At 40.2% G+C, this 511,808-nt stretch overlaps 5 protein-coding genes and 2 pseudogenes across 8 annotated transcripts; 5 read left to right on the top strand and 2 right to left on the bottom strand.

Annotated features, from left to right (window-relative positions):
- The first annotated feature begins 29,558 nt into the window (after nucleotides 1-29,558).
- LOC144456888 (serine protease 33-like) lies at nucleotides 29,559-35,807 on the top strand (annotated as a pseudogene).
- A 10,394-nt stretch (nucleotides 35,808-46,201) lies between these two features.
- Nucleotides 46,202-78,933, top strand: B9D1 (B9 domain containing 1). The gene is made up of 7 exons (XM_021004593.2): nucleotides 46,202-46,412; nucleotides 48,854-48,922; nucleotides 50,920-51,031; nucleotides 54,350-54,446; nucleotides 57,571-57,633; nucleotides 74,506-74,573; nucleotides 78,587-78,933. The coding sequence occupies exons 1-7, from the start codon at nucleotides 46,350-46,352 to the stop codon at nucleotides 78,727-78,729; spliced, it is 615 nt and encodes a 204-aa protein (XP_020860252.1). The 5' UTR covers nucleotides 46,202-46,349; the 3' UTR covers nucleotides 78,730-78,933.
- Nucleotides 78,934-99,169: 20,236 nt separating this feature from the next.
- EPN2 (epsin 2) lies at nucleotides 99,170-191,486 on the bottom strand. 3 transcript variants are annotated; one of them, XM_021004542.2, is made up of 9 exons: nucleotides 191,277-191,485; nucleotides 161,045-161,802; nucleotides 127,329-127,441; nucleotides 125,970-126,062; nucleotides 125,471-125,627; nucleotides 112,556-112,729; nucleotides 111,654-111,740; nucleotides 108,570-108,785; nucleotides 99,170-103,260 (listed from the first exon to the last, which is right to left on the bottom strand). In XM_021004542.2, the coding sequence occupies exons 2-9, from the start codon at nucleotides 161,637-161,639 to the stop codon at nucleotides 102,929-102,931; spliced, it is 1,767 nt and encodes a 588-aa protein (XP_020860201.1). In that variant the 5' UTR covers nucleotides 161,640-161,802; nucleotides 191,277-191,485; the 3' UTR covers nucleotides 99,170-102,928. The 3 variants fall into 3 exon arrangements, with proteins under 3 accessions (XP_020860201.1, XP_078009144.1, XP_078009145.1); XM_078153018.1 differs by lacking the exon at nucleotides 191,277-191,485 and adding an exon at nucleotides 190,684-190,872; XM_078153019.1 differs by lacking the exon at nucleotides 111,654-111,740 and having other exon boundaries at nucleotides 191,277-191,486.
- Nucleotides 191,487-192,019: 533 nt separating this feature from the next.
- On the top strand, nucleotides 192,020-241,096 carry LOC110220515 (prefoldin subunit 4 pseudogene; annotated as a pseudogene).
- An 11,134-nt stretch (nucleotides 241,097-252,230) lies between these two features.
- Nucleotides 252,231-314,619, top strand: GRAP (GRB2 related adaptor protein). Its single transcript, XM_021004551.2, has 5 exons — nucleotides 252,231-252,619; nucleotides 267,529-267,626; nucleotides 272,148-272,270; nucleotides 306,526-306,694; nucleotides 313,975-314,619. Exons 1-5 carry the CDS (start codon nucleotides 252,542-252,544, stop codon nucleotides 314,158-314,160), a joined length of 654 nt encoding a protein of 217 aa, XP_020860210.1. The 5' UTR covers nucleotides 252,231-252,541; the 3' UTR covers nucleotides 314,161-314,619.
- A 9,358-nt stretch (nucleotides 314,620-323,977) lies between these two features.
- SLC5A10 (solute carrier family 5 member 10) lies at nucleotides 323,978-504,393 on the bottom strand. The gene is made up of 15 exons (XM_021004503.2): nucleotides 504,266-504,393; nucleotides 494,221-494,292; nucleotides 492,348-492,452; nucleotides 491,624-491,683; nucleotides 488,725-488,829; nucleotides 441,357-441,462; nucleotides 440,475-440,555; nucleotides 434,167-434,372; nucleotides 428,274-428,409; nucleotides 364,212-364,319; nucleotides 354,798-354,948; nucleotides 340,050-340,218; nucleotides 332,109-332,324; nucleotides 326,856-326,940; nucleotides 323,978-326,487 (listed from the first exon to the last, which is right to left on the bottom strand). Exons 1-15 carry the CDS (start codon nucleotides 504,374-504,376, stop codon nucleotides 326,393-326,395), a joined length of 1,806 nt encoding a protein of 601 aa, XP_020860162.1. The 5' UTR covers nucleotides 504,377-504,393; the 3' UTR covers nucleotides 323,978-326,392.
- On the top strand, nucleotides 374,056-440,386 carry FAM83G (family with sequence similarity 83 member G). Of its 2 annotated transcripts, none has more exons than XM_021004502.2 (6): nucleotides 374,056-374,162; nucleotides 374,516-375,305; nucleotides 407,079-407,246; nucleotides 424,084-424,208; nucleotides 426,358-427,558; nucleotides 433,571-440,386. In XM_021004502.2, the coding sequence occupies exons 2-6, from the start codon at nucleotides 374,787-374,789 to the stop codon at nucleotides 433,976-433,978; spliced, it is 2,421 nt and encodes an 806-aa protein (XP_020860161.1). In that variant the 5' UTR covers nucleotides 374,056-374,162; nucleotides 374,516-374,786; the 3' UTR covers nucleotides 433,979-440,386. The 2 variants fall into 2 exon arrangements, with proteins under 2 accessions (XP_020860161.1, XP_020860159.1); XM_021004500.2 differs by having other exon boundaries at nucleotides 426,358-427,834.
- Nucleotides 504,394-511,808: the final 7,415 nt, after the last annotated feature.

The following is a 511,808-nucleotide window of genomic DNA, read 5'->3' as shown; positions in this document are numbered from 1 at the left end:
ATGTCCACTCTGGTCCAGCACACACACACACACACACAGAGGTGAAAAGCCCTACAAGTACACAGAATGCTTCAAGTCCTTCAGTGGTAGCTCTACACTCATCCAGCACCCCTAGAGGACCTACAGGGTTTTTCACCTGATTAGGTCCATACTGCTCTAAAACCTCTAGCCAACTCTCCAATCTGGTCCAACACCAACTAACTCATACAGGTGAATGGCCCTACAAATATATAGAATGTGAGAAGACCTTCAGCCTTAGCTACACATTGATCCAACACCAGATCATCCACACAAATGGGAAACCCTACAAGTGTGAGGACTGTGGGGAAGTCCTTCAACCAGACATCTAACCTGATCAACCACCAGTGTACCCATACTGGCAAGCATACCCATACGGCCCTACAAGTGTCCTGACTGTGATAAAAAGCTTTTGTGAGAGTTCTACCTTGATTCAGCACTGCAGGACCCATACACAGGCAAAACCCTACAAGTGCACTGAATGTGTCAAGAGCTTTAGTCTAAGCTCTACTCTGATCCAGCACCAGATCACTCACATTGGTGAAAGGCCTTATGAGTGTCCTAAATGTGGGAAATCATTCAACCTGAGCTCTACCCTTCTCCATCATCAGTGCATTCGTAAACCTGAGAAATCCTCCAAGCCAGGGGAATCACAGCAACTTCCTCAAGGGTCTGAGAGGTGTAGGGTTGAGGATGGTCCATCAGTTCCTAAAAGACCCAATCACTCCCTGTCTCCAAGGGGGAACCCACATCCCAATAGCCCACATAAAGAAACACATCCTCTGGGGAAATCCCATTTAGATTCCTCCATGTACCCCAATGAGGTAGAGCTGCTAGCAAAATACTACAATGGCTCCAAGTGCTTGGAGAAGCCTTACAAGTTCTCTGAGGGTTTGGAACACTCTATGAGGAGCCCAGGGAAACCCTACTCCTGTGGGGTGTGAGGCAGGGGTTTTTCTCAACTAATGGCCCATTGCCTGACTTAAAAGAGGAGATAGGCCTTTCAGGTGCTTTGTGTGTGGAAAGAGCTTCAGGACAGCTGCTCGCCTGATCCTGCGCCAGCAGAGCCACCTGGCTATCTGGCCCTACGAGTGTATGACCTGTGGGAGGAGGTTTATGCGAGCTCCCATGTGGTGCAGTACCATTGAAGCCACATGGGTGAGAAATCTTACAAGTGTGGGAACTTGTAGGAAGGCCTTTGGCCAGAGCTCCATGTTGATTGAACACCAAGGGACATGCACTGGTGAGAAGCCCTTCAAGTGCAAGGATTGTCGGCATGTCTTTTCCTATTGCTCTGCCTTTGTTCTCCACCATTTGAGAATGAAGGACAAGCAACCACAACAAAGAGAGAGTCCACACGAGTAAGACGCCATACTGCTGCCCCCCAGTGTTACAAGGCCTTCAGTCAGGGCTCAGCCCTGGTTCACCACCAGTGCATCCGGAGAGGGGAGAAACCCTATCACTGTTCTGTCTATGGGACCGCCTTTCAATTCTTACTGCAATTCACTCAATGCAAGAAGGTCCACCTTTATGAGGTAGTCCACTGCTATGGGGCTCTCATCGATCTTCTTGGGGTCCTTTCTCCTTGTGAAGAGGCACTTTTTAAGGGGCCTGGGAAATTATCTTAGGGATATGAGACATTGACTTAGAGGGCAGAGTCTCTTGGGAAAGAAAAGAACAACAGTTTCCCCAAGAATGAGATATTTGGCATATCATGCAAGTGGGAAATTCCCTTAGGCACATTTGGATTTTTCTTTCCTGCAAAGGAACTGAAAGGAAGCCGATTCTCTGGGGTAGGGGAACAGAAATATAGTGGACATTTGTTGGCAACTTTGTCCATGAAGAGAAGGTGTTGGGGTAGAGAAAAAGGCAGTTATAAGAAGGCAGGTACCCTAGAGCAGAACACTTAGGCTCATAGCTTCCTGGGTGGGGCAAAAGGATATATTCCTTGTAGGGAAGAAACAGGAATGTACAGTTAAGTAGAAAATTGAGAGCTAGCTATTGGCTCATTTAGGGGCATTTAGTGAGGAAAGGAAGAGAGCAAAAGACCCAGAGTTCTGTATCCAACTAGGTGTGTCAAGAGACAGAATGTCATAGATTCTACACAAGCCAAAATAAATACTTGTGGGTTATACATGATGACCTATCCCCAAATCTCCCTCATTTCCCCAAATTTCTCCACCTATTAAAGTCTTGTTATTATGTGTCATCTTTTCCCTAGATTGTATGATCCACTGTGATCTGATGCCCCCACTTTCTCTCTCTTCATCAGATGTGTATAACCTAAATTGGGGCATAGAGAGGAAGCTGAATAGACTGGAAGACAGTATCCCTAATAAATTATTTAAGAAGGGACCAATTTGGAAAGAAGACCCTGAAGTGTATGAGAGTTAGAAGAGGGGAAATAGTAGATGTCAAAGAATTCAGGAAAAGAGGAAGGATCACATGATTGAGGAACAGAGCAAGAGAGGTATCAGACTTTGAAATAGACTTTGAGTAGATTTTCTTGTGGGTTGAGGTTCTGAGCAGTGTTTGAAATGGACTGGGCTCAAGATTCAGCATCAGAAACAATAAATCTGAAAGAGACCCTGGAGGTTTCTTTAAGGAGATGAAGCTCAGAACTAGAATGGTGGTTGCATGATGGGGAGAGAGGAGATAACAAGTGTTGGGAAGTAGAATCAGCAAGACTTAGCAACTGTGTGGCTATAGTGGATGAGGAAGAAGGAGGAGTCAAGAGTGATTTTGAGTTTATGAGCCTGGGTAACTGAAAGGATGGTAGTGTCCCTAGAAGATATACAAGAAGTTTAGAGAGAAGACAAGTGGTTCTGTTTTGAACTCAGGACTTCAAGGAGCACATATTCATTACATAATTGATGAAGTGAAGAGCTCAGAGAGGAATTGGGGCTGGAAATAGAGACTTGGGGATTATCTATATAGATATACTTAAAGCTAAGGAAGCTAATGAGGTATCACAAAAAAATGTAGAGCCCCAGGGAACACTGAAGGAAAAAGAAATTGATATGGGGGACTTCACATTGTCATCTCAGTAAATAATAAAATAAGCACATCTGAGATAAAGAGATGTGAGGGAGGCATTATGTAGTTTTTCAGAAGAGAAGATTTGGAAAAACTGATGAGGATGGGATCTGAACTCCTAAAAAAGAAAAGACCATGTCTTTGGGATCTGGACCCCAAAAAAAGGGAAAAACCCTGGACTTTCCCACATGGCCAAATCTCTGGCATTTGCCTGCAGCTGTAATCAACTCAACTGGCCTTTCATTGTGGCTACACCCAGTTCTGTTCTGTTAACTCCTGATTGCCCCTGACCATTTCCCACCCTTAATCCTATCTAGACTCAATTCACCCTTGGCCAGATGGTCCAGGTCCCTGGCTTTCTGTTCACCCCAATTTACTAGCCACTCTCATCCAGGTCTTCTATAGACCCCTCCTCCAGTCACTCCAGACTACTTGGCCACGCCTGGATCTCTCCCACAGTCCTTTGTATATAAGAATGATCTTATCTCTATTAAGGTGCTCAGAATCTTAAAATCTGGCCTGCTTGCATTAGCCGTACAAATGCTTAGATTCCTTAAGAGTCTGGCCAATATGATGGATGTTCTAATAAACCTCGTCTTTGGCTGAAAGAAGGCTTGGGTGGAATTCTTACAGTCAGGATCCGTGTGTTGTGATTTGGGGATCCTAGCACCCCTAACTTCTAAACCTCAACAAAACCTTTGAGGAATGTGAGATAGAGTCAATCAAGGAAGAATAAAAAAAATTTTCTGCAACAGTGAAGATAGCCAATTGTAATTAGATACTATGTACTAGTAGTTGAACTAGTTAGCACAATAACATGACTTCCTTTAGTTCAGGAGAAAGAGCACAGAACTTAATTCAAATTTGAAGATTACCTGAATGTGAATGGTGGTTGGAGGAGAGAGTCAAGGATCAAGGACAGATTGTAGTTGACCCTAATTATAGGGTCAGGACTGAAGAAAGGAAAGTGAGGCCAGAGCAGAGGTGATGACCTGTTAGAATAGAGAGGGATGGAGGGAATGAAGGTCACAGTGAGTATAGAGAATAGGTTTAGGAGTGAGGCAGTGGAAGAGATGGAAGGACAGGTGATTATGATCATAAAGGGGAATTTCAAAGCATAAGATCATAGAAGTGGCATAGTTCTTGGTAATGGTGAGGTCTAATATATGACCGTTCCTGCATGGGTGGGGTAGAATAAGCTGTAAGTCATGGGACTTGAAGAGGATGATGAATTTGGAGGTCAGAGCATTAGAGGGGACATCAGTGACTATTTTGAAGTCCCCAAATATGAAGGCAGGGATTGGACTAGAAAGCCCAGGTACTGAGATAGATACTAAACTCCTTTAAAAGGGAGGGGGATCAACCTGGAATCTGGTAGATTATAGCAACAAGGATCTGGGTCAGATGATATAGATAGAATCAGTGCGAGGAAGAAAGTGATGGGGGCAGAGGGATTATCTGGAAGTGATGATGGAGAGCAACGGATACGCCTGTTTTTCCTCTTGGCCCATTTGTGATTATAGGATCATAGATTTAGAGCTAGAAGAGCTGTAGGTGATTGAGTCCAACCTCATTTTAGTGATGAGGAAAATCAGATTCAAGTTTAGTGCCTTGCCCGGAGGCTCAAATAGTATATGTTTGAAGCAGGATTCAGACCTAGAGGTTACTGACTACAAGTCCAATAATCTGTAACTTCTATGTCATGCTGACTTAAGGCTATTACATTTGAAAATTAAAGGTACACCGGGAGACAATGGGCTGAGCATGATTAATTTAATTAGTTAGGCTAGCAGTAACCAATAAATTGGGTCAATGGCCTCCCGCAATGACCAAAGACCATAAGGTAGGACTTACTAGCCTTTATATAGTTTGGGGAAATACAAGAGAAAAAAGAACAAAGTTGAGTAAGTAGGGTAAACAATATGATTAATTACACAGTAGATAGCATCATGGGGGTGGGGACATGAATGGTTGGAAATTGGGAATGAGGGGCTAGCAACAGCCCCCTTCTTCCCTCTTGTGACTAAGAAATGTTCTTTGTTTGAGTCCACCTTCGGGCTTAGAGACAGTGGACCAGACTTCTTTGGATAACAAACCAGACATCCTTGAAGAATAGCTTGGTGATGTAAAAATACTAGACCAGACTACCTAATGTCCACCTGCCTCCTTCAAGGGTAATGGATTTCTTTGTCACAAGAATAGAACAGTGATTAACAAGTGAATTGGATTTCTAAACTTAACAGCTGAATTTCTGAACTAAGTCCAGAGACAAAGAATCGTGACTTATGCAGTCATAGGACAAAATCAATTAACTATAAATAGGATCAGTAAAAAAAAAAACAACCAGAACCAATCTGATTATTTCAAACCCAAATCCTTTCTCTCCCAGTATTTCTAGGTTCTGTAGTTCTGATAATTCCACATCTGTCTTCAATGCAAGTTTACAGTCACAGGCCTAGTCCTACATCCCTCTGCCATCTGGTGGCCCATATACAATATAACACTCTTGTACTGGGTTCCACAGCATCTTCTCTCCAGTGGACCCTACTCTCTAGGGAAGTCCAGTTGCTACCCCTGCCCTCATAGACCTTTTGAATTCACAAAGTTACCTGTTCAAGGAAAGGAAACAGAAAAGAAGGGAAGTCCAATACCAGGCTCATCCTTACATAGGCTGGATATGTGCTCGTGGCCACAGGAAGACCAAGTGTTATGAAAGTACAATCTCTTCCTTACTTGACTCTAGAGATGCAGTTCAAAAACAGTTCTCTAAAGAAGGAAAAAAGAGGTGGAGAAGCAGGTCAATCTTTTTTGTACATCCACTGGATTAACAGCTCTTCTAGCTCAGCAGCCAATTAGAGAACTCTTCATAATATCAGAGATTAAGCCTGTTAGCCCTGAGTCATATATGGCCAGAAGCCATCCCCCAAATTCCCTTGTGGTCAGACAGGAGCAAGGAGGGAATATCTGTGAGTGGTCTGTAAAACCCACATTATGTTAACATTCAAGGTCCTCCAAGATCTAACTTTTATCTATTCAACATTATTTCTCACTATTCTTCAGTGTATACCTTATTGCTTATGGGATATAGAAGAGGAACAGAGAACAGCATTGTAGAGAGACCTGAATCAAATTCAGATGTTCCCAAGGACTACACACTGAGTAGAAGCATCGACCATTACCGAGGGTCTACAAAGAATGAACCCTGAGTGTGTGCGTGCACCCATGCATGTGCATGCATGCGTGTGCATGCACACACACACACACACACACACACACACACAAACAGAAATGATTCTTACCCAAGAGCTCACAAACCATCCAAAATATTTTATCCTCTACAGGAGTGCCTTTTTTAGACATCTATAACATTATCACATATATTATATATGTATCATATATATGCACATACATACATACATACACACACACACACACACACACACACATATATATATATATATATATATATATATATATATATATATATATATATATATATATATATCTCATAATACTAGAGACAGGTATGATTTTGGTTTGTTTCTCCACGTCATGTATCTGTACCTGAAACCCTTCCCATACTAAATGTTAGGCTAATCTTTCTTTGCCCTGTGTCACTCCACCACTCTGTTGCTGCTGCTGGGTTGTTACTCTCTCCAGCCTGTGTGTGACTTGGCATTGTCCCATGCTCTTGCTGCCACCAAGGATTGGAGTTTCATTTGTTTTGCTGTTTTCAGCTATTTCTCACACTGACATTGCCCTTCATTTCTCCTTCATCAGGAAAGTGCTATAGCTCTTAATGAGATAGCAGCATGCTGCTGGGCTGGTTAACAAGTTTCTTGCCTTTTTTTTTTGTTTTAATTAAATCCATGGCTCACTTGATCGACAAACAAAAAAAGCTGCAAAACTCTCCTGACTTACCAATCTCAACCAACAGTCCCATACCCCTATTTCTTCTTCACATTAAAGTGACTGAATTTCATTGATCTCTTCTTCACCTCAAGATACAGGCAGGACTTGTGTTCCACACATGTCTCCTTATTGGGCCTTTTTGAGCCTGGGAAGAATCATTCATGCCCTTTTTCATTTACCTTGTCAATTCCCATTCTCTTCCCCCAATCTCCACACCAGTACCTAAAGCCAGGCCATGCAAATTAATTTGAGCATAAATGGCTGGAAGAAAGAAGGAGCACCTTAAATAATCAATACTCTGACTTTCATATAGTTACCTATTACCCAGGATGGAAGGAAGGTTCTAGTATAGGTTTTCTGGCTTATGCTCACACACAGGCTTACCCCAAGGAATAGATCTAGATCTAGATCTAGAATAGCTCTAGATCTCCACAACAACCCTCCCCTCCCTCTTCTCCCTCTGTCCACATAGGGAATCATATCCTTACCTATGAGTGCTCTGCTCAAAGAAATATAAATTTTGATCACTGAAACCTTACAAGATAGCTTGGGTTTATGGGATAGAGTTCTTTTTTTTCTTCTTCTCTACTTATTTATTTTATTATTTTTTTTAAAACTGGGACAATTAACTCATTTGCCACATGTAGTTTCATTTAGGATTTCTTGAAATACAGCATTGGATTAATACAGCATTATCTATAGTCACGTGAAAAAATGCTCTAGATCTCTATTGATTAGAGAAATGCAAATCAAAACAACTCAGAGGCACCACATCATACCTATCAGATTGGCCAACGTGACAAAACAGGAAAATGATAAATGTTAGAGGAAGTGTGGGAAAATTGGAACACTAATGCATTGTTGGTGGAGTTGTGAAAGGATCCAACCATTTTGGAGAGCAATTTGGAACTATGCCTAAAGGGCCATAAAAATGTGCATACCCTTTGACCCAGCAAAATAGCACTTCTAGGGCTGTATCCCAAAGAGATCATAAAAATGGGGAAAGGATCCACATGTACAAAAATATTGATAGCAGCTCTTTCTATGGTGGCAAAGAATTGGAAATTGAGGGGATGCCTATCAGTTGGGGAATGGCAGAACAAGTTGTGGTACATGAATGTAATGGAATACTGTTGTGCTATAAGAAATGATAACCTGGAAAGAAAAACCTGGAAAGACTTGAATGAACTGATGCTGAGTGAAGTCAGCAGAACCAGGAGAACGTTGTACACAATAACAGCCACATTGTGCAATGACTAACTTTGATAGACTTATAAGCTCTTCTCAGCAATGCAAGGATCTAAGACATCTCCGAAAGTCTCATGATGGAAAATGCTATCCATATCCAGAGAAAGAACTACGGAGTTTGAATGCAGATTGAAGCATACTATTTGCTCTTTTTTTTTCTCTTCTGTTTTGTTTTTTCTTTCATGTGATTCTTCCTATTGGTTCTAATTCTTCTTTACAACATGACTAATATGAAAATATGTTTAATAGGAATGTATATGTACAGCCTATATCAGATTGCACACCTTCTTGGGGAGGGAGGTGGAGAAGGAGAGGGAGAAAATTTAAAACTCAAAATCTTATGTAAGTGAATATTGAAAACTAGAAATAAATTAATAATAAAACGAAAGAAAGAAAGAAATACAGCATTGCAAAAACAGGCTTTGATAAAGCCCATTGGGATTCAAATGAAGCTACTTAACCATGGCTTAAACCCAAATCACTCTAGGTCCCAACCCAAGCCTTACTTGGTTATTGTTTGGGTTTTGGTGGCTCAGAATGAATGTAAATAGCAATTGTTTCTGTTTTGGCCAGAAATTCTGAAGGTCTTCCCCCAGACTGATTGACATTTTTTTTTTAAGTGAGGCAATTGGGGTTAAGTGACTTGCCCAGAGTCACACAGCTAGGAAGTATTATGTGTCTGAGGTGAGATTTGAACTCAGGTACTCCTGAATCCAGGGCCGGTGCTCTATCCACTGTACCACCTAGCTGCCCCTGATATTTTTTTTTAAACTAGGTTAAAGAGTCCTTTTTTTCTCCCCTCATTTCTTACCTAGCCTTAATCACTGAATGGGTATTGCCTCAGACAAACTGAGACCTGGGAAAGACTTTAGCTTAAAAAGGCCAAAGTATCTTACTGCGTCCAGAGCCATCTCCAGTTGTCCTGACCTATATCTTGTCAAAGGACCCAGACTTTGCATAGCCCTGCCTTACTTAAATCTAATTCACTTGCAAGTCAAGATATCACCTTCCTAGTGTCAGTAGATCTCTTCGAGAACCAAGAACAAACAACAAAAACAACAACAAAAGGAAAAGGGTCTAAGCCCCCATGCAAGCACTCAGGCTAATGATAAACCAAATATAGGACAGCTTTAAATGCAGAAGACTCACACCAGAGCCCATTAACAGCCAAGACGACTCTCCAAAGACCTATACAATCATGCATATTTATGTTCCTTCTCTTAGATTAAGGCTGGCCTTCAAGAGGGAAAGAAAGCACTTTGGTTGCTAAAGCCAAGAAGCTCCAGTGAGTCTCACTTCTCCAGAGATTCATAGAGTACTCTAGGCTTATAGTACTATCCTTATGTGGAAGCCTCCCTGCAAAAAGAAAGTGCTCAAAGACTTGGAAATTGAGAGGATGGCCGTCAATTGGGGAATGGCTGAGCAAGTTGTGGTATGTGAATGTAATGGAATACTATTGTGCTATAAGAAATGATGAACAGGCTGACTTCAGAAAAACCTGGAAAGACTTATATGGTCTGATGCTGAGTGAAGTGAGCAGAACCAAGAGAACTTTGTATACAATAACAGCCACGTTATGCAATGACTAAGAATGTTAAACTGAACCCTTCTCAGCATTACGAGGATCTAGACATCTCCAGAGGCCTCGGGATGGAAAATGCTGTCTACATCCAAAGAAAGAACTATGGAAGTCAAATCGCTATCACTTATTTTTACCTTCTGTTGAGTTTTGTTTCATCTTTCTGATGGTTCCTCCTATTTTAATTTTTACTTACAACTTCACTAATGTGAAAATATATTTAATGGGTATGTAAATGTAAAGCCTATATCAGATTGTGCGCTGTCTTGGGGAGGGTGGTGGGGAGGAAGGGGGAGAAAAATTTTCAACTCAAAAGCAAATGGAGGGGCAGCTAGGTGGCGCAGTGGATAGAGCACCGGCCCTGAAGTCAGGAGGACCTGAGTTCAAATCTGACCTCAGACCAAACACTTGATACTTACTAGCTGTGTGACCCTGGGCAGGTCACTTAACCCCAATTGCCTAAAAATTAAAAAAAAATTTTTTAAAAAGCAAATGGAAGTGATTGTTGATAAATCAAAGTAAATTAATAAAATTAGAAAAATAAAAAAATAAAAATAAAAAAGAAGAAAGTGCTCAGCACTTATCTGCACAAGCCACGTAACTCATAGTACCAGTGAACGGTATGTTCCAGGTTTGCTTCTCCACACTGTAGTTCAATCCCTTGCTATTCTTCTACCCTGGCTCCTATTCTGTCCCCACACACCACTGTTATTCCACCACTGTCATTCTATTGCTCCCTTTCCTGAGACAAAATGTTTCCCTGGGAAAGGATGCACAGGCTTTCATTCCAGGGAACTAATCTGAATCTATGTAAAGTCCTTCCTATCTCACTCCATCTCTCTTAACTTTGGTTCTAACCATCTATCTGTCTCTGGAGACCATGTCCAAAGGCAGAGCTCAGGGTAGACTATAAGTAAATAGTTATCCTAAATGTGACGTTTAAGGGGAAAGGGAAATAAGCAGAGTTGAGACAGCTGATACTTTATTAAAGAACTAACCTTATGAAGGGAAATTAACACTGCTTTATGATAGGAAGTGATTTAAGGGAGGGATTAGTTCTAAGCAAAATAAACTCTAAGGATATACAAAAATATCTATAACTCTTTTTGAGATGGCAAAGGATGGGAATATGAGAGGTGCCCATAAATTGGGAAAGTTATGGTGTATAATTGTGACCAAATTCTCTTTGAATTCTTATCAGCATAATGACCAATTAGGATTCCAGAAGAATGATGATGGAACATGCCACCCATCCCCTATTTTAGGAAGGTAAAGAACCCAGCATGCAGAATGAGAAAACATTTTTGCACACGGCCAACATGGACATTTGTTTTGAATGATCATGTATTTGTAATGGTTTTGTTTTTCTTGTATTCTCAATTTCAGAAAGGGGTGGGAGCAAGAATGGGATGGAATGTTGAGAAGATGAATCTTGGCTAATTAAAACAAATTTTAAAAATACACACACACACACACACACACACACAAATATTTGGCTAGGCAATGGGGTTAAGTAACTTGCCCAGGGTCACACAGCTAGTGTCAAGTGTTCTGGTCTGAGGTCACATTTGAACTTGGGTCCTCCTGACTCCAGGGCTCTATCCACTGCACACCTAGCTGCCCCTACATATATTTTTAACCGTCTTTGTGGAGACATAGGGAAAATTCATGAGGGCCTTACCAGTTGGTTGGTTGGTTGTTGTCCTTCGTTCTCGAAGAAGACCAAAATGGCGCCACTATGCTAGAGTCAAGTTTCAGTGTGTCTGACTGTGGCTGATCAGACCAATAGGAGCCCAGAATGCTCTACCACAGGTCAGGCACAAATAGTCCGTGTGAACCTTTGGAGTGGATTCACTAAGTTTCCGCATCCTGTGTTTCCTTTGAGCTGTTTCAATTCTGCTTTGCTCATAAAGGATGACACCGTCTGTGATATGGGCATTCTATGCTGAGCGATCCTGTGCCAGTGTCTCCCATGTCATGCAATCAATTCCAAAGTTCTTAAGAGAGACCTTGAGAGTGTCCTTGTATCGCTTCTTCTGACCACCATGTGAATGCTTGGCTTGCCCTGTGTGAGTTCTCCGTAAAATAGTCTTTTTGGCAAGTGTACATTTTGCATTTGAACAATGTGATCAGCACATTGGAATTGTGATCTCTGAAGCAGGCTTGGCAGTTTAATTAGAGAAAGGACCTCAATGTCTAATATCTTACCTACCACATAAATGTAAAGGTGGGACTAGAATCTCCCACCCTATTGTAGTTAATGCCCAAACTAGTTGAGAAGATGTCTCAATCAGTCAATCATCCTTCGGTGCAGGTAGGTGGTAGCTAGGTGACGCAATGGATGGAGCACTGGCCCTGGAGTCAGGAGGACCTGAGTTCAAATCTGGCTTCAGAGACGTAACACTCACTGTGTGACTCTGGGCAAGTCACTTAACCCCAATTGCCACACATACACACACACACACACACACACACACACACACACACACACACACACACACACACAAAGACTAAGGGGGAAAGAGTCTTTGAAAGCCATTTGATGCAGTAAAATAAGCAAATGAGAAATCTGTTCCAGCTGTGTTCCATTTGGGGATTTTGTTATGTCCCCTGGAGCCTATGTAAAAACATCAAGTCTGACATCTGAAAAAGGATTTTGTAGGAATTGGTGTGTGTAGATTTCCAGCCTATACTTGAGGAAGAATCACCTAGGGTGGAGAGAGGAAAGCTGGCCTCAGCCAGCTCCTCTCCTTCCCCTTCCCCAGCTTTGACCAAAGAAAAACTTTTTAAGCTGTGGAGGATGTTGGACTTTCCATATTCCCATTCATCTTTTCCCATCAGTAAAGAAACTACTGTATGCCTACAGGGAACTTCTCAAGCAGCCCCTTGAATGGGAGAAAAGGGCTTCTGGTCACCAAGAACTGAGTTACCCCCTCCACATTTAGCCTCTGAGCCTCATCCCACTTTCTCCTGGACTCTCTATTTGTAGGAGAGGGCGCCATAGGCATTTAGGGGGATGTGTTATCCCAATTGTTCTTATTATGCAAACTTAGTAAATATTCCTTATTTAAAGCTGGCTGACTAAAGTTTATTCTCAAATGGTAATGTTAGGGGGTTAAGCATACTGGTTGAGGCTCAAGCCAATGGCATTAATCACTCCCAACCTCTTAGGGTTGCCCCTTAGAACCTTTAGGGGGAAGTATAGGTAGCCAAGCTCTGTGGAAGTGGAAATTGAGATCAAGATACTCAGAATTTACATGGGCTACAGATCTAATCCTCAAGTACCACTACCCAAAGATAGTGGTCTATCCTCCTGATCTTTAAACCCCATAGAACATAGAATTTAGATTATCAAATCTTTTTTTTTAAACGTTAATTTCTTTTTGTCTAGGAAATATACAGAGCACCAATAGTGTAAGGGATGGACAGAAAGCACAAAGGGGGAAGGGGAGAAGCAGGAAAGGATCCAAATCTTACAACAGCAAAGGATCAGGATTAGAAAAGGAACTATCTGTTCCTTTCATCTCTCCCTGTTTTGCATATTGTTCTAGGAATGGGGAGGTGGTGTGGTTGCTGTCTGCTGGAGGGTGGGGTAGCAAGACAGGAACAATTGTGCAACGAGCAGTTTGTCCTCACCACCACGATCACCACCTCCCTTTTCAGCACCCTAACTCTTCAGGCCCTCATGTTCCTGGCTTTATTCCCAGATTCCCAGGATCTCCCACTGGGAGTGTTCTCAGGCCTCTCCTTCTGAACAGTGCCTCCTGCTTTGGACTTTTCCTGATTCATTACCCTCACCAACACTTTGAATCATAGAAGAGTCCTGAGAAGCCATCAATCCATCCTACAAAATTTTACAAAGAAGGAACCAGAAACCCAGAGAGGAAAATTGATTTCCCCAAGATCACCCAACTAGCTATAACCTTGGTCAAGTTGTTTAAACTCTGGACTTCAACAGTGTTATAGAAATGTGGGTTAGATCAGGGCCTGGAGCACAGGAGGCACTTAAAAATGCTTGTGCATTGGTTATTGGGGCAGCTAGGTGGTGTGGTGGATAGAGTGCCAGGCCTGAGGTCAGAAAGACTCATCTTCCTGAGTTCAAATCTGGCCTCAGATACTTACTAGCCAGGTGACCTTGAGCAAAGCACTTAACTCTCTTTGCCTTAGTTTTCTCATCTGTAAAAGAGCTGGAGAAGGAAATGGCAAACCACTCCAGTATCCCTGCCAAGGAAACCCCAGATGGAGTCACGAAGAGTCTGAAATGACTGAACAACAACATTTGTTGTTACTAACAAGCAGCATAATTTAGTATGTGACCATGGACAAATGCTATATAAAAGTTAGCTATCATTATTATGTGGCACAACTGAGACTAGAAATCTGGTCCCCTGATATCCAGTCTAATGATCTTACATGTCTGATGACCTATTTCCTTAGGACCTTGTAAAGTAACAGAATCTAATCTGAGAAACTAATTCAAGATGATGAGTGTTGATACACTGCTGTTGCATCTTCTCAGTAAGTAAGATAGGGATGGGAAGAACAAGGATAGGAACAAAACCTGTGATTTGATTGGTGTAGTAAGCTCCTGGTGAAGAACCACATCTACCAATAGCTTCTGTGAGATTTATAGCCTTTCAAGAAAAGTTGCCTCGAGCACTGAGGTTAAATGATTTGTCCAGCATCACAGTCTGTATGCATTAGAGGTCGGATCTGAACCCAATTCCTAGCTCTACCTACTATCCCATGCTACCTAAAGTTCTCTTTAAGGGAACTTCCTGGAGACAATGCCTTGTCGTCTGTAGAAAAATTACTTTATATATGTTTTGAATATTATTATGTTCTATTTAAAATGGTTGCATAAATTTTCTTTTAAAAATATTGCTTTACAGGGCGACTGTAAAAGTAGCATGTTAAATTTATTGTATTTTTTTTAGAGCAACCTCTATAGTAATAGAGCTTGGGAAGCCAGGTGGCACAGTGGATAGAGTTCGGCCCTGGAGTCAGGAAGACCTGAGTTCAAATCTGGCCTCAGACACTGGACAAGACACTTAACCCTGTTTACCTTAGTTTCCTCTTTTGTAAAATGAGCTGGAGAAGGAAATGGCAAACTACTCCAGTATCTTTGCCAAGAAAACCCCAAATGGGGTCATAAAGAGTAACACATGACTAAAACAACTGAACAACTAAACAGTAATAGATGTTTATGTTTTTAGGCATAATCCTTTTCTGTTTTACTCTGTATATGGAATATTCTCTTCTTTTTTATGTTCATCAAATCCAGAAAAAAAAAATTTAGAGGTCAGCTAGGTGGTACAGTGGATAGAGCACCAGCCCTGGATTCAGGAGGACCTGAGTTCAAATCCGGCCTCAGACACACAACACTTACTAGGTGTGTGACTAGCTGGGCAAGTCACTTAACCCCATTGCCTAGCCCCCCCCCAAAAAAAAATTTAGAAAATAGTGCTTTAAAATGTGTATCATGTATTAATTTGTCTTTCTATTAAACATTATACTTTAATAGAGTTCTATTTGGGGGAAAAAACCGAAAGCAAAATTTGAGCAACTCACCTAACCTCTCTGGGACTCAATTTTCTCATTAGTAAAATGAGGGGGTTGAACTGGATGAACTCCTAGGTCATTTCCAGCTCTGACATTCAATGATGCTATCTCAGTCAGAGACTCTGGACTTAGTTCTCCCAATCCACACAGAAAATAGCAGGTTGCTTCATCAGATGCTGGCTACATCTTCTGCTTAAGATTCTAGGGGTATTCCTGAGGTGCAATGGGTTTTTCTTTAATGCCATTGTCTCCAGCACCCATTTTGATGTGTTCTCTCCAATGTTAACCGCTAGTGATTAGTGCCCTGCTACCATTTAACTCCAGTTAGCATCAGTTACCCTAAGGGGTAGTTATAACATGAGGAGTACAAATCATTCCCCTAGACTAGAGGCATACTGTACTCCCTATCACCTCCATCTCTGGTAAGAGTGGGCTCAAGCTTAAAGCAATTCCTAGAAATCATTTGCCCTACTAAGTTCACTTCTGAATGCAGCCTAGCTGCTAGATAAGTAGTGTCCTTGCTTATCTTTGGGCTGCCTCCTACAGGTACCTCATCCAGCTTGACTGCTAGCAGAAGGTGACATGGTGTCTGGATCCTGAGCCTCTGACAGCTTGTCATTCTAATGTTTCTAAGCCCACAAAGTTATAATGATTCCTAAGATATGTTTGTCTAAAATGAAAGATCAGAAGGAGAAAGGAGCCATGTATTCAGGGTCCACATGTTGCCCCAGTTGACTACGGCCTGAGGTCTCTCCAGTTACTCAGAAGTTTATAACACATCTTCCTCACTTGAAACAGTCAGGGAAAGGGAGGAAAGAGGCTTACTTTGGTTAATTAGTACCTTTTGAATGGAATTCAGCTCTAACTCAGTAGCCACTTCAAAGGCCATCCCTTTACCACATGGTTAGTGAACCAAAAACAGCTAAAAAATTCTTTGTACAATTTACAAAGTCCCCTTGGGAACTACATCTGCCAATGCTCATAAGGGCTGGGTTTGGTATGTCTTTTATTACACTATGCTTTTTTTTTTTTTTTTTTTTTCAGCTAAATACACATATGGAAAGCACAGCTGTTTGGACCATGAAACCATAGCCTAGGCACTATTGTTTACCAGGTGACAGCTAACCTAGACTGGGCAAAGAACCATGAATGAAAAATACCAGGAATTGTTACCTTGCAAATCTGAAGTGATAGGGCAGCTAGGTGGCACAGTGGATAAAGCTCTGGCCTTGGAGTCAGGAGGACCTGAGTTCAAATCCGACCTCAGACCAAACACTTGACACTTACTAGCTGTGTGACCCTGGGCAAGTCACTTAACCCCAATTGTGCCACCTAAAAAAAAAGCAAAAAAACCCCAAAACAACCACAAATCTGAAGTGATAAGTCATGTTTGTTTGCCCAAGCTATGCACCTAGTTAGGTGGTTGATACTTATTTTTGTATTTTTTTCCTAGTACTCAACTCAGTTGGACACCTTGGAAATGATGGCTGAAAATGATGCTGTGAATTGTCATATTTTGTCTATGAGAAGTACTTTACTATAGTGTAAAGAGTACTTGCTAACTTGTTTAGTGCTTAGGGGAATTTTATATCTCCAAACATTTTCATCAACAAAAGAAAGGAGTGAAGTGAGCAGAACCAGGAGAACGTTGCACGCAGTAATAGCCCCATTGTGCGATGAATAATATTGATAGACTTAACCCTTCCCAGCAATACAAGTATCTAAGACACCTCCAAAGGCCTCGGGATGGAAAATGTTATCCATATCCAAAGAAAGAACTATGGAGTTTGAATGCAGATCGAACCATACTATTTGCTATTTTTTTTTTATTCTGTTGAGTTTTGTTTCCTCTTTCTGGTGGTTCCTCCTATTGGTTCTAATTCTTACTTACAACATCACTAATGTGAAAATATGTTTAATAGAAATGTATGTGTATAGCCTATATCAGATTGTGTACCATCTTGGGGAAGGTGGTGGAGAGGAAGGGGGAGAAAAATTTTAAACTCAAAAGCATATGGAAGTGATTGTTGATGAATCAAATAAATTAATTTTAAAAATGAGATGGAGATAAAAAAAAGAAAGAAGAGTACAGAAAGTGGGCATGCAATTAAATGGACTTACAAAACTAATAAATTAAAAGAGAAACAGGTAAAAGCAAAAACAAATTCTAAATGAGTCATTGTCTAGGAGTTTCTAACAAGAAAAAGACATATGGACTGGTATAAGGACTCACTGATTTTTTTTTAACTTCTTGGAAAACTGGAGTGTAATCTGACAGAAATTAGGTATAGACCAAGATCTCACACAATATACCACAATAAGCTCTAAATGGATACACATCCTAGCTAGAAATGGTCTAATCACAAATTAGAGGGAGTAAGGAAGGAAATACATTCTGCAGCTATGGATAATGGAAGAGCTTGTGACTAAAGAAGGAATAGGGAGAATCAGAGAAAAAAAATAAATTGTTTTGATTATTTAAATTGAAAAGCACAAACAAAATCAATGCAATTAAAATGAGAGGGAAAACAGTTAAGTGAGGGGGAAAATCTTTGCAGCAAGTTTCTGTAATAAAGGCCTGATATCCAAGATATAAAGAACTGATTCAAATATACAGGGTATTCCAAGAGTCTTAGTGGAGATTTAAGCTATTAAAAATTTTTTTAAATTTCATTTTTATTTTCAGTTCCAAATTCTCTCTCTCCCTCTTACCCCCCTTACCCATTGAGAAAGCAAGAAATATAATACCCATTATATATATGAAGTCATGCAAAACATATTTTGGCATTAGCTATGTTCTGAAAAAGAAAAAAAAGGAAAGAGAAAAATATTCTTCAGTCTGTACTCTGAATGCATCAGTTCTCTATCTGGAGGTGGATAGCATTTTACACAATGAGTCCTTTGCAACTGAGGTGGATCACTATATTGATCAAAGTTACTAAGTCCTTCACAGTTGCTTATCTTTACAATATTGCTGTTACTATATAGATTATTCTCCTGGTTCTGCTCACTTCACTTTGTACTAGTTAATTTATATAAGTCTTCTCAGGTTTTCCTGAAACCATCCACTTCATCATTTCTTATAGCACAAAAGTATTCATATTCATATATCATAATTTGTTCAGCCATTCCTAATTGCTGAGGATCCCCTCAATCTCCAGTTCTTTGCCACTGCAAAAAGAGTTGCTATAAATTTTTTTGTATATATGACCCTTTTTCCCTTTTTTAAAAATCTCCTTGAAGAATAGACCTAGTAGTGATAATATGCATAATTTTATCATGCTTTGGGCATAGTTCTACATTGTTCTCCAGAATGGTAGGACTAGTTTACAGCTCCACCAACAGTGTATTGGTGTACCTATTTTCCCTCATCTCCTCCAATATTTTAGTTCTTTTGGTTTGGTTTTTTAAATCTCTTTCAGTGTTGCTTATCCTGGGCTTCTCACATCCTCAGGTCAGGGTTATCCAGTAATAGTCCTAAGACTACTTAAATAGTACAAGGTTCTCTAGAAGACCTCTAAGACCTCACTGCAGAGGGGTAATGTATCATAGATGAGACATCTACCCTATGTATACTAGGATGGTTTTTTCCTTAAAAGGTATTGAAATTGTCCTTGAAACTTAATTGGTCCAAAGGGGTAAGGTTTAAACCATTGATAAAACTTTTTGGTGGCCTAAGTGTAAAAGTCATTATGGGGTGATGGTAGATAGACGGGATAATGAAGAGTTAGTAGTGCCTTCCTCAGGCTTTACAAAACCTTATGACTGGTATGCCAATATGGCCAAAATAAAGGTAGAAAAGCTATGCTCAAATAAATCAAAGCTGCTTCCATGAAGAATATTCTTTCTGTGCTATGGCTAAGTAGACTTCTTTTTGTTGACTGTTAGATGATCTCCAAGTATCTCATTTTATTCTAGTCCAGAACTTGAACCACCGGACTGGCCTGATTCAGGCCTGGCCTACTACAAAGGGCATAATTGAACTTTCCTTTTGTAGGAGATGCCCTACACATAGCTTCATATTGCCCAGTGAACTCTTCTCATATTTACACTATTAAACAGAATGAGATATTATTGTTAATGATGGAATTTCAAGTATTAGAAACAGTCTGGTTGCTAATATCTTGAGTCCAGGTGGCCTCCCAAATACCTCTCATTTCAAACCATTAGGCCTGCCTGATCTTTAAACAAGGCCATTCCTTTAGTTTGCATAATGTAAATTATGTTTTCTTGACACCAGATGGCTGCAAATCTTGGTGTTTCAGCTACTGTCTGTCCTATCTGTCACACAGAACTTCAACACAAAGAAGTGCTTCAACAATTACGACTTCTGGGAAATCATTCAATGGGGTGAATTGCAGTATTTCCACTGTAATTGTAAACCATCCTTGGCTAGGAGTAAGGAGACCTAAGAATTTAAACTTGATTTTGCTTCTAATTGGTTGTATGACATTAAGTAGGTCTCTTTCTCTGGGATTCAGTTTCTTCATCTGTAAAGTGAGCTGGAAAAGGAAATGGCAAACCACTCCAGTATCTTTGCCAAGAAAATCACAAATGGGGTCATAAAGAATTGGACGCAACTGAAATGACTGAACAACAGCAATTTAGAGGCAACTAGGTGGTGCAGTGGATAGAGTGCTGAGCCTGAAGTCAGGAAGACTCATCTTCTTGAGTTCAAATCTGGCTTCAGATAATTGTTAGCTATGTGACCCTGGGCAAGTCACTTAGTGCTGTTTGCCTCACTTTCCTCATCTGTAAAATTATCTGGAGAAGGAAAATGGCAAAGCACTCCAGTGTCTTTACAAAGAAAACCCCAAATGGGGTCAGGAAGAATCAGACACTACTGAAACAACAGAACAACAACATGGGGATAATGAGTTATTTAAACAGGTTCTCCTAAGGGCCCCATAAAATAATTTATATAAATACTTTGTAGCAACAGAGCTACAGAAATATTGAGTTGATATCAGAATTTCAGTAATACAAGGATTACAATGATATAAAAGGAAATAATTTTTAAAAACTGAAAATGGATGCTGTGTAATTATAACTAAGCTTGGCCCTAAAGGAGAGATGAAATAAATGCATCTCCCCTCTTTGTAGTGTTGGGGGACTATGGGTGTGGAATACTGTTTACATTTCAGACTCAGTTGATGCTTTGTTTACTTTTGCTTAACTCCTTTTTTCTTCTCTTTAAAAAAATTTTTTTTTAAATTTAAGATTTTTATTAACGTCTTTTAAACCTTTGTTTCCCCTATTTCCTTCCCATCTTCCTTTCAGAGATCTGTCCCTTATAGAAAGGGCATTTAAAAAAAAAAAGGAAAAAGAGAGAGAGAAATAAGGGAGGAAATCAACAAAAATCAATCAACACATTGGAAAAACTTGATGTTTTTCTAATGTTTTGTAAACTGTTCCACACTCGTGAATCCCAACCTCTGCCAAAGCAGGAGGGTTAGAGTGGGAGAAACATCTTCTTATATATTTTCTTTATGATTTAACTGAATTATAATTGAGTTTAAGTGTTTTGTAGGGGCAGCTAGGTAGTGCAGTGAATGGAGCACCAGCCCTGGTTTCAGGAAGACCTTCAAATCCAGCCTCAGACATACAACACTCACTAGTTGTGTGACCCTGGGCAAGTCACTTAACCCCAACTGCCTCACACACACAGAAAAGTATTTTGTGGTGGTTGTTCTTTCCATCCACCTTGTTTTAGTCATTTTGTATGTTGTTTTCCTGGCTCTGCTTGCCTCAGTTTTTATCAGTTCATGTAAGTGTTTCCATGCTTCTTTATATCCTTTGTGTCATCATTTCTTATAGCACAGAAGTATCCTATTACATTAAGATACCATAATTTGTTTAGCCATTCCCCAATCTCTTCTCTTTTTTATTTCTTTGTTACAAAGGGTGGTTTGCTGTGCTGGGGAGTGGGAAGGGACATATTTAGAAATGAAGGAAGTGTGAAAACAAAAGATATCAATGAAAATTAAAAAAAAAAAGATTTCAAGGACAATAATCATGCCATCCATTTAAAAGACCCATGGCCGAGAACAGAGTAGATTCTTTTTAAAAAAAAATTAGTGCTGATTATTATATCGTAGTAACATCTGGGCTAGCTTATTTGCATGATTCACTTCCCCTCAGAGACACCAGAAGCCCCTTGCCACACATTGGCTGAGTGTGTCTTTTGTGGTGGGTACATTAAGGATCTTGACCAGGAAATGGTTTTTTATCTGTATCCCTGAACATTGGGTGTGGTCAGCTGATCTCAGAGCCAGATGGCTCAGGTTTGGGCACCATTTGTGTTTTCCTCCATGTTCCCCCTCCTTTTCCATTAATGAGTACCAGCTTTAGTTGTGGGAAGAACCAACATTGTATGGTTTTGAGAAGTGCCAAAAGTCTGTCCAGTCTCCACCCAAAATTGTCTCCCCAACTTCCTCTCATGGTGCCTGATATTTCACCATTAGATCTGCCAGAAAAAAAGTCCGGAAGACTTTTCAGCTTCAAAAAACACCTTGAGCTAGCTATGGGCTAGAATTCATTAAGTGGACATTAACTAGCTTTGTTTCCCATTCATTGAATGTCTACTATAACAGTAATGTTAGCTCATATCATATACATGGCCTTTATGTATGTGTCACCTGTGATCTTCATTGCAAACCTGCCAGATAGGCAGATATTAGTACCTACATTTTTGAGAAGAGGAGACTGAAGTACAGAGTAGGGACTTGAGTAGCCAAAGGCCATCCAGATGGTTAGGAGCAGAGCCAGGACTAGATAGAATCCAAATCTCTTGATTCTATTCTTTCTTGGTCACTACAGTTCTGATGAGTTGGTAGAGTTATGGCCATTGGTGACCTTCAGTGTTTCTTCTCCCAATCACTGCCTTCAGGCACCCCACTTCAGTTGGCCACCCAACAACCCCTAAGCCATGATCACTTCATTTTCAAAGCCCTGACCAAAGAATCTAGGGTCATCCAGACGTAGTTTGCTAACAAAACTTAATTTTAGTCCATTTTGTTCTGAAGTGTCAGCTATTGAAAGCTTACCTGGTTCAGTCAGAAGGTTTTCTATGTAAATGAGAGGCATAATGGTGCTGTGGATGGTGTATTAGACTCAGAGTCAGGAAGACCTGGCCTATGTCCAAGAGTTATAATCAAGAACAAATTACTAAAACTCTCTTCATGGAGGTAATAAAATGGGAGAAAAATGCCTTCCTTCCTTGTAAGCTGTAAATAAAATTATGTACATGGAATACTGTGCAAATTTAAATTTACTCTATATATATTAGTAAATAAATAAATAATTAATTGAATGAACTAGTTCTGCCATAAACTAGTTATGTAACCTTAGGCAAGTCACTTCATCCTTCTGAGACTCAGTTTCTTCATCTTTAAATGAGGCAAGTAGATTAGATATTCCATTCAAATAATCTGACCTGACAGTGCATAGGAAGCTTCAGGCTGCAAACAGGGCCACTCTTAGGGCCACATCAGGGGGCAAAGTCAGGAAATGTCACACTCTGAAACTGAAACTAATACAAATGAACAAAAAAGAATGGGATCAGCCAGCCATAGAAGCAACCCACCCTTGGAGAGATTTGTGAATAAGGATAAGAATAGGGGGCTTTCCAAATGTAGGGTGTCTACTACATCCCACCAAGGATTAAATGCCAATTTGCATGTACTTAATATAAAACAAAACATAATTTTGGAAAAAGTTATGTGTGATAAATGACAACAGGAGAAGAGGGGGTGTGGGAAGAGGGAAAACCAAAGAGTAAGAATTTGTCAGTGTGTGTCTAACACTGTTCAGGGGATATTGTGCTCTTGTTCTAGAGAACTGAGAGCTGATTGTCTAAACACAAAGAGTGGAAACCTGGATTTGAATCTTAACTCTATTTAGCAATGTGACTATGGAATAGCCACCCAACCTTTCCACAGTCTCAGTTTCTTCACCTGTAAAATGGATTCTAAGTTCTCTTCCAGGCTGGTGGTGGGTGGGTGGAGAGAGTAGGGGGTTACTTAAGAGAAGTTGCTGGCTCCTTTTGTAGGTGAGGTGGGTATGATGAGGTTGTAAGTCTCCTCAGGAGCATTGATGATCTTCCTCCAGAAACCAGCTGGAAGCCATTTGAATCACTGTGGCTAGGACCCAGTCATGACTATCTGGACCTGCCATTCATGCTCTTCACTGGCCTCCAGCCTTGCTTACCACTTACTTCCTTATTCTAATTCAGTTCTAAACATCAGGCTGTTGGAGCTTCACTTGACAGCATGCCCAGAGAACGGGAGCTAAAGATGACTGTCAGCTGTAGCTTTGGTACCCCCCAGTCCCCTAGGACTTGGCACAGCACCTAATACATATTATTTCATAAATGCTCATTGAATATTTGAGTGAGTGAATGAATGAGTGTAGGAGAGTCTTATCATTTTTTCATTGACTGCTGGTCCTCAGTCCTGGCCTGATCTGGTGACATGGTCCCAAGATTTGTCTTATGTATATAAAGGATGATAGATGGTGGTTGATGTTGTGTGGTTTGAGAAAGTCTGCTCTGCCTGAGAATATTTCTCACATCAGCTTACCACAATGCCTGAAATTTTATCATTCGTTCTTCATTTCTTACTATTTTAAAGACTTTTCTCTCCAAAAGATTGAGCCCCCTCCCAGAGGCAGCTTAGAGGGGGAACCTTGTAAGCCTTTTTTAGCTAAAATCTGGGAAGGGGAGATAGCTGAAAGCAAGATCCAGAGAAAAACAACTCAAGATGGTGAAGAGCAAGTAGCTACAACAGGGTAAGGATCTGAAAGGAGGGGCAAGTCATCTCATCTCTCTGGGTCTCAGTTTCTTCATCAGTGAAGGTTTAAACAGATAATCTTTAATGTTCTACGGGAGACTGACCATCAATAACAAATTTTACAGTTTCTCTAATTTTTTTTTTTAGGCAATTGGGGTTAAGTGACTTGCCCAAGGTCACACAGCTAGTAAGTGTCAAGTGTTTGGTGTGAGTTCGGATTTGAACTCAGATCCTCCTGACTTCAGGGCCAGTGCTCTATCCATTGCACCACCTAGCTGCCCCCAGTTTCTCTAATTTGTCTGGATGTTTACATAACGATATTTCTGAAGTCTTCATGGTATAGTGAAGAGAAGTAGATAATAAGTGACCTGAGGTAGCAAAGTAGGTAGAGCTCTGGGCCTCGAGTCAGGAAGACCAGCTCAAATCCAGCCTCAGACACTTACTAGTTGTGTGTCATTGGGCAAGTCACTTAACCTCTGTCTGCCCCAGTTCCTTCACCTATAAAATAGGGATGATAATAGCACCTACCTCCCAGGGTTGTTGTAAGGATCAAATGATCAAATCAAGTGCTTAGCATAGTGCCTAGCACATAGTAGGAGCTTCATAAATGCTAGCTCATTCTGCCACTAATTCACTATGGATCCTTGTGCAAATCACTTATATCCCCTGAGCCTAGTTAACTGATCTGTAAAATAGGAATAATAATAATATAATAATAAATAAAATTATATTTTATTATATATAGTATATAATAAAAATAAACTAATAATAAAATATAAAGTAAAAAATTTAAAAATAATAATAATAAAAATAGGAAGAGTAATAATCCTGCCTCCTTCATATAGCTGTGAAAATCAAATGAAATGCTGTATTTGAACACACTTTGAAATGTATTCAGCCCGATGAATATGTCACATATAACACCAGGGATTATCTCTGGGATTACTGTTCAATGGTTCAGAGTGTGAGTAGGGTGGCTGGTGGTAGAACATAGCAGAAAATCTCCCCAAAACAAGGGCCCGTACCTTGAGTCTGTACCTTGAGCCAGTCCAATATTAAATCACCCAAGGTCAATCAGGCACCCTCTGGCTCTCTTCCAGATGTCCCACCAACCAGTTAGCATGTTGCTTGATGGAGTACTAAGGAAAGATATTTTGATGTCATTATGATGATGCCAAATGGTTAATATGATTATTGACATGGCCCCAAATACATGTCTAGGAGCAGGGGGAAGGATGAGAAAAATATAAATACAAAAGTGGTGGCAGGACTTCTCTGAGGACTCTTTTTTACCTCCCTTGTGAGGGACAGTCCCCATCTAGATAACCATAAGCCTGACTCTGAAGGGCCTTTAGACAGCATGAAAACACATTGCACCAATTTACACACAATTACCCAGGATCAAAACACAATTGAAAGAAACTAGGCCTAGCAAAACTATGTAAATTTCATTGGCACTTCACAGGTCAGAATCTGAAAGAACATATTCTTCAAAGTGTCTTCATGAGGTGTCCTTCTTTCTTTCCACAGTAAATTCCTCTGATCCTCAAAGAAAGTACAAAACTACTCAATAATTCTGATGACCATAGTCTTCATACAAAAAACTAGGTTACCTACGTGGTCTAAGAATTTTGCTTTTAAATGTCCAACCAACACGGCGAACTCATGAGCAATGAGAGCAGCCCTCTAACTCCAGGCAAGGCTCCTGATCCTGACTACCTTGGGCACTGGTAGAGCCACTGGAGCTGGCCCTTGGCGCACTCGAGCTCTCCAGCATGGGCCAGGAGGCAATGCACATCTCTACTCTCCCCCCAATTCCCTCTCCCGCACTTCCCACCCTAATCAGGTATTTCTTTCAGGTAGTCAAGCAGCTTTTCTTAGCTCCATGGAATGGCTTTCTAGACTCATTGTGTGGAGGTATAGCTATAAGTTTCAGATGGTGACTTTGTAAGTTTCACGTGCACCCTGCAAGGTGTAGGGAAAATAAATAAGCTTTCTTTCTCCCTCTCTCCCTCTTTCCCTCCCTTTTCCCTCTCCCATTCCCTTTGTTTCCCCCCTCCTCCTCCTCCTTCTTCTCCCTTTCCCCTCTTCTCTTCCCCTTTCTCTTTTCCCTCTTTCCCTTCCCCTCCCTCTCCTCATGCAGTCAAGTTTCATCGAACAAAAAGTATCTCCCATTTTTAGGAATGGGATTCTCCTCTTTCATTACCTCTTTGAATATTTAATAACCTTGCTGGCCAGCAAGTTGTTTATAAATAACCTGTTAAATAATATTAGCATAAAATTAAGGAAGACTTAAAAAGTCATAGTATTGGATGAAACAGCCAAGACATGGAAGTGAAGGACTGGCTGAGAAACAGGACATGACTTCTTTTCCCTGGAGGGAGGAAAGAAGAGAGAGAAGGTCACAGTTTCATACACTTTGCTCATGATTGGTCAGCAATGCAGGTCCAGCACAACCCCTAACTCATGTTCTGAATGCCTCATAGTATCCAGATCCATGCTGGACTGACCCTCTGTTAACTCTGAAGGCTTCTACTTCAACTACCACAAACGTTTTTTCCTCTTTCATCCCAGAAATCTACCAAGGTTAAGATTGGGGGTAAGACCACTGAGACATGGAGAATCTTGGGTAAACAGCCTGGTCAGCAGGCAAGTCTCTTTTCCCCAAGGCTTCCATGGTCATGCCAAAAAGGGGGCTACATTCCTCCCTAAGGCCAGAAATGTGGAAGTAAACATGTGAAACAAGCAAAAATATTCATCAACACTTAAAATAACAAGTATTATTACCCCAGCATCCCCAGTATCCCTCTCATAATGCCATTCACAGATAAAAAACATCATAGCACAAGGTAAAGTTATGTTACTGAAAGTCTAAATTATGTGCAATGTGTACATATCAAAATAGTGCATGCAGATTCATAATGCAAAATATATATGTATCAGCAAAAACAATGCAAACTGCAATACCGTGCAATGCAATACAATATCAATAGGCCTATAAAATGACAAAGCATGTATACGTCTTATTATATACACAAATAGCAACACAATGCATCGCTAGCAGAGTGATGTGACTACAGCTGTGGTGGTGGTTCAGTCATTTCCAACTCTTCGTGACTCCATTTGACAGCTAACCCAACATCCTCATTTTATAGATGAGGAAACAGACACCCAGAGAAATTAAGTGACTTCACCAAGGTTATCCAGGTAGTGTCAAAGGCAGGATTCAAACCCAGTGCTCTTCCTCTCATGTCACCTTTCATGAACTTCAACTTTCCATCTTTTTTCAATACCTGTGTTTTCTTTGCCTGATTGAAGAGTGTTACTATAAAGAGTTGCTAAAACTTTCCATGGGAAATCATTACCTGATTATCTGATTGAGCTAATTTTCCATTTTTGATGAACAATGATTTGCATATCTTCTTTTGGGATAAAATTTCATAGAATCACAATTTGAAGGGAGACTAGAAATCATCTAGTCACATTTTAGAAAGGATATTGAAAAATTGGAGAGCATCAGAAGGTGGGCAACCAGAATGATGGAAAGGCTGTCATATGGGTACCAGTTAAAGGAAGTGGGAATAAGCTTCTAATAAGAATAATATTCCTTTTTTTTTTTTGCTGAAGCAATTGGGGTTAAGTGACTTGCCCAGGGTCACACAGCTAGTACATGTCAAGTGTCTGAGGTCACATTTGAACTCAGGTCCTCCTGACTCCAAGACCGGAGCTCTATCCACTGCACCACCTAGCTGCTCCAAGAAGAATATTCTAATAATAAGAATAACTTCTTGCTCAGCCTGGGAAGAAGACTCAGAGGGTAAATGAAATGAAGATCATTTCTGTGGCAGAGGGTTTAAACTCATTCTGACTTCCCCAGAGGGGGAGATTTTGGCATGCTGTTTAAAAAAAAAACAAAAACTTACAAGTGAAACTCCTCAAAGGCAGAATGGACTTTGCTGGGTAGCAGTGACTTCTCCCTCACTGGAGGACTTCCAGTGAAAGCTATATGACCACTTGTTGGGGATCTTGTAGATTCTTGTTCAGGTTTGATGTGGAGTAAATGAATGACTTCTAATGGCCATTCGACCCTGACACTGTATGATCTTCTAACCTATGACCATGCAGGAATCCCCTCTACAACATTCCTCATGGGAGGCCACACAACAGTCACCTGAAAATCTCCAGTGAGAGGGAGCCAGTCTGCTTCCTAGGATGGCCCTTTCCACTTTTGGACAACTCTAATTTGAGAAAGTTTTTGGTTTTTTTTTTTTTCATATGATGAGCTAATTGGTCTGTCTGTTCCTTCTTTCCTATGAGTATCTTCTAACTCTTCTAATTCTTGAAGAACGAGATCAGGTCCTTACAAAATCTTTCCTACTCCAGGTAAAATACCCCTATTTCCTTCTCTTGGTGCACATATGGCATGGCCTCTAGTCCCCCTCACCTAATTCTGTCAGCTCCATAAAATTACATTCCTATTTTCTTTTTTTGGTGAGGCTAATTGTGGTTAAGTGACTTGCCCAGAGTCACACAGCTAGTGAGTGTTATGTATCCAAGGGCAGATTCAAATTCAGGTCCTTCTGACTCCAGAGTGGGTACTCCATCCACTGCACCACCTAGCTGCCCCTCATTCCTATTTTCAAAGAAGGACTTACATAGTGAGACTCTGTTGAGTATAATCTGCTTAGATGGGTAAAGTGAAAGGATCCTAAACCGTGAGATTCTTTGAATATGTTTAGGAGAAATATATGTTCATGAAAGGAGGGTCAGTAATAAGCCTTATGGGCAGCTAGGTGGCACAGTAGATAGAGTGCCAGGCCCGAAGTCAGGAAGATTCATCTTCCTAAGTTCAAATCAGCCTCTGGCACTTCCTGGCTGTGTGATCCTGGGCAAGTCACTTAACCCTGTTTGCCCCAGTTTCCTCATCTGCAAAATAAGCTGGAGAAAGAAATGGCAAACCCCTTCAATATCTTTGCCAAGAAAACCCCAAATAGGATCATGAGGAGTCAGACACGACTGAAACAACTGAACAACAACAAATAAGCTTTATGATAGAGGTCAGGAGAAAAGACTTCCCCGAGTTATAGTCTCATCTTTACCACTGACATTCTGTGTGGCCTTGGACAAGTCCTCAGATCTCAGATTTCTTAGCTATGTAATGAGGAGTCTAGACCAGATGGTCTCTAACATCCCTTCCACTTTCTATGTCTCTGTGACTGTATGACTTCCCCCATAGGAAAGTGGTTTCCCCCTTCTTTTCAAGAGAGTTTCTCAGTTCTCCTTTTTGTTTTTCTAACTCCTAGTAACGTAGACCCTGCCCAGGGGAGGATGGGTGGAGTGATGGAAAGGGTACACGGAATAGGAAGGGAGTCAGACCAGAAAAATAGGCAGGATTTGTGGTGAAACAGAGAGATATGGGAGCTGTACTGAATGTACTCCTGTCAGAGCTGCTACTGTTGTTGCCACTGCCAGGTGTGAGAGCTGGGCAGGGTGAAAGGGTAGGTGATGGGTATGGGACCCTGAGGGACAAGATGCTGAAGCACATAGAAGGGAAACCCAGTTTGGCAGAAAGCTGATGCTGATGACCCTGCCAGCAGAGAGGGATTGTCATGGAGGTGCTGGGGCCTGAGGGTCAGAACCCTTGAGCTTTCAGAGTTCACAATCTTGTTTGAGAGTCAGATTCACACTTAAATTGGGAATGAACTCAATTTCCCTTTGGGGTCCTGCAGGAGAAGTAAGGTGGGAATATAGAGATGGCATGGTACAAAGTCCCAAAGTAGTACAGTGAACAGAATACTGGATCTGGAGTCAAGAAGACCTGAGTTAAAATCTGACCTGAGATATACACTAGTTATGTGAGCTTGGGTGAGTCACTTAATCTCTACCTGCCTCAATTTCTTCATGAGGATAATAATAAGACATACATCTCAGGGTTGTTGTGAGGATCAAATGGGAGAGAGAGAGAGAGAGAGAGAGAGAGAGAGAGAGAGAGAGAGAGAGAGAGAGAGAGAGAGAGAGAGAGAGAGAGAGAAAGCTTTGCGATCTTTAAATGGTAGCTATTTAGGAAAAAGAGTACTGGTCTTAGAGTTGGGAGAACTAGTTTCAAATCTCACCTAAGACATTTACTAGCTGTGTGACCACGGACAAGTCACTTAACTTCTCTGAGACTCATTTTCCTTATTTGTATCAATTATATTCTCAGGGTTTGCTTTGCAAACTTTAAACTGCTCTATAAATGTGACTTCTTATCAAAGCGTAGAAAGAGAGGACAAGCAGAGCCTGTTTATGTTCAAATAGGAGGAGTTAGCTGATTCTGAGGTTTCTGCTTGGGGACTCTGGTAGGATGACAAACTAGAGTTTTGTACAAAGTATTTCCATGCAATTCCACAGACATTCCCAGGGATTTCTGCTTTCTCTAGGGCCTCTATATCTGCCTGGAATGTTTTGGTCTGATCCCACAACTCTTCTCCACAATCATTTTTCCCATACAGTACTAGAATATTCACATTCATGCAACGTTTAACAATTTGCAAATTGCTTTCCTAACAACAGTCCTATAAAGTATGTAGTGCAAGTATTTTATCTTCATTGAACAGCTTTGAAAACAGATGGGTGTTTTTTAGAGACAAACCAAAACTCAAAGAGGGGAAATAATTTGCCCAAGACCTTTATAATCTAATGCCCAGTGATGTACTCAGGATGAAAATTGAGACTTTTTTTTTGACACAGTCAGCATGGGAATTTGCTTTGTTTGAGTATGTATATTTGTCACAAGGGTTTTGTTTTCCTCTATTTTCAATGAGGGCTTGGGAAGAGGTGGAAGGGAGAGAAAGTGGATTTTCATTAATTAAAAAAAATTTTTAATTTACTTATAAACATGATTGCTTAAGAGAATAGATGTAAATGGCTACCTCTTTATTTTGAAAAAATTAAAAAGTTAAAAATTAAAATTAATTTTTTTTTAAATTTTAAAAAATTGATTTTTTTTAAAATTAAAAAAAAAAACTTAGAAAATGAGAAAAAGGCAAAAAAAGAAAATGCCAAAAAAGAAAATTGGGGATTCTCTTTAAAACAATCTAATATCATTTGCCATATTTCCTTTCTGCTCTTGCCATCTCCAGTGTCTCTTATCTCCATCCCATTCTTACCAACCTCAACCACATTACCTAAATGCCTGAAGGATCCATGATCTATGCTTAAGGCAACTTAGGGGTTAAGTTATTTATCCAAGGTCACAAAATAGAAAGAGATGGGGTTTGAAACCAGGCCTTCCTGATTCCATGCCCAATATTATATCTACTGCATGATGATGGCCACTAGATGAATTCTCCTAAAATGCCACTTTCATCATATCACACTCCTCTTCAGAAACTATCAGTACTGTAGTTCATCATTATCAGTTGAATAAAGTCCAAATGTTTCCTCCTGTCACTCAAGGTCCTCCACAACCCCAATGGAAAATATCATCCTTATTTACTCTTCTTGTCCAAATATTCTGCTTCAGCAAGGTTAGCCTACTCCTTATCCTTAAAGCACATCTTGAATTTCTGCCTTCATGCCTTGCCTCATATTCTTCTCCTGATTGAAATTCTCTCCCCTTCCTTTCCCATCTCCACATCTAGAAATTCTATATCCTCAGAAACTCATCTTAAATTCCTACTTTTCTGTGAAGTTTTCTTGACTGGCCTAACCCACAATCATTTGACCTCCTATGGTGTATAATGTGTGTACTCTTCATTTGCCTCTATTCAGTATGCTACGTTGTATTTATACCTATGTGCCCGTCTCCCCAATTACACATTCCTAAAGGCAAGAGTATATCTCATGCACTTGTGTATCTCCCATAGCACTTAGCATGGGGCTGTGCAGCATAGATGCTTATAGAATGTTTGAATTTATTATTAATGAATATTCCAAGACCCCAGATGTTTCTCTCCTCAGATGACCCTCAGACCAAAGGCTTTGCTCCTAAAGCAGCTGGAAGACAGCTTTCCTCAAACTCCCTCCTCAAGTACCTAAGCAGTAGATCCTCTACTGGATTAGGATATGGTCCCACTGAAGCCCTCACGAAGAAGGCCAGCCCTAGTTCATGGCCCTGGCTAGCCAGCAATTTCCTGGATGCTAGGTACCGCTGTGAAGGAGCCCTCATCTCTTCAGAGTGGGTGATCACTTTAATCAACTGCTTTGGAAGGTGAGTGCCAAGGAGATGGTTAGGAAGGGAAGCCTTGGGCGGCTAGGTGGCACAGTGGGTAGGGCACTGACCCTGGAGTCAGGAGAACCTGAGTTCAAATCTGGCCTCAGACACATAACACTTACTAGCTGTGTGACTCTGGGAAAGTCACTTAACCCCAATTGCCTCACCAAAAAAAAAAAAAGGAAAGGAAGCCTGGTGCGAATCTTCATTTGGTTGATCACAGCTGCTCGCTACAACAGCCACTTTGGCCCTAGCAGCAAGCCTTACCACAAAGTCTTCTGGGTCTGGAAAGAAGGAAGGGAGGGAGGAAGGAAGGGAGAGAGGAAGGGAGAGCCAGACCTCCTCAGTGGTAGGATTCACCTTCATTGAGACAGCTTAGATCAATTTAGAATCAATTAATCAGCACACGTTTATTATTAAGCACCTACTAGGTACCAGCTGTTGTGTGTTAGTTACTGAGACAAAAGCAATTCCATTCCCAACCCTCTTCCCCTCAAGGAACATACATTCTACCTGGGAACATGTAAACAGATAAATAAATACAAGATATATAATAACTGGAGATGGGAGCTCTAACAATTGGGGACATTAGGAAAGGCCTTGTATAGAAGGTGGTACTTAAGCCGAACCTCAAATGGAGCTAGGGATTCCAAGAAGTCAATGTGAGGAGGGAGAGCATTGTCAGTTTGAGGAACAGACTGTTCACATTTAGAAGGAATATCATGTATGAGGAACCTATATCAGGATCAATATGATGATCAATTTGGGTGAAATATAAAGACTGCATAAAGAGGAATAACGGGCAGAAAGCCAGGAAAGGTAAGCTAAAACCAACTTGTGATGGGCTTTAAATGGCAAACATGAGTTTGTGTTTTATACTAAGGGTCCTGGGGAGCCACTGAAGCTTCTTGAACAGGAGAGAGATATGGCTGGACCTGGGCTATAGAAATATCCATTTGTCAGCTATGTGAAGGATGGACTGGAAAAGGGAGAAAATAGATCAAGGGAGAGCCAGTTAAAAGACTGTTGAAATAGTTTGCAAGAAAGATGTTGAGCATTTGAACCAATGCCATGAGTTGAAAGGAGATATGCAAGAGATGTTGGGGAAGTAGAATAGACAAGACTGGGCAACTCACTGGCTAAGAAGGACTGAGTAAGATTAAAAAGTCAAGGATGACTGAGGTTGTGAGCCTGAATGATTGGGAGAATGGCAGTACCCTCAAATAGAAGTCAGGAAGTCAGGAGGAGGAGTCTGGATAGCATCCCTGTTCTATCTGCCTCTTTTTGTGGCTGCCTCACTCCTGATTAAGTTGCCTTTTTCAACACCTGTCTCTCCCTCATAGCTTTCCTCTTTCCCATTTCACTGTGGGTCTGGGTCAGCGACGGCTGAATCTGCAGAATGCTGAAGTCTTGCTCTTGTTGAGGAACTGATCCCGATCCCTAGGAGCCTTGTGGATAGTAAGCTTGGAAGTCTGGTTCTGGTGAAGTTAACACAGCCTCCTTCCAACAACAGCTCTATCTACCCCATATCTCTGGTCCAGGGCTCCATTTTTTTCCCTTGGAGGAAGACTTGCTGGGCTCAGGGCTTTAAACCAGATTTTGGTAAGGACAATTGATGAGGCCAGGAGATCATGTGACTGAGATATTGGAGTTGGATGGCAGGGGTTGGGACCAAATTAGGACCCCAAAAGGGAGGTGAGTGTAAGGGGAAGATACAGCTGGTCCTAGGGCAGGTTTCACAGGCATAGGAGGCTGTTATAGTGCTTATAGTGAAAAGAATACTAGATTGGGCATTAGGAGACATGAGTTCTTGTCCCAGCTCCACCATTACTAATCCACTGTGTGACTTTGGGCAAATCATTTGCCCTTTCTGGGCCTCAGTTTCTTTATCTGTAAAATGTGGGTATTGAACTAGATAATTTCTAAAGTCTCTTTCAGTTTGCCTTCGAGCAAATCTCTTATGGAGCTTGGTTTCTTCTAAAATAAGGATAAGTGCCTTACAGGATTGTTATGAGAATTAAATGAGATAATGGATGTGAAGTACTTTGAAAAAGTATACAATATTGTATGAATATGAGATGGCCTTATCATTAGGACCCTAGGCAAATCACATAGCATAGAAACTGAAACCAGAAGTAAGGGAAGAATGGTCTAAAGAAGGTGTACCCTAGAGAGCCTTAGGAGTGTCACTAACTTCAAAAGTGAGGTGGGACTCAAGCTGGTGAGATGTTGCTGTCAAAATGGGAGTTAGTGTCACAGGGGACTTCTAGACCACACCCTCCTCTTTTTGACCAGTCCATGCCTCTACTGTGAATAGAGAAGGGTAGAAGCTTAGTGAATCCAAGGCCAAACCCAAACCCTACTTCTCAGAGGTCTTCCAGGCCAATTTGCAAGTGAGGGATTATTCAACTTCTCCTTCTCTTCCTCCATCTCTCCTTAAAGATGTTGGGAACTGGACTTGAGGGGCAGGAGCTGAAATCAGTCTTTTCTCCTTGCAGATCCCTTCCAACCCTGACCCCAAGCTAAAAGAAAAAAGGGTCAGCCTCTTCTCTTCTCTTGCCTTCCCCTAGACCCCTACATCCCACCTGACGAGCTGTGGGATGTTGAGATGCCTCTTGTGTCTCAAACCAATTGTCAAGCCATCTTCCAGCTCTAATCTGACTGCCCCAGTCCAGAGATAAGCATGTCAAATGGGACCCTGTGCACTGGCCCTCCTGTCAGTTCTCCAGAGATCATGGTGAGGACTCTGCCTGGAGCTGTCTCCCCTCCGCTTATACAGGCTCAAAGCCTGGTATTTGTTTTGGTCTCCCCTTCCTCTCCCCACCCCCTACCCATGCAAGATGCACCTTGATCCAGTGACTCTTCTCTCTCCTTTTAGGTGGCAGATGGCAGTACTCTCCTTTGCTTCTTTGCTGGTCAGTGGGTGCTGCTAGGGGTGATGACCTGGGGACCTTGCTCTTCTAATGGCCTCCCTGAAGTTTACATCCCAATTCATCCTATTGACACTTGGATTCAGGCCAATGTTTCTGATGTCAGAGTTATCAAGGGTTCTTCTAAGGCCAAGCTGAAAAGCAAGTGAAGGTTTTCAGTGACCCTTCTCTTTGGTACATCCTCCCTCATGCTCCTCCTCAAACTGCCCCTACTGATCTATCCCATATGGGCCTGCCCTTCCAACCCATGCTTCTCCTTCCCTCTGGCCACCCAGACTTTATTATTACCAGATTCTACCTTTCCCCAATCTCAGTCTTCATGACTTCAAGGCCATCATTCTGTGCACTATGCCATACTACCCTTGGTAGAAACATAGAACCATAGCCCACAAAACAAGTGTCTGAGGCAGAATTTGAACCTAGGTCTTCCTGGCTCCTGCCTCTGGCACTTGCTAACTATATAAATATGGGCAAACCACTTAACCTGTACTGTATCTTATCTTCTAAGGAGCAGGCTCTCTATGCTTTCCACAGTCATTATCTATACAATCTGATAAATTTATTCATGCTAACAGGATCATGGGAAAGAGCTAGAGGCCCTTGTTCCCTTTCTAGTTCATAAAAAAATACATTTTCCCCTCTAAAAAGAAAGTTTCTGCCTTTGCTATATGATCCGATGGTTACTCTGCCCATGGAGCTTTCCACCTATTTGGTAAGATGGGTGGTCTCTAGCAGTGCCCCCTTAACCTCTACCATGTGGATGGCCTCTCATACCTATGTGTGGTGACAGACCTGAGTCCACTCCTTGCTTGTCTTCAAGCTTGCTTGGTTTTCTGCTTACTTTTGAAAGCCTCTAGGTGCCCAAAGACAGGATCCCAGAACAGCTAGAGGCACCAGAAGAGGATGTTGAGCTATTCACCAGCTCCCCATTCCAACTATTCACCCTAGGTGTCAATCCCTACCCCCAACCCGAATATAAGAGGAAACATTTGCATCTCTGCACCTATATTTATTCAAGCAAATAAAAACATTGTTTTCAGTTTTAGTTCATTGGTGCATTATTTGAAAAGAGGAAAAGAGTGATATATAGATATCTAGCATAGTTGAAAAATGATCACACTGACATCAAAACAGGAAGTATGAAGGGGTCACTGAAATTTTCCTAAGCTCAAAATAAATCTCAGACTAATAGAACTGTAGAATCATATAACTTCAGATGAAAATAACTTAGAACCATAGACATTTTTGTTTTTTTAATAAAATTATTTTCAATTAACAAGTATTTTCTCTCCTTCCCACCTCTTCCATTGAAAAGGAAAAAAAAGGAAAACAAAACCCTTGTAACAAATATGAGTCATAAATCTGTAATCTTAGATGCACAGAACAATAGAATCTTAGAATCACAGAACTTAGAACCTTGGAATCATAGCCACAAGTTATTATAACAATTTTATCATTCAGTCTATCAAGGACAATGTCACATAGTCCACTGAGCATTGGACTTGGAATTAGAAATATCTGGGTCTGAATCCTGCCTTTGACACTTACAAGCTATGTGACCTTATGCAAGTCACTTATCCTTTCTGGGCCTCAGTTTCCTTATCTATAAAAAGGAGGGAAATAATGCCTATGGCACTTCACAGGGTTTACAGAAAATGCTTTGCAAATCTTAAAGCATTATATAAATATGAGTAACTCTTGACTATAAGGTTCTAGCCTGAGTCAACAAGATCCTCAGAGTCTACAGATTAGATATGGGAAAGAAAAGAGGAGTCAAAGATGGCTTCCAGGTTTTAAGACTGGGGAACTGGTGGTTCCACTGACCAAAATAGGAAGGGATGTTTGCTTAAGAGAAATAAGATTAATTTTGGATATGTCCAGTTTGAAGTAGAAGTGGAATATCTAGGTGAACGTCTGGGCATAGACCTCACTAGCCCTCCTATTTTCCTGCTATTGGTGAATCAGAAAATTGGAGGGGAGGTATCCATGAGAGAAAAAGACAACATGGTGTAGTGGATGGAGCACTGAACTTGGAATCAGGAAGACTTGGGCCAAATCCTGTCACAGGCACCTGTTATCTACATAAAACATAGTTCTTTGATTCTACTAAGGAGAGTATGATGTAGAGCACTTTGACTGGAAGAAGGTTTGAGTGCTTGAATTCTTTTCAGGCAGACCACTCCCCCCTCATCACTCCTGCCCTGATATTTTGGGGTTCCAAGCAACTCCAAACCACATCAAGCACAGGACTGGGGCAAGGGTTGGGTTGGATCGCCTTGCTAGGTAGTGCCGTAATTCACAGAGCAGTGGGTCTGGAGTCAGGAAAACATGAGTTCAACTCCAGCCTCTGACACTTACTAGCTATGTGACCTTGGGCAAATCACTTAAACTTCGTTTGCCTCACTTTCTTCATCTGTAAAATAGAGATAATAATAGCACCTCCCTCCCAGAATTGTTGTGAGGATCAAATGTACAGAGCTAAGCACAGTACCTGGCACATAGTAAGTGCTACATAAATGTTAGCTATTATAATTAAGTCTCAATCCTTGACGTTCCAATCACCTTACTATCTCTTTACTTCAGAGAGGCAGCCTGCTGTGGCAGAAAGAGCATTAAACAAGGGAGAGCTTTAATTTGAGGGGAATGGAGAGGAGTGGGTAGGTAATGATAATGATAAAAAAAAAAAGAATAAAGAAAAGGTATTGATAAAACATTTAAAAATTATACAGAAGAGAGCAGAAGGAAGTTCAGAAGAAGCCACAGTTGAGCAGGACAGTATTGGTACCTTCATGTTAAATTTAATATACAAGGTGTCTCAAAAATCTTAGTGCAGTCTGTAGTGTAAAAACTGCACTCAGTTTTTTGGGACACCTTGCATGCTTTAAAAAATATGTACATGTAATAGACTCATAGATTCATGTACAATCCTCTTTTCTTGCACCTTATATGTTGAAATGTTCATGATTGTTGATATGTTAAATTCAGAACAAAAAAAAAGAAAAAAATTAAAAGAAGAATAAGTATTATATTTGGAGACCAAGGATCTGATTTAAAATCTTGGCTCTAGTACTTACAACATTGGCAACGTATTTTACCCCTTTGGACTTCAGTTTCTCAAATTTAAAATGAGAAAGGTTCATTTATTCATTCAATAAGGATGTATGAAGTGCCTACTATGTTCAAGGCCCTACACTAGATGCTGGAAGATAAAAAAGATCCAAAGAAATTATTTCCTGCTCTCAAGGAGTTCATATTCTACTTTGGGAGAGTAACATGTACACAGAAAAAGTAGACACAAAAATATATACAAACTAAAAACAAAGTAATTTGGGGAGAAGACATTAGAAACTAGGGGGATAATTTAGCTCCCTATTCCTTTAATCAAATGGGTTAGGGTTCCTTTTGGAGTATTTCCTTTTGGAAATAACTGAAAATGGGAAGTGCTCAGATTCTCTTGCCCATATTACTTTCTGGCTTTAGCCACAATAGCTGTCTAAGCAAATGATTTTGTGATAAACCAACCTTCACACTCAGGAAGGAAGGAAGGAAACAACATTTAGAAATTGCTTACTATGTGCCAAACACTATGATAAGTAGGGGAGATACAAACAGAAATACAGTGTTTTTCCTGCTCTCAAGGATCTTGCACTCTAATTGGAAGAGACAACACATATGGGAAAGTTTAGCTGCAGGATAGATCAAGGACCCACAGAGTCTAAGGATTCATCAGCAGGGTAGATGGCAAGGCCCCATCGTCCTTAGGGTGCATTTGGATGTCTGGCTTTCAGGACAAAGAATCTGGAAGGGATCAGCCCACTACTATTGGATAAAGAGGAAATAAGGTTAACGGTCAGAACACAGTGAGGACTCTGAGTTCTCTCCAACAGGTATGGGAATGGGGTTGGTGGGATAGGTGGGATATCGGTCTTCAACTAGGAGGGGAGAAAGGAAAGATTGGCAAGAAGGTGGGCCTGGGGATCATAAAGTGCAGAAGTGAGAAGGTCTAGAGTTCATAACTTAGTGCTACCTAGGGCCTGACACCCTCTAGGTAAAATAACTTAGTTATCCCATGCACACAGTAGAGAGGGAGGCTGGACATGGTAAGACTGGAGAGGTAAGCAAAGCAGAGCTTTGTCTAGTCAGGTCTTCACCAATTATCTCAGTTCAGCTAGTTGGGGAGAGTGGTGGGGTTGATGGCAGATTCTTCCTATCTGTTTTTCTCTGGGCAAGTCATTTTATCAGGGGGAAAGGAATAACTTCAACTAGGTTCCAGGCACTGTGCTATGCGCTTTACAATTATCTCATTTGATCCTCCAACAACCCTTCGAGGTAGGTGCTATTGTTATCTCAACTTCATAGTTGAGGAAACTCAGGCGAGCAGAAGTTAAGTGACTTAACCAGGGTAAATATGTGAGGGTGGATTTGAACTCGATCTCCTTGACTCCAGGTCCAGTGCCTTATCCACTGTATCACCTAGCTATCTCAACATCTCGAACACCACATCTCTACTCTCACACCTATCACTTTTTTCAAGCCCTAGTCTTTCTTACTCTAAATTATTGAAGCAGCTTCCTAAATGGTCTTTCTTCCTCGAGTCCCAGTTCATCTTACACACTGCTGCTCATTTTCCTTAAGCATATATCTGTTCATGTGACTTGCCTATTCAAATCAATTCTAGTGATTTCCTCTTTTTTTAAAATATATTTTCTTTTTTGTTTTGTTTTATTTTTTTTAGGCAATTGGGGTTAAGTGACTTGCCCAGGGTCACATAGCTAGTAAATATCAAATGTTTGGTCTGAGGCCATTGAACTCAGGTCCTCCTGACTTCAGGGCTGGTGCTTTATCCACTGCGCCACCTAGCTACCCCTAGTGACTTCCTGTTGCCGCTGTGATAAAGTATACTCTTCTATTTAGCTTTTAAATCCCATCACAATCTGGCCTCAACATATCTTTCCAGGGGGCAGTTAGGTGGCACAGTGGATAGACTACCGGCCCTGGATTCAGGAGGACCTGAGTTCAAATTCGGCCTCAGACACGTAACATTTACTAGCTGTGTGACCCTGGGCAAGTCACTTAACCCTATTGCCTAACCAAAAAAAAAAAAGCAAAAAAACCCCTTATCTTTCCAGCCTTACTGAACATTACTCCCCCTCCCACAATCCAGACCAACTGGCCTTCTCTCTGCTTCTCATATATGATGCTCCATTTCTAGTCTTTGTGTCTTTAAACGCCTGATAATCCCTCCTTCTCTCAGCTTCATAGAGTCCCTTTCTTCCTCTAAGACATAGCTGAAGCATCATCTTCTGCGTGAAGTATTCTCTGGCGTCCCCAGCTGCTGGTACCCTCCCTCCCAAACTACCTTATATTTGACTACTTTGTGTTTATTTGTACACATTCACTTTATGTTATGTTTTGTAAACTTATATATGTACTTATTTTCTCTTTCTCATCAAGATGCATACAGATAGAAAGACTTCCAAAGCAGGTGTTGTGATTTAAACCTTTGTCACACGTATTTCTTACCCACGTGCTTCACTACTATTATGGTCTAAGTTTAAGCTTACTCATCCCATGGAGTGTATTTGTACTTTTCCTGCCTGTGTGTATTTGTGGAAAGAAGTGAACCAAGTTTTTAGGAGAATGTTTTGTATCAACTGTCTTTACAATGCTATCTGAGAGTAGTAGTAGCTGTTCCTTCTCCTCCTCGTTCTATCACCACATGTAAGATATTTTGGAGTTTGGGGGCCAGATCTTTTCATTTTCATTTTTAAAAATTTATTATTATTATTTTTCTCAAAAAACTGGGACAATTACTTTGCCCTGTGCTGTTTTCATCTATGATTTCTTGAAATATAGCTCTGAAAAAACAGGCTTTAAAAAGTTCACTGTGTTTGGAACTATGCCCAAAGGGCTACAAAAATGTGCATACCCTTTGATCCAGCACTAGCACTTCTAGGGCTATATCCCAAAGAGATCAAACAAATGGGAAAAGGACCCACATGTACAAAAATATTCATAACAGCTCTTTTTGTGATGGCAAAGAATTGGAAATTGAGAGGATGCCCATCAATTGGGGAATGGATGAGCAAGTTGTGGTATATGAATGTAATGGAATACTATTGTGCTATAAGAAATGATGAACAGGCTGACTTCAGAAAAACCTGGGAAGACTTATATGGTCTGATGCTGAGTGAAGTGAGCAGAACCCAGAGGACTTTGTTTACAGTAGCAGCCACGTTATGCAATGACTAAGAATGTTAAACTGAACCCTTCTCAGCATTACGAGCTTCTAAGATATCTCCAGAGGCCTCGGGATGGAAAATGCTGTCCACATCCAAAGAAAGAACTATGGAAGTCGAATCACTATCACTTAATTTTACCTTAAGTTGAATTTTGTTTCATCTTTCTGATGGTTCCTCCTATTGGTTTTAATTTTTACTTACAACTTCACTAATGTGAAAATATGTTTAATGGGTATGTAAATGTAAACCCGTCTTGGGGAGGGTGGGGGGGGGAAGGGAGAAAAAAATTTTCAACTCAAAAGCATATGGGAAAAAAAATTAAAAATAAAATAAAATAAAATAAAAAAAGCAAAAAAAAAAGTTCATCGTTTTTCAAATGGAGCTACTTGACTAAGCCTTGTTTAAATCCAAATCATTCTAGAATTCATTGAATGGCCACTAATAGCTCCAATCGAATGTAAATAGCAGTTCTTTTCTATTCTGGCCAGAAACTCTGAGGGTTTTCCCCTCTCAAACTGATACTTTTTGTACTAGTACATTGAGCCATCTTTTGTCTCAATTCTTACATAGCCCTTAGTCATTGAATGGGTGTTGCCTCAGAGAAACCTGAGAAAGACCTTAATTTAGAAAGGTCAAGGTACCCACTGCAGCCTGGGCTATCCAGTGTCTTGACTTGCCTTGCCAATGGACTTCAATGACTCTGGAGGAGAGACAGTGAGGCTCCTGACTTCTTGTAGTTCTGTCCCACTTACATCCAATTCACACACACACACACACACACACACACACACACACACACACACATACACACATACACATGTCAAGTCATTACTCCCATGAAGTCATTGGTCCTCTTCGAGAACTAAGGATGAACAACAAGGATGCAAGTTCCTTGAGAGCAGGAATCATTTTATTCCTTATAGTTATATTCCTGGTACCTATAATGGGTCTTGGCACATTTATTAAATACTTGATATGTGTTGATTGATTGATATATGAATGTATAAGTTCTCTAACAAGTGAAGAATCCCCCATGGTTCAATCTCCAAACCCTCACTAGTATTGACTTATTTGATCTCCAGAGAGAAGATGACTAGTTTCTCTCTCAGGGTTCTATCATTGGATATCCTTGAGGGATTGAGATATTATAATATCCCCTATTGGCTGCATCCCCCCAGTATTAATTAATCAGTTGATAGCAATTAGCTTTTACAAAGGGATATTTACTGAGGATATATAGCAAGGAAACATCTTCCCAAATGCAGAAAAAGGGCACACTTTCTCCTCACCACATACTTGGTCTCTGAGGACAGTAGGCTCAAGCTGATAGCACAAAGGTACTAAAATATTCAAGTCAAGAACATCCTGGGAATTTGAAATTTCCAGCCCTGGGAGCCCTTTCCTCCAATCACAGAGTTTCCACCAAGTTTGCTGCAGATGTATGAGTCTTTCCCCTTGCTCAGATGTCCTAGCTCCTTACAGGATGTGGTGTCTTGGCTGATGATGGGTCAATCTACTTGCTAAGCTTGGTCTAGCAGGGTGCCTCCTCACCAGACTCAGTCACAGTTACCACTGATTCCAGGACTCTGGTTGCTGATAGGCCCATGGATGATTTTGATACATCTCCTGGTGTCACCATTTGCCTGGGTGCTAAAGGTGCCATTCCCTCAGGGATTCATGGTAGTCTACCTGATAGTTCACAGCAAGCAATACTCCTCACTTGAAATCTACCAGGAAATAGAGTGACACATCTCCTGGTGACTTTTTGTGTTCATGCTTATTTACCATTCAACAGCCAATTAAAAGGCTTTTTTGTTGTTGTTGTTGCCTGCATTAAGCTGAGAGGAAACAGGATATTTGTGCATATTCTGAAGTGAGGGAAAGGGTCCCTACATTTATGCATGCCTGAAAAGCAATAGGCAAAGAATATTGCTCATATATAATCCACCAGGAATGCATGTTCTAAGGACTAGGACCTCACGGGCCAATACCCAATTATACAAGCAATATCAGTTTATTTACATTACCAGAAAAGGATTGCACTTCCAGTTCCAAAAATCCTAAATAGCCAATATATCCTTCTATACATTAAGGAAAAATTTATGCAAACTAGACATTATGGAATGCATTGTGGCAGCCAAAATTTAGTTGGCACTAAAACAGGGTATCAGGATAAGCCATTTGCTAGAAGCTGAGCTTTGGATGAAGTTGGATTCTAAGGGTTGGAAGTGAAAAGGGAGTGCATTCCTGGCAAAAAGGACAGCCTCCGTAGAGACCCAGAGGCAGGAGATGAAATTCTGAGTTCTGAGAACAACAAGTAAACCTGTTTAATTAAAATAGAAGCTTCACAAAGGAGACAAAGTACAAAATACCTAGAAAAGTAACTGCAGCCAGATCATTAATGACTTTAAACTCCAAAAAGAGAGCTTGTATTTTATCCTAAAGGCAAAAAGAAGTCACTGCAGTTTCGTGAACAGAGGACTGGTGGGGTCAGATCTGTATTTTAGCACAGCAATTTAGTGGCCATGAGGAAAATAGATTGGAGAGAGGAGAGACTGAATGGAGGGAGACCAACCAGGAGGCTGTTATAATAGTTCAGGCGGGAGGAAATGAAGGCCTGAACTAAGATAGTGGTCATGCAAATGGGGAGAAGGGGACAAATGTGAAAGATACTGGGGAGGTAAATTAGACAAGACTTGGCAACTCATTGGAGAACAGGGAAAAGGCAAAGATGGCCACACATATGAATAGCACATTCCATCATTTTATTAGGATGCACACTTACAGAATTTGTTCTTTTGTTGAGATAAACATTTGTTGAATACTCTCCTAAAATGTTATTTTTATTCATCAAGGTAATGAAACCTCAACTCAACTTTATAACTGTTGTTCTGTTGTTTCTTTCAGTCGCGTCTGACTCTTTATGACCTCATTTGGGGTTTTCTTAGCAAAGATACTAGAGTATTTTGCCATTTCCTTCTCTAGCTCATTTTGCAGGTGAGAAAGCTGAGACAAACAGGGTTAAGTGACTTACCCAGGGTCACACAGCTACTAAGTGTCTGAGACTGGATTTGAACTCAGAAAGATGAGTCTTCCTAACTTCAAGCCCAGCATTCCGTCCACTGCACCACCAAGATGCCCGTAACTTTAAAAGAGACACAAAACACTGTATTTTTGGGGGATATCAGTGCACCCCCAACAAACTCTATGTGCATACCTGTGAAGATGACTCTGAGATTGCAAACCTGAGTGATTGGGTGTTCCCCACCCCCAATAAGAAATAGAAAAGTTAGTTTTTAAAAAGGGGGGTTTTAGGGAAAAGATAGTGAATTTCATCTTGAATATGCGGAGTTTGAAATTTTTATGTGACATCTATTTGGAGAGGTCCAATAGGTGATAAAAGACTAGAGGTCAGAAGAGAGACTATGGGTTATATGGATCTGGGGGGTGGACTAGAACTCTTCTAAATCTATGGTCCTATGAGCTGTAATTTCTGGGAATTTGGTAGCCCGGTGGATAGAGCTTAGGAAGACTCATCTTGAGTCCAAATTTGGCCTCAGACAATTATTAGTTGTGTGACCCTGGGCAAGCCACTTAACTCTGTTTGTCTCAGTTTCCTCATCTGTAAAATATACTGGAGAAGGAAATGGCAAACTACTCCAGTATCTTTGCCAAGAAAACCCCAAATAGAGTCACAAAGAGTTGGACACAACTGAAAAACGACTCAACAACACACCACCACCTCAATGCTGCACCAATACATCAAACTTGTATCTAGAACTCAGAGATGGAAGAGACCTTAGAGATACCTAGTTTTATCCTCTCATTTTACAGGGAAAGGAATTGTGGCTCAGAGAGAGCAGTGACTTGTCACATAGTAAAGTCAGTGACAGAGTCAGGACTAGAAGCCATTTCTTCAGATTTACCACTCAGGGCTCCTTCTGATAATATATTATTTCTGAATGAATATTGGGCTTTATTGAGATGAGCTATAATCCCCTGTTCGGAAGAACAGATGCTGATTCTCCAGCCAGAGGACCTGGGTTCTGAATTCTGTCTCTGATGCCTAACACCCAGGTGATTGTAGGCAAGTCACAACCTTTCTGGGACTCAGTTTCCTCATCAATCAAATGAGAGTATTGGACTAATTGGTCTTTCAGGTTTCTTTTGGTTCTAGATTCACGGTCCTACAACTTTTCTTTTCCCTCTGGGACCAGGAAGTCTTCTTCCTTGAGGTTTCCCCCACTAATTTAAGGGGCACAAAGAATTTCTTTGACATTGCTGTCATAAGTTAAGCATTAGGGAAACGGAGAGTTCCTTTAAACAGCAGTTCACTGTTATCTCATTTGATCCCATAACAACCCTGGGAAAAAGGGTGCTAGTATTATCGCTATTTTACAGTTGAGGAAACTGAGGCAAATAGAGATTTTTTTTTTTTTTGAGTTGCCCAGGGTCACACAGCTAAGCGGTATCTCAGGCTGCATTTGAACTCCGGTTTTTCAGAACAGAGAACCAGAGTGCTATCCACAGCACCGCCTAGCTAGTATATAAATGTGGTATGAATGTAGACCACAGAACGTTATTGCTACAAGGGGTTAAGAGGCTTCCTCAGTTCCCTCCTCTCCACATCCCCAACCCCTCCTCGCGCAGCCCTCTCAAACGGAGCAATCGCGCATGCCCCAGCCAGGCTCGCCGCGCCAATCAGGAATAACGGGAGCTGCGGCCGGCGCGAAGGCCCCATTCCAAGGAAGCTTGTCCCACCCGGCGCACCGTCGGTCTCTACGGGGCGTTCTAGAGACTCCTAGCTACGCGGGCTGCGCGCGGGGCCCTCGGAGAGCCATGGCTGCAGTCAACCCCACCGTCTTCCTGGTGATGGTGAACGGGCAAGTGGAGAGCGGCCAGGTGAGGGGTACCCTGGACCGACGGGCTGGCGGGCTGGCCTGGGGGAGAAGGAGGAGGGAGGGAGGAGAGAAGGAAGGCGGGGCCTCGTGGCCACGCCCCCGGGTCAGCTAGAGACGCTTTCGTCACAGCCGCGGCCAGCGCTCCCCCCCCCCAAGACGTACACATACACCCCTGGACCCGCAGAGGAGTCAAAGCATACAGGCACGAACTTGTACTCACACGAGTGTCTGACACACACGTCCCTCTGCTAAATTAGAGGACTCAGTCATACCACAACATAGGCCCTCCCCTTTACCTTCCCCCCCCCGGGTTGCAAGAGACTCTTTCCCCTCCCCCACCTTCTCTCCAGGGGTCACTCCCCCTCCCTGCCTGGATCAGAACCTGCCCCTCCCAACATACGGGACCCACCCCCTTTTGTAAACGGCCACATAAACACGAGCAGTTATGGGATCATAGATCTAGAGATGGGGGGGCCTTAGAGGTCCTCGGGGGCCAACCCCCTCGTTTTTCAGATGAAGAGTTGGGGGATGGAAGGGCTGGATTCGAATTCAGGCCCTGTGCTTGACCCCTTGAGGAGGCAGAAGAGAGCACAGCCTTCGACTTTGTGCTGGCCCCCTCCCCCACCTCCTTTCGTTTGTGATCTTGGCCCCCCACTCCGGCCTTTCTCTTCCAAGGGCCCAGATGTTGGTGTAGGAAGAACCCTGGGCTGGGAATCAGGAGACCCGGGTTTTATTTCCAGCTCTGCCATATAGTCTTGGGCAAATCACTTAGTCTCTTGAGATGTCAATCAGTTTCCTTACCTGTAAAATGAGCGCATGGGGCGTGATAATCCCGTTCCCACAACTTCGAATGAAAGTGCTAATTTGTGTTCTGCACATTTAAAATCTTACACACCAGTAGAAATTTAAAGACCAGGAGATTAAAAAAAATAATATCTGATCCTAGAATCAGTAGGGAGCTACTAGAATTACTGACCATTATTCTAGAAAAATCATTTTGGTAGCTGTGTGGAAGATGGATTGGAGGGCCCTGGATTCAGGAGGACCTGAGTTCAACCGGCCTCAGGCACTTAACAGTTACTAGCTGTGTGACCCTGGGCAATTCACTTAACCCCACTGCCTAGCCAAAAAAAAAAAAAAGATGGATTGGAGAAGGGAGAGACTTGAGACAAAGAGACCAGTTAAGAGGCTAATTCAATAGAGATGATAAAGGTTGAATTAGGTGAGATATTATAAAAGTAGAAATGGTAAGATTTAGCAACTGAAGACTATGTGGTATAAGGGAGAATGAGGATTGTAAGATAATGCCAAGGTTGCAGATCTGTATGATTGTAAGGATGATGGTGTCCTCAACTGAAATAGGGACATTCAGAAGAGAAGTGAGTTTTGGGGAAATGTAATTCCGTTTTGAACATGTTTGAGATTATCAGGGTTAAAATATCCAATAGATAGTTGACAGTATGGGATTGGAGGTCAGGAGGGAGATTAGGACTGGATATGTAGTTGGGTAGTCATCTGCATTAAGATAACAAATCCATGGGAACTGATGGAGTTACCAAATGAGAGATTATATGAGAAAAGAAGGCCCTTGGGACACTCCCACAGTTAGGGGATGTGATACCGACAATGATCCCACAGTGCAGACTAAGGAGGAATGAACAGGTAGGAGGATAGACAAGAGACGACAGTATCACTGCAATCCAGAGAGGAGAGAGTCATCTAGAAAGAAAGGTGGTCAGTGCTGTCAAATGCTTCAGAGGGTTGGGCAAGAAGGATGAGGATTGAGAAAAGACCATAAAATTTGGCAATTAAGAGATTATTGGTAACTTTGAGGAGAGCAGTTCACTGGAGTATAGAGTCAGGGATGAAGAAGTTGATAACCTGATAACCTGGAAGAATGGAAAATAGCAAAGTTTGTAAATAGATGAGTTTGTGGGGGGAACTAATGTAATTGCAAATCATTCATGCCTGCTTATCCTGTGTTATTTTCTTTCCAACTAATCAAAGTAGGGAGTGGGGTGGCTTACTCACTAGTCATTGTCCCTGAACTACAGAGCCTACTGTGCCTAGGTCAGGTTATAACCTCCCTGAGTGGCCCACAACCCAGGCACTCACTTAGGAGATTGATGGCAGGAGATGGCCCAGTAGGACAGTGTTGAAAGAGGCTGGATGGTTGTATTGGAGAGAAGTCCAAGATTGGCTGTGGTGGGGTTTCTGATTGTTTGATCACACACCTTTTAGGGTCAGACCCTTTTAGAACCATTCCATAACCCTCATTTTGGAAACACTGGTCTAGAATAGACTGTATGTTTGACCCCAGGCTAGGTGATCTAAAATCTCTCAACTTCATATTAATTCAATAATCAGCCTTTTTGGTAGCCCACAGAATATAGAAGAGAAATGTTGAATTGAAGTAAAGCACCTTTTGGTTTCTTTTTAAAGTTTCCTGAATTTAATGATCTCTACTGCAAGTATTGTTTCGTTTATGGCCAAGACTGGATACCAACATCTGTAAGTTGAACTGTAAAACTTTTCAAAATTGTGTTGTTTTTTCCTCAGTTTCCCCTCCTTACGTTTCTCCCCATTTCTCCCCCTCCTTCCCCCCCTTGTAAAAAGATAAAATGTCTAGAGTCAATACCCTAACATGACATGATAAAAATGGACCATTTGTTGACAGGTAATATTTATTAGAGGAGCAGATAGGTGGCACAGTGGATAGAGTGCCAGGCCTGAAGTCAGGAAGACTCATCTTCCTGAGTTCAAATCTAGCCTCAGACAGTTACTAGCTGTGTGACCTTGGACAAGTCACTAAACCCTGTTTGCCTCAGTTTTCTAATCTGTAAAAGGAGCTGGAGAAGGAAATGGCAAACCATCCCGGTATCTTTGCCAAGAAAACCCCAAATGGGGTCATGATGAGTCCAACATGACTGAAACAACCAACAGCAACAACAGGTATTTACTACACACACTTATACTCAAGGCTTTGTTCATGAATGACCAGAAACAGTGAACCTCTCACTCACAGATCTGATCCACCAAGCTTAATTTCATCAAAATCTCAGTGCAAGTACTAAGAATCATTATTCCCATTTATCTCATAATTACCAAAATGCAGTGTAGTTTAAATTTTCTTTTTATTGGTATCTTTTGGTTTTTATATCACCTCCAAGAGATCTATCCTTTTAAGCAAAGAATATGAAAGAAAAAACAAACAGTTCAGTAAAACTGACTGACATGTTGGAAAGGTCTGATGTAAGCAGTGTGCTCTTCTGTCGTGAAACGAGGTCAGGCACCTTCTCATCTCATTTTGGGGCCAAATTTGGTTATAATGATTTCACAGCATTCTGTTTTAATTATTTTGTTGTTAATGTTCTTTCCATTTATATGCTTATAGTCATTGTATATATTACTTTATTGGTTTTGCTTACTTCATTTCACATTAGTTCATATAGATACTCCTGTGTTTCTGTATATTCATTTACATCCATTCTTGTTTACAGCACAATAACAGTATTTTACATTCCTGGACCACAATGTATTTAGCCATTCCATAATACTTGCTACTACAATTATATATTTTGCATGTGGGGCCTTTGATTTTATCATTGACCTTCTTGGAATATAGGCCTACCAAGAGGATCTCTGGACCAAAGAGCATGATTATTATTTTGGTTACTTCCTTACCATAATTCCAAATTGCTTTCCAAAATAGTTGGAAATTCACAGTTTTGCCTCCAATACACTGATGTGCATGTCTTTTTAACGCTTCCAACATTGACTATTCCCATCTTTTGTCACCTTTTCCAGTTTGTCATATGTGAGGTAGAATTTCATTTTTTTAAACTACGTTTCTTTTATTATTAGTAATTGTTATATGACCTTTAATATTTGGGTGGGTGTCTCCATTTTGAGCTTATTGTGTTGGGTAGTGTGAGACGTTGGTCTAAAACTAAATTCTCGAAGCAATTTTAATTTTCACAATCATTTTTGTCAAATAGGAAGTTCTTCCCCCAGTAATTTATGTTTTGGAGGTTTCCTGAACTCAGTTATCCAGTTCAGTCATTTCTGATTTTTTTTTTGTCTAGTCTGTTCTACTAATTCCCTGACTACTGTTTGGGTCTGGCCATTTAGCCACGTTTTATTATGACCTAGCTCCTATTTTTCCATCTTTTCTTGAGGAGTAAAATGGGAGGCTTTGTTAAAATCTAGGCAGACTTACATGTCTAATCTTGCAGTTTAGATCAAAAATGGTCATAACATTATGTCTGAATGACTATTTTTGTAAGTAGTACCAAAGTTTTATGGTTACTGCTTTATAAGATATTAGAGGTCTAGCACTGCTATCCCTCCTTGCTTTATTCCTACTTATTTTCATTACTTCCCACGATGTTCTAGATCTTTGTTCCTACAAATGAGCATTGTTTTCATTTTGACCATTTCTGTAAAGTATCCCCTTGGTAGCTTGATTAGTATAGCACTAAGTTTGTAAACTGCTCTTTTTTTCCTAGGGCTTAGAAGAGGGAATATCTCAAATTACTTCTAAAAGCCAAGATAGACAGCGAAGCCTGGTGTGGAACTTCCCTATTGATATCACCTTTAAAAGTACTAATCCTTATGGCTGTAAGTAAATATTGGAATTGAAGCAAGATATTAAAACTGGCTTTGGAATGGAAAGTATTAGAACTTTAGACTAATGCCCTCAAGTGAAGTCTGGAATGTCTTAAGCCTAAACTGGACACGATTTTGCTGTGTCTCAAGTCCTCTTATTTTCAGAATTGAATATATGAGACACAGGAGCTCAGAACTGTGACTCTGGAAGGAGGAATAGGAGTTTGAATATCGAATTGAAGTTTTAAATATTGAATAGGAGTTTTTTAACCTTAAAATGCCATCATTCCATTAGTTAAAAAAACAGTAGGAGATGTTGGATTGGGGACATACTTGAAGATTTCTCAGTTTTGCCTGCTAGGTATAGTATTCTTAGACATGTTGGATAAATTGATATTAAATCTTGTTTGGGTTTTTTTTGTTTTGTTTTTAAATAACAAAAGCAGTATAGTCTAATGGAAATAAAACTGGATTAAGAGAGTCAAGTGGCCTCTTTTAGTTCTGGCTGTGTCACCTGTCTGTGACTTGGGCAAGTCACCTAAATTCTGTGCTTTCAATTTCCTTACTTGTAAAAATGGGACTAATAATAACTCATGCCTTACCTGCCATCTTGTGAGAATCAAATGGAATAATGTATGCAGAAGCATTTTCTAAACTGTAAAATGCTGGGTAAATATGTGCAAATTATGATAACAATTGTAACCTAGTTCCCTTTTATAAAGTGCTTTTCCTCACTGTGCTATTAATTAGCTTGCTAGTTTTCAACATTTCTCATGAAATAGTTTGGAAATGTTTTGTTACAGTCTATAATTCCAGGCTTTTTTAATGAAACAATAGAATTTGTGACCTTAGAGTTCTCTTGGGGGCTGTACATGCATAAAATATTTTAATTTTCCTTAGGAAAATATTTCTCTAAAAACAGTGGAAGTGTCTTAGAAGAACTTACTTAACAAAAGGTAGTTTAAAATAGTAGTATTTTTATACTAGGTTAACATTTTACTTAACTTTTAATATATTTGTTTATAGTAGAGGTGGGGAGCCTCTAACCTTTGACTTTAATTCATCTTGTTCTCCTTGGCAAGTAGCAAGAAGCAGTATGTGTTCATAGTTGGGAAAACAACGTAGTTTTCAAAATTTTTAGTGGCAGTCTTCTAAAAGTCCACAAGATGGGGATATTGCATGAAAATCTCTGGGTTGGGGTGTTTCTGTGTATGTGTCTGTATGTATATCTGGGTCTCACTGTTTTTCTGTCTCTCCTTTGTGTCTTTCTCACTATTATTTCATGCCACATTTCCCTTTGTTCCTATGCATATGTTGCTATGCCTCTTTGTCTTTGTGTATATCTCTATTTTCTCTGTATGTGCCTAAATATCTCTCTGGGTTTCTCTGTATTTCCTTCTGTGTCTGAGGAATTGTCTGTATAAATTTCTGCCTCTTTTGCTTACTACCTGTGTGGCCTTGGGCAAGTCCCTTCCCTGGACCTCAGTTTTCTTATCTGTAAAATGAGGGAATTGGACTAGATAGCTTCTGAGATCCTTTCATCTTTCAGCTGATGGTCCTAAGAGTGAGTGATGTGATCATTGTCATCTTCTAAGGTTCAAATTTGGATCATTAAATATTAAGGAACAGGGATACAAGGAAAAGGTCCCCCCCTAAGCCAGATATTAGTGGGTTTGGGGCACGATATTCATAAAGGATAGGTTACAGCATTCTCAGTAGTAGGTAGGACTGACTAGACAGAAGGCATGGTTAACCTAGCCAGGGACTAGGCGTAGGATCCAAAGTTAGAAACTTTGCTAACTAGCAGGGAGAGCTTTGTGAGGTGAGGGAGGGTATCACTGCACAAAGAATATGCAGAGAAAATAATTGCTTTGACCAAGAAGCCTTGAAATCTGTGTTGCTGTCAACCATTCCTACCCCATCCCCCACCACCAGGCAAAAGTTTCTTTCCTTAAAGGGATATGGCTGCTATAAAAACTCAGGACTCAGGATTCCTTAAAGGGAAATAGTCCTCTTTTTTTTTTTTTTAAAAAACTAAATTGAGGGGTTAGCTGACAGTGGAAGGTCAGCATCTGAGTTGGTTCACTGGAGGTGATTGCTCTTCTCAGTGACCTCTCTAGGCTAGGAATGGAGGTCTTGTACACCAGAGTCTTATGAGGTTGAGAACACTCAACAGATGTATTAATGAAGGCCATAGGAGAGAATACCTAAGAACTTTTTAAACCCAGAGTTTGAATGTGGCTGCTGCAGGCTTTGGGCAAACTGAGGAACCAAGTTAGGTAAGAATATTTAAAAGCTTTTCTTAAAGTAGAGTTGCAAGCCAAGATTTGGTTAAGTGGTGCTTGATAACAAGCAGAGCTTAGAGAAAAGGTACTGATAATTCCTTAAGTGTTGCTTTAAATGGTATTTTCTCTGAAATTTTCATGAAGATGTCAGTAAAATATTGATGCCATTGTTTGATTAGAAAAAAAATATATTCAAGTGTGGAATTATAGGGCTTACATGTCAGTTATCCATGACTGAAGAAGAGCCTGGTGACGTGAGTCAAGAGTCTGTGAGTCAAGGCACTGACACATATACCTGAATATATTAACATATTTAGTAGGATGTGAGCTTCTTGTGGGCAAGGACCATTTCAGGTTTTGTTTTTGTGACCCCAGCACCTAGCATGGTGCTTTTTTGTGTTGCTTGGTAAATGTTATTTTATGGCAGGTAGTATGCACAGAAGGAATTAAGTAACTGCCAGTTAAGGAGCATGCCTTATGAATTCAATCTCATTTCAATAACAGTCATCTTCCTGGGGTTTCTCTCTCTCCTTTATCATGTATATGTCATTACACATATAGATATAGCTTTAGCTATGTGTATGTATATGTGTACTTATACATGTATAATGAACTAACTATAAAATAATTATTTACTATAAGTTTATACTTTCTGTTTTATTTTGAAATTAGAGCAATGTTTTATATTTTTCTCCTCTTAATTATCCCTAAATCAAACCAAAAAATTAAATTTCATATGACTTCTGTGGCCCTTGATGGGTGGATTTTTTTCTTATGCTTCAGTGACTTTCAATAGAAAAAATCTTCTTTGTTCCTAGTTTATAAAAAGCCTTTGTTAAATCCATTGTCTGCTGTTGTGCTTGACATGAATTGATTGATAGTTGTTGAAAATAGTTACCAGGCACTATTAGTTCTTATAAAAGTACTGTAATATTTAGGCCATCTTCTATAACTGCATTTTCTTCCAGGCCAACTTCATTCATGGGCTTAACAAAATACATACCTCTTTTTACCTAGTGTGGCTAACTATTGTATTTTTTTTAAGGGCCACAAATAGTGATAAGTGTGTATGGACCTGACGTTTTTGGAAATGATGTGGTTCGAGGTTATGGAGCTGTACATGTGCCTTTCATTCCTGGCCGGTAGGTTTCTTCCTGTTACATTTATTTACTTTGTTATGTCAGTCATTTTTTCTGGAAGGAACTTCATTTCTGTTCTTTCAGTGGTATATGTCTTAAGACCTATGCCAGCCTAATTTCACACATTCTGAATTTTACAGAGTATCACATTGGCATCAAGAGTCTTATTACATTCTCAATTTGATGGCTGCCACCATTTAAACCAGATGCTGCAAGCTGTGACCCATGCAAGATAGTTTAGATTGACATAGCTCTCTTTAGGTAGAACAGTGAACTTACCAGTTTTGTCTTTGGAACCCTTATACATCCTCTATCAGTCAGTGCCTCCCCACCATCTTTAAAAACAAACAAACAGACTGGAACCCTCAGTCATACTTCTAGATCTTGTCACCCTGTCTCCCTCTCACTTCCCTTACAGACATATTCTTCCTTTCATCTGCCAACTAATGACACCCCCACTCCCTCACCCTGCCACCCCCAAGGTATTAACTGATAGTGTATTAGGCCTAAAATATAAACCCTTTCTCCCATGTTTGCATTTTTAAAGGGGACTGATGCCACACCTGCCTGCCTCAGAGTGAATAAAAATTTGGCCTATCACTTCTAAAAGGTTGCTGATCCTTGATTAGCATATTGATTGATTTTGATTGTTGTAGAATAAAGAACTGCTGTCTAGTTGGCAGATCAGATTGCTTAGAATTTTTATTAAACAGCCAGATAGTTGAGAGACAGCTTCTACAAAACTGTTTAGAGTGTTTGAGTAAAGTGAGGCCTGAGTGGGGAAATTCAAAGTTGCTGAAGTACAGGAGAAAGAAGTAGGCAGTTGGGGCAGCTAGGTGGTGCAGTTAATAGAACACCAGCCCTGAAGTCAGGAGGACCTGAGTTCAAATCTAGCCTCAGACCAAACACCTGACACTTACTAGCTGTGTGACCCGGGACAAGTCACCTAACCCCAATTGTCTTTAAAAAAAAGAAAAAAGTAGGCAGTTGCTGAAGCAAAGATAGGCGTTAGGCAAGCTTATACAGTTGGCTAACAGCTTCCTCTGCACAAAAAAGGAGAACAGTTTATGTTTACCACAGAAAAGTGAAGTAACTTGTGATTACAGAGGTATCCTGAGTTCAAATCCAGCTTCAGACACTTCCTAGCTGTATGACCCTGAGCAAGTCACTTAACCCTGTTTGCCTTAGTTTCCTCATCTGTAAAATGAGTTGGAGAAGGAAATGGCAAACTTCTCCAATATCTTTGCCAAGAAAACTCCAAATGAGGTCACAAAGAGTCTGATGTGACTGCATGACAACAAAAACTAAGAAAAGAAAAAAGGAAATGACAAACAACAGGAAGCGTATCTTTAATTCATTTAGGAATAGTGGTGCCAAGAACATAGTACCTATGAGGCTGCTGCTGGGGCAAGAACAAGGTGGCCAGATGGGGGGATTGGGTAGAGCTCATCTTGGGGAAGAGAGAAAGAAGATGTTATCTGGTAGCTTTATTTTGCTGAAGGCCTAAAAGTAATGACCCAGGCCCTCATTTAGAGGGAAAGGAGAAATTTAAGAGTTCAAGGAAGATAGCATTTGGCCTATATCCTCCCACCCTTGTCAGAGTGCTTTAACTAGCACTATTTCACTTGTGAATGGGATCCTTTGTGTAATAGTTTCCAACATGAAAGTCTAGATTCTGCCATATATAAAGCCAGTTGAGTTGATGTAGTACCTCGGTGAACTTCTGGTTTTCTGTTTATGCAGAGCTTTGCTGTATGGATATTTGTCAATTATAATCACTTTGTGTTGCCTCAAATGTTAAACTGTGAAATAGGAGTTAAAGCCTCTAGGTGGAATGGAAAAAGCTCTGGATGTGGAGAAAGAGTACTTGAATTTGAATCCCAGTTTTGCCACTAACTGGTTAAGTTGTTGTAATTTTTCTGGGCCTCAATTTCCTCACCTTTAGAATAAGGGGATTGCTTTTGACGCAGCAATAGCACTTCTAGGTCTGTATCTCAAAGAGGTCGTAAAAATGGGAAAAGGACCCACATGTACAAAAATATTTATAGCAGCTCTTTCTATGGGGGCAAAGAATTGGAAATTGAAAGGATGCCCATCAATTGGGGAATGGCTGAACAAGTTGTGGTATATGACTGTAATGGAATACTATTGTGCTATAAGAAATGATGAGGAGGTGGACTTCTAAAGAACCTGGAAAGACTTGTGTGGTCTGATGCTGAATGAAGTGAGCAAAACCAGGAGAACATTGTACACAGTAACAGCCACGTTGTGCGATGACTGACTTTGATAGACTTAGCCCTTCTCAGTAGTGTAAGGATCTAAGACATCTCCAAAAGACTCAAGATGGAAAATGCTGTCCACATCCAAAGAAAGAACTATGGAGTTTGAATGTAGATCGAAGCATACTATTTGCAATTTTTTTTTCTGTTTTGTTTGGTTTCCTCTTTCTGGTGGTTCCTTCTATGGGTTCTAATTCTTCCTTACAATATGACTAATGTGAAAATATGTTTAATAGGAATGTATATGTAGAGCCTATATCAGATTGTGTGCCATGTTGGGGAGGGAGGGGGAGAAAGATTTACAACTCAGAAGCTTATGGAAGTGATTGTTGATACCCAAAATAAATTAATTTTTAAAAATTCTAATATTTTTAATATTATTATATATTTAATATTGTATATTATTGAGAGTAAAGAGGAGAGAGGGATAGAATTTAGAACTAAAAAATAAAATAAAAGTATTGGACTAGAAGACCTATAGATTCCCTTTCAATTTTAAAATCCTTTGAACCTAGGTCTTTATAGCTGAAATTCTATGTCTCTCTTCCTGGCTGTTCTTCCCTTGTTAAAACCTGGCCTCTGACAATCTTAGTGTTATTTCTTTCAGGCGTTTTTATTTGCATTTTTAAATTCTCTAGGGGTAAAGGTGAAATTCCAGGCCTGACTAGTGTCAGGGTTATTTGAGTGTAAAAAGTACAATAGGGTTTTCTGGCCCCTCTAACTATCTACCCTGATCATATACCACGCTTGTATATTTCTGTGATTATGTTTTCATTTTGTATTTGTTATTCAGTTACATTAACAACACTCAACATATTTACTAAATTTGTGATTAATATATATTTCAGACACAAAAGGACTATCCCTATGTTTGTACCAGAATCGACATCTAAACTGCAAAAATTGACGAGGTAATTGCAACACACTTCACAAAAACAGAGGTTCTTAACCTGGAGTCCGTGCACTTTTAAAAAAATATTTTGGTAACTATATTTTAATATAATTGATTTCCTTTGTATTATTAGGTCTCTTGTTTTATGTATTTAAAAACATTCTGAGAAGGGCTCTTTAGGTTTCACCAGAGTGTCAAAGGAATCTGTGACACAAAAAAAGTCAAGAAGCTTTATTTTAGAAGATAGGATTGGCAAATTTGACCCCGAATAAATAAGAAAGTGCGCCTGTCTTCTTTCTATGCAGAGGTGGGGGGCTATGGGTGTGGAACACTATATATACTGTCAGATTCAGTTGATGTATTGGTTCATTTTCCTGACCTTTTTTTTTCTTTTTTTCTTCTTTGTTGCAATAAATGGCTCATGGCTCACTTTATAAGGAGGGAGGACAGGATATATTTGGAAATGAAGAGGTATAAGAACAAAATATATCATTAAAATTTTAAAGATGCCTGAAGAGAGGCAGTATGATGCAGTAGACACTTAAAGACATGAGTTCATACCCTTCCTACTGGCTGTGTAACCCTGGGCAAGTCATTTAACCTCTTAATGTTCTAGATGATTTTGAAAGATTATAAATCGCAAAAAAGGTGCTTACCTGAACTGGTAGAGGAAGATTCTCAAGGGGAGCTTCCTCTACAAATGAAATTACAGCTCCAGGCCCTTTCCTTATTCTAAAAAAAAGAATTAAGGTCAGAAATTAAAACAAATTCTTGATGTCATTGACAATAATCTTTCTTACTGAATTCAGTTCTGCCTTTTAGCATTTTAAAACCCTCAGTAATTAATTTCTGTCAAAAGGTCATTGTATCAAAAAGAAATTAATACCATTAAAATAATAATAAATTATATTTGAAATTACTGTTATCATCTCCTTGAAGCCGTAGAACTTCATATGCAAATTGCATCTATAGAGTTATGACTCTCCATCTGCTGAACCGGCACATACCTGTGAACTCTGACCCAGCCATACACAATAGTCAATATGAACAAAAGACAGAGAGCAGGAAGTCTTTGCCTGAAAACCAAAACTCAAGTTGATATCTTCCTCCTCAAGCCTCTTCACAGCAACCCCTTCCTCTGCCATCTCAACTCAAGTCTTTGTCTCATATTGGACTGAAAAATTCATCTAGAGCGCCCTCTTTTCTCTTTCTCCTTATCTCACAATCCCTTCTCCTCATCTTACGGCCCCTGGATATCTTCCCTTCTTCCAGTCTCAGATAAAGAGGGGACCCTTCTCTCCAGGGCCAACTTTGAGCCCATCCCTTTCTGCCTTTTTTTTTTTTAGCAGAATTCCTTAGTTATCATCCATACTCTCCAATCTTAAATCTCTCCTTATCAGTTCCTTTCCTGCTGCCTACAAACATACCCAAGTGTCCTTCATCCTTAAAAAGACCTCTCCAGATAAAACCATACCTGATAAGTATCATTCAGTATCTCTCCTTCCTTTCTCAGCCAAACACCTTGAAAAAAATGCCACTGCTTTTCCTCTTAAACTCTTCTTAACTCTTTGCAGTCTGGCTTACAAGCTTATCAGCCAACTGAAATTACTCTCACCAAAGTTACAAAGAATCTCATTGCCAAAGCTAATGGCCTCTTTTCCCTTAAAAAAAAAATTCTGAACTCAAAAAACACCAAATAATATGGGCATTTCCATATACAAAGTATAACAGAAGAGGCTTGTACATGCAACTACAGATCTCTATTATGTACAACTTGATTTTCTCAGTGTGCAACTTTCATAGATGTTTTGCTCGTCTAAGATTCTTTCTGGCCTTCCTTCTCATTTCTTATCTACGTTTTTAAAGAAACGATGCTTCAGTGATCCTCTTTTCTTTCTTTTTTGCTACTTTATTACTATCCTTTACCCTCCCATGCCCATTCCCACTGGAAAAAAAGAAAAGGAAAACAAAATTCCTATAATAAATATGCAAAGTCAAGCAAAACAAACTCCTACATTCACTGTGTCCAAAAATGCATATCTTCTTCTGTATCTTGGGTTCATTACCTCTCTGTTAGTATATTAGTAGAATGTTTCATCATTAGTCCTTTAGAATTATTGTTAGTCATGCAGGTTCATGTATGGTATTTTTCTTCTTCAGGTAGATGGATAGACAGATACATAGATCAATTGATCTAGCATTCTCAAGTTTTTCAGAATTATCTTTCATTATAATGTTATTATATAAAGGTTCTTATTCTGCTCACTTCAGTCTGAATCAGTTCATACAAATATTCCCAGGTTTCTCTGAAATGGTCTCTTTTGTTAATTCTTATGGCATGATAATATTCTGTTATATTCATACATCATAATTTGCTTAACCAATAATCCCCAATAGATGACTACCTCCTTAAATTTCCAGGTCTTTGCTATAATAAAAAGAGTTACTATAAATATTTTCATAACATATGTATATTACACATACATATATTTCCTCTTTCATTTATCTCCATAGGGTATAGGCTTAGTAGTGGTTTTGCTGGATCAAAGGATGTGCATAGTTTAATGACTTTGGGGGCATTGTTCCAGATTGCTTTCCAGACCAGCTGGGCCAATTCATAGCTACACCAACAATTCACTAGTGTGTTTATTTTTCCACAGTTAGTGAGTAAACAAGCATTTATTAAGCACTAACAATATGCTAGGCAAGGCAGCTGAGTGGCACAGTGGATAAAGCACTGGCTGTGGAATTAGGAGGTCTCACCTTCATGAGTTCAAATCTAGCCTCAGACATTTACTAGCTTTGTGACCATAGGCAAGTCACTTAACCCTGTTTGCCTCACTTTCTCATTTGTAAAATGAGCTGGAGAAGGAAATGGCAAACCACTCCAGGACTTTTACGAATAAAACCCTAAATGGGGTTATGAAGAGTAGGACATGATTGAAAGGACGGAACCACAGCAAATGTTCCAGGCACTGTGTTGATGATGAGGATACAAAGAAAGACACCATGCAAACAACTATGTGCACATTGTGTGTGTGTGTGTAAGGTAGTCTCTAAAGAAAGACACTAGTATTACACAAGCCTGAAAAAGATGAAGATGAGATTTTAGCTGAGGCTTCAGGAAAGCCAAGAGACTGAGACAGGAAGGGAGGGTATTCAGGCATGAGGGACAGCCAGGGAAAATACATGGAGTCGAAAGGTCAAGTGTCCTTTCTGAAGAATAACAAGGAGGCCAGTGTCACCGTAATACTCAGTATGTGGAGAGGATAAAAGTATGAGAAGACTATATTTAAAATGCACATTTGTTTTCAAAGAAAGATATTTACTGAAGTTTCATACCTAAAGATGCTCACCAAAACTTTTTTACCTGAAGTGAACAGCGTGGATTACAAAATGAGCGTTGATGGGTCTCTATTAGCCTATCAGAAGTAATCTTACTGATAAGTCATCTGGCAAGCTAACACTGTCACTTCCATATCATTGTTAGTGTAGGTGACTATGATGCAAGGTGCATGTATATTTGGTGGGTTTCTCAGGCGGGCGTTGAGGCCCTGCAGCAACAGTAGCCCACACCTTGTTTGTGTCCTGCTTTCTCCAAGCCTACAGAAAAGTAAACTGTCGCTTTATTGATAAAAAAAAATCATTAACCAGCAATAGAGCATAAAATAATTTCTGTACAAGGTGGTGTATTTGGCTACCTGCCAAGTGGTTTCTTCAGAGCATATCAAGTGCACATGCCCAAGGCTTTGGTATCTCCACTCCTTATCTTCAGCCTACAAGCTTGCATGGCTTGTGGTGGTAATCATGGACTCCAATTTGGTCTAGATTTAGGGTATAACAGAGGAATAGGGATGGAGATTAGGACTGGACTGTGATTTCCCTGGTATGGGGAACTCTCTGGTGAGGGAGCTCCTTCTACCAATGCAGATAAATAACTTCTGTGCAATTTGTGTTCTGGGGGGTTGCCTAGAGCACAGAGAGGTTAATTGGTTTGTCTGAGTGTGTCTGTATCAGAGGCAGGACTTGAACCCAGGATTTTCTTGCTGCAAGACTGCTTCTCTTGCCACTATGCCATGCTTCCTCTTAATATGAAGTATTTTTCTGAATACTAAGATTATGGTGATCCTGTCTGGGAAATTACCTTCAATCCAGCTGATCTCTATATTTTAGACTGCCCAGGCAGTGCACACTGTCACCACACGCCATTTCATTGGACGTAGTTAACTTCTTCCCGGCTTGTATGTCATGGGAAACATCAAAGTAAGGGTTTTACCTGTTTGGAATCCACTGACATTGGCTCTGAAAATTGAAGAAACAGGGTGGAGAGAGAGTAAGTTCTAGGAGCTGGGATCAGTCTCCTGGTCCAATCTCAGCTGGCAGTTCAGTCCCACTCTGGTCTTTATTGCCCCTGTCATGCCCTGGTCTCATATCCACCGTATGGTCTCCGCCTCCACCCCCACAGTTCTTCAGGGTCTGTCTCAGTTCTTTGATGTCACCAGCTAGAGCACTAGCAGTGACAGCAACAAGAGGCAGGCGGCAGCTGCCTGCCCCAGTGCTTAGCACAGTGCCTGGCACAGAGAGGAAGTGCTTATAAATGTTAGTAAACTGACTCTGCTTTTCTGCCCTGACCTCATGGAAAGAAAGGAATGAAATGTTGGACTGGAAGTCCTATAAGGGCAAAAGGAAGAGAAAGCTGAGAAATTTGGCAGTGGTATGCTGGTAAATGTTTAACAACCGAATGACACACTTTTAAGTTTAATATGCATTATTAGCATTTTATTCCTCACTTTCTTAAGTCTAGTCAATTAACAAAAATCACACCTTTATTTATAGCAGTTGCTGATATTCAACATATAAATGCTCAAACTGAAAGTTTAACAATTTGCTTCCACAAACTGCTTCAAGTTTGCTCTAGCACACTCCTAGTTTGGGAATCGGTATACCCAGATTTTTTTCCTGCCTTCTCCAATGTCTTCCTGATTTATTTCCCTGTCAGACTTCTGGAAGGTGAGGAGGAACTTCCATGAATAGTTGCTACACATTGAACACGTTAAGATATACTTCTTACCTCTCATCTTATCGTCAAATGTAACATCCTATAACTTTACTTAAGTGAGGGCAGTTTAAAAAATATTCCATGTATGCTATGGTAAAATATACTTTTATTTAATTCTTTGGGAACAGTTAATCTCCTTCCTCTGTCTCACCCACCTGACATATCCAGTCAGTTGCTCAGTCATCTTACTTCTGTCTCTACAACATTTCACAAATATCCCATCCTCTCCATTCACTAATTCATCAATTCATTGTCTTTCACCTAGACTGTGGCAATAGCCTTCTATTATGTCTCCCTACCTCAGTCTTCTCTTTCTTCTATCCATCCTCCATATCATCAAGACCCTTTTCCTAAAGTGCAAGTCTGGCCACATCCTTTCTTCCCCCTTTCCCTCCAACTTAATAAACTCTACAACCTCAATGCACTGAACCATAGGGTTCAGCCACACCCACCTACTTTTTTATAAATGATGCTCCATCTTTCATCTCTAGCCTTTGAAATGGTTAGCTCCCATTCCTGTTTTATACTCCCTTTTCCCCTTCACCTCTTGGAACCCCTGGTTTCTTTCAGCATTCAGCTCGTGTGCCATTTTCTATGTGAAGCCATACTTTTACTTCCCAGTTTATCTTTATTCACTCTGTATTTATACTGTTTGTAGACGTGTTTTGTCTCCTGCATTAGAATGTAAGCTTCTTGAGGGCAGGGACTGTTTTTGCTTTTTCTTTGTATTTCCAGCACTTAACGCACAGTAAGTGCTTAATAACTGTTTGTTGACTTATTGATTGATTGACTTTGGGCCATTGATTGACTTCTCTCTGGGCCTTCTCTCTTCTGTAAAATGAGGATGTTAGAAGAGAACATGATTTTTAAGATCCTTTTCTAATTCTCAAATCTTCAGACTAAACAGTAGACTAAAAGCATTTCTGAAGGTTGTTTTATTAATTTATCTTCTGCTATTAATGCATAGGGTAACTGTTGGTACGATACTAGTCTACTGCAGATTCCTTGTATACAGAATGGTGAAATTGTAACCAATCTACTATGTAGAGATAGCTGGCACATGGTAAGTGCTTAATAAGTATTTACTAACTGCATTGAGAGAGGCTTAGCTTAGCATTCAGAATTAGGTAGGTCATAGTCTTACTTTGCACTATCCTAGCAGACCACATCTGGAGTATTGTTTTCAGGTCTGGGAACTACATTTTAAGAAGGACATTGATCAGCTGGAGGGCATCCAGAGCAAGGTGACCAGGGTGGCAAAGGGCCTATCTAGCCTGAAGAAGTGAACACTTGGGGTAGGATGAAGTGAGAGGACATGATAGTCATTTTCAAGTGTTTGTTGGTTATAATAGAAAGATAAATTAGACTGGTTTTATTTAGTCCCAGATAGTTGAAGTAGGAGCAATGGGTAGAAATTGCAGAGAAGCATCTTTAAGCTGGAGGTAAGGAATAACTCCCTAACAATTGGAGACATGTATGGAAGTGGAAGTTGGGAAGGAAGTTCTCCTTCACTAGAGGTCTTTATATCTGGGCTGGAGGACCTAGAGGGCATTCTTCCTTAAGTACAGATTGGGCTAGATGACCTTTGTGGTCCTTTCCAGCTCTGAGATTCTGCGATTCTTGATTTCTGAGAAATAATTGCTGTAACTGTTAACAACAAACTTGTATGAACTTTTGAAGAATAAGGATGCTTTTTAAAAAAGCCCTAATGTTTTTCACCTTTCACAAAAAAAATTTTTTTATAAGTTTGCAAAGTACTTTGAGACAACAACCCTGTGTGGGTTATAATACTTTAAGCATTATGATATCTGTAAGTGCAGTAAGTGGGTCAGGTAAGCTTAAATGCAATAACATATATAAAAGTACTTTATCAACCATATTACATTTGAAGAAATTGAAACTTAGGTTAAATAATTTGCTCCTGGTCATACAAGTTAGCAAGTAGTATGTGTCCCTAAAGTCCCAGTGCAGTTTTAAGCTATTTAAAAGCTAAGACTTTTGGAACACTCTGTATAAGGGGCAGTATTGAACCTATATCTTCTTGACTTTAAGTTCAGTATGTTTTGGTATTTGTTTTCTGAACCACGTAGAAAACAAAAAAGTTGAAAAAAGTATACCTTTAGAATACTTAGTACTGGTTTCTTATGGTGGCAGCGTGTTTGAATGAAAAGAACACTGGATTGGGGAATAGCAAACCTGGTTTCTAGTTTCATTTCTAAAGATATTCTATAAAGTTTCACATTATGTGTTTTACTTCCTGGGTAAGTTACTTGACTTCTTGGGTAAAAAAACAACAACAGTATCTCTGATCTAGTTTTCTTATCTGAAAAAAGAGTTTGGACAGATTAGCTTGAAAGATTTTTTTTTCAACTCCTAAAATTGATAATTTAGCAAAATCTCAGGGTTGTATCTAAATATCTTCACTCACAAAGCTTATTTATAGCAAGATAATTAAAACCTCACTTTGCAAAGTACATTTACAAAGTCATAGACTTGCTTTACTTTCCATTATACAAAGATAATGACAGTTTGACAATTTTTAGTGTACTAGCACCATGAAAAGAGTAATTGGAGGCAATGAGACTTTAAAACATGTATAATAAACATTTTGTTTTGATAATCTTCCTTTTTTTGTTTCTATGAAACATCTCAATATAAAATTGTTACTGCTAAACAATTTTGCTTCCCGGAAGTCAAGGACTTAAGTATGTGAGCATTATAATTATCAAACTAACCTTGTCTGTAATTTAGAGTAAAAATGTACTATTTTAGGGGGCAGCTAGATGATGCAGTGGATAGAGCACTGGCCCTGGATTCAGGAAGACCTGAGTTCAAATCTAGCCTCAGACACATGACACTAACTAGTGACCATGGATAAGTCACTTCACCCTATTCCTTCTCAAAGAAAAAAAAAGTACTATTTAAATAACTGTCCAAAAGCTTCTCTAATGTAATTTTTTAAAAGTAATTTTTGGAATCAGTAATGATATAATTCCAGATAAATAACCCAACTGAATATAATTTTTGGTAAGTATTTTTGTAGGTACTGGATGCAAATGTCACCTGTACTTGGAAGGTCCCTAGCACTCTGCCATGACTCTGTGTATTTTGTTGTGTCACTTAGTGTTTTTATTATTGACATGGATAGAGACAGAGAGTGTGTTCTTAAGAATTTTTAAGTGGCCTAAATCTAGAGGGGATGGCTAATACATTGTGAGAGTCAAATCAGGGGGAAGGAGGAATGCAGTAAGACTTTTGGATCATAGGATTTAAGCTGGAAAAGATCCCCTCATTATATAAATGACAAAATTGAGACCCTGTGATGGCTTTCTTAAAGTCATACAGAAATAAGGGAGAACTGGAATTCAAATCCATATGCTCTGACTCTAAAGCCATTGTTCTTTCCACTGTACTACAGTTTCTGGGCAGCTAGGTTGCGCAGTGATTAGGTTGCCGGGCCTGAAGTCAGGAAGACTCATCTCCCTGAGTTCAAATGTGACCTGACACTTAACCAACTGTGTGACCTGGGTGAATCACTTAACCTTGTTTGCCTTAGTTCCATCTGTAAAATGAGCTGGAGAAGGAAATGGCAAAGCACTCCAATGTCTTTGCCAAGAAATCCCCAAATGGGGTCATGAAAAGTTGGACAGGGCTGAAACGACTGAACAACACAGTCTTCAGATGTTCGAAGGACTATTATGTGGAAGAGGCAGAATTTTCTAAGAATTAGAGCACAGGCTCATCACAAAGGGATGAGTTCCCTGTTACTGGCTGTGTTTAAGGACAGAGACTGGGTGACCATTTGTCAGAGATATTGTAGAGGAGGGATTCCTGCTTCGTGCCCAGACTTCTTATTAGACTAGATGGTCCCTGCTGTCCTTTGCAACTCTTTGACTCATTGAGATAACAGACAGTCTAAACCACTTAAAAGATGATTGCATAAACAAAACCAAAAAAAACCCTTCTTGAATATTTTAGAGTTGCCAAAAGGAGGACAAATAATTAAACTTCTTTGTGTAGAAATCAGAATGGTATCCATTTCTCTTGTGCATAAATATGAAGAAGAATCTTTTTTGTTGTGTCAACTGCTTCAGGAATTACTCTGAGATGACTGTTATTAAGGGTATAGTAATGAGAAAAACAAAATGAGAGGTCACATGGTATAGTAAAAAGATCATTTGGAGTCAGAAGGAAATGGACTTTGAATCCTGTCTCTTATATTTACTAGCTTTGTGGACCTGGACAAGTCTTTTCACCTCTAAATCTTAATTTCCTCACTCTTAAAATGAAGTTAAAAATATTTGCATTACCTTTCTTAGAGGGTAGTGGTAAAGAAAGTATTTTATAAACCTTGAAGTGCTGTATAAGTGTGTCAGTATTATTAATAATATTAACAGTTGAAAAATAGTGAGTGAAAACTTGTGACAATTTTACTTTTATCATGTGAATGTCCTTAGTTTCATAGTTATGGTGTTCTCTCCTTGAATAATAGTATCTTTCTTTTTTTTTAAGTGAGGCAATCGGGGTCAAGTGACTTGCCCAAGGTCACACAGCTAGTATGTGTCAAGTGTTTGGTCTGAAATAAGAGTATCTTTCAACTAAAGTAACCCATCATATCCACTGAGTTTAGTAGTATATATACTATTCCACAACCCTAGTCTTTCACCTCTGCAAAGAAGGGGTAGAATGCAATCAAATTTGATAAACTTTAACTCCTTGAAAACTAAAGATTAAAGTCTATACAGACAGTGTCTACTGTGAAATACAGTGCATCCCCAAAGTCTTAGTACATTTTTAAGCTATTAAAGCCTAAAACTGCACCAAGACTTTTGAGATACTCTGTAAAATGGATTCTTATAAAACAGGACTTTTTTAGTAAATAAAATATTGCTGAGCCTGGCTTCCTCATATAAAAATGTGAGATAATTATAGACTTATGAAATCCAAATTTTTACTAAGTACTATAATCAAGGCAAAAAATCTTTATTTAAATAATTAGTCTATAAAGTAGAAGACTTAAAAGATAGTCATGCAGCAGATTGAGATGAGGTTCAGGGTCCCGTGGTACAGTATAAGAAAATGCTGAGAGGGAATGAGTAAATCTTATTCTCATTGGATTTGGCTTAAGGAGGGAATAACATATACATTCAATTGAATATGGAAATCTATCTTGCCCTACAGGAAAATGGGGGGAAGGGGATAAGAGAGCTGGGTGATGATAGAGGGAAGAGCAGATTAGGGGAGAGGGTAATCAGAAGCAAACACTTCTGGAGGGACAGGGTCAAAAGAGAGAATGGAATAAATGGGGAGGTGGGACAGGATGAAGGGAAATATAGTTAGTTTTTCACAACATCACTACCATAGAAATGTTTTGCTTGACTACACATGTACAACCTGTATTGAATTGCTTGCCTTTGCAGTGAGGGTGAGTGTGAAGGGAGGAAGGGAGAGAATTTGGAACCCAAAGCTTTAAAAACAAATGTTAAAAATTGCTTTCACGTGCAACTGGGAAATAAGATATACAGGCAATGGGGTATAGAAATTTATCCTGCCCTACAGGAAAATAGGGGGAAGGGAATAAAAGAAGGGAAGGGGGGATAGAAGGGAGGGCAGATTAGGGTAAGGGGTATTCAGAATGCATACCATCTTGGGGTGGGAGGAGGGGCGAGATGGGGAGAAAATTTGGAACTCAAAATCTTGTGGAAGTGAATGTTGAAAACTAAAAATAAATTAATATAAAAAAATTTTTAATATAAGACTATAAATATAACACGACAATAATATGCATAATAAAAGTCATGATTGTATTAATATATGCTGAAAAGGCTTTTGACAAAATCTAACACTTATTTTTATTTAAAAAAAAAACCCTCTACAGATCACAGGAGTGAGTGGACCTTTCCTTAATATAATAAATAGTATTTTAAAAAAAGAAAGAAAGAAAATGCTGAACACAAAACAGATTTAGAGAAAAAGTAAAGCAAACCAGCTTAATTGAGGAGAAAATATAGTAACAAAGGACAGTCAGGGAAGATGAAAGCACATCCACTGGGGGCCCAGGTATGCTAACCCAAGTAAAACTTGGTGGGTTTTATAGAGTTATCTGGGTTAGTGGGACCAGGCATTGAGGGGAAGGAGAGAGAACCCTGGACCTAGAGACTGGTGCTGATTCAGGGGTGTTGGGAGAGCAGGGGAGACATCTGAGGAATTGGCAGTTGGTTGATATTCAGACTGCCTGCCCATAGGAAAAGGGAATTTCAGTCACAATTAGACCTTACTTTCACAGGATGATTCAGGATATGAGCTTCCTGCCAGCTTCTTTATTGGGGTAGGAGGATATTAAGTCCTTACACATAGTTAATCAATTTAATAGTTCTTCTGCTTTATTTGGGCTCATGGCTCAGGTTAAAGGAAATATCTGCATTTGGGAATTTCTAGAAAATTGATACTTAAGGAAAATATTAACAGTCACAAGCTTTATTATTATATAGTGCAATAAACAGGCAAACAAAACATACACACACACACACACACACACACACACACACTCACTCTCTCTCTCTCTCTCTCTCTCTCTCTCTCTCTCGGAATATAAACAGAGGTTCATTCCCACAGATGCAAGAAACTTACCCCACATAAGAGGAGGTAGGTCAGGGAGAAAAACACTCTCAAAATTATATATCCTAAGAATGAGCTTGGTTAAGAATAGATAATCAGTGCCAGATGTAGGAGAGGGCATTTCTAATCAGACCCAGATGTAGTAAAAAAAAAAAAGTTCTTGGGGTTCATTATTGCTTATAGGTAGAGGGAATTTCCTTATTGGGATCACAAACTGGATCTAACATTAACTATCTAAGACTCAAAATGAATTCATCCACTCGGTAAGCTGCAAGCCTTATCTTCTGACTCAAATTAATAGTGGAAAAATGCAAACTGTCTATTTTGTCTATATGCTTCTATGATCATTAGGGCCACATAGCATAAGTGACTCCTTTTTGGAGTCCTATCATCATAAATATAACTTCAGACTATAATTATAGCATCACACTATATAAAGTTTACAATGATTACATCTTTCTATGTAATACATGTTATCTGGTGTTTAGTCTTTATATGTGTATATTCTATTCTGTACTTAACACCAGAAAAAAAAAAGATAGAAAATTCCATATATAAAATATAGCAGAAAAGAAGGATATGTGAAAGTGTGAATCTCTACTGTATTCTTTTTTAGAAGTATTTAATAAATTCAGTGTTTCAGAGCTATCCTACTTGTCCATATTTTTTTAAATTTCTTGATTATTTGAATTTTTAAAAATGTTTCAGTGTATCATTTTTCTTAATCTTTTGGGGGCAATATTATTGCTAGTTGGTACTATATAAATTGTTTTCTTATTTCTGTTTACTTCACTTTGCATCAGTTCACATAAATCTTCCCAGGTTTCTATGAAATTATCCCTTTCATCATTTCTTATGGAATAGTAATACTCCATTACATTTATATTACCACAGTTAGTTCAGTCATTCCCTAGTTGATGAGTACCTCCTTTGTTTCCAGTTCTTTGCTTCATCAAAATTGTTGCTATACATATTTTTGTGCATTTGTGTCTTTTTCCTCCTCCTTGGATTTCTTTGTAGTGGTATTGCTGAGTCAAAGGATATGGAGAGTTTAGTGACTTTTTGGTAATAGTTCCAAATTGCTTTCCAGAATGGCCTCACCAGTTCAGTTTCATGAACAGTGTACCTGTCTTCCAGAAGCCCCATCAACAATTGTCATTTTCCCTTCTTTGCCATCTTTGCCAATGTGATAGGTGTGAAGTAGATTCTTAAAGTCCTTTTAATTTGGATTTCACTAATTATTGGTGATTTGGAGCATTTTTAACATGTTTGATGATAGCTTGGATTTTTTCTTTTGAAAATTTTCTGTTCATATTCTGTGACCGTTTATCTACTGGGGAATAACTGTTATTCTTATATATATTTAGTCAGTTCTCTCTACATCTTGAATATTAGACCTGTATCAGAGAAACTTGTTGCAAAGATTTTTTCCTAGTTAGCTGTATTGCTTCTAATTTTAACAGCATTGATTTTGTTTGTGCAAAAACTTTTTCAATTTTATGAAATCAAAATTGTCCATTTTTTCATCTATGATCCTTTCTGTACCCCTTGTATAGTCATGAACTTTTCCCCATCCGTAGTTCTAAAGAATATTTCTCCCTTTGTCCTCTAATTTGTTTATGATGTGATCTTTTATATCTTACACATATATATGTCTTATATCCATTTGGAGTTTACTCTGGTATATGGTGAGAGATATTGGTCTAAATCTCATTTGTGCCAGGCTGCTTTACAGTTTTCCTAGCAGTTTTTATTGAATGGTGAGTCCTTATCCCAGTGGTTAGAATCTTTGAATTTACTGAACACCTTGTTATTTTGTTTGCTTGCTTTTCTATATTGTGTATATAATCTGTTCCACTGATGAACTTTTCTTTCTTTTTTTTAAACTAATGTCATTTAGTAATTAGTGCTTTGTCATATATAACTTCTTAAATAGTATTTTTCTGTGGCTGTAATTAGTCTTAGCTCTTTCTTCGAACCTATAATTTTTTTTCCTATTGTTAACAACAACTTGTTAACAAGTATCAGTGGGGTGCAGTTATAAGTGCTTTTTGGTACTATGGTATAATAAATTTCTCTGGCTTCTGGGAAGTCCAAACGGGATTCCCTGAAAGGGACTTGAAAATGGGATAATTTCTCCCTTTTTAAAAGAGCCAAAAACTTTTCTTAAAATTCTATCCATGCTGGTATTATTCAAGGATGTAGCTGGCTACCAGTGTTATCATTTCTAATCAGACACGTAGAGATACAAGATCACAAAGAAAGTTAACAATGTAAATAAATGTTAGCTGCTTTTGGCTAATGATAAAGAGGATCAGAACTCTGTCTCTCCTGTCTCTTTCTTGATTTTCTTGACTAAGCAGGATGTAGTTTTGGGCCCATAATCTTAGCTATCATCCAGCAGTTCTGAGTGTCATAGGCTACCACAGTCAATGTACCTGACACACTGGTTGAGGTAGGGGAATTGGAATACTCCTTCCTCCTCATTACCACTCCGGGGTTCTCCCTGTGCCACTATCACCCAGTAACTTCTCCTTTGAGGTTTGGTCAATCCATATTTAGCAATCAAGACTGGTAGCTGTTATCTACTGACTTCTAGAACACCCTCCTTTCCTCAACGAATTCAGTGCCTGGCTCACAATCCTTTATTCATCCCCAACACCTCTTTTTATATACCCTAACCTCCTCGTTCCTCAACTTACTAATTTCCAATAACCTACTGTTCTATCCCATCTCAGCTACACACAAAAATGGTCACACCCTTGCATTTGCCATCACCCACAAGTGTTCTACTTCCTTGTTTATGAATTCCGAAATTCCCTTAACTGATCACAATCTGTTGTCATTTCACCTCTGTCTTGCAACCCCCAATCCTGTTTTTGTCCTCACCATGACCTCTAGTCCCTCTGCCCTTCAGTCTTGCTCTGCCTACACTTCTCTACCTTTCCCATCTTGACCCCTTGGTGAACCAATACAACTCTACACATTCTTCTCTCAAGTCCCTTGTTCTCTTAGCATGAATCGTTTGCCAAGGCTTAGTTTTGGATTACTGCCATCATCTGTCAAACAAAGCTGGAGAAGGTCATGAAATTGTGTCAGCTAGATCCCCTACAAATTTATGTTACATAATCTCAACTGGGCCCTCAATGCATCAAGGTAATCCTTTTATACCTCCCTAATTCAACATCTCACTTACCACAATAGCTTTTTCAAACCTTTTCATCCCTCTTCAAACCTCTTCTGACTTCCCTTCACTACCTCCCAACCTCTTGCAAGCTGAAAGCCTTGCCTCATGTTTTGCTGAAAAAATTGAGGTTGTAAGCTGAGATCTCATTCTATATGTATCCCAAATTCTAACTAAATTGGACTATTCTTTGTCCCTAAGTATTGTTCATGATGGGCAGGATTCTCTGCTGAGAATGCCATTTCCCCTCTGCAATACCTATTGAATTCCTACCTCTTTCAAAGCCTATTTCAACCTTTATGAAGTCTTGTCTTGTCTCCATCTTCTACACAGAGTTGTCCCACCCTTTCTCTTTTTCTTTTTTAGAATTCTCTACACTTCTTTTGTGACACTTTGTTCTTGAATTTTTCTACCTTAAATTGAAATTATTTTTGTACTTGCTTGTTTCTTTCACTAGATTTTAAGCCTTTTAAGGGTTGGTAAGGAATGTATCTCCTTCAACTTTGTACCTTCCTTAACGTGTAATACTATGCTTTTCACATAATAGACACTCAATAAATGTTTATTGAATTTGAGTGATGCTTCCTATCCTGCTTTAGTGGATAGGAAGTGTATTCATGGGACGAAGGCCTGAATACATTTTCGAATTTGCTTTGAATTGGCAAAAAGTGTTTTTTTGTTTTTTCACTCCAGGTTTACTCCCTCCAAATAGTGTATTTCCCTTTGTCATTGTAGAAATAGCAATGGCCTGTTTTGGTATTAGAAAATCCTTTGGAGTCATCCTTGATTTTTCAGACTAAAGGGAGTCAGAAGTGTGGTATATCTAAAATGGTATATAATCAAAATAATCAGGTATATTTGGAGTTTGAAATGTATATTTGAATTTAGTTATATCTGATGTTTTGGGTATTCACTTCAAACAAAATATTAAAGCCATGATTCATTCAGGAGGGACCAGGAAACTAGATGGTTTCTCCATCCTGCCCCTGCTTCATTGCTCCCTAATTAAGCTAGGGAGGTAGTGGAGGAAGCCCAGGCCATCCAGTGGTGCTGGAGGGTGCATGTAAAGCCATTCATAGAAGAGTGTCCACAAAGCACACGATGTTGCAAAACTTACAGCTTGATTTAAACTTAAATCAAGATTTACTCTGGAGCAATTCTCACTTTTTTGATAATCCAGAGAGTTGAATTCTTGTTGGACATTTTCCCTTCTAGAACTCTGCAGAATCTTGAGCTGGAATATAAGAAGGAGAAGCCATCGCAGAGAACTATTCTGCCTCAAAGAAGGTGTTATTAGAATTTGGAAATTCTTATTGAAATTCACATCATTAAAACCCTCTTCCTTTCCTCCTACTTTCATTCTTCAATTTCCTGAATTTCCACTAGAGATCAGGCTAAGGCCACTGAAAATTGCTATCTGCTCTAGTAAATACTCTTAAAGAATTATTGAACATTGCTTTGCTTTAAAATACACACACACACACACACACACACACACACACACCCCTTCACAATTGAGTGGCAGCTTGTTTGGAAAAACAATTCGTTAGACGATTACAGAGGAAGAAGATTTATAAATGTAAATGTGTTATTCCAGAAGAGACTTTAAAGGTTTGGCAGGAAGAAGTTATTTTATTTATATGTCAGGCTCGGGTCTAGAATTGTGATTTCATTGGCAGAGGGAACTCTAGACTACTCCCTGCACTTCGGCAGGCTGGCGCCTTCTCTGTAGTATAGAGCGTTCGAGAAGTTATATGACTTGCTCTGTGTCACACAGCCAGATGGGGCGGAGGTCTTCCTACTCCCAAGATTGGCTCTCTGTCAGCCATTATGTGCTGCCTCTAATTTCACTCATACCAGGTTTAATTTTCCTCTGGAATACTTAAGACAGAGTTTTTTTGTTTGTTTGTTTTAAATCAGGAAGTACATGCCACATTCATTATGAGGAAATTTCATTACTTCAGAATGTAAGACTTAAGTGTGTGTGTTTAATGAGTCATTTTACTTCTTTTATTCCTTTGTTTTCCTAGCTGGTTCATGGGACGAAGGCCTGAATACACAGACCCCAAGCTAGTAGCTCAGGGAGAAGGAAGAGAAGGTAAAGTTTAGTCTCTGTAACAAGCAAAATTAGCAAGTTAATTTATACTAACCTCAGATTTCATTCCATAAGTACACAGTAAGTGTTTAATGAATGAATTTGAGTATATAAATACAATATATGCTAATGGGTAGCTAAAAGATGCTATAGAAATCTCATTAATTATGGGCATAGCAATGATTTGTTACCTGAAGACCAGTTTGGCTAAGTGAAGAGAGCCTTTTCACCAAAAAATTGAAACTTTGATCACAACAACTCACAAAACATAGAAGGATTATGATCTATGTTAGTGGATTTAGTACCTACCCAGATGAAATTGCAGATCACTCAAATAAAGCATCAAATAAAGCAGAATAACAAGTATGCCAGGTTACCTGTCTCCAAAGAGATCGGAATGAAAAATCATCCAAGAGAATGAACATAGCTTGGACAAAAGATGTTTTTGGCATCAGACACAGACTGAGCTTTGAGAAGGCAGTGAATGAGTAAGTCTAATATTTAAGATAGTGAAAAAATCCCCTAACATGTCCTTGTGCCTTTGATGTCATAAGAGTCTGACAGAAGGGTTATATTTTGTGAGCTGTTCTCACCTCTCTTGGCTTATAGCTTCTACCCAGGAAACCTGGGGAGAAATGTATGCAAGTTCTTCTTAGTCCAGGAAGACAAATTCTGCACTTGCAAGCATATAGTTTGTGTTATTACAGAGAAGTTTTTTTTAGAGAAGGAAAACAAAGCCAAGATCCTTGAATTAGGCCTAGACATGTATGTAGATTAGAATCATAGTCCCAAATATGAGGGTAGATTTAGGGCTTAGAAGGGACCTTAAACATCATGTAGTCCAGTTCCATTTTGTTAATGAGGAAACTGAGCTTAAGGATGAAGATAGTAAGGAGTAAAGCTAGGATTTGAACCTAGATCATCTAATTAAAAATTCTCATGGGGATGATGGTATAGGGAGTATAGCTGTTCTTTCCTCTTCACCTTCCTGCCTTTCTTTGTAGCTTTCTGAAGCTCTTTTTGCAGTGTCTCAGACAAGACAAAAACAAATCTCTTAAGTTTTTTTCAGTCTTTAGATGCCATGTGACTGTGTAAAATTAAAGCAATACCCTCTTCCTTTTGTCCTACCTATCCCCTCTCATCAGCATTTTTCCCCATTGTCTATCACTTAGAACCTACCTGATACCATTCCTGCTTTCAGGTGGATACCCATTTATTTTTTCCAATACGAAATGATAAGGAAAATGAAAAACTGTCTCAGCAACTTTTTAAGATGAATAATCATTGATTCAGTCAGAATAACACTTCCTTTTTCACTGTGCTATATGTTTTGAAGTTTATTGGAAGAGGATACTTTATTATTATAAACAGCAAACAAGTTATTTGTAGGTGGCAGTTCATTCATTATAATAGGCTAAATGCCCACTCTGGATATAGCATTGTTTTTCTAAGTATATATGAACAGCCTAAATTTCTTTAGAAACCATTTTTACTCATTATGGTTAGGCAGTAGAATGTTCTATCTACAGAACAAAGTAATTATTTTAAATGAAATTATGTTGGAGTTATACCTGACATTGCAGAGAGTGTTTGGGGGCTTTGGTTTAAGTCTTTAGGGAAAGTGTATAAATTTTCTGCTGAACAACAGGAATCAATTTAACATCTTTCAAAATAATTTTTAGCCCCAAAACAAAGAAAATATACAACAAACCTGGACATTAAAATTTGCTGTTATGCAAGTTATAAATTGGGGAATAAATTGACCATACGAAGTTAACTTTATATAATTTTAAAACTGCCCTAAAACTTTACTCTTCCTTTAAGGGTCTCTATGTTTCAAGTCTCATCTGCCTCTAGAGGCAACTAGGTGACAATGAATAGAGCACTGGGCCTGGAATTAGCAAGACCTGAGTTCAAATATGACCTCAGACATTTGCTAGCCATATGACCCTGTCAAATCTGTTTACCTTATTCTTCGCAGCTCTAAAATGGGGATAATAATAGGACCTACCTCCCAAGGTTATTGTGAGGATCAAATGAGATGATATTTTTAAAGTGCTAAGCACAGTGCCTGGCACACAATAGATATTTAATAAATGCTTGTTTCCTTCTCCTCTTCTTTCTTCTGCTTTGGGCTCTGCCATAAACCAGAAAATACTTATCATTAGCAGCTGATAAAAAGCTACCTCCTTTTGCAAAGACTGAAGGAAAGTTCCAGAAGGGTTACTTAGAATATCAAAATAACTTTTAAAAATGTTTTTCAGACCAGTGGACACTTGTCTTCCTATTTTACAAATAGAGAGGATGTAGGCAGGGAAGGGTTAAGAGGCTTGTCTGTGTGCTGCATAGCCTCTGCAATATAAATAATTGAATTGGCTAAGATTTAAAAAATAAAAACAATTCAATCACATTACCAGGAATCATTAAACCAATTGGAATTAAGGGAAAAGAGAGGAAAGTTAGACTTATCATGTGAATTATTTCCTTTAGGGCAGATCCAATCAGCAAATATTCCTGATGAGGCAGAACTCAGAGGAAGAATACCATACCTCTCCCCCTTCTCCCTCCCTAGAAATGCTTTTCCAGCCCATTCTTCCTCTGAATTCCTCCCTGAAAGTTCTGTACTTTAATAAAACTCATACTCAGCAGGCTTGGGGAGAGACCTGGAAACTAATGGTCTTCTAGGCAGAGGCATCCACAATTTTGTAATCATCATATTCCCCTGTCCCTTTTAAAAAATGCTTAGGGACAGTAAATGGAAACAATAAAAATATGTAATTCTTTTATGAGAAAGTACACTAAGTACAATATTTAGTAGGGAGCCAATACAAGATAGTCTGACATTTTGAGAGGCTGCCATTAGTGCTGGGAAGGAAGGAGCTTTATTATTTTTTCCCCTTTTCTCCCCATCCTCTATTGAAAATTAACACTGTTAGTGAGATGCTTTGGGGCCCACTATTTGTTGGATGGATGTTTTAAAAACCTTTTTGTGTGGTGAGATGCTTTGCTGTTGGTTGAATAAATTTTACATTCCATAAGGTTTCTGGAAAACCAAAAATGCATAGTAGGAGGCATTATGAGCCCAATAGCATTTTTTAGCAGAGTAGTAAGGCCAAATCTAAGGAGCAGGCAGGACTAGACAGGCCATGGGCTGGGTAACTGTTCCGCACTCTGCCTCCTCCTAAGACGCTGGCCATTCCACAGATCTTGAAGAGAGGTCGAGACTGGAGAGGCCTGTGGTCTTTGTGTTACCAAGTCAGGGTCAGGGCATAGATCCCAGAGCAAAGATGGCAACTGTACCTGGTCCAAATGAAAAGATACTGTGGGAAGGAATTTGCAGTATTAGTCAAGAAAATAGCTTATCTGTGGACTTCTGGTTATCTCTAATAAATGAAGAAAAGAAAGAATTTAATTCCAGTTCTCATCCCAAACAAAGCTTCAAGGGACATGCTCACGTTTTAAGATGGTCTTCAAGGAACCATTACTTATGTCATTCCTTTAGTTTGTTCAGTGATTAGTAATTTTTTTAGTGAATGTCTGCTAAGCCAAGCTCTGGATAAGACAAAATTCCTGTCCTCAAATAAGCTGATAACCTAAATGTCACTCTTTTTGAAGCCAGAAAATAATAGAAAATTTTCTATCTGGTTCATTACATTCTTGATAAGAATTGTAGGGTCTGAATCTTGTTTGTGAACCAGAATTTTTCATTGAATCATATTTTCTTCTTGAGGTCAAATGGGAGTTATTGGCATTGCTGTTTCCATGACGATGCATCTCTCAGGTCTGATTTCTGGCTTCTTGAGCTATGAAAGTGCTGTGTTCAGCTCATGGCTTGAAGAGTTATGTAAACATGGATCCAGCTGGCTGACCCAAAAATGTGAAAATAGTCTTCAGGCAGCATTTGTGGCTTAAGCTGGTCTTCTGGAGACTGCAGGATTTGAGATTCCACTCTGGGTGATGTTCTGAAAGTTTCCATTTTTCTGTAGGCTAATACTGTGGTTTCTTCCCACTTATAGTTACAAGGGTTCGCTCCCAGGGCTTTGTTACCCTTTTGTTGAATGTGGTGACGAAGGACATGAAGAAACTAGGCTATGATACCAACACTTTGGACATGCAGACCTCTTCAGTGATCGACCTGTCAGAAGGCATCCTGAAGTAATTATAAAATATTACCAATATCCTTTAAGTTAAATAGCATTTACCTTTTAATATGTTTATAGCTGGCCCCATTTAAAGCCAAACTGCTGATATATACTAAATTTATTGTTATGTTTATTTACTTAAGTATCATTATATCCATATCACCTTGATAGCACCTGTAGCCAAATATTTTTATATAATAAATGATTATATTATTGGAGAAGTAAGTCTTTTCATGGTTGTTCTTCTAAATTCAGCATATTCACTGCCTTAAAATTTTGGTGCCAACTTAAACAGATTTTCTTTATTTCAACAGTGGCAGTTAGGACTATACACCGGACTGTCATTTTACATATTTTCAGACCGTTTTGTGCAAAGTTAGTTTAATTTTTTGTAGAAAATAGACCAAGTACTTGACTAGGAATCAAGAGACTTGGATAGTAGACCCATTTATGACACTAACTGTGTGATCTCAGGCAATTACTAAGGTCCCTTTCATTCATTAAGTTGCTTCTACAGGAAAAACACTGTCCTGGACACTGAGGACATACCGAGATTAAAAAAGGAATAATCCCTTTCTCCAGGAAGTATGCTCTAGAAGGGAAATATGATACATTTACAAATAACTGTCATATAATACAAAGTAAATGACAGGTATATAAGAGAAAGTCCACAAAAGTCCTCCTGTGATACTTTCTTGTAGTGTGGAGGTAATCCTCGGTTTTGAGAGGCTTGCCAGTAGAGCACAAGCTGTAATGGAGTTTGGCATGCAAGAAAAATATTGAGTATAATCTCAGCAACAGGGTGTGTTTACTTTCTGAGGATCAGCCTAAGTACTAAGTGGCTCCTTACTAGTTGGTTGGCCACTGTGTGTTGAATTCTATGGCTGTGACAGGAAACAAATACTTAGTGGCTCCTGTCCACTTCTGTAGCAATTGTGTCAGAGTACCTAAAAAAGCAGGCAGAAGGTGCTAAAAATCACACTGTTAGTCCATGACTATAGTAATCTACTATTTGATAAATCCAAAGACCCCAGCTTCTGAGATAAGAACTCACTATTTGACAAAAAATGCTGGGAAAACTGGAAAAGAATATGGCAGAAACTAGGCATAGACTACAATCTCACACCATATACCAAAATAAAGTCAAAATGGGTTCATGATTTAGATATAAAGGCTGATACTATAAGCAAACTGGGAGAGGAAGGAATAGTTTACCTGTCAGATTATGGAGAACAGAAGAATTCATGACCAAACAGGAGATAGAGAGCATTACAAAAAGCAAAATGGATAATTTTGATGACATTAAATTGAAAAGTTTTTGCACCAACTCAATGCGAACAAGATTAGGAGGGAAGTAGAAAACTGGGAAAGAATTTTTACAACCAGTCTCTCTGATAAGGGCCTCACTTCTAAAATATATAGAGAATTATGTCAAATTTATAAGAACACAAGCCATTCCCCAATTGATAAATGGTCAAAGGATATGAACAGGCAATTCTCAGATGAAGAAATTAAAGCCATCTATAGTCATATGAAAAAATGCTCTAAATCACTATTGATTAGAGAAATGCAAATCAAAACAACTCTGAGGTACCACATCACAGCTCTTAGAATGGCCAACATGACAAAATAGGAAAATGATAAATGTTGGAGAAGACGTGGGAAAATTGGAATACTAATACATTGTTGGTGGAGTTGTGAAATGATCCAGCCATTTTGGAGAGCCATTTGGAACTATGCCCAAAAAGCTATAAAAATTGACCCAGCAATATCACTTCTAGGTCTGTATCCCAAAGAGATCATACAAATGGGAAAAGGACCCACATGTACAAAAATATTTATAGCAGCTCTTTTTGTGGTGGCAAAGAATTGGAAGTTGAGGGGATGCCTATCAGTTGGGGAATGGCAGAACAAGTTGTGGTATATGAATGTAATGGAATACTGTTGTGCTATAAGAAATGATAACCTGGAAAGAAAAACTTGGAAAGACTTGAATGAACTGAGGCTGAGTGAAGTCAGCAGAACCAGGAGAACGTTGTACACAATAACAGCCATATTGTGCAATGACTAACTTTGATAGACTTATAAGCTCTTCTCAGCAATGCAAGGATCTAAGACATCTCCAAAAGTCTCATGATGGAAAAAGCTATCCATATCCAGAGAAAGAACGATGGAGTTTGAATGCAGATTGAAGCATACTATTTGCTTTTTTTTTTCCTTCTGTTTTATTTTGTTACCCCTTTCTTGTGGTTCTTTCTATTGGTTCTCACTCTTCCTTAAAACATGACTAATGTGAAAATATGTTTAATAGGAATGTATATGTATAGCCTATATGAGATTGCTCACCGTCTTGGGGGGAGGTAAGTGGGGAGAGAGGGAGAAAAAATTAAAAACTCAAAAGCTTATGGAAATGATTGTTGATAAATCAAAATAAATTAACTTTAAAAAAGAAAAAAGAAAAGTCACATTGTTTTAAGATTGTTTATAAATTAACTATTGGTATTCTAAATGTAAGATCCTTGTAAGATCTTTGAGTCAGTATACTGTTGGGACAGCAAAAAATATGTTATAAAACTTCTCTTAAAAATCAGGAAACTAAAAAGGGGAAGGGTTCATAGGCTATACTGAAGTCTCACTCTTGCATATTCATAATTTTTTAAAAAATAAGATGGTTGGGAGGTGCCAGACCTGGTGAATAACATCACAATAAAATGAAATTGACTAAATCTTGACATTTGGTTGGAAATGATTGGTTATCGATTGATTTGACAGTTATTTCTGAATTGTCAAACCATCAGCGAATAAGACCAGAGTTTAAAATCAAGCCCCAAACTACTGTCCACACAGGAAAAACCAAGTGGATGAAGAGTGACTATTATCCAGCTTATGATATATAGTTGGACGGTTAGTTCATGGCGCTAGTCTACCAGTACATTTACTTTGGGCAGACATTGTAAATGGACAGTGAATTAGATCCATAACTTAATAGGAGGATGAATGTTCACATTTAGGAAGCTGCATAATGCTTTCAGTGATCCAAGCATTCTCCCTGAAGTAAAAATACTTCAAAATATAGTGAGTATTCTTCTGGTGATGCTATAATGTTGTAATTCACGTGATGCCAAAATCTTTGAAGAATCAGAATTGCAAAATTGACCCAAAGAGCAATGGAGAAGCATGTGGTGATATAGTACAGTTATCAATTTTAAATGATATTCAAAAGGATGCACATAAGGTAAAGATGTATGACCAAAAAATGGTTGACCCTTGTAGTGAAAGTGACCAATACTGGATGTCTGCCTCAGTGGCTGTACTGGTACTTTCAGAGTAGGGATGTTTAGGGAGGATTAACACTTCTGGTGTGAGGGCTTGCCGAGCCCTTTTCAGGCCTGCTCATCCACCTTTGGTATCCACCTGTTGCCCAGCTCTCACCTGTTGCTCAAAAAAACTAGTATGCGCAGGGGCCACACCCTGGTAAAATTGCCTTTGCAGATGGGCTAAACCAAGTTGAGGGTAACCAACAAGCCTCAGACTCCTCAGTGAGTTAGAGGGGTGTCTGCCCCAAGCATGTGAAGACTTCCCCCTGAGGAATGGGTGGATAAGGACAGTTTGTTTTGGTGGCCATGAAGGTAGCTCAAGTAGGCTCTAGTAGAGCCTTTAGAGCAGGCCTGCACAACCTGTAGCCTGAGGGCTGTAAGTGGCCCAAGGGCCACAAGGTGTGCAGGCCTGCTTTAGAGCTTGGTCAGACGTTGAAGATGCCATCCCAGGTCATCACCAGTCGTCCTGACTGTTGTCTTGCCACTGAACTGTGGTGAGTCTGGAAGAGAGAGTGAGGCTGACAACTTTGTGCAACTCTGCCTTACTTAAATCCAGTTGAGGCATAAGTCAAGACATCACCCTATGATGTCACTGGACTTCTTTGAAAATTAAGGACGAATCACAGTAACAATATTGGTACTTTGATAATTTTGTGAGTTGCAGAGGGAGGTCCCTAGCACAGTGGATAGAGCACTCCTGGAGGATTTTCAAGAGGATGTGGACAAGAATGGCAGAGGATAAGAAGGCCTGGGTAGATTGTGATGAAATGATCCCAGTAGTGAGGAGACAAAGGTCCAGTGGGCTGTGCTGTACTAGGGAAGGGCTGAGGATCATGGAATTTAAGAGTTAGAAAGCATCTTACAGATGTTCATCTCCAACTCCCTCATTTTACAGATGTGGAAATTGAGTCTCATAAAGATAAGTTGCTCAAGGTTATTGTAGGTGACCCAGTGCTTCTCTGCAGATATAAACTGTGTGTGAGTGGGTGGGACGCCAGCAACCAGGTCAGAGATGAACTCCTGTAAGAGGGGACATAGGAGCATAGATCTGGAGCAAACTGGAACTGTGGACAGTTGGTGTTTGCCCTTGTCTGATGCTTTTACCCCAAGGTCTGATCATTAAGAGCAACCTCTGACTGCTTCTGGCTTCAACTAGCACATCATTGAGTAGGGTGAGTAGACTTAGCAGCCAGACTCAGGAAGGAGCAGTGCCACCATTCCTGGTCCTGAAAGTCTTTCTCACCAGTCCTTTTTTTTTTTCGGTCACCTTTCTGCCACACGTATGTCTTGACACTTCTGTAACCATCTCTTCTCTTGTTCTCTCCATAGTGTGGAAGAGGGGAAGCTTTGGATTGAGAATCATTATAAAATGTATATAAACATTTTTTCAAACTTTAGAGCAATTTCAACTAACTCCCACAGAGGCAGTAGTGGCTTTATGCATTTTCACTCTAACAAGTACCTTTTTCTGAAGACATAAAGTTTTAATCTCAAGGAAATTTCAAGCATCGAAGAGATAGAGAATTCTGGGATGTTTTTGCACAGGTTGGGGCTTTCTGAAGACCTCTTAGATTGTTCCAGCAGAACTGTTGCCCAGGCATTGTACCTCAGAAGAGAGAATGAAGGTCGGGGAGAGAGAGTCCTGCATACTCTAATACACAGTCACAAGGAGCTGTTTCCAGGGGGACAGGGTCAGCACCTTTCACTTTCTAGAGTCCTCGGTTTTCATCTCCTCCCATTTGGGATTGGGACAAGAAGCCCAAAATTTCTTACTCCCAAAGAGGGGGTTTTGAATTTTTCAGACATTCTGATAGGCAGAAGGTTATGTATTTAGGGTCCAGAAGGACCTAGGCTTAAACAAGACAGACGTGGCCACAGTGTCTTTTGTTATACATGGAGAAATAATTTCTTCAAAAGATAGGCCAAGCTGAAAATAGAAACTAGTTCAATACATTCTAAGGGAATTCCTTGGAGTACATAACCTTATTAACAAGTAGCTAGGGAAAGCTGGGTCTGTTTGGGGACATTCTTAGTTTTTTATTTAACACTGTTACCCAGGAGGACTTCCTTAGCAGGCATCCACTGCCTGGTTTTTCGCAGAATCACAGAATTGGGAAGGCCCTTGGAGGCCATCTGATCCAACCTGTTTCTGAACAGGAAAGCAGCACTCCCAAGAAGTGGTAATCCAACCTTTGCTTGAAGATGTCTTAATGAAGGGGAACCCATGACCTCCCAAGACAGCTTATTCCACTTTAGGGAAGAAATTTTTCCTTACATCTAGCCTAAGTATTCCTCTTTACAATTTCCATCTATTACTCCTAGTTGTCCCTGTTCTCCCCCAAGTCTTCTCTAGGCCATACATCTCAGTTCCTTTAACCTGTATTCACATGACATAGTCTCAAGTTCCCCAAGCATACTAGGACGTCTCTTCTGGACACGAGATTGTCAAATACCTTCCTAAAATGTAGCATCCACAACAACTCAGATGTGGTTTGACAAGGGCAGAGCACAGCAATAGTGTCACCTCATTTAGATATTATGCCTTGGTCAGTGCAACTCAGTAGCATTGGTTCTTTCAGCTGTCATCTTAACACTACTGACTGATAATTGAACCTGCAAGTTCTCTAAAATATACAATAGGGACTTTTGTCTAGCTATGTTTTTTGCATCCTATACTTAGGTAATTGACTCAAGTTCAGGACTTTATTCTTATAAAGGTTTTTATTAGATTCAATACATATTTTAGCCTTTTGAGATATTTTTGGATCCTGATGCTGTCATCCATGTTAATTATCCCTACCAGTTTGTACCATCTGCAGATTTCATAATTATCCCATCTATGCCTTAGTCTAAGTCAAAGGTTCCCAAACTTAGTTGGCCTACCGCCCCCTTTTACAAAAAATTACTCACCACTCCCCTGGAAATCTATTTTCTTTAACCCTGTAACAGTTGGTTTTGTGTGTGTGTGTGTGTGATTTCAAAAAAATATATATAATTTTATTAAGTGATGCATCTTAAATTTAATAATTCATTGTAAATTTGTGGGATTTTTTCTGCATTGAAATTTTGATGATACAGTACTGTGTCATGTAACCGTATTGTAAACATATTGTAAACAAGTCATTACATGCATATATATTCCTGCTGATGCATGCGGGACTTCCCGACAATGCTAGACAGGCTTGCCCACCAGCACTTGTTTGTTAAGACCTGTCAGCAGACTTGACTACTGATAGGTTATAACTTGGCATTTTGTGTATTTATTTAGAAAATAATGTAATCACTACAACTTTAACTCTGTTACACAACAAATGAAACATGTATGAATGGTTTTTCAAATTTTTCTTATCTTCTTTCCTTATGCTTCTCCTGCCCCCTTATTCTTATTTAATGCTCCTCAGTTGCAGCCAAGGCTACTACTGTCCCCCCTGGATTGTTCCAGCATCCCCAGGGGGTAGTATAACCCACTTTGGGAACCTCTGGTACGGGACTGATAAAAATGTTGAATAGCACAGAGCCTGAAGCATCCCTCTAGAATTCTCCCTTCAAACTGACATTGGTTTTTTAATTACTACTCTCTGGGGTCAAATGAAATAATGGGTATAAAGTTGTAAAGTGCTATAGAAATGTCAAATATAATTATTACCATTTGGGGCCAGTCACTTAACCAATTCTGAATCTACCCCATTTATTGTTCTCTAGCCCATCTCCGTACTGTTCTCAAGAAGAGCATGAGAGACTTTGTCAAATACTTTGCTTAAATCTTAGTATACTATATCTATGGCACACCCCAGAAAACCAGTTTAGTTATTGTCAAATAAAAAAATGAAGGTAACCTGGCATTATCTAGTCTTGATGAACCCCTGCTTAACTCACTGAGCAATGCTTCTAAATGCTCTAGAATTTTAAGAATCTAATTTAATTCTAGGAATTTATTTACTTATTTTTTGAAAAGTTCAAAATTCCTTAATTTTTTTATCCCTGGTACCACTACCACAATTTACAGGGCAATATTCCTGATGTATGAAAAGAGAAAGAAAAGACAAAGCTACAATACATAAAAGACGTCAGGAATGTACATCTGATTGACACCACACTGCATTAATCAATAGCTGCACTTTTTGCAAACTGTGGCTATGACAGTCCTGAATAAGAAGGGTTTCCTGTTTAAGCTGCAGTAACTTTTCTGACTATGGATCATCGTTCCTTCTGTGGCAGATTTTTCCAGTTCCTCTAATGCATTTGGGATGACTGTCTCAAAGTAACCTGCAGCTTTCCTGACAACCCCTTGCTCTCTCCTGCTAAGAACTGTAGCCCTCTTCTGTTGAGTTTCTACAACCTTCTGCTACTATATCCACCACTTCCACCACCAGATCCATAACCACCACCATAATGACTGCCTGAGCTCCTTCCACCAAAACGGCCTCTTTTGTGGGTCCATAATTTGATTATGCTGCCCACTATAATTTCCAAAATCATTATAGTTCCCACTGCTACCATAGTTACCAGCACCAAAATTTCCTTCTTCATTGTAACCATCATATCCTCGTCCACCACCCCCCATATCCACCACCTTGGTTTCCATATACAGGTCCACCACCACCACTACCACCATCATAACCCCCTCTACTCCTGTAGCCAGGACCACCTCCATAGTGGCCACCTCTCTACCAAATCCGTTATATCCACCATCTCTGTCTCCACAACTGCCTCTGCTGCCACCTCCACCACCAAAGTTTCTTCATGGAAAAAGTTTCCTCCACCACCTCCAAAGTTTCTTCCTCGGTCCACAAAATTGCCTGAGCCACTTCCACAACCTCTTTGTGAGCCATCCCTTGCTTTGAAGGGGCCTTTTTCACTTCACAGTTATGCCCATTCATAGTATGATATTTCTGGATTTTTTTTGTTTCGGGTTTTTTTGGCCTTTTTTTTTTTTGGTGAGGCAATTGGGATCAAGTGATTTGCCCAGGGTAACACAGCTAGTAAGTGTCAAGTGTCTGAGGCCACATTTGAACTCAGGTCCTCCTGACTCCACAGCCAGAGCGCTATCCACTGTGCCACCTAGCTACCCCAGAGTATGATATTTCTGAACACCTCCACCTTCTCTTTCCTTGAACATCAAGACATTTGCCAGTCCCCAGCAGGACCTCTTCAGTTATTTTCAGAAGCCAACAACAATGGTTGAGCAGACACTTTCACAAGTTTTTCAAGACCCTGGGATGCAGTTCATTTGGGTCCATTGACTTGAACTCATTGAATCAAGAGACAGCCCATGTAACTCTTAACTCCTCCTTTTGGATCACTTTTTGTTCCAGTCCACTATTAACATTTTTTTGTTCTATCTTTCTCAGTCCAAAGACTATTCTCCTTGGTAGAGAAAAGTGAAATAAATGTTGAATGCTTTCTCTTTCTCTGTTGTCTGTTATTAACTCCTCTATCCTATCATCTAAATGACAGTCGTCTTATCCTTTCTTTGATGAATAAATGAGAAAGCACTTATTAATTGCTAATGCTAAATATGTGACAAACGTTGTACTAAAGCTAGGGATACAGATACAAAAGTGAAACAGGAACTTTCCTCAAGGAGCTTATGTTCAAACCAGGGGAGACAACCCATCTAGGGCAGTAGAAGGTATTTGGGTCTGGGCAGTCACAGCCTTCAAAGACCTCCACTGAGGTCTCTAAAGGCATGAAAATTTAGTATTTTCCCTCCTCCACTCTCCTACCCAACCATGGGGCTCTCAGGGAGGGGAGAAAGTCAAGGGAACACTAAATGGGTGGTGTTGAACCTAACACCGGCATGGAGAAGATGCAAGAAGTTAATGGCCTCTTAGCTACCTTACTACCAATGACCTCCACATGTGACCAGAATCAATGATTGTGCTGAAAGGGGCATCATCGGTGCTGGGTCCCTGATGTTCCTGGTGTTTCTCCTGCTCATTATCACTACTATTCATTGGGAGACCCACAGTAAACTGCCAAGAGTTGACATCATCCATCACAGGGACTGATTCTTAAGATCACCAACGCAGTGAGGCAAATTCTGGGATTTTTGGTCACTTCTTCAGGGGCCGTTTCATTTTTGGGTTGGTCTTTGCTCTCTTTCTGCATTTTACCAGCTCCTCCACTAGTGCTTTGTATTCCAAGTTCCTTGTATTACTGAACTCAGGCTTGTCCAATAACAGCCTTAAAACCATTTAAGTGGTACAAGGTCCTCTAAAAGACTTTTAGGCCCTTCCCACCAATAAGTGGTATGTGTTATCTCCCATGTTGGCTGAACTAATTTTTCCCTAAGAGGCAATGAAACTGTCTTTGAGACTTAATTGGTCCTGGGAACTAAAGCTGAAACCATTGATGTAGCATCCTGATCACCTGAGTATGAAAGCTCAGCACACGAGGTGTCTCCTTAATCCTTTAAGATGTCCCTAGGAAGGAGCTGTCCATTGACCACTGTATACTGTACTGGCAACAACGTGGAAGAACCTTGTCAGGTCCAGCTTATAGTAAGCAAAGGACAGTAGTGTGCTTTTCCTGTATTGCACTCTGGCCAAAGTACTTTTCCTAAAGCACAGAGCTGACTGCTTCTCCCCACCCATTAAACTCCAATGACTTCTAATTTCCTCTAGGATAAAATGTAAACTCCATTTAAACCTCTTCATAACGTGGCTTCTTTCTGTCTTTCCATTCTTAGACATTGCTCCTTAATATGCACGCCATGGTCCAGCCATCCTGTCCTACTTGGTGTTCCACTCACATAGAGCACCCCTTCTCCCATCCCCCATCTCTGTGCCTTTGTCCTGTCTGTTCCCCATGCCTGGCATGTTCTTCCTCCTTATCTCCACCTTTTAGGATGGTTATCTTCCTTCAAGACTTAGCTCAAGCCCTACCTTTTTTGCAGGAGATCTTTTCTGGTTCCCCTAGAGTATTATTGTTTTTTCCAAGGTTATCTTTCATCTACTCTGTTTGTAACTGGTGTGTGCCTTTTTATTATGTACATGTCATCTCCCCAGTAGAATGGAAGTTACTTGAGGGCAAGGTCTTTTCTTTGTATCTCTAGTGTGAACATAAGAGTTTAATAAATGTTTGTTGATTCATTGATTCAACAGATATTTTATTAAATTTATCAACATTAGGACATAGTTCTTAAAAGTGGAATAACACATTGAAATCTGTCTTTTGTTTGAATTTCTTTGTTTGTTTTTTGGGGGTTAAGTGACTTGCCCAGGGTCACACAGCTAGAAAGTGTTATGTGTCTGAGGCCGGATTTCAACTCAAGTCCTCCTGACTCCAGGGCAAGTACTCTATCCACTGCGCCACCTAGCTGCCCCTGAATTCCATTAGGCTTGGCGGCACCCTAATGTCTCATTAAGAAGACCTGTATACGGCTAGAAGTAGAGCAACCACAGAGTGCAGGACTCCCATATCAGAATACCAGATCACCAAGGGCTTCCTTTTCTTTGCTCTGCCTTTGTCCTACTTCAACCATGAATTCAGCCACCAGGTCATCCCATTTGGCTATATCAAATGTTTTAAGCCAGGTCCAACTCGAGCTGACCTGGTGGGTTCAGGCTTGGTATTGGAATGAAATGAGATAATAAGTAGGCCATCTAACATTTAACAAAAAGAAGCTTACTTCTTAGTATTATGGGAAAGATACTCAGCAAAGATACATCATTGATTCCATTTGGCACAGCTCCCCTATGTCCGTTTTGCCGTGGTGCCACATTCAGTCAGCCGGGTGGGTCAGGCCTAAGGAACCCCAAAAGCTTGTTCACCGGGATTTTATACTTAAAGGACCCAGAAGCTGCATTAACAGTTTGAGCCTTAGTTCCTTGAAACAATTAAGTCTTGGGGACAGTTTCATTGCCTGCTAGGGACAAGTTAGCCTACCCTGTGTTACCTTTTGTTATGACAAAAGAGCATGAAATTAAATAACTTTTTTTGCACAATTCCAAATTGATTTACAGACTAGACCAATTCTCTTAGTTCTTGGGGTGATAATACATTTTCATTTATTTTTATTGATTTGGAGCACTATTTTTTCATATAACTTACATTTCTGATTTCTGTTTTTTAAAAAAAAACTTCATATCTTCCAATGTATTGACTAATGGGTAAATCCTATAAATTTGTAACAATTCCCTATGGATGTTGGATATTAGACTTTTTCCAGAGATATTTGATGTCAATATTTTTTCCCCATTTCATAATTTTTCTTCTTGATTTTGTTGATACAAATACTTTTGAATTCTATGTAATTGTATAATTTAAATGGTCTATTTTATCTTTTTTTTACAAACTGTACTAACCCATATTAAATTATCTATATTTTGCCTAGTCATAGTCGTGAAATACACACCCTTCCAGTCTCTAATTTCTTTAATGATGTAACTTTTTAGAGCATTTCATCATACAGAATTTATTATGGTATATGATGTAAAATGTTGGGCTGAGCCTATTTTCTGTCCAATTTTTTTTCACTTTTCTAAGCCATTCTTGTTTAATAAAGAGTCTCTTCTTTAGCAGTTTGTGTTCTTGGGTTTACTGAACACTAAGCTGCTATACTCCCCCTTGCTTTTAGGTCTCATTTATCTAGTCTGTTCCACTTCTGTACTTTTCTATTTTTTTATTTTAGTTTAATTTTTTCTGCTTTTTGGTGAGGCAGTTGGGGTTGAGTGACTTGTCCAGGGTCACACAGCTTAGTAAGTGTCAAGTGTCTGAAAGCAGATTTGAGCTCAGGTCCTCCTGACTCCAAGGTCGGCGCTCTATCCACTTAGCCACCTAGGTGCCCCTCTATTTTTTTTTATCAGTACAAAAATGATTTTAGTAATTACTTCTTTATGATATGATGTAAACACTATTAATGGTGCCTGCTTTCAAACATTATCTCTCTTGAAATTTTTGACTGGTTCTTTCATCTGCATTTTTGTTATTATTTTCCATGTAAAACACCTACTGGTTTTCTGATTGTTATAGCACTAAATCTTCAGATTCATTTAATGGTTATTTAGTAATGTCATTTTTGTTCTATTGGCATAATCCGTTGAGTTTCTTGTCAATTATTTAGGTCTTCCTTAATTTCTATAAATTATATTTCATAATTGTATTTATGGAAGTCCTGTGTATTATTATTTTAAATCATTATTTCATTATTATATCATTATTTTAAATCCCAGCTATTTTTGCATATTGTAGTTATTTGAAGTGGGATTTTCTGTTTTTCCCTTTGACTTCTGTTAGTAAAATACAGAAATGCTGTATGAATTCCTGTGTGCTTTTTTGTATACTGCTGCTTTGCTGAAGTTGTTATCTTGTTTAATTTCTTGATTGATTTTTTAATTTCCTAAGCATACCACCCACAAAATCACATCACCTATAAATAGGAATCATTTTACTCTTTATTGATGTCTGTTCCCTTGGTTTCTCTTGCTTGTCTTATTGCTACAGCTGCTGTTTCTATTACTGTGTCAAATCAGAGTGGAAAGAGGGAGTATCCTTGCTTTTGCCCTGAAATGTTTGTGTAAGCTTCCAGTATTTCTCCATTACATAGACATTTTAGCTCTTGGTTTTAGATAAATTCTCTTGAGCATATTAAAAGTAAAATTGTTTGTACTGTCTGGGTCTTGAGGTTGAAAGTATAAGGGAAAGGGAGGGATGCTTACTCTCTCCTTTGGTCCCCACCCTTGGAATGTTGGCACTTGTGGCTGGATCCTGCCACTCCTTTCTCCTCCCACTAGGAAATTCCTACTCCACTGTCGCTGCCCTCACTCCACCCCCAAAAAATAGAAAAGTAGAGAAGTGGAGCAGACTACGTAGATGAGACCTAAAGGCAAGGGGAAGTATAGCACCTTAGTGTTCAGCAAACCCAAGAACACAAACTGCTAGAGAACTCTTTATTAAACAAGAACAGCTTAGAGCAAAGTAGAAGACAACTTGACCCAGCATCATCCATTCCCCTAACCAGACAGCAGTGCCTATTCTTAGGCTAAAAAGCCTAAGGAAAAGGAAAACTGTGGATCCAGCTTCACTTTGCTTTGGAAAGTTTAGTAAATATCAATAACTCAAAATCATTGAGGTGCTTTCTTAATTTGCTCAGAGCTCCCAGCTAGAATAATAATTTTTAAAAACTCCTAGCAACTGAGACACAAGCAGAATTATGCTGGAGCCAGCTCAGACTGGCTCATAAAGGCCAAATGTTAATTTTTTACAATTTTGGGGGATTGTCTAGACTTAAGAAAATGATAGAGAAAATGTTAATTATGCAAATTAAACTTAAAAGTGCGTTAAGCTGACATTTGTGGGGGGGTTTTGTGGGGATTGGAGAACCAATTGTTAAACATTTACTAACACGCCCCTGGCAAGGGACACCTCTTTTTCTTACTGACCTAATCTTCGGGCACTGTCTTCCTCTCTCTTGTGACTCCCCCCACCCTTGCAAATAAGGAGATAGACCATTAAAATGCAGTACTGAATGATCATAATTTTGGCACAATTGAGCTGGCCGTATAAGGTACTAATTAATTCAAGAATTGTGAACTAATTTAAATAACTAACAATGCATAAATCACAGTAACGTAGACAGAAGGAAAGAAAAGGAGGGGACTTAAAGCAAGTCATCATCCTTCTCACATCTCCTGGGGAAACAGTTTGACAGTGTCCCCCTTTTTTCCAGCCCCACCTCTCCTCAGACCCCTACCAGGCTGAGGCTGCAGCCGGATAGCGCTAAGCTAACTCAATGCCCAGTCACCAATTTAATTCCATGATCCTGCTTGCATTTCCTTTCTGCACTGTGCCTCTTCCACTATCCCTTTTCTTCTATGTCAATTCAAACTCTTGATTTGGGCGACTCCTCGGCTCCCATTCAAATTGCCAAGCTGTTGAGGGAATTAAAACAGTAAGTGGCAGTGGGAATTGAGTGAACCACACTGACTCCACTTTGTGACTCGATCTGAAGCTAACTCTGTTCTCTTTCTATTCAGTTATGGACCTAGTGCAGTTTCTATCTTGTGAGAAAATTTTATTCAATTTTGGGACTTGAGATAAAACTTTATTGTTTGAACTCAGCCCTGCGTTGCTGGGAAGCTGGACAATTTCTACCTGCTGCTTCAAGACCCTTAACTAAGGAACTAGGTTATGCTGACCAGAAACCCAGTAAGATCTGAAGACTGATGCAAGGAATTTTCTCACAATTATAAATCTCAAGCACCCATATATCTTAACTGGAAACTGGCCCAGCACTGGCCATTCAACTGGCCGTGTTCCTTCTTTGAATATAGACACTTGGGTGGAGTGGTGTACCACTTTTTCCTGATTTCAGGGAATTATACCTGTTTGCTCTCCCTCTTCGAATTTGGGAAGTCCCTTATCTTTTCTCCAATTAGAAATAAGATTACTTAATTTTGTATCCTGGTTAACTGTTTTCTTTTGATTGTTTTTAGTGCATAAAATCTGTCTCCCCCTGTGTTCAGGGTCCAGTGCCAAAGCTAAAGAGGCCTGGTCCTGATTTGTTATGCAACTGACATGCATTGCTTAATGAACTGATATGCTTGGAAGCTCAAACCTCTGTTTCCTCAGTCATTTCATCTTTCACTTGCCACAGCTAAGCTTTCAGAGACTACCATGGTGCTTACTTACTCCGTTGGAGGAAGGAGACAGCTCCAATCACCCTCAATTATGCACAGGCCTAGAGCTTATGCTGTAGCTAAGTAGACTTTTAAGCTACTATCTCCACAGGAGAGGAGAGGACAGAGCATTTGGGAGTTGCAACAAGTCAAGAACAAGTATCTGATGTATTCAGTCATTTGCCAGGCTGACTAGGACACTCGGGGATATGAATGAAGATTTTACCCATTTAGCCCACAATTAGGTTTTGGCTCAGATCTTTTTTCAGATAAACTGTCCAGGCATGCTTACTTGAAAGGCTTTGGTGGAAAGTGGTATTAGATTTTTTTTTTTCTGTCTGAGGGCAGAACCAGAAGTATTAAGGGGAAATGGCAGAAATGATTTTGGTTTGATGTAAGAAAAATTCTGTAATAATAACTTTTATATTGTTCTTTAAGGTTTGTAAAATGCTTTTATATTTGTGCATACATATATGTATGTGCATACACATAATAATAATAGCTAACACTTATATAGTGTTGTTTAATATGTGCGAGGCACTGTGCTAATCAGTGCTTTACAATTATCTTATTTGATCCTCACAACCCTGGGAGGTATTAGTACCTCCATTTTATGGATAAGGAAACTAAGGCAGATGGAGAAGTTAAGTGACTTGCCTACAGTTATATGTCTAGTAAATCCTGAGGAAAGATTCGAATTCAGGCTTTCTGTTGCCAAGAATAGCACTCTTATTATCTAAGCCACCTAGCTGCCAATCAGAGCTTTCAAAAGCCTCAACTCTTGCAATAGCTTCCTACGTGGTCCCCTACTTTGAGCCTCTTCCCATTCCAATCCACCCTCCACAGCTGTCAAAGTGTACAGGTCTATTTATTTGACAAACACCAGCGGCTCCCTCATACTGCCAAGATAAAATATAAATTTTGTTGTTCCTCGTGACCCCATTTGGAGTTTTCTAGGCAAAGATACTGGAGTGGTTTACCATTTCCTTCTCCAGCTTATTTTACAGATGAGGAAACTGAGGCAACCAGGATTAAGTCATTTGCCCAGGGTCTCATGACTAGTCAGTGTCTGAGGCCAGATCTGAACTCGGGGAGATGAGTCTTTCTGAATCCAGGCCCAACACCCTATCCACTTTGACACCTAGCTGCCCCCCAAAATATACAAACTAATCTGTCATTATATAAAATATATAAACTAGTCTGTCACAACCTAGCTTCAGTCTACTCTTCTGGATATGTACTTTCAGGTACCTATTGGTCCTCATACATGGTATTCCATTTCCTGCTTCCCATGGCTGTCCCTCAAGCCCGGGAAGAACAGAATCCCCAGCTTCCTTCGAGACTCAGTTCAACTGCCCCCTTTTACATGTAGTCTTTCCTCATTACTTCCTCCACCCCCTGAAGCTGTTAAGTTTCTTTCCCTGCCAAATCACCTTGTATCTATTTTGCATACACCTATGTGTCTATGTTGTCTCCCTGATAGAATATAAGTTTGAGGGCAGGAACTGTTTCCCTTATGTTTTTGTGTCCCCAGTATCTAGTACAGTGCCTGGCACACAGTAGGTGCTTAATAAATGTTGATTAGTTTATTGACTAAGATGGCCGAAAATAGTGGAATACTATGATCACAAAAGGACCAGAAGAAACTGAAAGATTCATGGCAGGCACACATTGCCCATGATGACTTTCACATGAGAAGGTACATAAGACATTGTCAAGAACATGTATGTGTGGAAAAGGAAGGGTGCCCGTCATGTAGCATAACAGATGGGTAGCAGTCCTACATGCATGGCTACAAAATATAAAACCCCAGAATATATATCCTCTGTAGAGGATTTGTGAAAAGACAGCAAAGAACTGCCAAGGATGAGAATCCACAGAATGGGTTTCCATCTGCACCAATGGAAAGAGTGCCCACACTGCTGAGAATGGTGATCCATTGAAGTCTATAAAGCCTTTTAACTGAGGACTCTTGGGAGACTATCAAATATTTGAAGACTCAAAGTAGGGAAGGTTTGTTTTTTGTTTGTTTGTTTTTTTGGTGAGGCAACTGGGGTTAAGTGACTTGCCCAAGGTCATGCAGCTATTGAGTATCATGTGTCTGAGGAGGGACTTGAACTCAGGTCCTCCTGACTCCAGGGCTGGTGCCCTATCCACTGTGCCATCTAGCTACCCCAGTAGGGAGGTTTGAATGGTGGGATTTGAGGTGCTAATGACAAAAAAACTGGGGAAGATGACCTTCAGGGCCCAGGGCTTCGGAAACTGCAAACTCTATGTAGCTTAAGCCCTACTGAAGAAAAGATGACTTTATTTTAAGCAGAACTCTTGAAGCCAACTTCAGTTTAGAACATCTCAAATTGGAGTCTGAGATCATCAGTGTTTGCATTCCAAAAATTATTGGCCGATAGAAGGTGAGGGGGAGGTGGGAAAGGCCCATCTAGCAGCTATCTTCCTATCTCCCTCTGCTTCACATCAGTTTAAGAATTATTCAGGCATATTTCAACTATTCTATTTGTACACTTTCTCTGACTAGTCCCCGCTATTAAAGCATTTGAAAAAGTGACCATAGAAATATGTCTGGAATAGGCTTTGGACCCAGATATGTGCCTCTGAGTAAGAAACCAATTTCTTCTTCCTCCTCCACTTCACCCAAACCTTTCTTAAATCCTGTTTCTGGTCATCTGGGAAGCCGGGGCTGGGCTGGTCAGGAAATTCCAATGCTTTTTGTGTCTACCTGTTTAATCTCTTCTAGCATCTCAGTGGTACAACAGAAAGGGTTCAGAATTGGGAGTCAGGGGACCAAGGATCTATTCCTGGCTCTATCTATTAGATAGTTATGTGAAATTGGAAAAGTCCAAAAGTCTGGGCCTCCATTTCATCTATAAAATGGGGATAATAATGCCTGCCTTGTCTCCCTCACAGGACTGTTAATGAGGACCAGATGGGGTGTGAATAGCAATAGCTAGCATTTATAAAGAACTTTGAGGTTTGCAAAGTGCTTTACAAATATCTCATTTTATTCTCCCAACAAGCTGGGGAGGTAGGTGCTTTTATTACCCCCATTTTACAGATAAAGAGACTTAAGGCAAACAGAGGCTAAGTGACCTACCCAGGGTCACACAGCTAGTATGTGTCTGAGGCAGAATTTGAACTCCTGTCTTCCTGGTTCCACATCCAGCGCTCTATCCATCGTACCACCTAGATGCCTAATGGTTGTGAAAGCCCCTTGAAGTACTCCACAAATGTATAAGGGATTAGTAGCATGGTACTGTATGATAGTGAAAGGAATACTGGAGTCAGAAGACTAGCCCTCCATTTCTAGAGATCTGACTCCCCTAGCGAAGCAACCAAGTTTAACTGAGGCTCATCTGCCAATGGATATCGTAACCCCCTGCCCTGCTAACCTCATGGGGTTACTGGGAAAACTAAAGATCATGTATATGAAATGCTGACATAAAACCATAAAGTTCTACTATGGATGAATCACAGAATAAAGCTGGGAGAGAGACAACCTTGGAGATCTTCTGGTCCAATCCCTTCATTTCACACTGAGGCTCAGATGGGGTAGGTTACTTGTCCAGACACACACAGCCAATTAGAATTAGGTAATCACAGGTTTTTAGAACTGTCACCACAGATTCTTTAGGAGGAATTCTCATATATGGGCATGCTCTCTAGATATTATCCAAGGCCTTAAGATTATGATTTCAAATAAGAATGATAGCAAACATTTACATAGCTCTATGTACTAGGCATTGTGCTAAATGCTTTATTAGTATTATCGCATTTGATCCTCACAGCTCTGGGAAGTAGGTGACTTTCACCATTTTACAGTTGAAGAAACTGAGATAGACAAATGTTAAGTGACTTGCCCGGGGTCACATGGCTAGTAAATGCCTAAAGCTGGATTTGAACGCAGATCTTCCTGACTCTGGGCCTAGTACTCTATCTGCTGCATCACTGACCTGCTGGTCTACATGCCATCCAGTATAAAAACCAGAATGGAGCCAATGCCCAGAGTGTTAATGTTACATGCATAATGGAATGCATAATGTTACAAGTCCTTTGGCGTAAGCATCTCTTACCTAAGGTGTGTGGGCAGAAGTAACCAAGATGAGTTGTTTTTAACTCCACCTTGTGATACTGCTGGGCTCAGGGAATGCAGTCTTTTCCCAAGCTGAGCAGAAGAATCAGTCCCATTTAGTGATGGCGTGAAGTCAATATCCAAGCAACTCTCTAAATCCTGGCACAGAGCACCCATTCACTTGCTTTGCTCAATGCTGTTTAAATGTTACCTCTGCCTTATAAGAGACAGAGGCAGGGTGGCCGCCCTTCAAATCAGAATTACTCAATTCAAGTTCTACCTGTGACACATACTTGCCGTGTGGCCGACAGGTTGCTGAACTTCTCAGCGCCTACATCAATTCTAAGACTAAGTGGCAAGATAGCAGGTCTGTAATGGCATATCACTTTTCCTCAATCAAGGATCTCCTTCCACCAATGAAATCCAGGGCCTGGCCCCTCAAGATGCTCCCTGGTGTGTTGGGAAGCAGGGAACATACTCCCACAGAACCATACTAACCATTCCCAATGAAAAGGAAAGAAACATCTGTCGCCCAAGCTCAATGCTGGCTCAGGATTGCACTCAATCACCAAATACTCTAAAAGGGAGACGTTCACCAGTTAATTACATAGTGTAAGTAGAACAGAGCGTCAGACTCAGTCGGCTCAAGAATTCTAGTCTTTAATTTGCCATTAACTCTGAACCACGGTTTCCTCCTCTGTAAAATAAATGCTTGGATTAGGTTCTAATGTCTCTTCTAGGAATTACACTGCATGATTCTGTCCTTTCCCTTTCCATGGCCACTTCGCTGGCCCGGATTCATAGCACTTTACGTCTGATGAACTTGCAGTAGCTTCAATTGGTCTCCCCTCTCAGTATCTTTTCCCTCCCATCCTCCTTTACACAAGCAACAAGATAATCTTTCATCATAGTTCTCCTGCTCAGAAACTAGTAATGAAAATAGCACTTATATAGCACCTCCTATGTGCCAGGCACTGTGCTAAGAAGTCTACAATTATTATCTCATTTGATCCACACAACACCCTTGGGAGGTATATGCTATTATTCTTCTCACTTTACAGTTGAGGATACTGAGGCAAAAAGAGACTTGTTCAAGATCACGCATCTATTAAGAGTCTGAGGATGGATTTTAACTCGGGTCTTCCTGATTCCAGGTATAGCCTTCTATTCACTGTACCACCTGGCTGCCTAAATTTAAAGCTAGATTAGACCTTGGAAGCCATGTAGTCCAGTCCTCCTCATTTTGCAGATGAGGAAACTAAGGCCCAGAATGGTAAATGCTTTGCCCAGGATCACACAGGTGGTAAGTGACAGAGGCAGGGTGATCATGCCCGTCATCTTGAGAGCTCACACTTTTAAAAGGATTTAAGCACAATTCCAAAACAGATCCTAAGCTCAAACAGCTGAAGATGACAAAGGCAACATCACTCAGCAATGTAAGCAATACAATTTTAATTCTGACCAGTGCAGCTACAGGCCCTCTTCTTTCCACTGTTCTGCTGGCATTAAACATGTCGGTATGACATCTTCAGGGTAAAAAAAAAATGACACAGAGAGATACATAACATTATGATACAAATGATAAATTATATTTATACAGTAAATAGTGTCAATAGTCAGCACAAATTCAAAAAAGCAGCCTGCTCCAGGATTATGAAAACAATTTGGTAAATATTTCAGGTGTAACACTTGTAAAAAGTAAGCAAGGTTTGTGTGAGATTCCACTTGTGAAAAATAAACCATATAATTTTTCCACAATCTGTGCAATATTAATACATACAGTACACATTAGAAATAGTAACAGCAAAAGGGAAGATGGAGAATATCATGAGCTGGATTTCGTGAGCTCAGAAAGACTGTAAACAGCACAAGATGGAACCCACCCACCCAAAGCCCCACCCCCGACCGGCAGGTTCCCCTTCCCTTTCCCCCTGTCCTAGGCCTCCTCCAGCACACACTGTGGTTTCTATAGAGTATAAAACTGACCAAATAAATAACTGACCACACTTCAGGGTTCAAAGTCATACCAAGATTTTTTTTTTTGCCTTTTTTTTTTAATACAAAAGAATTACTAACACTATTTGAACTTGGGTCAATTTGACCAGTAAGGCTATTTTTGGGTCCCTAACATATCTGACCAAAGCACCTTATTGGGAAAGTTAAAATCCAAGAGGGGAAGAGACAAACAAAACATTTTAATAAAAAAAGGGGGGGGGGGAAGGTGATTAAAGGAGAAGAAAAGGGAGAACTCACTTACATGATGGCCCATCAGAGGAAAGTAGCATAAGATCCTGAAATGGCTTTAAAACTTGAATACGATGGACCTTTTTATATCAGCTAATGCTGCCTGGGTCTGCCACCTCTGGCAATACTAAGCATATGGGCTGAATCTTTTCCACAGACTATTTCATAACGGCCGGAGGTTGCTCCAGGTTGGAAATGAAATCAGGGCCCTGGAACTTGTAGGGACAATCTTGTTTCCCCTCTACCCTCACCCAAAATTGGCTTCTGAGTAGCTCACAAACACTGCCTGACATAATTGCTTAAGTAATTAAGAAGTGTGATTTTTGTTTTCCTAAGAGAGAAAGAAAGTGGTAGAGAGTATTTAAAGTGGCTTGGTTGAATGGTTTCAAATAAGAGCATGCAAGCTATTCTCCCAGACCCACAGCCTTTTATTCATACCACTCCATGATGGTGTTCCCTATTCTCAGCTGTAAAGATCAGTTACTCTCCCTGATCCCAAGAGAAAGTTATTTTGAAAAGAAAAAAAAAATCCCTAATACTCTTATAAATATGTGACTAAAAATCCACTGAACCTGTAATGACATACTTAAAAACTTCGTATATACTAGAAGAATTTTTTAAAATGAGAAATTAATTTATGAATAACCAAACCCAAAGAATAAAGAAGATGAACCTTCTTGCCACAGCTCAACTGGGAAGTGCATTTTTCATATGCCAATACCAAGGCCTAGAAAATTCCTACTCTTAGAAGTGAGTTGCTTCTGGTCTACAACACCTAAATTAAAAAAAATTAATTAAATTGAAGTGGGGATAACAGGGCAGGGCATAAACAACATTAATGCATTTTTGTTGATAACATACTGAAGCTTTTTTTTCTCCTGTAAAATCTCAGATAAGCATTCTTAAATCTGCCTTTATAGATTCAAGATTAATAGGTAGAAGGATCAGCATATGTTAACATCCAAATTTTTATTATTTTGAGGACTCTGAAGTTAACTTCAACCTGTAGGGCTGACATCAGTGACTAGTAAAGTTTGGACTATTTTTTGAACCTTGGCTAAAGGGCACAGCTCAATCCCCTGTTTACTGTACCTTCCTTCTATGTCCTGCTATTTTAGGTTATTTCAATATACACTGTAAGAGCACAGCTGCAAATCTAGTTCTGACATCCCCCGTCTCCCTTCCCAACACTGACATTAGCTCAATTCAGCAATGCTCTAATAAGAGACTTAGTTGGGTTCAGAACTCTTAAACATGCACCTTTGAGTGTAACTTGTGGAGTTTTGGAAGGTGGTGAATGAAAATAAAATCCTTAGGGGAAAAAAGGCTGCCCACAGTGGAGAAAGTCAGTTTTGTATACAAATGATATTAAATCATCTTTAACTCAAGCAAAGATTAATTAAGATAGATGAAATCAAACTCATGCAGAGTTAAAGATGTGTTGTTCAACTTACAATTCAAGAGTTGTAAAGAGAACTAATTGTTAACCTGGAAAGTGCCTTTTGTAAAAAATAATTAGTTGATAAAAATTTAGAGTCACATTCATACATTAGAATTTTTAAAATTTCAAGATGTTGATATTATAGTAAGAAAAATAGCCTCTTTCATGATCTACCTACAAAGGCTAAAAGTCAGTTCAGTTTGGAAAACTACCAAAAAGGGGAAGAAAGGAAAAGGCAACTTGAGGCTGTTTTTTTTTTTTAAATAAATGTCATCTTAGTAATTGTAATCAAATTCACATCTTTTTTCTACAAAGTCTCAAGAATTTGCTTTTTTTCATTATGAATTGTTGTTGTTCAAAGTGTTCTAGTGTTTTTCTTTCCTTTAAAATTCCCTTACAGAAACAGAGCTAAAAACCATAAATAAGACAGCATTTTAAACCATAAAAATGACAACTGCCAATATTTTAATTTCAGCCACACCTGATAAAATTCTATCAAAACTAGACAGTTAAATAAGAACCACATTATAAAAATGTTAGCAAAAAGGACTATTAGATAATTTTGCAAACTCAAATATGAAACTGTACTAAAAACAAAATATGTGCAAAAGTATACAAGAATAACTGCATATAGCAAGGTTAAGCCTGAATTAGTTTTAAAGCTTGCCCTAGTGAATTTAATTCAAGAGTTGTTCCACTGTATTTTTTCTTTCAACTCACGTGGTAAGTCAAATAAAAATAAAATACACACAATAACTTTCAAAAAGAGTCACTACTGGACAAGCACAGAGCGGAAGCCTCATTTAGCACGAGTGTAGCATGCCATCCCCAGAAAGGTCACTAAGAGTCCCCATATAGTAGTGTATAACACTGCAGACATCACATCTTATGCTTGACAGTGTAAGAACTCTCAAGTGAAGTTTTGGAGCAAACCTGCTTTCCGCATCCAAAGTTATGAGAAGAAAGTGGCATGATTTTTTGTGGCAAAGTTTGATGTGTAAATCTGGTCTTCTGTATGCCCAACTATTCTCCTAAGAATAAGGACTATGGGTGAACCAACAGTCAGGAACTGTATAGTTATGTGCAAAAAGCGGTCACTAGCACTCTGTCTTATATCTCCAATGACTAAGAGAAATGACTAATGCAGGGGACAATTTTAGAATACAGCACATTGTTCTGACATCTGCAAAAGGGTATAGAGGGAGCTGAAATGGCAGGCTTCTCCCCAGAGGGTACTGATAACCAATACGGACAGACCAATTTCACTTCTGGGTCATCAGAACATTTTAAGAAATGCCTGATGAACTGAAATTAGGGACTATCTGCCAAGCCTAGAGTTAGATGAACCAGTAGAGGCCAATTCTTCTCAAAGTCATGACTGTAAACCACAAATTTATGTTCAAATCTCTTGCACACCATTCAGTCCAAACAGAGTTTTGTTCATTTTACTCCAATGAAGACTTCAATCTGCAAAATGTTCTGGAAAGGAAGCTCTGTTCATCTGGGATGTTATAGGAGGAAAGGGTTGGTCGTACTTGTGGACTGGGATGCAGGTGGAGGAACTCCTGTACTATGCAGAGGTTGGGACATAGATCCTGAAATGGTTATCCCTTGGCCCATTCTAGTCAGAGATGTCACATTGCCCAAAGATGGTACTGGTGCCATTCCAACAGCTACTGGTGCCATGGAAGGCAGAGGTATTGGCTCCATGCTCATTGATGACATAGTACTGAAAGAAGGACTTGTTCCCATGATGGGGCTTGCTCTCATCTGGTTTAATGTCAGGGGTTGAGGCTGATTTACCTGGAAAGGATTGATCGGAGTTGATGCTGTGGAAGAACCTATTAAAATGGAAGAAGTCCACGATTAGTAACTTTGAAACAATCCAGAGATCTGGAATCATAAATACGTAACTTTCTTGAAGAATGGGGAACTATGTATTGTGAGAAAATAGATACACGATCTCTCACAAAAGTGCATGGTAATCCCTGCTACTAGGGAAGCTAAGGTAGTTGCTTGAATTTGGGAGTTTTGAATGCAGAACTAAATCTGGCACCAATATAATGAGCCCATGGGAATCAGGGCACCATCATGCTCACTAAAGAGAGGCAATGTTTATCATTTTCCTGTTTTTTCATGTTAGCCAATCTAATAGGTGTGATATAGTACCTCAGAGTTATTTTGATTTGCATTTCTCTAACCAATAGTGATTTAGAACATTTTTTCATATGACTATAGATAGCTTTAATTTTTTTTCATCTGAAAACTGCCTGCTCATATCCCTTGACCATTTATCAGTTGGAGAATGATTTATATTCTTATACATTTGTTTTTGTTTTGTTTTTTTGTTGAGGCAATTAGCATTAAGCGACTTGCCCAGGGACACACAGCTAGTAAGTGTGAAGTGTCTGGTCTGAGACCAAATTTGAACTCAGGTCCTCCTGACTCCAGGGCTGGTGCTTTATCCACTGAGCCACCTATCTGCCCCATATTCTTATACATTTGATTCAGTTCTCTATATATTTTAGAAACGAGGTCTTTATCAGAGACACTGGCTGTAAAAATTGTTTCCCAGCTTTCCAATTCCCTTCTAAATCTTGTCAACCTACCTTTCTAGCTTTATTTCACATTACTCCCTTTCACATACTCTATATTCTGAATGAACTATACTACTAGCTATTCCCTGACATTCCACCATTCTACCTCTGTACATTCCCATAGGCCAACTCCCATGTGCAGAATCAATGTTCTTCTCTTCTCTACCTTTTGGAGTCCTTTACCTTTAAGGTTCAGCTCAGGGGTGACCTTCTCAGTGAAGCCTGACCTCATCTCTCCCAATTATTAATACACTCTTCTTCCTCAAACTTCCTTGTAGGCACATATCTTTGTATGTACTACACATTCCAGTAGAATTTCATTTCCTTAAAGGTAGAGACTGGGTTGCTTTTGCTTTTATACATCTCTGGCACTTCACCACAGCACCTTACACACAGGGCATGCCTAAAATATTGTTTGTTGACCTAAAAAAAACTATGCCTAAAGTGTCATTCCTCAATGTGTAATGTGACAGCCTAAGTATGTGTGTAACTTTCAAGAGGACTGCTTTGAAGAACAACACGCATTTATAACGACAGGCAAAATATTTGGCATGGTTGGTTTTAAATAAAAGTCTGCTTTATAGTCACACCTCATATATCCCTTTACCTATATACTCTAGAAGCAACAGCACTTATGTATATGAAAAAATTCTAGTATGTTTGCTTAAAAACAAAAACAAAAAAAATAAAACAAACTACTTCGGTTTATACTGTCCTTTCTCTAGGTACTGGTAGCCCGTGCCGTTAACAGATTAGGGCAGAGGGGAAATGCTGGCATACAGGAGCTGTACTGCTTCCTTTTTCTTTCCTTCCTCAGTGAAAAAAAAATAGTGGAGACATGGATGGAAGCACCTGTGGACAATCAAGCTGAGAAAGCAGACTGTCTGCTTCACCTCTTTTCTTGAATTTAGTAACCACAGAAAAAAATGCACAGAGATTGTCAAAAGAGCCAGAAGGAAGCTGAAATAATTTGCCTGAAATTCTATTTTTTAAAAAAGAGCAAATGACAAATAATCTACAAATACTACGAAGTGCAGTGATTCCAAACATCTCAGTATTTACAGTGCCTAACACACAATAGTTATTTTCAATAAATGTTTACTGATTGATGTCTTTTAATCTAAATCAAACCTTCTAAGCATTCACTCAAATTTTACATATTACTACAATATAGCTACTGGCTGTTGCAAGCTATCTTCCCCAAACCCACCACCATCTTTGCTGGCATTGACTTAAATGTCTATTTGCCTCAGCTCTACAGAGAATTTATAATTCAAGTTTCCAATTTTTAGTGAGACTGGAAAATTTAAGGGAAATTTTTCCAAACATTTAAGTAGCTGGCCAGCATCACCATTTAATACTGTAGGTGGTTAGACTTACTAGGATGGCTCAGGAGCCCTTGATGTTTCTTAGCTGAAAAGAGAAATACTTCTCATCTTTGATCTCTTTCTATTGACTGCTTCCCTGGGGTCTATGAACATGTTCAAGTCTCCTCCATCCTTTAAAAGTTTTATTTCAGCCTGCAGTCCTTCAAGCTATCATCCTATATCTTCACCCTTTCTCTGCCAAACTCCTAGAAAAATTGTCTACTCTTACTGCTTCTGCCTTCTTACTATCCACTCACTTTTCAACTCCTTACAATCTGGCTTCTGATTCCATCAATCTACTAAAACTTCTTTCTCCAAAGTTGTCAATGATCTCTTTAAACAAAATATTAGTTGTACTGGCATTTTTTCTTTAAAAAGTCACTTTAATTTCCAATTATACTATTTCCCTCTTCCTTTTTTCAGTAAAACCTTTAATTAAAAAAATTAACTTTTTAAAAAAGCAGTTCAGTAAAACCAAATAGCACATCTATTTATGTAAAGAAGGCAGGGAGGTGCATTTTCTCAATTCTTCTCTGGAGTTGAGCTTGGTTATTATAATTAGGGAACATTCAATTTTTTTTGTTCTTCACACTTACATTGTTGTAGTCACTGTATATGATGTTTTTCTGATTCTACTTAATTCACTGTCAGTTCCTTTAAATCTTCCTATGCTTCTCTGAATTCTCCATATTCATCATTTTTTGTGACCTTTTTTAAGCCTTCATTTTCCTTGTTCTCTTGGTAGCATCTGACCCTCTTTAATATCCCCTCCTCCTGGATACCCTATCATTCCTTGGTTTCTGTGACATTGCTCTTTCCTGGTTCTTCTCCTGTTTCTCTGACTACTTTTCAATTTCCTCTGCTGGTTTATCCCTCATTACCCTGCTCCCCTGAGGCAGTGTCCCTGTGCCTTTTTATCTTCTCTCTTATATTTTTTCCCTTTGGAAACTCATCAATTCTTATAGATTCAATTATCATCTCTATGCAGATCATTCAATCTCAAATTTATATATCCTATTCTCTTCCCTAAGCTCCACTTCCACAATGCCAGCTGTATTTAGGCAGCTAGGTAGCAGGGTCGATAAGAGTGCTGGGTCTAGAGTCAGAAAAAATGGAATTTAAATCCAGCCTCAGACACTTACTAGCTATGTAACCCTAGGTAAGTCACTTAAACTCTGTTTGCCTCAGTTTCCTCAACCAAAAATGGGGCTAATTAATAGCACCTACTCTTGTAGGGTTGTTGTGTGGATCAAATGAAATAGTATTTGTAAAAACCTTAGTACAGTGTCTGGCACAAAGTAGGCTCTACATAAATGTTTATTTCCTCCCTCCCTCATTATCCCCAATCTTCTAAATTAGAATTCATCATCTGACTCATAAATATGCCCCTTCTCTTAACTTGCCTATGCCAGCAGGTCTTTCCTTGGTTCACAAATTTAGGCACTACCAGTAATCTGGGTTCGTAACTTTCAAGTCATCCTTGACTCATTCCTCTCCTGCACCCAAACAATGAAGTCTATGGTCTGCTATGCCACCTTCCTACCCCCAGCTCCCTAGTAGGTTGCTTTGTACCTTAATAGACGTGTTTTTTTTAAACTGAATTCCTGTAGCTCAATACTGCCTGACTACTAAAGTTGTTACTAAACAACACGTTGTCACGCAGTCATTTCCCAAAGAATTTTCAAAAATGGAGAAAAAAATACAAATTTTGAGCTCTGAATTGCTACTAGATAAGGGCAGACCAAACTTAAATATGCATCTGGAAACTCAGTGAAATTAACTGTGAAAATTTCAATAGTTGTTTGCAAGAAGGATAAATCACATATCACTACAACAACGAGGAATAGAAGGGTCAGATTTCTCTTGAGCCTTGCCCTTTAGGTCATAAAAGCTCAGCTTATTCTCACCAATATAATGATCCAAGACAATTCCAGAGGACTCATGATGAAAAAATGTTATCTACTTCCAGAAAAAGAGCCTATCAAGTCTGAATGCAAATTGAAGCACACTATTTTTCACTTTATTTTTCCCCTGGTTTTTTGTCTGTTTTCTCTCACAACATGATTAATGTGGAAATATATTTTGCATGACTGCATACGTATAACCTATATCAAATTTCTTACTGTCTCAGAAAGGGGAGAAGAAAAGGAGGGAGAGAGAGAGAGACTTGGAACTCAAAATTTTTAAAAATTAATGTTAAAAATTTTTACATGTAACTGGGGTAAAAAGCAAAATATTATTTTAACAAAAGATAAGAGCTCAGCTTTGATGCCTTAGCCTGCTAATACATCTTCATGCGTTTAGCAATTACTGTCTTGGTTAGGATTTCTTCTAGAATCCCTTATAGGTGGATTTGCTTCATTTTAACTTGGGAAATATTTCTTCAATGACATAACCAAATCAGGAGGACAAACCTAGTAATGCATGGCTGCTAGACAACAGAGATCATAACGTGCTTGAAGAAGAGATACAAAACTTCACAGCCAGAAAGCAAAAGTGGGGAACTGTGATCTACATTTCATGTGACCTCAAGTACAGATTAAGTGTCTATGTCCAGAGTGGTAAGTTCTGCTTTAACAGTAATATACCAAAAGGCCTCCAGATGGGGATGTGGCTCCATCAAGGTATAACTTTTTCTATGAGGGAAAAAAAAGAGATGCAGCTCATAGATTATAAGAAATTCTAGCAATATCTGTCTATTTAAAATAAATCTTGAGGTTTCAAAAAAATTTCTTTTAAAATACAAAGTACATTAAGTGTAAAAAAATTCCATGGTTTATGGATCATGGTCAGAAATAGATCATAGTCCTCACCTACTAAAATTAAGACTTTAGGGGCAGCTAGGTGGCACAGTGGATAAAGCCCTGAAGTCAGGAGGACCTGAGTTCAAATCCAGCCTCAGACCAAACACTTGACACTTATTAGCTGTGTGACCCTGGGCAAATCACTTAACCCCAATGCCTAAAAAAATTAAATTAAATTAAATTAAGACTTTGTTTGCTCTTGAGCAGCTGATAACAAACAAGGGAATGTTGAGTTGGCACACTATCTACTTTTTAGGAGCAAAGCAACAAATAGGGTAAGGAAACAGTCTCTCAGAAAGAAAAGGAAATATATTTGAAAAGCCGGATTCAAAACCAACTATGCACTGATATATTTGCTATGTATGGGCTAAGACTTACATACCTGGAGCTAAGAATGGATTCAGTGAAGGAACAGGTTGTGATGGCTTGGTTATTAGAGAGTCCAGATTCACTAAGGCTGCATTGGGTCCCAAGAAAGACTCTGGTGTTTTCCGAGCACCACTATGTTTGCTTGAGGCCAAATTCACAGGTTGAGAATCAAAGAGATCTGGACTTGACGTACCATTGTTTTGGGATGGTAAAGAAGAAATGGATTCAGCTAAAAAAGAGAAAGAAAAATTGGAATGCTTAGGTACTAACTAGGATATGTGTATGTATGTGTGTGTATGTTTATGTGTGAGAGTGTGCGTAAATAAACAAACAAATAAATAAATAAATGAATGAATAAATAAATAAATGTGTGTATATGTATGTATATATATATATATATATATATATATATATGTATAAACATAGCCAGTATCACTTACAGAGCCTTCATAAATAATGAAGACAGACAAATGATTCTCATTCAACAATATTTTAAAATTACAAATTGTACTACAAGAGAGACTTTAAATCTAGTTTTTCATTACTTCACATTTAAGTTCAATGTAAGGACACAAAACTTTTATTTAGTTTGAAATTAGCCTTAAAAAAAGAAAACAACTTGAAAATGTATTTACTATATCCTCCCACCCTCCAAAGAGCAGAATTTCCATATAAATGACCTAATTTATCCTTACTGTGTAAATCCTAGCTTATGAAACAGCCTCATGGAGATTTTGTACAACCTGAGTTGTAGCCCCTAAACTATTAGATGGTTCTAATTACCTGTCTTTTACCATTCCTTATACCAGGGCTCAGCAGAGCAATGCTCATAGATGTTCTGCTGGGGCAGGGGTAGGGGCTGTAAGGAGGGACTGGGGGAGAATGGAATACATAAAAAAGGAGAAAGAAAATGCAGAAGTGGGGGAGATGGGGACCAAAAAAATGGATAGAGATGGACAGACACATAAAAATAATAAAAAAGGAATACAAGGTGGGAAGCGCTAAAGATTGTTACAACACCATGGTGCCTCAGACACCATGAAATGGCAAACTGTCCTAAGTTGCCTGTTCCTGCCAAAAAAGACTGAGATTTCTAATAAAGGCTGAACAAGCTTCTTTTCTGAGGTAGGACACTAATTATACAAGACTATCTTTATAAGAAACCTTTGAGCTTTTTGAGTTTATACTTACTGTCTGTGTGCTTACTAAGGTCTTCATCTTTCCTTTCTCAACTTCTTCATTCTATTTTCTCTTCCCCCTTTCCCTTCCTTTCTCTTTTTTTCAAACTTATCTTCCACCATAGATATAACTACCCTCCCTGTCACACATGCACACAGATCTTCCTCCTTTGCCTAATCCTAGAGTTGGCAGCAGTGGCTGCTGCCCCCTTTTCTGTGGGAAGTGATGGTCTTGAGTCTACAAAAGAAGGTACTGTAGTGACAGGTCATGCTAGGAAGTGGCTGGCTGAAAGTGACTGCCGGGCTTGTATGATCCTTGGGCAGCATGAGGTCAAAGATGGCAGGAATATGTCTTATCCGTGGGCAGAAGAGAGTTGGGGAAGCCACAGCAGGTTAGTTAATTTTTGGAAATTTTTATTTGGGTAACCTGAGCCCAAGTGTTAATCTTCTGTTAAAGCTCAAACTACTTTCTTTCTTAAAACAGAAGCTGGGGAAGAAGAGGAACAGTTAGGATTTCTACCTGAGCCACTATTTGCCAAAGTGCCCTCGTAGGTGTTGTAGAAGGTCTTGGTGGCAGCCAGCAATTTTGAGTTAAAGGGAACAGCTCTGGAGAAAGGCTTGCTCAGGTCTCAGTGATTTAGGGTGGTTAACAAGGCCCTGGTACATGTGAGCAAGGAACTTCTGCAGTACTAGAAGAGAGGGTCCATTGCTGGGCACAAGGGAGAGCATGGCATCCATACTTTCCAGGTAGGTTTGGGGTACTGCAATCATAAATGGGGAAAGGGGAAGAGGAAAGAAATGAGGGCCAGTATAAGTAGCTAAGAGATCAGTAAGTGTATCTGCCCTGTCCTTTTTTTATTTTGGTTATGGGTTTTATTGGGTGGCCTATTAATCACTCTAATTTTTATGGATTCCATTTGCCTAAAGAGGCCAATTGAGGAATCTCTCTAGGTGTACCATAAGACAGGTGATAGAAGAGATGAGAGAAAATGGCACTATTATGCAAGGAGGTTCAGGGCCTGGGGTAGATATGATCTGTGATTTGGTCTTAGAAAGGATGGGAGAGGAAAAACTGAACAATGCTTCCCAAAGCTGGAGCTCCCACCTCCTGAAAACACTGAGCAGAAGGCTGAGTGACTGGGATGGAAAAAATATATCTTTTGGCTTCTAAAACTGGAAATTTTGTTTGAATAGGTAAGAACAGTAAGTAGTAATACATTTATGTAGCACTTCAAGGTGTGTAAAGAGCTTTCCTTACAAAAATTCAGTAAAGTGGGTAGTATAAACATGACTACAAAGTATGAAGAATAACCTTAGTAGTTAAATATCTTGACACTTGCTACAAAACGTTAGAACCAGAAGTAAAATCCAGGTCTTTTCCAAAATTAGACCTAACACTCTTTCTCCCACACCACACAGCTTCTCAAAGAAAAAGTCTTCTCAGATTTGTAGCCTAAGCAAGAATCTAAGAATGTAGTTGGTGCATTTACCATGGTGAAAACAAGCCAGAGAAGAAAAAGGAGTAATTTCTGAGGCAGACACTGCAGGGACTTTTTTTTAACTTAATGAAATGTCATTTGGAAATTAGAAGAAGAATCTACAAAAGCATCAAAGAATAGAGAAATAAAATGCAGATGTAAAAAGTAATTGTGACTTGTTACAAAGCTATCAAAAGTATGATAGCAAATGCCATACACTTTTGACACGTTGCATGTGTGACTTCCTGGAATTAGAAGCCATATAGCCTCAAGACAGAAACGTGAAGGAAGGATGCAAAGTTAAAACATATGAAATACTTCCTTCCGAACCCTAAATTTTATTTCTGTAAGCAAAAATTAAACTAGTTATTGAAAAAATATCATTGGGGGTAGAAAAGACAAAAAAAGAACTAATCCTGTATCCATCACTGTGTTACATACCTGTCTTTTTAGAAGTTCGGAGGTTGTCAAATTCAGAAAAGTCATCTTTAACTGTACCATTCAAGTTACTGAAGAGATCAAAAGATCCTATATTAAAGAAAAGAAACTGATAACTAAATAAACAATGGAGAAAAGGCACTTTACTTTTCTATGTCTCAGTTTGCCTTTCTCTAAGACTTTTCTCCACAGGTAGGTCAGAGCTGATCCTACCTATGAGCAGAGTAAGCAACCACTTGCATGGTGTGCTTTTAATAGAGTTGGAAAAGTCTGCCCCAAAATATTGCCCTGCCAACAACTCCTATAAGTAAAGTACTTAGGTATTGAGGAGAGTGACTGGAGGGAGAAAAAGGAAACATATAATTTAAAAAAAGATAAGGGGCATGAGACACTACTGAGTAAAGGAGAACAGGCAGACCTGACTTGTAATAGGAAGGAGGGAAGTAATGGAATTCCCTAGACAATCAAAAGGAAGCATGAAGGCAATGGATCCCTGGGAGAAGTGAAAGACAAAAAAACCTTACAATTTGTCTACAGGCCCAGCTTGGGTAGAGTTATCAACACATGCCCATTCCTTTCTTCACTTGGATGTTGAAAAAAATAATGAGAATATTTACGAAACATACTGAGCTTCTGGGAAAGGTGTTATATAAACATAAAGGGTGGTGAGATCACTATAAATGAGTGCCAAAATGTGGCAGGCTGTGAAAAACACATAGAACTCTGCTGTTCTATGATATATGCCGTTCAATGTATAAATAATAAGCAGGTGAGCCAAATTTAGGAAACCAACTGTGTTTAGAATACAAGGAATAACTCAAATTTAAAATTATCATTATCTTCCTTAACATTTCAATTCAGCAGCTATGCAGTAAAATAAGCCAAATACAAGCATAAAGTCTCACCAGAAGTGGAAATTGTTTTGTTAGTGGATGTTGGTCCCCAAGGATCTGTGGTAGATTTTGCTACTCCACTAGCTGACTGGGAAGGTACCCATGGATCTGTGTTCTTTGGAAGTGACTGAGTAGAGGATCCAGCAGATGCCCTCCATGGGTCAACAGGAACAGCAGGATTGGCACCTGCAGGAAAAAAAAAATTGCCAGAATTTAGAAAGAGATTCTTCTTTCTGAAACCGTAAAGCCTCTGGAGCTGTATAATTAAATCTCTGTTCTCTACTGTGGATAAAGTAACATGTTCCAAGGCTGTCACAAAAAGAGTATTAAATAGCTTATTAGAAAACTTAAACTGCCGTTGTCTCTCCCACTGCAATCTAAGCTGTTTGAGGGCAGAGATTGTTTTTACCTTTGTCTCCCTACAATCTAAGCACAGTTCCTGGAACATAATAAGTGCTTAATGCCTGTTGACTGAATGACATTACCATACCATTCCAAATGCCAAAAAAAAACCAAAACCACCCCCAAAAACCTGTGAAACCCCACATTGTTCTTGAAGATTTCCTAACTCTAGCAGCAGCTTGTGAATGTAAAAAAACCAAGTTATTTCTCACATTACCTGGTCTAATCTTTGGAATTAGCACACCAGATTCAAATCCTGTCACATGTGTGGCTTTGGGCAATTTGTTTAGCTTCCCTGGGTCTCAGTTTCCTTATGTCTAACATGAAGGAGTTGGATTACAAGGCTAAGGCTTCTGAGATCCTTTGACGTTCTAGATCTAATCTGCACTTAGAGAAGTGTCTTGGGACAATGAAATCACAGCATGTTTAAATTCACAAGGGAAGAGTATTTGCTAAAGGAATCAACAACTTTTCAGAGGCAGCATACTAGGTTTTATTTATTCAAGATTGGGAGGGGAAGAGTGGGATATCATGATAGTAGCAACTCATTTCAGTCCCTGAGAAGCCCAAAGAAATAGTTCCCTGAGTCCTGGGCTTCTGGCAGTATAACCAATTGTCAGTTGTGAGAAGCATAGCCAGAGGTGCCTTTCTCTGCATGCCCAAGGCCGGTCCACGCCCCACCCCCCCAAACATCCACTGCCTGTCTTCTCACCATGGAGCTTCCTTCCCCCTGGGGTCATGAAGTTATTATGGCATCAAAGATTCTGTCTCTGGAAATGCCAAATGCAGCAGGGAAGAAGTTGGTAATCCCTTAAATTTTTGTCAGCTGGCTCCTTAATTATCAGTGTGGATACCTCAGCAGGGATTGACAACCAGCTGACAGCAAGAATGGAACATGGGATAAATGTGTGTTCATGGTGGAGAGGAAAAGGTAGAAGGAAAAAAGGGGCCCTTAGTGTAGTTAGGAGAGTTTCAAAGGCAAACTTTAATTTTCAATTTGCCCATTTTTGCCTTTGGCACACTTGCACCAAGCTATAAGTGAAAGAAAATAACATCACATAGGAACTAGAAATAGGCTAGCAGAGAACCATTGCCTCATCTTAAAATGACCCAAAAATGTATTTAGTTATTTCCTTCATCAAAAATACATCCTTAAATTTTTTAAAAAAGTACCACAAAATCTTTCTTAAGTTCAGTTCCCTTTGCTCTCACAGTAAAACTCTATTTGTCCTCATAAGCATAAAGAAGTAACAGTTTTATCTTTCATCCTTTTCTGCTCTATTACATCTTTTGAAACTCTTCTAAATTCTTTAAAATCTTTCCATCTGGTTCTTTCAAGGCCCTCCCTTCAGAAATATTATTGCCTTTCAAGGTCAAGAATTCTTTCCAATTCCCTCTGGTGCATTTAAAAACAAAAACAAAAATATCCAGAGTTTCAGAATCTGTACATGTAAAACCACAATTCTATACTGTAAAATCTGTTTCAGCCTATTTACATCTTAATGCTCTAAATGTACATTTAAGTAAATTTCACTCCAACAAAAAGTATAATGATATAATTGACAGAGCACTGGGGTAACAAGGTAGAGACTTGGGTTTTAATTTCAACTTGTCACTGACTTGCTTTGTGACCTATGCAAAGTTAATTTCATTAAGTTTTCTTAGCTGCTGGTCATGAAGTCTAAGACTCTTACTTTCTAATTCCAATATACTAAGAAATCTCATGTTCAGTTTCCCTTCAACCTTAAATCCCTTTTTGGTATTTTCCTTTCTTTTCGAAGTCTGGAAGACTTAAATACTCTCTGGAATTCTTTATTTAGTAGAATGTTTTCCTAAATAAAGAATAAATAATATCACTCTAAAAAAAGGCATAAAAAAAGACTATATCTCCAGAGAATCATAAAATCTCAAGAGTTGGAAAGGACCCTTAGAAGTCATTTAGTACAATTTTCTACTCAGCACAGGAATCCTTAAACATGCTTGAGTTCAACCAGAATTTTTTTTTTTTTTGGTGGGACTGGACCTGTGATTTCATTGGAATAGGTAACTCCTGATAAGGAACCAGCTATCAAAGCATATCTGCACTTGTTCTAATCTTACAGATTAGGGGGCACTGAGATTGATCTGCCTAGGGTTTTATGGCCACTATGTATGTACTGGAGGTAAGAGTATAACCCAGCTCTTCCTGGCCTTGAGGCAAGTCTCTAACCAGTACACAACACTGTCACTTTCCAACTACTACAACAAATCTAAACAAATGTCTAATTCCAGCGCCAAAAAAAACCCTAATCTTACATGCAAAGATCATATAATTAGGAACTCTTGAATTTCATAGTTTTAATGCATAGAGATTTGCCTTCCAAGTGCTAGCCACTGAGGTATAATTTCAATATTCAAGACTTACCTTACAATATACTACTACTGGTCATTCCAGTTTTTTGAATCCCCTCCTTCCTGCATTTCTAGCACTTATGTCCACAATATGGTGCGCTGGAAAGAACACTGGACACGGAGTAAGGAAGAATTGGTTCAAATGTTTTTTTTTCTTTTTAAAATTATCTATATTTTATTTTATTTATTTATTTATTTGTTTTAACAGTTCCCAATTACATTTAATGTGGTTTGCAGCACTCAGGGTGAGTTAGATACCTCTAGACTGAATTATACATTTAGGTAGATTTGAAACTGGTTTAATGACTAGACAGATCCAGAAAGTAGTCATTAATGAATTGATGTCAATTTAGAGGTAGGTTTCAAAACAAATTGCCCTATCCTAATCCTATGTTAGTGGTGACTCTGGAATAAAAGGACCTGAGTTCAAATTCCACCTCCAATGATGACTATGCGACCTTTCTAAGCCCCAGTTTCCTCATCTTTAAAATGAGGAGGTTGAACTAAATGATCTCCAAGGTCTGTTCCAGCTCTAGATGTATCGATTTTACATAGGAAGAACCAAGAATAACAGAGGGACAGCCTAAACTGTTGCAATCCACACCCATACATTAAAAATCCTAGAGGAAGGGGCAGCTAGGTGGCTCACTGGATAGAGAACCGGCCCTAGAGTCAGGAGGACCTGAGTTCAAATCTGGCCTCAGACACATAACACTTACTAGCTGTGTGACTGTGGGCAAGTCACTTAACCCCACTGCCTAGCCAAAAAAAAAAAATCCTAGAGGAAGCACTATGGAAAGTTAAATGGATTTATCAGAAGGAGGTAATACCAGCATCTATTAAGATCATGAATCTACCTCAGCATGAATGATATAATCAATAGGGGAACCACTGAAGGTTCTGTCAGCAAGGTAATAACTAAATTAGAGCTGCACTCAAGGAGGATTTATTTGGCAGTATACTCAGGATGGATTAGAAATCCATCAAGTCCTAGTGGACACTTCTACAACAGTAACAGGTAACAAAGGCTTAAACTAGTTTGCTGCTGTGTGGTTGTCAAAGAAGGTATGGGGACAGCTTAAGAAAAAACACTGGGGAAAAAATTTTTTTTAACTAGAAAAGAAGAAAAAAAAGAGGACTGAGAGTCAGATCTGGGTTCATTTCCCAATCCTGGAACTAATTCACAACACAGTCTTGGGCAAATCACATCCTGTCCCTATGCCTGTTTCTTCATTTTTAAAAGGCTGGCATAGATTAGGATTTCTTCATTCTTTTTGTCAGTCTGGTGAAGTCTATGGGACCCTTTACCAAGTAGTAGTTTCAAATCATTTAAGAAAATGCTACATTTCAGTTACAGGATTATGAAAATAAAGATGTATTTTTTTTTCTGATTCAAGTCCACAGAAAACTATCCATCAGCCCAAGGAGACCAAGTCAAGAACCCTTGCTCTAAAAGGTCTCTCAAAACCACCTTCTAGCCACTAGCTTTCCATGGCTCAAAAATAGGTGGAAAGTACTTGAGAGTTTTATTTATATTCTACTTATATTGCCCTCCACTCCCCAACCCGAGTACCCCTGGGAGATAGGCAGGGCTAGGAATACAGGATTTAGAACTGAAATCAGACTTTAGGGATCTCTTCAAATTACAGGAGAGATTAAGGTTTAAGGAAGGGAAGTGAGTGGCCCACACTTGTTCCTTGCTTAAACATGCTTCTGCTACCTCAATCCAGCCTATTTTGCAGATGAAGTAAAGCAGGCTCAGAGAGGTAAAGCGACTGCATGAGGTCCCACAATAATTAGCAAATGGCAGGGCTTAACAAGTGGACTAGACCAAGGTTCTGGGAAGTTGTGACACCCCCCCCCCCACTGGCTGAGCTGGAGTGGCTGTTACCTTCTGGATGTTCCCCAGGAACAGGTCCTTGGCACAGGCTTGGTGTTTCAGGCCTACTAGTCATATAACTTTGCTTTATGTCACCTTCTTCTCTCTGAGCCTCAGTCAACTGATACTTTCAGGGGGTCTATTTTTCTATACAATTTCATACGTAATAATTCTTTAATTGCTTGTATAAGGCGGCTAAGTAGTGTGCTGGACTTGGGAGTCAGCAAGACTTTGGTTCAAATCTTGTCTCAGACACTTCACTGTCTTCAGTTATCTTACTCCCCAACACATACTCTTTGATTCAGTTACACTGGCCTCCTGGCTATTCCATAAACAACATACTCCATTTCTCAGCTTTGAGCATTTTCTCTGGCTATCTTCCAGAGAACACCCTCTGGAACACCCTCCCTCCTCCACTCCAACAACTGAACTCCTTGGCTCCCTTTAAGTCCCAACTAAAATGCTATCTTCTATAGGGAGCCTTCCCCAGCCCTTCTTAATTGTAGTACCTTCCCTCTATTAACCATTTCCTACTTATCCTGTAATATAGCTTACTTTGTACATATTTCTTGTCTTGTTATTCCCCCATTAGACTGTGAGTTCTTTGAGGACAGGGACAGTCTTCTGTGCTTAACACAGGGCCCGGCACATAATAGGTGTTTGATGCTTACTGACTGACTTACTATAAGGTTATATGGCCCACGGCAAGTCACTTAAATGTCTCTCAGCCTATTTCATCATTTGTAAAATGGAAATAACAGCAACTACCTCAAGGGGTTATGGAGAGGATCAAATGAAATAAAATGTTACATTCTGCAAACTGTAAAGTGAATCTTAAAGCTAACACATAAATTTTGGCTATTATTATGTACAAATACCCAGGCTCACTTATTCCTTTTAATCTGCTGTAATCTAAGGTTGCTGGGCAAAATATGAATAACCAAACTTAGGAAAATTCAATAACCTTAACTTTACAAGCAATAAAAACTAAACAAACCGTCTCTGTAACTTCCCAAAACACCTTCCCTGATTCCTACTCCTTTAAATGCTTTTGTATTCTATCCCCAAAATGTAAATGATTTTCATTCATCTTGGCCTGACTTTGATTCCACATCTCTCCCACAGCTTTGAGACATGCTTCTGTACCCACCCATTCACTTCAGGCTCATGGCTGAGTTTGAGGTGATTAAAGTAGCTGGAAATCTGGGTGCTAGAAAAGTTATGAAATGACTATTTCTTTCTTTAGTTAGTCTGTGAATTCCAAAGGCAGGGAACAGTAGAATGGTCTGCTTTTGTGTCCTCTGCAGTACAGTCAGTATATGCAAAAAATGCTTACTGAGAAAAAGTAAATGAGGTTTATAAAACCAAAGTTAGAAATAGCAAATTATATTCTGTCACCCTATTTGGTGGTGAGAGGCAGTGTGGTGCAGAGGAGACAGTTGGTCTTAAAATCAAGAAGACCTTGGGATTAAGTCCTGCCCAACACATACTACAGGCATATTATCACAGGCAAATCACTCAATCTGTCAGTGTCCTAGGCAACTCTCTCTGTACTCTTCCTTCAATTACAGATGATTTCCAATCTGCATTACTGTAGTTTCCAAGTTTCCACAGTGGGAGCTCTCCCTACTGATTAACTTTTTAGTCTGGATCCCAGCTCCCCCCAGCCTCCTCCCAAAAAACCCTCCAGAATCAGCAGTAATCTATTCATAAGGGAATGTTTTTCTCTGTTGCACCTCTTTTTGACCCACCTTTTATCTTCATAGTTACATATCTATGGAGACAAAGAGGATAATAAAGAAATAATGCTAAAAGCAGGAGAAATGCATAGGAAGCAGTAAGTTAAAGAAATGGGAATCAATGCAAGAGGTCACTAACAAGTAAATAGGACCACCTGCTGCATACTAGGCTGAAAATGGCCCTCTGTGCTCTTTTCTTGAAGCAGGATGGTCAGGCAAGGGGGAGGGGGCAGATGAGAAATGGGAAGAAGTTCCTGTGTTTTGCTCAACAGGAAGGAGGACCGGAACTAACCAAAGACCTTCTGAATCACTATGTTGTTAGCTCACTTAACAGCTGGCGGCTTTGCATTTCCAGAATAGAAAAGGAAATGCCACAATGACCTGGCTGACTTTGACTTCCCTTATTCCAACCCTTAAAATTCCCTTCAACTGCATTTGAGCTGAGTTATATTCAATGATGTAATGCAAAAAAATGCTAATGATCCTTGTCACAAATGGTAGCTTTCAAAACATCTTTTGTTCTTTCATGAGTAGAGAGAAAAGACAGAACAGTACAACTAAAATCATTTAGGAAGAGTCTCACTAATCTTTATAATTTATTGTATCACAGAAAAATGAGCACTAAAAAAAGCTCAATGGTGGATCTGTCATTATTTAGACACAAAAATCCAACATCACAACCTCTTAGGCTACTTAACATAACTGATGAAATGAAACAAAGGATTATTATATGTTATAATGAAGTTGAGAGCCATTATAAGAACTACCATTGGTGATTTTTACTACATTAAGATTATGATGTAATTTTCCAATTAAAAAAAAAGTTTAAAATTAGCCCTAAAATTCCACAACTTCAGGTAGCCTTAGAAAATGAATTAGAATTCAGAAGCAGCCTGGCATAGTGAAACGCACACTGGACTAGAACTCAAGAAAACAGGGTTCCAGTACTGGTGTGTCATTATTTACTATGTGACCATGGGAGAGTAGCCACTTCTCTTGGGTCTTAAGTTTCCCAATCTGTAATAATGGTAATGGTAATGATAATGATAATGCCTAAAGATAGTTAGCCACAGCTTTAGGACAGCAGTAAGTCAGAAAGTACACTGACGAAGGGAAACAACTAAGGGCTTTGATTCCATATCTTGTGAGAATGCCATGACTACTGTCTTTCACATATTAGAAATCATGGGATATTATCAGACTTGTTCTCTTTGGTCCAAGGGGACAGATCCAGTATCAGCATTTAAAAACTGCAAAGAGACAGATTTAGGCTTGATGTCAGGAAAAACTTCCCAACAAGAAATGTGGAATAGACTACTTCAAGGCTGAATGAGTGCTTTATGGCTATGCTATACTGAGGGATTCTTTTTGTGTATGGGCTGGACTAGGTGGCTACTGAAACTCCAACTAAAATCTTGTGACTTTATGTATCTACTTTGTATTTATTTAGGTGCATACATGATTCTCCCAAAAGAATTTAAGCATATTATAGGCAGGTACTGTTTTAGTTTTATCTATCCCTAGCTCAGTGGAGGACACACAGTAATTTAATAAGTGCTTGCTTGACATAATGTTTAAATCAGAGTTTTAAAATGTGAAAGCATTTGAAAATATAAGTTGCTATATACATTATAAAACTGATCAGAATTAAGGATGGACTTTCATGAGGGTGCTCAACAATTAAGTGAAGGTTAATTACTTTGTACTGTGCAAAGCATAAAATAACTAGATAAGAAGTACACTATTTTTGCTAGGCACGTGTGGCTACATCTTCAGCAGTAAACACTGGTGACTGGTGACTTAGTGTACCTTTAATTAAAAGTAATCTGTTCTCCTCTGCTGGGCCCTCTAGCGGAAACCAGCTGGCTTCTTGGGGGAAATGGGGCATCCTCTCCCCAGCTAGTAAAGTCTAATTTTCTAAAGAGCTCTTATCTGGGTCTAGGCAGTACCAGACATCTCAAGCAAGGGAGTGAGGAGTTTGGACTTGAGAAATGGTACTTCATGAGTCATGCTGGTGGGGTGAGGAAAGACTTCTAGGAAATTGGAAGTTAGTTGATATTCAACCTCTGCCTTGGCAGGAAAAGGCTGGGAGACTGCTACTGATTTTATTCTGTCAGGGTGACTCACCTTCCCTAGCAAGGTTTTTTGAGCTTCCCCCAGACGTCTTTGTTTAGAGGGATAGCGAAGCAAGTAGGGTCATTACAATAGACATATGACATTTCACTAATAATAACTCATAATTATATAATGTTTTAAGGTTTACAAAGTGTTTTCCTCAAAACAGTTATGTGAAGTAGGTAAGACAAGTATTATTATCCCTGTTATATAGATGAGAAAAATAAGGCTCTGAAAAATTTACTGCTTTGTCCATGATAATATAGCTAGTAAATATCAGAGAGGAGATTTAAACCTAGGTCTCATGAGTCAAGATCCAAAACTCTAACCCCTATACCATGTGGACTCTCCTCTAGAGACCACCCTCTTGGTGCTTTCTTCACACAGCCTGTAGCCATACTGCCACAGGCCATCCCTGCCTGACACTAATTTTGTCCCATTAATTTTCTTTCTGCCTCCGTATTTTTATATTTCTGTTCTGTCAATTCTTTCCCCCCCACAGAATCTACTGTTTTGGATAATGTCTGTCCTTGTTTTAAATTATCTACCTTCTTGCTACACTGACTGATTTCTTCCTTGAAAGCTCTTATTTCTATCATTTCTTTTATCCTTTCTCTTATTTATTTTACTGCTATTCTGGAAAATTCTTGGAGCTGGAAAGCTGGAAGCTAAAAGTTCTCATCAATTAGGGAATAGCTAAATGTAGTGAAACACTATTGTCCCATAAGAAATTATGCTAGAGATGGCTTCAGAGACCTAGGAATATGCATGTACTGACATGGGGTTAAGTGAGCAGGACTAGGAGAACTATTTCTATAATAACAGCAACACTGTAAAGACAAACCATTTTGAAAGACTTAAGAAGTGACAAAAACAATGACCAACCACTATTCCAAAACACCAAAAGTGAAGAATGCTATACCTGACAGAAAAGTGACGGATTCAAGATAAAGAATGAGACATTTTTTCTTGGACATGGCTAATGTAGGGATTTGTTTTTGCTTGACTATACATATTTATTACAAAGGTTTTGGGTTTTTTCTTTTTTTTCTTTTCCTAATGGCGGGGCATGGTAGGAGCGGGAGATGATAATTTTTTTTTTAACTGAAAAAGAAAGTTCCAAAAAAACAAAATCTGCTCTCTTAGGCACACACTCCTGAGAAAATAGATCACTGGTGCTTCCTGCAGCTACAAATGAAATTTAATGAAATCACAGAATTTTAGTACTTGAAAGCAATAATTTAATGTATGCCTTATGTAGGATTTTCCTCCTCAGTACACCTGACAGGGGCATCTAATTTCTGCTGGAATATTTCTACTGACTGGGAGAGAGCTAACTATTTTGCAAGGCAGTCCACTTTGTGACTATAGTTCCGTTAACAAGTTCTTTCTTATGGCATTTTCATTTCCATTGTATTCATGGGAAACTGCGGTTCAGAGACACTGAGAACTTCCCACATGGCTAGTAAGAGATGTTGCTGGGACTAGAACTCAGGTACTGCAACTACTTGTGCAATGCTCTTTGCATTACACATATACCAAGTTGCATGAATTTTATTAGCAGTCATAGCATACTGCTGATTCATAATTAACTTATAGTCAACTAAACTCCCCAGGTCTTTTTTACATGAACTATCAAATGAGGGTTCTTTCAATTTATACTTGCGCTATTGCTTTTCCTTTACATAATTGTTTTACAACTTTACATCGATCCCTATAAAAATATGTTAGTTTGAGCCTCTAGTTCTAGCCTGTCAAGATATTCCTGAATCTCACTTCTGTCACATACACAGACACAGACAGACAGACAGACACACACACACACACGTATACAGATATATACATACACAAATCAGCTATTCCTCCCAGGTTTATGTTATCTACAAACGTAACATATAGCTTTCTAGACCTTTATCCAAACTGGTAATAAAAATGAGTGAACAGTCCACGCTCAAAGACAAAATTCTATGTTGTGCCATTAGAGACCTTTGTATTATCTCTATGATCAAACAGAAAATCTTGTGTTTGGCTTTTAAAGTCCTTAATAACCTTGCCCCTTCTCACTTTTCTAGTTCTTCTTACACCATCCTCTCCCCTTACATACTTTTTGATTCAGTGACACTGGCCTTCTTGCTCTTCTTTACACAAGACATCCATCTCCCAATTCTGGGCATTTACACTGGCTGTCCCCCTCTTCTTAACCATCTCCTGGCTTCCCTGGCTTCCTTCAAGTTTCATTAAGTACCACCTTCAGTAAGAAGTCTTTTTTGGTCCTCCTGAAGCTTAGTAACTTCCTTTTGAGATTATCTCAAAATTATCTTGTATATATCTTGTTTGTACAATTGTGTATGTGCTGTGTCCCTCATTAGAATGTGAGCTCTTGAGAGCAGGGAATGTTTTTCTGCCTTCCTTTGTATCTCCAGCACTTAGTCCAGTCTAGGACATAGAAAGTACTTAATAAATGCTTGTTGACTCAGCTTCACCTACAAGTTGACAATGATCATTAATATCTGGGTACGGGTGTTAAATCAGCTAAATGAACTATGTTCATAGCTGTCTTCACTGCATCCACAAGGACATGATGAGAAATTTAGTCAAGTATTTTGTTGAAATTAAAATCTAATTTATCCAGAAACACCTAGTGGATCAGTAGACATAACACTGGGCCTGAGGTCAGGAAGACTTGAGTTCAAATTTGGCCTTACACACTTACTAGCTCTGACCCAGGGCAAATCACTTAATACGTTTGCCTCCACTTTGTCAACTGTAAAATGAGAATAACAGTAGCACCTACTTTGCAGGGTTATTCTGAAGATATTTATCAAAAGCTCTTAGCACAGTGGCTGGCACATAGGTATGTACAATACAAATGTTTTCTTTTCTTATTCTTCTAAATAATGCTTACTGACTTGTCTAGTTCAGTAACTATTATCAAAAGAAGAAATTAGGTTAGGTTATCATGTCTTATTCTTAGTGTACCCATGCTGGTGTGTAGTGATCCCCACTTCTCTTTGCTTTGGTGCTTACAAACTACTTAATAATCCTTTCAAAAATTTTATTTAAGTTTGATCTTGATGCACTCTGTCAACAACAACAACAACAAAACACTTTTCCTGTTTAAAACTGAATAATAGCATTCAGGTCGGGAGGCTACTTGTCAAGAAAAGATGCTACTTTCATTTTAGGGTAGATCAAAAACACAGCTAATAACTTCATAGTACTGCCACACATACCTAAATATAGTACAACGAATCATACCATACTATGTATAAATCATGGGAAATTATTCTTGTAAATTTTCTATTTAAATACAGAGGCTGTGCAAAAAAAAAATAACAAGTCTGGGGTTAGCTCTGAATCCAAGAGAACACCTGTCATGAGGGGGAATGAGAGTTCAACTACACTGTGTGTTCTACTCTTTTGGGGTTGAGTATAAATAAGCATCCTGAAGTGGGGTAACCTGGTATGAAATAAACTTCATTCATTGATTTTATCTGAAACAGAAAAGTCAGGTAATATAATTTCTATAGTGAATGAGAAACATCTGAGAAGAGTCTGATGATGATAATGATCATCAAAGACAAAATGGAAAAAAGAGTGTTGCTAAGAACTGTACAGCTTGTAAAGAAAATACTAGAAAACAAATGTTTACCTTTATGAGGTTCAAATATACTAAATTTGATGTTAAATAGCCACAGCCAACTGCAAAGCTACTTCTGAAACAGAATTTAAAAATAACTTTTTAAACCAATTAAACCAATCAACTATTGCTTTTAACAGTAAGGAATAATTAGAGTTAATATGCCCCTACTCATTAATAAATAACATTAACTTTGCGATTTTCAGCAAACTATAGCAACGATTCAGATGCCTAGTGTTATTACAGTTTTTTAATCTAAACTGCTGGTTGAAACAACTGAGATAGATGAAACAGGAGTGAAACTGTGGAAAAGAATTATAGACTAAGCCACCACTTCCTTCCACGTGTAGTATATAAATAATTAAAAGAAGCCCATTCAAAATGTAAAGATATGAGTTTTGAAAATTACAGTCAACATCACTAGTTTTTCTTTATTTCACAGTAACTGATTAGATCATTTCCAAAATATTAATCATGAACCACTAAGCCAGTTAAGAAATCATGAATAGGGGCAGCTAGGTGCCACAGTGGATGGAGCACCGGCCCTGAAGTCAGGAGGACCTGAGTTCAAATCCAGCCTCAGACCAAACACTTGACACCTACTAGCTGTGTGACCCTGGGCAAGTCACTTAACCCCAACTGCCTTAAAAAAGATCATGAACAAACTAAGCCAATTATGAAATAAGAGCTAAAAATAAGCTATCAACAAACCAAGCCCTTTTTAGGGTACAATTATTAAATATGGATAAAGGAATTTTTACCAAATGATTGCCAAGGGTCAGAAGTAGCAGATGTAGTTGCAGTTCCTCCCCAGGGGTCAGTTTGGTTAGTTACAGTTGATGTTCCCCATGGTTCTTCTTTCTGAGGGGCAGCAGCTGAGTTGGGTAGGGCATCCATCAAATCCAACAGAGTATTATGCTATGGGGGAGGGGAAGCAATGCTTTTAGACCAAACAAGCCAAAAAACAAATGAAAGAAAACAAAAATAACCCCAAAAACCTCCACTGGTAGAACTTTTGCTAGTCTCAAACTCCATTCAAGTATTTGATTCTTGCTTACAGTAGATAAATATTTCTTGAATTAAGACAATACTACAAATAGCTAAAATGAAATTCTACTAAAACCTGATGCACTATACTAAATTCATGTTACTTTAGAAAACAATTATGTAACTGAACTAAATGTCAGGACCAAACGAAAATGTATGCAGAGGATTTTCCAAGCCTTATTATTATTATTGTATTGTTACTGTTATTTTTACCTCTTTCTTTCTTGGAATTTTAACAGTGTCTCTACGACTTTCTTCCAGGGCCATCTGTAACCTTAAATCATCTCCACGTCTGAGACGTTCTTCCTGAAATGGATAAGGGCATTTAGAACTGATTTCATTACAATAAGAAATAATAACATTTAAGGTAAAAAAAAAACCTAGTTATTCCTATGAAGTTCCATTTGTGTATTATTTTAAAATAAAAATTAGAAAAAAGTGACATTTCTTTTGAAAGAGGTAATAAGGACCATGGTTTTTTGCCCCATAGAATTATGTTTTAAAAAAGAAGCTTGGATGATCATTGTGATACACCAATCTATCATCAGTGACTTTGATTCCATTAGTTCAGGGACAGCTCTAGAGAATACTAAAATAGATTAAGTTTAGGGGGCAGTTAGGTGGCGCAGTGGATAGAGCTCCAATCTGGAGTCAGGAGGACCCGAGCTGAAATCTAGCCTCAGACACTTCACACTTACTAGCTATGTGACCCTAGGCAAGTCACTTAACCCCACTGCCTAGCCCCACTCCCCCCCAAAAATAATAAAACAGGTTAAGTTTGTTTTTGGCATCTTCTTGCCATTCCTTTTGTACCCTTACTCCTCACCCCTGCTCCACCTAACTTCCCCACACAGACCCTATGCCCTATTTGATAGAGCTTATTCTCAGATATAGCTGAAAAGCTTTCTGGCTAGGATCAACTAAATAAGGAAAGAATCTCTCTTAAGGAAAACTAGTAAGTGCTGATGTGATGCCATAAGCATTCTCGGGTGCCTATCTAATGACCAATACATTGAACAGCACTCATTTAGAATGTGGTAGTCAGAGACAGTATTAATGCTATAACTATCTTAAAATGCAGGCTTGGTGAAATATACCTAATATCTGTAATCAATCTAGCTGAATAAAGAATGAATCATTTAATGGGGCTACCCTCTAATTCCCTTGAAAATCTACCCTTTTATAGGAGAGCTTATTTTTTTGAGAGAAAAAGTGTTATCTTTTTAAAAGTCAGTAATTTTTGTAACAATGTTTCTGAAACATGGTTTTGAACGCTTTTTGCCTTTCCTCTCTCAGCACTTGCTCACAATTCTCACCTAAATGCCACCTCCTCTCCAAACAATTCCCATACAGTGGGGCTGTGGGAGATATGAACTCATGGCAAATAGAAACCAGGCCATAAAAAACAAAATCCTAAAACTCCTTCAGTTCACAAGCCGTGTCGGCTCCTTCCTTTGTAATCTTATACTCTCCAGGATACATTTGTAATGTGCTCAAAAAGCACTTAATAAAAGCTTTAGGATGATTCTGACAGGCCTGCTGCATAAATAAAAAGCTACCCAGATAACTGACCTGCTCTGCAACTTCTCTGCTCATTGCTAATGCAAGCTGTAGCTGAAGTTCCTCTTCTCCACTTGTCTGAGGTCGGGCCTGTTCCAGCTCTGAAGAAACACGAGGGGAGGTAGCTGTTGAAGCAACAAGATAACAGTTATCATATGCAAAAGACCATAAGACAATTTAATGCAACCTATTATTTGTCCCCATGCCAAATTTTTACAAAATAGGCACATTTATAAAAGAAAATTATAATGAACCTTAAAAGGCAAATACAGATAACAGATGAATGTGGATGTATGTAAAAGCATGAAAGGAAAATTTTTAAGATCATTAATTTTCACAATAAATAACAGTCACATGGGGTTGAAGGGGAACTGCACAACTTCAAAAAATTAAGTACATTAACTATAATAAAACACATTCCCTGAAAGGATGGACAAAATAACCAAGCAATCAACAAGCATTAATAAAAGGCATCTATTATGTGCCAGGAACTATTTTAGGCTCTAGGGATACAAAGACAAAATTTGAACAGTTTCTGCCCTCAATGAGCTTACATTCTATCGGATGAGATAATATGTACATATAAATAAAGAATAAATACAAAATAAATGGAAGCTGATTTGAGTAGAAAGGTCAATGAGTAGGTAGGGGAGTGTCAGCAAAATATTTATGTAGAAGGAGATGCCTGAGCTGAGTCTTGAAGAAAACAACGTATTCTATGAAGCACAGGGAGAAGTATATTCCAGGCAAGTGGGACAGTTAGTTCCACAAAGATGGGACATAGAGTATTGTAAGAAACAGCAAGAAAGCCAGTGTGGTTAGACTGAATACTGTAGGATGGGGAGAAATGTATAAAGAGGCTGGAAAGGTATACTGGAATCAAGTTGTAAAGAGCTTCATAGGTCAAACAGAGGAGTTCTTATTTTTTCCTAGAAGTGATATGGAGTCACTGGAGTTTAATGAGCAGGGCAATGACATGGTAAGACCTGCACTTTGGCAGCTGTGTGGATGATGGATTAGCATGAGGAGAGACAAGGCAGGAGACCAATTAGGGGGCTCTTAGAGGTGATGAGAGCCCCAGTTAAGGTAATGGTTTTGTGAATAGTGAGAAGGCAATGGATACTAGAAGTGTTGTTGAAGTAAACACAATAAAATTTGGCTACGTGGTATAAGAGAGGAGATGAGGAAAATGTTGAGACCACAACCTGGGACAGTGGAATGATGGTGATACTCTTGACAAAAAATTCATAAGTGGGGTGAGTTTTGGGTAAAAGAGGAGTTGTTATACATACACATATACATATGTATATAATAAGATGTCTACAAGGCATATAGTTTGAAATGTTCAATAGGTAGCTAGTGATATTGGATTGCAGCTCAGTGGACTGGGGTTGGACGTATGGATCTGTTAGTCACCTGCACACAGATAACTAAATCCATGGGATCTGATGAGGTCACCAAGTGAGAGTACAGAGAGAAGAGAAAAAGGTTCAGGAAGAGCCTTGGAATGCACCCAGAGTTAGGTGGTATGATACTGATGAGCCAGCAAAAGAGAATAACAAGAGGTCAGTCATGTAGGAGGATAACCTGGAAAGAGGTAGCATCACAAACACTTCAGAAAAGAGGGACTATCCAGAAAGAGAGAGTGGTCAATAGCGTCAAATGCAACAGAAAAATCAAGAATGACTGAGAAAAGACCACCAGATTCAGCAATTAAAATCATAAGTAATACTGGGCAATTTCACCTGAGTGATGAGACTGGAAGCCAGATTATAAAGTGTTGATAAATTTCATTTAAAGATACATATGGCATTCAAGAAACAAGAACAATGCAAATGTACTCGTACTCTAAACTTTTCTGATTTGCAAGAACATACCTACAGGGAATGCAGCTTACTTTAAGTATTGTGGAAATGCAATGTCACTACCACAACTTATTAAATATTTTTAAAAATGCAGCACTACATAATTCTAAATACACACACACACACACATATACATATACATAGGTTTGTTATAACTTCTTGGGTGACAAGAAATTCTCTTTCTGTAGTACTTAATAATACTTCATAGGACTGTTGTGAGGATCAAAACAAATAATATCTGTAAGGTACTTTGAAAACCTTAAAGCCTCTACATAAAGGCTAGCTATTACTAACATAATTGTCTAGGACTGAAGATACAACTATAGTCTCCTATACATTTCTACTGTATGGGAAAGTAAGTAAAATTTGTGCCTACCTCAAGGCATCACCCACAACATACTTTTATGATTACTAAACACTAAATTCTTGATTTGAGTTTATTTCCTAAGATTTGCTTTTTTTATGATAAAGTGTCAAAATAATTCTGGCTGAGTGTCAATTAATGAAAGTTTTGCTATAAACACTATCTGGTAAAGACAGATAATGAGAATATAATTTTTTTCTTCAACAGTAAACTATAAATAAACTATAAAATAGTCTTCCTTCTGCCTCCTAAATGTGGGTATCTTGAAAGATGTAGTCCTCTATCTTCTGCTGCTCTTTCCTCTAACCTAGCTCAGCTGAAGAAACAAGGCCATAAGAAAAACAGGAGGTGGAATGTTTCTGGCAGGAACCACTACTACCACACATCTCCTTGTGCAGTCCACAGACCCTATGTCCCCAAATCCCAGGAAACCTCCTAGCAAATCCCAGCAATACCTCCTAGGCCACCAACCCTACTTCCAGTTTGGCCCAGCAGCCAGCAATTTTTATCAAGACAAAACTGGACAACTGCCACTCTGCAGGTGCTGCAGTTGCTCCCTCCTCAACAACCTCAGGCATTATTATTCTTCTTGAAGTCCTTGGAACTGGTAAACGGACCAACATTATGGTTTTATCAATAGAAATGACACTTAAAAAAAAAGATGCATCATCATTTGCCTTGCATAAGGACCACTGGGCCTTTCCACCTGCCCCACAGCTTAATTTTAATATATATGTTATCTCTATTAGAACATGAGCTCCTTGACTATCTTGCTTTTCCAATCATAACCCCAACACTTTGCACAGTACTTCATAAACATTGTAAGCACTTAATAAATGCTTTTGCATTTATTAATTATATCTATGCTTAATCCTACAGAGAATTCATATGTTTTATGACTGCAACCACGACTTCTACTGTCAACGACGCTCAAATCCCTATCTCCAGGATTTGCTCATCTTCTTTATAACTTCATTTCAATTTATAAGTTATAGAACTTCTCCAGGATCCTACCAACACCTCATACTTATTATCATTAAAATCACTCATTTTTCTCATAAACTATAACTCATAAACTAAGTCAACTTACCCATTTTTCTCAGTTACCACCATTCTTCAGGTTTCTTCTCCATCCTGAAATCAAGTTTCTTAACATCTCCTTGACTGTCTATGTCGCAGAGGTGGGATCCTGTGGCCCTCTAGGTCCTCAAGTCAATCCAAACTTCACAGAACAAATCCACTTAATAAAAGGATTTGTTCTGTAAAACTTGGACTCAGTCAAAAGGCTGCACCCAAGCACCTAGAAAACCACATGTGGTCTTGAGGCTGCAGGTTCCCCACTCCTGGTCTATGATCACTAAGTCATATTAGTTCATTTGAAATGTCTCACGAAATAATCTATACTGATTGTGAACCATACCTATGTACAGTCTCACTTAAACTCAACCTAGATTATCGCAGCACCCTAAATTATCTGCCACCAATCTACCTCCCTCTACTCTGGTCCATTTGGCATGTCACTGTTGGATTTAAAGACTGCATCTTGTCATTCCCCCTGTTTAAGGTACCTATTGCATAAATTCTTTTTCTTCTCTTGATATTCCCCACTCCTAGACCTTTTTATTCAAGTCAGACTGTTCTTACTATCCCTCTCACAATCTTTCAATATACTATAATCTTCTCCTCCATCTCTTTGCTTATTCTATTTTTCCTGTCTCGAAAGGAGTGCTAGAAACTAAATTAGGAGAAACCTAGGTTTGAATCCTGCCTCTGCCACTTGCCAGTTGTGTGACTATGCACAAGTCACTTAAATTAACTTCAACTGCACAAACCTAAATTTTATACTTTCTTCAAGGCTTAGGTCAAGACCCTCCATAAAATCTATGTTGGAGTCTGTGTCGTTACTGCTGTGGCCTTGGTATTTTTGATGCTGCCCCTGCTCCCTACTGCTGTTTCCACTGAGAGACTTTTTTTTTTAAACAAGAGGGTTTTATTTTTATATTGTCTACCACCAGCTACGCTGCTTTTGGACTTCTTTGAATTTCATCATGCCTCCACACCAGCTATTTCCTAGCTGCCACCTAACAACACCATCAAAAATGCCTTCCTGAATCAGATCTATGGGCTACCTACTCCAAGATTTTGCTTCTAACAAGGGTTCACAAGGGTGACATTTGATGTTTCTCCATTTTCCACCTGTGGTTTTGCTTGGTTTTGGACTCCAGGAAACATCATGCCTCCCCCAAGATGAAGCTGATCACCTGAAATCTTATCTCCATGCAGACTAACTTAGCTTTAGATATTCAACACCTTCTCAACTCCTTCAGTTGCCTGAGTAGAGGGAGGACTGAAGAGTAGAGCAATAAACTCCTTCCAAAGGCTTCCTTTACAGAGGGCTCCAAACTTTCTGGGTAACTCTCTATTTTTCATCAGTGACTCTACTTGATTTGCACTCTATAAAACATCATGCTCCCTTGCAGGGTACCCCTTTAATGGCCTCCTCCCTTCTCCCATTTTCAGCATCCTTTTGTGTTCTGTCTTATTCCATTTGATTGAAGGTTCTTGAGGACAGGCATTTTCTTTTTCTTATTTGTATCTGCAGCACCTAGCACAATGCCTTTGTATACCCATTCTAAATGGTTGGTTGTTGTCCTTCATTCTCAAACAGGACCAAAATGGCACCACATGCTAGAGTCAAGCTTCAGTGTATCCGACTGTGGCTGATCAGACCAATACAAGCTCTGAATGCTCTACCACAGGGCAGGCACAAATAGCCCATGTGAACATTTGGGGTGGATTCTCTAAATTTGCACATCTCATGTTTCTCTTGAGCTACTTCAATTCTGCTTTGCTCATAGAGCACAGTACCTTCTCTGATGTGGGCATGCCATGCTGAGTGGTCCTGTGCTAGTGTCTCCCACGTCACACAATCAATTCCAAAGTTTGTAATAGAGACCTTGAGAGCATCCTTGTATCACTTTTTCTGACAACCATATAAATGCCAGCCCTGTGTGAGTTCTCTATAAAAATCTTTTTGGCATATGTAAGTTTTGCATTCAAACAATGTGGCTAGCCCATCAGAGCTGCGCTCTCTGAAGTAAAGTTTTAATGCTTAGCAGTTTAGTTCCAGAAAAGACCTCAGCATCTGGTATCTTATCCTGCCAGGTGATGTTCAGAATCTTCCTAAGACAATTCAAATGGAAGCGATTCAGTTTACTGGCAAGGTGCTGGTACAACAATGAGGTCAGCATGACTCCATAGACCGTCAGTCTGGTAGTGAGTCTAATACCTCTTCTCTCCCACACTTACCTTTAGAATCTCCCAAACACTGAGCTAGCTCTAGCAGTACGTGTATCAACCTCATTATCAATGTGTACATCCCTGGAATGTACACTACCAAGGTAAGTGAACTTATCCACAGCATTCAACACTTATCCATTTGCTGGAACTGATGGTTCCATGTGTATATACTTAATATATAAGTATATTATACTTAATAAATGTTTATTGACTGACTAATCCAGCACAGCTTCCCTGGTGAATGCAAAAACAGAGGAAAGTAGCATCTACTGTACATTTAGTAACTGTATCTTTTAAAATCCTCTTTTATAACTAAGTTTTTTTTTAATTGAATTTTTTGGACCATGAACATTTTATTTCATTGCTTTCCAATGCCAAGCCTGAATCACTAGCCTGAATTAGACCTAGCCCAGAACAAAGCTCCGTAAAGACTATGTCTTCAATTTATTTGTTCTCCCCGTAGCATCCGAAAAGTCCAGGAAACAAAGTTGGTATTTAGCAAATGCTTTTCAGGAAACAGAATAAAAATCTATTTAGCTATCTATGCAACCTATGTGCTTTTTAATTTATAAAAATATACCATCAATGCCAAAATTGGTATCAAACACTATATAATTCCTCCTCTCTCCCTCCTCTTCTCTCACCCCGCCATTCTGCACTCCGCCCCCCGAACTTTTCACTACTTATTTAAATACATAAACTTTTATTTTGGGAAAGGGAGAGCAAGAGGCCAATTACTCCACAGCAATTCCTTAACATGAACCACCAACAAACAAAATAACCACACCCTGCAAACTGGCAAAGATGACAAAAGATAGGAAATCAATGTTGGAAGGGGTGCAGAAAGATAGGCACACCAGTGCATTGTTGGTAGAACTGTGAAACCCTAATAATCATTTTGGAAATAAATCTGGAATTATGCAAATAAAGTAACTAAAGTGTCCATACTCTTTCACCTAGAGATTCTATTACTCCCAAGGTAATGGAATTATTATTCCTTATACCCCAAGGAGGCCATTGATAAGAGTTCCATAACACCAAAATATGTAGCATAGCACTTTCTGTGTTAGCAAAGAAACAGAAACAAAATAGAGACCCATTGACTGAGGAATGGTTAAACCAATTATGGTACATGAATACAATGGAATATTACTGTACTCACTGTAATAAATGATGGATACAGAGAAGCCTGGAAAGATCTACATGAACTAACAGAGAGAGAAGTAGAGCCAAAAAAGCAATAGGCACCATGACTACAACAATGTAAACAGAAGGAATAACCACACAGTAAATGCTGCAAAATTATACAGAATAAGCATGGCCTGAAGAAATATTAGAAGACACTCTCACTACATACTTTTGATTGAAGCACTAGAAGGTCCACAAGTGTTGCACACTAAACACATTTTCAAACTTTTTTGATGTATTTATCAGTTACAGTAATTTTTCCCCCTTTTTTCCCCCTCTTAAAAAAAATAGTTATATGGAATGGCTCTCTGGGAGCAAAAACGGAAAGGATAAAAGGGAAAATTATAGTGATATATAAAAAGAGAAATCAATAAAAAAATTTTAAAGATCAATAGGGAAGCTAAGTGTGGTGGCACACATACTTCTGTAATTCCTCTTACTGGAAAGTTTAAGGCAGATGGATCACTTGAGTTTGGGAATTCTATGCTACAAAAGGTTAAAGCCAAATGGGGTATCTTCATGAAGTCTAGCACCAATCTGGTGATCCCTCCTAAAGAATAGGGAGGGCACCAAGCTAAGAAAGGGCAAGCTCACACAGGTCAGAAATAGAGGTCAAAATCTGGATGTATTTTAGCAGTTCAGTAGGAGTCCATGAATGGCTGATGCATTTCCAGCAAAGGTGACCTAAGGAGACCCAGTCTTCAAGCAAAAAAAGGAAGGAAGGAGAAAATAGTCAGGGGCAGGAAAAGAAAAAAGGAGTTAAGACAGAGGGCAAAGTTGGGAAAGGAATAATCACAAAAAACCTTCAGCTATGGAAGACAGATTATAAAGGAAGCAGTAAAAGAAGGAAGGGCTAATACTCAGCAATTTAAATCTGAGGTGGGTAAATAAAGGAAAGGCAAAAAGGTAGGAATAGCCTATTCCAATAACCAGTACTAGTCCTGATTTCTTTCACTACCTTTTTTCCTTATACTTTAAGGAGGGTCAGACAGGGAAAGAAATAACAATTCATATGATTCAAGAAAAAACATAACCAATAATCATAACTTGTGAATGTGAATAGAATAAGCTTATCCATAAAATGAATGAGGACAGGAGACTGGAATCCAACAATATGCTGTTTACAAGAAACTCACTCGAAACATAAGGACTCACACAGAGTTAAGATGAGGAGCAAGAAGAGAATATATGAAGTTTCAGGTCAATCCCCCCCAAAAAAAGTAGGTGGGATAACCACAAGTTCAGACAAGGCAACAGTAAAATAGACGGTAAAAAGAGGTAAGCAGAGAAACTACATTATGCTTGTGGTTGTGGTTTGTCCTTTGTTCCCAAAGAGGACCATGATATCAGGAAGATGATGGCATGACTTGCAACTGAATTTAAGGAGAGAGGGTTATGCAAAGTCACCAGCCTCACTTTCTCCTTCGGAGCCATCTGGGTCCAGTGGCCACATACAGATCAGGACAACTGACGATGGCCCAGCATATTATGTTTAAAGATATCATAAATAGTAAAGCAATATCAATATTAAATATGTATAGGTATGTGTATGTGTGTATATATATATATGTATATGTATATGTGTGTATATATAATTATACACACACACACACACACACACACACATATACACAGACATACACCAAATGACAGAGCATCTAAGTAAAGTAAAAGCTAAATGAACCACAGAGAGAAACAGACCATAAAATGTTAACTCTTCTTAATGTGTCCCTTTCAGATTTACATAAATCTAACCAAAAAGGTAAAGTGCTTACTAAGGCACTGTGCTGAGCGATGGAGATACAAATACAAACATGAGGAGAAGACAACAGATAAGCTGGAAAGGGGGTGGGTCAGTATGTCACAGTGTGGAAAGGGCTTAAAAGTGGCATGGAATGCAAGTTTGGGGTGGGTGGGAAATAATGGCCAGACTATAGGAAATACAATGAAGTTTAATTATGTTAGCACTTTGGCAATTAGTAAGTGGGAATCAACAGGAATATACATATTCTCAGCACCTTTACAAAAATTGGAACCTCATAAATAAATGTAGAAAAGCAAAAATATTAAATATCTTTTATTGGCCACAACACAATAAAAATTATCAATAAAAGTTGAAGAAAGAAAAAAATTCAGACTTAAATGAAGACTAAATAGTATAATCCTGCGTGGGCTACAGGACAAGTTATAAAAACAATAGAAAATTACATCAAAGAAAATAATAATATACCAAACCTTGTAGGATAAAATCAAAGCAGTGCTTATTGATAAATTTCTCTCTAAAAATGATTTTCAACAAGAAACAGAAGATTAATGAATTAAGCATGCAACTTCAAAGAAAAAGGGGGAAAAAAACAAATCAAGAAGTCCCAAAAAATAAAAATTGAAATGCTAAAAACAAAAAAAGTAATAAATAAAACCAGAACTTGTTTTTTAAGGACTAATAAAATAAGCAAACTATTAGCTAATTTCATTTTTTTAAAGAAGAGGATAACCAAATTACTATAAAATGAAAACAGAAATAACAGAGGAAGCAAAAATGACAAAGAACTGAGTATAGCTTTACGGTGTTTTGTTTAAAAGAGTAAAGACCCAGCAATAGCACTTCTAGGGCTGTATCCCAAAGAGATCATAAAAATGGGAAAAGGATCCATATGAACAAAAATATAGCAGCTCTTTTTGTGGTGGCAAAGAATTGGAAATTGAAGGGATGTCCATCAATTGGGGAATGGCTGAACAAGTTGTGGTATATGAATGTAATGGAATACTATTGTGCTATATAAGAAATGATAACCAGGTGAACTTCAGAAAAACCTGGAAAGACCTGTATGATCTGATGCTGAGTGAAGTGAGCAGAACCAGGAGAACATTGTACACAGTCACAGCATTGTGCAATGACTAATATAACTCTTCCCAGCAATACAAATATCTAAGACATCTCTCCAAAGGCCTCATAAAGGAAAATGCTATCCACATTCAAACAAAGAAGTATGGAGTTTGAATGCAGATTGAAGCATATTATTTGCTCTTTTTTTCCCCTTCTGTTTTGTTTTATTTCCTCTTTCTTGTAGTTCCTTCTATTGGTTCTAATTCTTCCTTACAACAAGACTAATGTGAAAATATGTTTAATAGGAATGTATATGTATAGCCTATATCAGATTGCATGCTGTCTTGGAGAAGGAGGTAGGAAAGGAGGGGGAGAAAAATTTAAAACTCAGAAGCTTATGTAAATGATTGTTGATAAAATAAATTAATAAAAGAAAAGAGGGGAAATGGAATTTTTACAGGAAAAGACTAAAATACCAGTTCCACAGTCCCAAGTGCCTTGAAAAATTATAATCTTTTTTCTCTGGGACATATATTACTTCACTGTGCCCTACTGTAACTAGCATTCAGCAATGCCAGAAATTAATTATGCATGGTTCTGAATAGAAATGCACTAGACAAATGAGACCTCTAGGCTTATCAGAAATCTTGAATTTACTTTAAATATATTTTAAATATTCTACTATTGATAGCAAAATTACATTTAAAAGATGCTCAGAGCTATACCATAAATGGCCTACTACATTAAATTAGAAGTTAAAAGAGAGTATATCCCTCACTGTTACAGTTTTATGCAAACTAATATATAGCTTTAAATTTCACTGTCATCAGTATTCATAGCCACCAGCCCTTGTGTATCAGCTGAGTACTACACAACAGCAAAGATTCTAGCATAAAGGTTATTGCCTTAGTAACAGTATCTTTATCACACAAAGAACCTCTTATGCCATTGCACATGACAATTAACTCAGATGTTTATGTAAGATGGGCCTGAATAGATCAATTCTGACCTATTAAGCCCAGTTTTGTAATTGCTTTTAAGAATTTTGAGGTTCATTACTCTCTAGGCCACATGGAAAGAATAGTTTGGGAAAGTTGCTACCACTGGGATAAATGTTACTGGCCTGATTTCTCCTTAAGCCACTCTCTGGGAAGTAAAGAAATCATTTCCAACTTCAGCTAATCACTAAAGGATTCAATCCTCTCATTTCTTTCTGCTACCAGTTATGATGTCTTCTATACAATGTTTACTGACACTATTTTAGTATGACTCAAAACCATCTGGAAAATGTTAAAAGCTTCAATTACTATAGTTAAAGAATCATACTAGAAAATGCACTATTTTTACTATTTACAGTTTAAAAATTGAAAGAAAAAATTAAAAGCCTAATTTTTCCACTAACATTCATTTGTTCAGCAATAAAAGACTTACAAAATTATATCAGACATTTTTCATGTTTAGGAAGATTTTCTTCTATCTGATCTCGACCCCTCAAGACTTCATATTTAATTCTTTAAATTAGGTCACTTCCTTGCCTACCTGTACATTAAATATTTACTTCCAGGATCTAGAAATTCTTTTTAAATTATTTATTTATTTTTGGCGAGGCAACTGGGTAGTTAAGTGACTTGTCCAGGGTCCCACAGTTAGTTAAGTGTCAGGTATCTGGTCTGAGACTGGATTTGAACTCAGGTCCTCCTGACTCCAGGGCCAGTGCTCTATCCACTGTGCCATCTAGCTGCCCCTATAAATTCTTTATTGAGAATATTACATCCACTGATAAGAAGAGCATAATAATCTTCTATGCCTTAAAGGGAGTTTTTTTCCCTCTCTAAACCTTAGGAGTTTTTGTGAATTGATGAAGATCAGGTAAGATATGTATGTATACGTGTGTGCATACACATATGTTACACATACACAAAGATATATATATATATAGATATAGATATAGATATAGATATAGATATATCATCTGATAGTCTCCTGATAATAAGCTCCTGTACATTTGGTTACACTGATTCTCAAATGACAGACTCACTATCTCTGGGCCTGTAACTTTTTTGAGCTTTGCTAGAACCCACTAGAACTTGTGTTTTGCTGACAAACCCTTTGAAAACCCAGTATTATCTCTATTCCCACAAAATGAGACACTGGAGTGGGAATTCAATGGATCTCAAACTACATTTAAAGACTATTAATCTTGTGGAATGAAGTAACCTTACTTTTTTCCAAGGCTAACCCCTCTACTTATTCAAGCAACCCCATTCCATCCTATTTCTTCCAATACTTATTTTCAATCTCTCCCTCTTGATAAGCTCATTTCCTATCACCCATAAACATACTCATGTCTTCCCATCCTGAAAAAAACTTTACTTGATCCTTCTATTACCACTAAACTATATATAGTCCTATATCTCTTCTTTGAGAATCTATATCTCTTCTGCCCTTTGTAGCTAAACTTCTCCAAAAGGCCATCTCTATTTAGTTACTCCACTTTCTCTCCTCTCAACTCTTTTCTTAACTCCTTACAATCTGGCTTTTGACCTCAACATTCCACTGAAATTGCTCTCTCCAAATTACTAGTGATTTCTTAGGTGGCAGACCCAATGGACTTTTTAATCAGTTCTCATCACCCTTCACCTTTCTTCAGTCTTTAACACTGGAGAGCTGATCACTTTCTCCTGCTTGACAGTCTCTTCTCTCTAGGTTTTTGGGACACTACCTTGCCTGCTCTCCTCTTGACCATTCCCTTGGTCTAATTTGCTGGGTTTTCTTCCAGATCACATGCTCCAACCATAGGTGTCCCTCAGGGTTCTGTCCTGGGTCCTCTTTTCTTCTCCCTCTGTACAACTTCATTTGGTGATCCCATCAGCTTTAATTACTATCTCCATGCTGTTGATTCTCAAATATACCTATCCTGCCCCAAAATCTCTGCTGATCTACAGTCTCACAACTCCAACTGCCTTTCAGATATCTTAAACTAGATGTCCAGTAGACATGTTAAACTCACTGTGTCCAAAATGGAACTCATCTTTCCTCCCTATTACAGTAGAGGATAACACCATCCTCCCAGTCCTTTGGGCTTGAAACCTAGGAGTCATCCTGGAATCCTAACTATCTCTCACCCCCATATACAATCTGTTGCCAAGGCCTGTTGATTTCACTTTTGCAACATCTCTTGAATGCACCCCCTTCTCTCCTGACACTGCCCCCATGCTAGAGCAGGCCCTTATTACCTCATACCTGGATTACTGCAACAGTCTGCTGATGGGTCTGCCTGCTTTAAGTCTACTCTAATCCATCCTCCATTTAGCCACTAAAGTGATTTTCTTAAAGTGTAGATCTGATCAACCCCTACTCAATAAATTCCAATGGTTCTCTACTGCCTCTAGGATCAAAGCCCTTTATCACCTAGCCCTGTCTTACCTGTCCAATCTTCTTACCCCGTTATGTACTCTTTGATCAAGTGATACTGATTTCCTGGCTGTAGCAAAAACAAGACACTCCATCTCTCAGCTCCAGGCTTTTTCTCTGTCTCCCACACCCCCCATGCCTGGGATACTCTCCCTGCCTACTGACCTCCCCCGCTTCCTTTAAGTCCCAATGAAAAATTCCATTTTTTACTAGAAGCCCTCCTCAATCCCCCTTAATTCTAGTGCCTTCCCTCTGTTAATTATTTCATATTTATCCTGTATAGCTTGTTTTGTATATGTTTGTTTGTATATTATCTCCCCCTTAGACTGTAAGATCCTTACAGACAGAGACTGTCTTTTGCCTCTTTTTGTATCTCCAACACTTAGCACAGTGCCTGGCACATAGTTGGTGCTTAATACATGTTTATTGATTAATGGACTGATAAGGTCCCAAACCAAAAATTGCAACTCACAGTTTAAGATTTACAAAATTCTTTCTCCATAATAACCCTATGAGACAGATAGTGGCAGTATTTCTCCCTTTTTATGGTGAGAAAACTAACTCTCAGGGAGGTTAGCTATTTGCCCACAGCTAGTTAGTAAGTGAAGCTGGGATATGAACCCAGGTTTTCACACTTTGAATTTATTGCTCTTTTACTGTGTCACACTGATTCTCAGTTCCTCTCTATGATACGTTTTATAAACTTCAGCTAATTTTGCATTTTTTAAAAAAACACACTAAAAGAGAAAGAAGAGGAAATTCTGTTTCCTTCACTGCTACGTTTGGCAATTTCCCCATAATGTGGTTAACCACCATTTCCCATTCATGTAACATTAAAGAGGATACCTGAGGATGTGACTTCAGTCATCTAAACATTGTACCTCTCTCTCAGTACCTAGAATTATGTTCTACATACAGTAGTCCCTTAATACATGTGTAGTAAATTGAAAAATTAACCAATTTTGAATAAAAACACTTCTATTAAAATGGAACTGTAGGTACAGGTATGGACTAAACCTGGAAACTAACTCAAAGTAAATGAATTAAAACATTACAAATGCATGTAAAGTCCAAACTATAAAATGCTTTATTTGAAATCTTTTTTAGCACTTCCATATAATAAAACCTGTTGTCTATGTATGTCCTTAGCCCTCTCTCTAATCTATGCTCCAATAAAGGAAGGCTGATAATATACATTTTAAAAAATTCTTTATGAAATAAAAGATAAGGAAGATTTTAAAGTTTAAATCTAACTTAATGAAAAAATAACAGCAATAACATTCCCACACAGAGAAGTGGTCAAAGGATATGAACAAATAGTTCTCAAGAGAAGAACTGCAAAGTATTCACAACCACATGAAAGAATACCTAACAATAAAAGAAATACAAATCAAAACAATCCTACAAATAGTTAATAGTCTGTGTTAGAGTGGTTGTGGAATGATAGGCACACTAATATATCATTACTGGAGCTATGACCAAAAAGTTACTTTATTTGCAAAATTCCAAACTACTTTCCAAAATGACTGAACCCTTTGAACCACATACCCCATAAGAGGGTTTATATCCTAAAGAAGCCATTGACACGAAGAAAGTCCCCATATACACCAAAGTATTTATTGCAGCACTTTGCATGATAGCTAAGAATTAGAAGCAAAGTAGATGCCCATCAACTGAAGAATCGCTAAAGAAATTGTAGTACTTGAATGTAATGGAATATTACTGTACTGAAATGAAGTGTATGATAAATTACAGAGAAGCATGGAAAGTATGCAAAGTGAAATATGGTCAAGGAAAAAAAATTCACAGTAACTACAACAATGTAAATAGAAAGAACAACTGCACACCCCAAAAATCAAAAGTAAATGTAACAAAATTATAAAGTTCCAAGTAGGACTCAAATGAAGTCCCCTTTGTGGAGTTTGGGAGTTCCACAGGTGCACAATGCATGTTTTCAGGCTTTTTCAATGTACTGACCAGTTGTGCTGATTTTTTCTCTATCTAAAAAAATACAATTTGTTATGTAGGATAGCTCTATGGGGAGAAGGGATACTTAGAGTAAGTATAATGATGGAAGAATCAGAAAATATCAATAAAAACTTATTAAAAAAACCCAACAGTAATACAATTAGATTAAAAAGTCAGGGATAGAATTTTCCGAATAGGTATTATTCATTTTTTTCTACCTTTCTTCCAGTGTATTTTATTAGTCTCTGAATGACCTACTGCAGCCAAAATATTAAACATCTTTATTATACCTAAGAAGCAGATATAGCTATTAGATATCATGGGTAACTTTGTAGAGAGCAGTGTCAGTGCAAAGATAAGACTGGAAGATGAAACATAAAGGTTTAGAAAGGAGAGAAAACATCTACTGGAGATGTCTTTTTGAGATTACATTATGATAACCTTTGATATTACATTCTTATATGGGTGGTTTTAAAATTTTCAAATATAGTAAAGCCCCATTAATTTATAATAAGAATAAATTAAGGAATTAAAAATAAAGTCTAAAAGACTGCTTTTTAAAAAATGAGACCTGTGATTGCATCAATATAGGTGGGGCTCCTAGTGAGGAACTATTTCCACCAATAAAAACTGGCATTTTTTCTGCCGCCATCAAAGCTGTCTGGGGCAATGAGAAATTAAACTGAGTTAAGTGGCTTACATAGGGGTCACATAGTCAATATATGTCAGAGAAAAGCCTTTTAAGTCCCAGTCTTCCTGACTCTTGAGGTTGACTCTCTATCCACTATACCATCCTGTCTTTCCTAAAAGGTTTAAAGAGATGACTAGATGACCTTTAAGGTCTTTTCTAGCTCTAAAGCAAAGCTCAATGAATGACCTGCTTGAGTGTCCCATTGTTATTACAAAACAATGCCAAATCTGAACTCGGTCTGAATAAACTTCCATGTCTCAGTAAAAAATAATTTAGTTAAAACATTAAATAACTTACTGCATCCAAGGCTCAGTGGCTAGAGAGTAGAGGTTGTGTGCTACAGCAGAAAGAACACTGAGTCTGGAGTAAGAAGACCTTGGAATCAAATGCTACCTCTGAAATTTACCTGTTTGACCTTAAGCATATCACTTAATCTTCCTTGGCTGCCTCATTTGTAAAACCAAGAGACTAAACTGGATGGAGTCTGAGATTCCTTCCATTGCACCATAATGACACTGCTCACAGGCTAGAAAGCTTGGAACTATCTGTGACTTTTCTTCCCATCTCCCAATCCAGATCTACCATTTCTAGGGCATTCCTATTGTTACTATCCTAGTCTTAGTAACTGAGTAGAACAGTCTTTTGTTCTTTTCTCGATTCCTGTATTACTGGCCATCAGACTAATTTTCCTTAATTAGTGCTCTCACCATAACTCCAAAACAAACTCCCGTGGTCATGCTTTTAAATTTTATCATCTTACCCAACCCTAGGTATCCAACCCTGCTCATTTCTAATCCCCATCCTTCAAAGGCCCCAGTGAAAACATATTTCTAATTCTGTGTTAGATCATTAGCATAGTAAGAGACCTTCAGGATCATCTAATAAACATGAACCTAAGAATCTTTTTTCTGCCCCTTCAAATGGTCATCTAGTCTCTGGCTGAGGACTTCAATGAGAGGAAGCACATTTCTTCCTAATACAGTCCATTTCATTTTAGTCCATAATTCTAATTTTAAGAAGTTGTTCCTCACAAAAAGCCTAAAGCTGTTTCTCCTCAAACTCCACTCAGTGTTTCTAGTTCTGTCCTTTGAAGTCAAGCACAAGTCTAATCTCCCTTCCATAGGACATCCCTTCAAATACCTGTTCAGTCTAAATATTCTTTTCCTGGTTCCTTTAACCACACCTCCTATGAGCACCTGCACTGCTCTCATTACCCTACCTGACCTCGTCTGAGGACCCTCCAGCTAGGCTATCTCTTTCCTAAAGTGTGGTGCCCAGAAAGTGTGGAATATAAGAAAGTACTCTAGATGTGGCAAGCACAGTTTTGTCCTATACACTTAAGTCTCTAAATTCAGTTTAGGTTAGAATTGGATCTTCTGGTTTCCATATCATATTGACTTCTCATATGACTCACTCAAATCCCTGCACCTTTTTTTCACAGGAACTGCTGCCTAGTCATACTTCCTGTATCCTATATTTGTGAAGCTGATTTTTGGAACTCAAGGGGAGAAAAACAGTATCAAAGTTAAAAGGGACTTCAGATGCCATTTAGTCCAACCCATACCTGAATAAGATTTCCTTCTGTAACAGGGCCAACAAATCCAGTCTGAGAACCCACTACCTCCTGAATTTCGTATTTCTGTTAAATGTCATCTTACTCAATTCAATCTTTCATCAATTCAACAAATTCACTGGCATTTTGGGTTTGGTTTTTTTCTTTTATCTGAACTCTACTATCCATTTAATTAGCTATCCCTCCAACTCTTACCATGTGCATAACAGACAAACAAGTCATCTCTATACCTTTATTTAAGTCAGTGACAGATCTCTAAGGCATCGCCCTAGAGGCCTACTCTCCAAGAGGGACAGACAATGAATGACTACTCTTTGGGTCTAGCCATTAATCGACAGCATTTATTAAGCACCTATATGTAAGGAGGGGCAGTGAGGTGGTGAAATGGACAGAGTGCCCATGCTTAGAGTCAGGAAAATGAGTTCAAATCCAACCTCAGACATTTACTAGCTGTATGACCCTAGGCAAGTCACTTAACTCTGTCTGTCTCAGTTTCTTCATCTGTAAATGAACTAGAGAAGGAAATGGCAAACTACTCCAGTATCTTTGCCTAGAAAACCCCAAAAGGCACCACAAAGATGACAAATGACAAAACAAAAAAAGTATGAGGTTCATATTCACACAACTGTACCTAGCTCATATTTCATATTTCCATCTTCCCCCCAAGTATTACAGGAAAGATTGTCACATTTCACCTCAATCTAATTATACTTTTTCTACAGCAGTGGTGTCAAACTTGATAGAAAAAAGTTCCCTGCACAGTTGCATACTGACATAGAAAACCACAAATTAACATTATTTGTGTCATACTGTGTTTTTATTTACTTTGTTAAACATTTCCCAATTATGTTTTAAACTCATTAGGCCACAATAGACCTTTGTCCTCCAGCAATCCTCTGATATACTATAGTCTGTGGCTCTCTCTACCCATACTTGGGATTTTATTGGTATAAGAAAGTCCTGATGAGGAAGTTTCCTCTACTGAGACAGCACCTTCTCTAAAACTGAAGGTCTTAGATAATAGCCAGGCACAGTGAAAGATTAGGTGACTTACCCGGAGACATACAACCAGTATGTAAGGGAACGGGGGACCTGAACCTCACCAAATCTTCCTCACTCTGAAGCTGGTTTTCTATTAACAATCACCCAATCTAGTTGCCCTATGAACAAAGCAAATTAGCTAAGCCTATCATGGCTTGTTTTTCAAAAAGTCTTGATGAATTTTAGTGATCACTCCTTTGGGGATCAATGCTCATAAGCCACTCGATTAATATTTTAGAATTCTGACAAATAAAAATCAAGTTCACTGGTCTACAGCTTACAGACTCTACCTACTTCCTTAAAAAAAAATTAGGGCAACATTTGCCCTTCTCCAGTTTTGTGGCATCTCTCCCATTTTCTAAGATCTTTCAAAGATCACTGAAAGATCATGAACAATGGCTTAGCAACCACATTTGCCAATTCTTTCGGGACTCTAGGATGTAGGTTATCTGAGACTGGTGACTTAAATTCACTTAGGGCAGACAGATGCTGACATTCTCTTGATTTATCTTGGTTTTTGCTCCCTGCTAACCACTGCTTGTCCCTTTTTAGCCCAAAGATTATTCTCTTTGGAAAAGACAGTAGCAAAATAAGAAAGCATAATGAAGTCTTCTTACCATTATATTCCACCCACCTTGAGCAGTAGTCCTATTGCTTCTCTGAGCCTTTTCTTCTCCCCCTTGCAGCTTAAAAAAAACAACAAACCTTTTTTTGTTATCCCTAGCATTTATTACTAGCTTCAGCTCATTCTGCTTTTTAGGGTTTCTAACATAATTCTTGCTGTTGAGTGTTACTCTTTTGTATTTATTCTCAATTACTGCTATTGATTTAATCTTCTTTATTTGTAATTTTTAAAATCTAAGTTTCTAGATGAGTTCCCTGTGCCTCCGGCTCTATGATCAGCTATCTTTTTTCCTCCTCACTGGAATTACTGCGGCTTCTGTCTTCAAAATGTCATTCCTGAGAGCTTCCTATTCCTCTTGAGCCAACTTTCCCTGCAAAATACTAAGGTAACTGGATCCTTATCATTCTTTCTTTGACTCCTTGGGAAATAGGCTCTGCTCAAATGTAGCGTGTATATCAGGCCACACATTTTCCCTTTCCTCTATCACAAACTATATGATAGAGTAATTATTTGCTTCCAAAGTTCCCAATGTTTCTATTTTCGTAATCAGCAACTCTTCATTTGTCAGGATCAAGTCTAGAATAGCAGTCTCCTTGTCATTTTAAAGGATTAAATTAACTTGAAGGGAAGTCATAGTCATTATATCTTTGATTTTATATTTGTATCCAGAGCATTTAGTACAGATCTTGACACAAAGTAAGTACTTAATAAATATCTTTTCATTAACTGATTAATTCGTTCATTCATCTATTATAAGCTCTGCTTTTGGAAAAAAATGCTAGCAGATGTGTAGAAAATAGCTAAAACTAATACAGTATCTTGATATTTGCAAATGCTTTACAAATATTACCTCATTTGATCCACAGAACAACCCTGGGAAATAAATACTATTATATTTCCATTTTACATGAGGAAATGGCCAACAGAGGTTAAGTGATTTGCCCAGCATGACACACCTAGTAAGTTTCTGAGGTCACATTTGAACTCAGATTTCCTGATTCCAGGTCCAGTGTTCTATCCATTGTGATAGATTGGAGCCCCTTATCATCACGATATCACTGCCCCCAGGCCAGGTTTCTCATGTTTCTCAAAACTCATCTAATGTAGAACTGGAACACTTTTTAGAGTTCAAATAATCAAGTAAGTGGCATCTAGGTGATACAAAAGATGGAGGAATGGGCCTGGAGTCAAGAAGATCTTAGTAAAAATCCAGACTCGCCCATTTACTAGCCTTGTGACCCTGGACAAGTCATGTAACCTCTGTTGGCCTCGATTTCCTCATCTGTAAATTGAGGATAATTACAGCACCCACCACCCAAGGTTGTTGCGAAGACCAAATAAGATAATATTTGTAAAGTGCTTAGCATGGTGCTAGGCACATAGTAGTAACATATAAATGTTATAATAATAATAATAATATAATAATTAATTATTATTATTATAATCCCTTAATTTTACAGATAAGGCTACTGAGGCCCGGAGAGGTTAAATTATTTACCCACCATCAGACAATCAGTAAGTAGCAAAGTCTTTATGGTTGTTCCCTTGGTTTACAACACCAACTTTGCCTCCTATTTGAATTCTATCTATCCTTTAGGCCATATACAAGTCCTACTTTCTAGGAGAAAACTTTCTGAAAAAAAATCAACTGCCCCTCAACAGTTTTTTCCTTCTCTAAATGATTCTTAAGTAAAAACAGTCTAATCCACAGGACTTTTTAAATATAATGGCACTACCATTATTTACTGCTCCCCAAGTATCTGTTTTATAGCTCTGAAATAGAAGCTGCCCTAGAGGCAAGAATTAATATTTCTGTCATAATGTCCATCCACAGTGTTGACACTCAATGAAAATAACCTACTAATTGCTTGACTGTCAAAGACGGAGTTCATTCCCTGTCCCTAGGCTATCTATATACTTGCCAAACTGAAATGTCTACCTTGACTTCCTGGTCAAGTCAGGGGCAGCTCTTACTAGGAAGCAGTGAAATAAAAGCCAGATATATCGAATTATCAAAATTTCCCACTTAGCAGAATCTAATTTAATTTTACTACAGTGTAAAAACTAATATTAAAATAAAAGAAAACTACAACTTAAAGTTTTAGGTTAATTTACACTAAATCTTAGATAATAGAAAAAACAAATAGGAACATTTTGTGGATAAATATGTACCTTCCAATCCCATGATTTTTTTTGTAGGAAGAATACTTTGAAATGCTAAGGAAAAAAAAGAGACAGAGAATCTAATCTTTACCCCCTTCTTTATGATTTCACATGCTTTTCTTTGAGAATACACTTAAGAATCAAGAAGATTTCCCTTTTTTAAAAAAAAAACTTTGGGGAGACTGGGTCTCCCTACACACAAGCTGGAAATAAATTGAGTGGCCATGCAATTTGCCTGACCTATCTGATCAGCATGAGTTTTGATCTGCTCCATTTCAGATAAGGGCCAGTGCAACCTCCTTAAGCAGCATGGCAGCCCAGTGGAGGCTCACTCTATTGGTGCCAGACTTAGTGCTTTAGTCATATTGCAACCTAGAACTCTCTCATTCACCAGCCTCAGCCTCCCAAGTATTAACGATTACAGGCATGCATCACCACACTGACTTCCTTAAATTTTAAATCTCTGCTAATGAAATTCAGGTCTATTTCTAAGTCTACTTTCAGCATTTAAAGCAGTAGTGGTTAACTGTTTTGTATATAATGGACCCTTTGGCAGACCAGTAAAGCCTTAAAATGTTATTTTTAAATGCAGAGGATTAAAAAGGAAACCATTTACGTCAAAGTTATCAAAATTAAAATATCAAAATATTTTAAAAACAAATTCACAAACTACAGCTTAAGAACTTCTGAATTAGGAGAACATTGTACATAGTAAGAGCAACACTGTGTGACAACCAACTCTGTTAGATTTAGCCCTTCTGAGCAATGCAATGATCTAAGACAATTCCAAAAGACTCATGATGGAAAAAGCCAACCGTTCAATTGAATGGATTTGGCTCCTTGTCACTTCCTGTCATGCTCAAGTCACACTTGCTTTTCCAAGTCAGTGTAATGGGGTCACTCCAAAGGCTTTCTCAGAGGGTCTGTACAAATGAATTATCTAGTGCTGGTTGAGGGAAGGATTAGATAAATTGGATGGCGTCCCAATGTTCCAGGAACAAATGTAGATTTATGAAGAATTGTCCAAAATGGTGCATATAAATGATATGTACTTGAAAAAAAAATCTAATATATTATCAATAATGACTTTAAATAATACTTTAAGGTTTACAAAGCTCTTCCTTCACAAAAGCCCTGGGATTTGTAATATGTCACCTTCTTTTCTTCTCCTCTATATTTCACTTGGTGATCTCATCAGTTCCTCTCAGGCTTCCTTTAAGTCCCAACTGAAATCCTAGCTTCTACAAGAAGCCTTCCTTAACCCCTCTTAATTCTAGTGCCTTCCCTTGTTAATTTATTTCCTAGTATCCTATATGGCTTACTTTGTATATATTTGATTGCATGTTGTCTTCCCCATCAGACTGTAAGCTACTTGAAGGCAAAGAACTGTCTTTTGCCTCTTTTTGTATCCCCAGCGAACAGCACAGTGCCTGGTACACAGGAGGCTCTCAACAAACGTTTATTGATTGTTACCCCATTTACTTATAAGAAGGGAGAGGTTAAATGATGTTGGCTATCAAATGCCAAACTATTACAGCTAGATGTTATGGTTTTTTTTCCTAATGCTATTTTATTTGGACACAAGAGACATTTTCCAAACACTCAAAGCAACATTCCTTAAAAATGTAAGCACAATTGCTTAAGAGTGATAAACTAACAGTTCCTATCACTTTTGACTTTTGTAGCTCAGTCTGTTAATACTGTGGAGTAATACCTTACTGATTTAAGTCCTAATTTCAGCTAGTTAAGTAGACAGTTTCAAAGTCAATATCATATTCTTTTCCCAAGCTGAATAACCTCTGGCAAACTGAAAAAATGTAAATAAGATAAACAACTATGGGATAAGAACAGGACTTAAGGCAGGAGTGGGGAACCTGCGACCTTGAGGCCACATGTAGGTGACCTTTTGACCGAATCCAAGTTTTACGGAAAAAAATCTTTTATTAAAGGGATTTGCTCTGTAAAGTTGGGATTCAGTCAAAGAGCCACACTTGAGGACCTAGAGGGCCACATGTGGCCTTGAAGCTACAGGTTCCCCACCCTTGGTTTAAGGACTGACCTTCTGACTATTCCCTATTCCCATTCTGTGAGGGAAACTAGCAGAGACAGGTATCAGTACAGTCCTGCAATTAGGCACCTGAAGAAGAAAGTAATGCTTGTCTCTCATCTCAAACTCACCCAGAGGCCTACGTTCATTAAACAGAATGGCATGTATTACTAGGTTTATATAAGTTAAATTCATGTATGACAGAAACTCTACTCTATAAAGGATATATATCTTAATTTGGTGCCAGTACTATTCATTGTATTCACTGTTTTGTTGCCATTGAGTTTTATCTCAATTTATACTGCTATTGGCCACTGTATATATTGTTCTTTTGGTTGTACTTTATTTATCACTTCTTACAATTTTCCCCATGTTTCTGTTTCCTCATTTTCATTGCTCCTTATGATGCAAGAGTATTCCATTACATTTTGGTGTACAATTTGATAAGCTATTCTCTAATCAGTTAACACATTTTGTATCTAGCTTTTCGTTTGAGAGTGGTTTTTTGACACACCTTATGGAATGTAGCCAACCTTATTCCTCCAAAACAGAAACAGGATCACTGGGCCAAAGTTGAACATATCTAGGATTTGGGATGAGATGAGGAGAAAGGTCTTCTAGCTTTCACCACCAATCTATCCTTCTTATTACTGCCAAAATAATCTTTTTAATACATGGATCTAGGAGCAGCTAGGTGGTGCAGTAGATACAGCACCAGTCCTGAAGTCAGGAGGCCCTGAGTTCAAATCCAACCTCAGACTAAACATGTGACCCTGGGCAAGTCACTTAACCCCAACTGCCAACCCCCCCCAAAAAAAAAACATGGCTCTAGTTATATAAATCTTCTGCTACATTTTTTTCCCCAATAATACCAAGCAAAGTTCAAGTTCTTTGCTTGGTTTTCAAGACCCTTCAACATGTGGAGTCACTCTACCATTCTAGACATACCTCATATGGACTACTTTGTTTCTCTTTCCCTTAGCTACACTCTCAAAACACAAACTTTGTGCTTTCCTTATCCTTGCCTTTGCTTATGGCATCCCCTAAACCTGGAATGTCCTCTTTCTCTCCACCCCACTGCCTTTGTAATTCTATCACACCTTTTATAAGGTTCAACTCAAATCCCACTGTTTATTTACATGAAACCTTCCTCTGATAACTATCTTTCCTGGAGAACCTCACATAGCACTTTTTTGATGGAAAGTTTCATGAGTAATTGCATCTTATCTAAATTTTCTATCTCCCCTAGTAATCAAGTGCTTACTGTATGCCAGGGATGTGCAAATAACTGGGGATTCAAAAATAAAGCAAAAATAGTCTGCCCCCAAGGAGCTTATAATCTCACAGGGATAGATAACATGCATATATAAAGAAGTTTATACATGACACATACCATCTATTAATGGAAGATAATCTCAGAGGGAAGGCATTAGCAGCTGGAGGGTCTGGGAAAGACCTCTTTTAGCAGGTGCTACTTGAGCTGAGTTTTGAAGGAAGTCAGGGATTCTAAGAGGTAGAGGTGGAGAAGGGGAGCATTCTAAGCAAGGGGAACAAGATGGAAGAGCAAATAGGCCAGTAAGGTTAGACCTTACAGTGCGTAGAAAGGGTAAGTAATGTGTAAGAAGACTGGGAAGGTAGGGAGTAACCAAGTTGTGAAGAGTTTTAAATGCCAAAGTCAAGTCAAAACATATTTAATAAGCACCCACTGCAGTGCCGGGCACTGAGGATACAAATAAAAGTGAAAAACAATCCTTGATCTCAAGGAGTTCATAGTCTAAAGGGACAGACAACATTCAAACACAAGGGACAAACAAGCTATCAACAGGATAATTTGGAGATAATCAACAGAGAGGGAAGGCACCAGCACTAGGGTGATATTTCAGCTGTCACCTGAAGGAATCCAGGAAAGAAGGAGGGAAATGAGGGTTAAGAAGGGACCAGGTTAAGAAGAGCTCTGAATGCCATAGTATTTTATATTTGATCCTGGAGGTGATAGGGAGACGTTGGAATTTATTGAATAGGGGAAAGGGAGGTAACAAGGTAAGCCCTGTGCTGCTGTAGGAAGATCAATTTCAGAGCCGAATGGAAAATAAAATAAGAGTGGGGAAAAACATGAGAGAGACCTACCAATGGCGATTTATAACTGATAAATAGCACAGTGTTCTGAGTGAATTAGTAAGTTGGTAGAAATATATTAAACAATTCTGTTTTTCATCCAAAAGACAACAATAGTATAAGAAGTGTGTAAGATTGGGACAATATAAAGAAAAGTTATTTCTGCCTGAGTCTTGCATATAAATGAGAAAGTTTGTTCTCTTTCCCCTTCTAAATCAATCCATAACAGGATTAGCAGCTGGAGAAGGTGGGAGTAGAGAGCATTAGTCCATAACATTAAGCAATTTCCTCATTTGTTATTTCCCAGAGGATTATGCTGCTCTTATCCATTCATTGTGAGGCAATAAAAGTTATAATCTGTACTTTGCAAAAAGCAGTTTGATGTGTCCCTGACAACACAAAAGGTAAAAGAGGATTTATCTACATCCTCCCACATTCCACCGTCCCCCCATCCCTACACCACAATAGCTTCATCAAGAACAAAAATATGTGTCTCCAGCTGACAGACATAACCTTAAAGAAGAGATAAGGAGAAACTTAGCACTGAATTTCACTTAACTCTCCCTGACAGAAGGGAAATGGGCAAAACTAGAATCAATTTTACCTTGTGGAAGTCGGGCATTTCAAATTAAACTCTACCTTGGACATGTGTATAAGATACTTGTTTTTTTATTTTTATCTTAAGAGAAAAAGTTTCATTAACTACACTTTTGCCCCATGGAAATCAGTCACAAATCTAAGTAATGTAGGTAAATGCCAATTTTATAGCTTATAACAATATTAAAAATTACTTGTAAAGCCAGGGGATGTCGGTATAAATGTTCTTTTTTTGGAACTCTGGATAAAATCATCATCTTCAAATTAAAAGAAGGCTTTGCAAACAATGACCTCTGATATGCTTTCAGATTCTACAAAATGTAAACAATGACAATGGAAAAATAAAAAGTTCTGCTGGAAGATTACTCCAACTTTACAACACAATGATCTGTAACTTCTCAGGGTATGTAAAAAATAAAGTGCTTCTTGCGAATCTGTTTGCAACTCAAGCAAACAGAATAAAAAAAATCAAGATATAAGATAGGAAAAATGAACACAAAAATATAAAGGAAAATATTTTAAGACAAAAGAAATTAGGATCAATGAGAACCATAAATGGAGACTGAGAATTGGGACCAAGCTTTACTCCAAAGGACTCATACCAATGATGTATATAGATATGGATGAGGCATGCGCTGTCAGGACTGATATGTTGGTTTTGCTTAACTGCATTTCTTTGTTATCTGAGAGTTCTTAGAGAAAGCAGGTACTGAAATGACAGCAATTTTTTAAAAAAGCATCATATATGTAAGACACTGTCAATGTTACTTGGTTTTTCAAACTGCTTTTTTTCCTTTTATTTTTAAATCTTTGGGGGCAGCTAAGTGGTGCAGTGGATAGAGCACTGGCCCTGAAATCAAGAGGCCTTGAGTTCAAATCCGACCTCAAACTAATTACTTGACACTTACTAGCTATGTGACCCTGGGCAAGTCACTTAACCCCAACTGCCCTCACTAAAAAACAAACAAACAAACAAACAAACAAACAAACAAACAAACAAAAAGCTCTTCTATTTTTAAATCTTTGTTATCAGGGACTAAAGTTTATTAAAAGGGACTTTGTTATAAGGAACTATACCTGTAAGTATACTAAGAAATTAATTTAGTGTAAAAATGAAAAGGTATCAATAAAAATAAGACAAAATTTTTAAAAATAAGATAAGCACAATCATCCACCGGAAAAGGAGAACAGCAGATCATTCATTAACTGTTGTCAGTCAGGCACTGCTTACTGCTAGGGATACAAGAAAGGCAAAAAACAGTCTCTGTCCTCAAGTAGTTCAGAGTATAATGGGAGAGAAAACATGGAAACAATCACATACATACAAAACATAAAAAGGAATAGATGAAAGATGGTAATCCCGGAAGGAAGGGAGTATTCTTAATAGGGTACCAGGGAAAGCCATACTGCAGAAGGTGAGGTTTTAGCTGAAATTGGAACATTTCAGCTAAACATTCCACGTATGGGACACAGTCACTGAAAATGCATAGAGTCTGGAGATCAACGGTCTTGTGTGAGAACAGCCAAGGGGCCAGTGTCATAGTGGAAGTGGAAGACAGTAAGATGTAAAAGACAACTTGAAAGGCAGGAAGAGGCTAGGGCAGGGGTGGGGAACCTGCAGCCTTGAGGTCACATGCACCTCAAGTGCAGCCCTTTGACTGAATCCAAACTTCACAGAACACATCCCCTTAATAAAAGGATATGTTTTGTAAAACTTGGACTCAGTCAAAAGGCCACACCCAAGGACCTAAGGCCACATGTGGCCTCCAAGCTGCAGGTTCCCCATCCCTGGGCTAGATTATTTATGAAGGGCTTTCTTTGAAAGCCAAACAGTATTTTATATGGGATGCTGGAGGTTAATAAGGAGCTACTTTAGTTTACTGAGTGGGGGAGGGGTATGTATGTACGACATGGTCAGACCTCCACTTTAATAAGATCACTTTAACAGCTGAGAGTACCGACAGATTGGAATGTGGAGAGATTTGAGCCAGGGAGCTCAAACAGAAGGCTACTGCAATAGTTATTACATTGATATTACAAAGGTAGAATCAATAGGACAACAGATTAGATATGGGGAGTGAGAGTGAGGAGTCAAGGATAACACCTAGGTTTTGGGTATGGATGATTAAGAGGATGGTGAACCTTTACAGTAATAGGGAAGTTAGGAAAAGGGGAAAGTTTGGGCAGGTGTGGGGGGAAGGGAATAATGAGTTTAGTTCTGGACATGGTGAATTCAAAATGCGTAAGAGACATCCAGTCTGAGATGTTCAATAAGCAGTTGGAGATGTACGAGACTAAAGTTAAGCAGTAAGGTTTTTTGTTGTCATTCAGTGGTGTCCAACTCTTTGTGACCCCATTTGGGGTTTTCTTGGCAAGGACACCAAAGTGGTTTCATATTTCCTTCTCCAGCTCATTTTACAGATGAGGAACTTAGGTAAACAGGCCTAAGTGACTTGCCCAAGGTCACAACAGCTAGTAAGCACCTAAGGCCAGATTTTAACTCAGGAAGATGAGTCTTTCTGACTTCAGGCCCAGTACTCTATCCACTGCCAACACCTAGCAGAGAGGTTAGGCATAAAGAAGTAAACGCCAGAATCTTCAGCACAAAAATAATAACTGAATCCATGGGAGGTGATAAAATTAACAAGTGAAAAAAAGGAGAAGAGGGTCAAGACAGAATGCTGTGGGACACCCCCTTTTAGCAGGGGTGCACCAGAATGAAGATCCAACAAAGGAGACTGAGAACAAGGGATAAGTTAGGTAGGAGAAGAAGCAGCAGGAAAGAGCAGTGTCATGGAAACCTAGAAGAAAATATCAAGAAAAGGGTCAGCGGCAGAGGCTGTAGAGAGATCAAGAAGGACGAAGACTGAAAAAAGGCTATTAGAATTGGCAATTAAGATCATCCATAACTTTAGAAAAAATAGTTTTGCTGTTTGATATGGTTGGAAGCACAACTGCAGAGTTAAGATACTAAGAGAAAAGGAAATGGAATCATCTATTGTAGACAGCTTTCTCAAGGAGTTTAAGCTTCGAAAAGGAAGCGAAACATAGGATGAAAATTATTGCAGTTGGATGGATCAAGTGAGGATTTTTTGAGGATGGGGAAGACAGGGAGCTTGCTTACAGACAGCAGGAAAACAGCCAGGAGATAGGGAGAGATGAAAAATTACTGAAAGTGAGGATTAAAAATTACTGAAAATGAGGATGATACAGGGTGGAATCACTTATTCCTGCAGAAAGGTTTGCCTTAGCAAAAAAGGGCACCTCTTAATGTGGAGGAGAGAACGGCAAAAGGCATCTGAGTGATGTGAAATGAGGACTGGAAAAGAAGGAGTTCTCAACTCAGTACCTCAACTTTTTCAGGAAAATATGAGGAAAGGTTGGGGGGGAGGGGCCCCCAAGGAAGGTGTCAAAGGAGGTTTGAAGAATGATGAAAAGCTTTAGGATAGTGAATTGATTAGGGAGGTATAAAAAGATTGCCCCACACTGAGAGAAGGCTCAATTGACACTATGTAACACAAAAATCTGTGAGTTTGATTGAGACTTTCTCTAGCTCCATTCAGCATCATGAGAATAAACTGAAGCCCATTGGTGGTAGGAGCGATCCAAGGTTGGGGTTTTGCAAGATATGTTAGGTGATAAAACAAGGGGGAAAGGGACTTGAAAGTAGAAGATTGTATAGAGTTTAACTGGTTTATCAAGTGGTCAAGATGATGAAGAGTAAAGTAAAGCCAGTGCAAGGTTGATGGCCTGATAAAGGACTAAAGGGTAGAAGGTTTAGAGGTCATCTGAGAATAAAGAATAGGGTTCAGGATCTAGGGACAGTAATGCTAACGGAAAGATGGAATAATAAAAGATTATTAGATAAAGTAAGTTCAGAGTTCATAATGCCTTTTATGGGGTAAAAAAGTAAGTCATGGGAAATAAGTAAACTTGAACTAAGAAACTAGGGCATGAGGAAGTCTCAGTAGGTAATGTTGAGGTCCCCTGGAATGAAGGCAAGAGTTAAGGAGGACTGAAAAACTGTATGCCAGGCACTATACTTAGGGAAGAAAGACGGAGAATATTCTTGGGAAAGGTGGTCAACAGCTACTAGAATCCTGACTGAGTGGTGAATACAGACTGAATGAACTCCAGGTCCAGTACTCCCTCTCTTACAACAACCACAGAATGTTAGGGGCTACAAGTAAAAGGCATTACTAAAGTGCATGTATGTGAAGCTTTAAAGCAAAATTTGGACCATTCTAATTTTTTAAGAAGTTCTTTTTGTAGGGGGCAGCTAGGTGGCGAAGTGGATAGAGCATTGGCCCTGAAGTCAGGAGGACGTGAGTTCAAATCCGGCCTCAGACCAAACACTTGACACTTACTAGCTAAGTGACCCTAGGCAAGTCACTTAACCCCAACTGCCTAAAAAAAAAATTAAATAAGTTCTTTTTGTAGTCTGAATTAAAGTATGAAAAATTAACACTACGGTAATTAGGTACTCAGGAAAGGCAGAGGGGCATGGTGGAAAAATATTTCTGAGATAAAAATAGGAAGCATATACTCAAATACCTTCGTTGAGTATGAATCAAACAAATTAGTAATATCAATGAACTATAGCTGTCTTTAGGACCAAAAATGTTTGCTTACTATGGTTTCATGAAAATGTCCTGTCTTCTAATACAAACAGAATGAGAGGCATGTTTAGTTAGCTTTAGCAGTAATTGGAACTGATGGCAAATTATACCAAAAGAATCTCCTAGGTTTAGTAGACAACAGCAAAATTGTCACTTTTTAACATAACCTGTTAGGTTATGTAGGACCAAAGTATTATTAATTAGTTGGTCAAAAGAACAGATGCATTTGTCACCAAATGACCCTATCTTTAATGAATGTGACCTAGAATTTTTAGTACAGCTAACTCTCAATTATCCATGCTAATTGAGGATTCTAAGGAAGAAGTAAAGTAGGTAATTGAAATCCACAAGTAAACTAAAAAACACTAATTTTATCTTCACAAAGCTACCTGTAACAGATGACAAAAAGTATTTAAAGTACATCTACTATGTACCCAGCACCATAGCAGTAAGAAATCTAAACTTTAAATTTCCTGTTTAAAAAAAATTCAAGTGTTTTAATATGCCAAAATTCACACTGGTTTCTGGAAAACATGGACTCTTAGAATTGGACAGGACCCTAAAGATCAAGTCCAAATCCCTAAACAGAAGTTAGGAAAACATGCACAAGGTCATATAGCATCCAGTGACAAAATGGAACTGGAAACCAGGTTGTTCTGAATCCTACTCCAGCGCTGAGAAACAATATAATTAGTTCCTGTTTTTCCATGGTAATGGAGGACAGGACAAAGTGTATGTCTAATCCAAACAATTCTCCAATCAAACCTTCACCAGAGCTTCTAACAAGTAATATCTATGTTTCACTTTATTTTCCAGTGGTGGTGCTAACAATTAGCAAAATGGCCAAATCCAGGAAGCAGAAGGGAAAAAGAAAAGCAAAATGGCCCAGATAATTCCCAAACCACACATTCTACCTCTGAGTAACAGAGAGTTGGCTGTACTTGAAAGATATGCAGAAGACTAGCAAATGTGCTGATCACGTTTACTGGAACAAGTAAAGTTAACAGCCATACCACCTTGGGCTGTGAGATCACAAGTTAAGCAGGATTGGGACCAGTCATTATTTGGATGGGAGGAAAACCCAAAGTGCTGCAGGAAGTGATGGTGGTGATTCAGCTGATGGAGCTCCTCACTTTGATTCAATAGGGCACCTGCAGGGTGCAGGGGACACAGTGCAGCTTCAGGTGCTGTCATTCAGTTCACACACACACAGAGATACAAAAAGAAAGATGTGATTAGAGATCCAATGGCAGTTCTTACAAAAGAAGGGAATTCATGATTGGCCAATTAGATTTAAACCTAAACTCACCTCCTCTAGCCTGTACTTCATTTGGTAGCTCTGTTTTAATCTCAATTAAGCATAGTTATCTCCATAAAATAACAATTTTATTTTAGTGGCTAATCAAATAATTTAAAAACTAGAAAAGCCCTTGGACAGCATCTAGTTCGATCCTTTCATTTTATATGTGAGGAAACTGAGGTCCCAAGAGAGAATGAGTAATTCTAGCACTCCTTCTGCTGTACCATGCTACCTCTTTTTAGCTATGATATAGTTAGCTTCATAAATATTTTAGGAAACACAAGTCCTTTAATGTTTCCATTTTGTGTCCTATAACTCCTTTACAGCAAGGAAAATGCCAACTATGTCAGAGTTCTACCAAAAATAAGCATTAATCAATTAAATTTAACAAGAACAAATTAGGACTCTTGGGGGGTAATCTCAAGACAGAGAAGAAAAAAAAACAAAAAATACAAAGGGTTTCTGCTTGTTATTACCTTTAATTTTTAGATAAAGGTTTATTTATATGAATGTCATAGCTCCCTATCTGAAGATATATATACATGTATATATATATGTATATATATATATATATATACACATATATAAATATAAAAAGATATATATGAAGAGATATAGATATTTCAAGTGGTTACTAAGCTACTTTTGCTTGAATATCACTGCTCAGATTAAAAGGGAAAAAAATTACAGTACCTGAAAATAAGATACATAACATGTTTTGAATATGGTAACTCAAAAATCCTAAATGCATGAATAAAAAATCTGTTTATACACCCAAACCATCCCCTTTGTACTAGGCAAAGGAACTGGATTAAAATTACATTTGTTGAGCTAGCCAACCATGCTATCCAGAAGATGGGGATTACTACTTGTAAAGATGTACTGGCATAATGCTATACAGATGCAAACATTCACATATTGTCTAATTACATCTATCTGGGTAAACTAGTACTACTTTATTAGCATTGTCTCAAAAGTAACTTAATTCTATTAGACACTTAATTCTACTTTCATTCTTCTTGTGTTCCATTTACAAGGCAACACTGCTTTAGCAGGGAGAGGAAGTACAAAGCCAAACCAGTCCAAATGCACAAAGTGAGAAAACATTTCAGTGTTCACATTTCAAACCAGAAATAAACTAAAATTGCCACAATATTTACAATACATAAAAAACTTATTTTCTAAAACAGAATGTCATTTATGATGAAAAAACTGGACAGAAAACATCTCTCTCTGTCCGTTCATTCTGACAATGAAACAAAATATAGAGGCAACAAGGAGATCTATTACATCTTGAATAACTAGAAAAACTGTAACTCCATTCAAGATGAAACACAATCTTTAGAACCTAGCAATTTTCTCCATAACTACAAAAGAAAGTAAATTCTCAATCTGCCTGGGGAGGGAGATTATCCATTTCCTTGCAGCAAAATAATTTTGTGGGAACTGGGATGCTAGGCTTTCCTTTCAACTTTTGTTGACATTATCACTACCTTTGTTTACTCTTGTTCCTAAAATAAACTAGAAAGGAAGTTCTGCTCAGAATTAAGCTCCAGAAAAAGGCTTCTAAACAAAAAACAATATGTTGCCTCCTCAGAGAAGATATGAACTAGATCTAGTCACATCACATGTATAGCAAAAACAGAAATAGCTATACTCAGGTTGATGGTATGTAACACTTTTACAAATGATGTTATCATGTACTCCCAGAAACAAAGTGGAGAGAAAAAAAGGACCTGAAAAGGGTCTGGGGCTGAATAAAAAAGCTGGACACTGTTCTAACTCCTCCAGAATCAATTCTTCACTGTACTTTCATGACTGTTCAGTGTTAGGAAGTCAGAGATTATAATCTTTACAAAACAAATACTAAATTAAATATAAAATGACTTTGATTATATACTGCTTTAGATGACTGCCACTACTTCGATTTAAAACACAAAAAAATTACTATTTCAAATATTATCAATAGTTATTTATAGCTCTGTAGACCAAAGTCACATTCTTTACATGAAGACACACTACGGTACTTACAGCCATGGTAAGATGCTGGGGAACCTCCAGATTTGCCATACTCTTGTTCAGAGTAGCTAGTCGACAGGTTGGGCTGACTGGAACCTCTACCAAAGGTAATCTGGTTACTACCAACCCCAGTGGCCACCTGAGCCATTCGCTCTTTGGTCTTCAGGGCTTGGGCCCTCTCAATTTTAAGTCGCTCATCATCCTTCAGAAGGGATACCAGCTGCTTAGACTTCTCTCTTACATTAATACCTTGATCTTTACCATCTCGATCAATGTATTGGAAATCTTTTAGTGTCTGGATAGCAAATATATTTTCTTTACATTGCTGTGCTACCCGTTCTGAGCCAGTTTTAATCAGGTAATCCAAGAGGGTCAGGGCCTTATACACATGTCTCCAGTTCTTCCCATGGTCATTTAGCCGTTTCCAGATCATACTCATGATTTCAGAAAATGCCACCACATTGTAAGTCAGATCTGCTATTTCAGTCATTAAAGAGCTAGAAGGACCCCATGGATCATTGGAGGTTGCTTCTCGAACTTTAATTTCAGCCTCTGAATAATTGTTCACAATGTTCTTCACCTGCCGTCTAATAGACGAAGTCGTCATTTTTACTTTCTGTTATACTTTTAAAGCCCTTCAAAAAGAAGTAATTTGGTAGCCAGCAAGTTTATGTACTATGAAAGTTCTATTTCAGTGAATGATCTGAAGCAAAGACCTTATAAAATCATTTTCTTTTGAGTCTCAAAGGCAAAAAGCTGGAAGCCATGACCTAGAGGAAAAAAAAATCAAAATTATTAAATTAATTTTAATGCTTTTATAGCATTTATTCTTTTCTTTACTAACATTTTAAACAAATACTAGGTGCTTATACATATCATTCTTTTCAGTTTCATTTCAAGTCACTTAAGTTTACTTAAATTAACACATACAATATTAGCAGCATGATATAGTGAAAAGTGTACTGGTTCTGAAGTCAGAGGTCCTAGGTTCAAATGCAACCTTTGATATTTACAACTTCTGTGACCTCAGGCCAGTAACTTAACCTCCCTAGGTCTCAGTTTTCTTATCTGTAAAATGAGTCCGGACTGATGGTTCTGGCAATCCTTTCTAGCGCTAGATCCATGACCCAAAAAGAAAAGTTAAAGTACTTCATGAAAATTAAGAGAAACTCTCAATATTGCTATCTCACATACATATACTATATATATACATACACACACATATACACACATACAAGATAGAAACCTCAGATTTGTTTTACTTTGCATTTCTATGACTAACAGTAACTTGGAGGTTTTTTTATACAACTGTTGATAGCTTGCCACTCATTTGAGAACCTTCTGTTCTGTGACCACTTATCTACTGGTGAATGGTTCTTGATTCCTCCACATTTACACCAATTCTTTATAGAATTTAGATATCAGACCTTTATCAGAAAAATTTACTGTCAAGATTTTACCTCCAATTAACTGCTTCCCTTCTGACTCTTAATTGCTTTTATTTTCTTCAGCAGAAGCTTATTAAATGCAATCCATTAAAATCTTCAGATCTTTACATGACAGGCAAACCTCTCCCATCTTGTATTTGAAAAGCTGACCTTTTGAATCCAAATAAACAACTTTACATGTATTACATTTTCTTAGATTTAGCCCCATTTCCTAGTCCACAGAGATTTTTCTGGAGCTTAACTCTGACAATCAATTACTTAGCTCTCCCTCCTAGAAATGGCATCTGTAAGTTTGATAAGTGTGCAATCTATGCCTTTATTCTAGTTAGTGATAAAAATGCTAAACTGTACAAGTGCAAGCATAGATACCTAGGGCACTCTACTAGAAACATTTCGCCATCTACTAACTACTATTTTGATCCAGTCACTGAACCTGTTCTAAATGCACCTAGCTATTATCACTTAACCTACTTTTCTCCATCTTGTCCACAACAAGGATGGCATGAGATATCGGCAAATGCTTTACTGAAATCTTTGTAAAATCTACCTACACCTATCTCTAGACCTACACCTATCCATCTATTCCCACATCTCCTCTTCATAACTGAAGCCCTGCTGACTTTTTGTAGACACTGCTTTCATTTATGTACGTAAATTATATTTAACAGCATGTCCTAGAATTTTGCCATTAGTCAAAATCAAGCTACTAGTCTAAATTTTGCACTTCTGCGGTCTTGCGCCGTCTCTCAAAAATTAGGACACTTGGCCATATTCAGTCCTGTGCTATCTTTTCTGTTCTCTAAAATCTCTCAAAGTTCAGTTATTCATTCACACGATACCCTGGGATGCAGTGCATCTAGGCCCAAGGACTTGAACTCATCAGTGCACTTAAGTGCACTCTTAGCTCCTTTCTTATCCTGAGTTTCAATTCCTTATTATCTTTTTTGTTCTGTCTTTTCCAATCTAAATACTATTCTCCTTGTCAGAGAAAACTGAAACAAAATAAGAATTGAGTAATTATGCTGTCTCTCCATTATGTTATTATATGTCGTCATTCCATCAAATCCAAGGAGTGATCCTATCTCTTTTGTTAACCAATCCTTTCCCCCCAAATAACTAAACATACTTTTTTTTCTTCTGTTGTTGTTCCTAGGACTCATCGTGAACCCCAGGTCTTTCTGAGTTCTAGTGTCTTTCCACTATTCTTACAGGACCATGACACACTTTCATATTCAGCCTCTGTACTGTTACATCTTTTTAAAATCTAAGTTGATTAATAAGTTCTGAGCATTCACATTTCTCTTTAGAAAATGTTCCCTTTCTCTCCTTACTGGAATTATATTCCTGTTTGTGTCTTCAGAACATTATCCTTGAGAGTTCCACAACCCTCCAGGGATGACTTCTCCTAAAGAATTTTAGGGAACTGGAACCAACTTATTTTTTCTTTGACCTCTTTGAAATCTTATCTCCACAAAATCTAAGACATTTTTCAAATTATGCCTGGCTTTCCTTTCTTTCTCTATCACAAAGTATAAGATTCAATAGTTCCCAACATTTCTTCTACCTGGGCAACTAGGTCCTCATCCTCAGTTAAAATCAGATCCAGAATATCAGCTTTGCTTGCCATTTCCACAACCTTTTAAGGAATGAAATTATCACTAAAGCAAGCCAAGATTTTAGCTTTTTTGCTTTTGGCCTCTCATCCCTATCACTGTATCATTTCTCCATGTTAGACTTACCTGCCTCTGAACTTCTCATTATTACCTCCTCCTGGCTGGGTAGTCTCTAGTATAATCACATTAACTATCACTTCTTTCTCCCTCTGTTGATGTTATTCTAAATATTCCTCCTTATTTCAGGGTCTTGGACTTCCTTATATGAATTTATCTTCTTAATACATGATGCTAATCCACTGTCTTCTTTTTATCAATATTTGAAGAAAGTATTCTGCCCCTGCCCCCAAGAACCTTTTTTTCAGGTTTGAGGTTTATCTGACCAAGTCTCAGTGATAACTATGAAGTCAAACTTTGCTTCCCAAAGTTAGGATTAATAGTTCACTTAGCTTTTTTACCTATAGGTTGTACATTTATGTACAGGCATTTGAGGCTATTACTAAAACTTAACTACTGGCATATGAATTATTGGGTCTTTCTACTGATATTCTTCCTTCCCTGGAACCACTCTATGAGATCTAGTTTGGTAGGTCAGTAATTTTCTCCTATTTTCCTTTTCACTGAAATGTCCACTTGGATCAGGTTTGTGATAGCAGGGCAAATATATTTTTTACCAGCCCTCATTAGATCCACTCTACCTGTGGCCAAGAATCCATCCATCATTCCTATATTTCAAGAACTGGTCTGAAAATTGAAATCCTACTCTCAGACACCAATCAACAAGAATCTATTAAGCACTTACCATGTGCCTGATATTGTGTTAAGCTCTAGAGATACAAAAACAAAAGTAAAACTACCTGCCCTCAAGGAATATACATTCTAAGGGAGGCAACATAAAAGTATGTACAGAATATGTACAAAATGAATACCACGTAGTTTGTAGAGGGGTACATCAATAGCTGGGGGGAATCAGGAAAGGTGATGCTTGAGCTGGATCCTGAAGGAAATTAGGGATCCTAAAGAATAGAGGAGATGATGAGGATGATGTCTCCAAATACAGGAGACAGCTTGTCAAAGATACAAAGACGGAGTGTCTGGAACAATGAGTAGGCCAGTCCTCTGTGATCCAATAGGTTAGATCACAGACTAGAGGAAAGAAAAATATGAGACGACTCAAAAAATAGGAAGGCATTAGGTTGTAAAGAGTTTTAAATGTCAAAGGAGCCTATATTTAGGTAGCTAGGTAGCACAGTGGACACAGTTCTGGGCCTGGAGTCAGAAAGACTTTTGAGTTCAGTCCAGGTCAAAAACTTACTAGCTGTGTCACCCTGGGTAAGTCACTTTACCTGTTTGCCTGTTTCCTCATCTGTAAAATGGAGATAATAATTATAAAGCACTTAGTACAGTGCCTGGCACATAATAAGCACTATATAAATGTTAGCTATTATTTGATCATCAAGGCATTAAGAACCCCACCTGGTTATTTGGTGAGATGGGGGGGGGAGGGAGAGGAGAGGTTAGATCAAACATGAACTTTAGGAAAATCTCTTTGGCAGCTTTTGTGGAACATGAATTAGAAGAGGGAAAGGCTTGGAGCAGAGAGCCCAAACAGCTATTGAAATAGTATTGGAAGAAAGGTACTAAGAGGTTGTGTGTTGTATGAGAGGTGAAAGAACGGGATATAAGGGGGATGCTGTGTGCTTCAGACAACCAGATCTGACAACTGGCTAAATGTGAGCAGTCAAGGAAGACACTAGGTTGTGAACTAAGGTGATTAGAAGGTGGTGCTCAGATATAACTATATGGAACAACGATAAGTTGGGTGCGGCAGAGAGGGATTCTGTTTTGGCATGTTGAGTTTGAGATGCCTGTTGGATATGCAGTTTGAAATGTTCGGTTGGAAGCTAGTAAAATGGGACTAGAGCTCAGCAGTGTGATCAGGCTTGAGAGCCATATACATATAGAGTAGTGAGCCCGTGGGACCTAATGAAATCATTCAGAGGAATAATGTAAAGAGAAAAGAGAAAAAGGCCCAAGGCGAGAATATGGGTACATCCAATTAGTAAGCATGCTATGGATAATGAAAATTAGCCAGGAGCAGTCAGACAAGCAGAAGAACTAAGAGAAAGCAGCATCCTGAAAACCCAGAGAGAAGAGTATCCACGAGACAGTAGTCAACAATATCAAATGCAGCCGAGAAGATAAAGATCTTCTTAACCAGTTATTCATTTCCCCAAACTGACAAACCTCTTTAATGCACAGCAATGAAAAAAAATATCATAAATGACCTTCAGCAATGTTTTCTAGGGTCCTTCTAACAATATTTGTCCCTTACTTCCCTTCTCCAAGCCTCAATTTCCTCATCTTATATGACAGGGTTGACCTACATCAAGTTTCCAAACTTATTTGGCCTACTTCCCCTTCAAAAAAAAATTACTCAGCGCCCCCATGGAAATCTACTTCCTTTAGCCCTCTTGACAATTTTTTTGAAATTTGAACATTAAGCAATGCAAATGGATAGCTCTGATTACATTAAACTGAAAACTTTTTGCACAAACAAAGCCAATACAACCAAGATTAGAAGGAAAGTAGAAAACTGGGAAAGAATTTTACAACCAGAGTCTCTGATAAAGGCCTCATTTCTAAAATATACAGAGAATTAAATCAAATTTATAAAAATACAAGTCATTGCCCAATTGATAAGTGGTCAAAGGATATGAACGGGCAGTTTTCAGATGAAGAAATTAAAGCCATCTGCAGTCACATGAAAAAATGCTCTAAATCACTAGTGATTAGAGAAATGCAAATCAAAACTCTGAGGTACCACATCTCACCTATCAGATTGGCCAACATAACAAAACAGGTAGATGAGAAATGTTGGAGATGATGTGGGAAAACTGGAACACTGATGCATTGTTGGTGAAGTTGTTAAATGATCCAACCATTTTGGAGAGTAATTTGGAACTATGCCCAAAGGGCTACAAAAATGTGCATACCCTTTGACCCAGCAACAGCACTTCTAGGGCTATATCCCAAAGAGATCATACAAATGGGAAAAGGACCCACATGTACAAAAATATTCTATAGCAGCTCTTTTTGTGGCAGCAAACAACTGGAAATTGAGAGGATGCCCAACTGGGGAATGGCTGAACAAGTTGTGGTATATGAATGTAATGAAATACTGTTGTGCTATAAGAAATGATGACCAGGTGGACTTCAGAAAAACCTGGAAAGACCTGTATGATCTGATGCTGAGTGAAGTGAGCAGAATCAGGAGAACATTGTACACAGTAACAGCCACACTGTGAGATGACTAACATTAACAGACCTAACCCTCCCCAGCAATACAAAGATCTAAGACACCTCCAAAGGCTTCATGATGGAAAATACTACCCACATCCAAAGAAAGAACTATGCAGATTGAATGCATACTATTCGCTATTTATTTTCTTCTGTTGTGTTGTTTCCTCTTTCTGGTGGTTCCTCCTATTGGTTCCAATTCTTACCTACAACATCACTAATATGAAAATATGTTTAACAGAAATGTATAGGTACAGCCTATATCAGACTGCATGCCATCTTGGGGAGGAAAGTGGAGAAAGAGGGGAAGAAAAATTTAAAACTCAAAAGCTTATGAAAGTGATTGCTGATAAAGCAAAACAAATTAACAAAATAAATGAGAAAAGAAATTTGAATCATTTCAAAAAATATGTAAAATATTTTTAAATGACCCACCTTAAATTTAATAATTTGTTGTAAATTTGTGTTTTTTTTTCCTGCATTGAAATTTTGATGATGCAGTACTGCATGTAACCATATAGCATTGTATTGTAAACAAGTTATTACATGTACATATTCCCGTCAATGCATGCTGGACTCCCTAAGGCTCACATGCTAACACTTGTTAAGACCTGTTGGCGGACTTGTCCACTAATAGGTTATGACTTGCATTTTGTATGTTTATTTGGAAAATAATGTAATCACTATGACTTTAACTGTTACACAACAGATGAAACACGTGCAGTTTTTCAAAATTTTCTTTTCTTCTTTCCTTATGCCTCCAACCGCCCACCTATTTTTATTCAACACCCCCCAACTGCACCCAAGGCACCCCAGAACCCCCAGGGGGCGCTAACACCCACTTTGGGAACCTATGGTCTGGATCGGGGATTCTTAATCTTTTTTTGTGTCATGGACCCCTCCAGCAGTCTGGTGAAACCTATGGACCCTTTCTTAAAATAATCATTTAAATCCATAAAATAAAATACGTAAGATTACAAAAGAAATCAATTACATGAAAATAGTTACCAAAGTATTTTTATTTGTGATGTAGTGATAAATAAAAGCTTCACATACTGAATAAGATGATATATTTAAAATATTAGCAAGTTAAACATAAACTATTTTTTAAAGAAAGTGTGAAGGCTATTTAACTTAGCTTGAATAAAAACATTACATTTCAGGGGGTCTTTGAAAAGGCAACACACATAGCTATCCCATCAATTTTCAACTGTAATTGATATGAAAATATCTATAACTTCTATTGGTGACAAAGTCACAAGTACCATCAATACTAACTACTGTAATTTATTGTCAATATTCATAATATAAGGAAATATTAAATTTCAGGTAGAAAATTAAGATGCAGTTTTCCTTCCATCTAAGTTCACAGAATCCCAGAAATCTATTCATGACTTCTTGTCCCTAAACCCCAAACCAAGTAAGAATCCCTGGGTCTATCTGATCTCTAAAGGCTCCTTTCTGGTCTAAAATTCCAATTCATCTGCCTGTCCACATTTTTTCCTTGAGAATTCTAAGACCAGGAATGATGATTACATCAACAGACTTAAAAATCTTGGGGGAGAGTCAAAAGTCCTTTCAACTACACACAGGCACACACAGACACAGGCACACAGACAGGCAGTCAGACAGACAGACAGACACAGACACACCCCAGCAGAACAACTCTTTTGTGGTTTCATTTCTTTCTGGACTAGAAATAGCTTAAATGCATGACTCTAAGGCACCTCTGTCTTTAGAAAGTTTCTTTCCACTCTCACTTCAACAGGCCTCCATTTTCCTAAAGCTCGATAACAGAATTAAAATATCTCTCACCCCAAGAAATTATATTTCAAATTACTTGAAACAATGTATGTGCAGATTGCTAGAACTAGGTACTGAAACAGCAGTGAAAACATACACTAATACCTAATGCTAAAGATAAACTGGGATCAAATTGTTGGTTCTTTAGAAATAACACCCCAGTCACACTAGACGGCTTTTAAGTTTCCTTCTAGTTCTAAGATTCTGTCATATACATTCCTATTTCCAAGTTTAAGCAAAAAGCAATGAACATCAGAGTGCTAATGGAACAGGCATCATCAATGCAGACATTTATTAAGAGTATGCTCTGTGCAAAGCAGGGTTTCAGATAAGCCACAATCTCTGACCTCATAAAACATATGTTCTAATAGGAAGCTAAGCCACATACAAATAACTATAGCACACATAAGCAATAAAAAACAAGACCAATCAATTTGCATTCAGAGGGCTTGGGTTTGAATCCCAGATCTGCTACATATGACCTTCTGTGACCTTAGGCAAGTCACTTCATTCTCTCTGAATCTCATCTTTCTTAATCTGTAAAATGAGGGCACTGGACTAAATTATATGTTACTTTTAGCTCTAGATACCATGATCCTATGCCCTCATTAGCAAGTTAACAAAGTGATGCATGAGGAGCTGAAATAAAAGTCATTACCAAGTGAAGGAACTGCAGAAGGCTCATGGAAGGGGTGGCATCTGAGCTGGGTTTTAAGGAATACGTAGGAAGTCAAGAGGTAAACCGAGAAAGAAAGGACATTCCAGGCATAAGGCAACATAAGCAAAGATTGAAAGTAAGATTTTAAACGTGGGAGATTGAGTTTATAGCAGTACCACTGACAGAAACACGGAAGTCACAAGGAAGAACAGCTTTTGAATACAACAATCTTTTAAACTCTGAGTACTATGGTTGGTACTGCTAAAGCAAAGGTGGAGGAAAAAAGAAAAAAGAAAGCTGAGAATTCCTTCCACAGATATTTTCCTGGGCAGAGTTATGAAGTGGGAAAAATTTATTTCTGGAGAGTCTCATATTATGGAAATGGCACTGGCTTGGAAGTCAGAAAACCAAAGTACTACTCCCAAACACTGTCACTGGACAGCCATGTGGCTATGGATAAATTATTTTCCTTTCTTGAGCTGGTGGCTCAAGCCATCATCCTTCCTGACCTCTCTAAAATGTGAGATCACTGATCACCCTTTCTTCTTGGATACTCTCTTCTCTTTAGGATTTAGAGATATAGCACTTGCTCATGCTCTCTCTCTCTCTCTCTCTCTCTCTCTCTCTCTCTCTCTCTTCTCTCTCTCTCTCTCTCTCTGTTTTCCTCCTACCTATCTGAATAGGTTGCCAAATCTTTCTATTTCCACCTTACAACCTCTCATATACATCCATTTCTTTTTGCTTACATTCTAGTTCAGGCCTTCATCAACTCTCATTTGACTCTTGCCTCCTAATTAATCTCTCTGCTTCATGTCTCCCCTTGACTCCAACCCAGCCTCTACTTCAACCAAAGAGATTTTCCAACAGTGCAGTTCTAATTGTGCTAGTGGTTCCCTATTACCACCTTTAATATCAAATATAGGGGCAGATAGGTGGCGCAGTGGATAGAGCACTGGCCCTGGAGTCAGGAGGACCTGAGTTCAAATCCGGCCTCAGACACTTGACACTTACTAGCTGTGTGACCTTGGGCAAGTCACTTAACTCCACTGCCTTTCCTCCTCCCCCCCCCAAAAAAGATCAAATATAAACTCTGCCTGGAATTCAAAGTTCTTTACAGCCTGGCCTCAAGTTTTCTTTTCGTATTTATTACACATTACTTCCCTCAATGAATTCTAAAATTTTAGCTATATTGGGCTTCTTACTGTTCTTCAAAAAAGACACCCCATTCCCTGTCTCCAAGTCTCCAGCACTGGCTGTCCCCATGCCTGAAATGTACTTCCCTCTTACGTCTGACTCTTAGAATCAATCTCTGATTGACTTCAAGATTTATCTCATGTCAAATACACAATTTAGACATAAAGGGTGAAACTATAAACAAATTAGGAGAGCAAGGAATAGTTTACCTGCCAGATTTATGAAGAAGGGAAGAATTTATGACCAAACAAGAGATAAAGAACATTATGAAATACAAAATAAATAATTCTGATTATATTCAATTAAAAGGGTTTCGCACAAACAAGGGCAATGCAACCAAGATTTAGAATGTAAGAAGAAAGCTGAAAAACAATTTTTACAGCCAGTGTCTCTGGTAAAGGCCTCATTTCTAAAATATATGGAGAACTGAGTCAAATCTATAAAAATACAAGTCACTCCCCAATTGCTAAATGTTCAAAGGATATGAACAGGTAGTTTTCAGATAAAGAAATTAAGGCTATCTATAGCCATACAAAAAAAATGCTCTAAATCACTACTTCTTAGAGAAATGCAAATTAAAACAATTCTAAGCTACCATATCAGACTGGCTAACATGACAAAACAGGAAAATGATAAATGTTGGCGAAGATGTGGGAAAATTGGAACACTAATGCAGTACTGGTGGAGTTGTGACCTGATCCAACCATTCTGGAAAGCAATGCCCATTTAGAATTCAAAATCTTATAAAAGTGAATGTTGAAAACTAAAAATTAATTTATTTTTAAAAAATTTCTTAGCTCAAGTATCACCTTCTACACATCAAGTCGGTAAGTCAACAAGCATTTATTAAGGACCTTCTATGCACCAGGCACTGTCCTAAGCACTGGAAACTATGCCCAAAGGGCTATAAAACTGTGCATAGCCTTTGACCCAGCAATACCACTACTAGGTATATAACCCAAAGAGATCATAAAAAAGAGGAAAGGATCCACATTTACAAAAATGTTTATATCAGTTCTTTTTGCAGTGGCCAAGAAATGGAAATTGAGGGGATGCTCATCAATTGGGGAACAGCTGAACAAGCTGCGGCATTCCATATAATGGAATACTATTGTTCCATAAAAAATGGTGAGCAGGTGGACTTCAGAAAAACCTGTAAAGACTTGCATGAACTGATGTTGAGTGAAGTGAGCAGAACCAGAACACTGTACACAGTAACAGCAACACTGTGTGATGGCTGAATTTATTAGACTTACCTCTTCTGAGCAATGCAATAATCTAAGACAATTCCAAAAGACTCATGATGGAAAATGCTATCCACATCCTCATTTTTGAAGTTAATTCAGAAAAATACAATTACAAAAATGAAAGGTATATCCACATCCAGAGAAAGAACTACAGAGTCTGAATGCAGACCTAAGCATGCTATTTTCTCTTTTTGTTGTCGTTGTTTTTTCTTTTTTATTTCCATGGTTTTCCCCTTTTGTTCTGATTCTTCTTTCACAATATGACTAATTTGGAAATATGTTTAATATGATCATACATGTATAGACTATATCAGACTGCTTCTCATCTTGGGGAGGGGGAAACATTTAGAATTCAAAATCTTATAAAAGTGAATGTTGAAAACTAAAAATAAATTAATTTTTAAAAAATTTCTTAGCTCAAGTATCACCTTCTACATATCAAGTCAGTAAGTCAACAAGCATTTATTAAGGACCTTCTATGCACCAGGCACTGTCCTAAGCACTGGAAATACAAGATAGGCAAAAATAGTCTCTGCACTCAATGAGCTTACAATCTAATGAAAAGCTCATAAATGAACATAGGCCTTTCCTAAAACCCCTAACTACTAGCACATTTCCCCTCAAAAATTTGCTTTGTGGTTATTTTGTATAAATCTATACTTGTACATGTTTGCCTCCCCAGTGGAATGTAAATTCCTAGAAGGAAGGATCTATTTCATTTGTATCTATTGTCTCTAATGCCTAGCTTAGTCCTTGGCAGAATAAACGCTTAGTGATTAATTATATATAAAATGAAAGATGAGAGATTAGATAGTCTCTTAGGTCCCTTCAACTTCTAAAATTCTATGATTCTATGAATATGGAACCCTCCCTCCTCTATCAAACACTCCTCACAGATGACATGCTAAGATACTTAAAAGAATGTCAATACTGTCACCTAAAATAAAGCATCAACTCTGCCAAAGAGAAGAAAAATCACTAGCTTCTACTAAAAGTACTGCTTTTCACTTCATAAAATGAAAGAGGCATCTACAGATTGCTATCTTATTATCATTAGCACCTACCAGTATTTACTGAGCATCTTTTGTACACAGGATCCTGTAAAAAGTGCTGTTTAGTCCCCAAGTGCTTAATTAAATCCATTAGGTTATAATTTTCATTCTTTCCAAATGTTAACTTGATAATTTAATCATCTTCTAGCTTAAAAGGGGGATACTAGTAATTTTAAAGTCAGCACCTACAAACTGTTTTCCAATAAAATATGATGCTTAATTGTATCTATTCTTAAAAGGCCCCTAAACTTAATGTACTCATCTGAACAATACAGCTGCTTGAACAGGAGGCAGACAACAAATCTCCCACATACATATTCCAGTGAAAACCCTAAGCAAATAATGATGAAGAGTGGGAAACGATAGTAAGTAGCTTCTTCCATTCTAAAACAGCACAAAAAGTCAGTGAAGAACTAAAGGGCAAAATTTCTGTTAAGTTCACACATCTAAGCTATGGGGTGCTTTGCTCAGGCTCCTTTCTTTATAAGTATCTGCCCCTTTTCTTCTGGCCTCTACTATCCTCACTTGCCCAGGGCACTTGACTTAGGTGTCAGCCAGAAACCAAAAGGCAATAGAAAAGGAGGGCCTGCCAGACTGGCAGTGGGACATGGATGGTCAGCAAGGCTCCATATCTATGAGCATCAAGAGCAGGAGGGGCTGTCCTGAGAAAGTCCCTGGGTAGGTACGTTAGAAGTCTATGGGGAATGGCAGCCCACTGAAACCTCTACAGCCTTCAGACCAGTATAGCCCAAGGCCTAGGGGCTCTAAGGCCTAATGCTGTTCTGAGATGCAGATATAGCCTAGAAGACACAGCATGCTGAACCTCAAAGATACAAGGGATCTAACCCTGGGAGGTGGAAATCAATGCAAAAACTAAGGAAACTCCAGGAAAGACCATGCAAAAGTGCTGGAGAACTCTGGCACAAAGACCTAAGTCAGGAACTAAAGCTGGAGAGAGGAGTAAATCATGTACCATTATCAAAATGGACTTTTCAGAAGGACTACAATTAGCTAGAAGAAATGAAGAGATAAAAAAAGAAATAAAATCTCTGGAGGAAAACTGAAAGGAAAAGTAATTTAAAAAGAGGTAAACATTACCCAAGAAATGACCTCCCTGAAAATAATAAAGCAAATAGAAATCAATGACTGTCAGCAAGAAATATCTGAACAAAATCAAAAGACTGAAAAAAATAGAAGATATCTCCTATTTAAAAAAACTGACCTGGAAAACAGGTCAAAGAAAGATAATTTAAGGAACTTCTTTGAAAACCATAATAAAAATCCTGGAAACTGTATTTCAAGAAATCATAAATAAAAATTGCCTTGAGCTATTTTAGAATCAGAGAGAAAAGTAAAGATAGAAAGAATCTACAAAAAACCTGAAAGGAACCTCAAAAGTCCCATGAATGTCAGCCAAAATCAAGACTTCCCACATGAAATAAAAAATACTGTAAGATCCACAAAGGAATTATTATTACATAAATTATTTTAAATGAATTGTGGTATTAATGTAATGGAAAATTATTGTACTATAAGAAATGACAAATGTATTTCAGAGAATCTTGGGTAGCATTAACTGATGCAAAGTGATTGGTATCAAAACAATTTATAAAAGGACAACAAACACTGCAAAGGAAAACAACTTCAATGGAAAGGCCAAACCATGTCTCCTGATCAAGCAACTTCTGATAGAGAGGTGACAGACACAAAGTGGAAAGATAACGCATTTTTGGATATGGCTACTGAGTGGATTCATTTTGCTTGACTAAACTTGTTACATGGGCTTTTTTTTTCCTCTTCAAAAAACAAAATGTCAAAAATAAAGACACCAAGTATCAAAATTTCTACTATATGACCAGCATCATAATAGATGCAAAGAGACGCAGGCACATTTTCTCTTCAGGGCCAACTTTGGTCATTTTAATTACACTTCAGTTTCACACTTTTGTTCTTTGTGTTATATTACAATTATAGTGCTCGTTTTTTAAAAAAATCTTTACGTTAATACTGTTGTAGTCATTTGTGCATATTGTTTTCCTAGTTTTCTACAGTAGTGGAGGACCAGAAGTATGGAACACTTAATATACCACTATAGTTGGTTATTGGTTAGTTTTACTGAACTGCTTTTCCTACCTCCTTTCTTTGTTACAAGGGATAGGTCATAAAGCATGGGAGCAGGAAGGGATATTTTCAGAAATGAAGACTATATAAAAAGAAATGTCAAAAAAATTTTTCAAAAATAATTTGTCTGAACTAAAAAACTAGATGAAACTAAAATATCAAAACATAATTAAATTAAGCACGCACTTCAATTCATAACCTAGAGTTTAGTATTACCCAAGTCATTAAACATTTATTAAACACTTACTATGTGAAAATTATACTAAATGCTAAGAATACAAAGAGAGATTAGAGAAATTTTGCTCTCCATCTACAATCTGATGGCTGAAGAGGCAGGGGGAGAAGAATCAGTACTTCACATTAATGCTGAGGAGTTTGGGTCCCCTGAGAAGATTGTACAGTCTCGATGTTGATCTCTTATGAAAATAAGGCAGACAAAAGAGATTAATGTGTTAGCATAGTAAAGTCAATAAGCATTTCAAAATTTTCATTTACTTTGTATTAACTTGTAATACCATAAACTGCTACGATTTACTGTCTCCCAAATGTCATCAGAAGATTCCGACATGAAACTCAAATGGAAACCAAGTTGTATCTAGAAATGAGGGCACATTTGAAAAAACTCATGAAAATGGTCAATTACTGCAGACTGAATATATGCAAACAGCCAGATATTAAACAAAACAATTTAGGGCAGAATGTAATATAGATAGGGTTAAAACTAATCTTAGACAACAGGATAAATGTTGAATATAATGGCTGAGAGAGTATGTATTCTATATACGTTACCTCTGTTTTTGTTTTGTTTTGTTTTCTTTTTAATGGGGCAGTGGGGTTAAGCGTTTTAATGGGGCAGTGGGGTTAAGTGACTTGCCCAGGGTTACACAGCTAGTGAATTTTTGTGTCTTGAGTTTGGATTTGAACTGGGTCCTCCTGACTCCAAGTCTGGAGTGAGTATGTATTCTAAATCAACAGATCAGAAAACACTCATTGAGGTATGAACACAGCTTTCATTTTTTTTGCACTTAATAGTATTTTATTTTTTCCCAATTACATGTAAAGAGAGTTTTCAACATTCATTTTTGTAAGATTTTGAATTCCAGATTTTTCTTTCCTCCCTTCCCTTCCCTTCCCTTTCCCCGAGACAGCAAGCAATCTGATACAGGTTATGCACGTACAATCATATTAGACATATTTCTACATTAGTCATGTTGTGAAAGAAGAATCAGAACAAAAGAGAAAAAGAAGAAAACAAAAACAATAAAAAAGTGAAAATAGTATGCTTCCATCTGCATTCAAATTCCATAGTTCTTTCTCTAGAAGTAGATACAACTTTCAATTTTGTAATTGTATCTTTCTGGACTAACCTCAAAAACAAAGAGTATTACTTTTGTTTGGGTTTAAGACTATGTTACATAGCCTTTCAGGTTTCAAGTTTAAGTTAATATGGCCTCCAAACTTCTCATGAAAATTTATAAAATTTATCCAGTTATTACCTACTAACTGTGGATGTCACAGAGAGTTTTGTCCTAAGCCTTATACTATTTTGCTTGGTGATTTCATCAGATCTTGTGGATTCAATCATCCTCTCTATAACAGAAAGATGATTCTTAGATATACTTATCCAACCCCATTCTCTCTGTTGACCTCCATGCAGTCTCACATCTCAAACTACCCCTTGAATATCTCAAATTGGTTGTTCTTAAGACATCTTAAACTCAACAAGTTCAAAACTAGACCCGTTAACTTTTCCCCAAAACCCTCTCCTCCTCCTGACTTCCTCATTACTGCTGAGGGCATTATCATCCTCCCAGTTACCTAGGTTGGCAGATGTCATTCTTGACTCTTCACTCTATCTCACCTCCTATATCCAAACCCGTTGCCAAGTCTTGTTGATTCTATCTTTGTAACACCTCTTGTTTACATCCCCTTCTCTCCTCTGACACTGTAATTACATTATTGTAGGCCAGCATCATCCCAAGACTAGACAATTACAATGGCCTTCTGTTTGAGCTCCCTGCCTCAAATCTTTCCAAACTCCAGTCCATTCTGCTTTTAAAGTGATCTTACTAAAGTGCAAGTCTGACCACATCACAAACACACAGCCCTCCCCCACCCAGTAAACTAAAGTAGTTCCCTATTTCCTACAGCATCATATATAAAAATATTCTGTTTGGCTTTCAAAGAAGTCCTTCATAAATAACCTGGCCCCTTCCTGCCTTTCCAGTCTTCTTTTATACCTTACTGTCTTCCACTTACTCTATGATCCAGTGACACTGGCCCCTTGGCTGTTCCTCACACAAGACAATTTATCTCCAGACTCTATGCATTTTCGCTGATTATGTCCTATACCTGGAATGTTCTCCCTCTATCTCCTGGCTTCCTGCAAGTCTCAACTAAACTTCACCATCTAAAAAGGTGCACTTTCCTGTGCACTTCTTTCCTCCAATGCTAGTCCCTTCCTCTGACATTACCTTCCATCCATCCATCCCACTTATGTCTTTTATGTACATAGTTGTTTCAATGTGTTCTCCCCCCACTGGACTGTGAGCTCCTTAAGAGGAGAGACTAGGGACTTTTTAAAAATCTTTATTTGTATCCCTAGCACTAAGCATAGCATGCCTGGCAGGATAGTAGCCACTTAGTAACCCTGTAGAACTAACCTGGTATTTGTGGTGTTTGTTACAGGGCCAAGAGAATCCACACTTTATCAAAGAGCTGGTCCTGTCAAGGGAGTTTGACAGCTCCTTAAGGAAGGATACAGAAGGGATCCCTAGAGAATACCTCTATGTTTGTTAAGTGTCTGTCTATTACTGACCTTACCTATAGATAAGACATATAGTAATACTTCTATTAACAAAGAAGATTATTAATACATTTCTTTATGACAGACTTCATTACAAAGGCTATGCTATATTTGAAATGTTATATTTGAATGCTATAAAATTCCTTAAATAAAAAAAGTACTAAAAAGCACTTTTAAAAATAGGCAATTGCAAGATGTTATTAGAGCTGGGCAGGGCCTTAAAGTTATCTAGTTCAACAGTGTCAAACTCAAATAGAAACTGGGGGCTACTAAACCACACATAAGGCTTCCTATGCTATATTCTACTGTATTTTTATTTATTTTGTTAAATATTTCTGGAGGTACCTGGGTCTGTTGCACCTGTTTTGATACCTCTGATCTAGTCCAATCCTCTCTATTTTTTCAGATAAAGATGACATACCTGACAGACCCGGAAAAAAGAAGAGGCTAAAGGGAAAGGGTGCCTTAAATGAACAAATGCAAAAAAGAGAAAGGGGATGGTAAAAGAAAGGTCTAATGGGATGAAGCTTGTCACACTGACCCATACTAAAGCAGAAAGTCTTCCAAATTCTGGGATAATTTAGTAAAGGGCAAAAGATATGCTTTTCTAGTAGCTTCTAGAGTAGATGTCTATCCAAGGTCTAATATTATCCATAACTAAGAGGAGAATCCCTGGCATATTTATCCCAGGTAAGTGGGGGAATGTGGAATTACTGAAAACAAAGATCAATGACTGGCATCAGATGCTTTTTTCTCTTTTGATCAAGGGAAAATGTTAAGAGAATAGGAGAGTACTGGTCACCTAAAATGGTAGGCAGTTTTACACTCAGCCAGGAGCTGAGTGAAGAAGGAGGTGGTTTGAATAATTAAGACAATTGTCATCAACTTCCCAATTTTGCCTAAGGTTGGTTCCACTTCTTTCCACTGCTCAGGAGCAAACCTTATCTCTCTTCAAAGGTTATTTGTGATGTGTGAAGTTCCAGTTGGTAGGAACACTGTAGTTGAGGCACATGCCATACCAACTCAGCTTCAAATACTTTTTTAAAAAAATCTCATCACTAACAACTTCATAAAGAAGTTGTGAAGAGGAGACAGTATCAAAAAGGAACAGTCAACAGTCTCAAATGCTACAGAAACCCAAAAAGAATGAGACAGGAAAAAATGGACTTAGTAATAAAGAATTCCTTAGTAAATATGAAGAGAGTAGTTTCAGTAGTGATGGGAATAGAAAGAAGATTGCAAAGAGCTAAGTAACGAATGGGTGGTGAGAAAATGGAAGTAGAGAACGGAGATTTTAAAAACCTATTTTTTCTAGAAGTTTGGCAGAGGAAGGGATAAGCACTAACAATTCAACAAATATATTTTGTTAATCAGGATTCCTTTGTGAAGGGGCAATAACAAGACCCCTTAGGTCTCCACTTCTGGGTCAGAGGAAACTAGAATGGTAGTAACAAACCAGTTAGCAGCCTATATATACACTGTCTGGCTTTTTGGTTTGGATTGTAGTGTGATGGAATAATGAACAATGGATTAGGCTTCGGGAGACCTGATTTTTAGTCCTTATTCTTTCAAAGATCATAGCTAGAAGCTATCTCAGAGGCCACCTAGTTTAATTTCCTGAATTTACATTGGAGGAAAGTGAGAACAATGAAGGTTAAGTGACCCGCCAAAGGCCATATGTGTATTAAGTATAGGATGCAAGATTCGAAACCTGGTCCTCCGATTCCAGAGCCAATAATCATTCCACTGTATCATATATTAAATAGCTATGTTAGCTTCAGCAAAATTTATTTTGTTACCTCTGTTTCTTTATCCATAAAATGATAATTTCTGTCCTATTTAGTTCTCTGTATCTGAGGTAGTCTTGCATATCTCACAGTACTACTACAAGAATCAAATGAAAGCACTTTGCTCTTACCTCTATTTAAAAAAGCATTTTGTTAAGTATCTGCTGAAATAAAGTATCATTATCACCAACTGCACTAGTCAACACTGTTTAAAAAAAAAAGCATACAGAGTAACAGTTTAACTACTACAAGGCCCTCAGTAATGGGAAACCTTAAACTAGTGAAAAGTCTTAAATATACTTAAGTAACACAACTCATGTCCTATACAAAGGATCTGCATGCTAATGAATAAGAATTTGAATATTAGGTATGTTATCTGTAAGCAAATAAGCCTTTATCACTTTCAAGTTCTTTGAAAATACTTAATGTAACTATTTAAAAAAAAATTAGAAGACAAGCACATCTTATATCTCTGACAGCTTTGGGTAGAAGATGTCTCTTGTAACCATACAAGGGGTAGAGGCAGTTACAAAATATTAAAACATAACTTTGATTACATGAAACTGAAAAACTTCTGCACAAACAAATTTAATGTGCCTAGGAAGGAAATGGTGGAATGGAGGGAAAAAAATCTTTTCATCAAGTTTCTGATAAGGGCTCATTTTCCAAACTATCTATACAATTAACAGATTATACACAACCAAAAGCCATTCCCCAGAAGATAAGTGGTCAAAGGATATGAACATACTGATCTTAAAAGTGCAAATTATTAATAACCATAGAAAAAAATGTACCAAATCACATAATAAGAGATATGCAATTCAAAACAATGCTTAAGTTTCACCTCATACCTTGCAAACTGGCAAAGATGACAGAAGATGGGAATAGTCAATGTTAGAGAAGTTGTGGAAATAAAAGTGCACTACATTCTTGGTCAGTGGCAAATCAGTACACCCATATTAGAAAATAATTTAAATAGTGATTAAAATGTCCCTTTCCTTTGACCCAGAGATTCCATCTTGGTTTACACCCCCCCCAAAAAAGCTACTATCTGATAAGAAAAAAAGTCCCCACATAACACCAAAATACTTATAGTAATACTTTTTGTAAAAGCAAAGAACTGGAAACAAAATAGGTGCCCATTGACTGAAGATAGCTAAACAAATTGTGGTACGTGAACATAATGAAATATTACTGTTGTAAGAAATCACATAGGAGGAATACAGAAAAGCATGAAAAAAGTTCAGAAAGAAATGGCATTAGGGGGCAGGTAGGTGGCGTAATGGATACAGCACCGGCCTTGAAGTCAGGAAGACCTGAGTTCAAATTCAGACCTCAGACTCGACACTTATTAGCTGTATGACCCTGGGCAAGTCACTTAACCCCAACTGCCCCCCAAAAAAAAGAAAAAGAAAAAGAAATGGCATTAGGTGTTCCATAAGTGTAGTATATTGCACATATTTCCAGACTTTTCCTCTTTTTTTTTTTACTTTAAAAATATCTGTTACACAGGATGACTCTGGGGTGGGGGAGCATGGTGCAGCGCGGCGCTGGGGGGGAATTACGGTGATTTTACAAAAAGAAATTACATCAATAAAAACTAATTTTTTAAAAAATCTCAAGTTTTTTTCTTTTACTCAGGTCAAAGTATTGTGAACTCCCATTCCTTCTCACTTCCTCTGAAAAACATCTAAGGGTTTTAGTGGCTCTATAATTTATTACTCTTACCCTTTACTCTATGCAAAATACTGTGCTAGGAACTGGGGATACAAAGACAGAAATGGAAAACAGCCCCTGCCTTCATGAAGCTCACACTCTACTGAAAGATACAAACAAGTAAATACAAATTAGTTTAAGGAGGGAGACAACATGAACAGCTGGGGAATGGGTTGGCAAGGAAGAGAAGCAGAGGGTCAAGAAAGGCATCTGGAAGGAGGTAGCACCTGAGCTCAGTCTTAAAGAAAGCTAAAGATTCTAAGAGACACAAGTGATGAGAGTACAAATCCAGGCAAAAACCATGGAGGCAAGAGATGGAATGATCCCTAAACTGGGTTGAAATAGCAAGTAGACCATTCTGGGTGGAACACAGAATACATGAAGGGGAGTAAAGTGAATGAAATCTAGAAAACCAAACTGTGAAAGCCTTTAAATGAGAAGTTGAGGAGTCTATGGTTTACCCTAGGGGTAATTGGAAGGTACTGAGTATTTGTCTATAGGAGAGATTCCTGTTCTGGTAGTGGTTGGACTGGATGGCTTCTGAGGTCCCTTTCAACTCTTAGATTCTATGGGCCTTTCTCCCATAATCATCTCTCTTCTTTGTAGCATGAAGGATCATCAATTGATCCTTCTACCTTCAAACTTTTCAGGCCTCTTGTCTTGGGGGGAAAAAAAAGTTGGTTGGCCTTGTCACCCTTCTAATTACCACCCAACTTTCCCCCTTTATTTCAAAGCCAAATTTGTCAAACATGATCTGACCTGCCTGTTTCCACTTCCCATCCACATATTCCCTTTCTTAATTTTCTGCAATATGGCTTCTGTTCCCACTATTAGGAGAGGTCTTAGGTTCCATTTTGACCTCTGTCACTTCCTACCTGTATGACCTTGGCCAAATATGTCCCTTAACCTTTCAGGGTCTCAATTTCCTCCTCATCGTAACATAAGGGTGTTGGAATAAATGTCCTCTATGGCTCTTTCCAATTCTAAATCTAAGGTTCCATGTGTTATGTTCCCTGAGGCTCAGTCTTCCATCTTCACTCTTCAATACTCTCTGCCTCCATGGGGCTTATTCATGAATTCAACTATAACCTCCCAAATCTATATCTACAGTCTTAACCTTATACTAAAGTCTTATGTTTTCACCTGCCAAAAGACCCCTCCAAATTGGATGTACCCTGTTACCACAAATTCATCATTTCCCAATTTGAACTTTATCCTCCTATATTTACCCCACTCCTGTTAGCATTACCACCATTCTTCTAGTTTTCCAAGTTGAAAAATCTGAAGTCATCTTTGATGTTCCCTCATCTCGTACCCCACCATGTAATCTAGCACCAAATTTTATCATTTCTTCCTCTGAAATACAATTTTGGATTTTACTTTTCCCTCCATTTTTTCACTGCACACCTTTTTATGATGTTATGCTTAAATTAATACTACAGCATCCTAGCTGATCTGACTCTAGTCCCTCTTCCTCCAATAAATTCTTCATCTAGCTGCCAGATGGTCCTAAAACACGATTTTCATTATTTTACTCCTTCACTGAACTCTTTTGCCAACTGAAAAGTCCAACTCTTTTTTTTTTAACATTTTACTGATATTCTTTCACACCGATATCTCTTCCCAATGACTCCCCTCCACCAACAGAACCCCCCCTTTTAACAAATAAATAGTTAAGCAAAACAAATGAATACAGACATTCGCCATGTCTGAAAATTTGTGCCTCATCAATTCTCTACCCAAAAGCAGCTGTTTTCAAGGTCTGTTATCTATCGCTATCCCAATGAGACAACTAAGTAGCCATGTCCAGCAAGCATTTGGTGACTTGGGACTAGAGCTCAAGGCTGGATGGATAGATTTGTGAATCATCTACATATATGATCACTGAACCCAGGGGAATTTATGTGATCACAAAGATAGAGTAGAAATAGAAAAGGATCCAATACAGAGCACTGTGATGTGGAAAGGCAAAGAGGGCAGGGCAAAGGAGATGATCTAGCAAAGGAAATCAGAGCATGTAATCAGCAGATAGGAAGAGAATCTGGAGATAACAACATTATAAATAATACCCAGGGAGTAGAGTGTTTCAAGAGGGAGGAGATGATCAACACAAATCAAACAAATGCTTTCAAGGTCAAGAAAGATAAGGACTGAGAAAAGGCTGTGGGATTCAGTAATTAAAAGAACTATCTGTTGGTAACCTTAAAGAAAGCAGTTTCAATCTAGTGCTAGGAACAGAATGAAAGGGATTAAAAAATGAAAATTTTGGGGGAAAGGGAAAAGTGGAAGCTAATAACAGGATGGTCAAAAGAAAGAAAAGGTCACTAAAGCATTTTAGTCAAATGAACAGGTGAATAGAAAAACAAGCAGGACAACTTTGATGGTTACTTTGATTAAAAGTAAAAGCTTGTTTTGTATTAAAGAGTCATAGTTTTGTGTATAATCCTCTTTTTCTGTTCTACTTTGTATACAGAAATGTTTGGTGTTTCTTAAGTCTAGAATTAAAAAAAAAAACTTTAAGAGAGACCTTTCCTAGAAGTGTGGTTTCAAAGGGGAAGAGAGCTATATGATGGTAGCTTGAAAGGATGTCAGAGGCAAATCAAGTGGTTTCATTTTGTTTTTTAAAGGACGAAGGAGACATAGACCTCTTTGCAGACAGCAGGAAAGGCACTACTGAATAAAGAGATTGGGGGAGGAGGGGAGGATGCAGCAAGTGATCAAAGCGGGTAAATAAAATAAACTCCAGGGGATGGGATTAACAAGTACAAGTAGAGAACTGGCCTGAACAAGAAGTTCACCTCTTCCTCAGAGAACAGAAAAAAGGAGACAAATAAAAGATGTTCAAAGAATTGGAGATATGGAATTAGGGAGGAAGGTAAAGACAGAAAACCACCACCTAATCAATCAAATATGATGAGGGGGAACAGGCAACTAGTGGTCTAGGTAAGGCATGAGTGAGGCTTTTTGACTGAGTTCAACAAATCCCAAAGCATTTATTCTGTAAAACTTGGACCCAATCAAAAGGCTGCACTCAAGGACCTCAAAGGCCACATGTGGCCTCAAGGCCACAGATTCCCTACCCCTGGCTAAGTGATTTGAGAAGAGGTTTAGAACACGGTCTGTATGAGGAGAGGGAGTGAATTTGTCTCTTCAACTAGAGGATCAGCTTTTTGAGGGTAGAAAGCATTGTTTTGGTCTTCTATTATGAAATCAGTCAGCACAGAGTGGGAACATTATTAATAGGCACTCAAAAACGTGCAGCTTAAAAAATGTTGGGCTTAGTTTTATCAATTTCTATTCCCTACTATTATTCCTGCTTCACTAATGTTCAACCCTTTTTTACTGTCATGTATTTATTCACCTGAGTTTCTGAAAAGGTTATAAAATTACAATTATAAAACCTTGGTGGTTATAGCTACAAGCTAATGGTAGGTATTAAATGACTTGTTTACCATCATTTTTATTTATATACCTTTAGGCAACTTTCAATCTATGTAAAGGTAGTCACATCCCAATTACTTTAAATTATTTTGTAAGACTAGCTAAAACAATATATTTCATTTCACATTTTCTACTTATTTTTTTCCACTGAAGTAAAAACAACTAATTTTAGCATTAATTTCATAATAGCTACAGTAGCATTCAAGATTTATCCTTTAAAAATGGGCATTACGTCAAATACCATAACTTCTGAAGTGCAAAGAAAAGGACTTGATATCTGCCCTTAAAGAATTATTTATGCAATAGTAAGTACACTATTTTAAAACAACGCAAAAACCTTCTGTAAGTCACCTATCAATAATTCATTTCAAGCATGTTATCTCAACAACTCATATCTGTAACATGTATAGCAGTTGCTATTAATCATTTGAGAGAAAAACAAATATTTACCACCAAAAATGATGTCATTCTAAACTGCAGAATGAAGAGGTCCTAGGATTACCTCCATTATGTGCTAATTGCCGTACACTACCTCAAGCCTCCACAATAGAGATCTTTACTTCACAGCATAAATTATTTGCTCCAGGAAAAGCATCAATACAATTTTTAAAAGGAATTGTTTTTATTAGATTCCACTGTAATGCTGGTTAAGGAATATAGTTCAAATAAGAACTCCAGAAAAATGAAAAATACCTTAAAAATTTGCTTTTCAATTTACAAAATTACTTTATGTCCATCTTTGTGAGAATCACGAACTCTGATTTTCAACACACTCTTGCATTTATGGCCATCTTTAAAGGGCAAACGCTTCCTACAATTTCCTTCACTAAATCAGATTAGGAAAAACAAAAACCTTGATACTTGTGACCAGTCAAAATTTAATAGGAAAATACTAAAACTAAATCTCCTTTGTGAAATCAAATTTGATTCTTGGATCTGTTGATCAATTTGAAAGCAGTAATTAGGAGCCTTTAATCATTATATTTTTACTATTCCATATTTTTCACTATAATGTTTGCTTTGGAAGAAGCAGAGAAGGAACCTGCACTCAAAAGCAACTACAGCTTAATTACAGTTTTAAGCAGACAGCATTCACTATAATCAATAATCTCTCAGTATGAAGTTGATTTTGCCCTTATCTATTTATCATTAATGCAATCACAAAAAGAATCACTACATTTATAAAAGTCATACATATACTCCATTCCTTGAATAGTGTATGCCAGTAGAGTGTTTTACTTAGAATAAGGCCTCAGTTTCCTCATCTGTAAAATGGGAATAAGTACCTACCTTACAAGGGTTTTTTTTGAGACTCAAATGAGATAATATGTAAAGTGCTTTACAAATTTTAAAACCCTATATAAACTGTAGTTGTTATCACTATTAGTGTACTAAGTCACTTGTTCGTTAGAACATTAAGACATTCTTCAATATTACATACCCTGCCCTACATTAATACTAATAGCTAACATTCATATAGTGCTCACTATGTGCAACACTGTACTAAGCATTTTACAACTGTCTCATTTGATTCTCATAACAACTTTGGGACAGAGGTGCAATTATTACCCGTATTTTACAAATAAGGAAACTGAGGCAAACAGAGGTTAAGTGATGTGCCCAGGGTCACACAGCTAGCAAGCCAACAGAGGTCAGATCTGAATTTAGGTCTTCTTAACTCCAGGCCTGATGCTCTATCCACTTCACCATGTAGCTGCCTCACATAACAAGCTAGTAGGGTGAACAGAGCTATGAAATGTTTTATGGGTAGCAGGAAAAAAAATCCCCCATAACTGTTTGACTATTGCTTGACTGTTAGGTGGACTCTGAGTTACAAGTGTCTGACCTTAAATCTTGCTTACAACACTTACTAGTCATGTGAACCAGACAAGTCTTTAACCACTCTCAGCCTTAGTTAACTGTTCTGTAAAATGGGGATAATAGTAACTACTTTATAGAGTTGTGAAAATCAAATGTGGTAATATATGTAAAGTGCATCAGTAACCTTAAAGTATACAAAACCAGTAGCAGTTACTGTTTTGAATGAATTCCTGAGAAAAGTGAGGCAAAGTTGTTAGCATTTTAACATTGGTACAGATCTAGACTGAAAGAGGCTGATACACTACTAGAATTTCTCGAACTAAATCCCAAGAGCTTTAGGGTTTTTTGGTTTGGGTCCACACCTGTGATTTCATTGGTATAGGGAGTTCCCCATGAGAAAACTCCTTCCATAAATTCAGATGAGCCACTGTTGTGTAACTTGCTATCTATCTTATAGAGGGCTCTAGGGCACTGAGAGGTTAAGTCACTTGCCCTGGGTGGCACACGGAACAGGTTATGTGTCCAGAATTAACACTTGAACCTTCGTCTGTTTTTTTTTAACTCTGTAGTCTGCCAACCTGCTGCTCTCTATCTACTCCACTACGCTGCATCTCCTCAAACTGATTTTAAAATAAGCTAGAAACCTTTTCAACATTAAGCTGACTGCTCCTCAGTCTCATTTGCCTGTCAGCTGCCAGGGACCCATTTAATTCTGGCCATCCAATTCATAATTTATGATCCTAAACTTCCAAACAAGCGTGACTATTTCCACTGAAATCTAGGCTATGTGGTACAGGGGTGAAAGGGCTTTTTTTAGAGTCAAAGACTCTGGTTTGGATTCTAATTTTGCTTCTGTCAATATCTATGTGACCCTGGACATGTTACTTAACCCTCAGTTTCCTCATCAGTAAAATTAAGGGGTTGGACCTACATTGCCTCTACATTACTTTTCATTTCTAAATCTACGATCCTATGATCCACTTGAACAATTCCTCCAAGTTTTAAACAAATTTTTAGTAGTTCCTATTTCAAGTTTTAAAGTTGAAAGCCTATCCTATCATTAGGATACCACGAGACCACTTCAATATATTCAAGAAAAATTCAGCCTTTTTAAAAGTGATGCATTAAAAGGCTAACAGGTAACATGGTATTATTAAATGCACATGATTAATCAAATAATTCCATGAACCAAAAGTGGCCATGTTTGTTTACTTAATTTCAATTACTCTTTCTCAACCAACTTTATATTTTCAGCTATGGGGAATATGACAGGCAGTAAGTGGCTCAGTGGATAGAGCACTGGCCCTGAAATCAAGAAGACCTAAGTTCAAATCCAGCCTTACTAGCTGTGTGACCCAGGGCAAGTTGCTTAATCTGTTTGCCTTAATTCAGTGGAGAAGGAAATGGCAAATTTCTCAGTATCTTTGCCAAGAAAACCCCTTGAGCAGTATGGTCCACAGAGTCATCAAGAATCGGACATGACTGAACAACATGGAGAAAATGACAAAAGAAATTACTGAATTTGTGTAAAAATATATCAATTTTTAAATAATACAGCATCTAACAGAGCAAAATAGATTCTATTCAAAACCATCTATCCAAAAAAATGTAAACTATATTCAAGATAGTAGCTATAAATTTATATGGAACAATGCAAACATGATAAAATATACTGCACGGACTTTTTTTTTTTGGTCATAGCCTCAGGTTAAAGCTCTCAGAAATATTTTATCCACATACCTGGAGGAATTTCAACAGTGAAACAGCTATTGCCAATGATTATGTTTTAGAATTTAAAATTCTACACTTGTAGAGCACTGTGATATAAAACAAAGATAATGGGGTCACCAGGCCTGGGTGTCAGTTCCAGCACTGTTCCCATCTTTGCAATCCTTATCTACAAAATGAAGGAAATAGACTAGATAAATTCTCAGACCTGGAAGGTCTAAAATTCTAAGATTTTATTACTCTAAGCTGCCTTTGGACGCTTGTGGGGCAGCCTTTAACACTTAATAACCTAGTGAACAGTATGACTGTACAAGTCATTTGCCCTAAGCAACATTCTGAAGCTAAATTAGAGGAGTCTGGATCTTTATTTTTCATGGGTGAAGACAATTCCCTATGCTAAATGAAATAAAATCATCACAAGATCACAGATTTGGAGATGGAAGGGGCTAGTATACTAGTTTTGTTCCTTACTTTATAGAGGGACTGAGAACCAGGGGTTAAAAAATTTGATCTCACAGAGATTATCTCAGTTCTCTCTCCACTATAACCTTGAGGTAGACTCTATCCACAGGTGCAGACCTTCCCACTTCCTCCACCCCCAAAACAATAAAATGGACACAGCCTGTGTGTAGTTGAAATGTATATTTCCCTTTATGAAATTTTAGAAATGCTTCATTTAATATCAGAAAAGCAAAATGTTTAATATAATAAAGTGAAAAATTTAAAAGCCGTTTGAACTATTTATCATATTAATGAAGTCACAACACTAAAGAAATACTTGATTTGCCACGGAAGATATTATTACATATAAAGTAAATATATTTCTACAAAGGAGACATTTTTCAGATTTAGTTAGCTGAAGTCAGATTTTAAAATATTTTAGAGTTTTAAAGTTTTACGTTCTAATACTTCAAGTGGTTGGGCCTAACTAAGCGCATTACAAGATACTTAGAAAAAAGACACCTGGCTTTGCAAATAGTAGGTACTTCATAAATCACTGCCAATGAATGAAAATGACGTCCCATTTGTCAATGGAACAGAAAATAAAAACTTAAAGAGCAAAACAACTCTCTACAAAACTCTACCAAAAACTGGACGACAAATTTACCCAGTAGATTCAATTCACGACATTTGTGACAAAATCCCAAATAAAATACCAAGTTACTGCATTCAATAGTTTGCAGATTATCATCAGATTCTCTTGGATGAGTAAGAGTTTATAAGAAATTTGAAAAGCAATATTTAAACCAGGTCAAGGTTCAGTCAAACACAGATGAAAAATAAATTACCAATATAAACCGAAAAAAAAAGATACAGAAATTTTCTGTGTAATTTAGATACCATTTATCATTGTGGTGGCCAGAATTTCTGCCAAACTTCCGTTATCTGGTGGTAATTGGGGAAGCTGAGATTGTTCGAACTCATCTCCCTCTCACCCCCACCTCAATGAGGCCCAAACCTCATTTAACCGTGCTTGCCCTCGTTTGCCTTTTAGAGCTGTGAACAGATGAAAGCCATGGTTCTCACCTTTTCCTAAGCACCTTTAGTGGAAGTGCTAAAGACATCTGGGTAACCATTCCCCGAACAAGAATTCCGTATAACACCCCCGAACAAGAATTCCGTATAACACGCACGTAGAATACACAACCACAGTAATAACCACACCTAACATTTACATAGTGTTTTTAAGGTTTGCAAAACGCCTTACATCTTATATAATTTGATCTTGAGCACTTTCAAAGCCTAGATGAGGAAGAATCTGCTTGGAGAGAGCCGCGGAGACGCAAAAGCCATATACAAAAAAACTTTGGCCAGGGACAACCCAAAAAAGGGGTTAAAAAAAACCCAACCTGTTGGCACCTCTTCTACTCTACATTAGACTGACTAGCCAGCCTTCTCAAACAGTCTTAGCTCACCTTAGAGCCCGGGCTGCCAAGATCTGAAGGTAACTGTGGTGATCTGCCAAAATAGGAAGGAAAGCACAGAGCCCCGGGGTCACTGGGGGGGGGGGAGTGCGGAAGGGGTCGACCGGGAAATGATTAAACCGATCTCGGGCGCAGCGCTCCCAATCTACCCCCGGGCAGCCCGTCCGGACCCCCGACCGAGCTCCTCTCACACCCACGCAAGGAACAAAAGGCAGCCCCAACCCCTGCGCTGGAGGGTGACTCTCAGCTCAGGGGAGGGGTCAGGGCTGGGGAAGCGGCCGCGGGAGCAGCAACCGCGGCAGCCCGGCCCGGGAGTAACCGGGCTGCAAGGTGGGGGGGGTGCAGGAGGGAGGGGCACCCCTCCCACGCCCCCGCCGTCGCCCCGCGTGGGGGGGAGGGGCTCGGGCTTGCCGGGCTGCCCCTTCTCCCCACCCCCAGCTAGGCTGAGGGCGTTGGGGGCTCCTGGAGCCTCGGCCGCCGCTGGCCACGCACTGGCTCCGAGGCTCGGCTCCCGCGCCGCTCCCTGAGGAGGGCGAGCCGAAACCCTCCCGCTTCCCCCTCCTCCATCGCCGCCCGAAGCTCACCTTCTTCTCTTCTCCTCCTCCTCCGGTCCCCCCCCGCGCCGGAAGCCTAGGGGCCCTCGAGTACAGGGCGCAGGGGGAGGAGGGGACGAAGGGAGGGAGCTGGAGCCTAGTGGGGGGCCACCCGCCCAGCTCGCTCGCAGCCACAGCGTCTGCCTAGGTTTGACACCCACACACCATCCAACATGGCGGCCGGGAGGGGGCGCGCCTGGTTGCGTGCGCGCATCCGTGCGTTCCGCGCCCCCTCCCCCCGCCTTCCCCGCTCCCCACCCGCCCCCTCGAGCAAAGGGAGTCCAGCGGATTCGCGCGCCGGAGCGTGCGCGCGCCTGCGCGAGGACGCGCTCCCTTCCCCCCGCCCCCAGGCCCCCTAACCCCAACAGCTCGGCCGGGACCCCTCCTCCTCCTCCTCGCGGGGGGTGGGGTGCCGCATGATGGGAGCCCCGCCTCCCTTCCGTCCAGAGTACTTCCCAAGCTCCAGCTCCTTCGGGGAGGGGGAGGGCCTGGGGGCGAGGATCTGGAGCTGACTGACAGCCAGACACACTGACGTCTGAGAAAGAGAGGGACCCCCCCCCTCAGCCTCAGCCCCCTGCCCCACTCCCCCCAGCCTTCTCTCACGACTTGGCTTTGTCGTCGCTGGGACGCAGCTGCTGTCCTCCGCCCCGGGCAGACACCACCCCTTTTCCCGAAGTCGAGCCTCCCTCCTCGGGGCTGACGGGTGCTCCTTTCTGGTGTGGTTCCCACGCACCATGTCCATTTCCCTGACTGGGAAACTGAGGCATGGCCCCAAAGGGGAAGCACCCTTCTCCCACGCCACCCCCAGGTCCGAAGACCAGTCCCTGCCACCGCCAGGCATCCGCCCCCTCCATCTTCGGGTCGTGGCAACGTCGCCCGTGGCCTTTTCCCCATTGCATTTCATCCGAAGCCCCAGACTGACTGAGCATTCCTTATCAGAGGAAGGAGCCACTAACTGGAGTCCGACTGGCCCAAGGGACGGTGCAGGAGGGACTTAACTTCCTCGGGCCTCAGTTTCCTCTTCTTTAAAAGGAGGAGCTTGGATTAGCTTCCGTCTCAGGCCCCGAGGGTCTCTAAATCTAAGATCCACATCTGCCGCGAGCTGGATTGAGAGTCTGCTATTCATCGAGAATTCATTAATTAAGCACTGAGTGCTAAACACTAGGGACACACGTACACCCCTAAAAACTATACATGTCTTTCAGTAGCTTTGATTTCGCTAGAGACTTTGTTGTACTAAGGCGTGGGACGCAGGGGCATGTTGATTAGTCTTGTACTTAAAGATAGCTAGGAATACAAGGTAGCATGTGTCAAGTGATTCCTCGGGCTCCACATGAAGTATGGAGAGTTCAGATGAGGAAGGATAGGTCTAGGGCTGGGGCAGTTGGGAAAATGTGTCAGGAGCTGTCCATCTTATACTGGTAGAAAAGGGTGAAAAGCACCCTTTCTCCCCTCTTCTGTGCTCTTTTACTTCCCAACTCTTTACCCACAGTGGTTAAGAGCTATTTTTATTTGTTCCCCAAAACCCAAAGTTAGTGTATCATAGTAATGACGATAATCCGACTGACTTTATGTGGTGTCTTACATATATCATCTCACTTGATTATTGTCTCCATTATGCAAATGAGGAAACTGAGCGATTAAGTGATTTACCCAACGTGTTGTCTAGCTAGGTATCTGGATCAAGCTAGGAACCTGGCTATTCCTGATTCTAGTTGTCTTCTACATCACACTGCCTCTCAAAGATGAAAGCACCCCTTCTCTGGCCGATCACCTATGCCTGTCTGTCAGCCTCCACTTTGACAGTCTCTTACATAGCAGGATTTTGGTCTTATCTATATTTTCTATGGGGCAGCTAGGTGACAGAGTGGATACAGTACTGGGTTTGGTGTCAAGATTCATCTTCCTTCCTACAAATCTGCACTCAGACACTTAGTAGCTGTGTGACCCTGGGCAAGTCACTTATTCCTATTTGTCTTAGTTCCCCATCTGTAAAACTAGTTGGAGAAGAAAATGGTAAATCACTCTTTGCCAAGAAAACCCCAAATGAGGTCAAAAAGAGTTGGACAACAAATATTTTCTACTCCCTAGTATTACTGTCAATCAATTAATATCCCCAGAGAACCTACACTATCCAAGGCAATGTTAGGCTGAGGAGGATACAGAGAAATATTGTGATGTATTACCTGCCCTCAACAAGTTTGCAATTTAATTAGGGAGATGAGAATAGGCAGGAGATTCTAGGAACCCAAAGAGATAATAAAGATTGTAGAAACTAAGAGAACAGAATGATACTGTTGGGTCAAGGTGGTTAAAATAAGCTTCAATTAAATGCATTCATTCTTTCAACAAATATAGATATAGCCCCCTTCTATGTACAAGGCACTGTGTTCAGCTGGGTAGGGTACAAAGAGAGATAACCCTGCTTTTAAGAAGTTTACAATGAAGTGGGGTACAGGGAGAAGAGCTACCTGAAAATTATTGCAGTTCTAGGCAGGATGTTAAACATCATCAGAAAGTTAAAGAATATTATAAGATTTCAAAAGAAGGAAAAATTCACTTCTGGCAGTGGGTCAAGAAAGTCCTCCTGGAGAGAGTAGGCCTTGGAGGATAAGTAGGATTACAAAAGTAGAGAAGAAGAGCAGTGGGGCATTCCAGACAGATAATTAAGTCAAAATAATAATTCACATTTATATAACATGTTGAGGTTTTCAAAGTATTTTACATACATTATCTTGTATGAACCTCATAAATGCGGATATTTTTAAAGTTAAGCAGAAAGGTTTAAAGGAATTAGAGGGAAGTTAGGGCTGGAAAGGTAGGCTGGTGTTAAGGGAAGGACTTTCAATTCCAAGCCAAGTTCAGACTTTATGAAGTCCAATGAATAAAGAGCCACTGAAAATTTTTAAGCTGGAAGTGAGATTGCATGATGAGGGCTCTGCATTTCATGTTGCCATAAGCCTCTGGGCTGGGAAATGCCATTTTGAGGGAAATTAACTACGAGCTGGTAGACAAGGGCCTTTGAATATTCTAAGAATGACATTCAGTAGGAGCACCATCAGTCTGAAAGTATTAGTGTACTTTTCTTAAGTATCTTAATATAATCCATATAAAATCTGAGGATCCTTATCCCAACTCACATTCACACTTTTGAGTTGGTTGTCTAGAGGGCTTACATTTTCCCCCCTCAGGGGGGATATGGGATATCCTAATACTATCAGTTTGAGCCCCCATTCTAGTGTTATTTCTAACATCAATTACCAGTGCCAATTAATATCTTTTCAACATCAATTCCATTGATTAGTGCTGCAATATCATTTAACATTATCATCAGTTAGCTTTAATCTAGAGACATTAATTGAGAAGATATGATAAGAACAGAAGTTACAAATACCTCTTCCTGAACCAAGAATGTGTTTTCCACTATATCACCTCAGTCTCAGGAGAATAGACTCAGACTTGAAGAGATTACTACAAAGTATTCATCCCACCAAGTTTACTTCTAAATATTTAAAGTTACTCCTTTACTTGCCAAACACCCTCAGGCATAACATCAATCCACTTTCTGTGCTGAGGCCTTCAAGTCATTCCTCAGGGTTGTACTCTTCACTAGGGTTAGCTTGCCAGCAAAAACTGGTAATGTAATCCAGTTCCTGGACCTCTTTCTAGAGACTCACTCTTCTGACCTTTCAAAGCTAACAAGATCAAAGGTATCTATGATAGTATATCACCTAAGAACTGGAAAAAATAGACCTAATAGAGATAGAAGTAACAAAAGGCCACATGCTTGTAGGCAGCTCTTGCCACCACAGAAGAAAGGGGTCCATTTAGTTAGTCAGTGCCTTTTTGTATGCACATTCAGTCCTAGCTCAGTAGTTCTTAGGGATGCATCTGACACCAGTACCACTATAGCTCTGTTCCAATGTCAGGAGGCAAGGAGGCATTTATAAGTCATTGAATGGTTAACAAAAGGAGGTTTATTTAGACCTGATATAGCAAGTATATGTAACAAGGACACAGCAAAACCATAAAACAGGCATAAGCTCTCACCTAACCATTTTGTTGAAATAGGGAAGCTGTTTTCGCCTTGTCCAATTTTAACCTAGAAAGGCCAAAATATTGTTTGTCCAATCAAATATATCTGGCTCAGGCAGTTACTGATATTTCTAGACCAAGTGATAGTTTTTCCCAATCCATCTGAACCAATACAAGGTAGAAAAGGAAACCATGAAGCCCCAGATACTGATGCTATTATAACTTCTTATGGCTCCCATTCTCAAAATTCTATTTCTGGTTGGATTGGAAGGGTAAAAGTGATTGTAGAAAAGTGAGAAAAGTGCTCCAGCCTTCACTTCTGTGAACTTCTTGACTCTTTCAGATGGAGGCAACATGTCATAGGAAAAAAAGCTGAGGACAAGGAGCGAAGAGACCAGGATTATTCCCCTTCTTACTGAAAACAAGCTGGGTGACCTTGGGCAGGTCACTTCCCCACTCTAGGCCTTGATTTCCTCCTCTATGAATTGAGGGGCTAATTTAGATTCCTTCTGAGGTTCCTTCCAGCATGTGGTTCCTAAAAAAGTCCGGTAATTCTTAAACATTAGAGGACAAGTCTTCCTGGTATTATAAGATCTGGCTCAAATTGCTTCAAGGTAGATTTGGGTACCATAGGTCTTTGCAATTGTTTGGCAGATCAGACAGGTTTTAGGTTATCAGATCTTTATCTAAGCATTTTTTATTGTAGCACATGGTAGCATTGGGTAACATCACTCAGTTTCAACTTACCAATTTATTAAATGTGGGTGTCATTTGTCACAAATGTAGTAAGATCATATAAGTGAGATAATATTGGAAAAGCTTTCCATATTGCTTGAAAAAGGAATTTCTAGGCCAGATCAAATGAAGGACTTCCTTTAGAGCAGAGATTCTTAAACTTCTGATTTCACGAACTCCTTTGTTACTCTGGTGAAGTCTAAGGACTCCTCAGAATACTATTTTTTAAATAATTGGAGTACATGCTAAATTTCACTTAGAGGTTAATGAAAAAAAAGATTTTTTTTCCCATTCAAGTTAATGGAACCCCTGAAATCTATTCATGGACCCCTTAGACAACCATGAAACTCAGGTTAAGAACCCCTGATTTAGGGAGAGGGAAAATACTAGGGTGAGAGGTCATCAATTCCATTTCCAGATAGCTCCTAGTAACTGTTTTATAACACCCTCAGGCTTTTGTAGCTATAGTATTAATTAAATTGATTAATAAACTAATAATTATAATTGGTATTTACCATAGTACTTTCTGAAGGAATTCAAAACATCCTATAAATGGTGTCTCAGTTATCCTAAGCTTTTTCATCATTTCTCTCTGAGATATTATTCATTAAGTATAAAAACATTTAAAATCCACTTAACAAACACCTTCTCTAAAGTTTTCCTGTGATGGCTCATCATCATAACAGAAAGACCACCCAGGGTTCTTGAAGGCTATGCAAGAAGAACATGATTCTAGGGCTATATCCCAAAGAGATCATAAAAATGGGAAAAGGACTCACATGCACAAAAATATTTCTAGCAGTTCTTTCTGTGGTGGCAAAGAATTGGAAATTGAGGGGATGCCCACCAATTGGGGAATGGCTGAACAAGTTGTAGTATATGAATATAATGGAATACTATTGTGCTATAAGAAATGATGAGCAGGCAGGCTTCAGAAAAACCTGGAAAGACTTGTATGGATTGATGCTGAGTGAAGTGAGCAGAACCAGGAGAACATTGTACACAGTAATAGCCACGTTGTGCTATGACTAATATTGATAGACTTAACCCTTCTCAGCAATGCAAGGATCTAAGACATCTCCAAAGGCCTTGTGATGGAAAATGCTATCCACATCCAGAGAAAGAGCTACGGAGTTTGAATGCAGATTGAAGCGTACTATTCGCTCTTTTTTTCCCCTTCTGTTTTGTTTTGTTTCTTCTTTCTTGTGGTTCTTCCTATTGGTTCTAATTCTTCCTTACAACATGACTAATGTGAAAATATGTTTAATAGGAATGTATATGTAGAAACTACATCAGGTTGCACGCCCGTCTTGGGGAGGGGGAGAAAATTTAAAACTCAAAAGCTTATGGAAGTGATTGTTGAAAACTAAAAATTAATTATTTAAAAAAGGAGAAGAAGAACACGAGCTTCACAGGTTCTATCAAACAGAAAAGGATTTGTATATGCCCTTATCAGGGGTTACACGTGTGCCACCTGAGGAAAGACCAGCTGGATCACCATATTGGGCTACAGGGTAATGAATTATTTAGACACAGCAACTCATGAAGACAGGTAGAAAAGGGTTCTTCGTTGGTGGAGAGAGTACTCACACCAATGAAATCACAGTTCCATGAAGTATTCATCTATTAACATATAGCTTCTAATCTCATATACAATTTGTATTCCTTCCTGGTGAAAAGTGTTTAGATTTGTTTTTTTTCCTATCTATCATTTTGAATGCAGCAAATAAGCCAAACCATTTCCCCATCCCCCATCTTGTCATACATCAAATTCTTACTTACAAGTATGAAATGGTGGGACAGGTAGGTGGCACAGTGGGTAGAGCACCAGCCCTGGATTCAGGAGGACCTGAGTTCAAATGTGATCTCAGACACATAAAACTAGCTGTGTGACCCTGGGCAAGTCACTTAACCCCATGGCCTAGCCAGAAAAAAAAACTAATAAGTATGAAATGGTTACTAGGAATAATGATACTTCAGTGAAAACAGTATTCCTAAAGCAAGTGCAAATCTGTTACACTTCATGGTATTTTGTTTTTTTCAAATACATGCAAAGACAAATTTTAACATTCTTTTTTTAATTTTGAGTTCCAAATTTTCTCCCTCCCTTCATCATCTCCCCCCTCCCTAAGAAGGTAAGCAATTTTATATAGGTTATATATGTGCAATCATGTAAAACATTTCCCTATTAGTCATGTTGTGAAAGAAGAAACAGGCTAAAAGAAAAACATTAAAAAAAAATAAATGAAAATAGTTTGCTTCAATTTGCATTCAGACTCCATCAGCTCTTTCTCCGGATGTGGACAGTATTTTTCATTATGAGTCCTTTGGAATTGTCTTGGATCATTGTACTGCTGAGAATGGCTAAGTCATTCATAGCTGATCACGGTACAATGTTGCTGTTACTGTGTACAATGTTCTCCCGGTTCTGCTTACTTCACTTTGCAAAATCAAATTATTTTCAAGTTAATCCTATTTAAATGTGCCAAGGAAGCTCCTTCTTATAGGAATGTTACAGTGATTACTTTTATGAAACTAAGGATATTTTAATAAAGCAAATCACTGTCACTTAATGTGTCTTTTTTTTTTAATCTGAATTTTCATAGGCTATTTTGGGCGTTCCTAAAGGAAGGCATACATGTATCTGGTGGTGTGCTGGTAAGAACTGGATTTCTGGGGAAAATTCAATTTAATTAAATAAACATTTATTAAGAGCCTATAATATGCCAGGCAATGTGCTAAGCTATGAAGGGAGAAAGAGAGGAGTGCAAATAAGAAAGAGTCTCCTCTCAAGGAGTTTAGAATCTAATGGGAACATAATATAAAAAGTTGAAAAAGGTATGGAGGCAGGGAGCCAGGGACCAGGGGTGGGGGGGTAGGGGCTGGGGGTGGAGGAGATGGGGTGGGAATGAGTATAATGTTCTGTGGAGGTGAAATCATGGAGAGCTGTCGATAGAAAATGGAGACTTAACCTGGAATGTTCAGATCTGAGCCTTATATAAAGGAAGGCTTTAGGGAAGTCTTTATTACTCCACCCTCCAGGCTTTGAATCAGAGAGCAGAGGCATGTGAGGAAGTTGAGAAGGTATTAAGTATCCAAAGAAAAAAAATCAAGTCAATTCAAATGGTGATGAGAATTTAGATGGTCAGGTTATCCTGGATGGAGCATTATGTTCTGTGTAGTCAAACCAAGCAGAACAGCTGTTGGAAAATGGAGAGTAACCATTCGATAATTCAACTCAATAAACATTTATTAAGTGCCTACTTGTTCCAGGCACTGTACAAGACACACTTTTAAGTTTAATTTTCATTTTTAACATTTAACATTTAACAATCTCCATTACTTTTCTCGACTCCAGGCAATTAACAAAATGATAAAATCAAACCATGATTTGTCAGTTTTTGTGGTATAAATGCTCACACCAAAAATTTAATAATCAGCTTTCCAGTTCTAGCTGGTTCCAGCAGACCCCCTATGTGTGGACCAACACCTTCCTTTAAATTTTGCTGAGCTCCATTTAATTTTTCACTTCACCCTAATAAATGAGCTCTTCTTTCCCTTTGTCATACTTGTAATTCTACATTTTGCTTGTTCTGAATCAATTTTCCATATTCCACAAACTGACAAATTCCCAACTCAAATCTCTACCAGTTATTTCCTCCAGGGCCAGGCTCAAGTGCCACTTCCTTAATTCAGTTGAATTTGACAAGTGACTATTTGGGACAAGATACCGTGCTAGACAATGAACATATAAAAATGAACACCAAAAATTCCCTTCCCTCATGGGGTTTATATCCTACCAGTGAAGAAGGAGATGGCAGGATGTAACATGTGTACATACAAGTAAACACAAAGTAATTTCAGAAGGTTAAAGAGACTAACAGAGGCAGGAAAAGCTTAATGGAGAAGATGGTCCCTCAACTGAGCCTTGATGGAAGATAAAGGCAGAATTGAAGAAGGATTTCATTCTAAGAACAGTTTATCTGAATGCATGGGGGGCAAGAGTTGGAATGTATGGTTGGGAACAGCTACGAAAGTAATTTGGTTTAGCAAATAAAGTGCATGAAAAAGAACAGAGTACAACAAAACTGGAAAGGGAGATTGGATCTAGATTGTGGAAAGTTTTAAATGCAAAGCTGAAGAGTTTGCATTTTGTCCTAGATGGAATAGAGGACCACTGAAAATTTTTGGGTATGGATATGACATGGTCATATCTGCATCTTGGGAAGATTGTTTTGACAGCTATGTGAAAGATGGATTGGATAGGAGGAAGTCTGGAGTCTGGCAGACCAAATAAAAGCCTATTATAATAGGCCAGAGAGGTTGGATGAGGGCTTGAATTATGATAATGGCAGGGCCATCAGAGGCCTTTTCTTGTGGAAATTGCTTCCCTAAATGGAAATAATCTCCCTGTTTCTCTGGTCACCCAACATTTTTTTGTACCTTTGTTATATATTCTAATTTGTATTATGGTTACTTTTGAGCTTGTTTTGCTTTCCCAACTATACTGTAAGTTCCTGGAGGGTAAGAATAGCATATTATTCATCACCTTTACATCCCCAGTTCCTAATGTAGGACCCTATACATAATAAGTCTTTATTAAATGTTTAGGGAGCAGACATGGCTGTAGTGGGGAGCAGACTGCATTTCCCACGAGATCTGGGCTTAGAGAGTGGATGCTCACTTAATAGTTGATATATGTATAATGCTTTAGAGTTTGATGGGAGATTTATACTTGTAATTCACTTAATGGCCTTGCCCACAGCTAACAGACACTCTCAGAAATCTTGGGAGAGGGGACCACATGCTAGCTGGGAGAGTTTAGGCAGCATTCTCAAAGTTCCTGGGGTCTGTGCTCTTGACCTTGAACTGGAACAGGCTTGTGGGAAGAAGAAAGAAGATGCCAGGAAGTCATAGCAGCTTGGCTGCTGCAGAAAAGCCATAGGAGCTGATTGCCAGGGGACAATGGAGACATTCCAAGCATGAACTCTGGACTAAACAAGTCTGCATTGCTGATCAAGCATGGACAGGAGAAAGGCAAGACAGTGACTCCCCCTCCCTTTCTCTCTGTCTCAAGAAAGAAGTTTAATTTCCCTTTTGACTAGTCACTCCCTTTTACTTCTAGCTTCCTTTGTCCCTTCTCATCTGTTTGAGTAGCAGCCAGCCTTTAGAAGTTTTGTTCTTATCCTAAAGAGTTCACTTTCATTCTTAATCCATTAATCTATGCTAAGTGTTGGCCAACAAAACTCAGGGCTGTTTTGCTGTGTTTATTAAAGGCACAGTACAAGAGAACAACTTTCTTTTTTAGAGATGAGAGACAATTTTTGCTCAACAGAAGCTGAAATGGAGTAGAGTCAGACGGAAAGAGCTTATCTTCCGTAAGCATTATAGACTGCATGAGTTCCAATTTTGTTTATAAAAAAACAGACAAGCAAAAAAAATGCAGGCAATTATGAGAATCATACTATTCATCTACTATTTTTCTCTTAATTCTGGTTTGGCAGATCAGTTACCTAACATTAATTTCTTGCAAGATCTTGCTTGAATAATTGACATTTTTGAGCAATTGTTATTACTTTCAGCTATATTATAATCACATTCAGAAAGTGCAAAAATTAGTATGCACCATAAGAACTTTGGAAAATCTAAAAATTGGTACTGGAAAGCATGAATCTCAAGTTGAAGACTTAGGTCAGATAAGTTTTAAAGATATCTTCATAAAAATAACATTTTAATTTCATAAACATAATAAATTTAATGTTCTCCTTAGGAATGTTACTTGAAAATAATTAAAGAGATGAGCTTAATCTTTTACTGAACAGAAATGATGAAAGCATTTTAAATTATTTTTTGTTTATTAGAACCATTAGAAAAACTTCAGCATGAATAGCTGCTGGAAAAAGAGTGAAATTTTGAAAATATGAAATTGATTTTTAACAGCTTTTGGAATTTTGTAGATAAAGAATTAGACAGTGTTCCAATCCCTGCAACTAACTGTACAGAAAGCTCAAAAAAGAGTTCTGTTGCAATCAGTAGTGAAGTTGAAATGTTTCAGTTTTGTGAATATAATTTGTACAAGGGTGATAAATAATTTAACGGTAAATCACATCAGATTTATTGACAGATTTTTTTGGGGGAAAGATTAAAAGATTTGAATGAAAATTCATTCTCAAATCCTGGTACAGCTCCAGATTGGCATATGATTTGGGTAAAAAAAAAAATCAGCAATAGCATTCTGTGAAAATCAATTGACTTCATGAAATGTACAATAAAAAATATAATGATTTGTAAAAAAAAATGCAGTAGATTATGACAAGAAAAAAGCTACCATCACTTCAGTCTGAGAGGCTTTGGGTTAAAATTGTAGTTACAGTTGGGTGATTGGTGATTTTATAGACAGTCTGTTTAGTGTACATTTATTACTGGTATTTGGATGCAGTTATCGTAACTGTTGCATTGCTATTAATTTTAAAACATGCTTTTTTGCATTAAATTTTCATTGCATGGACTATTTCTTATTGCACTAGTACTAAATAGCTACATTTTAATGCTCACATTAGCATTATTAAGTTTCTGAATAAACTAATTATGGATCAATCTCTTGAAAAAATGGTGATTGATTAGGTTGAAATGTACTGTTATGTTATGGGTACCAAAATCCATAAAAGCTTTTTGATATTAGGAGTAGACTTAGTTGGTAACAATAAGGACATTATAAGAACATTGAAAAGAAAGCTAAAAGAGCTGGGGAATGGTAAGGAAATATATACAAGTTCAGGCCTAGGGAGACTACTCAAGAAATACTCGATGAATTATCTAATCAATTTAATCATTCAAAAATACTTGATACCCGATATATTTTTACAGTACAAGATAGTACATTTTATTATTCCTGTTTTACAGATAGGGAAACTGAGGCTGAGAGATTAAGTTACTTGCCCATGGTCACACTTCTTTTAAGTAATCAGAGGCAGGATCTAAATCCTGTAGTTCTGAAACCTGGAGAGTCAGGATCTTTCTGACTCCAGGTTCTGTATCTACTAAACTAAACCATTGGAGAGGCTTCCCAAGATTTCATTTGCTGAGGGAGTGTGAGCCTGCAATCTGAGGAAATTTTATATGTCAGTACAGATCCTTGTTGGTGTAAAAAGATTTCTGGGGCTAGAGAGGGAAGTGGAAGCAGAGCCATCTTACTGGAAATCAAAGTCCTGAGTCATTAAGCTAACAATATATATAGGCTGACAGTATATATAGATTGACTGAGGCAGGCTGTTATACAGGTGAGGCAGTGGAACTGCAGAGACTGCTGTAATGAGGTAAAAACAGCAGACCCTCTGATGTGCTCTGGCTAGAAAACACTACAGAGTGCAGGGCATGCAACCAGTCACTTTCAGGCAAACATGTGGCTCTTGCTGAAAGGACCTGGTACTTTGTTACAATGAAACAAGCCCTGAGTAGTTCCTTGTTCCTCACCCAGCTGCATAACAGCAGCAGGAGAACAGGATGCTGCAGTAGTTAGAGGAGAGATAGTTTCCATTTTACTCTCTTTTCCATCTCTGAAACGTGCAGCAATTTGATTTTCTTTCCTGTTTCCTCTATCCTAGAAGCATAGCAGCTAATGCAGGGACTTGGCTAGGTAAGGTAGGCCTTGACCTTCAACCCTTGGCTGCCTTTTCTATTTTATGTTTCTTTTTGAGCATAGGCTACTTAACAGTAATCCTGACATTTCTAACCCTTGGAGTCAACCTCATAAGTTTGACAGATCAGAGTGCCTAGTCAGAACTGACTGACAGCAAGAGGAGTTTCCACTTTAGAGTATGTGACAACCAGCAGGAAGATGAGCCCAATTCCAGTCTACTTTGCCTGGAAGCATGAACCCAAGGTAATTTTTGCATTGTTTGGAGCTGAAGTGAAATCTCAGCATCTATGCATAGGTTCCCAAAGTGGGTGATACCACCTCCTGGGGGGTGCTGGAATGATGGAGGGAGGTAGTGGCCTTGGGTGCAGTTGGGGGTGTTGAATAAAAATAAGGGGGCAGTGGAAGCATAAGGAAAGAAGAGAAGACATTTTTGAAAAACCATTCATACATGTTTTATCTGTTGTGTAACAGAGTTAAAGTCATAGAGTTTATGTTGTTTTCCAAATAAACATACGAAATGCAAGTTATAACCCATCAGTGGTCAAGTCCCATGACAGATCTTAACAAGCAAGTACTGGCAGGTGAGCATGTCTCCCCTTGTCAGGAAGTCCAGCATGCATCAACAGGAATGTGTGCATGTAATGACTTGCTTGCAATACAATACTATATGGTTACATGACATAATATTTCATCATCAAAATTTCAATGCGGGAAAAACCCACATATTTACAATAAATTATTACATTTAAGACACATCACTTAAAAAAATTTTAATTTTTTTTGAAATTATGTGAATTTTTTAAAAAGTTAAAGAGTTAGGGGCTAGGTGGTGCAGTGGATAGAGCACCAGCCCTGGATTCAGGAGGACCTGAGTTCAAATCTGGCCTCAGACACATAACACTTACTAGCTGTGTGACCCTGGGCAAGTCACTTAACCCCATTGCCTAGCAAAAACAAACAAACAAAAAAGTTAAAGAGTTAAAGAAAGTAGATTTCCATGGGGTTGCTGAGTAATTTTGTTGTTGTTGTTGAAAAGGGGGCGGTAGGCTAAATAAGTTTGGGAACCTCTGATTTATAGGAAGTCTTTCCCAATCCTTCTTAATTCTAGGACCTTCCCTCTGTGATTTCCTATTAATCCTGTAGACAGTTTTGTGATAGTTTTTGTTTTTTTTTCTTGCCTCTCCCATTAGATTGGGAGCTACTTGAAGGCAAGGACTGTCTTTTGCCTCTTTGTATCCCCAGTACTTAGCACAGTGGCTGACACTTAGTACAGGCACTTAAATGCTTGTTGACTGATTGACTAAAATGTGAAATACTGATTCACCTGCATACTTTTCCTGTGTTCTGATGTTTTGATACTCGGCTCCTGGGAGAGTATAATAATTATCAGTTATTGCTTCTTGTTTAAACTCTTCTATCAATGCATACTTGTGAATCTTTTATGTTTCACATTTCTTTTGTGTGTAAAGGAAATAAGTATATGCCCTAGGACTTATGTTGTACTTTGAGTACTTTTTATTTACCCCTTTTTAGGGAATCCCTAGACAATAAGCAAAACATAAAATTTATTTGTTATCTGTCCCTCCTGTCTCCCTTTTCCCCACGGAACAATTAAAAAACTCAAAAACAAAACCCTCGAGGAAGACAAACGTAGTCCATTAAAGTTTCATGATTGGCTGTGTCCAAAAATACATGCTTTGTTCTGGATTTTAAGTCTATCACTTTCTGGCAGGTTGGTGTTATTCATTTTTAGTCTACTGAACTCATGGTTCATTAAGGCATTAATTGTACTTCTAAAGTCTTTGAAAATTCAAACCTAAACTTTAAATATTTTTTTCCAGGGCTTGGAGACAAGAGTATAAAGAGCTAGAGAGTTAAAAAAAAAAAAAGAAGAAGAAGAAGAAGCTGACCCCTCTCTTTAGGGCCTGGGATCTACCAGGACTGAAACCAGTCTATGAATGCCACTCCTTGTGCCTACTAGTACCAGCTCAATCCTTTATTAAACTATGGTACTCTCACAATGATAATTTTTCTAATTGTACCTATCATTTTTGAGCTTTTTGCTACAAATCCCTCTCTTTAGTGCTATCAGGAACTTGGGATCCTATGACTTGAAAGGGGTGGCATGAGAGACATGGTGTACCTTCTTGCAGATTCTCTCCCTATCTCTCACCGTTGTAGAGGCAGCTGGAAAGGGATGGAGAGGTATGTGCTTGCCTTTCTAGAAAGGTTATTTAGGTCCACTAGGAAATAGACTCAGTGCTGGAATGTGTCAATTGGTAGTTTAGGATGCATGCCTGGAAACTATGAGCATGCTAGCATAAAAGGAAAATCAGATGTTGTGATGAGTGTGTTGGGGCGTGCATTTGCATGAGATTAGAATGTTAAGAGATTTGGAGCAGGGGAGATATTTGGAGTAAAAATAATTTCTGGGAGTCTATGTTTGGAATTGGCTTAAGAAAGAATTAGGGCAGGTGTTCCCTGATACGGGAAGCAGATAAGTCTGGGGTGAGGAGATCTTGGTACCATAAAACTTTTTGTGCAGCCCCTTCCCTTGTCTTGCCGTCCCAGTGTGTGCAAGGGCTTTGGGTTTATGACCTATTTGCTAGTACTCACTTCACAATTTAAACCAGCATGACATAGGTAATAATGAAGGGCTGAAAAATGGAGTTCTGTCTAGTAGAACATGTCAGAATCATGGTCTCTTGAACTTCTTCAGGTTTGTGTTGCAGAATAATGCCCAGTGGATATAGAATGTTCCCATGTGAAATGACCTAAATAGGACACTTGTGGTAGTCCATAAAATCTCCTGTTCTTTGGACCCCTTTGAGATCCATAAAACTCATTTTGTGAAAGGCTATCTCTGCTCTTTCCTTCCTAGCATCATCATTCCATCCCTTTTCTAAAACCTTCCTTACTTGGAATCTTCTTTTCTGGAAACTTTTTTTTTGGTGAGGTGATTGGAGTTAAGTGACTTGCCTGGGGTCACACAGGTAGAAACTTCTAAGACCCATGATGGGAGGAAATGGGGAAGGTTAGGGAGTTGAGCATTCTTTAATTACTCTTAAGCATTTTTCTTTCTGTAAATCAGAGAGGAGGATCCATTAAGAAGTGCCTACTAGAGACCCCTTCCCCTTACTAAAAAAAAAAAAATCTCTCAGCTGCATAGCTGAGCAACAGAACCCAGGCATCCTTATATCAAACTGACAAGAGCTTAGAATATCCAGAATGTGCCAAAAAAACCAGAGCTGCTTCTCCATCATCAACCTCCTTCCTCCTCCTCCTCCTCCTATGACCTGAAGATCGTAGCACACAAGCCCTTGTAATTCCCCACCCCACAGCAATGGAGAGCCAATTTATCCTTGTCCCTCCCAAGATTAAGACCTAGATGTATACTTTGTCCTGAATCCCTCTTGCCTCTGGGTATCTCAAGTTAGGTGTAATGCAGTCCCTTGGATGAGTACTGCTTTTAGCATCACTGGCCAGAGTATGAAAGCTTCTAATCCCAAAGCAGCTGCAATGGACTGGATTGACTCTAAAGCAGCTTGTCATATTGTGGGATTCAGCCACAAGTACTCAGGACACACTGGGAGAAAACACATATCCACCTGCTCTCTTCATTGCATTCCCACAAGAGTCATTGTGCCAAAGTAAGGGCATAAGGGAATAAGCCTTTATATAGTGCCTACTGTGTGCCAAATGGGGCAGCCCAGTGGATAGTGTTAGGCCTGGACTCAGGAAGACTCATATCCCCAAGTTCAAATCTGGCCTTAGTAGCTGTGTGACTCTGGGCAAGTCACTTAACCCTGTTTGTCTCAGTTTCCTTATCTGTAAAATGAGCTGGAGAAGGAAAGATTCCAATTCTTTCCAATTCCATTCCAATATCTTTGCCAGGAAAACCCTAATCGGGGTCACAAAGAGTCAGACATGACTAAAACAACTGAACAACAACACATGTCAGACACTATGCAAAGTACTTTGCAAATATTATCTCATTTGATCTTCCCACCAACTTTGGGAAGAAGGTACTATTATCACCATTCTACAGCTGAGGAAACAAGCAAACAGAAATTGAGTGACTTGTCTAGGGATACCCCTTTAGTAAGTGTCTATAGCTGGATTTGAACTCAGGTCTTCCTGACTCCAGGCCCTCTATCCACCATACCACTTAGCTGAAAAGCACATTGACACGTATGAAGAGTGGCAGGAACCCAGGGACCTAAAGTGTTCACAGTCGCACTGCCTTGTCAACACCTGGGAGTCCTACCACCCTCATTCTCCCTCTCACTTTGCAAATCAATATCACTCTGTGTCCAAAGAATGAGGGCTGCTTTCAAAATGCAGCGCCTATGCTTGTGTTTTTTACTCTCAAATATCCTAGCTAGCTGCAGTCCCCAGGTGGATGGGCACACTAGGGAGCTCTCCCCACCTGCCCTCCTTCTGCCTCTACAGTTCAGTAGTGTTGTCTTCCACACTGTACTAAGTCAGAACAATGTTTTGCTTTGTTTTCTATTTCAATTCATCAACCATGGAACGTTAACTATATGAAAAGTCCTGTGCTTCAACAAAAACAAGAACTGATTATTATTGATTTTTTTTTGTTTAAATGCAGTTTTCTCTGAGCCACTCGCAGTCAAATGAGACCAAAATAATTCTTAAATACTTCTCATATGGAACAGCATTTGCTGAACCTCCCACATTGTCAGACAAATGCTGGGGTAAGCATACGGAGCTAATAGGACAGTCTCCTGGTACAATAGAAAGAATTTGTGATTTAAAGTAAGAATATCTGGGTTCAAATCCCAATCCTGCTATTTACTACATGTGTGACCTAGGGCAATTGATTTAACTTATCTAGGCATCAGTTTCTTCATCTATAAAATGAGGAAACTAGATGAATAGTGTGATCTTGTACTGTTGTGTTGTTTCAGTCCTATCTGACTCTTCATGACCCCCTTTGGGGCTTTCTTGTCAAAGATACTGGAGTGGTCTTTTCCTTTTCCAGCTCATTTTACAGATGAGTAAACTGAGGCAAACAGGGTTAAATGACTTGCCCAGGGTCACACAGTTAGTAAGCTTCTGAAACTGGATTTGAATTCATGAAGTTGGGTTTTCCTGATTCGAAGCCTAGTGCTCTATCCCGTGCACCACCTACCTGCCATTGTACTAGAGTGATCTATAAATCTATGAAACTCTGAACCAAGCCAGTCAACTAAGCTAGTAGGAAACCAAGAGAAGGTAAGCAAAATCTTTCCAGGGAAATGTCTAATCTCCATGCCACCAAGATTCAAGTCTATGCACCTAGAAGGAGAAGCACCTCAGCTACAAATTCCTATAGCTAGAGAGGGTATGCTGATGGTTAGGATCTCCAGAGCAACCAAGCTAATTATTCCAGATTCAAGTGTTTCACCCCAGGGACAAACAGTGTCATCACCTAAGTGTTTTATTTTTCCTTTCTTTGTATCTCCAGTGACTGGAGAAGTGCCTGGTTTGTGGTAGGTACTTAATAAATGCCCTTTGACTTGACTTAAATTTATATTTAATTGTTTTAATTTAAATATTATCCCATTGTGATATTGGTTTTAAGAGAAAATATATGGATGCTACTGAAACTAGTGGAAGAAAAAAAAAAACGAAATGGTTTAAATACAAGGACACAATGTAAAAAGGCCAAATCTAGAAAATACAATCAATCTACTTAGAAAATTAAAAAAAAATCTTTCTATTTTGGATCGGTCATAGATTTAGAACATAGATTTAGGCCTTCAGGTCCAACGCCCTCATTTTACAGACGAGGAATCTGAGGCTCAGAGAGCTTTTAAGTAACTTACCCAGTGTCACACAGCTAGGTATCTGAAGGAGGATTTCAACCCAAGTCTTGTAGATGCCAAGTCCAGTTCTCCATCTCTGCTTCACATCACCTCCACTTGCCAGGAGCAACATCTGTAGTTAAAGGCGCTCATTGGAATATGGAACACCTGACTCAACATTCCTCATGCTTGATTGCCCGAAACCCTCTCCTTTGTGGAATCCGGACCTCTTTCTTTGTTGCTTGCCTTCACTTTCATTCTCCCACGTGGCTACCCACAGCCTCTCTTACTTCAGTTCTGCACTTTTACTCATTGAGCCAGAAGCTCAGTTCTTCCCTTGATTAGACTGACTTTTGAAAGGTAATGAGGGGATTGTTTGTCTTGTGGCATTACTGCTTTTCTAATTCACCTAAGGGAATTGTTTACATCAATAAAGGATCACTCAATTTGGCTGCATTTTTACAATTAATTTAATACCTCATTATTGGCTCATTTTCTGTGATTAGGTCCTTTGATGCCAGGCAAATAAAGAAATATCTGGCTTATCAAATAATCTGCTACACATTTCACTATCATTGTGGTTAAATCAAATGAGATATAAAGTGCTTTGCAAACCTTAAAGCACAATATAAATGCTAAGTATTATTTGCGGTTAAAAAAGAATTATTAGTAGCAGTACCATCAATGATGCCATACTTTGAAAATCTTTGGGTTAAAAACAAACTCTCCTATTGCATTAATAATTATCATTATTTTATATTGCAAATATGAAACTTATAAAAGATTTTATTAATAAACATCTTGTGTTATTTTATTACATGTTTAAATGTTGTGTCATGACAATTGTAATAAATTCTTAATTTTATTTGAATAAAATTTGAGTTCAGAAAATTATATTTGTAGATGGTTTTATGAAAGGTGGGGAACTAAAGGATTTTGACCCAAAAGTATCTCTGCTAGGCATACCTCAAGGATGTTAGAGACAGTATGATGCCACATGTTGCCAAAATAGTTATAGTAGCACTTTTTGTGGTAGCAAAGAATTGCAAACCAAGACGATGCCCATCAATTAGGGAAAAGAGATGCAAATTGCAGGGCACGTGAATGGAAGAGAATATTACTGTGCTGTAAGAAATGTTGAAAATGAAGACTTCAGAGGAACATAGGAACATTTGTATGAACTGATACAAAGTGAAGCAGGACCAAGAAAACAATAACAATGACTACAGCAATGCAGCTAAGAAAAGAACAACAAAAAAAGCAGTTCGTATGTTGGTTGGGTTTTGCAGAACTTTTTTTTCTTATTTTTTGTTCTTTGTTACTAGGGATGGCTCTCTGGTTAGGGAGGGGAGAGAAATATATTTGGAAAACCAACCAATACACACTAGCTGTGCTAGGACATGCAATACTTTCTACATAGTCCCTCGCCTCTGCAAAAAAAAAATACAGGGAAGTACATTTTCTCAATTTTTCTCTGGGGCCAAACTTGGTCATTATAATTACATAGAATTCAGTTATCACCATCACCATCATCATCATCATTTCCACTTATATTATTATAACCATTATATAGAGGGGTTAAGTGACTTGCCTAAGGTCATACAAGGTAAAAGCTAGAATCTGAATATAGGTTCTCTAATTCCAAATCCAATATTTTCCCCTCTATGCCATGATGCCTTTCCTCCCAATCCCCCAACACAATAACAAGAACAACAACAGTTATTAATTGCCTAATGGGTGTAGAACATTATGTTAGGTGCCATTAGTTACATAACACTGAGTTCCAGAAATGAGTTGAAAATTCAGATTTTACTAGATATTCAAGCTGTTTGAATATTAATGTCACTAGATTTTAGTTTTATTTTCACTGAAGTAAATGGAATTTAATCTACATTCTAACTCAGTGAATTCTTCAAGAGGCTATATTGAGAAGAAAAGTGAGACTGGAATCCAGGGCATGAGCCAAAAGAGAATTGAGATGTTATTGGCAATCCATACTTTAAGGTAAATTTAAAATACAGAGCCTGGTAGCACTGGGAGAGAAAAGCTTGGATGGCTAGGTATTTTCTGTGCATGCACTGTTGGAAATAAGTTGGGATAGCAAGCTTTGAACAGCACCTTATTGGCGTGGCGGAGGTGTAATACCCCAAGTTGCTATCTCAAAACCTAAGTCACTAGAAACACAGCCTCCGTGGGACCAGACTATCCTCTGGGGGCAAAAGTTTAATATATTCTGCAGTTGTTATTTAGTCATGTCTGACTCTTTGTGACCCCATTTGAGGTTTTCTTGGTAGAGATACTGGAGTAATTTGTCATTTCCTTCTCTAGTTCATTTTACAGATGAGGAAACCAAGGGAAACATGGTTGAGTGACTTGCCCAAGGTCACACAGTTAGTAAGTGTCTGATTTGATTGGAGGCCGGATTTGAACACAAGAAGATGAGTCTTCCTGACTCCAGATCTGGCACTCTGTGCACTGTACCACCAAGCTGCCCCCCCCCCATTTTACAATGGTGTGCGTGCACTGTAGCTATCTGTGCTGATGTCTTCTCTCTCTACTAGACTGTCAGTTCCCTGAGGACAACCATCATATCTTATCTAAACTTTGTAACCTAGCACAGTACTTTGCATGCAACTAACAGATTTATTACTGTTGTTTCATGTTGGCAATTAGTTGAACAAAGAAAAGGGGCAACATGAAGGAGTGGGAAGAGCCCTGGATTTGAAGTTCAGGGACCTGGGTTCAAATATAGCTCTGTTGGGCAAGTGATTTCATCAATCTGGGCTTCAGTCTCTTTATCTATAAAACAAGGAAGTTTGATTAGATGAACTCTAAGGTCCTTTCTAGCTCCGTATCTAAGAACCTATGATCCTATGATTTCACCAGTGTCTGTAACTTCCTCTATAGATAGAGCTCGATGGCCTTGCTGAAGACAAGGAAGGCTTAAACACAGCAACTAGAATTGACAAGCTGGATGACAGAATCAGACCCTGGCAAGATCTTAACAGTCTGGAAAGATGAGATGAATTTAATATGCTAAAATGTAAGTATAACGACCTACATATGGGTTTTAAAAATAAATTGTGAAATAATAATAGCTAGCACATATATCTCTTTAAGATTTGCACGTTGCTTTACAAATATGATCTCATTTAATATTCACAACAACCCTATAAGTTAGATGCTATTATTATCCCCATTTTACAGATGGGAAAATGAGGATGAGAGGTTAAGTGACTTGCCTAGGGTCAAACAGTCAATTAAGTGTCTGAGGCTCGATTTGAATTGAGCACTCTATCCACTCCATTACTTAGGGAATGTATATGGCTAGACTCATGGTTAAAAGATATGGGAGTTACAGAGACCTACAATCTCAGTATGAATCAATATTGTGACAAGGCAGCCAAAAGAAGTAATTCAGTCTTAGGCTACATTAATAGAAGAATGAACACAAGGGTGGTGATAGTACTGCTGTACTGTGCCCTGGTCAGACTGTCCTGGAGTATTCATATGGGAGAGAAGGACATCTTAGAAAGGACACTGACAAAATAAATTCCACTTAGGGGAAGGAAGCCAGTATAATGAGCAGAATCAAAAACTATGCCTTTCAAGGATATGATAAAGAACTCGGGATGTTTAACATGAGGGAAGAGAAGACTGAAGGGGCTATCAACTGTGTTCAAGTATTTGAAAAAAGAGGGATCAAGCTTATTCTTCTAGTAGCAACATATGGAAGTTACATGGATAGAAGAAAAGCTTCCTAGTAATCTTTGCTGTAGAAAAGTAGGATGGGCTGCTGCATGACGTAGTAAGCTCCCCATCACTGGGGGGAGAGGGGGTCCTTCAGTTGGAGCCTGGAAGACTGTTTGTGGGTAATACTGTAGAGGAGATTCCTGTTCAGATTAGACTTGACAACAACCTCTGAGATCACTTCCACATCTATGAGTCTGTCTTTCTGGATCCCATGGCTACTTCCTATACCCCTTGCTTCCTGCTCTTCCCCATGTCCCAGCATAATCTCCTTTCACAAAACTGATCTAGCTCAGAAGTTCCCCAACTTATTTGGCCTACCAGCGCCTTTAAAAAAAAAATTACTCAGTACCCTTCTGGAAATCTACTCTCTTTAACCCTTTAACAATTTTTTTGAAATTGGCATCATTTCAAAAAATATATAAAATGTTTTTAAATGACATCTTAAATTTAATAATTTATTGTAAATTTGTGTTCTTTTCCTGCATTGAAATTTTATGACACAATATTGCATCATGTAACCATATAGAATCATATTGTAAACAAGTCATTATACCTACACATTCCTGATGAAGCATACTGGACTTCTCGACAATGCAAGACACACTTACCTGCCAACACTTGCTTGTTAAGACCTGTCGTGGGACTTGACCATTGATAGGTTATAACTTGCATTTTGTGTGTTTATTGAAAAACAATGTAATCCCTATGATGTTAACTCTGCTACACAACAGATGAAATATGTACAAATGGTTTTTCAAAATTCTCTTCTTTTCTTATGCTTTCATTACCCCCTTATTTTGATTCAATGCCCCCCAACTGCACCTGAGGCTACTACCGCCCCACTGGACCCCCTCTCCACCCCCCCCATCATTCCAAGCGCCCCTCAGAGGGCGGTATTGCCCACTTTGGGAACCTATGGTAGGTTAAGGTTGAGTTAGGATAAGAATAGGGATTGTACCTATAATTTCATTGCGTTAAAAAACTCTTAGATGAAGAAACTCCTTTTGTCAATGCAGGTTGCCACCTTCTCTGAAATTTACAATCTTAGAGGGTTGTCTAGAGGACCTGAGAGGTTGTCAAGTCAAGAAGCTTTTATTAATTATGTGCCAGGCACTACATGAGCAATGGGCATACAAATACAAGCAAAAACAAAGACAGTCTCTGACCTCAAGGAGCTTACATTCTAATGGGGGAAAACAATGCAAAAGAGCTGAAAACCAGAAGGAAGTAGGGGGTGGCATGGTGTTCAGGGCCAGAAGAACAAAGGTTTTCTGGAAGGAACTCACCAGTGGGAGAAGGAGCCAGCAGGGAGAAGGCAGCTAAAACACTATGGCAAAGTCCAGAGAGTGAAACATGGCTGTGACTTGCCCAATGTCACATAGCCAATATGTTTCAGAGGTAGGATATGAACCCTGGTCTTCTTGGTGTTGAGTCTGGCTCCCTGTCTACCATACCACTCTGTCTCTTAAGGTCTTGTTACACCTCATTTAGTTCCTATTTTGGTGATTTATATTGAACATAGTCAACTAAAATTCACAGACCTTTTTCAGTAGAACTGCTCTCAAGCCAGATTTCACCAGTCCTGCACTTGTTAGTTGCATTTTTTTTAAACCTACAGTAAAAGAGAGCAGAGGTTTCTCCCATATGGGGCTAGGGCTGTGAACTCTTTTGGAGTCTTTGAAGGTGTGGACTAACTCCAAAATTGGGAGGGGCGGGGGAGTCAGCCTTCTCTATTATTGGCTCTCTGGCTCTTTATGCCCTCACCCTAGAATAACTCTAGGGAAATCTCTGAAACAAAGCTTATGTATGGCTCCTACCTAAAGTCTCCCCTGAAATGGGTAACAGAATTTCTCTTAGAAAAGTTACTCTGTTTATAATATGAGTATCAGGAATAGGAAAAGCTTTTTATTTCATCAACCACAGAAATTGCTTAAGATTAATAAAAAATCTTACAAGACTTCATTAACATATATAGAAAACATAAAACAATAATAACCTGTTACACTCATTATACTATCCCAGGAAATAAGATGACTTCTTGGGACTATTTCACCTTCACATCTAATCTGCGCTGTTCAAACAACTGACAAGACCCAGACCTTCTGGTTGGCCCAACATAGCTCTTTTTAGTGCTTCATGGTTCAGGGTGATCCTGTCAGTGATTACCTTCCTCTCAAAGATACATGGTATTATGGGAATCACCTTCCTATTGGCAACTGGTATTAGACTCTAAAATTTCCAGACTCTTCAATCCTTAAGGCAGCTGTCAAAGCTGGAAATGCTTCATTTTCAAGATCACTATTTGCAGTCTTGTCCTCAGGGAAGGAAATAGAAAGGCAGAAAAACTATAGCCTCCTGTTGAACTAATAGTTGGCACAGACTTCTAGGAGTAAGTTTTTCCCAGCCTGGAAAGAGGCTGAACTATTGGGAAATCCAAGCTGAGTGAGGAAGTGAATGGAAGACCCTGCACCTAAGTGAATGACCATAATGAGCATAATCAGCTATATAGTCTTTCCTTGCTGGCTGATCTACTTAAGGAAGAATCTATTTGGAAAAAACTGATTGTGGTCCCAAAAGGATGATGAGATCTGGTGAAATCCTCCCTCTTATCCAGCTACTCTTTATTGTTGCTGGGCATAGCTTTGTTTTCCTTTGTTCTGTGAAATTTTATTTGCTTGAGGTTTGTACTTTAACGATTGGCTTTGACCCAGATAAAGATAAGATAATTTTAATTGCCTTTTCCACAGAGGGTGTGGCTTGAGGGGGAAAGCAGGAAGCCAGTAGCTGTGAAGAAGATCCATGCCAGGTATTTTGGAGTAGACTTGGCTGAGATCAGTCCCCCGTTCAATACTGAAACAAAATGAGATACCTGCAAGTCATTCAATAGCTAACAAAATATGTACTTAGCTAGAGAAAGGAGGTAGGTATTCAGCAAGGAATTGTTCAATTCAATTCAACTGAGTGAAGTCCCCTCTAGTCTAAGTTGTGCATCATTTTCCACCAGTCAAGTTTCAAAACTTTCCTGGGGCTCCTTCTATGGCTGTTGTGTACTCAGGAGAAGTGAGGTCAACAGCCTGAGCTTTTAGTCCCTTGACATAATATACCTTTGAAAGAAAAAAACTAGCCTAACTTGCCTGGGGGCGGGGGTTAGGATATTGCTCCCACCAACCTCCCCATTCTGTAATAAGGTCCTTAAGGTCCAGAGGACTTTCCACCACTTAAATGATCACAGGACAGCAATAAAGGAGGAAAAGAATAATTAAAATAAACACAGCAAAACCAAAACAAAACAAATCCTGTAAAAACCACCCAGAAGGAGTGGCTGAATATGGTAGAACAAAGACCGGAAATCTCAGGCTTCCTCATGCCCCACCCCCCTTTTGGAAGAATAAAGTCTCCAGGTCTAAATGATAAGGTTCTTGTGGTAAATGATGCCAAATCTTTGTAGTTCAAAGTGGATCTCTCCATGTAAGGAGATGACCATGAGCAGGAGCAGCATAAGGAACATCAGGGCCACAGCGAAGATGATGATGCTTCCTGCATAGTTACAGTCTTTGTCACATCACCTAACAGTAAAGTACTGGCAGCAATGTGGAAGGGTCAGTTTTTTCTAGATTACAATACTGCCGGCCTGCCTTCCTTCTGCAGCTGCCCATGCCAGTGGTCATGCTTATACTGTTGGGTAGCCACTATTGTCCATTCTTCTACTGAGACCAGTTTGGCTGTCAAGGCCTCTGGACCCCACATCTCCATTTACTCATACCTGTCCCGTGTCTCCATTTATTTATTGCTTCCTGGCCACCGATGCTGAGTTCTGTGTCTCCACCACCTGTCCCTTGGTCACTGCTTCTGGGACCTATCTACTGCCACTCTCCCAGGGTGAATTTCTATTTCCCTATACCAGGCATGAACATTGTCTTGGGTGTTGCCACTGGCCTTGTATTGGAGCAGGACAACCGTCACCATTGGGGCTGAAGCCCTGTTCTATAGTAAGCATTGCCCCTCTATGTTGGGGCCTGATTCTGTGCCCCTATTTTGGGGCACTCACCCTATCCTGAGGCCCGACTGACCATATTGAAGACCTGTGCTGCTCCCCAGCAGCTTTGTGGGTGCTGTTAGTGCTGGAGGGTGTGTGTTGGGGGGCAGGGGTTACAGATTGCCTCTGGCTGGTCTACCATAGTTGATAAGGTCAGAAACTGATACATGGGATGGACTTTCATGCCAGAGCTTGGGTTGCCATCTTGTTAGTGGTCATCTACTCCAATTCAAGAAATCCCTCCTGCTTCCCGTCAGTCCCCTACTGAGTGATCTAGGAGCTCCCAACATCTCAAGTTCACGAAACTGCCGCAAAGACTGGGAATATCTAGCTCAGGAAGACCTGGCTATCTGAAGTGGAAGAGGGTTCCTGGGGTCTGAGCTCTGCTAGGGTCCCCCACTAGAAACTCCAGAGAAGAGGTTTCCAGTTTGAAGTTCATAGTTTGAGAGAGAGAAAGCCAAATTTTAAAACTGCTGAGCATCTCTGCCTGTCCTCAGCAAATTAAGTGGGATACAACCAACACATTTGTCCAGCCTCCTCTCCCCTCAATTCTAGAAATGTCTCAGGGCTCTTGGGGAGAATTCCACATTGTCTATTTAAGTGCATTCCCAGTGGCTTACACCAACAAATCATAGCAAAGGTCACATGCCACAAGTTCAGTTGGCTTCTCAAATGCCAAATATACATTAAAAAAAATAACTTCAAATATTTCCTTCCACAAAATTAGAAAATCCTAAATTTCCAGGGATCTGCCTTGGTTCTGTCAGTGTTGGGCATCCCTCATACTGTTACTAAATGACTACGTCCATTTACAATGACAAGAGGAGTGCTTGTTTAGCAGCATTGTCATTTTCAAAAAGCTATTCAAAACCCCCCCCCCCCAATTTTTTTCCCCAGTAGCACAGAAATGTAATTCCCCTTAAGCTGGGAAAGGCCTTCTTTCAGTAGACCTCCCAGGAGCAATTAGATGGTCAACATCATTAGGGGAAAAAGACATACAGTCCCAGCAAGGGGAAAGCTCTGGCTCATTCTTGCACATTTTTTTTTAAGAGAATATCACATTCAATCCCTCCTGGCTGTTTTGAAGGTAAACAGAACTCTGAAGAAATTCACCAGTAGGAGTTGGAGAAGATAAATCACCAGCGGCCAAGGCTGGAAGGCCTAGTGACCACACACCCTGTGGGCCTAAAAGACAGTTTACCACAGTTGTCTTCAAAATACAATCTTTCAGGGCCGCCAGCGCCAGGTGTCGCAGTGGATAGAGTACCTGCCCTGAAGGCAGGAGAACCTGAGTTTAAATCTGGCCTCAGACCAAACACTTTACAGTTACTAGCTGTGTGACCCTGGGCAAGTCACTTAAACCCAATTGCCTAAAAAAAAAAATAAATAAAAATACAATCCTTAAAGTAGAGCATTTTCTCTTCAGTCTCTACTTGATAAATAGCTATAGGTTGTTGACTTTTTAATCTGGTAGAGAGGGGGGTAAATCAATGGTATCAAACTCAAACAGAAATGGAGCCTCTAAACAGTACTTAAGGATTTCTGAGGGCCCACATATTAACGATATTTATGTTTTATCATATTTTTATTTTGTTAAGTATTTTCCAATTATATTTTAATCTGATTTGGGCAACACTGGGAGCTTTGCAGGCCCTAAAGTAACCCACGATGTTTGACCTTTGGGGTAAGCCACCACCATCTCTACAGGAAGCACTGAAAATATGAAGGTTGATTTGGCCCACTTTCCTCTGCACTGCCCATCCCCCACTTCACAGCAGTATCAATCGATATCAATCAATATCAAGATGTATAATGTCCAGCCCCACTCCTACCCCACACGACTTGTTCTGGGTTGTTCTGGGTTGGGCTTGACTCAGACCAGTCTCCCTGATAGTTTATGTTCAATATTAGGGGGAAAAAAAGTAAGATAGTCATAGGCCATTCAAAAGTGAACAGCCATAGTAAGAGATGGCTATTCTGTAAGGATATGCATTGAAGACACCTGGATTTGATTCAGATGATTGGTTTTGCCTCAGCTGCTCATCATTTTTCAGCAGCCAAGTGCAGAAATGCATCTTCGGTCCTTGTGGTTGTTTCGTTCTCAGGTGACCAGGAAATGAAGTCAACAGCTGGAGGCTTTAGCCACCTCAGCCAATCAAGTCTTGAGAATGATTTCCATACGTTCAAGGGGAAAACTAGCCTAATTGCTTAGAGACAGGGGTTAGAACATTGCTCTCATTGCACCTCCTAATTTCATTAGATGGATTCAGCGACTCAGTTGATCAGGGTTCTCTTAATCAACTACCTCCTCTCTACATCTAAATGCCTTTTTTTTTAAGTTCAAATACTGATTTTTCAAAACTTCTCTCTCCCTCATAATGATCTATTGTAACCTGCCTGCTCAGATCTTTCACTCCAGACTCTTCTGGGCTCCACTTATTATGGGAAAAGTCTGACTCAGACCCATCTCCTCTTAGGTTATGTTTGGTGTTAGAAGGAAATGAAACACCTGTAGAAAACTTGGGAGTCAACAAAAGGAGATTTACTTAACTTTGGTGGGGGCGGCGGGTCATGGCTTTTTGTATTCAGGCAAACATGAAGTCTGAGTCTTTAGTCCTCTGATCCAATAATGCCTCAAGGATGGTTTCGATACCTTTTAAGGAAAAGAATTAGACCAGTCCACATGGTGGGAGATTCTGAGATATATATATATATATATATATATATATATATTCCACCTAAATACATTTCCTTTTGGGGATTTCAGTGACTCTGGGACCCTCTGATATGCAGGAAGAGCCCTCATCTCCTTGTTTGAAGAAATCATCCATATCCATGTCATGGGAAGTGTGGTCACCCACAGGCATGATTTGAGGTGCTAGAAAAATTTCCCTGTAAAAATGTTCTCCCCTACACAGACGAGCATACACTTGGGTGTCACAATGCCAATTCTACCTTTACTACTATGTCCTTCTTCTAACCTTTTTTAAAATTGAATTAAATCCTCTTTAAAATATCCTTAAGAGGGGGAGGCATTTTAGTATCCCAAACCCCAATGTAGATGAACTTCTCAATGGCTTTCCTCCCTGAACGGTGTGACCAAGGCAATGCTGAAGGTATTGAGGGAGTTCCTGGAGCAGGGTGGGAGAGGAACTTGGAGGGGAAATGGGTACAGAAAAGGGAGGGCAGATCCCTGACGACATATTTCACTTCCTTCCCCCTTTTCATCAAAGGTCAATAGGGTGTGGTCAGCCAGGTGGCTCTTGTAGACTCCCAGGAAGCAGCTGGGAATTCTTTTGTATCTCCATCCTTCTAGATCCCAGAGAAAGCTCCATTTGGTTTGGGGGAGGTAGGTATTCAGCACTTGGACCAGGCCTGCGTAGCCCAGCAAGAACAGTCTGTCTTTGCTGGAGGGAATGAACAGACCTGGAATGCTCTTGTATGAGCTCCCTGTCCCACTGCCACCCCAGGCCAGGAAATGGCTCCCTCCCCCTACCCTGGGGACAGAACATGCTAAGAATACTGAGTGACAGCTGCAGCAGGACCCAGGCTAAGACAGAAGGCCTTAGTGCTCCATCTGGTCTGGGCTGTCTTTCTCTCCCTCTCCCTCATTCCATATTTTCCTTCATGAATTGTTTATTTCAGGGCATAGAGCCTGTGGGGCTCTTTCTTTTTGCTCCCACCCCCCTCCTGTGTTTCCTAAAGAACTTGGCCTCCATCCATCCATCAGCTTCTGATTGCTCTCAGTTTGACCCTCTTGGAGGTGAAGAAGGTGGTTGCACAATTAGGTGGTGTGGCTCCAGGAACTTTAAGAGTTCTTTTTGGCCCCCTTAATGCTTTTCCTACAAGTCCTAACATTCTACTCTTAGTGAATGAGTCATTTGGTGAAGACGTTGAATGACCTCTGCTAAAATGCAAATATGTGGAATTTCAGAGCTGGACTGGACCTTTGCTATTATCTAGTTCAATTCTTTCATTTTATAGAGGAGGAAACAGGTCCTGGGAGGGTAAGTTGTCACCACCTAATTAATGGCTGATATTGGAATCCTAGTTTCCTGAGTCTGGGGCTCTTTATACTGAGAGATTGGGACCTGGGACCAAGCACCAGGCAGGATCCTTTGTTGCACAGACTGTTGCTAAGTTGAGAGTCAGATAATGCCTACTGAACGTGGCAGCAAGAGGGAGAAGCCAATATTTCTTACTTGTCTTTTCCTAGTTGCACTCATGATGCTAGAAATGTACTTCTATATCTCTGGATTCTGAAGTCAGAGTAAATGTCGATTTTTGTTTTTTCTTACTTAAAGGAGTATGTGACTCAATCTGGATCTTCTTTCCGGAGAAGAGGCTACAGGAACTGAAGGAACAGGGAGTGAGTTGTGGTGAAAAGAACTCTGGACTGGGAGTCAGGAGGGTGAATTCTCATCTTGGCTCTGTCACTCTATGAACTTGAAGAAGTCACTTTATCTCTTTAGGCCTCATTTTCCTCCTCTGTAAAATGAAGGAGATGGACTAGAAGAGATGAGCTCTAAAGTCCCTTCCACCTCTGACTCTAGGATTCTGTGACTCCTTCCTCTAGGAACTTGCAGCTATGATGTTAGGTAAAGGAGACACAAGACAGCCGAGAGCACTGAAGGCAAACAAAACTAGGAGGGAGTTGCTAGTGAATGAGAGATATGGCACAGACTAATGACTCATGAGGAGCATCAACCGAAGGATCACTGCTGGTGACAAAGCAGCTGATGGGAAGGAGTGAATACTAGTCTTCTTCCTTGTTATCCCTTCCCCCACAAGCCCCTCCTCCAGAAGAAAATAAATACTGTGTATGTCCTTGGGTAGGGGAGGGTGGCCAGCCAGAGAGGAGGTGTATCTCCATCCTATCCAATAGAAATCCTTTTTATGTCCTTACATGTAGATAAAACTATTTTGTTTTGAAGCGTCTTGAATCTGAGTTCATTCATGGGTCCAGGGATCATTCTTCCACTTCGCAAGGCCAGAGGGCCTTGAAGTCCTTAGAATCATACCACCCAGGCTGATATTGACTCCACTTATACCTAGGGCCGTACGCAGAGTTGACAAAGCTGCCTTCTCATGATGATTGGGATAGTGTCAGGCCTACGGCAGATACTCAACAAGGCACTGAACCTCATAGCTGGGTCCAAGAGGTTAAGCAATCGAATTGTTTTCCTTGAGAAGTTTTTAGCCTATTCTCTTACCTGAGGTGAACAGACTGACTTAGAACAAAAGCTGCCACCGCAAGAAGAATCACAGTCATTTCTGGAAATATCTTCTCTCTCTCCTCACCTCTGCTCCTTCAGAACTGAACCATCCTTGTAACAAAACAAAAAACCTAAACCATTAAGCAAAATCACCTAATACAGTGACCTCTTATTACAATGAAAATAGCATTCTTTCTTTCTTTATTTCTTTCCTTTTCTTTTTCTCCTTTCTTTCTTTCTTTCTTGTCACTTTCTTGGCATAATTCTAAATTGACATCCATAAATGTTGGTCCAATTTCACATAGCATTAACAGTATATAAGGGTGCCTATCTTCCCACAGCCCCTCCAACTTTGACTACTCCAATTTGTCATCTTTGAAGGGTAAGAAATAGAGTACTTTAAGTTTGCAATTTTTTTTTGAGGCAATTGGGGTTAAGTGACTTGTTCCAGGTCATATGGTATCTGAGGTTAAATTTGAACTCAGGTCCTACTAACTCTAATGCTGATGCTCTAGCCACTGTGCCACCTAGTTGCCCCTTTGGATTTCTTTTATTAATAATAATAATAATAATAATAATAATTTATTAATCAATAATTTGGAGCATTTTTATATGATCATCTACAGTTTCTAATTCTTCAATTGAAAACTGCTCGTATGTCAAAAGATGGGAGTAGTCAGTTTAAGTAGGGTTGTGAAAATGCATGCACACCAATATGCTATTGATGGAATTGTGATTTATTCACATTATTCTGGAAAGCAAATTGGAATTATGCTGAGAAAGTGACTAAAATGTCTATGGCTTTTGACCCAGAGATAGCATTGATAAGTATATGCCCTAAGGAGGTCAAAGAAAAAACAGGAAGGTCTAATACATACCAAAATATTTGTAATTTTTTTTTGTAATCACAAAAAAATCTGGAAACCATGGAGACACCAACTAACTGGTGAATGGTTTATCATTATGTTGATCATAATTCTAAAGTCTTTCTGAGATGTATTCTGCAATAATGTTGTTATCACTGTATACATTGTTCTCCTAGTTCTGCTCACTTATTCTGCATCAGTTCATAGAAGCCTTCCCAGTTTTCTCTGAAATTGCTCATTTTGTCATTTCTCATATTGTAATAATATTCCATTACATCCATGTATCTCAATTTCTTTAGCTAGCCACTTCTCTTCCTATTTTTGGCTACTATGAAAAGATTTTATATATATATATATATATGTGTATATATACATACACACATACATACATGCATATATATACACACATGTCTTTTTCTTCTTTTTTTGAAATGAAGACTGAGTATAGTTGGCTGAAAAGGCATGTAACTTATGGGTCTAGTTACAACTTGTTTTCCAGAATGGCTGTACCAATTCACAGCTGAGAAAGAGCTCAGACTTAACTCAGCTTCTACATAGTTTAGTTTCACTAAATTCATGTCCAAATGCAGCATAGCTGTTGGATAAGACCAATTTTCTTTCTTTCTTTTTAAAATTAGTTGTATTTAATTTTTTCCAATTACATATAAAGATAATTTTCAACATTCATTTAAAAAAAGATTTTGAGTTCCAAATTTTTCTCCCTTCTTCCCTCTCCTTCTACCTCCCCAAGATGGCAAGCAATCTGACATAAGTTATGCATGTGCAATAATGTAAAACATATTTCCACATTAGTCATGTTATGAAAGAAGAAACAGAACAAAAGGAAAGAAAACCACCCCCCCCAAAAAAAGTGAAAATAATATGCTTCTATCTGCATTCAGACTCTATCAATTCTTTCTCTGGATGAGGACAGCATTTTCCATTGTGAGTCTTTTGGAATTATCTTGCATCATTTGTATTGCTGAGAAGAGCTAAATCAATCTTAGCTGATCATCACGTGGCGTTACTGTTACTGTGTGCAATATTCTCCTGATTTTACTTATTCACTCAGCATTGGTTCAAGTAAGGATAAGACCAATTTTACATCTCAATGTATGGCTCAACAAATTATATGTGATAAAGTTATCCATGGAAATACCTCAACTAACTCCACATCTAAAGTGCTAGCCTTTTAACCTTCTTAGGTCACATAGTTGTTAACTTCTTATTTCCTTTCCCGTCATCTAGTCTCCACTAACAGCATTCACTGGAGCCTTACTCTGGCTTATCTACATTGTTAAGATTTTTTTTCACCCAGGACAGACCTGTTTTTTTTTTCAGAAATATTTAAGACTAAAGCTCAGAGATACAGCCACTAGTTTATATTTCTTACCTTGGTTATTTACAATTTGAAATTTATGGATTGAAGTACAATTAGGCCATAATATTAATGTGACAATGAATCTGAAAAACTCCACAGTCCTTCCTTTACCCCCCTCCCACAGACTATCAACTTTCCTTTGCGACTAAGTATAATTTATGAAGTAGAACTAAAAGTCTTCCCATCAATACAGCAAACTTACCGAGACGTACAGGGCCAAATCGTCACTGTATTTTGAATTTTACTTGCTAAACAGTTTATATTGGTAACTTTAGACCAACATAAATTGTTTGCATTACATATTTTTCTCTTCAAGCAACGAGATGAGGCTGCCAGTGTTGATGTAGGCTATTTAATAAGTACCAAAGCTTACCTTTTCTTTGTAAGCTTCAGAATTGTTTAATTAATTTTCAGGTAATACGGTTTAGTTCAATGGCATCATTGTACTCAGCATATTTTCTTTTCCGGCCTCAGCTCTACATTATTATCTTTTGTTATTATTAGAACCTGATGAGTTGCTTTGAACAGAAATGTTTTTCTCCCTAAGATGTCACTGCAACATTCCTGTGTAGTAGCATGATGAGCAAATTGTAACAAGATAGATTATGCCTTTATTAGTAAGACATGTTTTTTCCTATATATCTATGCACAATTTGGAAAAATCCATAATTTGACAAAAACATATTAGAAAAAATTAACCTAACTGATTTTAGATTTTGGCTTACATCTTTTGGAGGTTATTCATTTTTTGTTGGGACTTTTTTTTTTTTGGTACATGAAATAACTATACTCCTTATACATATACTGACTGAATATATACAGATATATTCACAGTTGATTATAATATATATTGAATATAATTATAATATTACTGAAATTAATCTATTACTAACAATTGTACAGTATATAGCACCTATGCATCAACTGTTAAAAGACAAAGAATGTTAGGAGGTTGAAACAAGGGACATGATGCACATGATTGAAGTTTGAGACTACTAATGATAATGACAATAATGATGATAACTAGCATTTATAATGCACCTTAAGGTTTGCAAAGCAAACCTACACAAATATATATATATATATATATATACACATATATATATATATATATATATATATATATATGTGTGTGTGTGTGTGTACATAATCTATCTCATTTGAGTTGGTATTATTATCCCCCTGTTACAAATGAGGAAATTGAGTGTCAGAGAGGCTGAGTGACTTACCCAGTGTTACTTTTCAAGTCACGTACTTTGTTGTTGTTCAGTCAAGTCTGACTCTTTGTGGCTCTATTTGGGGTTTTCTTGGCAAGGACACTGGAATGGTTTGCTATTTCCTTCTCAGCTCATTTTACAGATGAGGAAGTTGAGGCAAACAGGATTAAGTGACTTACCCAGCATTACACAGCAAATAAATGTCTGAGGCTGGATTTGAAATCACGAAGATAATTCTGACTTCAGGCCCAGCATTCTATCCACTTGCTACCTAGCTGGCCTATCAAACAAAAATCTCAGGAAATGCCAAGTCATATATATAGTTTTAAACATAAAATATCCATCCAGAGACTTTAGTTCTCTATTCTTGAGATTATCATTTCTTTTCCGTTGATGTTTGCTTTGAATCTATTATTAATGGCAGCTACATGGTGTAGTACTAGATTTGGAGTCAGGAAAACCTGAGTTCAAAACCTGCTTAAATACTTACTAGCTGTGTGACCCTGGACAACTTACTTAATTTCCTCATCTATAAAATGGGCATAATAGCACTTACCTCTCAGAGTCTTTGTTGTAAAGAAAAAATAAGATGATATTTGTAAAGTGCTTTGAAAACCTTATACAAATGTTAGCTATCATTATTATTATTATTTTTTTTTTGGCTAGACAACGGGGTTAAGTGACTTGTCCAGGGTCACACAGCTAGTAAGTGTTATGTGTCTGAGGCTGGATTTGAATTCAGGTCCTCCGGAATCCAGGGCTGGTGCTCTATCCACTGTGCCACCTAGCTGCCCCACTATCATTATTTTATATGATTATTAGTAGGTATATGCAAGGCAGCTCTTATAGCACAGAAAAACAGGAGTTAAAGTTTATTTAATGGATATAAAAATATCTTTGATATAATATTATCTAATCATGCTACAAATATAAACCAGAACCAATGTAGCAGCAAATTTTTATTGTTATTATTTTAAACCCGCTTCTTAATACCAGAACTTTTTTTATATAGTATTCTTTTTTCCAGTTACATGTAAAGACAATTTTCAACATTTGTTTTTTTATAAGATTTTGAGTTCCAAATTTTTATTCCTCCCTCCCTTCCCTTGCCCCTCCCCAAGACAGCAAGCAATCTGATATAGATTATACGTGTGCAATGACACAAAACGTATTTCCACATTAAGCATGTTGTGAAAGAGGAAACAACAAAAGGGAAAAAAACCATGAGAAAAAAAAAGTGACAATAGTATGCTTCAATTTGCATTCAGACTCCATCAGTTCTTTCTCTGGATATAGATAGTATTTTCCATTATGGGTCGTTTGGAATTGTCTTAATACCAGAACTTCTGAAGTAATGAGCAGATTGACTCAGATCCTAGCCTGCCTTGAACAAGGAGAAGGGTTAGGAGTTCCACTGCTTTGATCCAGGATCCAGTCTCTTATCTTCTTCCCTACATCCCTCCCCTGTCAATTAAATGACTCTACTCAGGCCTTAGAGCTAGATTTTGGGCCTGGGCCAGCTGCTGTCCCCATCATAATATGAAGGCATGCCACCTTAGCTTTGTTTTTTTTTTTAATATTGTTTCAGACTTTTTTACCCCAAAAAAGAGAGTGCTGTGAGTTGTGTCCTGTTTGGACTTTTACATTAAAAGTAATTTTTTAAAATTGCAAAACTAAACAAATCCAAGGACAACTAGTGTTGATAATTAACTTGAAGAATATCTACATCTTGCTTTAACTTGGAATTTACTGAGTGACCTGGACTGTCCTGAGATTATAAATTTGGCTTATTATTTGTGATCTCAATTTGAGATCTCTATATAAAGTGGTTTACACTGACACATTAGCAATCTACTATGTAGGGGGAAATGCCTATAGTCACCCATAAGGAATTCCACTCAGCACCTGCAACTACTAAAGCAGTTTTAGTTGTGTACATACATACATACATACATACATACATACACATACATACATACATACGTACGTACATTGCTTATTGCTGGGAAGGTTGGGGTGACAGCCTGGCAGTGACAGGAACCTTTTGATATTTTCCTGTTGTTTTCCTTCTCTTATTAAACAGGAAGTCTTCTGCCTTTTAAACTAAGATCCTAATTATTATACCCCTTAAAGAAGAGAAAGTTATGACACATAGATTAGGTATTCCAAAAAAGTTTCTGACCTTTCACTCAGTATCAGAGTTAAGGGAGTCTTGTCCTTCCTTACATGCCTATGAGAGGCCTATCAATTTTAGAACCTAGACCTGACTAATGTTATCATAACAAAGTCCCACTTTTCCCTCTTTCAATATGTCCATCTGTTAGAAGAAATACCTAAAATGCTTTAAGATAAGTTTCAATGTCCCTATGTATCTCTGAATCCACAGTGATGGGAATAAAAGGAAAAATGATTCCTGTGTAAGAATAAGTCTTCATTGTAAATGCCAATGTTATGATCCCCTATGCTTAACGATGATCACATAGGGTATGGAGTCCATTAAAAGAACTTAGAAGATAAGAAATCGCAAGCAGGATGATTTCAGAAAAACTTGGAAAGACTTGCATGAACTGATGCATGGTAAAGTGAACAGAATCAGGATAACATTGTACATGCAACAGCAATATTGTTCGATGAAGAACTGTGAATGACTTAGCTATTCTCAGCAATACAGTGATTCAAGATAATCCCAAAGGACTAATGACGAAGCATACTATCTGCCTCCAGAGAAAGAATTGATATTGTTTGAATACAGACTGAAGCATGCAATTTTTCACTTTCTTTTTTTTCCTTTCATTTGAGTCTTCTCATACAAAATGACTAATATGGAAATGTTTTACATAATTGCACATGTATAACCTATATCTGCTTACTGTTTGTCTCAGGAAGGGAAAAGGAGAGGGAGGGAGGGACAGATTTTGGAACTCAAAACTTTAAATAAAAATGTTAAAAGAAAAAAAAGAACACAGCAGGTGAACTTCAGTCTGTGAAACAGCTTGGAGAACTCTAAGGCCTGTATTACATAGCAGGACACTTTAGCCCCATCCTCTTCTCAGAGCCATAACTTACTCATATGTACCATGAGCAAATGTGTGTATATACGATTATGATTTAAATAACAAAGAATATTAGTTGATTTAAGTTTCTTTTTGTATCCTTTCAGTACTGTGCAAACTGTCCTCTCTTTGAGGCAAATTGGAAACTTGCTAAGGTGAGGAAAAAAAGAAAACCCAGCTAATTCCCCACCATGAGGAATTTTTGTAAACATGCGGACTAATTTTTTCTAATGGAAAGATAGTTTTTAAAATATATATATTTTAAATTTTATTCATATTTATTTAATATAAATTTAATATACATTTTAAATTTTATTTATATATTTGTGATTGCTGGTGTACACAGTCTCTCAAATTCGCATTTACACTGCCAGTCTGGGTCCCTAGACCCCAGAGTCTAAGGGTAGCCCTGAGAGGTTGGGGGAGAGTTTTTTCCCCTAAAGCTAGAGTTCATGAGCCCCTATAGATATGCTTTCCTCATTAATTATTGATTGATGTTAATTAATCACCATCAGCCAGACTTCATTAGCTTTTAGAAAGGGGTATTTTGGAATAGGTGGTAAAAAACCCATCTCTTCCTTCTCTTCACTCCTGCAAAATTCTTGATGTACTCCCTCACCCGTACATACAGGAGAGAGCAGAATCAAGCTTAGAGAGAGTATATGTAGCTCAGGGACAACTTACAGCTTTAAGTCCTTTTGCTGGAGTCCTTTTGTATGGTGTAGTTTTTCTGCTGGACTCTTTGTAGATTTTGACTTTTTCTTTCCTCATTATATTCAATCTATACCCAGCTCCCAGTGCAGACACCATCACTAGCTGCTGCCATTCTGGGCACCCTACTAGCATGCTAATGAAAAGTCCAAATCTTCTGGTTCTCTGAAATTTACCAGGACCTGTTCTAGTCAAAGTGGAGGATGGGGGTGGGGTAACACTTGAAAGCAGAGCTCTTCTGTCCCTCTTATCCGCCCAAATGATTCCTTCTCAGCATCAATTTTCTCCTCTCTGCCACCAAACATTTGAATCCCTGGGGTCTGAAATAAGCTACTATTTTATAAATTGAATAGGACATTACCAAGTTTCCTGAATACTTCTTATGCAATATTACTCTAGCTAATTCAGTGGTTTTCAAGGAGGACATCTAAATTAACCAAGGCTCTTTTCATACTTAATCTAAAGTCAATGTCTGATTCAATAGAAATCTGTTTCCTCCTGACAAATGCATTATGATGTAACATCTTGTCAATTACCTTACGTAGGGTATGGTGACTTGTTTGATTGACTCAATAACTCCCCACTCATACTAATGACATTGAGACCGATGTAGGGAAAGAAGTCTTGGGGCTTTTGGAATTAAAGTTTACACACTACACTAATATTTAGGATGAATTGGAGAGTAAATAGGGAGAGGGGTCATGCCTAAGTCATGATGTCTGGGGCAAATGTAGTCTTCCAGAAGCTAGGCAAGGACTGGGGATGGCAACAGGGCAAGAGGCTACTAATCTGAGAGCTTGAACCTATTGGAAAGGAGAGAAAGAGTCTCAGGAAGTCTCAGTTAGGCAGTGAGTGCTGGCCTTCTTCTCTCTGGGGGTTATTGCTTTGCACAGGATTGCCGGCTCCTCCAGGGCAGTCAAGTTAAGTCATCAAGCATTTATTAAAGGCTTACTATGTTTCAGGCATTGTGCTAAATGCTAGGGATATAGGGATAAGTGTTGGAATGGAGACTCTATTACAACCTTGTCCCCTTGATCGTTCTCATTTTCTAAGGCCCTTCCCTAAGGCTTTAGTTGAGTAGCTACACATGAGCCTTCCTGCAGGGGTTCAGAAACCCCAGGAAATGTCAAAAATAATTAATTAAAATTAATTGAAATCAATTAGTACCTCATTTTCACTTCATAGCCCAAATTAACAGAGAACACAGGGGTTAAGAGTCAGGATATCTGGGTTCTAGTTCTACTTGCCAATAACCTGATGTGTGACCTGGAGAAAGTAACTTCATTTTTATAGGCTTCAATTTCCTCATCTTTAAATGAGACGGTTAAACCAGACATTGTACTTCAAAGTCTCTTTTGATTCAGACGTTCTGGTAGTCTTAGTCCCTAGGGATTGAATTACATACTTAGACTACCCTCTCCTGCCCAGAATTGGTACTGCAATGCTTTTGTGTATTTCTTGTCTTCTTCCCCCATCCTCTTTTCTCCTCTCCCTCCCATCACCATCTATGTAGAGACTGATTGTTCACCAGGCTCATGTACAACTTATTGTCAATATGGACAAATCTAATTCAACAACTATTTAAGTGCCTACTCTGTGTAAGGCATTGTGCTGGGTTGTAAGGCTATGAAGACAAAAATTAAAGCCTGCCTTCAAGGAGCTTATGTTCTTAAGGGGATGGATACAGCATGTACACGTTATATAAATACAAGGTAATTTCAGGAGGGAGCGAATTTTAACATTTGGATGAGTCAAGAAAATCTTTATGTAGGAAGTCATCACCCAGACTGAACCTTGAAGAAAGTTAAAATTTCTAAAAGGGAGTTCATTCCAGATATGAGGATCAGCTTGTTCAAAGACAGTAACATTCAGGCAAAAGTTAGTAAGCTAGTTTAGAGGGAGTAAAGATAAGTCTGTAAAGGTAGGTGGGAGTCACATAGTAGAAGGCCTTAAACTCATACACTTTACAAACTTTGGATACCTTTACTCTCAACTGGTGATCATCAGTATCTGTCACCCCAGCCAAAATGTACCCCCCACCACATGGTGTTTTTTGGGGTCATCCTCCTATCTGCTGCCTGAATAGTCAAGACAGAAGAAGTTCTGGGCACTATAGAAACTTTTAAAGTAAAAATTCATTAACCAGGAAAACCACAGTGTCAGCAACGTTGTATGATGACCACCTATGAATAACTCAGCTCTTCTCAGCAGCACAATGATCAAGACAAGTACAAAGGACTCTAGAAGGAAAGTGCTATCCACAACCAGATAAAGGTGGACTCAATACAGATCAAAGCATATTTTTTCACTTCCTTTATTCTTTTCCATGTTTTTTTCCTTCTAATCTGTTTCTTCTTCTTTCACAACTGTGACTAATGTGGAAATATGTTTCACATGATGGCACATGTACAAACGATATCAAATTGCCTACCATTTTTGGAAGAGGGGGAAAGAGGGGAGGAGAAAAATTTGGAACTCAAAGTCTTGTAAAAATGAATGCTAAAAATTGTCTTGACATGTAATTGGGGAAAAAGTAAAATACTATTTTTAAAAAAAAGTTAATTATTTGCTATTTAGTTTCAAGATGACAGACCAATCTATACAGCATAGGGTAACAATGATATATAACAACATAACCAGTGTAATACGGTGTAAGTAACAACAAGAGAATCAAGGTGTTGGGAATTAGGTGAATTACATTTGAGTCCTGGACTGCTACTACTTATCTGTATGATTTTCAACAAGTCACTTTTCTTTTCTCTATCTCATTTGGTTCTTTTGAAAAATATGGAGGTCAAATAAGACAAAATCTGGGGTTCCTTTCAACTCTAATATTTTATGAGTCTATCAGCTTTGTTGGACTGTACTTCTTAACTAGCACTGATTAACCTATGAGCTCCTCCACTAAAGCCTCTAATGATTCAATGTCACATGGAGGCTTTCAAAGGCCATGACAGGAGAAATCCATCTCTGGCAAGTTGGAGAGGCTGCAAGCACAGGCCTGGTCATGAAGTGACTATCTATTTTAGTTCTTCTAATGTGTTTATGATATAACCTCTCACATCTAGGACATGTATTCATTTGGAACTTATTGTGGTAAATGGTATGAGATGCTCGTCTAAATTTAATTTCTGCCAGACTATTTTCCAGCCTTCCCAGCAGTTCTTTCAAATAGTGAGTAGTTGGGAATTTTGGCTTTATTGAACACTATGCTAATATATTTGTTTGCGTCTTCATCTTTTATATCTATCCTATTCTACTGGTTGACTTCTATATTTTTAACCAATACCAAATAATTTTGATGACTACTGCTTTCTAGTACAGTTTGAGATCTGGTATTACTAGTACCCCTTGTTTTCTACTTTAAAAATTTCCTTTATGATTCTTGACTGCTCCCTCTCCCCATTAATTTTGTTATTCATTTATCAGATTCTAGAAAATAATTCTTTGGTAGTTTGATTGGTATAACACCAAATCTCTAGATTATTTTAGTTAGTATTGCCTGGCCACAAGTAATTAATTTCTCCCCAATAATTTGTGTTCCTTTATTTATATAGTATTCAAAAATTTTAGTGTTAAATTTTAGTTTAAAAATAATTCTATAATTCTATATTCTGTAATTCTTGGGTGTATGTTGGTAGGTGGACTTCTAGATACTTTATAGAATCTGAAGATATTTTGAGTGGCATTCACCCCACCCCTTATCTCTTCCTTGTGGGGAAGAACACTAATAAGGGCTAATGAACTGTAATGTTAGAGGAGTGGCCCTACAGATTATCCTCAGAAACTGGAGGTAGCAACCACCCATTGGAGAACTAGCCCATGAGTGAAGGCTCAAATTGGGGGAGTAGTCCAGGAAGGATGCTACACCTGCAATCACTTTACAAGTCACGTAGTTGGACTCATATATATTTTATATATTTTGAATGGAATTCCTTTTACTATCTCTACTTGCTGGTTCTTGTTGATATATCCAGAAAGGCTGATTTTTTTTTCTGTGGGTTTATTTTATGGCCTGCTACTTTATTGAAGTTATGGATTCAAATAATTTTTATTTGAATCTTTTGAGCTGAATAAGTCATCACATCATTTGGAAAAATGATAATTTTCTCCCTTTTTTGGCCTATGCTTATTCCTTCGATTTAATTATCTTATCTTATTGCAATAGCTAGCATTTCTAGAATTTTTTTTTTTGGCTAGGCAATGGGGTTAAGTGATATGCCCAGATCACACAATGTGTCTGATGTCACATTTGAACTTAGGTCCTCCTGAATCTAGGACCAGCACTCTATACATTGTGCCCCTAGCTGCCACTCTCAAGGTCTTTCTCTCTCTCTCCCCTTTTTTTTTTTTGTGAGGCAATTGGGGTTAAGTGACTTGCCCAGAGTCACACAGCTAGTGAGTGCTATGTGTCTGAGGTCACGTTTGAACTCAGGTGACTTCAGGGCCAGCACTATATCCACTGTGCCACCTAGCTGCCCTAGAACTATTAATGGTGACAAAAGACACCCTCACTTTTTTTTTTTATCTCATTAGGAAGCCTTTACCTTTTTCCCATTATAGATAATGCTAGCTCTCAGTTTTGGTTAGAAACTGTTTACCAGAGGAAAGAAAAGCCTAATTGGTCATCAACTTTTTTTTTTAGTGTTTTTAACATAATGGATGTTATATTTATCGAAAGCATTTTCTATATCTATTGGTATGATATTGACTTTTAATATTTTTGGTTTATTATATTTATGCTTTTTAAATACTGAACCAACCTTGTAACAGAAAATCTTATTACTAAAGCTTTTTACAACACCATTACAGTAATCCTGCTCTGAAGTCTGAAGTCCTTGCTTAAGACCCAGAATGCCTTCCCTTTGGATTAAAGCTATCCATAGAGGAGTGGGGGGATGGAGGTCTAATCCAGTTATCAGAGTTCTAGTTGTGGAAGATATGTTACTTGTTTACCAATTAAAACTAAATGTATTAAAACTAAATGTATTATTATACAATGACTAACTTTGATAGACATCTCTTCTTAGCAATGCAAAGACCTAAGACAACTCCAAAAGACTCATAAGGGAAAATGCTGTCCAAAACCAGAAAAAGAAACGTGGAGTCTGAATGCAGATCGAAGTATATTATTTGTGCGCTCTCTCTCTCTCTCTCTCTCTCTCTCTCTCTCTCTCTCTCTCTCTCATTTCTTCTTTCTCCTGCTTTCTCCCATTGGTTCTAATTCTTCTTTATAACATGAATAATATAAAAATTTTAAAAACAATAAAAAACCTAAATGTATTGACACATAGAAACATTGATATACATGGTCTGGTGCCTTGTTTCCAGAAACTAGGGCCACCTCCAAGATGAATGACTGGCAAGGACTCAGGAAGATTTATTCTTATTCAAGGAGGAATTGTCTTCTCCACGGTCTATAATTGTGGCCTGACAGGCTAGCTTCTATCTCTTTTGGACTTTCTTTTCACCTTTCTCTGTTCAGAAGGCAGACCATTACATAGCAGAGCAGACCTGATTCTCAGGTAGGGGGAAACTATGTTCTTGTAAAATCTCCTCCATCTAGGAACTGGTAATGACTGCCCTGTGGCACGGGAAGGTTGGAGTCACACATGCTGGTTGATGATCCAAGGGGAGAAATCCAGAGAGCAGAATTTCACAGTTAAATGGTACTGAAGTTCTCTGAAGTATTTGGAGCACTGAGAGATTTCCTCATCAGAATCAGACATGTATATACCCACTCAGCCTGAGAGGGGGGTTGCTTTGTATGGCTTCCATTTCAAGCACTGATCTTCAAGAACAAGGGTTCCAAATCTGGGGTCAGTTAAACCTCTAAGGGGTCTGTGAACTTGGATGGGAAAAACATAACACTTCCGTTTTCACTAACCTTTGGCTTCCTTTATATTTTATGCGCTTAAAAAATGTTATTCTGAGAAGGGATCCATAGGCTTTACCAGAGGGCTAAAGGGGCTTATGATAGAAAAAAGGTTAAGAACTTACAGAGGGAGAAGATTGCTTCAAAAAATTCTTATTGAAGGAAGCTCCTACAGATGAAGGAGTAAAACCATATCATAAAGTAAAGCTTCATTTAGACCAGGCCCCTGCAGAAGAGAATGTTTCTCACTTCTCTCTCTTTCCTTCCTGTTTCTGAGGCAGCACAGCAGCCTACATAGAGAAGAGAGATCTGGATCTTTGCCATCCCTCGTTATTACCATGAATTACTTGGTGCAGTTCTAATGGGAAGAGTATTGCTTTTTAATAGCTCGAAAGTATACATAACTGTAATCTAAACCAAGTTTTGTGGTTTTCTGTGTGAAAGAGGGATTCAATGGATTGCAATTCACAAAGGTTTGCCCCAGTATTAGGCCCAAATTCAATCCCCTTTTGTAGGGAACTAGTAGGATATTTAAGCACTTTATATGTATTTTTAATTACCTGTTTATTGGCTCTTGTGAGTCCTCTGTATCTTTTTCATTATCAGTTGAAATAAAAGCATCATACCATATGCAGCTGGGTGGCACAGTAGATAGAGCCCTGAGCCTGGAGTCAGGAAGACCTGAGTTCAGATCTGACCTCAGACACTTACTAGTTGTGTGACCTTGGGCAAGTCACTTAACCGTGTTTGCCTCAGTTTCCTCATCCGTAAAATAAGCTGGAGAAGGAAATGCCAAACCATTCCAGTATCTTTGCCAAGAAAAGTCCAAACGGGTTTAAAGAGCTGGACATCACTGAACAATAGCAACAACACCATACGATCTCTATCATTGCCTTTATTGCTTGCACAGGAGCTAGGGACCCTACCACCTATCTTTGGGGAAATCTGAAGCCACCATGAGCACATTTGGAGATTTTCCTGGAGTAACTCTACATAGGGGCAATGATCTAAAAAGAGATACTAAACTTCTGGAGTTCAGCCACCAAGAGCAAAATCAGTCCAAGAGAACCCAGTCTTGGGCCATCGATTGATTACCCATGGAGACCCTAGGATCAAAAAACTTAGAATTGGAAGGGACCTCAGGGGCTATCTAGTTTTTACAGTTGTGGGTACTGAGGCCTAGAGAATAGCATCACCAATATCACATGATTATAATTGACAGTGCTGGAATTCAAACCCAGATCCTTTGAATTCAAATCCAATGCTCTTTCCACTTCCCCTGTAGGGGGAGACAAAGGTGCACACAAGTGTAACTAGGGGTTGCACAAAGATCTTAAGAGAGATTTATTTATAGTTCTGAGAAAAAAAAACCAGACTTAGAGAGTCTTGAATATTTTCTAAGGTAGAGTTAAAAGGACTGAACCTTCAGTTCTGGGGGGACGGGAGTTTGGTCTAGGAAAAACAGCCATAGTGAGGCATGTAGGATGCTTCTAGCCACTTAATATTTCAGCTTTCTACCACTAATATGACCTGTACCAGTCCTGGAGCAAAATTAAAAAAGGGACCAAAGTTTGAGAGACTAAAATACAGAGTTGTTCTAGATGATCTCTTAAGGTTCCTTTCTGCTCTGGCATTCTATAATCCTATCACTTTATATGAAGACAGGGAATAGAGCTTATTCATTTTTGTACCTCCCACATGCTTTATATGTAGCAGATGCTCAAAAATGACATTGAATCTTTTCACACATTTCCATGGTCACTTTGCAGAATCCTTTGTTCTTCTGCCTGTGTTAGATCAGAGACTCTTACTCTTAGAGCCCTGTGGCTGGCTGGCTGGCTGATCCATCAATAAGCAGTTATTAAGTGACTACTAGATGCCAGGGACTGTGCTATGCACTGGGAAGACAAATACAAAGAATGAAATAATCCCTACTCTCAAGGAACTTGTAATCTAACCAAGAGGAGATTGTATACAGTAATAGCAATATTGTTTTAAGAACAATTTTGAGTGAATAAGTTCTTGTGACTATTATAAATACCCAAGTTAACTATAAAGGACATACAAAACAAGAGACTGTCTGCATCCAGAGAAAGAACTAATAAATAGAAGTGTGATAGAATACACATCCACACACACGTACATATTTGTGTCTAATAGTAGCCATCTCTAGAAGGGGAGGAGTTAGAAAAAAAGAAATTTATATGATAATTTTTTTGTATATTTGAAAAGAATAGCAAGTTGTATGTAATAGTTTTACAGTTTTACACGCAATCATCTTTTTTTGTATTATGTTATAGATATGCTTGTTTTATCCCAAAAATTAAAAATAAAATTAAAAAATATTTTTATTTAACCAACAAACATATCAAGATTGATGAAGACTAGGAAAGAAATCTGTACAAGAAATTGTAAACTTTCATGTACAAATAAAAATATATCCATAGTGATAGAATATCCATAGGCTTACCTAGATAGTAGCACATTATTCTAATTTTTTTACCTCCTTTGCACCTCCCTTGTTTGTACCTTTTAAAGAATTTTATTGGTTATCTTTTAAAAATATTTGAAACTGTTCAACTCTTTCCTCCAAGTAGAAATATGTGTAGTTCATCCGAACAAATCAAGATATTGTCCATGTCTCAGAATTCATGTCTAATTCTATGCCTCTATCCATCACTTCTCTATTAAGAGATTGAAGATATGTTTTATCATCATGCTTTAGAAATCATGTTTGGTGGCTGCTTTAGTTAGAGCTCTGGGGATTTTCAGATAAGTTTCCCCTTATGTTACTAGGGTCATCACAAACCTCGTTCTCTTGCTTACTTCATCGTGCATCAATTCATTCAAGTCTTTCCATGTTTCTATGACTTCATCAACTTCCTCATTTTTAAAATGCAATCTCATTACATTCATTTGCCATAATTTGTTTGACCATTCCCCAGCTGATGGACATATACTTTCTTTCAAGTTCTTTGCTGCAATCAAAAGTATTGTTATATTCTTGTACATATAGGCCTTTCCCCACTACCTTTGTACTCTTGAGGCACGTCCCTTTTAGTATCACTGGGTCAAAGTGTATGTATACTTTAATGATTTTTTTTAAAATATAGTACCAAATTGTTTTTCAGATTGGTTAAAAAAAATCCACAGCTTTACCAGCAGTGCAGTAGTATCCCTGCCCTTCCGCAGTCTCTCCATTTTCCTCTTTTTTTCCTCTTTACAGTCTGGTGGGTATGAGGCGAAACCTTAGGGTTCTTTTGATGTGTATTTCTTTTATTATTAATGACTTGGAGCATTTTTTCACATAGTAGCTTACATTTCTTTATTTATAAACTGCCTGTTTATATTGTTTGACCCTTTATCCATCAGAGGATGGGGTAGGTGGTGTGTTTAGGGAGGATGAGCACCTCTGGTAAGGGGCTTGCTGAGCTCTTTTCAGGGCTGCTCATCCACCATCCACCTTTACTCAGCTCTCACCTGTGGCTCCAAGAACCTGTAGTGTGTGAAGTGGCCACTTTCCAGTAAAAACCATCTTGGCATGACAGCTAAATCAGGTTGAGGGCAGCCAAAAGGCCTTAACCTGTTGGTGTGTTAGAGAGATGTCTACCAAAACATGTGATGACTTCTCCCAGTGAGATGGATGGACAAAAACAATTTGTTCCAAATGGCCACAAAAGCAGCTGAAGCAATTGATGAGAGCATTTAGAGCTTGGTCAGACACGGAAGATGCCAAGATCATCCACTGCAATCTGGGCTGTCACCAGGTGTCCTGATTTTTGTCTTTCTACTTGTCTTTGGTTTTTTTTCTCTCTCTCTTTTTTTTTAAGGCAATTGGGGTTAAATGACTTGCCCAGGGTCACACAGCTAGTGAGTGTCAAGTGTTTGGTCTGAGGCACATTTGAACTCAGGTCCTCCTGACTCCTGGGCAGGTGATTTATCCACTGCACAACCTAGCTGCCCTCTGGCTTTCTTTAATCTCAACTAAAATCCCACCTTCTACAAGAAGCTTTCCTCAACCCCTCTTAATTTCAGTGCCCTCTCTCTTTTAATTATATCCTATTTATAGCTGTATGTAACTTGCTTTGTATATTTTTGTTTGTATGCTGTCTCCCCCATTAGATTATAAGCTCCTTGAGGGCAGGGGTTGTCCTTTGCCTTCTTTTGTGTCCCTAGTACTTAGCATAGTCTCTGGCACATAGTAGGTGCTAAATAAAATGTTTCTTCATTAATTGAATTTTTTTCCTTACATCTTAGACATTGGACCTCTATCAGAAAAATTTGTCACTAAGATTTTTTTTCAAATTGTTTCTTTTCTCATTTTAACTGCACTTATTTTGCCTGTGCAAAAAAAAAAAAGGTATTTGGTTTTGTATAACCAAAATTGTTCTTTTTTATGATTGTCTTCCCCTTGTCATAGTTGTGAAAAGCATATCCTTTTCCCCTCTTATTTTTTTTAAAGATGTCCTTTTATATTCAGATCATGTCTCTATTTGTAGTTTATTGTGCTAAATGGCATAAAGTATTGACCTAAACCCAAGTTCTGCCAGATTGCTTTCTTATTTTCTTAGCAATTTTTATCAGATGGAGAGGTCTTCTACAAGTAAGTAATGTTCCTGGATTTATCAATACCATATTATTATGTTTGTTTACTTATGGATTTCCTTTACTAATTTCTTCCGTTGATCAATCTTTCTATTTTTTAACTAAATTGTTTTGATGATTTTTGCTATGTAGTAGGGTTTAAAATCTGGTGCTGCTACATCTCCTTCAATCCAACTTTTTCCCCATTATTTCCCTTGAGGTTGTTGACCTTTCACTTCTCCAGATTAATTTTGTGATATTGTATATCAGCAATTCGTCATGACAACATTCCATCACTATATCAATTAAATTTGGGGGTGGAAATCAATCCCCTCTCCCCTACATAAGTACATATAGAACAAATATAAAGAGAATAATTACAAATAATTATTAGGGAAGGAGGAAAGGCAAGCGGCAGTGGGGGAGATCAGAAAAGTCATGAAGAAAGTGATTCTTGAGGTGCACCTTGAAGGAGGGGAGGGATTCTCAAGACGGCTGCCACTGTAAAGAAGGCAGCAGCAGATGTCAACGTTACTTGTGAATACAAACAAAAAATTAACACATTTGCACTGAATACTAGTAGAATCACAGAACTGAAGGAAGAAATAGAAGTTAAAGAGAAATAACTTCAAAATTGAGAAGATGCTTGTGATAATATAATGATGATGGATGAAGATTCTTTAATGATTCCCTATGAAATTGGTGATGTTTTCATTAGCAGTTTTTAAGATGAAACCCAAGAAATGTTGCAAGAAGCTAAGAAAAATTTGCAAGATGAAACTGAAGCATTAGAATACAGAGTTGAATCAACCCAATCCAGCTGATTTGTTAGCCAGTTTGAAAATTCAGTTATATGCAAACTTTGGGAGCAACATAAACCTTGAAGTAGATGATAGTTAAAAGTTTTCTAAATATAATTTAAAAAATTTGTTTAATAAACATGAATATTAGTAACAATGATTTCCCTTCTTCATATGATGTTGAAATCAACATTTTTCTTTTAAAAATTTCAGTCTTTTGATAAATGAAAACTTGCCCATTTTCACATTTTACTTATTTTGTATACTTTTAAAAAACATATACACCTGCATACTTTGCAGAATAGTCATATCAAGATTAGGGTCTTTGTGTCCTGTTTACTAAAGCCAGTTAAGAAAAAAAAAGGAAGAAAAGATTCCAAGAAGTGGAGGCATGAAGGTAGTCTATACTGTAGCTGTCTTCCATGCATGGGGGCCAACCAGTGCAAAAGTACAGAGATTGGTGATGGAGGATATATGATGATGGGTATAGGAGGAACAGATAAAAGGCCAATTTAACTACACTAAAGAATTTGGGAGGGGAAGATAATATACAACAGGGTTGGAAACATAAGTTGGCTCCAGATCAGGAAGAGTTAAAAAACTAAAGAGAGGAGCAGACATGTATCCTAGGGGCAATAGAGAGCCACTGGAGTTTATTGAACAAGGCAGTGTGGTCTCATCTGTTCAGGCACAGCCTCATTTGGTTTCTGGACCTTGGTAGCTCTGATTCTCAGCTTTGCAGATTCAGAAGTTCAGCTTCAACAGTTTTATCAAGGTTATGTTCTAAGGAACTCTAAGCAGACTCATGAGAACCTGGCTGATAAACCAAGATCCTGATGAATCTTGGTTGGTAATTAGTAAATGGGGAATATATTCTAAGGGCAAGAACAGTTGTATTGGTTAGTTAGTGCATTCTCTTCCCAGTAGGAAAATCTACTTGAGGAGTGATACTATAGAAAGAGCACCAATTCTGTAATCTGAAGACCTTATTTCAAATCTCACCTCTGAAACTATCTGCATGACTTTGGGTAAAGTCACTTAACCTCCCTTGGCTTCCGCATCTGTAAAACATCTGGGTTGGACTAAATGGTTTCTGAAATTCCTTCCAGCTCTAGATATATGATCCTATGATGGTATGATGGGCATAGAATCAGAGTAAAGGTAGCTGGATGTTCTTAAGAGATAGTATCAGGAGACCGTGATGGTCTGAGGCATCCTTCAAATTCCATCTAAAATCCCACCTTCTACAGGAAGCCTTTCCCAATCCCTCATAATTTTAGTGCTTTCCCTCTGTTGATGATTTCCTATTTATCCTATGTAAAGCTTGCTCATACATGGTTGTTTGAATGTTGTATCATGAAATTGTGAGCTCCTTGAGGGCGAGGATGGTCTTTTACCTTTCTCTGTATCCCCAGCACTTAGCATAGTGCCTGGAGCATAGTAGGTGCTTGAGAAGTTGTTGTTGTTGCTTGTCCTTCGTTTTTGAAAAGGACTATGACATATTTATTTACTAATTGACCTTTCTCCACTATAGGTATGAATGTCCCTGTGTAAGGTACGTCAGATCATTTTTTTTTTTGGCCTGGCTGTACTGATAGAGACGGTACTGATTCTTTTAAGAATTAAGACTCATTCTTTTTTTTAAAAAATATATTTATTTTGTTCTGAACTTAAGAAATGAAACAAGCATTTCCACAACAAAATAGAATAGGAAAAAAAGATGATTGCCCATGAAACTGCAAATCTATTGCATACAACTTGATATTCGTCTTTAATATATAATCATGTAATTTTCTTTTGTTTCCTTTTTTGACTCTCCCCCTCCATGGCTACCGTTAGACACAAATATGTATGTGTATACATAATACACATACACATATGTAAAATCATTCTATACATACTTCTATTTATCAATTCTTTCTCTGGATGCAGATAGCGTCTTCCTGTATTGGTACTTTGTAGTTAATTTGGGTATGTATAATAGTCAAAATGATTTATGTAGCTCAACATTGTGCTTAAAACAATATTGCTTTGTGTATGATAAGGTGATTCTAAAAAAGAAAATTGGGTAGGAAAAGGTTAAAAAGAGAAATTATCTCATAAAAATGGGGCATGAAAGGAAGAACTAATACAGAAGAAGTAGGTGGGGGTGGAGGGCTGGTAAAATTGGAACCTTACTCTACTCTGGGTTGAGGAGAAAACAACATATATATCTGAGGAGGTTTAGAAGTCTTCTGAAATCATAGACAGCTGAGAAAGCTGGGGGAGGGGGATAGGGTGGGAAAGGGACTTTTAAAAGGGTGTATGGAGTAAGATTAGGAGGGTGGGGTAAATAGATAAGGGAGGGACTTTTTTAAAGGAGAGAGTAAAATAAGGAATAAGAGGGTAAGGGGAGAGGATAAGGTAACAGAGATAAAAGAGGCTGAGAAAGAAAATATTGAGTAAAAACAAGATGGAGGGAAATTCACAAATAGCAATTATAACTTTGAATGTTATAATAATAATAATGTTATAATATAACCTATGTATTCTAGAATGTTTATAGCAGCTCTCTTTGTGGTGGCAAAGAACCGGAAATTACAGGGATGACCATCAATTGGGTAGTGATTGAACAAGTTGTGATCTATGATTGTGATGGAATACTACTGTGCTATAAGCTCAGGCTCAATGATTTTAGAAAAACATGAAAAGACTTGAATGAAATAATGAAGACTGACATGAAGAACCAAGAGAACATTGTATACAGTAATAGCCATATTGTTTTGAGAACGACTTAGAGCAAATAAGTTATTTTGTCTATTATAAATGCCCAAATTAATTATAAAAGGACATCATTATAAAGAAAGACACTAACTGCATCCAGGGAAAGAACTGATAAATAGAAGTATGTATAGAATAATTTTACATACATATATGCATATGTGTTTATATATATATATACATATATATACACATATATATACACATATATATATACACATATATATACACATATATATACATATATATATACATATATATATACATATATATACATATATATATATACATATATATACATATATATATATACATATATATACATATATATATCATATATATATATATATATATATATATATATATATATATATATATATATATATATATATATATATACCTATTTGTGTCTAATGATAGCCATCTCTAGAACAGGGTTGAGGGGGAAGAGGGAAGGCCAAGGAGAGGGAAGAAAAAAAAAGAAATTTACATGATAATTTTGTTGTATATTTGAAAGGAATAGCAAGTTGTGCATAGTAGAATTGGAGTTTCATGTACAATCATCTTTTTCATTGTACTATGTTATGGAAATGCTTGTTTTATTCCATAAATTAAAAAGAAAAAATATTGCTGTTAACTGTACACACTGTTCTCTTGGTTCTGCTCATTTCACTCTTCTTTATTTCATGCAAGTCTAACCATATTTTTCTAAGATCAGTAATCTCATCATTTCTTATAGCATAGCAGTATTCCATAGCAATCATATACCACAACTTGTTTAGCCATTCCTCAATTGATGAGCATCTCCACAATTTCCATTTCTTTGCACCACAAAGAAAACTGCTATAAATATTTTAGAATATATAGGTTGAAAGACTCATTCTTTAATCTTTGATTCTCCTTATAGGTCACGGAAATGTTACATTTATTTGTTTTTTGTTTTGTTTTGTTTTGGTTTTTTTAGCTAGGCAGTGAGGTTAAGTGACTTGCCAAGGGTCACACAGCTAGTAAGTATTATGTGTCTGAGGCCGGATTTGAACTCAGGTCCTCCTAAATCCAGGGCCGGTGCTCTATCCACTACACCACCTAGCTGCCCTTAAATGTTACATTTAATAACTATAATTATCTATGTTTGTTATCAGACATTATGGTTTACAAAGTGTGTTCTTATCTTTCCAACCTTGCATATTAATCAACCTCTAAAATTCTTCAGTTAAGCTAAGCTGTCCTTCTTTCTCTTCCTAATACCCAGCACCCCAGCACCCATCTCTGTACCTTGGCACTGGCATGTCTTTTTATACTTCTAACTCTTGGAATCTCTCTCATCCTTCAAGAAGTAGCTCAAGGCAGGGGAGAGCTGACTTTCTGAGAAGAAAAGACAGTACCAAAGCTAATGATTCCAAGTACTTCTACAAGTTGAAAGAGTATTATAAAATAGTTTAAAGTTCATAGTGTCAAAGAAAAAAGGCTTTGATGAATGTGTAAGAATTCTAAGTTTTGACCATTTAGGTTTATTTGTTCCACCCACATCTATTCATTTTTTGTAAAATATTCTGAAAACAAGAAGTATCATTTAAGAGTACATATGACAAAGTTAATATGGAAATATTTTGCATGAGTTCATATGTACAATAGGTATCACATTTCTTGCCATCTCAATGGATGGGGAAGGAATAGAAGGAGGGAGAGAATTTGGATAAGAAAATAAAAATAATTATTTTTTAAAATATGCAGCTCAAACACCAGCCTCTATCTTATTTTATGATAGTAATAATAGCACATATTTGTATAGTATTAGGGGATTTAGAAATTTCTTCTTTAGGTAACCCTTGTGTACAGGGTTACAAGTAATCTCACTTACCTCTTACAGTCTCTGGGGCTTACTGCCCTGTGGGAAGGAATGGGGGATGGGGGACGAAATCCAGAAGAAAGAAGGTTAGATCATGTCATTCTTGTCTGGGTCTCTTTTTTAATGGTCATATTGCTTTTCTCCCAGGAGAGGCTTTCTCCTGATATTAAGTGCTTGGGCACTTTTTAGGTACACCTTTCCCTTCTCTGGCTTATGCACTGACTCAGGGGAAACCTGAGAATGTCAGTATCTGGCATGGTCCTTAAGGGTAGCTACCAACTCTTTTTACAAACATTGAGGCTCACAAACCTCAAAACACACAACACAATTTTTATTTGCAAGTTAATGGATACAGACAAGATATGTCTAAGTCTATTATAAGAATTCCAGATACATACCTCCTGCCCAGTGAGCAATCTTCCCCCAGACGCCAGTAAAATCTTTGTAATTAACTGCCTCAGATGTGACTCACACAAAGTGGGAGGCCAAGGTTTGTATCTCCACAAGGTTGCTCCCCTCTAGGACCCCCTTTTCAGCATTCTATGATTTTTTTCCCAGGAAGCTCTCACTAGGTACTAGACACTGCTCCACATCATTTTCTATAGTTTGTCGCCTGCAGTTTAGCTCTAGAAGCACTGTGTCTCTGTATCTTGAAGCTGAGTATTTTTTGCTGACTTCTGCAGTTCTCTTACTCTCCAGCAAAGGATACACAACTTTCCCAGAGAAGGGCTTGCTAGCTGCTGGTCCATATGGAATGTTTCTGCTTTGCTCAGCTGTATTTTTAGTGTGAAACACCTTGGGATCAGAGCGCTTCCATTCCTTTGAATTTCTTTTTTCACCCACCTTGGAACCACATGTCCTGCCTTTTCATATTAAATGTCTCTCAAGGTGCTATGGACTTGCTTTCTCCCTCCATTGTTCAAACAAGTCTCCCATTCAACCACATTTAGCATTATCCTGAATTAGCCCCATTTCCTGATCTTTCCATGAGTTTCCCACCCCAAACAAGAAACAGAACCCATTATCTTTCCCCCTCCAAAACCTCCTCTCTTTCCTTATTATAATTTTTCTTTTAAATAGTATTTTTTTCTGATTACTTGTAAAGACAATTTTTAACATTCATTTTTAAATTAAATTTTGAGTTCCAAATTTTCTCTCTACTTCCCTTCCCTCTCTCTTCCCTAAGATGGTAAACAATTTGATATGTAAAACATATTTCCATATTAGTCATGTTATGAAAGAAAGAACAGAACAAATGGAAAAATAACAAAAAAAAGAAAGTAAAAATAGTATGCTTTGCTGTACATTCAGACTCCACCAGTTTCTTCTCTGGATGTGGATAGCTTTTTCCATCATGAGTCCTTTGGAATTGTCTTGGATCATTGTATTGCTGAGCAGAACTAAGTCATTCATAGCTTATCATCACACAATGTTGCTGTTACCGTGTACAATGTTCTCCTGGTTCTGCTCACTTCACTTTGCTTCAGTTTGTGTAAGTCATTCCACGTTTTTCTGAAATTTGCCTGCTTGTCATTTTTTTATAGTACAGTAGTATTCTATCATATTCATATACCACAACTTGTTCAGCCATTCCCCAACTGATGGGCATCCCCTCAATTTCCAATTCTTTTTTTTCCTGTTGGTTTTTTTCCCCTTTAATTTTTAAAATTAATTTATTTTGCTTTATCAACAATCACTTCCATAAGCTTTTGAGTTTTAAATTTTTCTCCCCCTCCCTCTCTACCTCCCTCCCCAATACAGCACACAATCTGATATAGGCTATACATATACATTCCTATTAAACGTATTTTCACATTGTGACGTTGTAAGAATTAGAACCAATCGGAGGAACCACCAGAAAGAGGAAACAAAACACAACAAAGAAAAAAATAGCAAATAGTATGCTTCAATTTGCATTCAAACTCTACAGTTCTTTCTCTGGATGTGGATATCATTTTCCACAATGAGGCCTTTGGAGATGTCTTAGATTCAGTTTCCAATTCTTGGCCACCACTAAAAGAACTGCTATAAATATTTTTGTACATGTAGATCCTTTTTCCATTTTTATGATCTCTTTGGATTATAGACCTAGTAGTGGCATTGCTGGGTCAAAAGGTATGCTTAGTTTTATAGCCAAATTATTCTCCACAATGGTTGGATCAGTTCATAACTCCACCAATAGTCCATTGGTGTCCCAATTTTCCCACATCTCCAACATTTATCATTTTCCTTTTCTGTCCTATCAGTCAATCTGATAGGTGTGAGGTGGTACTTCAGAGTTGTTTCAGTTTGCATTTCTCTAGTCAATAGTGATTTAGAACATTTTTCCTATGACTCTAGATAGCTGCCTATTCATATCCTTTGACCATTTATAAATTGGGGAATGAGTTATAAATTTGACTTATAAATAACTTATACATTTGACTCAATTCTCTATATATTTGAGAAAAGAGGCCTTTATTACGGACATTTGTTGTAAAAATTGTTTCCCAGCTTTCTGCTTTCCTTATAATCTTAGTTGCATTGGTTTTGTTTGTGCAAACCTTTTAAAATTTATCATAATCAAAACTATCCATTTTACATCTCATAATGGTCTCTATCTTTGTTTGATTATACATTCTTCCCTTCTCTATAGGTCTGAAATAGAAGAAAACTAATTAGTAGTCTTAAAAAAAGTTTTATATTCTTATGAGGCTTAAATATTAGTCTCCCAACTGATTATAACCATAGTTGTGAATTGTCACAAAATTGTCTTCTAATGATTCTGTTAATGTGCTGATTCTTTTATTTTTATCATTCCTGTTTTGTGAGTAGGAATAAATTACATGTAAAGTGCTATGCAAACCTTTAAGCGCTACATGGAATCTAGCTATTGGCTATTAATCTGTTTTATATCTAATTCATATCATACAACGAGGATCTTTTTATTTCCCTCCCTTTTGAGGAGCCTTAAGTTTGAGACAGAGGTTTTATTATAATTAACATCATCTCTGGAAGGCGGTAGAGGTATGTTAATGAGCCAATAAGTTTTATAATGGGAGCTAATCTCCCTAATTATAGGTCAGGCTTCTCAAGCTCTGAACTCAGTTTACAAATCCCAATGTCTATATAGAGGACAGAGGAGGGTGATAGTGGCCCAGTTGAACAATACCTCAAGGCTAGAAAGGCTAACAAGGAACCCAAAAAATACTACTTAAAAATGACCTTTCTAAACGCTGGCTGCCCAGTTTGTAACTTTCTCCTTTGCATCATCCCCTCTCTCCGCAAACTTTCCCACTATCTCATATTTTCTTGTGGGACAAGTAAAAGCATGAAATAGATTGAAGCAAGTACTGGAGAGTGGGTCTCTACTCTACTAAATGGTAATGCCAGGTCTTCACCAGAAGACCCCTGTTGTTTCATATCTGATGGGCACTGGAAGACTCTGCATTGCCAGTTTCCTGCATTTCAATGCCTTCCAGTGTTTAGGGCTCTTCTCTTCTCATCCCCGTCAGCTGCAGCTCTTGGTCAATGCTCAATGGAAAAATTCAGCCTATTAAGGTTTTCTCTTGGCTCCCAGGTTTCCTAATTACTACCATTCTCTACTGTCTTCAAAGTTTCGATTCTTTTTTCCTGGGGATCTCCCTTGCTTTCTCCAACCTGTGAAAACTGGAAGATACTGTAGACAAAAGCCCCCACAGTCTGTTTAGTTATCAAATCCCCTCTCATTGGCTACTGGAAGGGCTGGAAGCACTGTGGGGGTGCTACCTTTTTTTTTCCATGGTCTGTCCCTGAAGGGTCTTTAAGGCCCTTTGAGGATATTAGTCAAAACAAACGAACGAAACAACCCAAACCAATCCCTTCACTGACTTCAGCAGCTTTTGCATTCCTCAGCGTCTCTTCTCTCTCAGTCACTGGGACCCCTCAGGCCAAGGACACTGCATGGTACAGAAGGGGAGGAATAAGGTTTTCAAATTGGCGTATTCTTAGTAACTGACATAGTTAGGCTGGGGTAAGCTGATCAGCAGAGTTCTCAGGAATGCAAGAAGATCCCAAGGGCCCTGTCAGCTCAGTCACATGACTGGTTTGTTTTCACCACAAACAAACATGAGTGCTGCCTTTCCAAGCAGTTCCCTGGGGAAGACACTCAGTCTTTCCAGTGTTGTAGCCATTGTTCCCAGAAAGCTCAGAATTCCTTTTTGGGAACTGTTTTCCTAGCAGGTATGAGCCACTCAAGAAAATCAGTCTCATGGCTATAATTATGCAACCATCCATCCTGGATTTTCTGAGAAAATTCCAATTTCAAAGGTGATTATCTGTGGTAATGTGATAGTGACTGTGAGAAATTCTTCTGTCAGGCCAAATGTTTCAATTTTAGGTTTAAAAAATATGGTCCCAAAGAATCCTGTTGGTGACTTAACAGGAGTAATTATATCAGAGTTAAGATACTTAATATGTTGATTAATTAATTTAAATGTAAACAGTTAGTAAGCAAATTTACTTGTATTGATGTTCAGTGTTAAGTTTCAAATAAAGCATTTGCCAAGAAGAGCAAATAATGTCACCATATGCATAGTCAGTATGGGTAAATGGAAAGAAAGAAGGATTTGGCACCAGAAGAACTGTGTGTACGTTCTAACTCTGGCAGATACTGGCATTTGTGACCTTGAGCAGACCACTTAGCTTCTGGGCCTTAGTTTCTTTATTTATAAAGTAAAGGGATTAGACATGATGACCACTGATGAACCTTCCAGCTCTAACCCAACGCATGTGCTATGACCTAATTCGTTCTAATAATATCTGATATTACCAAAATAAACTTCAAATAGATATAAAATTTAGACATTTTAAATAAGTTTTTATTGATGTCTATTTTTATATCATCTTTATTTCCTCCAGTATTCCTCTTCTTTCCATAGTCATCCCGCATATGACAAATATAAAAGCCCACATTTAAAAAAAAAAAGGAGGTACTTTGCATAGCTATGGCTATTGGGAGAATTCTTAACTAAACAAGGGAGGGAGATCATTTTAAAAGATAATATAGACAATTTTGGTTACATAAAAGTGAAAAGCTTTTGGTCTTTAATTTTTTTTTTTAGTTAATAAAAATTAATTTTTTCTCTCCATTCCTGCACCATTGAAAAAAAGAGAAAATACTCTCATAACAAATATTCATGATCAAGTAAAACAAATTACCTCATTGGATGTGTCCAAATGTGTATACATTTATTAATGTTCTTTTCTTACTTTACATGGACTCACTTTCCAATGATTTCTCTTATTCCATATATATATATATGCATATCTATACACGCACATATTAAACACATACATATATCTACAAACATGCATACACATATATGTATATAGACACATACATGTATGCATATATACATATGAACACATACATGCACGCACACATACATGCATATATACATATATACACGTGTAAATTCTGCACTCTCAGTCCATTATCTCTCTGTCAAGAGGTGGGTAGCATGTTTCAGCATCCATCCTCTGGAATTGTGGCTAGTCATTGGATTGCTCAGAGTTCTTATGGCCAAAGCTTTTGCACAAAATCAACAAAGTTAGAGTTAGAAGAGAAGTAGTTGATTGGCAGAAAATCTTTACAGCAAATATTTAGGGTAAGGATCTTATATATAATAAAGAGTAAATTGACAAACTATATAAGAACAGGAATCATTCTTCATTAGAATGGTTAAAGGATATGAATGTAAACTATTGACAAGCATATGAAAGAATTGTTTCAAATCACATAAGTGAGAACAACACTGAGGCTTTACTTCATGACCATTTGAACAGCAAAGAGAGCAAAAGACAAAAATAATTAAATTGTGTAGGGTAAACGGGAAGCAAGCTTATGAGCTATAGGTAGAGCTATGAATTAGTCCACCATTCCTAACAACAATTTGGAATTAGACTAAAAAAAATCACTAAACTGTATATATTTTCTGACCTAATAATATCACAAATAGACATATATGACCTAGAGGTCAAAGACAGAGGGAAAATTTCCATATATGTATATATACATATATGTGTATATACATACACACACACACACACACACGCATGACCTTCCTGGACAAGTTTCTCCTTGTGATCCCAGAAATATATCAAAAATATAACTCCCTGGGAAAATCACCTCTGTATTGGATGTCAGTCTCTTCTCGTCTCAGAGGCAGGGTGGTATGATGGAATGAACTCTGAACTGGGATTCAGAAGACAAGTTCCAATGTTGGCCCAACTACTTAGCTAGCTGTATGACTTTGGGCTAGTCATTTAGCCTCTCTGGGCTTCAGTTTCCCCATCTATAAAATAGGAACACATACCCTCTTTATCTCATAGGGTTATTGTGAGGACTAAATGAGATTTTAAAAAAAGCTGTTATTTATCTGAAAGGAATTGTTATTATTATTACTACTACTACTACTACTACTACTACTACTACTACTACTACTATTACTATTATTTCTATTCAGAGGGCTCTGAGACCATAGTTTTTAGTAGGCATGGGTGCTTCACAGCCAGGTGACATCTTCTTTTCCCCCACATAGTGACACAACAGTGGCTTCCTGTTTCTCTCCCTGTGAGAGGCAGTTTCCATCTCCTCTTCAAAAGAACACACACACACACACACACACACACACACACACACACACACACACACACGAAACTCCTCTACGGGAGGAAGCAGGAAACCAGTGTTGTTGTCACTTTGGACTGAACCTTTGGGACCGAAGAGAGAAAGGCACAAAGGGCCCACAAAGTGGGGATGTTGAAGGGACCCAGACCCTGGAAGTTCCCTTGGATATTCCTGCTGGTCTGAGCCCAGAAGGGCTGTGGAGAGGACTTAAGAGCAGTATCTGCCTCCTTACCCTATTACAGATTTGAGTGAACAAGTGAGGTGGTGAGTCCACCTGGCTGCCTGGGATGGAGTCTGTGGCCTTGTACAGCTTCCAGGCCACTGAAAACGATGAGCTGGCCTTTAACAAAGGTGACACACTGAAGGTAAGGTGGCACTTGGGACTGTGATGGTGGTGGCTTAGGAGGTCTTGGATCCTCATGTGGGAGATGCTTAGGAACTGGGTTAGAGCTGCCAAGATAGAATTGAGGCTTTGAGAGCTTGGGGACATTTGGATTTTTGAACATTGCATTGCCATACAGTGCAGTAAAAGGAGCCCTGAATTTAGTCAGGATGCATGGATTCTGGTATTGCTAACTGGCCATGAGACCTTCTATAAAGTCACTTCTACTCCCTGGGTCTCTGTGGCTTCATCTTTCATATGAAAGGATTGAACAGGAGGGCACCTGAGGTTCTTTCCACTTCTGAAATTCTGTGAATCTCTAACTCTGGCTGGAGAAAGGAGCTACTACTGGACCAGGATGTAATATCAGGAGACCTCAGAGGTCATCTAGTCTGATCCTTTCATTTTACAGATGAGGAAACTGAGGCCCAGGGAAGCAAAGTGATTTGCCCAAATCTCCTGAGAAGTAAATGGCAGGGATTTAAAATATTCTCCAGGCCTCAGACTGGAGGGCGGTATATGTCTTCCCTGTTAGAATTTCAGCTCCTTGAGAGCAGGGACTATAACTTTTTGTTTGTATTCTTAGTGCTCAACACAGTGCTTTGCAGATGGTAAGCACTTAATAAATGTTTCATTATTTGGGGTGCTGTTGGTAAGACAGGTGCTAAGAACTGTTGTTCAGTCATTTCAGTCATGTCTCATTCTTTGCGACCCCATTTGGACTTTCCTTGGAAAAAATACTGGAATGGTTTGCCATTTCCCTCTCCAGCTTATTTTACAGGTGAGGAAACTGAGGCAAACTGGGCTAAGTGACTTGCCCAGTCAGCCCACAAAGCTAGTAAGTGTCTGAGGCCAGATTTGAACTCAAGAAGATGTCTTTCTGATTCCAAGTCCAGTGCTCTATCACCCAGCTGTTCCTGCTACGAACTAGGACCTAAGCACTAGGCTTAGGCTTTGGGGTGTGGTGGAAGATTGGAGTACATTTCAGAGAGAGACTAACTCAAAGATTAGGTTCTGCCCCCAGACTCAGGAGCATCTAGGCCAACCTTGGCTGAACTGCCCAAACTAAACTGTTGCTTGTATCTCTGCCCATGCTGCTGTCACCACTGCTGACTCCTCTGCCATTTTTTGACCCCATTTGCTTTGCAAACCTTAGAGTGGTATAGAATGCTAACTATTACTATTGCGCATGGCTGGGACCAGTGTCAATGCTCAGAAACCCATTCTAGTCCTTTCTTTTGTCTTGGCTCTTAGAAGCCTTGCAAATGGCCTTTGGCCAAGAGAAATTCAATTCTGGCCTCAATTTTAATATGGAACAGAGATTTTCATTCCTTAGTGAGAGAAAAAGTTAGTTTTCTCTAAAAGAGAGAGCCTTATGAATTATAATCACACTGAGTAAATAGTCAGTGGTTGGGGTCAAGAATCTTTCCTGAGAGCAAAGTTTGATAAAGTGCAACAAGGACATTTTAGCTAAGAAAGAAAGGCTTTGGGGCAGCTAGGTGGCACAGTGGATAGAGCACCGGCCCTGAAGTCAGGAGGGCCTGAGTTCAAATCAGCCTCAGACCAAACACTTAACACTTACTGGCTGTGTGACTCTGGGCAAGTCGCTTAACCCCAATTGCCTAAAAGAAAAAAAAAAGAAAGAAAGGCTTTACTTTCAAATTCTGCCTTGCTTGGCTCTTATAGGATCATAAATTGAGCTAGGATCTGAGGATTTCAGAAGTCATTTAGTCCAACCCCTTCTTTTTACAGATAAGGAAACAGGCCCAGAAAAGTCAAGTGACTTGCCCAAGGTCACAAAGGTAGTAAGTAGCAGAATCAGGATCCGAACTCAGTTCTTGGCTCTCCAGATCCTACGCTCTTTCTACTATACTTCTTTGCTTTGCCTCTAGCTCTGGTTTCATCTTTTATCTTCTTCTGCCCATGCCTCCCATCAGATACCCCAGGGTGGAGAGAGAGTTGAACTTCTCAGGTTGGGGTTAGATGTGATGACCTCTGAAGTCCCCTTCAACTCTGAGATTCTATGATTTTAGAACGGCTTCCCCCATTAGGCCTGGGTTCAACAGCTAGAAAACCTCTTTTGGGAAAATAGAAGCCAGCTCTTCCCAAATGGGATCTGCTATGAATATAAACCCAACAGGGAAACAGACAAGAAAGGAAACTGGAGATATTTATACTGTATGGCTTCCCCCAACTTGGCAAATTGGAGCAAAAGTTAATTTAGAGCTTTCTCATTTCTGGTTAGGTGGAAATTCCCCTCCAGTCTTGCCTACTTCACCACATGAAACAACAGCTCTGTGGGTGGCACTTCTGGGCCACACCTGTGTGCATGAATGCACACACTCAAACAAATAGAGACGCACACTCTTGCGAGTATGCAGCATAAGAATTTTAGAGTTGGAAGGTGTCTCAGCAGCCCTTTAGTCCAACTCATACATCAAATGAGTCCTCATGACAAACTGACAATTGGGTATTGAACCTCTGTCTGAAGGCCTCCTATGAGGGTACTCCTCGTGGCTGCTTGGTCCATTTTGGGACGACTCTGATTTTTAGAAAGCCTTTCCTTACAAATTTACTTCTTTGCAATTTTCACTCATTGCGACTGGCTCTGTTCTTTGGAGCCAAACAGGTCTAGTGTCTACATCACAACACTTCAAATATTTGAAGGCACCTCTGATGAACTCAGAGGCAACTCCATGGCTCAGTGGATGAGAGTTGAGCCTGGAGTTAGAAAGACTTGAGTTCACACCTGGCCTCAGACTCTTACTTGCTATGTGATCCTGGGCAAGTCACTTAACCTTTGTTTACTTTAATCCATTGGAGGAGGAAATGGCAAACCACTCCAGTATGTTTGTGGAGAAAACCCCATAGCCTTGTATGGTCCATGGGGTCACGAAGATTTGGACAGGACTGAACCACAAACAGCTATAATCATGAGCTTCTCTTCTCCAGGCTAAACATTCTCAGTTCCTACATAGATATACACACACAGACAGGTGTACATACATACATATATTGACACGTATAGATACAAACATTATGTATCACACATACACAAACATCTTTGCCCTACTCCTCCTCCTCCCTAACATGTAGCACATGACCCAACACACCCGACATAAAACACATGAGGTCTCCCCTGCTATACACCACATAAACACACATACTCTCATATTATTTTTAACAAAGTTCTCAAAAGGCTAATTAATGCTCAGGCGTACTTTACAACGAGTACTTCTCTCCACCCCCTGGTTCCTTTCAGTTCCTGTTTGCCTAACTCTGTCAGCAGAACAATGGAAAATCCAACTGTGAACAAACAAGACCCTGGCCTGGCCTCAAAGACAAAAGTCTCTTCCCCTCAGTAACCCATTGGCTTAATGCTGCTTGTGAGCAGGGACTTCAAATACCTCAGATTTATTCCCCGGGCTGTGGCCTAGTCCTGGCTTCTAACTTGGGTTAAAGAGAGAGTGTGGATAGAATGCTGAACTGGGAGTCACAGAGACCTGAGTTTGAATCCTGCCTCTAATGCTTACTAGCTGTGTGACCCTGGACAAATCATTTAGCTTCTCTGAACCACAGTTTCCTTTCCCTATCTGTAAAAGGGGGAATAATAATTCCTAACAAGCTTGTTATGAAGCTCAAGTGAGATAATGCAAACTTTGAAGTGTTACATAAATTCAACGGAAAACTATTAGGTACCAGGCACTGTGCTAGGCACTAAAAATACAAAGGAAAAAAGAGAAACAGTTCTTGTCCTCAGGGGCTTATATTCTACTGGGAGGTAGGGAAAGATGTATATTTGGAGGTTGTAGGTTTCAAAAGAAATGTGAGGTGAGCAGATTTAGAGACATCTCTACTCCAAATGTTCATACAGACTATTTGTGCCTCACCTAAGGTAGACCCTTACTAGCTTGCATGGGTTTGGTCAGCCACAATCAGACACTCTGTACCTTGACCCTGACATAGTGATGTTGTTTCTGTCCTCTTCAAGAACCAAGAACAACCACCAACCAACCAGGGGCAGTATACATTTACAAGTTCTGGGGAGCAACTATCAGTTGGGAGAGATTAGGAAAAGCCTTGTAGAAGGCAATAGTTAAGCCGATTCTGAAACAAAGATAGGGATTTTGAGAGACAGGGGTGAGGTGGTAATGGATTAGTTTATAAATCATGGGCAAAGGCACAATGTCAAGAGATGGAAACATCATCCATGAGGGAAAAGCAGGTTATAAGAGACTGAAAGGGAGAAATGGGAAAGATGTCTGTAAAAATATGCTAGAAGGCTTTAAGAAATTATTGCTTCTTTTGTTTTTTAACATTGCCTATATTTTTCAATATTTTTTCCCTCCTACTTCCCCTAGAGAACCATCTTTTTTAAAATTAAAATTTAATTAAAAAAATTTTTAATAGTACTTTATTTTTTCCAATAACATGTAAAGACAAATTTTACATTCATTTAAAAAAAAATTTTGGGTTTCAAATTCTCTCCCTCTCTCCCTTACCCAGAACCATTTTTTATAACAAAGAATTTTTATTTTTTAAATTTATTTTAAATTTATTAATTTATTTTAAACTTAAATACTAAAACTTAAATAGAAAATAAGAAAAGAAAAAAAGCATTGCCACGTGAAGAATTTTTTAAAAGAGGTGGAAAGGGGCAGCTAGGTGGCACAGTGAATAAATGTCAGGCCAGGAGCTTCTTCCTGAGTTCAAATCTGACCTTAGACACTTACTAGCTGTGTGACTGTGGGCAAGTCATTTTACCTTATTAGCCTCAGTTCCTCATCTGTAAAATGAGCTGGAAAAGGAAATTGCAAAAAGAGGGAGAAAAACCGTTCAGCAAAGCTAACTACCCCACCAACAGAGTCTAAGATTTCATAGAGTTCTACACCCACAATCCTCCATCTCTTCAAAGATGGGAGTAAGGTCTTTTCTAATATGGTGCTTGTCTTGGGGGACAAGCTTGGTCCTCACAATTTCAATTTTGTTCCTATTGTTTTATTGACATTGTTCTTTCTGTTCACATTGCTGTATACTTTGTGTATATGTTTTCCCTGGTTCTGCTCAGTTCACTTTGCAATCAAATCAAGCTTCCCAGCTTCTCGGTATTCATCATAATCATCATTTCTTAACAGCAACAGTAGCATTCCATTGCATTCATGCATGTAATGTGGTTAGTCATTTCCAAATTGACGTGCACCTTCTTTGTTTCCAGTTCTTTGTTACTACAAAAAGAGCAGGTAATAATTATTTTGGCTGAGATGACACCTTTCTTTCTGACATTGACCTCTTTGGGGGTAAATACCTAGCAGAGAAATCTCTGGGACAAAGGGTATGGATTTTTTACTCACTTTCTCACTTTCTTAGCATGATTCCAAATTGCTTTCTGGAATGGTTGAACCAATTCACAGCTATATGGAGGATTTAAAAAGCCAAACAGAGGCATTTATGCTTGATCCTAGGGGCAACAGGGAGCCGCTGGAACTTTTTGAGCAGGGCAGCAACATGGTTATACTTGTGTTTCAGGAATATCAACTTGTTAGCTATCTGGAGGCTGAATTGAAGAAGGGAGAGGCTGGAATCTGGGAATCTAATTAGGAAGCTATTGCAATAGTCTGGGAGAGAAATGAGGAGGGCCTGAACTAGGGTGGTGGCCATGAGAAAAAAGGAAGGGGAGAGATTTAAAATATGCTGTGGAGATATTTTAAACAAGACTCCTCACCATCTCTCAAACCCTGCACCTCCCCCCCCCCAAATCCAAGCTGTTGCCAAGGCCTATTGATTTCACCTTTGTAACATCTCTCAAATCCAAACATTCTCACCCCTGATACTGCCACCACTGTGGTCCAGGCTCTCATTACTCACGCCTGGACTATTGTAAAAGCTTGCTGATGGGTTTCCTGGACTCAAGTTTCTTCTCTCTCCAATTCACCCTCCATTTAGCTGCCAAAATGATTTTATTAAGGTGCAGGAGTGAATAGGGCACTAGACTCAGATTTAGGATGACCTGAGTTCAGATTGGGCCACTGACACTTACTAGCTGTGTGACTCTGGGCGAATCACCTAACTTCTGTCTGCCTCAGTTTCCTCATAAGAAATATGGTGATAATAATAGCACTTACCTCCCAGGGTTATTTTGAAGATCAATGAAATAATATTTGAAAAGTACTTAGCACAAGCCCTGGCATAAAATGTTTATTTCCTTCCTTCTTTCCTTCTTGGACCCGTGATTTCATTGATTATTCTAGAGAATTCCTGAGACTTAAACCCAGGTCTGCTTCACTCCAAGGCCAGTTCTCTATCATCTCATGCTTCTCTTTTGAATTGGGTCCAAATACACCAGGGATTCAAAGAAAACATAAATACCTACGCAGGAATCAGAGGATGATTAGAGCACGAGGTTAATTCAGTAAGAAGGAGAGACTTGAAAAGACTTGCTGTTCAAATAGCCAAGGGGACAGGAAGGAGTTTGAGATGCTTAGGACTAGCAGAGAGATAAAATAACAGGGAGAAAAACTCAGCCTGGAACAGGGAAAAAGCAAATTAGAACCAGAAAGGGAATCCAGATTCCTCAAAGGTCAGGCAGGAAGAAACTGAAGTCCAATATGGAGACGTCATATCCAATGATTTTTCTCATGTCTGAAAATGCATGACATTCTGGTGGCTGAATAGAGATTCCTTTCAGAAGAATTTCAGTAAGACTTGTCTCCTCACCTGGACCCAGTTGGATTCTGTGACTATTCTGTTTAACTGGAATTGCAGACAAAGGAATTTCTTTTGCTTTCAAGAATGGCTTGAGAGTATGTTGACAAGTGGCTTTCTAGGGAAAGCAGAAATGACTGGGAGGAGAGGACAGGGGAGATGAATGACGTAGGGGTAGGTAGAGACTGCATTCCTGAGGCTCCCCTCACAGAAGGAGCCCCAAGCTCGGGGATTTGGAAGAGGGGATGAATGGCATAATGGTGAAGAACAAACCAAGGGACTGGGAGGTCTGACCTCAACCTACTGTGGTGGGTGTAGTTCTTTGCTTATCACATTAAAACTGGAGCTCTACAAAGAAAAAATTCAACTGAATTTGACAGGTATTTATGAGAGGCAGCCTGGCATGGTGGGTAGAGAGCTGGGCCCAGATTAAAATGCAATCGGTAAATGTTCAACAAAATAAACAAAAATACAACATAACATAGATAAAGTTAATTTGTGGTTTTCTAAGCTAGTCTGTTCCCCACAGGAATCTATTGCTATTTGACTTTGATACCACCCCTTGAAACTCTTAAAGACTCTACATGTGGAGAAGGTGCTGATTTGCATTAGCAGAGGAAGTTTCTTCACCAGGGAATTTCCTATACCAGCGAAAACACAGGTCAAGTCCCCATCCCCTAACTTGTGTCAGCTACTGATGGTGCTGAAAAAACAAAAACAAAAACCCCAATCAGTGGAGATAAAGCTGGAAAAAAAAAGAAAAAAGAAAAAAAAGAAAAGAAACCTACACACAGCAAAACAAATCTTACCATGGCCTTGTGAGATGAGCAGTTCATCAGGGCTATTTGGGAATTTTTAGTCCTCAGTGAAGACATGAAGGAGGAAAATGGTGTTCTTGCCTCATTTCTGGGTTTTGAGTTGCTCTCGCCGAAGCATTGCTGATCCTCCTTCCTCCTCTCTTAGCCTGGTTTCACAGCATGCATCAGTATCACTGGGCATATGGCCAGATAGGGTTAGGATTTAATGTATATCCTGGGTTAATGGCTCTGTAGGCAGACATTGATCAGTTAATGGAACTGGGGATATTTTTCTGGAGGAAAGGAAACGATTCTGGAGGTAATAGGCAGGAGAGTATTGGAGCCAAAGATTGTCAAATTTTCAGTGCCAGCATTTACACCTTGGAATGCCAATACATACAAGTAAGGGTCTTGACCTATTGTTTTGTTGATTGTCTAAAGGTAAGAAAGTGTTAATAATTAATGGTTAATAATTATTAAACTTAAAGGTATGTGGCTATATTCTTCTCCTGCTCCTTCAGTCTATTTGTTAAACATTTACCAGCACACTCCTGGTGACCCAAGAGTTATCTTCGAGTGTTTCATGATTATCAATAGCAGGATAAGACTTTTTCTGCGTGACTCCATAGGGCAGAACAGAAACAATGGATAGACACGGCAAAGGTAGGCTGCCTCATGAGATAATGAGCTCTCCACCACCATAGGTCTTAAATGGATGTTGGATAACCATTGGGAGATATTATAGAGGGAAATCTTTACTTTAGCAAGCCTAAACTAAACGTCTGCTAAATTACTAGGTATTAGGGGTACAGAGGATTAAAAACAAACACCCTTTCTCCTTACCAACATTACTTTCTACTAGGGAGAAACAAGAAATACACAGACAAATCAATACAAGATCTATAGAAAGTAAATAGGAAATAATTGGAGGAAGTGCTACGATGGGAGCATGATGGGATTTGAACTGAGCCTTTAATGAAGATAGGGCCTGAAAGGGGAGGAGCGAAGAGGGATAGAATTCCAGGCCTACAAAAAAGTGTGGGGGTGAGAATAGAATGTAAGCTGCCTAGCACAGGACTGGTTTCGCGTGATGCCCTCAAAAACTTACATTCTATCCCAAAGTTTGCATTCTACGGATATATCAACACATGAAGTTTTATCAGTTGGCATGTATTGGGTGCTCAGGGAGTACTAGTACCTCTGGGGTGAGGGCTGCTCATCCTCCTTTGGTGTCTTTCTGCTGCCCAGCTCTCATGGGGGTCTACCCCAAGTATGTGAAGACTTCCTGGACAGAATAGGCAGATGTGAGCATTTTGTTTCAATGGGGCATGAAGGCGATGGAGAGAGAGTGGCGTGGAACTAGAACTATGGAGCACTTAGAGCTTCGTTAGACATTGAAGATGCCAAGGTCATCCACTTCATTCAGGCCAATTGTCTTGCCTTTTGTTTTGACACTGGACTTCAATGACTCTGGAAGGGAGAGAGTGAGACTGACTGACTTCTTGCACCTCTGCCTCATGTAAATCTAATTTCCGCTTGAGTCAAAAACAATCAGTAGTCGAATGGACCAGCGACTTTTCTAGGGACTACCCAGTTAATCAATTGATCAACAAACATTTATTGATCAATTACTTTGTGCTAGGCAATGTTTTAAGTGTGCACAAAGAGAAAAATAAAACAGTCCTTGCCCTGGAGGATCTTACATTTTAATGGAGGAGACAGTGGGTATATGTGTATAGAGGTACATGTGTACACATGTATACATACACATGCATATGCACACATACATATATGTATATATACACAGAGGGAAATGGGGCATGAACCCAATGAAGGGAGGGGGCATTTATTCTTTGCATGGGGAAATTACATTTGCAAAAAGGAAAGGATGCTTGCAGAAGCCTGGACTCTAAACCTAATGGCTAGAAAATGTAATGATCAGCGCCTGGCTTGCTTGTGGGACACTAACTCCTGGAATTTGCTTGAGCCAGGAGAATTATAATATAGAATCTAAGGACAGAATTAGAATGGATCTTAGAAATAATCTAGTCCAAAATCTTCATTTTTCAAAATAAGGAAACTGTGGTGGAGAGAGGCAAAGAGAGACATGCCTTGAGTCACAGAAGTCTGTGGTAGACTCAGAATTGAAACTGGTTTCCTGTATCCCAAGCAAATGCTCTTTCTACTAATACATTGCTTTTTCCTCTAAAAAGGACACTTTGGACTAATCCAGCCAAAATAAATGTCCAGGCCATTTGGATACCTAGCACAGGTCTGGGCCTATAGTGGTTGCTATGTCCAGACTTAGGAACTAGGAAGTTGATTATTTCTTGAGGAATTATCCTGTGGGAGGTGGGATAAAGTAAAGAGAGGGGTTATCCTGTTGTGGTGGTTTTATGGTTTGTTGTAGGGGGTCATCTCATATGAATTCACAGAGTTAGACCACCTCTAATCCAGGTATAGGCATTTATTAAGGATTGACACCCCTCAGAAGTGGGCTAGGTTCCAAGAGGAACCAGCAACTTAGTAAGACAACATGGGCAGATTTACAGTATAATGATACTGATTATACAACAGAAATTATGAATATTAAAAAGGCAGGAGGGATTTGTTATGGAATTAGGGAATGGGGAAGGGGTCTCTTCTATGGTTCGGTGGTCAAACATCCTTTCATTCTGCTTTCTGATTGGCTAGCTATTCTGGTCCTGTCTGGTCAAGATGGAGAGTTAGGTATCGTGGTCTTGTCTTGGGCTAAACGGATGATGTGATTGTGGTTGAGTACAAGGATGCACCTGTTCAAATATGTGAATTACATCTGGGGGCAGTGGTTAGGTAGGGGCAGTAGCTGTATTGAGTTTGGGGGCCTATGGTGTGGTTAAAGCCAAATTGTGTGGTCAAATCAGGGCATGCCTGCTGTTTGGTGGGGCTCATAAGGAAGTTAGAATATTGGGACTAGGGGCAGCTTTATTAGGATTCTATTACTGTCAGCCTGGAAGAATATGTTTTATAAATACAAGGCAATTCAGTTACTCTCTACAAGTTTGTGTTCAAAATTTGGAATTATGCGTTTCCCCTAAAAAAACCCAATATTATCCATCGTGTTTAGGATCCCAGGCCAGCCTACAAAAGCCTATTTTAACCTATAAAGGGCTTCCCTCTATGTGCTAGATATAGCATCAATAACACCTGGATTCAAATACTGCTCTTCATACAAACACTGTGACCCTGGACAGATGATTTATTTAATGTCTATGAGCCTCAGGCAGCTCTCTGAGCCTTAATTTCTAAATTATAGCTGTGGATGTAATGATAGATGTGTTGAGGAGTTTCCACACCAATGAAATGATCCTTTGAAGTAATCCTTATCCCTGAGAGGAAAAGCGTTGGGGTAGAAAGAAAAAGCCCAAGCCTTTGGAGTCAGGAGAGGTCTGGATTCAAATCCGGCCTCCAACATTTACTAGCTGTGTGAAGTTGAGTAAGTCACTTCATTCTCTGAACCTCAGTTTCTTTATCTGTAAAATGGAGATAATACCTCTATTTCTCAGGGTTGTTGTTCAGGTAAGATGATTTAATGCATACAAAAAAACTTTGTAAACCATATGTATGTATGGGTATAGATACATATGCATACATACTTATATGTATGAGTTATTATTATTAGCACTGGACTTCAAGTCTGAAGACATTTATTAGCCATAATGTGACTTCAGGCAAGTCACTTAACTTCTCTGAGACTCAGTTTCCTCATTGTAATAAGGGTTAATAATGCTTGCCCTCCTTATCTCACAAGGGTATTGTGAAGAATGCTTGGTAAACTGTAAAGTCATGTAAAGGTGAGTAGTTAGACTGTAGCTAAATAGTACTGTAGTAACCCTACTATAGAATCTAATCTAACTAGAGCAGAGATTTAAAGTTAGAAAGGGCTTCTAATCCAACTTCCTCATTTTACAATTTATAGATGAGCAAACCGAACTGAAGGTTCAGTGACTTGTCCAGGGTCAATCATCATGGACAGCAAGGTGGCTTTGGGAAAGTTTGTTCAGAGTTCCTAACCACTTGTGCAACAGTGGGAATGGAGACTCTCCTAGCTCCTAACAACTGGTGAGGAGGTACTCTAGCATATGATGGAGAGGGGGAGGGAAGGGAGTTATTGGAGGTAGAGAGTTGGGGGAGGAGGATTTAGGCAGGAGGATTATAATATAAAATCATCTAAGGTCAGAACTGGAATATACCTTAGAAATAATCTAGTCCAATCTCATTTTACAAAACAAGGAAACTGGTGGAGAGAGGTAAGGAGACATGCTTTGAGTCACACAAGTCCATGACAGACCAAGAATTGAAACCACTAAATTATAGGCCTCTGGAATCATAGATTTAGGGCCACAAGAGACCTCAGAGATAATTTTCAAGAGTTTCTAACTTTTTCTGTGTCATAGATGCCATTGGCAATGTGGTGAAATCTATGACCTTCTCAGAATAATGTTTTTAAATGCTATAATACATGAGATTACAAAGAAAACCATTTATACAATTACAATTATCAAAATATTTTTTTAGAAGTCCACATAATTTAGACTAAGGATACTTGATAGAGCAGCTCCCTTATTTTATAAGTGAAGACGTTGAAGCTCAGAGGCTTTTTCTAAAACTTCCCTTAACACCTGGGGCCTTGTTGTCTAGGAACAACCTACCATCTTTGTGGCGCACTCACTCGGAATATTCTTCCACAAGGTCCATTCCCCTTCTCTCATTGGTGAATTCCTTCTAGAGCCTCCATTCTGTGGAAGGACTCAGGTCAACCTGTCTTCAATCTCTCGTGGCCCTGTTCCCGACTTTCTAGATTTCAAAACTGTGCCTCAAAGTGGATTACTTTTCTCCGTTCTGTGTGTTGTCTTCCCACGTTAGAAAGTAAGCTCTTTGAGGGCAGGGACTTTATTTTTGCCTATATTTTGCCTATATGTTTAGCACAGTGCTCAGCATATAGTAAGTACTTCATAAAGATCTGTTTCCTTCCTTTCAGAGAAAAGAAATGTTTTGGCCAAGGGCAGGAAGGACAGAGGAACCCAGATATTCTGACTTCAAAATTGACCATATAGTGTCCTGTTGACCGTCCTCTCTACCCTTGGTCCCAGCCTGCTGTTCAATCACCCTTTCTCTTTTTTTCTAAGGATTCTAGGGTTTGTTCTGCCTGTTTCCTTTTTCACTGACATTCCTGCCTTATCATACTCACCACTCATTCATCTCTCCCCTATCACAACTGCTCCTTTCTTTTTATCTTGACACCCTTTGGAACAAGCACAATTTCCCATTCTGCTCTCCTCTCCCATCTAGTCCTTGAAACGATGTTGTACCCTTTCGAATGTCTCTTGATTTTTGTATGTTTGTTTGTTTGTTTGTTTACTGCTGCCTGTTCTCTTCATCAAGGATGTCTTTGATGCGTGCACAGATGATTTTAAGAAAAATTCTATGAGAACTGAAGTGTGAGAATCATTGCGAATCACCCAATGAACAATGGAGAGCTATTGAGTAGGCCTGAGTGGACTGCCACACATTATAAACAAGGAATTATGCAGAGGACATAGAGTAAAGGAAGTTGTTAAAAACACATATGGAAAAAAAAAAAGGAGCTGGGAGTGAGAGAGACAGCTGCTAGATAGTCCCTGGGATATGAAGGGAACTGAAGGAAACTGCTAGCATAGTGGGTTGACCTCCTGTGGTGTCCTTATGGAAGGATATGACAGAGTCAAACAGGATGAGTGGCTGAGATGGGTTTAGAATATAAATTTGTGAAGAGTAGGGATTGCATCATTCTTTGGATTTCTATCTCCAGGTGTCTGGTATATAGTTTGTACTTAATAACTGCTTAACCGTTAATTGATTGGGATTTACATCATTGGAGGGAATTCCCTCAGCAATGAGACCCTAGATTTACTGATATATGGAGTATAACTATGTAAGGGAAGGGGCCTCCCCCTCCAACCTCAGTTGATGTAGGTATAAGTGATGAGGGTTAATTTGTAAACTCCCTGATACCTTTACGAAGTTTGAATTAGGCAACTGAGTGAAATAAAAAGGAAGTAATAGGAAGGACGACCTTTAAAAGCCAGTTCTTTGAGTCTAAGAAAGAGACTCAAAGAGAAACTCGCAGGGGTCCTGTGCTCATCTGCGTAAATTCCATGGTGGTTAATGAAGGTAGCAGTGACATGAGTGGTCTGGCTTAAACCTCCTATCTACCTGTCTACATGTTTCCCCCTATAGAATTAGAACTTCTTAGAGCCAAGATGGCAGAGTAAAGGCAGGGACTCCCTTGAGCTGTCTCCCCAAACCTCTCCAAACACCTTTAAATAATGACTCTAAACAAATTCGAGTGGCAGAGTGCAAACTTCTTGAAGACAGGGACTGTTTCACATATCTGTATCCTCAGAGATTAGCCCAGTACCTGACATGCAGGAAATGCTTAATAAATGCTTATTGTCTGATTGTTCTGTTCCCTCACCTTGATTATGAACTCCTTGAAAACCTAGAATTGAACAACTATCACTGGCAGGGGACTGTTCAGGCATCAGCTTTTAGAAGCACAAATTTCCTCCTAGAGAGAGCAATACAGGGCCCATGGAGGTTCATGAAATGCAGAGGAATGCCACAGGAAGAGAGAGTGCCCCCCTCACCCCCACTCCAGACCCAAGTCAAGGCTCCTAGGGAGCTCCAGACTGGAACCCATTGAGGGAGGGTACAATCAGTCTGGTACTTGCCCCACTCTCATCCCAGTTGATTTGTCCCAGGTGCTGCAATTTCTAGTTATATCTCTGCTCCATTGACCTTTTCCCTTCTTTTAACTAATCTAGATCATACCCATTCTGAGGCAGTTAGATGGTATAGGGGATGGAATCATGGACCTGGAATCAGGAAGACCTGTGTTCAAGTCCAGGCTCTGACATTTACAAGCTGTTGTCACCTTGGGCAAGTCATTAACTTTAGTCTGCTTCAGTTTCCTCATCTGTAAAATGGGAATAATAATAAAGTAACCCTAGTTGCCAGGGTTTCTGTGAGGATCAAATAAGATAATGTTTGTAAAGCATGTTGCAAACGTTAACGTACCATATGAATGCTAGTTGTTGTAATTATTATTCTTCAAGGCTCAAGGTCTCACTTCCACCAATAAGTCTGCCTTGACAAGCCCAGCACAGCCCCCTCCAGATTATCCTCTCTGAGCTCCTTCAGTACTTACAGTGAGATAGAATCCTTCTGTGTCTTGGTATTCAACATCATCATTTCCCTGGTATTAACCCCCCCAAGTATAAAGAGACTATATTGTCACCTGTTTTCCCCAAAGTGCCTGGTACAGGGCTGGGCTCACCTTGGGACTAATTTGGATCTGGTCTCTTACCCACAGATTCTGAACATGGAAGATGACCAGAATTGGTATAAGGCAGAGCTGCATGGTGCTGAAGGCTTCATCCCAAAGAATTACATCCAAGTCAAGCCCCATCCGTAAGTTCATCCCCAGCTTCTCTGCCCCCTACCTCAAGCCCCCTACAGGGGCTAGCAGTAATATGCTCCACCTCTTTTTTTATAGGACTCATAATCTAGCAGACTGGACAAAGGGAACTCACACCCCCAGCCAAGTAGAGGACAATGTATCTTCTTATCTAGTGTTTGATTTGTTCTAATCAACCTCAAATTATAGAACAGTGGACCAAGGGCTGGAAAATCTGAGTTCTAATCCTGGGCTTTGCCTCTAACTCATTGGGGGAACTTAGGCAAGTGATTTCCCTTCTCTGAGGCGTCAATTTCTTCATGTTAGCTTGGATGATCTCTAAAGTCCTTTTCAGCCTACCTTTCTATTGCTTGAATCAACAAATGTCTACTGAGGCAGCCTGTCATAATGGATAGTGCTGGGCTTAGAGTCAGAAAATGTGGGTTCGAATTCTGTCTCCCATATTTCCTAGTTATGTGGCTGCTGGCAAACCACAACAACCCTTTGAGGTAGGTACTATAGGTATTATCATCATTTTACAGATGTTCAGAACTGAGGCTCAGAGAGGTTTGGTCACACAATTAGTGTTAGAGAAGGGATTGAAACCTAGATATCTCCTGATGCTAGGTACCCTTTCGACTAGACTGCACTTCCTTTCCTTAGTCATGGCAACTGCCTTATGGGGAAAATGAAGGAATGGGTTATTTCCACAGGAAAAAACAAAACAAAACTCCAAGAACCTCTCAAGTATCTCCTTCACCCCTACTGTGAACGCCAGAGAGAAGCTGTTAACTGCTTACTGCAAGAGGGAGATTCACTTTCTATCATTTCGTCTGCTTATTTTAAGCTACCACCTCCAGCTTCCTGTGCCTGATGGGTACTTTCAACACAAATCTCCAGAGCCTTTTATCATTGCCTTCCTTCCCTTGCCTTCTTCTGATCACCGTCTCAGGAGCCAGCCTCTTATCTGTCCACAGGCTTGAGATAATTTTCCCCTGTGCCTCTTGTCTCAGACTGAGAACTCCTCTAAGAGTCTGATAACCAGAATATATCCAACTAAGGGAGGTCACATGGTATTGGGTCTGCTGGTTTTATATAGAAGACTTAATTCAATGAATAATAGTCACAAGTTGCATTTATGTAACACTTAGCAGCTTATAAAATACTTTCACACATATTACCTCACCTGATCCTCACAGTAATCCTATGTAGGGCAGTTATTATTATCTTAATTTTACAGATGAAGATGTGGAAGCACAGAGAAGCAAAATAACTTGCCCAAGGTCATATACCCCATGGCTTAGGACTAAAGATCAGGATTTACGAGGACTAGATTCAATACTGGGGGCTTCTTTGACCATCCAGGTTATCCCCGGGGAATTTCTGACTTTGGCTTATGTCTAGCTCTCTAGAGGAAAGTTCCTATGCAAGTACTTGGGCTAACAATATAGCTAGTATAGGGCAGGCTTCATTTCAGGATAGGGACTGGACCTTATGGTTTCGCTGGTATGGTAAGGTGAATAAACTGCCTCTACCAATGCAATTTGGCATCTTTTTTGTCTTCAAATCTTCATTTGCAAGCCTTCATTTAATGCAACAAAAAACTTAAAGGACTCATATCTAGGGCTATAAACAATCAAATAAATTCTTTTCTTTTTAATATGCTACCATCTCCCTGTGGGGCCCTACATAGTGCTCCAGTCTTAAGCTATTCTAATATTGACACCTCCCCCACAAAAAAGGAGAATACTCAGTGTTGCTAGAAAGTCAAGTAATCTTTTCTTCTGGTGAGACCTACATTCCCAGGGGAATGTAGTCCTTAAGATTTGTAGTATTTGATTGGGGCCTCCCAGAATGAGAGAAGAACTCAGGGTTAATGTTTCAGATTTGTGCAGTCCGTATAGCTCAGTAGCAGTGGCTCAGCAAAGGCTGGGCTGGCTTCTCCATATCACGGCTCTGTTCTTTGATGCTCCTTGACTCAAGCTTTCACTTGATCCAGGCATGCGTTATCCAGTCCAGGAATTTCTTCATCACTTTGTTACTTACACTATCTCTGGGGCTAAGAGGATCCCTGGGGAGACTATCCGGATAGACTTTCCTGTCTGCTCCTCCCTCCTACCCTCTTTTGAAGGGAAAGTAGCCTAGGAAAGTAGCACAGATGTTAACTTCATCAGTAATTAGACATCATCTGGGTAATAAGTACCAGTGAACTTCACACTAAGGTGAGTTTAACCCAGGCATAATCTTGACAAAGAATTAACTGTGTAGAGAGAATCTCATACTTAAAAAAAAAAACAACCCCTTTTTTAGGAGATATCATCAATGCCATAAAAATTCATCAATAGACAATGAGAATTTTTGAACCTTGTACAAAAAAATTTCGAGCATTGACAAGGACTAGGAAGAGCTTGGATGGAGACAGGGGTGTGCTGGTATAGGTTTTACAACCAGTTCTGTGGCGGGGGTGGGGGGGAGGATGCCTACACAGCACTTTTAAGTTTAATCTGCATTATTAAAAATTTCTTCATTACTTTCTTAAGTCTAGACAATCAGGCACACCCTCTTCATAGAAAAACCAGGTTTCAAATCTACCTCCACTCTGAGGGGACCATTATAGGTTTTCCCCAGGGCATCTAAATTTAGAGGGCAATGACTGCACTTGACCTTCTTATCTGGCTGTGGAAACTGTTGAATTTAGGAACTGGCTAACAAAAATTAATTAGTGAAAGTAAGAAGCTGCCATATGGTGCTTCCTCCTCCTCCCCTTGTCACTGAGGCAAACCATAAGTGAAGCTTTCCCCACCCTGTTTCCAATAGCAGCATTTCAGTATCCTAGGGTCTCTTTCTCTCCCCTATCTTGCCCCACCTCCTTCATGGGGGGAGATTATGTTCCAAGGTCCAAGATTTCTCCTCAGGGGTATGCTGGAACCAACTCTAACCAACACTAAGAGAGTCTGGCTATAGAAGAGTCTGTGCATTGGGGACTAATAATAAATAAGATTGGAAATCATATTGGACTGGGTCCTAAATGCCAGGCTGAGGATTTTACAAGTTATCCTGGAAGTAACAGGGAATCTTTGAAGGCCATTGAGCAGGGGAGTGATGCTGGCAACAATAAACCAGGAAATTTCATGTGAAATGTGTTGTATTTCATGAGTTTCCCAATCTATTTTGGGGGACGAGTGAAGGCTGGAAGCATCTGACTTTCTGTCTTTTGTCTTCTTCTTCCTATTATGATGTCCTCATTTTCCTTCCTGAGAAACCTCACAGCTCAGGTCAAGGTCCCTGGTCATTTAATGTCCTATTTTATATAAACCATGTGTTTATATGGGGGAGGGATAGCAAGAGAAGAAGAAACTCCCTGACCTTCATCTCCCACCAACAGATGAATGGGAGGTAGTAGCATCAGCTGCCAAACTATAGCTTCTTGTTGATATAAAACAGGTACTCTTTAGGCCCCAGAATAGCCCTGGGGGATCTCCCATCTATGACTGATTCAACACGAAACTTTCCCCTGTGGGGCTCAGTGGGGTATGGGGGAAGAGGAGGAGTAGGAAATATGCAGGACAGCTCATCACAGACCTAATCCTGAGTTGACCAGACAACAGAGAAGGGAAAATGTCCATTTCTTCTTGACGCTAACAAGTCTGTCCTATATGCTCAGGGACATATATAAAACTCAGAGCAGGTGAGGCAAAAGAAAATGAAGACAAAGTCATCATCTCATTGGAAAGGGGAATTATATGCAGAAAACTGATATTGAACAGTCTTTATGTCTATGTAATACAAGATAGATATTATTTCATGCCACATGAGAAAACCCTGTGAGGTATTTACTCCAATTCATGGATGAGAAAAAAGTCTCAGAGACCTTACCCAAGATCACACAACTAGCTAGGGATGGAAGCAGGACCCAGACACCCCATCCAGCCCTCCTCCCACCGTGCAGGCTACTCTACCTCCTCCCTGTAGGCTTTGTGTTTATCTCCAGCAAGGCCAGCCATTTGCATGGATGATTATTTGCCAAGCAAGAGACTACCTGCTTGTATGATTTTTAAGGGTCCCGGCTTTCCAATCCTGTTGACTGCCTTTGTCTCCCAGGGGACAAAGCCTCTGGTCCCATCGTCAGAGGTTGGGCCTCTAAGGCAAATATTCTGGGAAGGTGAAGGAACGTGGTACAATGTAAAGGAACCTGCATTGGGAGTCAGGAGGTCCCACACTTCCACTAATTTACCTCGGGCATGTAGTTTTCTTTCTCTAGGCCTTGGTTTCTTCCTCCCTGGTAAAGCGAGAGCATTGGCCTAGTCACCCGGTGACTTCTACATTCTCTTCCAGTTATCATATTTCATGGTTCTAGAGGTAGAATCAATGCCTTCTATGTTCTCAGCTGTTTGCTTAGAAGGAATTCTTGGCTCTAAATGCCTGAATGGTCCTGTTTTTCTTTGGGGACACTCTTCCTGTTCTTTGTTCTTTTCTTCTCACTTGCTCCCTTGGGAACATCAGACCTCTCAGACTATCTGCCTTTCTTTCCACAGGTGGTTTGCAGGCAGGATCTCCAGGCAGTCTGCAGAAGAGATTTTGCTCAGACGAAATCACCTGGGAGCCTTCTTGATCAGAGAGAGTGAGAGTTCCCCAGGAGAATTCTCAGTCTCTGTGAAGTAAGTCTTTGTTGTCTACCCCTTCCCTTCCAAATTGGCCACTCTTGGGGGCCACTGATGTCTTTGGGGGCTCCCACAGGGAGTTAGCTAGAATGGGTTAGTTTGTACTACCAAGGTGGGGAGAATTAAAGGGAAATTGGTGTGGAGATAAATGATTGCTACGTGCCCAACTCTGTGGCCAAGATGGGAGAAGGCACAGTGTCCAACCTTAAAGAAACTACTATATAGTGGAGGTAGATTAGACACATACACAAATGGCTATAATACGAAGCTGAATGAGATGACTGCCAAAATAAAGCATCCCTCCAAAAAATATACGGGGTTGCTATGGAGAATCAGAAGAAGAGATGACTTCAAGCTGGGGAAATCAGAGAAGGCATCATGGGTTCATGTGTACACATGTGTGCATGCCCATCTGTGTGTGTGTGTGTGCGTGCACGTGCACGCGTGCATAATTGGGCCTTGGTGGGATTCCCAGATTTGTAGATAAGAGCTTCCAGACAGAGAGAAGGATAAGAGTCCAGCAAGCAGAACAGGGTAGATATTCTTTCCACTTGTCAGATGAGGAAACTGAATCCCTTAATGGTGATGCGTCTTGTCCAAGGTCACAGAGCTGGGATTGTAACCTAGTTCTCATGACTAGACAAGCTGTTTCATGACAGCAAGATGGCACAGTGGATAGAGTGCTGGACTTGGAGTCAGGAAGATCTGAGTTCAAATCTAGCCTCAGACACTTGCTGGCTGTGTGGCCTTGAATAAGTCATTTAACATCTGTTTGCCTCAGTTTCCTTCATCTGTGAAGTGGGAATGATAATAATAGCATCTACCATCCAGCATTGTTATGAGGATCAAATGAGATAATATTTGTAGAGTGCTTTGCAAACCTTAAAGCAATATATAAATACAAGCTATTATTATCAGCCCAAGATTCTTTCTGACAGACCTGTATGCCTTAACTTTTGGTGCCAGTGTGAATAGCACTGTGATTCTCTGATACATCTGCGACAGGCAAGGATGCCTCTTAGTACCTACCAAGTTCTTTTTTATCTAGCCTGGAAAAGTCTGCTCTTAAGTATTGCTAAGGAGTTAGGGAGGGGGTCAGGTCTGCTGCTCCTGACCTCTATGAGCTGCTGCACCATTGGAGAAGGTCTAAAAGAAGAGTGATGAAACTCATTGCCAGCCAGGCCTCTTCCCAGAAGAATAGGATGCTGAGTGGGCCCACATCCTCTTGCATTTGCTCACAGCTGCAGAGCTCAAGGTTGGGCCACATGGTACCACACATTTTTTTGGATGTATGGTTCCTGCTTTGGCAGAAAGAAAGGAGTTTCTTCCAAGATAATCCAATCTTGGCCCCGATAGGTGACTAGCTTAGATTCTATTTTCAATCCCTCATCCCTCTATTGAGACATAACATCTGTGAAGCAGAGAATAGCCACAGGCCTAAGGGTCATTACTTCGAGTGAGAGAAGAGCCTCTTGTTACCAGGAAGGAACTGTGGACCAACCGCCTTTAAGCTCAGTCTCTTCAGGTCACTGGCCTCATGCTTGCCTGAAAATAAATCCACTTAACAAGCCACTGGGCTTTTCACTTCTACTTTTTTATTTGAATAGTCTCCCACAGGGATCAGGTGACATGAGGGGCCAGAAGCACTTTAATGCAGTGAACTTGTGGCCCCAAGTGGAACAAGATGAGAGGTAGCCCAGGTGAGGTCCTAGAATTAGACATTTCATGTTTAGAGGCCCAGATATTAAAGGATGGGGCAGTAGGGAGAAGTTATTGGAATCAGAATGTTCTAATTGCAGGATGTCTTAGAGATCATCTGGCCCAATGTCCTTGTTTTATAGATGAGGAAAGTGAGACCCTGAGAGGGTTAGTGTTGCATGTGGCTAGCTGTCCTGCCTAGATGCCTAGAGAAGTGCCAAGTCCCAACAGCTCTGGGATAAGGAGTTTTTTGTTTGTTTTTTAAATTCTTGAGCAGCTATGTCTGTGCATTAAGTCCTTTGAACCTCAATGGTGGGAGGTGGACGTGGTCTAGTTGTCCACTAAAAATAAAGATGGACAAATAAGCCCCCCAACTTCTCAACCCACCCTGCCAGATACATAGATGTGTCCTAGGTAGCAAACACTCATTTGGGCTAAATCCATCATTTCTTTGGACTAAATTCTACTTTCTCTAGGCTCCATTTTTATGGTATAAACACTTGGAGGGAGAAGAAGGCATGGAAGTCCACCATCTATCAGTAAGAGTAGGAATGATATTACTGGATACCAAGATGAAAATATAGTATAACGTAAGAACATAACACAATATAACATATAGTGTGATAAGATATGAAAGATTATAATATGATATATGTAAAATTCTTAGATATTAAAAATACGAGAAGGCTTTTACTAGAAGAAAGAGTGCTCTGTAGTCAGTATCATGAATTCACAGGATAATGGAATCACAAATTCAGAGCTGGAAGAGATTGTAAAGGTTTTACTCCTTTGTTCTACTGGAATTTCATATTTGGGAGGGACCAAAGCATAGCTCTCAAAAGAATCCCAATATAACATACCCAATAAATGGTAGACATTCAGGTTTTTCTTTTTTCTTCTTTTTTTTAGAGGAGGCAATCAGGCTTAAGTGACTTGCCCAGGGTCACACAGCTAGTAAATGTCTGAGGCTGGATTTGAACTCTGGTCCTCCTGACTCCAGGGCCAGAGCTCTATCTACTGAGCCATTTAGCTGCCCCCATTCAAGCTTTTCTGAAGGATCTTCAACAAGAGGGAACCCACTAAACTTCAAGGCAGCCCACTGCACTTGTTGATAACTAATTGTTTGGGAGTTTTCCTGGTAGTATCCCTAAATTTGCTTCTTTGCCCCTTCCAAACTAGTGCTCTTAGTTCTGCCTTCCTAAAAACAAATTCAATGCCTCCTTCACATGACAGCCCTTCAAATACTTGAAGACAGCTACCATGTTCCTCTTGAGTTGTCTCTTCCCAGGATTAGCATCTCTAGTTCCTTCTAACCATCCTTATGGGGCAGCTAGGTAGCACAGTGGATAGAATGCTGGGCCTGGAGGCAGGAAGACTCATCTTCCTGAGTTCAAATCTGGCCTCAAATACTTAGTAGCTGTGTGACCCTGGCCAAGTCACTTACCCCTGTTTGCCTCAGTTTTCTCATCTGTAAAATGAGTTGGAGAAGGAAGTGGCAAACCAGTCAAGTATCTTTGTAAAGAAAATCCCAAGTGGGTTCACAGAGAGTAGGACACAACTGAAAAAAAAACAACATATATGAGACACTTTACTTGGATGGTAGAAGAGTATTAGCTTGCCTCTGGAGGTTGGCATAACCTCACCAGTGAGACAAAGTGAGCAGTATGGTGTAGCAGAAAACAGCAGACCTGCAGTGTACAAATTCTGGCTCTGATACTTCCTAGCTATGTGTCTTTGGGCAAGTCACTTCATTTCCCCATGCCTCTATTTCTTCTGCAAATTGGGTCTAATAACATTTGCATGACTTACCTTATAGGGTTGTGGGAAAGCCACATTTTGTAAAACTCAGAGAACTATGTAGAGGTTAGTGTTCTCCACCACTGGACATTTGGTTGGATATCATAATTGGGATTCATGATAGGCATAAGGATGCACTAGATGATTTCTAAGGTCCTTTCAACTTGAAGCCTCTGATATGACACCTCGTCCCACCTCCATTTGCACATTTTGGATGTCCAAGTCCCTGAGCCATGCAAAGTCGCAGAAAAAGGAAAATCTATAGGGTTTATCTAGTTGCAAATCTTCCTCCCTTCCTCCTTCTTTCCCTTCTTCCCACAGAGTGCCTTTAGTCTTCCCTACTGTGGGAACAGAGTAACCGCTTCCTGTCTCTACATTGGGTCTCTCTGTGTGTGTAAGGGGTGGAGGAGAAGGGCAAGCCTGCTTGGAAGGCTTCCTTTTCCTCAGCTGGTGGCCATGCCCAGAAGGCAGGGTCAGGTCCTCCATGACACCTTGTCTGATAAGGGTTCCCATGGGGTTGCTCCAGCGTCTCGAGGAAAGGGGTCCACTTCTATTCTCACTTCTATACCACTTTGGCTTCAGACCCTTCTCTGAGAAAATCCCTAACTCTCTGTCCCAGAAGGCACAGGACTCTGTCCTTGTGGGGTGAATTGTCCCAATCTAAGGAAGACAGAAGAAAATCTATTCGTGGCTTACCATGAGGCCTGTAATACCCTGGACACTTTGCCCTGGACAGACCTCCTGAGGCAAGAGTTGGATTCCCCCAGAGGATAACCAGACATTTGCTCTGTGCCCTATGAGGACAATAGCAGTCTGCCATCTCTAACGCTTTGGTCAAAGTATCATGCAATTTGGTTTGTCTGGCTTGTCCAATCCTCTCTAAATCTGGTATGGAATCCTAGGATCATAACATTTTGTAGCTAGAAAGGGAAGGGTACAACTATTTATTAAGCCTCTACTATGTGCCAAGCACTGTGCTAAGTGATATAGACATATTATTTCATTTTACAGTTGAGGAAAATGAGGCAGACAGAGGTTAAGTGACTTGCTCAGTGTCATACAGCTAGAAAGTATCTGAGGCTGGATTTGAGTTCATATCTTCCTGACTCAAGGCCCCAGGGCTCTATCCATTGAGCCACCTACCTGGAAGGGACCTGGAGATCACTTTATTTTACAGAAGAGGAAACTTGGATACTTGGATGGGAGTAGAGAGAGTGGAGGGAGGGGGCAGGGAACAGAATTACTTACCTAAGGTAACATAACTAATTAGTGGCAGATCTTGTACTAGAATCCTGGTCTCCTGATTCCTTATGGTCCAGGGAATCTCTCCTGTCTTTTTTGGCAAATATATGTCCACTCTCTTCTGTGAGAGTTATAAGACAAAGTTAAAAGACATTGTCTGTGCCTTTGAGGAAGTTAATTTCTTTCCTTGGGGAGATAATATACAGGATATAATATATAGGAAATAGTAAAAAAAACTAATGAGATTTATTTAAAAGAATAAATCCCAGCTTGAGGAGTCCAAATAATAAAAGCTGTTAGGACTCCAAGAATAAAAAGTGAAATTTGACTAGGATGTCCTAGAAAGGTTTCTTGGAGGATGTGGGGCTTGATTTTGGAGAGGAGGAGGAAAGATGCCTTTGGGGGGTTGAGGAGGGGAAATGGTATGATCAAAGGCCCAGAGATGGGAATACTCATAGCATCTAGCTGACAGGTATGAGTTTAAGGCCCACATAAACTATACCCCAAGTTACTAAAAGAAATGGCAGATGTGATTGCTAAACCACTGTCAGTGATTTATCTTTATTTTTAAATTATATTTTATTATTTTGAATGAAAACAAATCTGCCTTCCCTCCTTCTCACTCCCCCTTTCCCCACTGAGAAAGAAATAAAAACCAAATCCCTGTTACAAATATGTATAGTCAAGCAAAACAAATCATCACATTGGCTATGTCCAAAATAATATGTCTCAGTCTGTGCTCTGAGTTCATTACCTCTCTATTAAGAGATGGGTAACATATTTTGTCGTGGAATCATGACTTGATTATTGGGTTGATCAGAGTTTCCAAGTCTTTTAAAGTTGTTTGTCTTTTAAAGTTGTTTAAAGTGATTTTTTGAAAGCCCATAGAGAGTGGGAAGATTGAAGAAGAGTAAATGTCCTAACTTCCAAAAAACCCCCAAAAAACAAACAAGAAAAAGATAGATTGTGCAAATTTCAGGCAAGTGAGCTTGACTTTTATTCCTGCCAAAATTCTAGAATGTATTTATGACAGGAACCTCTTCACAAATGTGATGGGGGTGGGAAGTAGGAGAGGGGAGAAGATCCTGCTACTCCCAGGCTTTACTTTCCAATGAGCCCATATGCTTCCGTTCCTCTGGAAAATCCCTGTTTTCTCTTAGATCCGTAAATTACCACAGACACAAGTTTATAGTGAAACAAACAATTTAATTAGATTAGTAAAAGCAAAGTAAAAAAATCAAAGGAATACATCGGAGGCAAACACTTCTATAACCCGTAGCTCAAGGAAGTCACCTCATTTCTTCCCACCCCCTAAGATGGAAGGTTGTGAACTCCAAACTCTTGCTGCTCCCTTGTCCCATTCCTTGCCATGAGAAGGGGAACAGAAAGCAGACATACACTTCTGTCTCTCAAGGGAGACAGACTGCTTCATCACCAGTGGTAATTAACTCTGCAGTTTGAGGTAAAAAAAAAAAACTCTTGCTGGTCAGGACAGCAATACATTGGTCACTATAAGCCAAACATCCCAAAGCACGTAGTTCTCACAGCCCTACCTCCCAAGGATATCCTGAGTAGGCCACCAGTCTCTATTGCTTGTACCAATGTCTTTATGCCTCTGCAGGCTATTGGAGTGGGGCATTTCTCAGCTCAACTCTGCCTGCTTAGAAACAGAGGATATTTTTCTTCATGGTTACCATATTTCCATGTCTGTATTCGCTCCCCCCCTTCATCTCTCTCTCTCTCTCTCTCTCTCTCTCTCTCTCTCTCTCTCTCTCTCTCTCTTCTCTCTCTCTCTCTCTCTCCTTCCTCTCCCTCTCCCTCTCCCTCCCTCCCTCTCTCCCTTTCTCCCCCCCCCCTTTTAAGTCTCATGCATCATTCCTATATTTTGTGCCATGTCCACAAGTTGGTCCATCCAATCCTCATCCACTTTCCCCAGCCACTAAGGATTTGGGGAGAATAGGGCAAACAAAGCTATATGAAAACATTAAAGTATGGAAGCACTACTCTTTGCATATTGCTAAAGGGATGGTTAATGAACATCTAGACAAGGAAGCTGTGATCATAGAGAGGTAACATGGCTTCATGAGGAACAAGTCATGACATCCTAGCCTTATTTTTTTGGATAGGATAACAATCTTGATAGGTGAGGGGAATGCTGTAAATATGGACTGCCTTGTTTTTAGCAAAGCATCTGGCAAAATCTGATGCTCTTCTTGTGGACAAAAATGGAGAGATGTGTGCTGGATAATTGAGTAGTCAGGTGAATTCAGAACTGATTGGATAACCATATCTAATTAATAATAATTTGTAAAAATTAATCATTAAATCAATAAACAATAATTAATAACTGTTAATTATTATAATTATTAATAATATCTATATTAATGGATAATAGAAGGTATCTAGCAGAGTGCACGAGAGAACTATGCTTGACCCTATGCTTTCTCAATATTTTTATCAAGCATTTTAATCTAATGACTAATAATTTAATATTATCGTGTATATAGCTTGCTCTGTATATATTTTTTGCATGTTGTCTCTTAAGAGACATGTTGCTTCTTAAAGATAGGGACTACTAGCTGTGTGACCTGGGCAAGTCATTTAACCCCATTGCTTAGCCAAAACAAACCAAAAAAAAAAAAGAAAAGGAAAGGAAAGAAAAAAAAGACAAGACAAGGACTATCTATTTTCTTTTTGTTTTCCTTTTTTTTTGTATCCTCAGTGCTTAGCACAGTGCCTGGCACATAGTAGGTACTTAATACATGTTTACTGATTGATTGATTTACTTGATTGATTGAATTACTTAGATAAAGGACCAAGTAATATGCTGATTAAGTCTGCAGACAACACAAAGCCAACACATTTGATGAGGGAGTAAGGATCTAAAACAATATTTATAGGCTAGACTACTGGGCTGAATCCAATAGGAAGAAATGTAATAGAGATAAATGTAAAATCTCACATTTGGGTTTAAAAAACAACTCCACAAACACAAGATTAGAAAGTTATGGCCAGATAGCAATTCTTCTTGGTCTCCCAGTCTCAGTAGACTGCTAGCTCAACATGAGTCAACAGTATGATATAACAGATTAAAAAAAAAAAGTAAAGCCACTGTGATCTTAATTTGCATTTAGGGGCAGGCTGTCCAGCTTGAGGTAGTAGTCCCACCACTAGAAGTATGTTCACTTTTAGGGGCTACATTTTGGGAAGGATATTGATAAACCAGGGAGTGTCCAGAGGGATTAGGGGGCAGGACATGATGTCTGTCTTCAACTCTTTGAAGGGCTGTCACGTGAAAGAGGAATTAGATTTGAGTTGCTTGGTTCCTGAGAGGAGAGGTAGGAGTAATAGGAAATGACAGGTTTACTCAATAGGCAAATTTATTCTTGATGTAAAGAAAAACTTCCTAACCAGTAGAGCTATCCAAAAGTAGAATGGGCTGACTGAGGAGGTAGTGAGTTCCCCATCACTGGAGAGCTTCAAGGAGAGCCCTAGACAATGATTTGTAAATTATTTTGCAAAGGAGATTCTTGCTCAGAGTTTTGAAGGATGGGTAGCACTAAGACAAGTATAAGAGATGAAAAGGGACTTTGGAGGCAGGGGAACAAGATGGCCTCTGAAGTGCTTTCCAGTACTAAGGTTCTGTGATTCATATTATATTTGGTGAAAAAACAAAAGGAGACTGTCTTGGTTAGACCAGTTAGTATATGTACGGAAGCAGTGGGGAGATAAGTTAGGAAAGGAAGTGAAGGATTTTGAAATGATTATTCTGGATGGTATCTAGAGGGCCATGGAAGGTTGTTGATCGAGGTGGGGGTGGGGGGTGGTCGGGAGGGCATGACCTCATAAAAAGCAAGGTTTTCTGATGATTCATTTGGTGGTGGTTTCTCAGAGCTATTCTAGAGATTAGGCTGAGGTCCTACCAGTGTTGAGAGAGAGCATTTACAGATTCCATTAGACCAGGGTGAGTCTGAGGTCAGTTTGAACTCTCCCTGGTATCCAAATTTAGGGTATGGAACGTGACCTCTCTCCAATGTTCCTGCAATAACAAAGGTTTAGGGTTCCTAGGGGCTTCTCTATGCTAACTGCCTAGCAGTGTGGTTCCCACTTTGACTGATGTCCAATGATAGCTTCTTGCTGAGAATGACGTCCCTTATGCTGCAATTCTGACAGGTTAAGAGCCCCCAGATCTGGAGCCGGCACTACTCAGAGAGTGATTAGTTCTGAGGGGGAGAAAAAAGGCTTCTGTCCAATCTCTGCTTCCTACAGATCTCCCTGTCAAAAAGCTGGGGGGAGAGTAAGAAGGGAGAGGTCAGGTGGTTTAGGGAGAACAAAGCCAAAAAAGGTATTCTTGGACACCTGACTTTGGGTTGTACAATGAGAAACAAAGCCAAATTTTCCTATGCTCTACTGTGAAGGTCAGGCTTTTCTGCAATAGAGAGCCACTGACATTCACTTTTCTTATGAAAACCCAGTGAAATAAGTAGCACAAAAATATTATTCCCATTTGATGGATAAGGAAGTTGAGGCACAAAAAAGGTTATTGACTTGTGCGAGATCAAACAGCTATTCAGAGTTGAGGGTTAGGGCTCAAACATAGGCATTCTAATTTGAAAACCAAGGACTTTTTACATTCCACCAGACTGCCTTCCATTAACGAGTGTATCACTTCAACCACATCAATTTAACTCTCTGGACCTCAGTTTCCTCATAGGTAAAATGGGTATAGCAATGCCTGGATTAACTGCTTCACAGGTGTGAAATGAAAAGGTTTTGAAATGCTTTTTGAGTAGCTAGGTAGCAGATAGAGTGCCTGGCCTGGAGTCAGGAAGACCTGAATTCAAATCTGGTTTTCAGACACTTACTAGCTGTGTGACCCTGGACAAATCACTTAACCTTGTAGGCCTCAGCTTCCTCTTTTGTAGAATGAGCTGGAGAAGGAAATGGAAAGCCACTCCAGTAACTTTGCCAAGAAAATCCCAAAGACAGTCACAAAGAGTTGGATTGGACTGAGTGCCTGAACAGCAGAAAAAGTGCTTTTCAAAAGATTATAAATTCTATGTAAAAGAAAGAGATCATTATTTGTTATTATTATCTTAAGGCTGTATCTCTCTCCCTCAACTATCTTGCCTAGTGGTCAAATGTTAGGGAGTTTCCATCTGTAGGAACAAAAGTCCACACTAGATCAACTCAATGTCAATTTCCCTGAAGTCCTGCAGGGGCTCAATTAGCCAACTTGCAGTGACCACTGAACTCCACTAGATGACACCCTTTGCCCACAGTGTCTCTGCTGAAATCTAGGCAAGGAAAACAGTAAGCTACCGCTGTCTTCCCCAGCCCCTGAAGTGAGCCAAGAAGAGAAGAGAAGGGAGACGAAGAGAAGGGAAGGGAAGAGAAAACAAAAGGAGAGTAGAGTAGAGGAAAGTGGAGGAAAGGACTAGTCTTTAGTTAATTACTGAACTATCCTGACCACCTCCTATAACATTGCAAAATCTAACGTGATCTTAATCTGCATGGAGAGGCGTGTACACAAAGAGCCACCCAACCATATACATACACACAGTTGCCCCAACTAGCTAATTCAAGCTAGGCATGGAAGATGGTGGGGACCAGAGGAGTGTTGGAGCCAATTGGCTTGGAAGAGCTGTTTGTTAAATTTTCAGGGTGAATGTTTACACCTCAGAATTGTAAGCCCTACAAATCAGGGCTTGATTTATTGTTTTGTTGGTTGTCTAGACCTAAGAAAATAATGGAGAAAATGTTAATAATGCAGATTAAATTTAGAAAATGTGTTCTGCCTACATGTTTTCTCTGGTTGGGACTTAGGGACAAAGTCCAGACAAGTAGACTGGCCAGAGGCTACTGTTGTAATCCTACTAGAAAATGTCATGTTCTCCTATGTGGAGAAAGACCATTGGACTAAGAGTCAGGGATTCGGGTTTGGATCTTACTTCTGCTACTGCCCTTGTGACCCTGAGCAAGGCACTTGATGTCTTTGGGCCTCAGTTTCCTCATCCATACAAGTAAAGATGTTATATCAGATGATCTGGTCCCTTCTAATTCTAAATCCTTGAGCCAATGAGCACTGGACAAGATACTTTGCCATTCTATGACTCTCTTTCTTTTCTGTAAAATGAATAGTTTGGACAAATACTTCCTTCTATTTCTGACATTGTATGTGATGAGTGTGTCAGGACAATAGAGGAGATGTCAATGGGAATAGAAAAGAGAGGACTACTGTGAAAGACATTATAAAGGAAGAATTGACAGGATTTGATAACTGAATGGATGTTGCAGAGGTGGAGGGTTGTCATGGAAATCAAGTCAAAGATGATTCCAGTTTGGAGTCTGAGCGATTGAGAGGATGGTGGTGTCACAAACAAACAAGTGAGAAGGAAGACCTGGTTTTGAGGGGAAAAGAGTTTGGTTTTTGGAAAGAGTGAGGTCCTGCCAGAGTACCCTCCCTTGTTTTCCTCAGAACCAGAGGGAGATGAAGATAATAGATATCAGGGCAGCTAGGTGGTGCAGTGGATAGAGCACCGGCCCTGAAGTCAGGAGGACCTGAGTTCAAATCTTGCCTCAGACCAAACACTTGATGCTTACTACTAGCTGTGTGACCCTGGGCAAGTCACTTAACCCCAATTGCTATTAAAAAAAAATTAAATTAAGTTTAAAAAAAAGTATGTAACAAGTTCAGCCTGTTAGTTTCCTACTTATCTGTTTCCCTCTGAACTTCCAACTGTTCTCTTCTATGCATTTTAAATGTTGCTTCAGTGGCCTTCTTTTCTCTCTTTTCTTTTTTTTTCTTCTTGGTATGTTATCTCTAGCTCTCTTTTCCTGCCTCTGAAATTCCTCTCCACTAATAAAAAAATTAAAACACAGTCCTTGTATCAAATAAGCAAAATCAAACAAAATGATTCCCCATGTCTGTCATATTCACAAATATGTCTCATATACCCTGGGTCCATCACTCCTCTGTCAGGAAATAGGAAGCCCAGTTCTTCATTGGTCCTTGGGAATTGTGGTTTGTCATTGCACTGATTAGAATCATTAAGTCTTTCTGAGTTGTTTTTCTTCACAATGTTGTCACAGTATAAATTGTTCTTCTGGATCTATTCACTTCCTCTTTCATCAGTTTATATAGCTCTTTCCAGGTTTCTCTGAAACTATCCCTTTTGTTATTTTTTTATGGCACAATAATATTCCATTACATTCATATACTATGATTTGTTCAACCACTCCCCAACTGATGGTCACCACCCTTTGTTTCTAGTTCTTCGCCATGGAGATGACTGTCTCCATGCCTGGAACACTTTCCCTCCTCCACTCTGACTGCTGACCTCCCTGGTTTCTTTAAGTCCCCACAAAAATCCCACCCCTACAGGAAGCCTTTCCTAACTCCTCTTAATTCCAGTGCTTTCCCTTTGTCATTATTTCCTACTTATCTTCTGTAGAGCTTGCTTTGTATGTATTTGTTTGCATATTATCTCCCCCATTAGATTGTAAGCCCCTTGTCTTTTGCCTCTTTTTGTATCACCAGCCTTAGCACAGTTCTTGGCATATAGTTGATGCTAAATAAATGTTTGTTGAATTGAATTTAATTGTATATTCTCTTGGCCTTTGTGAAAAAAATTTTGGATCCTCACTCTAAAATTCCTCTACCAATGCAAATCAACACTTTTCTGCCACTTAAGGTCTTCAAAAGTTGCCTGAATGATGCTGAGTGAAGTGAGCAGAACCAGGAGAATGTTGTACACAGTAACAGATATGTTGTGCAATGACTAACTTTGACAGACTTAGCCCTTTTCAGCAATGCAAGGATCTAAGACATCTTCAAAAATCTCATGATGGAAAGTTCTATCTACATCCAGAGAAAGGACTGTGGAGTATGAATGCAGATTGAGGCATACTATTTGCTCTTTTTTTTTCTTCTGTTTTGTTTTCTTTCTTGTGGTTCCTCCTATTGGTTCTAATTCTTTACAACATGATTAATGTGAAAATATGTTTAATAGGAAAGTATATGTAGAGCCTATATCAGATTGCACACTGTCTTGGGGAGGGAGGTGGGGAAGGAGGGAATGAAAATTTAAAACTCAAAAGCTTATGGAAGTGAATGTTGAAAACTAAAAATAAATTAATTAAAAAAAAAAAAGAAAGTTGCCTTGGGGCTAAGTGACTTGTCCAGGGTCACACAATTGGTATGAATATGAGGTGGGATTTGAACCTGGGTCTTCTTGACTCCAAAACCTGTTCTTTATCCACCATGCCAAATTGCCTCTTTCCCTTATGAATATACCCTAAAAAACACATTCTTTGGTTGACAGTTAAGAGTTAAGGGAAAGGTCAGGAAAAGCAGCTATAAAAGAGAGCCTTGGAGATGAGCCTTGAAGGAAGCTAGAGATTTGAAGAAGCAAATATAAGGAAGAAAAGCATTTTAGGCATGGGAGACAGACTATGAAATGGCATAGAACCAAAGGATGAAATGTCATCTACGAGGAATGAAAAACAGGCCAGTTTGGATGGAATATAGAACGCGTAAGAGAGAGTAATGTAAAATCAGTCTAGAAAAAAAGATTGGAGCCAGATTATAGAGTTTTGAATGCCAAAGACAAGAGTTTATACTTTAGAACTTGGGGGTGATTGAAGGCCATTGAAACTTCTTCATCAGAGGGATAATAACACAGTCAAGACTCCTGTGTTTCAGTAATGTCAGTTTAGTAGTTGTGCGCAGGATGAGTTGGAGAAGCAAGGGTCTTGAGGCAGGGAGATCAACTTGGAGGTGAAAAGTGGTGAAGGCCTGAACTAGGGTGGTTATGGTGAGAGTGGAGAGAAGGGAACAGATTGGAGAAATGCTGTGGGGGCAGAATCTATATGAAATAACAACTGATTGGATACGGGAAATGAAGGGTTGGATCAGATTCAGGTTGTGAACCAGGGTAACTAGGAAGGTTTCATTCAATTCAATTTAATAGGCACCTATTAAAAGCCTACTTTGTACATTACTGTGTCTAGCACTGGGGCTGCAAAGACAAAAATGAAGTAGTTCCTGCCCTCAGGGAGCTTATATTCCATTGGAGGGATGGCCGTACTCTCAATAGAAATAGGGAGGTTAGGAAGAGGGGTGGGCTTCTGGAGGAAGACAATGAGTTCTGTTCTAGACACATTAAATTTGAGACACCTATGGGACATCTAGGTAGAGATGCCCAGCAGGCATTTGGGATATGGGACTGGAGCTCAGGAAAAATATGGGGCCTAGATGTGTACATTTGGGAGCCATTTACATAAAGATGATTATTGAGCCTAGGATGCTAATGAAAAGATAATAAGATCCAGGACAAAGCCCTAGGGTACCCTCCAAAATAGGGTGGTAGTGATCCAGCAAAGGAGACTGCAAAGTAGTCAGACAGGGAATGGCATATAGTGGAGAGTTCTGTCATGAAAACTCAGGGAGGATAGAGTATCCAGGAGGAGTTGGGGCTCAAAAGTGTGAAATACTATAGAGAGGTCAAGAAGGATGAGGATTGAAAATAGAGCATTGGATTTAGGAATTAAGTGATCATTGGTAACATGAAGAGAAATTTCAATTGAGGATCATAGAGAGAAAGAAACCAGATCATAAGGGCTTGAGAAAGTGAATAGTGTGTGAAGAAGGGGAGGCAATGAGTGTAGAAAACTTTTTCCAGGGATTTGCCAGTGAATGCAAGGAGAGATTTAAGGTAGTAGCTCAAGAGAATAGAAGAGCCAAGTAAAAGGCTTTTGTTTATTTATTTGTTTTTAGCATAGAAAAGATCTGGGCATGTGGGTAGCAACATAGAAATAGTCAATGACAAATTGAAAGTTAGAAAGAGGTGGGGCAGCTAGATGGCGTAGTGGATAGAGCACCAGCCTTGAATTTAGGAGGACCTGAGTTCAAATCCGGCATCAGACACATAAAACTTACTAGATGTGTGACCCTGGGCAAGTCACTTAACCCCATTGCCTGACACCCCCCCCCAAAAAAAAATTAGTGATAGAGTGTTCTTCCTGAATTCAAATCTGGCCTCAGACACTTACTAGCTAGGAAGGTATGTGACCTTAGTCAAGTCACTTAACTCTGCTTGCCTCAGTTTCCTCATCTATAAAATGAATTGAAGAAGAAATGGCAAAACACTCCAGTATCTTTGCCAAGAAAACCTCAAATGGGGTCATGAAGAGTTAGACCTGACTGAAAAGTGATGATGATGAAGAACAAGAACAAGAAGAACAAGAAGAGGGAGGAGGAGGAGGAAGAGGAGGAGGAGAAGAGACGATCAAAGGAATAAATTCCCAGAAGAGGTAAAAAGGGATGAGATCAAGAGTGTAAGTAGAGGGAAAGGTTTTGGCACAGAGAAAGATCATCTCTTCCTCTGAATCTGAAGCAAAGGAGAAAACAGATGATGTTGAGAGGAGGTAAATTATAGAACTGGGAAGAAGGAGGAGGTCATAATGGATGGATTCAGTTTTCTTTGTAAAGTTGTATACTCCACTAAGAAGGAGGGAATGAGGTAAGGATTGGTGAAGGTGGCTTGAAAAGGGAAGAAAGTCTGTGAGCAGTGCAAAAGGGAGTCAATTAGGGAAGAATAAAGGGATTTCTATGCAATCCCAAAAGCCCAGTTGAGTTTAAATAAAATAAATTGGTAGGAGATCCCATCAGCACAGTTGTGTGACCTCCCTCAGCAGGCAATAGAGGAGAGGAGAAAGCAGATGGTGGGGGTAATCTATAGCTGGATTTTAGGAAGAGATAAGTAGTGATAGATAAGGAATTTGAAAGTAGAGTCTGGTGTCCAAAATACTCCTTTTCTCTCTAAAAGGCTGGATTTCCCCAAATTCCTGAAAAGAAAGGCATAGTTTCTTTTGTGTGTTAATGTTGAGAGGTCTTTCTTGATCTAGCCTCCAAAAAAGCAGGGAGTGAAAGACAAAAAGGGTCAGCTGTTCAACTAATCCCTCCTTTTTGGTCCAGAATGTAGGAAGATACAATCAAATGTCCCAAACAAAGGGTCAACTTCTTGGAAACTCATCATGTTGATCAGAGAGCTCCATTGATTTACTCTTCCTACATTTCTGATTCCAGTGTGATCTACAACTTTGGGATTCTGAGCAATATCCCATGACAACTTCTATTGCTTAATAAGCATTTGTTAAGTATTTACCATGTGCCAGGCTCTGTTCCAAGTGCTGAGGATACAGATCCAAAGAATGTAACAATGCCTGCTGATGCTCTTCTTGTGGACAAAAATGGAGAGATGTGTGCTGGATAATTGAGTAGTCAGGTGAATTCAGAACTGATTGGATAACCATATCTAATTAATAATAATTTGTAAAAATTAATCATTAAATTAATAAACAATAATTAATAACTATGTTAATTATTAGCACAAGCAACAGAGAATCTATCCATGCTTTGGTGCATCTCAGCTTCGGAGGCCATGTTGAGTGCACAATCATCTGCAAACAGAAAATCATGCACCAACTCTTCCTTCACTTTGGTCTTGGCTTGTAGCCTTTTCAAGTTGAAGAATTTACCATCAGTGCAGTAGCTGACCTTGATGCCATGCTCTTCCTCATTGAAAGCATTTGACAACATGGCTGAAAACATCATACTAAAAAGCATGGGAGCAAACATACAGCCTTGTTCCACTCCATTGGTGACTGGGAAAGCACGAGAGCATTTTTCATCATCTAGAACCTGAGCAAGCACATGCCTTCATGAAACTGATGTACCATGCTAATGAACTTCTCCAAGCAACCAAATTTTGACATAATTTTCCATAAATCCTCATGACTGACAGTATCAAGGCCTTGATCAGATCTACAAATGTTATGTACAGACCTCTGTTCTGCTGGCATTTCTCCTGGAGTTGTTGGGCTGCAAACACTATATTGACCATTCCACGGCTCTTTCTGAAGCCACACTGGCTCTCAGGTACATAACCATCTTCCAGGTGAAGGGTCAGCATATTAAGGAAGACTCTGGCAAGAATCTTGCCAGCAATGATTAAGAGAAAGACCCCTCTGTGATTGTCACAGGACAATGTATTTCCATTACTTTTATAGAGATGGACAATGGAGGTATCCTTGAACTCCTGGAAGATAACTTCCTCTTGCCACATAATCCAGAAAATTTTAGTTGGCTTTTGTATGAGCAATGGACCCCCAACCTTGTAAATCTCAGCTGGAATAGATGATACAGCACCAGGTGCTTTGCCACACAAAAGGAGCCTAATGGAAATCAAAACCTCTTCTTTAGTTGGAACTTCAGCTAGGAAGGGATTGACTTCAACCTGAGGTAAAGAGTCAGTGGCTTCAGCATTGATTGATGATAATCTGTTGAGAACACTATGGAAGTGTTCAGCCCATCTCTCTAGGATCATTCCCTTATCACTAATCAATGTGGCCCCATCAGCACTGAGTAGCTGAGAGGCACCATAGGTCTTGGCCCATAAATAACCTTCAGGGCATCATAAAAGCACTTTGGATTGTTACTATCAGCATAAAACTGAATTTCATCTGCCTTCTTACTGAGCCAAAGAATCCTGCATTTCTCTAAGCTTTGCTTGTACTTTACTTTTGATGGAATTAAATGCTGCCTTCTTAGAGATGGATGAACTATCCTGCTGGTAAACTCTGTGGAGTTCTCGTTTTTCATTTAGCAGCTTCAAAATTCCCTATCATTTTCATCAAATCAGTCTTGGTGTTTGTAAGTGTTCTGACCCAGACGAGCAAATGCAGTGCTATATACCAAATCTCTGAAAGCTGCCCACTCCTTTTCTGCTTCACTGTTGCCAGCTGTGTGTTGGCTCAACATTCCCTCCAAGTTAGTAACAAACTGTTAGGCTTAGTAAAAGCTTAATTCTTCTGGTAGTAATTTTGCTGTGGGGATCCCACTTTTGTTGAATGCAAATATTTCCTTTGGAGAGGATAAGTCTGTGATCAGTCCAGCACTCTGCACCACACATTGCCTTTGTCACATCCTTTCTGTCTTTTCTCCTTACAATTGCATAGTCTATTAAATGCCAATGTTTGCTGTAAGGGTGCATCCAGGAAGTTTTATTGGATTTAGGTAAATGAAAGACAGTGTTGGTGATGAGAAGGTTATGAGACGCACAAGTCTTCAGTAGTAAGTGACCATTGCTGTTGCTGTTTCCAACTCCATTCCTCCTTAGGGCTCCCTGCCAAATCTGGGTAGTCTGAGCTTACTGTAACATTAAAGACACCCAGAATTATAAGCTTGTCCTCTTTTGGCACATTGATGATAAGGGTCTTCAGGTCTTCATAAAATTTTCTTTGACCTCATCAGGGTTCATCATGGTGGAAACATAAACCCTAAAAATGGTGGCATTGTGTTTTCTTGCAGGTGGCAATCATGTTGCCACAGCCTGTTGTTCATTCCTTTTGTCAGGTATACTAGCTTCTTGACTAGATTAGTTTTGATTGCAAAACCTACACCAGCTTCACAGCACTCCCCTTCACTGTGGCCACTCCAGAAAAACGTGTATCCAGCTCCAGCTTCAGTAAGCTAACCTTCATTTGCCAGCCTTGTTTCACTCAGGGCTGCTATTTGGGATGTGATATCTGCTGAGTTCTCTTGCAACAAGAGCTGTTCATCTTCCAGGTCTACTGGATTTTGTGTTGTCTATAACTGTGTGTACATTCCATGTGCTGATGGTGAGTGGAATTGTCTTTGCAATTGTTTTTGTACATTTTTGTGTGTGTGTGTTTTGACCAAACAGTGGGGTTCCCCACCTGCCACAGTAATCAGGCCAAGGATGGGTAAGCAGACAATTTCTGGGGCACCTTTTCTAGCCCCTTACTCACACCAGGAGGTGAGCAGTGTGATGTTTAAAAGGCTGCTCAGACACCTAGGGGGCTGCTGAATCCCACTGCTGCTTCTAGTGAGAAGACGACCCTATGGCCTAGGCCACCTGTGTGCAGGATATCCTCACCTTCTGCTTTGTCACTTGCCTGTCACCACAGGACTTTGAGATAGGTAAAATGTTAAATGGTATGGGTGATGTCTTTTGATTTGTGCATAAATTGGATTTAAGAGAGGCAGAATTGCATGAAATTGTCAGCCTCACTCTCTCATCAACAGTCCAGTGGCAGGACAGAATCAAGATAACTGGTGATGGCTCAAGATGCAGTGGATGACCTTGACATCTTTGATGTCTCACCTAGCTCTAAGTGCTCCACAGTGCCTGCGTCAGCTGTCTTCATGGCCATTGGAACAAATTGTTCTCACCCACCATTCCACCAGGGGAGGTCTTCACATGCTTGGGGTAGGCATCCCCCTAACTCACCAACAAGTTTGAGAACCCTTGGTTGCCCTCAACTTGGTTTAGCCCATCTGCCAAAACAATTTACTGGGGTGTGGCCTCTGTGCATGCTACAGTTTCTTGGAGCCACAGGTGGGAGTTAGGTGGAACTAGTGGACACCAAAAGTGGAAAGCAGCCCTGGAAAGGGCTCAGCAGCCCTCACACTGGAGGAACTAGTCTTCCCTGAACACACCCTACACCCCACACATATATACATATATGTATATGTACACACACACACACACACACACACACACACATATATATATATATATATATATATATACAAATAAAATAAAGTGAACAAATAAAAAGCTAAATACATATATATGTACAAACATATATGTATATGCACAAAATAAAAATAAAATGGATAAGTAAAGAATAGTTAGATCCAAAGTAGTTTGATGGGGAGAGAACCAGCAGGTGGGGGTGGGGGAGTAGATCAGGAAAGGCTTCATGCAAAAGGAGGAGTTTGAGGTGTGTCTTGAAGGAAGAGAGGGACCATGTGAAGCAGAATTGAGCAGGGAGCACATTCAATCATGGGAGGTAGCTATGCAAGATGGAGTGGCATGCATGAGGAGCTGAGAGAAGGCCAGTTTGGCTGGCCTGAGGAGTGCAGGAAGTGGGGTAATGTCCAACGAGGCTGAAAAGATAGGTTGGAGCAAAGTTGTAAAGGGCTTAAAAGCTAAACAGAAGAGCCTCTATTTTATCCTAGAGGCAATAGGGAGCCACTGGAGTTGACGGAGCAGGGACTGACATGGTTGGATCTGCACTTATGGAACAATTACTTCAGCACTAGTGTGTAGGATGGAATAGGCTAGTGAGAGATTTAAAGCTGAGAGCCCAATTAGGAGGCTGTTGCAATAATCTAGGTGAGGTGATGAAGGCCTGAACAAAGGTGGTAACTGTGAGTCGAGAGAAGGGGTTGAATGTGAGAGATATTGAGAAGGCAGGAGCAATGAGACCTGACGACTGATTTGTGGGGTGACAGAATGAGGAGATGAGGCTAATGCTGAGGTCATGACCTTGGGAATCGGGGAGGAGGAGGATGCCCTGCACAGTAATAGGGAAGTTCAGAAGCCGGTTGGGTTTGAGGGGAAAGATAACAAGTTGAGTTTTGGGCATGCTGAGGCAAAGCACCCTTTCACCTTGTTTCTCAGCACTCAGACCTAGAAAGCAGGATGAGGCTGTGCACTATGGCAAGGTGGAAAGAACTCTGACCTGGGAATCAGTAAAGAGCCAGGTCTGGGGTTGGATAAGATAGGCCATGGCCTAGAGCATAGCACATATGAGGTGGGGGGTGGAATAAATGTACACATTTTTAATGCCAAAAAATTCCACTCTACATGGCGTGCCAGTCTTTATTTTATCTTATGTCCACAAGCAAAGTCTAGTAAAATCTCAAGTAAACAGTACATCCTGGCAACACAGAGCTTTGTCTAGATCACAGAAACACCTTGTCCCAGTTTATAGACCCATAAACTGTTAGAGCTAGAAAAGACCATAGAGACCATCTAATCCACCTCCTTAATTTTATAAAGGAGAAAAGCGAGGCCCAGAGATTAATCAGTCAGTCAAGCAACAAACATTTATTAAGTTCTTAATATGTACCAGGTACTGTCGTAGGCCCTGGGAATGCAAGTACAAAGAATGGAAATGATCATTACTTGTGTGGAGAAGTGACTTATCTAAGGTCACACAGCTAGTACATGCCAATATGAACTTCTATCTCCTTACTTTCAAGACTACCATTTGATCCACTATGATATTCCCCTCATTCTGGCCAGAGCTAGTCTCAAATCTTCCTCAAATTCATTCATATTGCCTTGGGCTAGTTATTCCTTCTTTCTGGGCCTCAGTTTCTTCATCTGTGCTGTGAAAGGGTTGGATTAGGTCCAACCCTTCTAGATGTGATATTTTAGGGTCCCTTCCAGGAGTATTTGCATTTGAACAGGAAACTACATCTTGAATCAAAGGGATAAGTTCTAATGGCAGAATTTCTGGATGTGTATGAAGAACTAAAGTGGATCAGGGAGGTGGGTGCCTTTTTAGGGATGCTCAGGTCTCTGCTACTTCTTTATATGTTGTGATGAGATACGTGGAGGATGAATGGGAAGATCAGAGCCTAGGGATTATAATGGCAAGGATTCCTACCTTGGTAGAAACCCACAGGTGCAGGTGCAGGGCCCACCTCAAGAGCTAAGAATACAAAGTGTCTTAGGCGAATGATTAGGAGACTCCCAGAGATGAAAGATTCCTTCTCTTCCCTGTATTGCATCTGCTCCTGAACATTTATCCATCCACACATCCATCCATCTATCCATCTATCTCTGAACATCTGTTTGTGCTGAGGAAGAACTCACCTCTCTTACACCTTTATTTCCTAGTCAATCAATAAGCACTTATTAAGTGTCTACTATGTGCCACGTAGCAGAGGCTAAATACTGAGGATACAAAGAAAGGCAAAAGACAGTCCTGATCCTCAGGGAGCTCACAATCTAATGGGGGCAGATGGCACATAAACAACTACATACAAATAAACTAAATACAGAATAAATAGGAAATAATCAATAGTGGGAAGGCACTAGAATAAAAAGAGATTGAGAAAGGCTAGTTGTAGAAGGTGGGATTTTTAACTAGGACTTAAAGGAAGCCAGGAGTTAGGATTCAGGAAGAAGAGCATTCCAAGCATGAGGGACATCTAGAGAAAATGCCCAGAGAGAAGAGACAGAGTGTCTCTTGTTCAAGGAAGAAAAAGGAAGCCAGTGTCACTAGACCAAATAGTATGTGGGGGGTGGTGGGGGTAGAGCGGTGGTATAAGGTATAAGAAGACTAGAAAAGTAGTTGGGGGCTAGATTATGAAGGGCTTTGAATACCAAAAAGAGAATTTTGTGTTTGATTTTTGAGGTAATAGGGAGCCACTGGAGTTTATTCAGTTGTGAGGTGACACGGTCCAACTTGCACTTTAGGAAGATCACTTTCTCTACTGAGTGGAAGATGAATTGGAATGGGGAGAACCTTAAGGCAGGCTGACCAACCAGCTCTTACAATTATCTAAGATTGAGATGAGGGCCTGGATGGTGGCAGTATCAGAGGAGAGAAGGGGACATATTTGCAAAGGTGAAATTGACAGGCCTTAGCAATACATTGGATATGGAGAGGGGTGAGTTATAATGAGGAGTTCAGGATGACTCCTTAGGTTGTGAGCCTGGGGGACATTGGGAAGATGGTGGTACCCTGAACAGAAATAGGGAGGATTTAGAAGGAGAGATAACAAGTTTAGTTTTAGACATGTTGGTTTATACTGTCTACTGGAAATCCAGTTCTAGATGTCTGATAGATAGTTGGAGATGTGAGACTGGAGGTCAGCAGAGAGGTTAGGGCTGGCTAAGTATATTTGAGAAGCATCAGCATGTAGATGATAATTGAATCCATGAGAGCTAGTGAGATCACCAGTGAAGTAGGCTCAGAACAGAGCCCTGTGGGACATCTACCATTACTGGGCATGACCTGGATGAAGATTCAGCAAAGAAGACTGGGAAGGAATAGTCAGGTAGGAGAAGAATCAGGAGAGAATGTGTCCCAAAAATCTAGAGAGAAGACGGTATCAAGGAGAAGAAGGCGATGGATAGTGCCAAAGGTTGCAGAGAGGTTAAGAAGGATGAGAGTTGAAAAAAGGCCATTGGATTAGGCCAGAGGTGGGGAACCTGCAGCCTCGAGGTCACATGTGGCCCCTAGGTCTTCCGGTGCAGCCCTTTGAGTGAATCCAAACTTCACAGAACGAATCCCCTTAATAAAAGGATTTGTTCTGTAAAACTTGGACTCAGTCAAGAGGCCGCACCCAAGGACCTAGAGGGCCACATGTGGCTTGAGGCTGCAGGTTCCCCATCCCTGGATTAGGTGATCAAGAGATCACTCACTGGTAACTTTGGAGAAAGCAATTTTGCTTGAATGCTGAGTTTGGAAACCTGATTGTGGAGAGGACAGGAGAGAAGAGGAGAGAAGAGGAGAGGAGAGGAGAGGAGAGGAGAGGAGAGGAGAGGAGAGGAGAGGAGAGGAGAGGAGAGGAGAGGAGAGGAGAGGAGAGGAGGCATCTACTGTAAAAAGCCTTCTCCAGGAGTTTAGTCATAAAAAAGCTAATGAGGAAGCCATGTGGCCAACACCCTCATTCTTCTCTTCTGGTCTCTTGTCTTATGGAGAGGTGTCCTGACCCCTCACTATCATTCTCATGCCTACCCCCTGCTATTACCTCACATATCTCACAGACTCACGGTAACTCAGAATCAGAAGGAATGATGATACCATTCTGGCTCTTTGTAAATAGTATTTTATTTTTTCCAATTACATGTAAAGATGGTTTTAAACTTTCATTTTTTACAGATTTTGGGTTTCAAATGTTTCTCCCTCCCTTCCTTCCCTTTCTTCCCTCCCCCAAATGGCAAGCAATCTGATATAGACTATACATGTGCCACTGATTAACTTTCTACATTTTCTTTATGTGATATTTTACAGTTTATTCAGCACTTTACATAACAATTATCTCTTAATCTACCAAATAACCTTGTGAGGTAGGTAGTACCTAAGTTCTCCACCTCAGCCTATTTCCAAGGATGGACTATGAGACCATGGTTTAAGGCACGTTAACCGCAGGTACTGGTTATTTCTAATCATAAAACATGGTATGTTATTTGTGTGCATGTATGTGTACCCAGGTCCATATTTTGCTTCTTCATTTGGGGTTACTCCTAAGTCTTAGTTTTTTTCAGAGGGTGCAATTTGTAAGAGAACCTAAAGCATTCTGGGAAGCCAGATGTGGGAGAGTATAGGAGTTTGTGTCATAAGCACAAAACTGCATTACTTAGGAACCCACAGAAGGGAAATTCAAACTGGGGCCTTGAAGGTGCTTACTGTTTTTATGGAGTCTGTGGTGTGTGTGGCTGTGGTGGAGGGAGAGTGAGCATGTGCAGAAACCTAAAGGGAACTGGGCAGTAGCTCTAAATGAGTTTAAACAGTGAGGGAAAGTAATCAGTCAGTGAAGTAACAAACATTTATTAAGCACTTACTATATGCCAAGCACTGTGCCAAGGTCTGGGGATACAAAAAGAGGAAAAAACCAGGTCCCCGCCCTCCTGCAGGGTATTTTTGGTGAGGCAACCAGGGTTAAGTGACTTGCCCGGGGTCACACAACTAATAAGTGTCAAATGTCTGAGGCCAGAATTGAACTCAGGTCCTCCTGACTCCAAGGCCAGAGCTCTATCCACTGTGCCACCTAGCTGCCCCAAGAGCATACACTCTAATGGAAATCAGGTGGTAGGACTTCATGAGATAAAGCCACCAAGCCAAATGAAGTCAGGTTAAAGGTCTAAAGATAACCAGACAACTCAATTCCAGAGTCTGAATGGCATCAGTCCTTTTCCCTTTCTTGGCCTTCGTTTCCTCACCTGAAAAAAGAACAAGGTTGGATGCAATTGTCTTTAAGGTCTCTTCTGGCTCAAACATTCTAGAATTTGAAGCTCAAGGAACTTGATTAGGCTCCTCCCCCTCATATTTGTTAATGCCACTATTTTGATATCATTAATAGCATTAACTAAATTTATTTAACTTGGCCAGAGTGTCTATGATTTTTTGCACTCTGTGGAGAAATGATAGACGTGTAATGGCTTGTAAAACACCCGCCCCTAATCCTTGGGCTAGTCTCCAGGATGTTAGTCAACCTCCTGCTGTGGATGTTGATATATATGTGTATCTGAGCACACAGAGATGTAAATCAAACTGTCATTGATTTAGCTTCACAGTAGTTTCTGCTTTGAGATAAATATCTATATCACAGCTAAAGGCCACGTGTGAGCTGATGGCCACAGGAAAGAAGAATAATGAGTAAATTCAAGAAATTTACACTTCTGTTGTCTAAGGCTATCATTCGTTTTTCTTAAGTAAGGTGTTCTGCCTTTATTAGACCAATGTTAGTCATAAATAAATGAATGTGTACTTGACTTTTCACATTTGAATTTTCCATACTTTGTCTTTCTCATTTCATGGATGATGGGTGGCCTCACTCTCAAAGGACCCCTTTTACTAGTTAAAATTAAAACACACATTCACAAATTATGGTTCTGTACAATAGAAATGCAATAGAATCTTGATTTGTGGGTGTGCTAATTATTCTACCTTATTCTTGATGTCATTTGTCAAGTTACCAGGGCAAGAGGTCTGAGAGAACTACTTACGCTTAGAATGTAAAAGAAACTGAGCAGCTAGACATTGCAGGCCAGTTAGTAGTGTTTATTACGTTTATTTTTGAATTTGCTCTCTGAGTCCTAAAATATTAAGCCTCCTCATTGTGCAGAGGAGGAAACAGACCCAAAGAGAGGAACTGCCTTATCCAAAGTCACACAGTAAATTAGTGGCAAAACTGGGTTTGGAATTCAGTTCTCCTCTCTCCCAGTCCAAAGAACTGGAAGCTAGCTTCATCTAGAGTCTCTCTCTCTCTCTCTCTCTCTCTCTCTCTCTCTCTCTCTCTCTCTCTCTCTCTCTCTCTCTTTCTCTCAATCATAGAAACAGAGACTTAGAATGTTAGAACTGGAAAAGTCTTTAACGATCATCTAATCCAATCTGCTTATTATATACTGATGACAATATGGCTCTAAGAATTGAAATGACTTGCCCAAGGTCACATGGCAGGTTAATTTCAAAGCCACTACTAAGACCCAGGTGTCTTGATTCCCATTCCAGCATTCTTCCAACCTCACTGCTGAGATATAGTTTAGTGAGGCTGAACTATTTGTCCTATCTAGTTGGTCCTCCGAATTACTTGGCCTTGAGAACAGAGAGCAACTCTTCCCTAGACAGACTATATTGTCCCTTGGTTCTTCTAGGACAGTGGTCCAGGCCAGCAAGGGACAAGGAGGGAGGCCGTGCCCATTCAACTTCTTGTTTGTTTCCCCTCACCCATTCATGTACCTGGCCAGAAAAACCAGCCTGGCAAGCTGTATTGCTAATGCAACCTGAGAAAAGTTCAGGGGAACTTTTCTGCTGGGCTCAGCATTTCCCCAGCTCTTTCAGCAGCACCCTGTCCGCCCCGGCTCACACAAAGATACGTGCCCTTGGCACTTTCTGCTGAGCATCAATTCCTTCAGCTTCTGCCCTTAAGGGGGACGTCCTTCTGGCCCCATCCCAATCCTGAGCTCATCCATCATCCATACCCACCATCACCAGGCAAGAAATCCAACCATCAACAACATCTTTATCAATACTTCCTGGAAGCTCAGCAATGCATGAGAGTCAGGGAGAAAAGACACTCTCTATACTCAGAAGCTCACAGCCTTGCTACGGAAGGAATGAAAAGATACCTGACAAGACCAGGCAGGGCCAAATGAGCAGGGTAGACAGTATGCTATAGGAACACGGTAGAAGAAGTGAGAGATCATTGTGAGTGAGAGTAGGCAGGGAAAAAATAATAAAGAATGAGATTCATAGAGCAGTGGGGTCTTCAAGGCTGAGTATTAGACCTATAGAGGAGGAGAAAGGACATTTCAAGGAGTATGGATATGAGCAAAGTTGAGAAGGTAAGAATGCACAATTTGTTTTTTGAGGATGGTGATGAAACCACCCATTCACTAGGATGGGAATGAGGTGAGATGCTCCCCACGGGACACTCTGAATCCCAGAATCAGTCCCAGCCTCCAGATAACCAAGCCTATTAGATTTATATGGAAAATAAGAATGAATAGGTGCTGAGTCAGGGTCTAAGGGGCTTTCCAAAGAATAAAATGTATGCATTTTACTGTATGGACTTTGTTGTATTTTTCTGCTTTTTCTATCTGAAGGCCTTTTTGGCTTTCATCTTGGTTCTTGCCTATGCCCCTGATGGAGGAGGTACCCTTTTGCTAGGCCTTCACCCAGAGGCTAGTGAAAATGTTTTCAACTGACCATGTTTTAATGTGCTTCTCTTCTAAATCATAGTCCCTAGGCTCTAGGGTAAGAACACACTTAGCCTACAGTGGTGGACATACCCAGCTGTACCCTTAGCACAGGTCTGCTTGGGCCTCCCAGTTTCCATTTAGTGCTAACAGCCCTCTGTGAACTTTTCATCTTCGACCTTCCTCCAGGCGCTAGAGTCATTCAGCTTTATTCAGAGAAGGGAACGTCTGGGCCAGACAGGACAGGAGTTGTCCAGTCCACACCCTTGTTCTTCAGCTAGGGAACAATCCTCCAGTTGCCCACGTGCTAGACTCTGGTCACATAGATGGGTTACTCAGAGTAGAACAATGCCCCCGGCTCTGTGAATGCTGCTGCTGCTGCTGTTACTGCCTCTAAAGGTGTTTGAGACTTATTGTCTGCAAAGCACTTGGGAAGGTTGCGTCAAGATGTGTTGTGAAGCCAGGCACCTCTCCCCTGGGGAGGCTGTGCAATTGCCTGCACAGTAGGATGAAACAAAATACGTTCAAAAGATCCATGGCCTGTGAGTCAGGAGACCTGGGTGCTAGTCCCGTCTCTGCCACTGAATGTGAGGCCTTGGGCAAATCACTTCTCTCCTCTGGGCCTCAGTTTCCCCATCTGCTCAAATGAAGGGACCAGGTTAGGTAATTTCTAAAGTCTGTTCAAGAACTAACATTCTGAATGATACTATGAAAAGACACAACTCCTGCAACCTCCCCAGTCAGTGCTGCAGTTCCATTTCGTATTTATCTAGCAGATCTTCCTTACTGGGTTGAAAGCTCTTTGAAAGCAGGAGCCCTGTTTTGTTTTATCTTGGTGTCTTCTATGCCTAGCACAATTTTTGCAATAATAATATCTAGTATTTATATAGCACTTCAAACGTGTACACATGCTTTACAAACATTATCTCAATTTATCCTCTCAACCACCCTGGGATACTGTTATTATTATTCTTCCCTTTTTTACAGATGGGGAAACTGAGGCAGTTTTTTTTTTTGAAGTATGTTGACCAGAGTCACATAGCCATTGGGTATCTGAAAGCAAATCTGAACTCACAGCTTCTTGACTCCAGGGCCAGCAGCTCTGTCCACAGTGTTACCTAGCTGCCTCCCCAGGGAAAGTGATTTACACTGTCTGTATCCCATACTTGGAATATTCTCCCTCCTTACTTCTTTCTTCTGGCTTCCCTCAAAATTTTGATCACATACTACCTTTTGCAGTAGGCAGAGACAGCTAGGTCTGGAGTCAAGAAGACCTAAGTTCAAATTTAGCCTCAGATACTAATTGTATGACCCTGGGCAAGTCATTTAACTGCTATCTGCCTCAGTTTCCTTGACTGTAAAATGAGGATAATTTGTGAAGATCAAATGAAATAAATAATTGTAAAGTGCCTGGAACATAATCAGTGCTTTAAAATGCTATTCGTTTTCTTGGTCCCATTTCTACTCCCTCCAGTGCCCTTCCTCTAATATTACCTCCATTTACATTGCGTGTATCTTGCATATCCATAGTTATTTGTATATTGTCTGTCTATTAGAACGTAAGCTCCTTTTTGCCTTTCTTTTGTCTTCTCAGCACAATGCCTGGTACGTAGTAAGTAGGCACTTAATAAATGCTTGTTTAGTGACTGACAATGTTTGTGAAATTGAATTTTGAACATATATATATGTAGTGGAATGTCTGTGGAATTGAATATATATATATGTATATGTATACATATATTACTGATTTTTTTTAAAAAAAGGCACGGTCCCAGCAGTGTGCTGGTAGATGTTCAATAGTCATCTCTCCTAGCCCTTCCCCCATATATATATGTATATATGTGTGCCGTGTGGGTATGTGTGTGCATATGTGTCTATATGTATGTGTATACACACGCACACACACACACGATACACTTTTCTGTTTAATCTGCATTGTTAACATTTTTTCCCAATACTTTCTTAAGACTAGACAACCAACAAAACAATAAATCAAGCCCTAATTTGCAGGGTCCAAGTTTGAGCTGACTCTCTCACACCCGTGATGCTTGGATTTATTTATTTATTTTTGTTTTCATCAGTTTATCATAGTGTCATGTAAATTTTTTTAAATTTTATTAATTTACTTTTATTTCTCAACAATCACTTCCATATGCTTTTGAGTTGAAAATTTTTCTCCCCTTTCCTCCCCCCCCGCAAGATGGCGCACAATCTGATATAGGCTTTACATTTACATACCCATTAAACATATTTTCACATTAGTGAAGTTGTAAGTAAAAATTAAAACCAATACAAGGAACCATCAGAAAGATGAAACAAAACTCAACAGAAGGTAAAAATAAGTGATAGCGATTTGACTTCCATAGTTCTTTCTTTGGATGTGGACAGCATTTTCCATCGTGAGGCCTCTGGAGATGTCTTAGATCCTCGTACTGCTGAGAAGGGTTCAGTTGGACAATATTAGTCATTGCATAATATGGCTGTTATTGTGTACAAAGTCCTCTTGGTTCTGCTCACTTCACTCAGCATCAAACCATATATGTCTTTCCAGGTTTTTCTGAAGTCAGCCTGTTCACGTGATGCTTGAATTTAGATCTCCTGATGCCAAGTAGATCAATCTGTACTACCTCCAACAATTGTTTCTCATGAAGCAATTGCCTAGTGCCCTCAGCTGGCCCATTGAATGACACATACTGGCATCCCAGAACATTTTCTAATTTGACTTCCTATTGTTACTGTTCGGTCATTTCACTTGTGTCCAACTCTTTGTGACCCCATTTGGAGTTTTCTGGGCAAAGATGCTAGAGTAGTTTGCCATTTTCTTCACCAGCTCATTTTACAGATAAGGAAACTGAGGCAAACAGGGTTAAGTGACTTGCCCAGGATCACACAGCTAGTAATTGTCTGAGGCCAGATTTGAGCTCAGGAAGATGTCGTCCTGACTTCGGGCCCAGAACTCTGTCCATTGAACCACCTAGTTGTTCCTGACCTCATCGTAGAGCACAGTTATGTTTGTCTTGACAAAATTTCTCTATACATTTGAAACAAATTCCAAGTTTATGGTTCTTGACATGGGTTCAGCTTGAAACCCATCTTTGCTTGGCAAACCTTTTCTGAACCCAGCATATAGCTAACCTTAAGGAACTCATAGTCTGGGAAGGAAGAGAAAGAAGACTTACCCATGTGGAATATTTAAAAGCCTGTTCAGTGTTAATATGATTATTAGTGCTAGAAGAGGTTAGAGTATTGTTATTTAGTCGTGTCTGACTCTGTAATGCCATTTGAGGTTTTCTTGGCAAAGATTCTGGAATAATTTGCCATTTCCTTCTCCAGCTCATTTTACAGGTGAGGAAACTGAGGCAAACAGGGTTAAGTGACTTGCCTGGGGGTCACGCAGCTAGTGTCTGAGGCTGGATTGGAAGTCAGGAAGAGCAGTCTTCCTGACTCTAGGCCTGGCACTCTATCCACTGAACCACCTAACTTCCCAACTTTAGCATGGACTGGGGTTGTTAGGAATTCTTAGAAGAGGTTGGTCTAAACTCATGTAGGGGTGAATTCAGTCAAAGGGCCGCAACTTGAGGCCCAGAGGGCCACATGTGGCCATAGGTTCCCCACCCCTAAAAGAGTCAGCAGAAGTTTTAGAGGAAGGGAAGCATATTCTAGGTGGAAGAGGGGGACAGGGTGATCAAGCATGTAAGAGTGGGGATAAGAAGTATAATCATGTTGCTTTATATAACTTTATATGGAGAATAAACTCCTTGCCTGTCTAACGTTCTGGCTCGTGAAAGAGCAGGCACTGGCATTAGTGATTGGTGTAAGTATGGCCAATGAGCAACTGCTTCCTGTCCTTATTTGAGTTGGTGTGAGGAGGACCTCGGCACATCTCTCAGTTCTGTGGAATCACCAAGTTACCAAGGAGTCACCAAGAGGAGCTGGTGCCACAGACAGATTCATTCTCTTGGTTCATGGGCTCAGACCCTAGTGTAAATGAGGATGATGATGAGAGCTGATGCTTCCATAGTGCTTTATGGTTACCAAATTCTTCACCTATATTACATCATCTCATTCTCACAACTCAGTGAGGTAGGTTGTGCATGTATTATTTCCTTTATTTTATAGGTGGAGAAACTGAGTTAAAGAGAATTCCAATGTCTTAGCCAAGGAAAATGTCTTATTGTAAGATTCCTAAGTATTAGAGCCAAGATTCACATCCAGGTCTCTGGACCCCAAAACTAGTGCTTGTTCTAATTATGACTTATATTTATACAACCCTTTAGAGGCAGGTCAGAGTGGTAGACCCATGTTAACCTCCTAGCTTTGACACTTAACTGACTTTGACTCTGCATCCATTATTATTATTATTATTTTTATTTTTATTTTTTTTAGGCAACAGGGGTTAAACGACTTGCCCAGGGTCACACAGCTAGTAAGTGTCAAGTGTCTGGTCTGAGGCCAGATTTGAACTTGGTCCTCCTGACTTCAGCCACCTAGTTGCCCCTGCATCCATTTTTATTAACTGTGATTGTGGATAAGCCACTCAATCTCTGACTCAGTCACCAGCTCCTTGTGACTCTGTGACTCAGGTAACTCCCTAGAACTCATAGATGGGTTGCAATCAGGGAATCACCCTGATAGGATATTCCCCCTGATGAAATCGTAGATGTTGAAGTCTAAGGCTTATAGAGCACTTTCAGCCATAACTATCATTTGTTTAGCTATCGTTTACCTAGCTCTCTAAGGTTTGCAAAACTCTTTATATGCTCATTTTGATCCTCACAACTCATTTTGATCCTCACAACAACCCTTTCAAGTAGGTGATGTTATTATCCCCTTTTTAAAGATGAAGAAACTGGAGCACAGAGAGATTGTGACTTGCCCAGGGTCACACAGCTAGTAAATGGCAGACAGATTCAAACTCGGATCTCCTGACTCCAAGTTGAGTATTCTTTCAGTTGTAATATACTACCTCCAAGATTTATGTCTCAGGAAGTACTTGTAACATGGGCAGCTAGGTGGTACAGTGGCTAGAGCTCCGGTCCTGAAGTCAGAAGGACCTGAGTTCAAATCTGCCTTCAGATACTATCTGTGTGACCCTGGGCAAGTCACTTAATCCTGTTTGCCTCAGTTCCTCATCTGTAAAATGAACTGGAGAAGGAAATGGCAAACCAGTCCAGTATTATTTTTTTTTTGGTGAGAAAATTGGGGTTATATGACTTGCTTAGGGTCACACAGCTAGTGAGTGTTATATGTCTGAGGCTGGAATTGAACTCAGGTCCTTCTGACTCCAGGGCAGGTGCTCTACTCACTGTGCCACCTTGCTGCCACAACTCCAGTATTTCTACCAAGAAAATTCAAAATGTGGTCAAGGAGAGTCAGGCATGACTGAAATGACTTGATAACAACTTGCAATGTACCCTAAGTTGTCCCAGTGAGTGACCGGTGCTGGGACCCCAGAATATTTTCTAATTTGACCTCCTCTTAGAGCATAGTTATAATTGTTCTGACAAAACATTGGACATTTAGAACTAATTCTGACTTTATGGTTACTGATATGGGATAAACCTGAAACCCACCTTTGCTTAGCAAACCCTTTCTGCATCATGCAAATGTAAAGAAAGTGTTAAACAAAACTGCTGGATAAGGAATTAAAATAAATGAGATATGTAAGAGAATGAATGATTTTCAAATACCTCAAACCCTTTAGAAGCTCCTATTTATATGCAAACAATTGTATGCCATTTATAAACTGTTATATATTAGACACTTCATAAATGTTTCCTAAATGAATTAGAGAGGACCCTTTAAGGACTTATACTAGACAACACTTTTTTGACTTAGATCTTGTTATTTGTAACAAAATTATAACTCTGGAACCTGGAAAGTTTCTAGGCTATAGAAATAGCTATAGGCTATTTTCAGGAATGCAGATTCTCTGCCTGTCTTTGCTTTCCACCCTCAACCACCCCCTTCAGGCTACACTTTCAGTTTATCTACTTATTGTGGCATTTTTCTTTTAAAATTAAAAAAAATATTTTAATATTTCCCAATTATTTGTAAATTTTTTAAACATTCATTTTTAAAACTTTTGAGTTCCAAATTCACTCCCTTCTTCCTGCTCCTCCCCAGCCCCTTGAGAAGTCAAACAATATGATATCAATTACACACATCATGGTATTTTTCCAACAACATGTTTGCCATAGGCACTTGGGTGAAGAAGATGCCAAAGAAAGAGAACTAATGAATCTTCATTAAGCACCTATTGTATGCTTATCCCTGCAGCCCCAGGAGGCCTCTAGACATTCGCTACCTGTGTGACCTTGGGCAAGTTACTGAGCCTGCTAGGCCTCAGTTTCCTTATCTGTAAAAAGAGATGGTTGGACCAAGGTCCCTTCCAGCTCTAGAGCTACAATTGTTTGCTTTCATCGCAGGCAACTACAATGTATTGAGATCAGTTCTGGAAGAAAAAGGAAGGGAGAGATATCTTTCTTTGAGCTCATCCCTCCTCTACAGGGATGGTACTTCCTTCCTCTACAGTACAATCCCCTCCCTTGTTTTTATGCTCAAGCCAAGTCAATTCAACAAGCTTTATTGAGCACCTACCATGTGCAAGGCTCCTGGGATACAAAACCAAAAATAAAACTATCCTTTCCCACAATGAGATTATATTCTATGTAATGGAATACTATTGTTCCACAAGAAATGATGAGCGGGTAGATTTCAGAAAAACCTGGAAAGACTTACATGAACTGATGCTGAGTGAAATGAGCAGAACTGGGAGAACGTTGTACACAGTAACAGAAGCATTGTTCCATGACTGACTTTGATAAACTTAGCTCTTCTCAGCAAAGATCTAAGACAATTCCAAAAGACCAAAGATGGAAAATGCTATCCACATCCAGAGAAAGAACTATGGAGTCTGAATGCAGATCAAGCATACTATTTTCTCTCTCTCTTTTTCTTTCTTTCTTGTGGTTTTCCCCTTTGGTTCTGATTCTTTTTTACAACATGACTAATGTGGAAATATATTTAATATGATTGTATACATATAGCCTATATCAGATTGCACATAGTCTTGAGGAGGGAGGAGTGGAGGGATGGGGAGAAAATTTAGAACTCAAAATCTTATAAAAGTGAATATTGAAAACTAAAAAACAAACAATGGCAACAACAAAAGGAATTGACATTCTAGTGGGTTTTTGAAGGCTCTGCTTGACCTTGGCCCTGGCTGCTCAGCCTAAGATATCGTTCTTTTCCTTCCTTAGCTATGGTGACCAGGTTCAGCACTTCAAAGTGCTTCGGGAGAACATGGGGAAGTACTTCCTTTGGGAGGAAAAGTTCAACTCACTCAATGAATTGGTGGACTTCTACCGTACAACCACTATTGCCAAGAAGAAGCAAATCTTCCTGAGGGATGAGGACCCAACACACAAGGTATTAAAAGGCCCCATTGGGAGCATGGCCTCCAGCTCCGGGTTAGCATAGTTAGTCAAAGGTGGAGTTACAGTCAAGGACTCTACACATTGAAGGCCTGGGTGGAATGAGGACTCAGAGGCGGAATCGAAAGTCAGGCAGATTCCCAGTTAGGGACCCAGAAGTCCAGCACTGAGAACAAAGCCTGGCATGTAGTAAGTGCTCAAATAATGCTTGCTGACTGACTAAACGACTGGTCACAGTGGCAGGAGAAGAGTTTGGGTAAGTATTAGGAGCTGCTTGGAACACTAAGAGGGTGGGGCATCCCCAGCCCCATCCTGTCCCTTCTCTCTTAGTTGGTGACTCTCCCACTGAGTCCAGACTCCAGACAAGGGTGTGGAGACCAGGGGAGGAGGCAGCTTTTGCAGACAGTAGTCCCAGAAGCCTCTGGAAACCATGGGGAGGTGTGGGCTGGAGAAGGTGTGGGGGAGAAGGGTAGGAGTAGACTAAGGATTAAAGGAATAAATGATGATTTCTAAGAATCTCATAGCTTCTGTTTACCTCTGAACTAGCTATATGAGATGTTATAGGTGGAGTGTCTCTATGATTCCTGCCCCTACAACCAGGGAGATTTTTCCAGATGCTCAGATATCAGTTCTATCTAAAGGATTTGCCCCAGGGAAGAATGGCAGCATCTGAAAGAGGGATTTTGTGAAACATGGCTGTCATCAGCTAGGAGGTACCTGCCCCAAGGATCTGTGGGTGGCAATGGATCTTGAAGGCAGGGCAGGAAACTGAGGTTGGGAGAGCCTGGGAATTGAGAGCAAAGGGCCAGGAATAGAAATGAGCCGGATACAGAAAATTACCCAAAAGGCAATAAGAAGGAACAGCAGGTGGGGGGGGGGCCAAGTCACCAGAAGTCAGAACAAGGTTGGAACCGAAAGCATTTGGTTTCTAGGGGTCAAAATAAGTCACTAGATTCAAAGACAAGTAAGTAGTTGGCATCCAGGAAATCTATAGAGACCAGAGAACCAGGCAAGACCCTACATCTAGAATCTAGGCAAGCCACTGGAGCTGCAGAGAGATGCCCTCATAACAAAGGGAACTGAATGTCTCCTTGTTACCTCTCACATAAGAGCCAATCCCTGGTAAATGGACATCTCAGAGCAGGAGGTTTTTGGGGTTTTTTAAAATTTTTTAATTTTATTTTACTTTTTAAAAACTTTTATTAATTTATTTTTAGTTTTCAACAATCACTTCCATAAGCTTTTGAGTTTTAAATTTTTATCCCTCTCATTTTCCACCTCCCTCCCCAAGACGGTGTGCAATCTGATATAGGCTCTACTTATATATTCCTATTAAACACATTTAGAGCAGGAGTTTTTGACCTCTTTTTTTGTAATTTGGGCTCTTTGGCAATCTGATGATACTTAGGGGCCTCTTCTCATAATAATATTTTTAAGTACATTAAATAAAATACATATTGTTTTTAAATGCATAAAATAAATACACGGGATCATAAAGGAAACCAATTATATTGAAATACAGTTACCAAAATATTAAAAACAAAAAATAAGTTCATGGACCCCCAGGTTAAAAACTCCTCTCCTGGAGCCTAGAGATAAGGGAAAATGAACCATAGTGGGAAGCTGATCAGGAATTTAACCTACACAAAGTGAGAATATATGGTAGCAGAACCAGATAGAAGGAACAAACAGTTTCCTTTCTAGACTCATGTCAATCTCTCTCAAAATGCAGAAAAATCCCTCTGGGACAGAGTTTCTCAACCTGGGATTCATGAACCTTTTGGCTTTTTAAAACGAAACATTTTGAAAACTGTATTTCAATATAATCGGTTTCCTTGGTAATCCTATGTATTTTATTTTATGCATTTAAAACCATCATTCCAAGAAGGGTGCATAGGCTTCACTATACTGCCAAAGGTTCTGTAACCATGACACAGACAAGGTTAAGAACCTCTGCTCTTGGAGCTGTCTACCTGCAAGAGAAAACAACTGTTTGACTGGGTAGATCAATGCTGCTGGCCCACAGCCTGCAGAGCTGTGCCCTACTGAAGCTTCTTCAGAAGATTAAGGGTAGCAAAGTGAGCCACTAATAATAGAGCTCAAAAAGAAAGCAGTAAAAGGCCCACCCACTGACTTACTGGGCCTCATGGTAATTTGGTGGTATGTTCAGCCCTCTAGGCAGAGATTGTCCGACTCTTAGTCCACATTCCAATCCTGCCTGGGCTGCAGCATTTGAAGTCCATGACCTAGGAAAGGACAGGACAGGGAAGAACAGGATGGGGCAGGACAGGATGAGAGAATCACAGCTCCTGGGGCAGCTATTGTTTCCTGCCTAGGTGGAGTGCCACAGGAAAAGGGCAGCAGCCACCCCCACCTGCAGTTGACTTTCATAATAGTTGTTATTCTTCACAATAGCATAAATGTCCACTTCTGGACTCTTTCATTAAGAGAAATCTCAACATTCTTTATACCCCTCCTTTAATTAAGGCTAATGACTCCTGTAAAGTTGAAACTTTTACTAAGCTATAGGAGATTTTTGGAGTGGTGGGATTGGGGGAAGAGGTATATTCAGACCCTGAGATGTCAGATTACAAAAAGGATTAGAGCAGGGTTTTGTAACTAGAATTTCAAGGAATCTGTAAATTTGGACAGGGAAAAAGTTACATTTATTTTTACTAACCTCTGACTGAAATTTCATGTTTCCTTTTGTTATAAATTAAAAACAATAACAACACATTATCCTGAAGAATCCATTGGTTTTACCAAAATGCCAAACGTGCCCATGTAACAAAAAAGGTTAAGAATCTCTGGTTTCAATAGTCAAAATCTATGATGGAGTGGGCTTCAGGGCTCTCTGCTTAGGGTCTAGTTGAACCAGAGAATCTGAGAAATACTAAAATAAAGCCTTTAAAATGTATAGGGGTGATTCGTGATTAGATACAGTTTAATAAGTAGGCTGGAGACCCCTCATCATGGCCTTTTCTTTCAGCTCCACCCAGGTTCATAGTTCTGTTGGGGTAATTGTTTATTCAAATCTCCAGCTCTTAGCTCCCCTATGTAGGGTTTTTTTTTTAAATACCAAACCAAGCCAGATGACACATGAATTCAAAGCAAGAAGTGCTTAATGAAATAGAATAGCAAGGTAATAATAGGGAGTTGAACAAGGTATTAAATATTTTCTGCACCCATTCCCAAATGATCGCCACCATTCTATTTGTAGAAAGTGCTAGGGAAACACCCTAGAAGCTGTCTAGGGAGCATTAGCACCCTGCAAACCAACCAGACAGCACCGCAGAAACTGATGGTGGCGTCACTTGGTTCTGCAACAACTTGGGGTGGGCTGACCTGTCCCAGTGGGTTCTGCTAACTGTACTAGTCCTGACATTATACAGCTCCTATTTTCCCTTATCTCTTGTCTCTTTTCACATCCGCCTCCTTTGTAAGACTCCCCAGCTTTTGAAAACTGTATTTAAAATGCTGAAAGCACACCTAACCATTTTATGGAGCCCCTGAAGGGGCTTCTGACAGGTGTAGTACAAAGAGGCTTTCCTCCAGTAAGCAAGACTTTGCCCCCAGGCACTGTGGATAGACTGGTCCCTGCATGGGCATTCTCCCCTACTCCATATAAAATCAGTTGAATGTTAGGAGCTTAAATGGAATTTTAGACAACTAGGTGGTTCAGTGGAGAGTACTGGGCCTGGAGTCAGGAAGACCAGAGTCTAGTCTTGGCCAAGTCACTTAACCATTGCCTGCCTCAGCTTCCCCATCTGTAAAATGGGGATAATAATAGCACCTACCTCCCAGGATCATTGTGAGGATCAAATGAGATCATGGTAAAGTACATAGTGCCGTGGATCGCACAGTAGCTGCTTGATAATTGCTTATACCATCTATAATAAGAAGGGTTTGTGAATAAGTGTGCTAAAGGATGATGGGGAGGGAGTAGAATGCAGCCCTTCTGCAGTCTCAGAAATCATCAGCTGTGGAGTCACCTACTTAGAGGTTCCTTTCTGGGAAGAACTGATAGGCCATCCCTCAGAAACATTGGTCTTCTGATTTATTCCCTGCATATACCCTCTTGGCTCTGCCTCTAGCCACCAAGAGTCTTTGTATTAATCCCCTACTACCTATCCCTTCCTATCTCTTTGCTTCCATCTAGATATACCTGTTCTGGATGGGAAAGGTCCTATTCCATGGCCCTTTTTTTCCTTTCCCCCAAATGGAAGTACACTGACATAGGGGCCTTCTGAAATATTAAGCTCTATTTTGTCACCTAACCCAATGGTGACTCTAATAAGAGTCCTTTCATTAAAGGAGGGGTGGGGCAGGGAGGCAGGACAGGGAAGGGAGGGGTTGTCTCAACTGCTTAATTGATCACTGACTCTGCCTATACCTATTACCAAATTTGATGAACCTCTCTTCTCCTCCTGCTCCATTTCTTTAGAATGAACTCTACTGATTCATGTCACCATTTTCTTTATCTGGGCCAAGAACTCAGAGTTCAGGAATCCTACCATCCACTCCTACTTCCACCCTTGTTTTCTTTTTTTTTTTTCACCCTTGTTTTCTTAAAAAACCTTTTTTCCCCTCTCCATTAGCTCCCTTCTGGTCCTAATGATGAGAATATATCATAGGGGAAAGAGAACTGAATTAACTATTAACTTACTGTGTAACCTTTTCTTTGGGTCTCAGTTTTTTCATCTATAATGTGAAAGGATTAGAATATGAAGTCCTTTCCAGATCTGATATCCTGTACCTAGACCTTTGAAATTTCTCTTTTTTTTAATTTTTAAGTTTTAGGGTTAAGTGACTTGCCCAGGGTCACACAGCTAGTGTCAAGTGTTTGGTCTGAGGCCTGATTTGAACTCAGGTCCTCCTGACTTCAGGGCCAGTGCTCTATCCACTGTGCCACCCAGCTGCCCCTGAAATTTCTCTTTAATTCAACCATCTAGTGAATGTAGACCCAGTTCTGTGGAAAAAGCCCCACAACTAAGAGTTAGCTGCCCCAAGTAGTAATCTAAAATGCAGGCTGGACTGGTCCATAGGCTAGATGGCTGTTGGAATCACTCTGCCTCAAGATACTGGAATGGTTTGCCATTTCCTTTTCCAGCTCATTTTTACAGATGAAGAAACTAAGGCAAAGAGGGCTAGGTGGCAGCTAGTATCAGGAAGATGAGTCTTCCTCACTCTAGGCCCAGCGTTCTATCCATTGAACCACCTAGCTGCCCCATACTAGCTCACACCAGCTGCTGTGGTTCAATTTTCAGTGTGAGCAATTACACTTGAAAAATCAACAAATAGCTACAAATCAGGCCTCGATTTATTTTCTTGTTGATTGTTTTGACTTAAGAAAATGATGGAGAAAATGTTTATGCAAATTAAAATTAAAAGTATATCCTGTGTTCAGAAAGAAAGAAAGAAAAAGAAAGAAATCACCCTGCCTCATGGGGGCACCTGCTCTAGGCATTAGCCTATTTCTGCACCTATGACAGTCATAAGAATAGTAGATAATAAATACTAAATAAATGAACTGTATAGTAAGCGAATGGGAGAACAATGGTACTGAGCTGCTGAGGTCTCCAGGAGGAAAGAGTCCAAGAAATCCTGCTCTCTGCTTGAAATACCTTTAGGTGGTTAAGATTTTATTAGGCCACTGCTAAGTCAGTCAGTTTGAGTTCTGTTGAGCCCCTACTCCAACCCTAACCTTCTCTGCTTTTTACCTCCCTTTATCCCAGAGACTCAGAAAGGCAGAGATGGGCTACAGAGGTCATAGGAAGAGCAGCTAAACCCCTGGCTTCTATACTCTTGTGGGGCAAATAGGGAGACCATACTCTATCCAAGGAAATAGGGTGCTCAGAAGAGAGTCCATCCCGCCTTTATACTTTAGAGTTTGGCCCTGAGCCAGCCTACCCCTTTGGAAAAACGTTGATCATTTCAGCTTCTCTGTGAGGAGGTAGAGTGGGGAGTGTCCTTGATTCCCTCCAAACAGAACAGGTTAATTACACCTTCCCTGGGTGAGGTCATCCCCTTGAGTTGATCCTATCACTGCAATTAACCAAATCCCATAGTCTGGACTCTGGAAGATTAGGTTTCCTTCCAATCAGTCAGATAGGTTATCATCCATTTTGCTACCAGATTATACCAGCCTGTCTGAGTCTTGGAGTGACTCCTTCTTGGCTCCTAAGACGTGTCACATCAGGGTCCAAGTCACTGTCAAGGATGGAGGCTAGAAAGCAGGGACTCTTGATCCTTCCAAGAATACTAGACTCTAGATGAGTGGCTCTGGGTGGTGGTAAGGGAATAGGAAGAGACAGAGAGCAAGAGACTAAGAGACTAAGTTCCTGCTTTGGGTGAATGGTGAGCTATAGGCCCTATCCAAAAAAAAAATCATGATTTAAGCCATGTTTTCCGTAAAGTTCTGAGATGACCCAGAGCTCTGTCCATGGTTGGGATATGGTGTTGGTTCACATGGGACCTGGTGAGACACTGAATTCCCAGACCCCAAACACTTAGTTTTGGGAGCCACGAGATTTGTCTTAGCTTTGGCTCCAGGGACCAGACAGAGGTATTGGCAGACAGGTGTGAAGTCTCTCCAAACCCCAGCCCAGGGGTAGATGATTCAGACTCTGATCACAGTGGGGGTGTTGACTGAGCTTCAGATATCTGATATCAGATGATAGCTGAGAATCGGAAGGGGCAGCATTCCAATGGCTCCCTAGGGGAACCACTACCTTGGATGACAAAACCAAGAGACCCAGATCCTTCAGGAAATGTCCTGGGCTTGGGTCACTCTCAAGAGCTGCAGATGAGGGTGAGGGCCAAAGAGAAATCAGATTTGAGAGAGTTCCAGGCAGAAAAGGAATTTAAGCTAGTAAGGAATTGGCATTAAGACACTAGACTGAAGGAACCTGGATGGAGGTGTGTACTCTGACTTTGCTGACATAGAGAATTTGTGTCCTAAAATTCTCCCACCAGAGCAAAATGTCCTTGAATCTGCTGCCTGAGTGTAGGCTCACTTCTTAGAAAGGATTCAGAGGAGGTTAAGGACTACAGAAGAAAGGCTATAGCCCCAGAAGGACACCTTCTTTTCTGACCCATTCCTTGACCACAGAAGTGGTCAAGGGAAACAGTGCTCTCATGGGAACTAACGGGTTCAACCCACCAACCCAGGATCCTTTGCTTCCCAAGAGGAAGGAGACACACCCAGAAGAAGCTTCAAAGTCAGCTGGTTCTTGGCCCCTTTTTTCTGATCCTTTTTCTTTCTCCTTCTTCTAGCCACCCAGAGCAAAGTTTGCCAAGGCCCAGTTTGACTTCACTGCCCAGAACTCCTCACAACTCAGCTTCTATCAAGGTGACATCATTGAGGTGCTGGAACATTCTGACCCCAACTGGTGGAGAGGCCAGCTCAGTGGCCGAGTGGGCTTCTTCCCTCGGAACTACGTCCATCTCATCCACATGTGAAATGTTACTTGGTCCTCACCTCTCTCCCTCTCTCAGAGTTGCTTTGAATGACCATGGCTCCTTAGACTTTTCTGGATGAGTAAGCACTCACAATGGGGAGGAGCCAGTGGGTTCCCTACTGTTCTGATATCAAGAGTACAGAACAGGTTTCCTGCTGTATCTGGGGGGGGGGGTCCTGAATCAGGTTGGACCTAGGGAGGGTATTTTCTGGACCAATTTAATTCAGCAAATATTGATTAAATACTTACTATATGCAAACCACTGTGGTTATAAGGACAAAATGAGAAGGATAAAATCTGTACTAGGATGTCATGTCAAATCAAGAAACATTTATTAAACACCTACTGTATGCCAGGCACTGTGCTAAGTTCTGGGCATACAAAAAAAAAAGGCAAAAACCAATCCCTGCTCTCAGGGAGCTCATTGTTTAACCGGGGGATACAAATGAAAACAGCTATATAAATAAATAAATAAATAAATAAATAAATAAATAATATATATATATATATATATATATATATACACATATGTATATATATATATATATACACATATGTATACATATATACATATATATATACATAAAACAACAAGATATATATACATGATAATTTGGGGTAGTCTTAGAGGGAAGGCACTAGCATTGAGGGGGATTAGGAAAGTCTTCCTGTAGAAGGTAGGCTTTTAACTATGACTTGAAGCAAGCCAGGGAAACTAGGAGGTGAGGTGGGGAGGTAGAGAATTCCAGGCAATACAAAATTTATGTAAAGTAAGAGGTAGAATGCTAATAACCATAGGAATGCACAAAGTGTGGGCCAGATGTGTTGACATACCTGTTGGGGAAGCAATTTCCATTGAACGATTCTTTGAGAAATAACTGATTTTTACTCAGTGAAGGATTATTACTTTTCTCATCCATACGTAAGTTAGATATGGAATTTATCTATACTCCTATACAAATAGGCTTCCAACTGCAAAGATGCTTAGACCAGGTCCTGCTCATAATATGCCCATATATGTGAAAGATATGCTTATGAGTAATGGGGGTCCCATGTGTGAGAGGGAGCTCCAGGTAAAATAATAATAATTCTAGTGCCAGGATAATGATAATAATATACATGTATGTACACAATGCATATACATATATGCAGTGTGTGTATACACATGTAAGTGTATGTATATGTGTATATATTTACATACATATTTAATCTCAGTGGTTTCTCTTACTAGGGGAAAGAGAAATCATGATTTTATGAAGAGCCAACATGGCTTCATCAAAAAACAACTAACCTCATTTCCTTTCTTGACAAGATTACTAACCTGGAAAAAGTTCACCTAGATATCAGCAAAACTTTCGATAAAATATTTCATACCATTCTCAAGTAGGGGATGGATGACCACTTTTTGGATATGTCATAGTTGGTGTTCCTTTCATGTTCGAGTTGGACTTGATGACCCCCCCTTCCCACCCCCAAATTCTCTGATTATATGGGGGCAATTTTGATTTACACACTTATCCTCAGTGGGGACCAAAGGGACCTTCTGGCCCCCATCCCTAACTTCACTTAAGCTCCCATTGGAGGGTAAAAATGTCTCCAACTTCTTCAAGGGCAAAACCTTTTCCTAAATCATACTTGAGGCATCAACATGAAATCACTCCAGTCAGGATTCAGTGTCCACCAGCGTTTTCTTTTTTACACCAAACCACTGAAGTAGCATAGAAATTAAAAGGATTATTGCTGCTTTCTCTTCTCTTCTCTCTCTTCTTTCCCTCACTGGGCAGAAAGGAGATCAGGAAGTGATCATCCCCGAAATTCGATGGGGAATAGAACTTTGATGGAAACCTCTTTAGCAGGCAGAGAGAAGCAAAGACCCAGGTGTCTCTCTTCCCTTCCCTCCTCCTCATTCCCCCCCATGCAGTGCCATCTTACTAATACATCTGTCAGTTTCCAACAATTCCCATGCCATCCCCTTAAGCTCCTGCTCTCCAATGTCCAAACAGCAACCTGTCTGCCAGTGAAGTCCTAGGGATGCAACAGGTATGGCAAAGGGTACCCAAAGTGGATATGTCACCTCCCTTTTCAGTCCCTGTTCTTCTCTGTGACCCAGCAAGATGATTCTTCCTTCTTGCTGTAGCTTCCTTTTTCTCCTTCTCACAAGACCCTTCAAGATCAAAGTCACAGCTGACCCTAAAACTTGAAAATGTGGGTAAACCACCTGTACAGAAGATCAGTCCCATCCCTGAAGTTTCTCTACTCCCTGAGTGCATGACCAAAGGTAGGTTACCCTCAGAAAGGCCTTAAGGCATCTTATCTGTGTCTTGAAGGAAGCTAAAGATTATGGGAGAGATAGATGAAGAGGGGGTGCATCCCAATAAAAACAAGCAGACAAAAGTGATAATAAATTCAAACATTTATTAATTGTCTGCTGTATGCAGAGCACTATGCTAGGCACTGGAGGAAATATAAAGTTTAAATGAAACTATCCCTGTCCTCACAAGAGTTTACAATGTAGTTAACAGTTTCTAGACTGAGACACCAACACATAACTGTAACATACAATAGTGCATGATTCTGTATTACAGAAGGGTCAACACAATATTATATGAGGCCTCAAGGCAGGTTGTTGTCAAATGGGAGGATCAGAAAAGACTTTGAGGAGAGGGGCAGCTTTTAAGTTGAGCTTTAAAGGATAGGTTAGAATTCGGGTGAAAAGGAAGATGAAAGATGTCTTCCACAAAGTCACAGAGGCATGACAGCACGGTATGTGACTGGAAGAGCAGAGAGGGGGCTAACATGAGAGAAGTCTGGAAAGACAGGATGGTATGATATTAGGCAAGAATTTGAATTTACACAATAGACAAGAAGGGGCCACAGTTTTTTGAACCAAGGAATCACATGGCTAGATCTATGCATAAGGAAGATTATTCTGAAAGAAAATGAGGTTTGTGACCTTCAGTTCAGTCCTTTGCTTGGAGCCGAATACTCAATCCTTGGTCCAGACTTGTCTGGGACTTAGGAATTCTTGCCACATCTCTAGAAGTCTGGGGCTCAGGAAGTCCCGTTGAGCAGCCTGGGCTTCCCCTTTCTATGGTATCCATTGCTTGGGCCAAAAGAAGACCTCTTTACAACTGCCTCTCCAAGTTGGCATCTTTGTTGATAGGGCAAAGGATATTACAAAAGGGCAGGCTTTACTTCCTCCACTCCCCTTTATATCCTTCCCTATACCCCCATCAGGTCTGCTCTTAGCTTCTTTGTCTCTGGTCAGACCTGGAGTCAAGAAAATCTGAGCTCAGATTCTGCTTCAGATACTTACTTGTTGTGTGGTCCTAAGCAAGTCACTTAAACTCTCTAAGCCTCATTTTCTTCTCCTGTAAAAATGTGGATAATAATTTTTTGAGGGCTAGGCAATGGGGTTAAGTGACTTGCCGAGGGTCACACAGCAAAAATGGGGATAATAATAGGGTAACAATTGCACCTACCTCACAGGGTTGTTGTGAGGATTAAATGAGATGACATATGTACAGTGCTTTGCAAACCTTAAAGCATTATAAAAATGCTAGCTATAATATCCCCTCCCACACTCTCCCCCTTAACAACCTTAGCAGTTCTGTCTGTACTTTTTTTAGGTTTTGTACAATGGTTCTATTTCATCTTAGCTTGAACCAATCAAATCATTTTCAATGCTGTTAATCACTCTAAGAGGATGTTCATGAACCAATCAAAGAGGTACAATCAAAACCCTCCAAATATAATAAAGTTCCAAATAATAGCCACATTCTTTTATTCTCATTGAATTGACCAAGCTCTCCTGATCAACCCTCTACAGATGGATTGGAGGATGGAAAAGTGAAGAAACAGCTGATGGGGAAATACCTCTATAGTGACAACTGCAATAGTCTGGGCCAGTAGTGCTAAACTCAAATAGAAACAGGGGCCACCAATCCATAAATAAAGATTCCTGCACGCTGCATATTGACTTAGTTTTAAAATGTAATGATATTTAGGTTTTGTTGTATTTTTATTTATTTTGGTAAATGTTTCCCAATTACATTTTAATCTGATTTAGGCCATATTTATGAGTGGGCTGTGTGTTTGACACCTGGTCTGGGCACATGATAATGAGTCCTGTGCTAGCAGGTGTCAATGGGAATGGGGGGGGGGAAACAACAAGCAAGAGAACAAAGAAGATCAAGAAGACTTGGTAACCGATGGAATGTGAGAGATGAAAAGTGATGTCAAAGGGCAGCTAGGTGGTGCAATGGATACACCAGCCCTGGAGTCAGGAGGACCTGAGTTCAAATGTGACCTCAGACCCATAATACTTCCTAGCTGTGTGACTCTGGGCAAGTCACTTAATCCCAATTGCCTCACCGAAAAAGAAAAAATGATGTCAGAAGAGAAGCTGGTTTAGGGGGGGAAATAATGAACTACACTTTAGAACAGTTTTTTATTTATTTTTTAAAAATTTTTTATTATTTTATTTTGATTTATCAATAATCACTTCCATATGCTATTGAGTTTTAAATCTTTCTCCCCCTTCCTCCCCACCACCCTCCCCAAGACGGTGCACAATCTGATATAGGCTATATATTTACATTCCTATTAAACATATTTTCACATTAGTAGTGTTGTAAGTAAAAATTAAAACCAATAGGAGGAACCATCAGAAAGAGGAAACAAAACTCAATAGAAGAGAAAAAAATAGCAATTCAACTTTCATAGTTCTTTCTTTGGATGTGGATAGCATTTTCCATCATGAGGCCTCTGGAGATGTCTTAGATTCTTGTATTGCTAGGAAGGGTTAAATTTATCAATATTAGTCATCGCACAACACGGCTGTTATTGTGTACAACGTTCTCCTGATTCTGCTCATTTCACTCAGCATCAGACCATATAAGTCTTTCCAGGTTTTTCTGAAGCCAGACTTAGAACAGACTTTTATATTGGCATCCAGCTCCCTCTGTGGACTGAGAGGTCTAGGCCTTCCATTCTCCAGTCCCCAAAATTCCTACTACTCAAACTTCCTACACATAACTTCTTCCATTCTTCTCTGTGTATATCCAGATAAAATTCCAGGATGCCAGTACCTCTGAGTGGAGCATCTTGCTTCAAATCTTCCCAGAGGCCATGGCTGCATAATTTCATTGAGATGGGTAGGGTTTGGCAGGGGATGCTAATTTTTCCCACTGCCTTTCCCAGTTCATTTTTGACACATTAAGATACATAGTATATAGTTTGGATTAGGATTCACCAGGTTCTCTTCTGAGGAGTCAGACCTGAATCTGGTCTCAGCTATGCTCCTGAATCTCTGTGTGATCTTGAGCAAGTTACTAACGATTCTCCCTTCCCTTCCTTTATACTTCCACCAATGGAGGAAGCATTTCATCTCCTGTCAAGCTGCACTCCAATATGCTTGGGTTCATTCATTCATTCGTTCATTCATTCATTCATACATTCACTCATTCACTAATTTAGCATAGATAACCCTGGACACCCCACCCAGCTAGGTATTTATTTGCCTGGCTTGATTGGCTTCATATCTCCCTCTTTTCCCCAGTCTACCAATCTACCCCTGACTGCTACCTGTGGAAGATGAAGGGCATGGATAAATCTAAGAAGTGGGAAAGAAAAAGAATGGAAATGAAAAAAAAAAGGAAATGTAAAGGTCATTGGGACTTGTATAATAAAGATCCTGAGGCAAATTACCTCCTGCCTAGCCTTTCTACACAGAGACCTTTGTAATGTGAATTAACAGCTCCCCCTGAAGTCCAAATATGCACAGGCCCCTGGAAATGCATCTAAGTCTCAATCAGGGAAGAGAAAGATCCTGCCCCATTGGCCCTTCCTCCAGGTGGAGGTGGGGAAGCAGCAGGGAAAAGTAACCATGGCTTGAGACCTTTGATATAATCTAGGTGTTTAGCCTCATTCAGGTTTGGGGAAGGTGTCACCTCTGTCTTCTTCTGCTGAAGATTGCACTGCAGGATGCTGTAGTTAGTAAGCCTCTCCCTCTGTTTTTCAGACTCAACTGTCCCCATGGAGTAGGGGGAGGAGGAAGGTGAGGCTTTAGGGACATGATCACTGTATTCAAGTATCTAAAGGGCTATTATGAATAAGATATAATTGGATTTTTTTGGTAATGTTAGAAGGCACAAGAGCTAATGGGTATGTTACAAGGAGGTAATTTCACTTCAATGTAAGAAAAAGCTTTCTAATATTCAGAGCTGTTAACAAAATAGAACAGGCTATTTTAAGAAATAGTGAATTTCTAAGCAATGGAAGTATTAAAAAGCAAAGGCTATCCCCAGTAGATAAGTGGTCAAAGAATACAAACAAAAAGTTTTCAAAAGGACTGGAAGTATACACGACCACATGAAAACATGCTCCGCAAATCGCCAATAGTAAAGGAAATGTAAATTAAAACGGTTCTGGAATTTCTTTCTATACTATGCAAATTGGCCAAGATGAGAACAAACTGGCAATTGTCAATGTTGGACAGGGGCTGTGGGAAAACAGGCATATTGATGCACTATTGGTAGAGCTGTGAGGTGGCCCGAACTCTCTAGATGCCAATTTGGAATTATGTAAGAAAAGTGACTAAACTGTTCAGACATTTTGACCCAATGATCCCATCAAGGGAGTCAAAGACAGGAACAAAGGTCCAATGGTATATTACAATATTCTTCACAACACTCTATGATAGCAAAGAACTGGAAAAAAGTGGGTATCCATTAATTAGATAATAATGGAAGAAACTATGTTACATGGATGTAAAAGAATATTAGTGTTCAGTAAGAAATGTGAGGAATTAAGAGGAACATCAGAAGATTTGTATGAACTGATATAAAGCAAAATAAACAGAAGAGGGGAACAATAAATATAATAACCACAATAATGTAAAAACATGAGTAGAGTGAAATTAAACTCTAGTAATGGAAAAACCAGTAAAGGTCCCAGAGAACAGATAATAAAGCATGCTTTTTCCCTCCTGATAGAGGGGTGGGAGATTATTAGGACAGAATACTATATGCATTGTTAGAAAAAGTCACTGTTATTGGATGTTTTTATTAAATTGCTTTTCTTTGTCACAGGGAAGGATTCAGCTAGGGTGAGGCTTGAAATAACTGTGTTGTAAAGACAGAAAGAATAAATAAAACATTTTTAAAAATAAAGAGAAGGCTGGGTAATCACCGGCTAGAACTGTTGCAGAGGGGATTGGTACATTGCTTGTTGTAGAGGAAATTAAGACAGCCTGGGTTTTCTTTGGTGGGGTCCGAATGATCTATAGGTTTTCTTCTAACTCTGAAATTCTATCATTCTTTGATATCAAAGGGACAGAGATCCATAGGGGGTTTCTCTCCCTCTCTGAACTAGGGACTCCAACATATCTGTTTTTTACCTGGCTGGGTGTTTATTTTCAGGCTCCCATCCCCAGTGAAATGAGTTGGTCATTATGTGCTGGTTTGAATCCCCTAATTCCATTAAATTCAATTCAACAAACATTAATTAAGCATCTACTGTGTGTCAGACACTGTGCTATTGATGAAGAGAGAGAGACAAAAATTAAACAGCTCATGCCCTTTTACTTGGGGTGGGGAGACAGGTGTGGGACAAAAATAGAAAAGTAAATATAAAAAATATAAGCAAATTAGTTCCTCTGTCCTTATTGTGCAGCTACATTGAGGGATAGGAGAGAAAAATAAGACCTCTCAAGGAATATTTCTTCTACAATAGGGCCTCAAAAGGCAGGAGGAAAACTTGAGAAGTCAGGAATAGAGGTGGGGGAAAGATGGTGTTTGTTAGAGAAGATATAGGTAAAGCAACTAGATTTTCCAAACCCGAGATTGGGGTATGTGCCCTGACCTGCCTCATATTTAAAAAGTTTCTTTAAATCGGGACTGTCCAGGAAAAATCAGGTTGCACTTTATTAGGGGAAGGTATAGTCACTAAAATGACTAGACATTGTCTGAACAAATGAATCAATAAACATTTATTAAGTGTTTAATATGTGCCAGTCACTGTGCTAAGTATTGGGGATATAAAAAGAGGCAACCTGCCCCTCCCCAAATCCTTGGGGATTAAGGGATTTAGGAATTAGGAATGAGGTCAATTCCTCTTGATAAAGTAGGAAAAGACTGGCTCTGGCATCAAGGGACCTGGATTCAAATTCTGCCTCTTATGGATCCCATCCGTGAGACCTTAAGCAAACTGTTTACTTTCTCTGGGCCTCAGTTTCCTTATTTGTAAAATAAAGGGTTTGGACTAGATGGCCTCAGAGATCCCTTCAAATTCTAAATCTGTGATCGTGTTTCCTCTTCTAAGGACTCAGAGAAGTTGATGTTTTTTCTCAATTTCCTAGAGAGACCTACTGCTTCTCTGAAAGCATTCTTTGAAATATATTATTAATAATTATTATACTTATATATTATATAACAACATAATATAACATTTTATGTTTATATAATCTGTATATAATTTATTATATTATAATTAATGACTATTAATTATATATTATTATTACTATTATAGGCAAGCTAGGTGGTACAGTAGGCGGAGCCTTGGGTCTGGAGTCAGGAAGAATGAGAGTTCAAATCTTCCCTTGTACACTTCTTAGCTGTGTGACCTTGGGCAAATCATTTAACCTCTGCTTCAGTTTCCTCATCCATAAAATAAGGGTAATAATAGCACCTGCCTTCCAGGGTTGTTGCAAGGATCAAATGAGATAATATTTGTAAGGTGCTTAGCAGTGTGTCTGACACATAGTAAGCACAATGATATATATGTTAGCTATCATTATTATTTCTTGTTTTTATATCATCTGCATTTCTAGATGTCTTCCTGCCCTGTGAACCATCTCTTGTAACAAAGATTACAAGCAAAAAAGTAATAATATATGTGTAAATCCATACCCTAGTCCCTCCCTTACATCAGCAAAGTGTGGAGGGAGCTTCATTTCCTCTCCTCTTCAGAGACAAACTTCAGAGTCATTATAATTGCTCAGCATTCAAGTTTTGTCATTGTTGTTTTTCATTTGCATTGTTATAGTCATTGTGTATATTGCTTTTCTGGTTCTGCTTACTAGGATGAAGGAATGAATGAATGAAAAAGCATTAAGTGTTGGCTATGTGCCACTCCATTCTGACTCAGTTTTCCCATGCTTGTCTGACTTACTCATATCTGTTATTTCTTATGGCAAAATATATTACATTATATCCTTATATCACAATCTATTTAACCATTTTCCAATCAATAGGCATTTACTTTGTTTCCAATTCTATGCTACCCTTTTCATCCAAATGTTACTATGACTCTTCTGGAGACGATTAGGGCCTCCCTGAAATAATCTGACTTTGGAAGGCTCAGCTCTGCACTGGTCAAATCCTTGATAGTTTAGAAGAGAACCTGTGATAGAGGTGGGGGAATCCCTGTATCCATCCACTAACAACCCTGTATTGAGGCCTCCAGAGTGTCTAGGCCTGTGCTTGGACCTTTGGAATAGAGAAGAAAAGAAATGATGTTGACTTCATCAAGAATCCAGGGGACTAGGTGGCACAGTAGAAATCTAGATGGCGCAATGGATAAGAGCACCAGCCTTGGATTCAGAAGGACCTGAGTTCAAATCCGGCCTCAGACACATAACACTTATCAGCTGTGTGACCCTGGGCAAGTCACTTAACCCCATTGCCTAGCACTCCCCCCCAAAAAAAAGAATCCAAGGGAACAATCTTCCCCAAGCAGGTTGGAGGAGATGACTTTTAAGGTCCTTTCCAGCCTTAAAATCTTGTGAACCTAGATTAGGGACAATAACACATGTGTCATCCAATCAAACAGCAAATGTTTATTCCACACCTTTTGAGTATAAGTTCCTGGACCACACAGATACAGGAGAAGATTCAGTCTCTGCTCTTAGGGAGCTTACAGTCTAGCAGCAGACATGATATATACAGACGTGATAATAACAAGCAATACATAATCAACACCCAATGCATGGTACAGAAAGATCTGAGTCTGAGGAGTTGGGTCCAGAAGGATGGGGATGATTTGGCCATGGGAGAAACATTTTGAGAAGGGGAGACAGTATGAGGGAAGTCCCAGAAGTAGGAAGGAGCCTACCAGTGTTGGACTTGGAGTCAGGAAGACTTAAATTTGAACTGTGCCTCAGACATTTATTAGCTCTGTGGTCCTGGGCAGGTCACTTAACCTCTCTGTTTTCTTTTTTGTGAAATGGGGATGATATAGCACCTTCTCAGGATTGTTGTTGGGAGGACCAATGTGATAACATATATAAAATGATTTGAAAACCTCAAAGTGCTGTATAAATGTTAGCTATCACCATTATCATCAAGGAGATAGTGAAAGAACCAGTATGAATGGAGCACAAGTTTCATAGAGGGAAGAGCAGGAGATAGATTGAAAGCATGGCATGGGGCCAGACAATGGAAGACCTTGGGTAGTTTGGACTTTGCCCTACAAGTGACTGGAAGCCAATGATGATTCTTGAGTGGGGAGAAAAATGATGAAAATAGAATTTGGGGAAGATGACCTTGGCAGCATATATGATGAGTCAGGGAAAGACTACAGACAAGTAGAATGATTGGGAGGCTACTGCAATGACCTGAGTGTGAGGTAATAAGGACATGGACCACCACCCAAGAAAGACAATACAATGAGCAGTGTCCAAGGATGCGGGGTACAGCTGGGTCCTGGGCAGACACAGTTCTATTTTGGAGGAGGAAAGGGGAATGCATGAATACTACTGTCGCAGGGTCAGCCCTCTCCAGGCTCAGCCTACAACCTGAGGGGATCTGACCCTCAAATGACCAGCATCCCTATGCTAAATCCCCAAGACTGATCCCACTGACAACCCTGTACACTTAACCTTTAGCTCCTGAAGCTCTGGGTCCTAGCAGACAGAGACCTAGAGCACACTGGAGTTGTTCAATGGTGAAGGTTCCTGTGGGCAAACAAGGGGAAGAATGGGATGAGGGGTCCCAGATCAGGATTCCTATGATCCCCATGAGAGTGATAGTGTGGCTAACAACATTGCCTTCCCCTGGGACCTGGGGAACATTCCTGAGTTTAGGAGGGACTGACTCAAAAATGCACATGCCAAGGGACTCCTGGGAGGCATACCAAACCCTGAGCTGATTTATTTACTTTTGCATCTAGCTTTGTGAACATTGCAGAAGTGTTTGATGTTTGGCCAGAAGCCAAGAGATATAGACAGGAAGTGCTCCCTGAGAGGCCTATAAAGTTTTTCATGGTGTTTGGTTACCCTCTGGCTCTATTAGATGGCATTCAGAGGCCCATACCATACTGGTTTGGGCTGAGCAAAGCTATTTGGGCTTCCCTCCCCCCTCACTACACTCAGACTCGTGGCTTCTCAGTCAAACCTCACTGAACTTCAAGGCCCATACATTTCCCTTTTCCTCTGTTCTCCATCCAGATCTCAAGACTGGGGCTTCACTGAGTCAGAGATTCAAAGTGTGAGGGAGAGAACAGCCCACTCTGGGGAAGTTGAACATGTGGAGAGTGCTTTGTGTGGACTTGGCCAGGTTAGAGGTAGGGGAGAAGGGAAGAATCATAGAATTCATAGAGAATATTAGACCCCTAAAGATCCTAAGAAACTCTCTCATTTAATAGATGATGAAACTGAGTTCCAGAGAAGGAAAGTGACTTGCCCAAGGTCACACAGCTAATTAGTGGCCGACTTAGGTCTCTCTGACATTGCCTTAAGTAATGATAAGTAGAAGCAGGAAATGGGCCTAGAGACTTCAAGGCAGGTTAAGTCCTATTCCAGGCTCTGGAATTCTCAGATAGTGGCCTAAACTGAAGATGTTTCCAAGGATTATAATACAATGGTTGTTGGTGGTGACGGTGGTAGTAGTGGGACACCTTGTTGTCAAAGGAGACATGATCTTATAAGAACTTCCCACTGCCCAAATGCTTCTAGACCAGGAAAAGAAAGGAAGACCAGTTTAATAGAGATAGTATTGGACTAGGAGTTGACAGCCGTGGGTTTTAATCCTACGCTTTCCACCAGCAAGCTGTGTTAACTTTGGGCAAGTCACTTCCCTTCTCAAGGCCCCATCTGTAAAATAAGTGAGTTGGACTAGATGGTTCTTACAGCTCCACGAGTCTGTGATCCTTCTTTAAAAGTCTAATTAGGAAAAATATCTCCTACATCCCTGAGGGCCTCTCCCATGATCCTCTGGCTTCCCAGAAGAACACCATCAGGCAAAGTAGGCATAGAAGAATATGTTGACACACAAAAGCAGAATGGCATTGAAGTTGCAGACTCGGGTCCAGAAGGAAGCTTGCTTCTTTCCTGCAGATAGGCAGAATGGGATACATAGTTCTGAGTGAGCTGGGATGTATGAGGAACTTGATGGGTCAGGAGTGGAGTGAGAATGTGGAACTAGGAAAACAACAGTACAACACTAGGCCCTTAGGATTTGGGATGGGGTAGGGACAGCAACTGGCTCTTTCTAGGGTTCCACAGGACATCTTCCAGTCTCTGTCCCCAATGTCTTTCTGCCACGCCAACTATCATCTAAGATGGTTTAACCCTGAGGTCTCTGGTAAGGGAGGGGATAGACCCAAAGGGAGAATGGGGCTAGACGGTATGGTAAGGACAACATTGTGATGAGTCTGGCTCTGCCTAGAGTGGTCTAGAGGCCCCCAGGGACCACTTACCAACTTTGTCTCCCATATCAAAAGTCTCAGGCAGAGTTTCTAAAAGATTGTTCTTGGAAAGGGTCCACCACGTTAAATTCTTGATCTGTTAGAAACCAAAGAGAGATTTTGAACAGGCGGTGGAAAATAAGAAATGAAAGTTGTGGGGGGGGGATGAAGAAATAGAGCTAAAGGTATGAGATGTAGGAGACTGGAGAATCCCCAAGGGGTAATAAGGAAGTTGGCTGGCCCAGGCTAGGGGAGAGAGTCACCACTTTTGGGGGGATAAAGCAGAGAAATAGGGATCAGGAGGGGGCTGAGCCCTGCTCATCGGCTAGGCTTCCTCAGAACGTGCCCAGCCATAGTGCCAATCCTTTGTGGTGTAATGTGTGTATGTAAGGGATAGGGAAGAGGGGTTCAATTAGAACTTGCCTACCCAGTCCACAGACCATTAGACCTACTCTACCAAGAAATGTCTCCTCACCATATGACCCATAACACCTGAAGTTCTGCCTTGGATTTATTAATTTAAACTATCTTGCCCTCATTTTGCTCCTCTCAGAGGAGAAGAAAATTCCCACTTTTGTATTTCAGTGGGTATGAAGCTATCAGAGACTGACTGGTGGGGCATCTGAGAGGTGGAAAAGGAGGTGGAGAAGACCTCACATAAACTTTGACAGGGCCAAAATTTTTTGCCCTTCCTTATGTCAGTTTTGCTTCACTGGTTCAGGTGATGCCATGCTGCTCCAGTCCAGATGAGAGGACCCCTAGGAATGTCACCCCTGGGAACCCTTTGTTGTTGTCATTGTTGTTCAGTTGACTAGTTGTGTCCAACTCTTCACGACCCCATTTGGGGTTTTCTTTTTTTTTTTTCCTCCAAGCCCTTTAATATTTTACTTTTTAACAGCTTGAGGCACAAGGAATATTAAAAAAATTCATCTTTTACAAGATTGAAAGTTCTGTATAGTGCTTGCTTATGTAATAAACCAACATTCTTGAAATTTCTGTAACATTTTATATTCTGAGCAACACCCTTGTCCACAGGTTGAATTAATAATGTAACAAAAGCAGGCATGATGACAGTAAAAATATTATACTCCATTTAGGCAATTACTAAAATCATCTGATATAATAACTTTGTTACCTTCAAGTATACATATGTGTCCAAAATATTCCTGATGCTTTGCACCAAGTATAAAATTATGAAACAGATCAAAAACATTTGTCCATGCAAAGAAACCTGTCCACCTCTGAAAGCTCATGAATTTTCATTTCCAAAGGTTTTATCAAGTGTGTACACAATTTGTTCTTTTCTTAAAGGGAGTTGGTGGGGAATAGGAAAGGGGCACATTTAATTCACTTGAGGGTAACAGGCTTTGACATTACCAAAATGAACTGGGTTTCATAAAAAATAAAATCCTTTAGGAAGAGAACATGGACCAGTCCTAGACTAGACATCTAAAAAAAATTCAGAACACTATTCTCTACCTTCAAGATCAATTATTTTTCGAAGATATTTAGTTTTCTGATGCCACGTGTAACTAGCATTAAATTTGTACTTGCCCCTCAAAATACAATTATAATTTGGTAAAAAAAATCATTTTTCATTCTTTTGATGAACAATAAACAAGAAATAAGGAAACTATTCCCCTATCAGTTCACTAAAATATTTCTCACAAGGGCCTAATTTAACATATTCCTTTTAGGATCAGAAATAGCCAAGTGCAAATGACTATTTTTACTGGACGGGCCTTGATGTCACAAAGATAATCTTTTGCTTTCCTCCATCCAAGTTCATCTCATTCTTGCCTTCTTTCTTTCACTTGCAGGTGTTTGGATGGTTTGTAACATAGGGTTGGTTTTTTAGTCCAGATCCCATTTAGGGTTTTCTTGGCAAAGATACTGGATCGGTTTGCCATTTCCTTCTCCAGCTCATTTGACAGATGAGGAAACTGAGGCAAACAGGGTTCAGTGACTTGCCCAGGGTCACACAGCTACTAAGTGTCTGAGGCTGGATTTAAATTCAAGTCCTCCTGACTCCAGGCCCAGCACTCTATCTACTGCACCATCTAGCTACCCTTACAACCCATAGCACACAGAATAAACTGAGCCTGAGCTGCTTCTGCCTGATGTGCCACCACCAGGTCGCAGGACAAAGACTCTATGTAGACAAGTATGACTGTCTTGACCAGAGAAGATGAATTATGCTTTCCCCACCTCAGTAGACTGGAGCAGGTGTGATGAGGTGTTTTCTATGTTACTGGAGCATTAGCAGTGCTATGCAAACAACTTGTGTTCCAGCACCAGTTTTGTTACTAACTCCTCCTATGACTGCTTCTCCTCTCTAAGACTCAAGTTCATCCATCTATAAAATGAAGTTGTTGGACTAGCTCTGCCACTTGATCTGGCTACTTGGAGCAAGTTACTCTGGGACTCAGTTTCCTCATCTGTAAAACAAAAGAGTTAGATGACCTCTAAGGTCCCTAGAGGTCTGAATCTAGGATCTATGACCCAAAGACTATGTAATTATCAAGCCTAGGGCAGATGGATGTCTTTCCTATCAAGACCAACCCCATTGATCAATATCCTGCTCAACCTAGCTGAGTCATGGTTACCATGGAAGCAGCAAAGGGTATTCCTCATTGTGTGGGGTGGAAATAGATGATTTCCTGATGTCCTGTCCAACTCTCTGAGAGTCTATGTTCTATTTTTCAGTGATTCCATAAAATGCTTAAAGTTCTCTAAGCTCTATAATTATGTGGATTAGTTAATTAAAGAGAATGAAGTATGGATAATTGGCTCCCTTGCCCTGAAGCAGGCACCTCCTCATGCTGGCAGGCCGGTCCTCTCTCCTTGGTCAAACAATGGGGGTCTGTGATGGTGGAGTTGGAAAGGACTGAGCAAAGCACTGGAGGCTTAGGCCATAGTGCTTTCTTCTAGGTGACAGGACTGACCAGGAGAGCTTAAGACAGGAACACGTGACAAAGCATATTATGTATATAATATATATTATATAAATAATATCATATTATAGTGCAAAGAATTCTGGGCTGGAAATTGGGACATTTGAGTCTAGCCACTAGCTAGTTGTGTGACCTTGGGAAAGTCTCTTTCCCTTTCCTGAATCTCAGTTTCTTCTTCTATAAAAATAATACTTAGAGAGATGATCTCTAAGGTTTCTCTCAGGTGTAACATTCCATGGTTCTATGAATACAAGGCAGATTATATTTGTCCTTAGTGGGGCAAAGAGAGAAAAAGCTGATCAAAGGGATTCCAGGTAGGGAATCTAGAAGAGCTATTAAATTTAGGATTTAGATGGCTGTAAAGAATCCAGTTTTTACATGCCAAAACTTGAACATGGAGCACAGCTAAATAAAATAAAATACTAAGTTCCAAGGATGGAGGCTAAAAGTCAGCCAGAGGATTCACCAAGGTGGGGACAGTAGAGAGGACTGTGAGAGTGTAAGGAAGAAAAGGAAAAGACTGAAATAATTTTTAAAGAAGCATATGCTTGGGGGCAGCTAGGTGGTGCAATGGATAGAGTGCCGGCCCTGGAGTCAGGAGGACCTGAGTTCAAGTCCGGCCTCGAACACTTGACACTTACTAGCTGTGTGCTGTGGGCAAGTCACTTAACCCATTGCCTAGCTAACAAAAACAAAAAACTTAAAGAAGCATACGCTAAACTAGGGGTGAGGAACCTGTGGCCTCGAGGCCACATGAGGCCTTGTAGGTCCTCAAGTGTAGCCCTTTGACTGAATCCAAGCTGAGTTTAATGACTAAGCTGAACACGAGTCATTTATTTATTTATTAGGTTGGTTTTTTTTTTTTAAGGCAACCGGGGTTAAGGGACTTGCCCAGAGTCACATAGCTAGTAAGTGTCTTAGGCCAGATTTGAACTTAGGTTTTCCTGATTCCAACGCTGGTGCTCTAACCACTGCACAACCTAGCTGGCCCTGGTCATTTATTTTTGGTGTCAGAGAATATGGGTTCATATCCTGGCTCTGCTACCTCTGACCTGGGCAAATCTCTTTGGGTTTCAGGTTCCTCCACTGTAAGATAATTTGGATAAGATGACCTTAGAGTTTCCTTTTCCCCCCCCTCTATCAGGCTGTTTAATCTGTAAATAAATTACATCTGGAAGTTCCTTACATTCGATTTTTTTTTTACTCCAAATGATGATAAGCTTATCACTCATTCTGGAGTAATTTGAATACAAAGTGAATATGGGTCCCGAATAACTATATGGATGTGATGATGGCAGAGGTACCAACAACGAATATGAGAAATCTGTTTTTATTACATACCTCTCACTAGGAATAGGAGCAACAAAAATGCAGTAGAACTAAGAAGGGGAACCACGCAGAGACAGACTGGGAGGAGGAAGGGGCCATTCTTAAGGGACTGACGTGACAGATGAAGCCAGTGCTGGAGGGGATGTGTATCTAAGCACAATTTCTGTCCTAAGAGGAATGAATCCAGACTCTGTAACCTTGCTGTGCACCTGTAAATGCTAACCTGTGGTTAGTGCATATCTCTAGTTGTTCTTCCACATGTAATACATTAGCCTTTGTGTCAGTCAGAACTGGTCTCCAGATATTGCTGCTAGGGAGGCTGGTGGAAGAGGGAAAAGTGGAATATTTTATGGTGACCAGAGCTGCTGGAAGAAGCTCTTCAATTCAGCAGCAGCAGATGGGACCATACATTTGGATGGGAGAAAGGAAGGAGATGCTCATGGCTGGATTTTTGTCATGGGTCCTACAGCAGGAGACAGTTGTGGATTTAGTAACCAGAAGGAATAACCCTTAGAAAATCTTGGGGAATCATGCTAAGAATTAGCCCATTCTGGGACAAATGGTATTGAGAATTTTTGGACGCCACTTCCTAGTCTTTATCTTCCCGCACCTCCCTGCTCCGCATTGCCTCTCTGTAACAGGGCAAGTTAGGTTTAGATGACTCTCAGGGCAAAATCTTTCCAAGAAATGCCCCCATTTCCAGGTGACCTCCCTGTCTACACTGAGTGTAAGAATGTGGGTCATCAACAGGCTCCTGGGAGTCATCCAGGCCCCTCTGGAGGCTGAAAGTCCAAAGTTTACCTAAGACTGCTTCAATTTAAAACTGGGTACAGAAAATGTTTAGAATCTAGAATGAAAATCCAATTAAGGGCTGTCCCATTCTGATGGCAAGGCCATCTCCCCCTTCTAGGGAAAGGTTCAGATTATCTGAGAGGGGAGGTTAACTCACCTAGATCCCTTTGAGGGTAGGGGACCAGCTCACCTGAGACTCATCAGGCGGTAGAGTCAGCAAACTAATAGCAGCGACTACAGCAGCTGTCATGGAGAAGAGCACCACAGAGAAGTGAAGATAGTGAAGGCTGTGGAGCACAGCTGGCCGGTTGTCTGGGAAGCCACAAGGTGGCTCAGGGTAAACAAATTCCAGGATCATCCGGGTAGCTCCCACTATCAGCCCTGCCATCAGGCCCCAGAAGGCCCCCTGCAGGAAAAGGAGATGCAGCTATAGGTACTCAATCTCAATTTCTCTTTCTTTCAAACATAAACACACACACACACACACACACACACACACACACACACACAGAGCAGTGTAGACCTTAGAGATTAGCTAGTCCAACCCTCTCCTCTCTCTCTATTACTCTCCCTTTTACCCATTCCCCTCCACTACTTCCACACTTTATATATAAAAAACCTTCCCCCCCAAAATAAAACCCCCAAACTGAAGTGCAAGAGATAATTTACCCAGCCAGCAAGTTATGAAGCCAGTACTGTAACCCAGGTCCTCTGAATTCATAATCTGGACCCAGGTTACCTTTCTAGGCTTACTGCACATTACTCTCTTTCACATACTTTATGGGTCAGACAAACTGACCTACTTGCTTTTCCTCATACATGACCTTACATTTCCTATTTTTGTGCTTTTGCACATAAATATAGATATAGATATATATACATATATGAGTAGACATCTATATCTGTCTATCCATCTATCATCTATCTATCTATCCATCCACCCATCTATATATATCTATCTATCCATCCATCTATCTATCTATTCATCTATCTATTGAGAGACTTCTTCAAACAATCTAACCTCCCAATTCCCCAACTTACTCATTTCTTATGAACTATTCTTCTACTTGACCACAGCTACACACAGAGACGGCTTTACCTGTGATCTTGTCATCACCCAAAAGTCATTCCCTCCTATGTTCATGAACTCTGAAGTTCCTTTATCTGATCATAATCTGTTATTATTCCACCTGTCACTCTGCCTTGAAACCCGAGCCCTGTTTTTCCTCCTTACTGTGACCTCTAATCTCTCTACCCCTCAGTCATTTCTCGGCTCATCACTCCTGCGCTATTTTCCTTTCCCCATCTTGACCCCTTGCTGAACCAGTTCAACTCTATACTGTCCTCTTCTCTAAGGCCCCTTGCCCCTTTACTCTTTCAAAGATCTTGCCATGCTAAAACTTCAGCCTTGGATTATTCTCATTATTCACTGCCTTCACTGTCACTCAGGTGCAACTGAACAAAGCTGGAGAAGATCATGAAATCCTGCTGGCCAAATTCATTACAAATTTATGTTACATAATCTCAACTGGGCCTTCATTGAAGCAAGAAAACCCTTTTACACCTCCCTAATCAGTTCACTATCCCATTCACCACAGTGGCTTTTCCAAACCTTTTCATCCCTTCTCAAACCTCCCATAGTTCCTCTTCCCTCTACTTCTTACCTTGTTTCATATTTTACTGAAAAAAAAATTGAGGCCATTCACCTAGAACTCCTCCCTTGCCCTTTCCCCCCCATCTTATATCACTTAGATACCTTATGATACTAACTCCTCCTTCACTCCTGTTTCACATGAAGAAGTGGATCTTCTCCTGAGTAAGACAAACCCCTCTACATGCACAAGTGATCCCATTCTATCCCATCTTCTCCAGCAGATTGCCCCCTCTATCATCCATACTCTCTCACTAATCTTCAGTCTCTCCTTGTCTACTGGCTGCTTGTCTGCTGCCTCCAAACACTCCAACATCCCCCCCCCCAAATAAAAGAAACAACCCTCACTTGATCCATTCATCTCTGCTAGCTATCATCCTGTAAGGCTCCTCCCTTTTGTCACTAACTCCTTGAGAAAGATATGATCAGTACCTCCAACTTCCTTTCCTCTCACTTTCTTAACTCTCTACAGTCTGGCTTCTGACTTCATTCAACTGAAACTGCTCTTTCAAAGTTATTAATGATCTCTTAAGTGCCAAATCTAATGGCCTTTTCTCAACCCCTCATCCTTCCTTACCTTTCTGCAGTCTTTGACTGTTTGTACCCCCTTTTCTTCTTGATACTCTCTTTTCTCTAGGTTTTCATGGCACCATTTCCTACTTCTCCTTCTACCTGTCTGACAAGTTCTTTACTCCTCTTTGTTGGATCTTCATTCAGGCTGCACTCACCAAATATGGGTTTCCTTCAAGCCTCTGTCCTCATCTCCCTCCTATACTATTTCTCTCAGTGATTTCACCAGCTCCCATTGATTCAATCATCATCTCTATGAAGATGATTCTCAGATCTATTTGTCCAGTCCTAACCTCTATCTTGATGTCCACTCTACAATCTCCAACTAATTATTGAATATCTCAAACTAGATGTCCCATAGACATCTTAAACTCAACAGGTCTAAAATTGAACTAATTATCTTTTCCCCCAAACTCTCTTCCTATCTTCCCTCTTACTATAGATGGTCCCTCTACCCTCCCAGTCATCTACGCTCACAACCTAAGTATAATTTTCAACTCTTCACTCTCTCTTACCCCTCCCTTATCCAAACTGCTATCAAATCCTGTTATTTCTACCTTCATAACCTCTCATATCTATGTATCTATATCTATATATCTCCTTTTCTCCTCTGACATTGCCACAATCCTAGGGCAGATCTCCATCACTTTATGCCTGGTATAATTGCCTTATGATTGGTCTTCCTTCCTCAGGTCTCTTCTCTCTACAATCCATCATCTACTTAGATGTCAAATTGATCTTCATTATGTGCAGGTCTCAACTATGTCACTTCCCTTCCCATTCAATAAACTCAAGTAGTTCCCTATTACTTCCAGGATCAAGTATAAAACCCTCTTGTTTGGCTTTTAAAGCCTTTCATAACCTGACCTGTTCTACTTTTCCAGTCTTTTTATACCTTATTCCCTCACCATCCCTCACCCCCCCCACCATATTCTGTGATCTCATGACACTGCTTTCCTTGCTGTTCCTTGAATAAGAAATTCTCCTGACTCCATGCATTTTATTGGCTGTCTCCCACGGGCGGAATACTCTCTTGCTTCATCTTTACCTCCCAGTTTTTCTAGCTTCCTTCAAGACTCCGCTATAGTCCCATTTTCTGTAAGAAGTTTTCCCTAGTCCTCCTTAATCTCAATGTTTTCCCAATGAGATTAACTCCAATTTATTCTCTCTCTATATCCTGTTTGTACATCATGCTTTCACCCTTTACTGTGAACTCCTTGAGAGCAAGGTCTGTTTTCTGCCTTTTTTTTTAATCCCTAGAGTTTAGTGTCTTGCTTGGCACATAGTAGGTGCTTATTAAATACTTATTGACTGACTGACCTCTATGAGCCTCAGTTTCATCATCTATTAAATGAGGGGGTTGGACTTGATGACCTTTACAATTTCTTCCAGCTCTAAATCTATAGACCCATGAAGGATAAAAACAAAACAGTCCCTGTCCTCAATGTGATTATATTCTATTGGGTGTAAACAGCAGTCAATATTACAGATCATCAAAAATCAAAGTAAGCAACAGAATACTTTCTACAAGAAGTGCACTAGCAACTGTGGGCATCAGACTAGGCCTCCTTGGAAAAATAGCATCTGAGTTGAGTTTTGAAGGAAGACATGGATTCCTTAAGGTGGAGATGAAGAGGGACTACATTACAGGTATGGAGGTCAGCAAAGGCACAGGGATGAGAGATGGAATGTCATACATAGGAAACAGCAAGTAGGTCAGTTTACCTGGAATGTAGAATATTTGAAAGAGTAATATGCAATAAACCTGGAGAGATAGGATGGAGTCTGATAGTGAGGGACTTTAAAAGGCAAATGAAGTTTGTATTTTATGTTGGAGGCAAATAGATCTGAGAATCATTTTCATCAAACAAAGGAATGACAGAGTCAGAAGTAGGCTTTTGGAATATCAGTTTGGCAGTTCTGTGGAATATAGGTTAGAGAGAGATGAACCCAGATGGAGGAAGTATGATTAGGAAGCTGTTGCAATAATCCAGATGAAAGGTGATAAGAGCCTAAACCAGTCACCAGGCTGAAAAGGGGTTGGGGGGATTCCCAAGCCCAGGTCTGATCATGCATTGCCCCACCTGGGAAGTTCCACAGTCTCCTTCTTGACTGGCATAAATTATAAACTTCTCCATTTGACTTTTTCAGTCCTTCATGAAGGAGAGGGACAGTTAAGGATGACTCTAAGGTTGAGAACCAAGGTTATTGGGAGAGTTGTGTTACACTCAATACAAATAAGGAATAAAAGCAGAGGAGAGGATTTAGAAGGAAAGATAGGTTTGGTTTGGGGCTTGTTGAGTTTGACATGTCTGTGAGACTTCTATGAGACACGTGGAGCTATCATGTAGGCAGCTGGTGAAGTGGGATTATGGTTAAGGAGAGAGACTAGGGCTGGATGTATATATCTGTTAGCTTTCTGCATAGGGATGATAGTTGAACCTATGGGGGCTGATGAAATCACCAAGACTGTAGAGAGAGAAAAAAGGATACAGACCTATGCTACTCCTAGGCATAGGTGAGGTGGGACATGGGTGATGATCTAGCAAAGAAGATTGAGAAAGAGCAGTCAGACAGGAGCCAGAATGAAGAGGGAAGAGTGTCAGAAAAACCCATGGAGGAGAAAGTATTCAGAAAGAGAGAGTGGTCAGCAGTGTCAAATGTTGACAAACAATCAAAAACAAAAAAAGGACAAAGACTGACAAAAGGCTACCAGAACTCTTGAATTCCTTTCTCTTTTATCAGTTCCTAATTCATCCACTCTTTCCAGAACCCCAGGGTAGAATAATTGCCACCACTCATGGGACCTGGCCTCTCTGGGTACTCTGTTCCTTCTAGTGTCCAGACCCAGGATGGTTCTATTTTCTTTGTTCTGCTCATATTTCAGCTCAGAGTCAGAATTTTTCCAAAGGGACTTTTTACTAGGAAACTGAGATATTCCCAAAGTTTTGATGGTGAATTGGACATTTATTAGCATCAGGGTTTGTTTGTTTGTTTGTTTTTTAAGCCAAAATGGGCAAAAAAAGGAGGATCAAGAAAGGCATATTCTTGGACTGTATAGAGGGAGGAAGAAGAGAACAAGTATTTATTAGGCACCTAGTATATGTCAGACACTGTGCTAAATGTTTCATCAATATGATCTCACTTCATCCTCACAACAAGCATAGGAGGTAGGTGATTTTATGTCCTTCATTTTACAGTCGAAGAAACTGAGGAAGACAGAGGTTAAGTGATTGCCCAAGGTCATACAATTGGTAAATGTCTAAGGGCAGATTTGAACTCAGGTCTTTCTGACTCGAGGACCAGTGCTTTATCCACTGCATCACCTAGCTGTACAGGACAATGATGGCATCAGACAGAAGACAGAGCTTCCCAATTCTTATCTTGCTTCTATTTTCTCTGCCAAGGAGAATGAGCCTTGTATTGGTGATGACAAGTCAAAAATGTCCAGGATAAGTAAGGAAATAGTAAGAAAGCTTCCCATGTTGAACTAAGATCACCTGGCCCAAAGGAACTGCATGCTCAAGTACTGAAAGAAATGGCTGAGCCATTGTCAGTGATTTCTGAAAGATCATGGACGACAGGAGAGATGCCACCAGATTGGAGAAGGGGAAATGCCCTAATTTAAAAAAAAAAAAGAGCACAGAGTCTGAAAACTGTAAGCCGGTGAGTCTGACTTGGATTCCTTCTTCCATGGCCTCCATTCTAGAAAGGACCATTAAAGGGATAGATAGTGAACATCTGAAAAGGGAAGCAGTGATTACAAACGGCCAACATGACTTCATCAAGAACACATCATAAGAGATAAACCTCATTTGCCTTTGTTTTTTACAAGATTATTAAATAAATAGATGAAGAGAATGCAGCAGACACAGTTTACTTAGATTTTTGTAAAGCTTTTGATAAAACTTTTCATACTCTTCCTGTGGAGAGGATGGGAGATTATAGATCAGATGAGAATATGAGTAGCTAGATTTAGTATTAGTCGGATGGCTGCACTCAAAGAATGATTGTTAATGGTTCAGTGTCAGAGATCTGTGCATGATCCAGTGCTATATAACATTTTTATCAATGACTTGGATATTGACATTTATGGCCTGCTCATTAGACTTGAAGATGACCCAATGGCTAACACACTGGATAATAGAGTCAAGATCCAAAAGGATCATGACAAGCTAGAGCACTGGGTTGAATCTAATAAGATGAAATTCAATAAAATTTCGATGTAAAATCTTACACATGGGTGCAAAAAAGTCAGTTTCACAAGTACAAGATGGGGGAGTGATGGTTAGACAGCAGTTGTTCCAAAGAAGACCTGAGGGTTTAAGTAGATTGTAAGCACCATGGGATGTGGCAGCCAAAAAATTTCAGTCAGTCTTGGGCTGTACTAAGTGGGATATGGCAGACAGGAATAGGGAGGCAATGATTCTACTGTATTCCATCCTCATCAGACTTCATCTAGAGTATTGTGTTCTGTTCTGTAACACAGTTTAGGAAGGACATTGACAAATCAGAGAATGTTCAGAGAAGGTTAACTGGGATGGTGAAAGCCTTGAGTCCTTGTCATAGGAGAATCAGATAAAGGGACCAGGGGTGGAGGTGGGGGTGTTGTTTAGCTTGGAGCAGAGAAGACACATTTAAGTATTAGACAGACTATGATGTGGAGGAAGGATGAGATGGCCAAAATAGGAGCAATGAGTGGAAACTGAAAAGAGAAAGATTTCATTTTGATGTCAGGAAAATCTTCCTGAGTAGAACAATCTACTTCAGGAAGTGGTGGGTTGCCCCTCCTTGGAGGTCTTCAAGCAGAAGCTGGATAACCACATGCTAGGGAATTCATTTAGTTATGGGCTTAGAGAGACTATACAGCCACTAAGATCCTTTCCAAATTGCAAATTCTGTGACGCTGTGAGGCCCCTCGATCCTTGATGAAAGGATAGTGGGAAACTTTTGGCTGATTCAGCTGCTCTTTGTCGGGCTGTAGTACCTGTGGGGCAGAAGAGGCCTTCGCAGCCCTTTGGGAAGCACTCTTCTTTCCTGTGTTCTCTCCAGTTTGGACTCTGTCTCCTTACACTCCTCCTCCCCTACCACCCCTAGCCGTGATCTCTGAGAGGTGTGTCCCTCCCAGGGTTGCACCACATTGCTTGAGTGATGCCTGGCACACACTTCGGCACCTGGGCTGCCCACCAGTTCCTGAGAAGCAACTGATCAGGTCTTGCAAAATATGTTTGTTACCAGAGGAACTGAAACACTTCCTTCAAGAAGTCTGATCAACACTGCCTTGGGAACCTCCAGTAGTACTAGTAGTACTACTACTAACAATAACACACACACACACACACACACACACACACACACACATTATAAACATTAAAATCCCTATTTTCAAGATTAAGAAACTGAGATTCAGAGGTTTTAAGGGACTTACTCAAAGTCATTCAATCAGCAAGTTACTGGAGCCAGGATTCCTGAAACCAAGTCCAGTGCCATTTCTACTAAGTTCCACTGCTTCTGTATTTCCTCCGGCTGAGACTGCTTTCATAATCCGAGGTCTAAAGGCCTGAACCTAAAATCCTAAATCCCCTACCCAACCCTATCCCCATCCAGATTCAGGTTGATGCTTTCCAGAAAAGAAATGTATCTTATTATCTATTGGGTAGCTACTACTCTCCAACTATTCTTGGGGTATGTTGACATTGATTTCCCTGGTGACATAGAAGTCCTACCTCTGGGAACTTTGGTATCACGGGAATTTACCCAACTTGCTGGGTAGAACAATACATTCATTCATCCCTTCATCTACCCCTGCTATTCCCTTGTCAATCCACTTAGGAATCCTTGCTCTTTCTTTTTCTTCAATAGGTACACGTGACCCTTCCCTTTGATCCTTCCTCATGGCTCTTTGCCTACCTGTTCATTGGCCCGATTCCAAAATACTCCTAGGATGAAGACAGCTGTGACTGGAGGTGCCAGAGAACTGGTGACCACCTGCATGTAAATGAAGAGCTGGCCACTTTTGGAGCCTTGGAGGACTGGGATCCAGACAACACTAATGATGACGAGGACCACAATAACCAGCCTGTGGGAGAAATGCCACTGTTACCCATCAGTGAATGTGCTACCCCCATTATTGGGGTCTATTTTTTCTCTCAAGCCTCTGTACTAGCGCTTGAGGCAGAGAAAGCTAGAATACTCTGCTCTCCAACGACTCCACATCCCCTTTTTCTTTAGCTACTGCTCTGGGCCTTGGAGGAAATGGAGACTGGAGGAAAGGAATTTAGGAGGGCTTAGAGTAAGGAGGACATTCTAAGTTGGTCTGCAGAGGAAAACTTGGTATATCACACACTCCTTATTCCCTATGCTTCCCTTAACTATTCCATTCCCATTTAAGATTGTACCATGTGTGTCTCTCCAATGTTTCCTAAGCTAGGGCTGAGGGCACAACAGGTGTGATGAATTGATTGACTGGCTAACTGGATCCTGGCTACCAGGGCTAGGCTAGAAATAAAGACCAACCAGGGACGTGTTTAGGAATTTTTCCATCTGAGGCAAAAACATTTGGGAGGGCAGGTGGGGAACAGTGCTGGTACATATGATGACAGTCCAATGCATGCCATTCTATAGTAGCTGTCATCTTTTCCCCTAGTCATTTGCTGGTCTGAGAGCCTAATCCTGTACTCTCCCAAAGAGACATCTCTTTCCATCCTCAAGCCCCATAGACCCACTGGCCTGAAGAAGACCTTGAGTCACAGGGCTCTGGAATAACAAATCCTAGGGGAGAATCAGACCACTCCTCTATCCAAGAGGAATTGCAGCTGCCAGTGCCCATGTCAGCATCTTTGGGCAAAGTCCCAGCAACTCTGCCCTAGTTATATTTCCGTTCAGAGAATCGTGGAATATTAGAACTGGAAGGGACCTTAGAAGTCATCCCATTCAACCCTCTCATTTTACACATGACAAAAAACTGTGGTCTAAGGTCACACAGCAATTTAATGACAGGACTGGGACCAAAAATCCATGACTTCTGACTCTCAGTCCAGTGATTTGTTCCTAATAGTACACAGGTATGAGGGATACGGGAAGTGGGAGGTGGGGCCCTGAAATCCCAAAACAGAAGCCACAAGGAAGAGTCCCAAGCACCTTTGTAGCAGTAAAGATGGGGAGTGGGTAGGGCACAGGAGCCCTAAACCTCCATGTCTCCGATATGGAGCAACCAACTCTGCCCTTTCTAGTCCTTGGGTGGAGAAGAAAAGAGAGGAAAAGGGAAGGAATGAAGGTGACATACTAATTAATACTAATTAACACTTAGATATGACACTTCTCATCTTCAAAGTCTTTTCCAGGCCTTCATTAACCAGTGTTCTCTCCCCATAAACCATAATTTCCCATGTCTGTTGGATGTCTCCTCTTGGATATCTTATTAAAAACTCATCATGGCCCAAAGCAAACTTCTTATCTCTTCTCCTGACTTCACCATCTCTGTGAATGGCATCAAGATCTTCCTGTTATCCAGGCTCAAAACTTCTTCCTCACTCCCACATTTGGTTACCAAGTCCTTGCAATTCTTCCATGGTGATATCTTCCAAACCTCTGTCTTCTTCTCTCCCAACAGGCCATCCTAAGCTCATACGTTTAGCCCTGATCATCTAATACTTAGATTATTGCAGCCACTGAACACTGGTCTCTTTGCCTTCAGTGGTAAAGAGTCATGGCAATGACAGTTCTGTTATCCCTTCTGATTCAGCAGTCCCCTCAATTCCCATAGGTCAGAGAACATGGGGTTAGGGCATGAACCATCGATTGTACTCTTTCCTTTTCCTTCACCATTATGATATACACTCAAATAATTGGGAAAAAAATTTTATAGACAGTTTCTTAGATAAAGGTCTTACATCTCATATATAGAGAACTTGGTCAAATTTACAAGAATATGAGTCATTCCCCAATTGACAAATGGTCAAAGGATATAAACAGGCAGTTTTTCAATGAAGAAATAAAAACTAGGGCAGCTAGATGACTCAGTGGATAGAGCACTTGCCCTGAAGTCAGGAGGACCTGAGCTCAAATCTGAACTCAGACACATGATACTCACCAGCTGTGTGACCCTGGGCAAGTCACTTAACCCCGATTGCCTCACCAAAAAAAAAAGAAGAAATAAAAACTATATATAATCATATAAAAATGCTCTAATTGTTACTGACTAGAGAATTGCAAATTACAACAGCTTTGAGATATCATCTCATACCAATCAGATTGGCTAAAATGATAGAAGGGGAAAATGACAAATGTCAGAGGGGATGTAGAAAAATTAAGACATTAATACACTATTGATGGAACTGTGAACTGATCCAACCATTTTGGAGAGCAATCTGGAATTATGCCCAAAGAGTTGTAAAACTGTATATACCCTTTGACCCAGCAATACCACTATTAGATGTATTTCTGAAGGTAATCAGGGAAAAAGGAAAAGAACCTATATATTCTAAAATACAGCAGCTCCCTTTGTGATGGCAAAGAACTGGAAATTGAGGGGATGCCTGTCAACTGGGGCATGGTTGAACAAGTTGTGGCATATGGTTGTGATGGAACACTGCTTGTACTGTAAGAAATGATAAGCAGGTTGATTTTTGGAAAACGGAAAACTGGAAAGATTTGCATGAAATAATAAAAAGTAAAATGAGCAGAACCAAGAGAATGTTGTATACAGTAACAGCAGCATTATTCAAAGAATAATTGAGAACAATCAAGTTATTCTGAGTATTATAAATAGTCAAATCAACTACAAAGGACTTATGAAGGAAAATGCTATCTACCTCTAGAAAAAAAACTGATAAATAGAAGTATGCATAGCATGGTTTTACATATATTTATAAATTGGTGTCAAATGGTGGCCTTCTATGGTGTGGGGTGGGAGGGAGAGAATTCTAAACCTAAAATGTAACAAAAAAATTAAATTTAAAAAACAAATATGCACTCAGAACTGCCTTAGCCTAGTTTCTACACTGACCTACCTCCTTTATACTACCTTATCCACTAGTTTTGGAGTATTCTCTGAGCTGGAATTGTCTTGGGGATTTGTATTTGAATCCTGCTTCAGACACTTTGAAGCTGTTTCCTCATCTGTAAAATGGCAGGGGGGAGGGGGGAGGGGGGAGGAAGAATAATATTTGCACTACTTACCTTAAGGGATTATTATGAGGAAGGAACTTTATAAGGCTTAAATCACTACACAAATGTGAGCTATTGCAATCGGTCTGATATCTCCTCCCTTAAAAAAAAACTAACAAAAAGGAATCCCTTCTATCTTCCCAGGCCAGTCACTAATAACCACAATGACTCTCACCTATATTAGCACTTTCAGGTTTGCAAAGTGCGTCATATATATGATCTAATCTGATGTTCACAACCCTGTGATGTAGGTGTTCATATTACACTTGTTTTACAGATGAGGAAAAGGGCTGAAAAGGTTACCTGACTTGCTCAGGGTTATACTAGGCAGGCAGGGAATGAAGGTAGTTGTTGCCTCTCACAGAGCCCAGAGACACAGCATCATAGATTTAGGGGTAGACAGACTGTATAGGTTTTTTCAGAGAAGGAAATTGGGACCCAGAGATTAAATGACTTGTCCAAAGTCATTTAGCTAGTAAATGCCAGAGATGAGATTTGAACTCAGTTTCTTTGACTACAAATCTAGCACTCCTCTTTCCACTACACTATGGCAGAAGAACAGAAGAGAAGGTTCACACCCCAGAACAGGCTAATAGCTCTTCCAGCCCCAGGCTTTCAGGATTCCTTTTCTAGGATCCCAAAGCAAGGTTGTACGGAGACAGCTCATGCCCAATAGCTCACGTACAGGAGAGCTGATTGTTAAAATTTCAGTGTGACCAACTACATTTCAGAGATCAGCAAATGATAGAAATCAATGCTACAATTTAAGACTTAAGAGAGGGATGGGAAAATGTTAATAACACAGATGGAACTTCTTGGGGAGCTGGTTGTAAAACACTGGTCCCAAGAGACAGGGTGGAGAAGGTCATGCTTGTCCTCTCTGATGTCAGCCTCAAAAATGCAAGGCTGCCCTCCCCAAAGAGGCTTCCCTCAACACATCATCCTCCATCCATCAAGGACGGGCCACTTAGGAATTTCTCTGGACCTTGACTGAAGCCTTAAAAATGATGATGATAGTAATAATCCCTCACATTTATATGACACTTTGCTTAGGCAAAGACTCACATCTCAACTGGTCCTCACAACAAACCTGTAATCAACATTTGGCAGGTAAAACCACTGAGTTTCAGAGAAGGGAAGGCTCAGAGGAAGCTCAGAGAACTTGCCCAGTGTTGCTTGGCAAGTTAATGATAGCCAGGACCAGAACAAAGATTTCTTGCCTCCAGAAGTGTGCCAGTAAATGTTTAACAATCTGCTTTCTGAAAAGCATGAGCCACTTTTAAGTTTAATATGAATTTTTTTTAACATTCTCCCCATCACTTTCCTATGTCTAGACAATCAACAAACTAATTAATCAGTCCTTGATTTGTAGCATTTGCAAATTTCTATGGTATAAATGCTACCACTGAAAATTTAACAACCAGATCTCATGAGCCAGCATGAGCTGACTCCAGGACACCTGTGGGTTTACATGGAATAATGAACATGGTGGCCTACTTTCTCTCCCTATCCCGTGACAATCATCATTGTCTTATACTCTGGATTCCGTCCTGTTTCAGAGACTCATTCATACTCCTCACTGTGTAGAAAGGGAACAGGACTGCAGACTTTAGATCCAGCAAAACATAAGCTCTTTGGAGGCAGGCAGTTCTTTCTAGGCTTCTAGGTGATGCAGTGGATAGGCCCTAGGCCTGGAGTCAAGGGTACTCGAATTCAAATTAGGCTTCTGATAGTTACTAACTGGGTGAATCTGGCCAGTCACTTAACCGCCATCTGCCTCAGTTTCCTCATCTGTAAATTGAGAATAATAATAGCATCTACCTCCCAGCATTGTTATGAGGACAAATAACAACAACAATAATGAGAACTGAATGAGATGACATTTGTAGGATACTTTGCTAACCTTAAAGTGCTACACAAATGCTAACTCATTATTATTTCACAGATGAAGAAACTGAGGCCAAGAAATAATGGTTAAGCAACTTGCCCAAGGTCACACAGCTAATAATCAATCAATCAACAATATTTATTAAGTAGTTACTATGTACCAGAAATTGTGTTAAATGCTGGGGATACCAAGAAAAACCAAAAACAACTCCTGTACTTAGGGAGCTGAGATATGGAAATAAGACACGGAAAGAAATCGTTGAGGGGCAGGAACTAGCAGCTAGGGGAACCAGGAAAGGCCTCCTGCAGAAGGTAGCATTTGAGTTGAGCCTTAAAGGAATCCAGAGGATTCTGAAAGGTAGTGAAGAAGGAACACATTCCAGGCATGAGAGACAGTCAGTGAAAAGGGGCAGGGATGGGAGATGGAGCTTGGTTGCAAAGAACAGCAAGTCATGAAGCATAGCAGAACTGTGGAGTGGGATTTCGGAGAAAGGAGAATAATTATTGTAAAAAGAATGTAAAGGTAGGAAGGGGCAAGATTGCGAAGAGCTTTAAATGCCAAAAGAGTTTCTATTTGATCCTGTAAGTTAATGGATACTACTGGAGTTTATTGGTGGAGGGGAGAGGGTGACATAGTCAGACCTGTACTTTGGGAAAATTAGTCTGGCAGATGGGTGGAGAATGATTTGGAGGCAGGAGAGACTTGTGGCAGGGAGATCAATTCGGAGGCCATTATAATATTCCAGGCCTTTGTGATGACAGCTTGGGGTAGGGTGGTGACTGTAGAAAGGATGAGAGACTTGGACATTTTTTCATGCAATAGGGAAGGAGACAAAATATGTTTTGCGTGACTTCGTATCTTGTACCATGGATATTGTATTGCTTGCCTTCTCAATGGGTAGGGGAGGAGTGGAGGGAGAGAGAGCATTTGGAACTGAAAATAATAATTTTTAAATTAAAAAAAATAAATTGAAGAAGGTGGTGGTGGTGGTAGTGATAGGGTAACAGTAGGGCTAATTTTTTGGAGAAGAATAAGGGCAGCTAGTTGGCACAGTGCATAGAGCAAATCCAGCCTCAGACACATAACACTTACTAGCTGTGTGACCCTGGGCAAGTCACTTAACCCCATTGCCTAACCAAAAAAACAAAATAAAACAAAAAAACAAATTTGTTGGAGAAGATAGGAGAGGATGAGATCAATGACAAGGAGAAGAGCCACCTCTTCATCACAGACTGGGGTGAGGGAAGAGACAGTGGAGGGTGATGTCAAAGGAATTTGTGACAGGGAGAAGGAGAGAGGAGAGAGCTCTTGGTAGCTGGCCTCAATTTTTTCAATGAAGTATGAGGGGGAAATCCTCAACTGGAAGGCTAGAGAAAGGAGGTAACAAGAGAAGCTTAAAGAGGGAAGGGAAGGTATGGAAAGGCTGCTTGGATAGAGAATTGATTAGGGAGGAACAGAAGGATTGCTTTGTTGCAATGAGGGCCTAATTAAGACAAAAATAACATAAATTTGCTGTGGATCTCATTCAGCAAAGGTTTTGTGATTTCTTCTAGCTCTGTCCAACAGCACTTGAGTAGGAGTGAAATAAGTGGCATCAGTGCCTAAGGGCCCTTCCAATGCTGAGAATCTACAATTCTGTACAGGTCACAGTCTCCCTGACCCTCATTCATAAAATCGGGATAATAACACTTGTGCTATCTAAATAATAAGTAGTATTTACATTTTGTTGTTTGTTGTTGAGTTCTTTCAGTCATGTACTCCAGAAATATCTTATCTTATCCTTGCAACATCTCTGGGAAGCAGGTGTTATTATTATACCCAGATCAGGAAACTGAGGCAGAGATGAAATGACTGGCCCAGTGTCATATAGCCAGGGCATGTCTGAGGCAGGATTTGAAGAGAGGCCTTTCTGACTCCAGGTCCAACTGCTCTAGCCACTTAGCTGCTTATCTCGTAAGGTCGTTGTGAGAATCAGATGAGATCTAAAAAGTACTTTGCAAAACTCGATGTACCACATAAATGCCAGTTATTATTATCTCCCACTCACAAGCAAGCCAGGCCTCTAACAGGACTGAGAAGCCAACCCAGGGGCAGTCCCTGAATTCCCAGCATTACCCTGAGCCAGGGTAGCTTGGGTCAGCATAAACCAACTCCAATCACAGGAATCACATTTAAAGGTTAAAGGGAGAGAAAAAAGAGGAAAGAAGCAGCAGAAAGAGGGTAGAAGAAGGGGTTAGAGGAGGCAAGGAGAAGAAGGAGGAAGGAAAGGAAGAAACAGAAGAGGAAGGAGGGAAGGAAGAGGGAGGGCAAGAGGAAGGCAGGGTAGTTATGACTGGCCTGGGATGAGGGAAATTGAGGGAAGGAGTGAGGAAGTCCCAAGGCTGCTGCTGCTAGCCTTGCACCTTTCTAGAAATTTCTAATCTAGGGGGCCACGAAGGCCTGAGATAGAGAAGAAAAGGTCTCAGGATTCCGAGAATAGTTGTGGGATTGAAGGATGGAACCACGAGGGACTGTTTGAAGGAGTTCTCGCTTCCAAGGAAGTGGAAAGCAATATATGATAAATGGAACTTGGAGAAAAGGGCAGGCCTACAGTCCAGCTATTCCGGGTGTCCAGGCCATCTTCTGTAATCTTCCTCACTTTCTCACTGAAGTCTAACTGTGAGAAGGTACTCTATCCAGAACAGACCAGACCACAAACAGCTGCCCACAGGGGCTGTGTCCATAGGCTCATGCTGACCAACTTCATGAAGGCTAAGAAAGCCCTGAATTAACAAGTGAGGGCCAGGAAACCTTTTATCAGAACCTGACTAAGGGTGGTTTGGTGATTCACCTGAAGCCAGGGTCAGTGATCTTCACCTTCCTCCCAATGTCAGTTAAGTGGGGGCTGTTTGCTGTTTACTGACTTTGAAGCTGAAACCTGTGGGTTGATTGCTAGTTGTGACTGACAATCATTACAAAGCAGAGAGCGGAAGAGAGCTCCCCTGACGCCTGAGGCCTGGGTGGGTGACCTGAGGATAAAAGGAGCTATTCTTCCTTTCCCCCCAGAAGGGGGATGGGCTGGGGCACATAGCTCAGCTGCTGGATCACAAAACAGTACACGCTCAGAACCCTTGGCAAAATGGCAAGGTTTGCCTCCCCGCTACCATCTTTGAACACTTGTTCAGCCTAAGAGCAACTGATAAACTCTTTAAAATGGAGTATAAGTGACTAAAAAATAGTTCAGTCTGTTGCCTTCTCAGGAGCCTGGAATAGGGTCTTGGATTTGGAGCTGGAAAGGACCTTAGAGATAGATCATCCAGTGATTCTCGTGCAACACCCTCTTTTGCAGGTATTTAAACAAGATGTTTGTCCAGTCTCTTCATGTTACGGAGGAAACAGGCCCAGAAAAATCAAGGGACATATTTATGGTCACGTGGGAAGTTAGTTGTGAAGTAAAGATTCTTGGTCTTTTGCCTCTAGGTCCAGTACCCTTTCCCCTATATAATGCTGCCCCCATCCGAAGGGAAACCGTTCCATTTATACAGCACCTACTATCTGCCAGGCACCATTTTACAGCTGAAGAAACTGAGGTAAACAAAGATTAAGTGACTTGCTCGGGGTCACTAGCTAGCATCTGAAGTTGAATATGAACTCACCTCTTCCTGACCCTAGGTACCATTGTATATTATCCACTGCACCACCTAGCAGCCTCTCAACAAGAGAGCTTCTTGGCTATTTTCCATCTGAGTAGGCTAGTCCTGGAGTTTTCTCTCAGGAGTGCTTAGAATCAGACTCAGAATCATGTCAGATGGACTTAGAAAACTACTAGTTAATATTACCTAGGGTGCATTATAATTTTATTTATTTTATTAAACATTTTCCAATTATATTTCGATTTGGGCTGCACCGGGGAGTTTTCCTGGCCATCTCAAGTTTGACACCTTACTCTAACCCTCTTATTTTACAGATGGAGAAAGTGATGTCCAGAAAGGACTATCATTCTCTCTGCTTCTGTCCTGGACCCTTATTCTCTCTCTCTTTCTCCCTTTCTTTCTCTCATTTGATGGTCTCATAGGTTCCCTTGAGCTCAATGGCTAATTTTATGCAGATGACTCCAGAGCCATATATCCAGTCCTAGTTTCTCTCCTGAGCTCCAGTCCAACATCACTAACTGCCTGTTGAATACTTTGAGCTGGATGTCCTTTAGGAATCTCAAACTCAACATATCCGTATATCCAAAAAAGAACTCATTATTTCTACCCTCCTCCCAAAAAAACTTTCCCTCTTCCAGTGCCCTATTTCTGTTGAGGGCACCCAGATTTGCAGTCTCTACGTCCACAATTCTCACATGCCCCACATACTCTGTCAGTAGTCAAATCTCGTCACTTCTACCCCCATAATATCTTTTGCCTCTGACTCTTCCTCTGTACTACCCTAGTTCATGTCCTCACCCCCTCTTGCCTGGACTGTTGCTATCACCTCTCAATTGACCTCCCTGCCTTGGTTTTTCCCCCTTTCAAATCATCCTCCACAAAACCACCAAAGTGATTGTAGAGCACAGGCCCGATCATGTCACCTCCCCAATCAGTAAACTCTTAGTGAATCTCTATTACTTTTAGGATCAAATATAAATCCCTCTGTTTGGCACTTAAATCTCTTAAGAACCTGCCCCCATCCTTCCTGTGCAACCTTATTATATATTATTCTCTTCATACAGGCCTTCTTGCTTTTCTTGACATACATACATACATATATACATATATATATACACATACATACACACACACACATATATATACATACACACACATATATATACATATACACACACACATATACATACACACACATATATACATACACACACATATATATACATACATACACACACATATATATACATACACACACATATATACATACATACACACATACACATATATATATATACATGCACACACACACACACACATATATATATACATACATACACACACACACACACACACACACATATATATATGTAATACTCCATGATTTTGCATAAGTTGTTCATTTGTCTGGAAGACTCTCCTTCCCACTTGTTGTCTTCCTAGTTAGAATGAAACTGCCCTGGGGGGCAGGAAGTTTTTCACTTTTGAATCTGTGTCTCAAGCACCTAGTACCATGCCTGACACATATGGGCATTTAATAAATGCTTGTTGGAGGAACAGTTTACCTGTCAGATGCATGGAGAAGGGAAATGACCAAACAAGAGACAGAGAACATTATGGATAATTTTGATTACATTAAATTAAAAAGGTTTTGCACAAACAAAACAAATGCAATAAAGATTAGAAAGAAAGCAGAAAGATGGGAAACAATTTTTACAGCAAGTGATTCTGATAAAGGCTTCATTCCTAAAATGTATAGAGAACTAAGTCAAATTTACAAGAATAAATCCATTCTCCAATTGATAAATAGTCAAAGGATATGAACAGGCAGTTTTCAGATGACGAAATTAAAGCTACCTATACTCACATGAAAAAATGCTCTAAATCACTATTGATTAGAGAAACGCAAGTTAAAACAACCCTGAACTACTACCATACACCTATCAGATTGGCTAATATGACAGAAGAGGAAAATGATAAATGTTGGAGATGTGGGAAAATTGGGACACTAATGCATTGTTGGTAGAGTTGTGAACTGATCCAACCATTCTGGAGAGCAATTTGGAACTATACCCAAAAGGCAATCAAACTGTTGCATACCCTTTGATCCAATAATACCACTACTAGGTCTATATCCCAAAGAGATGATAAAAAAAGGGAAAAGGACCTACCTGTACAAAAATATTTATAGCATCTCTTTTTGTGGTGGCAAAAAACTGGAAATTGAAGTGATGCCCATCAATAGGGGAATGGCTAAACAAGCTGTGGTATATGAATGTAATGGAATACTACTGTGCTGTAAGAAATGACGAGCAGGCAGACTTCAGAAAAACCTGGTAAGACTTGTATGGTCTGATGCTGAGTGAAGTGAGCAGAACCAGGAATACATTGTACGCAGCAATATTGTGTGATGACCAACTATGATTGACTTAGCTCTTCTCAGCAATAAAATGATTCAATACAATTCCAAAAGACTCATGATAGAAAATGCTATCCACATTCAGAGAAAGAACTATGGAGTCTGAATGTAGACTGAAGCCTACTATTTTCACTTTTTTGGTTTTTTTGTGGCTTTCCTTTTTGTTGTTTCTTCTAACATAACCAATATGGAAATATGTTTACATGATTGTACATATATAACCTATTATTTGCTATCTTGGGGAGTGGGAGGAGAAGAAGGGAGGGAGAAAAAATTTGGAACTCAAAATCTTATTTAAAAAATGCTGAAAACTATCTTTATATGTAATTGAAAAAAATAAAATTGTATTTAAAAGAATTTTTTAAAATGCTTGTTGTTTGATTGAGTCAGGATTTAAGGATGATAGAATATGAGCTCCCAGAGGACAGATTTTACTTTTTTTATCTTTATATGCCCAACCTCTCTCTTATCTTAATATTGTTGAATTGAATTGAGTTGAGCTCTTTATAACCTGTTCCCTTCCTACCTTCTCAGTCTTCTTACTCGTTGCTCTCTTCCAGCAATACACAGGAATTCCCTCTCCCATGTCATTCCATACCAGGAATGCTGTCCCCTTGCTTAAAGTTCTTAGTTTTTGGTGGCTCCTTTCAAGAGTCGACTCAAATCTCACCTATTTGAGGAGGCCTTTCCGGTCTCTCCAGCTCTTAATGTCTTCCTCTCTGAGAAGTTTCCATTTACTCTGTATAAATATTGGTTTACAAGATATATGTGTGTGTGTGTGTGTGTGTGTGTGTGTGTGTGTGTGTGTGCGTGTGTGTGTTTGTATACATATGCATATAATACATACATACATACATATGTGTGTATATGTATATTCCTAGTTGTATATACATTCTCTCTCATTAGAATGTAATCTCCTTGAGAGCAGGGACTGTATTTTTGTTCTTCTTTGTGTAATCAGCATTTAGCATAATGTCTAGCACATAGTAAGTCTTAATAAATACTTGATTTGAGCTCATCAGAGTCCTATGTGGTCAGAACAGACAGAGACAAACTCAAGAGAATTCTTCAGATAGAATTCAGGGTGTGCTAATGACACAGTCACTAGTTCACTGTGAGGAGAAAAGCTTCAGCCTGGTACTGAATGGGGGACGGAGGGACCTTGGGCCCAGGTAGAGACTCTACTCCTCCAGTGAACAAAAGAATTGAAAGAAATAACTCCAGCTCTGGACTGGGAGTGGGAGTTAGGGTGAGCTAGCCAGGAAGGAGAAGGTGATTCAAAGAACAGGGAAATGGGCTGAGCCAGAAGGGATAAGAGGGGAAAAAATGAACATCTGAAAGACACTTAACAAGTCTTCCAGCCAAGTTAGGCCTGTGAACCTGTAACTTACTACACTCTGCACAGACTTTGTGCCCTGAGCTTCCCTGTGTAGGATATTTTCCAGTGAGACATCGGATTATAGGTACTGCATTACAGAGCAGCAGGTCAGAGATGTAGAACCTAAGAAGGTGGGAAAGGTGGAAAGGCTGTGATTCCAAGAGGCATAGTTTTGGAGGAGAAACCTCCTGGAGGCCTCCCCAGAAAACCTGTGATTCTGAGGCTGCCTTGTACTGAATTATATTTCAAGTTATTTTTATTTTTTCCTCCTTTGGTAAAGCAGGAGTTGACTATAGTAGGAAGCATCAGGCTGAGGGTGACTGAAGGGTCACTCCTGCAGATCCTCCCCCTACATCCCCACCTCCCCAGCGTTTACTCCCTCTGTGATCAGCCTCTGATGGATATGTTGTAAAGTTAATTAAGCTGGATGCAAACAAGGCTGTGGGTTTACAGGGCCTCAGCCTACCAGCCACACAACATGTTCCAACAGGCCCTGTGGAACAGGAAGAAGTTCTTGCTTTGCATATTCCAAAGTGCTAGATATAGGGGTGGGGGCATGGGCTCATCAGACTTCTTATTAATAACTTGCCTCTAGATCAAAGTTCCAACCTCCTGGTAATTTTTGGGTTTCTGGTGAGCAATTGGTTGCTGGGGGGGGGGAAGGGAGTGGAGAGGACAGCAAGGGAATATTTCTTCCTCTGGGCAATCTGGAACATGAGTAAAAGTGTTTAGATACTCAGGGCCCTATTTCTCCTTGGCGTCCTCATTGGTATCCCTGTCTCCCTCCTTTCTATTCTCAGTTTAATCTTCTTTACTTTCCATCAAAAAACTTTACTGGCTCCCTATTTCCTACTAGATAAAGCCCAGCAAAACTCATTAGCCTGACATTCTAGGCCCTCCACAATTTCTGGCCCCAGACTTCCTTTGCATATCTTATTTCCTAACTCCACTTCATGCATCCCAGGCTCTAGCCAAACAAGACTACAGCTATTCATGGAATATATTTCCTCCATTTGGAATGCTCTCCCTACCATCTCTGCCAATTCAATTCCTACCCATCCTTCAAGGCCCAACCCAAATGCCAGTTCCTCAGTAAGAGCTTCCCTGATCCCAGCTGGAAGCGACCTCTTCTTCATCTGCTCCAACCCCCCCCCCCCAACCTTAGCATATAATTTGTGACTTTCTCATTGGCCCATATCATATTCTGTCTGATACTGGAGTTATCAGAATACACGTCTATTTTCCCTCTATTTTCCTCTATTATTCTCTAAGGTAGCAGTCTTCAAAATGGCTTCATGGGGGGAAGGGTTGACAAACTCTCTCAGAGGCTGTGGCATGACTCCAAAGAGCATGTGATCAACCAATGATGAGTGGGAAGATAAGTTGCATCTAACCCCACAAGAGTAAATCTTCTGGGTTGTCTCCAACATAATCACAACTACCCTTCATCCATTACAGCCCAACACTCTCTTATTTCATACCCTCCTGCCGTTCTGCAAGCTCCCAACCCTCTTTCTTCTGCCCTGACAACCCCTGAGGGAAGTTATAATCTAACTGCAACCCAGGTATTCACAGTAGCAGCTACCCAAGTGTTACTGGGAAAACATCAATTTCTTTCCTAACTCATTTAGTTAGGTATAGACAAATGTCTCCTACCATATATCACAATAAGCTCCAAAAGTACACATAACCTAAATATAAAAGGTCATATCATAAGCAAATTAGAAAAGAAAGAAAAGAATTACTTTTCACAGTTATGAACAGTGGAAATGTTTTTGACCAAACAAGGGATAGTGAAAATCACAAGAGAAAAAAATGGACAATTTTGAGTACATAAAATGTTTTTGCACACACAAAACCAATGCAGCTAGAAGGAAAACTATTAATTGGGGGAAAAAAATCTTTGCAGCAGATTTTTTTTCTTATACATTTCTATTATCTAAGGTCTATAAAGAATTTATTTAAATATATAAGAGCAAGAGTCACCCAACAATAAATAAATGATCAACAGTTATGAACAAGCAGTTTTCAAAAGAAGAAAGGCAAGCTATCAACAACTATATGAAAAAGTGTTCCACATCACATACAATTCCACTGTGTGTGTCCATTATGAGGATCAACAAACCTGACTTTCCTTTCTCTAGTCTGACAGGACCCTGACACATACCCATACCTGCCCACCAACAGGAGCTCCCTGTCTCCTGCTTGAGGTCTCAGCTTCCGCCAGATGTCCATAGTGAAGAGTGTGCTGCTACTGTTGAAGATGGAGGTCAAGGAAGACATCAAGGCTGCCATCATGGCAGCAATCATCAGTCCCCGAAGTCCTGACCGCATTGAGAAAAAAAGGTCATGGTGACAAGGCAGGTTCTTCACCAACCTCCCCCGACACTGTACCCCTCCTGTCAAACACAGAGGGATCCATCCAGGCCCCAGAAAAAGCACGAGGCTCTGATTGGAGCCTTGAGTTTTCCAGTGACTTACTGTAGGACCATCAAGAAGTCACTCATCCTCCCTCTACCATCTGTCTTTTTAATCAAAACAATGGGATAATCTCTAAGGTACCTTCTAGCTCTGATGTTCTGGCATTGTATGTGTTCTTGTCCTCTGAAGCAGGTATATCAGTAGGACCATTTTACAAAGAAAGGCAACCAGAAACCTAAAGAGGGTCTGAGATTTACCATAAGTCACACATTGGCAAAGCAAGATTAGAGCCACAGTTCAGACTCATCTCCAAGCCTAGATTCCTGCCTCCATTGTGCTTTACCTCTAGGTCTTAATTTTATATTCACTGCTTTGGGGGAAGGACAAAGACCTTCACTGAGTTGGCTAGGGGTTAGGGGTGGGGGCAAGGTAAAGTGGTAATTCTGTCAAAGAAACCTGAAGAAGGGATCTTCTAAGAAAAAGAGACAATTTATGGGAGGTGTGAGCCAGGCTCAAACAGAAGAGAAACACAAGAAGAGGTGAGATGACAGTCCAGAGCCTGTGAGAAAAGGAAGGAGGAGGAAGTAAGACCCAAGCCACTAGACAAAAGCCTGAAGTAGAGAAGAAGAAAACTGACAGGTAAAGAAAGAGTGAAATTGAGGAAGAGTGAAGGAAAGAGAACTTCCAATTAAGATGGCGAATGTTAAAGGTTCTAGAACTCAGCTCTCCTAGCAAATACTCCAACAATGATTTAGAAGAATACCAGATGAAACAATAATCAAGGAGACCAAAGAGAAAATTCTTTTATATAGTACAGGAGTACACAAGAAGAGGATCAGACACTTGCAAGCACTCTGAACCTGGATTTACCAGTACAGCATAAAGGCAGATCAATTTCTGCTAAATGGGACCTGAAGCCAGTGGGATTCTGATCCTGCTATCTTAGCCACTTGGACAGTGCGGCACTGAAGATAGTAGACATCTCATGAACCTCACTCTTATCAGAACTGGGAGAGGGGGCAGCTAAGTGGTGCAGTGGATAGAGTTCTGGCCTTCGAATCAGGAGGACCTGAGTTCAAATCTGACCTCAGACACATGACACTTACTAGCTGTGTGACCATGGGCAAGTCACTTAACCCTGATTGTCTCACCAAAAAGAAAAAAAAAAAGAACAGGGCAAGGGAGGATTGAACACACATACACATACACACATAAATAATTTGATGTAGAAATACATTAAATTAAATAAGGAATCAGGAGGCGAGAAAGGAAAGGAAGGTTTAAGAGGGAGGATGGAGAAGGAATAACCCCAAGTAAAGCAAAGTGAACTTCATCTTTAAAGAAGAGAAAGGGAGGATTAAATGGATTGAAAGTGTAAGGGCCAGTGATTGGGGTCTAAACTGGGTGAAGAATGGAGAGGCAGAAGAATAAGATCAGAGCACTTCAATTATAGATCACTAATGTTAATTTCATTCCTTTTCTTTCCCCCCTTTCTTCTCATTTGTAAGGGGAGAAGGCAAGGGGCAAGGAGAGGAAAAATTCTAAGAGGATACGATGGAGGTAAAAACACAATTAATAAACAACAATAAATATGAATGGAATGAATGCACTCATAAAAAGGAGGAGAGTAACAGAATGGTTTAGAAAGCAGAAGCCAACAATATGTTCTTTACAAGAAATCTAAAGGTGAAACACAAAGATTCACAAAGAGTTAAAGTACGGGATTGAACTAGAATTTATTCTGCTTCAGATGATTGTTTTTTTAAAGCAGGCAAGGCAACAGTAAAAATAGATGTGGTTAAAGGAGATAAAAAGAAAAACCATATCATATATAAAAGTACAAAAGATAATTAATAATATCAATATGTTAAGATATATGCACCAAATAGCATAGTATATAAGTACTTAAAAGAAAAGCTAATCAAATTACAGGGAGAAATAAATAGCAAAACAAAAATAGTCGGAGACCTCACTGTGCCCTTTTCAGACAAATCTAACAAAAAGATGAACGAGAAAGAAGTTGACCTGAATACAGTTTTGGAAAAGTTAAATATAACAGACCTCTGGAGATTACTGAATGGGAATGGAAAGGAATATATGCATACGTACATTTACATATGCATGTATGTATACACATATATATCTTAGCTTTACATAACATCTTTATAAAAATGACTGTGTATGTGCATAAATAACTCATAAGCAAGTTCAAGAAAGTAGAAACATTAAACTATTTTTACTGAACAAAGTACAATAAAATTAAAATCAGTAAAGGGTTTTTGAAGAAAGGATTAAAAAAAGACTTAATAAATTGAGAGGATGCCCATCAATTCGGGGATGGCAGAACAAGTTGTGATATATGAATGTAATGGAATACTTTCGTGCTATAAGAAATGATGAGCAGGCAGACTTCAGAAAAACCTGGAAAGACTTGCATGGTCTGATGCTGAGTGAAGTGAGCAGAACAAGGAGAACATTGTACATAGTAACAGCCACATTGTATGATGATTAATATTGATTGACTTAACCCTTCTCAGCAATACAAGGATCTAAGACATCCCCAAAAGCCTCATGATGGAAAATGCTACCCACATCCAAAGAAAGAACCATGGAGTTTGAATGAAGATCGAAGCATACTATTTGCTTTTTTTTTTCTTCTGTTGTGTTTTGTTTCCTCTTTCTTGTGTTTCCTCCTATTGGTTCTAATTCTTACTTACAACGTGACTAACATGAAAAAATGTTTAATAGGAATGTATATGTATAGCCTATATCAGATTGTGTGCCGTCTTGGGGAGGGAGGTGGGAAGGAGAGGGAGAAAAATTTAAAACTCAAAACTTATAGAAGTGATTGTTGATAAATCAAAATAAATTAATTTTTAAAAAGATTTAATATAATCCTTAAAAGTTGATAGGTCAAAGAACAAATCCTAAAAACAACAGATCCTTAAAGAAAATGATAACAATGAGACAACCTTGCTAAACCTCTAACTAAATGCAAAAAATAGACATTCTGAAAAATCAAAAGCAAGAAAGCAAACTTGAAAAAAACCTATTGAACTGATACGACAAGCAGCTTGACATAGTAGATAATGTTGAACTTGAAGGCAGAGAGATCTGTGTTCAAATCCTGCCCCTAATACTCACTAGCTACGTAAACCTGGTCAAATCATTTAGTATCTCTGCTTCTCAGTTTCTTCATATTTAAAATTAGGGAATTAGACTCAATGACAATAAATACTCTTCTAACTTTAAATCTATGATTCTCTGATAAATAAAACTAGGAGTTGGGGTTTGGTTTGTTTTTTTTTTAGGCAATTGGGGTTAAGTGACTTGCCCAAGGTCACACAGCTAGTAAGTGTCAAGTGTTTGGTCTAAGGCCAGATTTGAACTCAGGTCCTCCTGACTTCAGGGCCAGTGCGCTATCCACTGTACTACCTAGCTGCCCCTTAGGAGTTGGTTTTTGAAAAAGTTAATGAAATAGACAAACCATTAGCCAATTAGATTTCTAAAAAGAGATGGAAAACTATATTACCACACTCAAAAGTAAAAAAGGAGAATTCACAACATATAAAGAAGAAAAAAGGGAAATGTTCAAAACCATTTTGCAAAAGTATCTACCATCAAACTTATAATTTAAATGAAATAGATGAATATTTATAAAAACATTAAATACTCAAATCATCAAAAGAAGAAATAGAGAATTTAAATAACCCAGTCTCAGCAAAAAAAAAAAAATGAATATGGTATAAAGTAACTCCCAAAGGAAAGAACCCCAGGATCAGGCAGATTTGCAAGTTAATTCTGTCAAACATTCAAATAGTAATTAATTCCAATATTACATAAGTTGTTTGCAAAAATAGAGAAAGAAAATAACCTACCAAGTTCCTACTGAGTGAAATATGGTTCTGACACATAAACCAAGGACAGACAAGGCAGAGAAAGAAAATTAAATACACATTTCTAATGAATATCAATATCCAAAAGTATTGATAGCAAAGAATCTGTAGCAACATAGCAAAAAATACTATACATTATGAGCAGAATAAATTTATATAAGGAAAGCAGAATTGGTTCGATATTAGGAAAATTATAAGTACAATAGGCCATACTAATTACAAAAAACAATAAGAACTACATAATTATATCAAGCGATGCAGAAAAGACTTCTTGCAAAATATAACACTCATTTGTGCTTAAAATTTTTGTTTTAAATCAGACTAAAAGGAACTTTGCTTAATATTATAAATAGGATCTACCTAAAACCAAGAGGTAATATTACCTGTAATTGAGAAATACTAGAGGACTTCCTAAGGAAATCAGGAGTAAAGCAAGGAAATCATTAGTTCCTAAAATGTTAGCTGGTAAAGCAAGATAAGAAAAAGAAATCAAAGGATTAAACATAGACAAAGAAGAAACAAAATTTTGCTCTTTTATAAACAGTTAACTTAGAGAACCCTAGATATTCAATTAAAATTTGATTGAAATAATAATTTCAGCAAAATATCTTAATATAAAATAAACACATAAACTCATCAGTCTGTTTATATATTACCAATAAAGGCCAGTGGGAAGAGATAAAGAAAGATATACCATTGAAAATAACTACCAAATGTATAAATATCTGGGAACCTACATACAGACACAGACACACATACAGACACACGTACACACACACACACACACACACACACAGAGGAATTATCTGAATAAAACTACAAAACATTCTTTATAGAAATAAAGACACAGCTAAATAACTGGAAAGATATTAATTGCTCATAGTTGGGCAATGGCAACATAACAAAATTACAATATCATCTAAATTAATTTACAGATTCAGTATTACATCTAAATATAAAAAAGTTACTTTACAGAACAGACCAAATAAGAACAAGATTCACCTGCAGACACAAAAGGTCAAAAATCTCAAGGAAAATAATGACAAAAAACATGAGAGCAGATGGCCTAGCAGTGCCAGATCTCAGACTATACTACAAAGTGGTAATCATCAAAACTATTTGGTCCTGGTTGAAAAATAGAAAAGTTAATCATTAGATTAACTTAGATTAAGTACACAAGGTCCAGAAGCAAGTGAACCTAGTATTTGTTCATAGTGTTTGATAAACCCAAGGAATCTAGGTACTGAGTTAACACTATTTGTCAAAAATTTCATGGAAAGCTAGAAATCAGTTTGCAGAAATTGGGTTTAGACCAATACCTCACAGCATTTAACATAATAATCTGCAAAGGGATATATGACCTAAATATAAAAGATCTAATTTTAAACAAATTAGAGGAAAAGGGTCAGAGATATTCCTCACAACTATAGATATGTAAGAATTCTTGACCAAACAAGGGATAGAAAGGATAATAAAAGGTAAAATGGACAATTTTTATTACACAAAATTGGAAAGTTTATGCACATACAAAACCAATGCAGTTAGAATTAGAAAGGCAACAATTAACTGGGGAAAAATATTTGTGGCAGATTGTTCTGACAAAGAGTTGATATCCTGACTATATAGAGAATGGATGGAAATATGTAAGACTTAAAGTCACTCTCCAATATATAAATGGTCAAAGGATGTGAACAAGCAGTTTTCAAAAGAAAAAGGCAAACTATCAATAATCCAAACCACTAATTATAAGAGAAGTGCAAATTAAAAACTCTGAGGTTCCATCTCACACCAACAGATTGGCAAAGATAACCAAAAAATGACAATTATTGGGGGGGGGACTATGGGAAGACAAGAATATTAATGCACTATTATTGGAACTATGCATTGGTCCAATCATTCTGAAAAGCAATTTGAAACCATACCCAAAAAGTCACTTAATTGTTCATACCTTTTGACCTAGTATTGTTATTGTTGCTGCTGCTGCTACTTTACACCCCCATAGAGTTCAAAAATAGAGGTAAAGGACCCATACATACAAAAATATTTATAGCAGCACATTTTGTGGTAGCAAAAAGCTGGAAACTAAGGGGGCACACATCAATTGGGAAATGACTTAAAATTATAGAATATGAATGTAATGGTCCATATTGCATCATAAAAATTATTAGAGGGACAGATTAAAAGAAACCTAGGAAGAATTAAATGAACTGACATGGAATGAAATGAGCATAACCAGGAGAACAAAATTTCTACCACTATTTTGTAAAGGAAAACAAAGAAAATGACATAAAAGAAAACAACTTAGAAAGATTTAAGAACTCTGATTAAAGCAATGACCAATCATGATGACTCTAGCAGAATGATGATGAAGCATGCTTCCCCACTCTAGGCAGGGAGATGAATTAGAGATGCAAATGAAAAGTAACATTTCAAATACATTAAATGTGTGAATTTGAATTTGTTTTGCTTGACTATATATATTTGTTGCAAGAGAAGGCTTTTATCTGGGGTGATATGGAAAGTATTGGGGTTGAGTACTATAGATAGTGATGCCAAAAAAAAAGAAGAAAAGGAAAAAATATCTGAGAACATTTAAAAAATACACAGATTAAGTGGACACATAAACATGACAGTATTAGTATTACTATGTTAAATTTAATATGTACTTTTAAAAAATAAGCTGGGTGTAATAGCTGTTTACAATTTCACACATGCTCTTTTTTATTCTTTACATATTAAAATGTTCATGTTTGGTAAGTTCATAATAAAAAAAACTAAAAAGGAAAAAAAGTAAAGAAAAGAGTATAGGACAGGATTAAGACAAGACAAGCAATGAGTGGTAGAAGATGGGAACCCTAATACTGGGAGAGAACCATAGATTCCTAGAATGCCAAAGCCAGTAAGTAACTTAGAGACCCAAGGACCATCTGGCTTGACCCCCTCTTTCTACAGAGGAGGAAACTGAGGCCCAGAGAAAGGGAATAACTTGTCCACAATAACAATGCAAGTTAGTGGTAGAACTAGCATTAGAATTTAAGTCTTCTCAAGGTCTAGGGGTTATAGGGGCTTGAAGCTGTGGTATTTTCCATATTTTCCAGGGTTAAATAAACTGAACTTCATTTCAATAATGAAACCATTCAGGTCTATAAATGGGATATGCTATACATCAGATTCTTTTTTTTTGGGGGGGGGAGGCAATCAGGGTTAAGTGACTAGTCCAGGTTCACATAGCTAGTATGTGTCTGAGGCCAAATTTGAACTCAAGTCCTCTGACTCCAAGGCTGGTGCTGTATCTACTGCACAGCCTCGTTGCTCCTATATATCAGCTTTATTGAGACTAAGGGATGTCTATGTATGTTTTGATAGTGCCTAGCACATAGTAGGCATTTAATAAATGTTTATTGACTGACTAGATTGATGGTATTGGAAAAGCTGCTCCCTAACGAGGGAGCATGTTTCTTATTCTACACAGAGAGGCACTGAGGCCAACATGGCCCAGTCACCCTCACTAGTATCCTTATAGGACAGGCCTAGTGGCATGAAGGCTCTGAAGTATGTGTAGGAACAGAATAGAAGGGAAAGAGGGAGCAAATTGGGTATGTAGTTACAGTAACAGTGGTAGAAGGAGGAATGGTAAATAGGTTTCAATATGGCAGATCTTGAAATCCAAGGAGCCAATCATGCTCCAAGCATTCTGGGACTAAGAAAGGTGGTAGTTCTAGTTGGAGTTTAAAGATCAGGGAAGTTTATTAATTTGTAAAGGAGAAAGCTCTGAGGCTATGATTAAGGTGTCCTGGACCAATGCCTAGGAGCTAGAAGCTGACTGGGACTGACAACACCTAATGGCCAGAGCCAGATGCTTCATGGTAACATAGATTCTCCCATCCTCTTTTTTTTTTTTTAGTCTGGACCTGTGATTTCATTAATGTGGGGAACTCATGCAAAAATTTTCTTCACTCATGCGAATTGGAAACTTGAGCAAATCACTCACTTCTTGGGTCTTATCTATAAAATGAAGGATTTGGATTAGATGGCTTTTTAGGTTCCTTCTGGCTCTAAATCTGTGATCTTAGTATATAGCATATAACTTGGATTTAACTAGATGCAACTAGTACATAATATGAACTCAGGGAGCTATGTGAGACACTGAGAGGGCTATGTGACTCTCCCAGGGATACACAGCTAATGTATATCAGAAGCAGGACTTGAACCCAGTTCTTCCTCCCTCAGATTCCAGACTTCTATCCCCTATACCATCCTGCCTCTCCATATTGATGCCTAGAATAGAAAATCACACAATATAGAAGCATAGAGTATTAGATCTAAGGTGGCCCTTAGGGCTTATTTAATCTAACCTCCCTCTGCAGCATCCCTGATGGGTGATCATCAAGGCTCTGTTTGAATATTTCCAGTGATACCTCAAGAGATAGCCTGTCTCATTGTTGAATAACCTCAATTACTGAGAAAGTTCTTCCTTATATAAAGCTGTAATCTGCCCCCCCCCCCCTTTTAAACTTCTAACCATTAGCAGAGCTGGAGAAGATGATTCCAGGAGCTTAGGGGAATATGTATGTTGTAGAAGAACAACAGATATCTGAGCCTATGGACCCTCTGGCTAATGGCTTAGCCATCTTGAGAATGACCCTGATCAGCTCAGGGAAGCACATCTTTCCTTCTAGTCATACTCTATCCACCCTCAACAATAGAGTTGACTTCTTAAGACCATTTTTTTTTTGCCTTTCTTTGTATCCTTAGCATTTAGCACAGTGCCTGGCACATAATAAGCACTTAATAAATGCTTGTTGACTGAATGAGTGACTTCACAGTCTACTCTGAGCCAGAATCCCTAATCTTTTCCCTTCTATTTGGCCAACAGTCCAAATCTGATACCTCCAGGTCAATGCTAAGGGGCCAACTGGGTATTATGGGGAATCTAAGGAGATCATTGCCAGAGAGCAGCAGCTGCTGAGCAGCTCTTCCCAACTGAAACCCCAAAGAAACAAGCTGTGGCTACGGCCTCTCCTCTTCTCAGTAAGCTATAGTCCTTGGAGAATCAATAACAATTTTCTGGCCAGCTTTGGGAAATCTTCTATACTAGGGACATTTAGGAGAGTTGGCAAATGGCTTGGCCGGACTGTTGGGACAGTCCCAGTGGGTGAGACTCCCACACGGGGGAAGCATAGCCTCAGCTCCACCCAGGCCACAAAACAATTAGCTGCTGAGCTGACTGGCCTGGCTTGCTCTGCTGGCTCCACCTGTGACCGCCTTACCCACAGGCATCAACTCCATCACTAGTTTGGGGTAGGCGATGTTGGAGCAGCCCACTTCGGTCCCACAGACCCTCAGGCACTCAGACGTCACCACACAGCCCACTTCATCTGAAAAATAAGGTGATGAAGAGAGAATTAGAGAGAGGTTAAAAAGAGAGAGAAAGAGGTTATCCCATGGCGAGGTTCTTCCCCCAACACTTGGTGAGCCTGATCCAGGGACTGTCCTTGAATTTATTCTTATTTCTAGAGTAGCCATTTTCATCTCAGAATGTAGGAATTCCACATGCTCCTCATTTTCTCTCAATTCTACCACTTTTCTTCCCCTACTTGCTTATCTCCTTATAATCTCTCTTCAGATAATTTTTTTTTAATCCTTTCCCTTACACTCAAGCTCTTGGTAGTTTAAGTTGGACTAACCTAATCTAGAAAAATGGTACTTTGATTCTCATCCACCTATAGCCGGCTGAGACTGAAGCATTGCCATCGATTTGTGGCAGATACGTGATAGGTCAGTAGCAGAAGACCAGAATGAAACAATAGGTTCACAATTCTTTCTAAGGGAGCTAATCTCTCCAAAGAAGGAGGGAAAGTCCAGAGCCCCAAGAGGCCAGGCAACATGGCAAAGCTTCTAGGGGCTCAGGATACTGTTGCTGCTTTGACTTCACCCTAGAAATAACACATAGGCCATGGCTAGCTTGCCAAGTCTTATCCTAATGTTACAAATTGGGTTGGGTGGAAGAGTAAATAAATTAACTCTCTCAATGGTAAAGATGATAGATCCTAACTCTATTCCTGTCATAGTTGTGCTGTATGATGCTGATCAAAAAATAAATAAATAAATCTGACAGTCAAAAAGGATAATGCTATTTTTCCAATGCTGTCATAAGACATCACTTGTAAAAAGCAAGCCTCTAGTCTTGTGTCATCATCAAAGTATTATAAATGTCAACCAATAATGCGAGCTGAAAAGGATTACAGCGGACAAGAGAAATCCCTCATAAAGCAGGGATTGTTTGAGGCTCCACAGCTTTGTGGAGATTCTTGTGGTTTGGGTATGCAGCTCAGCAAAAAATCCATTGTCCATGAGATAACCTTGGGGCTCAAAAGTGAGCCAAACATCACAGTGTAAATAAGTATCAAAGGGAATTGGGGAGGTTAAACAATCTTTCCTGCAAGGAAGAGAGGAATCCTTCCCTTTTGGCAAATGGATAAATGAGGATGGGAAAAGAAAGAGGGTTAACCCCAGCCCCTGTAGAGATCTACAGGCCATGGGTAAGGACAATTCAGTCCAGAGGCTTCTGTTGGGTGTTAGTGCATGAGATCATTAGCTGCAATGGAGTCTTCGTTGATAACATGTCCCAGAAGGAAAGGTTTTACCTTGTTATGAATTTCTGCTTAGGCTGCACTTTCTGTCTGCAAAATGCTTTGTAGTCATTATTAGTCAACTCTCCTAGCATCTCTCTAAGCCTGGTACTATTTACATAAGGTAACAGAAGTGTGAAGGCAATGAATGGCCTGCCCCATGCTCTCCATTTTGCAAAGTTGTGAATTATGCATCTAACCTTTCTCATCTAGGCTACCCAATTATTAATACACTTGCTTCCCTTCTCAGTTCAGACCTTCTGGTCCTCATAGAGTAAGTAGCATCTTCACTGTGTTCTCTGCTCACAGACTGAGTCCCATCACAGTTAGGCAACCCTGGGCAAGGGGCATAGAGTAGACATGGGCTACAAAAAGGTGAATCAGGCTTGGCTGTCTACTCCATTATTAGATGTGATGGACACAAGGAAGGCCCCAGAATACCTCACCTGCCAGTCTGCCACAGTGCCCGAAATTCTACTCTTGAAACTTGATTCCTTTTGGTTAAAACTAGAACTATCTAATTCAATATTTATTAATGCTCAAGTCAGACTCTCCAAGATCTTCCTTTAAAAGGCAACACTCTTCTAGCAAAGGTGACTTTTTTAGGCTCAGACTTTTCACTTTGTGCTTTTCTTTTATTTTTCCCCTTCACTCTTGCAGCTCTCCTACCTGAGACATCTTTCTTCCATCTCTTTTATCTGTCTAAAACCTATGATTCTTTAAAGCCAAGGTCGAGTACTCCTTTCTGTATGAAGCTCTGATCTCCATTGAAAGTGATCTCTCTCTTCTGAACTCTTAAAGTATTGATTGTCCACATCACTGATTTGGCCATTCAGGTATATCCTGCCTTGTAGTATTGCTTAACTGTTTCACATTCAGGCTTCTTGTGCCCTCCAAAAGAACATTCACCCATTGAGGTTGGAGACTGCATCTTACTAGTTAGAAGGTGTATAGCACAGGAGAAATGAGAATCAGAGGACATGAGTCCAAATCTTGACTCTTACATTATACATACTACCTGTGTGACCTTGGGCAAATCACTTAATCTCTCTGGGTCTCAGTCTCCTGGTTTGTAAAATGAGAGAGTTTGGCTAGACAGCCTTCTATTTCTATATCTATCATCATTCACCCACAATTCAACAGATAACCCACAGTAATTGACATAGAGCCTCACATACAGCAGGTATTCAACACCTTTGTTTTGCCTGGACAATTATTTTGGAGAGTATCTTTGTTCAAGATATCCCCATTATGTGAAACAGAACTCAAACCAAACCCTGCTAGTTAGTGAATCATCCACAGGCAAAGATGATACTTCTGACCAACTATCAGTTTTGGACTACTTTAACCTCCTGGTCTGCTTCTTACCATATCCACCTGGTATTGGGGGAAGTAAACAATGCCTGACCTTTCCTCCCCTGCCTTCCCCAATCCCCAGTGACTAAAGGAGGCAAGGAAAGGCTGGATCCTGACTCCAGGAGCTCTGCTTCCCATAGTGTGGGGGAAGGAGGTGAACCATGGGATAGGGAGATTCCAGACAGAAAAAGGCAAAACTGATGACTAAGAAAATGAACTATCTTCTGTTAAAAGAAGAGAAATGACTCCTAGAATCATAAAACTATAATTTTTTTTAGAGCTAGAACTAGGACTAAAACCTAGGAACAAAAGCTTGGCTTTAGCCAAATGAGTCTGGATGGGGGATATTGTTTATATCTTTGGATTTTAAAAAATGGATTGATTGGTTTTGTTGATTTGTTTTTTCTTTTCTTCCTCTTTTTATTTTTTCTTTTAAAAAAATTCTTTGTTATATGAGATAGCTCTCTAGGAGGGGGAAGGAAACAGGGAGAAATTTAGGTGATGTCAATAAAATTTATTTTTAAAAAATCAATCAGGAAACCTAATGTAGTATACTGAAGCTGGTGGTGTAGTGAATAGAGCACTAGGCTTGGAGTGAATTCCAGTCAGGCCTGACACTTACTAGCTGTATGACCCTGAGCAACTCACTTAACCTTTGTTTGCCTCAGTTTCCTCAATTGTAAAATTGGGATTGTAAGCACCTACCGAAAAGGCTGTTGGGATGATCAAATGAGATAATATTTGCAAAAAGCACTTAGCCCAGCACTTGCCAAGAAGGTGCTTATTTTGTTGTTGTGTTTCCTTGGCAAAGATACTGGAGTGGTTTGCCATTTCCTTCTCCAGCTCAAATTACAGATAAGGAAACTGAGGCAAACAGGGTTAAGTGACTTGCCCAGGGTTACACAGCTAGTGAGACCAGATTTGAATTTATAGAGCTGAATCTTTCTGACTCCACACCCAACACTCTGTTCCTTCCGCTGGAATACCTTTTGTGGCCCAACCTTTAGACATTGCACTGCAGGGTAGATGAGAAGAAAAGTAAATGTTTTCTGCCCTCTTGAAGCTAAGAGTTTGATTTGGAATTTAGGAAAGCATAATAGAGGCTGGGATGTGATTAAGGGACAAATTATTTGTTATAAATGATACATGCACAAATCAGCAACCACCATTCACCTTTCCTTTTTGACAGAGGAGAGGGAAGAAACTTGGAAGTAGAAGTGGGGAAGAGGAGGAGGAGGGAAAGAGAGAAAAGGGGGTGGAATATATTGAGGAAAGAAGGAAAGGAGTCAAGGAAGCCGAGGATGTGTGGCACATTGTTAGAGAAACAGTAAACAAGAGCTGAACTGTGCATCACCTAGCAAGCCTTCATGAGCCAGGTGTCTGAGCTTAGCTCAGTGGGTGGAGGCAGCTGATTACAGCTCCTAACTGGGACACAACCAACCCCCTGGGCCGGGCTCAGTTTCATGGTGTTCACTGGGCCCAGCCCTCCCTCAGAGGGAGCAGAGTCATTGGGCATCTGGCTTAGAATCACAGAGTCATTAAATTTTTTAATTTATTTATTCAACCAATTAAAATGTGCCTGGCACAAAACACTGCCTCTTTTATTCTTGCGCTTGGCATTTATTGCTGAACAATGAAAAAAAATACATTTTCAAACAACAATAATAAACAGATGCATCCAAACATGGAAACTCCCAGTGCAGGATCCAAGGTGGAAACTTGCTTGGTCTCAAGGTTAGAATAGAGAGAAGAATGGGCTCTGACTAGGGCAGGTCAAGCACATTCCTAAGAGGCCAGGACACTAAGCTGAGTCTCCTGTATTTCAGAGGGGGATAATCTTGGTGCTTCAATTTAGTCCATTGATAACTGGAGAGTAACTAGGATGAAGAAGACCTTTGAGACCATGCCAGATAAGGATCAGTTGAAAGAAATGGAAGAGAGAAGACTGAGAGTGGGCATTACATCTGTGTTCAACTATTTGAAGGCCTGTCAGTTGGAAAAGGGATTAGATTTGTTTGTTCTGGCTTATGAGGACAGAACCAAAGGCAAAAGGGAAAAGTTGCAAATGGGCAAATTTAGGCCTGATGTCAGAAAAACATTCCTAACAATTAAAACAGCCCCAAAGTGGAAGGAGATAGCTTGAGAGATGATGGGTTCCCTATCACTGGAGGTCTTCAGTGAACTGAATAACCACATGTCAAGTGTGTTAGAAGAGGGATTCCTCCCTAATAGAAGATGGACCAGATGGGCTAGTCTTGATCTTGACCTGATCACTTAACCTATCCCTCTCCATTTCATTTCCCCCTCCATGAATGACCCAGACAGACACTTAGGTTCATAAATGATCATGGATTTAGAATAAGAAGGTGCCTTGGAGGTCATCTATTGTAACCCTCTAATTTTATTGGGAGGAAACCAAGGCCCAGAGTGGCCAAGTAACTTGCCCAAGGTCACAGAGGCACAAAATACCGGACCTAGGATCTGAACTTGGGTATTTCTGCACAAGTGCTTTTTTTCTTTTTCTTTTTTTTCTTTTTTTGGGTTAGGCAATGGGGTTAAGTGACTTGCCCAGGGTCACACAGCTAGTGAGTGTCAAGTGTCTGTGGCCAGATTTGAACTCAGGTCCCCCTGACTCCAAGGCTGGAGTTCTATCCACTGCACCACCTAGCTGCCCCTCTGCACGACTTCTCAGGATTCTGGTCACAATTCCATCTGTGAGCAAGTTTAACTTTGGGGTAAAAGAAGGTTTGAAGTTCAAACATGGAAATTCTAGTAACACAGAGAGGGGAATGACCCTAAAATATAACTACTACATATAGCAAAGGCCCCCGTGGGCTCACTTCACCTATCACATAGTCTGGTGCTCTGGTATTAGAAACAGCATGCTCCACCTGGCATTTTCAAACCTAATTTTGTTGTTTAGTTGTTTTAGTCATTTTGTGTCTGACTCTTTATGACCCTTTTTTGGGATTTTCCTGGCAGAGATACTGGAATGGTTTGCTATTTCCTTCTCCAGCTCATTTTACAGATGAGGAAACTGAGGAAGACAGGCTTAAGCGACTCGCCCAGGGTCAAACACAGCTAGTGATGTCTGAGAGCAGATTTGAACTCAGGTCTCCCTGATTCCAGGCCCAGCACTCTATCCACTGCCGAAACGTAATTTTGAATCACTAGAAGGAACTTTTGAGATTACCTAGGCCAGGGTAGAAAACCTGTGGCCTCAAGGCCACATGTGGCTCTCTAGGTCCTCAAGTGTAACCCTTTGAATGAGTCTAAACTTCACCAAACAAATCTCCTTAATAAAAGGATTTGTTCTACAAAACTTGGACTCAGTCAAAAGGCTGCACCCAAGGACCTAGAAGGCTACATGTGGCCTCAAGGCTACAGGTTTCCCACCCCTGAATTCTACTCTAACCCTTGAATTATACAGATAAGGAAACTGAGGCGCAGCAAGGTGAAATAACTTGTCAACAAACACATAAGTAGAGGTAGGATTTGCACCCAGGCCTTTTCATTCCAGTGCCAAATTTTTATTTCTAACATTCCCTTTTGATGCTTCCAGGAGGGAAGACTAAATATAAAAGATTCATAGCATTTTAAGGCTAGAAGGGATTACAACATTAGAACTGAAAAAGGACCTTCAAGATCAAATTCAAATCTCTATGACTAATAGTGATAAACTGAACCCTTCCCAGCAATACAAGGATCTAAGACATCTCCAAAGGCCTCGTGATGGAAAATGCTAGCCATATCCAAAGCAAGAACTATGGAGTTTGAATGCAGATCGAAGCATATTATTTGCTATTTTTTTTTCTTCTGTTGAGTTTTGTTTTCTCTTTCTGGTGGTTCTTCCTATTGGTTCTAATTCTTACTTAAAACACCACTAATGTGAAAATAAGTTTAATAGGAATGTATATGTATAGCCTACATCAGATTGTGTGATGTCTTGGGGAGGGTGGTGGGGAGGAAGGGGGAGAAAAATTTTAAACTCAAAAGCATGTGGAAGTGATTGTTGATGAACCAAAATAAATTAATAAAAAAAAATTCAAATCTCCATTTTTACAGAGTATTTGCTTAGAGAGAGGAAGAGAATATTCAAGATTGCATAGTCACTTTGTGGCATTGTAGGGATGAGATCCCAAGTCTTTTAGTTCCAGAATCCCAGTCCAGAACACTGCTCATTTCAGGCAGTAAGTCAGTCAGTCAATAAACATTTATTAAGCACCTGCTATATACTAGGCATTGTGCTAAGCACTGGGGATACAAGAAAAGGCAAAAGACAGTCCTTGCTCTCAAGGAACTCATGAACAGGAGAGATACCAAGCAAACAAATATGTGCAGACAAGTTATATACAGGATAAACTGGATATAATCAACAGAGGGAAGGCACTAGAATTAACGGGGATTGGGAAGGCTTCCTATAGAAGGTGGGGTTTTATCTGAGACTTATAGGAAACCAAAGAACAGGGTGATAAGCCCCACCTGTCCCTTGCTTCTCCTTTTTTCATTATATTCCTCACTTTCTGCTCCTTCTTCCATGTTGGCGTAGATTCTTGGGGAGGTAGTAGTGGTAAACACACATATGTAAAGAAAAAGGATTCCATTTCCTTCAAGTGGTATCTGCTACTGCCCAAACTCATTCTGTCTTCTACTTAGGGTCATACTCCCTAAAGGGGTGACCAGGCATAACCCCAGGGTTTTCCACTTTTCAAGGTTAGGAAAGAAAACAGCAGTCATTGGGCAATTGACCACTCAACTCTAGGGAGTACGGTCAACCCAATTCTCCCTTGCCCATCCACCTACCCCTAAGATTTCTAAATAAACAATTATAATCACAGTGTTAAGTCAATGAAGTCTGAAGACCTACGACAGCATCAAATCACCCTACCCGCTCCTTCTTCTTTATGGGTTCAGAAACTGAGGTCCAGAAAGGCAACATTTTTTGACAAAAGTCACACATCAGATAGTGGCAAAATGGGAACAAGCATCCCAGACTCCTAGTCCGGTGCTTTTTTTCACTACAACATACTGCTTATTCACCAAACTTCCAAACCCACCACCAATTGACTTCACAAGTCTCTGGGCCTGGCTCCACATCAGGAGAAGCTAGGAGGAGATAACATGGGTCCCCGCCCTCTTGAAGCTCATCATGTGGAGTTCAATGTCTCCTTCCAAACTAGCTTTGTCATTAGGCTGACGAAGGACAGCCCAAGAGGCAGGTCCATTTTTAATGGGCTTTTCTAAGGCTCTGGCCAATTAAACCCCTCCCTGCCCAGGCAGCTGTTTAAAGGAGGCTCTAGCCATCAGATGTGGCAGCTGCACCACCCCATAACACAGAGCCCCCAAGCTCCAGAGACGCCAAGGCCTCTGTCCAGGTAGCTGAGCTTGTTCTGGAGCTGAGGTAGGCCTGTGTTTAGGGGATCCACCGCTAAAGATCTGTTCCCCTTAAAGTGATGGCCTTCAGAGTCCTCCATTAGAGGCCTAGCTTCACTTATGTGAAGTATATTGGAATAGCAAGGGTGAGGGAAGTATGGAGCACCTCAGGATTGGAGAACTGCTCCCAGTGTTTAGTTTTTGTTTTGTTTTTTCCAGTCATGTCTGACTCTTTTGGGGGTTTCTTGGCAAAGATACTGGAGTGGTTTGCCATTTCTTTCTTCAGCTTATTTTACAGATGAGGAGAGTGAGGCAAACAGGATCACACAGTTAAGAAGTGTTTGAGGCTGGATATGAACTCAGGCCTTCCTCACTGCAGCTCCAGCACTCTTTCCTCTTCACCACCTAGCTGCCCCAACTGATCCAATAGCAGCATCTAAGGTGGCACAGTCATAAAATGAAGAGCTCGAAGGGTTCTTAAGCATCATTCAATCCAGTAATTCAATCTCCATTGCACAAATCAAGAAACTGAGGAGGGTGAGAGTGGTCTTCTCAAGTCATACAGGGAACCAGGCTCAGAACCAGGTTTCCCAGCTTGAAAACCATTGTTCTTAACTACACCACCTTCAACTGCCATAGAGAAACAGCATTATAGATCTATAGCTAGAAGGGACCATAGAGATCATTTAGGCCAACCCTCTCATTTTACAGATAAAGAAACAGGGCCAGAGAGGTGAAACAATTTGCCTCGTCATCCAGATGGCAAGCAGCAGAGAAGGAACCTGGCCCTCTAAGAGGAAGGTAAATCTTTTTTTCTTGGCTCCAAACCTGGGTGGTTGGCTAGCACCCCCATCACTGGGAATTAATGAAAACAGTACAGTAAATCTCTATTGAGATTAGATATAGCATCTGGTCCTATGCTAGGTCCTGTGGGAATGCCAATCGTTAGAAGCCCTAAAGAAGTTTATAATCCAGGGAAAATAACACAAACCAATACAGCTGTGGAATAGTGGAGAGTCCTGGAGGAAGACTGAGGACGACTGAGGTCTAATCTTGGTTCTGCTTGCTGCTGCCAAGCTGTATAATTTTGGTTGTCACTTTCTCTCTCTCTGGGCCTCGGTCTCCTCATCTATAAAATACCGGGGCTTTGCAATTTTCAAATGAGGAAACCGAGGCCCAGAGAGGTTCATTTGTAAACTCCTCTCAAGGTCTAAGATAAAATCAATCTCCACAAGGTACTAGGGCCTATAAACGAGCCTAGACTGTGTGGGGCAGATTAAGTGGAGTGGGCTGGCTGGTCACGGTCTGGGAAGGCTTGTGGGAGGAGGTGGGATTTGCCAAGTTCCCAGCAGCCACATCAGGCTCCCTCCTGGAAGGTATGGGGGGTTGGAGGGAGGAGAGAGAGAGGAGGTCGTTAAGGATTGGTGCCCTGGAGGGACAGCGGAGGAGCTGGGCAGGAAGTTGGGAGGTGTTAGGTGAACTAATCCCCAGGCTTTCGGGAATGGGGGCGCTCAGCTTCTCCCCTCCCATCCCCCGGGAGCTTAGACACGTCGGGAGACACCGGGGATGATTCATCTTCCTGGGTCCCGACTCAGAGTCGGATCAAGAAACACCTGAGCGCGCGCAGATCCCGGCCTGTGGAGGCGGGGCCAGGGTTGCACGTGACAACCCCCCCCCCGGGCAGGTGGGGCCGGGCGGGGCCATGATTCACTCGGCTCCCGCCGCCCGCCCCTCCCCGCCCGGCTGCTTCCGACTCGTCCCCTCCCGCTTGTCATTTGCGCCGCTTTACCTGGGCAGCTCCGCTCTGCCTCCCTTTCGCCTGCCCGGCCGCTGGGGCCCAGGTTGCTGGAGAGAGCTGGGGTAAAGAGTAAACCCCCACCTACCTATCCTCCTAGCCTCCCAGAGGCTTCCGAGACAGCCTTCTCACCCAGCTCCACCTCCCTCCTCTTCCACGGACTTCCCAGCACTTTGCAGTGCTTGGAGATCCGAGTGCAGGCCATGCCGGCTCCCGGGAGTATTGTTGGGGGTTTTATTGGTGTTGGGGGAAGGGAGGAGAGAGAAGACCGGAGGAAGGGAGAAGACTAGCTTCCGCCACCGTCACCTAGAAGCCCTCTTAGATTTCTGAATCATTTGACCCCCAAGCCAACCCTTCTATCCTGGGCTGCCCTTTCCGCAAGCCCTTATTCATACTCTCCGCCTCTTTCCCCAAACAGGTTCCCTATGGGCAGAATGCAGGTGAAGCCTGTGCGTGCCAAACACTACCTGTCCTGCTGGGCCATCGCTGGGCATTCGGGCATCTGAGCTCAGGATCCAAGGAGCAAGAAAGAAGGAGGGGGAGAGAAGAACGCCTTTGGCCTCTGGGAAGTCCTATAGACTAGAAGCCTGAACTCCCCCTCCTTCCCCTAGTTTAACTCTGCTCCGGCGCCAACCACTCCTTCCTCCTTCAGTCCTGACTTGACCAGCGTATGTGCCCCTGGCACAGCCATGGCGTATTCCCAGGTGCAGTGCCTGGACGACAGCCACGTGAACTGGCGTTCCAGCGAATCTAAACCTGAATTCTTCTACAGTGAGGGGCAGAGGTTGGCCCTAGAGGCCCTGGTGGCAAGGGGCCCCGAGGCCTTCTACGAAGTTCTCAAGAAGGAGAATATCCGGGACTTCTTGTCTGAATTGGAGCTCAAGAAGATCCTGGAGACAATTGAAGTCTATGACCCAGGATCTGAGGACCCTCGGGAACAAAGAGGTCTCTGTGAGGGCTCTGGGCCCCATGATAAGGAAGAGAATGGAGAGGGAGGTGGTGATGCTGATGGTGATGCTGACCTGGTCCCTTCCTTGGAATACTGGCCACAGAAGTCAGACCGCTCTATTCCACAGCTGGACCTTGGTTGGCCTGATACCATTGCCTACCGTGGGGTGACCCGTGCCAGTGTGTACATGCAACCCCCCATCGATGGACAAGCCCACATTAAGGAGGTGGTCCGGAAGATGATCAACCAGGCACAGAAGGTGAAAAGAGATAGAGAATCCTGAGGGTGAGGGAGGGGGAATATAGCTAACATGTATATAGGGTTTTAAGGTTTGCAAAGAGCTTTACAAATATCACATGTGATCCTCACAACAACCCTGGAAGGTAGGTGCTATTATTACCCCATTTTACAGGTGAGGAAACTGAGACAGATAGCAGTAAAGTGACTTGTCCAGGGTCACACAGCTATTTGAGGCCAAATTTGAACTGGTCTTCCTGACTCCAGTCCCAGGACTCTATTCACTTTGCCACCTACCTGCCTTTCAGGAAAGATAGGACTGGATTTTCTTGCACAGCTTACTGTATGTCAATGAGAGATATGTTTCCTTAGAGGTCAGGAGACAGAAAGCAGGACATACCCTTCAGTTTCGGGGTGCTGAGGGGAGGAATGACAAAATGATCTTCAGAACTGAGGAAATGCTTGGTAGTCAGATAAAAATGATGAGAGAATCAAATATCTTTGAACTGATTACTTTCAACTGTTATCTTACTCCTCTTTTGCATTAAGATGCCTGGAATGCTTTTTCAAATATCTTTGTTAATTCATATCAGCTTTCTCTTCCTTTCCAAAAAGCCTTCCTGAGGAAGAATTCAGTAGCTGGACATATTTTGCCTTTAGGCAGTGGCACAGTGTGTGTGTGTGTGTGTGTGTGTGTGTGTGTGTGTGTGTGTATACCTCTATGACATAGTCAATAGTAAGAAAGCTCTTGCCTACGCAGATGAGTATTTGATGAAACCAGGGTGGGCGTAGGCATGACTCAGATCATGGTAAGGTCTGGATCTAGGATTTGGGACCAGAAATTTCCCTAGTGTATCCTTAAGCATGTGATTTAGACTCTAGAGGGCAGTTGGAAAAGAGACAAAACCATACCATTTGTGACTAAGAAATATGAATGCTGATCTTAGAAAAAGAGTATATTGGACTAAGGGATTGGGAGGTCTAGGTTCAAGTCTACATTTTGCCTTAGCAGTGCAGTGTGATCTGAGGAAGTCATTTCACTTCTGTGGTCCTCCATTTCTGCTTGGGTAAATTTTAAGATGTGGAGTAGATTTATAGGGTCGACTTCTGGAGTCAGGGGATTTGGTGCTGACTTGGCACTGGCAGGCTAATATTTCGTTGCTGAACTGAGGACTGGACAAAGGTAGCAAGTTGCCAGTTAGGAAGACTCAGAGACCTCAGCAAAGGCCATTTGGGCTGAATCTTTGTAGAAGCTTAGAGTTGAAAGGAACCTGAAAGATAATTTGGTTCCACCTCTGCAAGCCAGGAGGTGGAGCATAAGGTAGACTCAGCTTCCCTTCAGGTTACTAATACTATCCAGCTCAAAACACATTCCTTCAATTGAGCCCTGAATTTTTTGTTTTATTTGTAGCCGTACAGAGGACATTGAGTAGCTTCCAGAGCCTGCCCCACACTTTAAACTCTCTCTGTCTCTCTGTCTCTGTTTCTCTCTCTCAACAGTGTACTTAGCTATTAAACAGGGCAGTCAACTTAAAACATTTACGGCCTTGCTTGGCTGTAAATGAGCAGGAGTTTTGGTCACATTTGCACTTAGAATCATAGGAATGGGAGCTCTCGGAGCCCTTCAAGATCACCCAGTCCACTCCCTTTATTTGTACAGATGAGCAAACTGAGGTCCACAAAAGGTCACACAAGTACTAAGTGGCAAAATGAGGATTCGAACTGATTTCCTGATGCCAAGTCCAATGCTCTTTCATCTGCATCCTGGTGCTTCTTAGAGATTGGTGTCATCATAAGCATAGGACTCTGATGCCTTTAGGTTGAATTCTCTGAAAGACCATTTTGGGGCCAAGGGCCCAGTGAGTTTACTCAGGGGTGAAGGTTGGTATGTTTTTGGTCTGAGAATTGGGGGCAGAGGGGTGCAAATATGAACTCTGTTGTGTTGACACCTCTCTGGTTGACCGAGTGTTAGACTGGGAACAATTGTGGAAAGGCCTTGTGACTGAGGGGAAGGCAGCAGATGAGAAATGGATGCCCTGCCCCATGTTTGTATCTGCTGTGGCTCAGGCTTTGCCCTTCTCTAGCTTTCTTTTTTTTCCCCCCTTCTCTATCTTTCTAATTGGGAGAAAGAAAGAGAGAATCTGGAGGAATTAATTTGATTCATCTCTCTTCTACCGTTGAAGGTCAGCCTATAAGTCCAGAGGCTTCTCTCAGCAAAACCTGATTTTGACCTTTTTCTCCAACTTCTTCTCCTAAGAATATCATAGGTACTGGCCTGGTTTTGCCCTCTTCTCCTTGTGCATAGTGAAGGGCCTTTCCTCACTTCCCCTCTTCTCCCCCAATAATGAGTGGTAAAATGTCCCCCAAAATAAGAAACAAAAAGAAGAATTGGGAGATTGTCTCTCTTAACTTGGAATTCTGAACTAGGGGGGGAGAAGGAAGCATTGTTATACTAGGTCCTAGGCAGAGGAGAAAGAGCATGCCAATATGACCTCTAAAAAACCTTCCGATTCCATTATTCTGTGAATTTCCTGGGACTATTCTGATAGCCTCAGAGCCTAGATGTCCATTGTTATTTTTAGCTCTGCCTCATGATAGGAAAGCCAGAACTAGAGGAAACTCTGGGCTGGAGAAGTGAAAGGTATTGGAGCAGTGACTGCTAGTTCCTCTTCTGGTTTGTGACCAGTTGGTTAGTCGTAGAATCATAGATTTGAAACTGGAAGAGACCCTAGAAGTCATCTAGTCCAACCCCCTCCCACTTCTCCATTTTACAGATAAGGAAACTGAAACCCAGAGAGGTGAACTGACTTGCCCAACATCTCCTAGGTAGTAAGCAGAGCTGGGATTTAAATCCAAATTCTCTGACTTCATATCCAGTGCTCTCATTGAGCTATGCTGCCTCCCTTCTAGGACTCCTGCTAGGGTATTACTTGGATTCAAAATGACTAGCATTAATTTTCCACCAAGTGTAGTAACCAAGGAGGCAATCTGATCTGTAAATTCTATACCTGCATCCTATTAAAGGACAGCTTAAGAACCCAGGGGCCTCTTCTCTCTCAGCTAGCAGTGGTTCAGTAGCCAGGGAAGCAGCAGGACCATAACGCCAAGCTGCAAATTCAATCCTTTGGGAACTGAATTCACAGAGTCCTAATCTCTTCCAGACAGACAGACACATGAATGATGGAGCCAGATAGAGGAAGCCTGAGGCCCTGTGGGAGGCCACCTTTGGTAGCAGCTTTCCAGGTGACAACTTATTTCTGTTCCACCCCACTGACCAGAGTAGTTGTAACCTGGCTAGGCTCCAGAGAGGTGACAGGTATCTAGCCTTTGTGTGGGCACAAAGATTGAAATTGTCTCCAGACATGGAGGTGGGGCCAGGTAGGCCATTCAGGTGTCTGTTAGCAGAGGATATGAGACTCTATGGAAAGAGAAGGCTCCATCATCAGTGATGTGGCTGAGAAAAGATGTGCTCACAGTGGTTCAGCACCCTGCTCATTTTCAAGTCTCACAGTCTCTTGTTAATTTTGAAATGGTCAGCAAGTAGTGTGTTCTGATACTTGGGGACCAAGGAATCCAGTCAAGGGATAACCACCTCTGATGTCCTGTCCTCTCTTCCTAGGAATCACCCCCAAGCATCTATAAGTGGAAGTGTGTGTTGCCTTTCCCACCAAGCTATGAGGGCTGGTCCCAGTGTTTGGTGATTGTCAGTGGAAAGGTGCTGCAAGGTCCAGAGATGCTGATGAATGCTGACAGGGTACATTCCCATGGGGCCCTGGTTATTTGCCAGAACCCTGAAGCTGACATCCTACCTCCTGACATGCTCTCTGGTTCTTATCTCTTCCCCTCAGCTTGGTTTCCATCACCTGAATCATTAGGTCCTGGCCTCACCCTCTTCCCCACACCCAGTATTCCCCTAATTAGCAGAAGAGGCTGGGATACTGGGTACATCTGAGCAAGAAGGTCCTCTCGTGATTGCCTGCAACCCAGTATACCACAGTGTACATGTATGTCTGTGTGTGTTTCAGAGTTCTCTTTACCTTACCCATGCCTTCTAACTCAAGTGAGTGGCTTACTTCCATCACTGGGTGTCTATGTCTAGCTGAGCAGCTGCTGCTTGGAGGTGGGGGGTGGGGAAGGGATGACTCATGCCTCTGAGTAGCGCCAGTGTGGCCTGATACCTCTTGACCCTGTCAGCAGTAGAGCTAAGACATCCCTCCTAAGGCCCTCCTTCCCCTCCCCTCTCCTCTCTCCTTCCAGTCATTCTACAAATAGGGATGTGACGTAACTGAGACTCATTCCTAACGCTAACAAGGTGGAGGAAAAGTGGACTCCCCTAGGAGTCCCTTCCCACCAAGAAGGCCAGTAGCTACTGAGGAAAATGAATCTTGGTTCTTTGAAAGAGCAGAGGGCTAAGAATCAGGAAACATGAATCTCTGCCACTAGTTCACTGTGTAACAGGGGATGAATCACTTCATCTCTCTGGGCTTCCATGAAGGGGTTGGATTAGATGCTCTATAAAGTACCTTCTAGTTCTAACATTCTTTGACTTTTCCATAGTGAGAGAAGCCATGGACTTTTTGAATATTTAGAAGACTCTGGATTTTTGTGTGTGTCCAGTGTGGGGGGTAGGGGCACAGGGCCACAGACATTCTTCTGGGTTAAGGTTATCAGTACTTGGTTCTAGGGTGTTTGGTCTTTGTTTTTAACTCTGTTGTCCTCCTGAAGTCTCCCCTCATCTCCCCACTACCCTCACCCCACCTTTGCTCCAGGAACCTGTGATTATGAAACCATGATTTATCAGGGAAAAACCTGTTAGATTTTTACCTACAGCAGCTGGAAATTCCAGCAGCATTCCGGATGACATCCCGGTACTATGTGGCATGTTGTTTCATGTTGGAAGACAGTAGAGCCTTGCTCAGAGGCTCCAGCTTCCTCAGAGGCTCAGGGAGATGTGGGTGCATGGCTATAAGGGAATGGAAAATGGAAAGGGGGTGTAGGCTATATAAAGGGGGAAAAGGCTGTAAGGGAAAGGCAAGGCAAATGAATCTCACTAACAGGGCTGATGTCTCGAATGACTAGGGAGCTGAGAGAGCTGAAGGCAGAAGAGTAGGGTCAAGCCATGTGTCCCTTCACTTAACAGAGATTTACCTTATGGAGAAAGAAGTGAAGAGGACAATGTACCCTGCCCTTTAGGAACTTACAGTCTATTTGGGGAAGATCAGATATATGCTAGCTTCCATTGATCTGCTCAGAGGAACTTTCCCTGACAATATTCATTACTATTCCATCCACCAAGTTTCTGAGAGTTCCATCATAAACCTGGAAGCTGAATTATCCTCAATCTAACTCACCAACCAACCAACACCTACAGGCACAGCCCAACATGATGTCATCCCAGTCAATGTTGTTTCATGATGCCTTCAATCATACAAAACTAAAATGGTGAAAGGTTATTCAGCTTATCGCCCAAAATATATCTGTAGAGATTCAGTTCTCCCCCCCTCAACCTAACACAATATTTGTTTCCCCAAGCATACAGTCTCAGTCATAATATTGTTTCCATGCAGCTCACTGCTCTCGTAACCTTGTTTCACTTGACATTGTTAGTGATGTTTGCTAGAAGGGATGCCTTTTTACTTATTGAGCTCTTACACCGTGCCAAGCACCTTTCCCAGTTCTTCAGAGAATAACAAAAGAAACGGCTCTCTGCCTCAGGAAGCTCACTGGAAATAATAGGGAAAAAATCAGAGCAAATAAGATCCATACAGATTTCTACAGGCAGAGGAAGGCTCCCTGATAATATTCATTTCATCAGTCAAGTTTCTGCTTCAGCAGGTGGATTTCTACTATCAAAAAACTGTAAAATGTATTAGCCTCCATCCAACCCGCCAGTCAACTGATACCTACTGGCACAGCCTACATTAGATGGTCTCAACCAATGCCATTGGGACAATATATGATAACAGTCCTGAGTAGAGTGGCACAGACTATCAGGCAATTGTTGGAAATCAAAAGACCCTACTTGATTTGGAATCAGAGGAGCTGGGTTTGAATCCTAGCCAATTACCTTGGCTAGGGCCAATTACCAGAGCCTGTTTTTCCATTTGTAAAATGAAAGGGTTGGGCTAGGGATTCTTTAAGATTCCTGTCCTGTTTACAGTCCTCTGATATTGCTGTGTGACTTTAGACATGGAAGAGATCGCTCTATGCTAGGTTGATGAAGGAGGTGAGACTTTTGCTGGGTTTTGAAGAAAGGGAGGTCTTTTCAGATGAAGAGGAGAGTAAGCAAAGGTTCAGAGACAGAAATGAAAGTAGAAGCATGCTGTTCTGCTCATTTCCTCTTATCTTGCCTGACTTTCCATAAGGATTACCTACTCTGCTCCAAAATGAGCTCTGAAATCTTCAAACCTCTCCCTCCACCCCATGGCAACTAGTTCCCTTTTCCCACCCTTGTGGAGGAGAGTCTTGGCTTCTCTTTAAGAGCATGACCTCAGAGGCTCTTTCAGAGCAGCCTCTAGTCCTACTTTGAAACTCAGCTTTCCTTGTGTGCTTGCTCAATTCAAGCAAGGGAGCATGTACCACCACGAAAGCCTGGGACAAGTCTTTCATTTAAGCAGTCAATTTAGTTTAATAAGGCTTCCACTCCCAACAAGGATCAACTAATCAAAGACAATTGACTGGAGATTATAGATGAGTATTTATTGGCAGGGCTCAACAGATCACTAAGCTTCGTCTCCTAGTGCTGTTTCTCATGACTGAAGCAATAGCTGAGGTCTGTGGTCCTTTGACACTGGCTGTCACCAGGAAGCCTGCTCATTTGAACTGGAAGAGACCTTAGAATTCTTTTAGTCCAACCCCCTTATTTTATAGATGAAGAAAAGTTACTTAAGATTGAAGGGAACAAGGTGCCTGCATTGTGGTACAGTGGAAAAAATACTGGATTTGGAGTCAGAAAGTAGTTCAAATCCCATGTCTGTTACTTACTGCCTGTATGGCCTCAGGGCCTCAGTTTCCTTACCTGTAAAATTAGAGTTACACCAAGCTTCTAAGAATCTCTCCAGCTCTGAACCTATGACCTGGAGTGAAAACTGTGCTAGCCAGAGGTCTGATGACTTCATTCTTGCAGTGAGTTGCTCCCTGGTCCTGATGCCCAAAAGAGAGCACTTGGGAAGCTAGTGTAACCAACCATTTGTAGCAAGGAAAAAGTCTTACATTCCCAGGACTTGTGGGGGTGGGGGTGGAGGTCTTTGCTGTGATTTTTTTTTTATTACTTTAGTACTTCCTGTTTAGAAGCTCCCTTACTGATGCAGAAGTCCAAGTTTGCTATAATTTAATGGTCTTAGATAGTAACCTGGAACATTGAAAGTTTAATTGATTTGCTCATGGTCACAGGGCTAATGTATGTTGGAAGCAAGATTTACCTCCTCCTTACCCCACCCCAGGTCTTCCTGACTCCAGAGCTGGCCCTTTCAAATGCTCTCCCCCTAAGGTGCTCAAAATTAAGAAAAATGGAACTTGTTTAATTCTTTTCAACCCAAGTTTGATGCCAGGGTGTCAGCCTCTCTGATCAGGTGTTGGGGTGAGGGTGGGGGGAAGCAGAGAAACTGTGCCACAGTAGGGACTGCTGGGTAGGAAGCAACCAGGAGGAGAGGCACACAACTGAAGAGCACAACTACCTGATCCATTATAAACAGGGCCACAATAAATGCTTGATACAGACCACTCTCGGGAGCCTTTCCTCCACTTCCAACCACCTTTCCAGGTTGGCTTAATAAATATAGATATAGAAAACCAGGAAATGTAGATTGTGGGGCTCCCCCTAGGACCAGCCTGTGCCTTCCTAAGTAAACTAGTGATAATTCTGTCTACTTCATGGTCCCTGTTCTAACTGCATAGATTAGAAAGGATCTTAAAAATTAAGGTTTTGGTTGAAAAGGAACCTGAAAAACCTCAGAGCCTTAGAGTTATTGAATCATAGAGGTCGTTTAGGAGGCTGCTGGATGGCTCTGTGGATACAGTGCTGGGCCTGCAGTCAAAAAGACCTGAGTTCAAATCCTGCCTCAGACACTTGCTAGTTGTGTGAACCTGGGCAAGTCACTTAATATCTGTTTGCCTTAATCCACTGGAGAAGGAAATGGCAAACCACTCCAGTATCTTTGCCAAGAAAACCCTGTGGACAGTATTGGCCTGCTGTGGTCCGTGGGATCATGAAGAGTCAGACACAAGTGAACAAGAGGTCATTTAGTCCATCTTTCCATAGCACATATGGAACCCTTCTAAGTACTAATGGGTAGTTTATTCAGGCTCTGCTTTAAAACAGTGTTGCAGCTGTGTCCTGAGACAGCTTAGCCTATCCTGAGGCGGCTCTCTAATTGCTATAACATTTCCCCCGATATTGAAATGAAATATGCCTCCTTATAACTCAGCACATTGGTCCCAATCAGAATAAATTTGCTCCTCCTCTGAAGATAGTTATTAAGCCCCCTGGCTCCTCCAAGTCTTCTCTTTTCCAGGTTAAAAAGCCTTCCTCAAGCTCATGGTACAATTTCAGGTTACTGTGTCTAGCAGAAAAAGGGAAATTTGCAGGGCAAGAAGCCCTGCCTAGGTTGCCCCAGGTCACATTATGTACGGGTTTCCTACTTGGCCAGGCTTAGTGTACTACTTAGCCTAGTTCTCCATTTTTCTATCCCCCAACCTAGAATCAAACATTTTGAACTGGAAGACAACTTAGAATTCTTCTAGTCCAACCCCTTTATTTTATAGATGAAGAAAAGTAAGGCCCAGAAAGAACTTTTTGCCCAGCTCACAAAGATAAAAGAGCTGGGATATGAACTCAGGTCCTCTGCTTCTTTTTTTTTTTAATTTTAATTTTTTTAATTTTTACTTTATTTTTCCTCTGCTTCTTAAAGCCATTGCTCTGTCCACTGCACCATGCTGCCTTTTAGCTTCCTGTCTCTGAGAATGGATTTCCCTTCTTTAGTCTGGAAAACATGCTCTTAAGAGTTGCCCTCAGTGCGATGACTAATGTTGACAGACTTAGCCCTTCTCAGCACTGCAAGGATCTAAGACATCTCCAAAGGCCTCATCATGGAAAATGCTACCCACATCCAAAGAAAGAACTATGGAGTTTGAATACAGATCGAAGCATACTGTTTGCTATTTTTTTTTCTTCTGTTGTGTTTTGTTTCCTCTTTCTGGTGGTTCCTCCTATTGGTTCTAATTCTTACTTACAACATGACTAATGTGAAAGTAAGTTTAATAGGAATGCATATGTATAACCTATATCAGATTGTGTGCCGTCTTGGGGAGGGAGGTGGGAAGGAGGAGGAGAAAAAATTAAAACTCAAAAGCTTATGGAAGTGATTGTTGATAAATCAAAATAAATTAATTAAAAAAGAGTTGCCTTCAGAATGCAGGTTCTCCAGTTAAATAGAAGTTAAGAGGCAGGCTATACCTCTCCCAGTGAGGTAATGAAAGGGTTTCAGGGGTCGGGTTAGGCCAGTGGGAAAGATGAGAGAGGAACGTTCAAGCCAGTTATTTACAAGTTAACTTCCTGTTTCAACCATTAGCGAGAACACAGGTCTCTGGATTTCTGGTACCAACTTGGAAAACCATGCTCTAGGGCCAGTGCTCTATCCACTGCGCCACTTAGCTGCCCCAACCACTCTTTTTTGGGAAGCAGGAAGCCTATTAGTTATCACTAGCCAAAAGAAGAATGGACTTCAGAGGGGAATAGCTTATGTCACTGAAGGTGTTCAAGCAGGAGGCTGAATGGCCACTTCTTAGGGAGGCTATAGAGGGGGAATTCCTATTCAGGAGCAGACTGGCTTAGATGACCTTTGGGCTTGTAGCCAACTCTGAGATTCTGTAGTACCAACACATAGACAATGGCATATAGTGAATAAGTACTGGACCGGAAGTCAAGAAACCTGGGTTGTTGTGCCCAGTACATAGTAAACACTTAATAAATGTTTGTTAATTGACTGCCGGCCTCAGATAACTAGTTGGGCAAGTTACCTAATCTTTCAGCCTCAGTTTCTTCATCTGTAAAAGAGATATAATAAATTTATACTGGATTGTTATGAAGAAAGTGCTTTGTAAACCATAAAGAGTTACATAAATGTGAGTTATTATGATTATTGTTACCACAGCTTAATGCTCATAATATCTTTTAATTCCAAGGTAAATTTAGCTGGTAGGGTGGGGTAGAAGAAGAGTCAACATTTATTTAAGATATACACCAGCCACTGGCCCTCCAAGATTTTAACCTGGTATGTGATATGGGTTGCTTTTTGCCGGTATAACAGGTATGTGACAAGAAGGTGGTCGTCTGGTCCTTGTGCAGAGCAATCCAGGCCTGGCAGCCTCATTAAACCAGTCCTGTTCCCTTGTTTGGACAGCCATTTTTGTCCTTCTGTGAGAACAGATGTAGGAATCTGGGCTAGGGATTCTCCCACTGGAGGGTGGAGCTTGGCTCGCCAAGGGGCTAGTAGATTGAGATCCACCTGGGAAAGCTGTCTGCCTCAGTAACTCCAAGCTCTTCTCACCAAGACCAGGCTTTAGTAAGGCTGTCAGTGGGGATAGGGGGGGGGGGTGGGGTGGTGAAAACATTTCCAAGTTTGGGCCTTGGAATCGGGTGGAATCATTCAGAGAAGGCTGCCTTCCCTGCCTAGAACCCCTAATCTCCTCCTTTTCCCATCCTTTTTGCCTGTTGACTTTTCCCCCAAGGCTCACTCTGACATCCATCACAGTCTCTTTATCTTATCTGGTGATTGTCTTTAAGAAACATTTCCCAGACTTGGTTGCTGTCACTTGTTTTAGTATTCTCATTCTATGCTGAATGGACGGAACTGGAGACTGGAATTTGCTTAATTCCTCCCCTTCTTCTCCCCTCACTGGGTAAGTGGCCCTAGAACCCATGTCAGCTGATCTAATCCCACAAGTTACGTCTGATCCTCAAGACAAATTTAACCGTGATGAAGTGCAGTTTCTGGGTATATTATTATTATTATCATTATCACCATCATCATCACTACTACTACTACTACTACTACTACTACTACTACTACTAGCATTCATATAGCAATTTTACATGTTGCCTCATTCTATCCTAGCAAGTCTGTGAAATAGGTGCTATTATTACACTCATTATACACATGAAGAAACCGAGACTTCAGTTAAGTGACTTGCCCAGTGTCATGGCTGGTAAAGTGTCTGAGGCAAGGTTCAAACCCAGGTTTTCATGATTCCAGGTCTAGGACTATCCCCCATGCTGCCTAGATAGTCCTACTGTTGTTCAGCAAGTAAGCAGCTGCCTTTGTTGATTGTTTTTAATGAAACTTCAGTCTTAGTCCCAGAAATATTCTTCTGATTTGGCTTTTTTGTTAAGGTCTCAGTCATGGACTCCAGTCTTCAAATGGGTGGGAGGGGGAGTATGTAGTTAGGTTTTGAAGAGCCCAACCCTGCTAGGTGGAAAATTTTTTCCTCAGAGATTCCTTCTCTCCCACCTTTACCCCCCCCAAAAAAGAAAGGTGGGGCACAGGGCTACTCCTGGTGGGGCTCATGCTGGCTGTCCTACTAACTGTTAGATTAGTATTTCTTGTTTTGTGCATCTTGGGTGGATGAATTACCTTATGAGGGTGGGGGTGAGGTAAACTGGTTTGGGGAGTGATTGAAGAGTGGAACCTTCTTCTTTTGTGCTGACAGTAGCAGGGTGCTGTTAGCACCTCCCACAGCACCCAGCTTCTCCTGTCACTCACTCTGGAAAAAACACAGACGCTGCCCCAGTGAGTGTTTCTACAACCCCAGCCAGACATTGTCTTGTTAATTCTTCTGACGCCACAGAGAGGCAGAAAGATTCCAATATAGCATCAGACTGGTGAGGAAACTGAGGCAAGGTGCCCAGATCTAAGTCCTTGTTGTTAAGTCATTTAGCACATAGTAACTGCTTAACAAATGTTTATTGACTGACTGTCTAGTAGTTGACCTAGCCCTGTAGTGGTTCTACCTTCTTTTCTCAGGGGGCATGGCTCCCTAGGAAGTTCACTGGGGGAACAAAGCAATTTCAGTTATACATTCATTGTGCTAGTTGCCACCACTGGCAACTGGTGCTAGGGGCATTTCTTCTCTGCCCCATTGTCCTACAAGATCTGGTCTCTTTATTCAGGAATTTAAAGTGTGTGTGTATGTGAAGCAACTATGATAGAACCCAGAATTTCTTGTTTATTTAATGATAAAAAAATAGCATCTGTGTGTAGCATCTTAAAGTTTTCAAAGCATTTTATACACATTATTAACTCATTTGAGCTTCACCACAACTTTGTGCAGTTGGTAAGACAGGTATTCTTAACCCCCTGCTATTGATGAGCAAACAGGCTCAGTTTAAAGTGACTTGCCCATGGTCACACAGCTGGCAAACGTCAGAAGTGGGATTTGAACCCAGATATTCCTGATTCCAAGTCCAGAACTTGGTTCCCTATACCCCCACACAGCTTCTTATTTATTCATCGCTAGACTAGGCTTAGTCTCTTTTGAATTTTGTGTGTGTGGGTAAAGGGGAGGGAGAGAGAGAAATTCTTTGCATGCAAAGTAAAATAAATATGAAATTCTTTGCATTGCTGGGATATAGAAGAGAGCATATGTGTCTAACAAGAGAAAAGGGCTGTGCAAAGATAAGAGAGATATATGTGTAACAGTGATATCAGCCCAGAATCTAAGACCTGGTAGGGATCTCAGAAGTTATCTAGCCCAAACTCTACCTGTGCAGCAGGCTTCTCCACAGTGTCCCCAACAGGACTGGGAGCCAAGATGGCGGAGTGAAAGCAGTGACTTGCTTGAGCTGTCCCCCAAACCCCTCCAAATACTCATAAAAAATGGCTCTAAACAAATTCTGAAGCAGCAGAACCCACAATTAGACAGAGTGAACCAAATTTCCAGCCCAAGACAACCTGGATGATTGATCAGAAAGGTGTTATCGCGTCGGGCTGGGAGCGCAGCGCAGCATGGGTGCACAGGCCGCAGTGAACCTGGAGCAGACCTCAGAGGACTGAATCTTGGGCAGCTGGGGAGGTTTCCAGACTCCTCAATCCACGAATGCCAAAGACAACTTAGAAGTTACAGGACAGAAATGAATACTCGTGGTCACAGTGTCCCCAGCAAATGGTCGTTCAGTCCCTGCTTGATTTCCAGTGATGAGGACTCACTATCGATTGAAATCCTTCCATCCACTTTTTGAGCACTCAGGTTCCTAGCGAGTTTTTCCTTACACTAAGCCAAAATCTGCCTGCGTGCAGCTTCTTCCCATTGTTCCTAGCTTGAAGGAATCTTAGACAGTTCTGTCCTCTAGGCCTCAGCAAAACATGTTGAATCTATGGTGGTATAATGGAAAGAGTGCTGAATTTGGATTCAGAAGAACTGGATTTGAATCTTGGCTTTTCTGTTTACTTCCTAGATGATCACTTGACCTTTCAGGCTCTCATTTTCCTCATTTATCCAATAAGGGGCTTGGGATGGACAGCATGGTCCCTTTCCATTCTAAATCTGTGATGATGGCCCTTTAGATACTTTAGGACAGCTATTGTGTATGCTCTATGCTTTTCACTAGCTAAATATCCCCATTTCTTTAAACTAATCCTTACATGAAATGGTTTCTAGTCTGCTCACCCTCCTCTAGATATATTTTAGCACGTAAATATTCTACCCAGAATATGGCACCAGGACGGAACACAGAAGTGGAATGACCCAGGTAGAGGCTTTTCTTCTTTTGTGTAGTAGGCTCCTATTAATGCAGCCTAAGATATTAGCTTTTTGGAGTGGGAGGAGGATGGGCTAACATACCACAATATCGAGCACATGGGTCTCTAGAGCCTCCAGGTTTTTTTCACATGCACTGTTCTCTAATTACATATTCCCTATCTTGTGTCTACATAGTTGATTTTATTTGAATCCAAGTATAGACCTTTATATTTGTTCTTATTAAAGTTTATCTTTTATTTTAGATTTGTTCTATCGTTCTCTCCTGTTAGTATCTTTTCAGACCCCAGTTCTTTCATGCAATCAATCAAGGCTTTATTAAGCGTCTGCCTCCTAAGGGGGAAATACTGTGCTAGGAGTCAGAGAGACAAAGGTAGTCCCTGCCCTGAAGGAACTGCTATTGGGGGCCATGTACAAAATAAGTACAATAAAATTACAAAGTAGATTTTCTGAGGGGAGGACATTAACATCTGAGGGATAAGCAGCAACAACTTTAGGTAGAAAGTGGTGCTTGAGCAGAGTTTTGTGGGAAGCTCAGATTTGCAGTAGCAAAGTTGGGGGAGGGCGAGTGCATTCCAGGCATGAGGGGCAGCCAGGACAGAGGTGGAGAGATGGAAGATGGAGCATCCTGGGTGAGGAAGGCCAGCCAGAAGGCAGGAAGGGGAGTGATGTATAAGGTTGGAAATGCAGTAGCTACCCCTCCCAGGTTGGTTTCATTTAAAAAATTGATGATATGTATACTTTTCCTCTGCCCCCAGCACATCAAAGTGGATCCCCTGTGGTGAATTTACAGGAAGGTGGGGACAGGAGTTGTGTGCCTTGTTGAAAGAAATACTAACATCTGTGAGATAACAGATCCTTCAAAGTATATTTTTCCTAACAGGGTGTGATCACATTATTTCCTCTACCCAGCATACCTGTTGAAATTCTGCCTATCCTTCAAAGCCCACCTCAAGTCTTCTCTGAGACTCTCTAGGATTTCTTTATCCCTTTTAAAAATACCTGTAACATTCTATACTTGATACGTACCATTTATGCCTTAATGTTATTAACAGTTGTTTCTTGTGTCTGAGACCTGGATTCTGTACTAGACTGTAAGCATCACTGAAGCCAGGGATTGCCTCTTATGCTTGTCTGAAATTCTATGATTCCTTGTCCCAAGCATCTAGTATGAAAGTAGGTGCTTAGTTAATAGCTATGGCATGATATGCTTGTCATAAAGCATTTATCAGTAGTAAGAACTTCTTTTTCTATGGCATTTTACATACATTATCTATTTAAATGTATCTGATGCTCTTCCAGGCAAGTTATAAGAAGAACTGCATAGACCTCTGTCCTGGAACAGATTCTTAGAGACAGAGCTCTAGCCCTTGTCAGACATCAGCAGAGTTGGGACTGTTTCAGTGGACTCTCCAAGCAGTGATCTGACCAAATGCAACTGGGCTTAGAAGACAGGTGTTAGAGGCCAATGGAGGGTGATGTAGAGGATTGGAAAGGGCACTGAACCTTGGAGTCAAGGGTTAAAAGCCTAGCTCTGCCACTTACTACTTGAGGGTCCTTAAGCAAAACACTTCACCACCCTGGGTCTCAGTTTCCTCATCTGTAAAATAAGGGAGTCAAACTAGATGACCTCTAAGAGCCCTTCCACCTCTAAACCTGGAGACCTATTGTTAGCACACATATGTGGTATGGAGTATATTCAGTGGACTCCAAAGGGAGGTGAGGAATAGATACTATAATAAAGTTAGAATCGTAGTAAGAAGTTAGAATAATACAGTTAGAAACATAGTAGAAGAGACAGTGATCATCTAGTCCAATCAGCATATTTTTATAGAGAACAGAACCTAAGTTCAGAAAGAGGTACTAAAGGTCACTAAAGGTAAGTAGGTGGCTCAGTGGGTAGAGTACTAGGACTGGAGTCAGGAAGACCTCAGTTCAAATCCAGCCTCAGACACTTACTAGCTGTGTGACCCTGGGCAAGTCACTTAACCTCTGTTTGCCTTAACCCATTAGAGAAGGAAATGGCAAGCCACTCTGGCATCCTTGCAAAGAAGACCCCAGGGACAGTCCATGGGGTTATGAAAAGTCAGACATAACTAAAGGATCGAACGACAACAACACCACAGCAAATTAGTTGGTGGGACTAAAAAAAGTAGATCTCTTTAATAATAATAATGATGATAATGATGGCTCGATTTTCTATAGTATTTTAAGGCAACCCTACAAGGTAACTAGTGAAAATATTATTACCCTTTTTCAAATGAGGAAACTGAGATACAGTACGGGAAGGGAAGAAACAAGAAAGGAAACAAGCATTTATTAAGCACTCACTGTGTGTCAGGCACCAAGAACTTTACCAATACGATCTCATTTGATCCTCACAACAACACTGTAAGGTAGGTGCTATTATTATTGTTATTATTATTCCCATTTTACAGTTGAGGAAGCTGAGGCTAAGTGACTTGCCCAAAGTCACACAGCTAGTAAGTGTCTGAGGCTAGATTGGGAGTCAGGTCTTGCTGAGTCCAGGCCCAGCTCTCTGTTGACGTGGCTTTTACTCAGAAACACATAGCTGGGCTACGAATTCATCTCTTATAACTCCTAGTCCACTGTTCTTTCCACTATAAACCGCTGCCTCCCTTTAGGTCCTGTATCTACAGACTCCCTGGCTAAAGGGTGAGGACTTCAGGCCTAGAAGCCCACGATAATCCAGACCAGGAGGTCACTGCTTTGGCTGTGTCCAGATCTCTCCCCTGCAGAGTCATCTTTCAGGTTGTTTTTTAAAGGGTTTGGAGGTAGGATTTCTGCCTAGTACAGTGTCTTATGACTTTTTTGATAGAGTGAGTTCATCGATGATAACTGTGATTTCACTGGTATAAGGAACTTTGAATGAGGTAGCTCTTTCTACCCATGTGGCTGGTAATCATAGAGAATTTTATATGCTTGCTCATAGCAGGGACTTTAAAAATGTTTGTTGAATTGGATTGAGGCTTTTCACTGTCTGACAAGTGCTTGTAATCCTACAGTGAGTTGGGTTGGAGTCTATAAGGGCTAAGATGGATTTCAGGTGTAGCTAGCTACTCTGTGGATTTTTCTCTGTCCTGTCATTTAAATAAAACCCTGGCATGCCTTCACTTTCAGGTGGCAACGAGCCTGCAGGATGGAGCATTAGGGGATTTTCAAAGGTTTTTGACCTGATAGGCTATCAACTAGGAAATTAGGCCATTGTTACAGTGTTTTATAACCCAGCCCATATGACTGAGAGAGAAGTCAGGCAATGTCAAGAAACGGGGCTTGGAGCTCCTCACCTTCCTCTCTGGCGAAGGACTGCTCTGCCAATGTTACCTTTCTGGCATAGGGGCAGCTCACCACTGGGAGTACACTGCTATCTTCATCCTTGCAGCTGATCCTACTCCAGGCAATTCATTTCTCTAACCAACCTTTATTGAGTACCTACTGTTTGCAAAAGCCTGTGGTGCATTTAGTTAGCATTTTAGCTCACTTATTCTCACCTGTAAAATGGAGCTGTTTCTCCATTATCCATTTCCTAAGTGCATGGAAGTGTACAATGTGGATTGTGCTTTTGAGATGGCCAGGTGCCAGGGATGCTCACTGGGTCATTAGAGACCAATTATGGGCTGACACCCTTGGGTGTGCACTGGCAATCCCTCTTACTTTGCTGAGTTTGGAGAGTTATCCTCAGTGTTCTGACAGTACTTGACTCAGATCAAGCAGGCCTTTAGTTCCACACCCAAAATCTCAAATGCAGCAGAAAAGTAGTACTACCTGCTGGTTTCCCAGATCTGCTTTCTCTATGAGATGAAGATTAATAACGATAACAATATCATCTGCCCCTCCAGGGGGTTCCAACCCCCCTGGGCTTTGATAGGATAGCTTTGGGCCAAAACCTTTGACCTTTCCTTGCTCTATTCAGGCCTCTGTGCACTTCTGGGCATCTCCAGCTATATGCTCCCCTCCTCAAACCTCCCTTATGTGCTGTTGTCTTCTATTAGAATGTAAGCTGCTTGAGGGCAAGGACTATTTTGCTTGTTTGAATTTGTATGCCCTGTAGCTTAGCAACATTGTGTCTGGCACATTTTTGTTGTTCACTTGTGTCCAACTCCTTGTGACTGCATTTGGGGTTTCTTGGGAAAGATACTGGAGTAGTTTGCCTTTTCCTTCTCCAGCTCATTTTATAGATGAGGAACTGAAGAAAAACTAGTGAAGTGACTTACCCTGGGTCACAAGTGTCTGACGTCAGATTTGAACACAGGAAGGTGAATTTTCCTGACTTCAGGCCCCGTACTCTATTCATCCCGCTGCCTAGTTGCCCCTGCTTTTCACATAAGTGTTTAGTAAATGTTTTTATCTCTCTAGATAATAATAATGAATGTTGGCATCTGTATTGTGCTTTAAGGTTTGCAAAGCACCTTCAGTATAATCTCATTTTATCCTTTTACCATTGGGAGATAGGTGCTATTATTATCTTCATTTTACGGTTGAGGCCATTGAGGATGAAAGGTTGTCAGACTTGACCAATGTGACACAGCTAGTAAGCAAGATTCATACCCATGATGACGATAGTAAATAAATTTTTAAAAGAACTTCTTATATTTACATAGCACTTCAGGTTTACAGTGGGCTTTCTTTACAACCCTTTACTTGTTGAGGTCCCAACGTCATTTGCTAGTGATTGGGGTTGTCCAAATCATTTTGTTCAGAGCCTAGGTATCTTGTCTGAGACCTCACCTGTGTCATTACATACCTGAAGAGGACTTCCTTACCATGTCCTGGAGGAGAGTATTAGGGCAGCTATTGGGGTTGTCTGGAGCAGCTAAGTGGTGCAGTGGATAGAGTGCCAGGCCTGGAGTCAGGAAGACACATCTTCCCGAGTTCAAATCTGGCTGCAGACACTTACTAGGTGTATAACCCTGGGCAAGTCACTTAACCTTGTTTGCCTCACTTTCCTCATCTGTAAAATGATCTGGAAAAGGAAATGACAAATCACTCTAATATTTTTTGCTAAGAAAACCCCAAATGGGGTCACAAAGAGTCAGACATAACTGAAATGACTGAACAGTAACAACAAATTGGGGATGCAAGAAATGGCCAGGTTCAGAAGGCCAGGGTCCTGTGGGATAAGCACAGAAGTTCTGGGTTTGTTCTTTTTTAGCCTTAGGCTGTGCTCTATTTCACAGCTTTGGACTTGTACTATCCTTTCCAGGTGAATGAGAACACAGTTCCTTGTATGTAAAACCACATACCACTCACTTGTAGACTTCAGGCTTAGGCGGAAATCACCTTCATTCTTCTGTCTTTGGGAATGCACTGCTCTCTTCTAACAAGTGTTCCTGCTGTGAGCAGTTTATTCATCTAACAGACTTTTATTGAGCACCTACTGTTTGCAAAACCTCTTCCTGAAAGTCATAAGAGGATACAAAGAGAAATAAAACATAACAGAGCTTGTAGTCTAGTGGGGACAAAACATTCTTAATCAGTATCTTGGGTGTTTTAAAAGAGCAGGTGTCTACTGAAACCCTTCATTCTCACCTGAAACACCACCCAAACCAAGCTGGCAGTACCTAGGAAGTAGACTGCTTTCATAGGCAAAAGAAGACTTATTTTCCTGAGTTCAAATATGGCCTCAGACCCCAGCTGTGTGACTTTGGGTCAGTCGCATACCCTGTTTGCCTCACTTTCCTCTTCTGTAAAATGAGCTGGAGAAGGAAATGGCAAACTACTCCATTATCCCTGCGAAGAAAATCCCAAATGGGGTCATGGAGAGTCGCTGAAAAACAACAGTGGGTGAGAAGCAAGACATTCCAGGCAGAGGAAACAGCACTAGTAAAGTACAGAGATGAGGAGTGTATGAGGAGCTTTAAGCAGTACTGGTGTACTAGAGCAGAGGATCTGCATAGAAAGGGCATAGGAGAAGAGGCTGTGGCTGTTCCTAGAGAGAGTAGTGGACTGTTCATGTAGATCAGAGGTGTCAATCACATGGGGCCAGCCCAGGAACCAGGTTATAATGTAATTAGGAAATATTTAATAAAATAAATAAAAATACAATAGAACATAGATAATGTTAATATGTGGTTTTCTAAGTCATCATGTAGCCCACAGGAATCCTTACATGTGGTTTAGTGGCTCCTATTTCTATTTGAGTTTGATACCACCAATCTAGGCTGCCATGGCTAGCCAAGACAAGGAAATTCACCTTGTTAATAATGGGAGGGGAAGAGCAGCCTCTTGCTTAGTTCTGTCTAAAGCAGTGGTTCTTAATCTGAGGTTTGTGGACTCTTACAAAAATATTTTGATAGGTTTCCTTTCTAATCTCAGGTTTGTTTGTTTTTTTTAAATGCATTTTAAAACATTATTCTAACAAGTACTCTATAGGCTTCACTAGATTGCCAAAGGGGTCCATTGACACATGAAAAAGGTTTTGAACCCCTAGTCTAGGGGCAGCTAAATCACAGTGACTAGAGGACTCAGCCTGCAGTCAGGAAGACCTGAATTCAAATTCAATCTTAGACACTTATTAGCTGTGTGATCCTGGGCAAGTCACTTCACCTCTGTTTCCTCAACAATAAACTGGAAATAATATCTACCTACTAGTCTTGTTGTGAGAATCAAATGAAATATTTGTAAAGCACTTAGCACAGTGTCTGGCACACAGTAAGTAGGTGCTTAATAAGTGCTTGTTACCTTCCTTTGTCTAAAACAATCTCAAGAACATCTGTCATCCCAGACTCTCACAGGGCTGGCCCTAACTCTTTTCATATAAAGGGCACTCTGACTCTCAGTGGGACAACAGCTACAGCTGTAATGCATTCTTCCTTGACTTTGGACATCCCCACTGTGTTGGATCTCCATCTGTAGAAAGCTAGCCTAGAGTCCTACAGGACCCTTTTGTGGTGTTTCTAAAGGGGTATGGAGTGAAAGGGCTGGGAGTTAAGGTGTATTTGGAAGTGAATTCTGGAGCTAACCCTGCTTTCAGAAAACATGTCCACCAAACTTCAGAATATCATAATTATAGTATTAACACTAAAATAGCTAACATGTATATAGAATGCTTTAAGGTTTGCAGAATGATTTACCAATATTATCTCCTTTGGTCCTCATGACAACCCTTGGAGGTAGATGCAGTTATTTCCATTTTACAGATGAGGAAATTGAGGCAGATAGAAGTTAAGTGACTTGTCCAGGGTCACACAGCTATTACATATAAGGCCGGATTTAAACTCAGGTCTTCCTAATTTCAATTCCAGTGCTCAGTTATTTGTACCACTTTTATGAGCTTTCCATATCACGTCTAATACTTGTCCAGTGCCCTAAGAGCTTCCCAAAAAAAGGGCAATGTCCTGAGGGCACAGGGTGTCTAGTTTCCCCAGAGTAAGTCTGACCCAGTCCTTGTTTTGTGGGGAAGGGACAAGTGGGGCCCCTTGTTTACTCCTGCTTTGCTTTATGAACTCTGAATTTATAAGCTTACAAGTACCTTGGAGTACAGGAAGGTGACGTGTACACAGCAATGGGTGTGTACCTGGGGATTACGTGAGTCCTGTTAGATCACATCTTGCCCTGGCCCCAGTGAGGAGCTGCCCCAAATCCTCGGGAAACAAGTCCCCATCTGTCCTGGGTAGGGCGGGGCAATGGAATGAGCTCCTGACCTACTTTATAGCAGGGCTCCCCCCCCCCCCATGGAATTAGCACCTGACTGGTTCCTTTCCTGGGTATGCTTTTTTTTATTCTATTTACTACTGGGGAATGTATCTGGACAGGTAGAAGATTACCTAAAATGAGACCAGAGAAAGATTCCATGAGATAAGAAACCAACATGACCACTGCTCTGCCCCTCTTTCCGTGAAAGAACCAAGACACTTTAAATCAGAAAGTGGCAGCGTAAATACATGTATAATCTGTGACTAATCTTTGTTTTCAAGATAGAGTTGACTTTGAAGAAGACTACAGATAGAAACCACTTCTGGAGGGAGACCAAGGGGACTTTGCCTTGGAAATGTGAGCACTTTCCCAGGCCGCAGTGTCCTGTGCTAACGGATGGGAGTATGGCCTGGGACTCAGAGAGCTGGTGGGGATTGGTGGGGTTGGAGGTGAGAAGAAGGCTGGTAAATTGATCAGCTTTCTTAAGTGTGAGTTTATTGTCTTCAGGGGCCAAAAGCCTTCCCAGCAAACACCTCTTCAGTTTTATAATGGAAGTCAGTGGGAAAATGCTATTTGCCAGGGATCAATTTGCTCTGGGCCTTAGATTCCTAATCATATGGAGAGTCATTGTCAAGGGCCAAGCCCATCAGTTAAGCCAGCTTGAACATGAATGCAAGACTATATATCCAGAGTGCAGAAGAAAATAAACCCAAGCCAAATGAAATTCAGGCATTGGGCCATAAAAGAACCTAATCTATATCCTGCTTCTGTTTTCTATTCCCTTTTGGAGTCTGTTTTCATAAGAATTATATTTCATATTCATAAAAAGAACTTTTTAGATTCACGTGGTGCTTTTCCTTGCATCAACCTTGTCAGGGTGGTTAAGTACAAGTATTAAAATCCCATTTTACAGATGAGGAAATTGAGACTTGGGTTAAATGATTGGGCTGACCAGGATCCAAAAGCCATGTCTCCGATTCCAAGTTCGTTTTTCTTTTTACTGCTACACCATAAGTGCTTCTCAGTGAAGGCTTAGGGGCAAGTGCTACTATATTTATGATCCTGTTGCATTATATGTTCGTTGGCCTATTGGCTTTGGGGAGCAGGAAGAGGAAGAGAGAAAGAGAGAGTTTGAATTATAGAATCTTTGAACCATATAATATCAGAACTAGAAAAGACTTAAACCCAGGCCTTCCAATTCTTACCCATGCTCTTTCTATGACAACCATAGGGATTCTAAATTTTAAATCAATCTGGGAATTGTTGTGGGCTCACTCTGGGGAAATCTCCCTGCCCGTGGACATTCTGTCACTCTCATGTCCCCCATCATCAGATAGCTCCCTTTACTTTTAAACTACTGAAAATCTGCTAATATCCCATATTGATTGACATTTTGTTACCCAACAAGTACCATTTTGACATGTAAATAGCCACTAGTAAGAACTCTATTAGTCCTGTTGATTTGATCTCTGCAAGCTCTCTTGCATCCTTCTACTTCTCTCTATAGCCACCATCCTAGGTTAGGGCCCTCAGCACCTCAAAGCTCTGCTAGAATAGGCTCCTAATTTGTTTCCCTCCTTCTTGCCTGTCCCCTGTCCAGCCCACCTCCATAGTTTCCAAAATCATCTTCTTAAGGCATACCTCTGATGAGTGGGGTGCTGAAGCCAAGATTGTTAAAGTTTCTGTGTGAGCATCTATACCTCAGAAATCTGCAGACTCTACAGATCAGGGCTTGGTTTATTGTTTTGTTGATCGTTTAGACTTAAGAAAGTGATGGAGAAAATGTTTATAATGCAGCTTAAACTTTGAAGTGTGTCATGCATACCTTTTTAAAAGACTATATCTTCACAATTTCAAAAGACTCATGATGGACAATGCTATCCACATCCAGAGAAAGAACTATGAAGTCTGAATGCAGATTGAAGCATACCATTTTCACTTTTTTCATTTCTTGTTCTTTGTGGCTTTCCCCTTTTGTTCTGATTCTTCTTACACAATATGACTAATGTGGAAATATGTTTCCATGATTGCACATGTATAACCTATAATCAGATTGCTGTCTTGGAGAGGGAAGAGGAAAGAGAGGGAGAGAGAAGAATTCAAAACTCAAAATCTTATAAAAATGAATGTTGAAAACTGTTTTGATATATGATTGGAAAAAATAAAACACAATTTACAATAAAATACATATATATATATATATATATATATATATATATATATATATATATATATATATATATATATATATATATATATATATATATCTTAAGAGCCAGTTGACTCTTAAGTATGTACCAACACATCCCTGCTCAGAATATATGACCATTCCCAAGTTCAAAAACTTTCAGTGGCTCTCTATTTGACCCAGGATAAAATATAAACTCCTCAGACTAGAAGTTAAGACCAGACACTGTCTAGATCCAAGCATCTTTCTGGCATTTTTCATGTTACTCCCCTTGAACCTCATACAGTTGTTGTGAGGATCAAGTGAGATTACATATATGAAGCTCTTTGCAAACTTTAAAACTCTATATAAATGCTAATTATTTTTCTTCTTCACATAGTCCACATTTTATCCAAATTGGACTACTTGCCATTCCCTGAATTTTCATGCTTTTGCACAGGCTGCCTGTTTCCTGTGCCATGAATGTACTCCCTCTTTACCTCTCTCTGTGTTTCAGAATACTGTCTTCCTTTGGGACTCAGCTCAGGTTTCCACCCTTTGTAGCAAGCTGTTGCTGATTGCTTCAGTTGTTAGTGCTGCCTCCTTCAAATTTTGCTTCCTTCACTCTCTAGAAACCTTATGTTCTACTACCTATATCCAAGACGAGTCCCTCCAGTAGAATATAAGTTCCTTGAGGATAAGGACTAGCACATTTTTCTCGCTGGCACCTAACAGCAGTGCCTTGCACATAGAGGCATTTTTCTTGATGAACTGATTCAGTCTGGGACAGAGTGGTCAAAATGAGTTTATTGCTGCAGGATATTAAGCAAGTGTGGGCAGCTCCTTGTCCTAGGAGATAAAACAGGTAGGGCTCCCTGCTCAAGCAAAGCTTGGAGGATTTAGTCCTTAGGTTCTAACCATATAGTGCTGCTGTCTCCTCTTGTTTGAAGACACCTTTGCCAACTCTAGCTATTGTAGGAAGAAGATGTAGTAAATCTAGGATGGGGAAAAGTGTATGAAAATATAAAAACAAATGACTTTGGGTATGATTTAGGAATATGAAGTCTGTGACAATTCCTTTTGGGCATGAGGGAGGACTTGTATTTGTGGAAAGGAATTGGTGGGCGGCGATAGAGATACAAAAAAGGAAGTTAAGAAAGAAAAGAGAATCAGTGAAACGTATACAGAAGAGGGTAGAAGGAAGTTCAGAAGGGGACATAGACGAGCAGAACAGTTTTGTTACCACTGCCTTAAGTGTAACATACACTTTTTCCCCCCATTTAAAAAAATAGTATTTAATTTTTCCAATTACATGTAAAGATAATTTTTAACATTCATTTTTAAATAAAATTTTGAGTTCCAGATTTTCTCCCTCTCTCCCTCCCCTTCCTCATCCCTAAGACAGTAAGCAATTTGATATAGATTATACACATACATTTTTTAAAAACTGTATGTAAAAATTTATAATTTCATATACAAGTCCCCTTTTCTGTTGTTTGTATGTAAAATTGATTGTGTTTGTTAAGGCTGTAATGACAACAACTTGTTTTTTGAAGGAATGTCAAGATAGTTAGGGGCTGTTGAAAGAGCAGAGCTCAGTTTTAGACTCCATTTCACTGTCTGGTGAGATTAAAACTCAGAGGCAAATGTTCATGCTACCTTTGTTTATACTGTAGTTCATGTTATAAGTAAGCATGATATAGTAGATATAAGAAGATAGGAAGATTTGGGTTCAAGTGTCACCTCTGACTACACTGGCTATATGACTCTGGGCAAGTCATTTAACCTTTCACTGACCCACTTAAACCTAGCCTCTGAGCCTCAGTTTCCTCATCTGTAAAATGAGGGTGATGCTACCTAACCTCTGAGAGTTCTTCCAACTCTCAAGCAATGAGCCTTTGTCTTCAGTCTAAGTCGTCTCCTCTGCAGGCTGAATTTCCTTATTTTCTTCAATTGACCCTCTTAAGACAATTTTTAAAATATGAATGCTTAGGAACTGTATTTTTTTTAACAAATTTTCTTCTAAAAACTTTAAAAAGTGGCAATTTGTAAAGGCTTGCTGCATTAGGAAGTGTGAGTTTATTACATCTAAGCACAAAAAGATTTTTTTCTGTAAAACACCTCAAATTTATAGTGAAATTTTGGAACATAGGATTCATTTAACAGGAAATGACCATGGAAGAAAACTGGTCTGGAATGCATTTGTTCCATTAGGTAAAAGATACCTTTACTGGTTCTGATAGTAACAGGTCTTCTGTGAAGGACCTCCTCTGATGTCTCATTGAGACATGGAGGTGACCCTGGCTTAACAAAAATTGTGCCAGTAAAGTGCAGGCTTTGGCAGGTTTTACCAAGCTGGAAAGGCTACAAGAATAAGCGCAACAATGAACTAGAATGAACAAGGATGTCTGTTGTTTGAAGTCCGCGTGGCTAAGTTCAGAGAGGCTTATCACCACATTGGCTGTTGTTATTGTTCAGTTGTTTCAGTCATGTCTGACTTGTTGTGACCCCACTTGGGGTTTCTTAGCAAAGAGACTGGAGTGGTTCGCCATTTCCTTCTCCAGCTCATTTTACAGATGAGGAAACTGAGGCAAATGGGGTTAAGTGACTTGCCCAGGGTCACACAGCCAGTAAGTGTCTGAGGTCACATTTGAACTTAGGTCTTCCTGACTCCAGGCTGGATGCTCTATCCACTTTGACACCTAACTGCCCCAATTGGCTGTGGGGTGAGGGAATTTTTCAGTCAACAGCTATGCCTGAAGATCACATACTAGGTTGTAGGAGGTTGTAGGTTGTCTATAATCTGTTGGTTCTTATACTAAAAGCTACTGAAGTGTTGAAATATTAAAGGTCTGTCTCAGAAAATAATTTTCAAGGTCTCTACACACAGTACTGTATTGGGAACCATACATCCCAAAATGCTTTGGATAGGCCTGGCCTTTGCCCTCTGGGAATTTCTTATCTAAAAGGAAGTCTTTTGCTCATTCATGCTGTTAAAGTCATCCTCAAAGATTTAGAAGGTGGGTGTCTTGGGTATGAGATCATGGGAAGTTTCGATAAATATTTTAAAAGGGGATCTAGGCAAAAATCAGGCTTTAAATATTCCACATCATCCTGTTAACACCTCATATGTTAGGGTGGGAAGGACCCTTCAAGGTTACCTAATACAAACCCATCATTGGAACTGAGACCCAGAAGTGCAGTGGCTTGCCTAAGGTCACAGTTGTTGTCTGTCCTTAGTTCTTCAAGAGGACCATGACGTCAGGGAGGTGATGCCATGACTTGCAAGTGAATTGGATTTAAGTGAGAGGGAGGGCTGTGCAAAGTCACCAGCCTTACTTTCTCCTCTGGAGCCACCTGGTCCAGTGGCAAGATATAAATCAAGATGACCGGAGCTGGTCCCCAGGGTCATAGTTACTTGTTGAGGCAAAATTGGAACAAGTATATCCTCAGCCCACTGGATTACTCTTCCCCACTTGCTGAGCCCCTCTTGGGGAAGTTGAGTTTGGTGGCAAAATACTGACATGTCTTGGCGGCTACGTTCAACCCAAACTGGGGTGAGGACCAACCTGTAAGGGCCTGCTCCCTGGGACAATGTGCCCCTGTGCTGAGGCCCAGGTGAGCTCATTGCAGTGAGCGTGCAAACACGCCCAAGAGCAGGCTGCAGTCTTTGTAGCCCTGAGCGATGGATGGGAGGGGTGGTTGGGCAACAGCCTTATTGAGCTGGGTTGGAGGAAGGAGGGTAAGACTGTGGGTCTTGAATGGAGTAATCATGTGGCGACCCACAGTTATGGGTCTGCCACATGCACCTTTGGCCAGAAGAATAATTCATAGCTGTGCTGTGTGGTGTGTTGGAAGGGAAGGATAGGAAGCAGATCTGTTCGCTGTCACCAAGCTGCAGATAAAGGTGTGACTGAGCTGAAGATAAATACTTAAGCCAGTTGGAAGAGTAGCTATTACCCAGGGTCACTGTACTGTTGGCTTTGTATTGTCTATTTATTTGACACAGAGTAACAGTAAGTCCCGTGACTCAGTGCCAGGGCCTCACCTTGCCCGCTGCTGAAGTCAGCTAAGCAGACAGCAGACAGCTCTCTGGGAGTTTTGTGACTGAAATGGAATGAACTTAAGAAGTAGACATTGACCCCTGCAGGGACAGAGATAATGCTCAGCAGCCTGAGAATGTCTGATATTTGTGGCTGAGATTTGGCACTCAGGCCCTCATCCCCTCTTTTTGTAACCCATGCTTCCCCCTGTTTTTCTCAGGATCTAAGCCATTACCTGTTCAGAGACAGAAATCTGAACCCCTCATTTGACGTATAAGTCAGCTGGGCTCAGAGAAGCTCAGCCATACCCGAAGTCACACAGATGATAACTTTCAAAGTTTTATAACTTTAGAGCTGAAAAGGACATTTCATTCATTTTACAAGAATTTGAACCCAGGTCCTTTTGACTTGAAACCTAGTGCTTTGCCTTCCCCCACCCCCAACAGAGTAGCAGACCAGATCTAGAACTCAAGGCTCTCATCACCTTACCCATAGTACCTAGCACCTAGTTAAGCACTTAAAAAATGCTTGTCCTTGCACCCATGCTGATTGTGTTGGGAACCTGCACCTTTCTCTTTTTACTCCTTCTAAAGCTGTTGCCTCCCCTTGGCCAAAATCCTTCCAATACAAAGAAATTAATCTCTAATGGCAAAATTCTGGGAATTATGATAGTGATATAATGGGGATTGGAGCCTTCCTTGTATTTCTCTAACCATCTCACATTAACAGCCACCTGTCCTTTCCATGCATAAGACTGGATTTTTCTCCTTATCAATAGGACAATTGAAGCATGTAGCCCCTGTGCTCTGATAATAATAAAAAATTTAAAAATAACAATAACATAGCTAGCATTTATAGAGCCCTTTAAGGTTTTGTAAGGCCCTTTACAAATATTGTATCATTTTATCCACACACCAATCCTAGGAGGTAGATGCTATTATTATCCCCAACTTACAGATGAGGAAACTGAAGAAGACGGAGGTTAAGTGACTTGTCCAGGGTCACACAGATGTCACATGTCTAAGGCTAGATCTGAACCCAGGTCTTCTTAACTCCAGGTCCAGCACTTTCCTGTATGGTGATATGAATCTTCCAGAGCTCAATGGGAATGTCTGTCAATGTAGTTTGCTCTGAGCCAAATTTAGTGGTAAATGTCATAGAAGGGGAAAGCAACTCACTTCTTTCTGGGCCTCAGTTTCCTCATGTATAAAATGAGAATTTGAACTAGATGATCTTCAACGTTCTTTTGAGCCCTAAAATGATGCTTTACAAGATGCTTTTACATAAGAACATAGTCTTCACTTTCAAGAACTTTCTAATCTAGCCAGGGATACAGAACCAAGAGGCAGTGTAGTGCAGCGCAGAGAGTGCTAAGTTTGGCACTGGAGGACCTGAGTATTCTATCCTAACTCTACTCCTTACTCTTTTGTGTGACCACAGTCAGGTCACTTAATCTGGATGGGCCTCAGTTTCCCCATCTGTAAAGTGAGGGGGTTGGACTAACCTTTAAGGTCCCTTTTAGCTCTCAGTCTGTTATCCTATCAATTAAGAAAGCAACTTGTGCTTTCTTAGGTCCTGGCTTTAAGTTCAGGAGCATTCAGAGAAACTGTGGACTGGAGTCATGGAAAGTTTTGTGGAGGGTGTGGGACTGGAGTTGGGCCCAAGAAGCATCACTCCTGGAACTTGGTGACTTTTAGCTTCGTATGTGGCTGGGTTTATAGAGTCATAGAATCTTGGTGTTAGAAAGGATCTTATAGAATATAGATGATCTAGTCACACAATAGTTCTGTTCTTTGACCCTTGTTGCCTCACACTTGCTATTCTCTACATTATCTCTTGGTTTCAGTTATCACTTCTTTTGCATTTGACTCCCAGATCTTTATTTCTACACTCACCTTGTCCCCAGAGCTATGGATCAGCTCTGGATGCCTATTAAGTATCTCCATCTGGATGTTCCATAAGCACTTGCAACTCAGGGCTGGAGGTAGGGACTAAAGCTGTGGTTTTATTGGCTTAAGAAACTCCCAGATAAGGATAGGGAGTTACCTAGAACTAGTGAGTTAAGGGGCTTTCTTAGAATTTCACAGCCTGTAGGTGTCAGAGGTGGACTCAGATGATTATCTGGCTGAAGAGGGAGCACCTGATGGCAGAGCCTGAATAAAAATAGTTTCCTTACTACTCTGTGTCGTATCTTCTCCCTCCCAAAGCAGAAAACTCTCTCTGGGATGGGGGTTCTTAACCTGGGGTCCATGAGCTTGTTTTTCCTAATATTTTGATAACTATTTCAGTAGAATTGGTTTCCTTTGTACTACTAAGTATCTTATTTTATGAATTTAAGAACATCATTCTGAAAAAGGGTCTACAGGCTTCACCAGACTGCCAAAGGGGTCCAGGACACACAAAAAGGTTAAGAATCGCTGTTCTAGTGAAACCTTCTTGATTTACACAGTAGGAAGCTGAGGCTCAGATAAGGAAAGTGAGTTTCCTGAGCTCACACAGTGAGACAGTGATTGAGCCAGGACTAAAATTGAAGTTTCCTGACTTCTAGCACAGAGCTCTTGATGCCCTTGACCGACCAGTAAACCTCTGAGGGGGAAGCTAAGGGAAGTAAGTCATCAGTCCTAGCTGAATTTAGGGGTGGGAGAATGTGGACTTTGGGCTCTATCTGATTACCCACACCAAGTTTGGGGTTCCAGAATCCCTCTGAAGAGTGGGTTTTCAAGCCTCCGGCAAGTTTAGAAATCTTACAGAGGGGGAGTGAGGAAACCAGGCTGGGAGCCATGAGGAAATAAATAGACTTTGAGTTTGTGTTGTGGAAGCCAAGCCCCATCATGAGCTCAGAGGTAACAGGTTGTTTGTTCTTTCTGCCACAAGTCTAAAGGCCACGGCCTCTGCTCTTGCTGAGATGGCAGGAGAGCTCAGAGGACAGATAGACCTGAATGGGAAAACCAGCAGCCCAGAACTACCCCGCCTTTGGGCTGACCCAAAAAGGATCAAGCATCCTCCAGCCAGGTGTTGGGATAGTCAAGTTAGGCAAGTTACCTGGCCAGAGTAGTTCTTGTACACATTTCTTTTTAATAAGAGCACATAGAATGCCAAGAAATTCTGTTCTCCATGGCATCAAGATGGTTTCTAGTGAGACAAGCTGCATAACTGACAGTGAAGGCTCTAAGCCTACACTATGTTACCAAAACTTTCCAACTGGTGCAACTTTCAAAATTCAAACATGAAAATGGCCTGTTCCACCTCTCCTCTGCATCTCAGACCATTTATTTAGATAGCATCAGCCCAAGGTACAGAAAAAGGCTCTCCCTCTTTTCCCAGGATACTAAGGCAAACGCTACTTGGGCTCACCAGAATCAGCCTTTAGCTGAGCTCTGTTACTTGCTGGGTGACCTCAGGCAACCGAATTCCCTCTTTCTGGTCTCTGTTTGGTGAAGCATACCTCTCTCTTTGTAAAGGGAGGAGGGAACTACGAGGGTGGAATATAAATATTGTTAGATGTGTTCACTGGGTAACAGCTGGTTTTTGCTTGTTTTTCTTTGTTATTAAAAAAAAAATTTCCAGAAATTTCAATAATACAACAATGCATCAACAAAACTTGCCTACCAAAAATTAAAATAGCTAAGTATCATGGTGTCTGCTTATAATTCCTGCTACTGGGGGAGGTTGAGGCTGGTAGTTCTAGGAGTTCTGAGCTGTATTAGGGCTATCAGGACCATGCTTAAGTCCAGCACTAATATGGTCAGCCTGTGGGATCAGAGGGCCACCAAGTTGCCTTAGGAGGAATGAACCAGACCAGAGTGGAAAAATGGAGTAGGTGAAAGCTTCCATAGGGATCATAGTGATAGGGCCAGTGAATAGCCATTGTATTTCTAGCCCAAGCCAGATAGGGAAACCTAGTCTCAAAAATAATAAAATTAATTAAATTGGGGGACTTGGAATAGATGTTAGGTTATTTCTCAGGTCTTTTTCAGTTCTGACCTTCTGATCCTGGTCCCTACATCTAGGAACTTCTGGGGAAACTGGCACAGTTAAGGTAGTAAGGTAGGGGAGAAGGCTCTGGCATAGGCCATGTTCTGCAAGTTGAACCAGCTCTAACAGGTTTGGGCAGATTGGGATTCACTCGTGCTTTGAGCAGGCTGGGGTCTCACTCTCCTGGCCTCTCCCCTGACAGGTGATTGCTGTGGTCATGGACATGTTCACAGATGTCGACATCTTCAAGGATCTGCTGGATGCTGGCTTCAAGAGGAAGGTGGCTGTCTATATTATTGTGGATGAGGCCAATGTGAAGTATTTCTTGCACATGTGTGAGCGGGCCCAGATGCACACAGGACACCTGAAGGTAAGGCTGACCTGCGAGTCTATGCGGGAATGCAGTATATCTTGATTAGAGGCTGAAGAGCCTCACTTGCAAGTGATAGTCAAAGAATATTGATTCAGTGCCTCCTATCTGTGCTGGCTATGAGGACATGAAGAAGTATAAGACATTGCCCCTGGCCTCAAGGGCCTTCCAGGAAGGTTGTGAACCTGAGACTCCCACAGGTGGAAAGGATAACCAACATCTAGGCAGAATGATGGATGCTGAGTGAGTGATACAGAGGGAATGGTGTAAGAGCTCAGAGGAGGGAGATGCCCCTGTGAGCTGTGCTGTCCAGAGAAGGTAGGATTTGAGCTGAGCCTAGAAGTATGCATAGGCTTTAGAGAGCTGGAAGAGAAGAAAAGAATATTGCAAGGATAAGGAACAGTATGAAAAAAATTGGAAGCTAGGATTTTCAAGAGAACTGAGGCAACTAGTATACTGGAGTGGAGTTTGGAACCAGATGTGGTAGGCCAGGTTAAGGAGCGTGGAAAGAGGCAACGTTGTATAATGGAAAGAACATTGGACTGGTAACCAGATGACTAGGGTTCTAGTTGGGATTTTGCTGCTAATTGCATGTATGACCTTGAACAGATCACTTCCATTCTTTGAGGTTCAATTTCTTCCTCTATAAAAATGAAGATTGAACTAGATTACTGTTAAGGTCCTTCCCAGCCCTAACATTTTATGATTTTATTATTTTCTCCTGTAAGCAATGGTGAGAAATCAATCAGTCAGATTTTTGTTGAGTCCCTGGTATGTGCCAGATACTGTCCTAGGGGGTCTGGCAGAAGGAAAAAAAAAAGGGGGGGGAGTGAAAAAGGAAGCAGGAATTCTTTCCAGCAAGTCTCACAGAAAGGCCTAAACCCTAATCAGAATGCCAGAACTTTGAACTAATTATCCTGAATAGCCTCAAAAGCATGAACAAGGATTCAGAAACAAGAGAGACTCCAGACATACCTGGTTAACAAGCTACCAAGCTCCAACGCCTGTAATTTAAGTGCATTTTTCCAAGTGTGATTTTTCCCCCCACTCCCAAGCCTGAGCCCTTTCAAGTGGCTTAAGTGAAGCAGGAGAGAATATTTCTTCTGAGTTTGCAGATTCCATCATGCTTAGATCTGACCAACTGGTAGGCTGGCTTCTTGTGATTCCCTAGCTTTGTTCCTTCTGACCCCCATGCCGGTCTTCCATATAATTATCAAAAGGAATATAATATCAAAGCTGTAAGACAATCATTTAGAGACTGTAGAATCCAACTTTGTCATGGTGTAGTGGAAAAAACAGTGACCTGGGCATTAGGAGGCCTGGCATCTGGCCCAGACTCTGTCATTAACTCATTGAGTGACCTTACTCAGGTCACTTCATCTCTCTAGGTCACAAGCTTCTCCATCTCAAAAAATCAAAATTAGCCATTGAAGTCCCTAAAAAATTCTGTGATTCTATTCCAAGTCATTCACCCAAGTCCACATAGCTAGATGTTGCTATTAATTATATCATTTTAACACTAATTTATCATAAATTGTGTGTAACTAATGGCTGTTATCTATATAATACTTTAAGGTTGATAAAGCTATTTCCACTCATTATTTCATTTGAGCCTCACAACAATCCTGTGAGCTAAATAATGCGAGTATTATTATCCCCATTTTTACATAGCCTAGAAAGAAACCTGTGAACTGGGAAGGGTGAGTTAGGATGGGCGAGGAGGAAAGCATCCTTACATAGAAAAGACTCCCGAGGCCAGTAAGGAAGAGCTTTGGTCATGAGTGAAGAGAGAGATTCTGACCGAGTGAGAGAGTCACCATCTCTGTACTATTCATAAGGGCAAGCTAGAAAGTATTAGAGCTCTGCTTCTGGATCAGTTCAATTCAACAAGCACTTAGAATGCGGCAGTCACCTTGCTAGAGATTAGAGGTGCAAAGAGACGACGGCTTTGCCCTCAAGGAGTTTGCATTTTAATGGGACTCCCTTTTTCAAGAACATCTTCAGGGTTTTCTAAAGACCCTGCAGCACTGGTGGTGTTAGTGGTCTGTGGACATTTCCTAAAGGGCTTTTGTAATAGTTTTTTGTTTGTTTGTTTACTTTGCTTAAATGAATAACTCTCTCCTTCACTCACTACTCCGTCTCCTAGGAGCTGGCTAGATCCTGCAGTAGCTTTCAAATTTTCTTTATCCCTGTGATCTCAGAGGTCTAGGCAGGTAGCTGGCACAGTGACTAGAGTACTGGAGCTGGAGTCAGGAAGACTGGGGTTCAGATCTGGCCTCAGACTCTTATTAGCTGTGTGATGCACTTAACCTCTGTTTGCCTCAGTTTCCTCAACTATAAAAAGGGAAAAATATTAGCACTTCCCAGGGTTATTGTGAGGATAAAATGATTTAATATTTGTAAAATGCTTTGTAAACCTTGAAGCACTACATAAATGCTAGCTATTATAATTATTATTAGCCATAACTTGTAATCAGTACGACTAAGAGAGGGTTCTGTAATAAGGAAATCTTTATTACATTATAAAAACACCTGTGAGCCCCTGCTAACCCCAGAGGAGCCAGATTTAGGGTGTAACTCACCTCTCAGTCAGAGAGAATGTTTTGAGCCTGATTTAATAAACCTGGCATGCCACCCCTGTTCAAGGCTCCTCATTCTACCCAGATCTGACCCGATCTTGCTCTGTCTTCTTTTGAAGATACTGGCTCTGAGAGGCAGGGGAGCCAGAAAGAGAACTCTGGTCTGGCTCCCAATCTGTTGGGATATCCACTATATAGTATTGGCTTCTTGCTGCAAAGGAGTTACTAGGAGTTGATTTCCCTCACATCTCACCCCCTGCTCCAAACAGCTTGCCATTATTCCTCAAGCTTCTACAGGCCCAGCTCTTGTGAGCTGTCAGCTTTGCATGAGGCCCTGCCCTGACTGCCCTGCTCGGAGCTGGCCAGCTCCTGGGCCCCTCCCTTCCCCCAGGTGGGCATAGGCAGGAGCTTGTCCTGAAGAGGCTTTTCCTTGCGATTTCCTCTCTTGGTAATCCCTTGGCTGTTCCCTATTCTCCTTCATTAAGCAAGCCTGTATCATGTCCCTGGGTGTGGTGGGGAAATTTAAACTGTGGGGTGGGCCTGGCCCACAGAAGCTTCTGATCTAATTAGGGGTGGAGGGGAGGGAAGGAACAAAATACACTCAGGAAAAAAAAGAGACCTAAAGGGCTGTACATGATAAAGTGCTCAAGAGGGTAAGCAGAGACAGTAAGTAAATAGAAATGAATGCTGTAACAAGAGGAAGTAGGGTTTGACTTGGGACCTAAAGGACAAGTAACATTTAGATGGGTGGTGAAGACATTCCAGGCAAAGGGAACCACATGAAGGGCATGCGTGTGTGCTGGAGGACAGTGAGACTGGCCTTGTGGGAGCAACAGGGCTCACAGTAGGAGAATTCAGGCTGGGGAATCTGGACTTTATCCTTTAGGCAGTGGGGAAGCAGGGGAGACACATGCTGTCCCAACTTATCCCCAGCTCAGACTCAGTGTAACAGCTGCTGTCAGCTTTTGGCATTGCAGGATGTTGACAAGAGAGCCTGATGGTATCCTTTTCTGAGAAATGCTTCCTGAGTTTTCTGTCCTAGGCTAAATTACTAATGAAGGGAGATTGTGTGTCAATTGTGTGAGTCAAAGAGATTGACTCTAGGACAGAGGGTGGCTAGGAGGAATGTGTGAAGCCATGCCCACTGAAGGGCTGTGGCAGTATTGGCCCATCCTGGACCGTGCAATTGTGCTAGTTTTGAACTCTCCCTTGGTAGGACCCATAACAAGCAATCCAGGAAACTCTGACCCTTTGTAAACCAAGGAAGAACAGCCAGTGCTAATGATTTCTACTGGACGATTCCTACCTTTTCTGTTTCTGACCTAGGGCTGAGTCAAATTATTCTTGGGTCAAAATCTTCAATGTTATTGAGGTTAGGGTTAGGAGAATTTAATAATTTCCAAATCCCTGTTATGTCTTCAGAGACACAGTGGAAAGATTGCTAGACTTGGAGTGAAGAGACGGATTAGAATCCTGCCTCAGGAATTTAGCTGTGGGACCTTAGGAAAGTCATTTCACTTTTTTGGAGTCTTAGTTTCCCTATTTTTGAAATGGTATAAAAATTTGTGCACTGCATTCCTTAAAGTGTTGTTGTGAGAAAAGTACTGTAAAGCTTTATATAATTGTGAGTTATTATTATTATTATCAGTAAATCCTCATAATAACTCTAAGAGGTAGGCTGGGCTGGGATTATCATCCTCATTTTACAAACGGTGAAATTGAAACCCAGAGTGGTGAAAGTGACCTGTCCAAGGTCACCAAGACTAGAATCTAGGTCCCAAGTTACCATGTGGCTCTGAAGGTCAGAAGTAATCATCTGTAGATTGGTTCTTAACCATCAGCCTGGGCTCTGTCTCGGTGCTGCTTGATTGAGTTTCCCAGCTTTACTTGCCATGGGTAAGTTCCAGGATATGGTTTATGTGCTCTGTTGTGGAAGGGCCACAGTTTCCCAATAACTGTCCCCAAGAGTGTATCAGAGACCAGATGGAGCCCTACTGCCTGGGAGCCAGCCATCAGAGGCAGGAGCTGCCAGTACCTTGACTGGTTAAAACAAAACAAAAAACCAACTCAACCTTATACAGCTAAACTAGAAAAACTGGTAACTGTCCAATTCAGGGAGGAATTCCTGGGTCCTGATTGTGGCTACATAGTTCTGAGTTCTTTTTGCTTTGGTGGCCGTGGAAACAAGAATGTAAGACAGGTTTGTCCCCACAGAGCAATGAGACCACCCGTTATTCAGACTGACAGTGTAACCAATTCTCATCTGTTTTTGGGCCCCAAGAACCTTTACTTTCCAAACTCCTTTTCTTTCTTTGGCCCATTGTTGGGGCATAGCATTCATCTGGATTCTTCCAGTTCAGCTCTTTGCAGCTTGACTTTGACTTTGCAGCTGCCCCACAGGCAAAGTTAGTCTGACTTTGAACTCTTCCAGCAAAAAACGGAATGTGACCAAATACTCTAGCATCCCATTGGATCCATGGCTGCCATGCTCAGATACCCCCAACTGTCTCTTCTTTCTCTGGCTTTTTATTAGGGGCTATTAAGGATTTAAAGCTGGAGGAGAGGCTGAGAAACCATTTTTCCCAACCCCCCATTTAAAGAGGAAGAAGCAGAAAGCAAGAAAAATTCTTTTTAAGTAAGCCAAGCTTAGGGTCTTCTTCACCTCTCCCAGACATTCTGTTTCTTTGGGCTTGCTTTTGTCTCTCTCTGGCTCCCTTCCCCTAAGAAGCTATCTTCTCCAGAATCTTAGATTTTAAATGCTAGAACTAAAAGAGCTCAGAGAGAGCATCTAGTCCAATCCTTATGCTTTGTTGTGGAGAAAACCAAGACCCAGAGTACCATACAGTGAACCAATGCATCCTGACTGCCAGCCCACAGTTCTTTTTTTCATCTCACTTTCTTATTTGTGCTTCCCTTCTGCTGGGTTCTACCAAGGAAAAATAAGACCGTGCCAGCTTCTGAGTGCTGGGGCATGTGTGAGGACTGAGGAGCTAGAAAGCTGTCAGCTGCTGTCACTGGTTCAGGTCATTTTTGAAACAATGGAGTACCCATGAGGTGCCATTTGGCCAATCTGGTCACAGAAATAAAGTGACACTCTGGCATCACCTTCATCCTGTCTGCATAGCACCTTTTATCACATTGGTATTCTTCCCAGTTCAACAGACATTTATTAAACACTTATTGTGTACCAAACACTGTGCTAAGAGCTGGAGAGACAGAGGATAAAAATGAAAATCACTCCTGCTCTCAAGGAGTCTGTGTAGACATTGCAGCAAGGAGCAGCCCTGGACAGTGGTCTTTTTTCTGTCTCTGGCACCATTTCCTGCATGTGGTCCTTTTGATGCCATTATACTTGGTACCTTCAAAGATCCAGTATCACCTATGCAATCCTAATAGGAAATGAGTCCCTTCCCCCACAGGACTATGATGAGAACCTAGTTCACGGAATCATACCACGTGGTGCCCTGGCTCGGGATACATAACATTAAATCAAGGCCCAGCAGGTTTGGTTTATCTATTGCCAGCCCATACTGTGACCTAGAGAAGGCATTGTGCCCAAGGTCAATTGTGTGTCATACAGGATATGCAAACTCACTTCCCCCAGTTGTCATTCAGTCATTTTTCAGGTGTGTCTGACTCTTTGTAACCCCATTTTGGCTTTTCTTGGCAAAGAAAAGTTTGCCATTTCCTTCTCCAACTCATTTTACAGATGAGGAAACTGAGGCAAACAGTTAAGTGACTTGCCCAGGATCACACATCGAATATGTCTCTGAAGCCATATTTGAACTCAGGAAGAGGAGTCCTCCTGATTCCAGGCCTGGCACTCTCCGCTGTGCCACTTAACTGCCCCACTTCCCCCAAATCCAATCTAATTGTTGGAAGTCTGATGCTTTGTTTATTAGCCACATGACCTTTGAAAAGTCACTTAGCCTTTCTGAGCTTTAGTTTCCCCATTTGTCAAGGGGAGCTAACAATTCCAGCCTTGTCTACTGACAAGGGTCTTGTGAGGAACAAATGGAGTAAGGGACGCGCCAGCTTTTTACAAATTGTAAACCTTGTAAACTGTACTGGTGTGAGGTCATGTGATGATGGTGGTGCCAGGGATACTCCCTGTCCTCAGAAGAAGAAACAGAAATGGGGACAACAGAATGAATGGCTAGATGCTTTTCCCCAGAGCCAAGACCATCTCTTGGAACAAAAGCATCCAGGCTTTGATGAATGATAGTCTGGCCATTGTATGTCCTGCTCTGAGGGAACACTTAGTCTCCAGCTTCAGTCGTTTGCTCTTTCCTGCCTGGTTGTTCCTGTCAAAAAAACCCTTTCAGCCCAGATTTCTGTTGTGTCCCAGTTTCAAGTTCCCAGTGTTCCCTAGAGAGATGTCAGGTGAGGGAGAGGAGACTTGCCTTCTGATTCCAAGTTCATCTAGTTGGGTCCCTGGGAAGGCAAAGTGGGAGGGAGCCATGGGCAACACGTGGAGGGAATTGGGTGGTCTCTGCTCAGTGTCTTCAGTGGACTCATCCCTTTTATGCCATGCTGATTTCTGCTGTGTCATAGTAAGCAACAAGATGAGGGGAGAGCCTTATGTCTCTCTCTGTCTGCCCCCTGAAACCTGGACAGAGCTTTGCATAATGACGTACTGAGTAAAAGAGCTTTGGCAGAAGTAATTGGCTACAGGAGAACTCTAGCCACTATTAATTCAAAATCTCTCAGCCTAAGCATGTTAGCAGGAACCTAACTTGCAGAGAAGACATCCTTCTCAAAAGTGTTTCTGTTTGTCAGTGTCCCCCTTAAGATATAGTAACTAGAGTTAAACGTATTACCACTCTTATGAGAGATTGCATCTTGATTCTGATGCTTATACTTTAAACCATAACTCATCTTGTCCACTTTTCCTAGATTCATGGGAATATACAGGTCTTCAGTTTCTCTGCAGGAACAGCACCTTAGGTTTCTTTTCAGCTGGTCGATAAAATTTACCAAGTATAGGCCAGACACTAGGCTAAGTACTGGGGATACAAAGGAAAAGCAAAGCCAACCTCTGCCCTCAAGAAACTGACATTTTAAGGGGGTGGAGGGAGAGAAAAAAGGTACATAAAGTTAGACATAGAGAAGATGGACATTCACCGTAGATGGAATGGCAGAATAGTTTGGAGGACTGGAAAGGCCTCCTGTGGAAGGTTGGATTTGATCTGAGTCATCAAAGAAAGCCAGGGTTTCTGAGAGGTGAAGCTGAGGAGCATGAACATCCCAGGAAGAGGAGTCAGTATGTGCTAAGTCACAAAGACAGAGTGTTGTGTTTAAGGAACACCAAAGTGACCGTAAAGCAGGACTGAAGAATTCATGGAGGAAAGTAATGGATAAGACATTAGAAAGATAGGAAGGTGCCAAATTGTGAAGAACTTTAAATGCCGAACATAGGAGGTAAAGGTTCATCTTGGAAGTAATAAAGAGGGGTAGCTAGGTGGCGCAGTGGACAGAGCACTGGTCCTGAAGTCAGGAGGACACACTCGAATCAATTTGCCTTTAGAAGGACAGCAGTTAGAGTTCAGCTTTAAGATTTCCTGAAAATAGTTTACACAGTATGTGTAGATGTATAGATCTATATTAAATCCTTCTGGCAATTTCATAATCTTGGCTGTGGCTTGGGGAAACCACTGACCTAGGCCCTTACCCACAAAGCCTCAAACCTTTTAAGAGATCCCAACTGGTGAGTCTTACGGTAGCTTCTCAGCTCCCAAAATATCAACGGGAGAAATAACTTACCTTGGGTCTCAATGTGAACTGGGAAGATAAAGATGTCTGGACTTATACCTTAATCCTGTGATTCCTGCTAAGCCACACTGTCCCCTGTTAAGTTGCCTCATCTACACTACCTCTGGACCAGATAATATTTATGAGGTCCTAGTCTGCTTATGATATAGTACTAGGCAAGGAGTCTAAAGGAAATGTCAGTTTAGTTGGGTACAAAGGATGTTTGGTTTGTGGTTCATTGCTTTTAGAAAACATCCGGGGTTGGTCCCCGTTCATACTGGTTCCCTTTGATACAGGTTCTATAAAAGAATATTGAGGTTCACTTTCGGAGGTTGGCAAATTAATCTTACTCATTCTGGATTTTGGTTCAAGCAAAATTGACTCAAGCCCTTGCTCCAAAGTGATTTAGGATACTGACCTTCCTAGATCCTCAAAGAAAACATGGTGTAAAACAAACAGGTGTGTCTCAGGCTAAGATTAAGGCTGTATATTTAGCCTTTGGCAAACTGGCATTAAGGGTATGCATGGCCTGTCTCTCTGCCTGAGTACTGACTGCCTTAGGTGGCCCTGACCATAGCCCTGTTCACAAGATGGCTGTATGGAGATAGGGACTCCACCTGTGATTTCACTGGCATAGGGACCCAGGGGAAGAAACTCTCTCTACCAATCTAGGTCAACATTATCTCTATAGCAGAGAATTGCCTAGAGCAGTGATGTCAAACTCAAATAGAAATGGATCCTTGAAGGCCCTCATATTGACTTAGAAAACCATGAATTAACATTATTTATGTTATGTTGTATTTTCATTTATTTTGCTAAACATTTCCCAATCTTGTTTTAAACTGGTTTGGGGGGGATGGCCAGGTTTGGCGCCTCTGGTCTAGAGCACTGAAAGTTTACGTGACTTGCCCAAGGTCACACACCACCAGTCTGTGGCAGAGGCAGGTCTTGACTCCAGGCCTCCCTGGCTTTGAAGACACTAAATGAGGTTCTAGTAAACAGGGATACAGTGGCCCAAGCTATTTCTGAGTAGCATGAATGCAATAGATGTGGAGAAAACACCAGCTGGGAGTTAGGAAACCTGGATTTTTCTTCCAAGCTATCTGCTGTGTTAACGAAAAGCCTTTCTGGGCTTGCATACCCCTCTGCAATGAGATGTGGCTGTTAGCCCTGCCTTCAGCCTGATGGAGATAATTCTACCAGCTCTACCCTTCAAACCTTGCAATGGAAGATGAGGCCCACATAGTCTGATAATTCGGGATCATTAGTAGTTGGAAGGGGTTGATTCTTGTCACATTTCCATCCTGCCTTTCCCTATCACAAACAGCAAGATCTACCTGTGACCCACTCCCACATATTCCATTGTCTAATCCAGTGTGTCTCACTGCTCCAAACCTAGGTTGACCAGTGAGGTAGCTTCTTTCTTTCTTTTTCCCTTGGGGGAGGACCTTAGCAGAGAGTCAGCTACTTTTCTCTCCTGTCGTTTCCTTGGATTCCTGCTGGTTGGTTTGCCTTGTCAGTCCATCAGTCTACCTTTTTTTTTTCTTCATGGTAGGGGCCCCTCACTGGAAAGAAATGCCAAGGTCTTTTTGTTTGTGGGGTTTTTTTTGTTGTTGTTGCTGAACTTAACAATACTGCTTTGTACTCCAAGTTTACTTTTTACCTCCCCTCTCAGGAACTAGAAGGCTCTGCAGACATTACCTCATTAACCCAGCTAACCTTCTGCGGGGAGGGAAGTTGGGACAGGGAGGAGAGAGTCTGGCCATACCAAGAAGGCTAAGTAGGAGGCTGCTCCAGAAAGTCCCTCTACTACCTGCTATGTGAGACCTGGAACTCCTTTGTCATAGGAAAGAGACTTTCATTCCACAAACATCTTAAATGGCAAAGCCCTCTGGAAAAGGGTGCACAGTGTGCGATTGACATTCACATGGACTCAGAAATGAGTGCTAGCAGATCCCCTCTCAGAGCTGAACTTAATAAGTGGAGGAAAGATCCCCAAAGCCATCAGTGTAGGAAAGGAGGGGAGACAGAGGCAATGAAAGGAGAGAAAAAGTGAGAAAAGACGGAGACCAAACACCTCCTCATTTTGCCAATGGCCAGCTCTACACAAGTACCTTCCCCTTGTTTGTTGTTTTGTTTGTTTTGTTTTTTAGAGGAGAAGTCCATGGTTCAGAGGAGAAGCTCAGCTCTAAACTGTCCTACTTCCTGACAGCTTGGGTGTTCTCTCATAGGACAGATATTCAAGAAATGACAAATGCTGAGCATGACACACATGAGTCTGTTCTGTGGTTGTAACAGTGGCAGCAACACATGTCTGGTAAATCCCTTCCCAGGTCTGCTTTGTTTCTACTTCCAACCCCCAGCTGTGGTTCCCTGGCTGGTATAAAGTCACAAAGCTAATTGCCTTGGGCGAAAGCCAACTAACTCCCTGCCCTGTTCGCTTAAAGCCACGGAGGCTTATGAGCTCAGGGATAAAGGCTACACTTATCTCCATGTCCCTTACAGGGCTAGAGTCATGGTGAAGTGGGTGTCCCTTTTGGAATCCTCTCAGGACTGTGCTAGAAGCATTTGAAAGGACTGAAGAGAAGAGTCCCGTGTCTGCTAAGCATTGTCTGAAGTGGAATTTCAACCTACATCTTTCTGACTCCATGTCCATGGCTCTATCCACTAGGCAGAACTCTACCCCTTGCTACACAGCACATTCTCTTGCACGTAATAAACAGTTGATAAATGTTAAATTAAATTAAAACATATTATTGGTATTTGACAGTGTGACAGTTTCCTAGCAGGTGGGTATATAGCAGTCTTTAAGTATTTGAAAGGCTGTCATATGGGAAGAGGAATTAGGGTTGTTCTGCTTGGCCCCAAAGGACAGAATTCAGAGCAGTGGGTGGATTTAAGGAACATTTCCTAACAATTAGAGCCGTGCAGAAATCAGCTGGGGCTGCTTTGGAAAGTTGATTTTTTTTTCTCACTAGAGGCCTTCAGGCCACTTGGGTTTGTTGTTTAGGCCTGGTTTGTAACCTCTGACCTCTGAGGTCCCTCCAGCTCAGAGGTTCTGTGTGATGTCCACAGGAGGGTGATCAGGATGGTGAGGAATCCAGAATTCATGTCACTGGAGTGTCATTTGAAAAAGCTTGACATAATGCCTAGCACATAATAGGTGCTTAATAAATGTCTATTGATTAATTGATTGAATTTGAAACATTTAGCTTAGAGAAGGGAAGACTTAAGGAAGGCATGCTGGCTGTTCACCTCTGTGTGGCTAGCTCTTGGTGACAGAGCCAGGGCCAAAAGTAGAAATAACAGGAAGGTAGATTTTATAACTAGAGTTGCCCGACAATGAAAGAGCACCTCTTGGCTCTGATCAGTTCCCTGAGAGCAGAGATTTGTATTCTAGTTCATCTGAGCATCCTGAGTGTAGAGCACAATACTTCGTTCACAGTAAGCATCTAAAACATGTTGTTGAGTTAAATTGTTGGGCTGACATAGTAAGCTCCATGTTATAGGAACTGTTTCAGCAGAAACTGGATGGCCTTCCACATACTGGTGATGTTATAGATGAGATTCTTACACTGGGTGGGAGGTTGGACTTGGTGATTTTGAAGATTTCTTCTAACTTTTAGACTCTAGTTCAGTGACACCACAAGAAAGCCCATCTGCTCCAGCACTAGTCCCACCCTCCCACATTTAGAAAAGCTTCAGAGGAACCCAGGAAGAGCTATTGATCAATGATCAATGGCGACATCTCTCTCTCTCTCTCTCTCTCACACACACACACACACACACACACACACACACACACACACACTCTCACTCTCACTCTTTCACTATCACAGGAAGTCAGGAGATGATGCTTCAGTCCTGTTAATCTTGTATCCCCTCCAGAACCTGAGGACAGCTATTTCCAACCAAAAAAGGCTCACATCTTTTTTGGAACAAAACAGGGGCCTTTAATGGCCATGCCATCCTATCCCCCAGCAAAGCCGGTCTATAACACTTGTGCCTCAAGCCCCCTTCACACTGATTGATATGAATGATTGATTGATTCTGCCAACAGGTGTCCTTCACGGAGAAAGGGCATTAAGAGTGAACACAATCCCAACAGGGAGACCATAGCCAGGTTCTATATTGTGGTCCTGTTATATTCAGCTGCTGTCAGATCCCCCAAACAGGGACCATGCTGACCTTCATTTCCTAGGCAGTAATAAAAGATAGCTAGCTCCTCCCCAGAAGGAGCTGCATTTCAGTGGTGGGAGTACCCACAGCTGTTTGGTCCTGTGGTTGAGAGCATGTGAAGGACCTTTTCAGGTGACTAAGTATCTTGCTTTTGGCCAACTATTCCTGTGGCTTCCCACACAGCTTTTACACAGTTCTCTCTACCTTAAATGGCACAACCATGGACCTGAGTTCAAAGCCTGCCTCATCAAAGTTTCCACATCTGTAAAATGGGAGTCATAGTAGCACCTAAATCATAGAGTTGTTGTGAGGATCAAATGTGATAATATATGTAAGGCACTTTACAGTAACAAACCTTAAAGCACCGTAGCACTTATAATGATTTGAAAGGGCCTATCCAGGGAGACACTGAGCCAACTACAGTGTTTCCCATCCCTTCTCACTTCTTTCTGCTTGCATATACAGAAGACATCAAAAACAGGACACGCCTGGAAAGTAGGAGGGCCAGGGAGAGTGGGAGGTGGGCAGAGTTCCCACTGAGAATATGCTGCCTTCCTTAAGAACAACCTTTTATTCTCTTATTTCCAAAAAATCATGAAGTATAACTAGAGAGAAGATTAGCCATGGGATGTGAAATCCAGTGGTATTGGGTATATGAAGGGGCAGAGCTTCATTTTGGTATCACCTCAAACTCCCAGGATTTGATGAAGGCTGTTAATCTTGGAGCCTGAAGCATTTGTGCCATACCTGGGGGTGGGGGTGGGGTCATGCAGATGACATGATGGAGTTGAAGGAACTAAGAATCTCAAGACCTGAGATCTAGTCCTTGCTCTTCCAAGAACTTCCAGCTTTGAAACCTCATCATGTCACCTCTCTAGGACTGTTTCCTTCTCCCTAAAGCAAGGGAGGTAAAGGAAATGTTTTCTAATGTTCCTTCCAGCTTGAACATCCTATGATTCTGAGATTAAAACCTACCCTTTTCTTGTGCTATTATTACCTCCATTTTACAGATGAGGAAACTGAGGTTGAACAGAGGATAAATGACTTGCCCAGGGTCACATAGCCAGTAAGTGTCTGAGGCAGGGTTTGAACTCAGGTTCATGGTTGTATCTTTTAAGATAGAGGTAACTTGGGGTAGCAAGGTAGCGCAGTGGATAGAGTTCAGCCCTGGATTCAGGAGGACCTGAGTTCAAATCTGGCCTCAGACACATAACATTTACTAGCTGTGTGACCCTGGGCAAGTTACTTAACCCCGTTGCCTAACCAAAAAAAAAAAAGACAGAGAACTTTTTAGAAGTTATGTGGGAAGACAGAGGAAAAGTTGGCAAATAGCAAGATACTTAGTTACCTGAAAGGGTCCTTTGTATGGTCTCAACCATGAATGACAATCAGCACAAGCCAGGCCTCAGACATTTCAGGTGGATTTATCTGTGGTGGTGTAGGACTGGTATAGAAGGGGTGCATCCCCAACTGAAGAAGGATATACATAATCACCTGTGAGGACCTGGGACTGGAAGGAATTTGCTGAAATCCACAGAGAACCTAGGAAGTTAATTTCAGCTGCCAAATATAAGTATAGTTAACATTGTAGTGGCTTGCAGGGATCCCAGAAGAACTGGTTGTTTCTAGTGCTTGCCTCCTCTTTCCTCCTCCATCTAATAAGGACTGAAACAGCCCTCCAGTAGACAACAGAGAAACAGAACAATCAAAGGATCTATTACCTACAGCAGGAATGCCATCCTACCCTATGCTTGACCTGTCCTTCAAGGTCCACCTCAGATGCCAATTCCTTTATGACATCTACCCAGCTGGAAGCAATCCCTCCCTCATCTCCTTACCTGATCTCTTGTCTCTTTGTTCTTATGAACCTATCATAGCCTCATTTGTACTGTATTGTAGTTTTCTGTGTACATGTCTTATTGTCCCTAATAGACTGTATGCTCTTTGAGGACAGAAAACCTTTTTCAATGCTGTAGAATTGTGTATATTGGTGAGAAAGCAATATTTTATTTCATTTCAAGATTCTCAAGTTTTTGCAATATGTGGACATGATATTAATGCAATGGATTATGTATCTTTTTTTAAAAAATCAGACCTCTGATTTCATTAATATAGGGAGCTCCTGGTGAGGAGCTTACTCTGACGTGGCATTACATATAGTAGGCGCTTAACAAATTTTTTTAATTTAATGAGTGCATAAAGGAATGAACAAGTAAATGATGGATGAATCCACCCTTGACTAACTGAGAATTGACATTTTCCCTTCCTTAAATCACTCAATCAACCATCTTCAGGGGATGTGTTCTAGCTGCAAAAATTAACACAAAGGAAACAGAACAATTCAGTGCAGAAATTGTATGAGCTATAGTGAACAAGGAAGGGTTCCAGGTCTTGAGCAAAGTCTTGAAGGATGGGAAAACTTTAGATAAATAGAATAAAAGGAACACATTCTGTATTGAAAGTCCACTGGCAGCAAAAGGTCAGAGATAGAAGTGAACATTGTATGTTTTAGCCTGTCTAAAACAGAAAGTGAATATCAGGTAGTAGGAGATAAGGTTAGAAAGGCAGCATGCCATAGTGGATAAATCACTAGAGTAAATGTCAGGAAGCCCCAGGTTCAAATCCCATCTCTGACACCAGCCAGGGAACCATGGACAAGTCATTTAACCACATCTGTAAAATGAGGATAATAATATCTGCAGCATCTACCTCATATAGTTCTTGTGAAGTTCAAATGAAATCATGTAGGCCAAGCACTTTGCCAACCTCAAATCACCGTATAAATGTCAGTTATTATTATATTACCATTGGAGAGTGGCAGTGTGGCATCCTGGTAGAGGGCTGATCTTGTAATCAGTCAGCATGCATTTAATAAGCATTCCTGTGTGTCAGCCCCTGTGTTAGGCATGGGAGATTGAAATGCAAAAACGAGATGGTCCCAGCCCTCAAGGAGCTTATGTGGTACTAGGGAGCTACTATCAAATGTTCATAGGGAGATAAGCATCAAGTCTGGCCTCTGACAAGTCTGGCTGTGATCCTGGGCAAAGCTCTCTCGATGCCCCAGTCACCTCTCTAAGACAGACATGCACAACTTGGCAGTAGACAGGGGCCAAAATTAAAAAAGGCTAAACTTCTTCGAGCCATGGAGAGGTTTTTAGTGGCTCACTTTCCAAGTAAATATATAATTAATGATTAAATTATTTTGTAAACAAACCATATTTTTAAAAAAGGGAAATTTCAATTAATATCAATTAATTACACTTATTACTTAAGATTTCTGTTTATCATGAAATCGCTCCTCTCAGACTAGAGACACTGATGATGGTTGGGTGCTACCAGTCACATGACAGGAGAGAGTGTGCAGTGGCAACCCACCCTCCAAGTTACATGAAGGGCACAATAGTGATTAGTGGAATGTGGGTTAAGTGGGGCACAGACAAAGCACTCGTTACATCTTTATTTTCTTTTACATCCTCTACATTTTTTTTCGGGCCGCCCGAAATCCTTTGGTGGGCTACAAGTGGCCCTCAGCCTGTGTGTTGTGCAGTACTGCTCTAAGACTATAAGTTACAGGTGAGATGACAAGCTGTACATTATCACAGATACCTTGGTGGAGGGATTTTCTAATAATAACAATAATTAGCATTTATATGGTGCTTTAAAGTTTGCAAAGTGCTTTACAAATATCTTATTTGATCCTCCCAACAATCCTTGGAGGTAAGTGCTATTATTATCATCCCCATTTTATAGATGAAGAAACTGAGGCTTAAGGGGTTAAGTGACTTGCTCAGGGTCATAACTAAGTAACCGGTCCAGCACTCTACCCACTGCATCACGTAGCTTCACCAATGAAATTATAGGTCCAGCTGTAGTTTGGAGTTAAATTATAGAAGGCCTTGAAGAACCTTTCTAGGTTTGAGAGCAGAGGAGTAACATTGTAGAAGAGGAATGGGGAACAAATTAACACAACAGTATACCCAGGCTAGATTAGTAAGGGAGACGCTGGAAGCAGAGAGGTCAGCTAGGAGGCCATTGCAGCAATCCAGGTAGGAGCTGATAAGGCCCGAGACTCTGTTCCTGCTGTCCTGGTGTTCTGTTCACATAACAGTCGTGCCAATAGATCAAAAGCCTTCTTTTGGCTGCCTGGCTGAGGCAGAAAGTAACAGATACACGAGCTGTTGGATGTGGGGCTGACAGCCTGCTGTCTATACTGTACTTGCTGCTTTTCAAAGCACTTTCATACCAGTTCTCTCATTTGATCAGAAAGCCTTTGGGACCAACCAGGTGGCCTTTAATTCACCATCTCTGTTTCTCTTTTCTTCCCACAGAATCTGAGAGTCCGGAGCATCGGAGGAACGGAATTTTTCACACGTTCCGCTACCAAGTTCAAGGGAGCCCTGGCCCAGAAATTCATGTTTGTGGATGGTGACAGAGCCATGTGTGGCTCCTACAGGTGACTCTCCCTGAGCGGTTTTTCCTCCAATTTTTCGAGCCCGCTTCTCACAGAGCTAGTTTTTCAAAACTATAGAAGTGTGAGAGGGGATGTGAAGATTAGCATCGGGGGTGGAGTGTCTGCTGACAAGGAGGTTGGGCTGAGGACAGGTGAGCTTTCGCATGTCACAGCAACTCCTCCTCATCCCCCTCCTTACTTTCCCCAGGTCTTTCAGCCTGAGCCCTGGCACCAGGCTTTCATTGTACTTTTAATCTGCTCTTGCAACACTCTAGACATTCCTATCCTGGGAAAGTCTCGATTAAGGCATCTCAGTTACTCAAAGTTGCTGATGTCTGAGCTCCACCAGTCAAGCCTGGCTCCTGGACACCATCTCCAGACACTGGTTCTTATTTTGTGCTGATGCCACACCTGAGTAGCCCACCTTCTGTCATCACCTGCACCACATCTCTGGAATATGGGATGTGGGTGCATGTACTCAGTGTTCTCCCAGATCAATAAGGGTAGAAAGGAAGGAGAAAGTATTCCTTGTTTTCCAGGCCTGTTTGAGGAATGCCTCCCATTTGTGCAGGGATTTACACTTTGAAAATACTTCTCCCAACATGGTTAGCTAATTCTTCTAACAGCCCTGTGAAAGAGGCAGGATTTGAACTGTTGTCCCTGTTTGACAGATGAGGGAGCTGAGGCCCAGAGAAGTTACAGTGACTTACTCAAGCTTGTACAGTGAGCTGGTAATAGTTGCATGACTAGAATCCAATTCTCTTTTTCCAGGTGCTTCACTTCATTTAGCTGTGTCTCTGCCGTAGGCAAGGGGTCTAGGAAAGTCAGACTAGCCCTAGCCAGTCCTTGCGGGGATGATCTGGAGCTCACGAAGAAGAGCTGAGGTGTCCCAGCTAAGAATTCACTTTTACAGAGAGGATGTCAGCTCACAGTAGTCTTGCCAGATCCATTCAAATAGCCTTTGTTCTTGAGATCTCCCTCTGCCATACAGCTGAGAAGACTATGATTGGGAGCCAGTGACAGGGTTTTTATGTGAACAGCAGCAAACACCATGGTAAAGGGACTGTGGGTCCTTATGGAGCCCCTAGAAAGACAAGCTGAAGTTCTCGGTACATCAACCTTGCAGATACAGGGGGACAACTCCCCCTCACCCCTGCCACTGATCTCGCTTTCCCCACAGGATGTACATAAACAATGTGGTTCAGAGGATTTTAGGCCTGACTGCCACCAAGTAGATTTTTGATGAACTAGCAAGTCCTTTCCTTTCCCTGGACTTCTTTTCTTTTCTTTTAAATGAGGGGGTTTCAGTACAGCTCATGATGGATTTGGAGTGAGAGGACTTCAGCCCTGTGTGATGTTAGTCAACTGCTTTCCTCTCTCTTGGCCTCAGTTTTCTCGTCTATAAAATGATTTGGGCAATTTTCGCTATTCACTGTGTGCTCCCGCTGGCTGGCCTATTTGCTATTTGTTGCACGATCTTCATGCTATTTGTCACACTCAGTTCTCTGACTCCGAATATTTGCCCTGACTGTCCACCATGGCGGCACTGCTCCCACTCTTACCTTGAACTCCCAGCTTCCCTGGCTTCCTTGAAACTCAACTCTATCCTGGTCCTCTCCCTTCCTCATCCCATGCCCTTCCATGCTAATGCCTTCCCCTGAGATGACCTTCCATATGCACTGTATCCCTCTTGTATGTAATTATCTACTGCTGTCACTTTTGTTAGAACATGAGCTCTTTCAGGGCAGGGGTCATGTTTTTGCCTTTCTTTGTAACTCCAGGACTTAGCAGAGTGTCTGGCACATGGCAAGTACTTAGTAATGCTTGTTGACTAATTGGACTAGGTGACCTCTAAGGGAACTTCCTATTCTAATCGTGTAGGATCTCAATACCAAAATAAATTTAAACCATATTCTTTATTCTTCCCCTAATATTAACCTATTTTCCTTGAAAAGGGAACTATTTGCAGGAGGGTAACCCTTCTAATACAGATCTTTCTTACTGTCTCTAAGACCTTGGACTATTTACTGACAAAGGGGTCTCCTGGCACATAGAGAAGGTAGTGAGAGGCAAGATAAAAGAAAGGTACAGTGCCTAGTCATTTAGATATATCTCCATACAGATAACTAACTCTGTTTTCTTTCCATTCTAGCTTCACATGGTCAGCAGCCAGGACAGACCGGAATGTGATCTCTGTCCTCTCGGGCCAAGTAGTAGAGATGTTTGACAAACAGTTCCAAGAGTTGTACCTCATGTCTCAAGGGGTCAGCCTTAAAACAGTCCCCATGGAGAAGGAGCCTGAGCCTGAACCTATCATCCTGCCCACGGTCATCCCACTGGCTCCGTCGGGCACCGTAGCCAAGAAACTCATAAACCCTAAATATGCTCTGGTGAAGGCCAAGAGTGCAGATGAGATTGCCAAGGCCTCTTCTGAGAAGCAGGAGAGTGGGCTGGGCAAGAAATTTGATGGCAAGGGGAAGGTATTGGTGGGGAACCAGCTGGCAGAACAGCCTGGTGACTTCCTAGAGCAGCCTCTACCGATCCACCCAGGGCTGCTGAACATGGAGCGTGCCAACATGTTTGATTACCTGCCCACATGGGTGGAGCCAGACCCTGAGCCTGGCAGTGACATACTGGGCTACATTAACATCATTGACCCTAATGTGTGGAATCCACAGCCCAGCCAGATGAACCGAATCAAGATCTGTGACTCTTCCTCACAGGCTGTTGCCCAGTACAAGCTGCTACAAAGGCGACAGAGCCAGGAGGTAGTTGGCCCTGTAGTTGCCTCACCTCCTGACCCTCCTGCAGCTGTAGAAGAGACAAAGGATCCGCCTGTCTCACCCCAAGAAGAACTCAGCCCAAAAGATGTCCCCACCACAGTAGGCAAAGACAGGGACCAAGGAGTCTTTGTCACCTTGGCTGAGAACTGCCATCTCCAGGATGGACATGACCAGGAGGACACAGAGATCAAACCCCCAGTCCCTAAGCCCAGGACAGTCCATGTCACAGACTTTCTCACCAAGGGCAACTCATATGATGGTGGCTTAGGCTGCCAGCCTGGGGGACCCAAGGAAGAGGAGTCACTGCAGCCAGAAGGACCATCAAATGGTACCACCTACAGGCCTCATGAGAACTCTGGGCACCACAAGCTTCTCCGGCAGCTGTCCATGTCCCAGGAGGGCCAGGACCCACCCTCTCCAGGGACCCCCAATGGGCTCAATATAGAAGAGGATGAGGATGATGACGATGACTATGTGACCCTCAGTGACCAGGACAGTTTCTCAGGTGGCTCCACCAACAGCCACCACCGACAGTCCACAGCATCCTCTGTGTCAGACGAGTACTTTGAGGTGAGGGACAACTTCGCCCAACTCCGGAGGCGCCACTCAGAGCACATCCCCAATGGGGCTGGTCATATACGACCGCTTTACAGGAAACTGAGTGAGCCCCACATGAGCCGGGGAACATTCATGAGTCCCTTGAGGAGCCCCCAGTGGCTGCAGAGCTCAGGGGTAGAGGATGAGTATGGCAGGAAGAGAAACAACGGCAAAGAGGAAGTTAAACATATGTTGGGAAGGGGCCCCCAGCGTGACAGCAACAAGGCTTGTGCTAGCCCTGCAACCCAGGTAGGATGGTGTCTTCAGGTGCATGAGGAGAGGGCCCTTCTCTCAAAGTTCCCAACTTAGAATCCATCTGCAGGTTTCCTCTGTCCTTTACTTCCTCACATCCCCAGGGGAGAGCTGGTCTGGGGAGCTCATACTTTCCCCAGATGTTTAAGGGACATCTCATTTAAAGCTGCCTCTTCTTAAACAGAACCATTTAAAAGGGGCTGTTTTGGCTTCCTACCTATCCTTATCATTCCTTCTGACTTCTTTCTTCACCTCCATTAGAGAAGTAAAAATACTGAGGCTGAGAAGGGAAGTGGCCCACCCCTAATCACACAGTTAAATCACCTGCCCACCTCCAAGGTCTTCCAATTCCATACCTTCATCCCATGTCTCCAGCCTGGTACTAGTCACCACCAACCCAGCAGGGCAGGGTTGCAGTAGGAAAAGGGAGCCATACCTGGGTATAGTGCCCGACTAATCATGCCTGGCATAATGATGAGGCCCATGGGCAGCATCTTTAGGTAACTGGCAAGGATGGAGCCTGCTTTGGCATGGTTCAGGTTCCTGGCAGAAAGGGACCTCTGTACTATGACCTGGGGGGAAAACAATAGAGGAGAAAAGGATGTTGCCGGACATAGGCTGACACAGAGGACTTGGTCCTTGTGGAAGATTCACCCAGACAGAGGAAGAACGTGGAGTTCCATCCTAAGATTCAGAAGGCTACTCCCTCTAGCCCCACCCCCTTCTCCTCACATTAATATCACAGACCATTGCCCTTGAGCTTCTAAAAGCCTACTGCAGCCTCCGGTGGATTGGCCACAGGGTGACTTTTCCCTGGCACCCACAGAGGCCTCAGCATGCATAGGAGTGAGCACAGTGCCATCACTTCTGTGCTCAGAATAAATGGTGCTCTAGAGCCTGCCATCTCTGGCAGCCCTTGGGGGGAACGTCCTAGGGAAGGGCACAAACAGACCACAACTTATACATATAAATGGATGTTTTCTATCAAAGCAGCCCCTTAGGGAAGCTGCACCTGTCCAAATGTTGCTGCCAGGAAATAATTGAAACTTCTTTTTGTGAACGGCCTTCAGGGCTTCATAACAGAAACCCAGTCTTGTGACTTCATGGTCATGCCTCATTTTTATTATTATTATTATTATTATTATTATTTTTAACCTCAGATAACAGATACCCATCATAGTCTCTCGCCTTGGTCTCTAAAATACTTAGTCCCCAAATCAGATGTACCCTCAGAGATTTAGCCCCAGGAAAGAATGCTTCCATTAATAGCTCCCCAGATACTTTCTGAGCAAAACTGCACATTAGAATAAGAGAGAAACCTTTTCAGAAGCCTGTGGTGAAGGATGATGCTCATTTGGATGTAAAATTTCTGTTCTGTTTGTTAAACAATCAATTTCTTTACTGTCAAGCCTAATATTCTTTAAGTCTTTACACCCAGTACACTTAGATCGCCAAAATAAGAGGTTTGGAGAAACGAGGCCGCAGGTCAAATCATCTCCTGGGATCCGAGAACTTTATCTTTTCGATAAGCAACACTGGAAGAGCATCATTTGTCAGCCCCTTTGGGTTTTCCTAGCCGTTGGCTAACTTAATAATCATCCTTCTTTGGGCTTGGTCCTTTGAGTCCAATATTCAAGGAGAACTCTCTAGCCACCTACTTCACCACCAGCTTACTCCTTCAACTAGGGTATTAACACATTTCTCCTCAAGAGCACTGGTCCCAAAGATCAGGGACCCAGCCCAGTAACCTTAAATCATCTGAGAAACAGAAATTTTAGAGGATGACTTTGGGTTGGGTAATACCCTAGAGAAATCGAGGGAAACTAAAGGAGAAGAAACTCACCAAAAATGCTACCCTGGGCCTATGGGAAATGACAGTATTCCAGATTTCTAGGGAGGTGAGCCTCTGTAAGGATCAGGTTTCAATTTACTAGTAAGGAAGGACACAGTCCCAGCTGGTTGTGACTATGTTTGCTGATGGTATCTCAGAAGTGTGTGTATATAAGGAAACAAGTGGGAAGTGATGACTAATTTCTAAGGAAGTGGTTCTCAAACTTTTAGGTCTTAGGACTCCTTTACACTCTTATAAATTATTAAGGATTTCGAAGAGTTTTATCTTTGTGGGTTATGCCTGTTTTCATATTAGACATTAACTGATAATTATTTAAAATTATTAATCATTTAATAATAAGCCTGTTACATGTTAATATAAATAATATTTTATGAAAAATAACTATTTTCCAAGACAAAAATATTTAGGTAGAAGAGTGGTATTGTTTTATATATTTTTGCAAATACCTTTTATGTCTGGCTTAATAGAAGACAAGTGGATTCTCATTTCCACTTTTGCATTCAGTCTATTGCAGTCTGTCATTTTGATTGAAGTTTATGAAGGAAAGCTGGCCTCACACAGATATATCATAGAAAAGAGGGGAGTATTTTAGGAGGCAAATAATGTCTTAATGTTATTGTGAGAATAAGGACCCCCCAAAAGGATTTTGGCAACTCCCTGGGTTCCTGAGACCACACTTTGAGAATCACTGGTCTAAGGCGATGTGATGTAGTGGAAAGAACAGAACTTGGGAGTCAGAGGCCTCAGTTTAAATCCCTAAAATGCTACTTATTAGCTGTGTGGCTTTGGCTTCATCCCTCTGAGCCTCAGTGTCCTTGTCAATAAAATGGAGATGATAATAACGGCTGACATTTACAAAGCACTTTTAAGGTTTGCAAAGTGCTTTCCACCTAGGATCTCATTTGAGCCTCACAACAACCCTGCATGGTAGGTGGTGTTATTATCCCCATCTTATTTTTATTTTTTATTTTTTATTTTTGCTTTTTGGTGAGGCAATCGGGATGAAGTGACTTGTCCAGGGTCACACTATTATCCCCATTTTATAGATGAGGACCTTGAGGATGTTTAAAGTTAAGTGACTTGCCCAGGGACACCTGGCAATTAAGTGTCTGAGGTAGGAATTGAACTCTGACTCCCAAGTCTAACTCTTCATCCATTATGCGACATTGCTTTCTAATGCGATCTGGCCTGCATACCTCAGAGTTGCAGTGAGAGATTTTAAAAAAAAACATCTGTCAAAGAACTACCTCAACAGTGTGGTATAGTGGAAAGAGCACTGAATTTGGAATCCGGAGACCTGAGTTCAAGCCACAGCTCGACCCCTTTGCCTTTCTGAACCCCAGGTGTCTTGTCTGTAAAAGATAACTATGTACCTTCAAGGTTGGTAGGTAGTGCGTGATCCTTGAGTTAGAGAGCAAGACTATGAAAGGGACCTTCCCCCATTTTATAGATGAGGAAATCAAGACCCGGAGAGGTTAATTGACTTACCCACCATCACACATACTGAGAAGATAGCAACACATCACAAAGATAATATTCAAATCCAGACCTGTGTGATTCCAATTCAGTGCCCTTTGTACTGTCACACACAGGTCAATGAGATAAAGTTACTTGTAAATTGCCAGGAGTTATATAAATGTAAGCAGTTACTATTATTACCCCAAGGGGCTAAGGTCAGGTGGAGATCCAGATGTCAGAAAACACACGGGAAATGTTAACACACCTTCTGTTTTGTGATTGTTTCTAGCCTGGTTGACTTGGAAAAATTAGAATGTTTGGAACATTAGGCATTTGCCAAAGTGTATGAATGTACACATCTCATCCAAGTGTTTGCTGTCCTCTCCCTGCCTCCCAGGCTACCAACGCCTCTTTGCCACTATCTTGGCTTATGTCTCTGTTAGCCAAACTGTTGGCATGGTGTTCAATAATATCAGGCGGTATGGAGGTTTATAGCCTTTGGGTTATACCTGTCCTGGGAAGTACCCAGTCCTGAACCCTGGGGAGGGAGTCTGGCCTCTAACAAGGAGGATCCTTGAGAAGGGGGAGCTGGTGAAAATTGCATAGGCCTGGACCATGAGGTTCAGCTTAGCTAGAGTGCATACAGAATACATACTAGACCCAAGTTCTAGTCCTGGCCTTTCTCCAACTCACTTGGGCAAGTGACCTTGGGCAAGCCCGCTCCCGTCTTGATGGCTTCATGTCCTCACCTGTACAATGGGGAAGTTGGACTGGATCAGGGTTTATTAACTTGGGAACTGTAAACTTTTTTTTAAAAAATTGATGACTACATTTCAATATCATTGGTTTCCTTTGTAATCCTCTGTATTTTATTTTTTGCATTTAAAAATATTGTTCCAAGAAGCAGTCCATAGGTTTTACCAGATTTCTGTCAGGACATAAAAGAGGTTAAGAATCCCTGGACTAGATGATCCTGTCCAGCTCTGGGATTCTCTGAATCTATGATTAGCCTGGGACCAATGTTCCCTCTCCTTCGACACCTCATCCTTACTCTAGCCTTCAATTCTGAAGTCCAAGGTGGGGAGGAATAAGTGAGCTGCTCTAGTTCCAGCCAGATGGAGTCAGTCAGTCTGGCCCCCTATGCCTTCAGATTTGCAGAGAACCAGAACTGGTACCAGTGGGTGGGCCTTTCTGCCTCTGAACTAGTCCTCCCTTGTGCTGGCCAGGTAGTCAACCCTGAAGGAATGCTGACTCATTTGGCCTCCATGGGAAAACCACCTGAATGACATTAAACTTAGGGAGGCCAGGTTGAGGCCAATGATCTCAAGGCATATGATAAAATGAGGCATGTTGTGAAATGAGTCAAGTGACATCTAGGAAAAGTTTGAATCAGACTAGTAACCCCTAGACATCAACTGTGCCACCATCTTCTCATTTTGTAGACCTCACATTAGCCAAGAGAACCATTTCCCCTCCTGGTCCATCTGCTACCCACCTAGATTAATCTCTACCCTACCCTGGAAACTGGTTTTTTTGTTGGGGTTTTTTTTTTTTCAGTCAGTGCTGCTGCCAGATCTAGTCATTGTTACCCTCACACATTCAGGAAAACTGATCAAAAGGAGCCAAATGTGAAACTGGAGACAGAAAGTATTAGAGCCTGAAGGGACTTTAACATTCATTTCATCCAATCTTATTTTATTTATTGGGAAACTGAGGCCCAAAGAGGGGAAGTGACTTGCCCAAAGTCACACAGCTACTTCGCAGCAGAGCTGAAAATATAGTCTGGATCTCCTTCCTCCCAATCACCCCAACCCCCAATTTTACAGCCACAAGAAACTGAGACAGCTGGAGGTTAAGTTGCCTGAGGCCACAGAGCTGAGAATCAAATCCCTAAAGTCAAGGGCTCTTCAGCAGGGTCCATCAACCTTAAAAAAAAGTTTTTAATAACTGCATTTCAACATACTTAGTTTCCTTTTTAAACTTATGCATTCAAAAACATTATTCTGAGAAAGGGTGCATAGGCTTCACCAAACTCCTGCCAAGAGTCCATGACACAAAAAATATTAAGAATTCCAGCCTTAAATAGAAAGAAAAGGTCCAGCCACTTTTTCTTAATAGTAAAAATAACAATACACTTAAAGTTTACAAAACACTCTCCTCAAGGTGACCCTTTGAGGTAGTGGTGGGAGTATTACTGCCTCCATTTTACAGATAAGGAAACTGAGACTCCAGTAGGTTTTGTGACTTGCCCAGGGTCACATAGCTCTTAAGTATGAGAGGTAAAACTTGAACTCTGATCTTCTGACTCCAAAACCAGTGCTTTTCCACTCATCACAGTCTTTTAGGTTGAAGGGAGTTTTCTTGCCTTCCCTGAATTTTCTTATAAACTTTCTCTCTTGTCCCTACCCTCTACCTCCGCCCAGGGCCAGCAGTTCTACCGTTATGGGGATAAGCGACCTGCCTCTGGGACCAGGGACAAAGGCAGCTTCCAGCAGTCAGCAAAGAACCCAGAGCTTCCCAAATACCGACGGGATGGCATCCATGCAGCCGATGGCTTCCAGCACCCTGCCAAAAAGTCCGGGCCGGCAACAGTGGGCTCACGATATTGGCAGACCAAAGGTGGCCCCCCAGACAGCAGGAACCTGAGGACTGCCAGAACCCCAGGCAGCCCAGCTGAGAGTGGGAGCCGGGAGGAGCTGTCAACCCCATTTGGTATCCCCCTTTCCAAACTATCACAGAATAAAATCCTCAGGAATAGGGCAGGTGGGGGCCTGTGGGCCTCTGCTGATTCCCGAAGGAGGGCGCCAGGACCCACAAGCCACAAGGATTAAAAGCAAGCCTATCTCCCTCACCTTGCTCAGCCCAGAGCTGCTTGCTCCTTTCCTTGGAGCTCTTGAAACTAGACTCTGATAATGCAAGTATTCTTAAACCATGCTGCTTGGACCTCAGATGGGGGAACTGCATTTGTTGTACATATGACATAAGGGGCAGGAGGAGGGGATATGATGTTTACATTTACCTGGTCAGTGCACCAATACCAAGTGGCCATGATGGTCAGACCGAAGGTCATCCCAGTCCATGGGAGATCTGCAGTGTGGGCATCTCGAAACATGTGCATGGCGTCAGCCCGGGGCAGGTGGCATGTTGTGTTGGGGATCGTCTTGTTTGGCACTGCCTGTAAGTAAGCCGCCTCCAACTGGCCATAACCCCCGATTTGGTCAAAAGCTGGAAGGGAAAATGGGAAATTGGGAGGGGGGAGCAAGGGAAAAGAAGAAGCAATGGAGGGAGAGATTGGCTGGTTGGACTGGCCAATGATTCCCCTCCCTCCTGCAACTGACTTCTTGGTGCAACAATTTTTAAGATTTTTCTACTTCACCTTTTCCACACATATGTCTGGAAAGGAGTGGGGAGTGAAAAAAAAAGATCTAATTTTATGATTGTATTTTATTTTTATTTAAAGATAACAAAATTATTAAAAGATAGTTTTGCACATTGGAACTACTAGATTCCTGTTACCCTGGACTTGTTACCCCCAACAATCCCCGAGTGAAGATTTCTTTACTCAGTTTTGTACTGTAAAAAAGCAAAACATGTGTTTGTGTTCAAAACCAAGGATCCCATGGGGAGGTCTAAAGTATTAAACTTCTGGCTCCAACAGTTCCATGCTGGGATCATTGCTGGCTGTGGGGCTTCTGGCTTTGCTTTGTACTTAGAGAATTGGCTAGATGGTAATCTGCCTTCTAGGGAAGAGTTCTATCCCTTCATTTTACACATGAGGAGACTGAAGCTAATGGGGAAACAACTTCCCTTATTTTAAGATGGTGTAGAGGACCAAGAGTCAGGAGACTTGGGTTCTAATCCTGCTCTACTTACTAGCTAGTTGTCTAACTTTGGATAAGTCAGCTAGCTAGCATTTAAGCACCTACTGTGTGCCAAGCACTGGGGATATAAAGAAAGGCAACACCACAGCAAAATCGCGAGTTAAATAAGTCACTTCACTTTTCCAAGGCCTTGATTTCCTTCGTGTAAAATGAAGATTTTGGGCTAATCTTTAAAATCTCCTAGCCATAATAGTCTATGATTCTGTCTCCTTATTCCCTGTTCAATGCTATGTCTAGCATATACAGTGTCTACTCAATCATCTTCTAATAGGCAATGCTAAGACTTTTCCCTTAGGAGATGATTTGTTCCACTCCTTACTTCAGTGATCATGACCACCTCTTTTACATAGGCCTCCACTGAAACCCCTTGTCCCATGGCTGCCTTGACATCCCTTGAAACAGTGTAGAAAAACAGATCTTGGGCTCACCTGCCAGGAACCTGAATGCAGAACTAATAATCTGGTTGCTACCATTGAAAAGGAAGGAAAGCAACCACTTGGTTTATTCTGTCTTCATCCTAACCTTCCAAATTGCCTGATTCTGTCTTCATCCTAACCTTCCAAATTGCCTGGATCTGTCCTATCTGCCCCTCCCAGTGGAGAAAGGAGGGAGACCAACATATCTGGGGCCTGCCCTGATTCCAGGGAACAGCTGATTTTCCCTTTGGGTGGGTAAGGGAATGGGGGATAATCTGAGAGGAAATATTGATTACTGTTGGCCAATTGCTTTCCCCTACATTCTTCAGAAAAACTGGGCCTATTCCCTATGATTACCTATTCAGACAGGAACAAGTCCAGAGTCACCCCCCCCAGTTGGGCCTCAGCTTTGAGGGGGGCTGAATTATCCCCTTTCTCTGACCCTACCAAAGTACTCATTGCTGAAGGGATAAAATATCTTCATGGTAGCCAGGCAGTCATACTGAGGCAAGAGACAAGCCCATGGGCCTAGAAAAGGGCCAGGGAGAAGGGGCCAACCCCAAACTGGCTGCATGCCAGGAAACTGCCTAGAAATAGTTACTGACAAGTAGGTTGTTTCACATAGCTCTAAATTCCTCCTCCCCCCACTCCTACACCCCTCAGTCTTTACACAGTTATCCCTGAAAAAGAGGGTAAGGTAGCAGAATTCAGTGGTCCCTGGAAGTTTAGACAACTCCCTATGATCTCCAACTTGAAGACTGCTTCTCATGTATTTCCTTTTTTAATAATTTATCCCTTCAAAGCAGTACATTACATACGTATTTCAATGCTGCTGCGTACGATGGGGGCTCACAGGGGGAAAGGATGTTAGAGTCAGCTGTTCCAACCCCCTCGTTTTACATGTAAGGAGACAATCCCAGAAGAGTGAAGTGATTTCACCAAGATCCCACAGGCTACGTAGTAAAGTAGCAGAGTTAATATTGAAACCTAAGTCTTTTGACCCTAAATACAGTACTCTCCCCTTAGCCATTTTGCAGACATCTTTGGGAGTTTCCTTCAGAGCCAGGTATGTCTGAGCCAGAAGATACCAGTTTTCCTGTCTTTCCATTGATTTTTATGTTTTTTCTACCCCAAATAGGATCCCTAGACACTCCCCCAAGTAACTTTTGGCTTTTTTGAAGAATCAGATCTTCCCTCCAAGAGCAAAGATTTGCAGCCATAATGAATATTTCAAAGAATGAGCTTCAGGCTCTGGTAGTCATTACAGGGCTGTCCATAGAATACAATTTAGAACTGTTACAGATTTGGGGCATTATCTGGTCATAGGAGCATAGATGAGAACTGGGGACCTTATACATTAACTTGGTCAATGCCTTCAATTTGCATACAAAAATAGAAGTTCCCTGCCCAGTGTCCTATATGTAATAAGTAGCTGAGCCAGGATTTGAAAAAAGAGCCTCTGACTCTCCCTCCAACTTGCTATTCTAAATGATATTATTATTATTTCTGTGAGTGTCACTCAGTCTCCTGTGTTTAAAACTTGGATGCTATCTTTTATCCTTACTTCTCCCTTGAAACACTCCCAATCACTGCCATTGATTCTACCTCAGAAATGTTCCTTTTTTCTCCCTCCTCCCTCCCCCATTTCCCCTGCTACAAGCTTAGACTATCATCATTAACACCCTCCTGCAAGGTAACCTAATAGCTGTTCCCACCTCCACTCACTTCATCACCTCCAACCAGCTGCGCCCCCACCAGACATCTTTTCTTACCCATACATCTAATCACATTGCTCCTGTGCTCAAAACCCTTCAAAACTCCCTGTTATGTACTATAGAAGTTCTGAGTCCATTCCTTGGCCCTCTACAATCTGGCACCACCCTGCTTTTCCAGCCTTGTCATACTGTGTGCTCTACACTTTAACTAAACTTGACATCCCTCCATCCACTCCACACTTCTTGCCCCCACGAATTGCCAACACTGTTCCCTATAGCTGAAATGCTTTTCTTCCCTAACCTCTTCCAGAAATCACTTCCTCTCAAGCCTGTAGGCTCCATGTGAATCAGTAATGTGAAGCAGACATTGCTTGTGCACTGCTGCTCCACATAAGAAAAAATAATATTATCATTGTATTCTACAAGGGTCATACCACACCAAGTCCAATTCTAGATCCATTTTAGGAGGTATGCTGAAAACCTGGAGTGCATCTAGAGGATAGCAGAAAATGAGAAGTGATGCCATGCGAAGTTCAGTTGAAGGGACTACAGATTTGACCCCTTCCTTTTACAGATACGGAGACAAAAGCTATAGATGTGATGTGACTTGCCCAAGGTCACAGAATCACTGAATTTCCTAGTTGAAAGGGACCTCAGCAGCCAACTAGTTCTGCCCATGCCTGAAAAAAGAAATCCTCTACAACCGACCCAACTTTGAGCCTTTGCTTGAAAAGGAACTCACCACCTCTCAAGGCAGGCCACTCTACTTCTGGATAATTCAAATTGGTAGGAAGGTTGTTTCCTAATATCTAGCCTAAATTTACTTCTGCTGCTTCCACCCATTGCAACTGCTTCTGCTCTCTGGAGCCAAACTTTACAGGCCAAATTCTCTCATGGGACGGCCCTTCAAATACTTGAAGACAGCTATGATGTCGTTTGCTCCAAGGCTTCTCTTCTTCACACTAGAGATCCCCAGTTCCTTCAACCAGTCTTCAAATGACATAGACTCAAGGTTCTTTCAGCATCCTGGTTACCTTGACAGCTAGAAATCCGAGCTAAGGGCATCTGATGCTTAAGCCAGGGCTGCAGGAGCATACTGCTCTCATGGTTATTTAAGTTCTAGCATGTTTGCTAAGGAGTAGCTAGGTGGCTCAGTGGATAGAGTGCTGGGCCTGGAGTCAGGAAAATCTGAATTCAAATCTGGCCTCAGACACTAGCTGTGTGACTCTGGGCAAGTCACTCAACCTCTGTTTGCCTTAATCCACTGGAAAAGTAAGTAGCCAATCACGCCAGTAGGTTTGCCAAGAAAATCCCATGGACAGCATTGGCATGCTGTGGCCCACAGGGTCATGAAGAGTTGGATACGACCAAACAGCACTGCTAAAGGATCAGCACCATTATTTTATCACTCCACCCATGCTTCCTCAGAATTTCGAACTTAGAGGCTCGGTGGGGTGTTGCACCCCAATCTCCCCTCCTTCCCTCCATGCCTGCCTTCCTCAAAAGTGCATATGAATGCCTCTTTGCATTTGGTTAAGGGCCAAAAAATCTTTTGGAAAGTTCACCTGTCTAAAGGCATAACCAGAGCCTTTCCCACATTCAGAATTTCACCTGTCACCCTATCTGGCATAATGAGAGTTTCATCCCAAAGCTTATTGTCTGAAAGAGGCTGAACAAACGACCCTTGAGTCTGATTTTCCATTCACCCTCTATAAATCGCCTCCCAGAGTTTGAGTCTCCTTGAAAAACATCTATCTGTAATATGTTTGGGCGTGCATGTTTGGGTAGACAACTCCTGCTGGCAGTCTGTTAGGCACTCCCTGGCGGGAAGATAGGTGATCAAGCATAGAGAAGGTTAGAGGTCAACAGTGTGGCACCATTCCCCTCGCCCCACCCCCCAAAAAAATAAGGCAGGCTGAGACTTAGAAATCTGCTAGTAGTCTTGGAGTCTTAAATGAACGTCCTCTAGAGCACGGGGTATCCCTATCAATAAGATTCTACCTCCAAAGTCATTTGGTTACTGCTGCAACAAAGGGCCATGGGAACCATGGGAATTGACCTTTCCCGAGATAAGCAAGATAAGCAACTAGCCAGTCAGGACAGTTGCCAAGCTACTAAATAGAAGTAAGTTTATTTTCCGAAAATTGAACCTCAGCTTTCTAGCCTGAGAACACTACTCTCCCCTCCCCTAGTTTTTGCTGACAAATAATAACTTACATTTACATAGCACTTAAAAGTTTACAAAATATTTTCTTCATAACAACCTTGTGAATTATAGTTTTATTGTCATGAGACCCATTTTACAGGTAAGGAAACTGTGGCTCAGAGAAGTTAAGCCACTTGCCCAAGGTTACACAGCTAGGAAGCGTTAGAAACCCTTCAGACCTGGATCTCTTAACTCTTCAACTGTGCTGCAGTTCCTAAACCGTGGTGCAGATTCCTTCTGTTCAGTCTACCACTGCCTTAAGAGAGATACTATTTAATTTAAATAACAGTGACTTGTGGTTTGAGGCTTCTCGATTGGATTGAGGCAAGTGAGGGAGGGTGGGCCAGCTGTTCTCTCCAGGGAAAGAACATTCACGATCCTGCTACCTACAGCAGCCTGTTCTCAGAGGCACGTGGAGCCAACCATCCCTGTACCTCTTAGATTGGTTAAACAGATATCCTGCTCCTCTCCCTGATGTCTCTGTTGTCTGTAGCCTAAGCCAGGCTGAATTTCACCCTGTGCAAACGATCCCCCCTTGTCTCTATCTCTTTTTCTCATGTGAAGTGTTATTGTCGCTGGAGAATTTATTTTTGTTATTTTAAACAGATGAGAGGCTCTGGTTGTCTTCTGGCCTTAAATGCACTATTTAAAATCCACCTCTGCTGCATCTCATTGTAAAACGTTGAGTTACCAGCCAGTGTTTCTTGAGCTGGAGCTGAGAAAACTGGCCAGGGAAAGGGAAACATGGGAAGGGACTTTGAAAGCCCATCAGCATCTTCTGCTGAATTGCTCCTGTCTTCATCTCTGCAGGCCTTTGTTTTCCCAACCAACCCTCACCAATTCTGCAGGTTCAAATGTTCTGGGCCATTTTCGAGAACCAGCAGGCATTCTTGCAGGGCATGACTCCCCTCCTCACCTGTTACCCTGTATTTATGATTCTAGTATCCCACACCTGGTATTTAAAAATGCAGAAAAGTTGTATAAGCAAAACCTAAACCCAATAAAAGACTTCAAGTTGGAATGGGTCCCACCCTGGGCATGTGTGTGTGTGTGTGGTTGCTGAGCATGGGAACAAACAGCCCAAGATGGGGTTGGGGTCAACTCCTTACCTTTGATTGTCAGGATGATTGCCCCAACTATCATGATCAGTGTCTGCAGTGCATCGGTGTAGATGACAGCAGCCAGGCCACCTATGGGAAAAGGGTAACAGTGCTCAGGACAGATGAGACTCAGGCCAATACAGGGCAGTTATTACGAATGAATGAATGGAACAGTGAGCCAGGCAGTTAGAAACTCTGGGGGAAGTGAGGGAAGCCTGTGTATCACCCACATGCCCTCTCCCAAGGTGGAGTCATCCGTGTTGCCGTGACTCTCCTCAGCTTGGCACCCACTGCCTTCCATGCTCTGACCTAGTTCTAAACTCCCCAGCTTTGTTTTCTGATTCTCTGCCCTTCACTTCTTTTCCTGCGCCACATCTCCAATCATTCTCCGCACATGCCCCCTACTTTTCCTTCTTTGTACCTTTGCTCATGCTGCTCTGCTCTCACACTGCTAAAAACCTCATGACAAACCTGTGAACAGGGTATTACTGTTATTATTTTCCTCTTTTTACAGATGAGGAAACTGAGTAAGTGACTCATCCATGATCATGCAGCTATAAACTGTCAGAGGTGGCCAAGATTCAGAACCAATTGTTCCTGACTTCCAGTCCAATACTCTAAGTCAGAAATATATTGGACCTTTGGTATGGAAGCACTATATTTCTCTCAGACAGGGTTGGAGGTATATGTAAACCTACACGCAAAGGGTAGGAACCAAGTCAGGAGCTATGTTTTCTCTGCATCATCTTCCTCATTGTGCTGGTGAGTAGGGTGGGGAGCAGGAAGGCAGTGCCTAGAGCAGAGGGAGCTTTGGGTTGGATGAGGGTCCATGGCATGGAAAAAACGGTTTCATTGAAGCAGATCCACAATCTATTTCATTCCATCTCTTACCTGCAACGGTGTAAACTGCCGTGATCACCAACGTTATGCCAGTAGACAAGAAAAAATTCCAGCCCAGACAGATGTGCACAAAAAGGGCCCCTGCATACAAGTCAATCTGGAAGGGCCACAAGGTCAATGGTCAATCAATTTGCATTTATTAAAATCTGCTATGTGCTAGGCAATATGCTATGCTCTAAGGATAAAAAAATAAATCATTCAATGAGCTCTCAAAGGAGTTTACTGGCTAGGGGAGAGACAACATATGAACAATTATGTATAAACAAGATAAATACAGGATAAATTGAAGGTAATGTCAAAGGCAGGATGTTAAGATACTCTGGGGTCATTTAACTACAACAGAACCACAATGGTCATGTTCCAGGGCTCATAACTCAGCAGGCAAACTGAGTCAAGGAGGTATGAAGTCTAGGCATACCTATCTACACTCACAGTGGGGGGAAAAGTCTATACTAAATCATATAATTTTTAAAATGAAAAGTAATGATAATAATAGCTAACATTTATATAACACTTTAAGTTTTGTAACAGCACTTTACAAATATGTCATTTAATTCACCCCAAAACCCTGTAATGTAGGTGCTATTATTATCCTCATTTTATGGAATGGGAAACTGAGGCTTCATGAAAGGTTAAGTGACTTGCCCAGGGCCACAAAACTAGTAAGCTTATGAAGCAGAATTTGCACTCAGGTCCTGATTCCACATCCAGGACTCCATTGGTTGGGGCTACCTATTTGCCCCTAATAAATGTTTATTACTTTCAAGTGTCACAGGCGAATAAACATGAGACTGAGAGAAAAGAAACCAGGGCAATGTATTTATTGTTATCCTCAGACAATGAATCTACAAACATTTATTAAGTGTCTACAAAGTGTCAAGCATTGGCTTGTGCAGGGGGAGTTTACATTCTATTCTGGGAAGGTTACTTCCCTTCTCTTGGCCTCAGTTTCCTCACTGTAAAATGAAGGATTTGGACTAGATGATCTCTAAGGATCTTCCCAGATCTAATATTCTGATGATTCACTTGGCTCACTCTGGGACAGGGCTTCCATTGCCCCACTCCTTCAGGAAGCCCTAAGAGGCAGGATGGTATAGAAGAGAGAAGACCGGATTAGGTGGTCACAGAATCCTAGAAGCTCAGAGTCAAAAGAACATCTAAGGCCATTATAACCCAACTTATGCATCTACAAGAATCCCTTCTATTATTGTTGTTCAGTTGTTCTTGGTCGTTCTGACTCCTTGTAACCCCATTTAGGGTTTTCTTGGTAAAGATATTGGAGTGGTTTGCCATTTCCTTCTACAGCTCATTTTACAGATGAGGCAAACAGGGTTAAGTGACTTGTCCAGGGTCACACAGCTAATGTCTGAGGCCAGATTTGAACTCATGAAGATGAGTCTTCCTGACTATCCACTGCACCATTTAGTTGCCCAGGAATCCCAACTAACATGGTCATCCAGCTTTTGCTTAAAGACTTCTAATAAAAGGGAGCCTACTCCCTCCTAAGACTACCCATTTCATTTTGGACAGCCCTCATTATAAAGATGCTTTTTCTTATATCAAGCCTGAATCTACTTCTCTGAAACTTGCACTCATTACTACTAGTAATACACCATTACCTGTTCCTAACTTCTGTCCTCTGAGGCTAAGTAGAACAAGACCAATCCTCTTCATACGATCATAGATTTAAAGGTAGCAGTGACTTAAGAGGTTATCTAGTCCATTTATTTTACAGTTGAAGAAACTGAGGCCCAGAGAGATTAAATGACTTGCCCAAGATCACACAAGTGATCATTGACAGAGTCAAGATCCAAATCTAGATTCTCTCATTCCTTCTCCAGCCCTCTTTCCACTGTACAATGCTGCTGCCCAATACCCCAGGTGGAAGCTCAGAATCAGCTACCAAGAGTGATTGTTAAATTTTCAGTGTGAGCATTTACATTATGGAAATCAGTAGAGGCCACAAATCAAGATTTAATTTATTATTTTATTGATTGTCTAGACTTAAAGTGATAGAGAAAATATTAATAACTCAGATTAAACTTAAGAATGTGTCCTGTGTACACTTTTTCCCCAGAGAGCTAGTTGGTAAAGATTTACCACCACATTCCTACCCACAACCAAGTCTCTTCTTCTCTAGCCTAAACGTTCCCAATTTCTTCAACTGATTCTTATATACCATGACCCAAAAGCACTTTACCATCTTGGTTGCCTTTCTTTGAACATTTTCCAACTCATCAATGCTCTTCCTAAAATGTGATGCCCAGAATACTCCATAGTAAAAGATTACTGCAGATGGTAACTGTGGCCATGAAATTAAAAGACACTTGCTCCTTGGAAGGACAGCTATAGCAAATCTGGACAGCACACTAAAAAGCAGAGACATCACCTTGCTGACAAAGGTCTGTATAGTCAAAGCTATTGTCAGGATCCCCATGCCAAGACCACCCCTCTCTTTTTATCCTTCTCTTTTTACTATTAGGAGACCACCCTGTTTTCCAGAGCTAAGGTCTAGCAAGCAAGCTGTGCCCTGAGCTTGGCATAACAACAAGCCTTTGCAATCACCCTCTGGATGAACTCTGCTGTAGCTAAGTCACAGAACTGGTTGACACCAACCCAAAGTGGTACCTGAGCTTGGACAAGCACCTGCAGGAACCATGTTCCGGTCATGAAGCCCTACCATGAATCACACTTGCCTCATTGTTTCTGTTCCCCCTCATTGCCACTGCTACATCTCACTGCTCAGTTCTTTGTCTAGCCACTTCTGTGGCTCTTTGGTTTATTTTATTTTACTTTTCAGCATTAACAGTTGTTGTATAATTTCTGTGGCTCTTTGGTCATTTATTTTCAGAGTCTGACACCATGGTTTTTCCAGTAGTAATGTATGGCTGTGAGAGTTGAATTGTAAGGAAAGCTGAGTGTCACAGAATTCGATGTGGTGCTGGAGAAGGCTTTTGAGAGTCCTTTGGACAGAAAGGAGGTCAAATCATTCAATACTTACAGAAATTAATTCAGGCTCTTCACTGGAAGGTCAATACTGAAGCTGAAGCTTAAATCCTTTGGTCACATAATGAGAGCACAGGACTCATTAGAAAAGACCCTGATGTTAGGAAAGATTGAAGGCAAAAGGAAAAGAGGACGGCAGAGGATGAGATGGATAGATAGTGTCATGGATATGACAAACATGAACTTGGACAGACTTCAAGAGATGGTGAAGGATAAAAGGGCCTGGTGTGCTATGGTCCATTGAGTCACAAAGAGTCGGACGTGAGTGAACAACAAACAATACTCCAGATAAAGGTTGACCAGGAAAGAGTACATTGGGATTATCACCTCTCTCATCCTGCCCACTACATTGGTATGCACATAATTTTTTTTTTGGCTGCTACATCATACTGTTGACAAATGGTTCTATAGTCTGCCAAGACCTCAGAGTCTTTTGAAGACAAACTGTTGTCTAGCCATATGTCTCCCATCCTGTACTTATGAAGTCTGTTAGACACAGACACAAATCCCAACTTCAACATTCATTAGCTATGTGACCATTAGAAAAACACTTCACATCTCTGATCCTCAGTTTCTTCATCTGTAAAATGATCATAATAATATGCTACCTATCTCACTGAATTGTTATGGGAAAAGTGCTTTATAAACATTAAAGCAATATAATGTGGACTATAAGTAAATTTTGTCAAAATTAGGCAAGCCACTCTAGGGAAGAAGAATAAGGTACCTTACTCAGTCTTTGGGAGCTAAAAGCTTGTGATAATATAACTTATTAGATCAGATAAGACCCAGCAGCAAAATTTCAGCAAGTATAACCCATGGTCCAGTACACCCAAATTCTGGACATATATTGACTATCCAGTCTTGGGATAGCACTGAAAAATAATCTAGCTTCTAACTTATATTGCTCCCGCCTAGAGTTTGCATTGGAAAAATCATCTTATGCAGCTCAGTTTTAGGTTTCCACAGATGTGGCTTAAAGAGTTCCCACCTCCCATACAAGCATTTGAGGTAACAAACATTTCCAGCTACAGGACAGTCCACAGAAAATGAAGGAGACACAAAGGACTCACTTGAGCTCACAAACAAAGCAGAAAAAGCATGAAAGACTTACACAATAACCCATAATCAATAGAATTCTCCCTCTCCAGTGGGTCCCAGTTTTCCTCAGGGTCATAAAGTTGTCCAGATACAAAGTCACCTATAGACATTCAGCCTGCTGATACCTTCTGACGGCCTTCTCTTCCCATAACAATAGTCAAGCTGCTCAAGAAATTCCCCTTCTGGGGGTAGCTAGGTGGCACTGGATAGAGCACTGGCCCTGGATTAAGGAAGACCTGAGTTCAAATCTGGCCTCAGACACTTGACACTTACTAGCTACATGACCCTGGGCAAAATCACTTTACCCCATTGCCTCACGAAAAAAAAAATTCCCCTTTTCTGGATAAAAGATTGGATCTCCAAACACTTGAACTTAGGGTTACTCACAAGGCAATCCTGAGCGTGATACTATCCAGGAAATCCCCCTTCCCTGGCTAGAAGACTAGATTTCTGGATTTTGCTGCCTAGGAAATCACCCCTCCTTTATCTAGGAGGAAGGAAGGTTAGGAAGATTATCTAGGAACTCCACTCTCATGTCAAGTAGGCAAACACATTTTTTTTTCCTTTTCTGTGGTTTCTTCTAAGCCACTATTAATGGCTCCTGGGAAGGAGGATGATAAACTCCCACCATCACCACCTGCTACTACAGGAAAAAGTTGACTCCTCACAGCAGCCTTTTTGAGGTGTGGTTTGGTAATTGTTTATTTGTTTATTTTTAAAGGATTTATCCAGAATATAAGTGGAAATGGAAGGGAAAAAGCCAAGGACAATGTGAGCTGCCTTTTATGGGCCAGCACAAAGGGCTGGTTCTTTCCACAGAAGTCTATCCTCTCAAGAGTCCAAGCCAAACAATTCATCTTGGGGTCAGCCCACATCAGTTAAATCCCTTCTCCAGGAGTCACCAAGAGGCAGTTCCAAAGCAAATTATTCACTTTGGGGCAGTCCCAGTCTCTGAAATCTAATTAGCCGATGCCTTTTGTCCCCTCCACAAGGTGCTAGAGAGAATGTCCACACTCTCCATAGAGAGATACTTTCTCAGAAATCCCTGACAAAGAATTGCTACCCCATAAGTTGATCAAGTCCATTGGGTTACTCTCTCTCCTATTCAGCCAGACACACCTTGGATTTTCTTTTTTTTTTCCTTTTTTTTCCTTTTTCCTTTTTTTTCTTTAGGCAATTGGGGTTAAGTGACTTGCCCAGGGTCACACAGCTAGTAAGTGTCAAGTGTTCGTTCTGAGGCTGAATTTGAATTCAGGTACTCCTGACTTCAGGGCCAGTACTCTTTCCACTGCGGCACCTAGCTGCCCCTACACCTTGGATTTTCTACTGCTTATACCACTCCTCCCCAAGCAATCTCAGGCATACAGGGGGAGCTGCCTGGTTTTCTCCTCCCTCCAACTGATAAGCACATTTTGGTGAAACTCGCTTCGTGGTGCCCAGCTGATCTGGGAACTTCCCTTTCTTTCATCATGATCATCAAATAGTGTCACTATTACATACCTCAATTCAGCTCTTCCCACACAAATCAGAAAAGACTTCTTCTAAGCCAAGAACCAGTGTAAACTTTATGACTAAATCACAAAATCTCAGCCAAAGAGGGGACCTCAGAGTTGAGCTCCTCCAGCTTCCTATTCAATATAGTCTAGTACACTGGATAGAATGTTGGGCCTGAAGTGAGGAGGGACCTAGATTTAAATTCTGTTTCTGTAATTCACTAGCTATATGATCCTGGGTAAAATATTTAATCTCTTCTGAGCTTCAGTTTCCTCATGTGTAAAAGGAAAATAATAATGTATTCACTACCTAGAGCACAGTCAAGTGCTTTTTAAACCTTAAAATAAATAAATAAATAAATAATCATTATGCAGGAATCCTTTCTGCTATATCCCAGATAAGTGATTATCTAATTTCTTCTTGAAGAGTTCCTTAGTGATGGAGAACTTCCCAAGGCAAGGCATTCTACTTTGGGCAGATTTAATTGTTAAAAAGCTCCTCCTCTCCACCCACTTTCCTCTTTAGTTTCCCTGTCCTTCACATCTAATTAGATGTCAAATCTAGTCATGTCTAGTCATGTCTAGTCACTTCTATCTCCACGCCATCTCTCATATCTGTCCCCGTTCTGGTGACTAATACCGTGGGATTCAGATTGTCATCAGTTCTTTCTTGGACTATTTCAATAACTTCTCTTTTGATCTCCCTGCCTCAGCGGCCTCCACTCCGTCCTCCACATCTCCACATAACAGCCAAAGTGACTTTCCTAAAGCACAGTTCTGACCTTATTCAAAAAAGTCCAATGGCTCCCTATTATCTCTAAGATCAAATACAAACCCTTTTGGCAATTAAAATTCTCTGTAAGCTGAGTCCAGCCTCTCTTTACTGTGTGATTCATAGATTCTACGATTTAGCAAAATTGGACTATTTGTGGGCCTTCACCCAAAACATTCCATCTGAAGCTTCTGTTCCCTTAAACAGATTGCTCCCCATGCCTGGAAATCGCTCACCTCTACTTCCTAAATTCCTTAGAATTCCTTCAAAAATCTGTTTAAGTGCTACTTCCTATGGGAAACCTTTCCTAATATTCTAAACTGCCAGTCCTCATTAGATTGTAAATTCCTTGAGGGCAAGGACTGTCTTCTGCCTTTTTTATATCCCTAGCACTTATCACAGTGCCTGGCACATAGTAGACTCTGTTTTTTTGGTTAGGCAATGGGGTTAAGTGACTTGCCCAGGGTCACACAGCTAGTAAGTGTTATGTGTGTTATGTGTCTGAGGCTGGATTTGAACTCAGGTCCTCCTGAATCCAGGGCCAGTGCATAGTAGATTCTTAATAAATATTTAATGGGGCAACTAGGTGGAGCAGTGGATAGAGTGCCAGGCATGGAGTCATTCCAAATCTGGTTTCAGACATTTCTTAGCTGAGTGACCATGGGCAAGTCACTTAACCTGTTTGCCTCTGTTTCCTCATCTGTAAAATGGGGATGATAATAGCAGCTACTCTCAGGGTTGTGAAGATCAAATGAAGTAATACTTGCACAGTATTTAACACAGGGCCTGGCACATAGTAAGTGCTATATAAATGTTAGCTATTATTATTATTATTATTATTATTATTTTATTATTGGTTGTACCTCCTTCCTAAAAAATTACCTTGGATTTACTTTGTGTATCTTGTGTATTGCTTTACGTTACTATTACTTTCCCTAATAGAAGGTAAACTCCCTGAGGGCGGGGACTGTCATGCTGTTGTATTTGTATCCCCAGATACAAAGTACCATAATGCCTAGCATGGAAGGCACCAAGGAAATGATTGCTGATTGGTTGATTGACTCTACCCATTGCTCCTAGCTCTCTCTAAGCCGAACAAGCCAAACACGTTTAATCCTTTCACATGATTGCCCTCCAAATATTTGAAAACAGCTGTCATGTTGCCCTGTCTTTTCTTCAAAGTAAACATTCTCAGTCCCTTCAAACGATTCATGTGGTACAGCCTCTCCACAGAGTCCCAGGTTATACTCTGCACATCTTCACCACAGCTCCACCCATCCCCCTTTCAGCCTCCTTTTGTATATTGTTGTCCTCCATCAGAGTGTAGGTTCCTTGGTCAAGGACTGTCTTTCTTTTTGGTTGTATTTGTATTCACAGAGCTTAACACAGGGTCTGGCACGTACCAAACGCTTAATAAATGCTTATTCACTGACTGACCGTCCAGGTTTCCCTCATCGGGTCCTGCTCTAGCTTTCCAATGCCCTTCCTAAAATGTGACATCAGGGCTGAACATAATACTTCAAGGCAGTCTGACCAGGAGAGTGTACAATGTGACTGCCACTTCCCACATTCTAGATACTGTGTTTCTCTATTTGTTGCCTGTGATCACAAGCAAATCACTTCACTTTGGGCCTCCTTTCCTTCTGCAAAATGAAGAGTTTAGATTAAATGATCCCTAAGGTTCCTTCCAGCTCTAAATCCTATGATCCTATTAATTCAGTCTAAAGCATTATGGAGAGACAATATGATGATGACCTCAGAGTCAGGAAAACCTGGATTCATGTCCTGGCTCTGGCATTCCCTAGCTGGGTGACAGCTTGAGGCAAATCACTTAATCTCTCAATGCTCCAGGCAAATCTCGAAGAATATAAATTGCAGAATACTTACTGATAGGAGGAAGTTTCCTCACTAGAAATTCCCTACATCAACGAAATCACAAAACTGAACCGAAGAACTCCCCAAGGTAACACTAGCCATTTTTGTCTGCCTTGTCACACTGTTGACTCTAAAATCCCAGGTATTTTTCATATCTACTTCCTAGTCATGTCTTAACTACACTTGCCTAATTTACTTTTTTTCAACATAAATATATTTATTCCTGTTAAAAATATCATATCATTAGGTTTGGGCTATTGTTCCATCCTGTGGTGACCTTTTCAGATACCAATTCTGATTAATAGCACGGTGTTCCCTTCTAAATTTGGTGCAAAAGAATCCCCCTCGACAACATCAGTCTACAACTTTGTCATTCTACAATGGATTTGTGATGTCATCAATTTGGGTTTTCTCTCCAATAATGCAGGTTGAAAGCCATCCATGTATGCCTATTCCATGGCCTTTTGTCCGTGTTCTCCCATCAGTTCACCACAGAGAGTTCACCCCATGTGTGGGGACCCATCCTTGATGTCTTGCTGACTTCTCAAGTATATCGATGAAATGCACAGGCTGCCCATCATTTATCCCTTGCTTTTAACACTAATTAGTCTATCTTCTTTTTCAGTCACATAGTTCCTTGATGACATCCTTTATGATACTTCTTTATAATTCTTTGTTTGCAATGTGTTGCAACCTGTTCATGCCCACTATAAGTCAAAAAGCACTTATTAAGTGCCTGCTATGTGCCTGGGACTGTGCTAGGCTCTGGGGACACAAACACAAAGAATGAAACAATCCCCTCTTGAAAGAAACTTGAATTCTATTGGTGGGGGATAGGGGGTGAGGGGTGGGGTGGTGGCAGTATGTCCTTATATAAGTATGTGCAATATATTCATATATAAATATACATACACATATATACATATATACAAACATAGAATAAATACAAGGGAGTTGGGGAGGGAGGGCACTAATAGATGGGAAGGTCAGGAAAGGATCTTTGCAGAAGATAGTACTTATGCTGTGTCTTGAAGGGAGACAGAGGTGAAGAAGGAAGGCTTTCCGGGCATGAGGGACAGCTAGTGCAAATGCAGGTAGGCAGGAAATGGGAAGTGCCATGTGTGAACAACAAAGAGAAGGCCAGATTGGCTGGACTGTTGAGTGTGGGAAAAGGAGTGATGTAAAATTAGGTTGGAAAGGCTAGGTTGTTCAGGGGCTTTAAATCCTAGAGGCAACATGGAACCACTGGAGTCTCCTGAGGAGGGGGAGTGACAAGACCAGATTTGCACTTACAGAAAATCACTTTGGCAACTATATGGAGAGACATAAAGTAGAGAGACCCCAGGTAGGAGGCCATTACAATAATCTAGGTGAAAACCGATGAGGGCTTGAACTAAGGTACTCATCTCATGTATGGAAAAGCAACAGTCAGTATGGCTGACTCATGGAATGTCTGGAGGAGAGTAATGTATAAGAATACTGGAAATTTAGAAAGGGCAGTTTAGAAAGCATTTATTAAGTACCTACCATGTACTTATTAGCACTGGGCTAATTGCTTTACCTTAGTTGCTTGGTAGCCAGCAGGAAAGGAACAAGTAGATAGGGAGAGATAGAAGATAAAGAAAAAGTAAGGACGATAACCGGGGCAATCAGCTGGAGATGATGGGGAGGGGGATAGAATGAAGAGTACGAGGCTTGGCCTTGGCAAGGGGAAGGGCCACCTCGTCATCAGGGACTAGAGTGAAGGAATATATGGTGAAGGATGTGAGGGAAGGAGTAGGAGAGAAGAGGGAGCTCTTGGTAGATGACTTTATTTTTTTTCTGTGAAGTATTGAGAAAAATGATTATTTCTCTCTCATATTAATAATCAATTATTGAATTAGGACCAGAATCTTTTCAGAAGCCTATAAGTTGTTAGTCTCTGAAGGACATTGCTGATAAATTCTTTGATTATATTTCCCAAGGCAATTTGGAAGTAAATGACATAATCAAAGTCATATCCTCTAGCCCCTCATTAGAATAGGTCCACTTCTCATTGAAATATTCATTCTTCTCAGTAATTGTTAACCAATCAAAGTTGATTGCTACCGTCAGGAATACCTACTCTTCCAAGGTCATATAAACTGTAAGCTTATAACCATGATTGTCTTTGGCATTCAAGAGTGTCACTGACAATATATAGAAATACTGATGATTTATGTGGGTTTATTTTATATTCTGCAACTTCGCTAAAGTTGTTTATTATTTCAAGTAGTTTTTTACTTGATTCTCTAGGATTCTCTAAGTATATCATCATATCATCTACAGAGTGATAGCTTTGTTTCTTCTTTGCCTATTCTAGTACCTTCAATTTCTTTTTCTTCTCTTATTGCTAAAACTAATGTTTCCCGTATGATATTGAACAGCAGTGGTGATAATGAACATCCTTGTTTCACCCTTGATCTTATTGGAAATGCTTCTAACTTGTCCCCACTACATATGATGCTTGCTGAAGGTTTTAGGTAGATGTGACTAATTATTTTAAGGAAGACTCCATTTATTCCTATGCTTTCTAGTGTTTTTAATAGGAATGGGTGCTGTATTTTGTCAAAAGCATTTTCTGCATCTATCGAGACAATCATGTGGTTTATGTTAGTTTTGTTGTTGACATGATCGATTATGTTCATAGTATAGTATTCTTGTGATAATTTGCTATAGCCTGTTTGCTAACATTTTATTTAAAATTTTTGTACCTATATTCATTAGGGAAATTGGTCTATATTTACTTCCTTTGTTTTAAGTCTTCCTAGTTTAAGTATCAGCACCATATTTGTATCATAAAAAGAATTTGGTAAAACTCCTTCTTTGCCTATTTTCCCAAATAGTCTATATAATATTGGAATTAATTGTTCTTTAAATGTTTGCTAGAATTTGCTTTTAAATCCATCTGGCCCTGCAGATTTTTTCCTAGGGAGTTCATCAAGGGCCTGTTCAATTTCTTTTTCTGAGATGGGGTTATTTAAGTATTTTACTTCCTCTTCTGTTAATCTGGGCAATTTGTATTTTTGTAAATATTCATCCATTTCACTAAGATTGTCGAATTTAAAGATCAAAAACATCTCCAAAGGTCTCATGATGGAAAATGCTATCCACATCCAAAGAAAGAACTATGGAGTTTGAATGCAGATTGAAGCACACTATTTGCTATTTTTTTCCCTTCTGTTTTGTTTTCCCTTTCTTGTGGTTCCTCCTATTGGTTCTAATTTTTCCTTACATCAGTAATGTGAAAATATGTTTAATAGGAATGTATATGTATAATCTATATCAGATTGCAAGCTGTCTTGGGGAAGGAGGCAGGGAAGGAGGTGGGGAGGAAGGGGAGAAAAATTTAAAACTCAAAAGGTTATGGAAGTGATTGTTCATAAATCAAAATAAATTGATAAAAAAAGTGTCACTGACTCATTTTATTGGTAATAAACTAGCATTATTAGTAAAATGGTTAATTACCCAAATACTATGTCTCTCGAACATTTTGAATGTCAGAGTATGAAACAAGGTTCTTATCTGAGAAGGTGGTGAAAGGATTTGATATGGGAGGACTGAGGAAGAAGAGGCTTAAAGAGCCAGTGTGGTGATTGATTAGGATAGGGAATTAATTAGGGAGAACTAGAAGGGTGGTCTTGCTGCAGTGAGCACCCATTTGAGGCTTGATAGCATAAATTTGTAGCGGACCCATTCAGCATTGTTTCATGATTTCCAAAAGGTTCATTCAGCAGCAAGGACAAGGATAGTGAAAGTAATCCAGGGTTGAGGTTTATCAAGATGTGATGATTATAAGACAAAGGAAGAAGAGATTTGAGAGTGGAGAATAGTGATGCTGGACTGAAGCTCAGGGGAGAGACTAGAGCTGGATATATAGATTTGTATGGTATTTACATAGAGATAATAATTAAATTAATGAGAAATAATGGGATATTCCTATTTCAAAAATGTATTACCAATTCTCTTCTCTGCAGAAAAGCTAACCATTGACCATTTAGGGTATAACTTAAAAACAGTGATATTAAATGTAATTTATAATATGATTAAAAGTTGAAGAGGGGGTCAGCAGTGGATAGACCACCAGGCCTAGACTCAGGAACACCTGACTTAAAATCTGGCCTCAGATACTTACTAGCTGTGACCCTGGCAAGTCACTTAACCCTGTTTGCCTCAGTTTCCTAATTTGTAAAATGAGCTAGAGAAGGAAATGGCAAACTACTCTAGTGTCTTTGCCAAGAAAACCCCAAATAGGGTGATGAAGAGTCAGACATGACTGAAATAACTGAACAACAACATAAGTTGTAGAAGCTGCTTGTATAACACATAATAATTAATTTGGTGATGTGTCTCTTACAACTTTGAACCCTGCTGTTATGGCATATATAAATGATTGTGTTTCTGTTACTACCTTTCCTATTGTGTTGTAATACTTTTTGTATTTCTCCTCTCCTTCATGCTCTTCCTCCCATTCCCTTTATCCCTGCTAATGGCAATCCTAGCTATGAAATCACTGGAGTATATTTATTACCTTAATTGTTTGGAGTCTGATGTTATAGATTGAACTAGAATATATTGAACTCAAATTAGCATAAAACTAGGCTCTACAGATGTAAATTCAATCATGTGGTATATGGTATGAACAATATCTACCAGGTACAGGTATAAACAAATTCATACCATGTGAATTAGGATAGTTTTTTTTTCCCCTAAAAGATAAGGAACTTTAAACCTTAACCTAGAAGCCAGCCTAGGCAAAATGAGTGACCCTAGGACTTTACAGATATTCCATGACATCCTATAGTGATGACCAGATGTGTTTCTATAAAGAGAAGAGGGGGAGGGGCTGTGTCTACCTGAACCAGTGTTGTGTTCTTGCTGAATATGCTTTCTGTGATATGGCTAAGTAAGTATCCTTTTGTTAACTGTTAAACAGATTAGCTCAGTGGCATAGTGGATAGAGTGCCAGGCCTGGAGTCAGGAAGACCCAGAGTTCAAATTCAGCCTCAGACACTTACTAGCTATGTGACCCTGGGCAAGTCACTTGACCCTGTTTGCCTCAGTTTCCTCATATGTTAAATGAGTTGGAGAAAGAAATGGCAAACCACTCCAATATCTTTCCCGAGAAAACTCCAAATGGGGTCACAAAGAGTCAGACACAGCTGAACAACAAAAGATGAACTACAAATATCTCATTTTGTTCCCATCTTGAACCTAAACTACCAGATACCCACAATATGGTTTCTTAACTTGGGAGTGAATCTGCAATGCAAATTGTGTCATAATGAGTTTTCTCATTGATATAACTGAACTTACTGAGTGCGGTGATAAATTATGACTTTTTAATACTGTTTGCTCAATAGCCTGTCTTGAACTTTAGATAGCAATAAGTTCAGCTAATCTTCTATGTTGTTTTGCTAAAATATCACACAAGATGTGAGAAGTCAAATATTAAGATGCAATCATTAAATAAGTGTCAAAACCTCTCCTGGGCGGCTAGGTGGCGCAGCGGATAGAGCTCCAGCCTTAGAGTCAGGAGGACCTGAGTTCAAATGTGACCTCACACACTGGACACTTAATAGCTGTGTAACCCTGGGCAAGTCACTTAACCTTAATTGCCTCACCAAAAAAAAAAAAAGACACCTCTCCTCTATTTATGAGTTTCAAACTGTTCTACTTACTTTCAAGAAAAACTGTTTAGTTTAATTATAAATCACATGATATGATGATATATAGAATATATTAATATATAATTAATTAATCATAATTATAATAGATACATAGAATATATGATATATAGAATATAGAATTATTGATAAATTTTTTTATCTATCTCTGATGGCGTATAGGCCCAAGCTGAGACCTTTGCCTCTCACTCCAAAAAGAATTTGGGTCCCATTTATCTACAGGCCCCAGAAAACCCTTAAGCTTCCTTTGAACTCACTTGGTCAAAGAAGTCTCAGGAGATTGCCTGAGGCTATAATCCACTCACCTGGCATTTCCTCTTTTCTCGTTCTTATTCCTGGGCGCTTCCTTATCCTAGTCCCTATCTCCCTTTGATACTCTAATGCAGCCTAGTCTCTATTGTCTATAGCCCTAGGTTATAATTCCCATCCTTAATCTTATCCAGACCCCATTTAACCTCTTCCTTCCCTATCTTCCAGTTCTCTGTTACCCTAATAAAGCCTAGCCCTCCACTGTCTATTCGGGATGACCCGTATTTAACCTCCCAGACACTCCCATCAGGATTCTCCCTAAACTCCTCCCCCAGTCACCCCAGCTTCAGGATCCTCCTCCCAGTCTCTCCTCCGGGCACCCCAAATTACTTGGCTGTATATAATATCCATCCTGGCCCCCATTTAAGTGCTAAGACTTCCTCATGCCCACTCGTCCTTACGAGCATCACAAATGTTCATTCAGATTCCTTAAGAGTCTGGCCTGTATGGTTCATCTGTAATAAACCTTGTCTTTGGCTGAAAGAAGACTTGGGTCCAATTTATTTGGGCAGAACCTGTGATTTCAGGGTCCTGGCACCCCTAGCATCTACACCTCAACATCTCTAATCTGGAATTACGAATACTTTGACAAAGAGAAAAAATGATGACTAAACTTTATGAGAATGTTGAAAACATAGATCTTGGCTTAATCATATTTTAATTTTATTCTTATGGAGACATCATTATCTGTCCCTTAGCCCTTTTGATATCAGATACCCCTCTGGAGATCCTAGATAACTAGCTGGTCACCCAACTAATTAATCCCTAATCTGTTCACATGTGGGACAGAATTAAATGTGTGCTCAAAGGAGAGATTGATGACTGGCTATTAATTTGGGATTATTAGTTATTATTAGCTATTCATGATCAATTATTGGTTATTACTTATGGATTATCAATTTTGGATACTGGTTTTTTGTTATGATGACTATTGATTTTAGATTATTATTATTATTGCATAATCACTGCATACTTATTTTGCCTTTAAAAAGTTATTTCTTCCAGCCACAGCAACAAATCTCTCTAAAATAGCGATTATACCAAGAAGAAACCAAATACTGGAGGGAAAAAGTCATGTGAGCTGATTAAAATGGGTTAGGAAGAACAATGCATTTGGCTAAAGTTCCTTGATCTTTTGTTAGGATTCATTAAGAGGATTGGAAATGAAGACGTGAACAACTTTTCTTTACAGCCTAGAACAGTGCCCCTTGAGCCTGGGGAGTAATCAGCATCAACAATAACTTCACCAGACCTTTCCCTAAGACACTCAAGGCCCAGGTGAGCCACCGGCTCCACTGGCTCAATGCCAGGTACCCAATCCCACAGCTTCCTTTCCTACGACTTAAAAAAACCCTATGATTTGTAACATTTGCTTGGTGGAGGGTGGGGAGGTGGGAGCAGTCACCCCAGTGGCAAGCACGGAGCTGATGAGTTTCCCACCCAAGGAAGCCTGTTAGGGTGTCATCACCTGGGAGAGGAGCAAAGAAAGACTTCTTGTCAAGTCAATACAAGTTCTCCCTTCCTTCTCCTGAGCTGGCTTGGCCCACTTGGTTAGGAACAGCTCTTTATGGATTGGTATCAGGGGTTCCTGCCCACCTAAAGCTTCCTTCCTACTCACAGTCTGGCTGATTTCAATGGAAATCCCCAGTCGGTCTGGCAGAGCTCCACGCCGTCACCTTCTCTGCCTAGAATTTCACTTCTCCACCCCACCTACTTTACCATTCCCACCCCCACACTCATGATAGATTTCAAAGTTAGGAAGACCTCGGTTCAAATACTACCTTTGGGGTAGGAGTGATATATTCTAGGACCAAGGGTAAGTATAAAATGTGCTAGCTTTTCCTAACCCCACTCCCCCCTCCCAATTAGGCTAGTTCTTTTTCTTAAGAGACATGGACATTGTCCTGGAGATTTGATTGGCTAAGGGGCCTTTTTCAGGTTGTTGGCAGGGCTTCCTTGTCACTTGACAAAAAGACAAGAGGAACTCCAGTTCTTTCTCTCAGAAGCTTCTTCCTATAGACTGACATCTTGACTAACACAGGCAAATTGTCCTCAATTGAATTAATGTGGGATCTTCATCAAATATCCTTGTTGAATGTCTTTCTTTTGCTTTGGCTAAGTAAACAGGTAGTGCAGTGGATAGAATGCTAGGTCTGACATCAGAAGGACTCATCTTCTGAGTTCAAATCTGGCCCCAGATACAGCTGTGTGACCCTGGGCAAGTCACTTAACCCCGTCTGTCTCATCTGTAAAATGAGCTGGAGATGAAAATGGCAAACCATTCCAGTAACTCTGCCGAGAAAACTCCAAATGAGGTCACAAAGAGTCTGACGTGACTGAAATGACTGAACGACAACAGCAAAGTAAACCACTTTTCAGCCCTGGAATTCACTCCTCCTAATTGGTACCCTTTGCCCCTAGGATCCTTCCCTTCCTCTGACTGGAGGGTGGAGACCTATAAGGAAGGAGGCAAGGTCAGCTATCTCTCCATTCCAATGTGGCTGCACTGCTACGAACTGTTCCATTGTGATCCATACCTTTTCCTGGACTCTTCCCATCTCCCCTCCCCTTTTTCTGCTTACTTTTGCATATTGTCTTCCCCTATTCAATCTAAACCCCTTGAGGGCAGGGACTGTCTTTTGCCTCTCTTTGTATCCTCAGCACTTAGCACAGTGCTTAGCACATAGCAGGCACTTAATAAATGTTTATTGACTATTAACAGTTGGGTGACCTAGACTCTTATTTTATTTCAGTATTAGAACTAATCTATCAGAGAACCAACCTGAGTCAGGCCCAGCCCACAACAGCTTCAAAACACTCAGTATTTGTGTGATGTCACTTAATCTCACTGAGCCTCTATATTCTCATATGTAAAATGGGGACGATAATGCCTGTAGCCCCTACCTCATAAGGTTATTGTAGTGATCAAAAGAGAGAATGTATGTAAACCACTGCAACTCTCCACGTGCTCTGTAAATGTGAGCTATTATTTTATTATGTCATTTTATTGTCCTCATGGAGTTCAGCTGGAAATGATCCTGCAACAGATTCCTAGCCTGCTATACCTCTTTAATGTTTAAAGAGCTGCAGTCTATTTTGCAGATGGATAAAGGGCCTGCTTTTTGTAAATAAATAAAAATATTGGGATTTTTGTCATTAACATTCTTATTTCATTTTAAGCTTTTTAAATGTGGTTCAGATTTTAAAATATCCTAGGACAAGTTACTATCCTGCTTCATTTAATTTTTTTCAATGAAGAAAAATATATTTTCTCTCCCTCCTTCCTATCACCCCCATTGAAAGAAAATAAAAACAAAAGCCTTGTAACAAACAAGCATAGCTGAGGGAAAAAAATTCTCACATTGGTCAAGCCCCAAAATTACATCTCATTCTGAATCCTTAGTCCATACCTCTCCAGTTTTAAACTGTTTTTATTTAATCTTCTACAAACCAGGCCAACCAACATGGACAAAATGACTGCTTTGTTTAGCTCAACAGAAGTATTAGGGTGTAAGCTCTTCTCTGCAGACTCAGTGAAATCTTCCTCCAGGAACAGGACAGAATCATGGGGATGATGCCCACATGATTTTGATTTATTCTATTAGGTCTCTAAGTTTTAAAAGTCCAAAGCTGCACTAAACTTTTTGGAACGCCTTGTAATTTGAAAGCTTTTCCGCACAACTTGGAGATTGTATTTGATATGGCAACATCAATTAAAGTATTATTTTAAAGATTTTTGGAATCAATCTTTACATCCAGGCATTGTGGTCAAGTGTAGCTTTTGACAATATTCCAGTTTTAATATATGTATTAATTGAGTTCTGAGGGATATCTGGAAATCTATAATTGTAATATAGGGAATGTGTTCCACTGGTCCTTGAAAAATAGCGATCCTTTTATATGTAATTCTAGCCCACAGATCCGATCTTGTCTAGTATTCAGTAGGTGCTGAATTTTTATAGCCTGAGGTGATGTGTGGCAAGATTTCAGCCATTTCCTTGAATAATCCCCAGATTCTTTAAAGATAACCCTTTCATAACTTCCCGAGGTGATGACCTAGGTCCTGAATTGTCCTCATATATCTTTGTTTCTATAGGATCATCGATTGTAATTCTGTTCTCCTTGACTCCCAAGTCCACTTGATGAGGTAAGCTATTTGTTTCATGTTTGGAGTTTAGCTGTTTCATAGGCTCCATCTATAGGTAACTGCTTTCAGTTACACTTGATAAATCCAATGATGTATACGTATTATCTATCTTTACTATTGCCCAGATATAGGATTATTGCTTATTCCAAAAGTATTTCTATAGGCGTTGGTTTTTTTGCCTGTTTTTATGTGTTCTGAGAATATCAGTTCTTTTCCTCCTTTTTGACAATGAAATGTTAACCTTTGTATAGCCACATTATATCAATGGACCTTGTGTTTCATTAATTCATGCAATATGTTTTATATTTATATGTAAATATATAATTCATACAATATAAACAATACAAATTCATTTAATTAATTCATACAATAATATGAATTTTTACCAGGATATTTTCCAAATATGTTCTAGTCCATTTTACAATTCTGTAAATACTATATTAAGAGTTGTATTGTTTAAGTGTTAATCACTTTAAATGTGTTCTTCCCGCTGAGCTTTGATTTCAGGATGTTAGTAAGTCTCTTAACATATTCAACCATATCTTTCTCCTCCATAGCTTCATGCTCAATGTACTTTGCCTGGAGAAGATAAAGGTTTTTTAAAGTACTCTCTTCTCCCATTGGTTCAACTTGACCTCCAGATTCAAGTTCAGAGCCTTCAGTCTCTTTCTTTGATGTACATTAAGAATCTTGCACTTTTTAAGTCCAGATAGTATTGGTGAAGGATGCCATGAGATGGAGGAGCTGTGTAATGGGTTGTTATTATTATTATATGTTATACTGTTTTTATAATATAATATAATAATTATAACATTATAATATATCATTAGTCTTCTAACTAAGCTGTGAGTTCCTTTTTTTTTTTTTTTTGGCCTATCCAATCCAACTTGGTAGTCTGCTTCTGGAATTAGAGAAGATGGGGAGGGGGCCATACAGTGTCTCTGAAAGGGTTCCTCCAGGACGTAAATGTGGTATAGTAGAAAGAATATTGAAGTAAGAACCAAGATTACTGGGTTCTAATACTGGTTCTCAGTTTAAATGAACAGTTAAATTAACATTCTTAAATTACTGAGTCTCATTTTCCTATCCTGTAAAATGAAGGGATTGGACTTGGTTATTTTTAAGATCCTCTGTGCTCTAGAAGTCTTTTGAAAGTCCCAAAGAGTACTGGAAGACTTAAGTTCAAACCCTGGTTGTGACATCTCCTAGCTATGTAGGCTTGAACAACTCACTTTATTTCTAAGTCTCAATTTCCTCACCTATAAAATGGGAATAATAACAGTGCTAGAACAAACCCATTCAACCTAGAGATAGCCCTGTGAAGAAAGCACTCTATATGGCATAAAGTACTATAGAAAGGTGAGTTAATTACAAGTTACCTGTCTCCCTATGTTGAGTTTCTTCCTCCATTGAATTCATCCTTGAGTTATAGAGAAAATGTTAATAAGGTCAAGTAAACTTTAAAGTATGTCATGAGTACATGTTGTTGTTTGTTTGTTTTTTTGGATAGGTGGTTGTTAAACATTTACCAGCTAAAAGGAACTTTGCGGGTCATCTAACCTTCCCACCCAATGTATAACTTTCCTGATAGATAAAATGCTTAATTACTTCTAGTACTTCATTAGGCAGTTAGGTAGCTGCCTAATACTCTACTGGATAGCACTGGACTGGAGTCAGGAAGGTCTGAGTATAAATCCTACTTCAGACTCTTACTAGCTGTGTGATCGTGGGCAAAACGCTGAACCTCTGCCTGCCCCAATTGTCTTATCTATGAAGTGGGGATTAGTAATCCACTACTTCCTAGGGTTGTCGTGGTAATAAAATGAGATAATATTTGTAAAATGCTTTGCAAATCAGTCATTTTTCAGTTATGTCTGACTCTTCATGATTCCCTTTTGGGGGATTCTTGGCAAAGATACTGGAGTAGTTTGCCATTTCCTTCTTCAGCCCATTTTACAGGTGAGGAAACTGAGGCAAGCAGGGTTAAGTGACTTGCCCAGGGTCACACAGCTAGTAAGTGTCTGAGGCTGGATTTAAACTCAGAAAGATGAGTCTTCCTAGCTGTCGGCCCTATATTCTATACACTACACCACCTAGCATTACATAACTGTAAGCTATTATAACTATTATTATTGTAGTGATAGGATGCTCATCACTTCACAAGGCTCTCCAACCTTTATTAATTTCTACCTCCTTTGAGCTTCTATAGCACTTAGGCGCCATACCACAGAATATAATACTTAATTACATGCTGCCAGTGGAATTCACTCTCATTTTATGTGTGTGACTCTTGTCTCCCTAACCAGACCAGGACCCCCTCCCCCATAGTAAGGGATCATGCCTTGTTAACCATAAAATCATAGAATGGTAGATTTAGAGATTAAAAGGACCTTAGGGGGCATCTAGTCAAACCTCTTCATTCTACATGTGAGCAACTGAGGCCTATGAACTTGAAATGACTTGCCCAAGGTCGTATAGGTCATAACACAGCAGAGCCAGGATTCAAACTCAGGTCCTCTGACTCTAAAACCTAAATCTCTAAATCTTTCTTGTTAGTCCCAGATACACAGGAAGCACCCAGTATTTCCCTGCTGATTGTCTGAGGGATACGGAGAAGTGGAAAAGGCACCTTTCTTAGGGGCAGAGAATAACCTGTCCAGGCAAGGATTAAGCAGCAACCTACAGATGGAAATCCACCCACCTGAGCCTCTTATGCTCAAATACCTGATTTGTCTGAACTTTGAAAGGTGTCACTTTCACATTGTTTTTCCTCATGGACAGTACAGAATTTAATTCAATTTATTTCAGCAGACATGTATTAAATGCCTACACTGCACTAGGTGCTGGAGATACTAAAACAAAAAGCCCCTGCCCTTAGGAAGGGCATACTGAAGGCTATAGCATGTACATCAACAAATAAATATAAAATAACTTGAGTTAGGGAGAAATCACTAACGAATGAGCAGATCAGTAAAGGGTCGCCATGACAGGGGCTCTTCACCAGGCATCTATGAATTTGCTTTTTGCTTTTTTTTCATATTCTGACAACTGTATTTCAATGTAATTGATTCCTTTTGTAATCCTACATATTTTGTTTTATGCAATAAAAAACATGCTGAGAAGGGGTTCACAGACTTCATGAAACTGACAAGGGGTTCATGACACAAAAAAGAAGCTTAAGGCCACTTGAATAGCAGGTGGCAATACTAAGAGAGGAGAAACAACATTCTAGGCATGGAAAATAAGCATATTGAAAGACACAGAGACAGGGAATGGAATGTCAAGTTCAGTAGTCTAGTCTGACTAGAGCTTGGAGATCATGAAGGGGAATGTGATGGCAGCATTACCTCTTGGCATCCCTGCCACTCAGGCTGGACCTGCTTTACCTTAAAGGTATTGAAACCATCTTTGGGATTTAACTGGTCCAAGGGGGCTAATGTTCAAATCATTGGCATAAGTTAGGGTAGCTAGGTGGAACTGTAGGTAAGGGTGGAACTTGGATTCAGGAAGACTTGAGTTCAAATCCAACTGAAGACACTAGCTATGTGACCCTGGCCAAGTCACTTAACTTCTATCTTAGTTTCCGCCTCTGTAAATAGGGGTAATAATAGTATGCACATCCCAAGGTGGTTGTGAGGATAAATTGAGATATTTACAAAGCACTTTACAAACCTTAAAATTGCTGCATAAATGCTAGTCACTGTTTTTTGGTGAAGCCAGGATAGAGGGAGTTAAGAACTCTTCTCGTAGGCCTGGAGTGCATATATAGCAAATACGGAGGTAGGAAAACTAGACCTAGCTGTCAATGCTGAATCCTTGCTGAATATCCCTTTCATGCTCTAGCTAAGTAAATTTTTTATTTACTTTTTATTGACTGTTTGAGAGTATGAATGTCATGTTGGATTCTAATACCAAATTCAACACATCAGACTGACCTGAGCCAGGTCTAGCCTACCACAAGGAATAATAGGAAATGTTTAGGAGAGTATCTCGGACTCAGACTGTGAAGGGCCTTCCCCAGACTGAGGAGCTTGTATTTTATCACAGAGGCAACAAGGGGGTCCACTGAAGATACCAGAGCAGGAGTGGCACGGTCAGACCTGTGTTTTAAGAATAGCACTTCAGCAACTGTGTGGCAAATGGATTAGAGGGGGATGAAACTGGCAGCAAGGAGACCAGTTAGGAGGCTATTACAATTGTCTAGTTAAGAGGTCCTTATCTGAGCTAGGTTGATGGTTGCATGAGTAGAGAGAAGGGGACAAGATGCTGGTGGTAGGATCCACAAGACTTAGGAAATGACTGGATATGGAGATGAGGAAGAGGGCAGATTCAAGGATGACTCCAAGGTTGCAAAACTGAATGACTGGGACACAGTGGCGTCCTCACCAGAAGTCGGGAAGTTTATGAGTGAAGATAATGAATTCTACTTGGGGTATATTGAATTGGAGATTCCAACAGGACATTCAAGTGGAAATGTCCAGGTGGCAAAAGGGATTAAGATCAGATATAAAGATTTAGGAATTAACTGCATAAATGATTTAACCCATGGGAGCTGATGTGAGACAGTGTAAAGAGAAAAGAGAAGGGCAGGACAGCTATACTTAATGGGCAGGAGGACATACATAATGATTCAGCAAGGAGACTGAGGAGGAGTGAGCAGACAGTGAGGAGAAGACTCAGAGGACAGCAGGCACAGAGGACAAGAGGAGGAAAAAGTATTCAGGAGGAGACAATAGTGCTCCGTATCAAAAGATGCAGAAAGGTCAAGAAAGATGGGGACTAAGAAAGGCCAACAGACTCAGCAGTTAATAAATTGCTGGTAATGATGGAGAGAGCAGCTAATTTTCCTTACTAATCACATGGAAAGGAAACCATGGCCCATTGAATGAATAGAATTATCTCTCCTACACCTGGAATGACAACAGGGCAGGGAGTCAGAAATCCTAGGTTCTAATCCCCATTCTACCATTATCTCATTATATGGCTTTATATAATTATTTCACCTTTCTAGGCCTCAATTTCTTCCCTTGTAAAAACCAAAGGAGTTAGGCTCAGGTCTAAGATTTTAGCTCTCACGATCTATGAATATGATTTCAGCTTTTGTCTCTGAGTTTGCACCAGCCAGGACTGGAGAGAGCTCAGCTTTCCCTGAATTATCAGCCTGGAGGCAGGAATAGAAAATTGAGTGGGGAGGAAGGTTGGGCCTTTCCTTGTTACCCCTCAGGCCAGAGAAGGTGGCAACAGCGCCACCTGCCCGCCCTGCCACAGGAGCAGCTGTCTTCCCCTCTCTTACAATTAGGCCCCCCGGCAGGAAAGATTCAAGCTTGGCTCTACCTGGTTAGAGACATCAGCCTGCCATCTCATTAAGCTGCTGCCTTCATCGGGAAGGGCTGGCACAAGGCCTTTGAAGTCAGTGTTCTTGCTGGGGCCTGCTCTGCTCTTGGCCAGACTTCCCCCTGTGGCTCAGAGCCAAAGACTGACGAATGTCAATTCCCTCTCCCTACCCACCGCTATCCCAGTCAACCCTTCACCAAGCCTATGCAAGTGGTCCTACCCACCTCCCACCCCTATCCCCCACAAGAAGAAGGACTTGCTTTCTCCTGCCCAACAAGCCTTTCCTCAGAGGCAAGGCCACTAACTGGGGGAATGAGAGGAAGGAGATTGTTGACAATGATAAGGGACCACCTCTAGAATTTTACTGGGACCACAGGGCTTGAAGGAGGCAAGTTATGCTACGTGAATGTAAGAGGCAAAAGAATCCATTACAGACCCCTCTCAGTAAATCACAGGGGGCTTGATCTCTTCTGAGTCTTATACTTTGCCCCAAGTTGGAAGAAAGTCCTGGCTGGAAAGGAGAGGGTAAGGAGGAGGGCAGAGATTTGACACGTAAATATCATTCTAAAACTAGATATGTATTTTGTCTTATCTATTTCTTTATATCATCCCTTCTGCTTCACCACACATATTCAATCAGTTTCTAAATCTCATGAAGTAATAATAATAATCATAAAAATAATAATAGCAGCATTTAAGGTTTGTGAAGCACTTTACATGTTCTATCTCTTTAACTCTTTACTCACACCACAACCGCTAATTTAGGCTGTCATCACTTCTTACTTAGACTATAACAATAGCTTTCAAGTCTCTCTCCTCTATCTATCCTCTATTCAGCTGCCAAAGTGATATTCTTAAAGCTTGAGTCTAATGACATCACTCTCCTGCTCCATCAACTACAATGCTCCCTATTACCTCTTGGATCAAACACAGATTCCTCTGTTTGGCATTTAAAGCCTTTGACAACCTGATTCCAATCTACCTTTCTAGGCCTACTGTGCATCATCCCCTTTCACACATTATATGGTCCAATCAAACTTGCCTTGCTGTTCCTCACACATGACACCCCATCTGTCTTTGTGCCTGGGCACAAAACGCCCTCCCTAACTGAACGTCCTCCCTCTGCACTTCTGCCTCTTAGAATCCCTGGCTGCTAACAGAGCTCCCTCCTCCATAAGGCCTTTCCTGACTCCCCCAGGCTTAGTGCCACCCTGAATCACCTTGCATTAATTTTGTATACATAAATATGTATATGTGTGTGTGTGTATATATATATATAATATATATAATATATATATATATAAAATATATATATATATAAAATATAATATACATATTTTATAAATAAATAAATATATATATATACACATACACACACACATATATGCTTAATATATGTTTACATGTATTAGGCAGCTAGGTGGCATAGTGGTTAGAATGTCAGGCCTGGAGTCAGGAAGACTCACTTCCTGAATTCAAATCAGGCCTCAGATACTTACTAACTGTGTGACTCTGGGCAAGTCACTTAACTCTGCCTCACTTTCCTCATCTGTAAAGTGAACCAGAAAAGGAAATGGCAAACCATTCTAGGATCTTTGCCAAGAAAACCCTAAATGGGGTCAGGATGAATCAGACATGACTGAAAATGACTGAACACATATGTGTACATGTTACCCCCTCTCCAATAGAATGTAAGCTCCTTGGTTTTGTATCCCCAACACCTAGCTTAGCACATAGTAGGTGCTTAATAAATTCTACTGAAAGAGAGAAAGAGACTGAGAAAGAGAGAGAGAAAAACAGAGACAAAGAGGGACAGACAGAGAAAGGGAATCAATGTTCCTAATAACCCAGAGAATCTGGAATTGACAGTTATTTCCAAGCTAGACCTTCTGTCTACAAGAAGCAGCATCTCACCCATGCTAAGGCCAGTATAACCCTTTTGCCCAAGTTTCATGGGAACTTCTCAGGCAACCCTCTCTAGCAGGCCTAAGCTAGGGGGTTCATACTGGAAGTTCATGCAGGGGTGGGGAACCTTTGAGCTCAAGGCCACATATGGTGCTCTAAGTCCTCAAGTGTGGCCCTTGGACTGAATCCGAACTTCACAGAACAAATCCCTTTAATGAAAGGATTTGTTCTGGAAAACTTAGACTCAGTCAAAAGGCTGCACCCAAGGACCTAGCCTCGAGGCCACAGGTTCTTCCCCCTCCCCCCCCCACCGACCTAACCCTCAGATCATACAGATAAGGAAACTGAGGAACAGCAAGGTGAAATAACTTATCTATGGACACATAGGTAGAGCTAGAGTAGGCTCAAGGCCACAGGTTCCCCACCCCTGTGAAGGATAAAGGCTGAGTCCACCACGGCTCTGGGATGTTCCAACTGCATTTAGTTCAGGGCTCTGCATGGAGGGGATAAATAAGCAAGAAAAGTATTTGGCACTGGGCCCTTCTCAGATTTTCTGATTCAAAATTTTCCTTAGGGAGACAAAATGCCCTGATGTCACCATCCAGATAGGCTGCAACCACAGCAGTAACCTTAGGGTGTAGCTGCATGCAAGTTCTGGACAAGATGAGACCAAGGCCTTTGGATGGGGCAGAAGCAGCATGAACACCTTCGACAGCTGAGATGACACCTTTTACCCCAAAGCCATTATTAGGAAATGGTACCTAATGTGAACATATTATCATTCTTGTGCCTAGATTGCTGCTTTCATTCCAGTATTTCATAGTGTTTGGTCTACATTTGTTTTAAAATACCAGACAATGATGTCAATATTATTCTCCCAATTTTATAAGTGGGCATATTGAGTCATCTGTTGCCAAACACCTCACTGGAAACAAAGCTAGAGTTTGAGGACAAAGAGTCTTAGATCCTATAGATGAGAGGTTCTTAACCTTTTTTACACAATGGGCCCATGTCGCAGTCTGGTGAAACCTATGGACCCCTCCTCAGGATCATGTTTTGAAATGTACAAAATAGAAATCATAGGATTACCAAGGAAACTAATTCTGTAGCAATTAAAATGTTTTTTTTTAAAGTTCATGGATCCCCAGGTTAAGAACCCCTGCTATAGATCCTAACCTCAACTACTTCGTTATAGTATCTGACCTCAAAAGAATGTAGGTTATACAGTGAATTGAATAGGGGGAAAGGAGTTTCTATTTTCAGAGAGGTCTGGAGCATAACAACTCATACTTCCATTATTCTTTAAGGTTTATAAAGTGCTTTCTCCACAAAATGTATGAGAAATACATAAGGTAGATATCATTATTCCCATTTTACAGGTAAAAGAACCTGAAGCTTAGAGGGTTTAAGTAGATTGGAGACTGGAATAATTTCTAAAGGAAAGTGAGGCAAAGAAAGATGAAGTGAATCATTTGATGTCTCTTATCAGGCCAGTGGCACAGCTGGGACATATGGCCCAGATCTTCAGTACTAGGCCCTCTTTTCCAAATTATGTAAAACAAGCAACTGCCCCAACCCAGTCAAACCTCCTACATTTGGCCCAAGTGGGCAAATGTGAGGTTGAATAAATGAAAGCCTGGCCCAGAGAATCATTTTCAGGTACACAATGGTGTTGTAGATGAGCGATACTACAAGGGCCTGGTTTAATGAGTGGATAAGAAGCGATTCACTTGGTGGTGGTTGATTAATATTTGTTTAATGGCTGTCATTGACATGTAAACAATCACATCTAAGACGCTTAAAAAATGTATTTTTTAAAACATTTCAACCATCCACCCTGTGTTAATGTAGTTTATTTGTACAAACAATAAAGAAAAGTTTTGCTTACAAAGCAAAAAAAGATATGCTTCACATTGGCCCCCGTCTAAACGACCACAAATTTCTCAGTCAGCAGAGTCTGTATTAAGTGTCTCACTCCACTGTTGCTCAGAGCATCCTAACCACATTCTAGTGTTGGGAACAGACCAAATTGCTCCAAAAGAGTTGTTGGGTTTTTTTTTTCCTCTACAAGTTGGGTGCTATGAAGTCATCTGACTAGCTGTTGCTGATACCGCTGATTTCGTTCTCTCTGTTTCCCTCCCAAATGGTTTCGTTCTCTTGCTGTCCAAAAGCTGAATTTAAAGTTGGACAACCCGGGTTCCTGTCCCAGTCCTGCCACTTTACTAGCTGTATGATCTTGAACAAGTCACTTATCTTCTCCAAGGCTCAGTTTCCATGTCTGTTAATGGGGATAGTAATAATTGTGCTACCTATTTAACTGGTTGATAAGTACTTTGTAAATCTCAAATATGGACTTTGCTAGAACTCACCATGGAGGTAGTCCCTCCCAACAGTTCAAGTAGCAACCCATCTATACCTTCCAATCCCATGCGACCCTTATTTGTGACATCCTATAAGTCCTACTTAGAGGATGCACCCGTGAAATAAAGGAACCTTAGAGTGTTGTATAATTGTACACTATTATTATTATTATTTACAATAATTTATTGTTGTTATTGAGTCATCTGAGTCATGTCTGACTCTTTGTGACTTCATTTGGGGTTTTCTTGGCAAAGATACTAGAGCGGTTTGCCATTTCCTTCTGCAATTCATTTTACAGAGGAAGAAACTGAGGCAAACAGGGTTAAGTGACTTGTCCAGGGTCACATAGTTATAAGCATCTGAGACCAGATTTGAACTTGGGAAGATGAGTCTTCCTGACTCTAGGCCTAGCATTCTGTCTGTTTGCTGCCTAGCTGCCCTATTCACAGTAATAGCTAGCATTTATTTGGCACTTTAAGGTTTGTGAACCCCTTTACAAATATTATCTCATTTTTTATTCACAATATCCATGGGAAATAAGTGCTCTTATTATCCCCATTTTACAGATAAGGAAACTTAATCAGACAGAAGTTAAGTGACTTGGCTAGGGTCACACAGCTATTAAGCATCTGAGGTCATATTTGAACTCTGGTCTTCCTCACTCCGGGTCCAGTGTTTTATTCACAGCACCACCTAACTATTATTATTACTACCACTATTGCACATAGTAATAACAATAGAATGGAATTTCAAGAGGTGTTTTGAGTCTAAAGCAATGATTCCAATTAATAGGCCAACCATAACAAAACAGAATCATTTTTAACAGCTGGTACCTGCTATAACAAAGATAAACAGACACATTCTCCTATAATAATGTTGAGAGTATACAATTCTTTCAAGATCTGCAGACAACACTATATGCTGTGGCCATGGTAAGGGTGCCACAGTAAGGACTATGGGAGGAAAACTGGAAATATCTAGGAATATTCCTAAGGACAGGCATCAAATACCACCATGGCAGAAGAGCTTTGAAAAAACTATTGAAGAGCTATAAAAAGACATTAGAAGACTACAAGTATATCAACCCGGTACTCCTAGTAGAAAACACAAACGCCGTATTACCTGATTAGAAGAACAAAAAAGGAAACATGCAAAATGGGATCCAGAAAATGAAATATATCAGAAATTCTTGACAGCTTTAATCAATAATTGAAAATGAAAGCCAGAAATTTAAGGTGATATAAAGTCAAAGTAGTGCAAAGTATGAAATAAACAATTTAATATCAACAGAAAATTAGACTCTAGAACAGGGGTAGGGAACCTGCAGCCTTAAGGCCTCATGGGCCCTTCTAGCTCCTTGGGTGCAGCCTCTTGACTAAGTCCAAGTTTTACAGAACAAATCCTTTTATTAAGGGGATTTATTCTATGAAGTTTGGATTCAGTCAAAGGGCTGCACTTGAGGACCTAGAGGGCCACATGTGGCCTCGAGGCCGCAGGTTCCCCACCCCTGCTCTAGAGGTTTGAGAAACAAAGAAATTAAACACAGGAAAGACAACCCTCCTCCACAAAGAGGAAGCATGTAGAAAACGTACGACCATCAATGTGGTCAGATGAAGGTCAACATCTTGGTGGAAACACCAGTTATATCAAAGAAGCAGCAGAAATGAATGACTAGACAGTTACGTCAAGGAAGATGACTGACATCCTATCTTCTCTGCAAAACTAGAAAGCAGTGGGGCCAGATAAGATCCATAGTTATTGACTCACACATTTCACAGTGGTACATGATTCGTTAGCAAAACACTGTAGCAGCTTCCTCTCTGACACAAGCCTAATCCCGTTATTCTGAAAAGAAGGCATTATATATTTGGGGTTTTTTTTTCCCCACTTAATAGTATTTTAGTATTTTATTTTTTCCAATTACATGTCAGCATTATATATTTGTCCCTAAATGCTTTGAATACTAATGACCCCTCCAAATATAGGCCAATACTGTATTATGTCCTCTATATGAAGTAGTCATAGTTTGTATTACAACAAAACTTATAAACATTTTTAAAAAAATAGTATATTGGCTAAGGAGCAAAGAGTATGCCAAAAAATCCAAAGGCATGTAAAATTCACCTCATTATTGATTTGATGACTATTGAAGAAGCCTTCTGAAAACGCTATACTGTTTACAGCACTTTTATTGGTTATCATAAGGCCTTTTTATTTACTTCAACTTAGTTAAGAACTACAAATACATAAAACAAATCCAAAAATAGTGAGAGTGCTAGAGTATTTAATGTTTACATGGAATACTGTTCTCTATTTAAAACATGCCACCAACACAGTAATGTCAAGAACAATTAATTCATTGATATGTAACACGGCATTTTTCAGGAAGACAAGATTAAGCCTGCTATGGTTCTGCCTGACATTAGTCTGTTATCATCACTCTTTTTTTTTTAACCACAAGAGATTTTATTCAAGTTCAAAAACTGCTTCATAGTAGGACACCAAAATTTCTTAGATGAGAGGAAATCTTTTTTATTATAATTTTTTTCATTTTGCAAAAAAATAAATGATACAACTTAAAAAATAAGATTCAAAAATTGAGCAGTACATCAAAATAGTTCAGCTGACTGCCATACAGAAACTGCTACTATTCAAAATTGCACAGCATTATTATCTTGGTATGTAGTGGCACACATTCAATAGTGTAAATACCACACATAGATTACATCCTAGGAACCCAAGATTTTTCAACACTCCAGATTACATATAATGTATTTTATCATCACTCTTGAATAGAACTAAATATAGCTTTCAAGCCAAAGAAGGAATCAGACCATAAAAACATACTAATCACTTAATGTACATGGTTGTCATCAAGTTATAGGGCTCTACTAAAAACAAAAATAAATATCTATTTCATGTCTTGGAAACTTTCTCCAACAATATCAAACATCACTTGGGCTAGACAAGTACAAAATTCTGAATGTGTTCTAAGGATGATAAGCTGAAGACTGAGTTTAAATCTGGAGGTCAAATTGAACCAAAGTAAAAAGACAATATTTAAACATAACTTTAGTCTTCTCCAGGCAAGACACATTGAGCATAAAACTATGAGAAGAGCTGAGGCTTTTCTTATCAAATGCTTATCCATGAGAAAGCTGAGGCTGAGTATGCCACCAAGAGACTGACTAGCATCCCAAAGTCTAAGCTTAACAGGAAAAACATAGAGTAATTAATTCTGTTAACATAGAGTAATACGTGACAACTATGTAATACCAATCTTAACATAAACTTTTGGCTTAGTAAAATGGACAATAAAGTTTTTTAAAGGTGTCTGAACAAAAATCCATGTAATATTAATAAAACGCAGGACTCATCGTTCCATGGCTGCTACAGAAGGATTAATGCTTCTTTGACAAATAAATAAGAAAAGGATTGATAGGTGTTCTCAGAAGACATGATAAGCACATAAAAATTCATAGAAACACTAAGACATCACTTTACAGAGCAATAGTAAATTCTGACGAACATACACCACTAGATTTGTCAAATGTAACCAAAATAAGTTTATCTCTGCCAGGAACCTATGAAATAGCTTAGCAAGAGACCCAACTAAGCAAAGTCATCCTGGGGACACTTAAGGATAAAAATGGAAGCAGGACAGCAAACAGAAGAAAAATACAAAAGATCTGCAAATTTTTTTTTAAAATTGTAAACTTTTTGATAGTGGGCAAGTCAACAAGACAAGGCAACAAGCACTTATTAAATGCCACCACACTTGGACTATTACACTTAATCCTAGTTGTGCTTATGAGGAAGTAGAAATGGCACTAAAGTGAATAAAGACAGAAAATGCAGCTGTATCAGATCATCAGATGGACCACTTATGTTGAACTAGTGGGAAGAAATGTACCAGAGTTGTGCAAGATGGACAGGCATGGATGGGTTGTAAACTACGTTGTTGGAGAAAACATCCACATCAATGAAATTTCAAAACCACTTGAGTATTCTGAGTTTTGGAGTACAGGCAAGAGTCTCAGGTTTGAGAGGACGTGGATGGATTATAATCTGTGATGTTGGAGGAAATAGCCACATCAATAAGATCAGAAATCCATTGATGTGTCAAAAACATTAAGTCAACCCAGAACCAGGGAACTTCAAAATGAAACTTGAGGGGAAAAAAAGTAATTTTTTATTCAGGCACTTCAAGGTGTCCTGGCAGAGTGATACTATATAGTTCATACAATCAGTCAGTCAACAAGCATTTATTAAACACCTACTACATGCCAGGCACTGCTAAGTGTTGAGAATACAAAGAAAGGCAAAAGACAGTCCCTGCTCTCAGGGAGTTTACAGTCTAATGGAATCATAAGATTTATAGCTAAAAGTCATCTTAGAAATTATCTAGTCCTAGTGATTTGACCTACTTCTATATTTTGAATGATATCACTTAAATATTAATCAAGATTGTAAGGCATCAAGTTGAGGCACGTCAATGGTAGACAGGAAGGACAAAAGAGGTTCTTTATTGCCTCCCTACCCCAAATGTGCCTGGAAAAGTACTAAACAGGCCAATTGTCTGTTCGTGCTATTCTGATTCATCACTGCCACCAGACATTCCGTTGCCTGAAGAATCATCTTTATGGGAGTAGGGGTGGGGAGTGTATCAGCTGCTCCAAGGACCACCCCATAGTGATATAATAGGTCACATTTATAGAGCACTTCAAGGTTTTATAAAGTACTAATCATATATTATTTCATTTGATCTTCATTATTATTATCCTAGCATTGAGGTAGCACAATGGATACAATGACGGGTATATAGTCAGGAAGACATCTTCCTGAGTTCATATCTGGCCTCAGACATGTAATAGCTATGTGACCCTGGCCAAGTCACTCAACTCTGTTTGCTTCAATTTCCTCATCTGTAAAATGAGCTGGAAGAGGAAATGGCAAGCCATTCCACCATCTTTGCCAAGAAAAAACCTCAAAATTAGTTCATGAAGAGACAGACATGACTGAAACTACTGAACAGCTATGACAACATTACTATACACATTTTATTGATGAGGAAACTGAGGATCAGAGGAGTCAAGTGACTTGCTCAGGACCACAGAGTGAGTAACTGGGGCAAGAATAGAAGCCCAGTTTTCCTAACTCCAGGTTCATACTCTGTACTTCTCGGAGCTGCCTTGCCTCCTCCTCATGTCATCAGCTCCCCAACCCACATTCCCCCAAACACTGGCCACTCCTTGCTGCTTGCCTCTACTCATCCAGACCTCACCCACCCAATCCCCTCAGGTCATTCATTCCCCAAAGCTTGTCTCATGCAGTAACCTGAGCATGAGAAGCTATCCCCTATTCTGCCAAAACAACTTTCGTGGCTGAGTGTTCTCCACCTTTGTGGACACACCTATTGCCACTGCTCTTCTTTGGGATAGCCAAAGACAGGCAACACAAGTGTGGCTAATTGAAATTGATGTGGGAGATGCTTAGATCATCAGTTTCAGAGCAAAGGAAAATACTTCTTTTATTCCTATTTTCCTTGACTGAAGGAGGTAGCTTTGAAAGGAGTTGCCCTCCTGCTCTGTTCACTCTTCCCTCACTTTGTAAGAAAGCTTTAAGGAAAGCCTTCCTTTGTGAAAAAGGACAGCCCTTCACAGAAATTAGTTGTCCTCTAAAATGTAGAATGAATCTGATTTTACTCCTTTGTGTGCCCAAAGACTTCCGTACCTTTGTTTCTCCCTACCAGTCATATAGGGGCAACTAGGTGGCCTAGTGGGTACAGCACTGAGTTTGGAATCAGGAAGACTCATCTTCTTAGCTCAAATCTGGCCGGAGACACTTCCTAGCTTGTGTGACCCTGGGCAAGTCACTTAACCCAGTTTGCCTCAGTTTCCTCATCTGTAAAATGAGCTGGAGAAGGAAATGGCAAACCACTTCCAGTATCTTTGCCACGAAAACCCCAAGTTGTGTTGCAAAGAGTTCGACGAAAGCGAAATGACCTAACAACAACAATACCAGGCATACAGGAAAATCAAAAGGTGGCAGACTTGGAAAGGAAAGGGCACCCAGAAATATCAGTCCCCAAAAAGAAAGGAGATTCTAACATTCTACTATTTAGGGTCTGCTTAGAAGCAGAAGGAAAAGTCACCCACAGTTGTGCTAATTCAGTAAAACATCATAGCATCATAGATCTACACCTGGAAAGGAAGTCAGAGGTCATCCAGTCCAAACCCCCCATTTTACAAATGAGGAAACTGAGGGAATTAACAGAACAGAATCCTAGATTATTAGAAATAGAAGAGACCTTAAATATCATCTCATTTAAGCTCATCAGTCCAGAGAGAGGAACCTGAGAACCAGAGTAGAGAAATGATTTACCCAAAGTCATACAGCAGGGAAATGACTTACCCAAAGTCATATAGCAAATTAGTGGCAGAACCAGGATTATCATCCAGCTTTCATGACTATGTTTTCTAAGACCTTGAAGGCTACAACAGATACATCATTGACATAGGAGACCTACTTCAGCTAAATCCTCTAAACTTGCACTAAAAATAAATGATTGGGGGGCAGCTAGATGGTGCTGTGGATACAGCACTGGTCCTGAAGTCAGGAGGACCTGAGTTCAGATGCGACCTCAGACACTTGACACTTACTAGTGACTCTGGTCAAGTCACTTAACCCCAATTGCCTCGAAAAAACAAATAAGTGATTGTACTTATTGAGGGCAGATTCCTCACCTGGATCTGATCTACGTGGGGAAAAAAGCAAAAGGCAATGGAGACTAAGCCAGAGTTGTACCAGCTGCATCCCTCTCCTTTCCTTCAGGTTAAATACCACCCAGGTAGCAGCTGCATTCTAAAGGCACTGGAAATTCGCTTCTTTTATAAAGTGCAGAGGGATACGGCTCCAGAATTGCTAGCTCCACCAGGGGATTTATGTCATATCCATCCAGGTGATTAATCAATCATATTATGAAGCAACATGCAGGATATCCTCTCTTCAGTCTGTAGTTCTACCTGCTGGGCCACCAGGGTAAGCAGCAATGTCCCCAAGACTTTCAAAGCACAACTAAAAGATGCTTCCAAGTCAGTAGAGATGGCCCTGGTGGGGCTGCCAGCTGGAGGAGGATGGGACAAGCTGCTTTAGGAATAGACAACAGAGGGACCCAAGTTTGGCAGACTCTGAGCTAACAGGCCGTTCAGAGGCTATGTGGTGCTAGCGCCCTCTTGTGTCTCCTTTGCTAATCTCTCGATGATATGTTTCTGACACCAAATTTAAGAATTCTGGTTTTAACTTCATCAATGGAGCCAGTCCCTAGCCCTGGTCACAGACTGAGCCTTAACCGCTGCCAGCCCTCTCACAAAAACATTCCATTGTCCCAGGGGAATCTAAAAGAGAGCGATCATCCCCAGGACAGCAGCCACAACTCAGACAAGCTCCCGACTGCGGCTTTGAGCATCCTCTTTATGTATTAAAGTTGACCTAAACCTGTGTCCTGGAGAATTTTCCTTCAGGCAAGTAAAAGACTGAGATACAGAGAGGGATACAAACTGACTTCTACACAAGTGTATCTTATAACCAAAGTTTTATAATCTGCTCTCCTCACACTCTGCAAACTAGTTAAATTGACCTCTCTGTTCCTCACACACATCTGCCTTCTAGCTTTGCACTGGCCATCCCACATACCTGGAATGCACTTCTCTCAGATCATCAGCTAAGAGTCCCTCTCTTCGCTTAAGACACACAGCTCAAGCACCATCTTCTGAAGCTTTTCCTGATCCCTCTAGCTATGAATGCCCTCCCTCCCAAATTACCTTGTATTTAAAGTACTTTATATATGCTCATATTTAATCACTTTATATTTATGCCACATATATTATTATATGTACTTGTCTTCCTCATTAGAATGTAAGCAAGTAGGGACTGTGTGACCCTGAGCAAATCACTTATCCTTGTTTGCCTTACTTTCCTCATCGTGTAACAAATTGTAGAAGAATATAGCAAACCACTCTAGTATCTTTGCCAAGAATACTCCAAATGGGGTCATGAAGAATTGAACATGACCAAAACAACTGAACAAGAACAAGGCAATTAATTAATGAATGCTCGTTGATTAATTGATTCTAAAGCCTGATGAGACCTTGCTAAACCCGATCATCCTAGGCACCTTTATAAATACAACTGGAAGGAGCTATCTATAAACAAAAAGATACAAAAAAGGAACAGATTTAGTAGCATTTCTGCAGTAATCTGGTCACATCCTTGATGAATAGTGAAACTATCAGATTTCAACTCTACCATCTCTGTTCCACCTGATGGGAAAATGGCATTTGAAAAGATAAAATCAGGAAGAATAACTTGAATCGAACCATTAATACTTCAATGGGTTCACTATTTCACTGATATGGGTATACCCTCCATTAGTTCAGATTACAACTATCCATTCCTTCTCATCCTGTTATTCTTGTCTATGTCTTTCCATAAATTCTCCATAGAGTATCTATCCAAGATACCAATGGAAGTCTTCCTTAGGAGCTTCCTATATTTTGTAGACACCATTATAACACTTGGGATTTCCCTATCAATTATTCCTCACTCTCTCTCATGACCTACCCACTCCTTTTCAGTTCATACATGTCTTTGGTAATGTGTTTTTTGTCATGTCTTTTACACGTCATTATTGGTATTATGCCTTAGCTTCTTTGTAGCCACCATGTGTCTCTCCACTGCCCTCTGGGCCACTTGCAAGGTGACCCATGATGAAATATTTACTTAGGATATTTTAATGTATTTGTGAGATCATCAATATGGGGACTTCTTTCATCACTGCAAATTGCAAAACAAGCAAATTTTCTCATTCTGCATGACTCTTGTCCACCTCTTTTCATAATTCCTTCACAGGAATTCTACCAGATGTGTTATGGACGTAGGCATTTTGCATTCTAGATTTGTTGGCATTTCATGAATACCAGTGGTGCATAATATCTGTCCACCAATTATCCTTCACTTTCACTTCATGATTGTCCCACCTCCTTATCCATTCATATATCTCTCTGATGATATCATTTATGTTGTTTCTCCTGTGCAATTTATTATGAGTAATAAATATGTTGTTGCTTCCTATTTGAACTAATTATTCTTACCAATTAGGTTGTTTAGCTTCATTATTTTCATAAAACTGATTGCAAGTGCTGTACTCCCTCTAAATTCAGTGTCCTGGGTGGAAGTCCTGATTGCTCCATCCTAGTTCTACCTCTGCCTCCTTTGGTTTCATAGCACTGGCCCCCAGGCAAAAGAATTTCCAAGAGTAGCTACTCCTAAGTTCCATTATAGTAAACCAAGGCTGAATTGAAAAGATGATCATGAGAGCATCACTTGGGTATGCTCTGGCACTGGGGCTTTGTTAAGGATGGTAAGCAAAGTAGTAAGTCAGGCAGGTAGGTGAAGGGCAAAGTAGTATGTTAATACCAGCAGCACAGAGGGAAGGAATGAGGAAATGAAGGAGATTTTGTTCGAAAGTACAAAGACCTGTGTGAGTCTAAATCAAGCACCTAGCTTTTAGACTGGAGAAAAATAGGGGGAAGAGGGACTCACGCAGAGGGATGGGACTGGGAAGAAGAGTATACACTCACACTTTTAAGTTTAATCTGCAATATTGATACTTTCTTAAGTCTTCGAGACAATCAACAAAACTATAATCAAGCCCTGATTTGTAGCAAATTCCAATTTCTGAGGCATAAACGCTCACACTGAATATGCCAGCTAGAGCTGGCTGCAGCATCTCCTTGGTGTGTGTGGAAGAGGTAGAGCTGGGACAAGCAATCTCCAAGATGCCAAGAAAAGATGACCACTCATGTAGGGTGCCCCAAAGGGCTGCACTAATCCAAAAGGCAGCCAAACCTATCCTAGGTGATCTGTGGAGGTACCCACACTTGGGAGCACTTTCTTATGCCACAGACAGGATCAGCTGTGATTTATGCTGGAAACTCATGGCCTGGCATCACTTGGCATGGCCTCCTTCATGGGAATCTTTCAACTTTCCTGCCCAGGCCCAAAGTGTCGCCCACTGAGGCCCACAACTTCAATTCAAACTGTGTCATCTCTGCAGGGGGAGGTGAGATCCCCACCCAGACAGGCCTCCTGGCTCAGGAGATCATCATTATACCAGGGGTCAGAAAAGCCCCAGAGAGGTGCATCATTCGGCAACTTCATTCATTCAAGTCCCTCCAAGCAGCCCTAGATCTATGCTGTTTTGTTTACCATCCTCAGAATGTAAGCAGGTCGAGTCCAGGGTCATAAAACTTGGACACTGCTTTTTCATGGTGTCCTCCACTACATTTTGTAACTGGGTACAGAAGGTCTGTTTCCATCACCATTTCTTTGCTTTTCTTGAATGACTCAGGTAAGCCGTAGGGAGCTATGGCAGGCTGCCATAACAACCAAGAAGCATTCCTGCCCTCTGGACTCCCATCATTCCACTCGTACCTTGCTACGAGCTATCTGTAGGAGAGCCCACAGTTCCTTCTGTCTTTTCTTCTGAAGCTGCATGACTGTCTTCTCATCCTTGTTTATTAAGCTCACCACTTCTACTTGAGATAACAGTTACCGCGTCTTCTGCTCACAAACTACAATTTTACTGAGCTGCATATAAATGGCTCATACTTTCTTCTCAAAGCTCTGGGTGACCTGAAGGAGTGGCCATACCTTTTCCTGACTGTCGCCATCAGTTCTTCGCCTTGGAGAGGCTGCTGTTATTGCAAAGGAGGCTCATCATGGCCACTCCATGGCTACAGTCTTCCTGGAGGGTCAGGATCGTCTGCCACACTTGACCCCACACTTTCCTCAGCTGGTAAAAGGGATATTCCACTTGGGCTCTTGAACCATTTGCAGTTCCTTGAACATGGTACTTTATCTCCCCCCTTCCATGCCTTTGTACTGGCTGTGCCCCATGCCTTGAATGTTCTCTCTTCACCTCTGACTCCCCCTTCCAATTTATTCAGGACCCACTACCATTCCCACTCTCTCTTTTATATTAAATCACTCTCTATCTACTGGTTCCTTTCGCTGCTACCTACAAATGCACCCAGGTCTCCCACATCCTTAAAAACTCTCCTAGATTTCACCATTCTAACTAGCTATCATGTCATATCTCTCAGCTGCAAATAGCTGTCTGAAAATAGCTGTCTGCACTCAATGCCTACACTGCTATTTTCTCTCCTCTCACTCCTTTCTTAACCCACCCCTCACTTCTGACCTAGTCAGTCACCTGAAACTGCTCTTTACAAAGTTTCCAATGATTTCTAAACTAAAAAAATGTGGGGCTCTTCTCAATCCCCATCCCACTTGACCATTCTTCAGCATTTGACATTGTTAACCACCTTCTCCTACTGAATCTCTTTCCTCTCTGGATTTTTTAAAATATTGTTCTCTGCTGGTTCTCTTCTTATATCTTCTAACCACACCTTCTCAGGCTCCTTTGTATATTCATCATCTTTGTCATACCCACTAACTGTGAATATCCCCTCACACTTTGTCCTGGGCTTTCTCCTTTATCTCTATGCCCTCTGACTTGGTGCTCCCATGTCTGTGCACATGACTGTAGATATCTATCTATCTATCTATCTATCTATCTATCTATCTATCTATCTATCTATCTATCTGTCTGTCTGTCTGTCTGTCTGTCTGTCTGTCTGTCTGTCTGTCTGTCTATCTGTCATTGATCTATCTCTATTTATCTATCATCTCTCTATCTCTACCTCTCTATCAATCTATCTCTATCAATTGATCATCTATCTACTATGTGTATCTATCTATCCCTATCTATCATCTATGTATCTATCTCTGCTTATCTCTCTATCTATCTCTCTCATCTATCTCTCTATCCATCTCTCTATCTATCTCTCTATCTAGCCTTGGGGCAGCTAGGTAGCCCAGGGCCTGAAGTCAGAAAGATGAGAAAGACTTACTAGCTCAGACGCTTACTAGCTGTGTGACCCTGGGCCAGTCACTTAACCCCTATCTAAAATTGGGGAAAGAAATGGCAAAAGACTCCAGTATCTTCTCCAAGAAAACCCCATGGACAGTCGGTCCACAGAGTCACAGAGTCAGACATGAATGAACAGCCACACAACAAAAATCTAGCCAGCCTTACATTCTCTTCTGAGCTCCAGCTCTGTATTACAAACAGCGTACTGGACATTTTGAACAGTATACTCCCAGGCATCTCAAACTCAACACATTCAAAGCAAAACTGATAATCTTTCCCCAAAAAATTCCGCTTGTCTTCCCAACTCCCCTATTACTATCAAGTATACTACTATCTTTCCAAGTTCACAACTTTGATGTTATCTTCAACTCCTCACTCTGATTCACCCTATATAGCCATCTAATAATTTGCCAGATCTTGACATTTCTATCTCCACAACATTTCTGGCATACATATCTTTCTTTCCTCTCACATGGCCATCACCCTAACTCAAGTCTTTATCATCTCCTCTGAAGACTATTGACTCCTAATTGCTCCCTACCTCAAACTTCTCCCTACCCATGCTGCACACAGCTGCCAAAGTGATTCTCCACAATGACAAGTCTGATGATATCATCTGCCTACTCAAGAAACTCCGGTGGCTCCCTAGTACCCCTAAAAATCAAATAGAAATTCCTCTGTTTAGTATTTAAAGATCGTTAGTACTTCTGATTAAGATAGTGACATGAATGTTCTTAGAGAAATTCAGCTCTCTCATGTAAGCCCCAGCAAATATCTGAAAGTGACTTCAGAAAGACTAATAATAAAACCTAACAGTAAGGAGAGTGATAAGCTCCTCTACCCAGGTGAGAATTGCACCAAAAAAGAGGCAGGTAGAGTGGGGTGGGAAGGCAGCAGTGAGCCCAGTAAATGGCAGACCCAGGGAGAGTTTGCATAGGTTTCTATGCAAATTCAGGTAAACTAATCAGAAGTCAGGAGAGCCATTCCAGGAAAGGTAACTGGATGGAAAGTAAACAGGTTAGCTAGTAAAGGCAGGGATGGGAGACATAGGGAAGCAGTGTGAGCTCCTATAAACCCACCTAAAACTATGCAGTCAGCACTCTGTGTATGGATGGGGAGAGAGTTCATTAGCCACCTCAAGCTCCAGTAGTCAGAGGCCCAAAGCTAAATCCCCACCATGGTCTGTCAGAATCTAAGTGGGGATAGAATCAGCCCCCGTAGATAACTGCTCAGCAAAATAGAACCCAGCCATGTTTGTCTCAGAGGATCCTCAGGGAGCCACAGAATGAGATAGGGCCAACTCAGTACCTGGATACATATGCCATTAGACATGTGCAGGAGTGAACTCTAGCATTCCTCTGGGGCCTGTTAGGGCCACAGCAGGTAAAGGAAACAATTCCCAATTAGAGATCATGCAAGCAAAAGACAAGAATCTGGCCAAGGTCAGAACCCATCATGGATCATCTGGGGATTAAGCTAAAAGCCAGAAATTTCAGCAGATGGTAAGGCCTAATGCCAGCCACCCCCATCTGGATCAGCATTGGCAGCAACAATCAGACTACAAAGGAATCAATCAATCAATCAATAAACATTTACTAAGCACCCACTATGTGCTAGGCACTATGCTAAATGCTGAAGTCAGGCCCAAAGAAGGTCAATTCAACCCATCCAAGAGGACTGGAAGACAAAGGTCTGAGCATAAACTGCCAGACTAAGAACTGAGGCTGCACATGTGAGTAAACAAAAGAAAACACCAAACACCAAGAATAAATACCAAGGCTTAAGAGAACTTCAAGAAGTAAACCCAGAAAAAGAGAAAAACCTTCTAACTACTTTTTAAAAATTCTATTTTATTTTATTTTATTTTCAGTTCCAAATTCTCTCCCTCTCTCTCCCCTCCTCCACTCGTTGATAAGGCAAGAAATAAAATATCCATTATTCATATGAAATCATGCAAAAATACATTTCCTCATTATCCATCTTCCAAGAGGGGGGAAAAAACAAGAAAAAGAAAGAGGAAAAAAAATGCTTCATTCTGCACTCTGAGTCCTAACCCCACAACTTCCGTAAGAAGAATCTCAAACTAAAAAAGGGTGTGGCCACAAGGACTATAAGAGGGACTAGAAGAAATCAAACAAGAGATCGAAATAAAATTAGAAGTTAAATGAAAGTTGAAGAAGAAAAATTTGAAAGAAGAACAACTATGTATTAAGCATCTCTAATATGATAAGCTCCAGTATTCAAATGAAATATGTGGTCTAGTGGAATAAATGCTGCCTTTGTAATTACTGGAGATGAGTTCAAGTCCTGACTACCTACATAACCTTAGAAAGTGACTATCTAGGCCTCAGTTTCCTTATATGAAAAGTGAAATAGTTGAGCTAGATAAATACTAAGGTCATTTCCAGTTCTATATTCATGATCCTATGGACTATATTATGATTTAACTGAAGATAAAAAAAAAATAAATGCTTTAAAGGGTTAAATAATAATGACAGGGAAAGTAACTGTACCAGGGAAGCTATTTTTAAAATGTCTTGGTCACAAGGGCCATAAGAGTGGCCAGAAGAAATTAAGATAAAAATGAAATTATAAGTGAAATTAGAGATCAAGGGAGAAAATGGAAAGGAAAATAAGTAAATTAAAATAGAAAACAGAAATTCTTACCAAGTAGTGGACACCTTAAAAAACTGAATAAGTGGAAACAAAACAAAAACAAAAAAACTTTAATGACTTCATGAGACAATAAGAAATATCAGAATAAAGTGAAAAGATTTTTAAAGTAAAAAAGGGAAGGTATACGCTATCAAAAAGCAATTGTATTCTACTGTGCGTATGTGAATACTCTTATTCTAGTGTTTAAGTTGAGAATAAAAAATTAAAGAAAAAAGAAAAAAAACAAACAAGCATAGTCAAGATAAATATAGAAAGGTAAATGAGCTATTACAAGGGACTCAGTAATGATGAAGTATTTACATTCTAATAGTGGAAGGAGAGACAAGTATTCTTTCAGAATCTTAATGCCTTCAAGGATCATAGAGGAAATGAAATAAGACAAATACAGAGATTAGACATGGTTTTGTTTTGTGTGATGTGTATGTGTATAGTGTTACACTATTTTGTTGGTTTTAAGAGAGGAAAGAAAAATGAGACCAACATATCAAAACTTTTGTATGAATATGCTTATTAATTATAAGAATAGGTTTTTTTACTTTTCTTTTTGGGGAAGTGGGGAGAGTATGGAAGTTTTGATATTGATTTAAAAAAGAAAAGTGTCATTGAATCATTTTAAAATAAGCAGAAAAGATATAAGAAAGGTCCAAAGGGTTACAGGCAATCAAAATAGTTTTGGAACTTCATTGTTAAATTTGAATTATTTTTTTTAAATGTGGTACAGACTGGGAAAAAAATCAAACACTACATAACAGAAACTGACAGTTTCATATACAATCCTTTTTTTGTTTGTGTTCATTTTGCATATATCATATATATGTATGTATACACACACACACACACACACATGTATGGCGTCTCCTCTGTGAAAATGGAAGAGCCTTGAGGTGAGTGACTATTTCATTTTTGTCTTTTTATCTAGAGCTTAGTACAACACCTGGCACCTAGTAAATATTTGATAAGTCCTAATTGACTAATTGCTTGATGAACATAGCAATAGATACAGAAAAGCATTCAATAAAATATAGCAATCATTTGTCTCCCTTCTTTGAAGAAGTGGGGAACAATGGGTATGGAATATTGTGGATACTGTCCATGTTGGCTAGTTTTGCTGAACAACTTTTTTCCTCCTTTTTCTTTCTTTTGTTACAAGGAAAGCTTTGCTGAGTAGGATAGGAGATAACCAGGAAATATATTCAGGAATAAAGGTGACATAAAAACAAAATATGTAAGTAATATTTAAATATATCTAAAATAAAATATAGTATCCATTCACAATACAAAACATTTAGAATAGGAATAGAGATATTTTTCTTTGACACAATAAGAAATAAATATATAAAACCCAGAGCTAGAATTTTAGGCAGTTGAGGAACATTAGAAGCATTCCCACTAAAAACAGGTACATAACAGGGGTGCCCATTTTAACTATTTAAGGTAGTATTAGAAATGCTAATAATTGCCATAAGACAGTAAAAAGAAATTCGAAGCATTCACTTTAAAAATGAAAAAGATCAAAATAATATTTTTGCAGGTGACATTGTTTACCTAAAGATCCATCATTCTTAACAAAAATAATAATAATGATAGAGACAATAGATGACTTCAGCAAAGTTATGGTATACAAGGTAAACACAAATAATTTACATTCTTATGTACTACAGAGTAAACTTAAGAACAAATTATTTAAAAAGAAATCCCATTTATAACAAAAAAAATTCAGTATTTGGGAATTAACTTAACTTAATTAGACACTCCTGTGATCAATAAACAAAGATAACCATAAAATCAAGATGACAGAAATAAGGAAAGATCTAAATAACTGGGTAGAACTTCAATGTTCATTGATGAATTGTATCAACACAGTAAAAATGCCAATCATCTCTAAATTTATGGATCTGATTCAATGACAATAAAAATTTCTAGTGGTTTTCTTTATAAAACAGGACAAAAGCATAGCAAAATGTGGAAAAAACAAAAAGATAAGAATAGTAAAGGTTAAGTTTAAAAATTATAAAAGATGAAGATTGCCTTTCTGGATTTTGTTTTCTCTGCTAGACTTTAAAATTTGTTATTGAAGAGTTTGCATCAAAACTATCAAATATTGAGCAAAAAATTTTATAAAAACAAACAAAAACTAGAATCCAAATCCCAGAAACAAACAAGAAATATAGATAAAAGATTGATGTTTAATGAACCTATACACAATAACAACTGGCAGGTGGATTCATTAAGAAATGTTGAGAAAACTTGCTAGCAATACGGGAAAAAATTATATCTTCCCCTTACAATACACTATAATCACAATAAATCACAGCTAGATCATAGAACTAAATATAAGAAAACAAATTATCAAGAAGTTACAAGAGATGTCCATTTAAGATGCCAATGTAAAAGGGCATAAAGGGAGCCCAGCTCTCTAACTTACATCCCAGCAAATATATGAAAAGGACTCAAGATTCCATAAGACCAGCAAAGCCACATACCAGTGGAAACTCCCTGCATACTGTTATACCGAGAAATTAGCGAATTGACCCAGACCAATTTAAATTGTGGACTTTATTATAGTAGCGTGCGGCTGCCAGGGGTATTCACATCCAAATCAAGCAGCCCCCATCAGGGGTCGAGCTAGGGTTTATATAGGGAGTATACAGGACAGGGAGGGGGATGGATCTTTGAAGTCTGGCAAGAGGAAGAGTTTTTGGGCTGGTCAAAGACACCCCTCTCCCTCTGTCTAGACATGATAATGCTCTGCAACAAAGGAAAAAACTTTCTCACAATGGAGGCTTCCAGAGATATGATCTGAGGGCTGTGGCCTAAGCAGCCAGATAAGGGTCTTGCTAAGGAATTTGGAGTTTTCCAGAGATACGATCTGAGGGCTGGAGCCTGAGCTATGCAAGAGCACATTTCACTATTGTTTAGATTTAGGAGGAAAGAGGTCTGGGGCAAGAGTAAGCAGCAACTTCTGCTTTGCATGGCCTAAAGGGTTCTACTACCTAAATGGTAAAATAATGTTCTGCATTACAATACCAGTTACAGAATTAGCAGAGGCTACATGCTCAGCAGAGAAGCTAACACCAAGCGGGATGTGGGTCCAATGAGAGGAGCACAATGACGTCAGCAGAAGACATCTGTGGTCTAGCAGCGGAGATGTGAGTGACTTCTCTGGGCTTGCTCCCCATGTGTGGTTTCCTATGCATGATTCCTATGTGTGTTTATTCTGTGAAATGATGGTGAATATATTTGAGCCTAGGGGTCATGGGAGCCACTGAAATTTATGAAATGTGAGATGATACGGTCAGACCTGAACTTTTGGAAAATCACTGTAGCAACTACATGGAGGATAGATTGGAGGGATAGATACTTGAGACAGGCAGACCAATTAGAAAACTATTATAATAGGCTAGGTGTGAGGTGATGAGATTCTGAACTAGAGTGGTAGCTATGTGAGTGGAGAAGAGCCGCATGTGAGAGATATTGTGGAAGCAGAAATAGCAGGATTGAGAAACACTCAGCTTATGTACCACCTTCTGTGTAGTGCTCTTGTCCCTCAGCTTCTAGTGTCTTGTTCTCCTCCCTGTATTTATATATATGAATATGTGTGTGTGGGAGGGGGGCGTTGTGCCACTCCCTCTCCTCGCCATAGAATGTATGCTCCTTGGGGGCAGGGACAATTTTGCTTTCGCCTTTGTATCCTCAGTGCCTAGCACAATGTCCAGCACACAGTAGGTGTTTCTTGGTTGATTTCACATTCATGGGAAAGTTAAAATAAGTTAAAATAAAATTTATATATATTTAAAAATATCTTCATATTAAAATACATATTTTCTTAATGTCTGCTAATGCCTTCAAGCATCATAGAGGGAATTAAATTTTTCTTGAAGTAGACTATACTAGAAAGTCTGAGATATATATATTCACTGTTCTTATAGAACTAAGTGATGAAGTACATAGGCCTGGGGGTTGGGAAAACTGAGTTCTACTCCCAACTCTCACCTTAATTTAGTGCATGACTTTAGGGAAGTCTCTCTCTCAACCTCAGTTTTATCTTCTGGGAACTGAAGGGTTGGAATATATGGCCCTTTATCACTCAAGTATACCTTAGCTATTATGCCAGAGAATTTCTGAGTTGGAAATAACCTCAAAGACCATCTAGTCCAGTCCACAGCTGCAAAAATAAATTCCCTCCACAAAATACCCAACTGGTCAGGTCTTTGCTTAAAGTCCGCAGCTGCCCAGGGATCCATTATCACTCAGGATAAGCCATTCCACTTTTGAATAGCTCTGGTTGTTAGGAAGTTTTTCCTGAAGTCAAACCTAAAGTTACCTTTGTGATTTTTACTCATTGTTCCTAATTCTGCCTTCGGGGGACAAGAAGACTAAGTCTAATACTTCTTATGCTGGGCAGTCTTTCAAATAGTTGAAGGCTCCTTTGCGCTTAATCCCCATTCCCCAGTCTCTTTTTTCCCCCCAAGACTGCACACGCCCACATCCTTCAACTTCTCCAAATTCCAGTTTCTAAATTTACAACAATCTACTAAGCTTGTGATTCAAGATGACTCCTCTCCTTCAGGTGGGTGGCTCCCAAGCTGCAAGATCTTCCTTCCTCTCACGTTAGATCCCAAACAATCCAAGCAGCAGCTCCCCATGTACCCAGTCCTTTCACAGGCCAGGGCTACTCACAGATATCTTGGTGAAAACAGACAGCAGCAGAGACAAGATGGACAAGAACATGCGTATCCTGGACCTTCCGTATCTCTTCTGAAGGTACTCAGGCAAGGTGACGATCTGTGGGGGAGGGGTGGGACGTAACACAAAATCAGCACGAAGTCCAAACTCTTGCTGGCCCTCCTATCTCCCCACTCCACCCTTCAGTGATTTCTGCCTGCCTTCAGCATTATAGATTCATTGGTTTTTGTTTGTTGTTTTGTTTTGTTTGAGACTGGGTCTTCCTATCTCACTCAGCTTGGAAGTACATCGGCCACTCACAGGCCAATCCCAATACTGATCAGAATGGAGGCTTGAACTTGTTCAAACCTGCTCTAATTTGCCCTCCTTAGGGGGAGCTCAGTAGATCCACCAGCTTCAACCTCCCCAGTGTTAGGGTTAGAAGGGCTTACGTTTCCACAGGTAGAATAATGCAGAGATTTAAAGAACAACAGCTCCAGGAAATAGTACACTGTAGGTGGGCTCAGGCTTAGCCAATAAAAAGTAAGCTGATGGTTCCATAAAGACCCCAAAATCAAGATAAGGGTCAAGCCAGGTCAGACCGGTTAGGGTCAACCTGAGGACATCGGAAAAATGTTAGTGCGCCTGCTTAATGAACTTCATTACTATTATCTGACACACCCCGCATAAAATTAGAGCCATGGGATGCATGACCAAGGGAGGGGGAACATACTTGAGCATATCAAGGAGAAACATGTAAGGAAAGGTGTAACCTGGGAAGGGATGGCCCAATCCAGGCCTGGGAGGTTTCACGCCGAATTCAACTGCATAAAAGCACACTTGCCCTTGCACTCAGGGCCCACCCCTCCTGAAGAGGGGTGGAGCCTGCTTCTGGCCAGAAACGTCTAAATCCTCTGGACTTTCTCTGTAATAAATTTTCCTGATACTAAATTTTTGGTGTCAAGCCTATTTCTAACACCAGCAATGAGGACTACAGGTACACACCACCATGCCCAGCTCTTGTACTCTTCTGGAGTCTGTTCTGTCAAGAGTCTAAGCCTACCAAATCCTCTCTGGGGAATCCCGGTTGCTAATACCCATTGCCTAAGTCATGAAGGGCTAGCCCCAAACTAACAAATTATTTTGAGGAAAGTCTCAATCACTGTAACTTAATCAAAAGTTTTTTGTTGTTGTCCAGAGAATGTGACGTATGTTTTGCATAACTTCACATGTATAATTCATATCATATTATTTGTCTTCTCAATGTATGGGAAGGAGCTGGTGGGAAGGAAGGAGGTGGGAACTGAAAAATTTAAAAATAAGCATTAAAATAAAGTACAATTTTTTTAAAAGCATGCCAGTGGTTGAGTCCATACCCTCTATGGGGAGATACTTTCAAAAATTCCAAGTAAAGGTTCATTAAATTTTTTGCATTACTTCCCTGATCAACATGTACATCCTATCCCTTGTACCATCTTGAGCTCCAGGAGTACAGCATGTAACTTCTATAAGGTCCTCTACAACTTTAAATCAAAGAATCTATGCTGTTGTGAAGCTGTCTCCCAGCAGCCACTGACCACAATTAAGCCCAAGAAAGATGTATGCATATAGAATCACAAATTTAGAGCTAGAAAGGTTCTTATAAGTAATCTAATCCAATCTGCTCATTTTATAAAGGAGTCCCTTCTAAGCAAGGGGAAGTGAATTGCCCAAGGTCACAGCAAAGCTGGGATTTGAACCCAGGTCCTATGATTATAAGTCTAGTGCTCTTTGGTTATTGATGGATTAATAATTTCAGTTAACTTCTCACTCTCCATTTAGTCTCAAAAAATATAGCAAATACAGACACTTTGCAGTTAAGTTTTACTCATTCAGATTAAAATGAGGGTGGTTTGAAGTAGGAATTAGAAATTAATAATAGCTATAGCATTTATAGAGAATTTTAAGACTTACAAAGTACTTGACAAATATCTCATTTTATCTTCACAACAACCCTGGGCAGGAGATACTAGTATTATCCTCCTTTTACAGATGAGGAAACTGAGGCACAGATACATCAAATGATTTGCCCAAGATTATATAACTGGTAAGTGTCTGAGGCCGGATTTGAATTCAGGTCTTCCTGATTCCAAGTCCAGCACTCTATCCATTTTCACCATCTAAAAATACAGTTGTATGGACAAGACAGAACCAACATAGGTTTAGAGAAGGCACGGTGGATCTGGAATCAGAAAATTTCAGTTACACTCCCTGTTGTGACAGCAGCTGAATGACTAAGAATAGGTTAATTAACCTGTCTGAGCCTTAGTTTCTTCATCTGCAAAATGAGGCTCCTTTTTACTATTTATCTCACAAGGCTGTTGTGGGTAGAGTGCTTCATCAGCATTCAGCTGCTATGTAATGCTAAGTTCCTTGTGATAATCCTGTGATTCATTTTAAGTGATGCCCAGTAGAGGGAGCCACTTCGTCTTGGAGGGAAATGGGGAGAGGGAGAGAAGAACCTATAAATTCACTGGTATAGAGAATTTCCAGTGAGAAAACTTCACTCTACCAATGCAGATCAATAACTATTCATCTCAGAGAGTCATCTGGGGCTTTGAGAAGCTATAACTTGCCCAGTGTCACATAGTCAGTATGTGTCAGGGATAAGATCTGAATCCAAGTCTTTCTCTCAAGATATGTAAAAATACGTATATTTTTTAAATTAGCAGATCTAACCCAGAAAAAAGACTGGAAATTATGGGCTCAGTTGGTGCATGACTACATGTGGTGCTGCTGTCCATTGCCAAGAAACCATATATCTCTTTTTTCATGAAAACCACATTGACCTTCTCAGCCTCCTCCCATCATCATTACCCTAATGCCCAAGGTTCAAACCACCATGTATCATTGGTCTTCTTGGATGTAGACTCACCTCTGAGGAAATGTAGATGGGCACAAATATCCATGCCAGTGCCAGCAACACATATGTCGCCTAAAGAGAAACAAAGGTAGGATAAGTACCTGCTCCTTCCATGGTATGGATGCAGTGGGAAGAATGAGCCCTACAGTGATAGGCAGGAGACCTGGGCCCTAGCGCTGACTCAGCCACTCACTTTCTGGGTAAACTCAGCTGAGTCAATTTACTCAGGACTTCAGTTCCCTCCTTAGCAAAGTGAAGAGGTTATTTCAATTAGATGATATCTGAGAGTCTCTTCCAACTTTGAGGTTCTACATTTTATTTCCACAAATCCACAGTCCTGACATTCAGAATTAGGACCCTGAAAGGTCCTCAGACAGTAACAAAAAACAATTGAGCCCTCAATATAACTTTCTAAGGTAGGAAAATAGATTTAGACACAAAAGCAACTTAATTTGACCAACATTTTGAATCCCAAAATGTCTGTGCTGGAAGGTCTCTCAGAGAGATCATGTAGCCCAACCCCTTTGTTTTACAGAGGAGGAAACTGAGTCCCAGAGAGGAGATCGATTCATGCGAAGTTGCAGAGCCAGGAGTAGGATTCAGGGGCCCTGGGACCAAGCACCACAGCTGCCTCCCTAGATTCTCTAAAACAAGAACTAAAACAGGAATGTTTGGGGAGTCTAGAGTTGGAAAGGATCTCAGAAGTCATATAGCCCATACAGACTATGGCACTTACATTCCACTCAAAGCCAGCTACAGCCAGTCCTCCTGCTGCTCCTGACCCAGCCAGTCCAATGAACAGCCCAGATCCTTCACTGCTGGCAAAGAGAAAGGCTCCAATCTGCAGAACAGAACACACCTGAGCAAACAGTTCCTCTGTGCTATCCAATCCCATCTTCTCCTGCCCTCCCAGGTTCATCAAGCAACCAGATGGGAAACAGAAGCCAAAGTTGCACTACTAGATATATCCCCATGACTTTCTAAGTCAGGAACATAGATTCATACATTGTAGTGTTTGGGGAGCACTGTTTTCCCCTGGTTCTCCTTCAACCTATCTATCTGATCACTCCTTCTCAGCCTCCATTGCTGGGTCTTCATCTAGGTTAGGCCAGCTAACATTGGGTCTGAAAAGTGACTACATATATATCATGATCATATTGTCCTGATCTTCAGATTTTTGGACTGACAAAAGCTAGTCCTTTTGCAAAGACTTTTCCTCCCTTGAAATAAAAACTGTCCCAGAAAATTCAGTATGTATGATTGTTGTACCCCAATGTCAGAATCCCATGACTTTCGACAGTTAGGAGTGCCTAGCCTCTGACACAGGAAAGCCATAGAGACTAGAGAGCTTAGAAGGTTTCATGAAGGACGCAGCTGTTGCTGACCTTATGACCCAGAGTCATAATCAGCCAACAGTGCCCGAGGCATAAGGCAGCTTGCAGCATAGCAGCACACAAGACTTCCTCGAGGCCACAACCATAATGCAGGAGCGCCCCAAATATGCACTGGTCTGCCACAAACATCTCACCTGACTGCCCTGCTCTCCCTATTGCCTATCTATATATTATATGTAATATATATTATATTGTCTATATATGTATATGTGTATATGTGTGTGTGTGTGTGTGTGTGTGTGGTATATACACACACACATCTATTCATTTTCATAGCCACAGCTTAATGACAGTTTTAGGAACAGTACAACAGCAGCTCAGGGTCCTCAGTTCTCCTTTTTAAAAAAGACTGCTACCCAAAGCAACTTCAAAGGGGGATAGAGGGTGATACTACTGCACCAACTGCTGCCTTCCTGTTCTCATAGTTCAATTCCTTTCCCTCCCTGAGTGAATCCCAAGGAAAGGTCATCTAGGACAGGGCTTCTTAAACTTCTTCCACTCATGATCCCTTTTCTAGTTTTGGCAGATTGCGCAGTGCAAAGTGAGCTTCCTTTGGGTTCAGAACCAAGGCTTCAGTGAAGTTGCATAATGCAACACTGGCAAGCATTGCCAGAAACACCCGGGGTTCATTATGCATTTGCTTTTAAATTAATTTTTGGTCATTGCATGTTCAGAAACCTTTTACTGTTGCCAAATTTTTCATAACCTCATTTGGGGTCGTGATCCACAGTTTAAGAAGCGATGATCTAGGAAATGGAAATACCAAAACTTCACCATAGAGCCTCTAGCTTCCCCCATCCTTAGTCCTTCACCTCTGCCACAGGCCCAGTTCCCATTCTTAAGGGGAGGGGTGTGTCATGCCCTCCCATAGCCTCCAAATCCCTCCAGGGTTTCCCTCACTATTAAGGAAGGTTAGGGGAGATAGGAACCTGAAAGGATTAGGGAAAATGTGAGGAAATGGGAAGCAGAAAGAAAGTGAGAGAGGGCTCAGGGTTGAGGGGAGACAACACTGAAAGGAGATGTACTGGGTGGGAGCCAAGAGGAGACAGAGGTGCTAGCAGAATATGGGGGACTGAAGAAAGATGAAAAGATTGAGAGTAGGGAAAAGATGATAGAATGAGAAAAGAATTGAGGACTGACGGAGAAGGGAAGGAGGGGTTAAAAGGAGAGAAGCTCAGCAGCAGAGGAGAGAGGGGAAGTTCAGAATATACTTACTGGCCACCATGTCATGTCTCTTCCTGCAAGGAAGTACCCACTCACTGTGTTTCTGTTGACTCTGAATGAAGACTGAAAAGAGAGAGAAAGGTCCTGAGGTGAATATACCCACTCCCTCCCTGGGCCCAGAGATCAACAACCAAGGTTTCTCAAAATTTAGAGAATTGGGCCCAAACCCACTCAAAAGGGACTTATGGGGTGACCAGAGTTACAGCCATACCAAGCAAGTGGACTTTGCAGTAGAAAAGACACAGTGAAGAGTTCTAACCCCTTATCTGTTACTAACCAGCTACTGTGTGGCCACATCAGGTTCTCTCTCTGGACCTTAGCTTTCTCATCTATAGTTTAGTGATTCCTGTGGCCCACCTCCTTCACAGGATCATTGCGAGGGTCCACAGGTATCTCAGATGTCTCGGATGCATATGGAAAGCAAAAGTGTCCCCAAAATCTGAAGGATCATCATCACCATCACCATCACAGAGTAATCAAAGAAACTCCCAAGGGATCTTCAACTGCTTAATGGGGTTAGGCATGACAAGAGTTAAAGGCTTGCCTAGAAAGACCTCAGACTTTTCTGGCACACTGAAAATAAAAGGAGAATTATGCTGGGTAGTATAAATTAAACATTACATTTTATAGTACAGACTAGAAATACTAAAGGATTGCTGAGGAAAGAAGTATTGCTAAGGGAAGGCTTCATAAAGAATGTGAGACATGAAAGACAGGTAAAATTTGGCCACGTAAAAGAGAAGGTATTTCAGTCATAAAACATTTTCATGATTCTTCCTTCATGAATACAGATTACAGCCCCTCTACAATTTAGTAGATGGTCTTCATGAATTACTCTGGCTAAAAATGTTCAACACCCACTGACCAATGAGCTTCTTTGACCTTAGTTAAACTGATTCTTGGAGACAGGTACACAGTTCACTTCTGATTTCATACCTTTCTAGGCTAGAAGCTCTTCCAGCTCGGTAGGTAGAACGTATTGGAGTTTGCAGTCTGCATGATGTAGTGGGTAACAGTTAGGAAGATTTGAATTCAAATTCTGACATTTGACAGAATTTTGGGGACTCTGACATTTCCTAGCTATATGACACCAAGCAAATAACTATTCTGCATCTCAATTTCCTCATCTGTAAAATGGGGATAATACCTGCAGCCCACCTCACAGGGCTATTGCCAGACTCCACAAAGAGCTAACGTGTATAAAGCACTTTTCAAACAAACCTTAAAGTTCTCTATAAATGTTAGCTGTTATTGTCACAGCCCAAGTTTTCTTCCATGCCACCATGAGACAACAAAGCAGGACATTAGTCTTCATCTGGAAAATAAGGATAATGATACTTTTTCCTACATACTGCAAAGCACCAAAATAAGATAGAAGGTAGAATAAGATAAATAAGATAATAGGTAGGAGATAATTTTTAAAAGGTATGTTGCTAGAATTAGAGTCATAAAAAGTTCAAATTCTGCCTCAGACACTTACTAGCTCTTTAACACTAGGCAATCCACTCAATCTTCCTCAGCCTCAGTTTCCTCCTCTGTAAAATAAGAATAATAGTATCTACCTCACAGGATTGTTGTGAGGATTGAATGAGTTAATTTATGTAAAGAGTTTTGCAAATCTTAAAGGACAATGTAAATTCTATTATTGTTATTAAAACTATGAAGGATGACTAACATTGTTTATACTTATTGCTTATTAGAGATACAGAAAGCAGTGGTAGATGGAGGACCAATCTTGGAGTCAGAAAAACCTGGGTTCAAGTCCTACCTTTGAAAAATTTTTATTGGTATAACCATGGGCTAGTCAGTTAATTTTTAGAGGCATAGGAAACTCTCTAAACTACATATTACAGAAAAGGAACTGATTTGTATCAAAGGAGGGATTTTCCACACCAGGAGTCCCTTACCAAATAGATGAAATCATAGGTTTAGACCAAAAAGAAAAAAAATGACTAGTGTATAATATCAGTAGAGGGAGCTCTAAGGATCAGCCTGATCCCGAAGGTCCCATGGAGACATTTTTGGGAGCTTTCTCTAGCTAAAGCTCAAGACCCACATGGTTCCCAAATGAGAAATCCTTATTTGCCAATAGTAAATTAAGCAAGCACAGATTTGCAAACAGGAAAGACTCTGGGGCATTTGTGTTCATTTATTCCTCACCAATGAATCTTTTCCCCCCATAGTAAGCATTACACTGACTACTTGACCGAGGTGATATGAATCTGTTGTTAGTGGCCCAAGATTTATTAAGTACAAGCATGAAGGGGAAGACCCCAAAATTCACGAGGGAAGAAACCATAGTTCACATTTTCCCAGTGCTTTGATAACCAGGCTGGTAAGTCAGATAAATCAATCTTTGAATCCATGGTTATAGAGAGGACATATGCAGAAATGGTATAATAAAGAGAATTTAGTTGGGTCCCCCTTTGCTGGAGGTCTTCAAGCAACAGTTGCTGTAGAGAGGCTCCTTGTGCAGGTGTGGGACTCAATGGCTTCTGAGGTCACATCCCTCAGATTTGGAGATTCTGGGGTTCAGATGGAGTTCTTCTCTCAGGTTTAATCCTCTTTCTACATTTTCCCGTCTTACTAAATAATCCCCCAGGAAAAGGAAGATAATGCAAGGCTTACTTTTTTCTGGAGATACCCTCTCTTCAACCCATCCAAATCTATAATCTTCTAGGTTGATACATAGATATAGATTTCTCATTGATTGATGAAATCACAAATCTGAATACACATATAAATGCGTCTGTGTCAACATATATGTGTGTGTGCATGCATCCTCATTTGTGATTTCTTTAGTATAAGGAAATATGTACATGTGTGTCAATATATCCAAGTATGTGTACATATATGTTACTATTTATAGTTTAGATTGGTTGAAGGAGTTTCTCCAAATCTCCATTTGTAGAGAGGGTTTCCTCACTGGGATTGCCTATACAAACAAAATCATGCAGTTGGCTAATCCTACCTCTAAGACTTATCACCTGTGTAACATTGGGTTACCTCCTCAGACCTCAGTTTCCTCATCTGTAAAATAAAGTAGTTAGGAAACTAGCCAAGATGGTGATATAGGAGAAAGCAGTACAGCTCAGCTCCATGTCACCACAATTCCACAAAGACCTAGGAATTGTACCAGGCCACATCCTGATCCAGAAATCCAGGGGAAAATCAGAGGGAGATCTTTTTCTAGCCCAGATCAGCATATGGGGAAAGAGGTCTTGGGATGCTGAGGAGAGGTGGAGACTTCTGGCGCTGGGACTGAATGAGGTATGCTGCTTTGTCCTCGGGCAAGAAGTATTTCTGGATCTGAGATGGAGGTTCTTCATGCTTTGCAGGAAGCAGCTCTTTTGTGCATATTCCAGAGCCATTTAGTTTCATTGTTTATCTTGAGATTCTTGACTTTTTTTCTCCCATATGAAATTTCTTATTTTTTTTCTAATTCTGTAAAGTAATCCTTTGGTAGTTTGATTGGTATAGCATTAAATAAGAGAATTATTTTAAGCAATTATTTTCATTTTTATCATATTGATTTGTCCTACCCATGAGCAATTAATATTTTCCAATTATTCATGTCTATCTTTATTTCTGCAAAGTTACTATAACATCAATATTATAAAAATGTAAGGTATTTATCAGATCTATGGAGAACAGAAGAATTCATGACTAAACAGGAGATAGAGAACATTATGAAAAGCAAAATGGATCATTTTGATTATATTAAATTGAAAAGTTTTTGCACAAACAAAGCCAATGCAACTAAGATTAGAAGGAAGGTAGAAAATTGGGAAAGAATTTTTACAACCAGTCTCTCTGATAAAGGCCTCATTTCTAAAATATATAGAGAATTAAGACAAATTTATAAGAACACAAGCCATTCCCTAATTGATAAATGGTCAAAGGATATGAACAGACAGTTCTCAGATGACGAAATTAAAGCCATCTATAGTCATATGAAAAAAATGCTCTAAATCATTATTGATTAGAGAAATGCAAATCAAAACAACTCTGAGGTACCACATCACACCTATCAGATTGGCCAACATGACAAAACAAGAAAATGATAAATGTTGGAGAGGATGTGGGAAAATTGGAACACTAATACATTGTTGGTGGAGTTGTGAAATGATCCAACCATGTTGGAGAACAATTTGGAACTATGCCCAAAGGGCTACAAAAATGTGCATACCCTTTGACCCAGCAATAGCACTTCTAGGGCTATATCCCAAAGAGATCAAACAAATGGGAAAAGGACCCACATGTACAAAAATATTCATAGCAGCTGTTTTTGTGGTGGCAAAGAATTGGAAATTGAGAGGATGCCCATCAATTGGGGAATGGCTGAGCAAGTTGTGGTATATGAATGTAATGGAATACTATTGTGCTATAAGAAATGATGAACAGGCCGACTTCAGAAAAACCTGGAAAGACTTACATGGTCTGATGCTGAGTGAAGTGAGCAGAACCAAGAGGACTTTGTATACAATAACAGCCACGTTATGCAATGACTAAGAATGTTAAACTGAACCCTTCTCAGCATTACGAGGATCTAAGACATCTCCAGAGGCCTCGGGATAGAAAATGCTGTCCACATCCAAAGAAAGAACTATGGAAGTTGAATCGCTATCACTTATTTTTACCTTCTGTTGAGTTTTGTTTCATCTTTCTGATGGTTCCTCCTATTGGTTTTAATTTTTACTTACAACTTCACTAATGTGAAAATACATTTAATGGGTATGTAAATGTAAAGCCTATGTCAGATTGTGCGCCATCCTGGGGAAGGTGGGGGGGGGGAGAAAAAGGGAGAAAAATTTTCAACTCAAAAGCATGTGGAAAAAAAATTAAAAAATTAAAATTAAAAAAATGTGAAGTATTACATATAAAAAATAATTCATCTAGAAAATAGATCAAGGAGAGCTCATTGGAGAATCATGGAGCCATTACCCAAAAAAGAGCCTACATATTATATTTTGAGAAATCATAAGAGAAAATTGCCCAGATCTATTAGAATAAGAGGGCAAAGTGAAAATAGAAAGAATTCACTAATCGCCTCCTGAAAGAAATCTCAAAATGAAAATTTCTAGGAACATCATAGCTAACATCTATGGTTTTCAGGTCAAGGGAAAAAAGTACTGTAAGCAACCAGATATAAAGATTTTAAGTACTGTGGAACAGTCAGGATCACACAAGATTTAGTGTGTGATCCCATTATAAAGGAGCAAAGAAATTTGAATACAGTATTCCAGAAGACAAAGACTATTGGCAGCATTTTTTTGGGGGGCAATTGGGGTTAAGTGACTTGCCCAGGGTCACACAGCTAGTAAGTGTCAAGTGTTTGGTCTGATGTCGAATTTGAACTCAGGTGCTTCTGACTTCAGGGCCGGTGCTCTATCCATTGCGCCACCTAGCTGCCCCCAGTTGGCAGCATTTCTGCTAGTTCATTTGCTCAGTTGGGTTCTCATTGTCTACTGGGGTGGGGAACCTGTGGCCTCGAGGCCACATGTGGCCCTCTAGGTCCTCAAGTTCTGTTCTTTGACCTTTTATTAGTGGAATTTGTTCTATGAAGTTTGGATTCAGTTAAAGGGCCCTGAGGCCACAGGTGCTCACTGCTGGTCTGTACTCTGCAGTCTCAACTGGATTTCAAAGGCTAGGTCACTCGAGTCCTTGGACAACTTTCTTCTCTGTTGCCAGGGGTCCCATCCTCAAAGTTGCTTCCTCCCTTGAGTGAATGCCTTTCTATATGCAAGCCTATCTAGAATATATATCTCTTCTTCCTCAATTATGACTGGAGTTCTTAAAATGGCAATATTTTGAACTACTATATGGGGTGTTTCCTGATTTTCTGCTAGCTGATGGGGGAGAGTGGAGAAATTACCTCACCCCTCTTCAACAAAGCTCTCAAGTCTGCAGTCCTGGCTTGACATTCTCTCACTTTGTAGGACTAAAGTCCTACAAAGGCATGTCCAACTTTTGCTTGTCCAATGAGGTTTCTCCCTTTAATTCCATCAGAGAAAGGGTTTACTCTGTATAACTCTTTGTAATCATAAGGGATTACTAAAATGGAGGAGTGAAGAAAGGGAAGAGGGAGCCCAGAGACAGCAAAATCCAGTGGCCGAATTTCAATATTACTATTACAAAGGGAACCATTTTTTAAAAGTTTTCATTAAAAATGCTTTAAGTTTTTTTTTCTTTATAGATTACTTTGGTCCCAGGCTGCCTCAGTTACTGGGCAAGTGGGGAGCAGAGACAGGGAGGTAGGTGTGTATGCTCCAGTGGGTGTGGATAGGGTGAGGTAGGCTTTGGGACTCTGGACTCCCAGATAATCCTCATACTCACCAAAAATGCAATGGTTGATTCTGTTATCTGTTAGTAAATGCATTCTTTATTTCTATAAAACATTACCACCTTGTGAATAAAAATCTAAATTGTACTCATCATTATTTACATCTAATAGCTTTTAGAATCTAACAGAACTGTTTGATTTTTTATTATTATTATCTGAAGGTGTGAGGAAGCTCAGGGAGGGGACTGCCCAGGAGCCAAATTCCAATACTTAGCTACAGATGGGTCAGTCTTTCAAAGAAAAGTTTTTGTTAAAATTGCTTTTTTTTTTCTTTTTAGGTCTCAAGTTTTCTTCTTTGGAAAGAAGGGGTGAGAAGTGGTGGGAATGAGGTACAGCCTTCAGTTCAGGTCCTGCCCACCAGCCAAGAATGAGAGAGTTCCTTTATTAATTACTCCCCCAGTCTATCTACCCATTCTTTTTTTTTAATTGTTTTCATTTCTTTAGGTGTATATGGGTTAGGTTCCATTTCTCAGCTAGCATCCCAGTCCTGGACATATGCCATGAAAAGCCTGGTGGAAGGTTGGGGTTGGGATCCAGGAGGCCTTTTTCAGCAGAGAGCTGGTGAGAGACTCTAGTATGGCCCCAATTTCCCTGCAAAATGTTCACAGATAAAGCCCTGCACCATAGCTACCCTGCTTTCTAATAGATGGGGAACACTTCCAACTCATATTTCTTGATACCTATTTGTGTTGGACTCCCCTTCCTAGAGCAGATGGAGAATGACCACAATATTGCAGTTAGTTCGACACTATTGCTGCATTTAAACCTCATCATCTGAGACTAAATGCTAAGGTATCAACTGAGTTGGGGGAGGGGGAAATCGTAATTCTCTCTCACCTTATATATAGAATTGCAGATTCAAGCTATGTGAAAGAAAGAAAGAAAGAAAGAAAGAAAGAAAGAAAGAAAGAAAGAAAGGAAAGAAAGAAAGAAAGGAAAGGAAAGGAAAAGGAGAAAAAGAAAGAAAGAAGGAAGGAAGGAAGGAAGGAAGGAAGGAAGGAAGGAAGGAAGGAAGAAAGAAAGAAAGAAAGAAAGAAAGAAAAGAAAGAAAGAAAGAAAGAAAGAAAGAAAGAAAGAAAGAAAGAAAGAAAGAAAGAAAGAAAGAAAGAAAGAAAGAAAGAAAGAAAGAAAGAAAGAAAGAAAAAGAAAAATGGGTTGTCTTCGAAGATAGTGAATTCCCCACCTCTTATCTTTCCAGAGAGACTAAATGACAGCTTGATGGAGGTGTTTGCTGGAGGAGGATTCTTGCTTGGATTGGACTTCTTGAGTAATAAAGTTCCTTTAAATTCTCTGATTCTCATATAATTCTATCATCAGTTTTGTTGGGTAGGTAGGGTAGGTCACGGGATAACAGAATTTAGAACTGGAAGAACTGGAAGTGCCTGGCCCACAGTCATACAGCTGTTAAGAGGAAGGACTGAGACTCAATCCAGTGCCCTTTCCACGACCCTTGGATGCCATTTGTCACTTCCTTTTACAAGTAAAGAAACTGAGGCTCAAGAGAGGCTGAAAGATTTGTCAAAGGTCCCATTAACCAGATCTTGTCAGCCTTTTCCCCTGACCAGAACCACCTATTACTTTCCTGCGATTGTAGCTCAAGGGGAAGGCTTAGAATAGAACAGAGAAAGTGAATTATTCACCCAAAGCAGCATAACTGAATGCAACGCCAAGGATCTTCCCACCGAGGCCAATTTATCTAAATTACATGCAAAACATTGCTGGAAATCTAGAGCACTGAAGCATGGTAGAAACAGGGCAAGGTAGGAAATCTACATTGGAGATTTGTCATTTCCAAGGAAAGCCTGCCCTGGAAGCCTTCAAGTCCAACATCAGGCATAGAACAGGAGGTTCAAATCTCAGCCAAAATCCCACCTTTAAGAAGCTTCTCCCATTCCTCTTCAATCTTAGTGCCTTCCCTGAGACTGTTCCCAGTTTATCTGTATATTTCTTGTTACTATATAGTTGTTTCCATGTTGTCTTCCCCATTGGAGTTGAGAGTAGAGGCTGTGTTTTACATTTCTCTGAACCTTCAGAGCTTAACACAGTGTGTGGCAAATAGTAGGTGGTTAATAAATGCTGGTTGACTGAAAAACTGTCATTTAAATCTTTTTGTGCTGGGGTCTAGCTGGTGGGCTCCAAATAACTTGTTGCTCATACCTGACTTACTTTGTGGTGGGTGGGGAGGGCAGGGGAGGTAGGGGTGGATCTTTGATTTTTCTTATGTAAGACCTCCCAGTGACCTTCCTTCTAACTAATGAAACATGCTGCTCATCTCCTGACAGAGAGGTGATAGATTCAAGATGCAAAATGGGGCATACCTTTTTGGACACGCGGATTTGATTTGCTTTACTAAATATTTGTTACAAGAGGTTTTTTTCTTTTCTTTTTTTTCCCAGTTGGGGGTAAGGGTGGTGGGAGGGAGAGAAAATAAATGATTAACTGAAAATTAAAAAAAAAAGATTTTTTTAAACTTCCCCCTACTACATCCTCAGCTTCTAATCTTATGGAGTTGCCTTGCCTAGTGTCAAACAGACATTATCTGTCAAAAGCCAAACTTGAACCTAGGTCTTCCTGATTCCAAGCCTGGCTCTATCCACCACACAGTGCTGTTTCTCATAACTGGAGTATGATAGTAACAATAATAGCAAAAAATTACATTTATATAGCATGTTAAGGTTTGTAAAACACCTTATATCCATTGTTTCACTTGTTCTCCAATCTGTAAGGTAAAGTAGGTATTATTCTCATTTTACAGATGAGGAAACTGAGGCTCAAACAAGTCAAGTGACTTGCCCAGGGTTACAGAACTAGTTATTTGCCAGAGGTAGGATTCAAACCCAGATCTTTCCCAGCTCCTAGTTCAGTGCACTTTCCAGTATGCTAGGCTTCCATTATCAAATAAAAATCCCTTATATTTACTTAGCATTCAGTTCATACTTCTTCCATCAATTAATTAATTAATTCATGTATTTATTTATTTGCTTGTTTGTTTATTTATTTATTTTGGCTAGACAATGGGGTTAAGTGACTTGCCCAGGATCACACAGCTAGTGTTATGTGTCTGAGGCTGGATTTGAACTCAGGTCTATCCTGAATTCAGGGCTGGGTGCTTTATCCACTGTGCCACCTAGCTGCCCCCTCAGTTCATACTTTTTAAAGTAATTCTGTATCCTCACAACAAGCTTGTGAAGAAGGAAGGGCAAGAAATATTATTATTGTCCCCATTTGACTGATGAAGAAACTCTTACCCAAAGTCACCTGGCTAGGAAGTGCTGGAGCCACGACTAGAACTCAAAGTGTGGCCTTATAATAATATAAGATCCACAAGGAAATGTGGCAGTGACATTTTATAACATTGTCCCTTAGTTACTTAACTCATATCCCCCAAGACTATTAAATAATCGAATAATCTGTGAGTTCACTAGAATAGGGAAATCCTGCAGATTTGCAACACATTCATGACCCCTAGGGTCAAGAGATAGCCTTAGGAAGTAGCTTGAGGCACATAGAAATTAAGTTACCCAGGGTTACCCAGCTTACAAATGTCAGAGGCCAGATTTGAACCCAGGTATTCCTGTTTTCAAGTCTGATACTTTATCCACTATACCATGCTATCACCTCCCAAAACCTACTAGAAAAAAATGTCCTACGTTTCAAAAAGTCAAATGCAAGAAGCTTCCACTTGGGACTCACCCATATTCCCACAGCCACGTTTAAAGCAAAATACACCACGATGATGATAATATCAGTCACATTAAGCTGTTGCCTAAAGGAGTGAGGGTCACTGGTAGAGTTGTCTGCCATGATCTCTTCTGTTTCAGCACCAGACTGAATGAGGGCAAAAAAAGGAACAAACCAATTGTGGTAGGCTTTCTTGTTAGAAATTGATCATTAAACCAACTGATGATGTCATTTTCAGCCCACGACACATCTGTGTGGGGTGAGGACAGCTTCAAAGTACAATTCATTTGGTTTCCTAGCCTCTGCTTAAAAATCATATGACTAGAGACTGCGTGGGATCCAAGGCTGCATGTCTACAAAGCAACCTGAGCCTCTAGAGGTACAAAATGCTGTTCTGGATAGCCACAAGAGATGGGCACTATCTCAGAGTCCTGACTCTAACAGAGGAGAGGAGGTTGTGTGAATGCATAGCTGGGGAAAATTAACTTTTACTCCAAAAATGTTTAAAGTCTTTTGCTGCAGCTTGAAGATTCCATATCTCAGAGAAGATACCACACAGAGCAAACTTTCTTTGTCAAAGGGATTGAGAGAAGCATCATTTACTCCCCAACGTCGAGTAACCACTGCAAATAATCTTAGATCAACTGCTTTTGAGTGATATTTTTAATTCACATTATTATATTCATTATGTATATTGTTTTCCTGGTCTGCTTCCCTTTCCTTGCATCAGTTAATACATATTTTCCAGTGCTTCTTGGAATGCCTTGCATTCACTATTTCTTACAGCACAATAGTATTCCATTACAATTGGTGGTGCTGGGGATTCTTGCTGATTCATGCTGGTGGGAAGGGAAAGGGAAGACTCCTGAGGAATTGGAGTCTAGTTGATATTAAAACGCTTTGCTGGTGGGGAAAGGAACTTTTAGTCATTCCTGATGGTCTTATCTGACAAGGTGATTAAGGGGATTTGAATGTCCCTAATTAGTGTGGCAGAAGGGTTCTAAAATCCTTACACCTTGCAATGCCATCAAAGTGAATGAAAGTACTCTGCCTAGGTAAAGGAGGGGATAATGAAGAAATCAGGGAACAGAAACCTAGGAAAGAATGTATTAAAATTTCCATTTTGCCTATTATTGGCTCTTTTTAAAATAATATTTCAGTTAGTAATTTTTAAAGGAAAAAACTAGATTAGATTAAAATTAATGGAAAATATATATGATTTCAAGAAAATGTGAAATGACACTCGACCTTTAGTTAACTCTATTCTTCCCCCAAAATCTGTGCCCTGTCCCTATTTCTGGCAGCCCTGATAGTCTTTTTTCCCCAGAAGCTCTGACATCCCCTTTACAAATTTCCTTTGTAATATAGAGAAGAATGAACTTTTATATTGAAGACAGAGAGGGCAGGTTGTAATCCTCTTTGCCAGAAGTATGCCTTTATGTAAGACTTGCGTTCTGATAACATGGATGATTCTAGGACATCATCTTCAGAGACTAGGTATGGGCCCCAAATGTCTCAAGATGAGGCTATAAATGCAAATAATTTTAAAGCCCTACATAATTATGATTACTAACAATACAAATTATATACATATTTGGGGATAAAATGCTAGATTTGAGGTTCAGGGAAACTTGGGTTCACATTCCACTTTTAATACTTGGGATCAGTTAGGAAGATTGATCAGAAGATTTACAATTTGAAGAGATCTTAAAGGTCACTGAGTCCAACACTCTTCCTTTACATATTGGGAAACTGAGTCCCAGAGAGGTGAAGTGAAATCTGTGACGAGGATTAAGTCACTTAAGTTCTCTGAGTCTTAAGTTTCCCCAGCTGCAAATTGGGGTTTAATAACCTCCCTTCAACGGGTTATTGCAAGGCTCAAGTGAGACCATGGATATAAAGTTTAGCAAACTTTAAAATGCTGAATAAACACCAGTTATTATAACATAAATAAATTTAAACTACTTCTGAACTTGATTTTTTAACCCATACCACATCTTAGTTAATATTGTTATAAATATGTATTTACTTGTCCTTAACACCTCTTTCAAGCTTCAGGAAGAAAAGTTTGAAAGGAGGGGCCCCTAGTTTAGTATTATGGGGTTTGCCTCACAGAGTGTATGTTCCCTTTTCCACTCTCTCCATTTGTTTATGGACTTTGATCCTGTCCTTTCTCAATCATAATCCTTCCAGAGTAAAGAGGTATCATCTTTTCTCTGTCTTTTTCACCCTGTCCTTTCAACCTTGTCCTAAGGCAATAGACATGGTGGAAAGTAGGCACAATGAGGTTGTGAACTGGTCCAACTCTTGTGGAAATCAATTTGAAATTATGTGACAAAAGTCACATTCAAAATCTTTGACCTATACAGGTCAATGAAAGAGAAGAAATGTCATATAAGCTGAAATATTCAGAACAGCACATTTTTGAGGGTAGCAAAACAAACACAAACCCAGAAAAACATAAACCCATCAAATTGGGGACCTGTTGATTGGGAAAAAGGTTGAACAAAGTGTGGTATATGAAGAACTCTATCAAAAAAACCTAGAAGACTTTGTTTGTTTTGGTTCCCCTTGCCACTGGGTTTCAGTGGAATTTACCTGTTTTGGCCCTTCCTGAATGCCTTTCTTTATTGTATGGCCACTCAATAAAAATGTCTTGCTTTACTTCTTCAATCTTGTTACTTGCTCTGTGTTTCCTAGTACCCCACTTTGGATCCTGAACCTTACTGAACCTCTATTAGCGCAGTCATTATTCATTTTCCAAAGACAAAGATCTCAGTTTGGTAAAAAGGGGAAAGACAGATCTTTGAACGTCCTCATATGCAGTTGTAGGACGAGTGCTCAAGGGATCACAAATTATGATCCCTCTTCAAAATCTCCTTCTTTTACAAATTTTTACTCTCACCAAGGCTGAAGAGAAGTAGTCACAAAGAACAGGTAGTATAAAAATAAAAACATTCACATTCCTTTTGTTCAAACAAAAAAAAAAAAGAGAGAAGAAACCAAATGTTTTCTCATAAGGGAACACATAGGTAGCTGGTTGACACAGTGGATAGAGTGCCAGGCCTGGAGTCAGGAAGACCTAAGTTCAAATTCAGCCTCAGATACTTAACTAGAGCCTGGGCAAGTAACTTAACCTCTGTTTGCCTCAGTTTCTTCATCGGTAAGACAGGAATAATAACAGCATCTACTTCACAGGATTATTGTGAAGATCAAATGAGATAATTGTAAAGCACTTAGCACAGTGCCTGGCACATAATAGGTGCTATATAAACGCTAGCTATTGTTGTCATTGTCCTCCTCCTCCTCAGTACTGTTAGTTTCAAACCTCTGAGATTACAGGCTAGGAGATATTTAGTTCATTAACACTCCTTCCCCCAAACGGCAAGTGGCAACGGACATACCAAAAAGAAGCAACACTACCAGAAACCCTTAAAAGAAAAAATATTTCTTGGGAAGAACAGAAAATAAATAAAGGTAGAGCTGTGACAAAATGAAGAATACAAGCATGAAGAAGTAGGGGCATAAGAAAGTCGGGTGATTTTTGAGGGAAGTCATTCCTCCCTGGCTTTTGAAAACTATGTGACTCCCTCTCCCAGCAAAGTAAAAGTACTCGGTATTAAAATAATTCAATGTTTTGGAGATTACTGGGTTCTCTTTTTAGGAACATTAAAAAAGCAAACTCTTCCCTGTTTTCCTGACAATCAGTAAGACCACTTCTGGTGTCTTTAGTCCTAAATCTGAGGTTTCCCCTCTTTCAGAGATGATTACTCTGACTTCATTTGGTATTAAATTAACTTCTGTTTCCAAATTTGATTTCCACTAGTATCACAGTTAGAGGTGGAAGCTCAAGGGTCATTTGGTCCAACTCCTCTCATTCACTGGATGAGGAAACTGAGGCCCAGAGAGGTTTAGTGACTTGCCCAAGGGTGCACAGGTCTTGATTGATAGAGAAGAAATCCAAAGCCATGTCCTCTGTAGATGCATTGTTTTACCCAATGGATCACCTTGCGTCCTCTAACTAAATCATTATTTCAGGCTGGGTCAGGCACTGGCTGTGTGTCTTAGCGCATGATTACCGACAACAAACTTACCCTCATGTTTTCTGGAAGTGGTTTAATTAGAATTTAACCTGTGCATTTTTATACTCAGTCTTTCACAAATGTGTTAATATGTCAGCCAGGGTATCTAGTAACCCAACTAACCTGCAAAACAAACTTCTGTTACACTGTAACCTGGAGGTATGTTACTTATTACTCCTATTAATAATGTCCCTAGTGGGCAACCTCTCGAACCCTAAACTCCCTTTCTGCCCCCACCCCAAGCCTAATACAAAACATCTAGATTCTATTGGTTTGTAACATTTCCTCCAGGGTCATTGCCCCAACCTGTGCTCATACACACAGTTGTGTTGCCAGATCTGTGGGTAGTTAGTCAGAATGCCATCTCCAGTGCGCTTCTCATAAACAAGCCAGTATGCTTAATTAGCTCTTAGCAAAGGCATTTACTCAAATGGCATCGCCAAAACAATAGTCACAAAATATTTTGTCCTCCAAAACCACAACTATACACATTTTGGGGAAGTGGAGTAAAAGAATGGACACAAACTTCAAAGTACAGCGGTAGCGAGAGACACGTGTAAGGGTCATATTTGGCCAAGGGAATTCATACCTCTGGAAATAAAAGGTTTTAGTGATCTTTTTCTCTCCAAAGATTCCTCAAAATTCATTTTAAAAATGGAGTGTTGCTATTGGTTACGACTGTATTGATCCCCTGCTAAGCCGGTCTAGTTTGTCATAGGAAATGGTGTCTCTGCTGGACAGACTGATCTTCTGGACTCTTTGAGCTTGATCTTCAGTGAGTAGTTGTAGTTTTCACCACCTCCACACTCCGACTCAGCTTGTCACATTTAAAAAAATTAGTTTTATTTTCAGATTCACAGTCTTCTCTCCAGTTCACCCCCAATTTAGAAAGCAAGAACAAATCCTACATTAAAGTCAATCAAAACAAATTCCCACATTGGCTATGTTTAAAAAAAAATGTCTCGCTCTCTACACTGAATACATCACCTGTCTATTAGGAGGTGGGTAGCATGTTTCATCTTGAGCCCTCTGGAATTGTGGTGGGTCACTGGGTTGATCAGAGTTCCTAAGTCTTTCAAATTTGTCTTTCTGATACTGCTGTTGCTGTTTAAATTATCTTCTTGGTTCTGCTCACTCCACTCTATATTAATTCATAGAAACCTTCTCAGTTCTCTGAAACTATCCCTCCATCATTTCCATCACATACTTGTAACACAATTTGTTCAGCTACTCCCTCAAGATGCTCCCCCAATGTCCAATTCTTTGTCACCAGACCTCGTAGTGGTATTGCCAGGTATATGCACAGTTTGAGAGCTTTGCAGCATAGTTACAAGTTTCAGCTTGGTACTACTGCGCTCCTTCAGCAAGGGCAAAGACCTTTTGCCTAAAATTAACAGAAGCCTTTCCAGCTCTGTTCTTTCAGGGCCTTGATTCTAATGTTTCTAATTTCCCCCCTGGAAGTTGGAGAGGAATTCCAACTTATGGAGACCATCCAGTACATTTCCCAAAATATTCCTCTCTGATGTGCAAATGAGCATCTGGGTAAAAGATACTGAAGCACTCAATTCCCTGGAGACAAGTTCAATGTCTCTGTTCTTACCTCTAATGACCTTAAACTTTGCTTAAGTCTAAAAGGACAATATTCTAACAAGTTAATTTACCATATATTTCTCATGTGCTTCACAATTAACCATTTGCTTTCATTATTTCTTACAAATTCTCTGAACTCTATCTAGGGCAAAATACTAGGAATCTATCTGGGGTGCCAAAGTTAGGGCTCGGACAGCCCTTCCCATCTTTCAACAAAACAGGAACAGCAGACTTTAGCACCCAGTTAGCTAGATCATAAGGTACCAAACAACTGGCTGGGTGGAGCTGCTTCCTTTCATAAACATAGCCACTCTCCCCTGCTCTCGGTAGCCTCCCTAGCAGCTGCCTGTCTTTTCTCCCACTGCCCTTTTCAATTAAAGGCAGAGTTTCATTCTACTTACCCATGGGGTTTGTACTTGCCTCGGGCATAAAAATTCCTAATTACAATTCCAGAAGTTCTTCTTATTATCCTTATGTTCAGTTTATAAAATATTTCAGCTCTTCCATTTTCATTATCTCCTATTGGGCAGCTAAGGTGGTCCAGTGGATAGAGCTGGGCCTGAAGTCAGGGAGACCTGCACTCAGACAATTATTAGCTATGTGACCCTGGGCAAGTCACTTAACGGATGTTTGCCTAATTTCCTCAACTGTAAAATGGGGCTAATAACATCTCCCACTTCTCAGGGTTGTTGTGAGGATCGAATGAGACACTTATAAGCTGCATAGTGCAGTGCCTGGTACTACGGCAGGCACTATATAAACATTTATTCCCTTTCCCACTGGCATCACGTTCTCTCCACAAGGTAGCTTTGAGATCCTGTGGGAAGCCATCCAAATTAAATGTGCATCTAAAAACAATGGGACTTATTTGGAACACACCACCAGAAGGGAGCATCAGAATTATAAGTGCCAATCCTGAGCCTCTCATATTTTTTTGCCCTATACCAAAACATTCCCTAACCTAGATCACATAGCCAACTACACACATCTGCCTTTATTCCTCACTCAGTAGATTTTTGATTCATATATGTCTTTAATCCTCACAATAGATCTTTGACTTGGCAGAGAAAGAAAAGGTGCCAGAAGTACTTGTTTCTACAAAAGCATCATGAGGACCAATGAACAAGCTACTTTCAAAAGGCCACTTTCCAAGTGACTAGAAGCAGTTAGTCGGTCAGTCAGTCAACAAGCATTTAAATGCCAGGTACTGTGCTAAGCACTGGGGATACAAAGAAAGGCAAAAAAGATGGTCCTGCCCTCAAAAATCTCAGATTGCAATGGAAGAAACAATTCGCAAAAACTATATATACAAAACACACACAATTAGAGGCAATCACAGCAAATGGACCTAATGAAACATTGGGGGGAAAATCCATACCTCAAAAACCTGGCAAAAGAGGAAAGGGGGGGAGAAAAGGCAAGTTTCTCCTGATTTTAAAATTAAATAAAATTTTGATTTTTTTTTAAAAGGAACAAACTAAAAAGGGCAGTCAGAGAAAACGGAAACAGGTTGGGTCCAATGGGGTCTAGTGGAATGGAGCACAAAAGTCAGGAAAGTCTGGTAGTTTTTTTAAATAGAGTCTTAACTGAGTCAAGCAGGAATGCCTGTGAGTTTGTAAGAAAAATGATGTCACAACTAAATTTAAAACCACTTACCAATAATTAAATTCTCCTGGAAATAAACTGAAAATAGAAGAAAAGTAAAGAAAGTACAAATTTGGAGGAAAGAACATATAACCAAAAGATTCAGTTTTAAACATTTCTAATTTTCAAATAAGTTTGTAGTTATAAACAAAAAAATATTGTTGCTGCCCTACTATGAAACATTATTTAATTAATCATAGTATTTTTCCCATTAATTTTTTTTAGTCTTAGAACATAAG

Source organism: Phascolarctos cinereus, unplaced genomic scaffold, assembly GCF_003287225.1.
Source record: "Phascolarctos cinereus isolate Bilbo 61053 unplaced genomic scaffold, phaCin_HiC Scaffold_4;HRSCAF=312, whole genome shotgun sequence".
Lineage (NCBI taxonomy): Eukaryota > Metazoa > Chordata > Mammalia > Diprotodontia > Phascolarctidae > Phascolarctos > Phascolarctos cinereus.
This window is presented reverse-complemented; position numbering and strand designations above follow the sequence as displayed.

Excerpts from the sequence above, each read along its gene's own strand:
- SLC5A10 (XM_021004503.2), bottom strand. The coding sequence starts at position 504,376 with ATGGCAGACAACTCTACCAGTGACCCTCACTCCTTTAGGCAACAGCTT. Across the intron at positions 494,293-504,265 it reads ACGTGGCTGTGGGAATATGG|TCTTCATTCAGAGTCAACAG; the intron begins GTGAGTCCCAAG and ends CTCTCTTTTCAG. Across the intron at positions 492,453-494,220 it reads GAGACATGACATGGTGGCCA|ATTGGAGCCTTTCTCTTTGC; the intron begins GTAAGTATATTC and ends TCTGTTCTGCAG.
- B9D1 (XM_021004593.2), top strand. The coding sequence starts at position 46,350 with ATGGCTGCAGTCAACCCCACCGTCTTCCTGGTGATGGTGAACGGGCAA. Across the intron at positions 48,923-50,919 it reads AAGACTGGATACCAACATCT|GGCTTAGAAGAGGGAATATC; the intron begins GTAAGTTGAACT and ends TTTTTTTCCTAG. Across the intron at positions 54,447-57,570 it reads GTGCCTTTCATTCCTGGCCG|ACACAAAAGGACTATCCCTA; the intron begins GTAGGTTTCTTC and ends TATATATTTCAG.
- GRAP (XM_021004551.2), top strand. The coding sequence starts at position 252,542 with ATGGAGTCTGTGGCCTTGTACAGCTTCCAGGCCACTGAAAACGATGAG. Across the intron at positions 252,620-267,528 it reads ACAAAGGTGACACACTGAAG|ATTCTGAACATGGAAGATGA; the intron begins GTAAGGTGGCAC and ends TCTTACCCACAG. Across the intron at positions 306,695-313,974 it reads ATGAGGACCCAACACACAAG|CCACCCAGAGCAAAGTTTGC; the intron begins GTATTAAAAGGC and ends TCCTTCTTCTAG.
- FAM83G (XM_021004500.2), top strand. The coding sequence starts at position 374,787 with ATGGCGTATTCCCAGGTGCAGTGCCTGGACGACAGCCACGTGAACTGG. Across the intron at positions 407,247-424,083 it reads TGCACACAGGACACCTGAAG|AATCTGAGAGTCCGGAGCAT; the intron begins GTAAGGCTGACC and ends TTCTTCCCACAG. Across the intron at positions 427,835-433,570 it reads GTGCTAGCCCTGCAACCCAG|GGCCAGCAGTTCTACCGTTA; the intron begins GTAGGATGGTGT and ends ACCTCCGCCCAG.
- EPN2 (XM_021004542.2), bottom strand. The coding sequence starts at position 161,639 with ATGACGACTTCGTCTATTAGACGGCAGGTGAAGAACATTGTGAACAAT. Across the intron at positions 111,741-112,555 it reads CAAAACAATTTCCACTTCTG|GATCTTTTGATCTCTTCAGT; the intron begins GTGAGACTTTAT and ends TCTTTAATATAG. Across the intron at positions 103,261-108,569 it reads GAATCCATTCTTAGCTCCAG|GTTCTTCCACAGCATCAACT; the intron begins GTATGTAAGTCT and ends CCATTTTAATAG.